The sequence below is a fragment of the Pseudopodoces humilis genome, chromosome 11, assembly GCF_049639895.1.
Source record: "Pseudopodoces humilis isolate 2021_Gansu_Grassland_sample_001 chromosome 11, ASM4963989v1, whole genome shotgun sequence".
NCBI lineage: Eukaryota > Metazoa > Chordata > Aves > Passeriformes > Paridae > Pseudopodoces > Pseudopodoces humilis.
Window position 1 is genome coordinate 3,972,963 of NC_142210.1, and position 531,540 is coordinate 4,504,502.

The following is a 531,540-nucleotide window of genomic DNA, read 5'->3' on the forward strand; positions in this document are numbered from 1 at the left end:
TTCTGGTGATAGCTCCCTTCTCCTCCCTGGTCAGAGAAGTGATTCTGTTACACCAGTGAAGTCCTTAACACCCACCACAGCTTTAGCTCTACTGAAGCAGCAGCAGGCAGGGGCTCCAGGCGTTCTGTGCCTGGCAGTGCTCACACCATGGCTGTGCCAGTGGACAAGGGCTGCTGTGCCAGGAGCCAAGGCCTCTGCTGGGCAGGGTTAGTGCCTGATTGGTAAGCAGCTGGAACCAGTCCTTTTCCCCTAATAACACAGTTACACCAGCCTCATTTGTTTTGTTACTTTATTGAAAGTGGCAGATCCCTTTCAATGTTTTTGAAAATGAAACCCATTGTTGCTTTGAATATTGGACAAAGGGTGTGGGGATTGTTTCCTTTAAAAAGTTTACTCGTTACACAGCAGAGCATGCGAGTAACGACACAGGTACCTCATCAACAGGGTTTGCTACTGCTGTGAACAGCAACTTTAAAAGCAGCAGGGGCCCTTGTGCTGGCCTACAGCCTCTGCCTTCACCCTCTCCATGCATCTTGTCTATACATGAACTTCTCCTCCTGAGGGAAAAGTGGGCTTTTTCTGTTCCTCCTAACTGCAAGCTCTGAGCTGGCTCTCACCACAGAACACTGCTCTGCATCAGAGAGCCAACAGCAGCACCTCTACTGTACAAGTTCATAGTGTTGCTGAGCCTGCATTTATCCATCAGGATAAATAAAGCATAGTGAAACACCATACACCAGGATCAGGGAACCTATGGTCCCCCCTGAACTACTTGCAGCCCAGCACTTAAAATCTGCAGGTCTGAATTTAAGTACCAAAAATCAAGCCTTGTTTCTAACCAAGTGGCCTGTCATTAAAAAAAGTGCTGAACAGCTGTGTGGAAACCACTGCAACAGCTCCAGCCTTTGTTCTCAGTGGCTCTGGGGTGAGCCATATCATCCACATACAAACAGCCAGACAGAAAGATCTGGATAACTGAGTTCGTGCTGACTTCATGGGAATCTCTTTTCAGTTAGAGAGCAGCTCTCTAAGCAACCAGCTATCAGGGGTTATTTTCCTAAATCTTGTTTTTCTAGACCTTTAAAATGTAGATTTAAGATCTGTGTGCTTACCTGAATTAAAGATTTGCTTTATAAACTAGCATGATACAGAAAACCAAGCTCCTGGGGACAGCTCCTCTGGAATACCTTAAGCAGCCAACACAGCAGAAGATGCTTTACTTTCTCTGCTACCAAACAGCACTCCAGCTTGTTAACTGGAGCAGAGCCCTGGCTGCAGCAAGTCTGGATCCCAGGCTGAAAGAGGAGCCAGAAAGGGAAGGTTGAGAAGGAGAGGGGGGCCTAGAGCACCTTTTGGGAATCCCCAGCCCTACCACACTGCTGTGAGCCAGCCAGTTTTTGTCTTCCTGTAGAGCACAGGTTCTTGCATAAAAAATTGCTATGTAGTGCCCCTCTGCCTTGTAAGCCAAAGCCCTGCTGATGTTTGCAGCTCTTGTGATCCCCCCACTCCCCTTTTTAGCCCTTCTGCCCCATGTGGGCCTGCACAGCTCAGACCAGCACTGCCCAGCCTGCCTGTGGAACTGCTTCAGCTGCCAGGAACACCAAGGACAGGAACTCCACCAGCTCCCACAGCAAACACACACACTTTGCCTTCTGCTCCCTGGAGACCCAAGGCAAGTTCTGCTGTTGCTTGAAGTAGATGAACTAAGGCCTAATACAAAATGATATCCCAGAGCCAAAAAAAGAACAATCAGCAAAACCCATCATCCTATGGAATGACAGGCTGGGAAAGAGCAACTGTGTATCAGCTCAGTTGCTGCAGCACTGGAAAGCGTAGTTACTTGTGTGTGAAGGGCTTGAAGTGATCCTCCAGAACATCTGGAGAGCTTGTCTCACTCTCCCAGAGGCCCTACATGCCTGGAGAGCTTCCCAACATCCCTACACTCACACATGACTGCTCACAAACACTTCTTTAGGAAGGGCAGGAGACTAAACCCATCAGACTTGCCTGTGAAACATATATCAGTGGAAGAGAATCTCCCTTTTTCCAGCAGCCAGGCATTTACCAGAAACAAGCTGCGAATCAAACCAAGCCAAAATGGACACATCCATTGTAGGAAAACAATTAAAAACTGCATTGATTACATTGTAAAAACAATTAGACCACCCATCTCGGGTTCTGCAAAAGGTCTAAATTGTACTTGCATTGCAAACGCCACCCTGGGTTATCATGGAAACACGGTAACATGAAGGCTCTGAAATGTCCTGGGGTCCATCACAATGTCACATCCAACGGCAGATGGTGGTCTGGATTAGAGATGTAGTTCTTATGAAGCTGGAAAAAATCCTTCCCCCCTGACAACAACAGCAGGGAATGTGAGTGTCAGCGGGCAGAGGTCAGGTGGTTCCGAGTGTGTGAAAACCTGCAAGGAAGAACTGGTCAGCACTGGCTGTTTGAAGCTCTCACTTAGAATGGTTTGACACTTCTTCAGGCTTTCAAGATTCAGTTTTGACCTAATAAGTTTTCAGCAGTAGTGTTTTATGGTAAGAAAGCAACCACATTTTTGAGGTTTTGCAAGTCCCCCCTCCTCCCAAACCAAGTACCTTGTGCTTCTGGCCTGTCCAGCAGTGTAATTTCTAGGCTGACAGAAGTGAATGATGCTGAAACAAGTACCTGTCTGCAGTCACCCACACACATCCTCCTGCTCAGTCAGAGGCTCAGGTTTTACAGGTATCACAGGACACCTTCTGTGACCTCTATGGGTCATCCAGAAGAATGAGTTTTTTCCTCCTGGCGTTAAGTGATTATTAGGTGACGGTTCTACTCAGTCCCACTATTTGCTTGGAAACTCCAATGACATAGAAAGAGAAGCCCTCTAGGGTGACCATTATATTTGGTCCTTAATATCTACAGCTCTTCTTTCCTTTACAGCAGAATGTAGAGGCCAACCAGGGGGTCAGATCCAGACTCAGGGTTTATGAAAGGTGGGTCCTGCATGACCACAATCTGATCTCCTGTGACCAGGTGACCCGATTAGTGACAGAGGGGAAGGCTCTGCATGTGGTCCACTATCTCAGACAGCATTCTCCTGGAGAGGCTGCAGCCCATGGCTTGGACAGGTACACACTTTGCTGGCTTAAAAACTGGCTGGATTGGCTGAGTCCAGAGAGTGGTGGGGAATGAAGTTACATCCAGCTGGGACCAATCACTATTAGGGTTCCCCAGGGCTCAGTTTTGGGACTAGTCCAGTTTAATGTCTCTATCCATTATCTGTACAAGGAGATCGAGGCCCCTCTTAAGCACATTCACAGGTGACACCAAGTTGGGTGGGCATGAAGGCTCTGCAGAGGCATCTGGACAGGCTGCCCCAAGACAAATGGTGTGAGGCTCACCAAGGCCAAGTGCCAGGTCCTGCACTGCAGTCACAACAATCCCCTGCAGTGCTACAGGTTTGGGGCAAAGCAGCTGGAAAGCTGCCTGGTAGGAAAGGACTTTGGGATGCTGCTCAACAGCAGCTGAACATGAGCTGGCATGTGTGCAGGTGGTCCAGAAGGCCAGCCATTGGCCTTGTGGCAGCAGCAGTGTGGCAGCAGGACCAGGGCAGTGACCATCCCCCTGTGCTGGGCACTGGTGAGGCCTCACCTTGAGTGCTGTGTCCGATTCTGGGCCCTCATGACAAGAAGAACATTGAGGAGCTGGAGCGTGTCCAGAGAAGGGAACAGAGCTGGAGCACCAGGAGAGGCTGAGGGAGCTGGGGGAGCTCAGCCTGGAGAAAAGGAGGCTCAGGGGGGGACCTTCTGGCTCTGCACAACTCCCTGACAGGAGGGGGCAGCTGGGATGGGGGTCAGGCTTTGTTCCCAGGGAATAGGGACAGGACAAAAGGGAATGACCTCAAGCTGCACCAGTGGAGGTTGAGGCTGGTAATCAGGAAGAATTTCTTCACAGAAAGGGTTGTCAAGTATTGGAATTTGCTGTCCAGGACATGGTAGAATCACCAGCCCTTGAGACATTCAAGAAACAGTTGGATACTGCACTCAGTGTTCCGGTCTAATTGACACAGTGGTGATCAGTCAAAGGCTGGATTCAATCTTGGACATTTTTTCCAATCTTAATGATTCTGTTCTCTTCAATAGGTACTTGAGTTACAAGGCACAAACTTTAACCCACCAGAAAGAAATGCTTAGAAAGCCCAAGTTCAAGGGTGTAAAGATTGTATAGTTTGGGTTGTGTTTATAGGGGCAGCCAGAGCACAGAACAGCTTCTCTTGGTGTGGTACAACGCTTCCAGCCTGCTAACCAGGGAGGAGCCAAATGTTAAGCTTCTCTCTCAGTAAGGAATGGGTGAGATATAGGATAGGCCTGTTGTGAAAGGGAGAAAAGCCAAATTCCTGTTAAATAAAGCCTGATAAATCTGTGACCAGGTTAGCTGTGTTGGTACCTGCAAAACATGGATGTGACTGGACTTGGTGCCAGCAGTGGAGCCAAGTTTGACCCAGCAAAGAACTGAATTCTACCAGACTACATTTCTTCAGTTTAATAAATAATTCTTGTCAGGAAAAGTACACTTTTGTGTATATCTAAAGGTGGGCAAGCAGTGACTAGTTGCACATAGTGCTTTAAAGCACATTCCTTGCAATTAAACAGATATTTAGTAACAGAAACTTTCTATCCAAGAAGTGATCCCAATGAGATTTTGCATACTCCTTGCTGCCTGGGTAATGGGACCAGCAGGACATCATATGTGTATAGATATATGTGCAAAATTAAGGTGAACAGCAACATCTTTCTGTGCCCTACAACATACATCTATACTACAGAAACATGCCCAGTGTAAGGAAAGACTTCTGAGGCAAAAGAACTGTTTCCATTAAATGAAAGCAGTTAAAAGAAGTGTCATAGGAACTCCTGTGTCATCAATATTCACTTTTGTCTCTTGACTGCTCAGCCCTGACCTTTGCACAGCGGTGGAGCACAAGAGACACATGGTTCAGTGCCGGCTCTGCCCCAGCTCACACTCAGGACACTCACTCACCTTTGGACCCGCTCCACCATGTGTGCTATCAGTTTATCAGAGATGCCTGGGCAGGACTCCTCGGCCAAGCTAAAGGCATTCTCCAGCTCCTCCATGGCTCCCACATTGCCTCCAGTCTGCTTGTGCTTATCTTTGAGCTGCAACCCAGAAACAAGGCATTAGGTCCTCATTTTGTCGCACAAAGCACTGGTCAATAAACACAGCACTGACATTAAAGCCCTTTCCCTCTTATTATGACTCCACCAGGATGCAGGAGGACACCCACATTCCACTTAAATAAAGAGCTCATTTGTAGGTCAGGAAAGTTGAAGTCCAATGTCTGGGGTTCAAATTTGCCTCCAGGTACTAATGGCAATTGAAGCCCTTACCTGTCGGATGTACTCTAAAACTAAACATAATAAGAAATGGACCCACAGCCCTGAAAACTCATCACTAGTAACAGCACAAAGAACTCCAGGTGTGTCTGAAGCAGTACAATCACTTTTGCTGCTAATGACAGCCCAGCACCCAGGCTCACACAGGCTCACAGGCAGGTTGGGCAGAATATATCCAATGCCAGGAGTTAGTCACCACCACTTTTAATAACCACAAAAAAAGACTTGGGTTGCTTCTAGTGACTGGGAAAGCAGACAACTGCCACACCAGGGATCCTGAGCCTCTTGGCCTCCAACACTCCTCTCTAAGAGGAGGGGGGGGGTGCAGGGGAAGAAAGTCCACACACCAAGACCTGCACACACAGCACCTGCCTCAGTTTGCATCTCTCATGGTCAGTGCACTGACTTGGCCTCTACTTGCACATGTTTCCAGCTGGAAATAAAGTTGAAATAGCTACAGCTCTGTTGAGAAGGAATGCCTGACAGGTGCTGAGCCTGAAAGAGTCCCTTGTTGGAAATCCTACATTTCCACCCCCAGCAGCAGTTCCTCCCACAAGCTGCTGATATGACAGCCCCCTCCCCATCACACAAGGAGCTAACAACAATCAAGCATCTTGTTGAACAAGCAACATCTGCCAGCTTACCACTGTCCAGTTCAATTAAGCTCTCATTAGGCCCTGCTGATTAAAGGGCTTTACATGATCCCCAATTGTAGGATCAGCCCTTCCTGTTGTTGGAGCTTACCCTTTCTTGGAAAGCAGAACAATGTGAATGCTAATCCCCAGATGCAGTCATTCCTGTGCACTAAGTCCCCTGGTGGGAACAAACAGTTCCCAGCCAAAAAGGGCCACTGTCTCCTCAGTGGGGCACCCTTTCCTTGCCACAAAGCTGTGGGAACAATCCATGCACAACTCTGCTCAGTCAGAAGTGGCACAGTCATGGAGGGCAACTCAGTTACACATCAAGGATACAGATTTCTTAGGCCAAAAATAGTTGTGATGCTAAAGCCAAGGATTTGATGTGTACCTACCAAAGGCTGCTTTGCCTCAGAATAAGCACAGGGTCTATCCTGAAGGTAAGATGTCACTTTATCATCAGCCTTTGATGCCAAGCCCCTGACCTTCAGCTTACCCAGCAGCCTGTGATGGGAGCAGTGTGTGCTGGGCTGCCTCTTCCCACTGCAGAAGAGCTCTCTGGAGGCTTGCAGGAATTAGAGCACTGCACTGAGCTCAACCTTACCAGGCCTGAATGTCATTTTACCTCCCTGCTCCACCATGTTTCCAGATTTGCAGTTGTTCACACTTGCTAGTGACTCCTCGTGGGCCATTTTCAATATTAACATCCAGTAACACACATGCAGGGATGGTAGATGAAAAAAGATAACAAAGAACATCTCAGTCAGACTCCCATTCACAAAGCCCAGCTTCAGCCCCTTTAGAGAAAGAGGGGATCAAGCCTAGCTGGTTTAAGATGCAATCATACAATAGTGAGGAGGACAAAGTTTTCAGTTCTACTTTTCCACCAGTAGCAAAGAATAATACATTCAATCAGCAGCAAAGCAGATTTCCAACCTGGAGAAGTCTTTCAAGCCCCCTCTACTGCACACTAAAGTCAGGTTATTTCAGAGACTGCCCAGAACCCTTTCTACTCCCAATTTCATTCAGTGAGATCTGCAGAGCCAGCAAAAGTCTAATCAAAGGAAAAGGGGATCAAGAAACTGGGGCAATGGAGTCAAACTAGCAGAAATGAAATGTCTGAGAAGCCACTTCCTCCCTGGAATTGGTGCAGTAAGATGAGCAAGGAAAAGCACAAAAATGCATTTATAGTCACAGCCCTGAGCACTGGAGGCCTCTAAACTGAACAGAGACCCAGGCATCAGTGATTGTGCTGCACAAGCAAACTGCATCACAAAACAACATGGTTTTAATGTGGTTTCATCTCATAGCTCTGGGCCTACAAGAGCCAGGTCACTGGCCTCATGCTCCAATCTCAGAAAGACAAGCCCCATGGAGCACAGAAGAGGCCAGTTAGATAAACTCTCAATTTCCAAAGCGGAGTGGTCTCAAGAGCCTGCTTGTCAGCATGACCTCTGCTTCCTGCTGTGCAGCAAACCCTGTTTCCACATACTCCACATAGCAGTAGACCTGAGAAAAGAGACTTAAGTCTGGAAACTGTCCCTGGAATAGCACAGCTCTCTGCTGGGCCATGCCATCAGGATCCAGAAGAATAACTCCTCAGGACCACAGAAAGGGTGTCTGTCACCAGCACCTCAAGAACAGAACTCTGACATGCAGCATCTAATTGATTTCTTCTAAAGCATGACCTCCTTTCCTACCCTTCTGCTGGAAAGAGCAATCAGAGCTCATAGCCAGCAGCCCCCTTATGATTATCCTCCTCTTCTCTGACATCACCACCCAGCTGGAAAGGTGAGCTGTCACCTCTCTGCTGATACAGACACCATCCTATTGTTAATGGCAGCTCTTACTTCAACACCACATCCCCATCCAGACCACAAGGCAGGGGAACTAAATGTGTTTCTAAACACATTTTCTCCACCTGCCTTCCAGAAGCTAGGTGGCAGGGAATATCTTGGTTTTGGCATTCTACCAATAGCAGTCTGTACAGATCAAGAAATGGCCTAGTAACCAGCAAAGGTAATTCCTGCCCTAACCCACCTACCTTCCCCTCACTGACTCTGCTGTGGACATGCACAATAACAGGTCAGCTCAAGTACCTATCTGCTCAAACAGGAGCTGCACTTCAGCCACAGACATCAGAGTCTGGAGCTGGCATCAACAAGCCTAAGATACAGGTAAGAGACGGATACCCCTCTATCAGATCCTCACCAGAACACAGAATACAAGAAGGATAATACCAGAATACCAGCCTTTCTTCCAACCACAAATGTTTTCAGGAGGACACACCAGGGACACACTTACTTTGCCCATATATGGTCTAGCCTTCTGAACTGGTACAAATGCTTCAGAGTCCCTTAACCCTACTAGACACCTCACCACACCTCCCTTCTCCAAATCCTTCACATTTACTTATCTGTGTCAGGTATCTCTTCATCTCCAGTCAGCAGAGATACCAAGAAGGTTCTACTCACCTCCCCAAAAACTGGGTGAACAAGTGTGGAGAGACACTGTGACCGTGGTTGCCGCTTGATGGGCTCAGTAGGCTGGAAAACAAGGAAAGAAGTTACAAGCACAGGCACAAGCTTCCAGGGCACATGAAGCCTTTGGTGAATTCACAGCACCTCCATGGCAATCCCATCACCAGATCTTAGGTAAAACCATGAGTCACAGTACCCTGATGACGTGGAAGAGGCAACTCTGGAGCACCAGCCCTTGGTGCCAGACTGAAGTAAATTTCAGACAGAAGACGAGTGCCTGGTGGCTTCCCCAAGACACCCAAAGCTCACGATAGTTCAGTCCACTTCAGAAAGACCAGACAGCACACAGACCTTTTGGGAACCATGAAGAGCCATTCCTTTGTGCAGCTTGCTCAAGGAATTGGGGCGAATGGTTGGTGGGAATGTCCAAATTGGACCCTGGTCTCCATCCTCTGCATCTCCATCACTGCAAATGAAAAGTGGAAAGTCAAGACAAAGCCCCAGCTCCATACACTGGGGGTTTGCCCATACTTTCCCAGAATCACAAGTTCTCCCCACCTGACTGCCATATTGCTGCAGGCCTTCAGGCTTTTCCCTATTCCAGAAAAAGTTCTGAACAGAAACCACTCTAGTCTCTACAGCGCATATACAGCATCAAAGAGATCTAAGTACTAATCATGTTTCCAAATCACCACATTCACCTCTCTGATCCAGCCAGCTTAAAGAAGTTTCTAGTGCTAGTTAAATTTAGGAGAATTTCAAGACAACCCAAGTTCACAATGTGAGGGGCCAGTCTTAGATGTTATAAGCCAATCTCCCTGAGTCCTTGGTGTCCTAGTTTAGGGCAAATTAGGAAGGAAAACTCCAAATGGGGATTTCCCCAGGGAAATGCCCCTCCCCACCAACTGGTCCGGGAAAAGAAAAAAAAAAAGTCCTTGGAGAGAAGTGGAAAAAGCTGTTTATTTAACAGAAATTGAGTAATATTAAATAATAAAACCTCTTGCTGTTCGGTGGGATGGCAAATCTAGGAAGAAAAAAGTCTTTTTCATGTGGTGTAGCCTGGCTCGCTCAGGTTCTTATCAGTCCCTCCGGCGCTGGAAAGTGCCGAGGCCCAGGCCCCGGTGGGCCACAGGCGTGAGCTCCCGGGGTTTGGCTGGGTGTTCAGTCCAGAGCAGGCTTGCACAGATCCAAGAAAATTGGGAAAAAAAACAAAGGTCCAGGGAACTCCTCTGCCTCAGCTAGCTAGAACTAACTAAAAGCCAGAGAGAAGCTGTGTCCCGCTGTCTGTCCGTGCTGCAGACACCACAGTCCAGGAGCGGGATGTGTGGGAGTGATGTTTTTCCTTAACACAAACTGCGCGCTTCTTCTTCTCTCTCTCTTGCTCTCAAAGCCAGACTTAAAGGTGCAGAACTTAATATATAACATAAACCAGATGATTGGGGATACCAGTATCATAAAGTCACCCCAGGACACTTGGTCACTTGAGTCATTGCCACTACAGGTGAAGAGCAGCTCTGTGACACTATTCTGCCCATGAAGTGCCCTTTCCACACCCAAGGCCCATAACTTGACTGTCCTGCACGGCAGTGCAAAGATTTACCCCTGAGTACACATACACACCAACACAGCCTGGAGCTCTTGTAGTTAATGAAAGATGCATAAAATACAGGCAACAAGAGCCCTGTTCTACTGGTTACACACAGACTAAATGTTTTGTGTCAGTACTCTGATTCCTTACACTCAGCAAAGAGGCTCCCACAGGTTAAGACTAGAACAGAGAACTGAGTCCCACTGAACAGGAGGTAACAGCTTGGCTCTTCAGGCAGCACTCGCTTGCACAAACAAAAGCTCAAAGGTAAGATCTCAGGTGGGGAAAGGACATGAGCTGTTTGCAGTAGGTTACCCTGGGGCAAGCAGGGACATCCCTCCATGTAAAACACGTACGTACATATCGGAATCACCAGAGCTGGAATCTTCTCCATGGCCCTCCGACTTCCAGCGTTTGAACCGATCAATCAGCTCCATTAGGAATGAGGTTTTCTTGGTGTAGCGTGTGATGAACTTGTGCTTTAGCAATTCTTTAGCTGTCGGCCTCTGGAGCAGATAAGGAAAAGCATGTCACATCCAACCATCTCGCACATGAAACTCACTGACTTCAACTGGAATCACAGAATATCCTGAGCTGGAAGGGATGCACAAGGATCATCAACTCCTGACCCTGCACAGGACAGCCCCCAAAAATACTACCAATCCCCAACAAAGTGCCTGAGAATGTTATCCAAACACTCCTTGAACTCCTGGCAGCCTTGGGGCCATGACCACTGCCCTTAGGAACTTGTTCCAGTGCCTGACCACCCTCTGGGGGAAAAGCCTTTTCCTAATACCCAACCTAAACCTCCCCTGACACAGCTTCACGCCATTCCCTTAGGTCCCATTGCTGGTCAACAGAGAAAAGTGATCAGTGCTCAACCCTCCACATCCCATCATGAGAAAGTCCTGCCAGGCTCACATGTCCATCCTGTAAGTTCAGCAGTTCTCTCTCTCCAGGATTCTGGAATCTTCCTGTTGAAGGAATTTTTGACCTCTGCTGATTTTTACCCAAATTCACAGGTAGGCAGCAATACTCACAAATCTAGGATCCTTATTGAGGCAGGCTTCCACAAACTCCTTGAAGGGCTTGCTGTGGTGACCCTCAAGTGTTGGAGGGTTGTTTTTGGGGATCAAGAAGAGAACCCTCATAGGATGCAAGTCAGAATTTGGAGGCTCTCCCTTTGCTAGTTCAATGGCTGTAATCCCAAGGGACCAGATGTCTGCCTGGAAAAGAGAAGAAGAACACAGAACAGCAAGGAGCAATTCTACAGCATGAAAACACAGTTTTAGGACAGCTAATCACATAAATCAAATGAGGCATTTCATGTCTGATACACAAACTTCTCCAGCAGACTCTGCATCAAAACAGAAAAGAATAATTCCTGCAGTAACAGCACTTCCAATCCCTCTTTCTGTCCTAGCACCACCTCATGTACAGTAGCCCCAAGCAGCAATCCTCCTGCTCCCAGCTTACCTTGAAGTCGTAAGCAGACTGTTTGATGACCTCTGGTGCCATCCAGAATGGAGTCCCCACAAAGGTGTTTCTCTTGATTTGGGTGTCTGTCAACTGTCCAGCCACTCCAAAGTCAGCCAGTTTCACATCTCCTTGTTCTGAGAGCAGCACGTTGGCAGCTGTACACGCAGATAAGCAATTAAATCTGCTGGCCTCTGAATCACCTCCAACCCACACAGAACTGAATACTGAGAAGACCCCTCCTGTGGCACTCTCCTTAAACCCAGTGATAACTCTCAGCCTGGATTTCCAGCTTCAGACTCATTCTCATGCTTTGAACTCCACTAGGTAACAAGGAGCAAGCTCATGCACTTTGCTGGATCAGAAGGGAAACATTGCTAAGGAAGCAGGAAATAGATGGGAATGGCCACACCATCAATTAGATGTGATACCTGGCCACACAAAGAAGGAAGGGCAACACAGACTCTAATACTCTTGGTGTTTTTTTTCCCAGAGTAGCATTCAGCACAGGTCAAATAGCAGCTCCTTCTAAAGAGCTCAAGTTCCACTCTTGTACTAGTTCCCACTCACTCCTAAGACTGTAACTTTGTGCAAGTCTGGGAATGGAGGTTTTCCACAGGACTGTTCCTTCTGAGACCCTACCCAACAGCTTTCAGCCTTTCCCCACCACTGGCAGCCAACAGCCCTACACATCTTGCAATGCTAGAATTGTGCAGTCTTACATACACAATGAAGTCTTTTCTCCCAGTCCTCATAAGGTTTCTGGTAGCCCTGCCTGCTCACACCCCCTCCTGCAGTGGGTTGGAGTACTGAGCACCCAACACTGGCCCAGCTCCACAACACTGTCCTCCCATCCTCCTGCAGTACTTTGACGCTCTGGGCTTGCTGCAACATTGCTCTTTGAGAGGCAGATGCCAGCTCTCTCTACACTACACGTGGCCAGTGACTATAAAAAACACCAACAGGATAAGCTGACACAAGCTGCCCTAATTTTCTAGGGCTGTGAACCCTGCATGAGGACAGCTCACTTCTGCTGTGAGCTACAACCACAATAACCAGCACACACACCCTTAGAGTCCAGCAGCAAAGCAAATGTCCAGACACAAGTCAGCTAATATCTGAGCATGCCTTTCATTGACTCCCTTGCTTTAGCTCCCTGACTGTCCAAACTCCAAATCTACAGATCAGATCAGAGCTACAAATCCTGACTGTTACTCTAAACCATAAAGACATGAAAAGCATGAATTGTGATACAGTGACAAGCATCAGATTCAGGAAACAGCAACCCAACTAGAAAAGCAGCACTGAGAAACAGTCTTTGAAACCTTGCAGAATACAGTGAATATAATATCTCTGAGTATTATGTTACTAACATCCCTTACAAGAAAGGGAGCTGAGCTCGCCAATCTTACCTTTGATGTCTCTGTGGATCTTCCTCTCTGAATGTAAATAATCCAAACCCTTTAGGATTTCTCTCAGGATAGTAGCTATGTAAGTCTCCTCCAGCGGTCCTGGCTTCAGCTGATAAAAGGCAGAAAGATGACTTAAAAGAGGGTGACTGATGCCTTGGATTTTCCAGGCTCTCAGATGGTTACTTGGAAGCCTTGGCCAAGCAGGTCATACTCAGCAGGAAGCACCTTCTTGCACACCTGACGCATGTGCTACAAGTAGAATGCTAGTGTTTGCAGCTGGCAGCACTCAATGGAAAAACTTTGGGCAATTTTCTGCTAGTCTATCGGTCTGTTAAAGGCTTCCCAAACCAACAGCCTGGAAATACATTGGCCAAGAGAACATTTTAACAGTTTCTCTTGTTCGGGTCTCTCTGCCGGCATGCAAGTACTAAATTTAAGCCTCTGAGAAATCAATACTCAGGCTGTGGAGTAGTGCATCAAAGCTCTTCTCCCTTCCATCAGTTCTCCTCTAACGAAGTCCTGCCTTCTCAGTGCAATAACTGAGGTTCTGACACTCAGATAACTTCTGCTGATGACAGCCCACCACTACACCTTCCTCCAAGTCACTGCAAGCTCAGTGATGTTTTCCCTACATCACTAGTTACCTCTCTGGAAAAATGGGCATTACTGTCCTAAAGAGAAGGGAAAAATGCTGTGACAGAATACAGTGCAGCAGACCTTTGCCTGTGGGTAAATTCTGCATTTGTATTCTCTCAAAATCTGAGGTAACTTAATAACAGACCATGTCTTTACTGAGCTATGCAAGCACTGAGCAATACCATGACTGATGAGGTGAAGTCCAGATTTGCAATGCTCAAAAACAACTGCCTGCGCTCACTTTTCAGTTCACTGGCTCTTTCCATCATAGAGCCAGCACAGCATGCTGGACAACAGTGCTGGGACAGCTGAGCTCCATGAAAACATTCCCTCTGTCCTGGGATAAGCATAACCAACATGTCTGTGCTGCTTACCCCTCGGGCACAGGGCTGCCAAAATGATGGTGTGTGCCAAGTGAGTGTCTGGCTTATGGGCATTTCACAGACCAAGTCTTCAGTCGGTATTTTTCATAGTCCAGAACTTGCCACTTACCAAATCCAGGGCTGAACCTCCTCCCAGGTACTCCATGATTATCCACAGCTTAGTGCCCTGCAAGCAAAAGCACAAATCAAGAGCAAAGATAGTAATAAAAGCAGACAGAAAAGTGAAACACTCATGAGGCAGCAAGACACAAGAGTACTCCTGTACACAATCCAAGAGATGCTGCACACTGCAGCTCTCAAGGGCTTAAGGAAGGAGCCCCAAGCTCCCTCTTTTCTGCTGACACAGCAATTACAGAGGTGGACCTGCCTCCAGCACATTTCTAACTCTCAGTCTGCAGTTTTACCTGGACAAGTGCCCCTACAGGCACCAGGCTTCCCAGCCCACAGGTAAGCTTATTCCCAGGTTGGACCCCTTTAACATCTCTCCAACAGCTCATCCAGCCTAAGTCCTTCTTGGCAATGGCAGGGGAGTACTGCAGCCTTTGATCTCATTAGAAGGGCTGCCAGCTTGTAGAGTACAATTGGCAAGATACTCTTACTCCTCAGAGAAGAGAGTCCATGCTGAGGTTCACAGGGTCCCAACAGAAGATAAGCAGCAGGTCCATGAAACTACAGCAGAAGGCTGAGAAAATGCATTATGGCCTTTGAAAAATAAGGGAGGAATATTCAGGACCCAAAGAGCTCAGGAATTGCTTGCTGCAGTCCCACTGCTACATTCATCACCAGCAACGAGCATGCATAGGCCACTTCTGCTCAATACTACTTCCATTAGGGATTCCTAAACCTGTTCTCAATGGAAGCAGTACTAGTACTCCTCCATAGACTCAGTTCATATTCTTTTCATCACTTCTGATGAAGTAGTTTCAACTACTTCTTTTTTTCAGAGGCATAAATCCTTCAGTGGTACTGCCTTAAGACTGTGCTACTCTAGAAAAGTACTCCATCAACTTCCAGAATTGTCAGACCAGGGAAAGTTCAGTCTTCAACAAATTATTTGCTCTCCAATGAAGTGCCCTTTCCTGGTACCACAAAGTATAGGGCACTTCATTTCCATGTGCTGAGCAAGTGCCTTAAAGCCCAGTCTGCTATTAAGTGCACACCAATGCAGTGGGCAGAGACACCACTGTTCCTGCTGCCATGCTGCCACTCACACGTCACTTTCTAGTGCCATGTGCCACCATCCACTGATGAGCCCTCCCCATTCCCAAACTACTGGCAAGGTACCACCATGGTTTGTCCTACCTTCAAATAGGAGCCATAGTACCGGGTAATGTAGGGACTATCACACTGGCTGAGCACTGTGATCTCCTGCTGAATGTCCTCAATCTCATCCTCAGCCTCCTCCAGATCAATGATCTTGATAGCAACCACTTCCTTGGTGCGGTTGTCGATCCCTTTATACACTTCACCGAACGATCCTTTGCCGATCCGCTCCAGCTTGGTGAACAACTCCTCAGGATCCACCCTGGAGTGCTAAACCATGAAGCAGAGATGGGAAAATTCCATTAAGTTCCTGGGCTGCAGAGCACCACACATACTCATACAGCTCATTTTCATATCTGTGCAACTACTACATTGATAAATTCACCTGAAACTCATGGATCCTAAACAGTATTAGAAACTTAGCACAGAATATATTCAAGATTAGAACTAAAGAAACCTTTTCCACAGGCTTTCCAACCCTGCAGACCACAGTGGGGGAAGAAAAGGAGGGAAGCCCAGCATGAGAAGGTCAGCAAATATTGCTATGGAAAGTGTCAGCTCCATGTGGGACAGGGCTGCTCAACTGCAGGCACCAACTGGTGCCAAAGCAGCTCCATGAGCAAGCATCTGTTCACACTTCAATACAGACCAGCAAGGGGTACCAAAACCAGCTTTCTCTTGGAGATCTGCATGAGAAAATGGGCACAAGAAAGAGGCCATAAAAATGTTTCCCTAGTTAGTCTTCCTGCAAAGACTGATATGATTAGAAAGATCTTCACCCTTTCCTACTTGTCTGGAGGATGAAATATTACAGTTATATGAATTCACATTTACTGTCTTCTCTGTTGCAGCCTGATTTCCAGGCAGCACCCAGCCCAGCTCTCCTCAGACATTTGCAGATGGAGCCTCACATCTTTTGGAAGGTCAGCAGCAAGGAGGAGGCAGGACAGCAGAAAGGACACTTCCATCTACCTGACCTGCTTTTCTGTACCTGCCTCTTCTCTGGCTGGCAGACCCAGATGCAAAGGCAAATAGCATCTCCTTCATTAGATAAGCACATCAACTAGGCAGTTACTAACAGAGAAATACTGACTTTTTAACAGCAGCTGGACGGTTAATTTTTTATTAAGGTGAGTATGGGTAAGAAAGGGAATAAATCACAGTCACTTTCTCATGCTACTTAATTCAGTCCACCTGCATCCAGGAGGTCCTTCATGCTACTAAAATGCTCTTCATAATTAGTTTTCCTGCTTTTTTTTTTTTATTTATTTTTAATACTTTGAAAAAAAAAATAAAACCCTGGAAAATATGACCTGACCTTAGGAAGCAGCCAAGCCATTAGAAGGAATTTTCCACATCCAGAATTTCTCAGTCTCACCTCCAACACATCATCCAGTGAGAGTGCTCTCTCACAAGGGCCTTGAGTTGGCAGATTTTATCAGAGAACATGAAAGCTGCATTTTTCCATCTCACACCAGGTTCTAGAAGCAGGCCATCGTTGAGCAGCCTAAGGTGTTGCTTAATGATTAAACCAGCCTGTCATCACAGGTTGTTTGCCTTCTGTGCATTGCTCTAAGCCAGGCCCAGGTGAGCTTTACAGGCAGCTCACCCAACAGGATTTCCACACAAACTCCAGTCCAAGATACAGAAGGATAACCAAATATCCTTTTGCATCCATAGCAACATCCAAACAGGCTGTACTTTGAACAAATGCACTGAAACAGACTAGAAGGGATATTCATAGATAAAAAGAACTGGAGATACATAGCAGAGACTGGAGAGAGGGTGGTGAGGGGAAGAGAGAATTTGAGCTTGAGAAATGTTAGGGGACAACATGAGAATGATGACTGCAGGCAGGGAGAACAGTCTGACTAGTCCAGGCTCACTACACACCAGGAGCAGTTTCCACCTCTTGACTGACTTGGAAAAAGGAGCAAGAAAGTGACCCAGACATTACAGTGACCTACTGCACCCTAAAAATGCCTATCAACATATCAGCTACTCCCACACATCAGAGAGAAGGGAGAGAAAGAGGATCATCTCCTAGAAGCACCTGCTCAGCTCAGGAAAGAAACACTACCCAGATGAATACTGCAGGGAAGCAAACCTTCAAGAAAACATTCCTCCCCTCCCATGTAACTTTTCCATGAGGTAAGAAACAGCAAGGCGGAAGTAACTGCTCCCCCTTCAGCTTGGTATGGCACATAAGAGAATCAGGACTGATTTCTCTAGCTCAAGACATCAAACATAAGGGCACCAGCTGTGGCAGGCAGCTTTTGAGCAAACCACCACTTTATGTGGCAGGCTCTGTAATCATGGACAGCTTTGTAAACAAGCTTCCAGACTTGGATGTTGGTTTATCCCGTTTTCAGTAGAACAAAGAAGTTCAGGTAGGTTCGGGGAAGGAGACAAAGCTTCCTGACAAGCAGACAGAAATTTTGCCCGAGGGTCTCAGGAAAACAATGTAACTGATGGGCAGATGAGACAGGCCCACCCCCATTAGGGTGGAAACATCAGGACACTTTGTTTGTAGGTACTGGATTTACCTTCCCAGTCCTGACCTGGAAATGCTTTAGGGCTTGCAGGTGACAGGGCAAGAGTCTGACTCTATGGAGGACCTGAGGATGAACATCCCTTGAGGCACTGGCCAAAACGACAGAAATCAGACCCAGCAACAGAAAGAACCCAGGGAGCCAGCACAGGGCCAAGGGGTACAGAGTCATTCCAGCCACAGTTACAGTCTCTGGACACTGCTGGAGGAGCATAGTTTGCTGATTAATTTCTTCCCTTTCTGTAAACGGGGAGGAGGAAACAAGCCCACCCATCCCCAATTCAAGCAGGTTAATATCTGCTCAAGAGAACACCTTGTGAACTACCATTGTGGACACCACAGAAGAAATTGCCAGGTGGCATTTTCAGGAACTCTGAATTTCCACAACAAACTAAGATGACCTGTCTACAGGACATGGTTCAAAAGCCCTTGTACATTAAAAAAAAATCCATTTTGAAACACCACATGGTGACCTGTGCTGATAAACAAAAATGTTCAGATCTGTGGGCATAAAAGCCTCAGCACTTATCAGAGAGCAGTACAAATGCAGTTCCACCAAGAATGGAGAACTATGGAACCACACTGCTCTGTCAGGAGAGAGAAGGATGCACTCCATGAGCCTGACTCTCCCCATCCCCAACACACCTGTACTTGCAAATCAACATGGTGAGAGGTGTAACAAGCACCATCCCTCCCACTCTTAAATATGAATAATCTCAGTACCTCAGTATCTTGTCAGAGAACCACCCTGGCTGGAAATTCATCTTCTGAAATTGCACTGCTACAAACACCTCGAAAACTTCATTAGTAGGAAGCACCAGAATCCAGATGAAATGCTTTATACCTGCTTAAATGAGCACAGATAACCCAAAGCAGCTTATTAGGACCTGTCACCTTTGCAACTGCTCACCAGCTTGGGTTCCTCCCATTTTTCTTTCCCATTCACAGAACCCATCAGAGCTGAAAAATGGAGCTCCAGGTCAGCAGCAGCTGCTCCTTGTTCTACTACTGTATGTAAAGCCATTACGGGATGGTCCCTACCTTGTAACTTTTTGCTTGACTGAATGCTTGTTACACAGCAGTTCTGATGCAAAAGCACTGAGAGCAGTCAGCCAGGCACTAGAGATGGCTCAGGCAGGCCTGGGCAGGCTTCGGAAGGAGAGCACACAATGCACCCTCTCAGCTGTAAGTGCCGGAAGGGAGTAAGTATGAGAAGGATGATGACAATTTCCTACTAATGTGCTTCACTTCTGCCCTCCGGGATCCAATCTCACAGCACAGGAAAGAAGGATGCTCTGTCCTGACAGGTGTGGGAGTGTTTGCCATCCTGACTGATGATACCATGTTTCAAAATGGACCAATTCACTGCAGCCATCAGCAATTAGGAATCACAGTGCGTTATGAGACAAGCCTGACAGTAATACCAGCTGCTTCATGGGGAAAGAATGGTTTTGGCAGCTCTGCCACCTCCAGCTGTGGAGACATGATATCCAGTCTTTGAGAAGATGTGCATAAGTACCAGAGAAGAAGGGAAAGTATCTGCTCTCATTTCAAAACTACTGCCTGGAAAGATAAGCTGCATATTGGGAACAGAAGCAAACACCACTTGAACTATCTGACGATCTTCTCTCTGGGCCATGTCCAGCTGGATCTTACTCTCAAAATATTCAAGAGCAAGAATCATGCCTGCAGTTGTTGCATAAAACACTGAGGGGTGCTTAAACCCTTTTGGAAATGAGAAATCCTTAATGTGGGGCAGGCTGGAATTGGAATCACTGTTCTATATGGGAGAGGTCTATGGGAGAACATTGCCAAGGCCACCATACTTTATGAGCTGAATCTGACACAGAATGTGTTCAAAAGGTTTATGTGGAACTACAGCTACATTTAGTGTTATTTCTGACTGGAGCACTTTCCAACCAAACAAACATAATTTTGCTCTGCCAAACACAGTGGAAGAAGGAAGTTGGTTTTAATAGAACTCTTCTGCTCTTCTCTTTCCCTCATTGCCTCCTCTGCTCCCCAACTTCCCACCCAGCATGCTGAACAGTTACCACTGGGCTATCAACAGTCTCTTTGGTGAAACCAGCTTTGTATCTGGAACCATTTGAAAGCTTCCCTGTCTATATGAAATCTGTGAACAGCTCTCTGCAACTGCCAAAACCTGGGATAGTTTTGAATTTCTAGAGTACAGAAAAGAAGGAAGTTTGTGTTCAACACTTTGAAACACATGTGTTTGTCAGACTCCCAGCTCTCTGCACAGACAGTATTCTTTTGCTTCAGGAGGTGAAGCATTACTTAGCCAAAAAAACCTAAATGGCTTCTCCAAGGTCACATGAGGAACAGCAAATCTAGAAACAGAGCTCAGATCAGACCTTTAAACATAGTAACTAACACAAATACATCACCTGGCAGATAGAGCTTCAGACCAAGACCAAAGCCCTGCAGTGCTGTCTGTTCACAGCACAAGGGAGCCAAGGAAAGAGAAGAGACAACCAGCTGGGCAGGGAAATGGAAGCACAGAGGCAGAGCAGCCTGGGCAGTGGCCTAAGGTAACTCTGCTTATCAGTACCAGAACTGAGAATTAAAAACAAGTCAAGCCTCTAACATCCCAATGCAATTCTTAAGTCTCTTGATTTTCACAGCACCTCCCACTACTCCCTAAATCCCAGTGAAGAAAACTTCACGTCAGTTCCTACTTCTCTCCCAGTAAGCCTCAGTTACACAGATGATGAGGTTCCACCAAGGACTCCTAGAAAGACTGGAGGAATGGACAACACAGATTGGTTTCCTATTCCAAGACCAGACAAGAGAGTCAAGGGATGACAGGGGTTTGAGAATGCCTAATATTTCCATAACAAATTCAGAGCTGAAACCACTAGAATGCTGATAAGCTTCATGAGGGAATGCTGTGTACAAAAAAAGCTTCAGAGCAACCTCCTCTGCAGCTACAGAACTCAGTTTTCAGCCCCAAGCAGACAGCATCCTTCCCTTTCTCTCCCTGTACAGTGACTCAGCCAGGCATTATATGTACATTTAATTCCATATACACTTTGGGGAAACAGTTGATGTGAAAGACAGCATGCAACTAACGTGCATTGCAAATCAATTTTAAATCAGTAAAGGTTCAAAGAAAACATTAGCTCAAACCACTAAAGCTTTTAGCAATTCTACACCTAGGAGCAGAACAGAATAATGCCCCCAAACTCACAAAACAAAGGTTTAAGAAGACCTATGTTCAGTATTGACATCTGCCAATCATCAAACACACCGCACAACCGAATTCAGAGGGAAGAAGATGCAATACTATTAAAGTGGTTTAGCTTTTAGTCACAAATCCTGGCATCATCTTTCTACTCTCCTCTTATGAAAATGTCATCACAACAGCAGAATTTAAACGCATTCATGGAGGCTGAGATCTCTTGGAAGAGTTATGACCCGGTATCAAATATCACTGCCTATTATGCAGCAAGGTTACAAGAACCATTTTTCTGAGATTAATGCCATGAACCCTTTAGGAAGATGTGCCTGGCAGAGCCAGTATACACAGTTTTTCTGTTCCCGTTTTTAGACTTTCCCTTCCAAAAATACTCAAAAAGACAACAACTCCTGACTCCCTAAAAAGAACACAGTTAATCCTAGAGAAAGGATCCACAGTGGGTGAAGAATTCACTTTCTGTATGGCCGGCAACACAACACTATCAGCCCAACACCAGGCACACAGAGACATAGGTCAATCAGCTAACAGGAGTAAGCTGAGACCTGTGCAAGAGAGATAAAGAGTGGCAAAAAGTGATTTTCTGGTTATTTGTTCGAAATCCTTGTATCAGGAACAAACACCATTATGCAAACCCTTGAAGAGAGTTTTAAAACAAATTTTTAATCACCACTTACCTGGCTAGCAAATTCTCTCAGGTGAGCCATGCCTATAGAATGTTTTTTTTTGCAGAATCAGGGAGGATCAGGATGTTGCAGCACAGCGGGAAAGTGATTTCTCCACTGGTCAACTGTGATAAGCAAGAACACATAGCTCTCAAGTGAGGTTCTTGGAAGCTGGTTCATTCCCCTGAAGATGGCCTCGATCTTAAGTGCTCCTTGAACCTGCCAACACGTTCTAAGTATGCTAGGCCCTCCTTGCACAGTGCATTTCTCAATTCTTTAAAGAAATGCCTTCCAGGTGTATCAAGGAACTTCATTCTAATGTTATACACTGACCAAGTCCCAGGCTCCATTTTCCCTCAGCATCACCTCAGCATGCTCCCCGGTATTATAGCTAACTCCACAGTTCTATTGCCTCACCACCACTCCCAGCATCTTCCCCAGCACAGCCCACGGCATCGTCCTCAGACACTCCTTTTCTCCTGTTCCTCGTCAGCAATCCTCTCTCTGAGAGCACTCCTCCGCTCCCACTGTCCCCGGTACAGCCACTGGCAAAGCTCAGATGCTCAGCACACACCTTCCTCTCCAGGGAACCCCAGCCCTGCACTACTCCGGCCGCTCCCTCTCCGGTGCTCCCCAGTTCTGTTCTCCTCAGCGGCCCTTCCCTCCACCCCAGCAACAGCTGAGCCCCAACCCAGCCCGGCCCCCTCGGCCCAGCCCTCCCCAGGGCCCCCGTCCCCAGCATCCCTCGTCATGGTGCGGCCCCACAGCTGCCCTCTACTCCCATTCCCGTCACGGACACCTAGTCCCACCTCACACCTCAGAGATCTCGCCCCTCCCGCCTTCCCCTCGCCATCATGGGCAACCCAGCGCGCCCCCCCCCCGCCCCGCCCGGCACCCTCAGAGTCCCTCCATGGCGCATCGCCGCCCCGCCCGGTCCACGCAGGCTCGCCCGGCCCTGAGAGCCACCGCACCTACGGGCAGCGCTGCGCCGCCGTCCGGAGCGCCATACCGGGCCCTGGCGCACGGAGCCGCCGCCGCTCTGGGCTGCCCCGGGACACCAGGCGAGGCGCAGGGGGAGCGCCGGGACGGGCGCAACAACAAGGCGCGGCGGTGGGGGAGGCCGCACCGCCAGGAACGCTGGGAGATGTAGTTTTCACGATGAGCCACCCGGCAGTGGAACCTAGTTCCTGGACTGCAATACCCAGAATGCTGCGCGCGCAGAGGCGGGGCGGGAGCGCGGGGGTGGCTGGGGCGGGGAGTCCTGAGGCGCGGGCGCTGCCCGGCCCAGCGCGGCCCCGTGACCGCCGGGGAGGAGGTAGTGGGACACTCGCTTTTGTCTTCCCAGCCCAGCCTCAAGGAGCTTTCCTCTCGCCAGTCCTTACGGGGCTGTGCCCGGGAGCCCTCCGCGTGAAGCCAGGCAGGCCCGCCCTCAGCTCTTCCCCTGGCTGCTGCAGGGTGAGGGGCTGTCTGCGCCCCGCCGAGGCCTGCCGGTGCCCTCACCGCTGGATGCCAGGCCCTCGGGGGAGCCGGCAGAGCAGGAGGAGGAGAGGCGAGGAGACTGAAGCTCCCTCATGGCCTCGTTCTCAGCGCTGCATCTGCGGGCTTGGGTTTTCCTTCAGGTGCTGTAATGTCAGTGGCTGACTCACGTTTTTCAAAGGAAGCAAAAAAACCAAAACCATTTTCTCAGCCTCTTGCCAAGAAGCCGGTCCTGCATTTCTTCCCTGAATTGAACAAACCACGCACAGCATTTCCCTGGCGCTGACACACAACGCCTTTATCACAACCTGCTGCGTGTAATGGTGAGCTGGTGCTGCTCTGAAGCACAGGTGAGATGTAGCAAGAGGAGCAGCCCTGGGAAGTGTCCTGCGTGAACACACGGATCTGGGCAGCAGCCAGCAGCTCCCCCACATTCCTCTTCCCTCCTGCATTGCCTTCCCCATGTAGCTCCCTTCCTTCTGTTTCCTTGCCCCTGATCAAATCAACCAGCACTTTGAGGTACTTGAATGAAATCATCAAATAGATAGAGTATGAAATCCTGCAATGAAATTCTGGTTTTGTATTTAAAACAACTGTACCTCACAGAGCTCTTGCCTGTAGGATCCTTGGGTTGCTGTAGCTTTGAGTTGATACCTGCAGGACCAGCCTTCTAGCCCCACAAAATCAGACCACCTTGTCTCATAACCTTATTCCAGCATGACACCTTTACTTAGGAGATCTGTGAACAGACAGAGAAATCAAAGCTGCATGTGAAGCAGGAAAGGAAGGAGGATGAAGTTCTGTTCTGGTTCCACTGTAGCAAGGACCAAGGGGTGAACTGTCTGACTTCCTGTGTATGTTACTTAATGTTCATTTGTCTGTGGTGCCTCACAGACACCTATTGTCACATGAACAGTCATTAATTCAGCCACTGTCGACATGAAGCCAAAAGGCAGAAGTCTTACCAAAAAAAGTGCATCTTAATTAATGTGCCAACTCTGAACATACACACAGGAGCAGCAGTTAGTCAGCTTAGGGTAAGTCTTTCGTACGGGTGATTGTCATGTGGGGTTAGCATGGCAATTCCTTCTGAAACTGCTAAAGCTGGTTCAGGAGCACAAGAGACAGAGGGGTTCAAATGTGGGCTGGTGTAGCTGTCAGGGGACACTGATGTCTCTGGGGCAGATAAGAGCTTTTGGAAGCCAACCTGGTTTTGCTCTGTGTTGGTGCCAGCAGGTGGCAACAGCGCTTTGCGGCCCCGGCTCCTTGCGGCACCCGGCAGCCCCACTCGGTCCCTCGCAGCAAACGGCTGCACTGCTCCTGCCGAATCCCCGCTGCTCTGTTACTGCTCATCCCTTTCCTGCGTGGGTCATGCAGCCCTTCGTGCCGGTGCATGAAGCAGTGCTCAAAGCCAGGAACTCAAAGCTGTTCGCTCAGCCTTGAAGCAAACATCTCCCTTCCAAAGGAGGGAGCAGCAGGCTGGGGAGAAGGGTGGGTTCTCCTTGTACCTGGATCTCTGTCCTAGGACTCTGAGCTTTCCTGCTGTGTGAGTGGGGCTGTTATAAATGCATATTGTGATATTGGCTTTTTGCAAGTATTAAGATGAATGTTTTATGTATAATGTTAGAATAGCTTTTGCTATGTCTTTTCCTTTTTTTCTCCTGCTATTAGCTAGGATTTAGGCATAGGTCAAGAAGAATTTTGGACGTTAGGGTTAGGTCCTACCTGGACAAGTGAGATAACATCCAGTGAACAGGTGAATGGGGCCTAGGCTACTCAACTTCTCTATCAAGGCTCACTGCCTGTAGAAGAAAGAAACCAAGCCCAAATAAAAAGATGATAAAAGAGAAATTAAAATCAAATGCACGTGCTCTAAGAAGGCGGACCTGAGGAGTGGCCATGCAGAACAGTTTGTGGTAAAGTTTGGATATGCACAAATCTATGTGGCAGGAATGGTATATAAAGGGTGTTTCCAAAGCACCAGGCGTGCCCTTGGCAGAGAGCCAAGCACCTGGCTGTTTTAACCCTTTGCTTTATTATCTTTGTCTCCTACTGTCTTTTTTTTTATATGAAACCTTTTCAAATTTATCAGGCTAGTGAACATCATTTTTCACAGGGCCAAGTCTGGTTCAGCTTCCTCTGTCTACCCTGGGTACCGCATTAAAAATTCAGGCATGGTAAGGATAAACCAGCAGAGGGTGGAGTGGATCATGGAGGGTGCAAGGAGATGGGTACAGCTATCAGGTGACTGGGGACATGGCTGGCTGATATTACGTCTGGTACCTTAGCTTTGGAGTCTCTAAGGGACGTGGCAAGGGGGTTGGAATGAGACGACTTTTAAGGTCCCTTCCAACCCAAACCATTCTATGATTATTTGCAGCAGCAGCTTAGGCACCTTGAGCCTAGAGAGCCCTGAGAAGTGGTAACACTTTCCTAGCATAAACAGTTGTGGAGCAGAGTGCTTAACCAGAGAGCTGTGTTTTAAGTGCTCTCCCTAAAGGTAGAATTACCTAGCAGTATAGATGAGGGTCAAACTTTCCTGTAAAATGTGCTGCAAGAACAACTCTTTTAGTGCTGCAGTGCTTGTTTGGAGAGGAGCCATTTCTGGCTCCTTTTGGATCCCGAGAGGCTGGAGTGGTTTGTGGCTGGAGTGGTACTGGGGAGAGCACTGATGTGGAAGAGCACTACTGCTGCATTATGCAGTTAAGCAGTACCACTACAGGAACAGAAGGCAAGTTATCTTCTTGACAAGAGGATCTTTCTGAATCTGTAATGTTCGCAGGGCATATGGTTTTGCCCAGTGCAAAGTGGAGCTTTCAGGCCGTAGGAAAGAATGCGCTTGTACAGAAAGAATCAAGAGCTGGACTCACTAGCAGTTTTACTCTTTGCTTTGGTTTATGGTTTTTGTCTGGACTTGGCCCCTGAGCTTCTGTATAGCAGATGCTACTCAAGCTCATGCCAAAACAGTCTCTGCCTGAGCTTGCAAGCTACATTGACAGTTTCAAATGGGGATGTTCTTCCTAGTCACCTTTCTTTTCGGTGAAGATTTTGAAGTACAGCAGTGCTTATCTGCTCTATTTGGGTGCATGACAGCTATTGATAATAATAAAGTGATTGCTTTGTCTTGGAAAGTAACATCCTGCTCCAGGCCTTAAATGGTGTTCGTTTTAGGAAAGCCAGGGAGAATTCAAAGATGACCTTACAAGATCAGTCTGAGCTGATACTGTGGAAATCCACTGGTTCTGATGATGGCTCTTCAGATCTATGCTTGTATGGAAACTGTAGCAGACTGTTAAAGCTACATCAGTCTCCTTCCTGCTTTCAGATTGTATCCCCAGAAATCTTGCAATATTGGCTGCACAGGGCTGATTTTCTGCTGATAGTGTGGCTCTTAAGGCTGTGTTGAGCAAAGAAAAGAACCTTTATCTCTCAATCTTGCTGGCAGAGTGGAATGAGCAAGAGTGATGCTTGCAGCTGTAAAGCTGAGAGTGCAGCTGGCACTCCTGTTGGCTCAGCAACCCCTTGCTTCCCACAGCGACTAATTCCTAAATTAAACGATGGTTCCTCCAAGCTGAGAGCATGGAATGCTTGTTTTTCCAAGTCATGTTTCTGGGTAGTGGTAGCAGGCAGTTCAAGAGGATTGAGGTGAATTCTGGGTTCTTGCAGGTCTCTGTGCTGTGCAGAGTCAGGAATGGATGTGGCTCATGTAATTCTGGAGTGATTATTGTTTTCCTGCTGTTTTCTTCTGGCTGTCCTGGAGGCTGTATGCAGGTGAGTGGGGAGACTCCTGTTTAATAGAGCTCTAAGGGATAGTTGCTGGCATATACTTTATCTGGGTGATGGAGCTGGCACTCACTGAGTACTTCAGGGGTGGCTCCTGTCTGGTACCACATAATAGCTATGAAAATTGTTGTAAAGGCTCCTTGAAACAGAGGAAAAAATTCTCTGCTGGAACTTACAGTGAGGCATTGTGCTTCAGTGGGTCAGATTTGCTTTTAAACTGGAGCTGCTAAATGTGGTTGAATCCCCTCTGAGTTACCCTCAAAAGTAAGGAGAAAGATAGCACTACCCAGAACTGCTGAAGAAAATAAGCTTGTTTTGATTGCATGCCTATTGCCTGGGCAGATTGGCCAAACACCTATTCTTCAACTCCTGTCCCAGTTAGGAACAGGAACAGTCAGCTGTTGTAGTGTTGGGTGTAGGATTGCACCAAACTGGGGCCAACGGGGGAACAGGGAAGGGAGAACTTTCTAGGGAAGGGGCATAAAAGGTAAAAAGGGGAGGGACAGCCAACAACCTAACTGGTTATATGAACTGGGGTACAGCAAAATGGAGGTGCAATCACTATGGGAAAAGCCCTTCCTATTAATTTAAAATGGAGGAAAATCTTACACCCTGGAGGCTCCTTCCACACCATGGTAGCTTTTGGCTCTGGAGCCTCCACAAGCTGTAATTCTGGTAAAACAACAGTGTGGTCACACGTGTGTTTACAAAGATCTCTGCAATTCAGAATAATCACCTAACTCATTCTAAGGTGCTTCTGACCCCTCTGACCCCTCTGTGTTCCAGCTTTCTCCTGTGAAAATTGCATGGCACCTTCTGTACTTTCACTGCCTTAACTGCTGCTTTGTGAGGCCAGCTCCAATATGTGAGAGCCATTTGGAGACTCCTGGAAAAGAAACTCAGGGTTTCTACTGTCTGTGGAGAATCACGGTAGTTCAGCGCCAGTATAGTGCTGATCTCTGGGTCTGAGTTCAGCATGCAAGATTTCATGAACAGAAACCTAGAGAGCTGATATTCCCCTTGCTGACAGCATTTTTTCTTACCAAAACGTGTTTTTCAAGCCATTAAACTAAAATATAACACTAAATAAAACAAATTATTCATATTCATGTACTTCAGAGGAAAGAACTGAACTAAACTGAACTGAGTCCATGCTCCCATTAACTCCCAAAACACCTTGTGGAAGGGAAAACTAGAAAAAAATGAAAAACTCCTGTTTTATTTCATGGAATAGTTAGTGTTGGATAGGACCTTTTAAAGGTCATCTAGTTCAACCCTTCTTCAAGAGCAGGGACATCTTCAACTGGATTTGTCCAGAAACATTTCGAAACAGGAAGATGCAGCTACCTGCTTGTGTTAATAGTTGCTTGAATTAGGATTCTGACGAGCTTTCTTTCTGTCTTCTTGTAAAGCAAGGAGGTGCAAAACTACCTGCTCTTTTATGCCTCTTTGTGTTGAGGGACTCAGTGCCAGCATCAAACTTCATTAATGAACACTTCCTTGGCCTCTGCTGTCTGGGCCAAAGCCACCATTAACACCTCTATCCCATGAGGTTCAGCAAGGTTCACTCATCATTTATGTAAATTGCTCCAGGCCACTGCAGTGTGAGACTGATGAACTCATGGCTTCTTCTAGAACTGAAGTCACAAAGATTGTATTTCTAACAAAATACTGTGTGTATGTTAATGTCAGCAAGAAATTGTATCCTGCCTTGGCTTCTATCCAGAGAAAGTGGTCTGTGGTTTCCAGGATATGAGAAATTGATGGGAGTTGATGAGAGATGCAGACTCACGATGACCAGCATCTACTTCTTTTATATCAAGATTATCTATTAAATTACTCATGCTATACATCCACCCTACTTTGAGTCTTCTACTGGGGGCACCACCGTACCTTGAACAGCAAATATATGGCAGGAAGTATACAAGACAGCTCAGCGGCTACTTGTCTTCCTCACAGAGGAGATATGTTTGGCTGCTTCTAGGGTCTTGGTGGCAGTGAAAAGCCAACTGGGAGTGTTTATCTCATAGCTTGCTCCTACCCAATGCAGCAGTTCTTAAATGTGGGATTTGACTGTGTGTTATTTCTCACTGTTTTTGCCACATGTAATGATGCTGAACAACACTGACTCCCCCTTAAACCACTAACACTTCACTTGCAAATACTGAAATAACTCCACACCTCAGCTGAGACTAGTCATTGGAATGAAATGCCTCTCTTCCCCAGAATTGTTGTTTTATGAGTTTCTGCGTCATTCTTTGAAAACACTTCCCCTAATTCTATTTTACTTATTAACCTCCTCCTTGCTGCTGAGAGACTTCAGATTTAACCTGGCTAGAGTATTGCTGGTTTCTCCCCCAAATCACCTGTGGGACACTGCACTCATTGCCAGTTCAGGCAATTTGTGGAATGCTAAAGGGATTGTTTAGTGCAAATTTTCACTTACAATTTATTCATGTAGGTAAGTAAATATTTCATAGAATCATTTAGGTTGGGAAAGACACTTAGAATCATCAAGTCAAATTTAAGCCCTTTCTTTGCTGTTAAACAAAAATATCAGAACTATGAGGATTTGCTGAAATTCTGAAGTGATGGAAAGCATGGCATAAAATTTGAGGGACTTTTAAAATATAAGCAACCAACATTGCTTATGGTGAGGTGGTTCAGACTTTTTGTAAAAAGTAATTAATCTTGCCCAATATGTAGCAGATTTTTTTATCCTCTACCTCTCTGGCTCCTCATAGTGAAAGGACAAACTGGATTAGCTCAGTAAGAAAGACTTCTCTGAGCTTGCAACATCTCAGAAATCTTGAATTTGTCCTCAGAGCAGGCTTTTGGTCTCCAACTGCTTATTCATTTCAACAGTTGACTCAGTTCAGTACCTGTATAAGAACAGTTGTCCTACAGTTGTTTTTGGTCTTGAGTGCTTTTCTGCATTCAGAATGCAGAAACCTTTTTTGACTTCATGTTTGGTAGTTTAATTTAGCACTTAAAGATATAATCTTATTTCTGTTTTCCTTGCATTTTAAATTGCATTTTTTTTTATTGTTCAAGGGTGCATACACTAGCAACAGGAAGTTAAAATAACATAAGTAGAAAACACCCTGGACACATTCAGATTTCTGATCAGTATCAGCTGTAAAATTGCTTAAATACACATCACTTTTCTCCTTTTTTGCTGAGAGAGGAACCATAACAATGAGCTGTGTTCAGATACCAGTAAACAGGTGAGTCTGACTTACCTTCTCTTAGAAACAGATAAAATTTGTGGCTTCAAACCAACATTTCCTGCTTGCTGATTCCTAAATATGATTAAGATTGATTTGAATCATTTTGACTAAAGTGGGTCCACCCTGAGCACCTTTGGCAATACTTTTTTAACATCTGGCCAGATGTTTGCTGTTGTCATGCCAGTGCGAAGTGACACACTGGAGATGTACAGGCTGGGAAAGAAGCATAGCACCAAGAACTTCCTGGCTCTTGCTGAACTGATGGTCCAACACCTGTAGCAGTTTTTTTTCCAACCAGAATGCACTAGGGAGCCTGACAGTGGTGAGGTTTTCCTTCTCCCCTAAGCATGGGTGGGCATGTGGATCACCTGATCCCAAACACTTAGAGCAGCTGCTGCACCCAACTGCCTTCCAGAGTCATGGAAACACTCCAGCCCAAAGTACAGTGAAGTAAGGGAGACAATGAATTTGTGGTCAATAAATGCAAGTTAACCCTGCTTTGTACACCTACTTGATCAAGCTCGTGTTTCAGCCTGAAGGAGGGAATTGCTTTTGTCTCAGCTATTGTACGTGCCAGATGTGGATACCTTAATGTCAGGTAACAAAATGTTGCCATCTCTTTTTTTTTTCTTTTTCCTTCCCTCTCCTTCTGGTTAAGGTCTCTTCCATCAGAAGCCACAAAAGCTGTCATAAATGCAGGAAAACCCAGACATGATGAGCTCACAGGAGGATCTGTGATCTTTTCTTAGCATTTCTCTGTCTTCTGCAGTGGACTAGGAAGCTCCAGATCACCACAGCTGCTTTTTTATGTGGACAATCAACACCAGTGTGATTACTTTCTGGGCATTTTTCTTGATGGAAAAGTTGAATTGGTTTCCTTTTTCTTGTAACTACCCTGCTTGTACTAATGCATCTCTGCAGATGTGCTCTGAATGCAAGGTTTATAACATCCAGATGAAAAATAACCAACCAGCTTCCTGAACCAGTCCACAGTGCCAGCAATCCCTAAATTATCACAGTGCAATTTGGAAGGATGATTTAGGAACTGGTATGAGCAGCTGGACATGAAGGTTGCTGTAGCTGACCCTGCTGCTGCGGAAAACAGCCCTATACTGCTCCACAGAGTAAGAGGGGTCACTCTTGTTAATCAGTGCAGCCTTGAAGAAAACTTTTGCCAATGTGGAGTTCCACAAAGTCTAGAGGTACATCAAGTGTTCAAAAATGTTTTGCTTCACTCAGAGTGGAACTGCATCCTAATGGAGGTGATGCAAGGTATAATGCTGTGTATGAAGCAACCATGCATTCTGAATTTGATCTGTGCAGACTTGAGACATCAGTCTTACTTCCGTGTCTCAGACCTTGAAAAGAGAGGGTTTTTAAGGCCATAGTGCTGCCCTGCCCAGCAGAAGAGGCTAAGACTGAAGAGCCTGAAGAGACTTTCCAAAAGTCACCAAGGGCTTAATTACAAGTAGGGCTACATTCTGAATATGCAAAACTTGAGTCTAAATCCCTTGAAGGATGTTTAGGGCATGAAGATGTGTACAGGGTAGAGTCCTGCCCAGTGTTATCAGATCCAGCAATCCCTTTGCCTCTGTAGGACACGTCTGTGTGCCAGCACACGTCTTGCAGGTCCAGATAAATGTGTCAGGGCTCATAAATGCTGTTGAACCAATGCAGAAGTGCCTGTACCCACTTCAGGCTCACTGCAGACAGAAGCACCTGCCTGTCTTTACCTGTCCATGTGTATGTATCCCATGTGTGAGTGTGAACTGATTCCCAAACCTTGGTGATCAATTGCTTGTATGAGACAAAAGTTTACCCTCTGCCTTTGTTGATTGGAGCTTGAAAGGGAGGAGAACTCTGATCTCTTGGGGACAGTGACCTCATTAGGTTTTTTCTGCCTCCTCCCTTTTGGTGGTAAATATTTGGGTTTCAAAACAAAGCTATAGCTGTTGAATAGCCTAAAACTTTTTATTTCTTTGTGTCTGCTGCCTTCTTGGCTATGAGATGATTGATCCACTCAGTAAAATATGTCACTTGGAAGCAAATTAGGAGATAGGAGACAAACAAAGGAGTTATATTTACTGAAGTAGGTTCTGAAGTAGATGATCAAAGTCCTAGATGTAGCTAGAAGCTGCTGTCTTTCAGTGAGCAGCTGATTGACTTCTATCTGAGCGGCAGCAGCAGTTGGTTAAACTCTTCTCAAACAGCATTAGCAGAATAAGATTCAGGAATATAGGTATTCTATGATTCAACTCTGAAGCTAACATTAAATTTCTGCTACAGTTTCCCCTTAACCCAGTTTGTACACCAGTTCTGGAGTGCACCATATCTCTAAAAATGTATGGATAACAAAAAAGTTGTGTCTACAGTGACAGTGGGCATGGCAGTGGGTTGAGAGATGAAACCATTGGGTATCAGTGCTAGTCTACATCAGAAACCAAAGTAATGGATTGGTTGTTAAACTTGATTCATTCAAGTCACTAGACCTCTATCCTTGTGAAGGAGAATTGTCTAAAGGCTGTGGAAAATAAGTTAACTGTGACACAGCCTCTTTGGTCTGATATGTGATACTCCAAGGTGATCCCATAAAGCATTGAATTTACTGCATGGCTTTGAGAAGGCTTTGAATCAAGGCCTTCAGAAACAAGAAAAAGGTTCAAAAAGCCTCCGTGTTTTACTTGGGCCCAATTAAGCTGCTTCCATGTATTGTTTTCCTATTGCAGCTGGGAAAATATTTCTATGTAAAAAGAAATGTTTTGTCCAACCTTCCTGCCCTCCTATACAATTTTGCAGCACAAAGCCCAGCATTGTAAGTATGTTTGCAGAGGTAAGTGATAACTTCACAAACACAGACTCGAAGTATTGCTGCAAAAATCAAATAAGATTGTACATTAAAAGTGAGAGATACAATGCAGAAGGTGGTTCAGGCTTGGTTTCATAGAAGGAGTTGGTCTGGCTACAGAGTTTTGCCAGAGCATCTTGTCTCTGAAGGGACACTTCTTAGAGGAGGCTGGCAGGGCTGGTTCCCAGACTCTCTGAAGATTAACTGGATGTCTTTGGCAGATGTCTGCTTCTCAAAGTTCTTGTTCTTATAACGTGGGATCTCTGTGTGTAGTTTCTGCTGGAACTGTAGGCTGTGTGAAGTGGCTGGGATAGGCTCTGCAAGGTGAGACACAACCATACCTCCTGTCAGAGCAGGGATCATAATGTTGAATGCCCTCCTTGGCCTTTGGGTCTGTTCTCATGCTCTTGTAGGCATCTGTGCCGTGCAGACCCTCTGCAGTGTGCTCACAATTCACTGGCTATATTGCTTCAACTACAGCTGCTGAAAGGCCTTCCCAGAGACTTCCTTTAGCAGTCAAACTGTTTAATATTGAGCAGAACCTGTTCACAATTAAACTGTCTCTTGTTCTTGCTGATGTGGCTTCTCCAAGGTTTGTTCCTACTTGACATGCATATAAAATATATCTTTGTGGTCCCCTGGTTTTGCTAGAAGACTTCTCCAAGCTGTTTTGGTCACACCACCTGAGACAGGAGCTGTGGTATGGAGCCTGTTCCAGCCAGAACACTGTCATGCCAGGAACTTGAAACAGTGTTTTGGGGTGATAAAAACTGATTTTGCACTGTCATTGCTTTGCCACAGGGGTTTTCCCATTACAGATCAAGTCCCTAAGCTTAAACATTCTGTGGAAAAAAGGGCTCTGATTACACTGACAGCATCTTGGATTGTAACACCCTCTTCTTTTCTGGCCACCTGAGCACTGTATGCTGTGGTTTCATCTGCTTTTACTTATAGAGGCATCAATCAGTGTGAAACTGCATTTTTAGTATAAATGTGTAAATAATATAGGTAGAATACCATGCACTATTGTGTGGGGGTTTTGTAATACAAAGATTGGTTTTTTATGCACAACCCCCTCATGCTTCTAGTTTTTGTGTCTTTGCTGCAGGGTGGAAGTTGAGGGGGTGCTGCATGCTGTGACAGTTGGGCAGGGAACACATGTGGGATGAGATTGGCACTCATGGGGAGCTGGGAAGCACTGTGGCACTTGCATATTTGCCAGATTTCTGGGAAAAAATATCATTAGTTAAGCAATACTGATATTTAAGCATTCCTCTTCATTTCATAGCCCTACTGAATAGGAATGGTTTAGATAGGGCCTCTGTGTCAAGCTGTCAGCTGCTGGAGGAAACTAAGGCATAATTTTTAATGTTTTTTCGGCCATCAAGGTGGCAAAGGCAAAAATATGATTTTCTAAGACACTATCAGGTGCACTCTGCAGAGAATAGGTGGGTTAAGGGTAGGCAGTAGCACAGAATCTCTGGAGTCTTGATTACAGCTTCTGTGGGACAGACCTTTGTCTATATTTAAATTTTAGTAAGGCTAGTGGCTAAAAAGAAATTTCTGACAGAATTTTGGAGCAAACACAACTGGTGCTGGGGGTGCACAGTCACTCTTGCCATCTTACCCTGATCACACTGAGCTGAGCTGGGGTCCCAGCTGATATCACTGCATGCATTTATCTCTCCTTAACCCTACTCCTTTCCCTGAAAAAGCCAGCTCAGAAAAAAAAAGATCTGTTGCTGAAGGATATGAGGTACTTCAGCCCTTTTCCAAGACATCAAAGCAGGCTCCAGCAATCCAGTTAATGGCAGCCAACATGCTTTGTGTTAATCTGTGCTTGAGCTGTGTGCTGGATGCTGGCCAGGATGTTCAATCTGTCACATAATAAGAGTTTTTGTCATGCTGTTCATTTATTCCTTTTTATCCCTCAATTTGGAGACCAGCATTGGTACATGTTGTACTGGAGGGATTTATGTGCTCAATGCCTTGGAGAGGTGTACTTGTTTGTCTTTTCTTGAAGGCAACAAGATGACAACTGACCTCCTTTCAGAAAGATTGTGTCTCAAATGTACCAAATACCCAGCTGCTAATATACAAACTACTATAGGGGAGAATTTTTGTTTGGTCTGATAGAATTTCTTGGCTGCAGGAAACTTCTATTATTAAAACTTCTTTTGTTTCAAATCTTAACACAGAAAGCCGACATTTGTATGTGGTTTATTGAGATGAAATGGTATAATACATGCACATGGAAGAAAGCTGAACATTGTGGCATCAGTATGATAATGTTGCAACAAGAAGTTGATGTTGAAATTAATTTGTAAATATATTTGAACTCATTAAAATGTTTTTCATAATATATTGAGATAAAGTGGGCAAGTTCCTGCAATACACTTCACTCTGGATAAACTACTTCCTATCAACAAAGCCACTTCATTTTTTTTAACCAAACTACTTGTAGTTCGGGGAGAGTTGCAAGCACTGCCTTAGCCCTGAGCTGTGGCTCTCTATGTTAATCATAAAATCATCACAGAATTACAGATTGGTTTGGGTTGAAAGGGACCTTACAGATCATCTATTTCCAACCCCCTGCATGGGCAGGGACATGATGGAGGTGATTGAATTGGTAGGATTAACCCATGGCTGAATATGACAGTGAATAATTCCCCTGCTTGGCTACAGTATGAAAATGAAAAGCCAACATCAACTCTGCAAAAGCTGCTCTGGAAATCCAGCAGGAATTATTCCTGTTTCAGCAGTGCATTCATCACTGCACGTGTGGTACCCTGGTCCCGAAATGATGCTCCCGCCCTCACCATGGAGTCCTTGAACGAAGCCCAGCGAAGAACAACAGAGAGCCTCCTTAAGAGAGAAGAAAGGGGAGGAGAAAGCGTCTCTCTTTGGGTATAGCAACCCCACCTCCCGGTTATTTCATCTTCCTTACAAGGCTAAAGCCAGAAGCTTTCCTCTGCGCCTGGGTCCTTTAAAAGCAGGAGAGCAAACCCCAAGGATCCCGGTGGAGCGCAGCCGGCGTGTGAGGCTGACAGAGACGGGGAAGGAAGCACAGCAGAGCAGGCTGGTGCTCTCCAGAGAAGTGTGACTGTTACCTATGAATCCTAAACCATGTGTCCAGTGATGCAGATCTTCTAAAGAAACATGAAACCAAACCCAAAAAGAAATCACTGAGGGGGAAAAAGTGCAACATGAGAGGTAAATATATTTTTCCTTGGGCAAACTGAAATAACTGGCTGTATTTTGTTTGAAAATCGTCATTGTAAGGTGTCTGAAACTGCAGGCTGAAAAATGCAGTTATTAACATCTGAATAGACTGGTCTGACTCTGACTTCAAATGCAGCACTGGGTTAAAAACTCAAATCAGCAGATGAATTCAGGTGCCTCTGAAGAAATTTTGACATTTCCCTTTAGGTATTCACAACTTAAACTTTTCCAAAAATCTACTTTTCTATTTTGCTTTCTCTGCTATTGCTAGATGTTTTCAAGTGGTAATATGCACATTGCTTTGGGGAAAAAGCGTGGCACAACCAAAACCTGAGAATATGTCTCAGAAAACCGTCACCATCAAGATATTTCAAATGCTTCCATGCCCTTGTTCTTATAATAGTGTAATTTCTTCAGAAAGATGAAGCTGAGCTGGAATGTCTGTTGACATCTGGTTGAGGTTACTGTAACTTGTATACTTGTATTTGGGGTTCTTTTTTTTTTTTTTTTTCCAGTTTAATTGAAACAAGCTGAGATCGTCTGCACATTCTATGAAGTGTTTCCATACTCTGGCTGTCTAGTCTCTCTGACGGGTAATTTTAGAGCTGCCACATCTGAATGGGAAAAGAGGGAACACCTTGAGAGTTCCAAACAGCAGCCCTTCTGTGGACCATGCTGCCAGGGATAGTCAGTGGCTGAAAGATGCAAGACTTTGCCCCCTGTCTGTAAGATGGATTGAGACAAATATTTTGCAAATGTGATACGACTGACTTCAGCATAAGTGTATTTTTGAGCTTCTGATTTACATCTTTGCAATGCTAGGGGACTTATAGATGCTTTTATTTACCAGAAAAAACGAAAAACTGGGCTGTGGAGAAGAGCTGCTGGGAGCTGTGACAGACCTCGAGGGCAGAGGATTACTAGGCAACTCCTGCAGATTCTCATCGAAGACTTTGGCTCAGCCCTGAAGTCAGCACATGCAGAGCTGTGGGTTCAGCAGCTGAAGATGGAGGTGCTGCGTCGTTCCTCAGTCTTTGCTGCAGAGGTGATGGAGGTTTTTGACAGGTCTCCCACTGACAAAGAGCTTGTGTCCCAAGCCAAGGCTCTCTGCAGAGACTACATAAACTCGAGGCTGATTCAGGCGGGTGTCAGCTGGAGCAAACCCGAGTACAATGCCCCAGTGCCTGGGGGTAAGCTGGCCGAGGTGTCCACCATACTGCTACGACTTGGTGAGTCCTGCTGGGATGGGGGGAGCTCACATTGTGTGGAGCGGTTCAGACCAGACTAAGGCTTCTGGAAGAGGCTTTTCATATGATGATACAGAGGTTTTTCTTTGCTTTTGGCATTTAGTTTTGTTTTTTTGTGATTTTCCCTAAACTCCTCCTTTGCTTGAGTTTCCTCAGTCTTTTGGAATACTGCTCAGCACAGGGTTTCTGCAAACTTGCCTTTTATTGAGGACTTACAACAGCTCAAAATCACAAAGCAGCCTAAGAAAGCCCAGCAGTAACTGATTCTGTGTGCACAGGTCTCCAGCTGTGTAACAATTCTCACAGTTCTTAGAGCAGTCTTTCTCAGCTGGGCATTTTAACCAGTCTTGCAGTGTTTTCTCCTGAGTGAGTGACTTGATTGCCACAATGCATCTGGCATCTTCTAGGGCACTGCTACCACTGGACTTGGGCTTCAGCAGTAGCTCACCCAGCTTTAATTTGGAGTAGCTGCTTAGAAAATGTGTTGCTGGAGATTTTATAAAAACTGCTTTTTAATGACAGTATGTTTCATTTTCCTTTGTCTACCTTAGTCATTCAGCAAGACCCGAGTTTTCTTGCTTTTTACTGGAGCAAGAAGGAGTTGGTTGATGTTGCGTGGCATACACTGCCAGTCAGTGCCACCCACAGCACAGCAACTATGGGGGCTTCAGGGAGAGCAGTTTGAAGGTCCTGCCTGGAGGCTGTGACATGAAGATATGCTTCAGAGCTTGTACCAGGAGCACCCTCTAAATGTTTTGTTTGGGGTTGTGTAGCATCCTGTGTGCTCAAGTCTAGCTGTTTGTCATTTGGGAACCCAACAACTTTATTCTTGGAAGTTGCTTCCAACATCCCTCTTTGCCTGCAGGGTGGTATATTCGTTCACATCTGGTTGGAAACTACCACCAGCATTTGCATCTGATTTAATTACATCAGAGTTCAAACAGGTCTGGTGAAGTAAGCATTAGCTGGGCCTAACAAAGTCAGGACCAGGGTTGGTGTCCCCACTTTCACCCCTGTATACTAGTTTGATATTATCCCAAGTTTCTTTTTAAGACATAGCTGTGTTTCTTTTAATTGATTTTTTAAAAAATAATCATTCTTTATTACTTTTCTATGCTGATTTTACTTCTGCTTTTGTTTCCAGTGGTTGTTTGGTCTTTGGGGGATTTTTTTTTTGTTCTTCTGTCAATCTCACTGTCTATTTGTACTTCCTTTCTTCTCCGCCTGCGCTGGGGGTTGAGATTTTTGTCTTTTCAACCCAATCTTCTGTGGGTGGTCAGGAACATGTTAAAGGGCAAGCAGGTGGCGCACTGGATCTGAAGGCGTCTCCTGAATTGTCCAGATGGAAAGATTTGGCTGAAAGTCCCAGGAACTTGGTGCCTTCTCTGAGCAAATCTGGAGAGCACCATGTGGTACCCATGCAACCAGAAAGGTGAGCAGTCCTTCTCATTAAGACGAAGAACAGTTTCTGTCCTATTTCTTTAGAAACTCCACTTGTCACATGGCCCATCCCTTTCTTTTCCTCTTTGCTGCTCTAACTAGCACAAGGCCAGCTGCCATCCAGCCACCTGCCAGGAATGGTAATCCTTAGCCACTTCCTAAGCAGTGCAACAAGCAAGACCAGTTTTTTCCTTCATGAATGCTGAGAAGCCTGTGGAGATGGGAAGTTGGAGTATTTCCTAGCCCAGTTGCACACAGAGATTCTGATGAACTGCCTGGTGGGCCAGCAGAAGTCCTGGGCACAGGCAATACTGTTGGAGATCATAAGGGAGGGAGACTCCATCAGCTCAGTAAGGCTTAGCAGCTAATTAGGGCAATTAATGAGTCAGACATGGTAAAACCTAATGGTATAGCCCAGTGAGGCTCCCCAGACCAACCTGCTGTGTCTTCACAGGCCTGGTTTATCTGAACTTGTATCTCCTCTGGCCAAGGCCCAGGGAGGTGCCCTTTGACCACCGCAATGAGCTCCTGCACATGGAAACTGTCACTGCTGCCCTGTTAATTCCTACATAATCACTGGAGGAAGGAGGAGAAGCCCCCAAATTGCTCTAAATGTTGCAAAGTTGGGCATCAGAACAAGGACACTGGAGACCAGCACCAATGGGTTGCTGGGCTGGGAGGCTCTCCAAGCATGGGAATGCTTTCCTGTGTTTTCCTTCCCTGGATGCTCCTGCCTGCCCTGTGTCTTGCTGCAGAACAGGGCATATGCGCCTCCAACCAAACTCTGATCTCATCTGGGGCCTCCAGGCACTGCTTGTTAGAAGCTGTAGCAGTGGCAGGCTACCAAGTGCTGATCCCAGCCTCCTGTGCCTCCCTCTCAGCTAACCAGGGCTATCCCCATTTCCTTACATTTACCAGGAAGTCTGTGTGCTGCCTGTGAGGAGAGAACGGCTGTTGAGTAGTCCAAGGAAGGTTTCCTCTTATCAGGGCTGACCATGTGTTGGCAGATTTCCTCTTGCTGTCAAACAGGGACAATCCCACACTCAGAAAGGGCCAGGAGAGCTCAGCTGTGGAATTCTGTAGAGCTGGGTTTTGCCTGTGCTGAGTGCCAGATAAATGAATTAAGAATCAGTATCTAATGGCTCTATAACAAGATCCTGATTGCAGTGACATCTTCCTTTTTACCTCTCATAAAAATGAAATTTTGAGGAAGATCAGTTGCCCTCTGGCTGGGCCAAGTCACCTGGGTCTTGCAGTGGGATATAAAGCTCTTGGAATAACTCTTTCCAGAACACCCTTGTGCAGGAGAAGAGCACAGTGTGTCCTAAATCTAAGCCATGCACAAAGGGCCTTGGTGCCGTGCAGTGTTTGCATTGTGTCATGTTCCTACAGCAGCTGTGCAACCTTCATTTAATATCTATGAACATCTACAGAGAGAAATCCCTTGGAAGTTTTATTAATATGGCTTTGTTAATTCTACTACTCAAAAAATGGTTTGTTTTGCTACAAAGGAAAAGCTTTGCTGTTGTTTCCCAAGCTCCATAGCCCAGTAATTTAGGAGGATGTTCTCTGCTTGTCCTTGGTATTTTTGTCTTGGTCTTCTTGGCCTAACACCTCCTGCCATTTCCCAGAAATGGGCAGAAAGCACTCTGGAGGTGAAAGCACATGTCTGTGTGTGTCAGATACCTTGCTTCTGAGCAGTCAGCCATGCAAATGAGCATCTCTAACCGTTTGGAGGAGAGAAAGAACTCCAGATTGACTCTCAAGTGCCTGTCTGAGCATAAAATAGCTGAGAGTCTCTTTGTTTAATTAATGTTGTGCAGCTCTGGGTGGATCCTTGGCTTTCATCAGCCTTCAGCATTCTTGAGTCGCTCTCTTGCACTTTAGCCATTTTTGTACAAGCCTGATGGGGTGCTGAGGAAGGGCGTATCTCTCAAAAGCTTACATGGATGTACATGCCTCCTTCTCACTTGTGAAATAAAATGACAATGCTTTGCTTATCTGAGGCCTGTCTCCTGTGTTGGAGGAAAGGCAGGCAGCAAGCGTGGGAACAGCATTTATGTCAGGGATTACTGCAGCCAAACCACTGGTACAGGACCGCTGCCTGCCTCTGCTCCCTTTGGGAGTCCCAGGGTACAGGTGGTAGGGAACTGCATCTAAGCAACCCTAAGCACTCTGCTGCCTGCCTAAACTCAGGTGGAGCTGGGGTTCATCCCTGGAGTAACCCCAGCTGTAATTCCTCCGTGATGAGAGCAGGGCTTGGTGCTGTGCATGCTGACTCTTGGCTGTTTATTTGCAGGGGATGAGCTGGAGTACATTCGCCCCAATGTCTACCGGAATATCGCCCGCCAGCTGAACATCTCGCTGCACTCAGAGACTGTGGTGTCAGACGCCTTCCTGGCAGTGGCTGCACAGATCTTCACTGCAGGTACGGTGCTCACAAACAGGGCTGGGTGGAAAGGAACAGGATGGAGCCACCTCTCTTGGAGAAGGCATCTTTCTGGGATAGCGTGCAAGGTGGGGCCTTGCTTGCTGGAAGAGCTGTGGGCAGTTTGGCAATGTGCCCTGCTTTAATGATTTAACGAGAACTCCTCTCTGCTGGCTTCTGGCAGGAAAACTGTCCTGGGTTGTAATATCCTCTCAGTAGGTTCTATCTCATTCTAGAAGGCACCTCCTGCCCTTCCTCATCACAAGGTGGTTATTACCTCATTGCATAGGGAGGTCACTCATTCCAAGCTTCTTTGCTCACCGTTGGCAGCTGCAGAAGATTCATTGCTTGGGAGCCTCCCTTGTTCCAGCTCATGCTGCAGATGCTGGGAGCCAGAATCAACTCATCACAAGAGAGCTCCTCTCCTCCTGGCCTCCTTTCCCACAGCAACACCCAGAATTGCAATGAGACCTGCTGCTTTCTCCTTTCTCATGGTATGGGAGTCTTGGTCCTTAGGGCTGTTCCAAATGAGCAGGTGCTTTGAGATTTCTCCCTGCTTAGATGTGAGTGTTCTGCTGCTGCTGTTAGACTGGTTCCAGAAGTAATGGTCAAAAGCAAAAATATATCCTGTGCTGCATTCAGCTTTTCCTGGAAACAATCCCTGCCCACAACTGGAAAAGCAGCCTGTGGGAATTGAGGGAAGAGAAACCTTTAAGAGGGATTGCAGGTTCTGACACGGTTATGGGTTTTCTGCAATGTCTTGTTGTGTTGTGGAAGGGACAGTAGATGTTAAAGATTGGAAACAAAACCAAAAAAAGGAAAAAAAACAACAAAGAAAGAAACTTGCTGGCGGCATAGCAACATGAAACCACTGGAAACAATGACAATAGGATGGGAAGTGTCACAGGATACAGGGACTCTTGTCACTTTGGCAATAGTTGCTACAGGATGGAAGTCCAGGTTTCAGTTGTACTTTCAAATAGGCTACCTCACTCAAAACCTTTTCATCCTCACAATCAACTGTGCTTCTTTATCTGGAACCACTGACACTCTGGAGAAGCCCTGACATGCAGAAGGACTGAAGAGCTGTGGTGGAGAGCGCAGATCCTCCCTAGAATCATAACAGATGGCAAAATAGATCTCTGAGAGGGACTGCCCAAGCAGGGCTTCTGGCAGTTTGAGCAGGGCAGATTTTATTCCCTGAGCTAGGGAAATTGATGCTGTGTCATTGGAAATAGATGGAACTGGACTGTGTGGCTGGTACAGCAGCCCTCAACAGCCTTTCAGAGCATGCTGGGTCACAGCTTGCCTTTGCACTGGGCTGGCTTCAGAGGGCCTGTGAGCTCAGAAAGCAAGAGCTGGGAAAGTATGGCAGGAATGTCTCAGTGTGACTGTGTAGAAAGGGAAGGTGCCCTGTCTTGTCACTTAGTGCTGAACTGTACTGGTGTCAAGGCTTACAGAAAAAAACGGTCAGGTTGGCAGGCTCAGATGCAATTCGCATTGCAGGTGAGGAGGGGATCTTAGATGACTACAGGTGACTGCATTGGGATTGGCCCACCTCCAGAGCTGAAGTGACACAGAAAGCGAAGCCAGGAATGCTGCAGGTGGAGCAGAGTGTGTGTGCTGTGATGCTGCATAACCATGATGCTGGGGAGAAAGCCTGCTGCCTCCTGGGAATTCTGCTCTCAGTGTATATTGACAAATTCATGGAGAGCTGCATTTTTTTGTTGTTCTTCAACTTCTCAGCTCAGGAGCCAATTGTGTGTGTAGTTTAAAATTAAAGTAGAAATCATATGCCATAGTTCTAAACCTGGGTTTTCAGGGTATTAGGAATAAAATCTGGACTCAGCCCTCTGAGGCTGACAATGCTGGAGACTTTGGACTCTGTTGACATTGCTGCCCCTCCTCCAGAGCCACCCTGCTGCAGAAATGGCTGGTAGTGTGCTGGTTGCACAGAGGCTGATTCAAACCTTCACAGAGCTCTCCATTCTCTGTTCTTAATTCTTTCTCATCTGTCCTGGGAATTGTGTATTTAATTGCTTTTATCAACTTGTTATTGTAATTTCTCCTAGGTAGAAGGTTGCTGAGTGGCAGAGGGATAGGAGCTTGCTGTTTTTTAACATTCCTGGATCTCACTGCAGTCTCAAAACTCAGCATTTAACAATAAATCCAGCAAATTGGAGTTGGCTATGGCAGCCAGACATTCATTCCTTTTTTTTTTTTTTCATAGTTCAGAGGAAAGAGGCTCTTATTGAGCAAAGGAAACCAGACACTCAAGTTCAATCTGAGTTTTCATGCCAATTACCAAATTTATTAAGAAAACAGCTACAGTCTGACACTACAGTGCGTAGACAGCTTGGGGAGCCCCACTAGTCACTTACAATGCCTTTCCAGCAAGGAAGCAGGGGATTTTGACACTTTTTTTGCTGGAGAGGTTTTCTCCTTAATCTTTTACATGTCTGTCTTCCACATTCTGGTCTGGTTTTGAGTCTTCACACTGTTGCTCTGTCTGTGCTCGCTTCCTGTCCACACTGTCTACAAGTCCTGATTAAGCCCAAAACTGCCCTGAGGAGCCTGTTTCAATGTCTCTTCTTTCAGTGAAGAAATTTTTACTAATACCCAATCTAAACATCCCCTGATGCGATTTGGGGCCATTTCCTCTTGTCCCACGGCTTGTCATCTTGGAGAAGAGACTTTATGCTCAAGCTGTATTTTGTTCCCCTGTTTCCAAACAACTCATTAGTTATCCAGAGTGAGGAGAGCCCATCTGTGTGGAGACAAGCACTGCAGAGCCCTGATCTGCTTTTGATGGTAAAGGATCTGCAACAGCATCATCTCTGTGATGTTACCACTACTTCTCATGTGTGGTCCAAAGCTGCTCTGTGGGTAGCAGAAGACTTTCCCCTGACTTCAGCAAGCTTTGGTTTGGGGCCTGGCTGAGCTGACATTTACCTTAGATTTTAAAACAAATGCCAGAAGGAAGAGGTCAGTTGGTGGAAAAACAGAAGTAGAAAAGGGAGAGGCATTTTCCTTTCCTAAAGGAAGCAGTTCTGTCCTATTGGTAAGAGCTGTTAGGCATGAGGGATTTTTAAAAGCTTCCAGCCTGGTTCTTACTGGGTTTGGCTTTTAATCAAGAGTGCCTGGGCTGAAGTGAACCCTGTGTAACAGGAGTGTAGGGTTAATGCTTTCTGGGGAGAAAGCACTTTCCCTGCAGGAGCAAATGGATGTAGATGACACCAACCTGATTGGTGCTGTTGACACACTTGAAGGATGGGGTGACATCCAGAGGGATCTGGACAAGCTTGAGAAGTGACCCATGAGAATCTCATGAGGTTATGCAAGACCAAGTACTAATGCTGCATCTCCATCAGGGCAACCTCCAGGGTCAGTCCAGGCTGGGGATGAACAGATCAAGAGCAACCATGGGAGAAGGACCTGGGGATGCTGTGGTGAGAGAGGGATATGCCCCAGCCCTGGGTACTGGGACCCAGAAACCACCCATGTACTGGGCTGATCCCCCAGCGTGGGCAGCAGGGGAGGGAGAGATTCTGCCCCTCTGCCCCACTCAGACCTGTCTCCAGCCTGAGGGTCCCAGCACAAGAAGGACATGAAGGTGCTGGAGCGAGTCCTGAGGAGGCACCAAGATGATCAGAGAAGTGATGGAGCAGCTTTGCTGAAAGGAAAGGCTGTGAGAGTTGGGATTAGTTAGCCTGGAGAAGAGAAGCTCCTGGTGACCTAACTGTGGCCTTCAAGTCCCTGAAGGAGCCAACAAGGAAGCTGGAGAGAGACTATTTACAAGGGCCTGGAGAGACAGGACAAGGGGGAATGGCTTCATACTAACAGGGAATAGGTATAGATTAGATATTAGGAAGAAATATTTTCCTAGGAAGGTGAGGCCCTGGCACAGGTTGTCCAGTGAAGCTGTGGCTGCCCCTGTATCCCTGGAAGTGTTCAAAGCCAAGTTGGATGGGGCTTGGAGCAACCTGGGCTAGTGAAAGATGTCCCTGCCTGTCAGAGACAGGAAAAAGTAATCTGTTTTGAGACATCTTAAGATGTTTGGAATGTGTGGTAGAGGGTGGGTCAGACTTTGCTCTGTTGAGATAGTACCCTGGCCCCTGTAGCCCCCAACCCTGCAGTGTCTGTCAGCCATGGCACACTGAAGGGTCAGGGCCCCTAGGATTGCTTGACCCAGTACCTGAGTGTCTGCAAACCCCACCTGGGAAGAAGGCCCAGGATGGGCCAAAGCTTTAAGAAGCTTGACCACAAGGCAAGCACATTGTCCTTTAACCCTACCTTCATTTTTTGGAGTTTTACATCACTGGAACCCAGAAGTTGGTAGCTATATGTCTGTTTTTCTATATCTTTCCTGTTTTTCTGTTTTTCTCCCTTTCTTCTTCTCTTTTCTCATGGAATGTGACATTGAATGGGTTTAAAGGTTTTCTATGTTCAGTGTGGTAAGTCTATGCAATGGTAAGTGATGTTATGTTGCATTTATTCTTTTTCTAATGTTCCTTAATTTTCTGTAGTTTGCCAGCAAACTTTCATGTGTTTTTTACCTCTTAAGAATATCTGGCTGGGATTTTCTCCTTTGCATCTATGCAGAGCAAAAGAGCCTTGGTTTTAACCCCGGAATTAAGTGACTGGGATGTAACACTGCCCATTACAGGGGATTGGAATAAGATGGACTTTCACTTCCCTTCCAACCCAGACCATTCTGGGTTTCTCTGAAATGCTGTTAGAAATGCATCCTACTGCTCCCTCATAACTTAGGCTTTATGACTTGAGCTTCCTGCCTTGTGCACACCCCTTTCAGCTTTTCTCTCTACCAAAGCCTGTTGTGTCTGGCTGCATTCTCCCAGCTGTTGAAGTGTAGCAGTGGATTGTGTTTCTTTAGGGTCTGGTTTGTGAGTGGGACTTTGATGCTGAGTGGAGCAGAAGGAAGTTTATTTGAATAACCTCAGGTAGGTTTATTTGAATAACCCTGAGACTGCACAGTCATGTCTCATGGCTTCTTCATCACTCCCCTGGGGCAGACAAGCTCATATGAGCAGGAACACTTTCAAGAGCATTCCTCTCCTGATAATTCATTTTACCCTGGGCTCAGCAGTGTTTACATACCTTCAGCTCCATGGCTGGCCTAGAGAGTGCAACTTGTATTTCTTATATTTTATAATGTTTTCTAAGCAGCCCTTCACTTTTTCCATATCCTTTTGTTCCATGTCTGTGAGCAGAAGTTTCTCTCTTTTGGCCATTCCTTTTTGGACCAGCTTTCCCTCCCCTGTTGTTGTTAGCTCCTGTGCATGTTAATCCACGCAGTGGGAAGCTGTGAATGGATTGTCTTGCTTGGTGATGAGTGCCTGTTTTACCCAGTGTGGATGACAGCCAGGCCTTTTGAGGAATTTGGAGCAAGGCAATGTGTTTTTGCTTCTCATGTGCACTGGCCAGATTCAATTCCAGCTCATGCTGAGTTGTATCACACTAGTGTCACTTTGAACCTGGCCTGGATATCCTGGGGGACAGAGGTACTGCCCTCTCAGTAATTGTGCTCCCCTGTCAAGGGAGTCCTTGAGAGGGAAAAGATAATGGAGCTGGTGTCCTGGGAAGGTGCAGAGGAGGGCTGCTGGGGTATGTTCCCCTGCCCTCTCCTGCCTGTGGCTGGATGGTTGCTGGAGCCCTCCTGGGCAGGGGGCCCAGCCACAAGCATGGCTCAGGAGTTGGAGGTGCCTGCTCTTCCCTTGCTTCCTGCAGTATCTAGTGAGAAGAAGAGCATAAAATGCACCCTGCTGTTGTGAGGGAGAAGCCCAGCTTGCTGTCTCCATCTCTTCCCTCCAGCAGTGGCAAGAGGACTTCAGATCAATGGAAATCAGGAAGGGACTTCCTCCTCTCCTGCTCCCATGGACTGACTCTCCTTGTAACAGGAAAGACAGATTGAAGGATTGGTTTGACCTTAGGGGCATGCTCTGGAGAGAGGATGTGACCCCTGAGCCCTCCACATCCATCACCATTATAAGAGTTTACCAAGAACTCGCTCTCTTTCTGCTGTGAAAGGGAGAGGGGTTCTCTCCATGTGCCAGGGAAGAACTCACCTCGTCCAAGTCCTGCAGCAGGTACCACCATGGAAGAATCTTGGCAGGGAAGCTGGAGGTGAAGGGCTTCTTCTCAATCCTCTCTGGACCGACATGTCTTAGAGCAAACTGCTTTCCTGTGTGCTGGGGAAGTCATGGGTCTCTTGAGCCTCTATCTTTCACAGATTGTGGATGCATTTTTCTTTGAAAAAGATCTTTCTTTCTTTTTTCTTTGAAAAGCAAAACTTGGGTTCAAAACAAAGTTAGCCAAGACTGGAGCTGTCTTTTTGTACTAGAGTGACTTTGGTCCTGTCAGTCTTTGTTACTGCCGTGTAAATATCTCAGAGCTAATGGACTTGCTTCAGATATTTGGAGTGCTGTCAGCAAAAGCTTGGAAATAAGCCAGTAAACTCTTCCCTGGAATTTTGGGTAACTTTTGTTATGTAACACAAGATGCAAGGAACCACATTTCTGCAGGGATGGAGAACTGTAAAACTGACTTATACTAAAGCTGAATATAAGCCAGCTGAGGCTCTGGTCCTGAACATATAATCAGCAAGGAGTGTAACCCCTTAAAGGCTCTGTCATTAGGTAGAACTGTATTGACCTGCACTTGGACAGCCTCTTCCTTGCAGGGAGAACCCCTCTGTCTAGTTTTCTGTGGTTTATCATAGCCTCTTCCTGGCTTATTCTGCTGGCTGTCATGGTGACACACAATGTGAGAAAGGCAGATAAATAGTGTGAATGCCAAACAGGCAGTGAACTTCCTGAGTGACAGCTCTGGTGTCAGGGACATCGCAGGGTCTGCTCAGCAAACAAAACCTAAAGAAGAAGAACAGTCATTTAGCTACATTAATAACTTCCTCTGATCTTACAGATAGTTCTGGGGAAGGACAGAGTATCACAGAGGATTTGAGCTAATGCTGTTACTGTTGCTGCAGAGCCTCACAAAAGGTTCATCTGCAGATTTTATCTTACATTAGTAATGAAAAATGTTCTTTTTTTTTTTTAACACTGAATGGATTTTCTTCAGTGTAACAAGGTATTCCTGTGGCTAACATTTGAATAGTTCCTCTAAAGTTTAGTTATTTTTTTCTATTTAAGGAAAAGAAAAGCAAGCAATTCCTAAAAGTGTTAGTGTGAATGTCCCTTTTGAAGCACCAAGTGTAAGAATTACGGAAATGCTCTGAAACCTGCATGTTTTCTAAAGAAATATAGGGCATTCTGCTGCAATGAGAACTGCTGTGAGGAGGCTGGAGCTCCATCCCAGAGCTGACACAGGCTACTTGGGGATCTGAGCATGCAATGAAGGAAAGAGGGAGACCTTACCCCATTTAAATTGTATTTTCTCTTGCTGAGCACATCCAGTTTTCTAATGGTGTGTTTAACCCCTCTGGATCCGTAGATCTAGTATTGCACACATCTTTTCATCCTCTCACCTGTTTTCTTTCTTGCAGTAACCCTGTGAGAACAATTCTGTGTGGTTTTTAAATGTTAGAACTTCACCAGGCTTCCGACTATGTTCGGGAGAGCCTTTGGACAGATCCCATGGAGACCCAACACTGTAAAATACTTCACAATATGCTTGATAAATATGGGTATTAGAGATAATAAAGAATGGGGGGGATATGCCATGGTGCAGAGGTAGTTCTACATGGGAGCGAAAGGGTTGTGTTTCTATGTCACTGGTCCTGAGAAAAGCCTGATGAGGGGCAGCTGACTGCAGTGTTTGAGCATGAAGGATTTATGCCCAGTGGTGTGGGTTAAGGTGCAGAGGACCCCTGGGAGGTTGGCTGGTACCAAGACCTGAGTTCCTGTGCTTGTCACTAACACCAACAGGAAGATGACTACTGCTGGGACAAATTCTGTGGAGTGCTTGCTGCAGGCAGGTCAGCCTGGCAGGAAGTCTGTCTTCTGGGAGATTAGATAACTGACTGACTCTCCACCCCTGCACTGTCTTCAGTGGGGTAGCACAGGCAGTGTTAAGTAGGCAGTGGCCAAATTCTTGAAGCTACCTGTTTTTCAGGTGGAGACTGAGGTCTAGTCCTTACATAAAGAGGACACCAGTCCTTATGAGTACAAGTGGAGGGGTAGGCACTATGTTCTCTGGTGAGCAGCAGCATGACCCAAGGGAATGGCACAAAGCTGTCATGGCAGTTAGATTGGATATTAGGGAAATGTTCTTCCCCAGAGGGTGCTGGGTCACTGAACAGGCACACCAGGGAATGTCACGGCCCCAGGGCTGCCAGAGCTCCAGAAGCGTTTGGCCAACGCTCTCAGGCACAGGGTGGGATTGTTGGGGTGTCTGTGCAGGGCCAGGAGCTGGTCTCAATGATCCTTGTGAGTCTATCCAGCTCAGGATTCTATGACTTCTTTCTTCCAACTATGATTCTGTGAACCATCTTGGCCCAGTAACTTTACCTTCCTTTGCTGCTTTTGTATCATTATAGAACTGAAGATGTTTATCTTGTATGCTTTGAGCGTCACATTTGAACAGTGATTAGAAAAAAAACAAATGCTTTGTCCAAGGGTGTTTAAGCTTTATGTTGAAGACAAAAGCCCCAGGTTGTTCAAACTGTTTGAATTCTATCACCTCCTATGCAGCATCTGCATGGCTGAGAGCTAGAGGCAATACAAAACATTGTGGGGCACATCTTCCCTATCTCGATGGTGTCTTTGGGCTGCTTTTTTCCCAAAGCTGTGCAGCCAGTGCTGAGAGGCAATCAAACTATACCAAGGCCAGATTAATTCATTCTGCTTCTCTGTGTGGAGAGTTTTCCCTCATTCTGGTCCCCTACTAGTTCTTTTCCCCCATGAGGAGAGCATACAGAACTGTGGCTGCGCGCAGGCAGCATGGGCACATGTAATGAAGCAGAGTCATTTCCTTTGATTATTCAAGACTGAACGGAGTGTATGTGTGTGTAAATATGAATGGGCTTTTTTCTTTTCACAGGCATAACGTGGGGCAAGGTGGTGTCTCTCTATGCCGTGGCAGCTGGGCTGGCGGTGGACTGCGTGCGGCACGCGCAGCCAGCCATGGTTCACACCATCGTTGACTGCCTGGGAGAGTTTGTCCGCAAGACCTTGGTGACATGGCTGAAAAGGAGAGGAGGCTGGGTAAGAAATGCTGTCTCACTGAATTTGTTTCTGCATGTCCAGACTAGAAAAGAGCCCAGTTGATGAGAGTGCGCTCTCTGCAGCTTTATGCAGAAAAAGGCTGTGGGAGATTCTCTTTCACAACGCTGTGGCCACCTCAATTCCACTTACACCTGCGCTAGTCTTATATAACTCTGTTACTGCCTCGTGGTCCTCAAAAACATCAGTTATTCTTGTCCTCAGCTTTCTGCATAGCTGAGACATAATAATTCAATCCTGAGCCACCAGCACCTGTTGTGTTCCTGATCTTCTCCAGAGCTAACAGCCAGTCACAGTGGGACACTATAGAGGTCATTCCTGTGAGGATCCTGCCATAGATTGCCCAGAAAAGCTGTGGTTGCCCCATCCCTGGAAGTGTTCCAGGCCAAGTTGGATGGGGCTTGGAGCAGGCTGAATTTAGAGGAAGGTGTCCCTGCACATGGTAAGGGGTGGGACTGGATGATCTTTAAGGTCTTTTCCAACCCAAACCATTATTTGATTCTGTTATACTCTTGGCCAGCTGTTTTCTAGAAACAGGCAAAAAATAAGGTCTGCCAGCTTAATTCTCATTTCACCTCTAAGCACTGGATTTTCAGTGTGAGCATTGGTTCCTGTGGAGGATTGTTCATAAGGAGAACTTTATTTTGGTGCTGTGGCATAGCTAGACACCTTTCCAGTGGCTTTCCCAGCTGACTGGAGAGACTGGCTGGCTGTGTTAGTGGCTGGCAGATGGGTGATGTGTGTATGTACCAGGTTCCATGTGCCTGTCTAGCAGGGACACAGGCAGTCCTTGGATCCTCTAATGTGCTGCTGGGCAGATGCTACTTGGGCAAAATATTGCCCTATGGCACCACTCAGTTCATAGGACATCTTATTCCCAAGGCAGGCACTCTTTCCAGACTGAGCCACAGTAGCAAATTCCCTTTTCCAAGAGGTGAAATTTATTCCTAAACCATTAGGAAATAGTCAGGCTCCTCACCCATACAGATCTGGAGAGAGGGGGGTGTCTTTTTCCAAACTGAATATTGCTCCTTTATGCTGAGACTTCCCAACCACGTCAGTAGCTGGTTCAGTTCCCGGATTTCTTCAGGAATGTGAAGAACCGGGAAAGTATCACTGTTGAGATTTTGGATCCCTTGCACTTAATAAGTACCAATCCTACCTTAAATCATCCCTGCCCTCTCTAAAACTGGGTCACCTTGAGGCCAGCTGACTCAGGGAACTGGTTGGGCTAAAAGGAACCTTTTATTTGAATGCCCTGATCTGTTTCATTTTGCATTCCAAAAATTAATTGTGCCAAGGCAAGTGAAGAGGATATCCTGGGGTTAAGTAACACTGTTCCTGCCTGTGAATGCCAGTCCCTGCCTCAGTATCATTTGAGGCTTACTTTAACTGCATACCTGTAGAGCTGCTTGAAATGTATACTCTGAAACATTTTCTAAGATCTAAATTCATTAAAGCAGAAATGTTGTGTAGGACTGTATCTCTTTCTAGTTTCCAACTATTTTTGTCTTTGTTTTGGTAGAACTTGCATGCTCTGATAAGTTAGCTTCTTGTTTTAATTTTTGTATTGCTTCATTAGAGTTCCAAACAGAGTGTTTGGTTAATTCCAAAAGGATATTTTTGGACAATTTTTTGCATAGCAAACAAGCTGCAAAACCCATCATCAGACCAGCACTGGTTCCGTGAGGAGCTAAGTCCACCACTGGCTCCTTCTGCCAGCCATCCCTTTTTAGATGGGCAGGACATTCCTACTGGAGTTGCTAAATCCATGCTGATTGCTCTTGGGATCTGGCCCTAAGGAAGGTAAACCAACTTCACTGCCCCCAGTCAAGCACAGGACTGAAGGCTGCTGGGTTCTGATACAGCCAACTTCCAACACCCTTATCAGCAGCTCTGGGCTGTGAAAAGGAAATACTTTCCCTCTAGAAACAAAGGAAAGTCTGGGAAAAGGCTGCTAATCCCATCTTGTGCTGTGCCTCCCTGAATGTTCTTCCTCTTGATCTAAGCACTTCAGCAAGGAATTTCCCAGCCTTGCTCACTCACGGGCCAGACCAAACAGCTCTTTGGTGGAACCCTCTCACCCACTGCCAGGCCTAGCTTGTGTTGGTTTGCCCTGGCATGCCATCCTTGTTCACATGGCCCTCATCTCTTACACATCAGCCTAGTCTGAGACTGCCAGGAGTAACCCCCATGCCCTGAGCTGGTCCAGGAAAGACACCATGGAGGCTATGGAAAGGCATTTGAAATTCTCCATTCAGCAGCAGGTTCCCATGCTACTTCCATAGGGTGGAGAAGACTGCAGAACCCAATGCAAACCTCACAGAAAGAGCAAGAAAGAACCTTGGAGACATAATTTCTTCCTGACAAGAATTTGCAGCCTCAGTAGTGGCTTTACAGTAGAATAAAAATATTTATTTTTTTTTTTTAGCAGCTTTTGCTACAAAACAGTGTATGTGACTTGAATTTGTTTGAATAATTAACATCGAACATCAAACTGCCATTGCAACAAAAGCCTTAAGTAGCTTTGAAGTTTTCAATTCCACTGCCTTATCAGATAGGCTTGATTTGGATAACAACAGCTAAGACAATTATTAAACAGGTGAGCAATTTTGCTTATCTAAGCAAGCCCCATACAAATTTCTAAGTACTTCTGAGTGCAGCTCCTCTTGGTTAGAGCAGTGAGGTCACTGCCTTTGGGAGAACATAGCAGGGCTTTAAGGAGTTCACCTTTTCTCACCTGGCAGTTAACCCTCTACAGCTGTAATCAACCTAGTGTGTATGGGCCTTGTTCTGGCTCACATGAGGCACTAAAGCCTATTAGAGCTTATGTTTCTCAAGGATAAGGTACCCTAACATGTGTGTTCAGACAGGTAACTGCATTCCATGACTCCTCTCAACTAAAGGGACAGTTTGACACAACTGTGTTTTAAACATGACCCCATGCAGGTTGCTAGAATCTGACAGGTTGAATCAGTTCAGACTATTTTCAAATACAAATAGGGTGAGTGTGCTAAGCATCACTGGAAGTATTCCAGTGTAAGGAGACCCACCTTGCTTTCCTCCACAATACAGATCAAGTACCTGTAGCCACTGGGACCACCTTGCAGCACCTTCTGGTAACTGTCTTGGCTCTGCTTGCTATGTTTGCTTGTGTTTTTAGCTATAGGCAGCACTATTTCCACTCCTTGGTGCTGACTCTACTCTCTCCTGCTATCCTGTTTCTTCCCATCATTGCATGCTCTCTATTCCTTCCTTCTGCAGTCTCATCTTGTCAGTTATGCATGGGTTTTGCTTCTCCTGATGCTCCCAGGAGATCAGCAATGTGGTGAGGTGCACCGTGCCAGCCTTCTAGACATGGTAAACAAGGAACTGCTGGAACACATGGGAGGCTGCTGGCAGCAGAGCTTTGGTCTGTAGGTGATGGTAGGGTTGGTTTGTGTGGCTGTTCTCACTAACCAGACTCTGGGATTTGTCCCTTCAGCCCCATTTTCCTTCTAATGATGACCAAGGTTGGTCAGGCAAGGCTCATGCATGTCTTGAGCACAAGCAGAAGGAGTAGAGAAGATTATTGGAGCATTCATCATCTCTTATGTTCTGTTTTGGGGAGGAACACCTCAGGGTTGAGAGTCTCACTTGTCTGTGCTTGGTCAATGAGAGACTTATGTCAGAAAGTAAATTTGGAGGATTGCTGAGCTAAGCTTGTAAAAAAAAGACTTTTGGGACTGTGAACCCTTCCTTGTGATGTGATTATTGTTCCCATTTCCACCCAAAAGCTGATTCTGAAAACCACATGGGGTTGATGTGCCAGCAGTGCACCCTCTGTTATACAACCACAGTCCACATCTTGTGCTGGGCTTGAGTTCAACCAAAACTCAGTTATAGCAAAACTTTTAATTTTGATTCCTGCACCAGAAAATTCATTTTTCTCTCTATCTCTGTCCTGTTCACTTCACCTTCTCAATATTTTCCATTTTCTCCTTCCCATGCCAGCTGAGAGAGAGCCTATTTCTATCAATTTGACAGGGTGTTTTTTTTGTTTTTTGATTTTTTTTAATCATCACAGGCCAGCTTCTCTTGTTGATATTTGAAACCAGCTGCCCAAGCGATATTTAAATCTGGCCCACACATCTGGGAGACATCTCTGCCGGCATATATATTTCCACAAACAAAGCTACAAGCATGCATTGCTTTAGATTGAAATTGGGGGATGGCTTGCTTGAATGTCTTCCAAGGAAAGCATTAAGGCAAGAGAAAACGTACAAGCTGATATTAAACAGGACAACCTCTGGGAAGCATCTGGCTTTACAGAAAAGGATGGGAATGCTGATAACTGCTAAGGCTTCCTAGACCTTTTAAACAAGGAAAGTTGTATTTAGCTATCCAAAATGGAAAGTGCTGGATAATCTTCCTGTAGCATTTCTTTCCCCAGGGGTGGCTGAAGAGGGGACACTTTGCCTCATTGGTGGGAAATTAAGAAAGTGTATTCTGCAGGGCTCTGGAGCCTGATTTAATAACTTTCAGAGTGTGGAAGTGTCAGAGCCAACATCTGGTGCTGCAGCAGCGGTGATGCTTATGGGGCTGGGACAGCCTGCAGAAGTGGCTGACATGGGCATCTCTCTCTGACGATCTCTCTTCCCTCCTCATTAGGCAGACATCACAAAATGTGTGGTGAATACTGATCCCAGCCTTCGCTCCCACTGGCTCGTGGCTGCTGTTTGCAGTTTTGGTCACTTCCTCAAGGCCATCTTCTTCGTCCTGCTGCCTGAGAGATGAATCTGAGTTGTCAAGCACAACTCCCTTGCCCCATCTTCTCTCCCACTCCAGAAGCAACCAGAAGTAACTGGAGAAGTAATTCCAGACTGGTAATGAAAATCTCTGAAGAGGAGGAAGAGAAGAACTGGGACAAAAAAATAAAAAGGCTGCTCTCCCATCAAGTGGGAGCAGATGATCAACCATGGTCTCCTATTTGCAGCCACACGAGCCTCTCTCACCATTAATCCTTCCAAGAATCTTGTTTCCCTGGGTAACTTGCATGTGTGGCCTAGATGTAGCTGGTCCCTGGACACGCTGATGGCAGCTGTGTGCAGTGTGGGACTGTCAGATGGCTGCTCCTTACGGCTGTGTTGCATGCTTATGCTAGCACCAGGCAGAGGGGAGGAGGAAGGGAATATTATTTGAAATGGGATTAGAAAGTAGGAGAGGGGAAGAGTCCCTCCTTCACTCCATGTGATTTCCCTTTCAGTCCTCAGACTTGCCTTGTGTTGATTCTTGTTGTTACATTTGTGTTTAAACTTCATCTCCTCCTTTATCCCTAACTCACTTGCTGGGCTCTGCCCCAGCAGAGCATGGTGGGTTTTTAACAAGATAAAACCAAATAATCTGTCAACAGTTGCTTCGCTCTGACATGTCTTGGAGATTGGGCTGAGTAGCTGTGAGGGGCAGGACAAGAGGGCAAAGTATGTTTTGTTGACCCCTCTCACTGCACTCACCCAGTCAAACAGGAGAGCAAGGGGCAATGCCTTCAAGCAACAACTTGAGATGGAATTTCATCATGAAAAAAACTGGTTTTGCCCCTGAGATTCTGTCAGAGCTAAGCATGTAAGTAGGAAAGGCTGGGGAGCACAGGCAGAAATAGAGAAGCAGTAAGTGAACTGACTGGCATGGTAAAAGCAGTGAGCTGTGCTGAAAATAGCTGATGTATGTTTCTCCTCTAATCTCTTTCAAGTACAATTCCTAGTCTTCTTTGTGGCAAACAATAAAGGAAAATAAGTGGTATTTCACTACTGCAAAGGTTATTGTATTTGTTTCCAGACCAGAGTTAACAATTCCAAAAAAGGCCAGAACAGTGCAGAGACAAACACTCCAACCATGCTAAAAATACTTCAGCTTTTCCCCTGGTAGAGCATGTTAACATGTTAAAAGTACAACTTGCCTGGTTCATGCCTGGAATTTAACCCATGTTGTCGCCATGTCAGAAACATGCTGTTTCTACCAACAGATGCAGGGTTTCCCTGACATCATCAGGGAAAGGCTGTGGAGCTTCTGCTCTGCCAAAGCCTTCTGGAGACTCCCTGCTCAGTGCCCTGCTCCCTAAAGTGTGGCAGTAGGCACAGAAAAAAAAAAAAAACGAGGATTAAGAACATATGGGACTCTAAGGGTTTTGGTTTTTTTTTTTGTATTTTTTCCCTGATTTCCCTCCCGAACATTTAGAGGGGCTTTTACTCTCCCTCCAGGAGTTACAAAGGGGTCTGAGAATAAAGCAAAACCTTTACTTTTGGGTACTATCTGTGGGCCAAGTCTGTACTTACAGTTAGTGCTGTGCTCTGACCAGCAGAAACCATAGCAGAGGATGTGTAGGAGTTAGATCCTTGCACATTCCTGCTTTTTCTGCTCTAGCCTTTTGCACTTTGGCTGATGCCTTGGCATGTAGGGGCCGGGCCCAACTTTACCTCTAGTGCTACACCCCCAGTGAAGAGTGCTGTGCCAGTTTGGTCTAGGAGTACATTTTCAGTAGTAAAGCAATTCTTGAGGATTAAAGCCCTTCAAGTGCAACCTCTCCCATTCCCAGTCTTTCAGCAGAAACACTCACTGGGAAGGAGAGAGCCTCCCATTCCACATCACAGCTGTGTGCTGCCTTGGACAGTGGCTGGGGAGGCTTTGTGCTGGGTTATACCGATGAGGTTGCCAGTGTAGATGCAGCTGATGGTGCCATGAAGTTGGGGCATTTTTATGTGAGTAAAGCTTGCATCAGTTCCCCAGATAAAACCAAATTGTCAGAGGAATGTTTATTTTTTTTTTAATTTCCTGACATATTGACATTAGGGGTTTTGCTGGCATCACTGTTAGGGTTTTCTTCCTTAGATTCTTGGTAGATCTGGCTAGGGAAATTTAGAGCAGATACAGAACACAGGGGGAACTACACTAACCACCTTTGAGCAGCAGAGAGAGGATCCCTTCTAGTCTGCAACAGAGGCACTAAAAGCTTTATAATCCATAGCAGGGGGGGTACAGATTTGTTGTCCTAAAGGAGCTGGTGGAAAATAAGACTTTGGATTTCTGGAAATACCCAGGCTGTGTGCAGACTTTGACTTGGACAGTTTCACAGGTCATCAAGTCCAGCTTGCCTTGTATCTCATGGAGTGAATGGGAGTTACTGGAGCAGCAGAGTTTGACACTGGGACTGGCAAGACCTGTGTCAATTTAGATGCTGTTTTGAAATGTAATACTTAAGGCTATGGTTGTTGGGGTTTTTTTCAGTAAACAAGTGATATCAGAGGATCTATTAAGGAACATGAAGAGTTAAATGCACCAATTAAGTGGATTTAACAAGAAGATAATGACAAGCCAAATAAAGCAGCATTGCTGGAAAGGAATGTGTGTGGGTGGAAAGGGGGTTACAAGAGGCAGACAAAGGCTCAGCCTGGAAACTGCTGATAATGAAGAGATGGTGGAGCGCCCCTCGAATAGGTTTCAGACTTCTCTGGCTTCTGTCTGTCTTCTTGCATTTAGTAGTCTCTGCAAAATCAATACCAGAGCTGAAGTGTGCTGCTCACCTTGCACTTGGTGTTAAAGGAGGGTCCTTCAACCCTGCTCACTTCTGTAATAATCACATCACCACCAGCCTCATCACCAAAATAAACAACAAAGCAAAAAGAATTGCACACACTCAGGTGCATTTAAGAACTGACAGTATTGAGCATGATACAGACAAGTGTTTATGTCATGTTCAGTCCTATCTGTAATATTCAGTCATTTTGGAGTACTTCCAGGGGTCCTTTACAATCTCAGCTATTCTGGGGCTCTGTGATTTTTCTATTCCCTCTTCTCTTTTCACCAGTCCTACCGGATGGGAGACATCAGGGTTCGTTGTTTATCACCCTAATAAACATTTTCCTTTTAAATGATTGCTGAAGGTCCTAGGAGTAGATCTAATTCATTTAGTTGTTAAAGAAAACCAAGAGAAAAACAAGTACCAAAGTTAGTACTATTGTGCTTCTCCATACCAAAAGCCTGTCTGTTGTTCCTCTTCTAGCATCAAAAACTGAAACCCCCCAAACTATCCACCTCATTCTTTTCCCCCAGTGTTCCCAGCTATCTGCTTGAGAAATCTGCTTGTAGTAAAAGCTGCCTTCATTTTTTTTAAGCTGTTTTCCACACACTGAATGTTCTAAGTGAGACTTACTTACAATCTGTCTTGGGGGGGCTGCTCCCTGTCCATAGTGACCTTTCAATCCACTGCCCGGTTTCATCCCCTTCTGCTGAAGGTCAACAGTCATGATGGCAGGGGACAAACTTCCTCTCAGCACAGAGAGACTACTGCTCACCCTGTTAGGCACTCACAGAATCCAGCCAAGCTTTAGCTGTCTCCTGCCTTTCTGTCCCACCAGAAAAACTGGAGGTTCAGGGAAAAGGTGAGGAAAGGTTAGGTGGTGGCATGGGAGGTGCTTTGGGAGAAGCAGGAGGAGGAAGAAAGGGTTGGATGGAGGTGGGAAAATGGTATCTTAAGGATTTTTGCAGCTGTGGAATGTTTTGCAGAGGAGAGTTTTGCCTGTGGTTACATCAGAGCCTGGAGGAACCTGAGCCTCATTTTGCCTTTGTTCACTTGCTCCACTAAGGATTATCCCACCATCCTCCCCCTCCAACACCAATCTCATTCTGTGTTTCTTTGTAGTGACCCTACATTCAGTCAACAGAAATATCTTTATCACAAAGGAGGGAAGCAGAAAAGCCCACTTGGCTTGGGAGTTTCAGTGATAAGCCTTTGAGAAATGCTTATCATTTCCTAGACATGGCCTTTGCCCAGCCACAGCCTGACTTGTGCCTCTCCCATATCAGACACCCACAGCAGGTTCACCTTCTTCAAAGCAACTACAGAAAGTGATCTCAGTCTCAAAGCCAATGTCACCTTTGTTTCTGCACTGCTTTTTCTCCTGCAAATGGAAAGAAAACAGTCTGTGAAGCCCATAATTTATCAAACTTGCATCTGTATTATAGACCAAAATACAGAACAATAGTGATAGGGAGTGAGATTTGAGGTTTCCCAAGAAATTGCTACACCAAACTTCCTCATTTTCAGACTAATTTCATAGACCCTGAGAAAAAGCTCTATTTTTTTTTAATTCTCCTTTTAATGTGCAAAATCTGCAAGTGGGAGTTTTTTTGTGCACAGTTAAACTGAATATGAAGCAGGTTGCAAGTCCCTTAGATGGGTTTCTGAAAAGATCAGACCCTGAAGGCATTCCAAGAGCTTTGCCATGAGCCTTCTTGATCAGGCTCTCATCAATATTTGTCCCCTTGAATTTCTTCACTGTCTTTTTTTAATTTTTTTCAGGCCTGCTATTTATAGTTTTATAGGCATAAATTTGCCATAGATTAATTATTCTCTTATGGCAATGGGAAAACAATGCATGCTAGTAGATTAATGACAAGAAAACAGCAATTTAATGTACTGCTGGCTGAGTCTACAGATTTCTTCTATGCAAAGATTTGACAGCTGGAGTTTAAATACTCCCTCAGAAAAGCCTGTAACCTCTTTAACTCTAAATATTTTGACCCACTGGGATTATGAGCCCCCAGCACAGCTAAACAGAGCAATCCTCAGTTGAACTTTACACTGTCACCAGGACCTGGAAAGGCATTGCATGTTCAAGCAGAGTCTGTGGGAAATGGAGTGCCATGGGTCAATCACATCACATGCAGACCATGTCCAGGCAAGGTCAGATGAAAAAAAGGCTTTGCCTCTCACAGAAGGAAGAAAATAAGGAGTTGTGTAGGGAATTTCCAGCTTCCTTGCAAGCATATTTATTTCAGAGCTTTAACTGAGGAGAAATGTCCTCTCTTAGACCAGCAGACAGGATTGGAGTCTTCTCCATCACGACAGGAAGACTTGCTTGTCCTTCCCTACTGGTGTCAAATACAATCCCCTGTTGTTTCAAATTTCTACTTCTGTCCCTATCTTGTGACCTTCTCTCTTGCTTTTGTTGAGCTCTGTGTTTAAGCAAGATAAACTTTTATTCCACATTCCCTGCTGGAGTGTGACTCGCACTGGGCTTGCTCTTGAGTCCCTTTCAGGCACCTCAAGGGCAACTGGTTTGGACTTTGGAGGACTATGGGCAGCACCAAGGACCTTCAGCATCACTACTCTAATGGGAACTGAGAGGATGGGCTGCTTTGTAGGACCAGCCTTCACATTGTCTCACCCAACTCTCATTAGACAGGAGCTGGAGATCCTGCACTGGTCCTTGCATTCACCCGGCTCTGTGACACTGTCCAAGGAACATAAAACCACCTGAAAGTTGATCTTGAAGCCCTCTCAACATGGTGGTGTTGACATTTTACTCCTGTTGTGGAGGTGCGAGTTGGGAGCTGTGCAATGGTGACTGGGTACAGCTTGTACCTGTTTCCCACCAGAGCTGAGCCAGGATTTTCTGGTAATCTAAGAAGGAGATTTAAAAAAAAACCAAAATAGTCTTTTATTTTGATCTCCTTGTCACTTCAAAAGAACAATTCAATCACCGCTAAGCTGCTAGAACATACTTTGTTCTCAATTCCTCAGCCAGAAGTGGCCAGACTGCCCTTTTTAAGCCTGGCAAGTTTCTGCCAGCTAACTCCCTTGCCTTATGCTGTCAGCTTTCCCTCTCAGCTTGCTGGCATTGGACCTGGGTAAAGGTGTCTGATCCCCAGGGCCACCTGACCCAGTAGGTTTTTTTCTCCCCCAGACAAAGCAACCCTGTCCAAACCATCTGGGGGCTGCAGCAGGGCTGGGTTCTGCTCTGAATGGCATTGTGCCCACCCCATTGCCTGGTGTGTTTTCCCTTTTGTTAGGACTGGCACATGGTGTTTCTACAGAGTGGAAAAAGAGAGAGCACAACTAGCTTTTGAAAGGGAGCAAACTCCAGGGATTGTGTTCAAAGCTTCTCCTGCTGCTGCCTTCAAGGTTTGGGTACACACAGCAGTGGCTGGTGCATGCCATGAGCCTGTAATCTGTGCCTAATGGTAGATTACTTGAAGCTGGGAAAAGATGCTTGGAATATCTGTGCCCTTGGGTTTTACGGCTTAAGTGGAGGAGGAGAACAGCACTACTAAAAATACTTACGTGTTCAAGATAGTGTTTTGTCCCTGAGGGGGAGCAATGAATTTGCAGAGTCAAGCCCAGGCTGTGTATTATTACAAGCAATAAACCTACTGGAGGTTGGAACTAGCTTGAGCAAAATTATGAGGCACCTTTCCCAAACCCTGCAGCACATCAGGGGGAAGATTGGAAAAATTGCACAGCAGCTTTGCTTAAATGTAAGCAGTTTAATAAAAGTAAAAAGTTAGTAGAACTTGTGTTAGCTTGTGTTGACATTGGATTCACAGCCTTGAGAGGGTTTCTGTAGGGAAGAAGACTGGATGGAGCAAGAATGTGTGAGGCAGCTGAGTGGGATGTTCTGCCACCAGAAACTGTCAGGAAGGTTTTCCTGTCAGTTCTAGGCTTCAGGTCTGGTTTCAGAACTGGAGCTGGAGGAGAAGGAGCACACAGACATCCAGGGATGGGTGAGGGACAGCAGCTGGGAAAAGGCAGCCTGGCCCCCACACCAAGGCTTTGGCCCTTCGGAGCACTGCTGTTTCTCATGACAGAGGGCTGTTTCTATTTGCTGGCTCCCACAGCAAACACAGCTCTAGGGCTGAGCAGAAACAAAGTCTTGAGGACACCAGGAGCCTGAACTGTCTGCATGCCAAGATTAATGTGCAGGGGCTTAAATCAGCTCATTTAGGAGTTCATAAAATGTAAAGCACTTAAGGAAAAGAGAAAGGAGAGCTGTAAGGAGAGCATGTGATCCAGGAGTATCCCATGGATTCTCAGTGTACTTTCCAAAACCCAGTTATCTTGTGGAGACAGCTTCCTAGCAAGAAGCATTTTTGACTGCATATATTTCTGTCTGCAGACATAAAAATTTCACTCAGCCCTGCATTTAAAGGGAAGAAGAGCAGCTGAGAAAACATTTGCCCTTTTTCAGAGCTTTATTTACTTTGGGATCAGAGTGATTCAGCATGGAGGCACCAGCCAGAGCTGGAGGCAAAGCTGCACTTCCCTTGAAGAGAGAGTTAAGGATTATATCAAAAGTGGAATTTAATCCTGCTATCTTTCACTTGAAAGATTTAGAAAAGTGCCTCCAATTTACTCCAGAAACTTCTCAAAGTGATGTCCTCAGGCAGTGAGGGAATGAAATACTGGGTGTCTGGTCTGAAGGAAGCAAGACATGTGCATGACCCTCCCTGCCCTGTCACCATGTGTAGAACTAGATGTTCCCATCCCATGACCAGAAACCAAAGGCAGAAGGAAGACTGGAGCAACCAAGGGACTGAACAGGGTGATTTAACATCCTAGACCCAGCCTCTTGAGATAACACAGGACACAGCTGGCCACTGCATTTGCAGGGTGTCACTCTCAGGCTGGCTCTGTAGAGGGAGGCTCTTCCTTCCCCAAGGGCTTGGTGCTCACGGTGATGACTTTGGCATAGGCTGGCACTGGGAGAGGGGCTCCTGACAGTGCCAGCTCTACAGGAAGGCAGGCAGGATCCTGAGCTGCTGAAGTGGCATTGCCAGTGCCAAAGTGGGACAACAGCATCTAAGCACCAACCAGTTGCTTTCTCCCCGACCTTAGCAGATTTAAAGTTTAACTTGTGGAACACAATTCTGGTTTTCAATGCTTGGGGAAAAATAGTGAATCTCCAGCCCAGGCTCTCAGTGCCAGATTGCATGGGTCCATCTGAGTTTGTATGTCCCTTGGGTGGCCAGGAGGCTCAGACCAAGGGGTTGGACTAGGCTCAGAGGAGAGTGAGAAGATGCTGGCACTCACTGGTGCTATAACTGCGAGATAACAAAAGACAACTCAGCCAGAGCCAGTCCAAAACTCCATGGCTGTGCTGTGTGATGAAAATTAGATGAAGCTGGGGCTGTAGTGAGGCAGTGGCAGGCACAGAGCTGTGTAGGGGGGTCAAGCACACAAGTTTTAAAGTGCAGGGGAGCATCACTGTGTGTGGTTGCAGCAATTCTGTACAAAAACAATAGCACGAAACAGCCTTTCTGATTAATCCTGGATATAAAGGCCAGGTTGGATATGGTTTGGAGCAACCTGGTCTAGTGGAAGGTGACCCTGCCCTTGGCTGGGGGTGTGGAGTGAAGTGGGCTTTAAGGTCCCTTTTAACCAATCCGTGATTCTGTGATTCTGTAAATTGGTAAAATGGTAAAATATGCGAAGGACACCTAACCCCCAACATATGCATGGGTTCTTCCATGCTGATTTTTCATCCCTCTACAGAAGACAATCTCCCCTGGGTGCTTTGAGGGAGCTGCTTTCTCTACCACCTATTGCTGTGCAGGGGAGATGTAAGGCTCACAGGAGGGTGGGACATGCTGCATGGACATAGATGTGTTAAACCTCTAGGTGATGCTGACCAATCTGTTCTTCTGTCTTACTGCTGCTGAGTGCCCTGGGCTGGGTTTGCCTTGGCAAACAGGGATCTCTGGGGTCAGATGGGCACTTTGGGAATAGTCACCTATCCAGGTAAAGCAACCAAACTCATGTTGGGTGGGGTGAGACCAAACAGCCTATTCCTCAGTGGGAGGGAGATGTTTAGGCTGGACATTAGGAAAAATTTCTTCACTGGTGTTCAAGCATTGAAACAGGCTACCCAGAGCAGTGGTGAAGTCACCATTCCTGGAGGGATCTGAAACAGGAGTAGATACAGCACTTGGAGACACAGGTCAGGGGTGGCCTTGGCAGTGCTGGGCTACCAGTTAGACTCAGTGATATCAGAGGGCTTTTCCAGCCCTAATCATTCCATGACTCCATGATTAATCCCATTTTGCATGGTTGACAGCTCCTGAAAGTGGCCATTGCCAGATCATGAGAGGCAGAGAGAGCAGGGCAGTTAACCTGGCCCCTGAAAATGTGCAGGTTAAGGGGACAGGCCTTTGGCTGCTCTAAGAGCCCTCTCCTGGGGAGGCTGTGGGCAGCCTCCAGTGCTGATTCCCACAGTCTGGAGCTTGAGGAGGTAGTGAAAATCCCAGAGTCATGTGCCTGCAGACCTTTCATGCACATCCCCATCTCAAGGGGCCCCTGGGTCCCAGACAGAGGTGTATATACACAGCACAGACAAATGGGATTTACAAGTGCCAGCTTCCTGGCTTTACTTTCCAGGAGTAGGAGTGTCAAGAGTGCATAGAAGACTGAGAAAAAACAGCTCTAAAAGGGGTAAAATATTTGCAAATGTGCCTGCTCTCCAGGCATTCCTGGGAGAACATAAGGAGTAGGTTTGGAAAAAAAAAACCTGACACCTTCATCTCCTCCTTTAGTAACAGTTCAACCTGCTGAAAATACATTGTTTGACTCAAAAACAGTCTGGGAACTTCAACATTGCCCTTATCCCTGTAGCTCCAGCCTCTCCCAGCCAGCTCTAATGCACACAGGTAGGAAGGCCTCCAAGGCAGCCACATGATGCTGAGGAGACCCACCACACAGTGAGATGGTCCATTTTCTGCTGAAATGTTTGTAATTAAGAGCTTTGGCTCCCTGATGATGTGTGTCCTATAAAGTACTAAAAATAAAGCCATTAAATAAAGGAGGCACTGTTGTGACTCTTGAAAAACGAAAGAAACCAGAGAAAAAAGGCACTTTAGAAGGAAGGAGAGTTTGGACTGCCTTTCCAGGCCTGGGATGCTGCTTCTGCAGGTACCAACATGGATTTGTGAATGCAACTGAAGCCATGGGGTGGAGTTATCCACACAAACTCTAAATGAAATCTGGTGTTTGTGCCCTTTGGATGCAGCCACACTGCTTTCCCAGCCATGCTCCAGAAAGCAAAGTGAATGTGAGAATGTATTTGTGTCCATTTTTGATAATTCCCACTTAGGCTTTTCTTCCGGTTTTCTCTGCCACCACTCAGCCAGCACAGCCTCAGGAGTGGCTGCTGATCCTCCAGCTATGTCCTCCACTTCTGCCCTCTGCCCACCCCATTGGGACACTGGGATGTTGGGATATTGGGATGCTGGAATACTGAGATGTTTGGATGCTGGGATATTGGGATATTGAGATGCTGCGATGCCAGCAGTGGTGTTGACATGGTAGCAGCCACTGTCCCAGGTTGCTCCAAGCCCCATCCATCCTGGCCTTGAACACTTCCAGGGATGGGGCAGCCACAGCTTCTTTGGACAACCTGTGCCACTGCCTCGCCACCCTCCTAATATCAAATCTAAACCCACCCTCTAAGTGATCCTTTTCCATCCTGTAATCCATGAAATATCTTCTGAAGACTGCTACAGAGAAGATAAGCAAGGGTGCTATGCAATATTTCCTCATGAAGGCAACATAATTAGACCCAAACCTTGACAGCTGGATCTTAAAGTTCTTTCACTTGCAGTAATACTAAATCCTTACCTTCATTTGAGGTATTACTTCCAGACAAAGGGAGATCCTCCTAGTTTAGGAGACAAAAAAATATTCCAGCCTATATTTAATTTTAATTCCTACTGCATGCTGAGTTCCACCAGGGGGGGAAGAATGGATGGATGGATGGATGGATGGATGGATGGATGGATGGATGGATGGATGGATGGATGGATGGAAAAGGCTACCATGACTGGCTGAATAGTTTTCTGAATGAGAGATCTGTTTTGCAGGAGTTGTGCACACAGTGGTAGCTCCCCTAACAAACTGCTAGCTTGGTACAAAGCAAAATGTTACCACACCATGCAGAGCTCCACCCAAAAATGGGGTACAAAGGGCTGGTGGTCTGAAGAGGTGGGAATAATGCAGGAGAATAATGCAGGTGGGAATAATTCTCTCTCCAGGCTCTGGATGCAGGTGGGTTGAAGCACAAAGGGAGGAACAAGCTGTTCTCTGGTGCCATTCAATTTAGAGAAGCAGCCAGGCTGTCTGGCAGAGTGACAAAGCTCCTTGTTTCATGACTCATTTCAGGAGGACAGCTTTGGTAAGCAATAATTTTGCACTTCTGTGATTTCAGAGGGTGTGAACTAAAAAAAAAACAAGAAACAAAACAAAATTTAAAAAAAAAAAAAGTACACCACCAAAAAAACCCATGAGTTGAGCTCTACTGAGAACAGAGGCCACACAACTGAGGGTTTAGCTGCGTGCTCTGAGCCAGGAGTGGGGCACGCTGCTGCCTGTGTGCCTCGGGGCAGGCCAACCCAGGCAAAAATGGAACTGCCTCAGCAAAACCCAGGCTGGCTGTTGTCAAAGCAGGTGGTTAGGAATGCACTGTAGGAATTCAGTGTAAGGATGTCCTCCTCCCACTCACCTGCTCTGTGATTCATGCCGGTGAGCTCATCAGGAAAGGCAGGAGGATGCTGCCAGACTGGCTGGGTGGAAATGCCACAGCTGCCCCAGGAGATGCTGACCTACCCCTGTAATGCTGCCAGTGGAAACGGGGAGCCCGAATTTCAGTGTCCAGCAGTGCACTGAGCTGGGGAGGGAGCCCTTGTGTGGGGTGCCAAGGTGGACAAGTAGAAAATTTCCCTATTTCCAGCCTTCCCTTTCCTGTTCCTTCAGGCACAACAAAATCAGCAAGGGCAAGGCAGCCAACATGCTTGTGCAGCACTGGTAATCTTGTTTTATCCCCCTGGAGTGCTCTGAGTGAAGCCATAAGTGTGAATCTCATGGGCTTTTAGCATCTCTGCAGCAGCGTGATGGGCGCACACTGCACATACTTTCCTCCCACCTCTATTGGGAGCATTCCCAGTAGCACCACCTTACTTTTTGGTGCCATGACAGGCATCTCTAGGGATGATTGATACCAAAAGAAAGAAAGACTGCTATGGAAAGCCCTGGCACTCTAATATATTTTCAAAGAAAGATTGTTTTCTTTCCACTTCCATCTTGAAATCAAACAATTTTGAAGCCCAGGAGGGTACCACTAGCCCACCCACTCGGTTTTTTGCTCTTCACTGCTCCCTCTATACACTGCTTTTCTTTTTCTTTATCAGCTGAGCAGCCTAGGAGATGAAGAGGAGCTTTGGAAAGGGTAGCTGAAGCTGCAGCCTGGGCTGCTGCTGCCCTCTCCTGGATCCAAGGTGGCCAAGAAACCAAGAGATGATTTTTTTAAAGGAGATTCCTGCAAGCCTGGGTTCATGTCACGCTTGTCAGATCCTCTTTCATCCTTGCAGGGAGCAGCACTCAGAGAGTGTCAGACCCAGGGATGCTGCCCAGGCTGGTACAGGGCTGGCCTGGCTGTGCCATTTGAAGGCCTGTTATCAGGTCCCTTCAGGAATCCCAGCAAAATTTATGGCAGGAGAGTGGATGATCAGCTTGGAGTGCAGGGGTACAACTGTGCTGACCCAGTATTGTGGGAGCTCAGGGTTTCTCGCTTCATTTGCTGCCTGCTCTGCCCAGGGTGGTTTTATTTATATTAAACTAAAAAGCCTTCTAAATAAGATGCTATGGCTGATTCCTTGTACTGCAGATGAGCTCCCAGCTCTGCCCCTCACCTTGGCTCCACTGTCAGCTGAAACAAAACCTCATATTGTATCTTTTGCCCTATCTTACCCCTGCCCAGGACCCCCTCCTGGCCAGAGGGCTGCCACCAGCCAGGTGGGCACCCAGCCCTTCAATGCAGGAAGGATCTCCTGCTTCTGCAAGGAAGTGGGGACACCCTCCTTCCAAAATATGAGCTTCTGGGGTCCTATTGCTTGCCTCTCTAAAAGGTGGCCAAGAAATCATAGAATGTTAGAATGATTTGGGCTGGAAGAGACTTTAAGGAGCGTCTAGTTCCACCCTCCTGCCATGGGCAGGGACACCTTCCTCTAAGTAGGAAGCCTGCCTCAGGATTTCAGGTGTCTCAGGTTCCCCAGACAGAAGAACCCATGTAGGTGACCCATGGTTGGGACTAGTCCATGGGGCACCTACAGAACACAGGAATAACACAATTACTGCCATAGTTAATGATAAAGAGGATGATGGAGCCTCCCCTGTAGTTCTGAGAGCCTTTAATTCAGCAATTGGCTCATGGTCTCAGAAGCTACTTAGAGGCTTATTCCAGTGTCAGTGCCTTCTGAGAGGCTGGGAGCTCAGTGTTGGAGGGCTCTAAGGCTCTGGGGTGTTAGTGGAGCCCTGGCTCTCTTCTCAATACAGCACAGGAGAAGGTGTGGTCAGTGGTCTCCCTACAGCCTGCCAAGCAGTGGGAGGCTTGGAGTCAGTAATACAGACCCACAGCTCCCAGGAAAGTCAGCACAAAGCAGAGAGAAGCCCTGGGAAACAAGCTGTGGCTGAAGTTCTCCCTGACACAGTGTCCAGCCCACAGGTATGAACCACATTTGGATACCAAAGACCTGTGCAGATGTGCTACCACAAAACCCTGAGGTGGCCAGAAGCAGCAGATGGACATCCACGAGGTGGTGCCAGACCAGTGTGAAGGGAGCTGGGTTGTCCTGAACACCCCCGGGTGGAAGTTCCTTACTCTTCCTTCCTCACCAGCCCAGATCTTTGCTTGCTTTATGTATTTTTTTTTGGTTGTTGTTTTGCTTTGTTTCGCTGTGGTTGTTTTTGGGATTTTTCTTCTGGAGCTGACTCATATTGAAGTTGTCTCTGCACGTGGAGCCACTCATGTTGCTCCAGTTGTTTAAGAGCCAAATCATCCCACTTATTGAAAACACTGAGTGTTTGAAGAGCTGTTTGAGGAGCTGCTGTGATGTGACCTCCCTCCCCCTGGCAGAACCAGCTGCCGAGCACAGGCACGAGGCCACCACGATGGGCAGTGGGACATGGGCCAGGGGGGAGCTGTGTCTCACTGCCCATGGTGGGCCATGCAGCACCTCTGGTCTCCAGTGCTGGGCTTGTCAGCCCTGCCAGAACAAGCTGTGTGGGCAGTAATTCTTCCCCAAAATGCTCTTCCAGGCAGCAATGGAAAACTCCGTCATGGGCTATTAAATATGAAGCCCCTGAGCCACAAATCCTGCCCCAGTCGGAAGTGCCAGACTATTTATACACTCCCATGTAAGAGCCATAGCAGGCCCTTGGCTGCCTCTGTTGCTTTTTGAACATTTTCCAGTTCTGCTATATGCTTCCGAGACAGGGGGAGCAGAAATGTAATCCATGAATTATGGATGTGTAAAGGGTTGTAATGGTGCTCTCCCTTTTACAGGCTCCTCTTTTCCAAATGATTTTTAACCTGTGCCTCTTGGACCATCTGCTAACTCCAAACTCTCATTCCAGGGAGGGGGTAACATGGGGCACATTATAAAGACTGTGAAAAGAAGAAAATAGGAAAAACCACATTTTTTCCCCATTCAATACCAGCTGCCGTTTTATTGTCTGCTTACCCAGTGTCACAGATTGTTGTTCACCCTGAACTACTGATGGGCTTTTTACCACAACAGCCACTCAGAGGTAGAAGCTGTGAGCTGGAGGATTGGAGACAGGCTTGGACACCAGCACCAAGGTTTTCTCCCAGTATGGATAGCTGAATCCTCCCCAGAATTGTGCTTCATCCTTCACCAGCCTCTCTGCTTGCTCCTCTTCATCCTCCCCAGTTCCAGTGTTCCACACTGACAAACTGGAATAGAGAAACACCTCTTTCTAACCTGTCCCGTGGGTAAGAGCAGCGTGAGAAAGGCCCTTGGGGCCCCAGCCCTGCTCACAGTATGATTTGCAGGGCCAGGGTTGTGGTGTGACAAGATGCTTGATGAAGGCTTTGAAAGGCTTTGCCTTATCTGCTCATCCTCATCCTCGCCATCCATAATTGGTCCCACATCTTTGCACGGGGTAGAATCCCAGCACCCTTGGCCATCTGCTGCCGGCCCCGCTACCGGTGGCCCCATTTTCCCCATCTTGAGCACCAGGACTCAGCCTACTGAAATCCCCAGCGAGGTGGGATTACCAGGCACTGTCTGGAGCTCAGATCACCTGGGTTTTGCTGTCTTGGGCAGGGGACAAAGCTTTGTGGAAAATAAAAACGGGATGGGATTGGGAGTGCAAGATGGCTCTTGAGGCTTTAAACAGCTGATTTAGCTCCTGGAAGGCTTCAGGCCAGATGAATTGGTTTTGCTGGATGCTTTAGATCCTGCTTTTCCCTGCCTGGGCTGGGAGACAGCCACACTTCTCCATGCAGTTAATACATCAGGCATGATGGAAGAGCAGCTTAAGGACCCATTAGCAATGTGGCTGGCAGCCAGGAGTGGATCCAGGTGAGGTGGGTGGATGTGTAAAAAGCATTGTGGCACCTAAGGACCTTTCATCTCTCCACTGCCACATCTAGGGATGTAGTTTGGCTGGGCACTGAAAATAAGCTGGAAGAGAACATGTGTCAGAGTATCTGACATCACACCAACCCCCTGCACAGGATGGGCTGGAGGTCCGTGGACACCCTGGCTCAGTTCAGCTATAATTGAGGCAGTTCTGGGTGTTTGAGTTTTTCTCCAGCCTGTCAGGAGAAACGCAGATCCTTCAGCTGAACCAAGTCCTCACAGAACAGTCCTTGCCCTGCACCCACCTCCATCTTTTTACAAATCCTGAGTTTTTCCCAGCCTGGAAATGGAGACAATGGGAAGAGCACTACAAGTAGCTTGTGGACAGGCTTTCCTGAGAGGTCCCCACCAGCTTTAGCCCTGCTTGATGGTAGGTGCTTGGGTTTCTGGGGGAGTGGAGGACTCACTGAGAAACCCTGGGAAGAAGCAATATTAAATTGCACCTACTGGGCAGAAGAGACCCACATTCCAAAGGATCCTCTCATAGGATGTGGCTTTGTGAAAGCCATGGCAGTATCCACACCCAGGAGCAGGAAATCCAGAACCGGGGAGAGGGCAGGACTGGGGAGAGAGCAGCCCTGGTGACTTGGCCCCAGCTCCAGACACACCATGCTGCAGGCCCCAAATGATGGCCTGGACCACTACAGACCCCACAAGCACATCCAAGGGCTCCTCCCAGCCCAGGCAGCATCCCATGGTGCAGGCAAAGCAGGAACCCAGGAACTCAGGGAGGAACAGGAAGCCAGATCCTTTATTGTACACAGTACAGAATGTAATGCAGCTTTGCAGGAGATACATAGCCCTGCTTGAATACAGATATTTCAAATCAGTCCTCAGATTAACTCCTTCTGCACTGCAGACCTGCCACACCAAGCAAATGGTTAAAAGCCTGTCCCCAGGTTGGGGTTCCCAAAACCAAATGCTCCCCATGGGTATAGGCCACTGCAGCCACCACGGGGAGAGCAACCAAGTCATCGTAGAGTTAATCTTCATACTTCCCAAAAAAAAAAAAAAAAAAAAAAAAAAAAAAAGGAATGAGACAAAAAAAAACAAACAAAAAAAAATCACCAACCCCAAAAAAACCCCAAACAAACAAAAAATTCCAACCAAAGCTAACTAAAGAAGAGAAAAAATACCTATACAGCATTTACAACAAAACATGTAGCCTGGTGCAGGGGAGGCAGGTATGGATATATGAGTGGTGGAGGAGTGTTAGGAGGTACAGCGAGGGGTGGGAGGAGCTGGAGGGAAGTGGGGTATTGAGGAAGGGACCCCCATCCCTGCCCACCTCAGCCTTACAGCCCAGCTCCGAGGCCATGCCAAGCAAGGGGAGCACAGCTGAGCCAGTATCAGGATTCAGCCCTGGCTCCCCTGGGAAAGAGGACTGGAGCAGTGAAATGGAGTGGACCAGATCCTTCGGCAGCCATCCCAGGAAGCCGTGGGCATTGAGGGCTCCCCCTGCCACCAGGAAAGCCATGGCAGCGTCCCCAGAGGCTCCAGGGACAGCAGCCAAGCTGCAAAAAATAGCTTTGCCTTAAAATACAAAAAATCTACAAAAATCAGTTTAGAAACCTTTAGTATTTTCCTAAAACATCCCAAAAAAAAAAAAAAAAAAAAAAAAACCAAAAAAAACAAACCCAAAAAGGGAGTTAGTGTCAGGGTCTCCTCCCCCAAAATGCAACCCATGGCCGTAGCCAGAGCTGGGGAGGATTGAGGGCACGGAGAGGATGCAGGAGGTTCTATGGGAACAACAGCTTATATGGGGAGGGGGCTCGGGAAGAAGGCAGAAGACTCCTCAGGGTTGGGGTAGGATGCTGCGCACATCAGCCCTGGGGTGCTGGCCCAGGCGGCCCCCCCGCATTCCTCCTCTCTGTGCAAATTAAAGCCCTTTCCACCACACAAGGCAGCTACGCGGATTGTGCTCGATGCAAAGCAGATTGTCGTGACAATTGGCTCGGTAGCCACACAGCCCAGCCCTGGGGCACGGCCAGAGCTGGGGCCTGGGGAAGAGACTGCAACTTTCGGCTCCCGGCGCCCCAAGACCTCACACCGATGCATGGCAGGAGGTGCCAGCCACGGGCAGTCCTGTGCACTAGCCCTTGGAAAGGAAGGGTGGGAATTCGGCAGCAACACACGTGGGGCGTTTTAAATTCCTCAAATTTGTGTGTGCACCCATGCTGTTTGTCGTTGGGTTTTGGTTTGGTTTTTTTTTTTTTTTATCCTCCTTACGGACAGCCAAAAATATTCTTTAGAAAACCGTGCTTGCCCCAGGTGGATGCGCTAGTGCCAATGGCTCTGCCAGCCGGCCGAGTCAGTAGGCAAAGCCTTCCGCATAGGGAAGGCTGCTGCAGGGATCCATCTCCAGGAGGAACGCTGGGCTGTCCTCGAAGTGTGTCAGTGGCACTGTCTCCTCCTCCGGCACTGGACAGTCCGGCTCCGTCTTCAGGAAGGGGCGCTGGTTGTCTGGATAGGCCATGGAAAAGAGGGCGTCGGGGTCACAGACGAATTTATAGACGTACCGCTCGCCGGCGACCTGCAGGGAGGAGGGAGGGCGTGAGAGGTGCCCTGAATGTTACCCTTGCCCTAGGGAAGTACCACACACCTCACATCAGACTTAATCCCCCTCTCCTGCTTGCACCCTGGGACAGCAGGGGATGGTCACATCCTGCTGTGTGGGGTCACTCACCTTCTGCATGATGCCCTTCTCATAGTAGTAGCGCAGGGAGCGGCTGAGCTTGTCATAGTTCATGGCTGGTCGGTTCTTCTGGATGCCCCAGCGCCGTGCTACCTATGGGGAGAGAGGTGGCAGCCATCAGGGCTCCAGCCAGGGCTTGAACAGGGATCCTCAAAGGAAATCACAACTGAAATGCAGGCTAGAGGCTTGTTTGAGGGGGCTGGGGCAGCTGGAGCGATGGTGTCACCGTGGTCTGGGAGTGGTTCCCCACCTCCTATGATAAATACTCTGTCTGCAACCACACAGCCACCGCCAGATCAAGGGCCAAATCAGAAGCCATTTCATTAGGGAGAGCCTGCCAAAAAAGTGGCTTCAAAATACTACAATTTCCATGCACGGCGCAAGAGATCTCGTGGGTAATTACCCACAGTGCGCAACTCAGTGCTGGCTACAGCTGCTCCCAATTACTCCCCAAACAGCTTCTTCCTCTGTGTCACCCTCCTGTGGAGCCGTGCGGTTCTGGCACGGAGCCGCTGCTGGAAACCCAGGGCAAAGGATGGGAGCAGCTTGGGAAGGAGGGAGCCATGGTGGAGCAGCAGAACTCAGCAAGGCACAGCACAGAGGCAACACCACCACAGCTGGTGACCACTGCCAGCTTCAGGAGCCAGCACATGTCATGCCAAGAGACAGTGGAAGGTACTAAAAACAAATTTCTAGAGCTGCCTGGTTAGCAGAGATACGCGTCCTGCCTCAAGGGCGAACGGGAAGGCTTGTTGCATGGGAAGGATCCAGCCTGCTCCTGCATCCCCACAGGCACTGCCCAGCTCCAGGGCAGGACCTCTCATACCTCTTCAGGCTCGATCAGCTTGAACTCCATGCCCCGGCCGGTCCAGGCGATGAAGTGGGCGTTGGCAGGGTCATCCAGGAGGGTGACCAGGAACTGCCAGAGCTGCAGGGACCCGCGCCGTTGGTAGGGAGGGCCCTCACGGTACAGGGTGGGCTCCTGCTTCACTTTACCTGCTCGCACAAAGACGCCTGGTTAAACACTCTGCCCCTCTCCCAGGCTGTGTCACCAGCAGGAGACATGTACAACAACAGGGGTTATCCCTGTGCTGAGACACCTGAGCAGGATCAGGCCATGGGATGGGATGGGAGAGGTGCTGGGGATGGTGCTGCAGGCGGGTACGCATCAGAGGCAGAGATGGAGCATGGCAGTGATGGCCAAGTTGCCACGTGGGATGATGCTCAGCAGCTCTCAAGAGCACTGTGCCAGCACTGTTTGGCTTTCTCAGATCCCAGATCGCAGCATTCCCACGTCTTCCTCTCCATGAGCCCCAGTTCCCCTGCAGGCCTCCTGTGGGGCCAGATTCTTACCCTCCAGCCTCTCAGGTACCACGCATGTGTCATCAAAATACAATCTTGTGTCCTTTTCATATGAAAATCCTGTGGGGAAAAGACCCTTCATGAGCATAGGACCCCTCCACTACCCTGGCTGGACCCCAAAAAACCCTGGCTTGGCTGAATCCAGCACAGGACCCCATCCACAGCTCTGGGAGCAGCCCGGTTCCCAGTTATTTCAGTGGCTGAGCCCTGTGCTGCTCTGCCCCCCCTCACTGCTCCCAAACCCTATTAGCAGCTCTGTCGGGAGCATTATCCCAGATTACACGGCGCTGCCGTGCCCTTACAGCACGCTCACAGGGGCTGCTGGCTGCTTCTGGGGCCGGTGCCGGCACATGTGGCTCTCCCGGGCCCCACGGTGCCCCCATGGGTGTTTTCTGGGTGCCCAGGGAGTGCTGCCTGCCACAAGTGAGGGGTGGGATGGGGCCACAACACGGGGAGAGTGGGAGAGTCACTCACCGTCATGGCTGTTGGGGAAGACATTCCCCCGTAGGTACGAGGACTGGCAGTTAGGCACTTCTGAGGGAGAAATGAAATGACATTAAAGTTGTAAACCCTGTGGGTGCCACCATGGATTTGGCAGCATATTCTTTACCCTGAGCATGTCCTGGAATCTTCCCCCCTCCCTACACTCCCTGGTCCACTACATACACCCTGAATATTGGGGAAAAAAAACTCAGTATGATTTGGGGTGGCACTGGAACTTAGACTGGAGCATGGGCTAAGTCAGCTCGAGTTTTCACATGAAGGGAGGCACTGCTGCGCCTCCCCTACCATCTGCTTGGCCATGCCACCCTCCATCCCGAGGCTGGGGTATTTTTAGGTGCTAAGGCGATTAGAGGATTTTTCCGTGATGCTGGTAGGGTCCAGCAGCCAGCAATCACAGCTGGCCCTAACCCAGAGCCATGGGGGGTCCCACCAGGCACTGTGGGGCACCCCAGCCTGTGGCTATGGCACTGACCACACCACTGGCATCAGGTGAACATTTGCTTTGGAAAAGGAGGAAAGGGAGGAAAGAAAAAGGCAAAGCAACATCTCAGCCCCACAGGGGCTCCAGGGTGATACAGCATCTACCGCCTGAGGCTCAACCCTGCCCCTGCCATGCTGATGGCAGAGACACTCCGCTCCTTGGAGTGGCACTGGTGTAACCCCAGCTGGCACATGGCTGTCCCCTGACCCACACCCACCTGAGTCAATGCAGTAGTCCCGGGGCTCCTGTTTGATGCCCATGGGGGGCTGGAAGCTGTGGCCGGGGGGACCGGGCAGGCCAGGGCCGCCATGCTCATAGAGAGGGTCATGGTACTCCTGCTTGAATCCCTGAGGGGGGCGGGGGGCAGCAGGGCCCAGGGGCTCCGACAGCTGCCGGTGGTAGATGGGGCGGCTGTCCCCCGGAACCCCGGCCTGCGGTGGGAAGGGGTGGCAGGGCTCGGACAGCTGCCTCTGAAACCTGGGGGAGAAGGACGTGGCATTACTGAGGAGTGAGGGTCAGCCCTGCCGCCAGCTCCCACCCCAAACCAGAACTGCTTGACAGCTGGGTGCCTTCAGCCTCAAGTGCTCCCAGGGTTTACCCACAGGAGGCTGGGATGGTTCCTCAGAAGTCCAGCCACCTGTGGGGCTCATCCCATGGGGACCCAGTGAGGTGCTGAGAAGCCCTGTGCCCCTCTAAGCACCGAGCACCCCAAGACGGAACAGCAGGATAACACATGGGCCATCACAGGAAAGCACTCTGGCCTTCAGGTATCTGGAAAGGAATGAAAAAAGGAACAAAAAACACCCCACAACACTCACATCTCTGTAAACCAGTAAAATCTGTCCCCAGCGTGGGGGGCAGGGGCCAGGGATGCTGCGCATGGGTGGGTGCTTACGCAAAGCCAAATCCACTCCGCAGCTTCAGCCGGCTGCTAATCCGCCTGCGCAGCTGGGATTAAACCTTGAACTCGACAGCAGGGAGCACTATTTTCGGCTCCATGGCGCTGCCACCGCTGCTCTGAGAGCACGGTTTCTGCTGGTGGCGATGCATGAGGGACCATCTCGAGGGGGTGCTGCCACATCCCCTCGTCCTCCGGCACCTTGAAAGGTGATCTTGGATCTCCGTGCCGGCTCCTCTCAGCCGGCCTTGCACCATTTGGCTTTGTAACCGGAGCTCTCCCAGCTGCCGGGCTGGGATTACTCCATTTCCGAGCCATGTCCCTCTGCCCTTCCTGAATGAAACCCAAGCCCCATGCTGGCACAGTGCTTCCCCAAGGGGTCGCAGCCAGCCCTGTGCGCAGCCTGAAGGTCACACGGAGCCCCGCTTTGATGGGGAAGGATGCTTGCTTGCTGTGGGCACATTCCAAGGGCTTCCTAGGCCCCACTGCATGGCCTTTGCCAGGCTGCCACATCTTGTCCCATGCCCACAGGGGTGACACAGTGGCTGTCAAAGCAAAGGATGCCATAAGCAGAGCATCTGCTGAGAGCACCCATAGGAGCAAACCCAGGGTGAGGGAAGAGACTGGCAGAGCCTCCAGGGACATGGGAGTGAAGGGGAATGGAGCCACAGCTTGCAGAGGAAGGAGGGAACAGGGGTCTCCCACCACAGCCCACAAAACCATGGTGATGCCATGCAGTGCATGGGGGAGCTCAGGACCACCCCCAGCACATGGGCAGGTCAGAGATGGCCGCAGATCCACAGAACAGTGGGGTTGGGCTTGGGAGGCAGCGCTACAGCAGGTGGGAATGAGGAGAGCAGAGCCCTGACTCAGGACCATCACCTGTTGGAACATGGGTGGATGCAGGAGTCAGCCTCTGCCTCCCTTGCCTTTCCCAAGAGGGAGGCAAAGGCTCTGCACAATGTTCAGGGACCGGAAGGAGCAGTTCCCTGTTAGCAGGAGAAAGAGCCACAAAATCCCAGTAGGAAGTGGCAAGTTTTGCCACACGGGACGCCAGGAAATGACATTTGGCCCACCAACTGCAACCACAGCATGGGGACGAAGGCAGGAGCATTTCTCTTTCTCCGCCACCCTTCGGGACCACCCACCCACCCCAGGAGGCCCCATAAAGCCCCTGAGGAGTCCTGTGTTTGCTGCTGGGGTGGGGGCTGCCTTACCTGTGCTCTGCGGGGTACTGGTTCTCAGACATCATCTTTGGCATGTGAACAGGCGGGTGCGGCGGCCGCGGCACGGCGAAGGGCGGCTGCTGCTGCCGCTGCTCCTGCAGCGTGTGGGGGCCCGGGGCAGCCCCATGGGCAGCTGGCACAGCCGGGGCCGGCAGTGGCAGGGCCGCCCCGGGCTGCGCGGGGGACACCGGCGTGGCGGGTGGCGTTAATGGCTTGAACCCGGCGGGGGGTTTCCTGTCGTAGGCACTGCCGGGGGAGATGGGCCGTGGGCTGACGGTGGTGACACCGACGGGGACAGCACCGCGTGGCACAGAGTCCCTGAGGGCTCTGCAGGCAGCAGTGTCCCCCTGCTACCTACCAGCAATTGTAGAGGCACTTGTCCCCATAGCTGGCACAGAGAGCCTGCTCGTGGCTGCAGGATGACAGCTCCGAGGATGGGCTGGGCAGCTCCCGCTTGATCTTTGCCGGAGGTGGGGCGTGCAGAACCACTGCAAGGACACCGAGGAGGATACAGGCTCACCCAAAGGGGAGAGGGTGATGGCAACATCACCCTTGCAAGCATCAGCTCTTCGCTTGGGAATAAGGTGCTGAATTATGCCCTGGGAGCACTCAGCAACTGAACCAGGGTCATACGGTGCCCTGCCAGACCCCAACACTGGTGCAGAAGTGAGGCAGGGGAGGGCAGAGCGGGGACAGATACAGCAGCCCAGGAGATTGTTCTCAGAAGGGGAATGGCTGTCTGGGATCCAAGAGGGCCAGAGCAAGGGCTGTGAGAGGGGCACAGGTAGCTCGACAGCAGCCTTAGATGAGACATGTGCTGTCCAGCAGCTCCTCAGCGAGTGGAACAGAGCCCAGGTACCAGTGGCTGCCTCCCTGAGACATGGAGCAGGGGGTGAAGGGGCTTGACAGACTGGAGCTCCAAGACCTCATAACAGCAACCCACTCACCCCCACAGGGCCATACCCACTTCCAGAGTTTTTAAGTGGGATCCACTTTCCCATAGCCAAGGTGGCCCAGTGGGATCTAGTCCTAGGGTCCCACATTGTACAAGCTCAAGTGACAAACATCCCATTAAACCCAAATCCTCTCCACCCACTCCCAAGCTCACTTGCTATATATAATTATAAACTGAGTAATATACACTTAAGCTAATTAATTTCTAAAAGCAGGCGCCCTAGGAAAGGGAAAGCGCCTCAGAGATCTGTACCTAAATAGTGCCTCAGAGGAGAGCCAAGACTAATCGGAAGTGGAGTATTAGCTTCATGCGAAGTCTAAACACAGCCCAGCTACACTGGAGAGGAGCAAATAGCTCCAGGACAACTGTTCACAGCTTGCCAGGTAATTAGCTGCTCCCCTAATTTGTCAAAACCTTTAAAGAGCTGCTGACTCCCCTTTCTACCCATCCCCCCCTCAAACGGCCTCAGTACAGCTGGTACCAAGGGCACAAACCCCCCCCAGGAGAAGGATTTGAAACACAAAGCCCAGCGCTGAGCCAGCACAGCCCCCCCCCACGCCTTCCACCCGCTCCCAAGCCGGATTTATCCCACTCCTCCTTCCCCCCTCCCCAGCGAGCTTTTGCCACTCTCAGCATTTCCAGCCTTAAAAGGGGGCCACAGCATGGTGGCGGCAGAGCACAGGCACCCCATGAGCCATGGGAAAGCAAAGGGGAACTGGCTTTGGAAGGGTTCCAGCTGCCTAGTGCGGGCATGGCTCTCCCGAACAGGCTCCGTGTTGTTGGAGCGAGTTGTTTTTCCACCAGTCGTACAATGGGGTCTGGTTATTCATTGAAGAGGAAAAAAAAAAAAAACAAAACAACAACCAAAAAAAAACCTCCAGTCCCTGAGCAGGCACCACCCTCCATTCACTAACACTTCGTAGTGCTCCATTCATGTGGCTGAGGGAGGGAAAAAAAAAAAAAAGAAAGGAAAAATTTCCCCAGAGCTTAGCACTGCCATTCAAAAAAAAAGGGAAATGAGCCTTAAGATCCTAACAGAGACCAGCTGTCCAAGCCTGGACTCCGTGCAACGTTTGGATTCCTTGCACAAACACCACGGGGCCGGCCGGCACTGCTCAGCATGACGTGCTCCTATGCCAGGCTCACAGCCAGCGGGGCTGGAGGAGTCTGGGGGGCACCAAGGCCAGCAGTGCAGTTTTTGGGGGAAAAGACGCTGGGTTTGGGTCCAAGCAGCGAGCAGCCAGGTTGGAGGAGCTGCCCCGACCTAGCACCCAACATCTCAAAGGAGCAGTGGGTGCACAAGCGCTTTTACCCTTTCCGGTCCTGCCCTCGGCACTATAATTAAAAGCTAAAAAAATATATAAAAACACTCAGAAGGAGCAGCTCAGCTACAGACAGGTCTGGAGAAGATGCGTTGGCAGATCCACATCAACAGTGAGGACACCCATGGGTGCCTGACAGCCCCTCTGGGATGCTTCAGCCTCTAGAGATGGAGGGACCGTGGGGAGGCTGGGCAGGGGACCAGCCACACGTGTCACTGCTTTGCCCAGTCAGAAGGGGAGGTAGGGGAGGCTCAGACAAACCCTCCAGTGCCATACAAGCAGTCAAACTGGAAATGCCCCTAATGCCAACCATCAGATGTCTCCCATGGAAAAGGGTGACACCACAAAGCCACTCGAGGCCTTGAATTCCCAGTGAATCCCTTGGTAGAGAAAAGGGCAGGTTACTCCCATTCACCAGCATGATTGGACCTCCATGAGACTGAGCTTGGAGAGCACTGGCTTCCACTGAATGAGGCAAGGGGAAGGCAACCGAATCACCACTGCCAGCCCAGAGCCACTGGCACCCACTCAAGCTGTCACCTGGGAGCCAAGCGCCTGCCCCTCCATCCCCCAGCGCTACAGGACACACCCAAGGTCACAGCAGGAGAGGAGTCAGAAATAGAAGCCAGGATCTTACTTTCTTTTGTTTAAACAGCTCTTCCTCACAAACAAACCTCCCTCTTTCATTTTGGTGTGTAAGAAACTCCCGTGCCCTGCCTGTGGCTGCTGCCACACACTGCCTGAGCAGGGAGGCCACTGGGAAAAAAATAAAAATCACTTCTTGTGGTGCTTGATCTCCTCAGCATGATCCCATCACTCCCCAGGTACTTAATCAACCGGTGGAAACATAGCACTGTATGTACACCCTTGGCCACAGGACCACATGGCTGGTGAATTCACACCCATGCCCAGCCAGGGGTGCAGTGTGAGAGCCAGCATGGTGAGCTCTGGGGAGTCACCACAGCCTCCTCACTCTCATGGATAGAACCACCACGTCCCTGGGGAACTTATAAGCACCAAATCTGGCCTCTTGCCACTTGGTCCAAGGCACCAAGAACAATGCATCCCTCATCTGGAGTAGCCTTGCTTTCCTTACAGTGGGATTTCCTCCCCAGCACAGTGAACCACTGCCCTCCAAATTATTTTGCTACCAAGTCCCAACTTTAAGACCCTGTCTGCCAAGGATCTTGGCTACAGAATTGGGAACAGAGAGTGGGCAGCAGCAGAGCTGCAGGCAGCTATGAGGGGGTTTTAGCAAGGCAAGAAGGAAGCTGCAGTTCTGAACATCTCCAAGACTCCACGTGGCACACGCGGCAATGCTCCCCATTGCAGTGGGGTCCAAATTGAGCTTGGTTTGTCCCTTTTTGCTGCTGTGCCTGGGAATGCAAGATGGGGCACAAGACTGAGGCTTGCTCAGGGTAAGAGAGCAGCAGTTTCCTCAGGGAAAAGGCGTGTAGCCACACAGCTGCAGAAACACAGTCCAACACGGGTCCACAAACATCCGCAGGGACTAAGAAGGGATTTACCTTTCCCCAGGAGCCAACGGATGCTGAAGTCCAAAGTGACTGCCAGCCCAGGAAAGGCAGCATGTCCCTGCTAGTGAAAGCTGGATGCAGACTGCAGCTGCACCAGAGACATTCTTCTCTCCCTCTCTACGTGGCACACAGTTCAACACCAGTGTTTCTCTCCTCTGGAAATTCTTTTTCTAGTGCCAGGTTGCAAGAGCTGTGCTTCCCATTCCCCCCTGCTCAGTCTGAGTCCCCCCACAGCCAGCACTGCAGTAGCAAGAGAAACCTTTGCTTTCTCTCCCCAGGAAAGTTAAGGAAGGTTATTGCTGCAGGGAGTCATGCAGGCAGATCTTTCAAGCGACAAAGCTGTTTCAATACCAAGTCCACAGGCTGAGCAGATCAGTACATTTTAAGAGTCCTGACCAAATAAATGCCTTTTTCTTCTCCTCTTTTTTCCCTGCATCACCCAGAAAAGTTTGTCTCTCCTCTCTAAGCTCTTCAGGTTACAAGGAAAAAGAGACTGCCAAAAGGCACTGGAAACAGCTTCAGCTTCAAGAGCCACCCTCCCACGCACACTGCAGTTTCTACTGCTCCGAGCAAGAGCTGCTGGGCTGTGCTGGGGATGTCAACAGACCCTTGTGTTTCTGACTCCGGGCTTGCCTTTCATCTCAGGGGAGACAGGGGAAAAAACACATCTGAAACTTGGGCTGTCTGGACCAGCTTAATGGCAAGTTTCCCACTCCGAAGTAACTAAAGAGCAATAATTAACATGCATTTGCTGTCGGAGGAGATACCCCGCTGCATGCTGTGACAAAGCTGGAATGAAAAATCTGTTCGACTGCAGGCTAAATTTGATTTCCTTCGAGTTCTGTAGCTGTCTGGCTCAGCAGCAAAACCCAGCCACTGACACCAAGCTACTACTTGCGTTTGCCAGGTAACAACTCAAAACATCCTGATTCCGCCCCCGTTCTGCTCCAGCCGACCCTTCGACACCCCGGAGCAGCGCCCGGAGCTGCACAAGCCCCACACGCCATTTCCCAGCCCCTGCCCTCGCCACTAACCCCAACACAGCGCGGCTCACAACCAACTCTCGCTCTTATGCAATTCACCAGGGACTGCATTTTCACTGGCCTCCTTTTAAAGAGGCTCGCTTGCCAGTGATTAATGCTGCTTAAAGCGGCTCAAGTTTCACTGCTCAGGCTTGCTCCTGCCAGTAGTGCTGGGCCAGGACTCTAAAAAGCTCTAGAAACTGCAGAGATTGTGGCTAACCAAGCAGCCCACCACGGGTTATCTCTTCCACTTGAAAAGGAAAAGGAGTATTTAGAAGCTAACTAATTCACCTCACTGCGAACAAGCATCACGTCTCAGAGGAACCCAGAGAGCAGTTTAGAGATATTTCCATGCATTTGGCCATAATTTTCCCCATTAACAAAAGACAGAACATTGCACATTTCAACTCGATGAACCCAAACCACACACGCTTTCTCCCAAAAGCCCATGATTTCACGTTTCAGCCCCGGGAACAACTGTTTTCCCAAGGAAGCAACTCCAAAGCCATTGCAAATGTTTGCACAGGCACCCAAACATCTACCCCCAGAGAACAAAAACCCGGAACAATCACTTACAGTTGTCAGACTGGAAATCTGGGACAAACTGTTCATCATCGGGGACCTGAGCTAAAAAAACCAAACAAACAAACAAAAAAGTGGGCTTATGGTGTTTTCAGTTCTCAAAAGGATGCTCGAAGAGAGATTTTACATGCCAAAAGGTGGAGGTGAAGACTTGCCTTCAGCTAGCCAGGCCTCTTGGAGCTGGCTGAGATCCTGGAAGAGCTCTGGAACAGAGTGAAAGACTTATGTGCTCCACAGAAGCGTAAATAGAATTGCCATTATTTGCAGGATTATTTCTAAAACAACGAGCTCGAGGCAAGTGATCTCACAGGGCCGTAGAAGCCACGGCTGCCCGGGCCAGCCCTGCCTACCTTCCGAGTCATGAGCCAGGTCAGTCTCCAAAAATTTCCTTTTCCTATCGGACCCCGGCCGTCCTCGGCCCTCCTCTGTGCAGGACTTCTGCAAGGAACAGGGTGACAGCAGCCCGTGAGGGTGGCAGCCCCCAAGGCTGGGGGTGTCCCCAAGGACAAGGGGGGGCAATCCCAAGGATAAGGGGAAGGGGTGCCCCCAAGGTCAGGGAGGAAGGAATCAACAAGGATCACGGTGGGCAAACTTACCCTGGGGCCCATGAAGGGAACCTGCTGGTCGTAGAAGCCGTCCATGGTGCGGGCGAAGTGGGCAGTGCCCCCGGCCCGCTCAGCATCGACGCCGGCCCGGGAAGGGGGGTCCCGCCCGGGCTCCGGCAGGTGCGCGGCTGGGGGGCGCAGGGGAGGGGGAGGGGGTCAAACTCTGGCCCCTGCCACCCCCGGGGCTGGCTCGGTGCGGGGCCGCCACGCCTCCCCGGGGAGCCAGCCCGCTCCTGCCGTGGCGGGTCGCAGACCCCCGGCTCGTGATGTCACCTAATTACTATAGAAACGGCCGTGACATCACGCGCCGTGGGAGCGGGAGGAGGCAGCGGGGCGGGAGGGCCGCCCTTCCCTTCCCGCACCTTCCCTTCCCGCACCTTCCCTTCCCTCTCACCGCGCTCGGCGCTGCGCCGCAGCCGGGCTCGTTCCCACGCCACCCCGCGCGCCCCATTCATAAACCCCCCCCCCCCCCCCCCCCAGCTGCTCCCCCGAGCGCGCGCCCGCTCGGGCGCCAGCTCGCGCGCGCCCCCCGCCATTCACACCGCGCGGCCCGCGCCATTCATAAACACCGCCCCCGCCCCAGGCCCGGGCCCCAGCCACGCTGCGCCCCGCCGCCAAGCCCCCACGTACCCGGCCGGGGCGCCGCAGCCTCAGCGGCAGCGGGGCAAGCCGGGAGCGGCGCCGGGGATGGCGCGGCGCCTCTCCGAGCCCGGGCACCGTGCTGCCGCTCTGCGCCGGCCCGCAGCCCCCGAGCCAGCGGCCTCCGCCGCGCCCCGCCCCGCGCCGCTTGTTTACCCTCCGCGCTGGCCAATGGGATGCCGCCACTCTGCCGCCTGCGCCGTCTGATTGGCTGCAGGGTCGCTCCGCGCCCGCCCGCGCGCCGCTCCGCCGAGCACCATTGACACCGGCTGAGAGGGCGGGGGCGGAGGCGACCAATGGGCGAGCCGGGATTTGCCTGGCTCCGCCCGGAACGTTTTTCATTCATAAAAAAATAGAAGGGGGAAAAGACTGACGGGTGGGGCCGGGGCAGCGCAGGATTTAAAGGGGCCGCGGCCCTTTGCAGGAGCAGGGATGGGGGTTTAACGGGCGGCCTTGGGGCGGGGTAGGGAACAACCCTCGGATCCGAGTCCAGGGTGGCGAGCAAGGACCGGGTCTACGCACGACGTGCTCAAGAACCTGCCACACAGCAAGCCGTGCGGATCATACGGACCTTGGGCCTCACAGGCCGTGGGGTCCCCTCTGCTTTCTTGCGAGGTGGTTTCACACAGGCAGGGCAGCGTCACACGAGACCCCCTGCAAGCCCAGGGTTAACCCGTGCCTGAGCACTGATTTTGGCAGCCTTCCCCTGCAGGCACCCTGGAGCCAGGGTTGCCTTTAAAAAGGGGAATGGGAAAAATAGTTCCCACCTACAAGGGCTTTGGGGCCACATATCCCTCCAAGCAGATTCATGCACGCACACCCTTGGACACCAAACATCCCAGAGGTTTGGGAATGAATTTAGGGCACAATGGTGCTGCTGGGTGCCTGCCAGGCTCCCCAACTGCTTCATTTCCCTGCTAAGTGCCTCAGTTTCCCTACCTGTAACAAAGTGGTGAGACCTGCCATGGGGACCTGGCAGTGGCTGCTCAGGGAGGACACAGCAGTTTGCACAAAACAAATGGGCTGTGTGGAGGCCTCACATTGTTGTGGAGAGACACTAGGAAGTTATTGCCGGGAAGGCAAAAACAAGGTGTTTGGTTATATACTGCACATCTCAGTTCAGGAAGGAGAGGAACCTTCTGCTTGGATCCTGGGAAGCTGCCCAGGGATTAGGAAGCCTGTCGGTACAGAGATGTCCTGGCCAGCTTGAAATCCTCAGGTTTGTCAGTTTCCTAGGCGAGCTGCCCAGCATGTCTTTGGGCTGCTGGTACGAACTCCTCTGTCCATGCTAGGTTCCTAAGGAGCTGTCAGAGTCCTCCAGGACCACCTCCACCCCCAGGGCATGGCAGGTAGCTCATCTGGATCGTGTCCCGGGTGGAATGATGGGGGGGGCCGGGATACCCCTCGTGCTGGGGGCAGGAAGCACAGGGGGCACGGGGTGTCCTTGCTGCTCAAAGCCCGGAGGGCTCTGCGGGTACTCGAGCTCTCACTTCCCCTCTGCACAAAGGCAGCCGGGATTAAATCACCGCAGGTAAAATTAGCAGGTGACACATGGGCGGGTGGGTGCAAAACGCGGGCCGGGGAGCACAGCGGACGGGGGGGATGGGGGGGGTCACTGCAGAGCTGGGGGGGCACAATGGACAACCAGGGTCAGCTGCAGGTCTGCACCGTCTGGGGGCTGCTCAGCACCCCGGGGACACAGAGAGGTGATGAGGCTCAGTGCGGCCACAGGACAGGCTGCTGGGAGATGACAGGAAGAACCAAAACCCCTGGAGAGCCAGGGCTGGGAGGGGGAGACGGTGACCGGTGCCTGCTAAATTTAGACCTCACTGATGAAAAAAACAAAAAGAAAGAGAGAAAAAAAAAATAAAAAATGCAGGCTCCAAATTTAGCCTGATGCAGCTCCCACTGAACACCGCTCCATTGTGCTGCTGCTGCCAGCACCCCTTCAGCCCCAGCATCCTGGAGTGGGCACCACCTCTTTTAGTCCTCATGGGTGGGGATGCCACACGTGGCCAAGAATCACCCCCATGCACCCCAGGAGTTAATTAGCATCTTTATTGGAGGCAAGCTCACGGCGGTCCAGGTGTACACGGCAACACGTGCTACGCTACGGACACCATTCCATGCAGGCAACCACAGCTACACACACAGAGGGAGGAGCGGGCTGAGGCTCCCATGGGCACTGGGATTCCCCAGCTTTCAGGGGTCCAGTGCCTAAGGGCTTGTTTGGGGATTTGGTTCCATCCCACGCACTTGGGATGAACTGGGAGACACTGGGGAATGAGGGGGATCAAGGCCTTGAGTGCCCCTCAGCTGCATGGCTTATTCCTGCCTGGAGCCAGGGACAGCTGGGCTGAAGTCCCAGCTTCTGTGGGTCCCTCTTGGGCTCGGAACCTTTGCACCATCAGACAAAGGAGGTCAGGAGCTGGCAGGCCTGTTGAGCCATGCCTTTGGCAGTGTGGGAGCAGATTGGAGCTGGGTCCCCTGGCACAGGTGGCAGAGATCATCCCCCTGGCCATCAGTCTGGGTTGGACCCTGGCAGCATGGTGCTGGTCCATCACTATCCCACTGGCCCAGAGCAGTGGCCCTGGGCTCCCTGTGCCCTGCAGGACGTGGCTGAGTGTTCACCCCTGGATTTCAGCTGCTCTGGCACTGCCAGACCCAAAGATGCAGGCACAGACACAATGCCCTCCTCCTCCCCTGGCTCCACCACCACTGACAGCAAACCACAGCAGAGACCCCAGTGCTGCTCTTTGCCCAGAGCTCAGCAAACTGTGACGGGGGCAAGGAGCAGGAAAACCACTGCTGATCCCATGCAGGCTCTGAGATAAAACCCTGGGTTGAGGCTGAGTGGGCAGGGAAATGGAACCAAACCTGTTGACCTCGTGTGCTGCCATCCCACGGAACAAACCTGTCACCCTCCTGCTGGCAAAGCTCTGGAGATGGCAGAGGTGGTTTTTCCACCCTCCCTGAGTGTGGGGCTGTGAGGCACTGCTGCCATTGGCAATGAACTGGGGAAATTGAGGCAGCTGGTTCATGGGACCTGGGGTTTGTTGGGGGACACCTTAGGGGACAAGAGGAGGAGGAGGAGGAAGAGGAGGAGGAGGAGGGTGGATTTATGCCCTGCTGGTGGTGTGTGCCTGTGTACACAGGTCACAAACAGTTCCCTTCCAGCTCACTGTTCACTCTGGAACAGTGATGGCAGCACCCTCTGCCAGGGGAATGCTATTGAATGGGGACCTGCAGCATCAGGAGGGACTGGATGGGCTCTGGGAAACTGGGGAGGAAAGGGCGACTTGTCCCAGCCCTGTGGCAAGGACACAGTGGGCAAGCAACAGTTTCCCTGCCTGTGGTGACATCCATGGGGCACATCCCACTCCCAGTCTGCTCCCAGCAGCAGAGGAGCCTCCACTAGCCCCAAGGGAGCTGCCTGGGAGCGGGGGCTGATTCAGGGTGTGGTGGTATCCTGCATGCAGGCCCACTGCTGGAGGCAGGGGGTGACTGCAGAAGCAACCAGCAGTGCTTCCCATGGGCCAGTCTTGCCAACTCCTGGCTCCTGGGAATACATTCAGACCATCAGAAACTCCATGCATTCATCTGTTTTCTGGTCCCTGTGCATTCTGGAGAGAAGCTGCATCCCCCCCATATGTCCATCCATGCCACCAAAACCTGTGCATCCCCGTGGGCTCCAGCAGCCATGCAGACAACAGATTCTGTGAGGCTCCTTGGATTTGGAGAGGGTTGTGGGGAGAGCTGGCCATACAGAAACCGAGGTGCAGTCACTCCCTGTAGCCCAGGAGCGTCAGAAGCAGCAGCTATCACACAGGGAGAGCACCAGCCTGGCAGAGCACCTCAGGAGATGTGTAAAATTGCTGGGGACACTTCCAAGTGAGAAAAGCTTCTGGATGTCTGTCCCCAGGGTCTCCAGCCCCCAGCACAGGCTGGCAGGCTTTAGGAGAGAGGAAAAGTCCATGTGGAAGGAGGTGTCATGGAAGACAGCCAGCAGAGAAGGGAGGTGATGTCTGTGTCCAACCTGGGCTCTTAAAAAGGTGACCTCCAGAGTCCCTTTTTTGTCTAAAGTTTGCTAAATAAATACATAAATATGAACACAAAGCCCAGAGCTTGGGCTGCTCCCCCCAAAATCCCTTTTTTTTTTCCCCTTTCCCTGTAAAAACACAGTCTCCTCCCATCCACCCCACGCTTGTCCCTGTGCACTGTCTGTCCCCAGCCTGTCCCACACCTCGTGGCTCACTGGGCTGGCAGCAGTGGTTCTTTGCATCTCTCTTGAACCTCACAGTACAGAGGTGAGTGGCTGAGATGGCTTCTCTAGGCTAAGGAAATAAATAATTGCTCCCATTGCAAGGATTGGGGGACAGAAAACCAGTGCAGTGAGTCATCAAGTGGTCTTCAAGGGAATGATAAATAAATAAGTGGAGCTTAGCGCTGCCTCAGGAGCACATTCACTGGCACCTTGGCTGGAGGGTATTTAAATAAAGGGGGAAAAAAATTCCCAGTCCTAGTGCTGCTCCAGCAAATGTGCTCACGGCATGCCAGCCTCCCTTCTCCCCCTTCTTCCATCCCAACTTGAGAGGATGCTTCTGGTGATCAGGAAGGAGCCTGCAAGACCTTCCCAGGATAAATAATCCCCACTGGGCATGGAGGGGGAGGGAGTTTGTGTCCCCACCACAGGATGGGGATTTGGGGACCCCTGCATCAGGCAGGTAGCTGGGATGCTGAGTGCCTCCAGGTTGTGGATCCTGGGATGATGCTTTAATCCCGAGCTCGGTTTCTCCTCCTCAGGAAAAAGAAGCTGCTCTTCTGGGGGGGCCCCAGCAGCATGGGCACCTGGCTTTTATGTGTAATTTTGACCTAAAAAGAAGTAGAAGAACCCAGCTAAGTAAGAGGGTCCTGAGCCCTCCCAGGCACCCTCCAGCCCCAGGACCCTCAGGAGTGACCCCGTGGAGCTGGGAGCACCAGGGTGAAGAGCTCTGGAATCATGGCCAGGTAGTGCTGGGATGGGAAGAGGATTTCTCCTTTGTGCAAGAGGAGAAATGGCAGGAGACTCTCCTGCAGCTCCCCCTGGGGGAATGCTGCCATGCCCACCCATCAAGAAATGGGCATGTCATGACTCCAGGGCCCTCACAGGCACAGAGGCACAGCTGGTGGGGCTCTGTGGCCACCCACCAGCGAGCACAGCTCCTCCTTTGCCACCAGGAGCCAAGGCTGTCCCACCCTGCTGTGCTGCCAGCCCCTGCTGCCCCATCCCGACATCCTGCCAGCCCCAGCCCAGCTTCCTGCCCCCTCCCTGGGCACTCACGGTGCAGGATGGCTGCATCCAGGGTTCCCCATCCACCTGCATGGGCAGCAGCTTGGACGTCCTGCAAGGCACGGAGAAGAGAAGGTGACACAGGTGTCAGGTTTTGCTGCTGGTCGGGCACTCAGCTGTGAAGGGGACAAATACCTGATGATGACAGAGGAACACTGGGCCAGTCTCTTCCCTGCACTCTTCAGCCCCGTGTAGATCTGCCCCATTTCCATGGCGCCTTCCAGCCCCACCACCTCCAGGAGATGGTCGCTGAGGTCTGCAAGAGAGAGGGATCTGAGCTGGTCCCCCATCCCCCTGCCTTCTGCTCCCATTTGAAACCTCAGGGTCAGCACACAGGGCTGCTGTCTGTCCTGAGCAGATTTATCCAGAGGGGATTTATCCTGGTGTCCCAAGACCACCAAGCTGTGTGTTTCCAGCGCTGGGCAATGCTGCTATCCAAGGAGCAAAAGTACTCCTGGTCTGAAACAGCACCTACACGGTGCCAGCAGCAGATCCCCACCAGCCCTTGGACTGTTTGTTTGCAGTGTATGAAATGATGACACCCCTTGCCTGGGACCCTGGCGTGCTGCAGCTCCCCAGAGGCCAGCACATGTGGCAGAATATCTGGTCAAATCCCAGGGTATTGCCTTTTTCACAGCACATCCTGCTCTTCTGGGCCACCAGCGAGGACACCTGACAATGGCACAGCTCTCTGCTTCAGGGTCCCCTCTCACATACACCCCCTGCTACCTCTGAGAAATCCTCTGAGCCTCCCATGCCCTCTTACCCCTCTTACCACGAGTGGGGATGTCCCCAGGGTACCAACCCTGCTGTCCCCTGCAGCCCCTTTGGGACTGCCTGGCACTCCAGCCCTCTCCCCACTGCCTGCTGCCACTGGCTCACACAGCAAGGGACAGATAGTGACAATCTGGGATGTGACACTGCTGTTCTGGCAGCCACATCACAGGGGGCTGATTCCCACCCAGCCCCAGGCCGTGGGAGGTGGTGGGTGAAACACCCAGGCACCCGGCGTATTTTGCTGGCTGCTTTCTACCCCGCTACTCCCCACTGGGGAACGCTGCCAGCACTTTGGGCTGTCCCCACCAGTGGGTGTGAGGTACCAGCTGGGCTCAGCGTGGGTCCTGCTGCTCCCAAACCCCACACCCAGCCTGGCAGCGCTGTGCTGGAGCCTGGGAAGGTCCTTACAAAAGCCCTTGGTGCCAGCTCTGTGGTTGGGTTCCAGCTCTTCCTCTGCCGTACTGTGGGCTCACCCCGGCACACCAAAAGACACAGAGCTGATAACAACCCCTCCAGTGCTGTTGCTTGCAGAGCTGGTGAGTGCCCAGCCCCGTGCTGACCCTGCACTCTCCCATTGCCCTCTGCTCACCCTGCACACAGAACTTCAGCTCCTTGGCGTCGGTGACCACTGTGCCGAGCGGCTTCTCCGGCGCCTTCTTGCCCAGCCGGTTGTACCCACGCTGCTTCTTGGTCTCGCCCCACAGGTTGGAGCCCCCGTACATGCTGGGGATGTTGAGGACGGCGATGCCCTCCAGGGATGTGGTGCTCAGGTCTAGCAGGGTCCCGTCACACTGCCAGGCACAGGGGCGGTGTCAGGGGGGCTGTGCCCACCACACGGAGCTCCCCTCGTCTCCCCACCAAAGCAGTGCGGGTCCCTGAGCACAGAGTGACGCTGGATGGTCTCCAGGGGGCACGGGCAGCTCCAGAGTGGCTGGAGATGCAAATACCCTCCCACTTTGCTTTCCCAGAGCTGTTGTCAACTCCTTGGTGCTCCTTGTGCTGCTCTCTCCCCTCTGTTTCCATAGGACTTTTACTACAGGTCCAAAATGGCAGTTTCAAAAAAGCAAATTCCTGGGGGACCACATAAAACCTTGGCTAGACTCTGTGCTGTGACCCAAAAAGGGAGGCAACATCACCTTGACCCTAAAGCAACTTCCACCCAAGGAGCTCCAACACCTGCTTTCCCCTCTGTCCTTATCCAGACTGACTCCAAAGGACTGGAAAGTTTGGCTGCCCAAAAAGTAGCTCAAAGCAGTTTGTCTTCAAGTGCCATTTGGAAACTAGAAATAAGGCTGGAAGGAAGTTAGGGGAAGGTGTTAAAGGGAAAAATGTTGGGTTTTGGAGAGCAAACCACAGTGCAGCACACAGAACTGGCATCCCAAGCTTTGCTGTCATGCAGCAGGACTGTCTCAGCTGAAAATTCCCTGTAAAAGTTAAAATATCCATTGCCTGCAGCTTTCCCACAGGATTGAAAGCAACAGCCATGGAAATGGATTTCTTAACTTCAGATCTTCTCACGCTACCCAGACATGGATCTCCTTCCTAAATACATCTGGTGAAAGCAGCCACTTTTCCACCCAACTTGAATTTCTATATAGCATTCCTATTTTCCTTGAGGCATCTGCTCTTTACTTGCCACTCTGTGCTTCAGCAAATCCCAGCACAGCCTTTTCCTTGCATTTTGGTGATGCAAAAGCATCTCTGCCCTCGCTTCTTGTGCTGAGAGGAATGAAATGGGCTAATAAGCCCCTTCTGTTGCTCCAGTTCTGGTTGTTTTCCTTTAACAAAGGTCTAGAGCTTGTTTTTACCCCCCCCCCACCTCGGTCTGTGCTGAGGACACCAAGCCCGGATATGCGGAGCTGGGCGCTCACACGAGCGAACGCCTCAGTGTGTCAGATCCTTTCTGCCTCCCTGGTGCTGCGAGATCTTATTTTTAGCCTCACATTGAAAGCAAAAAAGCAGGAATCTTCTGGTTTGGGAGGGAAGAGCTGTCTCTCCAAGGCTTGGAAAGGATGTTAATCCTTTCGTTCTCAATACGCCTTAATGATATTGTGATTTGTGGGGAGAGAAAAGACCTTAATGCTCTGAGCAGTGATACCAAGCCAGAGGGCTCTGATTCCTTGTGGGATGGACAACACACCTCAAGCATCATCCCCAACACAGGCACCTTTCCCACCTGCCAGCGAGGCAGTGGGTGCCAAGCCAGCCACGGTGGGATGGGAGTGAGCTGGCTGCCAGGAGTGCAGGATGCTGGGATGCTGCAGGAGCCCGTTCCTGCCCACAGCCGCCCACGCCTGCCCACAGCCGCGGGCAGGAGCCATTCTCCCCCCAGAGCCCTCCCCAGTCCATGCCAGGGAGCTACAATGGGCCCTTTGAGCAGGGGCAGCTGACAGCGTGCTGGCAGAGAGGCTGGAAGGAGAAATTTGCAGCTGGGGGAAAAAGCAAATTCATTTCCAGGAGTTGTAAGGGGAACGAGTGCCAATTTCCAAAACAAAACTGCTATTTCTCTGCAAGGCTGACAGTTGCCTGGGAGCTGGAGGGACGACAGGCGGCTGCTTTCAACTTCAAATGCTGCTGGATTAACGCTTTCTTGGCACTGGGCTCAGCTGGTGGGGACACACGCTTGGTGGGGAGCACCCTGAGAAGGAACGGGGGACACCTCATGCCCATCTCCAGCAGCATTCAGTTCCACAAACATGGACTTTTATCCACCCTGGGACACTGCTGCACCGATGGGGAAGGAGGTGAGATGGTTGTGATGCTGGTCCTGCCCCTTCCCACAAGTTTCCAAGGGTGCAGCTACCCACTCCAACCTTTGGGAAGGGAAGAAACTCCCTGTATAGAAACAGGAATCAAAATCCCTCTGCAGGGCCAGCTCTGCTCCCTGCCCAGCACCAGCACCCTGCACCCACCACCTGCTCCGACTCCCACCACCTCTTGCAGCAAGTGCTCTTTTCTCCCCTCACCCTCCAGCCTAAGTTATGAAAGGGTGGATTATCCAGAAATAGGGAGAGACGGAAGTTTACAGCCCAAATCCCCAGCGCAGAGAAGTGACAGCGCTCTTAGCAACCACGGGCCCTCCTCCCAGCTCTAATTAAAGGCTGTTTCCATGTCATCCAATGAGGGCAGAATTTACAGGGACAATGTTCCAGGCATGCTCTCAAATGCAGCTGGAGGTGTGGAATACAGGGTTATTCTTCTGCCCACAGCTGGCTGGCTTTGTAGCAAGCGCCGTGTGGTGGAGTAGGGGCCACCATGACCTCCTGCCACCGTGAGGGGTCACAGCCATGTGGTGGCACCCTCTCCCTCAGACAGCTGAGGGATCCATGGGCAGCGGCTCCAGAAAGCCTTTGTGCCATGGCTAGAGCCAGGGACCATCCCAGGAAACCCACCTCAACCTCAACATAGTCATGAAGCTTCTTGCAGGTGGCTGCAAAGGTCTCTGATGTCCCGAACTCGAAGTACCACAGCTTGTTCTTCATCCTGGGGTACAGAGACGTGTCAGTGTCCCCCTTGGACACAGCCTCTTGCCCCAGTCAGCAGCAGGATGGGCTGCCAGAGACTGTCTGGAGCTGCTGTGATGGGGACACGAGACATGGATGAGGCACAAGCCATTGTGGAGAGGGACCATGGGCATCCTGGCCCTAGGGAGCTGTGTGGTGGGACAGGGGCGTGTCTGGGGGTTGGGGGGCTGTCTGCTCAAACAGACCTGGCTCCAACACCCATCAGAGGAAGAGGATGGGGGTGCTGGGTGCTCCCCAGGCATGGGATGAGCTGTAAAGAGACAGGGCACCCTATGGAGGCGATGTTTCACACCTCAGCAGCCTCCCAGCACCCTGCTAAGCAGCCCCTGACCACAGCACATTCCCTGCATCAGCTGCTGAGCCAGGCTTTGAGGGGGAGCTGTAAGCTGTGAGAGGCTGGAAGCCAAGAGGAGCTGAGCTTGAGGGCAGAGCCAGACACTCTGGCCCACTCAGGGATTTTTCTAGCAGGTATTTCTAAACCTGGGGATGAGGGTCACAGGCCACAGCTCCTGCTGCCATTTCCATTCATCCTGAGCACAGTGGGAACGAGCTGCGACCTGCTGTCTGCCCTGCCCTCCCTGCCTGGCCTGCTCCTGCCCGTCCTGGAATTCCATACTAATTATAAAGCATGAATGAACCTAACTGGGTGTGTGGCCAAGTTGGAGCAGCCTGACGCACCACACGGGACTTGAAGAAGCCTCCCAAATCCCCACCATACCTGGTCCTGGACCCCCACCACACCAGGTTTGTGCCCTGCCTGTCCCCTAAGGTTGGCCAAACACCAAACCCTCCTGGTGTGATGCACAGCAGTGGCAGGGAGTCCCCCACACCCAGTTCTTGGGGGGCCCTTGGGAAGCCCTCACCTGCTGTTGAATTTCTCAGGGTGTTTTTCTCGCATGATGTGAAAGCGGTGGGCGATGGAGGCGTCCTGTGGGGGGCACAGAGACATCAGTGGCACAGCAGAGAAACAGAATCCCCACCTTGTGCCCCCTGTGCCCCGTGACGTGCTCTTCATGCTCGTCCCTGTGGCACAATTACATGTTGGTGTCATTGATGATGACATTGACAGGTCCAAGGTGATGGAGGGACCCTCAGACAGGCTCTTCCCAAAGCTTGTTAGGTGAGACATAATTAGTGCACTTGGCTTCCTTCCCTCAGCACAGGGGCTCTGCATGGAGGGGATGATGAGAGGGGAGGAAAGGCAACCAGTGGAGCAGTGGGGTTCTGGGGACACCCCAAGACCCTGCACCCTGACAGCTCCCCTGGCAGGATGGCAGCTCTCCTGAAACAACACAACCTCTGCTTATGCAGAGTGGGGGTTTTTAAGCCCAACTTAGAAGCTGTCACCAAATGCCACCTGCATTAGCAGGAGCCTCTGTGAACCCAGAAGCATCCTGCAGTGCTGCAGGTGAGTGACCCGTGCCATGGTGGCACCCCTGGCACAGAACAAAAATGCTGTGAGCTCCTGGGAAGAGAAGGGCTTTCCCCAAAACACTCCTGCTCTCAGGACTGACCCCCAGCACTGGGAGAAACCCCCATGGCACAGGGCTGTCACCCTCCCCAAGCTCCCTAACCTCTCTAGGCCAGGAAAACATGGGGGAACATGGGTCCAAACACCAAAGCAAGGCTTTGCTGATGTCTTGGCAGGTGGGGTGTCCTTGTCTTTGGGATCCCAAACTTCCCTGAATTCTGTTCAAGCTCCTTTCACACTCGCTCTTGCAACATTCCCAGTGGGAAGATAGAGATCTCATGCCTGCTTATGTACCTTGGTGCTGCCTTTACAAATGACAATAAAACCAGAAAAAAAAAGTCCAGGAGATGGAGGGAGGTTGGGAGTGTGAGCAAGGAGGAACAGGAAGGGAGAAACCAACTCCTGCCCCATGGGACTCACCACCCCAATGGAGAAGTAGTTGTTGATGATAGTGGATGGGATGGGATCTCCATTGGCCTCCCTGTCAGTAGGGATGATGTCTATGTGCCAGCGGTCCAGCATCACCTCTGTGCTGTGCTCTATGTCCTTCAGCACCTTCATCAGGTTGCCTCCTTCATAGCCTAGAAGGGAAAGAGGATGAAAGAGGACCAAGGGGAGCACAGCCATATCATAGCCAGGTGCCAAGCCCTTGGGGGCTGCAGCTATGGCACATTCTTACAGCAGTGACAGAGATTTTGGCTAATGGCAGGGCTCTCCAAATGGAAAAGCTTGGGCAGGACTTGGCTGTAGAGAAAAAGCAGTGGCTGCTCTTTTTGGAAGGAGTTAAGAGTTAGAGTTTTAGGAAGGAGTTAGAGGTGCTTGAGCTCTGAACTGCACCCCAGGAGTCCTCCCTGCCCTGGGGGTGGTCACACTGAAGGGTTCCCAAGGCCAGCCAGCCCCTGGGCGATGTTGCCTGTCCTCACCTCCTCCCCAGCGCAGGCACCGTGCGAGGTCATTGCCCGTTCCCAGGGGCAGGATGGCCACCGGTGGGTGCTTCACCAGGTTTGCCTTATCTGCAGTTCAAGGGAGAAGAGAAGTTTGGGGCTGATAAGGCTCATTCCCTGCTCCTCTCCATGTCCCTCCTCAACCAGCAGCCCGGAATGATGCTGCTGGCAGGATCACCACCCCACTGTCACTGGGGGGATATGGGGAATCTCTGGCAGATCACCAAGGATGAAGGTGGATGATGCTCTGCAGGAACACAGCTGTCCCTTGCTCACCTATGCAGTCCAGGATCCAACCCACCGTGCCGTCCCCTCCGCAGGCCAGCACACGGAAATCTGGAGTGTCCCTAAAGAAGTTCAGCCTGGAGAAAGCCAGGAGGGACAAGGGGTGACGTGGGACAGCAGGGCCCGGTGGGAAGGGGCAGAGGATCACCCGCAGCAACTCCATACCCTGGCGTGGGCCCGCCGCGGTCCAGGCTGTACACTTGGCGTGGGTTGAGCAGGTAGTGAAACTTCCGCAGGACCCTGGGAAGAGACAGACTTGAGGAATGCCATGAAGGTGATTCCCACACCAGGAGTGATGCCCGAGGGACCAGCAGCCCCCAGCCCCAGGAGAAGCTGTTCCCAGGCAGGACCCCACCTACCTCTCCCCTTGCCTTCCTCCACTCTTGGGGTTCACAAACACGAGGAGTGGGTGTGTCCCGGGCTGAGGGCTGATCTGCAGGGCAGAAAACGCAGCTGTGAATTCCTGCCTGCTGCTGAGGTCAGTGGCAGAGGTCACCTGCAGCCCGGTGCAGGAACCTACCTGCAGCACTTGCCCATCCACTGTGGTGGAGTTGAACTTGAAGCCCTGGCTGTCCTCGGGGCTGGTGCTGGCAGGGGAGTCACTCTCCGACCGTCGGCAGTGGGACTGCCTGTCCTTTGGGGAACCAAGGCATGGATGCCCAACACTGCCCAAGAGGCAGTGCCAGCAGCCAGGGGAGGCAGAGCAGCCTCAGGAATTCCCTGCTGGGTCCTTAACACTGGCAGTGAGGAGGGGGACACTTACCAGGACAAGGGGGACACTTACCAGGACAAGGGGGACACTTACCAGGACAAGGGGGACACTTACCAGGACAAGAGGGACACTTACCAGGACAAGGGGGACACTTACCAGGACAAGGGGGACACTTACCAGGACAAGAGGGACACTTACCAGGACAAGAGGGACACTTACCAGGACAAGGGGGACACTTACCAGGACAAGGGGGACACTTACCAGGACAAGAGGGACACTTACCAGGACAAGAGGGACACTTACCAGGACAACTGGGCAGATGTAGGATGGGAGCAAGATGTGGTCCTGCAGTGGGCCCCCATCACACTCTGGCTTCACATGGGAGGCACACTTGTTGTGGAGCTGGAGGGGTGGGAGGTAGGCATGTGGAACAGAGGACACCTGCCCTCTCCTGCTCAGGAGCCCAGAGCTGGCCGTGCAGGTGCTGTGGATGTGCCCCAGCCCCGGTACTCACCGTGACTTGGCACCAGACACAGTGCAGGCCAGTGATGCCCTGGTAGCACTTGATGCTCTTGTGACACCTGTCACACTTGGCAGGTGAATTGCCCTCGATCCAGGTGTGCTGCATCACCTGCAAGGCACGGGGACACTGTGGCACAGCACCCACTCACCCGCAGGCATCTCCCTCCTGCCAAGGGTGTCCATCAGGATTTTGGAAGCTTGTCCTGCAGGGATGCTGCTGATCCAATCCAGCCCTTTGCAGAGCCCCTGCGCAGAGCTACAGCAAATCTTGGAGCTGGGGGTTATGTGGGTGCCTGGGGACTGCGGATGGGGTGCATCCTACAAGGCTTTGGATGCTGGGAATGCCCATGAGCTGCTGCCCAGGATGTGAGGGGTAAAACTCAAAGGAAGATGCTGTAGGGAAGCAGAGCAGGAGACCAAGGGGCCTGGACACCCACTGGCTCAGAAATGCATCAGCTGCCTACTCACACTTGTGTTTCTCTTGGATTTGACATAGGTGCTGATGCAGGAAGCAATGTCTTTGGACACACACCTCTCATGGACCGTGTACTTGCAGACTGGTGAGAGAGAAAAACCATAGAGCCACAGAATCATTTGGGTTTGAAAAGCCCTGTCACACCCTCGAGTCCAGCTGTAACCCCAGCACTACCAGGGCACCACTAACCCAAGTGACACCGAGAAGGGGGCATCACTCCCCAGCATGGGAGCTGCCCCCTCCCCACTCAGCCTGCAGCACCCACAGGGCTCAGCACTAACAGGGACCAGTCCTCCCTCCCCAGGGCACCACTGGACGTGGCAGGAGCCACCAGTATGGGAGTGCAGCATTCTGGCAAGGGTCCAGGACTCACAGGAGCAGCAGAGGCCCTGCTTGCGGACCCCCAGCAGCATGGTGCGGCAGAAGTTGCAGTAGGCGGGTTTCTTGAAATGCTTCAGCCTCCAGGCATGTTGCCCATCATCTTTCACGTTCTGCAAGGAAGGAGAGTGGAGGGTCAGGGGGTCACTCCTCTGCTGCCAAGAGTCCCCTCAGCCCATCATTTCTATCAACTTTTCATCCCCTAAAAACCCCATGGTGTTTCTGGGACTTTGCTCCCGGCAGGATCATGGGCTCCCCCTCCTCCCCTTCTCCCTTGGTGCTCCCCAGAGCATCCCTGCCACCTCATCCCCCTGGCCATGTCCAGCTCCACCTCCCACGGACCCTTTGCACCGCCCAGCCACAGAGAGGATCTTGGCAGCTGACAGCAAGGTGACTCCACATTTGGGGCCGCCACTGCCACCATGGGGTGACAAAAGCACAAACATCTTCATCTGGGGCCAAGCATGAGTGCTTTGCAGGAGCCAGTTAAAATTCCCTGCTTTCTTGATTTTTTTTTTTTCTGCCAGAAAGCCTGTCCCCCACCCCACCTCTGCCAGGAAACCATGGTTACCATAAGCAAAACCATCTTTCCTTGCAAATTATTACCTGATGGCCAGGGATGCACTTAAAAGAAAGGAAGGCCAAAAGGATTAAAAAACAAGACAGAGAAAAAAAGGGGGTCCCAACAAGCTCACCTTTGCTCTTTAAACCTCACTCTACAAGAGGGGATGCCATTTTAGGTACTCAGGTTTTGATTAAATGTTCATGGAACTGGGGTGTGCTGCGATAGCAAGGGGCAAGCCCAGCCTGCTTGGGCACAGCAGCTGGCAGAGTGACTGCAGCTCAAAAATGAGCTTGGAAATGTTTGGGGGGGTGAAGGGGGCAGGGTGGAGATGTCAGCAGGGGCTGGGGGCCAGTGTGGGGCTGTGTGGTGCCATAGGAGTGCGTGGTCTGGTGGATAGGCTGGAGCAGGTGCCTGCAGGGACACTCACTGTCTCCATCCCCAGAAGGACCAGCAAGGGGATGGTGGTCATGCCACCCCGGATCCACTCCTCCAGCGTCACAGTCCCATCGTGGTTGTAATCGATCTCCTCCATCATAGCCTTCAAGATCTGGGGGAGGGACAAAATGTGGTGACACAGAGGTGCCAGCCAGGGCTCTGGCTGAGAGCCCCTGCAGCTGCCCCAGCTGCCTCCAGCCCCAGCACTCACAGGCTTCAGCTCAGTGGAGTCCCACTCCAGGTACTCGGCCACGTGCACCATCTGGTTGATGATTCGATCCAGCTCCTAAGCACAAAGCAGTGGCCGATGTCAGAGACAGCTCCAGGCACGAGCAGAGTGCACAGCCCCAAAACCCCAAGGTCTACGTTCCCAAGTGCCTACGGCTACCCCAGTCCCTACCCACATGGGAACACCCCAGTCCTCAATGGGTGCTCCTTCTTTTGTCAGGCAAAAAGAAAATCTGAATTTCTACCCTGAAAATCTGCAAGAAAATCTGTAAGGGGTTTTCCTTGGGAAAAATTATTCTGATAAACCAGATTTTATTTGCAATGGGTTTCAAGGGCAATACCCAAAGAACAAAGAGAAAACGTCAATAGGAGAAGGAGCTGTGCACGATTTCTTTTCTTCCCTGAAATACCATGACCTGATGCAGAGCTACAATTCTTGGTGGGTGGATTTTTTTCTTGCTCCTGCAGGATGCATGTGATCCCCAACTCTGCAATCCAGCTGCTGCTTTCCTCCTCCCTTCCCATATCCCTGCCCCTTTTTGGAGCACCTCACCAGGGCAGTGGGCACCCTAACAGTGTTTCCAGCCCTCTGAGCACCCCCTGATTTCTGTCCCGAGGGGAGGCTCACCGAGCTGTCAAGAAGGCCATTTCCATCGGTGTCATAGAGGCGAAACATAACTGGAGGGAAGGGAGAAGCTGCTGATAATTAGGGCCCAGCCCCAGGGCACCCTGGGGTGCTCCAGGCTGCTGGAGCTTCAGGGTGGGAGCGGCACTGTGCTGGCTCAGCCAGGGTGAGATGTGACCCCAGGACTGTGGAGTATCAAGGCCCCTTGGCCAGACACAGGCAGGAGCAGAAGGGGAAGAGGGGTGATTTTCCCAAGGAGCATCCAGCCCTGCACTCAGGCAAAGCCCCCTGAGCCCCTGGTCCCCCTCTCCACACAGCATTGGCCCCAGGGTCACACTTACACTCCAGCTTGTCTTCTGCTCGTCCCCTCTCCAGCAGGGACAGGTAGCAGACAATGTCCTTCAGGTGCACCACCTGGGCCAAGGGGGTGGGAGGAGGAGGTGGGGTGGCTTTCAGGGAGCTGGGGCCTTTCCGCAGGCTGAAGGGTAACCTCTTCTCCACGCCCCTCGTGCCTGTGGGCAGGGAGAGACCACACACAGGGATGACTTTGGACCAGGAATTGTCACCAGGTGGGACATGGGAACTCTGGGGCAGGGACCCATCCGGCGTGGGACCGAGTGACACCTCAGGGCCAGGGCTGGGACCCAGAAGGGACACAGGAATGGGCATTAAAAGGGCACTTGGGGCTGGAGGCATGAAGCAGATGTGGGGCTGGTGCCATCACAGGACACTGAGGCCACTCAGTCCTTGGGGTGCAGACTCCCTCCATCACTGCAGCTATGGGCGGGGTGAGCAGTAGGAGCCCACAGAATCGTGTCCTGCTGGGAACAAGCACCGACCCAGAAGGAGGGAGAAGCCCAGTGGGCAGCAAGGCAGCTTGCCAGGCTGCCAGGACAGCCCATGCTCGCTGATGGCCGTGCTAATAGCAGGAGGGATGGTCCTGGCAGAGGGGCCCTTCCTCGGGGCTGGCACAGCCGTGACTCATGGGCCCATTTCCCCCTCCCTACAAAATGCTGCCAGGTAATTAAGACATTGACTGATGGGGGCTCTGTGGGATGGGATCGGTAGCTTCAGTTTGGCCAAGCAAAGGTGTCGAGATGCCAGGAACCCAGCAAGTTTGGGAGGTCACTGCCACCACGCTGGGGACCTGAGCAGAAACTGGGAGGACTTGTCACTGCCTGTGTCTCCCTGTGGAGCCCCAGCCAAGCTCACCTGGTGACTGAGGGCTGAGCAGAGACCCAGAGGAGACCTTGGAAGAGCCTGAGGAGTTGTGAGCAGAGGTGGTGCCAGTGGTGGATTTCTGGGAGGATGATCTGGACCAGCTGGGGGAGGCATTGGGGATCGATGCCAGGGTGAGGGATGCTGGCTGTGGCTCAGCTGTGTTGCTGTGGCCGCTCTTGGGCTCCAGGGTGTGTCGTCCCAGAGCACTCCGAAGGGTTTTCCCATTGATCCCTGCAAAGCAGACGTGCCCAAGGGCAGCGTCACACAAGGGTGTGCCTGTGCCCCTTCCTCCAGGAAGTTCCTCCAGGAACTGGGGCTGGGTGCTTGCCCTGGGTCTCCTCTGCTAGCCCCACGCCTCTCTACTCTGGCATCCAGCCCCAGGGCTCCCTGAGGGGCATCACACCCTCCTGCCTGGCCCAGGAGCTCCCAGCAGTGCTCACACCCCTGGATGATGGACACCACAGTGCTCAGGACCAGACAGGGAGGATGTGGTCCTTCATCAGCAGCCAGAGCTGGAGGAGGTTCTCCCTTTCCCTTTGCAATTTATAGTCCTTTCAGCAGATGTCTCCACAAGCCATGAATCCACCCAGGAAGGGCTGGGGGAGGCAGACTTGGGTGCCTGGCACACACAGCCTGCTCTGGGTGCAGCTGAGTGCTTACACCAGTACCTGTGACAGAGGCACAGGCCACCTCAGCCTGCCTGGAGCTGCTGCCACAGAGTGACTCTGGCTAAAGGGCATCTGCCACTGCATCCTGGAGAAATCCCTGCCTGGAGCAGCACAGGGCTTGGGAACCCATCTGACAAATGGGTGGCCCCGATGCCACCCCCTCCAGGTGCCACCCCCCACCCTTCACTCCTGTGAGCAGCGTGGGAGCAAGCCCATGGTGCCACACTCCCGTGGCGTGCCTGGCTGGGTGGCAGGGCTGGCTCACCGAGGGTGCTGTGCTGTGCCACACTGGGGCTCTGGTGCTGGCTCTCAGGGGAGGCTTGGCATATCTTACGCTTGAAGGAAGTGAAGAGGTGCTGGCAAAGCTCCTCGGGCACATCTGCCTCCAGGTAGGTCTTCATGAAGAGGCAGAAGCCCTCGTAGTCGATGGGCTGGGGAGAGGACAGAGGAGAAGGAGGAGGAGGATGGAGGTGCCCCAGGCCACCATGAGTGTTCATGCCCTGGGCCCCCCTCACTGGGTACATCAGCTGCAGAGCCCTCCCCAAAACCAAATCCCAATGGCTGGAGGTAACCTAAAGGGACCCAGAGGCAGCAGGGCCAGAAATCCCCAGGGCCAGTGAGGCTGAGCCAGGTGAGCAGTGCAGGGACAGCAGCTGGGGGAGCAGCAGGAAAGGGCAGAGCAGTGGGACCTTCCAGCCCAGCCTCAGCCCTATGGGGACTATCTTCCTCCTGAGGACTCTGTGACTCCTCCTTCCCTGCTGGGCATTGTCACTGTGTGAGGACAACATCTTCTCAATGGCTTTTGTGGCCCCAGCTGGAGTGAGGGTGCTGTGGTGCCCTGGAATAACAGGGTACCTTCGAGCCTCTCCTTGCTGTGTTCAGCCCATTGATTTTTCTCATTTTGCCTTGATTCTACTGATTACAGCCCCCATGGAAAGGCTCTGTCCTGCTGGCACACTAATAGATGCCTCTGGAAGCACCGCTTGGAAAATATAATCCCAGCCTTCTTTGGAGGAGAGTGAGAGGGCACAGAGCTGTCCCATCCCCATGCTGGCCAAGTCATTTGCTTTATGGGGGAGAGTAAATTGCTCCCAGATTCTGCCTGGCAAGGCAATGCCCCAAAAAGCTCTCAGCAGGACGAGGTGGGATGGCCATGCGGTGGGCACGGGCCGGGGATGGCCGGGGAATCAAGTCCTGGGAGCAAAACCATGGGGAGAGATGGGGGCCAGGCAGGCAGCCCTGCCTTCTCCTGGCTGCTTCCAGCTGGGGGAGCTGGGCTGGGGGAGCCTGCAGGGGGCTGGCAGCAGCACAGAGGGACAGTGGTGGGCACAGGGCCGTACCTGTTCGGGGTTGTACCTCGAGAGGACGCCGTCCCCATTGAACTCCTCCAGAACATCCTTGAGCTTCTTGGTGGAGTCTGGGGAGACAAAGGTGCCCTGTTGAGCATGGCCCCACCAGGCTGCCCTCATCATCCACCAGCAGGATGGTGCAGAGGGGTTTATCTGCTGGATATACAGTTTCTGGATCCTTCTGTGCCTGGAAGAGGTCACCCACGCCCTGCTTCCCCTTCCACATTCAGAGGGCAGGGCAGATACGGAAAACTGGCCTGGGAGTTTTACATATATAGAGAACTTCCTCCTACCAGCATGAAAATAAACACAGACCCAGAGCAAAGCAAGGAAAGCATGGAGCACACTCCAGTCCCAGCTGCTCTGGTGTGCTAAGCACACCCCTGCAGGGCCAGCCATCCCAGAGGATGCCTTAGGCTGCCCACTGGTATCTCCAGGAGGTGCCAGGAAGGAGAAATAGAACTGGATTCATAGAATCATGGAATCATTTAGGCTGGAAAAGCTCTCTAAGATCATCAGGTCCAACCATTAACGAGCACAATCGTGTTCACCAGTAAGATAGAAATGTCTCACATCTCCATGGCTTTTAAATACCTCCAGGGATGCTGACTTCACCACTGCCCTGGACAGCCTGTTTCACGTCTTGACTACCCTTTTGGGGGAAGAAATTTGCCTGAATATCCAATCTGAATCTCCCCTAGTGTAGCTTGTGGCCATTCCTTCTTGTCCTATCACTGGATTGGTCCATGCAAACTTCCACACAGGTGGTAAAGACTTTCCCTGGCTGAGAGTCCTTAGGGCTGGAGTGTCTGGAGGGACATTCATCCTTTCAAAATAGATAAAAAAGGGAGAAGCAGAAAGAAAGATCAAGGTGGGTGAACATTCATCCCTCAACTTCACACACATCTCTGGGTGCGTGCATTTAAAAGGTTCTCAGACACAGCAGCCTTGTTAATTACTGTGAAATCCTCTCTCCACGTGGGGGCTGTGATGGCTCTGATCCCCCCAGCCCTCTCCTGGGGACAGAACTTGGCACTGGACCACAACTGTCTGGGATGTCTGGGGCACTCAAGGAGAGGGATCCTGGCCTTCCTCACAGGATACCCAAATCCTGTTCCCCAGCGAATATCCTACAGGGGAGGAGGCAGCTGCCCAGGCTTCAGCCTTGCTGGCCACACTTTGATTAACGAAACAGAGATGCCATCAGTGTTCTGAGTCCAGCGTTACAGATGGTGTTTTATGGTCTGGGATTCAGGAAAGCAAAGCCCATCATCCTCCAGAGATGAGATACTGCACACACACACACCTCTGCCTGCTGCCCTGCCTGAGGTCTCTGGCTGGTGGGGAGGAGCACGACCCCACTGGGGAACATGAGGAACCCCAGCCTCACCCTTTTGATGTACAGTGTCCCTAAGCACGGCCTCAGAGAGCTCACGGTGTCCCCTTTGCCTCTCAGCCACCTCCCATCCAGCCTGCTCACCCCAGGGTTGTGCCAATTCTGCAGAACAGCACTGTACACCCTTTCTCCCTTCTCCCTTCTCCCTTCATCCTGCGGCTTTCCTGCCTCACCCTGCCCTGCCCTCAGCACCTCCATGGGCTGCACCGCTTCTCCATCAACTCCATCAAAAAGCACACCCACACTCCAGCTCTCAGGACCTCAAGGACCTGGTTTTAGACCCCTGGCCTTTGCCCAGGCTCTCTCTCCAGCTTCTCCCAGCCCCAGGACCCCTTTGGTGCTGCTGCAAATCTCCTTTTCTCAGCAGGAGCTGCAGCAGAGCATTGCTCTGCAAAAGCACTAAGGAAAATTACTGCAGAGGGCTGGCAGCCCAAAGCACACTGTGGAGCAGCTCCGAGTGTTTGGGAAAAGCCAGTCTGCTTTCCTGGTTGGCATTTCACTCTGCTAAGGAACGTGGGAGCCGGCCGCCTTCAGACGGACTGAGCCGTGCTCATGTGTCCGGCCCCCGGAGCTCAGCTAAATCCTTCTGGGCAGGCAGGCATGGGGACCCCAAACAGCTGGGGTTAGAGGCCAGGGACTTTTCCAGCCTCTCCACCCAAAATCTAAGGAATCACCAGGTTTTCCAGGAGGACACTAAGGAAAGGCAGGACACCAGTCCAGCACAGATCAACAGGACTTTTCAATCTGCTCTTCTGGTCCCAGAAGGGCGCACGGGGTACTCACAGTCCGTGTACTGCTGGAGCTGGGCAAACTCGGCGGGGCTGAGCGAGATCCACGTGCCATCACTCATCTTCAGGCAGCAGGGACGCGGCACCAGCCGCTGCCTCCGTGCCAGGCTCGGTGCCACAGGTCCCAGAGAGCACTCGGTCACGTCGGCACGGCCAGGGTCACCGGGGGCTCTCCCACTGCTGGCATCACACCGCTGAGCCTGTGAGAAGCCAGCCCCAGAGCTTCAGGGCACCTGGTCAGCACCTTTCTCCCTGGAGGGGACAGAAAGAGAGGAGGGGGTCAACAACATGGCCCTGCTGCCATGGGGACATTCACCTTCAGTAGTGGGGGTCTGTGGAAATTTCCCCACTTGGAAATGGGGTGCCAGGGTGCTCTCCCATCCCTGCTCCAGGGAACAGAGTGTGTGGGCTGCAGTGGAACAAAGGAAGAGCACAGGGCACTTCACAGTGTGAACGTTCTCAGGGCTTGGTGTCCCTGGGGAAGCTCCCACAGCCTGGTGGCACCCACAGCTCTCACTGGCCAGAGGATGGGGCTGACAGAGGTCAAGCAAACACCTTGGGCAGGGAAGGGAACTTGTCACCCCCAGCATTTCCCAGGGGAACCCAGCATGGGGAGCAGAAGGAAGAGCACGATTATTTAAAGATCCAAAAACTGAGGCAGGGAATACAAGAGAGTAGAAACTTCCAGCTTACTCCTGCACCTTCAAAGCTGGTGTTTACTTCCAGAGAATCATTGTAAATGAAAATCTGCAGTCAAAACTGGATGCAAGGGGAAAATCTGTGCCACAGAAAAACCCTGACCAAAGGGCCCTCTCCAGCCCACCCATTAATAGGCTTCAAAATGTATTAGATTTTTTCATTTAACTGAATTGGTCATCAAGCAAAGGGCAGCATTTGGAGGAGGTGGTTTTTCTCCAAGAAGTTTGATCTCCATTTTAGGGTTGTTTCCCTGCTAAATGTTGGCTCCCAGTTTCCACCAGGCTGAGCTGATGGACTGGAGAAAGCAGAGCAAGGATGAGCTGGGAGAGATCACGGGACTTGGGATGATGCTTGGGGAGCACCCACATCCCCCAGGCAGCTGCACCTTTCCATTCACAGAAAAACAACTTTGATTAAGATGAACAAGTAATTTTGGGGAGCCATCGGGTCCCATGTGCCACACCAACCCCACCCAGAGTCTCCAGGGACATGCACATATGATGGGGGTGCACCAGGAGCAGTCACTTAACCCCTCATCCTCAGCACTTTGCCCACATTTCTGTACTAATGCTATTTTGGCTTTATGTTCAGCTGCTGAAAATGCTCCAGGGCGAGATGTGGTCCCGGGGGCAAAGCCTGGTGTTGGCAGAGGAAGGAGCAAACCCTCTTTGTGGCTGTGGGGAGGATGGTGACCCCTGAGGAAACAGCACAGGGCTGAGCACCTGCCCAGATGGTTGCCAAAGGGTTTTCCAGCTGCAAAGAGTGACTGCACCCCAAGAGAGGAGCCCAACAAACCCTGGCTATGCATTTGCTAAAGCTGAATGTCACAGCTCTCCTTAGTCCTGTTCAGGCCTTTCCCCCCAGGAGAACAAAGTCACTGGGGTCTTGTTCCACCCCTCCATGGGACTTCTTGGCTGCTTCTGAGGCTGCCTGAAGGGCTGTGGGGCTTGGGGAACCCACAGGACACTGTTCCTGCCCAGGGATTGAGCAATGGCAGTGCCAGGACAGGGAGCCCTGTCCCAGGGCTCTCATGGTGGGCCAACATACAATCCTGGGGAAAATCTCACCTTCCCACCCTCACTGGGGCTCTGCAGCCCCAAGACTACTCATCTCCAGCCTGTGACTATCCCAGCTCATCCCAGCAGCTCTCTGTCCCCATGCCACCAACTGGGGACAGGCTGGAGGCAGCAGTGGTACGGCGAAGGAAGAACTACCCAATGTCTTCCCACACTGGCACTGGTTTTGTGGGGATCTTCATCTTGATGAAAGCACAAGCAAGGACATGGTGTTTGCTCCTATCCTGGATGATGGGTTTGTCCCAAAGTACCCCCTAGGCTGGTCCAGAAGAACTCAGTCTGTAAGAAATTCCCAGGAACACACATAGACTTCATGTTTCCTGGCAAACAAGCCAGGATCAGATCAGAACCTCTTTTTTATCCTAAACTTATCCAAGGAGAGATTGAAACTACAAAACCAGCTAGAAGAAAAGGCAAAGGGGAGGACTTGTCTGGCTCCAGCTCCCTGAAGGAGTTTGGGGGAACTGAGCCCTCTCACAAGAGGAGAGGGAAACAAAAATATCCCTCATTTCTTTTAATGGCAGGTGACAGGGCAGCACAAAGCACCAAAAGGAAAGCAAAGCAGAGCTAATTGGGCCATCCCAAGGGGCTTTCCCCCAGCAATTGCCACTTCTGGCACATCAGCCTCGGATTTCAGGAAGGGCAGGAAAAATCCTCCTCAGGAATCCAGCTGCTCCTTGTTTGGCCGCCCTCTGAATTGTCAGCGGCAAATTATGTTCTATTAAATCAAATTTGCCTCTCGCTAAAAATAGCTCCCTACTAGTGTTACAAATAACACCGGGTTACCCTGCCTGAAGGCGCTCACCGGGACACGGCCCCTCTTCCCCGCCGTGCGCCTGGGCACCGGCCTGGGCACCGGCGTGGCTCAGGGAGGCTGGCAAAGGATAGACACTGGGGGCACCTCGGAGCCTCCCAAACCTTCCTGGAGGGAATAAGCAGTGCTGGAGCTCTTGGGAAGTTGCAGGGAACATGCTGCCAGCCGCAGTGAGGACAGAGGTGCTGCCGGGAGCATCGATGGGTGCAGCTCCGTGGGAGCCAGGGCTGAACCATGTAGGGCCTGAAATGCGCCAAGAAGGGAAATGCCAGGCAGGAGTTAGCCGTGGGCAATGGGAAGCAGAGCCTGGATGTGTGGCAGGATCAAGCCACAGGCAGTGGAATGCGTCAATATCCCTAAGAAAGGGCTGTCCGTGGGCAGTATTCAGGGATGGGGGACTCCTGGAAGCAGCAATGGGATGGCAGAGGAGTTGTTTTTCCAGCCGGACATCCCTGTCAGGACCCAGCTCCTCCATCCTACAGCACAGTGCTCTGGGGGTCACTGTGGGGTTGGGAGGGCTTGTTCCACTGCCACCCAGACCCCCAGGACCACAGCTGATGGGGACCTAAATGTCCACACTGGGGCAGAAAACCAGAGACAAGGGGTTGGCAGCTTCCAGGTGCCTCCAGCCTCAACTGGCTTCACAGGAACGCGTGGATGGGGCTGCAGCACATGCCCCGCAGGAGATTTCTGCTTCAGATGCCCTTTGGGAAGGAAAAACATCAACTCTTTGAGCTGCAGGAGGTGGCACGAGGAGGCAACACTCCTGCTGAGTGCACACACACACGTGCAGAGGCTGTGGCTCCCTGGCAGCAGAGGGACACAGCACGGCAGGGTGCTGGGCTCTTCCCTGCATCCCTGCCCGGGCCTGCAGAAGCCACAGTCACGTGCAGCATCTCCTGGGGCAGAAGCATGGGCAGGTCCCTGCAGGAATGGCATTTTCCAGGCCTCCCCCATCATCTTTTGGAAAGATCAGCCTATTTTTGTGTTGGATGGGGAGAGGCCCCTGAGGCGGTGGGTGGAGTATAAATCCCTCCTGTCCCACTGCAGCAAACAAACCCCAACCAAGTCACGCTCAAACTATTTTCTGCAGCAACAGGAGAAGGCGCTTTCCTGCATTTTGCCAGCCCAAGAGGACACTCAGGCTCGGCTTTTTCCATTCTCCAAACCTGTTGCTGTCTAGACATTTCCCCTGACCCTTTGACCACCCACCCTCACGGAGCAAGGCACGCTGTCCAGGTACATCCCACCAACTTTGCTTAGGATACTGAGCACCCTCGTGGCACGAGGGCGATGAAAGGCGCTGACAGGGATGCCCTGCTCTCCCCCACAGTGACACAGTGACATCTCCACACGGAGCATCCGTGCTCTCCCCCACAGTGACACAGTGACAGGTGGGTGGCTGTAGCCAGCCCTCCAGCCCCAGGGTGGCTGTACCAACTCTCAGATGGGTGCTGGGAGAGCTTGGCTCAACCTTGTGGCAGCAGGGATCCAGCACAGCCTCCCTTGGAACTCGCCCACCTGCCAGGGCCAGGAGAGCTCGGCTCATACCCCAGAGACACCAACAACTTCCTCACTTACTCCTGCTGGATTTTTAGAGAATAATTTTGCTGGCTGAGTTCGGAGCAGACTGGATCTGAGCTAGGATACCTTCAGAGCAAGACCCTTTCAAACCAGACCTTGTCCCACGGAAAAACCCTTTCCAGACAGGGAAGCAAATGCTGGCCCTGCATCCCAAGGACCGGAATCCTCCTCAGCATCTCACCTCCACCACCCCGCACCTATAAGCCCAGGGCTTCAGGACACCCACCAGCCTGTCAGACGGAAGCCCCGGCTCTGTCTCTGCAGGAACCCTGTGGCCACGGGTCCCGTGGGTTATAACCACACCTTGTGTGAGGGAGCGCTGCTTCCTGGTAGCTTTGAAATGCGTTCTTCCCTTTCATTCCCCAACACAACCTGCACAACAAGTCACATCCAGCCCCCTTTCACAGACCAGCCACACCGAGCAGCGCCTCAGTCCTCCCGTATTCCAAAGCTAACGACCCCGGCAATTTTTACTTAACTAGAGAGACACTTAACGAGCTTTTCCGGCTTGGCAACACACAGGAACAGCTGGATTGGGCTGTTCTGCCCGGCCAAAGGACGGGTGGTTTCATAGCCAGGCTGAGAACCAACACATGCTGAGGCACCAGGGAAGGCGGTGTAGCCCCCTGGGCTGCTTTAGGGGCTGCCTGCCATCCTCCTCACGCTGGGGACAAGGGTATGCTGCCCTCTCCTTTTCCCACCCTTCGGGAAGCTTTTCTCAGGAGTGGAGACACTCCTGGGATCCCCGATTCCCCATCCTCAGCGCTGCCCCGGTCCTTCAGAGCCCCCAGCGCTCCCCGACCCGCTGCGGAAGGGGTCAGGGCTGGCCCGGGAGAAGATCGCGGACTCCGAGGGGAGCAGACGGGCTCCTGTCCCGCGCGTGGGGCGGGAGATCCCGCGTGGATCGGAGGGGGTTTTCCCACTGACTGGAAGAGGTGAACCCCCAGGCATCCCCGCCCAGCCCCGCGTTCCCCCCCCGCCGCTGTCCCCTTACTTGGCGGCGGCAGCGCGGTGCCATCGGCGGCAGCGGCCGGAGCGCTCCGGCGGCTCCGGGGCTGGCGGTGCCCGGGAGCGCTGCACAGCCCGGCGGCTCCGGGCGGGGATGGGGGGATGCGAACGGGCCCGGCCCGCCCCGCCGCTCCGCCCGCCTCCGCCGGCACCGGGAGGAGGACGATGAGGAGGAGGAGGAGGAGTTGGAAGGAAGAGCCCGGCGGCCCCGACCGCGCCTCCGCCCCTCCCCGGGCCCGGCGCAGCGCCGGGGAGCACCGGGGCGGGAGCAGCCCGCTGCGGGGGCGGTGGGAGACGTGTTTCTACGCTGAAACTCATTTATGATGAGTTCCCACCTCCCCACAGCTGCAGGGTTTTCCCCGCTTTCCGATGACCACGCACTCTGCCCCGCTCACCGTCCTTGTCCCCGTGCCTATCTCCATCCCCAGCCTTAACCCCATCCCTGTCCCCATCCCCTCCCACTTCCCCATCTGCGTTCTCGTTCGTGTTCCAATCCCCTTTCATGTCCCCATCCCCGTCCCCATCCCTGTCCCCATCCATATCTTCATGCCATCCTTGTCCCCATCCCGGTCCCCATTTTACTCTTCCTTGGGCCTTCCCTCCCCCTACACCTCGATGTCTCTGTTTCAAAGAGTTTCACCCATAGCAAAGGTTGCTCTTTCCTCAGGAACAGAACAAACCACTGAAAACAAACAAACAAAAAATGCCAAAACAGATAAAAAGCGTTTTTATTTTCTTTCCATGACGCGTCTGCCTGCCTGCTTGGGAGTGACACTATTTCAGGCATGTCTATTATTTATGTTTCGCTATATTTATATTAATTAGAGACGTGATCCATGCACGTAGTTCTCCAGCTTCAAAAAAAAGCAGGAGAAGGGGACTGACAGCTGGGACTGAACTTGCTCAAGAGAAGCAGAAGCAGGTTCTGCAGCTGTAGCTGACTGTGCACCGGTCCTAGATGATGTTCCTGCTCTACACGGGGGATCTCTCCAGCCCCAGATCCACTTTCCCTCCCTCTCTTATGGCTGGGACCCTGGAGAGATGGGTTGGGGCTCTTGGCTGGGATTCCCCAGAGTCCCCAGAGCCACACCAGTTTTAGGGAAGACAGAATCATGGAATAATTTAGGTGGGAAAAGACCTCTAAAGACTGAGTCCAACCATTAACTTTTGATGGTGGCACTTGTCATCTGTGCCTGGAAAAGAGCATCCTTTCAAGGAACCAGCTGGTCTCTGATGAAGCACAGAGAAGTCTCACATTCCAGAGCAGTGGGGAGGGACCCTGAGCTCCCTGCTCCCACCCATGCCAACCATCTCCCTCAGTAACCTGTGACAGCCCTGAGCCAAAGCAGGTGACATCTCCTCTCCCCTGAGTGTCCCAGCCCTGCCCTCGTCCTGTCTGGCTTACTTCTCCATCCCATGGATGGGGATTGGGTTGGGGACCAGGATGAGGATGGGGAAGTGTGGCCTCAGAGCACAGTTCAGGGCTGGCATGTAGGGAAAGCCCAGTCACCATGAGGGAGGCAGGGCAGGAAATTCATAATAAATGAGTTTTATCAACCATTGCATGGAGGCAACAGTTTGTCAAGCACATGGGTGAGAGGAGGAGGAGGATGAAGAAGTCTCCTGGCCTGTTGCTGTCTGTATCCAGGGTCCCAGGGCACATGGTCTATGAGCTGGGCAGGAAGAGACCTGGCCAGGCCTGGTGAAATTCCTCCTGCAAGGGCTCAGCTGGTAGATACAGAGCCTTTTTCCCAAAAGAAAACTCACACCAGATGATGCCTTTGCCAGCTCAGGGTTGATCCCGGCCCTCATAGGAGCAGCAGTCTCAGGATGCATTATTACCTCCTGCCATAATTGCCAGCCAGCAGCAGTCTCCCAGGGCTTTCCAGATGGCCAGGAGTTCTCACAGGTTTTCCAGCCATTGGAATGGCCCCACAGGAGTGGGGCATGAATATTTTTTTCAGTCAGAGTGGCTGGCTCAGTCATGAGAAGCTGCTGGCCCAGTGAGATGCTGGATTCCTCTGCTCTGCCTTTGCTAGTGCTCTGCCAGGGCTATTGGTGAAATTCTCAGCACTCCCAGACGAGAGAGTTTAATTCTTTCCCTGCATCCGAGTAAGTATCCCTTCCAGGGATTAATTAGTAAATTAAAAGGGTAGAAAGACCAAATTATTATGGTTAGGCAGAAGCCCTGGAGATTATGTCTCTCTTGCAGCTCTGTATGCTGTGTCCTGACACACTCCCACTCCCTAAAAGGGCTGAAGCAGCAGATTCACACCCCAGATTGATTCCCTTAGTGGGACACTGGGGTCAGCTTTGGGAAGAGGAGAGCCACTGATATCACTGATATCCGAGCCTGAAAGCCCTGACTGTGCAATCCACAGTGCTCCACACCCGAGGGAGGAGCAGGATCCCTTTGCTGGTGGCAGTGACCACGGGCCAGAGGCGCTGGCAGGAGCTGTGAAGCCTCTGAGCACTGCCTCATGCAGGAGGAAAAACCCAGTTTGGAGAAGCAGGAAGGACAAGGTGCCAGAATGGAGTTGCCACCCTGGGGATTTGTAATGCCTCCCTGGTCCCTGCCAGTTTCCCAATATTCTCCCTGCTCTGCCAGTGAGTGTCTCCCTGGGATGACCCACCAGGCACCAAACACCCCACAGGTGTTTCTGCAGGTGCTCCTTGGCACAACATCTCTGCCAAGCCCTGTGCCTCAAGGCCAGGTCTGTCCAAGCCTCGCTCTCCAGATTAAGGTAAGTGATGGGTTAATGAGAGCTGCAGCTCCATTTTCTATCCCTGTCCAGAAAAGCCATTACATTTTGCCTGACAAAAACTGTTGTTCTTAAGCCTGAGTCACTTATGATTCTTTGTTCTGACGCTCAGTGATTTCTTCTTTTTCTTTCTCTGGTTGCTCCTGGCAGAGCCCAAACCCAGCAGGGATCAGCAGAGAAGGGGCTGAACCTCCCCTGACCTCCCTGGACACACAGGTTCCCACGGAGGTGATTGCTCTGCAAAGGATGGGCACCGATCCAGCCTTATTTTGAGGGTATTCAAAGGGAAAAAGATGCTTTCTTCAGGGTGACAAGAGAAGGAGAGGTTAAAAATGTCTTTTCATCACCTGGGCAGATTTGGGAGATTTTTATCAGCTCTCTTCTTGGTTTAACTCTGGTTCATTTTCTCTTGAAATGTTGGCCCAAGGCAATGCCAAGGCTGGCTGCTGACTCAGATGTAGCACTGCTTCCCCTCCTGGGCTCTGTGACGTAGGAGAGAAGGAATCCCAAGCAATTATAACTTGATTATTTTACTGAATGTGTGATTACAAATTGGAGCTGCAGAGCAATGAGCACTGCAGTCAAGATAAAATCAAAATGAGCCCAGGCTCCCCCAGTCCCAGCTCTTGCTCCAAAGACAAACAGCTGCTTGGGAAGCCCTTCACAGCCCAGTTATTTCTCAGCGACCACAGGAAAGGTGATAAAAACCCCACAAACCCAGAAGAAATTTCCAGGATGATTTTTTGTACTAGTTCTGCTCAGTACAGTTCTGCTCCCTGGGAGAAGAATGAGCTCATGGGTGGTTGTCAGTGTTATATTAATTCTCAGTGAGCCTGTAGAGAGGTAGATTAGGTTGGAAATTAGAAAACTCTGCAGGGATGGGATGTCCCTTGAGAGGGACCTGACTGAAGAGTCAGGAGATGCCAACAGGGCTGAACTGGCCCCTTCCCAGCTGTCAGTCATGGTGACAAGGATGTCCCTGGGCACTGTGCTGAGGCTCCTGCACTCAGTGAGATGAGCCAGCAGCAGGGCAGGGCAGACACTCGCTCTCTCACTATCGTGGATTTTCCCAGAGAACTTGGTGTCAACCCAGCAGACTTTTCCCAAAAGTCTGGGGGTGCTGAGCATCACAGAGGAAACAACAACTTGGCTGCTGGCTGCCAGCTGACTCCATCCCTGCCTCTGCACCTGGGAACAGCCTGCATGGCTCTCCCACAGAACACCACTTCTAGGCAGGGTGGCTTTCTGGAGGGTGAAATAATTCTGATATGGGAATGGGAAACCATGGGGCTGGCAGGAAGCAAGTGAGAGTTGCAGCAGCACTGTCGGAGGGAACATCTGCAGCAGTGCCAGCAGCGGCTCTCCAGAGCTGTGTGGCTCTTGCCCAAGCCCAGCTCTGCTGCAGAGCCAGCCTGCTGTCAGGGAAAGACAGTGTGAGGTAGGGATTTTGATGAAGCAGCATCCTCCTGAGGCTGGAGGAGGACTCCGTGCTGGGAGCATGGAGCCTTGCAAGGCATGGAACTCGGTACAAGCTGGGGAAACCCAGGAGGGAGGGAGGGAGCTGGGAGACTGAGAGTGGTGTTATGGGGTGAGTCAGAGCACCCATGAGTACTTTACATTTCACCCCTGCCCTATTTCCCCTCGAGTGACCTTGAGCCAGTAGAAGGTGGTTGTAGAATTGTGGAATTGCTGAATGGTTTGTGTTTTAAGAGACCTTAAAAGTCATCCAGCCCCAACATCTCATCCTCACAGGTGGAGACACCTTCCACTAGACCAGTTTGTTCCAAGCCCCATCCAAACTGGCCCGAAACAAAAGAATTACTTCCCCAAATCCAGTCTGCCCTCAGTCAGTGTAAAACCATTTTGCCCTGCCCTATCAGCACACCTAGCCTTGTCCTTGTCCAAAGTCCTTTTCCTGCTCTCTTGGAGACTCTTTAGGTACTGAAAAAGCACAATAAGGTCTCCCTGGAGCCTTCTCTTCCTCAGACTGAACAGTCCTCAGTGTTTCCTTATAGGAGAGGGATTCCATCCCTCCAACCAAATCTGTGGCCTGTTCTAGACTTGAGATTGCCACAGTGATAAAGCAACAACTCAGAACATGAGGATGTCACAGCATCAAGACATCAGAACCCATTGGCAGAGAGCACCAGGACCTCTTAGCCTAGTGAAAAAAAATCCCAAATGTAACAAAATATATGGAAAACCCCCTCCTGTACAGAGATCCTGATGCATCATCTACAACCTCGAGCATCCAGTGCTGGGGGTGACCCCTCACTGCACACCTATGGGTACAGCTGGGTGCCTCCATCTCCAAGAAGGGAGGTGGCAGGAGGAGGGCAAGGGAAGAGCACGGAGCAAATTTGGGGTGCAGGAATCCACTCAGAGCCCCAGCTCTGTGCCCTCAGGGCAGGCATGGGAACAGAGGGATCCTGCCTCCTGCTGCTGCCTCGCTCACACACTGAGGAGAAGAGCAGGGAAGGGAGCACAGGAGCTGTCAGGTGTTGTTAGTGGTGTGACACCTCTTAATAAGGCCCATCTGTCTGGAAGGCAGCAGATTCCTGCAGACCTGACTGTGAGTGCTACTGCCAGGGTTTTACAATCAGCACTAATAAACACACTGGGGCAGCATTTGGCACCACGAGTTCAAACATCCCAGGATGAGAACGAGAAAATCAGGATTGCAACAAAAAATCCTCACTGCAGCACAGAGCTCCTGGGAAACTCGTGGCATCTTCTGGGATGTATTGATCCAGCTGTGGGTCACTTCTGGTGGTGTACCCGGTTCCCACAGACACCCATCTTACCTGGGAATCTACATGGGGATCCTTAATCGAAAGACTAAACAGGTTTTCCACTGACCTTTCAACCATGAAAAGGCACAAGACCTTTATCCAAATCTCCATCCTTCTTGTCCTGCATTGCTGCACCCCAAGGGATGCAGGCAGTGAGATGATGACTGCGAGAAGGAAATCCCTGTCTGTGGGAAGAAGGATTGTGGGGAGAGTGTGGGGATAAAATCTGCTGTGGCAGACCCCTGTGTCATCTCAGGGCAGCATGTGTCGTCAGGCAGCGGGCACCCAGAGCGTGTCTGGGAGGGAGCAGCTGGGCCTGTAGGTGTGGAATAGCAGCAGCAAAAGCCCATGTGATTTGGGAAATGCCAGATTTGGGGATGATGAAAGGGTAGAGCTGAGTCAAGTGGCTATTGATGAATCACAGGGCTGTAGGGAACACGCCGGTGGGTGTTGGAAACACTCTGTAAAGCTTGGCTCGGCTGCGCAGACATTTGGGCATGCAGGAACGTGCTCTGCTGCCTCTTCTGAGGATTTTCCCACCAGGGCTGGGGATACCTTGTGGGATCAAGGGGAACCAAACAGCACAGTGTCCATGGGGGTCCCCTGCACACTGCCATCCCCGGAGCAGGGGGAGGCACCTGTGGATGGGTGCTTTGGGATGGAGCACGTGGTTCCAGCGTGGTGCATTGGTGAGAACTGAGCTTTGCATGACAGCCCTGCCCAGGGAATGTTTGGTGCCACCTGCAGCTCCTGGGCCCTGCAGAGCTCGCTGTGCTCCCTCAGATGATTTGGTCTCTCCCGAGTGAGCAAAATTAAACCAACTTCATTAGAAACCCCATCATGTTGAGCAGTCTGGAGCACCAGGCTGCAGGGGACCATGAGTGTTCCCTCTGCCAGGTATGGAGGTGGGGGTCCCCAAATCCAGGGGGCTGATCCTGTGCATCTCCACAGACTTTGCCCTTTATGTTATTGCCACAGCCTGTTGTCCCCACCGAGGCTCCTCTTCCCCAGGAAGGGAAGGTTTGTCCCCAGGCCTGCCCCACTGTCTGGGAGGGCTGGCTGAAGAGCTCCTCACTGCCAGTGATAAGAATCGCTCTAAGTATATACTTCCTTAAATCCCTTGAACTCCTGAATTAAAATACGGATGTGGGATTTAACTTGGAAGGTTTTTGAAGGAGATATTTTTGTTATACATCATCACACATGTCACGAGCCTCAAATATTTGGAAGGGCTGTATAAATAAGTGTGTGATCACCTTTTCTCATCTGGCTTCTGCCTCTCCCTATCCCACAGCTGCCAAGGAGTGGGGAAATGTGCACAGCACTCAGCAACCTGCAAGTTTACTCTCAGTTACTTTCATGAGAGGTTTCTTGAGTTTTCATGAGATGTGTTGTCACAAGACTTCGAGGAGAGGAGACTCGAGGAGAGGAGAGGAGAGGAGAGGAGAGGAGAGGAGAGGAGAGGAGAGGAGAGGAGAGGAGAGGAGAGGAGAGGAGAGGAGAGGAGAGGAGAGGAGAGGAGAGGAGAGGAGAGGAGAGGAGAGGAGAGGAGAGGAGAGGAGAGGAGAGGAGAGGAGAGGAGAGGAGAGGAGAGGAGAGGAGAGGAGGAGAGGAGAGGAGAGGAGAGGAGAGGAGAGGAGGGGAGAGGAGAGGAGAGGAGAGGAGAGAGGAGCAGGACCAGGGTTCATGAGGATGCTGCTTCCTCAAATGTCTGTCAGACACCTGCAAACTGTCAGGACAAAATTGTTGACACTGAAACACTATCTGGGAGAAAACACATATTGGGAACTACAGCATGCACTGGGCACCAGGTTAGTCAATCCCAGAACTATTGGCATGTGAAATCATAGAATAATGGATGGGAATTTTTTTTTACATTTTCAGTGGAGAGAGAGGCAAAATAAGCCAGAAACTGTTTCCCACCTTGACAGCTGAACCAGCCAGGGACACCTGGAGATGTGAGTTGGCATGTCCCACATCTTCATCCCCATCACCCCAGATCAGCAGCCAGAAATGCCCCAAGGCCTGCACACCAAAAATGCCCTCCTGGCCCTGAGGCCTGGAGCACCCTGAGTGATTTTTTCCCAAAGCTACACCAAGAAGATGTTTCTATTAAAAGACTTTCTGGGTCTACAATGTGAATCCTCAGCCAGCCAGCTTATCTTGGGTTCAGCTTAAACCCCTGCATGCCAGGCTGCCTGCCGCAGTCACTGGGAGAGGAGAAAGGTTTGCCATATGCTGAGGGATTACTGTATAAAACTGAGATGCTTGGCTGCATGCCAAGGCACAGGGCTTCCAAATAGAGTCTGAATCCTGGACAGAAAAGTTCCAACTAAATATAGACATGACAGCCTCAGAGCTGACTTTTTTTTTTTTTTTTTTTTTTTTTTTTGAGATCACTTAAAATAGCATGTTGAGGGTTTTGTTTTGCCTTGCTGAGGGGGCAGGTAGAGGCATGTTTACAAACACAGTTACAAACCCAAGGACATGGTGAGATGGGAACCTCACCCTTCCTCCTGCACAGCCTTGAATGGTCCTGAGGATGCGGGCGCAGAGCTGTCGGCATTCCTTGGGGAGGAACCAGGCGAGGTGTCCTCTTCCTCACACCCTGCCCAGCAAGGTCTATCAGCCTAAAAAACATTGCAGGGAGCCAAAAACTTTGGGGCCCGTGATGACATGGGACAAGATAAGTGGGTGGCACCCGTGGAAACTCGCTTGCGCACAGCTCAGCGAGGAGAAGCTTTGCTGGGTGGTTTCAGAAGAGCCAGTCCTGCTGCTGGGAGTCTGCAGTGATGGAAAGCTGAGAAAATCTCAGCAAGGAGATGGTGCTTTCACTTGGAAAAGGCAGTGTGGATTTTCTGAGCTGCCAGCCCTGCTCACACCTTTTGGAGATGTGGGCTGGATTACTCAGCCATAGAACTACTGGCAAGTGCAGCAAAAAAATTGAAGCCCAGAACCAGGATGGAGCAAGAGATCTCAGTGGCTTTGGGATGCAGCTGCTCTGGGTGCAGTTAGTAAAATACTTTTGCAAAAGCCCATAGAAAAAGCAACGAAGCCTGAATATCTGGGATGGGCAAGCAGGTGTTGGATGTGCTCCTCACAGCTGGCTTGAAATGCTGGGAAAAAGCATTGGAGAGGAATTGGAGAGAACTCATCCTCATGAGCTGGCCACGTGTGCTTGAGGCAGTGGGATGCTGGAAGCTCTTTAAATGTTTGGAGAAGAAAACTCCCAGAAAGCTGTAAGTCACTGGCTGTCCAACATCATATATGTGTAAAATATAATATGAGAAAATATTGTTAATAGGCTTGATGACACAAAGGAGGTGAGGCAAGCCCCTGCATGCATGTTGGCTTGCACAGTATCCACAAAAGGCTGCCCAATACTTTTACATTCCAAGCAGGAATTTATTTAAGGATCCACAGCTCCCAGGACAGCTGGTAAGGATAAAAATTAAGCAGATGTCTGAGACAGGCCTTAAATGAGGGTGGCCCTACAAAACATAGGATGTCTTAGTATCAAATAATCAGTTGCCCAAAAGGGAAAAAAATGGTTTAAAGTAATATAAAAAGGCAGGAAAGTGGCTGAGGTGAGATCCCACTCCTGAAGAGGAGCTTCCAGGAGGAAGAAGTCTGGCTCTGTAAAATTCCTGTTCCTAAACAATGGTGCTGGGAAGGTCGGTGACACGGGGGAGGTGGGGCTAATAATAACAAATACCATTAGAGTTATACCTTACATAGAGAAAACTGCACTGGAACTGGCTTTCCAAGAGCCCAGCAAAAAGCTTTTGTTTAATTTATGGGGCTCAGGCTATTTTTAGCTGGCAGATCCTTGGGGTTTTATCTGGGATCATTGCTCTGAGCCAGCAGCTGGAACATTTTAATTGTTTGCTCTGGATTTAGGGTGGGTTTTTTTCTAAAGGGAGAAAGAGAAGAGCAGGTGCTGAGGTCTGACCTTGCTGGTCTCCAGATTTATTTGGCAGCACCTTCTGGAGTGGGGAGAGCAAGTGGGTCTTGGAGCAAATTCTCTGTCTCCTGGGAGACTTTTTGGGGTGGTGCTGGGGGGTCATCAGGTGGAAGCCCTACCCTCCAGTCCAGCCAGGACCCTGCATCCATCCCCAGCCCCTGCCAAAGGCCAGCAGCCAGCAGGTGAGAGGGTGGCAAGGGGACACCGTGTCTCCCCATCCTCTGGTTGCTATGGAGGTCTAAAAATAGCCTGGGCAGTCCAACAAGGAGGGAGCATCTCCTCCTTCCAGGAAAGCCAGAAGTGCTCCAGGCCTGTGTGCGGCTGTGCTTTATTTGTCAGGAAAGCCCTCTGGTATCTGCCTGGAGCGTGGATGTGAGAGGAGCCATCTGCTCAGGGACAGGAGGTGTTTATGCCAGCCTGGGCAGAGACAGCCTCTGTGGAGCCTCGTCCCGGCTCCTGCTGGCACCTGTGCCCTGCTCGGAGCTTGGCCCCAGTGACGAAGGCAGACGTCTCTGTTTAGGAAAACACCGGCTCCTCCACTCTGGGAGCTCCCAGGACAGCTCACAAATCCACCCTGGCTGGTGGTGGCTGAGAGCTGGGGTGACAATGGGACTGCCACGTGCTGGGGTGGTGTCCCGGCCATGCCAGCAGCCTCTCCAGAGCTGTGCCCTAGGGCTGAGCACGGTGCAGCCAGAGGACCCTGGGTGGGCAGGGGCTGCAGGGGCTGCTGGGCTTCAGCCGATGGCAGAACCACTGGGCCTGTGGAGAGTCCCAGTGTGGGGACACCACAGCACGAGGTTTTGGGGTTTTAGGGTATTTTGGGGTTTCCTGTTCCACTGCCTACGCTCAGGGCTGCAGGCAGACACCTCTGCCTGTGCTTGTGTGAAGGTGTCAGTGAGTTGATGAGACAGAAAGGAGGCAATTAAAAGCAAAGCAAAACCCCTTGGCCTTGAATATGCTCACAGGAGAGGGTGAAGTACTTCAAGACCCCCATCTGCCCGCACTGACCCGAGAGGATGTGATTAAAGGGAAAACTTTAAGAAGTTTTTTTGAAGAACAGCAAAAAAACCCACAGTTTTCAACTTTACTTCCCCCTCAACTTTACTTCCCCCCCACTTATTTTTTTATTTCATTTTTGTCTCCCTACAGAGTAAGTCTTTTTCATTTGGATCCCACTGATACAAATAACCACAGGTTTTGGGCTGAAACATCAGCAGTCACCTCTTTCCCTTGCCAGCTGGCATGGCAAGCTAATTTTAACCTCCCAAGCTCCCTCCCATCTCCTGGAGGTTGCCCTGTTGCAGCCAGGGAGTGCTAGAAAATAGTGCATCACCCACTCATCCAGCCTCCTTCAAGGGAAATATTTATATGATGCCAAAGAGAGGGTTTCCATGGCAGTGATGACTCTAGCACCGTCGCCTTGGAAACCACTTGAGGCCATCTTGAAGGGTTTGAAAATCCCCTTCAGAGACAAATAAGGAGAGGGAGAAGAAAGGCCACTGAGATCAGAGTGGCGTTCTGGTCTCCCCTGACTTCCCTGTCAGCTCCTTGCCTGCTCCTGCTGCCTGGGTCCCTGCCCATGCCACTGGGATGATTTGTAGTCCAGGTGTTGCTTCAATGGATAGACCCAGGACAAAGAAATGAAGTGCTTTGCAAACATAAATGGTTCAGTTGATGCTTCCTCCTGCTTCCCAAACCATCCTGAAGTGACTCTGGTGTCAGGGCACTGCACAGCCCCAGAGGAGGCTCCAGGGAGACTCCCCTGCACCAGCGAAAGCCAGGGAGATGATTAGTGCCTGCCCAACTTCGAGCACCAGCTGCTTTTAGAGCAGCAAATGCACAGGTTCTTTGCCAGCCTAAGTCCCCATCACACGTGTAGAGCCCCGTGTTTCTCCTGAGGAGCTGCCAAAATCCGAACCACAAGCAAGAGGCGGCTGCTGGCACCAGAGCGCTCGCCTGTGGCGGTGGAAGGAGTGCACCTCTGTGTCACATCACACACACCCCGGGCTCAGCCCCTGCACCCCGCGGCTCAGCTCCCATAGCCGTGCCTCAGATGATCGAGTGCCTCTGGCCACTTCGGCTCCCAGCCTGCAGGAGCTCTGTCACCAGCAGCCAGTCCATCTGGCTCTCAAGGACACCAAGAAGACGGCAGGGAAAGCAAAGCTTTCGGAGCAGATGGATGATGAGTTCTACGATGCAGCTGGCAGCAGCAGGGTTGGCCAGTGTTGCTGCTTGTTCAAGCTATGGGACTGCCTTCTTTGGGGTTTTGCTGAAAAATATTAGTTATCTTCTTTATTTTATGGTAATCTAAAATATTTTCTTCCTTGTCCCTGAGCTGCCTCCATGCCGAGGAGTCGGTGATTTTCCAAGCCAGAGCTCTTCCCTGGCACCCACACTGCTCTGCAGAGCTGCCTCCCACCCCCACCTATGGGTACCTTCACACCACCTCACCCTCCAAAACCCAGACAGCTTTACCACACAGAAACACCTGTGCAGTGCTTAGTCCCTCCACCAAAACCCAAGGGAGGGTCTGGCCACAGTGCCAGTACCAGGTTAACTCACTTCTCTCCATCCCACTGCCTGTGCCAGGCTGTCTGCTCCTGCCTGCACCTCGAGGGGGCATTTAGGGGTGCAAGGGAGCGCCTACTTCACTCTTGACCTACAGTGCGTGAAAATCCAGGTTTATATTGATGCAGCTTCTCGTCTGTTGAATATTGAAACACATGGGTATGAGGCCAGGGGTGTTTGGCTTTGCCCAGGAGGGGGCTCATAGCACACTATGTGTCACAAAATTCATGCCTGGCCAGTGCTGACCCAGGTGCCAGGTAAATAATATTTATTCATGGGCATGAGATGTCCCAGACAAATCAGGGCACCCAGGTATGGTTTTTATGATGTTCTTACATGCATCAAGCATTCAGGTAAAACAGAACTTGACTGGGCACTGACACCCACACTAACAGATCTCCAGTCACAGTAAAACTTGGCAAAGCCGCTCTGTTTCTGCTTGGCGATCGATCCAGGAGTCCTCGAGTCCCTCTGGCTGCGGTGACTGACCTGTGACACCAGACGGGGCTGGGAGGGTCTCAGAGCCTGGGGTGCTGTGGTACCTTGCTCATCCCAGGGATAAAGCTGTTCTTTATCCCTCGGGGACTGCTCTAAAAGCAAAGTGCTTCTCTCCAGGGCCGGGCTGTTTGTTTTACTTCAGCGCGAACAATAGCGGAGTCTGCAATAAAACTCCACACCTCATCACATCGCGGTGTGTCATGAGAACTAACAAGTATTTTATCATTAACGTGCTCCCGTGCTATAGAGAGTGACGAACCGGTGCGGGAAGGGATGCGGGGTCCTTGGAGGTGGGTTTGCTCGGAGGCAGGCGGTGGGTCTCCCGGGAAGATTAACCCGGGGAGGTTGTGGAAAGGCCGGTCCTCTCCCCTGCTCCTGCTGCTGCGGGGGTCTGACCCCCTCCTGCGGGCGGCCGCGGTGCCCGTGGGCTCCGGCAGCCCCGGGGGTGTCTCCGCCTGCCACAGCTCCCGCAGCCGCCGCCCCCCCGCGCTTGTCCCTCCGGCGGGTGGGGACGGCAGCCCCGCTGTCCCCCCCGAGGGGCCGCCCCCGGCCCGCCCCCGGCCCGGCCCTACAATAGCTGCGGAGCCGCCCCCGCCGTGTCCCGGCCCCGCTCCGCCATGGCCCCGGCGCTCCGGCTGTGCGCCCTGGCCCTGGCCCTGGCCCTGCTGCCCGCCGCCGCCGCCGCGCAGGACGTGGCCGGAGGTAAGCGGTGACTGCGGCTCCGCCAAGGCCTGGGGAGGTCCAGCTGCTCCTCGCACAGCACCTCAGAATCCCGGCCGGGTTGCTTTGGAGCCCATTTTTGTGGGATGTCCGGTGGTGCGTGCGGCGGGTCGCTGGCCAGGCGCTGTGGGCAGTGAGAGCTGCGAGGGAGTTCCGCAGGGTGGGATCCGGGACAGCCTGCTGTGTCCCTAAGAGTTCGGGAAACTTGAGTGCGTGCTGGAAGTGGAGCTTTGCGAGCCCCTTTTCCAGCTTCCACTGCAATGGAACTTCCATGCCCAGAGGAGCTGTGGCTGCCCCATCCCTGGAAGTGTTCAAGGCCAGGTTGGACGGGGCTTGGAGCAACCTGGGATAGGGGAAGGTGTCCCTGCCCATGGTGGGACAAGATGGGCGTAAAGCCCTTCCTGTCCAAACCATTCTACGATTCCATGATTTAGTGCTGATAGCAGCTCGGGTGAGAGAGCTGCTTACCTTCCCTGACCAGGGGGCAGTCACTGGGCAGCCAGGCTCTCGCTGATGGCCCTTTGGAGGGAGGGGGGGAGACTGGCAGACCGGGAAGAGGATGGGTGTTGTCGGGTATGGATGGGTGGGGAGCAGCAGATGTCTATCTGCTCCTCCTTAGTGAGTGGGGGATGGAGCATAGCCCCCAGAGGTGCTGCACCAGATGGAGGAGAAGCTGTAGCAAAGGGTGGGGATGACTGCCTTCAAAGTGCCCTAAGAAATCTTCCCCCTCTTCCAAGCCAGTTCTCCGTGTGATGACTCTTGCATGGTGGCTCTGGCAGGGTGGAAGTTGAGGACCAACACGTTTCTGCTCTTCTTTCCACCCCAAGCCATTCACTTCACTCCTCTTGTAGCACAGCAAGAGGTGCTGTCCTATCTCTGTCCCTGAGGAGTGCAGTGCTTCCTGTGCCATCCCATGTGAGCTTTCTGGTCACCTGAAATGGGACATTTGGACAAACCAAACCCTGAAGGGCTGTGGTGTCCTCGAAGCAGCCCATTCCCAAACAGCTGTAAGTGGGTGGCTTTGACTTAATGACTTGGAGGATGATCTCCAGCTGTGGATGCCAGGAGAGGGGATACCTCAGTGGAAAGCAAAGCCCAGGTTCTATTTTGCCCACCCTTGCCTCCTGTGTTGTGGGAGGGATGTCTTGTGACTCCTGGTAAAGAACAGTCCCAGGGCAGCACAGGCGCTGTTGTGCTTTTCCGGCCTCAGTTAAAGAAATGGAGAAGATGCAGCTTCAGACTGTTTAAAATCTGCAATCTCAGCCTCTCCGGGTGTGTAAACACCCTTATCTGAGCTATGTTAATCAATTGCCCAGTTGTTTGGAGGGCTGCACAGAGCATGTGACTGCTGACAGTGGGTCATAGCTGAGGGCTCCTGCCAGCTGGAGGGAGAAAATACAGCATTGCTGATTGTGAGACTGGAAAGCAAGCACCTCTGGGATTGATTTTTTCCTGATTATGACACTGCAAAGCCGTGATCCTTCATCCAGCAGTGAGTGGTCAGGCAAATTGATTTGAGTTTTCCTTTTAAACTACTGTCAAACAAGCTGCTGCTTAGACTCTTAAGCAGGAGTCAGTTTTAAATGGCTCATTCTTGAGGGCTTGGCAAACCACCCTTCCTGAAGATCTGGGGAAGCACACCAGTGAATTGCAGGTGAATATCCTGTAGGAAGATGTTTTCCAAGAGCACTGATTGGAGCTGTAGCTAAGCTCAGAATGGGGGCTGGACTGAGCCAGCTTGTCCTCTGTTCAGGTTCAGATCTGCCCAGCTGGATGCATCCTGTGGGGATGCCATCAGCCATGGTGGCACTGGTCCTGAGAGCCACCTGTAGCTGTAGAACTGGGGTCTTCCTCTCCCACATAGGGGTGGAAACAGGTTCTGAACATGAGCACAGGTTTTGGCTGCAGTGCTGCTCCCACTGCCTGGACTGTGTCATGCTGAAGGAAGATTTGGGTGAACTGGCTGGGGTAGGGTATGGCCCTGATGTACAGCAGGAGCCCTCCTGCAGGATCTGCAGCTCTGTGTGTCCCTGTGTGCTCCTCTGCTTCTCCTAGTAGCAACTTCTGTGTCTGGGGCTTGTTTGCTTGAGCTGCTCCATCATCTGGTGCTACGGGACTGTACCAACTACCCAGTGCTTGCTCTCATCCTCATAGGGTCCCTCCAGATTGTCCCCTGGCTGCCCTGCTGCCATAGCAGATGCTCAGGCTTTTAGGGAAATAAAACCCAAGAGAGGAACTCACAGCTTCGGGCTTTGTCAGCAGGGCAAGGCAGATGAACTTCCATTTGTGTTTGGGCCTCCTGCTTGACACGGAGCACAGGCTGAAGCTGGTGGCTCTAGCAGCAGCATGCATTGCTGCTGGTCCAGTGCTGGGTAGGAGCAGGCTTGGAGGAGCCCAGAGTTTTAAACCACTGAAGCTCTTCAAAGTCCTGAGGTGTCTTTTTTCCTTCCTGCAGATTGTCGCCAGTATACGAACAGGAGCTGTGAAGAGTGCCTGAAAAATGTCACTGTGAGTAGCAGCATGAGTTGAGACTCGCAGAGTTGAGACTCCCAACCTCTCACCATGCCTGAAAATGTTTCCTTCCTGGAAAGGGGGCTGGTCCCCTGCCCTTGTCCCAGACACGTTGCGAATTCCACCCACTTGTGAAGGTGAGAGGGCAGTCTCTCACTGGTGCTCTGGAAGGAGGTTGCTAGAAACTGGGTGGGTTTTGTTGTGTGCTTTTTGATTAGAGTAATGGAATTGCTGAGCTGCTTCCTCATGGATGGGCGATGTGTTTGGAGAAGGGACTGAGTGGGCTGGACAGGCTGGTCAAGTTCCCCTCCACCAGTCTGTGCCATGGCACTGGGTGGATGCAGGATGTGAACTGGTGTCCTGCCAGTCTCCTCTGCCTTATCACAGATATCAGCAAACTTGAACTTGAGTCAGATCGTGCAGCTGATGTCACCAGAACCAGTTTGACCAAACCCTGCTGAATGCTGGGGTTGGAGTAGTGGCTGGGCAGACACACACACACACCCGTCCAGCTCATCAGCTCTGTGTGTGTAGAGTGCTTTGTCTTAAAGGCTTTCTTCTTATCCCAAAAATAAAGGATTTGTGTTATTAATTATGCAAGGCATGGTGGGATTCTTAAGGCTATCCTGGGCAGGGCCAGTAGTTGGCTCAGTGATCCTTGTGAGTCCCTTCCAACTCAGGATAGTCTACAATTCTAAGCCAGGAGAAGGATTGTCAGCATCTTTACTTGTTTTAGAATTCTGCACTCCCCTCGCCTTCCTCTTCTGGTGTGATCTGCACTGACACAGCTCTTACTCCTGAGCACCCTGTTGCTGCTGGGTGCTATCTGGTTCTTGTGAGCTGGCAGCAGTGGCCCTGTGCTGTGGCTGCCAAAGCAAAGCGTGGGTCACTGGCAGTGCACCAGTAACGCTGTGGTGCCTTGTTCCTGTGTTCTAGTGCCTGTGGTGTGCCAGCAGCAGGAGGTGCATGGAATACCCCGTCCGAAGAATCCTTCCTCCGGCCGACCTGTGTGAGCTCCGCTCTGCACGCTGGGGAGTCTGCTGGGGTAAGTGCCAGCCTGGGGTGATGATTGTGTGAGTGCTTGCTGCTGGTGGGAGGTTCTCCTGCCTCCCCATCTCTCTGCCAGAGTAGTAATGACAGGCTGAAGTCAGTCAAGGTTCTGCAAACTTCCTGAAGTGTGGGTGGGGAAGCGGAGTATGAGCAGTTCCCTGCCTTCTGGCAAGTAGGACCCGTGAGGATTTAGCTAGTCCAAAATACTTCCCTTATGCTTTGGTGTGATGGAGGCTCCAGACGTGGCTAGCGCCTGGGAACAGGAGTGGAGGGTTCTCTGTGGGCCTGTGCAGCCCCTCCTGGTGTCTGAATCCCAGAAGATCTCTCCACTGCAGGTGGCATGTCACTCTGTGCACCGCTTCTGGCTTTTCATGTGGCTGCTTCCCAGGTGGGCTCCTGGAGCCAGAGGTGTGGTGACTGCTCTGGAAAACCTGTGAGTGCTTCTAGTGCTGAGTGTACCATAGCCCTGCTCAGCTCTTACCCACCTAAGAAAAAAACCTCTTCTGAAACTACTGCTGCATGTGCAGGGCTCCTCTGGGAGGTTTTTCTGGTGGACAGCTGGCTCTTGGCTGATTCTCCTCCCTGTTGCTCTGTCTTCTGAAGGATTTCTGGAGAAATTGGTGCCTTGTTTAGACCAATCTTAGTGCATGTTCATGCTCAGACAGGAGCCAGCTTTTGGGGGCTGGAGCAGGAAGGAATCAAGCTGGGGCTTAGTTGCTCTCACCCACCCCCTTGATGAGGAGCCTGGAGCTGAACTGTCATTGCCTGTCATCTGTTGTGCTCGAGGCTGGGCTCTCGTCTGCCCACAAGAGTTCAAACTGCTCTTATGCTTGTAGAGAAAGAATCTGCTCTTTGTGAGCCCTGTGGTATGCTTTTCTGAAACTTCTGTAAGACCTTGAAATACTAATTTTAATGTGAGTAACTTCACAAAAGGCTTCATTATTGAAGAACACATTCCTGAGCTTGCAAAGCTTGCTATAGAGGAGATTAGTCCTGTGGGAGATTAGCTCTTACGTGAGTCTGCATTTTTGGTGTGTGTGATTTCGCCTCTGTCATCAGCTGGAGGAGTGCCTGGTGCTCTGCCACAGACCTCTCCATGTGGGAAAGGGGGAGCTGAACCCCAGGCTCATCCTGAAACCCCAAAAGGGTTTCAGAAGCAATGACGCTGCTGCAGGCTTTGAAAACAATTTCAGTGGAGTCAGCTCAGCCTGGAGTACTTAAAAGAGGATCTATTTAAAACAGATAAAAGGAAGAATTTTCTTACAGTGAGGGTAATGAGGCACTGGAATAGGTTGCCCAGAGAGGTGGTGAATGCCCCATCCCTGGAAACATTCAAGGTCAGGTTGGATAGGACTGTGAGCAGCCTGGTCTAGTGAAAGATGTCCCTGCCCACGGCAGGGAGTTGGACTAAATGATCTTCAAAAGTGCTCTGAGCAGGTTCAGGCACTCTGATATTTCTGTAACCTGTCTGTTGTGTGCAAAGTGGCTCCTAAACAAATATTTTCACAGGCTCAAGTCTCTGAACAGCCTGATTCATACTTGGAAGAAACTCCTCTTTGTTGTTGCCTGAAATCCTTGGCATCTGGATGTGTCAGTTTTGGCTGCTGTCTCTACTGCCATTACTGCAGGAGCTCAGTAGGATGAGCAGGGACCAGGGCTCATGGCTGCTGCTTTACCATATTCCAGCAGGTTTTGTTCTGTGTGTGGGCAAGCAGATCCCCCCAATCCTGGGGAGACGTGGCAGTCAGGTGTAGGAAGCAGGACTTGGCCTTCAGCTGCCTGAGCAGCACTGCTGGCCCCAGGCTGATAAATCCCAACAGATCTTGTTTCAGTTTCTCTTGCCCAAGGTCGTCAGACACCTATAAGTGCTCTTCTCATCAGAGATTACTTCTGAGGCTTGCTCCCATGGACAGTAACTGCTCCCTGTCAGAGGTTGTTCCTTAGCCCTGAAGCCTTCAGTTGCTGGGTTTTTCCCTTGATGGTTACTTTTTACCTGGATTAGTGATTAAGATGGCTTTGCTCCTGTTTCTGCCAGAGGAGTTTGACCTGTGAGCGTTTGTCCTCACCTTTCTTCATGGCCAGTAACTGAGCACTCCTGTTAGCAGGTACATGTACTCAGCTGGTGTTTATTTGTGGGTACCAACACTTGGTATAGCTACAGCTAACAATGTCCACTTGCTTTCCCAGGTGGTTACACATCTCCAGCCCAGTGACTGAAGCTGCTGGTGACAGCAGTTGTATTTTCATAAACAGGACAAGAGAAAATGGCTGTAGGATAAGAGGAAATGGCCTCAAGTTGCACCAGGGGAAGTTTAGGTGGGATATTAGGAAAAAATTCTTCACTCAGAGGGTGGTCAGACAGTGAAACAGGCTGCCCAGGGCAGTGGTAGGTAGAGTCACCATCCCTGGAAGCATTCAAAAAACACAGAGCTGTTGCTCTCAGGGGGACATGGTTTACCAGTGGTAGTGCTGGGGGAGCAGTTGGACTTGATGATCTTAGAGTGCTTTCCCAACATTAATGATTCTGTGATCCTGTGATACTGTATTGTAACTCCAGGCAGCTGTGTCTGTTGTGCTAAACACATTTTTTTCAAATCCTTCAGTGAACTTTGAAGCCCTGATCATTGCAATGTCTGTGGTGGGAGGAACACTTCTGATTATGTTGGGGGTCTGCTGCTGCTGCTGCTGTTGTAAGAAAAAGAGCAAAAAGTAAGTATTGGGGGGGGGGTCCCCTGATTGTGTGGAGCAGCTCAGATGCAGCCATGTGCTGCTGCAGAACTGAGTGCTGAGGGGGGCTTTTCTGTTAACCAGGCCAGACAAGGATGACGAGAGAGCAGCCAGGGAGCGGGAGAAGAGACGGGTGCGGCAAGAGGAGAGGTGAGTTTGTACCACAGGCCCCGAGGCTGCAGAATGATTTGGCTTCTGCCAGGAGGCACGTGGGGCTCAACACATGCAGTCAGTGGCTGCTTCAGCCCTAGTTCACACACAAGCCTCATGAGGAATGTCATGCTGGGCTGACTCGTGGATGTAGTATCACGAGTATTGTGTATGCAACTCCCTGAGGGCTGCTGACGTGTGTGGGCTCTGGTGGTCCCCAGAGCCTCCAGGAGGCTGAGCAAACCTGCCAGCCTGGAGCTCCCTTGGTTGGGAACAAGCAAGGAGCTCTGGCTCCTCTTGTTCCGTTTTGTATCACCAGTTACTGACTCACAGCTTTTCTGTTTGCTTCTTGCAGGAGAGCAGAGATGAAATCACGGCATGATGAAATCCGAAGAAAATATGGTACAGTGCTGACATGAGTGATTCAAACTAAGCTTTAGATGAAGCAGCCTCAGTAACTATGCTCCTTGCCATGTTTACAGCTGTAGATGAGACCTGGCCAGCAGGGAAAACATGGTCCCTGCTTCTCTTGGCTCAGAGCAAGTGTAGAGATGCTGGGGTCATGGTGTATGAGCCCACACAAGGGCTGTTTTTCCTGGGCAGGCAGGAGGAAGTGTATAATGTTGCCCAGAATGTGTCCTCCAAGCTTACCATGTGGGAGAAGCAGACAGAGCCTGGCTGGAGGGGAGAAACAGGAGCTGGCAGACACAGCACCATCATAATGCTGTTACCCTTCAGGCACAGCCCTCCAGTAGCCCTGTGGTGAGCAAGTGGGAGGGGAGCCAGCAGCCTAGGGAGTGGGGCCAGGTAGGAATCAGAATGCCCACAGCTGCAGGAGCACAGCACAGGCACCAATCCCACCCCAATCCCACTAGTCCTCTGTGCTGGCAGCAGTTCCCCAGGACGTGTGTCTGTCCCCTGGGGATGGGAGTGCACAGCCTCTCTCCTGGGGCTGGACTGTCCCTCAGGTGAGTCCCATGGACCTGGGCCAGGTCTGGACCTACCTGAGGGGAACATCAGTTTGGAAGGAAGCAGGGAACAACCAGTTGCTCTGTGCAGGGGAGGGTCCCTCCAGCCTGCCTATTGTGGCTTCCAGGGGCTCTGCCAGAGTCTGGCTGTGGAGTAGGTGAGCTCGTGCATGCTGCACTTGGTGGTCTCTGGCTTTGAGGGGGCTGTAGGGAAAGCTAGAGACCTTTCCTCTGCCTGCAGCTGCTGCTTGCTGCAGATCCACATTAGGCAGGAGATCCCAGGGCCTCTGGATGGGCTGGGTCCTCTGGAAGATTAGCTGGGCTGTACATGGACTGCCTGGGAGAGGAGTTTGCCATCAGGTCAAACTTCTCAATGGATGTCTCCTCTTGTGCAGAAGGGGTGAGTGAAACAGAGCTAATTGTGGGCACTGCTCAAGTAAGAGCAGGTGTTCTGGGAGAACTGCAGCCAGGAGGCTTGAGGATGTTCAAATGACAAAGAGTTGTTTCCCAGGGCTGGTTTTAATGCTTGCTGTGACCAGTGTGGGAGCTGCTGTCTGAACAAATCTCTCCTCTCTTTTAGGCCTGTTCAAGGAAGAGAATCCTTATGCAAAATTTGAGAATTAGCATCTCCAGACCCACCCACCCACCCTGGTGAACGGTGCCTTCTGCAAAGCCAAAAGTCTCCAGGCTTCCCCCCACCACCATGGTGCCACTTCAGCTGCCACAGAGGGTGACCCAAATGCTTGGTGACACCATTGTCCCCACTCCAGGTGCTTGGTTTAGCCAGAGCTTTGCTCTTGTCCTGCTGGTGTAAGAAACGATGATGGCAGTACTGGAGGATGGTGCATTTCTTCTCACTTGCCCCTGGGGTGGCTGTGGTGTCCAAAGCAGTGCATATAACAGTCCTTGTCCCAGCCAAGGGCAAAAGCAATGTCACTTGTCTCCCTCACTCCTGCCTCACCAAGAGCACTTAATGCACACAGAGCTCTTCTGCTCTGCCTCCCCCTTTTTTTTTTTCTTTTAGTATATGCAAAATCCAGCAAGAGTTTCCTGACATATGGGTCAGCAGGAGGCTTTGGCTGTCACTCCAGGTGCCTGCACTTATCCCAGCACATTAACAGTCCTCTCAAAGAGCACAAGTTTCTGGTGATCTGGTGCTTCCAGGAGGAAGGTCTTATGTGCACCTTCTCACTTGCAACTAATCTGGGGAAATGCCCCAACTCTCCTACCTCTCTGTGCCTTTCTAGAAAGGTGGTCTTGGGCTCAATGGCCACATCTCTTAGCAATACTGTAAGTTTCAAGTGCATTTACAATATGCAAACTGTATATTAAACTGATTCAATTACTGTTCTAGTCTGAAGGAGTTTAATTCTGAACCCTTTCACAGCAGGCACAGGTTGGCAGTAGTGGCTGATGGAGTTGTCGCTGTTACATGGCTCTGACTCATTGAGGGTAGCTGTGGGAGACAGAAGCAAGGCTGCCTCAGGCTCTTGCTGGGCTTGAAAGGAGTCATCTGTTCCCAGAGATGTTCAGGTGTTAGGAGGAGCTTGGGAAGTAAGGCTGCTCTCTAAGCGAGGAGCTGGGTGTTCTGGCAAGAGTCTGGCCTTTTGTCCCCTGGCAGCTCCAGGAGAGAGCCCTTGGGGCTCGGCTGCAGCCCGAGCTGTGTAAGGGAGCTGGGGTGGGCAGGAGGCCGGAGCCTGCCCAGGGCTGCCCACGCCACACCCGCAGAGTCTGGGCTGAGGAAAGCTGCCTGCGGCCTCCTGCCCGCCGGGAGGGCTCCCCGGGCTGGGCTCGGAGGAAACGCTGTCTCTGCACGGCCGAGCCTGTGGAGCTCAGCGCAAGCTGCTGCAGCTGAGGCCGAGGAGCCGAAGCGGCCGGGAGGCCTCGCTGCTGCCGCTGCCCGGGCTGTGCCGGCTGCCGGGCCCCGGCTGCTGCCAGCACGCTGCGAGGGCAGGACTCGCAGGTGACTGTCCCTGCCCGAAGAGACTCGGGTGCGAGAACAAAGGGACTGACCCTGTCGAGCTCTCGGGGTGGCTGCTCTCCACCTTTTGCAGGCGGTGCCCTGTATTTCCGGAAAAAACATGGGGGCGCCCTGTATTTCCGGTTCAAAAGATGGCGGTGCCCTGTATTTCCGGTTCAAAATGGGGGCGCCCTGTATTTCTGGCAAAAAGATGGCGGTGCCTTCAATTTCTGGTTCAAAAGATGGCGGCGCTTTGTATTTCCGGTTCAAAATGGCGGTGCCCTGTATTTCCGGAAAAAACATGGCGCCAATTGGTCCCCATTTTGAACCGGAAATACGGGGCGCTGCCATGTTTTTTCCGGAAATACAGGGCACCCCCATTTTGACCCGGAAATACTGGGCACCACTGTCTCTTGGCCACTAATACAGGGTGCCGCCATTTTGAACCGGAAATACAGGGCGACGCCATCTTTTGTACCGGAAATACAAAGCGCCGCCATTTTGAACCAGAAGTACAGGGTGCCGCCATCTTTTGAACCGGAAATACAGGGCGCCCCCATTTTGAACCGGAAATACAGAGCCCCGCCATCTTTTGGCCGGAAATACAGGGTGCTGCCATGTTTTTTCAGGAAATACCGGGCGCCGCCATTTTGAACCGGAAATACTGGGCACCACCATTTTGAACCGGAAGTACAGGACACCGCCATGTTTTTTCTGGAAATACAGGGCGCCGCCATTTTGAACCGGAAGTACAGGGCAACGCCATGTTTTTGCCAGAAATACAGGGTGCCGCAATTTTGAACCGGAAATACAGGGCGCCACCATTTTGAACCGGAAATACAGGGCGCCGCCGTGTTTTTTCCGGAAATTCCGGTCACCGCCATTTTGAACCGGAAATACAGGGCGCCGCCATTTTATTCTAACGCCCTAGAACACCTGAGCGTATTAGAACTCCAAGCACACGCTGTCAATTTCAGAAGTACCGGTGTAGAACTGTGCACCCCGGGCACCATCCATACACACTGCGAGACGTCCCAAAACACCGGGCAAAAAGAGAGTACAGGGGTGCTCTCTGGGGTAATAGTGGGCATCCCCCTGTACACCTAATTGCACATCAGCACTCACGTAACATTCGGGGTAGGCTTTGGAACCTCCGGCTATACATAGTTACACATGGACACAGGTAAGAACACTGAAACACGTTGAAATTCACCGCGGTACATCGCCACAAACAGTCATAATTTTGAATACCAGCGCACAATGGGTTTTGCAGAAAACGTCCGGTAACGCACTATCGCACATCACCGTTCTTTGGAATCCCAAAAGACAATGGAGAGTCCCTGGACACATACGGAAACACTGCAACAAACGCAGAAACATCCGGAAACACCTTCTAACACCACAACCCACCTCACAGTATCAGAAGTGCTGCAAGTTCATCCTGTCAAACCCAGGCCTACCCCTGCACAACTACGAGCACCTTTGACCACATGTTAATACCCCAAATCGTCCAAACACACTTAAAATCATGAGAGTACAGCGGGACTCACTGGGACACTGTGGGCAAACCTCTGTGTACACCTTATTGCACAGCGGAACAGACTTAACCTCCGGGCAACGCTCAAACTCCTCCAGCCAACCTAGCTATATACGGACACACCGAAAAACACCCAAACACATTGGAATTCACCGGAATACATCAACATGCACACAGTCACACCTTGGAACACCAACGCACACTGGATTCTTGTGGAAAACGTCCGAAAACGCACTATACCACATCTCCGCTCTCTGGAATACCGAACATCCACGGAAAGTACCCGGACACCTCCGGAAAAAGAGCAACACATGCAGAAACATCAGGATACATCTTCTAACACTCCACCACAACTCACAGTATCAGAAGTGCTGCAAGTTCACCCTGTCAAACTCAGGCCTACCTGTGCACAATTACGTGCCCCTGGGATCACGCATAAATACCCCAGATCGTCAAAACACACATGAAAACACGACCGTACAGCCGGTCTCACTCGGACACTGTTAAATATTTGACTGTGTGCATGTGGATGTATTCCGGTGAATTCCAAAATGTTTGGGTGTTTTTCGGTGTGTCCATATATAGCTAGGTGTGGCCGGAGGTGTCCGAGCGTAGCCCAGAGGTTAAGTCTGTTCTTCTGTGCAATAAGGTGTACACGGAGGTTTGCCCACAGTGTCCCAGTGAGTCCCGCTGTACTCTCGTGTTTTCAAGTGTGTTTGGACGAGCTGGGGTATTAATGTGTGGTCAAAGGTGCTCGTAGTCGTGTACGGGTAGGCCTGGGTTTGACAGGGTGAGCTTGCAGCACTTCTGCTATTGTGAGGTGTGTTGGAGTGTTAGAAGGTGTATCCCGATGTTTCTGCGTGTGTTGGGGTGTTTCGGTATGTGGCCGGGGACTTTCCGTTGTCTTTCGGTATTCCAAAGAGCGGCGATGTGGGAAAGGGCGTTTCCGGACGTTTTCCACAAGAACCCAATGTGCCCTGGTGTTGCAAGGTGTGACTGTGTGTATGTGGATGTATTCCGGTGACTTCCAATGTGTTTGGGTGTTTTTCGGTGTGTCCGTATACAGCTAGGTATGGCCGGAGGTGTCCGAGCGTACCTGGGAAGTTAAGGGTGTTCCGCTGTGCAATAAGGTGTACACGGATGTTTGCCCACAGTGTCCCAGTGAGACCCAATCTGCGCTCTTGTTTCCATGTGTGCTTGGAGGATTTGGGGTATTAACGTGTGGTCCCAGGTGCGCGTAGTTGTTCATGGGTAGGCCTGGGTTTGACAGGGCGAGCTTGCAACACTTCTGATATGTGTGAGGTATGTTGGAGTGTTAGAAGGTGTATCCCGATGTTTCTGCGTGTGTTGCAGTGTTTCCATATGTGGCCCGGGACTTTCCGTTGTCTTTCGGTATTCCAAAGAGCGGCGATATGGGAAAGGGCGTTTCCGGACGTTTTCCGCAAGAACCCAGTGTGCGCTGGTGTTGCAAGGTGTGACTGTGTGCATGTGGATGTATTCTGGTGACTTCCAACGTGTTTGGGTATTTTTCAGTGTGTCCGTATATAGCTAGGTGTGGCCGGAGGTGTCCGAGTGTAGCAGGGATTTAACGGGTGTTCCCCTGTGCAATGAGGTGTACACAGAGGTTTGCTCAGAGTGTCCGACTGAGACCCGCTGTGCCCTCGTGTTTTCATGTTTGTTTGGACAAGCTGGGGTATTTACGCGTGATCTCAGGTGCCCGTAGATGTGCACGGGTAGGACTGGTTTTGACAGGGTGAGCTTGCAACACTTCAGATAGTGTGAGGTGTGTTGGGGTGTTAGAAAGTGTTTCCCGATATTTCTGCGTGTGTTGCTGTTTTTCCGTATGTGTCCGGGTACTTTGGTAGTCTTTCGGTAATCCAGAGAGCATCGATGTGGTATAGTGCCTTAGTGGATGTTTTACGCAAGAACCCAGTGTGCGGACACCTCCGGCCACACCTAGCTATATACGGACACAGCAAAAAACACCCAAATATATTGGAATTCACCGGAAAACATCCACATGCACACAGTCATACCTTAAAACACTAGTACACACTGGCTTCTTGCGGAAAACGTCCAGAAACGCACTATACCACATCCCCGCTCTTTGGAATACCGAAAGACAACGGAAAGTCCCCAGTCACATAAGGAAAAACAGCAACACACGCAGCAACATCGGGAAACATCTTCTAGCACCCCAACATACCTCACACATATCAGAAGTGCTGCAAGCTCGCCCTGTCAAACCCAGGCCTACCCGTGAACAACTACGCGCACCTGGGACCACACGTTAATACCCCAAATCCTCCAAGCACACATGGAAACAAGAGCGCAGATTGGGTCTCACTGGGACACTGTGGGCAAACATCCGTGTACACCTTATTGCACAGCGGAACACCCTTAACTTCCCAGGTACGCTTGGACACCTCTGGTCATACCTAGCTGTATATGGACACACCAAAAAACACCCAAACACATTGGAATTCACCGGAATACATCCACATACACACAGTCACACCTTGCAACACCAGGGCACATTGGGTTCTTGCGGAAAACGTCTGGAAACGCCCTTTCCCACATCGCCGCTCTTTGGAATACCGAAAGACAACGGAAAGTCCCTGGACACATACAGAAACACCCCAACACACGCAGAAACATCGGGATACACCTTCTAACACTCCAACACACCTCACACATATCAGAAGTGCTGCAAGCTCACCCTGTCAAACCCAGGCCTACCCGTGCACCCTACGCGCTCCTGGGATCACGTGTAAATACCCCAGCTCGACCGAACACACCTGAAAACACGAGAGTACAGCAGGTTTCACTGGGACACTGTGGGCAAACCTCCGTGTACACCTTATTGCACAGCGGAGCACCCTTAACCTCCGGGGTACACTCGGACTCCTCCAGCCAACCTAGCTATATACGGACACAGCGAAAAACACTCAAACATATTGGAACTCACCGGAATACATCCACATGCACACAGTCACACCTTGCAACACCAGTACACACTGGCTTCTTGCGGAAAATGTCCGGAAATGCCGTCTCCCAATTTATTGGAATTTTGTGGTATTATTGCGGTTTTTGTGGGATTTTTGTGGAATTCTGCGGGATTTTGAAAAGATTTAAATAATTTCGTGAGCATTTAATTGAATTTTGTGGTATTTTTTGGGAAATGTTGAAGAAATTGATATAATTTTGTGGTATTTTGAGGAGGTTTAAATAATTTTGTGGTATTTTTTGGAATTTTGTGGGATTCTTATGGAATTTTTTGCAATTTTGGTGGAGTTTTGTAGGATTTTGAGGCGATTTAAATAATTTTGTGAGTTTTTAATGGAATTTTGTTGGTTTTTTGTGGAATTTTGTGGTATTTTGAGGAGCTTTAAATAATTTTGTGGGACTTTGATGGATTTCCTTGGGATTTTTGTGGAATTTTCAGGAAATTAAAAGAATTTTGTGGGCTTTTTGTGGAATTTTATGGGATTTGAGGAGGTTGAAATAATTTTGTGGTATTTTTGTGGAATTTTCCGGTATTTTTGTGTGATTTTGAAGAGATTAGGTGAAATTTGTGGGATTCTGAAGAGATTGGTGGAGTTTTTGAAGAATTTTTGTGGAGTGTTGTGGAATTATTGTAGAATTTTTTTTAATTTTGGTTAATTTTGTGGAATTTTGAGGAGATGTAAAATAATTTTGTGAGTTTTTAATGGAATTTTGTGGGATTTTTGGGAAATTTTAAAGAAATTTCTTTAATTTTGAGGCATTTTTGTGTAATTTTGAGGAATTTTTGTGGAGTTTTGAAGAATTTTTTTGTAATTTTGTGGGCTTTTTGTGGAATTTTGTGGAATTTTCAGGAAATTAAAAGAATTTTTTGGGCTTTTTGTACAATTTTGTGGGATTCATCTGGAATTTTGCAGCCATTTGAGAAAATTTAAATAGTTTGGTGGGATTTTTGTGGTATTTTGTGGGATTTTAAGGAGATGTAAATAATTTTGAGGCGATTTAATTGTATTTTGTGGTATTATTGTGGGATTTTGTGGGATTTTTGTGGAATTTTTGTGCAATTTTTAGGGATTTTTGTAGTATTTTTTAGGATTTTCAGGAAATTTAAACCATTTTGTGGGCTTTTTGTGGAATTTTGTGGTATTTTGTGGAGATGTAAATAATTTTCTGGGACTTTTATGGATTTTCTTGGGATTTTTGAGGTTTTTTTGTAGGATTTTGAGGGGATTTAAATAATTTTGTGAGCTTTCCTTGAGATTTTGTGCCATTTTGTAGAAATTTTGTGGAATTTTGTGGTAATTTTTTGGTAATTTTGTGGGATTTTGAAGAGAGTAGGAGAATTTTGAGGAACTTTTGTGGAGTTTTGTGGGATTTTTGTGGAATTTTGTGGCATGTTTCTGGAATTTTTGTGGTATTTTGAGGAGATTTGAATAATTTTGTGGGACTTTGATGGATTTTCTTGGGATTTTTTGTGGAATTTTCAGGAAATTAAAAGAATTTTGTGGGCTTTTTGTGGAATTTTATGGGATTTGAGGAGGTTGAAATAATTTTGTGGTATTTTTGTGGAATTTTCTGGTATTTTTGTGTGATTTTGAAGAGATTAGGTGAATTTTGTGGGATTTTTAAGAGATTGGTGGAGTTTTTGAAGAATTTTTGTGGAGTTTTGTGGAATTATTGTGGAATTTTGTAAAAATTTTGAGGAATTTTCTGGAATTTTGAGGAGATTGAAATAATTTTGTGGGATTTTTATGATTTTTTTTGATTTTTGTAAAATTGTGTAGCATTTTCGAGGAGATTTAAATAATTTTGTGAGTTTTTAATGGAATTTTGTGGGATTTTTGGGAAATTTGGAAGAAATTGATGGAATTTTGAGGAATTTTTGTGTAATTTTGAGGAATTTTTGTGGAGTTTTGAGGAATTTGATGTAATTTTGTGGGATTTCTGTGGGATTTTGTGGGATTTTCAGGAAATTTAAACAATTTTGTGTGCTTTTCATGGAATTTTGGGGATTTTGAGGAGGTTGAAATAATTTTGTGGGATTTTGTAGGATTTTGAGGGATTTTGTGGGATTTTGTTGGATTCACCTGGAATTTTGTAGGAAATTTGAGGAGATTGAAATAATTTTGAGGGATTTTGGCGGAACTTTGCGGGATTTTGAGAAAAATGAAATAATTTAGTGGAATTTTGTGGTATTATTGTGGGATTTTGTGGTATTTTTGTGGAATTCTGTGGGATTTTGAGGAGATTTAAATAATTTTGTGAGCATTTAATTGAATTTTGTGGTATTTTTGGGAAATGTTGAAGAAATTGATGTAATTTTGTGGAATTTTTGTGCAATTTTTGTAGTTTTTGTGGAGTTTTGAGGAATTTTTGTGCAATTTTTAGGGATTTTTGTAGAATTTTGTAGGATTTTCAGGAAATTGAAACAATTTTGCGGGCTTTTTGTGGAATTTTTTGGGATTTTGAGGAGGTTGAAATAATTTTGTGGGCGGGGCCAGGCCTTGTCTCTCTCCTCACCAGCCTCTGGAGCTGATTTGGAGGGGCGTGGCTTTACATCGGTGGGCGGAAATTACAAAAATGGGCGGAGCCAAGTCTTGTCACTTTCCTCACCGGCCCCAAGAGCTGCTTTTCAAGGGGCGTGGCTATGGGTGGGGGGGTGGGGCGTAGAAAAAGGGGCGGGCCAGGGTCTGTCTCTCCCCTCACTGGCCTTAAGAGCTGCTTTTGGAGGGGCGTGGCTAGGAGTGGGTGGGCGGGGCTTAGAGAAAGGGGCGGGGTCAGGGCATGTCTCTTCCCACACGGGCCTCAAGAGCTGCTTGCAAGCAAGTTCCTCTTCCTGAGCCCCCACTTGTGACCAGCTCTGTCCTTCTCTGCTGAGCCAGGGCAGCAGAGACCTGCTGGGAGCCAGGCCCTGCCCGGGTGGAACGTGGCCGTGCCCTGGGGACAAGCAGAGGCCATGCCATGCTGCCAGGGCAGCACCCAGTGTTCCTCACACAGGCACTGTGTCCTCTGCTCTCATCCTGAGCGCCTCCTGCCCTTCAGCATCCTCATCCCAGGGGCTGCCTCCCATAGCCTGGGATGGAGCTACTCCTGGTGTTTCTAATTCCCCCTCTGAAGGTTGCTGTGTGCAGGGATCATGTGGCTGATGCACTGGAAAGCTGATGAACCCTTTGGCTTGGCTGGACCGTGGTGGGGAGGTGAAGCTGTGTCCTTGGGTAGCCAAGGTGCCTGCTCAGGTCTGGGAAGAAGCATCTGCAGTGTAGCCGAGAGCAAAGCCCAGTAGCTAGAAAGACAATTCATGAGAATTAAGTGGTCCTTTGCAGGCCTGCCACAATAAAAAGCTGTCCTGACTGGGATGGGGAAGCAGATATGATGGGACACCATAGCTGAGGAGTGGGACAGTGCCCCACCACCTGCAGTGAGTACTAGGAAGATGCAGAAGGGAACTTGGAAAGGAGGGGTTAACAAGATGTAACAGGGAACTTGGCTTTAGGCGCAGGAGAGCTCAACAGCCCTGCACATAAAGGCTACAAAAAGCTGGCACTAGGCCAATTATAACCACATGATAGGAAAGGTGGGACAAGCAGCCAACATTGAGAGGTGAAATCCCGGGGATAGATTGAGCAGTGATCACAGGTTTCCCAGCTGCAGGTGCATGACTGTGCTGGAAAGGTCTGCTGTCATGACAGCCTCTTCCATTCCAGTCACAGCAGGGCTATGGTGGCAGCAGCAGCAGGGCCCTGGAGTGCCTGGTGCTGGAAAGTCTCTGCCAAACAACCTCAGTCTCTTTGCAGAGCGCACAAAATGGTTCCAAGAGGTGGCTTCAGTGTGTAGTGCTACAACAGTATTTTTAGTAAAAGTGGTGGAAGAAGCAAACAATTCAACAGATCCTATGTTGTATTCCAGAGTTGCTATATTTGAAGGGGAAAATGCTCACTGGGGCTATAAATGATATATAAATGATATATAAATGATATATAAATGATATATAAATGATATATAAATGATCACCCAGACATTTCTCAAGAGTTTGGAGAAAGCAGGAGGCTTGGGGGAGGTGGAACTTTGCAAATAAACTCTGCCCTGTGAGGAAGTGATTTTAACTGTTGATATTGTTTTTTAAGTAGAGGTTGTTGATCAGCAGTATGAAGCTGAGACAGAGGCTGATCATCAGCAGTGTAGCCCATGCATCAGTACTGGGATCAGTCCTCTTCCTTCTTGATAGTGGCCTGAATAATGGGGCCCAAGGCACCCTCAGCAAGTTTGCTGAATTTCCTACAGCGGGAGGAGCTGCTGAGACACCAGAGGGTGACTCTGCACTCACAAGGACCTTAACGAGCTGGAGAAATGGGCTGATGTAACCTCCTGAAGTTCAACCAAGGGCCAAGCAGAATCCTCCCCCTGGGGAGGTGCAGCCCCAGGCACCAGGACATGCCCTGGAAAGCAGCTCTGCAGAGCAGATCCTGGCACATGTGACGACTGGCACAGCCCCACCCCAGCAGGGACCTGGAAGGGAGCTGGGCAAACACTGAGGTGTGCAACCCACTGCCAGATGGGCTTGGTGCCACAGCATGGGTCTCTGTGGATGGGGGAGTTCCTGGGTGTGCCCCTCAGAGCCCTGTGATGTCACCACTCAGCATCATTGTGACACCACTCTTGTAACCATAAACAGCAGCCCTGGGTAGTGCCGCAGAGCTCAGACTGCCACACTAGCAGCCGAGGAGCTTCCGAGTGCTGCAGCGTCCGAGGAGCCTGTGTGCTACCGGTGTCCCAGGATTGTCTGAGTGTCGTCAGTGACCAAGGAGCCTGAGTCCTGCCAGTGACAGAGGAGCCTCCAAGTACTCCCAGTGAGTGAGGAGCCTCCAAGTCCTGCCAGTGACCAAGGAACCTCTGAGTGATTCCAGTGAGTGAAGAGGAACCTCCGAGTCCTGCCAGTGAGTGAAAGGGAACCTCCAAGTCCTTCCAGTGACTGAGGAACCTGTGAGTGCTGCCAGTGACCGAGGAGCCTCTGAGTCGCACGAGAGGTCAAGAAACCTCTGAGTGCCACAAGTGGAAGCCAAGCCTTCGAGTCTCGCCAGCAGCTGAGTCAAGTCCGGGAGCAGCAATGGCAGAGGTCAGGCAAGAGCCATCAGCGCCACGACCCGTCAGGTTCTGCCGCATCTGCGTGGATTTCCTCCAAAGGCCCGCTGCCGTGCAGCCCTGCGGGCACGTGTTCTGCCACGCCTGCATCCAGCCCCAGGCTGCCCCCGACGCCAATGCCACCTGCCCGGTCTGCCAAGGGCCCATCGAGTCCATCCGCCTGCTGCAGGGGCAGGAAAACCGTGCCGGGGTGGCCCCGCGTCGGCGCCGCCGCCTCCATCCCTTTGTGGTGCGGTGGAGGCAGCGGCAGCAGCAGGAGGCGCAGGAGGATGCAGCTCCTGGAGGTGGCCGGCGCCGAAGACTCGCCGATGGGGACAGGCCACCGAGCCCCGTGCCTCGCCAGCGTCCCCGGAGAGAGCTGGATGACCTGCAAAGAAACGGGCTGGGGCAGCGTCCGCCGAGGGGTCATGAAGCAATGGCCGCAGGCGACAACCAGCACCGCCCCCCCGTGATCTAATCTGATGAGCAGCCTCCATGGCTGAACTGAAAACCAGGACGCCGAGAAGGGCCTTGCCTGGTTTCTTCTGCCCTTTTGCACATGAATGCAATGTGCAATGGGGGAGTGGGAGTTGTGGGAGGGAAAGCATATAGTTGTAGAAAGTTGGGGAGAGGGTAGGATATTGATAGTGATATTAGCTATAGAATAAAAGTTGTTTTTTTCAAGTTCAAGAATTAAAAAGCAGGCATTCTTTATTACATAGGCTGGACACACGGAAGAATATCTCCTTTAATCTGATGTGTGTGGTGAAACTTCACAACAGGGTATTTATTCCGTCCTGATCATATTCATTACAATGTGCCTCCTAGCTAATACACAAACCACCACTTTCCTAGAACTAATTTCCATGCATTTGCCTTCTACTGAAAGTCCTTTTTTGGTCCTGGAGGTCATCTAAATGGGTGTCTGGTGGTGATATTCACTGAATGCTTCATGTGAAAAACGAGGTTCACATAATTTTTATAGAATTTAAAAGTTTAATAAAAAAGACAATTAGGAGAAAAAAATAAAGTAAGGTATACAAATACAGCCGGGTGTCTCTGCATTCAGCCGAGAGCACACCTTACTAACAAAGGATTGTCCCTTAAAAACAGAACCTTACTACATATCCATAAATTCTCATACATATTCATACATTCTTCTTAGGATCTTTGGTGTTCTTCTGTTTAGTTTTCTCTTGCCCCCTTCCCAATAGATCAATCTTCTTGGCACCATTGAGATTTACATTCCCTGATACCAGAAATGCAATAAATTCCTCCCCCAGAGTTCTGGTCACTGCTGTCTTCATCTGGATAAGATAGTTTACAAATGCAGGAGTTCTCTAGCTATTTTTTTTCCTCAGTCTTTGGGTTATACAAACAAAAGCAGTTTTTATTTTAATACTATGCCATAGCCTAACATATATGTATTATACTACTATTTCTAAATTTCATCAATAACAGAAATAAAGAAAACTATATTAATACAACAAAATTTCTCATTCTTATACACATAACATTCATTTTAATATTTGCAAAAAGCCAACAATATAAAATGTATCTATAACACTTCAATATTACAGGTGACTTTTACTTGAATTTCTTCTTTAGGCATGCACTTTTGTTTTTTGTTACGTAACTTAAATCTCTGTAATCCTCTTTATCTGTTTCTTCACTGGTTCCAGCTATGTTTATCCTCCTTTGTGTATACCTTTACATCCTTTTATCTTTTTTTTTTTTTGCTAGTTAGTCGTAAAGCTCTATTTAGCAACTTGAGGGGAACTGAAAATTTCTATTCTCTGTGTTATTTATCAAGTCCCCCCTTTGCTTGAGACTCTCTTTTAGACAAGTCTCAATGTTCATTTTCCATTACGAAGTGCTACAACAACTGTAACAGTTAATACAAGCAAGTACACACAATGATTAGTGACTGCCACGAATGCATAACAAGACATAAAAACAACCAGTAGCTATGGCAGGAACAACAAAACAGAAGCAGGAACGCAATGACAGCCTTCTCTTGGCTGTCAGGCACCTTCCCCTTCCGTGCAGTTCCGGGCACGGCCGGCAGGGGCGCTGGTGACTCCCGCTGGGCCGGGCAGGGCCGGTGCCGTGATTCCCCCGCGGCTGCAGGGGGCGCTCCGGTGCCAGCTCGGGGAACACGCGGAAATGGTGGCTTGACCGAGACGGGTAGGGATGGAATAAAGATTTCCTTTAAAAAAAGCGGTAGAGGAGATGTATCAAATTCCACAGCTGTAGCGGGGACCACGGGACATCTCGGCATGCAGGGAACGAAGAGCTGTAGTGCAGCGAATGCTCGGAGCAGTCCTGAAGAAGCGGCGGGGACAGGGCAATGGCGACCCGGCTCCGGGCAGAGCAGGGAAAGGCGGGCTCGCCATCCTGGGGTCTTCCCCTGAGGCACCCGAGAAGGTGGTGAAAAGTCCCTCTTTTAGTGAGGACAGGTGTTGATAAGGTCCCAATGCAACGCTCTTAGGAGCAGAACTTCACTCACGGTAGAAGAAAGGCAGCAGGAGGCAGAACCCCGCAGTGGTGACAAATTCTCCCCACAGCAATCGCAGCTTCTCTCCTCTCCCCTCTTGTATCGAGAACACAAGAGAGGCTGCACCCAACGCCGATTTCCCAGCCCAAATCTTGAGGTATCTCTGCCCTCCACGAGAAATACCAGGTAAAGAGAGAGTGGCCAGCTGCACCCTCCATTGAGCTGGTAACTTCTGTCGTCTCTCTTAAGTATCCAGTCGTTATTGTGTCCTAGCAACACGTATTGGGGAAAAATCCTAAACAGAAAAAAACCCCCAACCTGTGGATGCTAAATGCAAAAAGAAGGGAACAGAGCCTGTGTGAAAGTAAATCACAGGCTTCTCATTTTAGCCTGAGAAAGCACGAGAAAGAATCCAAACAGTTCTTGGTAAAGGAAAACAATCCTTGCAGGTGGTGTTTAGGAAAACAGTCAAGCGGTGATGTTACACTTAACCAATGATGGTAATGTGTTAGTTTACTAACCAATAAGAGTTTTACCTTTCTGTACTTTCGTGTATCGGTCTATAAAAGAAGATCTGAAGTAATAAACTTTGCTCTCCTATTCAACACACAAGAGAGTCTGTGTTGTTCTTCTCACCGTTCCCAATAGAACAACACCACCCCAACTCCTAAGACCCCTAAATGGGCCATTCCTGCTTGCTTCTGTGCCACTTAGCTCATCTCTGAGGGGGCATAGCCGGGAAAGGGAGTGGAAAAGGGAAAATATTTTAAGACTCTGAGCATATTCTAAAGGGACCAGTATCTGCTTTCCTCACGGCCAGGCTGAGATGGAGGTTTTGGGGCAGAACCTTCTCCTCCACTCTCATGGCCCCACAACACCCCCAGGCTGGAGGAGGCAGCCTTGGCCATCGGCTCAAGGACACTGCCTGTGGGAGAAGTGGACTCAGCAGGGATGGACCTCATATTTAGGGAGTTTCCTCTGGAGAAGCCCAGAGCCCTTTCTGCCTCTCCCTTGCAGGGACACCTCCGTCAGCACTAACCTCCTGTCCTACTCTCACCTGCCCCCATGTAGAGAATGAGTAAAAAGTAAGGACTATTTTTCTTCATTGCCTCTTCGAAGAGTCAAATTTGAAAATTAAAGTGTTACTCTGCCTCTAACAAAAACTTTAGTTCCTGCTGTATTTTGGAAAATAAACCCTGTTTATTAACCCTGCACTCTGTGAACCAGCACTGGACCTATGGTGGTGGTAACTCCTTCCCCTGTGCTTCACGTAATTATTCTTGGCCTTTTCCCACTGTTTTATCTTCTTTACTTTCTCTTTAATGAGAAAACAAATAATGAAATACCGCTTTGGATCCCAAAATTTAACCTCGTTTGTGTTTTAATCTCCCATTTGGATATGTTTAGAATCTAATAATTTCCTCAACTGTGGATCGAGGCAAACTTGCCTCTCCTCCCCTTAAGGGGATCCGGACACCCCAGCACCGGTCTGGACTGGGCGGGCTGTGCTTTGATGGAAGGCTTCTCGTCCCTCGTTTCCCCGCACGCAGGAACTGCCGTGCGACCAGGAAGGTGCGGTCCCGAGGGTGTCCCGGGGTGTCCAGGGCAGGGGTCCCGGGGTGTCCATGGGCTGTTCCGGGGTGTCCAGGACAGGTGTCCCGGGTTGTCCGGGGGCTGTTCCGGAGTGACCCGCGCGCTCCCCTCACGCCGGCCCCGCGCCGGAGCACAGCGCCTCCGTGCGGCTCAGCGCGGCCCCGCCTGCACGCGGCCCGCCACGCCCCTTGACCGTTAGCCACGCCCCCAGCGCGGAGGCCCTGCGACCCCCCCGCCATGTCGGAGGAGAAGCCCAGTGTGAGGCGGGGAGAGGAGCGGGAGGAGCCGGCGGGAGGGGAGGGGCTGGGATGAGGGAGGGAGCCAGGAGTAGCCTCCTCTCCGCGTCCCGGGGCACGGCAGCCGTGCGGCCCCGCCCGCGGAGGGGTGTCCCGGCAGCGGGGAACCTGAGCAGGGTGTCCGACCCGAGCGGCACCCCGGGGCTCACCCGACCGGGCTCTAAATCCGCCGCATCCTGCACTTTCCCGTCCAGGAAGGCGTGAAAACCGAGAACGAGCACATCGACGTGAAAGTTACCGGGCAGGACGGCTCCGTGGTGCAGTTCAGAATAAAGCGGCACACTCCGTTGAGCAAGCTCATGAAAGTGTACTGCTGCCGGCAGGTAGGCGCGGCCACGGCCCGGGGGCTCCTGCGGCCCCGGGGCGCTCCCACGAGCCCCGGGGAAGCGTCCCCGTGCTGGTGGAAGCCTCGTTGCTTCTCTGCCCGCATCGTGGAACATGCTTGTGGGCAGGGTGAGGGTGTTCAGGTGTGTGGGAGAATGAGGAGCTGGGATGCTGGCAGCTCCTTGGTGCGGAGCTCTTCTCATCGGTGAATGGAAGCCGCCTCTTCCTCCTCAGGTGCTCCCTAGTGTCCCGCGGGATTTACAGAAATTCCTCCGGTTCTGATCCTGTCTCTGAAAAAACTCACTGACCCTCAGTCCTGTCATCTCCAAAAACTTGATCAACTTTGAGCGCATTTGAAAAACGACACAAAATAAATTACACTATGCCACAGCTTCTTCATGGGTTGTTTCCTCCTCCCTTCCTGTGTCTCCTGATGCCTATTGCGCAGTTGTGACCACTGTGTTGCACAGGTGTTCACAGGCTGTTCCTCAGTGCCATCCTGAGCTGAACAGGATGTATCCCCACAGCTCAGTTCCTGATCCTGGAGCTCACAATGCCTCTGCTTTATGCATGCGAATGGCTTTGGAAACAGAGTTGGATTTTGTTTGCCCTTGTCTGTTGCAGGATCCTTTCTTCACTTATTCAGACTCTGCCCTGCTCTGTGCCTGCTGCACCCAAACACCTCTCTGGTTTTTTTGAGAGGTACAGGGACTTTTAGCATTCCTGTGTGTGACAGAAGTGTGAATCATACGGATTTTGAAGGATTTTAGAGGGCAGAGCAAGGCTGTTAATCCCTGATGCAGGGAATAAAGGCATCCTCATGTGATTAAGTTGTCAGAACACAATTCAGTAGTGTGGTAATTCAGGTTGTAAGGGCAACGCAGTTACCAGCATTTGACCATCCTTAGTGTAGACAGCAAGACAGGTGTGCTCAGTGTGTCCTGGTGGTTAAATCTTAATCAGAGAATCACAGAATGGTTTGGGGTTAGAAGGGAATTTAAAGTCCATCTCGTTCCACCCCCTGCCATGGGCAGGGACACCTTCCCCTATCCCAGGCTGTTCCAAGCCCTGTTCAACCTGGCCTTGGACACTTCCAGGGATGGGGCAGCCACAGCTCCTCTGGGTAATCTGTGCCAGGGCCTCACCTCCCTCAAAGGGAAGAATTTCTTCCTAATACCTAATCTAAACCTATTTTCTTGTCATCCCCTTTATCTTTTGAGTGTTAATTTTGTTAACGTGTTCTGACAGTAAATCCATGAATACTTAGTTTGGATTCAGAAGCACAAGTGTGGTTTCTCATATAGAACTTTGAATTTGCAGGGCTTGTCAATGAGGCACATTATGTTCCTGTTTGATGGACAGCCAATTAAAGAAGAAGACACACCTGCACAGGTATGAAAAACACTCTTACTGCAAATTGCTACACAGATATTTGTATGTCTGAGTGATGATCAAAGGGGCTTGAAATCAAAATGATACTGAAATAGTTGCTGTGAGTTTAGCATGTTCCAACAAATTTGTTCAAGGTGACTGATGAAAAGTGTTTCATGTCTTAGTTAATTAAAGTTATTCCTGAAGTGCTGTATTGCTGATTAGGAGCAGGGAGCCAAGTGCTTTCCTCACCACGTGTTTTTCAAGTTTTCTGTATTATTTATAAATTTCATATTTTTAAAATGTTAAAATAATTCCTGTGTTACTCCCACAGCTGGAGATGGAACACGAAGACACGATCGAAGTTTACCAGCAGCAGACAGGCGGAGGGTGCTAAGACACAGCATCTTTTGGAGAACAGTTTGAGGATCCTCATCACACCTCACTCTCTTGTCTGTGTGCACAAGTCAAAATAGTATCTGCAGGGATTGAGCTGTGTCTGAATTTAACCATTTGAAGTTCAGATTGTGTGTTGTCTGTTGTTAGCCTTTTTTTAAAATTTATTGTTTGTATTTTTTTTTTCTTTCTTTAAACTTGTGGTCTAAGCATTCATCCGTGTGTTGGGACACTGAGTGTTCATTCCTGGCTCTGGTTGGTCTTGCTCTTCTGTTTCAACTCAAATTATATAAATAGTTCAATGTATTTTCATGCCAAGTGTGAGTGTAAAAGTTTCCTTTTAAGATGCACCCAAGAGAAGGAACAGAGATACAGGTTTTAAGTTTTTGGCTCATATTAAAAATTTAATCAATCCCTTGGGCAGCATCACACCTTTGACTGGGGCTAGAACACAATACAATGCTTAGAATAGGATTTAAATACTCCAGGTTTACATGTGTTTTTTCATATTATGATAAAGTAGGCCAAAATGTACTTTTTAAATGCAGAAATGGTATTTTTTTTGTCCTGCACTATTGCAGAACTGGAGGTAGCAGGGCAGCTGGTCCAAAAACTTAATGCTTGTGATAGAGTAGCTGTGCTTTTTTGTTGTGCAGCTTTATAAAAATCCCATCACTGAAATTCCAGCTGTTTGCTGAGGGCTGGGTGGCATCTGTCACTTTGCCCTGCTCCCTTGACTCTTTCTCTGTGGGCACTGGAAGTCTGTGGCCTCAGGTTTCTTTTGAATACTTCTTTTTGGTAGATAAATTTGGTAAATGAGGAGGGCAGGGGAAATGCCTCTTAATGTCACCAAACTGTGAAGAAGAGCTAGTAAGTGAGGGGAGACATTTAGGTGTCTTCAAAATAATAATAATAACAATAAACTGTTCTCCTGCCTCTCCAGCCTTACTGAGGTTTAATTATTTGTGTGGTGGTTTGGGTTCCATGAATCCTGTTCCAAAGGATTTTTAACTCGGGTTGTCCCGCTGCTCCACGGAATCATAATCAGCCTTTTTTTTTTTTCCCCATTTGTTCACATTAGCTATGCTCCTGCTTGCTGAAATCTGGCTGGAAAGGCTCCTATTCCCTTTTCCGTGTTGGTGGCTAGCTGGGGTGCGCTATCCCGCGGCTCCCGTTGTGTGTTCCCGGATTTCCACATTAACGTGCCGCCCTTTGCTGTCACCCACAGCAAATCCAGTCTGGGACCGGGCTCCTGCCTCTCGCTCTCTGCGCCCCATCCCGGGGGAAACGCCGTGTGGAGGCTGCTCCAGGGAATGCGAAGGGCGTGCCCAGCTACCAACCCCCCCGTGGGGCCTTTTGCGTATTCTCCTGTGTCCTCCCAGCGCAGCGGAGCAGCTGCCCCGCTCCCAGCGCTTCCCACAGGGAATTCCCGGTGCGTTCCCGCACCCCGCTGCACCCGGCGGGAGGACTGAGCGCTACCATAGAGGCGACACCGCGGGATAGAGCGCCGCCCCCACCCCGCCCAGCCGGCGGCCGCTCTGGCCGCGCACCCGGAAGCGGCGGCGGGGCCGCGCCATGGCGGGGACGGCGCTGAAGCGGCTCATGGCCGAGTACAAGCGTGAGTGGAGCTCCCTGGGCCCCTCGCGCTGCCTTCCTGCCGGGATCGCTCCCAAAGGCCGGGAGGACCCGCGGGCCGGGCGGGGCAGGCCAGGCCGCGGGGCAGGCCAGGCCGCGGGCCTCCCGCTGGGCGCCCGGGGCAGCTGCCCGTGTCCCGCCGGCCGCTGTTTCACCTCCTCCCCTCCGCCGGCTGCGGCCGTACAGAGCTCCCGGGGTGGGGGTGAGGGTCAGCGGACGGGTACGGGGCACTGCCGGCTTTCAGGAGGCGGTGGGAAGGGGGACTCCTCTGGGATTCCGTGGCTCCAGGATCTTAGGCAGGGTGAGGCTTCGAACCCTGGGCAAGTGGCCAGTTATTATGATGTTTTTCCCTGTTAAGTTTTCCAGATGGAAGGGAATAAAGGTATGGAAATATCTGTTGTGGAGCTCTGTTAAATCAAAGGTAATTAGAGGTGTTTGTCAGGGCAAATACCTTCTGGTTGTGGCTGCCCTATCCTTGGAAGTGTCCAGGGCCAGGTTGGATGGGGCTTGGACTAGCTGGGCTAGTGGAGGGTGTCCCTGTCCATGGGAGGGGGTGGAATGAGATGAGCTTGAAGGTCTCTCCCAACACAAACAATTCTGTAATTCTGTGAAGTCCTTAATGGAAGCAGAGTGGTTAGTAAAAGGATTTAAACTCGAATTTAGTAATGAAAGACATAGACCTGTTTATTTAAAAATTGCTGTGGGATGTGACTACAGGGGGTGGCAAGGAATGATCCTCAGCACAGGGACCAGAGACCTGCTACAGTGGGCTGGGGCCCTCTGGAAATCCCAGTTCTTCTGGGATGGCTCATTTGCTCCCTGGTGAGTTTGAGAGGTGTCCAAAGTTGCCTTTTGTCGGCAAGAAATATTTGTTTACCTAGCTGCTTTTGGGCTTTAAATGCTCTGGCTTTTATTTACGGCAAGGAAGTAGAATGGAGAAAAGAAATGTTGGTGGGCATGGAGGGAGCTGGGCTGTAAATGGGGAGGTGTTTCTGTCATCATTTAGTGGAAGACTCCAGCCTGTGTGAAAGAGAGTATTTATAGACACACATTTTCTGCCAACAGTGTGCCTGTTCTCGGGCTGTTCTGCAGAGCACAGGTCCCTAAGCTGAATTGTCACACAGGTGTTTGGGCAGCCAGGGCTCCCCACCCAGCTTGGGCTGCTGCCACTGACAGCTGGGGGTGGTGAGCTGTGTGGGTGAAGTTTGTGCTGACAGTGTGTCCTAGAAATCTGCATTTTCCCATTGTAATCCAGAGGCAGTGACCTGAAAAACAACCACTGAAAGTCTTGGCACTGTTTCTGTCTTCTCTTATCTATCCCTTAGGTCTCAAAAAAAAGCATTTATGATCCTTTGTTTTTGAGGAGCACAGAGATCTTACTGCAGTGTCTTGTATGAATGAAATCTTTAGGAGAAATGATATTAAATGATCTCAGAAAGATTTTGACTTAATGCCACAGGCAGACGTGAGGTGAATCTTCTCTGCCTAGCTTCCCAGGGTAACACTAGTCGTGAACAGAGATAACCTTTTGTCTGTGATCTGCCTTTACAAGCACTTTCCCATGTCCAATAAAACACAGTATTGGAAAAAAAGGAATGTAACTCACAGTGGCTGACTGCACAGTGCTTTCTGGAAACCTGAGTTGCAGCAGTGCAGTAAGCCAAACATTTTTGTGTTGTGGATTCCCCTCTGCTGCATGTCCAGGTTTGTTATTTTCCTTTAGCACAAGCCCCAGAATCAAGCCTGACTTTACAACCTTTCTCTAGTGTTTATCTGAAGACTGGCAATTAATTGTAGCTCTTCAGAAGCTCTTAGCCCTGTAGAGATTTTCAGCAAAAGTTATTTTGAAAAATAAAAAAAGCTCCTGGTTGTAGGTAGTTCTGCTGCTTCTTTTTGCAAAAAAAAAGAAAGCAAGTCCTACCTTGGGACAGGGCTGGAGTCTGAGGTTCAACTCAGTGTGAAGTTTCTCCCTCCTGATGATGTGTGTTGCTGGTGTGGATGTGGGTGCTATGAGGCCCTGGGTGAATGTAGGAATGGAAATGGTTTTCATGATTCTCCTGACTCCTCTCCTGACTGCTAACCTGGGATGAAATCTTGTATATGTTATGTACAAAGTTGTGGACACAATATTTTTTCTTTACTTTCCCTCTTCTCCTCCATCTCTTCACTTTAGTTACTTCTAGTCATGACAGTGGTGTTTGGCAGGCAGTGCCATGCTGGTGGGTGTATTTTCCTTACCAAACTTCTAATTCTTTCCATTTCTTCCTTTTTCAGTTTTTCTCTTTCATCTTTTTCTGTGCACATGCGCACACACGTTTAAGTCGCAATTTAAAGATTTATTGTTTCCTTCTGTGAAAAATTCTTGACATTGTGAGGAGTGACCTGTTGGAGCTCAGATATATTACTGCATTTTGGGAGAGGCTGTGAAACAGCACTGGTTTTCTTTCCTTTTGAAGAAGGAAGGGAAAGTGGCTGTAGGCATCCAGATGACATAGAATGGGTTTTATATCCTCATTTAGATCTTTTAATGTTTGACTTTTTGCGTTCTCAGATTAACTGTCTACTCTGCCAGAACTAGTTTGGCTAAAGCGTAAAAAAAAATCAGATGTAAAAAAGGGCATAATTTTTATTTGAGCATGTGTCTGTTGCTAATTCTAGATGTATAATAGTATTAAGGCCTGACCTAAGTCTCTCAGTAGCTTATATCAATTAAGAAATGGAAACCTTCTTTTTTTCTGTGTTTACTGTTTCTTGATGCCAGATTTGAAGATGTCCTATGCTGGCTGAAATTTCAGGTCTAAAATGGATTACTCTGGGAGAATTAAATCTCTGTAGACCTAAGAATTGTAGTGCCCAATTGTATGCACTGGATTTCCTTCTTGGTATAAACAGACAACAGAGCAGGGGATTGTAATGCCAACAGGTTTCTTTGGAAATGCTGTCAGGTTGAAACTGAGATTTATGTTAATTGTGAGATCTGGGAAATCACAGAAATAATAAACCTTCTGATCCTGGCAGTGCTGCAGTGGATATTTCCCATCCTTACTGCTTGGGGAGAGTTGTGTGGAGTCAGAAGAGAACTGACTGTTTTCAAACATCTCAGTCCAGATGTGTCAGATACTGCAGGGAGCACATGCCCGTGATATTTCTTGAGTCCTAGGTTTTTAATCCCCTTGCAGGTTTGCTAAACAGCTGCAGTTTTTAGGAAACATACTGTTGAACTTATCTTTTAAGGATGATCTTCTCAGTCTCTTCAGTGCTTTAACAAGAAGATGTGTTTTCAGCTCTCCTGAGAACCATCTCCAAGGTGTAATTGGCTGATAATGACTCCACAAAGAGCAATGAAATGAAAAGGAAGGCACTGATTCTGTGTGCAGCAAATCTGCCCCGAATTCCTAATAGAAGCACCACACTTGTCTAGTTATCATCTCTGTTTTAAGCTTACAAGGTTTGGCTCTGCTCCCAGGGAACAAATAGTAAGTTGTACCTGGGGAGGTTCAGATTGGCTGTTGGGGAAAATTTCTACACTGAGTGGGGCTGTTTGGCCTAGCTGGTCTGTCAGAGTCCTGCTGTATGTGATCAGAGCATTGGTTTTAGCCTTTCACTGCTTTCTGCTGCTCATCTATAAAGAATTGGAAACCCTGCTCCCCCCACCAACATTCCATTAAAGTGACCCCATTTTGGAGGCTCTGGTGAGCTGATACTGTGTCAGCTCCTGGTGGTTCATGTTGTACCTCTCTGAAAACTGGGCTTGCAGTTTTCTTTTGAACAACTCTGGAGAAATCACAGGGTAGGATGTCACCATCCCCGTGGAAAAAGGGTTTTTCCTTTCTCAATGATCAGGTGCAGCAGGAGCCGCTCAAAATCAAAGCTCCTGTGCCTCTGAATGCCCAGTTTCTACTTTACCTGATCCTTAAGGATGGAAACCTTTCTTTGAGGAGGGAGCTGATGAAGAAAGTGGAAAATTGAACCTCTGTCCTCATGAAGACCATTTGCTCTGCAGGCTTTGGCTGTTTCTTCCCATTACCCCTCTTCTCCTTGGAGTGCTGTATGACACAATTCTGTGTGGCTGCCCACCCCGAGGTCTGCTGCCAGCTTTTCCAGGGAAATAAGGTGAAACATCAGAGGGATTTTCTGAGAGAGAACCACAAGATGGAGTGTCGCTAAAGGACACAGAATGATTCACACAAACACATCTCAGTGGCATGACAGGAAAAAGAAGTGACTTTATTTTCTGACTCCAGTATTTATAGATTCTCAACAATGACCAGGGATTGGATAACTAAGTTGCCACCTTCCCAGTCACATTGGTCATGCAAAACGTCCATCAAAAGGTGTTTCTTGGAAGGAAAGTGTAAACAACTTATGTTTATAGTTACTTTCCTGGGAAAGTAACTAAAACTATGAAAACAAGATCAGAAGGTTTAGTTTTCAGGGTGACAGTGGAGCAAAATGATTCCAGGAGCTCTTGCATTTGACATCTCCCCCTTTCTGTCTGAAAACATCAACAAGTAAAGCTATTGGAGACCCACTGTGAAGCTGGAAAAGCCTGCCATGGAATGCCAGGACGTGTGGAAAACTGTAAGGCTGAGTTTCACCCTGCTGCTGGGCTTTGGAACTTCAGAGAGGGCTGTGCCAAGATTAAGGGCACTCTGAGCAAACAGAAGAGTTCCATGATCTCTCCTGGCAATGGATCTCAGCATCTTCTTCGAATTCTGCAGTAAAGGAGCTGTTTGTAGCACTAGCATATAGTTTTCACCTACAGGCTAAACAGAAATTAGGTCTCATTTATTGGTTTGTGAGTTCACATATTCCCTGGGTCAGTGTTCCTGTTTGTTCTCCTGGTGTGAATGCGTGTGGCAGTTCTTGTGGCTCTGTTCTGTGTGTTACTGGCCCCTGGTGTTCCAGATTGGGAAAAACTCTGCTGGATAAGCAGCTGGGGGTGTCAGCTCCTGCCACCAGCTCCAGCAGCTGCCCCATGGCTCACTGGAAGCCTTGGGGCTGGTGTTGAGCCCCTGGGACTGCTGGCCCACTGGTTGCCTGTTTGTTGCTGAGCTGTGTCTCAGCTGCTGCTACCTCCCTGCAGAACATCAGAAACTAGAAACTGATTGTCAGTCCAATAGATAGGAGAAAATCTGGTTGTTATTTTATCAGCACATGGTGTACTGGCCTTCACCAGCTTGAAGTAAGGGGCTGATGCCAAAGATCGTTTCATGAATTTGGAATTGTATCAGTTTCCTAGAGAAAGTGAGGACTGATGGATCCAAACTTGCCTGTGCAGCCATGGCTGTTTTGCTGATGCTTCTTTTTTTTTTTAACCCACATTTTCCAGTCCATGCAGGAGGAATTGGATTGAATTTAGGGAGCAGAGCCATTTGTCAAATCTCTCATGTGTCAGCTTCTGTTTTTGTGGTGTTATGGGTTTTGCACTGAGGTGCATCAAACCTGAGTAGGTGCAGAGAGGTTACAGGAATACAAACTTCAGGCTGTTACGGTATTTAGCAGATACCACAGAGGTGCAAGAGAACAGTGTTTCCCAAGCTTTGTGAAACGTTTTTGTCTTCCTTCTCAGGTTTAAATTATTGCCTCTGTGAATATGGGGGACTCGATGATCCTAGAGGTCTTCTCCAACCTAAACAATTCCGTGGTCCCAAGGCTAGTTTTAGGAGCCTGAAAAAATCCAAAATGCCAAATAATTTTGTCTAGAACACTGTCCTGCATTAAGCAATGGTGGTGGGGCCCACCATGGCCACTGAAATACCCCCTGAAATGCTTGGGCTTGCAAGTCACCTCAATCTTCCTTGTGTTTCTGTTTTTGCAGAGCTGACCCTGAACCCACCAGAAGGGATTGTGGCAGGTGAGTAGCTGAGCAGGGTTTGTGCACTCTGGAGCTGTAATCTTGCATTCAGGTAGCCCTGAGCATCGTTCTGTTCTATTTCACAGGTCCCATGAATGAAGAGAACTTCTTTGAATGGGAAGCCCTGATCATGTGAGTTATTACTATTTGGTGTGTGAAATCAGCAGTTGCTGTGATGACTTTCTAGGAGAACAAGAATGTAAAAAAGTACGATCAGTTCTGTAGGACATCAGCATTGGCCTGCCTTGGGCTGGAACCTCCTCTGATCCAAATAGGGAGTTACATTTGGACTTTAAACAGAGTGACAGAGGCAGCACTGGTGATGTGTACAACTTATGATAACTTCTTGTACAGGTGTCATAATAATAAGCTTGCAAATTGGTCAGTAATCCTCATTTGGGCTCACTTGGATATATGTTAAATTTACAAACACTGTAGGAAACTAACAGTTGCTTGTAGATCACACATACCTCTTGGAACATTGCCTAACTACAAATGCAGGACAAGTTTTGAGTGGAGCAAAATACACAGGTTATTAGTGACAGGAGGAAAAAATCGATGTCTAAAATTAGTTTACTTTCTATTCAAATTTTTTCTTGAAATACTGGAAGGTTTTTATCAGAAAAAGTATTAAAATTTAAGTAAAAATGCTTTTGGAGTTCTTTACACTTCATGAGTTGGTTGGTGTTGGCAAGAGTTGGGTGCAGTGGTTTTGTGTAGAAAGAGATTCACTCTTCTGTTGGTGAATAGCTCTGACCATGACCTGCTGTGTTTTGGGGGTGATGAAGACTCCTTTACCAAGCTGTGTTCTTTCTCTTCCACTCCCCAGCTGATGGGTGTGGTTGTTGGTAGCAAAATTTGCCATGAAAAGACAAAATCTTTTTGCCCAACATCTTACAGGTTGTCTTCTCTCTTGTACTCCTACTCATGCTATACCTTCTTTGGGAACTTTGAGTACATGGGATAACTGGTGACTTTTACAAAACAAAGTTCTAAAACGCTGGAGGAGAGGGGAAAAAGACTTTTGTCACTCACATCTGGCAATTCATGCAAATACTGCACAATTAAAAGATGAAAAAGCTCCAGACCACTGAGTCCAACTTTAAGCTGGCGGTCTCTTGTTAGGGTAGATCCTAGCTCTGTACTTGAGGATTCCTTTGGTAAAAATTGGTGATTTCCTTCAGCCAGGGCTGGGCTGTCCTGGAGGACTCTGGGGGCAGCAGGCGGTGGCTGTGGCCCTGCCCGCTCCGTGCCCACTTCGATCTGGGCAGGTTTTCCCTGCAACCACTAGTGCTGACTGATGAGATTCTCAGCTGGTGTGGGTAGCAGAGTTTCCCTAGCTCGGTTTGCTTGGAATGTGTTGTCTAGGGATGAAAAAAGCTTTCTGTCTCTTGGGCTCAGGCGTGCAACCGATACAAAAGCATCGTGAGCCGCAGCGAGTTCCCTATTCCACACAAACTGGCTGTGTGGGTGATCCTGCTGCATGGCAAGCCAGAGCCCCCGAGTTATTTTAGACCTTGGTGAGTGGAGGTTTGGATTACCACTGCTTGTTTTTGCTCATTGATGGCAAGAGTTGGCAAATGCCTCTGCTTATGTGCAGTGATTTCTTCTGGGATAACAGGTTGTGCTTCCTGGTAGTTCAGTCTCCTAAAAATAAACACTTAGCATGGAAATAGTTTGTTTTGCTGCCTGACACCAGAGATTTTGGCTGCAGGGTCTTATGCATTCTCTGAGAGGCATAGTCAGCACATCTGCTTCGTAATGGGCCAGGTTTCAGGTCAGACAGCTGTGATTGCTGGGAGTGTGGAAATCCCAGAGGGTTTAATGCTCTTCTTGGAACATGGAAGGAAATTCCTGCTTATTGGTACTTCCTCCTAGCAGAGGTGGTGTGGCTGAGTGGAGGTTTCCTGAGAGACACTCAGAAGTACTTCTGAATTGCCTTGAAAATACCTTTTCTGATGTTTTCTGTCACATCCTTATAGAACAGAGGAGCTGCTTGCAGACTTGAAAGCCCTTTAAAGTGCTGAGTGTTGAGCCTGAGGTCTTTGTCAGCGTAAAATGAGAGGTGGAGGTGCTTTAATTTTGGTTTCTGTATTGTGTGTGTGTCATAATAAAGTTATATTTTAAGATCTGCTCAATTTTGAAGCTGTGATACAATGGAAACATGTTTACCCCAAACACATTTGGTTACTTTCATCTCTTTACAAACCTTGTTAGTAGCAGTGTTTGCAGTACCTTTGGAAAGTAAGTTACATGACTTGTTTGTATTTGTCTGGGGTGATCTCCTCCAGTGTTTTGTAATCTCAAATGTGCTGTGTGGGATTCAGGGAATGAGGTGTGCAGATTAAAGCTGCCTACAAATTTTTAGACAGATGAAGTGCAAATACTAAGAAACGTAATTGTGAAAAGAACAGAATACTCTTTTTCCTTCACCCAGTTTATATAAAGCTAGAGCACATTTAATGGCACATAACTTTAAAAAAATAGAGACCTAAGAGAGAAAAGCCATCTCTCATTTATCAGTTCAAAGGTAGGCTGGGTAATGTTACACAGATTGATGTAAGAGCTTGGCTTGGAGATAAAATAATGGATTTTTAAATAATGGAAATAATAATTTTTATCTCCAGTGTTCTTGTCTGCAGCAGCAATGCTGGAAGGATGTGAAGCATATAAATGTTAAGACCATAATAAAATAAAGGAGAGAACATATCTTACACTCCCAAAATGAGTGTGATGGGCACAGAACTGAAAACACCCATGTGAATAAACCTTTCTGAAGACTGGGGGTGCATTGTTGAAAGTCAGATCTTTGCAACATCGTTTCAGGAGAGTTTGCCTTATGTTGCTCAGTTCCCTAGCGCTGTGTGAGGTCCTTCAGGCTGTGTTGTGTTCATGGATTTAACATTTCAAGGCCAAGTTTTGCCCTCTTTGGTTGGCATGTACAAGTGTGTGTTGCTGTTCAGGTTTATCCCCAAAAGACACAAAAGCACACGACGGTTAAGAACTTTATTAGCCTAAAGATTGCTTGAAAACTAAACAGTATAAATTGATATATCAGTATAAGTTGACTTATCACAAAGCTGTGTAGAAAGGTAATTAGATCTATAATTAGGCTTATGACTTCTGTTTCCATTCCCCTTTTGGGCATCTGATGATTGTGGGGTTTGGTGTTTTTCCAGCATCCTTTTACAAATAAGCCATTTGCAAATTTATATGAAGTTGTGATTATAGAATTAGAATCACGGAATCGTTAAGGGTGGAAAAGACCTCTGAGACCATCGAATCCAACCATTCCCCAAGCACAGACAAATCCACCACTAAACCATGTCCCCAAGTGCCACATTCACATGTTTTTTGAATGCTTTCAGAGATGGTGACTCAACCACTGCCCTGGCCAGCCTGTGCCAAGGTTGAACAACCCATTCAGGGAAGAAATTTTTCCCAATATCCAGCCTAAATCTCCCTTGTTGCAACTTGAGGTTGTTTCCTCTTGACCTGTCTCTTATCCTCTGGGAGCAGAGCCTGAGCCCCACCTGGCTGAACTCTCCTGTCAGGGAGTTGTAGACGGATCCCTGAGGAGCCTTTTCTCCAAATTAATCAATTCCCATTAGCTGTCCTCCTCAAGGTCCTTCTCTCTCCTGTTTAGAAGATACCTACCTCTCTTCTCTGCCCCTTGCATGAGTAACAGCCAGCTCCTGGAGGTCAGAGCTTCTCATTTTCATGCTTTGTCTTCTGTCAGCTTTGGAAACACTGCAGAACAGGGGGGTGATTGCAGCAGTTGCCATGCTCTCACCTCCCTGGTCCTGCCAATGTCCTTTGTGAGCTAAAATGATGCTGTCAAGTCCAAATGCTGAGTGTTTTGTAGTTGCAAATGCTGTCTTGGATTAACTTTCATAATTTCTTTGAAGTTGATCCTGGCAGCGCTGAGTGGCTAAAACAAAAGCATTTTGCTCACATAATGCAGGGCTTAAAATGGAGTGTGTTGGGTTGAGTGTATTTGACAGAAGAGCCCTTAAGGCTGTGGGTTTGCTCTCAAAACAGAACATAGACACCCACCAGCTTTTCAATTCCTGTATGTACATACTCTCAGAAGTTCAACAATAAGCCTTTAAAATGCAGATGGAATTAAAATGGTCAGGAAAAAATGCATTCAGTTTACTCTCAGATGTGAATTGAATCCCAACTAAATTTAGGGAGAAGGCCAGAAAGGGAGCAAAGTGGTTGAGACAGTTTAGCTTTCATTCTTGCAGGATGTTGATGCATTTCTTACCTTACCTGCCAGTGTCAATATTCATGTTTAAATCACATAGTTCTTGTATTTAGCAGCCAAGTCTTTTGAATCCCAAAGTTTGTGACAGTCTTCTAGGGCTTTAGGATTTGCTGCTTTCCAACTTTAATGTTCTTTCTGGCTTGGAGAATGTGTATTGGGAGGAGGAGGTATGAATATATTCCTAACCCTTGTTTCCCAGACAGTGAAACCTTTGTTTGAACGGCTTTTTACTAAATACATGAGGTTTCCTTGGCGACAATTTTCAGTGCTGAAGCTTTTTTTGTCATCTTTCCAATCAAGGGAAATCATGGTTGTGTTACAACTTCCAGATGGTTCATCAAGTTTGAATAAATTATGTCTAACAAACTTGTTTTTTGCTCACTTTCCACAAGTGTTTTATGTAGGCAGGGTAAAATAGTTGTCTTTATGTTCTCAACTTGATTGCACTTTGAACTAGATTCTGAACACAATAAGGAAATGTTTCTACAAGAGCCCTGATGAAGCCATTTGTTCTCCACCTGCACTGGAGGCAGGGCAGACTCAATACCTGAAGTCTGTAAAGACACATTGTTGTCCTGCATCTCTTCTGATAATTAAGGCCTCTGAGCTGTGTTTTTATTTTTACAAACCTTTGCTGTGCTTTCTGCATCAGACAGTGATAAGTGTTTGTGTGGTTGTGCTAGATACTGCTAGTTGGGATCTCTGTGGCATTTATAAATTAATTTTGAGCTCCAGCATTTGACATCTCTGTCTTGTAGAGCATAACAGTATCTTCAAAGGCACAGGAGTCCCACACCTGCCTCTGCTTTCGCTTGACGTGCAGACACTCAAATCCTGGAACATGCCTTGGAGCCAGATACTCCAATTATATCCAGACACACCCTGCTAATTAAACAGTGTTGTGACCTTCCTAGTAATTTAGCGTGCAAGCTTTGATTTCCCCCTTGCCTCCCAAGCCTCATATTTGGATTTAAGTTCATGAGGTGTGGGGTAAGAGCACTTTAACTCTTTGTTTCCTGGAGAAGATGATATAACCCATGCCTCACACACCTCTATTAGACAAGAATTTGGGGGAAAGAGCTGTTTAAAACTTTGGTGAATAACATTTTATCTGTTTCTAGGGGTCCTGAAGACACCTGTTTTGAGTATGGGGTTTTCCCTGCTATCCTGAGTTTCCCGCTCGATTACCCGTTGAGTCCTCCGAAGATGAGGTTCACGTGTGAGATGTTCCATCCCAACAGTGAGTCTGATGCAGCAGCATGCAGGGGGAGGGGGTTTCTTGTGCAACTTAAAAAGAAACTTTTGCAGCAGGAGAGCTGGCATCCTTCCCAAGGGTGTTTCTCTCCCTTTCCAATCTTGAGCAAGCAGCACAAGCATTCAGCTGCCCAGTGATTTTGCTCTGTCTTAGGGTCCTTTTCTCTTCATCCCATTATTCCTCATAGAACTTCTTCTTATAAACAGTCCAACAAGGATTCCAGCAAATTACATGCTTTTAAATCTTCTGTACAGGATGTGAGACTTAGTGAAATAATACAGGCTCTTTCCAGAATCATAGAGTATGCTGAGTTTGGAGGGACCCATCAGGATCATGGTGTTCAACCCCTGGCCCTATGCAGGACACCTCAAGAATCCCACCATGTGCCTGAGAGCATTGTCACAACACACCATAAATTCAGTCTTGTTCTATGGCTCTTATATAGGTATTTTGGTGTTATTTTAATGACTGAAAAGTTGTTCATGGGTGCAGCTTTATTAGGCAGCATGGCTTTTGCCCTGTGAAATCACAGGTTTAACATTTCTGATGGGATCTCTGAAATACAGAGTGCCCTGTCCAAGCAGACAACACATTTACAGGTGTTTAATGTTAAGACTTTGCTGGTCTTTGCTCTGTGATACTGATTGAGTTAGAGATATTCTCCAGCCTTAGTGAATCTGTGATGGTGACAATATCATCTGAAGACTCTTCAGGGGGAGTAATTGCAGTGACAAGATGTACAGCTAACAAGTTTGAGCCCTGGACATAAAAAACACCTTAAAGCCTCTGTTTGCAGCTTGAACTGCTACTGTCTGGAATCAGCCTTGGAATTCTGTGTAAAATCATTGCTTTCGACATCTGATGAATCAACATGGATTCTGCAGAGGTTGTTTATTACTACCCAGGTTTGGTGGGCTGGATCTGTGTTCAGGCTCTCAGGTCTCTGACTCTCAAGAGCAGGAAAAGGCACTTGCTGTGCTCCTGCCTAGTGCTTCCTTCAGCTGACATTCTTGCACTTGGAAAGCACAGGTTATAATCTCAGCTGGGAAGAGATTTATTTCACTCTATATACAAGGAATTCTGCCATTTCTTGAAGTTTCTCGGTTATTCCCTTCTGGAAGCACCACTTGTGCAGGTTCTTGCCCATTTAATCCACATCTTTCTGTTCTCCTGTGGAAGAGACACCTGCACAGAACTGTGGATGTGCCCAAGGCAGTGTAGCATCACCTCTGGAGCTCTGATGTCCACAACTTTGGCACTTGGAAGCAGCGTAGCCATGTCAGCACCTTGCTCCAGCTGGACTAATTTACCCAAACTTCTTGCCAGGACTGGTGTCTGTGAGCAAATCCTTGTCCCTGCAGTTCCAGCTGTGGCCTTGGCTTGAGGTTCACTGCTTGCAGCTGTGTTGCATGCAGCACTGCCAGGAGGAGTGGGGTGTGGAGAAGCACAAGTTGCCTGATTCCTCTGTTAAAGAGTGGCTTTACACATGGGTGTTTCTTCCATGGGATAATTTGAACACACTGGATGGTCAGCTCTGCTCTTTAAAGCCCTGTGACTTGCAGTCTTCTTAAGTTGAAGCTGAGATCACCTGAAGTAGATATTGAATCTTTCTTCTCAGCTGGGGTTCTGCTTCTACCCAGAAAGGCTGCAGAAAGGGGTGGCTGGGCTGTGCTTTTTCTGTTTATTCCTCCCCCTGTGAAAAAGGAAAATGTTTAAAAAGTCTGGTGTGTCCCCTCATCTTTGCAGCTTATGATATGTGGAGGGGAGTTGAGATACCACAGGACTGTGTTCTCTTACATTAAAATGACCTCCTTGGATACTTTGGCAAAAGTAACTGGGTAGTGATCAATGGCATTGCTTGCACTGGCACTGAGCATCAATGTGGGGAGATGACAGGATCACAGGTGGTTTGGGAAGGATTGTTGGAAGGGACATTAAAACCCATCTTGTTCCACCCCCTGCCATGGACAAGGACACATCCCACTAGCCCAGGTTGCTCCAAGCCCTGTCCAGCCTGGTCTTGGACACTTCCAGGGATGGGGCAGCCACAGCTTCTCCAGGCAGTCTGTGCCAGGTTCCCACCACTCTCTCAGGGAACAATTCCTTCCACACCCTCTGGCAGTGTCCAGCTATTGCCCTTTGTCCCAAGTCCTTCTCCAGCTCTCTTGGAGCCCCTTTAGGCACTGAAAGGGGTTCTGAAGTCTCCCTGGAGCTTTCTCTTCTCCAGGCTGAGCGCTCCCAGCTCTCCCAGCCTGTTTCCAGAGCATCTCTCTAGCCTCCTTTGAACTTGTTCCAGCAGCTCCACGTCCTTAGGTTGGGGGCCCCACAGCTGGACAGGGGCAGGTCTCACCTGAACAGAGGGATTGAAGATCCATACGTCTTCCTGGAATCAGCCTTTGATGTCTTGACTGTGCTGCTGTGTTCCAGCTGTTTTAAATGAGGCACTGCACAGAAACAGGAGACTCCCTCACCAGTGAAATCTCTTCTACCAGTGGGTTCCTGACTTGCAAGAAGTGCTGATTCAGCATCTGCTATTCTCACCTCTGCCAGCTATGATTAGACCAGCTCCAGTCCCCAGCCTGGGGCTGCAGGAAGGACTGTAAATAAAAGTCCTCCACAGTGCTTACGTGCTTGGGCAGACATAGCTGGGTGAATGGAAGGAGCTGGAAGGAGCACAGCTGTTTCCAGCAGTCATTCCCACCTTGTTTTGTCTTGCTTTCCTGGCAATGGCACCAGTTTGGTCACCTGAGGAATAGCAGCCCTGAAATTATTTCACTAAAGTTTTCATTCCTCAGCAGCCTGCCACACAGGAGAATTAGGCCATGTTGGTAGAGCAGTGTTTTCTTTTGTGGTGCCTCTTCAACCTTTGGTTTCATTACCAAGTCAGTAGAGTCCAGTTTCTGTGAAGACAACTTGTACTGCTGCAGACACTGTGCTAAAGGTGGGAGGGGAAGCACCTGGATCCTTAATTCATAGGTTTCCTTGTTTCCAGGTGCTTTAATGCAGCTGAGCTTTAAGAAAAAAAAAAAGGAAAAAAAAAGAGAATTCTTCTGATTGCACCTCAGTAATGTTCAAAAAAAGATCAGTTCTACTGCTCATAATATATTTAACATAACACTTCATTTTTTTCTCATGTTTATGATATATATAAAACATAACACTTTTCTCTCCTTTGTGTAATCCTTTTCATGGTCACAGTCCAGTGGAGGACTCCAATGTGCATTCAGTGCACTCATTTCCATTTAAGTAGGACTGGTTACCTGCTTGGAGCTGTGTCTGTGCCTAAGTTCTTGCTTTATTCTACCAGGCTGCATTGTTCATTTTTAGCCTGTCACTGATTATTAAATGACACAAGTGCTCCCAGCAGGTTTCTGCTGGGGAAGGAGTTTGTTAGATTTGCTTAAAGAAGATTTGTCCTAGGTTTTTGTCTTTCAGATTTTGTGTCCTCTTGCCTAAAGAGGAAATTTAAACCTGGATTTAGTTTTAATCATAGAAAAGCCAAGTCTCAAGGCTGATCTGGAGATGCTGAGCATTTCCACTAAGTAACAACCAATCCTCTGTATTTTTTGTGCAGTTTATCCAGATGGGAGAGTCTGCATCTCTATCCTTCATGCTCCTGGGGATGATCCCATGGGATACGAGAGCAGCGCGGAGCGGTGGAGCCCTGTGCAGAGTGTGGAGAAGATACTCTTGTCAGTCGTTAGCATGCTGGCAGGTGAGCACTGACTCCTGTCAGCCTTTCCTGAGTGAGCTGGAGCTGCCTCTTGCTCTTTGTTCACTAAGCAAAGCACATGGAAAGCTGCTCAGCAGCAACCACAGCTCTTAAAGCCCTGGTATTTATTAGTAAACCAGTGCTCTGAGAAGGGTTGGTAAAAATGCAGCTGAATTAGTAACAGGTGTTCGTGTTTGGGGGTTACTGCAAGGCTTTCTGTCCAGGTTGGTAGCAACTGAGACAGTAGTGATGGGTCAGGTGGTCCCAGAGGCTCAGCTGGTTCCTTTGCTGCTGGACAAAGCCCTCTCTGTATTTGCTATGCTGTCCGTTCAGCTTTTAAAGCTGTGGATTACAGCCTGTGTTGGATTTGGCTTTGGCAGCTGAGGGATTATCAAAACTAACCAGTACAGTAAACTGGAGTCCATGGCCTCTGGTTTAGAAGCCAGCACACTATGTTTCTCTTTGTTATTCCTAGCCTGAGAATGTGTCCCACTCTGCCATCTCTGGTTCAAAGGAAGGCTTCTTGAGAAGAGACCTGGGGCAAAAAACTTTTTGTGAAGACTTTCAAAGGGTTTTCCCTAAATCTGACAAGAACTGTGGATCAGCTCTGTCATGTACAGCTCTCTGAAAGATGAATCATTTTCCACACAGTGGACAGAGCCACTGAACTGCCTGAAGAGGGCAGAGTCATGTCCCTTAGAACTGGTTTTGAAGGATAAATGGGTTTAGAAGCTGCAAAGTTGACCAAAGAGCAAGCAACGGATTCCTACATGGGACTGTTTTAGCTTTGGAATAATAACCTGCAGTTGGGAAGCTGTGCAGACAAATAGTACCCATGGGATTCCTGTGGCTTCCAAGAGCTTGGTTTGTGGTGCAGCCTCACTTGGATTGGGAAGTGTGGGAGTCACGTGGACTTGTTCTCTGCCTGTGCATCCTGTTTTCCCATGGCTTTTGGAGGAATTAGGCTAAAACACCAGTGGTCAGCTTCTTTCAGGGTACTGGAAAACTCTCAGCCCTGGCTCTGCAGGTAGTGTAAGGCCAGGTTCACCAGGCTGGGTGACCTGCACACCTGCTGGTTTTTAAGGTGGACCATCAGGGTCATGTGGAGAAGGATTGGAGCCTGAGATACTGCCATAAACTGGGCCAGGGTGGGTGTGGACCGGTGTGTCAGTGGAAGTGAGCAGAGTATGTTAGTGCCTTCTGGAATCCCAGGACAGTGTCCTGCTGTATGCTGCCCACAGACCTGATAAATCCTGGGTCTCAACTCCATACAAAATGGGGAGCCCCTGGGACTTCAGGACTCCATGTGGCTTCGTAAAGCGTTCTGAAATCATCAGATGAAAGATGTTGCAGAAATGAAAGCATGTTCTATGGGTTTCCTTGGATTGTTTTGTTGGGTTTTAGTACAACAAGCCATCCCAACAAGTGACAGCCTGTTTGGGTGGCCTGCTTGGAGGGGCTTTGTGTCTGGGAGGCTGGAGAACAAGAAAAAAAAGGTTCTGCAGGGAAAAACATGTGGTTTTAAAAGCCCTTGACAGTACTGGGGGTGCCACATTGTGTTGGCCACGTGCATGGTGGGGCTCCACTGCTGAAAGCACAAACAAAATAAAGTCCTGCTCCTGTGCCATTTGTTCCTTGCCTAAACTCGAGTTTGTTGTGATATCCTTTCTCTTGTGGTCAGTTAAATCAGAGTCTTTTGGGAATCCAGGAGCTGTCATTGGATTTGCTTTAGTGCTGTTTCTGCAGTCTCCAGGAGAAGAAGTGTTTCAAAGCCTTGGGGAAGTGACATTCTTGAAGAAGCAAGAAGCTCCATTGCCCACATACGTTTGTGTTTCTTGTTTCAGAGCCAAATGATGAAAGTGGAGCCAATGTAGATGCCTCCAAGATGTGGCGGGAAGACAGAGAACAATTCAACAAAATTGCCAAGCAGATTGTGCAGAAGTCACTCGGACTTTAAGCTCACAGAGAGACTGAAGTGTTTTGTATTTCTCTCCACCTGGAAATGAGCAGTGCTCAGTGCTGGTACCAAAAAGGAAAACTTTGTAAAACTATTGGCCTAGTTCTTATGATTTGTTATTTATTTACCATCTCTTCTCTTCCACTGCTCCAGAGAAGCCTCTAGTTCACTCACTAAATTGTGTGGAAAAGGGATTTAATGGTACAGAAAAATACAGAGACAATGCTGTTTCAAAGTCTGCTTGTTGCTACCTTACTTTGTGGTATGGAAAGCCTGGAGACTTGGCAATCTGCAGCCCTCCCTCACCCATCTGCTGCTGGAGAGCAGTGCTGGTTTGGATCATCTGCTGGCAGAATTAGCTGTGTTTTTATAGGTAGCATTGCATCTGGAGAAGCAGTAGACAGGAATTACTCTATCCACTCTGTACTTGTTAGGTTAAGGGCAGCATTGCAGTCAGATCTGATTTGAAGATTGTAGTTAGCAGGAGGGGCTGTAAAGCAGGGCTGTAGTCAGGGATTGTTAGCAAGGAAAGGAACTTTAGGGAGTGAGCTGTGAGGACTGGCTGGGGATCTGGAATAGCCTGGTGTTCCCATGTAATGCTGTGAGTTTGTGCTGAGCCTTTGAGTCAGTGTTGGCTTGGCAGAAATCCCAAGAGCTGCTTTATTAGTCCTTGAAGGCACTCTGTAAGCTTTACACTCAGAGGCACAAGGTAAAAAGACTGGATTGTCCAACTTCCTGGCTGAGGTAGGCCATTGGCATTTGGAAAATCCAGTGAGGATGTGTTTGCTCTGCTGGGCATGTTCATAGCTCTGCAGAAATATCAGCTTGCTCTGGTGACACCTGGGTGTTGAGAGGATCTGGCACTGCTTGCCATTACAACCCTGTTACCCATTTTCAGGTGAACGAGCCAAGATGAGCGTGACAGACTTATAAAAATGACCTGTGACCCTCTACACTGAGTGCTCTTGTGTATTAAATAGGAGCCAGAAAGGATGAGTTGTTTGCTGAGGACGGTAGGACATGTTTTGGACTGCAGTGTAGTAGCCAGTGTGAAGGGTGCAGGAAATACCAGCTGGTCACTTCCTAAAACTGCTGAGGGGCCTCTGCGGACCTTTCTGCTTTGCAAGCCAAAATGTGTAGGTCCAAATTTCTCCAATTTACTACAAGCAATAACATGCCCATTGATGGCACATGGAATCCAATTTTGTTGGCAGCTTTAAACGGGCTAAATTTGACAAGGGCTGTTTTTCTTTTTTTTTTTTTAATGTGAAAAATGAGTGGAAGGAGTCACACCGTGAAGAAATCTTTACAGAGGTGATGTGTGCATGTGCGTGGTACAAGTGTTCAGCATTTCTGTCTTGCTGTCTGTGCTGCAGGTCGCACTTTGCCATGGTTCTGCACCTCTGAAGAGTTGTATTGCTACAACCTGCTCATTTTACCTCCTTGTAGAAGTAATTGTGGCTTTGATGTCAGGGTGGAAGTGGGACTGGACATAGCTTGGGAGCAGAGATGATGAAACAGTGTCGTACCTAACTAGTATTTCAAGGCATACAGGAAAATGTAGCACTTTATGCAAACTGGGAGTGTTTTGTTGGAGTAGAGGGAGGAATCCTCCTGGGAGCACTGCAGCCACCTTCGGGAACAACGCCGGAGAGCCGTGAGAGCCACTGCAGAAACAGACACGGCAAAAGTGGGGTTTGCTTAAGTGCTGAGTGTTTTATTCATGTGTGCTTGCTCATTATCTTGATTTTATGGTGGGATTTAGTCTGTATACTGAAAATAAAGTGATTATATTTTCTCCTTTTTATAGTTGTACACAAATGTATTGCAGTGGGTGTTGTATATGAGTAACTGCATGGCCAAGAGACTTGCTCCAAAGGAGTGGAAGAGTTCATTCTAACCCAGTTAAAACGTGCCATACTTTAGGAGTGAAAGAGCTGACATAATTGCATGGACTTTCTGGGCAAATGTCTTGTCTCTAATGCTGGCACTGGCTGGGTAATTCAAAGAAAATTATAAAAATCTGATGGTGGCCAGGTGTGGTGTAGTTTGCTCCTTACGAACATCGTTACATCCGCATTTCTGGCCTAGGAAGTTGTTGTGAGCGTACAACAGCTGAATTAATTCAGAATGTGCTGGTACCAGCACTTGGATTTGAGGAGGACACATCGATCATAGAATCACTGAATGGTTTGGATGGGAACAGACTTTAAAGACCATCTAGTTCCAACCTCCTGCCATGGACAGGGACAACTTCCACTCAAGAAGGTTTCTCGGATGCCCAGTTCCTACTCAGAGTTTCCATAGTCCCCAAATCTCTTTCCTAAAAGTAAAACTTTTTTTTTTAAGTGACTGACATGCATTAGGCTTGCTGATGGGTATTTGAAGCCACCCAGTGCCCATATCTACCTCTCAGTCTTAAAGGTGACAAAATGTAGGCAGAAGTTCACCTCAAAGGACTAAAACTTGGTCTCGAGGTGGGAACTGTCCTAGCTGGTGGCTGTTTACTCAGCTGAAGCCAGTGGGTGAGCTTTTGTGTTCATCAAAAGAAATTAGTTGTTCATTGTGTTCATTTAGGAAGAAATTGTTCCCTGTGAGGGAGGTGAGGCCCTGGCACAGGGTGCCCAGAGAAGCTGTGGCTGCCCCTGGATCCCTGGAAGTGTCCAAGGCCAGGTTGGACAGGGCTTGGAGCAGCCTGGGATAGTGGAAGGTGTCCCTGCCCATGGCTGAAGGTCCCTTCTAACCCAAACCATTCTGGGATTCTACTAAAGGTTTAAGTGTGGCAGTGTGGCTGGCATGTTAGATTCCCTGTTTCTATTTGCCAAAAAGAACTAAAACTTCTTAATTTTGCAACAAACTGAATCCTTGCATAGAGCATGAGGATTCACCTCACACAGCAGAGGTGTGTGGGCTTCTGCTGTGATGGGCTGAGAGGCCCTCATGGCACAGACACCTTCCTGCAGGTGAGGAACACCTGAAGGTTAAAGCTTGTAAAGCTGGTGTGTAGCTCCTGGGATAGACTTCCCTAAAAGACTATTGTGTCCCTGAATGAACACTCATGTTGGCAGGATATGCAGTACTGGCAAGTAGCAATGTTTTTTCTGAGCAGTTGTCTTTTTTCAGGCTGAAACACTTACTATTAAAAACGTTCCTTGGGGAATGTCAGAGCTCTACAGGTGTTATGCATGTAGGTAAAGTATTAAAGATTTTTTTAAAAATACTATTCTCTGGATCATATTTGCTTTAGGCTTTTATATTAAAAAAAGAACCCAAACCAAACCCTTCAACAAAGCTATAAAAATGCAAGCAACGTCCTCTTTAAAGTCTTTGTATATACACACATCCACACACGCTCACTGTTGTTTTTCCTTGGCAGAGGGGCTGTGTCAGAACACACACAGTGGGCTGGGAGACATCCATTAACTGGGTTGGTGTGTCTTTGAAAGTGTGAGAGGCGTTGGAGCCACATGAAACGGCTGCAGCTTGGGGGCAGAGCGAGCCCCGGGCTCCCTGCCAGCTTTTTTTTGCCTTTCTGGAGCGGTATCTCGAATGGAAGGTGGTGTTGTGCATTGGGATGGATGCAGCAGGGAAGCTGTGTGCCTTGGTGCCCTCCTGAAGCTGTGCCGTGGTGAGGATGCCCTGTGTGATTGAGCCCTGTGAGAATGGAAAGGAGAAGCAGCACGGATCTGAAATGTCCCTTCCCAGCGCCAGCCGTGCTGCTGATACTGGAATTGTCTCGGATGTGGGATTGCAGCAGCCTCCCCTGTCCTGTGGTGTGGGACTAAGCCAGGGCAGGGGCAGGGACAGAGGCTGAACATGGGAGGTCCTAACAGTGCCCTGGCAAAGGCAGCACGGGTCACATGTCCCATGTGCCTTCCCTTCCAAATTTCCCTGACTCGGGGGAAGAAGAAAATCTCTGTGCTTCAGGAAGCTCAAAGGCAGGAGGAGTGTGAGGAAAGGGATGCTGGGGGTCTTGCTGCCAGCTGGAGATAGGGCTGGGGGTAGCACAGGAAGGAGAAGGCACAGGAATCTGGAGAATTCCTCTAGCATCTGAGGGCCTGAGCTGCCAGCCCCAGCGAGGGCTCCTGATGTCCCCTCTCCTGCTGCCAGGTGCCACCTGATGTCTTGGGCACCAAAAGTGCTGTGCCAGGCTCCCTGGTGCTGCAGGGATGAACTCCTCCATCACTGAGGAGGGAATTGTCCAAGCCATTTAACATTTGGTGGTCCTGCTTGGTGCTCTCATGGCCCCATGGGAATGTGGGAGCTGGGAGGTCTGTGCCGTCCCTGCGACTCCAGTCCTGGTGATCTTCCTGCCTACCCCAGCCTGCTCCGATGGGTCTTCTCCCAGGGTGTAAGAGCCCCAGGAGAGCCAGCCAGGTGGCTTTTGAAGGGGGCTCACACCCCCTGAGATGGGACTGGGCAATAGGTAAGATGATGGGGTGTGTTAATAGATAATTGATGGCAGTGACATGGCTGTGGGTTATTACAGGGGAGCCGCCCGTGTGAGCAGTGTGTGTGTGAGAGTTCTTGGGAGGGATTTGGGAGTGGGTCTGTCTGGTCATGTCCCTGGCATGAGCCAAGTCCTGGCCTGAGTCCCCTTCTTCTGTGCATGGGGCATCCTGTGTGGGGGATGAGGCTGTGTCCTGGGACAGAGCTCGCTGAGGAGTGAGGGCAAATGCCCCCACTGTGGCCAGGGGTGCAGGGGACACAGGAGGTGGGTTCAAAGAAGCAGAAATGCAGGATGCAACATGCACCCACGTGCTTGGGTGCAGAGCCCAGCATGGGGAGGCTCTCCACCCACAGCTGTGATGGAAGTTTGGGCCCAAAACACTTTTCCCCATGCCAAAATAATTTGGCAGATTGAACCCAGCTGGAGTGGCATGGGGATGTTGAATGAATTGGGTTTTCTTTGCTAAGTCTGCCTAGGATGGGCTCACACAGACCCCTCTCCTGGTGTGGTGCTTCATCAGGATCCCTGTCTTCTTCTATCAGACAGAGGAAGACCCCTCAGAGATCAGACACAGTCCCAGTCAGATCCCTCCAAGCTTGGTCAGCAGCTCAGGTGCTGGAGGATCTCCCTCTGTGAGACAGGTGTGTTAGAGACATGCCCCAATCTTAAATTGAACAGCAGAGCTCATGCTTTGCTTCCCCTTGCCATTCATCCTTCTGGGAGCTAGGAAATGATGAAATACCGAGTATATTGGATCAGGTGAACTTGTTCTGAAGCAAAAACCTCTGTGGGTGGAGATCCTTCCTTGGTATCTAATAGGCTTGCTGCATGGGTGGCTCCAGAGGGGCCTCGCTCAGCCAGAGCTCGGCTTTTCTTACCAGTTCTTGTCAATGGAGGATGCCAGACAGGCAGGCCGGAGTCCAGGTGTTTTCAAACTCACTTTGTCTGGAGAGGCAGTTTGAGCTTTGTCCTTGGCCAGATCCTGCTTTGATATGGGATCTTCTTGGAGCCTAAGCATGGCCTTGGTGGGAGGGCTGGGGTTTGTGGGCTGTAGGAAGCTCCTAAGGCTCTATAGGAAGTGTGGCTTTACAAAAACATCAGTATTATTGGAGAAGCCACTTGTCCAAAGTGTCCTCATCCAGCCTCACTTAGCATTTGAAACTTTCAGCATCTGTCCCTGGAACACCCAGTCAGTGACCAGGGGGCATTTTATTTATTTTATCCATTCATCCCCATCCAACAAGACTCATAGGTTGAATTTTCTCTCACATATTAGACGCCTTTTTTCCTCAGAGAAGAAGTTGTGGCTGCCCCATCCCTGGAAGTGTCCAAGGCCAGGTTAAACAAGGTGTAGAGCAACCTGGGATAGTGGAAGGTGTCCCTGCCCATGGCAGGAGGTAGAATGAGATGGGCTTTAGGGTCTCTTCCAACCCAAATCCCAACAGGGATTCTTCTGTAGGTGCTTCTGTTCCCCCTTGGAGACCCACAGAAGTGATCAGGGTGATCTCCTTCACTTCGAGCCTGTGCTGATCTCACCCCTTCCTCACCACAGGCGTTGTGCCTTGGCTGGTTACAGGAATCTGGGTGTCATCATAGAATCATTTAGTTGGAAAATCCAAGATCACGGAGTCAAACCATTAACCCAGCACTTCCCATTCCTGAGCATCTCCGGAATGCCCAGTGGTGCTGTGGAGCAGGACAGGAGCTGTGGTGGGGGGATACCCTGCCAAGAACGCTGTCTCTGTCTCTGTGGAGAGAAGGCTCCGAGGGTCCATGGCAGGAACCTGGGCACGGGAACCGCGTCCCCAGCGGCATCTGCCCAGCTCTGAGCGCAGGGGAGCGGTGCTGCAGCCGGAGTGACTGGGCAGCAGCCTTGTGCTGGAAGAGCTGCCCTGAAGAAAGTCATGGAAAACAATAGGAATTGTTCTCTGCCTTTGTTCCCTTTCCTTGCCGGATGTCGGAGGAGATGGAGCCGCGCTCGGCTGCCGGCGGGTGGGCAGAGCGAGCGTGGCTGCTGGCGCTCCCGCCTTGGCACCCGGGCAGCCCCCCCAGCTCCTCCAGAGCCGGAATCGTCGCTCGGAGAATAACCAAAGATTGACATTGGCATACAAGCGAGCGATAAATGTGTCCAGAGAGTCTCTGTGTCTTTGGGCAGGAGGTTTTTAGAGCACAGCGATGCTGAAGCTGCTGTTTGCTGCAGGGGCCTCAGCCCATGGGCTCAGCCCAGATTTGCTGCTAGCGCTGGGGTGGGGCTCCTGGCACCCACACTTTCCCGGGGCGGGCGGTGTGAGGTGGACTTGTGGCAGAGAAGTTGCTGACTGGTCCCTAAGCTGGGAGCCATGGGATCATTTCAGTCCAACCAGCACTGTGCTTCCCGTTTTCTATCCCTGCCAGTCCTCAATGGGCCCGAGCACGTGGGGGCGAATCCTTGGGTTTCCCTGCTGCAGCTCTTTGTGCTGCTTACCACCATCTGCCTGTTGAGAGCTGGCATGTGTGGTCACTGCCCAGATCAAAGGACTACAAGCAAAGGCGGAGGAGGGTTTCCTCCTGCACTGCCAAGGGAGATTCCTCTCCCCATGCCAGAGCCAGCCCTGGGGCTCAGGTGTTACTCCAAGGCAGCCTACAGAGAGAGATCATAGAATCAGAATCCCCAAATGGTTTGTGCTGGAAGCAATAGTAAAGCTCATCTCACTCCAATCCCCTGCCAGGCCCAGGGACACCTTTCACTAGCCCAGGTTGCTCCAAGCCCCATCCAACCTGGCCTTGAACATTTTCAGGGATGAAGAGTCCACAGCATCTCTGGGCAACTCTCAGCACGGAGCACTTGGCCTGGGGTTTGCTTGGCTGAGCTGACAGTTCCCAACGCAGAGCCCCTGGGTGTGCATGTGCAGCCTGCTGAGCTGCTGATCCTGATGCAGGAAAGCTCAGGTGTTTCTAAAACCCCAGCTGCTCTGCACAGCCCTGGGGTGTTGGGACAAGAGTCGTCCCTGAAGGAGACTAAACACAGGCAGTAAGCATGGAACATGAATGTTGCCTCCTTCCCCTTGCCCTCTGGAACGCTGTTTATTCCCTTTGTGGAAAGATCTCAGCTGAGCCCCAAGCCAAGCAGAATTTTCCCATTTCAGGGGGAGCAGGGGGCTCCAGACAGAGCTCCTGGATCTCCCACACCACCACCAAGTGACCTGTAAGCCCCTAAAACCTGTAAAACCCTGCACTTCTGCCTCTGTGTAGACCTGAGATCTACAGAAAATACCCAGAGCACTGTTCCCATAGTCGGCATGCTCATGGTTGCCTGGACTGGATGCCAGTTCAACAGAGCTGGAAAGTGGTGAGTCTGGTGATCCTGTGGCTGCAGGGAGGTGGCTCAGCCTCTTCAACAGCTTTGGGCACACTGGGGGAAGGTGACAAAAATTGAAACAACTTTATCAACAAGGGCCAGGCAATAGTGAAGGGCTATTGGTCACATGTGGGGAGAGATGAGGGGAGATGCAGCTGTGGGTGCTGCACAGCCCCATCTGAAACAGCTCTGGTGTGGAAGCACGGTCTCAAAGCCTGTGTTCCCTTGTACTGGTGAAAGTTAAGTGTCTGATTTCTGGAGCCCTTTCAGAGCCTGCCAGCTCAGCTGCCATGTGTCCTCCAAATGCAGCGCAGGATGCTCAGCTTGCTCCTGGCTGCCTGGACATGGGCTGCAACCCACTGCCTGCTGCCATGGCCAAAGCAGGCTGGGAGCTCCCAGCTCCTTCATTCCCTGAGGCTGGCAGTGAGTGTGGGGACATGGAGGGCTCTGGGACACGAGCGATGCTGGTGGCTTGCCACTGCCTGGCAGGGATTGCTCGCGACTGCAGCTCCGTGCTGGGAAGCTGGCAGCAGGACTTGCTGTGTTGGGGTGGCTTTGTACGCTTTTTCTGGTGGTTTTCCTAAAAACGGTGCCTTTTGCAATCCTCCCAGTCTTTCACAAAACTTTTCCTGGCAGAACCTCTCCAAAACTTCTGGTAATTCAGCTTTTGAAAGGCGTTGGGGTTAAAGACATTTGCGCTTCTGTACGATGCTGACAGGGTTCCTGGTGTGGAGATTTCTTGCTGGAACTCTGCTTGATGGTGGTGGGTTGGACTCAGGGAGGTGAAGTTGCTCCAGGAAACACAAGGAAGATTTTCAGCCTTGGAGAAAGGGCAGAGGTGACAAGGGAGGAGCCTTGGAAACAGCTGAGGATGGAGACCTCATCCCAGCATCCTGGGGAAGGCGTTGCAGTTGTTGAACCCAAACTGTGGTTTGGGGAACTGCAATCTGGGATGTCACTCTGAGAACAATTCCCCCCATCCCCTTCCTAAGTGATCCCAAAGGGCTGATGTCCACCCTGCTGCTCACACAGGTGAGACCAACTCCATGTGCTCATCACTGACCTCCAGCTCTATCCCTGTGGATGTGAGTGTGGCAGGCTCTGCTGGCCCTGCTGGTGTAGGCAGGAGAGTAGAGAAAATCTGGGGACACCATGGGATGGGCATTTGTCCATCAGTTACTTATGGGTTCCCTCAAAGCTTTGCCCTTGCTGATGCCTGTGCCGCGTTTCAGGGGAAAATACTTGACGGACTTAGAGGTCTTTTCCAACCTAAAGGATTCTCTGATTACATACAGATGTCAGGAAAAAAGACTGAAATGAATAAGGCATGAAGCCCTGAAACAAGGCTTTGTGTCTGCAAATAATAAGGAATGAGTTACAGCCTTGGAAGAGCAGGAACGTTCCCCTGTGTGCAGGGTCTGGCCGGTCCCTGGCATCGATGAGGTGCCCTCCTCACACTGTCCCCTGCCTGAAAGCTCTGCTTGCACTGGATTGCCTACAGATGGGTTTCTCAACCTTTCCTAACCCAGGGATGGCCAAACCTTTCTGGTGAAAATCCAAGGATCATTTTGTTCAGGGCCACCACATGGTTTTATTTACGCCCCATGCGAATTAGGCAAACGTCTCACTGTTTTTCTCTTTTATTTCATCCCCTTGTGCTTGCTTCTGCACAGAGGAATGTGTGCCTGTGTGCTTAGGAACTATTTTGCAGACCACTTCCTACTGTCCTGGGGACAGGGAGCAGGTCCTGGACCCAGTGTGACAGCGGGGAGCGGTGTGTCCCTGTCCTTACTTCACATCACAGCGCGCTTCCCCAGGCAGGGAGGAAAGCGCCGGGCACTGGCCAAGCCTCTCCACCATCTTCTGCCACACCAGCATCTCCAGCCCAGTGAAGGGTGAAACCCTTGAGGACCTTCAACATCCCTATCCTCACCTGGAGACTGTTCATTAATGTGACTGAACAGCAGCCTGAGCCTGCCATGCCCTCTGTGCTCATCGGTGGGGGGGTGTCAGTCCCTCCACCTCTCGCCTGGAAATCCGCAGATCTCCCTGTGTCTCGAGGGGGCACCCACAGCTGTGTTCTTGTCTCTGAAGATGTCCCTACTGACTATTTTTTTGGCCAAGAGAGCACTGAAAGGTAGCTGCATCTTTGAAAAACCAATGGACTCAGAATCTCTGCCAGGACTTTCCCTTCCTCCCTGGACCCTTGCAGAGCCTCAGCAGGAGCCTTCCCCAAATCCATCCCCTGCTCAGGGCAGTGCTGCCAGTTCCCAAAGCCACACTTAACTTGACACATGTGTGCAGCCCTGGGAAATGTGGTGCCTCTGATTCTTGTGATGCCTTCCCCAGTTCCAACCTGATGGAGCCTCCCCTCCATTGCACCCTCTCTCTGCCAGACGTGCTTGGGACACCATCTTCCTGTAGCTTGGGGTTCCAGTGAGGAGACTGCTCCCAGTCCCAGCCCTGGTGGGTGTCCTCAAAGCTGCAAGGAGTATCAGGAGGGACTGCGCCTGCCAGGGGAGATGGGATGGTTTGTCCTCCTGCATCCCTTGTGTTCACCTCCAGCAGCTGCCATTTGGGATTCCCAGGTGCTTTTCAGAACCCCCATTTACTATTTGGGACCCCCAGGTTTGGTCATGGCTGTTCCACTGGACACCATCCCTAGGATGTGGATGAGGATGAGGATGAGGATGAGGATGAGGATGAGGATGAGGATGAGGATGAGGAGACAGCAGTGCCTCACCTCTGCAGCTCTCTCTTGCAGAGGGGTTAAGCTCTGTTTAAGCACAACCCTAATTTGGGGGATGCCCAGAGGGAGGCTGTTTGGAGAGGGGGAGCTCCATGCAGCCCTGCTAGGGCTGTTGGAGAGGCACACAGCCACTCTCCAGGCTCTGAGACAGAACCACCAACCTTCTGGTGCCTTGGGGTTCTTCTCTTGGGGCTTAGGACCAAGGTGTGTTCACGGTGCTACGCTCCACCATGGGTTGCACTCCTTGGGCTGCACTCTCAGTCCCAGCACAGCTGATTTCGGGGTGAGGACAGACGACAGTGAACACGGCTGCAGGTCCAGCTCTGGCTGTTGCTTGCTGACAAAACCCCCAGTTTGCGACACAATTTTTGGCGTTTGGTCCTCGCCATCCGCTTTCTATTCTGGCGCTCGCCTTGCGGGAAGGCTTTGGGGACGAGGGGGGTGAGAGCCTGTTTCAATTGTTTGGGGAATGGAAAAGACTCACTCTGTGGCTGGAGGAGCCCAGCGGAGCTCACTGTGTGCAGGGAGCTTTCCCACTGCTGGTGCTTCCCTTGGAACAGCAGAACCTGGAGGCTTTCTGAATCGGTGGCGTTTTTGTGGCAGGGCTGGGTCTGGTGGCTGGCCCTTGGGATGGAGCCTTGCCTGGGGCACGGGATGTGCGTCACCTGCCTGGGACAATACTGGGACAGAAATACACAGTTTTTGGGATCTGGACATGGTGGAATGGTCCAGAGGGGTCAGAGGGTCTCTCATTCAATACAAGCTGAAAACCAATGCATTTAGGGCTAGGAAGGTTCCCACCCAGGTCTCTCCAGGCAGGGGTGAATCTCCCACCTACTCCCGTGTGAGCCTAGAAAAAATGAATCACCAAAAATGAAAGGAAGCAAAGCAAGCAAGCAAAAAAAAAAAGATTAAAAAAAAAAAAATCCCTTCCCAAAGCCGCCTTCCAGAGGGTTGGGCAAAAGATAAAAGCTCTCGGAGGAGCCGGGACTCCTCCTCTCCCACCACCGACCTCTCATTTAAATGTCTGTGTGCAGGCTGCAGCCGGCACTGCCTCGGCGGCCGCCCCGGGAACCCCCCGGGAGCCCCCCGGGAGCCCCCCGGCCGTGCCCCCGGGGGCGATGCTCACGGACAGCCCCGGCACAGAGCCGGCCCCCGGCAGCCTGCGGTGACACGGCCCCGGGGAGGACGGAGAGGTGCCGGGGGTCCCATCGAGAGCATGCCAGAGCCCCCGGGGCGCTGAGCCGGGCAGGGGACAGCGAGGGAGTCCCAGTGGATGGACCCCCTCAGGCCAGGCCCCCGATGTCGGCACCACTGCTGCTCTGGGTCATTCTCCTCCGCTGGGCCAGCGGCGGGGGCTTCGTCCGGGGAGGCAGGACGTGGCAGCACTGCACAGGTAGGAGCCAAGGGCAGGTGGGCTGCTGTTCACCCTGATGGGAATCGTGCTGGGACTGCTGTGCTCGCATGGCTGGGGTGCAAACCCCAGAAGGTGTGCTCTGTTTTGGGGGGCATACCCCCAAAACAGCCCAACCCCAGCGTTTCAGCGCTCAGTGTCCGCTCAGTGGACTGAGTGGCAGTGATGCCTCGGGTGCTGCAGGCTGCCAGCGCCCATGGACAGCAGGATGTGGGGTCATTCCTGTGCCTGCAGCCCCAACAATGCCAGCCGGGGGACAACCAGCCCTCTCGGAGCTGTGGGGAGAGCTGTGGCTGTCCCTGTCGCACAAGCATTGTCCCAGGTTCTGCTGGAGGCAGAGGGGAGGGGAAGGAGAAGAGAGCCATGAAGTCCCCCTGGAAAGTCCCTCCTGTCCTGGACTTTTCTGTGCTCTCACAAGCACAACCTCCACCCTCCCAGCAGTAAAAGTTTCCGTCCCACCATCCTCAGCCGAGGATCCAGCAGCTCCAGGGTCATTTCCAGGGCCAGAGAGGATCCCCATGCCCTGGCTCTGCCATCCCATCCCCATGCCTGTGCTGTGTGGGCAGAGAAGCTTGAGCTCAGTTTTTAGGGCTGGTTGGGCCCAGGTGTGCTTAGGGCTTGTCCCAGTTTGATGGCAATTGTATTTGCTTTTTGTCACATCCCAGACGATGTGAGAAGAAAAACAGGGAAAGACTGGAGAGTTTCTGCCCACTGCCTCCTCCCCAAGGTGCTCCAGTCACTCTGGGAATGTCCCTGCTGTCCCCAAGCAGCCTTGGCTGGAGGGATCCTGGGGATGCTGAGGCCCCAGCATCATCCTGTGGACCCCAGCATGAGGCCCCTTGACACCACTTGTGCTGCCCAAGCTGGGCTGGAGCACCCAGCTTTAGCAGTGAGGGATGTGGGAAGCAGATTGGGACACAGATCTTTGGGTTTAGGGATTTGGGTTTGGTCTTGGGACTTGGCTTCTTCTTGGCCCACAATATCCAGCCCCAGCTCTCCCCCAGCTCATCCTCACCATCTCAGGGGCAACTGGGGGGGCTCCTAAACTCCTCTGCAAAGCCAAGCTTGATTTCAGCTTGTACTCTTTGCCAGGAAAAACAGGAACTGGCCGTTGCCCCAGTGATGCATTTCTGAAATAAGCTGTTCCACTTAAAACTCCCCCACCAAGACTTTGCTTTAGGAACTGCTTAAAGCAGCGGTGGGGTGGGCAGGGGGCACACAGAGCTGCCAGGGTGGGAAGGACCTCACTGATCTCCCTGCTCTGCTCGGGATAGAACCACATGAGCAGATTCCTCCTTGCTCTGCCCACCTAGAGCCGGGCTGGCCAGGCATGTCTGGAGGAAGTGCTTGCTTCTCCAGCTGGTTTGGATTCAGACATACAGCCCAGCCTTGCTCCCAGCTCCCTCCTTCCCAGCTCTCCCGCTGTGCCCCAGCAGCCCGGATTTATTAGTACAAATTGGAGCTAAAAGCCAGGTCTCAGCGGGGTTGGATGGAATCAGGGATATTTTAGTGTAGCCAAGCGCTGCTTCATCTTTTGGGCATCGCCTCCCTTCTCTGCCAGAAAAACATTCAAAAATAAAAACAGGAGGGTCCAAGGCCAGGAAGGTCGGAGGAGTCCCCACAGCTGCTACAGCCCTTCCTGTGCCGAGATGTTGGAGCTGGCAGTGTTCCATGGGGTGACACTTTCTGGTGATGTTGTGCTGTGTGCTCTCACCGGGCCGATGCCCTGGGGCTGGGCACGGCGTTCTCTTCTCTGAGGAGAGGGTAATTATTTATAATGAGTGGTTTTGGTGCCTGCTGGGGGAGTGCGTGTGCATGTGTGCAATTAGGGCTGGGTTGGGAGAGCCTGAACCGGGACTGGAGGGGTAGAGCTGCCCCGCTGCCCTGTGCACAGAGATGGGGCTGCCCTGAGAGCCAATCTGTGGTACCGGATCCGTGCCTGCTCTCCTGGCTCCGGCTGCTGGTGCCGGTGCATCCCGAGGAAGCTGGTGGCAGCCTGGGGAATGCTGGGCAGCGCCAGCATTCGGAGCTGCATCAGTGAGATGGTTCTGCACACCTGGTGCTCCTGCTGTGGCCGTGGAGATGCCAGCTTTGTGTCCGAACCGCAAATCTTGCCTCTGGCCCTGGAGCAAGAGCTCGGGGCAGCCCCCGGGCGAGGGCCAGCAGGCTGCTGGGGCACTCAGGCCATCCTGCTGCGGTGGAGCGCCTCAGGCAGCCCCGGGGTACCCCCATCCCCCGCTGTGTCTCGGCACAGACCTGCGCCCGCTGGACATCCTCTCGGAGGCGGTGCCGGCCGGGGCGCTGGCCCGGGGCGTGCGGGTGTTCCAGGTGCAGGGCGTGCTCGGCCTCCAGCTCTCCGCCTCTCGGCCCCGAGCCCTGGGCTTCCCCGCCTCGCGGCTCTTCATCCACTGCGATCGCTTTCCCGAGGAGTTCTCCATCATCGTCACGCTGCGGGCGCTCCGCCGCCCCGCCAAGGTAAGCGCGGCCGGGCGGGCACGGCGAGGGCACGGGCACGGGCTGGCCCCGCCGCTCAGAGCCCGTGTCCGCAGAGGAACGAGTACATCTTCACGCTGATGGTGGAGGAGAGCCCCAGCGTCCTGCTGGGGCTGCGCTACGCCCCCGACAAGCTCCACTTCCTCTTCTGGAGCCAGGAGCGCTCCGGCGGCTGGCAGACCCGCGTCACCTTCCCCAACGTGTCCCTCTCCGACAACCGGTGGCACACGCTCGTCCTGGCTGTCTCCGGACAGTCCTTCTCCTTGACGGTGGACTGCAGCATCCCCAAAGATGTGTAGGTTGGGGGCGGCGCTGGGGGGCTCGCCAGGGTGGGCAGGCTGATGTTCCTCCAGCAGCGTCTCCTCCGGCCACCGGTAGATGCTGTGAAATTATCCCCTACCTCTTCTCTGCCCATCCCCAGGGTGGTGGAGACACCATTTCCAGCCTCACTGTCGGTGAGGAGAGCCAGTTTCTACCTGGGCAACAGGCGGAGAAGGAAAGGCGTGTTCACGGTAGGTGCCCGGTGGTGTGGGCTCGCCCAGGGGTGCTCAGGGGTGCTCGTGGCTGGCTGTGGGATGACCTATAGCCCTCTCTCAGTCCCCTGCACGGGTAGGGCTTGGCCATGGCCCAGGAAGCAGAGGTGGCTCTGGGTCCTTCCTGTGTGGAGGCACCGAAAGGCAGCTTCTCCAAGCCTCGTGCCAATGCTCCCCTTACATCAGCTGTTAGAATGCCCCAGCTGGGCATCTGGGATCTGATAAATGTGCATGAATCCCATGGACACTTTCTGCATCCCAGGAGGGAGGGCAACAAGCAGAAGTCAGGCAGGGAATTCAAGGCACGAATTACCTGCAGTTCCCATTCTGTGATCTTGTGGGACTTGGTCTCCATCCCTCTGCTCCCACTTTCCCAGGGCTTGCTGAGGCAGCTTGTCCTGCTGCCAGGAGCTGATGCCACCCCCCGGATATGCCACGCTATGAACTTCAAAGTAGCAACGCTGTCTGTCCCCAGTGTCCTCCAGGATGTCCCTGTGAAGCCAGTGAGCAACGAGGTGCTCAAATACCCCTACGGTCAGTGGCCCCAAGGCACAGGCTCTGCTGGTCACCTCCACCTCTGTGAGGAAGGGTCTTTGCATGGGGCTGGGAATGAAGCAGGAGCAGAGGGGAAGAGGGTGTTCCCAGCACCCTCTGTTTCTCTCTGTGTGCATGTTGGGATCCCTGTCCAAAATCTCCTTGAAAAGATGGGGTGGCCTTGCCTGAGTCCCTTGGTAGAGCTGGGCTCACATCAGTGGCCCCACACGGGGTTGCCCCTGCCTATGGCTTCCCAGATTTGTGCTGGGATTCCATTTTCCCCACTGCCTGGTGCCCACCATCAGGATGAGACCAGGACATTTGCCCCTCCTGCCTGTCTTCTCCTCCACTGTGTGCACTAAGAGGCTCCTGCCTGACTCCTCTCTCTGCCCAGAGACTGACATGAAAGTGACCCTGGGGGCCCGGCCACACTGCTCCAAGCAGGAGAAGGCGCGGTTCTGGTTTGACACGTCCCAGCGAGGGCTGTACCTCTGCAACGGCAGCACCTGGGTCTCCATGCTGGAAGGTACTGTTGGGGAGATTCTGGCACTCTCAGGGAGGGAAGGAGACCTTGCAGCAGAGCAGGAGCTGAGATTAACCCTTGTGACCACTTTGGGATGGGAATTGTCAGCACAGTGAGGGGCTGGGGTGTCCCCTGTCTCTGCTCTGCTTTGCTTGGCTCTTGGTGCCCACAACACTCCCAGAGCACCTCTGGATTCAAGTGCCTCTGTGGTCACTCCACCTTCTCCACATTATCTGTCCCTCCTGGGAATTGTCTGGGCAGGATGAGCTCCTGACCTGTCTGAGCAGGACAGCTCACCCCATGGAGAGCCATGCTCAGGGTGTTGGGGTGCTTCTCCAGTGCTGAAGCATTTGTTCCCTTCCCTTCCCTTCCCTTCCCTTCCCTTCCCTTCCCTTCCCTTCCCTTCCCTTCCCTTCCCTTCCCTTCCCTTCCCTTCCCTTCCCTTCCCTTCCCTTCCCTTCCCTTCCCTTCCCTTCCCTTCCCTTCCCTTCCCTTCCCTTCCCTTCCCTTCCCTTCCCTTCCCTTCCCTTCCCTTCCCTTCCCTTCCCTTCCCTCCCAGAATTTTTCCTCTGCTGATTCCCACAGGGTGGGTTTGGATGAGCCATTTTTTCCCCACAGGAGCTAGCAGGGACTGGACCCCTTATCCTTCCCCTCCTCTGGGAGTCATCAGGATTGGCACGGTGTCCTCCTTTCCCCAAGGAGAGCTCATGCTGGGGTCTTACTGCCCTGTGCCCCTTGGTGCCACCAGCACTGCCCCTTTTGCCATTTGTCCCCTCCAGTGCCCATCTGTCTGCCATCAGGGCCACTCTGGGTTTCTGCTCCAACTTCTGGCATTAATTCTGTCTTGAGTCTTCTCTAACCTCTCCTCCTGTCATCTCCTCCTTGTTCTCTTGAGGATAAATATATCAAAGCAATCAAAATCCATGGCATGGGGTTCTTTCCTGCTCCCCAAGGGCACAGCTCTGCTCGCTGCTGGAGAACAGGCAGGGCTGGACGGGGCTGGATGTGCTGCCCATCGAGGTGGAGTCAGCCTCTCACCACCCCTGGGTTTGGCCCTTCACCCCCAGTGACACCAGGACCTTCATTCTCCCCACAAAGCTCTGCACAGCAGCAAGCACCACTGAGCCAGCCCTCACCAGCTCAAACCACCTGCTTTTAACCTCATCCCTCTTTTTTGTGGGCTCCCAGTCCAACACAGGCTGGACTATGTGGAGGAATACCAGAACCTGGTGACCAACTCAGAGACGATGGGCATTGAGGTCTTCACCATCCCAAAGGTGGGACTGTTTGCAGCCATGGCCAACCGGAACACGCCCCCAGGATCAGCCATCTACAGGTGGACTGATGGAAAGTTTGTGCACTACCAGAACATCCCCACCTACCAAGCTCAGTCCTGGAAGTATTTCACCATTGGGAAGAAGGTGAGTCTGCCAGGAAGGTGCCCCCAGATTTCAGTATATCAAATTGCAGTTGCCCAGCATTGGCTTCTCTGAAGGCTGGAATCTTGGGTGTGGTAACTGCACCTCAGAGATCCACCTGTGCTCTTAAAGAGCCATCAGAGCCTGCAGTTCCCTCTTGAGACCAGCTGAGTCCAACCTGCTGCATTTTTAAACTCTCTTGCTTTTAAATTATTCCAGGATTTTGGAGCCATCCTTCCTCCCCTGGGCAATCTGCCTTGGGTCTTGGGCAGAGGATTTTCCTGGTTCCTCTCTCTGGGAAGCCACTTATCACTTTGGAGGAGCCCCAGGAAAGCCATCTGATGTTCCCCCTCTGTCATGACCCATTCTGGCCTTGTCCCCAGGGTGACTGCAGGGCTCCCCCATTGCCAGCCACATGCACCTGTCTACAGAGGGATGGGCAAAATTTCTGCCTCCAGGCTTGGTGACACCAACATCCCTGCTGGTTGGATGCAAACAGGCCCAATCCCCTCTTGGTGGCAGTGGGAACTGATGCTGGGCACCATCTCTGGTAGGGGACACGGTGGGGACTGTCCCTGATGGTGGGGCTCTGCAGAAGGCCTGAATGTGCAGCTGTGTTGCAGTGCTGGCTTTGTGCTGGGAATGCCACACCAGCAGCACCTCCAGTACTGCTGATTCCAGTAGCCCAGATGTTTCTCTTCCCACTGAAGCTGTTGCTGGAGGTGCCCCAAAGCATCTGGACTGGTGCTTGCAGAGAGAGCAGAGCTGGGGATTCACCTTGTGTAGGGGGACAGGGGGACACAGCACAGCCCTGTCCTTGGGGGTGGCTACTTCTTGGCTGAAGAAAGCCCCAGGCTGGTGCTGGCAGGGTCCTGTACAGGCCAGGAGGCAGGAGGCACCCCCACTGACTCTTTGCTCTTTGTGGGCTGTGGTCCCATGCCTCTTTGTGGCCCAGACTGGGACATAATCTCCGCTGCTCCATCTGAAGGACGCTGGAGTGGCACAGAGCCAGCATGACAGAGCTTGGGTGTGCTCCCTGCCTTGCACTTGGCCACCTCTGCTGCATCACTCCTGTCTCTTACACTTTCACAAGGGTTTCTTGGTCCAAGAAATGTTTTAACTCAGGGAATTTTTATCATTACTGTCATTGTTATCATTATCATATCTATCCCACCCTTCCTTACAGGAGGGTTTGTGAGCTGAACCTCCCTCTTTCCCCAGCACATTTCATGTCCTTGCTCCCCATTTCTGGGTCTGGAGGGGCGTGTGTGGAGACAGCTCAGCTCTCCCTCCCCTTGTCTAAGAGGCTGCTGGCTGTGAGTTGTGCCCCTGCCATGCACCAAGACCCTCACAGGCTGCTGGATCCCTGTCCCCACTTTGTGTTTCTTGGGGACTGCTCAGGGACCCCAGCCAGGGCCAGCCTGTCCCACACCAGCCACCTCCACCCCTTGCCCTCCATCCCACCTCCCCCTGCGTTTTCTTGCCCATGCTCATTTGAAAGGAGAAAACCAAGATGTCCTGGCTTTTTCTTTTCCAGATCTTCCTGGCAGTGGCAAATTTTGAGCAGAATGAGAGGGGTCAGGAGTTCTCTGTGATCTACAAGTGGAGCCGCAGGAAAGCGAAGTTCGTCACATACCAGCGGATCACCACACACAGCGCCAGGGACTGGGAGGCCTTTGTCATTGAGGGAGAGGCTTTCCTTGCTGTGGTCAACCACAGAGAAGGTAGCCAGCCCTCAGTGTTCCCTGGGGTGGTATCTGGGACCCTGGCAGGTATCCTGCTCAGAGCATGCTCCCTGTGCATCCTCAGGTGGAATGGAGGGCAGGGCAAAGCCAGGGAGGTGTGAGCTGTGAGCATGGGGTCCCTCAGGACACCCAAAGCCTTGCAGAGGAGAGAAAAGCTTTTGAGGAAGTGGCTGACACAGTCATCCTCTGGGTTTCTGACTGCAGGGGACAAGGACAGGAGTGGGGATGGTGTCTGTGCTGAATCTTTCTGCTTCTTTTCATTTTTATCCCCAATACTGCGTAACCTGGTAGTGCCACAGATTGAGCCTCTTGTGAAGCCAGATCCTTGGCCTTGTGGGCACACAGGAAACTGAGTGAGAGCCAGCTGCCACCCCTCCCTGGACACCCTGCAGACATCACCAGCCTCATTCCCCTCCCCAGGCCATGAGTTGTTCTGGGTTGGGATGTGCACCCTCGGAGCAGAGGATGAATGGCACAGCCCTGGCTCTCTGGGATGCTCCCAGCTGGGTTCAGATGATGGGCCAGATGGTGGGCTCCTTCCCTGCCATCAGGGCTGCCTCAGGGGGCATCAGCACCTCTGGCACCAGGGTCAGAGCTGTCAGCAGGTTGCTTGGGCCAGGTGAGCTGGGCTGGAAACGCCCTGTGTGCCCTGTTGGACTCCATCAAGGCCAGTTTGGGTGAGACCGACCCTTGTGGCAGTGTGGTCCCTTTGCCAGCCATGCACATCACACAGGGGTTAAAGCCATCATGGCCAAGCCAAACTGGGGATGTTTCCCTTAGAGGGGGCTGGAGGTCAGTCCCTGAGGAGCGGCCACTTACCCATGTGGCCATTCCCATTCTTCCTGCAGTCTTTCTTTCTCAAGTCTCTGTTGCAAAGAGGATTTAAAGCCAGCTGGGTCCCACACAGGCACGAGGTTGAGATGCTTGAGCAGAGCCCAGGAGCTGGATGGAGCACATGCTTTAGGGCAGGGGGGATGTCAGGAGCTTAGGGACACAGCTGGGACTGGCCCCACGAGACAGGGACACCCTGTGGGACAGCTGGCAGAGCTTGTCCACCCTGGGATGCTGGCATGGTGCCTCTGGAGTGCTGCTTGTGTGGGGATAAAGCCTGTCCCTCCTCTGCCAGGGCTGCCACAAAGCTGCTGCTGTGCACCCAGGACGAGCTGTTGGTGTGTTCCATGGGATGGAGGCTCTAGGGATGGAGACACTAGGTAGGGATGGAGGGGGTCTTTAGGTAGGGGTGGAGGCTGTAGAATCTCTTTGGCTACTTCTTTGGAAGCAGCAGGTCACTTGCAAACAGCCTCGTGACCTGTTAGCAAATATTCATGTAGCTGAGCCTGTTTCTGGGTCTTGTTTCCTGCACAAACCAGGAATTGCTTTCCCTCACGGTGCACATCTTTCTCCCCAGGGAACAACCACAATATAGACAGCGTGATATACAGGTGGAACCCCAGGACAGGGCTGTTTGAAACTAACCAGACCATTCCTACCTCTGGAGCCTACGACTGGGAATTTTTCACCATCGGACCATATTCCTTCCTGGCTGTAGCTAACACATTCAATGGCACGTCCACTAAGATCTACTCACACATCTACATCTGGCTCAGTGGCTCTTTCCAGCTCTTCCAGTCTATCCTGGTAAGGCTTGGCCACTGCTCCTGAGTCCCCCCTCTGTGTTTAGACAGGGCACCACATCCAGCTTCTCACGGCCTCCTTCCCCACAGACATTTGGTGCAGCCGACTGGGAGGTTTTTCATATTGGGGACAGAGTCTTTCTGGCTGTTGCCAACAGCCACAGCTATGACAGCAGGATGCCAGCACCCTCCAATTTCTATGCCATCAACTCTTCCATCTATGAGCTGAACATCACGGCCCAGATGTTTGTTAAATTCCAGGACCTTCTCACCTACAGGTACCTGTGCAAGGATCCAGGGTGCTCCTCGGTCCATGTCCATCCACTGAGGTCTTACAGAATCCCAGAATAGTTTGGTTGGGAAGGGACCTTAAAGCCCATCTCATTCCACCCCTTGCCATGGGCAGGGACACCTTCCACTGTCCCAGGTTGCTCCAAGTCCCGTCCAACGTGGTCTTGGACACTTCCAGGGATGGGACGGCCACAGCTGCTCTGGTCAACCTGTGTCAGGGCCTCTCCTCTTTTAGTTTAAAACTAAAAACTTTGCTTGTCTCCTGGAGGGTTCCTGCAGGCTTTCACTCTCCCAGGGACTGAGACTGGTGGGGAGGGTGGTGGGTGGTGGCTCCTTGGCACCACATCCCAGTGGAAGCTGGGAGAAGGTCCTAGATCTGGGAACGAGGGTGGATTTCTTTCAGGAGCTGCCTGGGAAGAGCAGGGTTTTCTGTGTGTCCTCAGGGCATCAGGGATTGGGGTGGGGTCCTTCAACGAGGCACACAGGGGTCATCTTACCTGCCCCTCTGCTTATTTCATCCCCAGTGCCCTGGACTGGGAGTTCTTCTCGGTGGGAGATGACTCTTTTCTGGTGGTCGCAAACTCCTTCAATGGCTTCACCTTCTCTGTTAACAGCATCATCTACAGGTACTGCAGAGGGCAGGCTGGGGGGGCTGGGGATCAACCCTGCATGGGCACAGCCTGGTGCATCTGCCCAGGGAGGATGGATAGGATTGTTCCCTGTTTTCAAGCAGGAATGGGAAGCCCCGGTGAGGGACATCCCACCCTGAGCCATGGCAGGGAGGTGGGAGATGCCAGCCCCATGGCTCAGCTCCCCTGCCCTTCCCAGGTGCCCACCTCACAGCCCAGGAGCTAACTGCCTTCCCTGTGCAGGTGGCAAGGCTACGAAGGCTTCGTGGCAGCCCACCACCTCCCCACTGTGGGCTGTAGAGACTGGGAGGCGTTTCACACCCCTGAGGGCTCCTACCTGTTCTACTCCAGTGCCAAGGAGCCGCTTTCCAAGGTGCTCAAGCTGAAAACCACCTGAGGCAGCTGAGACATGCTCAGCTCATCACCAGGACCAGGGCAATCTGGGCATCCAGGTGAAGATGGACCACAGAGCCCAGGAATTGCTGCAGCATCAGCTGGGCAGTGGCTGGCTGTATGCTCTGCAGGAAGGGAGGAGGAGGAGGAGGAGGAGGAGGAAGAAGGGGAAGAAGAGGAGGAGGAAGGCAGAGCTCCAGGGCTCCCTGCAGCTTTGTCCAGAGGCTGTTTCTCCTGGGAAAGCTCTGCCACCACATTCCAGAGCCATGTCCAAGGTTCATGGAGCTTGGGTGCATCCCCTGGCTTACCAGGACTGTGACACTTGGCAATTTCCAGTCCCCAGGTGGGACCCAGAGCTGCCAGCAGCTGTGGCCAAAGCTTGCACAAAGCCAGGGAAGGAAGAGGCAGAGCAGAGCATGAGCTGCTGAGATGGGTGCATGGCAGAGGGGAGTAAACATGTGAGAAATTACAGAAAAAAAAGTGTGTCCAGCCTTGGCTGTGTCTGCCTGGGGCTGTGATGTTCCTGAGGACCATCTGGTTTGACACTGCAGCCGTTCTTCATGTCACCTCCATGCCACTGCCACAGGTGCCTGCCCACCCTCCCACTCTGCCATGGCTGGTTTGGGTCTCCCTCAACAAGTGTTGTGTGTGTTGCACAAACCTGTTGGTGTGTTTGAGGGCCAGTGCTGGTCCTTGCTGGTCCATGCACCTTTGCATAGGGTTAGTGACTCCCAAGAAAACCTGCTTTGCAATTGGACCAATCCAGCTACAACGGGCATGGGGATAACCCAAAACTGCTTCAGGTGAAACTGTGGCCTCTTTTCTTTTCCTCACCTTTGCTGAGGGACTCTTTTGCTTAACCAGAGCTCTAATAAACTGTGTGCACCCAGCCTTTCTCCTACATGGGTAACTGAGCTGCTCTGCCCGTGGCGGAGGCATCCCTCCCTTCACCCAGCAAGTCAGCCCTGAATGTCCATGGCCACGAGTGGCCTGGTGAGGATGAGGTGGCCCTGGGCTCAGGAGTGTGCTGGGGTGAGGGTGCCCCTCTGTTTCCCCCACCCAGAACACACTGCCTCACCTGAGTGTCCCAGAACACCTCTCAGCCTTCCCCAGAGCCAGATTTCCTGCTGAGCTGGGCCACCCACCCTGGCACTGGGGAGCACTCAGGAGGTGCCAGCCCCATCAAGAAGGGCTGGGGGGGTCACAGCCTGAGCCTTTCCAGGGTCCAGACCTGCAGGGTGAGCTTCTGCATCCCTCCCTCCTCTCCCTGTTCAGTGCATTTGCAGCTGGCTCTGCCAGGAAGGACCATTTTTCCCTCGTGAGAAAAGGGAGAATTTGATTTGCCTCCATCACCGAGCTGTGAGCAGCAACTCTAATTTAGCCCCAAGGAAGGGCAAGATAAGGCAAGACCAGGTGTATTTGGGCAACTGGTCCCTGCTCGAGGCAGATTCAGCTGAGGATGGGAGGGGATGACACCTAATGGGAGTCATGCTGATACATTGAATTTAGGCTGGTCTGCTTTGGGAGAAATTGAATTAGGATAAGCCCCCTGAGCACCACCACCCTCCTTGGACACTCAGCTCCCAGCACAGCACAAATCCTGAGGGTTTTTCCTAAGTGCAGGGCTTTATTGAGGAAACAAAGGTTTTGGAGTTGCCCCCACATTGCTGGAGGCAGGCAGAGGCTGCCAAGGCACCGCGAGGTGGGGAGGGGGCTTGGGGAGGATGTCCTGCCCTTGCAAGGCTGATGCCTCACTGGGGCCAGGATGGGGTGACCCCTCTGCAGTGACCCTCTGCACCCCAGGGATCTCCTGGCCACACAATTCATCTCTCCCTGCCAGGAACAAGCATGGGGCTGGGGCTGCATTCCCTGCGAGCCCAGCTCTGGTTGGGTCTGGCTGGGGATGTTTGTTCCCAGGAACTTGGTCTCCAGGGACAGGCCCACATGGGGTGTCCCTGGCATCCTCCCCCAGGCAGTTTGCTCACGCTCAGTCCAGTGTCACTGGGGAGGGGGGAGTGGTGGCACTTGTCTGAAGAAAGCACTGGGGAGTCCTGCCAAGAAGCGTTGATGCCCACCAGGTGGCCACCGGCTGTCTTTGAAGAAGGTGGAAGCTGGAGCTCCAGCCCCACGCTACAGGGCAGTGCTGGTGGTCTCTGCGTGGGGCTGGGCGCTCGGCAGTGACCTCAGGTAGTCCCCGTACCTGCAGGAGTCCTCCCGATTGTGCCGGACGTAGCAGATGATGTAGACGATGACCATGGCGAACCAGCCGAACATGGTGACGAACATGGCGATGTCCATGGTCCTCTGGCGCACGCTGCAGAAGTTGACGCCGGCATCCAGGACCTGGAGCAGTGGCTTGCCCACGTACTCCTCCCGCGGAGCCGTGTGGCAGGTGATGTCCTGGATGGAGTCCAGGTCCAGCCGTGCCTCCCACAGCACCTCCTGCAAGGCACACTCGCAATGCCAGGGGTTGTTGGCCAGCCGGAGCTTGGCACTGAGTGCCAGCAGGGCCTCCTTGGGAATGCTGCGGATGCGGTTGCTGGAGAGGTCAAGGGTCCGCAGCCCAGCTGCCACCCCTCTGAAAGCTGCCCTGTCAATCTTCTCAATGGCATTCCTGGAGAGGTCGATTTCCTCCAGGTGGGAGAGGTGCCTGAAGGCATTGCTGGGGATCCTGGTTATGCTGTTGGCGTCCAGCTTGAGGAACACCACATCTCTGGGGATGTCCTTGGGGATCTCCTCCAGGTGCCGGGAGCTGCAGAGGACAGCTTTTGCCCCAGCCCGCTCCGTGCACTGGCAGCTGGGGGGGCAGGAGCTGCCCCAGGGGATGCAGAGCAGGAGGCAGAAGAAGGCCTGGGCCACACTGGTGGCTGGTGTGGTGGTGGTGAGGGTCATCTTGCAGCCAGCCAGCTCAGCATGGCCGCTGGCAGCTCCCTGGGGGTGGCAGCAGCTCCTGGGCAGCAGGACGGCCTCTGGGCACTCTGGCAAGGCCATCACTGAAGGGAAGCTGTGGGTGGAGGGGATATGACACGGCGTTATTTCCTGGAACACTGGGTATGCCTTGTGTACGATGTGCCCTGGCAAAGGAGTGAGGGGCTGGGCTCGTGAGACTGGAAAACAAGGGTGGAGTGACACTGGATATCTTTTCCAGGACAGCTTAATTTGGTTTAATTAGAAATAGAAACCTCAGCTCCCCTACCCCTATCTCTGCAGAGATCACCGAGGTGGACAAAGGGAGCTGCAAGATGGGGTGTGGAGATGGGCCTGGGAGCCTCTGCCCCATCCTGCTACCAGTTTCCACGGGGGATGCAGTAGTTTGCTGCTTTAGAACATCAGCAGTAAATTCCTATCTCACCAAGCCTGAGTGTTTAAAAAAAATGATGAGTCAGACTCTAAGGATCATCAGACTGACTTAATCATCACCAAGATTTTAAATAACAAGATATGGAGCTCTTTTGCTTTCCTTGCTTCCATTTAACTTCCCTTCTGGTCCGTGAGCTGGTACAAGTCGGGTTTCCAAGGGTTTCACCAAAGAAGTGTTTGGAGGTGAGCTTGTTTTTTAAAGTAAACAAAGGGTATGGTTTGCCAGCCTGACTGGGGGCAGGAGGTGAAGAGACAAGCCACTGCCTAGCACAGTAAATAGGATGATATAGGAACCCCAAAGGACACCCCAGAGCTGCCAGGGGCAAGGCAGGAGGTGAAGCAGGTGGGACACCTTTCCTCTGCCTTTGGTGCTGCTCATGCCCCTCCTTGCTGCCTGGGCCAGCTTGGGAAAAGAGATCTTCATAGAGGGGAGATCTGAGAGGCCAAGGGAACCTTTCTGATGGGAATTAAATGTCCCATGTGATGTCATTATGGGCACCAAGTTGTTCTTCTGGTGAAGCAGAATCCTCCTGCTAAAGGCATTCCCTTGGTAACAGCAGCATCCCTCAGGTGTGGCCATCCTCAGGGTACCACAGAGGGATGCTCACACCTGAGGGATGCTCATACCTGAAGGATGCTGTCTGCAGCTTTGCCCGCAGCCCTGCCGCGAGTTGTGGATTCTGCTTGGGGATATGAAGTTGAGCTTCCCGGGAATCCCTCTGGGCCTGCAAAATGTACCGGGCTCTAACAGCTCTGACAGGTCTGTCTCTCCGGGGGAACAAGGACTCGTTATTCCATGCCGGTTCCCACTGCGTGGAAGGGCTCCGAGGGCCCCACAGTCCCGGGGGTGTACGGGGGTGATGCTCCTGCCCGCCCTCCGGCCCCGCCGGGGGCCGGGCACCCTGCACAGCTCCGCAGCACGGCCGACCCCCACCGCCCCCCACTGCCCCGGAGCCCGGGGGTCCCTTACCGGCTCGGCCGGGGCGGCTCTGCTTCGCTCCGGCTCTGGGTGCGGTGCCGGTGCCGGTGTCAGCGCGGTGCCGGTGCCGGTGCCGGCGGTTCGGCCGCGATCCCGGCCGGCCCCACCTGTTGCTGCGGCCGCTCCCGCGGCTCCCCGGGCCGGGCGGTCCCGGTGCGGCGGCACCGGGCGGTGCGAGGGCGGTGCGGAACGGGAGGCGGTGCGGGGGAGCGGGGGCGGGGGAGCAAGGGAACAGGGTGATGGGACAGCCGGAGAACACCCCCAGGGGGCTGCGGGAGAGGGACCACGCGGAGCCCCAGTGTGCAGAAATTAAGTGCTGCTAATGAGATTTCCGCAATTTTTTGGAGGCTGCCGTCTGGGCTAGAAGCTTCATCAGCTTCATCAGCTTCATCAGCTGCTGTAAGGCATGAGCTTCCCTCCCCGGCCTGGACCTCCCCCAGCCCACGTGGGCTCTCAGCAGATGGTCTCCTGGACATCAAAGAGTGCAGGAGCAATGGGAGAAGGTGCCATGTCATCACTCTGGAGCACAGCTCCCAAATCAACTCTGAACAGTTCATCTCGAGCACCCTGGTCTGCTGCAAGGTGCTCCTGCCCATGGCAGGGGGCTTGAAATGAAATGATCATTAAAGTCCCTTCCAGCCCAAGCTATTCTGTGATTCAGCCATCACTGGGGGTGAGACTACAGGCAAAGTGAGTTTGTACAACAAGATTGGGGTGGGAATTTGGCTTATCCTGGAAGTCTGTTCCAAGCATGACCTCCACAAAGAGCCTGCATGGCCTCCAGGAATGTCCCCTGGTTAAACAGCTGTAAGACACCACCAGCCTGCAGTTATTTAATACATGGTTTATTGAGCTGGGTTGAATACATTGCCAGACTGAGCCCCCTCCCCTTGCCAAACCCCAGTGCATCACTGGTGAAACTGCAGTTGTGCTGTGGTGGCCACCAGTGTGGGATGAGCAGCCTTGGTTGGCCAGTGTCTGATCCACTGAGAGAAGGTGAGGGAACCTAAATCCCTTCCTGAGCAGTCCCAGGCATAACACGGCACCGCGGGGCTCTTCTGGATGATCAAAAAATGTATCCACTGTGCCTTGTTCTCCCCATGGCAGGCAACAGAAAATGTGAGTGAAAGACCCCTAAAAAGCAGGGATTGACACACTGATGTCCCCTCACCTGTCCCCACCTGCCCAAGGAACCACAGAGCATGGATCACCTGTGTCCCAGCAAGCTGCCACTTTCCATCTATGTGCACAAGGGGGTGGGGACAGGCAGGTGACATTTAGCTGGGGCCTTGGCTTCAGAGAGAGGAGGTTTAGCTACAAGCCAGCGCTCAGCATACACACGCAGAATCACGTATCAGTTTGGGGCATGGCAGGTGGGCCTGTGCAGAGCTGGGAAACCATAGGTATAGAAGCCAAGAACTGCTCACACCTTCAGAAGTGCTGGACCGCAGCTGAGGACGATGTTTTTGGTCTGAGGCAGCCAGAGAAACAGGTACAGCCCCCACAGGAGCAGCTCCAAGCCTTCTCCAGAGCAATCCTTTGGGATCTGTGGCAGTGGGGCTGCCAGGGCTCAGAGCAGGAGCAGGGAGCAGTGATGGATATTCTGGTGGAGGGGTAGCTGGGACTGGTGGGCCCTCAGTGCCCACCCCAAAGCCAAGAGAAGGATGGAGTGGACAGAAGGACCATCTCAAAAGAAAAGCCTTATGGCTCTGTGTGGCCCAAGCTCTGGCCTAGTGCTGTGGGCTGATGTGGAGGCACCAAGACACAAGCTGGGGCTGAACTTGGTGGCTCGGGTGACTGGGATGCACTGCCCAGGCAGCCCATGCCCCCAGGGAGGGGACACTTTTCCTCCCAGACACCTGCAATATACATTACCAGAGGCACCCAGAGTACCTCAACTCCAGCAGCTCCCATCTTCTCACAGGTAAGCTGGGGTGGAGCTGCAGGTCCCAGCCAGAACCTGGTCTGGGGCAGCAGGAGCCCTAGCCTGTGCACCAGGCCTCAGTAGTAGGCACCAAGAAGGGCTGAGACCTTGTGCAGGAGCTCCTTGTGGTTGGTGTGCAGGGGGATCCTCTTGTCCAGCACCTGCCAGCGGATGCACAGCTCCGGGTCACAGCCCTGGAGGAACTGCAAGGGGCAGAAAGGGGACAGATGTCACACATGTGCTGCCAGCAAGGGGCCATGGCAGCCACACTCAACAGCACCTCTAGTGCCCAGCCTCCTGCCCTTTCTTTTTGGGGCACACACTGAGGTGCCACTCCACGTTCATCCCCGTGTCCTTCCCCCACTGCAAGCAGCCTATAGAGATGTGGGTCTGGAAAGCTGGCTCCTCTGCCCCAGGCCAGCTGTGAGGCAGGCCAGGGAGCCCACAGGGGTGACAGCCCCTTACCGAGTTCAGCCGCTTCATCTCCACGTTGTTCTGGCTGTCAAAGTGCACGCTGATGGCCACCGTCTCCACCCAGGCGTTGTCTGTGTTGCGTGGGTCGTCAAGGTACCCCCTGTGTACCTGTGCATGGAGATGCCCATGGACAGCCCTCATCACCTCTCTGAGGGCACCCTGGGGGTGGGTGGGACATTGCCCTGCAGGTCCTCTGCCCTGCTGGAGACCAGAGCCCTGCTCCACTGCAGCTGGAGCCATGAGGAGTCACTGCTGCAGGCACAGACATTGGTGTGGGCAGCCCTCCCCTGGGGTCTCTGGGCTGCTCCCTGACCCCCACACGTGAATTATGGCACATCTTCACCTCTCCCAGCCCTTCCTCTCAGAGGGAACCGTGGCAGAGAGGTGGTGCACCCTGCTCCTGCACCCTGGGCCCCCCACGTGACGCTGTGACACCGTCATGTCCACATGTCCCCGTGTCATGGTGACGTCCCCATGTGCCTGTCCCACCATGACACCCGTGTGTCCCCGTGCCAGGGTGATGCCCACACTCCCCTGTGCCACCGAACCTTCCTGTGCCCCCATACCACAGGGACACCCACGTGTCCCTCACCTCAGTGCCTTGTTTCAGCAGGTTCTGGAACTGGGGCCAGAACTCCCGGCGCAGGATCCACTTGAGCTTCAGTGGCAGCGTCTCGCCTGGCTCCAGTGACCCCTGTGCCAAAGCAGATGTCAGCTACAGGGGCTGCCATCAGCACACTGCAGCCTCCCTCCCTGCCACCACTGCAGAAGATACCACAAGGCCTGCTGGTGCCTCCCATCCTCCCTGTCCTGCCCAAAGTCCTCAGCTCTGCCCAAGCACTCTGAGACACTGATCCAATGTCTGCCAAAGGATGCTTTGCCAATAGCTTAACAGGCTCACACGAAGGATGTGAGGATTGAAGCTGTGGAGAGGGAGGAGGGAGAGGCAGGAGACAGCAGGTCAGGGTGAATGGGTGAATGTAAGGAGACCACTGCTTCCCCAGCAGCCCTGGCATGCAGATGCTCTGCAGGAGGGGCAGAGGTACCTCCTCAGCCATAGCTGCAACATGCCTGTGATTCCCCCTTTTCTGTGGGATTTCCTTCCTTCCCTCCTTCCCTCCTTCCCTCCTTCCCTCCTTCCCTCCTTCCCTCCTTCCCATCTCCTCAGCTCCTTCTGCACCAGCTCTTACCCCAGGCAGAGCCCAGACATCTGACAGGGGGTATTGGGCCACCAGGACTTCCAGCGTCTTCTTCAGGCTCTTCCTTATAATGGACCCATCTAAATTCCTCCTCCAGCTGTGAGAGAGGTCCCTGTCATGCTGCAGCTGGACCTGGCTCCCCTCTGCCCAGCAGTGGTCACATTGGCAGTGCAGGGTTTGGCCAGGTCTCTGAGGTGGCCTCATGCCCATTTTTCCACCCCACATCCTCAGCCCTGTGCTGGAGCAGGACACACTCACCGGGTCACAACAGGGTGCAGGGCATGGTTGGGCCCAAAGCAGTGCAGCCTCCCACGGCCTCTCAGCCCTGTCCTGCCCATGGGGTTCCTGCCAGGGTGAGAGTGAGGGCACTGGGGCAGCTCCAGACACCCTCTGTGCCCCATAACACGTGCCTGGGCACCCCTGGCTTCTCTGTGTGCCCATGGCAGTGGCACTCACAGTGGCAGCCCGTCCTGCACGGCGTAGAGCCCGTGGAAGCTCTGCCGGTCAATCAGCCCATCCATGGTGTTGTAGTTGATCTTCAGGAGAGACTCCAAGGAGCTGGAGGGTGGGAGGCAGCCCGGCAGGGAGGGCTGGCTGTGCCACCCAGGGAAGGGGTGGAGGACTGGGGAGCCATGGGGGGAGACTCACAGGCTGAAGGGGTCCTGCACAGCCATGTCCTTGTGGTCAGCCGAGTATGCAGGGGGGTCGTAGAGCGGGAAATCCACCTGCACAACATACGGCTGTGTCAGCCCCCCAGCCTGTGCCCCTGCTGTGACAGCAGACAGGGACTGGGACCTCAGGGACACCTTATGGCCCAGTCTCTTCCTCTGCCCAGCTTGTGGCATCACTCCCCAGGTGATGCTCCAGGCTCTGCTGGGGGCTGGAGGGCTCACACCCCCATGGAAGCCAGTGCTGGATCCTGTCCCTGAGCCTGAGCCAGCTGTGCTTCAGGAAATGCAGAGGTGGGTGGTTGTACCCTCTGTGTCGAACCAAGCATCCCCAGGCATTCCCAGCACTGCAGATCCTGGCAGGAATGATGCTCTTTTCTTTGGGGGAGCCTCAAGCAGTGACTCCAAGGGAAGCCAATGACCCCAGGGCTGGGAAGGACAACAGCTCTCAAATGGGATGAGGGGTTCTTCTTCTCACCACTGTCAGAAAATGCCTCAAGTCTCCTCCTCCTCCCAGCCCCACTGCCCAACATCACAGCTCCTACCTCCCAGGGCACCTTCTCATCTGGCACAGGGAAGCGGAGAGTGTGAGACCCTGGGTACAGGAGGTTTCGGGCAAGCACGTGGTACGGGGGCCGGCTCTCCTCGGGCTTCCCCTTCAGGTCAATCTCCTTGGCCTCCAAGGCTTTGGAGGAGCCTGTGGGGCAGACACAGACATCAGGGTCCCACAAAGCAGGGCACCAAATCCAGCACTGTGGACTGGGGTTCTGCTGAGGGGGCTGGCTGGGTCTCTCTATGGGGATGCTGACCTCCCCTGGGGTCGTGGACCCCGGCTTCCCTTCTGGCAGATCCTGGATTAAACCCCAGGGAGGGTGGGAATGGACTCACAGGCCTCAGAGAGACACCAAACCTCCCAGGACCAAAGGAACCTCTGCCTCACTGCTTGACAGAGAGGTGTGAGGGGCTGCTCAGCCCCAGCCTGGGGCCCTGGGCTTCCCCACTGCTGCTGGGGAGGAGTCAGGCTCCGCTTACCCATGGCTGGCACATCCTCGCCTGAGCTGAAGCCATTGCCCCTCAGCGCCTGCATCATCCACCTGAGGGCCTGGGCGCTCTGATGCACCTGCAGGGCACAGGAGAGGGTCACCCCCAGCCCTGCTGCCCCCCAGGTACCACGGGATCCAGCCCTGGGAGGAGGCACCGCTGCCCTTGCTGCTGACTGCCGTGCCCTGCAGGCAGCAGTGATCCTGGCTGTGTCCTTGGAAAACCTTCTCCGGGGAAATATTTTTACAAAGTAGGTGGAAAGGGAGATGGAAACAGGATATGCCAAGGCTGGGCTGGCTCCCTGGGCACCCCACTGCTCGTGCAGCTCCAGAGGGAGGGGACAGACCGTCCCTATCTCCAGGAGGTCTGGAGGGCCCTCTCAGGCCATGGAGAGGAGCTAGGTCAGCTCTAACTCTTTGGGTGATAGTGGAGGCAGTGGCCCATCCCACCAATTCTCACCTGCATCCTGTTTACTTTGGAGTCAAACAGAACTTTTCCTATAAACCTTTTCCCCTCAAATGCTAATGGCAATGAAACTCAAAATGTCTCAAAGGATACTCATTTAGAGACATTTTGTGTTCTGGTTCAATTGACTCAGGTCCTGGAAAAATTTCACCTTTCTTGGGTACTTGCCCTGGTTTTGCCTCACCTGGTCTTCCAGAGAGCCCAGTCTTTGCTCCACTAATCCCGTCCTCTTCACCTGATCCAAGTCCAGCAGCTCTGCCAGTACATCAACCCTGGAGAAAATGCAGGTTGGAACACCCTCAGCAGCCACCCCTGCACTGATCCCAACTCTTCCGTGACCAGGACTCCAAAGGACAGAAGGAACTTCCTTTCTCAGGAGCAGCTGTACCTCTGTGCAATGTCCCGGATCATCTGCTCCGAGTTCTGCTTCTCCTGGCACTGCTGGTGCTGCAGGTAGTTCTCCTTCAGGTACATCTCCCATGAGAGAAGGGCAGCTTCTTCGTTCTTCTCCAGCTTCTCCTCTGCCGAAGAAAGGGGATGGCAGTGCTGTCACGTCTCTGGGCATCCCAAAGCCCAGCGCCACAGCCTTGTGCCTCGGCACATGCCTGAGGAGGAGGAAAAGGGCAGGAGGGGGACTCTGGTCCTCACTGAGCTTGTGGTGCGTGGCTGGCCGGTGGAGCAAGCCACGCTGGACCAGGAGCTGCAGGTGGTTGAGCAGGATGAGGGGTGGCGGTGCGGGTGGGCGGCCGTGGTACTCCTGGATCAGGTCGTGCCGCTGGAACTTCCAGATCTTGTCTGTGTGCTCCTGGACCTGCTGGAAGGTGTAGCTGGGGCACAGCCCAGGTGTCAGCCATGCCGTGGGGATGAGGGGGCACATTGTGTCTGAATGGTGTCCCCAGCTCCACCCAGCTCCCTCATCAGCCCTGACCTGCAACTACTTCTGCCACATCTATAATGCCCTAGTGGATCCCACTACTTCCACCACATCTAGAGCCCCCCAGACTCACTTGAACATGGCAATGAGGAGGTTGAGGAGGAGGATGTTGGTGAAGAGCAGGTACAGGCACAGCAAGATGACCGTCAGCCATTCTGGAAAGATGGGTTCCTTGTTGTCCGCATTTGTCTCTGGGCACTTGGGCTTGTAGGGGTCAGTCCCGTTGGGGCTGCACTGGTCAATGTTGAAGTTGACCCCTGTGGGCGAGCACAGCGTGACTCCGTGGTGCCCAAACCTCGGGTGTCCTGGGAGCACGTTCTGCTCTCAGAAAGCAGCCAGCATCCAGGGAGCTTAGCACCAGGCAGGGATTTGACCTCCATCTGTGTCATCCCAGGTGCTCTGTTCTCTGCCAGCTCTGTGGGACTTCCATGGGCCGACACGGCCTGAGTTTGGTACATCAGCTTTGTCACGGCCACCCTGCCCGTGCCATGCGCTGTCACAGGCAGTGTCCCTTACCATCAATGTAGGAGGGAATCTGCCCAAAGATGGTCAGGTAGGAATGGTAGACCACGCCACGGAAAAGCCACTCCACACGTTCCTCGTTGTGGATCAGGATAGCCTGCTTGGCCACCCCAAAGGACACCACCCACACTGCCAGCAGGAAGAGGAAGAAGAAGACATCCTTCATCTGCAAAGACAGAGCGGGAGGACAGCTGTGTCCTGGAGCAAGCCCCACACCAGGATGGGATAACAGGGGTGGCACATCCAGCTGCTCTAGCAGGATGGCCCAGCATCATCCCAGCAGGACAGAGGGGAGCTCTCACCATGCGCTTCACAATGATGATCTTGGGCCCCAGGGTTTTACTGACGGTGAAAATGTGCATCAGGCGCAGGCAGAAAATGATAAAAGCCAGGGACAGTATGATGCGCCCAGGATATAATGTTGATGGGATCAGCCTGGGCATGGAAGAGAGGAAAGGAAACACCTCAATGCCACCATGGAAACATATAGAATCATTTAGGTTGGAATTACTGAGAGGGAGGTGAGGCCCTGGCACAGGGTGCCCACAGAAGCTGTGGCTGCCCCATCCCTGGAAGTGTCCAGGGCCAGGCTGGACAGGGCTTGGGAGCAGCCTGGGATAGTGGAAGGTGTCCCTGCCCATGGCAAGGGGTGGAACAGGATGAGCTTTAAGGTCCTTTCCAATCCTAACCAGTTTTGGTTTGAGTTGGAAAAATTCTTTCATAGAATTCCATGATTCTATGAAAACACTATTGAACTCTGCAGCTCACCTGCAAGTCAGCCCCGCAATAAAGACTAGGATGGCACAAATATCCAGCTTATTCCAGAAGTCCTTGATGTACAGAGAAGCCATTTTCACAACCCCGAGTCCATCTGGATCATACAACAGCTGTTGGGAAGAGAAAAGGGGCTGGCTGTCAGATACTCATGTGCTTCACAGAGGGGAGACCACGCAGATCATCTGGCCATCACTGGACACTCTTGCTGACCCAAAGGTAACCTGAGCCCATGTGGTTTTCTCTAGGGGCATGGGAGGAGCATGGGGGCATCTGGCAAGGAATGTGGGGACACCTGGGGCATTGGGGCTCTTCAGGCCAGAGGAGAAAAGCACTGAGATGTTGAAGCAAAAGTAGAAAAATATCAAATGTCAAGCAAAATCAGGGAATTCACCCAAAGGAAGAGCTCCCTCCATCTCTTGACATTCTCAAAACAGACACCAGACACCTCCTGGGAAAAGCCCACCAGCCCTACAGCATTTTCTTCTGCAAATATACAGGGCCATGCCAGATGCAGCCAAGGAGAATCCCCAGCCTCAGAGGTGGGGATCTGGTGGTTCCACGTGCTGGGACCTCTCAGAATAGGTGGTGTCGTGAGAAGCAGCATGGGAACCTGAGCTGTGTGGGACCTCCCAGGAGCACCCAGAGCATGCTCTGCCACCTCCCAGCCTCAGCTCTGCCTGCCCACACCTGGCGGGTCTCCTCGCACACCAGGGAGAAGAGCCAGAAGTAAATGAGGTATTCCCGCCAGGACGGCATCGGCTGGAAGTCAACCATCAGGACGTATGCGAAGAGCAGGAGGAAGGTGAAGTAAGAGAGGATGTTCATGAGGAAGATGACGATGGGTGCTGTGAAGAAGGCTCGGAGGTGCGCCAGGCAGCCCATGGGCTGCAGCCTCTTCTCCCTGCTGGGATCAGGGACGGATGTGGGCTCGGCTGCCCAGGGAGATGCCATGGCAGCTTCCCCCAGCCAGGCACAGGGTGAGGCTGGAGTAAACCCCTGCCGCAGTGCGTGGGTGTCCCAGCTGCCACAAGTACCTGAAGGTGATGAGGTTGGTGTAGAGCAGGGGGAAGAACAGCATGCACGTAATCACCCGCCAAAGGCTGTTGTCCACAGACAGCTTCCCCCACCAGACCTTGGTTAGAAAAGCCTGTGAAGAGGGAGAAAGAGGAGTGATGGTTGCAGAGGCTGAAGGGCAGAGTCCCACGGCTACCCACGAGGAACTCTGGATCCTGGGGCCGCTTGGGCACATTCCCTCTAAGGATCACTGCTGGGAGCCCACCTGGACACCCCCATGGGACACAAAATTCATGTTCTTGGCCTCCAACGCCAGCTGCAGACAAGTTGTCTTCCCCCAGGCTTCAGAGACACGGGTGAGAAGCTTCTGGGCTCTCTCTTCATCCTTGCGGTAGCAGTCTGTGAACACACCTGGAAGGGCCAGTACCAGGAGGCTGAGCTCTGAGCCCAGAACCACCCTTCTGAGCAGGATCAGGATATTGCACCACACACTGGTATTCCCTGTACTGCCACCACCACGCAGGCACTGCCTTTGGAGCATAATCCCCAACTGTGAGGATGGGACCCTCATTTCTCACTCCCCAGACATCTCCTGGGTAAAGCTCACCAGCCCTAAGGGTGCAAGAGCAGCTCTGAGGTGCAGGAGCAGCTCTGTGATGCCGGTGCCCTTCTGCTCACCGATTGCCTTGTGCTCGTACTCCTCAGCCAGGGCCAGCATGTCATCGGTGGTGTCTGTGTCCTCCTCCTCCTTGGCCAGCTCCTTCAGAATTTTGCTACAGGCCAGTGCAGCTGCCATGCAGTCTTGGCTCTGGCACAGAAGAGGATGAGGAAAGCAGGGACACTCTGTCTGTCAAGTCCCAGAAGCCTTGACAAGCCCTCCCCAGCTCCCATGGGAAGGAAGGAAGGTGTCCCAAACAGATCGGTGCTCAGGATGGACAGCTTGCCATGACAAGGGCTGAGCCAAGCTCGCCTCTGGATAACCCACTGCCATGGGGAATATAGGAGCAACCCTGCCCTCTTTGTGGGATGCCTTGGCTGATGGGGCAGAGCGACTCCTTGGCATGTCTACTGTGCCACCAGCCACGCTGCCTCTTGTCCTGGAATGCTCTCTATGAGCAGAAGCCTTCTCCACCCCAGCTGCTGTGTCCCTGTGGGCTCTCTCAGCCTGAGTAGCCCACTTCTGGCCCAGAACACCCCCTCTACCTGTTTTGGCCAGGAAGGGGAGGGATCTGGCTTCATGGTGGGGCTGGGGATGGACATTAAGTGCCCTCAGGCTGGCTGTCTCCTGTTTGGCTAGGGTCAGGCTCAGGATAGTTCTCCCACTATCCCAAATCCCAGCAGATTCCACTGTTCCCCTTGGGGCTGCAAGGTTTGGCTCCATATGAGCCCCTCAGGTGTGACCAGAGCTCTGGGCTGTGATACCTGGGCCCAGATGATTTCTGCCAGCTCCTTGCGGTTCTGGACCACAGCCCAGATGAGCAGATCCCGAATGGGGTCCATGGTGAAGGTGACTCGGCCAGCAGAGCGCTTGTAGAGGGACCGAAGGCTTGACCCCTGCACCTGCAAGGTGTGCAATGCTCAGACCTGCTTGCCCAGCACAAATCCACTCAAACCCCTGGTGCTGCCTCCACCACCCGTGGAAAGGACTTTGCCCAGATAGAGGGGTGGCCAAGACTGGACTCACTCATCCTGCAAATTTCACTTTTTCTAGGGCTGGGATCAGGTGGAGCCGTGCACCCACCCCACCGGGTCCTGCCTACCAGCATCACACATCCATGCAGTGCTACAGGTGTAGGAAAGTGGGAGCTGCGCCTGGAATGAAGGGCAGATGGCTTGGGCAGGGCTTTAAGGAAGTTTTAGTATGATTTTTGAGCACACAAGAGGACAGAGACCCAGCTGGATCCCCTGAGCCAGTGTCCCCTTCCTGCTGCCCCCCTGCCACCAGGTAACCTGGGGATACGTACGTTCAGCTTGATGTGTGGGACGGGGATGGAGAGCCGGGGCCGCTCCGTGTGCTTGGGCTTGGGGTAGAGCAGCTGTGTGGAGCAGCCCAGCAGCTCCCGCAGCACCTGGGAGACGTGGTGCATCTGGAGCCTCGGCATTTTGGAGCCGGCTGTGTGCTCTCTCTCCTCCAGCAGCACCTTCTGCAGCTTGCTGTGGAACAGGCAGGATGGTGCCAGGTTGTCGTAGAGGTAAACCAGGGTGTCCCAGGTGACAAAATCCTTGAGACACACTCCCTGCTCCAGGAACAGCTTCACAAACTCTGGCTTGTTGGAAATCAGGGCAGCTGCCATCACAGGGTGGAGATCTGCAGGCTGGCAGGCCAGAGGCAGAGGTGAGGGGCTCCGTGGTCCCAGAACAGGACCCTACCATGCTCCTCACTTGGGGAGAGATTTTGTCCCTGAGCACATGAGGAGTCTCTGGATGTGAAAGAGCATGTGACATGCACTAAAACTTATGGGACATTCCCAGGGGTTAGAAGAGGGCACTCTTCTCTGGCAGTGGAGACCTCTGCCCCCTTGGCTGCTGGGCAGAGGGATGGGTAGGGTAGAGACCACCTATCCCAAGTTCATGAATATCACAAAATCACAGGACAGTTTGGGTTGGAAGCTCATCTCGTTCCAATCCCCTGCCAGGGTCAGGGACACCTTGCAGGTGTCCAGGTTGCCAGCTTGACCTTCAGCATTTCCAGGGATAGGACATAGATCCACAAATGTTTCACTTCTGGGTTCCTAGCTCTCACCAGCCCTTCCCAGTCTTATCAAAGGTGTGTGAACTGGGGGAGCACAAACTGTTGAATGAAATAGAAAAATCCCTTCCAAGTTCCACAGCCCAGTCAAAAAGGACAGACAACCCTGCTCAGCCTCAACTTCTCAACAGCAGGATTAGACATGGGATGGCAGAGCTGGTCCCTGCCTTACTCTGTAATAAGGTATGAGCACCAGGCTGGGTGAGGTGAGTTTAGAGACAAATTGCTATTTGAGCAGTGACCACAGGGCAGAGCTGTCAAGAGGTATTTTAGGTTCCAGGTGGGTCTTTAAAAACACTGGTTTTGAACAAAATACCAATTATCTTCATGTGTGCTTAGCTCTGCTTTGGGTTTTTGAAAGCACTTTTGAAGAACAGCCCCAGTTAATGCTCTGGGAGTTCAGTGTCCAAGAGAAATCCCTTTAAAACTCTCCCCAGGCACAGCCAAGGTGAGAAGCACCCTCCTTATCCAGAGGCCTGACAAGCTGTAAAGCCTGACCAGACAAGCAGCGCAGGTATGGCCATACCTTCCAGTCGTGGTCATCTGTGAAGATCTCGCTTCGGGCAATGTCCACCCTGTTCCAGGCCACAGCCAACTTCAGCTGGTGGTCCCAGTTCTCATGACCAAAGTGGTCCTGGTTTCGGGATGCTGCAAATTGCATGTGTTAGAACACAGGATCATCCAGTGAGAAGACACCACAGGGAAGCCTCCTTGGATGTGTGGCTCTTTTCTAAAATCATCTCTGCCCAGTAACAAGGTTTGGGGACTTCTTTGGTGACCCCATAAGTCAAGTATCAGTAGGAGGTGACTGTTCACCTTGCCCCTTCCTCCCAGAGAGGGCCCCATCCCTCACCTTTGAAGAGGGCCTGGAGGATGGCCACATCCACGTCCTGCTGGCCATATTTACCCTCTCTGAAGATGGTCAGGAGTTGCCTGCTCCGCACTATGTCTTGGATCTACGAGGAGAGCCGTGGGCAAGCAATGAGCAGCAGCGTCTCCTCCCTGCTGCTTCCCACAGGCCCCTGCACCGTGCAGGGCAATTCCTCACTCCCCTCCATCCCCTGCAGAACCCCTGGGCTGTGTCCTCCGTCATGGGCTGGTCACAAACACTCCCTCTCTGCCCAAAGGGAGCAGGCAGTGGAGGAGCAGGGTTTGAGCCCCTGGGGTGTCCACCAGGACAATGATGAGGATGGCTGGGGGCAGAAGAGGTTTAAACTTCCCACTGGGACCCTTGCTGCTCATAGTCCAGGACCCCTGGGACCTCTTTGGTCTCCCAAAACTCAGAGAAGCCTGCAAGGGACTCACCTTCTTGGTCCACTCCACCAGTTTTCTCTCAGTGAAGAGCTCGTAGGTGTCGTGGAAGAGGATGCTCAGTTTCTTCTGGATCAAGGCAATGTTTATCCTGGCCACGGGCAGGTTGGCCACCTGCGCGATGACATCGGCCACGCGCCCAGACCCTTCCACAATCACACAGGGGATCCCGTTGGTGATGGCATTGTAGATGGTCTGCAACGGAGTGGGGAGGTTGTTCTGGATCCCACCCAGACACCTGCAGACCCTCTCTGAGCCTGAGACCCCACTGCTGCTCCCAGCACTCCTGTCAGAGTGGCACCACTGAGAGCAGCACCCCGGGAAGGAGCTGTCCCTCCTTCGCCCCCACTTCTCAGCTCGCCACAAGCAGCTCCTTACATCAAGAGTCCCAGGGCCTCCTTCCAGCACCACACACACAATAGGGATCTTGATGGCAACACCTGCAGGGAAGCAAAATCCAGGGTCACCTCCTCATAGGGGCTGATCCCCCCCATAGGTCTCCTCTGAGTGGTGGAGCACGAAAGGCAAGGTGGGAGCAATGTCCCTGACACATCAGGCCTCAGGAGAGGGGAGGGAAACCATGCCCAGTGATTATCTGGTGTGGCAGGTCAGACATGTGGTAGGATTTTTGGGGTTTTTCTGCACAGGGGCAGGAGTTGGACTTGAGGATGCTCATGGGTCTCTTCCAGCTCAGGGAATCCTGGGATTCTGTGAGCACACATGTGTTATGATGGGAGACCGTTTGCACAGTGAGAAGATGACACCTGGAAGCTCCCTTGGGATCTGGCCCTTTGGGAGAAATGACTTTCCCTGGCCAGCTCAGCATCACAAGGTTTGGGGACTCTTTTCATGATCACGTAAGTCTGGCAGAGAAAGATTCTTTGATCCGTGCCACAGAGGAACAAGGCTCCACACTTATCATGGCAGTCCTCTGCCTGTGCAGAGGATCCTGTGCCTGGATCCTCTGGGGAAGCCACAGCCTCTTGCTGGAGCCCAGGAAGGACACCATTCCAGGGGGATGGCCCATCCCTGTGTGTTGCTGTTACCTCCTTTCACCTTGGTCTGCTCTGAAATGAACTTCTCCAGCCTGGTCCTCAGGGGGATTTCCACCCCATACCTCCCGTGGGTCCCATCATCCACCAGGATGAAGTGGGAGTGGTTGCTGTCCAGGCATGACAGGCTGCCTTGGTTCTCCTCATCCAGCACATATTCAGCAGGAAAGCCCCCCTGTAAGGAGGAGACACTCTGGGAGAAGCCTGGCAGAGGAGCAGCAGACAGCCAGAGTAACCAGCATGTGGGGACAGGAATGGGTCAGCATGTGGGGACAGGAATGGGTCAGCATGTGGGGACAGGAATGGGTCAGCATGTGGGGACAGGAATGGGTCAGCATGTGGGGATGGTCTGGCCAAACTGTCTCTGTGCCCCCACAGTGCTCATGTCAGCCTTCCCCATGCTCCACTGGCCTTCACACCTACAAGAGTCCTCCCAGGAGAAGCACAAAACCTACTCAAGACACTGGCTAGGGCGGAGGGACTTCTCAGCAAATACCAGCTTGGGACCATCCCTGGAAGAGTTCAAGGCCAGGTTGGACAGTTCATGGAGCAGCCTGGTCTAATGAAAGGCTCCTTGCCCATGGCAGAGGGTGGAACAAGGTGAGCTTTAAGATTCCTTCTAACTCAAACCATTCTAAAGTTCAAAGACCATCACTCCTGGTACAGTTGGGTTTTCCAGGGCTGCCAGCCACAGTGACATCTAGAAGCACCTGTTCCCACCCCAGTCCTTGGCAGGACTTCCCCAGCAGCCCAGGCACAGGCAAAGCAATCCCCTGTCTGGCCGTGCCTGGCTCACCATGGGGCAGACGAGGCTCTCGCGGTTGTACACGGTCCCCCAGGTGGCAATGCCAATGGTGACAATCTCGCCCTCCTTGTGGCTGCAGCTCAGGATGAAGTCTCGCACTGCCTCTCCCACCTGTTTCATCACACCAGCGTGGGACCCCCCTGTGATGATCCAGGCTCCTGGGGGTCACAGAGGGGCGTGGGAAGGGAGAGGCTCTGCCCACAGTGATCTCCCAGCCTCCCCCACATGGCTGTGGGTCCCTGGGGTGCTCCATCCCCCCAGAAGATGTCTCTTCCCTGTCCTGGCTGTACAGGCAATGTCTTCTTCAGTACCTCTCTGAGTCCAGCTCATTTTGAGTGTTTCACTTTGCAGTGACTGAGCTGGAGCAGCCCATCCCTGGTGATCATGGTCCAGGTAGGGACCTACAGGTCTCCTAAAACAGCTCAGCATCCCCAGAACAGCCCAGCTTACTAAACCTGGCATGGTCAGGGGGACCCTCTGCATCCAGAGGACCTTTAAAAGTCCCCTTCAACCCAAATTATTCTATGATTCTGTGATTTTATTATTCTGTGGCCTCTTACCTGTGGTCTGGGCCACCTTGACCAGCCCTTGCCGGAAGATGTTCCTCAGCCTTGGCTTCATGATGAAGTTTTTGGCTCCCCCGGTGACTGAGATGAGCAGGTTGGGAGCGTCCAGGCCCCAGTGCTGTGTCATGAGGTGGTAGATGACCCGTGGAGGGGTGTCCGAGGAGACACGCACATACTGCAGAAAAGGGGACCATGCACACATTTTGGGTATAAACAGTGGGGTCGGGGTAACAGGACACCTCCAACACAATTCCTCCTGTCCCACCCAAGAGGCTTCCCAACATCGTTCTGCAGCAGAGCTGTGTTGCTGCTGGCCCAGGTCTTTGTCCATGACCCTGTTCCCATTTGCTTTCCTGGGAGCAAACATTCCCCAGACAAATCTAAGAGCAAGGACAGGGAACAGCCACTCCTTGAATCATGAGTTTTGTGGTTTCAGAAAGGGTTTAAGGGGCCTGTTTCAACCCCTCCACTGCTTGAGTCACTGTTGCCTTTGGGGCAATTCCACCTTTTCCCAATGTACTCTCATTCAGGAGGGAAATGCTCCTGTACCATCTGCCATGGCAAACTCTGTCTCCCCATGCAGCCACAGATGGGGCAAACAGATCACCTTCCCTGTCTTCTGTCCCAGCCCTGTGAAGCGGATATCACCGAAGGCATCCGTTGGCATTTCCTGGATGTGCCTGCTGGGATCCCATTCCTTCCCCAGGAAGATGGGGGGTTTGGCAGCATCGTCCAGGTGCTGTTCCCTGAGATAGCCACACTCACAAACAATCCTCCTGAAAAGCACACCAACAGCTTCGCTGAGAGCAGCTGAAAGCCGAAAGGCAAAGCCCAACCCCAGCCTGGGCAGGAGGTGCTGTTCTCCTTAGGAACCATGTGGGCCCCACATCTCCCACCCAGCTGCTCCTACAGCTCAGAACCTGTGCAGAAACAAGGGCAATGATTAGGGGGAAATCAGGGGGAAAAGTCCAAATATTTCCACCAGTAGAGATTTAGGACAAAAATATTTAGGATGGAAGTGACTGCCTGCAAAAGCATTGGAAATGTTTTTCACTGGGACACAGAATCTCAGCCGTGTGATGACTCACCACACGCCGAAGAACCAGTTAAAAAGAAAGTTTTGAATCCCTGTGACAGAAAGATGGGATTTTCTGGTGCTGGAGCTTTACCACCAACCCTCACTTCTGCTCTCCTAAAGGGGAGGGAAGAAGGGAGTGTCTCACTTACCCAGAATCTGATGTCTGGGAGCTTTCCACAAAATAGGTGCATTCCTTCTTTCGGATGTTTTCAGGAATCCAGGAGATGAGGTTTTCCTGATGGAGCGAGAAAAGCAGCAAGGGGTCAGGGTTTCTGGAAAGGGCCAGAAATTATGCCAGGAGCCAGACACCATGGTGATGGGAGCACATCTGGGTGCTTCTTTGGGTGTGAAGGATGAAAGCTCCATCGCTCTCTGCAAGGACAAAGCCAGATGTACTCTGACGAGAAGGGATACGGGTGTTGGCCATTTGCCTCAGATACTTGGAGGCTTTCTGTCTGTCCCTAAAACTAACCTGATCAGTTATTAATGCTCCTGTTATTGAGACACTCATTAACACTGTTCCATGTGTGTGCCCAACCATCCCCTCTTCCAGCACCCCCTGAACTTGCCTTTTCATTGCTGCCAGTGGGGAAATGTGCCTTCCGCCTGCTCCTTGAGACGCTGCTACTGCTCTGCTGCAGGTTGGGGACCACCTCGAAGTCGCTCATCTTCCTGGGGTGTGTGGCAGGCTCATCTCCTCTCTCAGGGCACACCTTGTTCAGTTCAGAGGGGAGCACCTTGGCGCACCGGCCACGCACAGACATGGCCCCTTTGTCTTGTGCTTCTCAGCCTCCTTTCTCCTCCCTAGGCTGGGAGCTCCTGAACATCCCCATCCTGAGGGCAGTGGAAGAGAACCAGAGAATCCCAGAATGGTTTGGATTAGGAAGGGCCTTAAAGTTCATCTCCTTCCACCCCTCTGCCAAGGGCAGGCACACCTTCCCCTAGGCCAGGTTTCTCCGAGCCCCATCCAACCTGGCCTTCAAAATAAAAGGGATGCTCATGAACTAAGAGCACTGAGGTGCCTCATCCATCATTGCCTGGGTGGAGACTGGTCCATGGGGAACCTGCCATCCCCTCACCACAGCCCTGACACTGGGGCCGTGTGTGTGGTGACCAGCCTCAGCATGCACCACGCTTCCCTGGGGAAGCCCTTCCATGTCCACAAAGCGCCCTGCTGCTTTCAGCCTGCCAGCCTGTAGCTCTCCTCACCTGCTCTCCACTGCAGGCAGCTGAGATATTTCTGGCAGCAGGGAGAGCAGAAACTAGGTCTCTTGTGTGAGCAGCCTGAGCATAGCCCCGCATGGAAAATCTGGAAATATGGACATGCTGGCTGCAGAGACTCTGTGGAGGAGCCCCGTGTCCCCTGCAAAGGTGACCTGAGAGCCTCAAGATGCACATGGGGCTTCTGCAAGCAGGGGCTGCAAAACTCCTCAACCACCCTGAACACTCACAGCCCCCTTTGCTGAGATGGGAGAGCTGATGGAGCAAAGGTGGAAATGTTCCTGAGGTCTCTGGAGCCCAAGGGGGATGGTGTGCTCTCAGGAACGCTGGGATTAGGTAATGGAGGGAGCACTGGACTCAGGTGATGCTCTGGCCAAGCTGTGGGGTCTGTGTTTAAGGAGGATTTTGTCTGCTCTCTTCAAGCCAAATCCTGCATTTCACCCAAGGGTGGGGAGTCCTTGTGGGAACAAGGAGTGCTGATGCTAAATCATGGAGTAGCAAGGAAAAGCTATTTTATCGGCCTCCCTCCTGGGATCTACACAGCCCCACTGACCTTGGGAGGCAGATTTTGGCAGACTGGATTTCTGCATCAGCACAATGCCCAGAAGATCTGATTTTTGGAGAAAGAGCAGTCGAAAGAAGGTCAAATGCGCCCTTAATTCCTGTTCGTGGCCTCACAAGGCAGACAGGCTCGTGGGGGCTTGGGCCACGGCCACATTGCAGGAGAGGCTCCCACCCCAGGTCCCCCCAACACCTGGAACCCCTGTCCTTAAGGGGACAAGGACAGAGCCTCTCCCGCTGCCCACCTCCCAGTCTGAGGGGGTCAGGAGGTCCCTCGGTCCCACGGGGTGGTCACAGCACCTACCAGGACGGAGAGCAAGGCTGAATCCTGCCCGTGAACCTGCCCACCCTGCTGCCCACCGCCGGCACGACCCCAGCGAGGCTGCCCGTACCTTCCGTGCCGCATCCTCCGGCAGCATCACCGGCTCCTCCGCTCCGCTCCTGCCACGGGGATTCAACCCCGTGTCCCTCTAGTCCTGCGGGTCATTTTATCACTGGAGACACACTGGAGAGCTGCGTGCAGGGAGGAGGAGGTGGCAGTCGGCTGGCAGCTTCCCAGCAAATCAGGCTGCAGAAGCGATCCCTGCCGAGAAGCTGCAGCGCCCGGGCGAGTCCCGACTTTGCTGGAGTGGCTGAGTCACCCTGGCACATCCCCGCAGCCCCAGCAGGGACCAGGCACCCGAACCCCTCCAGGCACCTGCCAGGATCCCACTGCTAAGGTTGCTAGAAATGCCTCTGCCCGAATTAAGGGGCAAACACGGTGTGCCAGTGACAATAGTATGGGTTTTTATTTGGTAGGAAATGTGGGGGAGAGAGAGAAATAGGAAATAAGTGGGGGGGACAGAAGGAGAATGACAGGGACGGAATAAGGAAAATATCAGCGCTTCGTGGATCCCAGTGATGTTCTGCTGATTCTCTCCAGCTGATCTTCTTGGTGGTGAAGGTCCCCACAGAAAGCACAGAATCTGATGGGTTAATATTTGCTCAGGACAGGTAGGAAAATCCAAGCACCTCACTGGGTGTGGGGGCATTTTGCCATTGTCTCTTACAACAGACTCTGGGTTTGTAGCATCCTGTGCAGTCCTGTGGTGCAAGGCTTTGGGAATGACTCCGGAGGGCACTTTGGGGGGACTTTGATGGGTTAAGGCACACCCTCAGCTGTCTCTCATGTGAATGTCCTGTGGATGTGGCATTCCCAGGGCTGGGGGTTCCATAGCCAGTTTGGGTAAGGAAGGATGTGTTCACTGCCCCTGAGCAGAGGTTACAACACCAAACTTCCTCTCCCCACCTCGGCTGGGGGGAAATCTATGCAAACCTGCTCCCAGCAAATGGGTCTGTGGGCTATGGCCTCCCCCACCCCCAAGCAAGCCAGAGATAATTCTTAGCACAGCTGCTGGGGTTGCCTCACATTCTTTTCCTTGTTTACTTACTGGTTTCAGGTGATTGAAGAATGGGTTTTCCCTTTATCTAATCTCGGCAGTTTGATTTTCAGTCCAAAGTCCCAGCCAGGTATCTTCAGGGAGGCTACTTTGGTTGTAGCTTCTTTATACAATTTTTGTTATAATGAGCAAAACTTTATATCAGTGTTTGAGGCATGAACTATTTCAGTCTGACAGCAGATGTGACAAGCAGGGGCTGCTCAGGGGATGGATGGTGCCAAAAGGAGTGGCAGCCCAGCGGTACGGATGGAGGACCAGGTGCATTGCAGGCTAGGCAAATGTGATGAAAAATCCCTTCCCTAACTATCAATCATCCTTTATATTACGAAAATATAGAAACTTTACATATATATATATAAATTAAACACTGTGATGTGAAGAAACAATGGAGTTTTGCAGTATTGGATTATTGCAGACTCCGCTATTGTTCGTGCTGAAGTAAAACAAACAGCCCGGCCCTGGAGAGAAGCACTTTGCTTTTAGAGCAGTCCCCGAGGGATAAAGAACAGCTTTATCCCTGGGATGAGCAAGGTACCACAGCACCCCAGGCTCTGAGACCCCCCCAGCCCCGTCTGGTGTCACAGGTCAGTCACCGCAGCCAGAGGGACTCGAGGACTCCTGGATCGATCGCCAAGCAGAAACAGAGCGGCTTTGCCAAGTTTTACTGTGACTGGAGATCTGTTAGTGTGGGTGTCAGTGCTCAGTCAAGTTCTGTTTTACCTGAATGCTTGATGCATGTAAGAACATCATAAAAACCATACCTGGGTGCCCCCCTTTGGCTAGGACATCTCATGCCCATGAATAAATATTTACACTTTTAACTCCAAGCTTTGCATCCCAACCTGGCATGGGTGAATTTTTATTGATGAACTTCATATCCCACCACAGGAAACAAAAGCCTTTTGGATGGTGCTTTCCTCCCCCCATTATGCTCTGGGCCCTAAATGAACTGGCTTCTCCAGTGGATTTGCAGCCACTTAACTTGCATTAGCCACAACACTCAAGTTAACAAACACAGCGTCCCTTTTCCTTAGGAAATGTGCTCAGCAGTAACACTGGGCCAGGACAGCAGCCAAGGCAGTGGATGCTGCAGCACTGATTTGGCTGCTGTGGCTCAGATTTGGCTGGGGAGCCAAACACACTGGGGAGCCCGGGCAACTGCAGCTCTCAGTGAGCTGAGGGTGCTGCAGCAGCAGGCCCAGGCATCCCCCTGCCTCTTGCTGGAGAAGAGTTGTGTCCAGAGAAGGAAACAGAGATGTGAAGGGTCTGGAGCACAAGCCTTATAAGGATGGTTGAGGGAGCTGGGAAAGGGGCTCAACCTGGAGAAAAGGAGGCTCAGGGGGGACCTTCTGGCTCTGCACAACTCCCTGACAGGAGGGGGCAGCTGGAGAGGGGTCGGGCTCTGCTCCCAGGGAACAGGAAAAGAGGAAATGGCCTCAAGCTGCACCAGGGGAGGTTTAAGCCAGACATTAGGGAAAAAAAAAAATCTTCACTGGAAGGCTCATCAAGCATTTGAACGGACTGCTCAGGACAGTGGTGGAGTCACCATCCCTGGAAGTGTTAAAAAAAAGAGTGGAAGTGGCATTAGGGGACATGGTTGAGTGAAGAACACAGTGGAAGTGCTGGGTTGATTGTTGGACTTGATGATCTTAGAGGGCTTTTCCAACCTAGATGATTCCATGACTTGATGATTCTGTGATTTTCTGATGGTTAAACATTGTGGGGCAGTGCTGGGAGACAGGTGGGAAGAGAAATGCTGCTGGATCTCAAACACAGCCATGTCCTTCAGGTTTGGGGTGAGGCTCTGTGCCCCCTTCTGGGCTCAGGTGCTGGGCACAGGCACTAAACCAGCAAGCAGGGTGAAAATGAAACCACAGTGGGGTGCTCACCTCCTTCAGCCCAGTTTCCAGCCCAAGGAGGTGAGTTAGCACAGACCATCCATGCAATGAGTTCCACCGGTTTCCCTGAACGAGAGCAAACAGCTGAGCCGCTTTGCTGGGAGAACAGATGCTGCTAATAAGGCAGTAAATAAATCCATGTGCAATGCTTTACAGTTGGGTTGTAATTACCTCTGCACTGCCAAAAGAGCCAATGCCAGAGCTGCACATTAATGACACATTAATGGGAGTGCTCATCTGCTCTCAGCTGGCTGGCTCCCCAGAGACCAGAGCTTTTATTTTATTTTTGCACATGCCAAAACCACCATGGTCTGGTGGGACTTGCCTGGAGCCAGCACTGGGGTGGTTCCCACTGCTCCTCCTAAAAGCCCAGCTAAAAAGCAGCAAGGCTGAGAGCAATTCCCAGCAAGTTAACATCCATTTGCAACAGCAGGAGGACGGAAGTGGGAGCATGGAGGACTGGCTGCCCTCCGGGGGCTGTGCCTGCTGCTCACACATCCCATGCCCCTGGGTCACAGGGTCTTTCCCTACACTGCAAATCCATTCCAGAACCTCTGGCTTTCCCAAAGTTATCCAGGTTGTCCAGGAGGTTGGATCTCCAACCCAGCACCTACAAATGAACAGGCAGCACAGAACCCCCTCTGTGAGCACTGCTGAGCAGCAGGCAGCACACACCACCCTGCAGTCAGGCCAAAGACACAGCCATAAAAATAAAAGCTTTTTATTTACTTTTTTTTTATATACCATTACAGAAACATCTGAGTAACATTCTCAACAGGATGAGCAGCTCTGAGGCCCAGGGGATGAGTGCAGGCAGCCAGCTCCAGGGTCTGCCATGCGGTGCTCCTGAGCTGCTGCTGCTCTTGGGGCATGATGTCCTTGCTCCTTGCCCTCGGCGAGGATACCCAGTACTCCCGGTGTCAGGGTGTCACCTTCTTGTAGGTAATGTGCAAGTGCTGAGTCATAGGCTGCGTAGTGGTTGCCATTGAGACAGTTTGTTCGAGTTTCCCATCAGAATTGAGCCTGAATTTTCTGGTAATCTAAACCAGGGGTAGGAAAATAAATAAGGAAATCAAGCAATGAGCGTCCACAAGCTGAATCCCTTACCTGTGCCTCCTTCCCTTTGCCATCCACATACCTGCTGTCAAAGCACCAACCAAAGAAGGATAATGTCACTATGGCAGGCAAATAAAGAGTTTTCTCTCCTCTCCACAGTACCAAATCCAACCCCATTATCCATGGAAGAAGGCAGGTTCACAGAAACACAGAATTAACTAAGTTGAAAAAGACCTTTGAGACCATCAAGTCCAGCCTATGACCCAATACCATCTTATTAACTAAACCATGGCACTGAGTGCCATACACAGGCTCTTTTAAAACACTTCCAGGAATGGCGATTCCACCACCTCCCTGGGCAGCCCATTCCAGTGCCTAATCATGCTTTTCTATGAAGAACTTTTTCCTCATTCATTGAAGAATGTCCAGCCTAAACTTCCCCTGGTGCAGCTCAAGACTGTGTCTTCTTGTCCTGTCACCGGGGAGAACAGCCCTTACCTGGCTACAACCTCCTCTCAGGTAGTTGCAGAGCATGATGAGGTCTCCCCTGAGCCTCCTTTTCTCCAGGCTAAACAACCCCAGCTCCCTCAGTCATTCCTCACAGGGGTTGTGTTCCAAACCCCTCACCAGCCTTGTTGCCCTTCTCTGGATGCTTCAGGGGTTGTGTTCCAAACCCCTCACCAGCCTTGTTGCCCTTCTCTGGATGCTTTTGAGCATCTCAAGGTTCTTCCTAACCTGAGGGTCCCAGAACTGGAGACAGCACCCAGGGTGTGGCCTCACCAGTGCCAAGCACATGGGAATAATCACTGCCCTGCTCCTGGTGGCCACACTACTGATCCAGGCCAGGATGCCCTTGGCCTTCTTGGCCACCAGGGCACACTGCTGGCTCGTGTTCAGCTGCTGCCACTAGCACCCCCAGGTCCCTTTCTGCCTGGCTGCTGTCCAGCCACACCATCCCCAGCCTGTAGCGCTGCAGGGGCTGTTGTGCCCAAAGTGCAAGACCCAGCACTTGGACTTGTTAAATCTCATGTTGTTGGACTCAGCCCATCTATCCAGCCTGTCTGGGTCCCTCTGCAGAGCCCTAATCCTGTGAGGTGCCCTCTGCCCAGGGAGGAAAAGATTTTGTTTCAGATAAGCATTGTTAAAGTGAGAGGCATGGCTTTAAAGCCCAGCAAGAGTGAATTCGTGGGAAAGGGGAAACACAACAACTGAAAACATCCATCCAAAGGCAGGGGAATTGGGCCTTTCCAAAGTTAGGGCACTATCTGTGTAGGCAAATAAAATTTTTGTCTACATCTGCACAAACGTGTGCTCTCTGTTGTCTAAAGGTCTGTTTTATAGTTCACAAAAACCAGGCTGTGAGAGCTTGCTAAGCCTTGCTGTCTCTCAGCTGCTGCTCAGCCACAACAGCTTCAGATGTGACAATGACTCCTCCAGAGGTGACCTCAGGATGCCACACTGATTCCAGCAGTGCCACTGTACTCACAGCTGGCTATACCCCTACCAACTGTATCAACAAACCTCCACTGCACATCCCAAAAAAGTCAAACCCACAAAAGCAAACAACCAAAGGTGGAGCTGACAGCAAGTGCCAGACCTACCCTGCAGCCAGAGATGGGAAAAGAGCCCAGAACAAGGTCTGAATGCTCTGAAAAGCAAGAGAAAGATGTGCAGGTGTTCCTGAAATATCTTCATAAGGCCCAATACCAGCCACACCTTAAATGTGCATCCCCATACTGCAATCAATCTAGAAAATCAGCATTAATAAGTAATCCCACTGCCATAAAGAGTATTTAGCCAAGACTTTCCTATCTTCTTCCCTAAGGATCTGCTACTGGCCATTTTGGAGACAGGATTCTGGGTTAGCTGGTCTGATCCAGCCTGTCAGTTTTTATCATAAAGATCCCTCTGGGTCTCATAATGTGCAAAATCTCTTCTGAAGGCTCTTACAGAAAGAGTAAGCCAGGATGCCATGCAGTACTTCCAAGAACTCCTGATAGCATTCTGTAATTAAAGCATGCTAGATAACGTATCATCTGAACAAGACTCCTTCTGGGACAAGCAATGCTATGGGAATTGCTTGCCCTGTGTGCACTCACCTGCTCTACATGGGGCTTCTTGGCAAAGGAGATCCTGGCTATGGAGTGAGAAGCTATAGACAGCTCTTGTCCATTTACCTCCCCTTCCTCCACCTCCACCAGACCTAGGGAAAAGGGCATACCTATTATTAGGCTGCAAAGGTTATTTAAGCATGTCACCATTATTATTTTGGCCTTTCACTTAAAAGGAGGCTTAAAAAAAAGAGAAAGAGGAACTTTTTACACATTCAGATAAGGATAGAACAAGGAAAAGTTTTTAATCTGCAAGAGGAGAAATTTAGGTGGGATATTAGGAAGAAATTTTTCCCTGTGAGGGTGGTGAGGCTCTGGCACAGATTGCCCAGAGAAGCTGTGGCTGCCTCATCCCTGGAAGTGTCCAAGGCCAGGTTGGACAGGGCCTGGAACAACCTGGTCTAGTGGAAGGTGTCCCTGCCCATGGCAGGGAGGTTGAACAAGATGGGCTTTAAGGTTCCTTCCATCCCAAACCATTTCATTCTCTATTTGGTCACTTAACAGACCAGCACTCCCTGTTAAGAATGGTTTTGTTTGTCCTAGCACTATTGACAACTGCAGGTCCACACAACCTCAGACATGGACTGCTGCTCACAAAAATCCAACCAGACTTATTCACACCGTGTGGGATGGGGATCACAGCACAACTGGCACTCTTCCCTTCAGCACCCGTCATTTTAGATGTGAATTTAAGCATCAACTGGAGTTTAACACTTTCACTTATAATAACTGAGCTGTGGTTCTCTCTCATTCAGTCCCCATAAGGTAAGAAGTACCAAGGTGCTACATCTACACACTGGAGGTTCTCCTAGTTTAGGAACCACTGTGGGTCTAGCGCCAAAGAGCAGCGATTCCAACAGGGAAAATTAATTAAATAAAACTGTGAGAGGGGCAAGAACTTTCTGACAAAGTGATGAAATGATCCAGCAGGGTAAGGACCTCTTCTTTTCCCCAGTGTGGGTATCAGGTGTGTACCTGTGTTCTGGGCACTGATGAAGGCCACCTTATTAGTGTCAGGTTTGAGGCGGATGAATCCACATTCCCGGTGCATGGGTTTCCTAGTATCCGGATGGAAGGCGTTGAAACTGAAAGAAATCAGAGCACAAAAGTGTCGTTCTATTAGGAATGGCGAAAAGAATGACAGACTCTCAAGGGAGTCAGAACAGGAGAAATCCTTAGTTTATTGCTTCAGCCTTGTTTTATAGACTGCTTCGTGGAAAGTACAGAAAAGAAACTCTTACTGGTTAGTAAACTGCTACATCACCATCATTGGTCAGTGGTGAGCAACACCCTCCGACTTTCTCTTGCAAAGACAACAAGAGACAGGAAAACAGCACCTGGCAGTTGTTTTCTGTCTCTTAGAATTGTTTTGATTCCTCTTTAAAACTTCCCAGGCTACTTTCTCAGGCTGGACTTGAGAAAGCTATGGGGCCTGCAGCCTGCTCCAAAGCTAGCATCCACACAAAAGCTGATGTGTTTTGCACTCAGAAGACTTTTTCTGGCCTGGCTTCCTCTTATTTAACCACGTGAGTGCCTGCAGTACTCTTTGAAGAGTAAAAGACTGACAATATTTCAGAGATGAGAGCTGTAAACCTGGAAAAACACACTTACTTTACAAAGGCACAGCTATTTCTTAAAGCTGGAGTTAAGTCTTTAAGTTCAAGCTTTAGATCTTCCACAGCCTCTGTGTCTTTCTAGGAACTAGCTCAGAAACCCCTGAGGAACTCAGATACTTCACAGATACTGAAGCCACATGTATCTCAAAAACTTCTTTTTCTCAAATAAATGCCTGGAATTACTGCATCATCTTTATTTAGCTTTTACACCTGGCAAAGTTTTTTTCAGTATATTCCCTGCTGTAGGAAGCAACAGAGCAGATATATTTCTCCCATCACCCCCTTCAAAAAGATAAAAAGTTCAGCCCAAACTCTTGTTTATTTTTCAGGCCTTAAGAAGTGTAGGTTTGGTCACCCCTAACATGGGTGATTATACTTATCAAAGGAGAAACAAACTTAAATCAGCAGCTTTCAGTGCTTGGAGCATTTAAGGGATACAGGTACTGTTTTTTACGAGCCACTGCTCCAGGAGCCAGAAAAGCATAGATAGGGTATCTATCCTCCAAGACTGCTGCCTATTTTCCTGGCATTTCAGCTGTGTAACTCATTGGCACAAACAAAAGAAGGGGGGGAAAAAAATGGTGACTCAAATAAGCAACTGTTCACAAGCTGGGGAGGAAGGTGTGGCCAGAGCAAGACTGTCAGAGCTTTTTTCCCTCTGGAAATCGGACTAAAGCACTGACAGGCTGAGCTGGCAGCTCCATTACACTCCAGGAACACAGGGCATCTCACACAGCACTTCCATCTTGAAATTCTTCTTTCCTTAGTTTTCAAAGCAACACACTTTCCAACTCACCCCTCCCAAAGGAACACTGAAGCAGTACTGAGCAGTAGCCAACTTGTCACATCCCTCCCTCTGGATTTCTTTTGATTTCTATTAGAACAACCACTCTCAGCCAAAGCAAGTAGTTAAGCTACCTGCCTCGTATCCCATATGGTTTAATAAGCACTAATTTCTCTCAGATTTTCACAGTGGTGAACACTGAGGGCCACAGCTCAAAATGGACACGGTAGCCATGCCATAGCTCCTTCATTTATTCTAAGTGGGAATTGCACAAAGAATGTAAATTAATCACAAGTTTTCAAGAAAAAGGAAAGTCAGAGCATGCAGTCACATACCACAACATCATCTCATTTGGTAAGTGAGAATTTGTGTACTTTGCCTTTGGAAAAGAAACCAAATTAACAAACCACCCTGGAGAAATGCTTGCTCAAAGCTGCTGCCAATACAGACACACTCCTCAACTTACGAGAAGTTGAGCATGGGCTGCCCCACGTGAGAGATGTGCACTTCTTCCAGGTACTGGAAGGGCTTCATTGTAGTGAAGGTGCCGTCTCCTGGCGGGTCTGAGAGCCAGGTGCCCAGCATCCAGGACAGGGGTTCCATCACAGGGTTCAGCTGGGGAGTCTCTGTGGAGGAAAAGAAAGAAGGAAGAAAGAAAACTCAGGGATCTATGGTCTGCAGGTTGCTGTGAGCTGCCTCCAGCTGGCTGGAGGTGAACACAAAACACCTTAGAAATGGCTCAACACCACAGCAATGCTTTCCTTCGGAGCAGGGCCAGCTCCAAGGTGGGAGATGGGGAACAACGAACAGTCATGGAAAATGGGTCTGTTTCCAAACTACAGAGCACTCTTGCAGGTGGTCCACTTCTGACTCCTCTCTGCAGCTTGATCTGAAAGAAAAGCCCCCTCTCATCTACATGCAGGGAAGAAGATGACTGAAACCTCAGCATAAAGAATAATCATTAAGTGATAATGAAACTCTTAATGATCTGGGCTAATATTTCTCAAGCACTGAGTACATACCTGTACATACATCTCCTGTTTGTTTCAGAGGCCAAGGAAATGAGTCCCCATTTCAAAAGAAAATCAGGCTGTGTACATATTCAAGATCAGTTTGGCTATAATATTTTTTTAAGAGGTTAACAATGGCCTGAACAAAGAGACAGGCAAGGACCATAAAGAAGCTGTTCTACTACGGCTCTAGACTAAGACAAACATTTTAAAAAGACTTGGATGCCTGTAAGGTAAAGAGTAAATGGGAGAGAAAGATACTTCCCTTTGTCACTGCAGTTACGAAAAAGCAACCAAGGTCTGTTTCAAGAAGTTAAAACTTCTTTAACAAACCATTTTACAGAACCACAGAATTAGCTGAGCTGGAAGGAACCCACAAGGACCATCCCAAAGAGTCACACCATGTGCCTGAGCGCATTGTCCAAATGCTTCTTGAAGCCTGTCAGGCCTGGTGCTGTAGGAGAGTTTAGATAAACAGTTTTACATTTTACTTTCAGAGGTTGTGACCTGAAAAAAATACATCAGGAAAATGGAGACAATTTAAAGCCATGTGAAGAACAGAGCAGATCAATTACTAAAGTGTAAGTAAGGAAAGCAAAACATCACCTATGGGATGTTGGGAAATATGGATTCCCACACAAATGGGGTGCCTGCTACTCTCAGTAGTCTGTTATGCAGAAAGATATGACTGAAGTAAGCTTAAAGCACGTCCTCCTCCCCCTCATGGGATAAATATTTCATACTGGCAAGGTGGGTGTTCCAGGGGGGTGTTTTCCACACCTAGTGAGATCAAGAATACAAGAACAAGCTGCCTGTCTGGCTGGTCTAAAAGGCATAGACTCAACTGCAGGGAGAAATCACAACCTAAACAAGCAAGATTGTGGCCAAAATTTGCTTGATCAGTCTCAGTTTCACTGTGCTCTTTATGAAATGTCAAGCTAAAAGACTGAGCAAGGAAGGACAGTCCACACCTGAAATGCCAAAGGAGAAGCAACAGCAACTTTCCTGGGTAAAAGAGACCATTTGTGGTACTCATTCTCCCACAGACAGCAGGTTTTAAAAGCCAGCCCATATCAGCAAAGTGCTGCTACTTGCTTTGCTTTATCCTGAAGTATTTTGCAAGGGAAGAAACATGAGAGCTCACCAGGAAATTGGTGATAAAGGTCTACAGCATCAGAGCCAGGATCTGTAGAACATCCTTGTCAGAATGTGCAGTCCCAGCAGTTTGCCCAGGACTTGGAAAGGGGGTCCCACAATCTGTACAGTAGTGTCAGTGTACCGGGCAGTATTTCCTTGTACTCAGCTTTCCAATTCCATGAGGAGAGCACACAGTTCTGTGGCTAAGGGGCATACTGCTCCCCCCTCCAGCTGACGGTTGCTGCATTTCTTTCCACGCTTTTTGCAGGCTCATCTCCCACGATGGAAGTGAAAAGCAAAGCTTTTGAAAAGCTACAGGAGCCTGCAGCCTGGGCTGCTGCTGCCCTCTCCTGGGTCAGCATCCCTGGAGCAGGACAGTTTCTGTCACCACAATGCTTTCATAGGGTGCTTCCTTTTCTTCTGCTTGCATTTCAGGAAAAGCATCAAAACAACAGATGAAAGGAATGGCTTTAGCCATTCCCACTCTTTAGACCTGATTATAAACCAAGAGAAGCCAAGTGATCATTTACAGCACCCCCAGCTTGACCCCACTGCCCTGCTGTGCAGCCTGACCTGCTGAGCTGGTCTCACTTCCAAAGAGCTGGAATTCCAGCCAGCTGAAAAGTGAAGATGTAACTGTAACCCCTGAAGTTTCTGGCACCTGGGCAAACAACACGGACAAGTGATCATTATTACTTTCCAAACTACCTAGATGACAGCAAAGCTAAAGAGTTCTTTAGCTCTCATGTGGCTTGGAAAAGTCAAGAGCAGCAGAATTGAATAAGGACCAGAGACTCAGTGAAGTGCAGGTAAATACAGACACCCTGATCTCATCCCATGCAGTGCTATTCTTACCTTCAGTGCTGGTCTCTGACTGGTGGACTTTTTTCCTTCCTGGCTGGAAGGCTGGGCTGAGTGAGTGGAAAAGCAAGAGGGGAGGCAGACAGGACAGAGTCTGATTGAATCCATAAGAAAAAAACTCAGCCATTTGAAAAGTAACTTGCTTTTTTATGTTATGGTTGGGGCAGGTAAATGCAGAACTATTGTAGCAACAAAAAGTTCTTTGCTGAGCTGCTTTGTTCCAAATTTCAGGTTTATAGATACAGTCACTGTCAAGAGAAACTCCTCTGACTGTGGGAATTCCAAGCACAGAAAATTCTCGAGATCTTGTGCATGCAGGCCCAAACACAGAAATGAATACAGGGTTCAACCTGAGACCTTGGAAAATGCTTCTGGATTTAGAGACCATAGGCTCTACCATGTGGGTGTGTAGTTTAGGTAGAAAGACATTAAGATAGGTAGTGGAAAGTTTAAAGGTTTTAAAGTTAAGATATAGAAGTAGTTATAAAGGTAATAAGAAATTTAAAGTATAACAAGTAGTTTTGTGTGAAATTATATGATTGGTTAAAAAAGTCTACATTGTGCCATAGATGTGTAAGACAAAATAATTAACTATTGGTGTGAAAGTAGAAACATTCTTTGTGGCAGTAGTTTATTGGCTAATTAACCTTTAAGAGACCTTGTAACCTGTGGTCTTATGACCACTGACCACAAACATCTGGTGAAGACGTTCTCACTCCTTCATGAGACTGCAGAAGAAGAGTAATAAATCATGCTTTAAGACATCTCCTAGTGGTCCTGTCTCTCTTAAAATGCTAATACTGACACTGATGAAGGAGCCTGTACATCCCTTTTTAAAGGTCTCAACTCCTGGCACATCATTTTTACAAAAAGCCCAGTAATGTGGTTTAAAAGGTAAGTGTATGATGATATCTAGAATACAAATGACATCTGAGAATTTGCAGTGCAAGAGACCCTGGTCACCCTTCTGCAGTATTAAAACTTCACACTCAGAGAGGGTCCTCTTAATGCTGATTCTCTTCCATTCATATGCACAATTCCTCTTTTATCTGCTAACAGGGAAGCACTCTCTGCATCCTCTTTCTTAACAAGGAAGAGTTCCTTGTTAAGGAACTGAGTCACCTTCTCCTACACTTTCTGGAAGCCATTAGGGATCCAGCATCTCCAAGACCCCGTTCCTCTACAACCTGATGTAGTGGAAGCTGTCCTTGTCTATGGCAGGGGGTTGGAACAAGATGAGCTTTAAGGTCCCTTCAGCTCAAACCATCCTGTGGTTCTACAAAATCTCACTGAAATCAGCCATGACATTCAGGAGCTGTAACAGCTTGGCAGACAAAACCACACACCCATAAGCAATCTGATCACCTTGCTCTTCTTCCTTCAGGAAGCCACTCAGGCCACAACTACCATGCCATGGTCAGCTCCATTTCACCACCTGGCCCTGCTCCATCTCTCCAAACTCACAGATAGACTGTTCCTGCATCTTTTCCATTCCTGGAGAGTTTACAAGTCAAATCCCACCCTTCACTGTAATACAGTCAGCCTGGAACTGGCTGTCCAGTCTTTGCAACAGGAGATACTGAGTTTTCCCTGCCTTGAAACAAACCAGACAGAGCAGCTGGACAGCCCCCTCGGGCCATGTCTACACAGCCAGCGTGGCTCTCAAGTGGGATCCCTGGCACAGAAAGCTATGCTGGCACAAATTCCTACACAGCTTTATCAGTAAAGCCACAGTGAGTGGCCAGCTGGTTGCTGACAAGGCAGCTAACATATTTCCTTAAGCTGGGGAACAGTGCCTGCAGAAAACTTCAGAAGAAAACACATACAACAACAAAAAGAAACACTCCACAAAAAAAACCCAAACACAATCTCTGAGTCTTCAAAGCGTGGGGTCTGCAGCATCAACTGGGCAGTTCCCTGAAGTTCTTCCTTGAACACAGTTGCTCACTGGGTTTAAATCATCATCATCAAGGTTCTGGTAATCAAGGAGCAGCCTCACTTGGTATATTCTGTCCATATTTAAATACAGAGGATGGCTTTATACTCTGCTGCTCTCCCCTGAGAGTTGCACCCCTTCAGGCACTTGGCTGATGCTCTCCCCAGCAAACCAGCAAAACATTCCTGGCACTGATGTGCACTAGTTCCATCACAGAACGAGTTGGAAGGGACCTGTCAGGATCAAGTCCAACTCTTGGCCCTGCACTGGACACCCCGAGAATGATGCCGTGTGCTGGAGAGCATTGTCTGAACTCTTCTTGAACTCTGCCAGGCTTGGTGCTGTGACCACTTCTTTGGGGAGCTGTTCCAATGCCCAGCCATCCTCTGGGTAAAAAACCTTTTCCCGAAATCCGACCTAAACCTCCCCAGCTCAGCTTCATGACATTTCCTTGAGTCCTGTCATTGGTCATGAGACTGAAGAGATCAGTACCTGCCCCTCCACTTCCCCGTGTCAGGTCTGACCTCAGTCTCCTCCTCTCCAGCTTGAACAAATCAAGTGCCCTCAGCCACTCCTCGTAAGGCTTCTTCCAACCCTTCCCCATCTTCGTGGCCTCCTCTGGACACTCTCCAATACCCCAATGTCTTTTTTATACTGTAACATTCCTCCAGGCCTCAAGGTCTCAAGGTGAGGTCACCCCAGAGCAGAGCAGAGTGGGACAATCCCCTCCCTGGCCCATCTGGCAATGCTGGGCCTGATGCATTGGATGTCCCTCCTGGCTGCCAGGACACTGCTGATTCATATTGAACTTGCCATGGACCAGAACCCCCAGGTCCCTTCCCATAGCTGGTCTCCAGCCCTGACCCTAAGCCACTCCATACACACAGCCAGGGTTGCCCTGTCCTAAGTGCAGAATCCAGCACTTGCCCTTGTTAAACACCACACAGCTGGTGATTGTCAGGAAGCTGTGCTGGCTGTGACTGGCAAATGTCCATCATCTGACCTTGCTTCTACTGGACACACACCTTCCTTTTCCATCTTATTTCCAAGATAAATCCCTGGTCAGCCAAGCCAGCTTTCTGCCTCACCTGCCTGACTTCTGACATTTAGGAATTGCTGTTCCTGTGCCCTTTGGAGATAATGTCTAAAAGTGACCAGCACTGATAGACCGCAGCACCTGCAAAAACATTTTCCAGGGGACCTTATTCCCTGAGCAGCCTGGGGTCTGCTCTCCTCAAGGCCAGAATTGAGGTTTTTCTGGTACTCTTCCTCCTGTCACCAGAGATTTCAAATTCGATGGCTCCACGGTCACTGTGGCCTAGTTGGCTCCTCGCTCGCGAGATCCTCTCTGATGACAAGCAGGAGATCAAAATCATCCTTCCAAGTCAGCTCCCTGAGGGCCCATAAAGTTCCATAAAGTTGTCATGCAGGTGTTTTAGGAACCTTCTGGCCCGGGTTGTATCAGCTGTGTGATATTCCCAGTTAATTTCTGGCAGGTTGAAGTCCCCTGGGACAGTTGACTTGGAATCTTCCCTTAGTTTTTCAAGGAATAATTTGTCAGTGTCATCATCCTGGCTGGGAGGTCCAGAGTGGACTCCCACTGTGAAATCCGTGTTATTTGTTTGCCCTTGATTCTTATCCAAAGGCTCTCAACTGTGCCATTGCCAACTGTGAGCTCCAGACACTCCAACCCTTCTGTTACATACAGTGGCACCCCTCTGCCTCTCCCTCCTGAAAAGCCTGGAACTGTCCATCAGGGCACTCTAGTCACAGGGAAAACTCCCACCAGGTTTCACTTATGCCAATGGTGCCAGATCTCTGGGACTGAGCCAAAGCTTCCAGCTCCTCGCTGGTACCTCATGCTGGGTGTATTAATGCAGAGACATTTCTGGTGTTGTACATTGTAGACAACACCTGGTGAATCAATTTGAGTGTTCCCATTAGTGCTCCTTTCCTCAAGTTTAGGCACTCCAGCCCATTGGTCATCACTGGTGACCCTGGCTTTGTCCCTTTCCCCTTTCCAAACTAGTTTAAGGCCATATCAACGAGCCCTACCAGCTCCTGTGTTAGAACTCCTTCTCCCACAATAAAGATGCATCCCACCAAGTGTCAGCAGATCAGCTGTTGCACAGATCATCTGCTCCAAAGGCTGGGAATGTGGTTATATTCACAAATGTTCATGCTATAGAGTCAATAATTAACTTCATAGCCAAGTGCCAAGGTGGTAATGCTCTAGTGCCTGTAGTCACTGCCAGAGTTCTGCTTTACAAGATACAAAGAAAACATTTTTTAAATTATATTCTATTATGAGAAACCACTCTACCTGAGCTCTTTCTCTCGAGTTTTCCTTAGTTTGCTGTTTCATTGCTTCCTAGCTGCAAGCTGGGTTTTTGTTGTGAGTCACTGCCGACTCTCTGCAAAATTAAATGCTTAATGCACGAACTCTATTAGGCAAAAAAACCCTGGAAAGAACAAGACCATCCTACTGAAAAAACAAAAAAAAAAACCAAAAAAACAACACCAGCGCAAAAGGTCTTGTTTCTTCCCTTCCAACTGCCTTTCTCTCCAAGGGGGAGGTCAAAGAGCCTTCCTCAACCAATTCCCAAAGCTGGCGTGCCTGCACACTGCTTGCTCCCATGCTGAGCACAGAACAGTTCACCTCCCACCCAAGTGTTCAGGCCACAGTGAAGTCTTACTCAGCCTCTCTCCAGACACCTTCTGCCATGGATTCAACCCCTATGCACACACTCCTACTCCTCATCTCACTCTCAGTGTATTTTATAGCTCCCTTGTTCTTCGCAATGCCCACCCTAGGGACCGATTTTCTACCCTGGCCATTGCCATCCCAGACAGGACACAAGAAAAATTACAAGCAGCACCTGCTGTCTCAGAATAAAAGCAGTTTTCTTCCAATATCTAGCTCCAAGTTAACATGCAACTGCCAGGCTAGCAGTGCCTGCCCTGGTAGAGGAATTTCCCTGACAGCACACCTCTGTGACCCATTAAGACACATTTCATTTTCAAGCTGAACTGGACACCAGCCCGCTGCTGGTCCAGTCCTTCTCAGACAGGTAAAAGCACAGCTCATCCATCCATGCACAACCCCATTTGTCACTGCCAGTCAGGAACGGGATTTTGCTACTCCTTTTCTACAACATGAATGATATCTGTTGCCACCACGATGGGCAACACCACTTCAGGCCCCACAGACCATGCCTCAAGACTCCACCTCAGCACAAAACCAGGCATTAAAGTCTTCTGGTCCTTCTGCTTGCCCCACAGTTCGCCAACTATGCTTCATTTACATGAAAAAAGTACTGTAAATGACCCCATTTCTACACTGGCTTTGCAGAGATATTCAAAGACAACTCCAAGACAGATTTCCTGCAGATTCCTAGCAGAGTTGTAACCATTTTTCACATGAACTCATTTTACAAACTCTCCTGCCTTTAATATGACCTTCATGAAAACAGACATGCAGCATGGAGGAGGCTCCTCATACCACCAAGCAGATGAATCCTAAGAGCTTTACCTCTCTGATGAACACAGAAGCTTGAATCCCACGGAATCCTATCTGTCCATCCGGCCATATTCGCAGATATTTTGCTATTTGCTCAACCTGCAGCCCGCCAGCCCCCAGAAGGTGCTTTGTGCAGGGTGGTAAGATGGCTATGAGGGAAGTGAGCTCAGGTTTGGGGAAGACACCGATCCTGCTGCCTGCTGGGAGATGTAGTTTTACAACCAGACCAAACTGGGGCACGGCAAGAGGAGGTGATGTTGCGGAAGGAGCTGCTGGGATCTCCCGTCTGAGCGAGCACAGCTGATGCAGCAGAGCTGCAAGACCTTCATGCAGAACAAGACAGTCAGAGAACGCTTGGCTAGCAGAGGATAGTGCTGTTAGAACAGCCATGCCTTCCCCAGGACACATTCCTGCTTGCTTGCTGGCTGTCCCTCATTTCTCCCAGTGCATCCTGTCACCCTCCAGAAGCTACATCTAACCCTGTCCTGCTTGCTACACCATGCCTAAGCGAGCTCGTCCACCAACAGCATTCCTCAGCCTTTGGTCCATGGGCTTCATGAAACAGAAGGAAATGTTTTCCTACCAAACAAACGCCTAAACTCAAAGATTAGATGGAAAAGGCCACCATGGCAGCTGTGCTGTGCTGGAGATAGCTTGGGGCTTCTCCTAAACCAGTCGATCCCCCTGGTAAGACAGGTTGGGAAACACCACTCAAGCACATCGTGACAGCTGGAGTTGGGAGCCACTTGCCCAGCCTGAGTCACCCAGCCTCAAGCATGGCTGGCAGGCAGTGCTGTGCAGCAGTCCTGCAGAAACCTGCTCTTCCCAGCCAGCTGGAGCTTGGATACAGCCAGCAGAAATTTATTTGTCTCATTAGAGGAAAGTATGTGAGTACTAGCACCAAAACAAAGTTCTGCTGTGTGGGTGTGGGCCTAAAGTTCGTTTTTTGTGCTCAGGATTTTGTGGAAACAGCTGAACGTGAGGGATGCAGACAGGTAACAACCTGCACAGTCAGTCCAGTCAGGTACTTCTACTCAAGGAACTGCCTTTAGCAGAAAAAAATATGCAGGCTCAGGTTCACAGCTAAAACCATCACCTCAACCACACATCAGATGAGTTGGGACAACTGAGTCGTGGCTACTGACAAAGACTATTATTAACCTGATATGTTACCTGACTGTACTTTTATTAATATGAAAAAGCCTTTCTTAACTCAGCTTTGTATTACAGTAAAACTCAAGTGTCTGGGCATGAACCAGACTCTGCCTGGCAGCAGCTGGCTACACTTGATCAGCTATTTTTTCTGCCACAAACTATTACTATAAGCACACAAAAAAAAGAGTCTAAAACAGAAGAGCACCAAGATGAAGCTAAAAAAAAAAAACCAAAAAACCAAAAAAAGCCAGTTAGCCAGCAACAAACCCTTTAAAAAAGTTTGCAGCCAAAGGGTTGCATATAAACTTCTTATCATGCCAAGCTACAGCTGCTAAAATGGCTCATTTTCACACACTGATCTCCAGTTTTATTGACAAAAGATGGCAGAATGGGTAATTAATTGGTCAATTCATTAAGGAAAACTATGTCTTCCCTTATAAAATAGAGCATGTAACTCACATATTAAGAGTATCTTTTACAAGAACGTAAAATTTTCACTTCTCAAAGACATACATATAGAAACACTAATCTTGGGAAAAAGGAGAAAAATCATAGTGCTTACCAGAATAAAGAAAAACATCCTTAAAGATACTCTTTCTGCAATTAGTATCTCAGTGAAGGTAACAAAGGGAGACACCTTTTTAAAAATATAGATATATATAAAAATTAATTAATATTTCATATGTATATATATATATATATATATATAGGAATGACAACTATGGAACCCTAAAGTTGCATTTGGTTATTTTCTTTAGCTTGACACCTAAACAATACAAAAATACAGACCAGAAGGTACAAACAAGATTGTGCTGATTTCCCAGGGGGAAAACTTTTCCCCCCTCTATCCAAATAAAAGTGTGAGTTTTCCCATACTTTGAAAAATTAGATACATATGGGAAAAGTAGTGCTGGGTGTTGACCTTCATGAACCTTGTTAGGGTCTACTTTCCTCTTTCAGTGAGGAAGTTGGCCGTGCTGCAACAGCCTGGAGAACGTGCCTGTCTGTGCCAGCATTACCTTTCTGACTGCCCAACAGCTCCAGAAGAAGCCAAGAAGTTTTTCTCCTAAAGGAAAGGTGAGAATTAGCCATCGGGTGACACCCAACCCTCCACAGATGACAACTTCTGAAAGCAAGCCCCACATCATGAATCCTTCCCAAGGCAACCCAATGTTTTCTCAGCAGCCACACACAGCATTAGATCATTAGATGGTCCTAACTCTTGCTCTGAAATGCACCTTGCAGCCACAGTGACAGTGCACAAATTGTACATTAAAAGACACTTTTTTTTGCAAGAAGGGTTATGGCCCAATTTGACTTCTAGGTAACAAACTTTTTACATGACCTCATCCCTCACTGAGCTTCCCTATGTTTTCAGGTGCTTAATTATTATTTTTGCAATTGATAGAGAAGCATTTTCCATCATTCCCTGCTTTATCATGTTGACGGACTTCTTCTGCCTTCCAAGGGAGGAAAGTCAGACATTTGCTCACAAATTGTGAGCTCAGTGTGCACACCAATATTGTCATATTTAACACCTCCCTCCCCGCTTACATTTCCTGTATCCTGAGTACCGAGTGCAGTATATGAAATCCAATATCAAAACTATTTCTTATGCCATTGAGGACAATAACGGCTTTCCCAAATACCTGCTGCTAGGAGAGCTCATTAACACACCAGAAAAAAAATCACAGGCATGCTCTAAAGGAAGAAAGAAAATCCTAACAGGAGCCACTGTGTCACAAACAAGTTAAAATAATCCAGAAAGAAAAGAAAATAAATCCATCAAGAGAGCTGCCTGCAACACCACAACGTAAATTCCCATTCCACATCTTGGAAAGATTAGGGATATAAGAACTAACTTGTGTGCCCACTGAGGGAATTCTTTAAAATGTATCCATAGGTCTTATACAAGCTGCTACTTCTCCTTCCCGGAATGTCCCTTTCTCATACCTTTACCCCATCACACCTTTACAGCCTCTAAGGAAACAGGGAATTCCACCTCAGTGCAGCACCCCTGGGAATACTGACCACAGTCCTGGGATGTCAAGCTGTTCAAGTAAGGGAAACTGTTCCGCTTCATCTCATCCAGCTTCTCCTTCAGCTTCCTGACTTGGCTGTCGGAGCGGCTGATCCTCTTCCTCAGAAGTTTCAGCTCTCCGTTCTTCTTCTCTACCTGCTCCCGCAAGCAGCACACCTGGCTCTTGCTCTGCCGGGAGGAGAAGCAGTACGAGTGCAGGGAGTCAATGAGCTTGCAGGCCCCCGAGGCCGACATGATCACCTCGTTGATGGACATGGGGTTGGCGTCCGTGTCACCCTTCCGCCCCACCACGGCCTCGGTGGCGGGCCGAGGGGTCAGGTCTGCCGGGGACGCCGACAGACCCTGGCAGGGTTTCTGGGGGGTCGCGGTGAGGGATGACGTCGGGGAGACCTCTGCGACGGCCTTGTCGTGTCCCAAGAGGTGGCTGCTGCAGCTTGGTTCCACATCTCTCTTTGGCCTTTTCCTTTCTAGCTGCTCTTTGGGGAGAGACGGCCTCTCCCTGGCGTGCTTGGAGGAAAAGCTGTACGAGTGGAGGGAGCCGATGAACTTGCAAGCACCGGAGGCAGGAGGGGTGAAGTCGTCCACTGACACGCCGCTCCTGTCTGCCACCCAGCTCCCCGCACAGCTGCCCCTGGCACAGTCCTCCACAGGAGACCTCTCCGGCTTTTTCTGCGCTCCAGGCTTCGCACCCAAATGATCCCCTAACGTCCTTCTCCGAGGGCCATCCAGCTGGCTGTGGAGGGCCTCTTCCTCCTCGGACACGGATCCTGTTTCCTCTTGCAGAGTGGCCTCCTCCATCTCTTTCGTCCCTTGCATCACCATGAAGTCCTGGCCAGAAGACGGGGCTCTCTGTGCTACCTCACCGCCTCCTTCCCGCAGGGCCTCCCCATCCCGCACTGGCATCTGCCTGGCTATTTTCCTTCGGCTCCTGACATAATCCAGCTTGTCGTGCTTCTTCTCCACAAGCTGGAAGATGGTAGGGACAGCAGTGGGCTTCAGCAACCGGTGCTTGTCTTCCAGCCGCTTGGAAAAACTGTCTTTGGTGAAGTGCTCACTGCAAAGAAAGGAATACTTGGTGGGAGTCCAGTTGTCTCTCTGAACAGCTTTCAGCCACTGAATCAAGCGCTTTGAATCCTTCAGAGGGAATCTAAAAAAGGAACAGACAAAACCCACTAAAAAATAAGCTACGTTTTGGAAATCGGAAGGGTTGGTACTTGAAGAATTGCAGAACCACAGAATTGTTGAGGTTGGAAAAGACCTTTAAGATGACCAAGTCCAAGGCGACGGCTAGGTTTGAGAGATTTTGGGGAAAGTTGTGTTTTGGTAAATTACACTCATTTACAAATTAAATTACGGTCATTTAAGTATTATTTCACTTTGGACTGAAATATTTGATATTCATTCACTGCGTCAACAGTTCCACTTCACAAAAAGTGCAGGACTAAAAGGTGTTGTTTCCATTTTCATCAGCAATCGATCCATTATTCCGCCCACCAGCCCCACGAGGAAGGGGGATGTGACCACCACCAAAACACCCAGCTCACCCAGCACGCTGCCTCCGGAACCCGGGTGGCTGCTTACACCGGGTGTGTTTAATTGCATTTAATTAGGTGTAGACATGCCTGGAGTGGAAGAAAGCCCCCGAGCAGAGGAACCAGGTTCCGTTTCCAATGGAACTCCCGAGACGGGGACTTTGCCCGGGGACTCACCGGCGGCAGCATCCCCAGCGAGGGATGGGGCGGAGGACGGGCCGCGGGGGCACGGGCCAGGGCAGGGTCAGGGAGACAGGCCAGGGAGGGCCCGGGTCCCGTGGCGAGGGGCGCTCCCGCAGCCCGGCAGGGGCTGGAGGATGCGGGAGCCCCGAGCCCGTTTCCCCTGAGAGAAACAAAAGGCAGCCGCTGCCGTGGGGGCCCGGCGGGGTGAACGGGACCGGGGTGCGGGCGGCCCGGCCGCGGCACTTGCGGCGGGCCGGGCGGGCCGCCCTTACCTGTGGAAGGAGACGGCGCCGCGGCGCGCCTTGCCCTGCCGGTTGAAGCAGTTGGCGGCGGCGCAGCAGATCACCATCTCCGGCCGCCGCCGCCGCCCTCGGCCGGCCGGGCCCCCCCCCGCCCCCGCCCCCGCCCCCCCCCCCGCCCCGGCCCCGGCCCCGCCGCGCCGCCGTACGGCAAGATGGCGGAGCCGGGTCACCCCGGCGCCCCTCGCCGCTGGGGAAGGGGTTTCTGTACGGCACAACATGGCGGCCGCCACATGGCCGCCGCCATTTTGGCCGAGGTACAGCCGTACGGCGTAGTGCAGGTGGGTAAAGAGGGGCTTCGCTCCCGGCGCCTCTCGCTTGCCTCGTCGGCGCAGATGGGCGTCCGCCTCCCGACGAGCCGCTCGGTCCGTGGCAGCCGAGCCGTAAAAGGCGTCTCCGAGTGGGGCGGACATGGTGGAGGGGGTTACTCTTACGGGGAACGAGGGGCGGGGCTGGGCCGGCTCCGTACAACACGATGGCGGCACCCATTTATTACATCTTTCCTAGGTATACGTGTCACGGGACGCGCCCGTCGGCTCTCTGCGCAAGGAGCGGAGCCCTCACACTCCTCGACACTCTCCAGCCCCGGCCCCACCGCCGGGTCGCTGTCTCCTCGTGCTCAGCTTTGCCTCTCTGTACGGCAACATGGCAGCTCCCTGGTCTGCAGGAGTCCTGCGTCGCTCCGAGCTGTGACAATGCACTGGCAGCCAATCGGCGCGGAGACCGGCGGCGAGCGGCGCTCCCATTGGCCGGGAGAGGCGCGTCACGCCAGCAGCCGCGCAGGGCCGCGCCGGGAGTGAGTGTCGGCGGCGGCCGCAGCCTTGGCGGGGCCGCCATGGGCGCAGGGGGGGCCCGGGCGGGCCCAGCCCGCGGCGCGGGGGGCGCGGTTCCCCTTGGGATTCCCCGGCCCGGCTCGGCCCGGCCCAGCGGCCGCTCCAGGCCCGCGGCTCCCCGGCGCGGCCTCCCCGACGGGCGGCGAGGAAGGCGCCGCTTTCCGCCCTGGGCACGGCCCTGAGGGGGCCGGGGCCCAGCCGCCCCCCGCGGTGGGGAGAAGGGGAAGGCGCTGGCTGCGTGGCCGCCGGGGTGGGCCGGAGCCGGGTGGCGAGTCCCTCCTGCCCTCCCCAGCCCCGCTGCTGCCGTCGTTCCTCGAAGGCTCGGAGCTCTGCTGCCAGGTCGGGTCTGCCCGGGCGGGGAGCCGGAGCGAGGAGCGGTGACAGGGCTGGTGTCGCTGTGCCCCGCTCCCCATGTGGGCTCGAGGGGCGAGAAGGCAGCCTGGGGGCAAGGAGGTGACTTTCGAGGGGCGAGAAGGTGTCGTCGGGGGATAAGAAGGCGACTCAGCCACTCATCACGCTCACAGAGGGCTCTAGCAAAGCTGGTTGTGGAAGAGATTTTGGTTTTGTGCGGGGTAAAGTAAAAATAAGAGTTTGGCACTTGCGTTGGGACCCGCTTCCCCCCAGCCTTAGCGTAGTAGCCTCCGCAGAGATCAAGTGTTGTTCCCAATAACAAACGCTTCCCTGCGCGCCGTGGGCTCCTCCTCCGCATCGCCGAGCACGGGTGTGCCGGGGATCCGTGGCTCCTGTCCCTCCTGAGGACTGTCCTGACTTGTTTTTGCCTTCGTGCCGCGGTTGTTGTCAGCGTGGTCCGGCTGAGAGCGTCCCGGAGCGTCCTCGGATGCAGTGTCACACCTGGGGACCGGACGCTGAGGGAACTTGCACCCCCTGGTCCGGGAGGTGTGTTTGCTTTCCCTTGATGTGAGCCGTGCAAGGGAAGGAAAACTTTGCTGTGGTGGCTGGATCTCCTCCGTGAGAGGAGGAGAATCTCTGGGCTCAAGCCCCTTCGTGTCCAGCCCTGTTCCCGAGATTGTCTGGGAGCTGACAACAAAACTTGGAACTGTTTGCTCCAGGCCTTCAAGAAAGTATCCCATTTCAGTAGCCTGGCTTTCCTCTCAGTCTGTCTTGTAACTCCTCCTTGGTGCTCAGATAATCAGGATTTGTCTTGTTTGAAAGAGCTTAGGGGAAAGAAAAGATCTAATCTTTCTTCTGGAAAGGGCAGAAAAGAGGGTTTGAGCTGTTTGGTGTTTTCCAGCAATTTGTTTTACTAAAGTGGTGGTAAATTTACCTTCTCTTCTTGACTATCTGTGAAATGTTCCACATCAAACTGTGTTCCTCCTTTGCCTTGGGTGAGGTACCTGTATCAGCTAAAGGAGAGAATATCCACCTCATTTCTGATCCTTTTGTGGCACCTGAGTTGGAGGCTAAAGGATCTGGGGGGGTGTGAGAGCCAGGCCTTTTCAGAGAATGGAGAAGCCCCAGGACCAGTATGGGAAGGGATGTATGCCAAAGCCTGGCTTTCCTTCAGTGCCACGCTCCAAAGCTTGGCTTCATTATCTTGTGGGAGAAGTTCTTCAGCAGGCAGACTGGCCAAGGTGGTTGGTGCTGGGAAAATCACCTGCCGTGTTTCTGTTTGAGTCATCCGAGCCTTCGCTTGTTGTTACTTGTTTCCCAAAGGGAAACAAATGGCTTTGGTTGTGGTGTGGGAGATGAAGTTAGGTCCCTCACGGAGCTGTCGAGGGTCTGGCCTCCAGCACATTTGCAAACTGACAGCAGCATTCAGGGGCTGCTCCCAGTGCCCAGCTGTGTCTCTGGGTGTGTTTGCTACAAGTTAGGATAACGTTTCTATCTCCAGTGTTTCATTGTGCTGATTAAGACTATGAGAAATGAGGGAAAGTTTCATCTTCTACCCTAATTCTTTGTATTTAGAGAGTTGTTCTTGTGTTGAGATGATGGAGCAGCTCTCCTATGAGGAAAGGCTGGGAGAGGTGGGAGTGTTCAGGCTGGAGAAGAGAAGGCTCTGGGGAGACATGAGAGCCCCTTCCAGTCCTAAAGGGGCTCCAGGACAGCTGGAGAGCAACTCTGGCCAAGGGCCTGGAGTGCCACCACTTCCCACTGCCAGAGGGCAGACTTAGATGGGATGTTGGGAAGGAATGTTTCCCTGTGAGTTTGGGGAGGCCCTGGCACAGGCTGCCCAGAGAAGCCATGGCTGCCCCATCCCTGGAATTGTTCCAGGGTTGGATGGGGCTTGGAGCACCCTGGTCTATTGGAAGGTGTTCCTGCCCATGGCAGGGGGTGGAATGAGATGAGCCTTGAAGTTCCTTCCAGCCCAAACCATTCTGGGATTCTGTTGTGGCATGTACAAAGCTTTGCCTTTCCTGCTGAGACTTTCTGGGATGAGGTATTCTGCAGATGCCATTGACGGTGTGCCCATGGGGCAGTGATCCAGCCAGCCTCCCCTCATTCCCAGTGTGTGCAATGCTCCTGGAAAGCGAGGCTGCCTTTCTCAGGGTGAGCTGTGCAGGGCTGACACTCTGCTTTTTAACCATAAAACCGTGTGAAGTTGAGCTGTCGTGTTTTGATGTGCAGAGACTGCACGTCCTTCTCTGCGGAAACTGCTGCTCCACTGTCCTGGATGCTCAGAGGTCAGTAATTAAAATAGACCGAGGGCTTTCTGAAGGTGAAGTTTTGGAGCACTGCCTGAGAAATGTGCTGATCTCACCCAGCTTCTGCAGCTCCGAGAGGAGCAGCTTCAAACAGGATTTCGGCTTGGTGAATTTCCAGATGTATTTCTCTTCTTTATCTCTGGCTATAAGAAGGAGAGAAAGGCTCCTGTGCAGTCTGTGATGTTCTTTGTGCCCTGCTTGAATTGTTTGGGTCTCACTGGCTGGTGTTTAGCCCATCTGGACAATAGCACAATAGATGGACTTTGGAAAAGTGCTGGAGCATATGAAGGTGGAGGCTTTTAAAGGAAACATGCAGTGACCTCAAGCCTTGTGGGGAGTTTACTGTTCTCATTACAACGTCCTTGATACTAACTGGGAGCAACCGCTGGAATTTTCTTGCCTGTGAAGGGGAAACCTGAACTCCTGTATTTAGTAGTTGTACCTTTTCAACTATTTTCTCCCCAAATCCCAACACAAATGTCTGACCATCTCTTTGGGATGCACAGCTGGACACACAGGACCTTGTACAGATGTTGGGCATTCAGCTGAAGGGCTGCAAGCCTGGGACTCAACTTCCCGTTGTGCAGTGTCATGACATATGCTGCATTCCCTGAACACCTGGCTGGTCCCCCTCTGTGTGCTGACCCCTTCTTCAAGCTTTGGTGGAAAGGGAAAGACTCTAGCAGCCCCTTTCCAGCTGCTGATCCTTGCTGTGAAGTGTCCAGTTGCAAATCTGTCTTTGCTAAAGATCTGGTGCCCTGCAAACTGTGCAGCTGCAGAGGTTGTGATATTTGAGCAGGTCAGGAAATGTTGCTGGGAAGGAGGAGGAAGGATTGTGGATAGCTTGATGTTTGAGTTGGATACATAGCAGGCTTAAGAACTGTCAAACCATAGAATATTCCTTGGAGCTTTAAAACCTTCCTGAGAACTTCAGAACTTATGTTAAGATCATATCAGTTACCTTTTCAAATCTGGACATTTGCAAGTTTGGGTAGTAGATGGGAAAGAAATCCTTCATTTCCCTGCTAAAGTTTGTTAGAGGAGAAGACTGCAGCAGTAATTTGTTAGGATATTTCTGTGCAAGCAGAATTGTTTTGCTTAGCTTGCTGAAGAATCACATCATGGGGTGGCAATGGGAACATGTGACCTGTGCAATCCTAAAAGTGGCTGGAACAGTCTTAAAGACTAATTCATACAAGTAACATACTTTAAATCTTGTGGGCTGGAGTTAAGGCAGTCTGATTCAAAATTTGATTTAGGAGCCTGTTGTCATCTTGATTGCTGGGGTTCCTGCTTAAACAGTAGCTGGTCTTAGTGGTGGTATCTGCTCAAGTGTTTTCTTGGACATTGGGAATTGGAATTCCAGGTCAAGGAACCCAGATTAGAAGGCTGAGATACTTCAGGAGGCCAAAGTGCCTTGAGTAACAGCAGGTTACTCTGTAGAAGCCAAAAGCGAGGCGTGCCCCATGGAGAGGGGTGGTTATTTTAGAGAATGGGGCTGACAGGAGCTTGTGGCCGTGTACTCCTTTGTCCTGCCTTAAATTCACATCACATTGCCACAGATTCTATTGCATTTGCTGTGAGAGATGTTTTCAATCTTTAACAGTTACAGAACATTCTGTCTTAGCTCTGCTTTAAATTTTAGAGATGGTTTGTTACAGAATTGGTGCCTGTAAAATCATGTGTGTCTTTTCCAGAATTCCCAGGCTACTTTAAAGTCTGTGTTTCCAAACACAGATCTACTGGAGCACAGCTCATCCGACTCCCCTGGTTTTTCCTCCCTGTTGTTTGTACCCTGTACACAACAGCTTAAGATGCCCTGATCCAAGGGCAGCCTGGGTTGCTGAGTTGTTCTGTCATGGTCTTGGAAGGGGATGGATTTTTAGGTACTGATGGATGGCATGGTGTGAAGGGAGCCAGCAAAAGAGACAAAAGTTTTGCTTGTCACCTTTGCATGAGCGCACCTGCACAGCTCTGTCTTCCTCACATTGTGGTGTGACACCTTAAAGGCTTCTGCTGGGTTTGGTGCCTCTTGAGGAGGGACTGAGCAAGATTTACTTCCCACCTTAAGGTGATCTGTCTTTTGTGTCTGTCTTTTCCCCTCAAAATTTATATTCTCTGCAAGATGATTTTAACCACTTTGCTAGATGGAAAAGAGGCCCTCAACATCAATGCTGTCACTGATGGTGCCTGTTCTGGGATATGGTGTAGCTGCCAGGTGAAGTTTTAGATGTTTTCTGCCCCAGGCAGAACCTGAAGCTGGTCTAACCTGGAAATCCAGCTGCTTTTCTGCCTGTGGAGCAGCTGGGAGCATGCCAGGGATAGGTCACTTCTGTGCCTCCCAGAGCTGATGGGTGCAGGGCACTGGGACCATTTCCTGCCAGCCCAGGGGCTTTGGGGGTGGGTGGGAGTCACTGGGCCACAGCAGCTCTGATTCTGTAGCTTTGTCTGGTTTTAAAAACAAAAAGAAAAGCTATCAAAGACCTGTGATTTCTCCTTTCTCTTTCCAGCTACTCTTACCTACGACACCCTCAGGTTTGAATATGAAGACTTCCCTGAGACCAAAGAGCCTGTTTGGATCCTTGGCCGGAAATACAGTGTTTTTACAGGTATTTTGTGTGCACAGTGCAATGTTTTAAGGCTCCAGAGGACTTTGTTAGTGTTGCAGTTGGGTTTTAGCTGCCACGCTTCTGTCTGTCTGGCCATTTCTGGAATATTTTTTGTGTGGAAAGTTACCATATGGAAATTGTTGGGCCATGTCATGAGGACAGGATGGTGGAGGCAGGATGTAGAACGATGGTTTGCTGGTTCATAATTTGCCTGTGGCCATAGTGTCTTTGAGTTGATTGCAGCTATTCTGGGGGAGAAAGGAAGTGCTTTGTGCACAGCAGTACTGCCCTGTTCCTCAGGCAGACTCTGCCTCTCTATGCCTGCAGACTGTGAGGAGCAGAATCCTGTGGGAGGATGAGTGGGAGGTGGATTTAGCTGTCTTGGTGCCCCCTCATGTGTGTGCTTTTCCATGCTGAACACTTTCCAGAGAAGGAAGAGATCCTGTTGGATGTGACCTCTCGGCTTTGGTTCACCTACAGAAAGAACTTCCCAGCTATTGGTATGTAGTCTGGAGGTCTGAAGACATCCTGGAAATGATCGTAATCCCGTTATCCTTAATAAACCAGTCCTCACAAACGTGACATCATTTCCATTCATTAGAGTCTGAAATGTGCTTCATCTAGTTGATAAGACAGACGTTTTGTTTACCTGATAATGAAAATTCCTCATCTCCTTTGGTAGGAGGGATAGCAGTGGTTTTTAAAAGGACACGAGGAGGAGTTGGGGAAGTCTGCTCTTTTTTTAGGCAACACGGGAGGATTTTTGTACTTCATCACATCCTACATTAGTCTAGTGTGAAATATTATTGAATTATGGTCTTGGGCTTGAAGTGGATTAAAATGATGAAACACAGAGAATGATACAGAAATTGCTGCCTTTGTGCATCTGCTCCAGACTCTGCGTGGGGGTTTTGCTTGTCTAGGGGGAGTTAGGTGCCTGAAGTGTCTGTTAAACACAGGAGCTGTAGTGATAGGAGTAATATTTCCCAGGGAACTCCAAGGAGGATGTCTTGGTTCCTTAAGGTATTCTGCATGGCCTCTTCTGGGGTTTGAGTTTGCTGTGCTGGGTGCAAGCAGTATCAGAGGAGATGTAAGAGCAGGTAAATGAGACTCCAAGGCCTACCCATGTCCCCCTTCTGTCACTTGTCATCCCCAGCAGTCAGTGGGAAAGGAACATGGCTCAGGTTTGGAAAAGAAACTTCTTCTAACTGGTCCTTCTGGCTTGTGCTGTTCTTTCCTGGCTGGGAAGTCCTCTGCCTCACAAGCTCTGAGACATCTTTGATGCAGTTTAATCCCTTTAAATTCACATTTGTGCATCATAGTTAAACATATGTTTGAGAACAAAGGGTTAGCACATGTTTAACTGGCTCACAGACACAATTTTGGTGTCCTTGTGAGTCATTAAAGGCTGTGGGGTGAAGACAGACACCATTTTCTGAGTAATTTTCCATTTACACTGTAGATATGATCTGCATGTCATATACAGTAAACCTTTTTCAGTATTTTTTTTCTCCCAGTCATCCCTGTTACTGTTTGTCCCTTCCCTCTGCTAGCCCTCTTAATTATTGTAAGGGTTAGGGAACTGTCTAATGCTAATTTTGTAGAGCATTATCACTTTTGGAATTTGTATGTGTTATGAATTACTGCTGAAATTATAGAAGACAACTGGTAACCATTGAGAATCTGATTAAATACTCCTCCAGGTGATTTTTCTCCTTGTTTAGGACCAAAAGAAGAAAGCAGCATTACAAAGACTTGCAGAAACTGTGCCCAGGCACAGATTACCCACTGTGATCACACTGAACATTTGATTTCTGTTATTTGTAGTAGCAGCCAGAGCTGCAGTGGAGGAGCAGCAGTTTCCTTTGGAAGGTCTGTCAGGGAAATGCTTTCAGCCTTGTGTCCTTTGTCTTAGACTTTCCAGCATGAGCTGATACCCAGCTTTCTCCAGCAATATGTAGGTTGTGTCTTTTCTTCACTGCTTGGGTAGGGTTTTTTTTTTTGGCTGGTGCCTTGTTTTTTTCTGGCCTGGCTACATTGTTCACTTTGAAATGTTATTTGTAGCCACTTCTGATGTGGGAATGCCCTGGGGACTGGTTTGTTCTGCATGATGAGTTGCCTTCTCAAGATGAGCCTTACAAGAGTCATCTTTGACAAATACCCTCTTGTAGAAATGTGTCTGAATTGGGCTGGGAGTCTGCATCCAGGCTCAAGGGCTATTATCCTGAGAAATTTAGCTCTCTTTTGGGTGGTTTGGATTTACCTTAGAATTTTTCCCCTTTCAGTTAGCGTTAGAGGAGTTTATTTATTTGTTTTTAAGGGATGCCACTAAGTTACTCATCAATAATCACATTTTTGGTTCTCAGTCTTGGGTGTGTGAGCTAAGCTAGCCCTCATTTCTGCCTCGTTTCTTGGTGAATTGCTGCCCATTCATTCTTCTCCCTCTTGGCACTGTCTCCCCATTCATTCCCTGTTTATTTTCCATCCTTGTTTCCAGGAGGAACTGGTCCCACCTCTGACACGGGCTGGGGCTGCATGCTGCGCTGTGGCCAGATGATCTTTGCTCAGGCCTTGGTCTGCAGGCATTTGGGAAGAGGTAAACCAGTGCACAGCCCACACTGTGACTTCCAGGGCCATGTGCTCCCATGAGTGCAATACTTGGAGGAACAGAGATAACAAGGACACAGCTGGGAATTGCTGAGGGCTCTGTTTTTCCTCACTCTTCTCAAGTTCAGGGCTTTTGAGAGAATAGTCTTCTTGGAAATCTCTGGGGATGCTTGAATTTTCTCATTTTATATTTGTTTATTTGCTTTTCCATGGGTGATGGTACTTTATCCCAACTGTAAGAGAGTTTTCTGTTATTTTAAAATTAGCCCTTTGCTGTTGGGAATGCCTCAGATGCTTATAATAATGTGACTGTGAAAATTGAGTTGGTCAATAGACAGGAAGGGAATTGCAGCTTGCAGACTCTGGTTTCTAATAAATACCATGTTTATTTCATATATCCCTTGTCTGTCCTAGACTGGAGATGGATAAAAGGGAAGAGGCAGATGGATAATTACTTCAATGTTCTTAATGCCTTCATTGACAAAAAAGACAGCTACTACTCCATTCACCAGATAGGTAAGAAGAAAAATGCTCAGATGTAGCAAATGGGCTAAGGAAGGCTCTCACCTTGATACAAACTTCCCTGAAAAATCAGAGAAGCAGCCTGTTCTAGTGTTTCCTGTGGGGTGAACAGAACTCAGCTCATTGGGGTGGTCTAGTGATCAAACACTGGGTAAAGCTTCTTCTGAAGCAACATTGCCCTTTGAACTTCTGTGCTGCTGCATTTTGAGGAAAAGATTTGCTCTGCAGTCCTTCAGGCTGTGCTTCTTACCCCCATGAAACATTAAATACTGCTGATTCAATAAAGTTTCCAAGTGAGAGTTCTTCCCTATTAAATACAAGCCTGATTAGGAAGGGATGCAGTGTGGGTGAAATTATTGACTACATTATTCTGGTTTTTTGTTGTGATGCAGCCCAGATGGGAGTCGGGGAGGGAAAATCCATAGGCCAGTGGTACGGACCAAACACGGTCGCGCAGGTGCTCAAGTAAGTGCTGCCCTTTTCCTTTTCTCTCTTCAGTCAGGCTGTGGGGCTGGTTGGTGTGTGGTACCTCTGAGCTGACAGGGTTCTGCCTGGTTTTGGAGCGTGGGCTGCCTTTAATAACTCCCTCCCTCCTCTCACCATTCTCCCCTTGTGTCAGTAGATGAGCAGGTGGCTCCCTGGAATAGGCTGGAATTGCCTAACAGCAGCTTTCCCAGGTCAAAGCACATTTCACAGCACAATGGATAACAGCAGTCTCTCCTAAGCCAGTTTCTCCTCTCTGCTATACCACCATCTTTGCCTTGTAGTTGTACTAATCCTTCATTACTTGTTTTTCATGTTCCTCTAGAAAACTTGCAACTTTTGATACATGGAGTTCCCTGGCAGTACACATAGCCATGGACAACACAGTGGTGATGGAAGAAATCCGTAAGTGTCACATGGAGGTAGAATGTGGTATATCCTGGGCAGCAAGAGCCCAGAAAAAATCTGGAGAGCACAAGCATGAAGTTATGTGTTGTCTTTGAGAAATTGCTCCCTGTGAAAGTGGTGAGGCCCCGACACAGATTGCCCAGAGAAGCTGTGGCTGCCCCATCCCTGGAAGTGTCCAAAGCCAGGTTGGATGGAGCTTGGAGCAGTCTGGGATAGTGGAAGGTGTCCCTGCCCATGGCAGGGGAAGGAATGAGATGGGCTTTAAGGTCCTTCCAACCCCAGTCATTCTGGGATTCTTTGGTATGTTACAATTAAAGGCAAAGTATGCAGTGTTGAGACATTTTAAAGTCAAACCAGGTGTCGTACATACAACTGAAGGTATGTGCTGATGCCCTTGGCTTAAACAAAGGCCAGTTTTAAAACAGAAATTGTATTATCTTTCATCTTTAGCCTGCAAATATCACTTCTAGAGCTGAAGCATGCTGGCTATGAGGCTTGAGTGTGCTGCAGGCTGTGTCTGTCTGGCACTGGCAATTCAGCACTGATGCTGCTTCAAGTGACATGTCTGTACAACTTGTCATGGGCAGGGATGTGTGTGCTTCTTTACCTGAAACGTGGATCATAATGTACCTGTTCAGGGCCTGAAAGTCACTGTGAATGGGTCTGATGTGTTACATGTTTGTAGGTTTGTGTTTGATACCTTGTGCCTCAAACATTGTGGATAATAATAATAATGTTGTTTCATACATCTGTTAATTCCATCACTGATAGGGTTCAGCCAAAGGTTCACAGGAAATGCCTTTTCTTACTGCAGTGAAGAAACATAAATCTTTATCCCTTCTGTGTCAGTGTTCCATGACTCAGCTGGGCCTGAGATGGAGGAGAATCCAAGACGGTTAAAGCCAGTACTTGTCAGCAGCAGCTGCAGCAGGAGAGGTGTCATGTCAGATCTGTTGCAATATGTTTGCAGTAAATGGTTTGGATCCAGCTGGGAAGCTTTAGGCAGGTTCTGCTCTGCTGTGGCACCACAGAACTGCAAAGTCTGCCAGATAGCAAGGTGAATTTAGCCTGTGCCAAGCTCTCTGCTGCTTAAACTGCAGGTAAATATGTTCATACATGGTGCAGGATTGCCACATGCTTTGCCTGATGAGGAAACCTGCAGTGACACCCCCTTCAGCAACAGCCCTGGCTTGGCAGCTGGTCAGATCATCTGGACAGGCGGGCTACTGCAACAAAAAACCTGCTTTAACAGGAGAAATTGCTACAGATAATGACTTTGAGTTTCTCCAGGGCCTCTGGTAACTCTTTCTGTGCATGGGATGCACACATACATCTTCTCTCTCCTTGAGGAACAGTATATGGAGGAACTGCTAACATCTGTGCAGGTTGTGTCTCCTCCTGAGGCTTTAGATCAAAGTCCTATTTCTACTAAATTTGAGTGTAATACTGTCCTCACTCAGCTGGGTTTGAATCCCTCAGTGGTGAACAAATACCCAGCTGAAAGTGCAAATGGCTGGTGATTAAGGTGTTTGTTTACATCATGTCCTACCTGCTAGGGTGTCCTGGCATTCAGTTTAGGCTGGGAATAAATTAAATGAGTCTCTGTAATTCTGTCCAACTGCCTTGGCTTCATGATTCTTTAATCATGCTGTGGGTTTCTTTGGGGTTTGGGTTGTTGTTTTGTTTTTGTTTTTTTTTTTCACATACCCAGCAAGTAATTAAATTGGCCAGTGAGACAGGTAGGCTTGGAGCTGTTTCTGGACCAGAATTTACATAATCTGGGTGCGTTACAGCCTGGCTATGTGTTTGTCAAGCCTTTAGGATGAGGATGCAGAGTGCTTATGTCATGTGTATGCCCTAAGGAGTTCTGCTGCCCCATATCTTAGAGGCAGAGCTCATGCTGAAATTGCAGAATTTAATGACCATACTGCTTTAGGTCTGTAAAGTAGCTTGTGAATGATCCCAAATAAAATTTATGAAGGTTTTTGTGACCTTTGGGAAAGTTATAACTACTCTAGACAGGTACCATGTCTGTATCTTGCTACAGAAGTTACAGGTGAAAATTTCCTGTGTTAACTCACAATGCTGTCCTCACTCAGTTCATTCCTATCCTCTGTGAACTCCTCTGGAGCTGGACACTCCAGAACTTTCCTCTTTCTGCCTATAGGCTTTGTGAACTCAGGACAGTTGCTAATCAATTGACCTGCTAATCAACTCGTTTGTTGGCACAGGTGATTGCTGCTCATATTTCAGGAAGAATTTGCATTTTTGCTGTCCATTGAGTACAAGGTGCTTGGTGTGAGCTCAGCTGAGGCTGAGCCCTGCAGCAGCCTTGCACACACACATCACACAACCCCAGCACTCGACCTCTTCAAGCTTTTCATGGCTTTAAGTGCTGTAGGCTTTTGGTAAAGAGCAGTTGTTGATGACAACATTCAGAGGAATGACTCAAGGTCTGGAAATGGAGTCCTGATGCTTTGTGCTCCTGTTCCCTTTCCCCAGGGAGGTTGTGCCAGGCCAGCGTGCCATGTGCTGGAGCTGCAGCATGCCCTGCCTTGGAGTCAGATGTGCTCTACAATGGGTGCCCAGAGGATGTGGGGCTCAGAGAGAGGCTCACCCTGTGGAAACCACTGGTGCTGCTGATACCTCTCCGCCTCGGGCTCACAGAGATCAATGAAGCCTATATTGAAACACTAAAGGTAGGGAATCTGGAGCTGAATTCCTGCTGGGGTGATGCTTAAGGATCCTGTTGTGAATTAAGTAATTACTCAGAAGTTGTTGCAAAAGAAAAATATATTTAGAGACAATCCTTGTCAGAGGTCAGGATATAGGTTCTTGTAAGCTGCAGTCAGGAAAATGGGGGACTTGAGGGGTTAGGCCTTTTTTGGATGGGGTATTTCTTCTTCTTTTGAGGATCTTACTTCACAGCTTAAATCTCAGTCCCTCTTTGTGTGCAGATGGTACCAACCTGCTGAAGCCTTTGTTCAGCACAACTTGGTGGTAACCTGAGTGTTAGTTAATACAGTGTTGCACACTCCCTGTGGCTCAGATGCTGAAGTTTGTGCTGCAGACTGAGGTTAAGAGCTGTCAGGTGGTTGCAGGCTGGAGTATTGAGAAGCTGCAGAATTTATGGTGTGCATAAGACAGAGGGTACAATGCTAGCAAGCTCTGAGCTTGGATAAGAGACTTTCAGATTCAAATTTGTGGGAGGTTACTTCCCTTAACTCAGTACATAATGCTTGGCTGCTCCAGGTGGATAAGGAACTTAAACGGTTTCCTGAATGATTGTTCCCTCCTGAGAGCACTATTGCAACCTGATGACAGCTCCAGGGATCAGCAGAGCCAGAACTTGCCCATACCAAGTCCTGGAGTAGTGCAGCTTCTTTAATTTGGTCCACCTGTCTAATCCTGTCAGCACTTAAAAGTGCTTTTGAGCTGCTTCCATGTTCCTAGAAAGCCCTGTGTTGTAGCCTGATGGAGATTTTCTCCAGAAATGGCTGGTTTTGCTACTAGAGTTGCTTATTTTCCATGTCCCTGTCCCTCTTTCCCACTGCATTTCTGGATGTTTGCCTTTGTTCCCACCTGCTGTTTCACTGTCTGTCTGTCAGCTGTGTGTTTTCCGTGTTGCTTTTCCAGCACTGCTTCATGATGCCCCAGTCCCTGGGAGTGATTGGAGGGAAGCCAAACAGTGCTCACTACTTCATTGGCTATGTAGGTGAGTGCCCAGAGGACTGCTAAGACTGTCCATATAATCTCCCCCATGGCTAAAAAATGCTTGTGGGGTGGTATAGTTCTCCTGTTTAGCCTGTGGTGCATGCTGCAGGGTTCTGCTTTCCTGCTGGAAGCATGGAAGGCTGCTGTGGGCTGAACTTCTCACCTGAGTGATGCAGATTTGAACAGTGGCCATAAATTTCCACTGCGTAACACTAATCGGGTCTGTGGAGTGCATAGAGCCTGCTTCCTGCATTTGGAGCTGACCTCCCTCTGTGGCTTGAATGGATTTAACTGTTCTTTAGGTGTTCCTCAAATTCTTACATGTACAAATGTACAATGTACAAATTCTTATTAATCTCCTTCTTCCCTCTGGTTTCCTCTCTGCCAGAGACTTCAGGTTATTTGTGCTTTAGATTTCTTGGGTCTATTTGAGCTCTACCCAGGAAGGGATGAGCAGGAGCAGTACCCAAATAGTGCCTGTGCCTCAATCCCTGTGCCTGTGCCTCAATGGATGTCACAGTGGAGTGGCCACTGTGGTTGTGCTGGCAGCTGTGCCTGGCTGAGAAGCATTTGGGGAGGTAGCTGAAAGCAAAATGTTCCTGGAATGTGGATTCCTCTGTGTGGTTATTAGAGCTGGCTTGGCCATTGCTCTTCCTCCTCTTTCACCACTTGTCCACTTCTGGCATGGTTCTTCCTGTTGATCTGTCCCTGCCTCTCTGCCCAGGTGAGGAACTCATTTACCTGGATCCCCACACCACGCAGCCGGCGGTGGATCCCAGCGACAGCGGCTGCCTCCCCGACGAAAGCTTCCACTGCCAGCACCCTCCGTGCAGGATGAGCATCGCCGAGCTCGACCCCTCCATTGCCGTGGTGTGTCCTGTTCCCCCTGTTCCCCATCACCCCAGGAGCAGTGCTGGGGGCCCTCTGTTCCACAGGGAGCTGGCAGAAGCAGTGCTGATGGGCTGGGTACTCTGCAGTGCTCTCAGCAAGTGCTGCCCTGGGTTTTGGTGACACTGGTAAAGCAGCTCCTCACAGGGAGTGGCTTGTCCCAGGGAAGTCCCCCTTGCATGGCAGTTAAATACCATTCCTCATGGAGCAGTGCATTCTCTCAGGTTAAGGTTGGGCTTTGATTCCAGCCTTTTGAGGGGCAGATCTGAATCCATTCTTGAATCCATATGATGATGCACCATGGCTTGTTTTCTGTTGAAGCTGAGATGCCTGCCCTGTGTTTCCATAGGGTTTTCCTTCTGCAGTAAAGAAAAAATTGATGATTCTAGCACTTGGATAGCCTGGTCACATCAAGCCTTTGGAGTGTTTAGTTTAACAGGGCATGTGAGGCACATTTTTAAAGCAAGGCAGTCAGGAGTAGTAACTCTTCCCAGTCCTGATCATGTTGCTTACATGGTGTTGATACAGGGCCTTAAGTCCAAAATAATCAATCTAAAATATAGAAAGTCTTTTTGTCTTTTTCTCTTTTTTTTTTCTTTTTTTTTTGTTTTGGTTTTTTTTTTTTTGTTTTGTTTTGTTTTTTTTTTCTTCCCCAGGGCTTTTTCTGCAACACAGAGGCAGATTTTAATGACTGGTGCCAGCAAATCAAAAAGGTTTGTGTTTATAGATCTGGTCAGACATTGGAACAGGCTGCCCGGGGAGGTGGTGGAGTCCCCATCCCAGGAAATGTTCAAAATGCATGTGCATGTGGCACTTGGGGACATGGTTTAGGGGTGATGTTGGCAGTGCTGGGGGAATGGTTGGACTTGAAAATCTTGGACTTACTTTCCAGTTTCCCTCTCTCTCTCTGATTCTCTGTCCCTGAGCAAGGAATATCAAGTATTGTTTTGTTTCCAAACCACTACACAGAGACCATGTTCTCTGCAGCATGATTCCATTTTAAGCACATTAAAATAGTTTAATAAACTACCCAAAGGAGCATAGCTCTGAAATCCTGTTGATGATGTGATTCAAAAGCTTTGAAAAACATTTTTCCAGCTACAGTGAAATCTCAACAGATCATTATTATCCCTGAAGTGCACCAGCAGTGCAGAGCTGTTGGTTCTCATGGCTCTGCTCTGTCTCCACAGCTGTCCCTGGTCAGAGGAGCGCTGCCCATGTTTGAGCTGGTGGAACGCCAGCCCTCACACTTCTCCAACCCTGACGTCCTGAATCTCACACCAGGTGAGGCCACACAGAGAGGGAGAGCTGAGGGTGAGCCAGTCCCTCTGGGTTTCTGGGAATCATGTGGAATTACATAATGACTTCTAGTATGTCCCTATTCCACCTGGAATTTAACCTGGAGCTCTTGAGTCAGTTGATGTAGTTCTTCAGCTTTCAGCTACAGGTCTGCAGATGCCACAGTGTCTCAAGATGATTTTTAGAACAATCTGTGAATGGTGATGGTGATGATGATGAGCAGAAGGACAAACAAGCTCACAGGCTGTCATGGCAGTGTGACTCTGGTTTCTGAAGGGATGCTTGGAGGAATCAAAAGTGTCCAGTGAAAAGGCTGAAAACAGTCTGTAGGTAACGAAAATGCTTCAGGACAGGCCTGGTCACACTTAGTTGCAGCATAAGGCACTCCTTCCTGGCATGTACCACTACCAGTGGGAAAAAGGACAAGTGCTGGGCACTAATCTTGCCTGTCAGGCTCTGCTTATCACATTAATAACATGAGCAAACAGTGCAGGAGATAAAGCCATTGCCTGCTTCTGCCAAGAGCAGTGAGTGTGTGTGGGCAAGCCTACCCTGTAACCAGGCATTGGATGGCCCCCTGGCAACCTGCACTTCTAGTCTCCCTCTCTCTCTCTCTGCCCTCCTTCCTTTAAAGCTTTCATTATCACTCTGTCCTTTGCTGTTAAGAGTGCTCAATTCCCTTAAACTGTCAATTGATCCTTGCCTTAATTGTCCTTAATGTTGTCTTTCCTACTCCTAAAAATATTTTTGTAATGGACTACTTGTCCTTCTCCCTCATCCCTGGCTGCAGAGCCTCTCCCATCTGCCAAGGCCATTTAATTTCTGTTAGTCCTGTCTCTCACTAGAAGGAGTAATTGAACTTTGAGCCCCTTTCAGGGCCTAAATGGGTAGCAAGAAAGCTGTAGAGGGTACACAGTGTCAGGACAAGTGGGAATGGCTTCCCACTGCTAGAGGGCAGGGATAGACAGGATATTGAAAAGAAATACCCTGTGAGAGAGAGGTGGGACCCTGGCACAGGTTGCCCAGAGAGCCTATGGCTGCCCCATCCCTGGAAGTGTCCAAGACTAGGTTGGACAGGGCTTGGAGCAGCCTGGGATAGTGGAAGGTGTCCCTGCCCATGGCAGGGGGCCAGGACTGGATGATCTTTAAGGTCCCCTCCAACCCAAATCATTCTGGGATTCTGTAACTGTCCAGCCTGAAGTAATAAAGGTTTCTCCTTTACTTCCCCCTGTGTTAAAGTTGCTTCCTTCCTCTTTAAGTGTGAGCTCCTTCTTCACCATATAGTTTGAAGGGTGGAGAGGTGGGATCAACTAGTGAACTGTACTAGTTACTTTTGATTAGAGTGCATATTGTAATTCCATTCCTTAACAGTTGCACCAAAAACAACTATAGCAGAAACAATTCTCTAATACATAGAGGTAAATGTATCTCCTAATTGGGACAGAATTTTTTTCTGGGTATTAGTCCAGACCTGGGCAAGTTCTCCTGTTTTGAGCCTGAGGCAGAACAATCTCCTGCTAATGCAGAGCTGGGGGCACAGGAAGGTTGTACAAAACAGTGGCAGCAGAAATGTGTTTGGATATGTGAAAGATGACATGCTTCTGTGCTCCATGTAATTTTCTCCAGTGCATTTTCCATACCACTGGCATGTTCTTATCCTCCTCAGAGCCCTCACTCGGGTTTGTCACCGAGTCTTGGAACTTTTAGGCACTTGGCACTCAAACTGTAATGCCCTCCAGCTGCTGGTCTCTGTGCTGACAGTCACAGCATCCCACTGAGGCAGCGCTTTCTTTTTCTCTTCCAGACTCCTCTGATGCCGACAGATTGGAAAGGTTCTTTGACTCGGAAGATGAAGACTTTGAAATCCTGTCCCTTTGAAAACAAATAGGAAACTGACTCTGCAAATTTGTGTATGTGTGGGGAGAAGGGGGGAGGGAAGCTCCTTCGAGAGCCTGGGGCTACCGGTTTTCATAGGCGCTTGCTGCCATCCCTGCCTCCCGTCCATCCTGGCATTCCGTGCAGCCTTGGAGCGGAGCGCGCAGTGTCTGCAGTGGGATGAAGAACCAAGAGAGTCTTACAGCCTTACTGGCTGCAGTTGGAATTTCTCAGCAGCAAAAAGTTGCTGGAAGTGGATGCAGTGGTGCTTAGGAGTTCAAAGCCTATCTGTTACATCAGCAGGTCAGCTGGGCCTTCTGGGGGAGGCATGGAAATCGTTAGAGCGCTGAATCCTTTCATGGGGACTCCCCTCTGAAGCTTAAGTAGAGCCCACCCATCATTTAGCAGGAGAAACATCCAGTTTCTGCCTTTAGCAGCTTCCCTTCTCACTGGCCAACCTGGACTGCAGCTCACAATGCCAGGGAACAGCAGCCACGTCCCACAGACAGCTGTGAAGGCTCCGGAGTGCAGGTCCCTACGGTACAACTCCTGTTCATGCTCTGCAGGACACTCAGCACTACCTCTCCTGTTCACACCCTATGGAAAGGGAATTGAGGGAACTTCTAAGTGACTGGGAATTCAAAAAGTAAAGTGTGGAGCAGTCCTGTGCTGCTGGGGAGCATCTCAATCCCAGTTTAAATAACAGAAGGAATGGAAAAATAGAAAATGCATGTTAAGTGAGTCAATCCATGTGCTTCTACAATGGAATAGTCTCTACAGCAAGTACCTTCAGGAAAGCTGCTTTGAACAGAAAACTGAATTCCACAGCTCCGGAAAAGAGAGTCCAGAGCTGGGAGAGCTGAAACAGGGCAGCAGAGATCTGCCAGGCATGTGCCAGGCTTCTTCTGCTTGTCCCCCAGTGTGCTGGCATGGCGACTAGGGAGTGGTGTTGTCCTGCCAAAAACCCAAGCTGTAAAACCTCTTGAGGTGCCCTGGGTGGATTGGTCAATACCTCCTCCAGCTACTCCTGTCAGACATTCCCTTTCCAAAGCAGAAGAGGTGCCTGAAGGTCGAGTAGGTTTCCGAGCTGTGTCGGTACCTTGCCTCTGCCAGCTCCCCTCCCTGTGGAGTGTGCCCAGAGGTGCTGTAGGAGTTAACCTGGAGAAACCTCTGTCAGGTAACCATCCCAAGAGCAGAATGCCTTGAAAAGATTCAAATATACTGGAAATTTTAGCTATTTTAAGATGGTAGCTCTGCCTAGGGCCCTTTACCACAGAGTGAAAGGTAAGTCATGGAGGAGAGCTGTCTCCATGCACACTGCAAGGGAAGTTGCTGCCGTAGTTTCCTTGGTGCGTGCTGCACACTTCAACCCTGTTTACAAGGCTTTGGTTTGTGCATTCAGGCTTGGAACCTGTCAGATGATGGTGGTGTGCCCAAGGGTGGTACCACCAGGCTAGAAATGACCTGTTTCCCCCGTGACTGACCTACTGATGCTCTAATTGTCCTTGCGATACCCGAAAGCAGAGGTTTGAACTGGGAACCACAATGCTTCTGTCACTAAATTATTATTTGCTGCTTTCTGCCTGCTTCTCCTCTTTTCTCTTGTAGTCAGGGGAAGAGGCAGCAGAGGAAGTGGGGCTGTGCTCCATTCATCTGCTTTCAATTTCTATCTGAATAAACAGATCTAAAATCTTTGCCTGTCCTGATGTCCTTGCGCACATTGAAGGCAGTGGTGGGTAGTATGCAGTACCCCACAAGAGTCCAGGGTGTAGAGGGGCTCCAAGGGAGCTGGAGAAGGGCTTTGGACAAGGGCCTGGAGGGACAGGACAAGGGGAAATGGCTTCCCACTGTCAGAGGGCAGGGGTAGGTGGAATACTAGGAAGAAATTCTTCCCTCAGAGGATGGTGTGGCCCTGGCACAGAGTGCCCAGAGAAGCTGTGGCTGCCCCATCCCTGGAAGTGTCCAAGGCCAAGCTGGGCAGGACTTGGAGCAACCTGGGATAGTGGAAGGTGTCCCTGCCCATGGAAAAATGATCCTTAAGATTCCTTTCCAACAAAAATTTGTGTAGAACACAAATTCTACTGTTTATTTCATGTTCATGGTTTTATGTTTAGGGACAGCTCTGCCAGACAAGATTTTACCTGAGTGTTGACACAACCCCAGTAACAGAGCTACGCTCAGATCTTCAACAGGTTTTTCTGGCTTTTCAGTGTGTTGTCTTGTCCCAGTGTTACTGTCAGGGCCATTGCAGGGGCTCACCTTCACCAGTGCCGGGCAGCTGTGGAGGGAAGGCAGCAGCTTTTGCCATTGTAGCTGATGTTTGTATTAGCAATTTTGTTTTAAATATTTAACTTCCTCTCCCTGCTCATGAATCGGTTCAGTCTGCCTCTCTGAGTTAGAAAGGATTTAGTCTGTGGAGATCAGAGCAGTCCACCATACTGGAAGGTGAGTCACACATCCAGCAGAGACCTGAACTCTCCTGGCCATGCCCATCTCCCAGTGCCCGTTGCCAATGATTAACATTCCAGTTTGTTCTGGTGATTCAGGTGATTCATAGCTGGTCTCATTTCAAACTGCACTGGGATGTGTGCAGGAGCCACAAGTGACTATTCCTCTCATCTTGGCCAGTCTAAAATAATTTATGTGCCACTTGTCCTCCAAGCTGGCCTTGCTATGAGCTCATCCATCTTTCAGGCTCTTACCTGCTCACAGCTGTCCAGCACTGCATAGCTGGGGAGAAAGCTTGAATTCACCTCTTCCTTTTTTCCACAGCTCTAGCAAACAGCTTTCCTTGGATTTAGTACCTGAACTGTAGCACTTGCACCTCCCATATATCCTTCTACAAGATAAATTATCATACTGAGAAAAAAAAAAATGCCCTGTGCCAAATGCGTAAGAGAATAATTTATTAGCAAGTCCTCTACAAACTGGTTTGAGCATGGGGGATGCATTTACTAGATCAGAAACACAGCAATTCCTTAAAAATGGGACCTGTCTGTGTCCAGGGATGGCCCTGGGCTCCACACCCACATCTTCACTCCAGGACTAGAGCTGGAACAGGAGCTTCTGCTTGGGAGAGGGAGGTTTTGACAAGGATATTTGATACTTGTGGCATACTCATTTAAAAAATGCAGAAGGGACTATGCAGGATGGAAGGGAGGAGCAGGTAACAGCAAGGACATCAGCAGCATGTTGGACCCAGAAGAATGCACAGGATCTAAACTGTAACTGCTGGTATGTCAGAGTCATCCAAGTGCAGAAGATCCAAGAAAGTGACCTTTCCCTTATTCTTTTAGACCTGTATGAAGTTTCATTTCCAGAGTTCTCCCAAAGGTTTATTCTGAACCTCCTGCATAGTTTCCTCTGCAATGGACCTGATTTCTCTGTGCAAGTCTTCAATGCTCTTTGAAGCATCCACTGTCTGTTTCCAAGACAACAAAAATACAGGATAGATAACAGAGAATACAGAAATGTGTTACTGGACACCAACAAATGAGAAAAACCTTGTTAACATCTGCTTATCCCTCCATTACTCAGTATTTACTCTTCCTGAGTAGTGAAATGAGCTAATTACACCTCTCTGCAGTTTCTGGAGTGGATTTGGGAGAAATCAATATATGTAGGAACAGACATTTAAGTAGATGTGAGGGTGGGTGAAGGGAAACAGAAGAAGCTGCTGCTGCATGTTGTTTGCTGGCAGTCTCCAGGGTGTGTGACACAGGCAGGTAAGATAGGGATTCATCTCAGGTGCAAAAAGAGCTGACCAGGTTCTCCTGGAACAGGGAAGTGCCCTCTCTGCCACATCTCACAGTGCCCTTGGCTGGTCCCCAACATGTCCCACTGAGCAGAAGTGGGAAGGGGCAGCACAGGCATGTGACAGGCAAAATTTGGGAGCTGTCACTAGACACCCCCACCTCAGGCCATGACCAGCCCATTAGAGTTAATTCCTTACCTTCCAGTTTAGGGTCTTGTCCTTCATAAGGCAATAGAAGGACTGAAGAACTTTCTCTTGGAAGGAGCTGGTCTCATAACGTTCATGTCCAAAGTTCCCTCGTTCTGCTGCTTCTTCCGGGCTTAACTGAAGGAACAGGATCAGGTCTGGCTTTGGGAGTCCAACATCAGGCTGTTTGCACCAGTCCAGGCAGAAGTTCTGTCCCAAGCAAAGACAACCGAGTTTGAGGTGAGGCACAAAGACAGGAAAGCAGCAGGTTGGCTGGAGAGTGAGATGGGAAAGGAACAGCCAAGGACAGCAGGAATTGCAACCCAAAACACTCAGCACAGGCTACAACCTGACAAGATGATATCCCAGCTTACCCTGTGGGAATTGTCCTGGTCATATGGGGATGAGCAGGTTTTGTCAGGTGTTCTGCACTTCTTGTGCCTATTTAAGTTGAAGAGGGTGAAAGCTTTTCATGCCTCTTCTGCAGATCCCATCTGAGCTCTACCAAGGTACATTCTGAGCCTCCACTCAGACATTACCACTCCAAAACTTGCTCAGTCCAAAAGAAAGCTGCTCCCAAACAGAACCACCACACAGCTGCAATGCAGATCTCTGAGTCCATGGAGGCTCATTTCCAATACTCACCTACTCAGGAATTTCAGCCCAGACACAACAGATGCAGTTTTCCAGCTTTTGGATTTTGTTGACAGGTCTGAAGACTTTCATCAGGGCTCGTGAATCCATGATATGGGTGAGACTACAGAGTCCACTTACTGCTCATCCACATCTTAAATCCCTCTAAAAGGAGCTGGCACATCTGCCCTCCAGTTTCTCTCCAGATGTTCTGTATCCTGGTAGTCTGGGTATTTTGTGGATGTATGTGCAGTGGGTTTTTTCAATCCCATGAGGCAGTAAGAGAAGCTGGAACTGCCACAACATCTTGGGTATGAGCTGTGGCAGCCAGTAGATTTTTATGTTAGGTATGGGCATCAACATCTCCCTTTCTTCTAGGAATGCTTCTTGAGTGAAAAGCATGCCAAACTCCATTCTTTTAAGAAGCAGAGGAGGTCCCTTCCAGCAGCAAAGGATGCCATCTCTGCTTCCCAATGGTTGAGCCCTGCAGGTCACCAGCTACATTCAAAGAAATGTGGACACTTATAGACACCCTTTTTCCCCCACCAGAAAGTAGCAGAACATTCCTTGCTGTGCCCATGTGGATTTGGGATCATTATTTTGGGGTGACTCAGCTCCTGTTACACATCCTGGCTCTTAATTTGGGGCTTTTGCAGACACCTGATTAGCACCTAAATGCTTCAATGCATCTGTCTCAGGGTTAAGCCCCAAGCTACACAATGTCCAGGAAAGCAGGAGGGTGGAAGAAGATGCAAGTATGAGAACCTGGGGGCCCAGGATCTCCTCAGTCCTTCCAGGAAGCAGGGAAAGGCTTGGGCAAGAATGAATGTAGGCCACAGCTGGTGCTGCAGGCATGGCTGGAGCTTCTGTGAGCACAGGATACTCTTAGAGGATTGATGGCTGCTCAGCAGGAATGGGACACATCTAAAGGAGTGGGAGAAGAGGGCCTGTGCAGAGTGGCTCAAAGGAAGACTGACAGAGCTGACTTGTTCTGAAAGCAGAGACAGGCCAAAAGACACAACTGGAAATCCAGAAATTCAGGCTAAGTGAAGAAAATCCCTTTTACTCTGAAAGTGAGCAGAGAACCCAGAAAGGAATGGATGTACATCCCTGAAGATACTCAAACCTTGGCTGGATGTAGGCTCAAGCAGCCTGCTTATGTCAGCCCTGCTGGAGGCTGGGCTTTGTGAAATCCACACGTCCCTTCTGATGTACGTGCTTCTGTTCTGCAAATGTGTGGGCCAGTAGCCTGAGCAAGTACAGAGAGTCTTTAATAAACTCCCAGAATCACTCTCCAGGGTCACACAGGTCAGCTTCCAGTCCAGCATTCTGTCCAAAGTTTTTTTTTGTCTTACAAGAAGTCAGCAAACAAGTTTCTCTGCTTGTTCTGGGGAAGGGCAGACCCATGTTAATATCTGAGCTGAAACTTCCATCCCTCATTTCCAATCCTCATTTCCCAGAAGAAGAATAGCCCCTGGGCCATTCACACCAACAGCCTCTATCTGGAGCTGTTTCCTCAAACAGAGAGGGACAGGGGCTGCTGCAGGTCTCACTCACCTCTTTGGCACTTGTGAAGGCCACTCCAGAGAAGGCGTATCTGTCAACCACAACCGTGACCCCTTGATGTAGTTTCTCTTTCATCATTGGTCTGAAACCATGTGGGAAATAAAATAATAAAGTTGCATTCCGTTATAGTGACAGAAATGAAAAGAGTTCATCTAAAACTTGCAAGTATGTTGTCATTAAGGGAGATCACTGGCAGGGACAGCTGTGATGCAGATGGCAGGTGAAGTGCTGTTTGTATTCTTCACCAGGCATTGACCAAATACCCTTCCACGACACCCAAACTCAGGGTGCCAAGCACTAGGCACTGCTCTAGACAGCTCCAGGGCTTACAGGCAAGATCACAGATGAGCTATACTGATATGGACAGCTTAGTCCTCTCCCCTTTTTACATGGTGCAGTAGATTTTGTGATACACTCTGCCACCTTTATTCATGATAGTTCTTCTTAGAGCTCACTCATCTGCCTTCTGTTCTCCCAGCTCAACTGGCACTACCACTACAGCAGAGCCAGTAAAGCTTTTCTGTAAAATGAGAACATTTTGAAATCTGTATTTCCAGGTAACAGGAAGAGCCAACACTGATTTCCTCACATTCACACACAGATTTTGTGACTAAAGCAAGCACAGCCAGTTATGGCTGAACATAGCCTGTGGCTACAGGAAAAATTTGGGCACAATTCCTTAAGCACTGTCACTCACAAGGACTGTCTGGTGAAGCAAGACATCTTCAGGGGAGAGAGTAAATTCACATTCTAAGCTGGTTCAGTCTCAGCTCCCCAATTTTTTAATCCAGTACAGCACAGGAGTTGGAAATAAGGCACTAATGATTAAAAAAAAAAACCCAAAAACAACGAACTGTAGGATCTGATCCAAGATTACAAGGGCTGAGTTACATGGGATATTGGGAAGAAACTGTTCCCTGAGAGGGTGGTTAGGCCTGGCACAAGTTGGCCAGAGAAGCTGTGGCTGCCCCATCCCTGGAAGTGTTCAAGACCAGGTTGGACGGGGCTTGGAGCAACCTGGGCTAGTGGAAGGTGTCCCTGCCCATGGCAGAGGGGTGGAACTGGCTGGGCTTTAAAGTCCCTCCTAAGCCAAACCATTCTGTGACTCTGTGAATAAGTCCAAAGCTGTAAGAGCCCTTAAGACACCATTTCCAGCCCGTTTTCCTGTCTAAACAGGATCACATTCTTGTACTTTCTGTACCCACTGCAAGCTCAAACCCCGTAGGATTCAACACAAGACATCTTTCTTTTACAACTGAACATCATCTTTACACGTGTTCCCAGCGGTTGGCAGAGAAGAGCAGGTGAATGGTGTGGTCCTCCAGGTTCTTCTCCCTCCCCAGGTAGGAGCTGATCAGCTGCCCAATCTCAGTGGTTCTGTCTGTAGGAAAGAGGGAAGATACAAAGGCTGTCCTAAATTGCTCTTCCCAGATGGGTGTCCATCTGTCTGGGGAGGTCTGTCTGTCACGGATGGGAGACTGGTCTGACCAGGGCAGGGTCTATCTGTCTGTCATGGATGGGGCGAGGTCAGTGCATCCAGGGTGGTTGTCTGTCTGTCTGTCCAACGTGAGGGGGATGTTTATTTGTCACAGGCGGGAGAAGGTCAGTCCGTAAGGGGCTGGGGATCTACCCGCCTGTGACAGGCTGGGGAGAGGCGGTCGGTCTATCCAGGACGAGAGTCTGTCTGTCCGGGATGGGTCTATCGGTCAGGGCTGGGGGCGGTCCCTCTGTCCAGACGTGGGGGTCAGCCCAGAGCTGGGGTGCTCCGCGAGAGCGTCCGGACGGCACCCAGCCGTCCCTCCCCGGGGCTCACCCCAGCCCTACCGTACCCGGGAAGCGGAGGAGGTCGGCGCGGTGCCCGGCGTCCCTCAGGGCCTCCACGAGCCGCCGGCCCTGCGTGCTCTTCCCGGCGCGGTCCACGCCCTCCAGCACGATCAGCGCCCCGCGCCGCGCCGCCATCGCCGCGTGCGCTCCGCGCCGCCGCGCCGCCCCTTCCGCCGCGCCCGCCAATCCCCGCCCGGGCCGCCCCTCATGAATATGCAGCGCGGGCGGCCCCGGCGGCCAATGGGCGGCGCGCGGGCCGTGAATACGGGATGAGGCCGCGGGCCTTGTCATGCGGGCCCGGCGGGCGGCGGGGAGCGGCGCGCGGGCCGCAAGATGGCGACTGCCATGTACCTGGAGCACTACCTGGACAGTGAGCGCGGGGCGGGGGCGGCCGAGGGGCCCGGGCGGGGGCGGCGGGATGGGGGCGGGGGCGGCGGCGGCGGCGCGGGAATTAAAACTGCGCCACGGGCAGCGTGGCGGGGTGAGGGGTGGGGGGGGTGGGTGACACTGTGATTGCGTCATCGGCCTGCGCCGGGGTACGTCACAGGTGCGCGGTGGGGAGGGGGATCGTGAGGCCATGGCGGCTGTGGGGGTCAGCAAGGCGGGGGTCCCGCTCTGCCCTCAGGTGGGCCGCTGGTGCCGGCCCAGTGCCCAGTGTCTAGGCAGGTGCTCAAGCGCTGCTGAGGTGAAAGGGCGGCTCACGGTACGTGATTCACAGGATGGGTTGTGTTGAGAAGGACGTAAAAACTCATCTCCACTTCCTGCCATGGGCAGGGACACCTTCCATTGAGAGGGCTGCTCAGAGTATTTAGTAGCATTTTTCTTGCAGGTATTGAGAATCTGCCATGCGAGCTGCAGAGGAATTTCCAGCTGATGCGGGAGCTGGATCAGAGAACAGAAGGTAGGTGCAGGTATTTTGGCAAGCAAAGCCAAGAGAGCTTGGCATGAGGGATGGGGAAAGCCCAGTGGAGGCTGGGCTTTAGAGGACGTGTCTCTCCTCTACTGCTGTTCCTTCTCTCATTCTGAGTGCTCTTCAGTGTTTATTTCTTTCCTGTGAGAATACAGCTCACATCGCAGGGCTTGATTTTGTTTCCAGTTTAAATTCATAGCTCTGTGATCATTGTACTCAGTGGCCACTTGGGCGGCCTTCCTTCCACGTATTTTCCATATCTAACAAGTTCTAGATTTCTGTGGGCCTTGCAGGACAATTTTTTCCTTTTTGAAGTCTTTGTTGGTGTCTGGCTGCACATTAGTTATTTTCATTTTGCACCATCAGAATAGTAGGTGTGCAACAAATAAAATGTTCTGCATGTGGGAAGAGAGGCTGAAACTTGCGAATCTATGGGTTCGGTTTGTGATCTTAACTGTGAATTACCTGTAAGTTAACTTCTGAATTAGCTGTGGAACGCTTGAGAAAGCAGAATCACACCACAAGTGTCAAAGAGTGAACACCTTTAACTTAACTGGTTTTGTTTTTTAAAAAGGAAAATGCATTAAGGAATTGAGGGGAGAGAAAGAGCTGTCAGGAGGGGTCTCTTTGATTGGTTGGCATTTAAGGAAAAAAAGTGAGGAACACCCACGGAACTGATGGCTCTTAAGAGAGGCTGCTGGGAGTTTCTTCTCTGCCTGAGACCTGGCCTATAGCTGGCCAGTTCTGAGAATTGACAGTACTTTTGACCACTGAAAAGTGAGATTACCTTAGTGAATATCACCTTTTAAACCTAACCCCAGGAGTTTCTGTCTGTCCTTCTTTCCGGCCTTGAAAGGTAACAGAGCTTTACTGCAGCTGCTCGTCCTTCCCTCCCGCTCCCGGCCTGGAGGGAGGGGGCTGAGCTGGACTCCAGTGGCTCCCAGGTGGGGAATGGAGGCTGCAGGGGCTCAGCCCCAGGCTGGGCCAGGCTGTGCTGGCTTCTCCCAGGAAGCCTCCAGGTCCTGAACCAGCAGGGTGGCCAAAGCTCTTCCCAGGGGGCCCCTGATGGAACCATCTGCTCCTTCTCTGCCTCTGCTGGGCTGAGAGAGACAGACACCTGAAATCCAACACCATGAATACCTGCTGTGGCTTGGGCCAGATTTAAACCCTCTCACTACCCAGATGAGACCTACAGATTTAATCCCTTTCCAGAGAGAGGGAAGTGAGAGTGATCAACATGTAAAGAGACAACATAAACCATCAAAGTCAGTAAAAGAAGGAGTCAAGCCTCAAATGGAAAGAGAATGAGGAGATGCTTTAATAAGCTGAAATATTCTTTAGGTAAGGCTATGGAGATGGACAATAATGTTCTGAAAAACTCCTTTAATTCATGAAAGAGTATTTTGGGGGCAATGAAGTATTTCAAAGTGTAGATCTGAGCAAAGGTATCCATTGATGAAGCTGAGCAGTTGGTGGAGTAGCTGTGATCTCATGAGATGCTGGAACAGAGAGAGAAGTGAGAGTTGATGGAAGACCCTTGGCCCCCAGGGAGAAAAGGAGAAAACCTCTGTTCGCAGAGATGCTCACACAGACAGATGAAGAGAACCTTTGCCTTTGAATAACTCATCCTTAAAATGACACCCCTTGAGTTCATGGGCCATGAACACACCTCAGAGTGGTGTGAAAATGGGAGGAGGGTATGATGGCAGAGATTTTTAAAAAAAACCAACAAAACAAACTGTGCCATCAGGGGAATGAAAATCTATGAGATAACTGTTTTCTTGTGGAGAACTCTCCATGGAATGACAAGAGAGAACTCCTCTCTCTACAAAGACTGATGAAAAGACTGTTGTGTAGTTGGGACTCCTTTAACCACCAGTTTTGTCTCTGTGTTGTCAGTTGGGCAAGGGAAAAGGTGGGGTGGGGAGAAGAGGTTTCTGGAGGTTTTATTCTGGTTTCTTATTCTTGTAGTTCTGTTAATAAACTTTCTTCATTCCTTTTAAGTTTTAAGCCTGTTTTAACCTTCTCCTAATCAATATCTCACAGCAAGAAATGAGTATGTTTTCTGGTGATTTTTAGCTAGTGCTTTAAAACCCCCACATTATTTTGTGTGTTGGTGAGGAAACTAAATTGGCAAATTTAAACTACTACAGTCTCCTAAGTGGAAACAGAAAAACAAGAATACCTGCTTTTTTTTCAGACAAGAAAGCAGAGATCGACAGCCTGGCAGCAGCATACATTGAGTCTGTGAAGAACATGTTGCCTGAGGAGAGAGTGGAGCACCTGAGGAAGATCCAGAGTGCCTACAGCAAGTGTAAAGAGTACAGTGATGACAAAGTGCAGCTGGCCATGCAGACCTATGAGATGGTGAGCCATGAGCCATGGAAGAACAGGCATCATCTGGAATGGTGCATGTGGAGATGCTTCACAGTGTCAGCTTTCCCTGACTTTTTTTTTTTTTTTTTCTTAAATTTCTTGTCAAAACAAATTATTAGTCCTCATGCTTCTGTTTCTCACTGTTGCCTCCCCAAAAAGCTTTCTCCTTAGGTACCAGGTTTCCATTTTGCTGAAAAATTAGTGAGTTTATCCCCCTTGGGGGTGGCTTTATCAGTAGTAACTTGTTTGCTGTGTGATAATTTGTGCCAGCAAATTTACCTCACTGCCTCCTCCCCAGCAGCTCTCTGTCACTGATAATTTCTTTGGGGCACACTTAGTTGAAAGCAAAATTTTTTTTTAAGCCAACTGCTGTACTATGTTGTGGAGGAACAGCAGGAATTCTGCTCTGTTGCCTTTTATTTGACATCAAAATTTCCTCAATGGACCTTGGGAGAAAATCCTGTTTCTTAAGATGCAGCTTTCCACTTTTTTTTTTTTTTTCCTGTCCCTGTCCCTTGAATAATTCTAATTTTCTCATGTTTTACCCCATGGTTAAAAGTTGAGTGAGGGGAATCCTTTTGACTGTACTAAGTGTTTGTTGTCCAGCGTGCAGAGATGCTTTGGGTTTTGCTATAGCTGCAGTAGATATTTGATTGCCATCAAACACTGTAAAAAAGGAAATTATGTGCCAGGAATATCGATGCCCTAGATAACTAGTGGACCCATTTAATGACAAAGTATTGCTGCAGCACAGCTGGGGGTTGGTGGCTTAAAATCCCTGTTCTGAAAATCACTTCATGGCAGCCAGGGTAGTACAAGGTACTTAGTTAATGTGTTACTTGATATTGAGGATAGTCAGCCTCTGTATTTATTGTTAAAATTATTTCATTCACATGACATTGGAGTACCAGGGGAAGAACCCTAACTGCTCTACTCGACACATTTCAAGGACTATCTTTGAATTTTGGAAATTTCAGGGATAAAACAGTTATTTTTAGTATCTCTCATCTTGTTTTGTTCTGAAACTCATTAGTCTGAGTTGCTTTGACTCTCCTTTATGTTGCCTCCCTTTTCCTTCCTTTCTGCATTCTTATGGAGGGACTGGGTTCTTGTGCTTTTGCCTCCCTTGTTCCCTTTGTGTGTGCCATTTCCCTTTTCCCAGCCTGTACCCCTTCCCTGCCTTGCTCTGCAGTACCACACTGTTCATGCTGATAACAGACAAGTTTTAGCCCTTCCTGTTTTCATTTGGGGCTCTTTTTTTGTGTGTTTCTTTCTAATTCAGTTTGTGGTTTCCTCTTGGTGCAGGTGGATAAGCACATCCGCCGGCTGGATGCAGACTTGGCACGGTTTGAAGCTGATCTCAAAGATAAACTGGAAGGCAGCAACTTTGAAACCCCTGGATCCCGAAGCCTGAAAAGTGGGTTAATTTTACACAGTTGAGAGCCTTTTCCAGCACTTAGAATATCAAGCCAGGAAGGCTGAGATGTAAAATAGGCTGTTGTTTCTGGAGGAAGGAAAGAAGTGTGCCATTCTCTGTTTTTAGTGCTCTTCAAAATGTTTACCATGGGCAAGAGATGAAAAATGTGGTGCTGGGATCAAACTTACTGTCACTACTGTTTCACAGATCATCCTGAGGTTGTTAGTGGTTCTGAGGAGGGTGCTGTGCCAAAACTGCACTGGTGTAACAGTCTTAGTTTCAGGAAAAACTAGGAATTAAAAGAAGATAACCAGTTTCTCTTATGTATACTGAAATATTGTGTGATCACAGTGACATTTGAATGTGGATTCAGCAGCACAGCACAGCTTTATGCCTTTGAACAATGAAATAAGGTGTAAGAGCAAGGAGATGGAGATGAAAGTTATGTTAGTTATTGAGTAATCTATTAACTGTGTTTAAAAATAGACTGAGATTAAAAAAAAAAATACTGCAAGCCTAATCAAGTGTGATGCTGTTTATGACCTGTGCTATTGCCAAAGCTGCAAACACGAGAGTTTGGTCCTCAGTTGTTATCAATTTGGTGTATTTGTGGATTAAAAATGCATTTCAGCCAGCATATTCAATTACATATGAGATAGGGATTTCAGGACAGTAACTGCATCAAAAGAACAACAGCTGGGGAATTTTCTGCTGCTCAGGCTGAAATGATGGGGTTGTTTTTCCTTTCTAGAGGGACGAAGTCAGAAAGACAAAAGGAGCTCTCGTGGTCGAGGCAGGAGAACATCTGAAGAAGATACACCAAAGAAAAAGAAGCTCAAAGGAGGGTAAGGCAGAGCCAGGCACAACTCCAGGGCCTTGGGCTTGACACTTCATGAATTTTCCACAGGCTCATATTACCCTATTTATGACTCATGTCCGGATGGCGAGCAGTGTTAAGAGTGTTCTGGTCTTACTCCATTTCATTAATGTTCTGCTTAGGACAGGCCAGCATTGTTAATTAACTCTGTGGAAGCTCAGCATGCTTGGAACACTCTGACTGGAAGGACAAGATCAGCCTCCCTGTTGCTGTTGGCAAGCTGGGAGAAAATAGCTTTGATTTTTCTCAAAGGGCTATTTTTAACAGTTGCTTGCAGTCTTGATGGTAAAAGAAACTCACTTGCCCATCAGGACAGAAACTGATGTGCTGCTGTTCTAGAAGTCTTTGAAAATTTTGGGGGTTGTTTTCAAAGGGTTGTATCCTAGGTGACCTTGAATAATCTGATCTGGTTTTGAGAGGGAAGGAGGAAAGCATGTCCCCTCGCTGAGATGGGATTTATATTAAAGGGGCTCAGTTTATTCTGATATTTTCAGTTGGCTAAATGGAGGGGCAGGTAACTAAAAGTGGACTGCTGTGGACTGCTACTGGCATGTCAGCACATCCCTGTCAGGGTAAGAGGGTTCACTCATGCCTGACAATGAGAAAAAATGTATATTGAAACAGGCTGGGGAAAAACCCCAAACAGGATATTCTACCCTCCAGGGTTATTCTACCCACAGTCAGGAATGATCTGTATGATCATTTAGTTACTTTGTTCATGTCATCTGTAAATCCCTTTCTTGATCATTTCTGGCCATACTGTGTTTGATCCAAACTACCTTATGATTTTAATTACTGGATTGTGGTAATGTAACACAAACTCTAAAACAGGGTCAGTGTGGTTTAGGGAAGATACTGTAAAACACTGATTTTCCCAAGTAGATTTAGATCTTGGAAACACCAAATCCCAGCATGGTTTGGGTTTGGAGTGACCTTAAAGACCATCCCATTCCAGCCCTTGCAGTGGGCAGGGACACCTTCCACTAGCCTGGGTTGTTCCAAGACTGGCCATAAACACTTCAGGGTGGGGGAGCCACAGCTTTTCCAGGCAACCTGTGCCAGGGCCTTCCTACCCCCACAGGGAAGAATTCCTTCCCAGTATCCCATCTAACCCTGCCCTCTGGCAGTGGGAAGCCATGCCCTTTTAACACAGTGTTGTCTGCAGCTGACAAGTGTATTGTCCTGACTCTGTCCTTGCCCACAGGTCTGAGTTTGCTGATACCATCCTGTCAGTGCATCCCTCAGATGTCCTGGATATGCCGGTGGATCCCAATGAGCCCACCTACTGCCTGTGTCACCAGGTGTCCTATGGGGAGATGATTGGCTGTGACAACCCAGATGTAAGCACTTGAGAGATTATTGATTTTTCAGATGTTTGTTGCCTCCCAACGCTGTACAATCCAAGGAGGGGGTCCTTGCTCAGTTAGCTCATACCAAATGATGGGAACGTTTGTGAACCACTAAGAATGTCCTCTGTGTGTTTTTCCTTTCTCTTTTGCAGTGTCCAATTGAGTGGTTCCACTTTGCGTGTGTGGACCTGACCACCAAACCAAAAGGGAAATGGTGAGTGTGGCAACATTCAGTTTTGGGATTTTTATCAGGCTGCAGTTTGCCTCAACAAGAATTAAAACCCTGTTGTGACCCTGACAGAGGAGTTTTGCTCCTCTCATCAGAGAGTTTGCATCCTCTCTGATTGGGGGTTATGTTTTAGGGTAGAAGATACAACACAAACCTTCTTGTTAAAATCCACTTCCACAGAAGTCTTAGGTGGGAGCAGAACTGCCTGATAAACAGAGCAGGTTTTGACCTGAGGCTTGTGTAAACATGGACATGTTACATCTGAGGTTTGCTCTGTTGTCAGTAGTTGTAGCTGTGCTTAAAACAGAGACAGGTACCTCTCTGTTTCACTTCTGGAGGTAAATTTTGAAGGCTTCTCAGGGTTTTACTATGTGCTTATCTTGGAAAGGATCTTGGGCTTGTTATTTTTATCTAATGGACTATTTTAATCAAATTAACAAATGACTTGTCAGAAACAGGCTTATTTGTGCACAGATATTAAAAGCAGTTCTCAGGCTCCGTGCTGTTAATTTCAGGGGCTAATTACTGCCTCTTTTTTCCTACAGGTTTTGTCCTCGTTGTGTTCAGGAAAGAAAGAAAAAGAAGTAAGGAGTAGAGAGGGATACACTGCCTAGGCAAGAAGAATTTAATATATTCCTTCATTCATGTTGCAATATTTCCTTTGATTATTTTTTGTTAATCTATCCTCCATCTTTTTCCGGTATGATATTTAATTATCCAGTGGCCAGTTGAAATTCCTGTTCTTTCCTAAGACTTTGGGAGGGAGTCCAAAATCCCTTTGCCACAGAGATTCTATTGATGTTAGTCTTGCACAATGATACTGAGGGAGGGTGTTGCCTTTTCTGGCTGTTTCCATTTCCCTGCAGATACTTTTAAGTACATCACTGTGAAGATGAAACCTACAGTATTCTTGGAGAGAGAGAGAGAAGGTCAGATTTATTCACAAAATAAGATGAAGGCCTGAATTGTTAGCTGTGATTGCCTGTGTGGCACATGGGTAAATCAGGAAATCGGGTTTTAGGGAAAGGCACCATGAAGACACTGTTTGTTCCCATGATGGTGTGGCTCTGCTGTTGAAGAAGGCCATTCAGAAATGTTCTAACGTAACTTCTTGTCTTTTTTTTTAATGGGCCACAAATTCTTGACTTCTCTAGCTGCCTTTCAGATGATGAATGTGAATCCTTGCATTAGCACAGTGTCAGTGGCTGCAGCAGAAGGGAGAGAGGAAATCAGGAGCTGGAAAGCAAAAGTCTGTTTTTTCCTTCTGGAGAGATAACAGTGGATGCAGAAGTTGAGGGAAGAGCAAAGTCTTGCCTTTGTATCTGTCTTCTGCATCATAAAGCTTACCTGCCTTCAAGGAAAGATGTAGTGGGGAAAGGTGTTCCAGGTTTCCATCCTGCTGGTGGAAGAAGGAAAAAAAAGCCCCAAAGTCATGAACTTTGCTGGCTCTGGTCCCTAGTGGGTGTTGGTGGCAGCTCTGTGCAGGGCTGTGTGCTGCTTTCCAATACCAGTGTGCAGGAGCTCTTGGTACAGACTGCTGGAAAGGCATAAAGAAACTCCCAGATAAACTTTTCTTCTGCTGAATAAACAGCACAGAAGATTAAAAACACTTCTACTCAGATTCTGGCACCTGCTTTCAAAAGAAAAATGGCTTTTCCTGTTACACTGAGCCTCTTACTCATGTTTTGCAATGAAGGAAAGTAGAACACAGCTCCTGCCACCTCTCCTTCCCTTTGTGGGGCTTTGTGCCTGCTGCTGACACAGAAGAAACCTCTCAATTGTGATGCAGCTTTTCTGTGAACATTGATTTATGGCAGGGAAAAAGGATGGATTTTAGGAAAAAATCCCTGTATTCAGGGTCCTGTAATTTCCAGTGTGATGTTGCAAGTGTCTTTACTTCATTGCATCACTGGGAGTTGAAGTTCCCATAGTTCTGTGCATGAAAATGCACATTTGTCATTGCTGCCACAGAATGGCACATGGACAGCAGGCAGGGATATTAAAGCCAGAGTGCTGGATGGAAGGAGGAGGAGCAGCACACAAACCTGGAGTAGAGCAAACCCTCTTCTCTTCTTCTTCCTGCCTCTTCATGAGAGCAAATTTGTGATACCTCATGAGCCAGCCTGGCATCCAGTCCCCAGAGGGTGAGAGCTGCTCCTCCTTCACCCACTGCACTGGTCTGAGCTGGAGCGTTGCTGTGTCCTGACAACCCATGTTGATGCTGTTCCAGGTTTTGTTTTCCCCTTCTACCCAATGGTTTTGTAGACAACTTTTCTTCCTGTTGTTCCTAAGGCTTTGTTAGTACTGGTATTTGATTTGAAACAATCTCAAATTTCCACTCTGGTGATCTTGCTGGAAACATGCCTTGAGGGAAGAGAGCAGGTCTGGGTGAGCCAGTGTGGAGCTGACTTCCCTCAGCTCCAAAATTCTGGTCAGGTAGGATAACAAAACACACTTTTAGAAGTACTTTTGGGGCTTTGAAGAGCGTTTTCCACTTGAACCAGCAAAGCAAAAAGGAAAACAAGCTCTGGAAGGTCCTCAAAAGGAAGGATAATTTGCTAGGAATGATGAATAGTGTGGGGTGCAACAGTCTCCTCTTCTTTACAACGTCTGTGATGTGTACAGCATCTGAGATCTGATACCAGCAATAAACTCTCCCACTGGGAACATGCCAGTTCAGGGCTTGGATGGGCTCAGGAGCATCTCCTGCCCTCTTACACCTGGTCATAGAGACTTTTTACAAATCTGTAGACAGAAATACCAGCAGCCTTCATTTTTGCATACTAAAGGATTTAAATCTTCTGACTTTTGAATGTACAGTGTTAAATGTTTCCTGGAGAGGGGTGATCCCTTAAGGAATGCCCTACTAAACATTGCCCAAAAGCCCTGCCAGGGGCCCAGCTTTACTGCAGCTCATCCAAACTGGTGGTCGAAACCAACTTTCACCCTTTTACCGAAACAAGGGGGGGGGGGGGGAGAAAAAAAACAAAATTAAGGAATGTAAAGTTAAAAAAAAAATATATATAAGAAATGTATATCTGTATTTTTGGATCTTGGAGATGTTGGATTATATTATAAATAAAGTATTTTTGGGAATAAATGTGTGAGGATGATGGGGGGGGGGTGCGGTGCTGTTGCAACCTCCGGCCGCCAGGGGGCGCTGGCGCTTTGGGGTGAGGCGCGTCCCCGGCGCTTCCAGGCCCCGGAGCGTCCTTGGCAGCTCCCGTTTTTTACCGGGATAATCCCGAATTCCCCGCGGTCACCCACGCTGCGAAGGGTGCCCGGTGCCGCGGTGGGAGCAGCGGTGCGCCTCCCCTCAGTGCTGAGCTCTCACCACGCTCGCGGGAAGGGGGGCAGCAGAGAAGGCCGCGGTTTTTCCCATGGCTTCTACGGTGCTGTGGCGCCGCGGGCCCGCCTGGCTGAGGAGCTGGAGCCGGGAGTCCCCGGCAGTGCCCCGGGCCCGGGGCTCCGCCGGCTGCCGGGAGGTGGTGCCGACCTGTGAGCGCTACGCGGTTCGGCGGCTGCCCTTCGCACGGCTGGAGGACGGCGATGTGGCCTTCTTCGAGCGCCTCATGCCCGGCAGGGTCGTCACCGGCGAGGAGGAGGTGAAGGCGTTTAATGTGGACTGGCTGAAGTCGGTGCGAGGTAAACGAGCTGCTTGATGTGCTCTGTTGGTGAAACCTCCTTCTTGCTTCTGTTTATTACCGGGCCAACGAGATTGCCAAAGGAAATCTTATTTTTATTTATGGCGGATCACATCTGTACAAACCGTAGAGTTAGAAGGGACCCGTGAGGATCATCGAGTCGAATTCCTGGCCCTGTACAGACACCCCAACAATCCCACCTTGTGCCTGAGAGCATTGTCCAAATGTTCCTGGAGCTCTGGCAGCTTCGGGGCTGTGTCCATTCCCTGGGGAGCCTGGGCAGAGCCCGACCGCCCTCTGGAGGAAGAATCTTCCCGTGATATCCAGCCTAACCCTTTCCTGACGCAGCTCCAGCTGTCCCTCGGGTCACCAGAGACCGGATGAGTGCCTGCCCATCCAAAATGAGTTTTTCTCATAAAATTATTCCTTTAAGAATTAACAAATACCTGGTAAACTTACAGGCTTTCATAAAAAAAAAAAATCGAAACCCTCTAACTTAATAATTAATTTTTTTCCTGAGACAAGTTAATTCAGCTAACAGTTTTGATTGAACTTCAGAAAAGAATATGAAAGCTTTTGAAAGCCTTGACTGCAGCCTTCCAGTACCTTAAAGGGGCTTATAGAAAGGAGGGAGAGAGACTTTTATATGGGCCTGGAGTGACAGGACAAGGGGAAATGGCTGCACACCGCCAGAGGGCAGGGATAAATGGGATATTGGGAAGAAATTGTTCCCTGTGAGGAAGGTGAGGCCCTGGCATAGGTTGGCCAGAGAAGCTGTGGCTGCCCCATCCCTGGAAGTGCCCAAGGACAGGCTGGACAGGGCTTGGAGCAACCTGGGATAGTGGAAGGTGTCCCTGCCCATGGTTTTAGGTCCCTCCCAACCCAAATCATCCTGTAATTCTAAATCATGCACTGTGAATTCTATGTTGCTTCTGTCAAAAGTTTTGTGAGAATTCAAACCATTTCCCATTGCCCCCAGTGGCAGCCATGTCTACCTATACATGCAAAGTTTTTGCAGGGCTTAAAGAGAAAGGCTGCTATTGAAATGTTTGTTGTCAGAGTGGTTGAGGTACTTAACAGTGGAGGGAGCATTGTTATTTCCCACCTCATGCTTTCCCACCTGTTTCTTTCTGACCTCTGCAGAGCCACAGCCTTCCTTGAGAGTCCCTTGCTTTCATTGCAGGCTGCAGCCAGCTGGTACTGAAGCCACAGACTACAGCAGAGGTGTCTCAGGTTCTCAGGTAACGTGCACCTTTTCTGCTGGGCTTGGTGCTGAGGAGACTTGGGTCAAGTCAGGGGTGATCCAGTGTGTGAAGGGCAGTTGTAGGTGTTTAGACACCAATTCCTTAAGTATTGGCGTTGCTGAGGCAGTTTTCTTCATGACTTCTGTTCTGATAAACAGCTAGAATTAGGTATTGTACAGGTGCTCAGGAAAGAGAAGTTTTGTGAAAGATTCAGGAGGGTCTGTTTGAAAAGGTAAAGAAGGTTAAGGCAGAACTGGGCAGTTTGGGGATCTGTTTTATCCACACTGGTGTGGTTGGGCAGTGGTGTGTCAGATTACTGTTTGGCTGAGGAGCTGAAAGCTGCAGGAACATGCTCCTAGCTCTGTTAAAACAGGGGTGCAGAGCACAGGAAAGGCAGGCAGGGCTCCTGGAGGAGCTCTGAGGCTCTGTGCCATCCCTTGCCCAGGAGCTGCTGTGCTGCTCAGAGAGGATGTGGTGGGTGGTGCTTGGCAAGGATGTGGCAGGTGGAGCAGCTGAGGCACAGGTGCACATTTTATTTCCTACAGGGCATTAATTTCTTGGGAGGAGGAGGGCAGTCATGTCTGAAACCACTGCCAGAGGCTGGCTGTCAGAGCCCACTAAGGAGCCCAAGCTGTTAACACAGACTGCTGCAGAAACAGCTTCTGTAGAAACATAAGCAGTGCTTTGCAGACAGATGATGTGTGCCAGATGTGTAGATACACATGGGGCTAACCCCAGGTGTTGGTTCTTTGCTCAGCACTGGACTGAGTTCAGACAGGAGTTGCACTTTCTCACTTTGTCATTGAAATTGTCTCTTTCCACCAATTCAGTCTTTCGGTGAAATGCTGCTTAGTTTTAAGGAGCACTGTCACAACAGTCGACATTCATGTAGAGGTGAATCTTCTCTGACAGACTGATTATGGCTTTTAAATGCATAAAAATTCAGAACCCTTTTTCTTTCCAGGTACTGCCATGAGAAGAACCTGGCAGTGAACCCTCAGGGGGGGAACACAGGCCTTGTTGGGGGCAGCGTTCCTGTCTTTGACGAGATCATTCTCTCCACTGCTCTTATGAACAGGATCATCAGCTTTGACAAGGTGTCTGGTAAATATTCCAGGGATGTGAAGCACAGAAATGAGCCCCAGACCTCAAAACAGGCATTTTCCTGGGAACAAATAGCAGCAGGATCAGCAGGGTTCAGCTCAGCAGCATCATAAGGAGGTTTGTGTGGGTTTGGGGGGTTAGGGGTCAGGCTGATATGAGTATCTCTGTTCAGAGAGGGAGCACAACAGAGAGACAGAGACACAATGTGATTGTGTTTTACCAGTCCAGAGTTGTGGATGACAAGATATTGAGGCAATAGCAAAGCTCCCTGGGGCTTGAAGAGAGGGCAGTTCCCTGGAGCATGCACAGAGTTGTGCATTTAAGCTGAATCTCAGAAAGTTTTGAAGGAAGAGATGGTTGCATCTGCTCATACTGCTCCTGCTTCTTGAGGAGGCACCTTCTTCTCAGCCATCAGCTTTTAGCAGGGTTTTTGTGTTCCAGGAATCCTTGTGTGCCAAGCAGGCTGTGTGTTGGAAAGGCTCAATGAGTACTTGGAGGAGCAGGGGTTTGTCATGCCACTCGACCTGGGAGCCAAAGGCAGCTGTCACATCGGGGGGAACGTGGCCACCAATGCTGGAGGCTTGCGGCTCTTGCGATACGGCTCTCTGCGAGGGACGGTGCTGGGCCTGGAAGTGGTAAGGCGAGTACCTGGCAGTCCCCTTCTCTGTTTAGTCTTCTGCAGCTTAATGCTTCCTGTTCTTCTAACTATCCAGTGCACAGCTAAATTCCTTTCCAGGCTTCCACTCTTACCTTTTCCTTGTTGGGCTCTTTTGAGAAGGGTCAACATGTCTTAATGTGTTGTAGCATGTTATTGCTGCTGCTGTTTCCAGCGTCCTGGCTTCCAGTGCTTGCTGACAGAGGTGGTGTTAGGTGGTTTCCTAATCCAGACAAGTAAAAAGAAGGTAGGGAGAGGTCGGGGGATCCCAGGTTATCTGCATGGAGTTGGTTCCTCTGAGCAATGGGTCTCTGGAGCACTCTGGCAAATCCATCCTGCATTACTCTCTTCTGGTGGCTGCTCACTCGGATTTTAATAGAATTGTTGGATCACAAACTGGTTTGTGTTGGACAGGACTTTAAAGATTATCTTAAGGTTTCAAACCCACGCCGTAACAAGCTGTCTGCTTTGGGTTCATTTGGCTACTGGCTGTGTCCTAGAGTCTCTGCTGTTCCTCAGTTGCTCCTGTCCTACAGGCAAGTGCCTTGGGATGTAAAGGCTAGATTAGGAGTTCTGAAAGTTTTCATGGCTGGGGACAAAATTTGTGCAGGGAACAAAAGCATGGCTTGGTTCTACTGTGTAGGCTGAGAAAGGAGAGCATTTCTCTCAGGTCAGTTTGTCTGTAATGTCAAAATAGCCTTTAATAACCTGTCTTGGAGATGCTCAGCCTTAAATTAAGGCTCAAGTGGCAGAAGGTTTTCTTCAATCCTGCTTAACTGTTCACTGTTTCACACAGCTTTCCTTGTTTCTGCTGGATAGTGGGAGCTAGGGTTGCAGAGAATGGCTGGTCTTCTCCACCATTAGTAAGAAAAGCAGAGCGAACTGTGTCTTCTGTTATTACTTGTCCTGATTGAAGGAGAGAAATAGGAGGGAAATACCTACTCTATCCTACTCAGGTAGGATATAGAGCAAGAAATTAATTGGGAATGGAGGAGCAATGTGGGGATGGGCTGCAGCTGTGTTAAAGTGACACTTCCCATCATTGGTCATAGGCAAGTTCATGCCAGCAGATTCCTACCCAGGTGCTCTGACTGGGTCCCTGTGTTCCCACAGGTGCTGGCTGATGGCTCAGCTCTGGACTGTCTGACCTCTCTGCGCAAAGATAACACGGGCTATGACCTGAAGCAGCTCTTCATCGGATCTGAGGGGACCTTGGGAGTTATCACTGCTGTCTCCATTCTCTGTCCTCAGAAGCCTAAGGCTGTGAATGTGGCATTCCTAGGTAGAAGCTGATATTAATGATTTCACACCTGAATTCAGAGGCTGGGAATAGGAATAGAGATGCTTGCACTGGACTTCCAGCATCAGCTGGTGTCTGGGAAATAGCATATGCCTCTATGCTAAAATACCTGTGCAGATATTTAATATCTGTTGGAATACCTGCAAGGGCAGGTTGTTCTGTAAGGAAAGTGGAGCCAGGAGCTTAGCAGGGTGAGGAGGCAGGCAGGACAGTCCCCTCACTGGTGATGGAGGGCTTGGTCTGACAGGCTCAAGAGATGAGCAGGGCAAGAGTATGGCAGTAGGCAGAGGCAGCCACCATCCAGGACTCAGGTGAGTGACAAGGTGATGAGGCAAGACTGAGAAATCACATCTGCAGGTCAGGCTCTGGATCAGCAGAGTATGTGGCCAGGCACAGCTGCTTAAAAGCTGCTTCTGGGTGTCCCTCAGCAGGTCCAGAGTTGTTTGTGCGGAACCTTCACTGAGAGTTTTTTACTTCTCAGAAAACTTCAAAGTGTGTGGGGTGGTGTCTGTTTTTGGTCCTGATTCCTCTCTGTTCTGTGTGAAGGGTGTCAGAGTTTTGCCAAGGTTCTGGAAACATTCACAACCTGCAGAGCCATGCTGGGCGAGATCCTGTCTGCCTACGAGTTCATGGATGAGAAGTGCATGGAATTGGTTGAGAGGCATCTCAAGCTGTCCTGCCCAGTGACAGGTACTAGTGGTATTCACACTGTAGAAAGGGGCACTGTACTGCTTGGGGATTTTTAGACTACTTTTAAACACTTCTAAGAAGTGACTCATTTTAAAAGTTGACTCACTGACTTTTAAAAGGCTGGTGATTGTGTGGGCATCTGTCATGATTTTTCTATCTAGTATATCCATTTCAAACACCTTTTATCTTTAAAGATGAGACTTTTTAATTGTATTTGTCCTCACAAAACTGTTAGCTTTCTGGAAAGTGGTTGCTTAATAAAAGATCTAGCATGTCAGTGAAGTGCCCTACAGATAAAAGACTGCCCTCTCTGGCACCAGAGAGGTGGGCACATAACATGCTGGGAAAGCTCCAAAACCTGCCCTGAATTCCTCTGTTTTGCCCCAGGGCATCTACTTACTTTGTTCTCCCTCATTCTCAGGCAGCCCTTTTTATGTTTTAATTGAAACTTCGGGCTCCAACTCAACTCACGATGAAGAAAAATTGAACAACTTCCTAGAACAGGCCATGGCTTCAGGTTTGGTCACAGATGGAACTGTGGCAACGGATGATAAGAAAGTAAAGGCAAGTCAGTGTTTCCTCTTCCAGAAATGTCTTTGATGTGGATTTGTATTTTATATAGGGAAGTGTTCAGACTCGTGTTTGGTGTATGCATGGAACACAAGAGCAACTTTGTTTATGTGGATTTCTGTGATCCTTGATTGCTCAGGAGCTGTGGAGCCTGCGGGAGAGAATCACCGAGGCCCTCACTCACGAGGGTTACGTGTACAAGTACGACATCTCTCTGCCCGTGGGAAAGCTCTATGACCTCGTGACTGATATGAGGGCTCGGCTGGGCCACAGTGCCAAAAGTGTGGTGGGCTATGGCCACTTGGGTAAGTGGGGGTGCTGGGAAAGGAGGTGATGGCCCTTCTTTGCTGCAGGTGAGAGGCTTAAATTGAGGGCTGTAGAAGAGGAGGGTACGTCAGGATCTTTGTCTTTGAATTTCACTGCTTTCAGACTGTTTTCCATATACTGATGTCATGTTGCTGGCCAGTGAGCCATGGAACTGGTCACCTGTATTTTCTTGCTGTGTACTTTCTGTTTAAATATGTAATTTGTTCAATTTGGTTGATGTACTTAGACACATTTGGCAGATAACCACTTTCTTGTCCAAAGTGATTAATCCTACTGGAAATCAGTTTTTTGTGAGCCATTAACCCTCCAACAGGGAGTGATGATGATAGATGCACAGAAAGGCTGATAGATTTGTCAGCATACTGGGAAACTAATCTGGTTTTACAAGCAGGTAGATTGGTCGTTTAGCAGAGCTGTTTTGTTACATAAACAAATCCCATGGAACTGCTCTTGAGCACACTTGATTAGGGATCATTTGAAAGACACGCTGCATAACAAAAGCTCCCTGTTGGTAACTCTTTGAGGACTAAGCTGTGTGCTGTAAGGGTTGCTACAATGCAGGAGGAGGATGAGTAAGTTGTATTTATCTTAGTGTATTTTGTCTGTCGGAGTACCCAGCAACTCTGTGCCTAATCAAATACTGTCACACACACTGTCAAAAGGAGAAATTGTTCTGCTGCTTTGTTTCTACTGACACGGTGCCAAAGCACATTTAGAGCATTGCACAAACATAATAGGGAGAGAAAAAGTGATGAAGGGCCATGTTAGAATCTAATGATCATTATGAAATGCCATTGGGGAAGTCTTCCTCGTTGCACACGGTGGTGGCACAATTATTAATGCAGCACAATGGGAATTTTAAAATCACAAAAGTCGGAGTTTGAAAGTAGCTTAACTCAGAACCCTTCCTCAAATAGTGCCCTGGGAGCATGGAAAAGCAAAGATCCTATCTGAATTATTTGTGTACAGAGACGTTGATGTTTGTAGGACAGTGCACTTTTCCTTTTTACACAGTTTACAGACTAACAAAGGCCATTGTTCTCAAACATCGTGGAGGAGCCAGGAATGAGTATCCATTGCAGGGCCACCAGTTTTTTCTCCCAGACCCACCTGCGCAATGTTTTCTTCCAGGAGATGGGAACTTGCACTTGAACATCACGGCGGAGTCCTACAGCCATTCCCTGCTGGATGCAATCGAGCCCTTTGTGTATGAGTGGACTGCAGGATGCAGTGGGAGCATCAGTGCAGAGCATGGGCTGGGCTTCAAGAAGAAGCAGTTCATTCAGTACAGCAAACCACAGCAGGCAGTGGTGCTCATGCAGCAGTTCAAAGCCATGCTGGACCCCAAAGGGATCCTCAACCCCTACAAGACACTGCCCTCAGCTCCCAAGAGGAGCCCGTGCTGAGGAGCCAGCAGAGCAGGGCAGCTCCAGCTCCGTACCTGCACCTGAGCAAGAAACACACTGGATCAACAAGCACGTGGAGTGCTCCATGTTTGATTTTGTTAGTGGGATGGAACAAGTAAAGGAATACAGTTGCTCTTTTTGGGGGTGGTTGCTCTTTTTGGGGGGTGCCTTCTCTTGCTGAAGAACACACTGCTGGGTTTCCTACTTGGTCTGAACACTGAAACAAAACACAGAGATACTGAATGTGTATGAGTATTCCAACTCTCTCTTCCCTTTGGTTTGCTGTGATTTATTAGTGACAGCAGTCAAGGGAGGATGGCTGTGCAAGTGGAGCATCAGAGACACAGGAGAACCTGTGGATGCAAGTCTTCCAAGTGAAGGTGTTCTTCCTTGCTTCTTTTATCTAATACACTTATCTCAAAGCCCACAACAGCATCTGGTTATGGCCTCTTTAGTGATGCCAGCTCCAGGCTGTCCCAAATAAGCATCAGTGTTGTCCCATGTACAGATTTTCAGTGCTGGAAGGACTGGCCAGAGAAGAGAGGGTTCTGGATTTTATCAACTGGAGGAGAAATACCAGCAGCCAGGCTGAGGGAGGAGATCCCAGCCCTCCTATCTGGCCAGGGGCAGGCTCTAGGCATGCCAGTATTTCCTGCTTCCTTGACTTCCTGTCCTTCACAGCAAATCATTATTTGCTCTCACAGAGAGGTGTAAAATGACCCTCCCAACATGGCTGGATAATATTTGGGATACCCTGGAGTGATAATCCAAAAGGATGGGGCTTGGAGCAGCCTGGTCTAGTGGAATGTATCCGTGCCCATAGCACAGAAGTGGAACAAGGTGGGCTTTAAGGTCCCTTCCAACCCAAACCATTCTGTGACTCTACATTGGGAGTGCTGTGGAGTCTCTGGAGGGACAAGAGGCCTTGCAGAGGGATCTGCACAGATGCACCACTGGGCAGTGCCAGTGGCACAGAATCACTGAGTGCTGAATTCTGTGCCCAGGGTGGAGCAGCACCGAGCACGAGTGCAAGCTGGGAGAGGAGCGGCCGGGGAGCCCTGCTGGAAGGATCTGGGGGTGCTGGTTGGCAGCAGCTCAGTGGGAACCATCACCAGGAAGGCAAATGGCATCCTGGGGGCACCCAACACAGCGTGGCCAGCGGGGTGGGAGAGAGGAGGGTCTGGCTGTGCTCAGCCCCGGGGCAGCCTCACCCATAGCACTCCAGCATTAGAGGTGATGGGAAGGTGCTGGAGCGTGTCCAGAAGAGGAAAACCACGCTGGTGCTGGGGCTGGAAAGTGACCTGGGAGGAGGCTGAGGGCTCTGGGTTTGTCTGGGTTGGAGAGAAGGAGGCTGAGGTACAACCTTAGCCCCCTCTGCAGCTTCCTGAGGAGGGGGCATGGAAAGGGAAATGCTGATCTCATGGGAATGCTGAACCCAAAGCAGGGCCAGGGGAGGCTCAGGCTGGGCATTAGGAAGTGTTTCTTTGCAGAGCATATAATCAAATACTGCACCAGGCTTCCTGGAGAGGTGGTTGATGCCCCAGACTGTCAGTGCTTAAGAGGCATTTGAACAATGGTGTAAGTCTAGGGCTCCCCTGAATTGATCAGGCAGTTGGACCAGATGATTGTCCTAAGTTCCTTCCAGCTGAACTGTTCTATTCTAACATGGAGGGTTTTGCTGTTTTGAGGGTTTGGTTTTATGTGCTACAGTCTACTTTGTAATTTATGGTTGGTCGTACAAAACCACATTGTCATCCATCTGCTACAAAGAGCAGTGAGTCATTCATCCTCTGGTTTGGTGTTTGCTAGTCATATCCGTATTTACTGATTTCTGTCACTCTTAACACAGGCTCTCTTGTATCAAAATGGAGCAGGTGGTGATAAGAAAGAGCCAGGGGATTTGCCAAAGGTAAATGGTGTCACTAACCTGACAGTCTTTTAAAACAGGATGTTTTATGTCAACATGGGCAGAGCAGTGGATGTCAGCAAAGCCTTTGACACTCTTCCCCACAAGCTTCTCCAGGCTAGATAGGGATTTTAGGCTTGGCCTAATGGGATGTGTCCCCTGGCCATGGCAGCGTGGTTGGAACAAGATGAACCATCCTGTGGTTCTGTGATTCTCCTGGACTGCCTGGGTGGGCTATGGGACAGGTAATAAGCTGTCTCAGGCTGTGCTCAGAGGATAGATTTTACTCAGGTGTACTGGTTTGGGAGGCCTTACTAGATGCCATGAGAGTAGGAAAGGTGGTGTCTTATGCAGCAGCCATCTTCTCCACTACCTGCTTTTCGGTGATGTTGGCTCTTCCACAGAGCAGTGAAATAAATGTTCCATCTAGAGTTTTGTTCTTCAAAGAAAAACCATCCAAAAGAGTATTTTCCTCTGTTTTAAGGCAGAACACAATCACTACAAGGCTGCACGCTGTCAGATTACACTAAGGATGCTGGCCTGTGCTCAGCAATGTGTTGCAATGCCTTTCTCAATACAGTTCTAAGATCACACCTCTCTTGGCTTGGCCACATGGATGCTTTTGACAGAAATACCTTCATATGTTCCATCATAGTCCTGCTTTCCACTCCTGTCCCTTCAACCCTTTCTCTCCACTATGGCACACTCCCCATCTCTCCCTTCATCCCTTAGGATGAGTCAGAGAGGAGCTGATTGTCTTCTTCTGGGGTGAAACAAAGTGAACAATGCCATCATTTGCAAAGAGGAAGAATTTTGCCATGGAAATGGTGTTGAGGCATTGGAAGGGACTGCCCAGGGAGGTGCTGGAGTCCCCATCCCTGGAGGTGTTCAAGGAATACCTGGATGTGCCAGTCAGTGCTCTGGGCTGATTATAAGGTAGGGATTGGTCACAGGCTGAACTCAATGGTCTTGGAGGTCTGTTCCAAATCAAATGGTTCTGGAATTCTGTGGCTCTGTGAAAAGACAGCCTGTGCAACATAGTCAGCCTGTGCTGCTTGGGTTTGGGGTGATGAAAAAATATGGGAAGTCCATGATGTTGTTGGAAAAGAAATATGCAGGATTTGCCTTCTGCTAGGATAGGCTGATGCAGCTAGTTCTTTCTGGATCTGGCTGGTTATATTTTCTGCCCTTCTCCTACACCTGTCTTTCTTTTTTTTCCCCTAAACTACTGACCATTACCGTGTAAAATACAGACTTTCCACATGAAAGGCTCTTTTTGGAAGGCAGAACTTTCCATAATTCTCTTTTTCAGCTGTGTACGGAGAACATGCTCAGGAGGGAGACACAGCTCCATTTAACCATCTTCCTTACACATGAAGATCCTAAAGCTCCATGTAAGTTTTACTGTTTCACTAAACAATAGAGCAATTCCCTGAGAGAATACAAGGAAGGCCTTAGTGTAGGGTTGTTTTATGTCTTTACCAGACCTTCTGTGTTCTCAGTGATGTTTTCACATAGTGGTACACTGTTGTTTATACGAGGGAGAGACAGGGTAGGTACGTGTATGTGTATTTTTAGAGAGAATCATTGTCACAGGAATTTCTTGTCCTAAATTCTAATTTTTCTGAGACAGACTTAAATACTAGAATGCTGTGGGTGCTCCACACTTAATACCAGTGGTCTTCAGGTACAGTAAGGACTTGTCTCTCCCTACTGGTTTTGCCTCTCTCGTAGAGGTTAATGGCTGGGATACAGTTAATTTTCTTTCACAGTGGCTGGTCTGGATCTGTGTTTGGATCAACAATGGAAGCACAGGAATATTGTAGCTGTTGCTGAGTGGTACTTTCACAACATCAAGGTCTTTTCTGCTCCTCACCCTGTCCCATCAGTATGGGGCTGGGGTGTGCAAGGAGCTGGGAGGGGACACAGCTGACCCTGACTGACCATGGAGCTCTCTCACACCGTAGGAGGCCATGCTCAGCAATAAAAGCTGGGGAGGAAGAAGGAAGGGTGGTGTTCCCAGGTCACTGTTACACGTGATGGAGCCTGGCTTTCCTGGCTGAGCACCTGCCTGCGGCAGGAAGCGGGGAATGAGTTCCTTTTGGTTTGCTTACATGTGCAGGTTTTACTTTACTTGTTAAACTGCCCCTATCACTGCCCATGTCCACCTTCTGATTCTCCCCATCCCACTGCAAGGGGCTGACCTCCCCCAGGGCCTGACCCCCAACTGGAAGCAGAGGCAGGATGGAGTGATGAATCCCACCCCAGCTCACTAATCCTGTGTCACCTGGCTGCCCTTCCCTGTCCCAGTCTCTGAGCAGCCCACCTCCACATGAAGACAAGTATTTGTGCCTGGCACCATTTATTTTTTTTGGCGTAACCAAAGCTGACAATTCGTGTACAACACCCCAGGAGAGAGCAATGAATCAATTGTAAAAGTGTAAAAAATGGGCTTTTGTGATCTGTGGGCTCTACCAGCTCCTGAGCGAGAAATGGCACAGCTGACGTGTGTAATGTAACAGGAGAATGAGGTCTCTGAAGTGTGCCCCCCTGCCAGCAGCACTTGGTGCTATGCCAAGAGTAACCCTAGAAATTCTCCATAAAAGAGCACATTGACTCAGGTTCTACCAAGAAACTTAAGGAAAGCAACCCTACACCTTGCTAATCTCTGCATCTTGGTAAGCGCTGGAGTTGGGGCTGGTGTGGGGAAGCTGTGATTTAAAAAGAAATGCTGTGTATTTGGGTGCTCTGGAAATGTAGCAACGTAGGTGAAGGATCCTGGAGTGCTGAGGATTTGGCTGTTGGTGGGATGCATTGGGCCAACAGCACACAAGGGTTAGAAAGGTGGCACCGTGTGTGGGGAGGGAAAGGAGACCACCAAGAGGTGCATGGAACATGGCATGGCTATAAAAGACTAAAGTAATAACTCAACCCCCCCTAATTCAGGCTGGGAGATGTGGGTACATTTTTAGTTGCCTGAATGAGGAGAGCATTGGCCTCATTCCAGTATGGGGAGCAGGGAGATGACCCCACCTCCAGCCTGCAGGACAGATTCTGCTCTCCTGGGGCAAACTGCAACCATCAAATCCAGTTTGTGAAGTGCTGGTGTACAGCAGCCTCAGTGGAATATAAAATTCCTGCATAATACGAATTGTTGTTAATAATTGTTGTTAATAACACCAGAGATAAAGCATAAAAGAATGCCCCTTTAGGGGCAAGATTTCTCCCTCCCAAGGCCTGGATACAGCCAAGCTGTTAACCTCCAGCTACAATAATTGCATTTTTAGCAAAAAGTTTGAATTCTAAATGTTTTAAGAGGAAATTTCCATAGGTGAACACCATTCTCTAATTTGCTCTTACCAAATGTGTCTGGCAGGGAATTCCTGTCCTTTCCCACCGAGCAAGACGCCGATAAAAGGGGCAGCAGGCAGTGACCATGGCCCCTGGCGATGTGATGTTGTGTAGGGTGGCAAAGGTCCAGTGCCCTCCACCAGCCCCCTGTCTGGATCCTACTGTGAGCCCCCAGTGCCTCCCTCCCGCAGCCAGGAGAGAAGGGGATCCCCTCTAAGGAATTCCGGTTAAACCTTTCCTTCCCAGCAAAGCTGCTGTGAACACCGTGACCCGAGGCAGCTCTTTATACTTGTGCCAATGTCCTACCATACCAGTGCTTTTCCTGGCTTATTAATTAACTCCCACCCACTCCTGGGAACACCTAGCCACTCCCTTTGTCCTCACCTATCCCAGCCATTTATAGCAGTGAACGGATGCTAGAAATAGAGACGTGGTCAATAAGAGCCAGAGGAGACAGGCATTGGAGCCGATTTCCAAAGGAGATATTTCCCAGCTTGCAGCAGCATGAAAAGCCCTGGGCGCACTCCAAGGTAAGGGCAGAGGAAGCAAAGTGCTCGGGGTGCTGAACTAAAACTTGCTTTGCAGGAAGGTCTGGTTCAGGTAATCCCTGGAAGTTGTTAACGACCTATAGAGTTAGTAACAGTTTGCTCCAGGAAAAGGATTAATTTTGCCAGTAGCATTTCTTGCTTGTGTTCCAGGTCTTTTAATTTAAAAGAGCCTTGTTAGTTTGATGCAGATGTCTGTTATTTTCAACTTAAGCCGAAGGAGCAAGAAGGGGGTCCCAAGCCTTAAAGCATCTATAGCTACACCTCTAAGAGAGGTTGTTTTCTATGTTTTCTTTCCAGAGGGGACATAGCTGCCCAGGCTGGAAAGGCAAGTGGAGACTCTGGCACCAGCCCTCCCAAGTGCTCCGTGGGTTTTTTGGCTTCTTAGAATTTTGTGTCTTGGCTCCCAAGTGCTTCTCAAAGGTTTTGCAGGCTCATTTACGTAACTTCAGTGGAATATTCGAGTTAGAGCTTTCTCTCTTGAACTTTGCTTCGCTGTATCTTAGAGGTCATTTGCAATCTAAACAATTCAATGATGCTGTGCAGGTCAGAGACTTGCAGTGTTGTGACAAAGGTTGGGGTGTGGCACTAAGGGAACACAAATGCTTCCAGAGAGATGTGCCAGGGTAGTGGGGGGTGAAGCCCCATTGCAGGTTTGCAGACATAGAATTAGAATATTCTAAGCTGGAAGGCATCCATAGGGATCATTGAATGCAGCTCCTGGTCCTGCAAAGGACAACCCCAAATACCACACCAAGTGTGTGAGAGCATTTTCCAAATGCTTCTTGGTATTCTCATAATTTCCATGACACGTATTTGAAGCATAGAGAGCCTGAAATGTCATCATTCTCGGCAGACTTTCAAACAGTTGTCATGTCTTACTCATTCTGGAATGAGTATTGGAAGCAAGGTCTGGCAGCAAATCCCACACTGGCCCTGTGCTGTTTGCTGGGAGAGCAGTCACACTGTGTTCAAAACACTGTGTATGCTCCAGGTGAAGATCCTACACGCTTTCTGTCAGTAAAAGCCCTGAAACATTTCAAAAACTTATTTGTTCCCAAGCACAAGATGTGCAGAAATGATGGAAGCTTGTTGTAAGAGGAGGGAAAGGTGCCATCAGTTTGCCCCATGAGAAATTTGTTTATTCAGCCACCTTATTCCCACAGTGTGTGTGGGGATACCATGCTGGAGCCAGTGACACCCCTGCAAGTGCAACTGTGGGTGGCTGAGCCCAGGGGGTGATGGGCTCCATGAGTGCACTGGCCTGCACCCTGTTCACCTGCCCTCCTCTCATCCCCAGGGTCTCCGTATTCCCCCACTCCTCCCTAGGGATCTCCTCAATCCCTGCCCTTGGCTCTTCCTCTGGACATCTTCCTCGCTCACCTTCGCTGGGCTGAGGTGCAGCAGAGTTCCCTGCTTCTTCCTTGGACTGGAAGGCAGATATCCATCCATCCATCCATCCATCCATCCATCCATCCATCCATCCATCCATCCATCCATCCATCCATCCACCCATCCATCCATCCATTGTTTGTCACCCCTGGGACAAGCCTGCCATTTCTGCATGGGGACTGGTACCTGCATGGACCATGTTCTGCAGAGATCAGTCAGTCTTGCTCCTCAAAACTGTCCATTCCAGGAAGTAACCATAGTTTTTGCCTAAATAATTCAAATTTCTTTCCTCCCTGTGTCACCAGGGACAAAATCTTAACTGTTGTTTGGTTTGGGGCACATCCAGACAAAATGGGTCTACTGGTTGCATTCAGTTAGGCTGGAGATGAGTTCGGTGTGCTGAATGTGTCTGAGTATTTGGAGGCAGAATGGCACCATGTAATCCTTTATTTAAGTAAACAACTATTAAAATCCTGTGGGACACCTTGAGATGGTAAGGTGCAGAAGTCTACAGAGCCCGTCTTCTTGCAGCAGAAGGGATTGATAGCTCTTCTGGAGCATATTGTGATCCAGATCTGCCTTCAGGATGATTTTGGGTATATGTGATTTGTTTGGTCCATAAAACATCATTCAGAGTTGCCATTTTGGGGACACTACCTAAATTAATAAATGAACTGTTACTGCACCCATTAAACTCGACAGAAAAGGTGCAGCAGGAGGATGTCAGCTTAGGAAAGACCTCCAGGCAGGCAGAGTGACGTGCTTTGGAAAACCATCACACATATATGGCAGCTTCAGTTTAAATGAAAGACCAAGAAGATTGGCATGGGGGCTGCGTGTAGCCTGCTCACTGCCCATTGGCTCCTTTCTTCTCACATCTCATCTCCAAGGACAAGGGATTGTCCCACTCCATTCCCCTAACAGGCCTGGGGCCAAAAAATTAGGAAATCCTGATGAAATCTTGCCTGCAGGTCTGTCTTGAAACTCTTTGTGCAGAAGCTGTGCTGCAAATTCCTTTCAGAGGTTGGTACCAGCTGTGGCTAAGGGACTTCCCTGGCTTTGGGAAAGGCTCTTGGAGGAAGGCTTGAAGGCTTGCTTGCTCCCTTTGGAGAGTGGAAACCACACGTGTGACCATACCGTGCTGTAAATTATATCCTCTCAAAACAGTGTAAAGCCTGAGCCAGATCTGCTGTATTTTGGGCATGTCTGCAAACATGAGATTCACACAGAGCTAAATGAGCTTCTAGGATGAGAGAAGTCAGATCAAACTTGGTGGTGAAAAATTCCTTTTAGGTGAGCATCAAACCTTCAAAAGGTCCTCTCTGTGTCCCAGCTGGAGTGCATGATGGCATCACCCAGTGGTGATGACCATGGTACCAAAGGGTGGTTTGAGTTGGAAGGAGACATAAAAATCCATCCCATTCCACCCCCCTGCAATGTCCACCTTGCACTATATTGTGGTTGCTTTATTAGTGTTGGAAAAGACTCCTCCCTCGTCATTATCCACCCCTTCCCCCCATCTGAAAGTAATAAATGGAGGTGTAATAAAGCGGCGTGTAATAAATCCATTACAGGTGCAGTTGGGTTATTTAATTTTCTGTCTTGAAAAATTGTATTCATATTGCAAAAGAAACTCAGTTTAGTGGGTTTTTTCCATTCCCCATCCTCTGGAGTGATGTGATTACAGGAGCCACTCAGGTTTCTCACCATGGAAGCCTTTATACCCCTACAAAGGGCAGTTTTCTGGTGAATAATCTAGGAGTTTGAATAGTGAATAAGCTCTAAAGCCCCAGAAAACCAAAAGAAAAGCAAAACAAAAGGCAGCCAAGCAGAGCAGGAGGCTGTGGGAAGAGCTTAGGCTCTGCCCGAAGCACACTGTGTCTTGCCAAAGGCCAAAATTAGGAGAGTAATAATGAAAGTGCAATTTCTCACTGTCTTGCCTTTAATGCCAGAGCTGCTGACACAGTTCAGGGTCCAAAGGTGGTTGCCAAAGCTGAGATATAAAACTGTGCTCACAGTGATTAAAGTTCCCAAGGGTAAGATGCAATATGTGGTGGTTTGAGGAAGGACTATTGGATAAAAATCCACTGAAACTCTTCTATTTTTCCAGGCATGTCAGGTGTCTCATAGTTTTCAGCCTCTTCCTGGGACTTACCTCCCTCTCGGCATTCTTCCATATGAAGAATAAGAATTACAGGTAAGTGAGACAGAAGCAAGGTTGCACAGTTTCCTGTGCCTGGAGCAGCTGGGACATGACTTGTGACACCTTAGTTATTTATCATGACACTTGGGCTAATGCTGAAAGGGTGGTGGCCCAAAACTGGGTCCTAGATCCATGTTTGGGGAAGGAATCAAATTAGCCAAAGCACAGCCTCTTTGGGATAAAATCAGCCTTGTGGGAAAAGGGGATTGAGCTGAAGTCTTTGGTAAGTGAGAATTTGGAGAGGGAGAAAACTGGAAGGGGAAAACAGCTACACTGGAGGGTTGGGGCTGATTTGGATGCAGTCTTGTACCAGCTGCAGATGTGGTGTCAGAGGAGCACTTGGGTTTGACTTTGCCAGGTCTCAGAGATGGGGTGCAGCACCAGAGAGTCTCTTGGCCCCATCTGTCGCCTTCCTGCAGATTCTCAAAGAGCCACGAGGAGCTGCTGATCCCTCCCACGTCGTGCCACGCCAAGACAAACGTCATGTTCCTCAAAACCCACAAGACTGCCAGCAGCACTGTGCTCAACATCATGTTCAGGTTCGCAGAGAGGTACAACCTCACTGTCGCCCTCCCTGCTGACCAGCTCTACCACCTGGGATACCCAAGGACTTTTGTGGCCCAGTTTGTGGAGGGTTTTGAAACCATAGGCCAAAATTACAACATCATGTGCAACCACCTGCGGTTTAACCCCTTGGAGGTAAGAAAGAACCATGATGCCTGAGGAGAAACATGGCTGGGACAGGACTAACCTCTTCTTCCTCCCACAAATAGGTAAAAAAGGTGATGGCAGCCAATACCTTCTACTTCTCCATCCTGAGGAACCCCATTCGTCTGCTGGAGTCTTCCTACATCTACTACAAGGGCATTGTGCCTGCCTTCAAGAGCACCAAGAACGTGAATGAGTTTCTGGCATCACCCACAAAGTATTACCACCCAGCAGATTACAGGGCGAACATCTATGCCAGGAATATCATGTGGTTTGACTTTGGCTACAATAACAACGCGGAGGATGACACAAAGTACATCCAGGCCGTCCTGGAGGAGATAGAGCAGAATTTCCACCTCATCTTGATAGCAGACTACTTTGATGAGTCCATGATCCTCTTGAAGAATACTTTGTGCTGGGATCTGGATGATGTGATTTACTTCAAGCTCAATGCCAGAAGCCAGGAAACTGTCCAGACATTGACTTCAGAAAGTGAGGAGCAGATAAAAGCATGGTGCTCGCTGGACTGGAAGCTCTACCTGCACTTCAACCAGAGCTTCTGGAGGAGAATTGAGGAGACCATAGGGCTCGAGGTGCTGGAAAAGGAGGTGGATCTCCTGCGGACCAGACAGAAGGAGCTCATGGAGATTTGTCTCTCAGAGCAGGAGGCAGTGAGGAAGGATCACATCAGGAATAAAGCTCTCCTGCCTTTCCAGTCAGGGGCTGCAAATATCCTGGGTTACAACCTCAAACAAGACCTGGACAACAGGACTCTGAGAACCTGCCAGAAAATGGTCATACCAGAGCTCCAGTACATGTCCTACCTTTATTCTGTCCAACACCCACACAAGAGGAAAAAGATGGGATTGCCATTGCTGTGGACCAGTGTCCAGGAGAAGGTGCAGGTCCCAGTGTCCAACTAGAACATGTGGCAACCCACTGTGGATTCCCACTGCTCTGCATCACCCCCTGTCTGACTCGTTACTGACCCACAGGACTCTTGTACATGAGAGAGAGAGACAGTGGGGGCTTTGTTTGGGGTCACCAAGTTGGTGATTGATCTCTTTTTGGAGACCTTGAGCCAAAGGCTCTGCGTTGACCAGATCCTGGGTGATCCCGCCTACCTGCTCCTGGCTAGAGAAAGCCGGGCTGGCTGCAGCTGGCCAAGACATTCCATCCTCTTAATCATTAATCATGAGCGTGATCATTTGCCTTCATTTGATTTTTTTTTGATATCCATCGTTACATCAGTCTGGTCACAGCTCACTGGAGCAAGTCCAATGAGCTGTGACCAGATTGACTGATTTTGGAGGGTTTAGGGGAGGGGGAGGGAAGTGAGGGGAGTGTAACAAGGGGATGCAGTACTCCAAGAAGCAGGAGAGATGGTGGGTGTCCCATCCAGCAGCATCCACACTCAGTGAGGACTAACCACCACACGCTGCTGGAGCTGCCTTTGGTGTGTCATCCTGCCCAAAGCCAGGCAGGCTGGCTTGCCTTGCCCAGTGGCATGTAAGCTGTGCCTCACATGTGTCACCAGGTGAATGGGCCTCTGTCCTGTGCAGAAGAGGTCAGTGCTCCCCTGGGAAGAGGTTTTGTGGTTTTGCTTCTCACTCTCAGTCAAGGGTCCCTGGGCATGGACGTTCCTTTGAGTCCCCAAAGCCTTTTATCAGAAGACACTTTTTTTGGGGCTCCCCATGCTGTGTTGGCCAAACTAATCCAGCACGGATTAGGAGGTGTGATAGATTGGCATTTAAGAAAAAAATGTAGAAAACACCCCTGGAAGTTAAGGCTGCTGGAGGCTGATGGGAGTTTTTTCTCCTGGCCAACAGCTGGCCATTTCTGAGAACTGACAGTAGTTTTGACCATTGAAAAGTGAGGTCAACCTGTGAACACCACCTTTAAAACCTAAGCCTGGGAATTTCTGTTCTCTTAGTTTCCGGCTTTGAAAGGTAACAGAACTCCAGCTGGCTCCCGTTTCCCACCCTGCACCTGCCATGTGGCCCATGGGGCTGGGCTGGGCCTGCCACAGCTCCTGGGTCAGGGATGGAGCCTGTGGGGGATGGAACCTGCAGGGATTTCCCTCCTCCCGGGCCAGGCTCTGCTGTGCACCCCAGCCCTGGGCTGGAGCGAGCCACGGCTGCTCGCCCTCACGACTCACACAAACAGCCACAGACTGAAAAACAGCATCTGCTGCTTTTCCAGCACTGCCGAGCTGAAATCCAATCTCATAAATACCTAGCTGTGGCTGGAGCCAGATTTTAACTCTTTTACCACCCAGATGAGACCTGCAGATTTAATCCTTTTTCCAGAGAGAGGGGGGGGGGAAGAGAAAGTGATCAACATGTAAAGGGACAACATAAACTATCAAAGTCAGTGGAGGAAAGAATCAAGCCTCAGATGGTGAGAGAATTAAGGAGATGCACTAATAAGCTGAAATATTCTTTAGGTAAGGCTATGGAGATGGACATTAATGTTCTGAAAAAAACTCCTTTAATTCATGAAAGAGTATTTTGGGGGCAATGAAGTATTTCAAAGTGTAGACCTGAGCAAAGGTATCCATTGATGAAGCTGAGCAGTTGGTGGAGTAGCTGTGATCTCATGAGATGCTGGAACAGAGAGAGAGAATTGAAAGTTGATAGAAATACTTGGCCCCCAAGAGAAAAGGAGAAAACCTCTGTTCCCAGAGATGATCACAGAGACAGATGAAGAGAACCTTTGCCTTTGAATAACTCATCCTTAAAAAGCCTTAAAAAACGCCTTGAGTTCATGGGCCATGAACACACCTCAGAGTGGTGTGAAATGGGAGGAGGAGCCTGATGGCAGTTTTCCAGGCAGCTGGCATCGGGGGAATGAAAATCTATGAGATAACTGTTTTCTTGTGGAGAACTCTCCATGAAATGACAAAAGGAAACTTCTTTTCTCTACAAAGACTGATGAAAAGACTATTACATAGTTGGTACTGTTTTAACCACCAAGTTTTGTCTCTGTGTTGTCAGTTAGACAAGGGAATGGTTGGGTGGTAGGGAAAAAAGGGTTTCTGGAAGTTTTATTCTGGTTTCTTATCCTTGAAGTTTTGTTAATAAACTTTCTTTATTTCTTTTTAGTTTTAAGCCTTTTTTTGCCCTTCTGCTAATCCATATCTCATAGCAAGAAATGAGTAAGTTCTCTAGTGATTTTTTTTAGCTAGTGCTTTAAAACTACTACAGGAGGGGATGCAGTGAGGCACAGCTTTGGGCACACCGGTGCATCCAGGTGCCTGCCCCCACTCTGACTAGCTGGAGCAAGAGGAGATGCTGGCTTAGCTTTAAAACACTGGGATTTTGTCAGTGTAAGTTGGACTGACAGATATGTTAGGAACAGGTGACAAGCAGTGACACCAAACCCACTGGGCTTGGTGCTGCCATCCTCACAAACGTTCCTGGCACTGCCACAGCAGCAGGGCCCAGGATGGCAGGAGGGGGAGGATGGATCTAGGGTCACTTGGCTGGCAGTGCTGCCTTGGGGCTGAAGCTGTGGGGCAGCAGCTCCAGCTGGGAAGCAGGAGTGATGCTGTCAGGGGGAGAGAGGTGTGAAGCAGAGCCAGGATTTTCCTCAGCTGTGTTTAACACCTGAGGCAGGGGTTAACCAGCCCAGGTATCCAGCAGGAACAACCCAGATTAACAGCACTTCATGGTCCAGCGTTACAGGAACCCTCACTAAAATTAACCCAAGGTTTGGGAGGCTTTTGTAGCAGCCAGGTGGAACTGCTGGAGCCACACGTGGTCACCGCGGGCCATCCCAGGGACCATTGCTGGGCAGTTCTGCAGCCTCTGCCTCAGTTTTCCCCTTGGAACTTCTGATCTGTGATTGGCCACGTGAATTTTGTCAAGCCCTTTTAGCTAAACTGATCACTGAAATGGAATACTGGAATATAGGTACAAAAATACTTTCTTAGTAGCTGATCTGTGTGCAGGTGAGGGCTTGGGAAGTCTGGGCATCCTGGGAGGACTGGGGTTCCTGGGAAGTTTGCAGATTCTGTGGTGCTAAGGGTCCAGATAGGGCTGGGGATCCTGGAAATGCTGGGGGTCCTGCAAGAGTTTGGGTCCTGGGAAGACAGAATCCTGGAAAAGCTGGGAGGGCTGGGGGTCCACGGAAGATTGGGGGTCCTGGGAGGGCTGGGACCCTCTGGACCACAGCTCCCAGGCTGGGGAGCTCATGGCAGGGTGGACTGTGCTGATGATGGGCTGGCTGCCCTGGACAGGGAAGCCTAGCCCCTCACAGCCTGCAGGAGGAGCTGCAATTCCTGCCCCACGGATCCCTCCCGGGGGTCCGAGCAGGGTGTCTCGGCTCTGCCCGGGCCCATAAGGGCTCCTTTGTGCCCCGGCACCGCAGCAGCCCCCGCCGCTGCTGACTCAGCGGTTTAACCCGGGCACCGGCGGGGGAGCCCCGTGACCCTTCGGAGGGGGGACCCTGCCGGGGGAGGCGGTGGCGGCGAGGCAGAGGCTCTGAGGAAAGACAGCGACAGCGACAGCCGGCCTCATTCCGTGGTGCGGCCGAGGGACAGAGGGGACGGACACTCCGGCTGAGCAGCACCCGGTGAGTGCCTTCGCTTTCTCCGGGGGGTGTGCAGTCAGCAAAAGCTCCTGATGAAACCACGGGTGAGAGTGGATCGTGTCTGCTCCAGCTGAGCCTGGAGCGGATGCCCGTCTCCTTCTGTGGGGATAATCTCCAGGGAAATGTAGGGACATGTAAGATGGGGACAGCTGACCTGCCCCTGGAGGAAAGACATTTGGGAATAGCTCTCACCCACTGCCACAGGGATGGTTCAGCTGGGGACCCCAGTGTCCGTGCTGTGCATCTCAGGTTCCCTCCACAGAGGAGGGGGAGCGAGGGGCCGCCTGGGTCCATTGTGCTGGAGGTTCTGGAGGCACAGGAACACTCCCTGACCCTGTCACGGTGATCCTGGGCTGCTGCCATCTCATCTGTGGGCTCTACCCTCCCAATGCCCCCCAGAAGAGAGCATGGAGCTAGGGGTCTCACCCTGCTCTTTGCTTACTGGCCTTGATTTCCCAGACAAGCATCCTAAAGATAAAATTAATTTTATTTAATTTTATTTTGGGGTCCCCAGGTCATCCTCCTCACTGGTACCCTGTGCCCTGACCCACCTCTGAGCTGTGGTGACCCAGCCCCTCTCCATCCCAGTCCTGGCCCTCAGCCCCTGCTCCTGGGGGGTCACCCAGACCCAAGCCCACCAAGTTAAACCCCAAACCCTTCCAAGGACAACCCCGTGCCCCTGGCCGTGCCCAGCAGCCAGTCCCCCCACCTTCATCAGACCACCACATCCTTCTGCTGCAGCTGCCATGGGCTCCCGGCACTTCCCGGCCCGGACCGTGCTCTTCGAGAAGGAATCCAGCGGTGTCACATACCGTGTGCCCGCCCTGCTCTACCTGCCCTGCGTGGCCAAGCTGCTGGCATTTGCCGAGGAACGGCTCAGTGCCGACGATGCCCACGCCAACCTGCTGGTGCTGCGCCGCGGCACCATCTACGGCAGCTACGTGGAGGTGGGACACATCCAGCTAGGCTGGGGACACACTGGGAGCTGTCCTCATCGCTTAGGTGTGGCACAGCCTGGCTCCTGGAGGCATGGGTGAAGTGCATCACAGGGTCATGGGTTGGTTTTTGTTGGAAGGGACCTCAAAGGCGATCTCATTCCATGCCTTGTCATGGGCAGGGATGCCTTCTGCTATCCCAAGGTTGCTCTAAGCCCTGTCCAACCCAGCTGGGAACACGTCAGGGATGGGGCAGTCACAGTTCTGGGCAAAAAAGTGGGATGGTCCTTACTCCTCTCTGTCCTCTCCTCCTCCTCCCCGGGCAGTGGGAAGACATGCGTGTGCTGGAGACGGCAACGCTGCAGCACCATCGGTCAATGAACCCCTGCCCGCTCTACGATGAGTTCACGGGCACCCTCTTCCTCTTCTTCATCACGGTGCTGGGCAGGACGCCCGAAGCCTACCAGATTGTCACTGGCCAAAACGTCACCCGCCTCTGCTGTGTCACCAGCGCCGACCAGGGCCTGAGCTGGAGCACAGCCACAGACCTGACGCAGCAGGTCATCGGTGCGACCATCAAAGGTACCCAACCACAAGGGGTGAGGAGAGGGGAGAGCAGCCAGACAGGGGATGGCCCTGGGTTTTGGCCTCCCAGAGCCACCAGTGGCTGGGGGAGACTTTGACATAAGAATCCCACAAGCTTCCAAAAAGGTGGAAGAGCAGAGGGGAGGAGGGATGGAGGGAATATCCATATCGGTTACTGGGGGTGAGGAGAAGATGGAGAGGCCCCATAGCCATGGGTAGGAGCATGTGTGAGGACAACCTGGCAGCACTGGGCTCTGTTGCCCTCCCACCCCACCACTTGGACTGAGAGGAAGCCGAGGGGACCCTTCCACATTGGGCATGGCAGGGCACCATGGTGGTCACTCTTTACCCCATCCCACCTTCCCCCCATCCCATCTCTGCTCCCCAGACTGGGCAACATTCGCGCTGGGCCCTGGCCATGGGATCCAGCTGCGTTCTGGCCGGCTGCTGGTGCCCGCCTACAGTTACCACATCGACTGCAAGGAGTGCTTTGGGCAGCTCTGCAAGACCACCCCGCACTCCTTCGCCTTCTACAGCGATGACCATGGCCGCGGTTGGCGCTTTGGGGAGTTCATCCCCAACCTGCAGACGGGCGAGTGCCAGCTGGTCTCAGTGGATGAGGAGGATGGATCCAATGTCCTCTACTGCAACGCCCGCAGCCCCCTGGGCTTCAGGGTCCAGGCGCTCAGCACGGATGATGGGGCCGTCTTCCATGGGGGGCAACTGGTGCAGCGGCTGGTGGAGCCCCCCCACGGCTGTCACGGCAGTGTCATTGGCTTCCCTGCACCATTCGTGTACGTCCCCAGCGCCTCCCGGGACACCGTGAGGCCCCTCCGGGGCTTGGCTCACCGGCTGCTCCCTGGGGCGCTCCGGGGGTTTGGGCACCTGCCCACCCGACAGGCAGGAGGTGCTGAGCTGCCCACTGGCAACCACCGTGAGCCCGATGAGCATTGTCCTACCCCAGGGCACCACGGTGATGCCCACAGTGTCACCTCGGTCCGGGGGGACTGTGCAGCAACCCCCAGCCCCACTCCCTTCTTCCAAGCACCGACGTGGATCCTCTACTCCCACCCCACCAGCTCCATGTCGCGGGTCAACATGGGGATTCACCTCAGCACCTTCCCCAGGGACGCAGAGAGCTGGACAGAGCCCTGGGTTATCTATGAGGGCCCGAGCGCTTACTCAGACCTGGCTTACATGGAGCTGCCCTACAGGGACGCCCCAGTGGCTGGCGGCACGGCCATCACCTTCGCCTGCCTCTACGAGAACGGGATGAGGTCTCCCTATGAGCAGATCTCCTTCAGCATGTTCACGCTGCACGACGTGCTCCAGAACATCCCCCTGACAGCTGCTGCTCCCCGGCGGGGCCGCGCCGCCACGCGCCACGTGGGCAGGAGGAGGCAAAGGAGCTGCTTCATCTCCTAGAGCCCGCCCAGGTCAGCTCCTCTCACCACCCCAGTGCTGGAACCTGGAGCATCAACCCACAGGCTGGGTCCTGCCACCATCCGGCACAGCCACATCGCACAGAGGTGTGTTACTGTCCCCACACTGGGGGTTTATCTCATTTTTATTGCAATTTTTTAATTCTGTTTTGGTTGGGTGGGAAGGCTTTTGCCCCCAGCCGAGCTCCAGGCTCCTCTCCAAGCAATAGCCGCCTCTGAAAAGAGATATTGGGAAGCAACAGCAGCAGTGCAGGGGGGAGGCAGCCAGGGGTACCCTGTGCCATCCCTGTGTGCCAGTGCTGGCTCAGGGGATGTGGTGCTCCAGCTCTGCCATGCCTGGTGCCACCACCCTGCTCTGAGGGCTTCCCTCCCCTTGTTATCAATAGCTATGCTATATAAATAAGGTCTATAATGTTAAATTCTTTCTTTTTCATGAAAAGACGTTTTCTCAATGGTCTCTCTGAAGTCACTGTGAGGGTTTGGGCTGGGGTAGAGTTCTGTTCCTCCATCGTAGCTGGGATGGGGCTGGGTTTTATATTTGGGTTGATGATAAAGAAATGTTTGTGTTGCATTTCTTGTTTGTCTGGGCTTTTAGTTCTCTCTCTTCATTATTTTCCTTTTCATTACAATTTATATCTTTATTTCAATTATTAAAGTGTTTTTATGTCGCCCCAGGAGATGTCTCATTTTTACCCCTCCAATTCTCTCCACCTCCCATGGGATGGGGGTGAGTGGCTGGGTGGTTCTCAGGTGCCAGCTGGGGTGAATGGCCCAGTTAATGTTTTGTCTGGTCTGGGATTTGGTTTTTTTATGTGTCATGGCCATCTCTGCTCTCCTCTGACCCTTGTCAGTCTGGGGGCAAAGCCCCTCCCAGCACAGGCAGGCTCAGGCCCACACTGGGTCCTGTAAGGGTTATGGGGAGGGGGCTGAGCACAGGTCCTGCTCCTGGGAATGAGCAGCAGCTGCTCCTGACACTTGTGTGGGGGTGAACTCTGGGGGGGCTGCACCTCAATTCCAGCTCTGCCTTCCCCAGCACAACTCCATCTGAGTGCCCCACCTTGAGTCTCCTTCACCTGTCCTGCCCTGTGCAGGTGACAAACACCAGCTCAACTGCCCTGAACATGAACTGATTAACGAAAGTGTCCAGCTCTGCAGTGTGTGACACCACCATGCCTCATTTTCCACTGGGGTGGGTGGAGGCTGACAAGTGACAGACAACATGAAGAACAGAAATTTTCAGTTCTCTTGAAGTTGCAAAATAGAACTTAAAGAGTAACTAGCAAGTGAGATAAAAAGGTGTAAAAGTAGGCACACAGGATGCTAAACACATCTGGAATTAGTGGAGAAACAGGTAATGAGAAACATAATGACTTTTGTGGCAAAGTTATGTAACAAGAAACAGCAGCTCATGGCCTGAGAGAAGTTCAAGGCAAGGTCACAATATTGGGGCACTCAGTGAGTACAGCCCTCTGGGACCAAAAAAGGACTTCCAGGAAAGGATGGAGGCATGTAAATTGGTTCTAGGAAAAGTGATGTTTATGTATTCTCTAGAAAATCCCTTGTAATAAATCTGTCTGATCATGATGGAACAAACACCCCATTGTGGTTTCACAACACACGTTTGATCAGAGGAGAGATCCTGCGTGTGTCCAGCTCTGTGATAAAGAATGCCTGCTTTCTAATGCCTCAAATTGTGTTAGAAAACTGATTCTCTGCCTCATTCCAGTATCATGAGGAGTGGCTGAGGCAGCTGCTGGGCTCACACCGGGGTGCTGGGAGCCGGGTCCTCACCTCCATCCCTTACGGGGCCGGTTTCCAGCCCCAAATGGCCGCCAGCCCCAAGGGAAGGGGCACAGCCCAGGCCAGGGGCTCTGCACAGGAGCAGCCCATGGAACATCAGCCCCACGAGCTGCTTCAACACCTGGGGTGTCCATCCCCCACGGGAGCTCTCGCACCGGGCTGGCATCACAACTCCTGCTGTGCCCCCTCTGCAGCGTGTGCCAGCAGCCAGTGACACCCAGGGTGACACCTCCTCCAAGCCTCCTGGCACTGCCACCGGGCCCTACTTCCCCTCACAGAAGCCACAGAGGCAGCCGAGGCAGCCGTTGAGGATCTGGAGCAAGGCCAGCACCATCTCAGCCACGCTGATGAGCAGCAGGAGGGAGAACAGGACAACATGCCAGGTCACAATGCCCTCCGGCTCCAGGCAGATGCTCCAGGTGCTCCGGTTGTACAGGTAGTTCTCAGCCCTGTGTGACAGGAAGGGGAGAAGGTGCAGGATGCTGCCTGCAGCGGCTCCAGAATCCAGAATCCCTTTGCTTTCTACCCCCAGTGTCCCCCAGACATCCCATCCTTCACTGGAAGATGAGCAGGGTTACAGAGGGGCGACGAAGATGGAAAGCACCATGTAGAAATCCATGGAAGGTGAGAATTCCTTGAGTTACCAGGGTCTTGCATCAACCACCACCAGCAAGCACCCACCCACCTTAATTAATCCACTTTAATTAGCACTAAATTGATGAGGCAGCAGCGGTGCTTCAGTCCTCACCTGGCATCAGGCCCCAGGTCAATGGCATCGAGGAAGGGGTAACCCCAGAAGGCGCCGTGCCTGAGGCCGAGCTCGGTGCTGTTGTAGAAGCAGAGGGGGCCATTGGCCAGTCCCACCCCGGAGAGCACGAAGCAGGCGGCAGCGCCCAGGAGAGCCAGCTTGGAGAGCACCACGGAGATGAACGCCTGCAAAGAGCACCCGTGGGGGACACACAAAGTCAGAGGGGACCCAAAGCGCGGCTGCAGGTTGTCAGCAGAGCTTGGGAGGGGGGAAAACTCCCCTTGCCGGCTGTGGCTGAGGATAGAGCCATCACTGGGATGGGCAGAAGTGGGCGGGGAGGAGGGAGAGGCAGTGACCTGCAGATCCCATCCCAGCAGCCGCTGGAGCCCTGTCCCCAGGGTGGTGGCACCCTGCCATGGGAGAGCAGCGCTCAGACCTGCTGTGGGAGAGGGGCTCCACCACATCCCACCGTGGCACCATGAGAAAGGGGTCTGTGACCCAGCACAGGAGATGGGGGACCTGTCACCATCCCCCAGGGGAGAGGAGGATCCCTGCCATGTCCCACCGTGGGTCCCTGCCCTGGCTTACGTTGTGTCGGGTGCCGCAGCCGGGGCACTGCCACCCCAGCGCCGTGACGTGTGTCGCTGCCAGCATCACCTGCAGGGACAGAAACCCAGCTGGGGGGACAAAAGGCAGCCACTTGTCCTGCCCCATCCCTCTGTCCCTGCTCCAGCCCCGGGGGAAGGACACACTCTGCAGCACTCACAGCGATGCCACCTCCCCAGACACCCGGCAGAGCCTTGGCGTGGCTGCTGATGTGCCCCTCCAGCAGGTACTTGGATGCTCCACCAGGGAAGAGCAGGAGGATGCCGGCTGCCATGGAGAGCGTGCCCAGCACCAGCAGGCAGGGACCCACGATCCGGCTGCACTTCCCCACACACATGGCTGTCCTGCATGGAACAGGGAGGAAGAGGAGGAGAGGAAAGGGCTGCATTTGGCCCCGAGGGTTCCCCGCCCTGAGCCCATCTCTCAGCTGTGGGTGGATGGGAGTTGCTGGGTTGTGCTTGTGGGTGTCAGCTCACCCTGATGGCACTGCCCCTACTTGAGGGCAATTTCCAGTGGAAATTCTAATACTTCTTTGCCAAGTGGGCAATGGTGCTCCCACACCAAACCCCAAGACCTGTGTGACTGCAGGGCTGACTCTTCCAAAATGTGTCCCAGCTCATGGCAGGGGAAGATGGTCCTTAAGGTCCCTTCCACGAAAAGCCAGTCTGAGGTCCTATGAAAATGTTTCTGCGGGAGCCGACCACCCACCACGGCTCAGTTTGGCTTTCAGTGTTTACAATCAGCAGGAGGGAGCTGGGAAAGAGGCAAAATCCTTGTACAAGGTCTCGTGGAAGCACATCAGTCTCCAATCAAATCCGACAGCTATTCCATCCCTGATGCACTAGTCCTACCACAGGTCTGAGTACGCTGAAACCAATTAAATTTAATTAAGAACTCATTATTACCTATCCTCCAGTTCCACTGGCATCTTATTAAATTATGAGTTTGTCTAGAAAGCACCTGCCCATCTCCAGGTGATACCTTGTCCAAAATTGCCTCTCTCCTGCACCTACAAGCCCCTCATCTTGCACAGGATGTGCATTGGTCACTCTGGCACTGCTGAAAATAGCACAGTTTGCTGTTGTCCTGGCTCCCAGCTGTTTTCCACCCTGAGTCCTTTTGGCTTCAAGTTGGGCTTATGCCTTTTCCCCTTTCCTGCTCGACTGCAGCCCATTTTGCACAGGTTCCCTGGGTCAGGCCGTTCCTTGCTCTGGCCGGTTTTTTCATGCTCGCTCTGGCTTTGCAAAGCAGAAGTGGCTGCAGCACAGTGTGGTTGTTTCTCCAGGAAGAGAAAGAGCATGCCCAGCCCTGGCACAGCCTGAGGGGCTGGGGGACACCGGTCCAGCGGGGTCTGCTTGGGACCAGCCCCACCAGTCCCAGCAGGGCACCGGGGAGGGCTGAGCATGGAGGAACAGGGCTGTGAGACCTGTGTGCAGGGACACGAGCCAAGACACCCGAGGGGGACCATCAGCTCCACCCATCCTAGAATTCCACCTCTCTTGATTTCCATCCTCCCTGTCTTCATGGTAGGGAGTTCAGGACCTCCGGCCCTCAGTGAGGTCCTGCCTGCAGTCCAAGGATTGCACGTGGTTGTTTCCTCCCACAGCCATGAGTGCCCTCTGCTGAGCCCAACCTCCCCACGGCCTTCTGGAACAGCTCCTGCTCCTCTGAGCTCACAGCCTGGACTCTCACCAGCCAGAGCCTTTCTGCATGCCTGCCCTCAACCTCTCCAAGCACTCTCCTTCCACTGCTGCCCTATCCCTGGGGATGGCAGGAGGTCTCTTTCCCTCGGGAAGCTCCCATGGAGAGCTGTCCCCTCCAAACGTCCCCCTGAGCAAGCAGCAGCTCCTCAGCCAATATAGACAAACCCCTGTGCAGGGGAGGCAGAGCCAAAGTGCAGGTGGACCTGTGTCCATCAGGACCCTTGTGAAAGCAGGTCTCCCTTCTCCCAGCACAGATCCATGACCAAAAGCACAGAGATTCCAGCAAAGCCCAGGGAACTCCCCCCACTTCCCAGCTTACCTGCAGTGATCTCACGCCGAGCAGCAGCATCCACCCCTGGGGTGAGCCCTGGCCCGGAGGCATCACCCATGGGTGACTATTTATTGACACCTCGGCATGTGCTCCCCTCCCCTCCTTCCCCCTGGGGCCGCCCACCAGATCATCACCCTCCATCTCCCCCATCCCAAGGAAGGATGACTGGCTGGATGAGCCAGCCTCTGCCAACGCTGTGGCTGTGCTTCTGCCTTGCTCTTCCCCATTTCAGAATTTACCCTGGCAGAGTTCATCGAAACAGGCACAAACTCAGATTTTAAGGCTTCTACCACAGCTGCATTAAATGCCTCAGCCTGCTGCTCCTGGAACAAGCTGGGGTGAAGATGTTGGGGTAATACTTTCCTAATACTTCAATAAAAGCTTCAGAATAAACATTCCCATGTCTCACCTGGCTCCTACCTCCCACCCTTTACTTCCTCACAGGTGTCCTGGCTTTTCCTCAGGTGCTGAGTGTATCCCCACCATGTGTGTATCTCATGCTTGGTAATAAGATTGAGAGAGGAAGGTTATTTCCGGGTATCTTAATTATCATAAGTCATCAGATATCAGCATTTCCTATCTGCCATGGCTGGCAGTTAATGTGCAACAGGGAGACTTCAATTCCCACAGAGAAGGTCAGGAACAGGATCAGGAGAGCATGAATGGCCTCTGTGTCCGAGAACAGGAGTCAGGGAAGCTGTAGCACCAAAAATGGTAAAAATGGGGCAGGTTTGTTGGCAGAGGAGTTGCAAGTGGCACAAGCAAAGAGAAGAACGGCTCATGGGCTGTGCAGGCAGAAGGAAGAACCTTCTCAAAGAAGAGTTTTGAGAGCCCTCCAAGAGCCACATGGGAAAAGATGAATGGGTGAGGCCAAGTTACAGCAGGTAATTCCATTCCTCTAGCAAAAATAAACTGAGGAACAGATTATCTGACAGTCCTTCTGAAAGGAAAATCAGAGTCAGCAGCAGGAGAGGAATTCCCATTTTAGTCACAGAATCCCAGAACAGTTTGAGGGGGAAGGGATCCAGCAGGATCATGGAGTCCAGCTCTGAGGTGAGTGGCGCACGCAGGGGTTGAGCCTGAGACCTTGGCATCCTTAGCACTGTGCTCAAGCAGTTCATCTCGGGGTATTTCATCCTTAAATAAGACAAATCAGTCTCTACAATGAAGACAGACAATGCATGCAGGATAAGCAGAGTCCAAGTTTTCCTTCCTCTCTTTTATTACTTAGAAAGAGGGGAACCCATTTTTCACTCTGTTGGAAGAAAATGTTTTGCAACCTCATCTTGTGCCTTTCCTACGTCACAGCAATCTGAGGTTCCCACCACACACATGACCTGCTCCATCATCTCCCACAGCAAACCCCACGCCAGGAAGTGTGAAGCATCCTGGTGACACTCTCTTTCCTGGATTGCTGATCTTTTCCTTATAAGAATAATCATAACAGAAGGCTCATTTTAGCCCTGCACATGAGGAGCTGTGTGCTTGCCTTTCTCACATCAGATTTCAACTGTGAAAGTGTCAGCACAGCAATTATGGACAAGGAACTTCCTGCCAAAGTCACCCAGTCCTCGTGCAGCCAAACGTGGTTCCACCTACAATTCCAGCTGAATTCCAGCTTGGCAAGGTCCTTCTGCTGGTTCCTCACAGCTGAAGAAGCACCTTCACTTCCCTGCTCCCCAGCCCTTTGCTTCCTCAGACTCCTTTGGGGCTGGGGAAACTGCAGAGCAGGCTGGGTTTCAAGAGTGGTTTGGCTTCAAGGAGAGCCAAATAGACTGAGGTGAGCCTGAATTGGTGGGAAGGAACCATTCAGTGCCAAACCAGCCTCCACCTCGGTTCTGGATGGAAGCTTCAGATCCCCTTTGGTCTCTCCAACTCTTCTCCTTAGCATCTGCCACTACTCACCCAAGACTTCTCCCAAAATCCCCTTAGAGAAGCCCTGCAAGGCGTTTGTACCTAGAACTGACTGAGGAAACACCAACGTGATGCTGGGCAATATTTGCTTTAGGGATTACAAATGTCACCCAAATTTACAATTCAAATAACCCAACCCCATGAAAAGATGGGCATTTACAGAAAGGAAGAGTAAATTAAACCCCAAGAGGAATTTTGAGTTGCAGGTATCCCTATAGTTCCTTGACCTGCAGACTGATGTAAAAAGATTCCAGCTCAGTTGGAATTGGAAATATTTTCCTAGGCTGCATTAAGAGCTCAGGGTTTTCCAGCTTCAAGACCGTGGCAGGGGCTGAGCTCCACTGTTTCAGTGCAGACCTACCTACAGTCAGGAACATGAGGATGACCCAAAATTGATTTTTTAATTTCTCTTTCTCCACTGTACCTGCCAAGTCCTGGTCCAGAAGGGCCCCTGCTCCTCAGCATTTCATGCCAGGCCACGACAGGAACTTCCCAAGGAGCCCAAATGCAACTGCAGAAGTCAGAGGCTCTGCTTTGCCACCACCTGTACCAGGAGGACACTGGCAGTTCAGAATAGGAAGCCCCATTTCCTCTGCTCTTTCATTGGAAAGGATGGAAAATCCTACACCTGCCTCTTTTTATTAGTTTTCATCCAGATATTTTTCCTATCAAGTTTGTGTCACTTAAAGATAAAACAGCCTGAAGCTTTCTTGGGCAGTGCTGTCCTCAACAGCTCCTTATCCTTCTACTGCAGTATCCTTAAGGAAAAACTCAGCAACTCCCCAATATAACACAGGGACAGACTTCCATTAGAACTAAACCAACAAATAAACCCCACCGCAAAAAACCAAGAGCTGAAGAAAGCTACTGAAAACAGTTTGTTTTATTTCCAGGATCAAATATTACAATAGGACATTTACATATATTTATAAAAAATGCAGCAGTTGTGTATATAGATCAGAGGTTTCCTTGAGTTTGGTCCCTCCCAGCACAGTGAGCTGAAAACTTCCAAATTAATCCTCTCCCTCCTCCCATGTGAAGTTGCCATTATTGAAGAAAGTGACCATTGTGAAAAGCTGTCCCTTACAAACTGGATGTTCTCCAGTTCCAGGAAACAGCCTCATTCTTAAAAAGTCATCTGTCCTAAAGTCCTGCTGTCTCTGAGCTGAGTTTTACCCAGATGTTCTTCATATAAATCTGGTCTATAAAATAGTACTTCATCCCCTGCTCCACAGTTTCAGTTCTACACCTTCAATCTGGGCACCATTTCACAAGCAGTTACAAAGTGACTTTTCTCTGCACTGCAGACACTCCCAGCGATCAGACAGTGACCAAATCCCCAATTTCTGTCCTCACTCACGAGGTGCCCATGGAACACAGTGGATAACTCGAGGCAGGTTGAGGCCCTGCTGTCAGGTGCAGCAGTCTCTGACTAAACCCCTGTGTGTGTAAATACATATGGCTCTGTTTGTTGGGAGTGCACAGACACCAAGCATCCCACCAACAAGAGGAGACAGGAATAAAAGTAATCACAGAAAGGGCATCCATTAACCTCCCCAGCTCCAAATCCACACAGGCCTGTGGGTATTTCAACAACACAGCCAGCACAGGGCTCAGCATCAGTTTTTGTTGTCTTTGAAACAGGAGCTGCTCCCTTTATAGAAAATCACTTGTGAAAATGAATAAATAGAAAAGGTGAGAGAGAGCAGAGGCTGGATGTGAGCCTATGGGAACAGCCAGACAAGGCACAGCCAGTCCTTAAGGACAGCGACTGTGCACTTCACCCACCTAAAGCACATCTCTGCCATCCCTCCTCCTCTTGGAACACCAGACTTTTATCAACTTCACTAAACAGGGATTAAACCAGAAGGAAGCAGTGACATTTAATACAAACTGAAAAGGAATAAAAATGAAGTGATAAGGCCCTGAAATGACACAGATCTTGCCACTCAGACGGACATTCCTACACAGGTCCCTATGTTAACATTGAATTTTTATATGGTTTACCAAAAATCCACCACATTTCAAGCATCTCTGCAGTGTTTGCTACCTGACAAACAGCACAAATGCCACCCCACCCCCAAAAGAAAACTGGTTTTAATTTAGCCCTTGTTGCTCAAGTCCCAGTGAAGAGGCTGGGTGCTCTGACAGGAATTTGAGAACTTTCAGCAGAGAGGTTGAGTTTCTAAAACCTGAACCAAACCCATTTTCTGCAAAGGTACAAACCACAGCACCAGTGCCAGGGCAAGCTGAGTGTACAAATCAGCTCTGAAGGATGTGGACCCTGTGAAACACAATCTGGACAAAGGAGAGGCGTCACTTCCCCCTAACAGTGAGGAGAAGGTCAGAGAGCTCTGGGAGGAGCTGATGGAACATTTCTGTTTAGATCTACTTAGGAATAATGGTACATCTGGATGCCTTTTACAGACAACTGTATTTTACAAGGCTACCTGCAGATCCTGGACATTCTTCTAAGATCAGTGGTGTTAACTGAACTGATTTACCAGTTCACTGCAGTCCATGAACGTCAGAAATCATAGCCTTAGTTCAAAGGCTGAAGGAAATCACACAAGAATGGCCAGAAATGTTTGGCCCAGCTTCTACCTGCCTGTAGAATGCTGTGAGGTTGAGGCTGGTCAATTAGCTTGACTTCAAAGCATGTAGCATCAGAAAGATCCAAAATCCTTCTGTGGGCCTCTGAAGTGGGAAGTAAACGTGTCAGCTGCACCTGGCATGGAAAGAGAGAGCTTGTTTCACCTTCTGTTCCAGGATCCTGGTTGAGACTGGGACCACTGGACATTACATCCCAAAACAAAGCTGTGTTAGATAAAGAGGACAGGCAAAGGGAACATCTCCACCAGCAGCAAGGAGCTCCAGCTTCAACCACGGCAGCCCTGACCAGTTCTCCACTCAGAAAAACCTCCACTGCCTACATGCACTGCTTCTCCTCCAACCCCACCAGCTCTTGCAGCACCACAAGCAAATCCTGACCAAGTGACACCCACAGGAAGCTACAAACCACAGCTTTTGAAGGACTGGTTTCCTTTGTCCTTCACAGCTCAACACTGTATTTCCCAATCAAATTTAACACATTTTTTCCAGCAATTTGAGCTTCAGATTTTACATCTAGAAGTGACTGTTTAAAGACTCTTTAAACATTGCCCAACCCATCACCTTCACTGCCACGAGCTGTCCCAGGCAGGATGTGATTTATGTTCTCAACCACATTCCTCAGGCCAGCAGAATATTTCTCCAAAGGGATGAAGAACTGAAGTTGTATCCTGGTTGGTGCAGCTTCTCATTAGATTTCAGCCCCCACAGCACAGCTGATCTATGCCACTGGGTTTGGGTTGGGAAGGAGAGAGGGGGGAATGAACAAAGACAAGAGCCAACTGCAGGGATACCTATTCCTTAAAATTTTTTCTGTTCCTTGCTCTTAAAGCAAAGCAAAAGAAAGGTAATAGGAAAAAAACACACTGTGACACAGAAACAGAAAAGCCCAACCCAGGATCAGTTTCCTGGAACAGAACAAACTCCTAGAAACCACAAGAAAATGCCATTTTCAGTGTAGATGTTCAACTTCCCTATCTCCTTTCCCCTGTCTGAGCAATTCTGGGTCTCCTTACACAGCCCAGCCCCATACACAAGAGCAGGCCTTGGAGGGGCAGGGGAAGGAAGGCACCAATAAACCACACCTGGGACTTGTTATTCCAACCAGACAGCTGGAGCTGCTTCATGAAGCTTTAGTTCTACATGGAAGTGCAAGTCAGGGATCTGGATATCCAGGAACTAAAGGATCCTTCAGTCTAGAGGTGCCACTGCTGCTTCACAGGCCAAACACAAGACCTCCCTCACTTCCCCATGCTGGGAGCAGCCTCCACACCTGGGGTTCTTTACAAACCAAAGATGACATCTGGTGTCACATCAACCACTGATCAGGAAACTGAGATGAGACTCTGCTTTCCTGACACTACATCCTGCAGCAGAAAGGGAAATCAATTTATACAATTGCATGATTACATGTCAAACCTCAATTAGGAGCAGGAGACAGCTGTGAGCTGAAGTTTTCGTGGGTTCATGGGGGACACCAGACATTTTCTGTCATCTCTTGCATTTAAAGGTCCCAAAATACAGATGCAAGTATGAAATCAAAGGCAAAATAACTTGAAAAATTGGAATATGTAAATTTCTGACTACTAAAGTCTTTAACAAGGACAATCATCTGAGAGTGTCAGAAAAAGTCAGCAGTTATGCCAGGTCCCATGTGCCTTTCTCCTCAGCAATTGAAAACCGTGTTAAACTGAGTTTTTAGTTGTAAATACACAAATCACAAATCCACCACACTGTGCTGAGGGCTGTGCCAGTTAATTCCTGGAACATCTGCTGAAACACCAACTGACCAACAGCTCCATGTCTAGAGAAGACACTGGAGGAAAATCAGGGCACTGACTTGTGGTGCCAGCTTCCAGAGCTGAAAGGAAAGCCTGCACCAAGGAGCAGCTTTCCATGCACCCCTCCAAATCTAGAGGTAAGTTACAGTAGATCAGCATGGAAATAGAATAAAAGTCATCCCAGGGAATTCAAGCCATCAGGCTGGGAAGTGTTTTATGAAGCATCAATTGATGCTCAATGCTGTCAGTGCTGTAGAACCCCCATAACCAACCACTGTGGCAAGGAAAAAAGCCAACTGACAGTCAAGTCTCTGTGGCAGGTGTTCTCAGAGAATCCAAAACCTTTACAGTACCCTTGTCATTTGCAAAATCCTGGGAGCAAGTAAGGAGACACTTTGAGGATGCTGGGAAGAGAACGTGGATAACCCACCCACTCCCACAAAGGAGCTGGGTCTGCTCCAGCACTGGACTCACAGCTTTCCCTCTGGGCCAAGCAGTCAATCCCATACGGAGCACAGCTGGATTTCTGGGGGGGTGGTTGGTTTTTTCACTATGTCCACTGGCAATTTAAAGCAGGAGGAAAACATGCAGGCCAACTAGAAGCCTTTGAATTAGGTGGGCCAGAGTATTTTACCACAGCTCAACCCAACTCCTTTCCAAAACCAGAGTGTTGCATAAGAAAAGGCTGGAAGGTTAATGGAGACCTTTTGTGTAGGGGAACCCAAACAAAGCAAAGACTGTCCTGAAGATTATGTCTGTCCTTACAGAGATGCTTCTGCGCCTTATCACACAATCTTTTCAAAAATAAATTAAACAAACCAGATTTAAGAATAGCAGCGAGAAAGGTTTGTGTATTATGGCCACTCCAAGCTCCAGCATGCTGGATACACACATCACTGTTTTACTTTATTCCAGGAAAGCACAGGAAAGGTATTCTTCCCAATGCTCTCTGCAGCTGAGGAAGAAAATAAAACTCTGAGCACTCTCATTTGGTCTCTAGAGTGTGAGAAGGGAGGGAGAGAGAGGAGGAAGGAGAAGGAAGGGCGAGCCAGCTGCCTGATTCCAGCACTGCAATCCCACGACCCTTAACTGCATATTTAACGACTCTTGTCCCAGGCAAAGAGGAGAGGGAGGAAGGCTGGGAGAACTCAGGCCACAGTGCTAATTCCTTTCCTGCACAAAGACAGTCTCTTGAGGACACAGGCCTGCCTCCTGTAACGTGATCTCATAGTCCAGGTGGGAGAGTTTCCTCCGAGGGAAGTTGGTGAGCAGTTCAAAACGTTCGTTGGGGTATCCTTTGGACTGGACGTGTTTCACAAGAACCTGGGGAAAAAGAAAGGCAAACCAGTGTCAGAATGTAAAAAAAAAAATAATTCTGTTTTCCTTTAAAAAGGAAGTTTGTAATAATGAACAAATAAAATTTTAAATTTTGGAAATTTTGCATAGAGCACAGACCCTTTTATTCTTTAACATTTAATTTCACCCACACATGGTATGATTAATCACAAAAACTAATTACCAGTGATCCCTTACTGGATTCTTTACACACAAGGTAAACTATACATAAAACTATAGATATCAGTGCATTAATGCAAGAGAGCTCAATTCCACACCACACATTCAAGACACAGTCAAATAGAATCTGAAAAAAAAGCCTTAAATAACCCAAAGTAGAAGCCCCTTCATTTGTTTATCAGATAGTGTCCTTACCCTAAAGCTAAAAACCACCAAAGAAGCATTTTGGTGAGGTGGCATTGACCAAAATAAATGCAGAAATTTTATTAATTTTTTTTTTTCTTGCCTTCAGGAAGCAGGAGATTTTGGGGTTGTTTGATTTCGGATTTCTAAAGATCTTTTCAATTCACTGGCTTCTCTGCCTACAGAAGCAACTGGGGCAGGATGCAGAGCATTGGGATGAGAGGCTCACATCCCAAGAAACAGGCATGTCAGGAAGAGTCCATGTCTGTGCTGTGCTGAGAGAGATTTCCCAAGTTCACCAGGGAAGCTGGGAACCTAAAGCACAAACAGAGAGGGGCAGAGAAGTGGGGACTGGCAGAAGAAAAGAAGATAATAGAGCAACAGAGCAAGATGTAGGCAGGAGAAATTGTAGCTTTTGTAAGAAAGGAAGAAAAGATAAATTTTAAGTAACAAAAAGTGTGAACAAACCAGGGGCTCCTATCAATACTGTTCACATTGTTTTGGTGGGCAACTCATGCCAGTAAATCACAGCAGCCCACAGCACCCTTCTGGCACAGCTGCCCAGAGAAGCTGCACCATCCCTGGAAGTGACCAAGGCCAGTTTGGATGCAGCTTGGAGCAACCTGGGCTAGTAGAAGGTGTCCCTGCCATGGTAGGGGATAGAGTGGGATGGGCTTTAAGGCCACTTTCACCCTGAGCCACCCTGTGATTCTGTGATGGGGGGGACTGAGGCACCAAACTTCCAGCCTCACTCAGCTTGAAAGGGCTCTGGACAAGCTCAGCTACAGGCCTGCTTTGAGCAGATGCAGGTGATCTCCAGGGATTCTTTTCAACCTGGGCTTTTCCAAGGTTTCATGGGTGCAGAACAGTCAGGCAAATACCAGCAGGGAAGTTCCTTCCAAATTTATCAAAATGTACACCCCTGTGGCATAAGGAGACTGCCCCAACGTCCTCCTTTACCTGGACTGGTTTCCAAAGGCTCTGCAGGTCACAGTGCCTGTGTCAGATGGGGAATGCAAGGAATGGGAAGATTTCCTTTTCAGGCAACAAAGATTATCAAAATTCCTTTAGAAACCATTGAATTTAAACATCCTGTCAGGTTTCCTGCCCACATCCCTCCCTGGCCCTTCACAGGCTAGTCCTCCCTGCACAACCGAAACACTTAGCAAACCAGAGGTATTCAGAATGTGGGCTGAGCTGCTGAACAGAGTAAAGTTGACTTAATTTGCACACAATGAGCAACTGCTTCTATAAAAAGGCAGTGAGGCAGCGTTGCCTTCTTTCTTTTTGTTAATTTTTGTTTTTTCTTTTTTTTTTGCTTGAGGGGAAGAAATGGCATCATGATACTATTGGAAGCATAAGCATCTCTTGGAAATAATGTGTGTAGAGAAGATAGTGCTTGATCAATAATAACACAATGGACTAAAAATAAAATATTTTTAAAAGCAGTGTTGGGGAGTATCATCAGCTAAAACTCCTGAAGTGCAACTGTCTCCTTAAGCAATTTCTTTTGCTAGTTCTGGCCAGCTTTAAAATGGAAGCAACTAAGGGCTGAAAGAAATCAGTATGGAAATGATGCTCACAAAGAAACACCTGAGACTCAATCTGGATCTGACTGAAAGGCTCCAGAATATCACACGAGACGAGCACAAACACTGCTTGCTCAGCTCTGCAACCAAAAGATGTCTTTACCCACAAACTTTGACTCAGCTAAATTCCTCTGCTGACTGCAGAGCAGAAGGAAAATCATATGCTGACATAAAATTCCTTCAACTTCCACAGTGCATAAAAAGAGCCAAACCAAAAGTCAGGATTATCAGGGATATTTCAATATTATCTTTTCTATCTCATTGCCTAAATGAATTGCTTCAGTATTCAAAACTGCCACATGTTTAATAATACATGCAAATTTACTTAACAAGCTGCATTGAAAAGGCACTCAAGATTTTTTTTCCAGTTATTTTAAAGCAGGAGAGTCAAGGATGAGAACATGTGCTGAGGATACTGTACATTCCTAGAGCTGCTGGCCAGGCAATAGCCCCATTTTCTGTAACACAGGACACTTTTCTCCCAAATCTACACAATATCCTTCTGATGAGGTGTGTTTTTGTCTTCCCTGTGATTCCAGTTGTTAGATTGATTACATTTAAATGAGCTTAACTGGCCACTGTGTCCTGAAAACTTATGGCAAACAGGAGCACAGTAACCTCTTTACACTCTGCAGGTAAGCACCTGCAAAATTTTGATGGAAATGCCATTCACATGGACTTCTCCAAGGTAAGGAGCCCAAAGCTGACATGCACACCTGAGGCACAGTAATTAAATAATACTGTAATAAATTTGTTTTTGGGGAACTTCCTCCGAAGTCTGCTCCAACATCCACATCCAGAAGGCAGGGTAGAAGTATGATGGGAGAGATGGAGAATGAGAATGAAGAGTTTTGCCTTTGATTTTACCATGGGAACCAACTAATTTTAGAAACAAAGCCCCAGAAATGAGAAAGCTGAGAGCGTTTTACAGCAATTAACAATTAAGGCAAAAGCCATTTAGAGTCATTTTATAATGGAAATGAACAGTGTAGGGATTGAGGAAGACACTGGAGTGTGCACAAAACCCAAGCTGCAGTGGAGACACACAGAGCCAGTAGCTATCAGAGAGGAATGACACAGACCACAGTGCAAGCACTCCCTGGATACACCTCTCCCACTAGATCCGATTTCAACAGTGTCACCCCAGGCACAGAAAATCTCCAGTTTCATCCTTCCTCTACTCAGACAAGGATTCCTATTAACTCCACTCACCAGAAGTTTAGCTTGTTCAGGCAGTGAGACTTGTTCCCTCTTTCCATCTGGATACCTCAGCATCAGCTGTGCCTTTGGTCCTACACAAAGGAAGTTACCACAAGTTAACACCAGGGCAGCTGAGTTGAGCTCCTGAGTAGATTTTAGGAGGGACAGCACAGCAGGGTGAGGGACTGGAGACAAACAAAAGATAAATTTCTACCACAATGCTCAAAATACGCACACCAGGCTCAGGTCCCTTCCAAAGCAGCAGTGAGTGACCCCAGCCAGCATGCCCAGAGCACACTGCACCTGTGTTACACCAGAGTGGACTTTCCTCCCGGGCAAGATACGAGCCCAGGGACCCAGAGGGCTCTACAGGCATTGCTGTGCCCGAGTGGTGCTGCTGGTGAGTCTCTCACATGTCTGCTGGCAAGGAGGTAGGAAAGCAAGAGAGATTTTTAAAAGAAGGGATGAAACCAGGCTTGGCAGCCTATGAACAGTTTCAGGCAAAAAAGCCACAACAAAAGCCATAAAAAATGGGCACTTACCATTCACGTCCAGGCCCCGGAACGTACTTTCAGACTTGTCAGGTGACTCCTCCAGCGCTCCCGCATTGATGCAGGGCAGGACTCTGTGGTTTGATGTTGTCCCAGGCTCAGTCCTTGCAGAGGGCTCAGGCTGAGGCCTCCGGCTCTCCTCTTTTTTATACCCCAAGTCCTTGTGTGGAGACTTCCTCAGCTTGGCTGGAATCTCCGACTCCTCCTCCTCCTCGGATCCACAAACAGAAATAAACTCTTCGCTTCCAGAAAAAAGCTCCGACTCTGACTCCTCGTCCGACCGGCTCTCCTGCTTGGCCTGTGAGGAATCAAAATGTGTCTCCTGCAGAGAGGCTCTGATGGCAGCTTCCAGCTGGCTGTCCTCACTGGCATCGATGAGACTCTCCTGTGGGATGCAGACAACACATACATCACAACTGCCTTCAAAGATGTACTGAAAACCAAAAGGACATCAGTCTTCCAGAAGCGAAGCCACTAAATCTTTCAGGAATGCATAGCAGGGAAAGCTAGGCATGCTGTAACTACTTAATGGCTTCTCCTTGGAGTTCTGCATGCAGTAATCAATATTCCTTTCACACTCTAACTACTAAACCCAACCCAAGTGCCAAAAGCACAAACAGTGACCCTGACACTTACTGAGCGGGAGCATTTCTGGGGAGGGCTGCTGGAGTGGCCGTCCAGCTGGCCGTGCTCGCTCAGGAACCCGGTCACTTGGTCCAAGAAAGAAGTCACATCTAACTGGTGCCACTCCACAAGCTTCTGGCCTAGGGAACAAAAGGTGGCATCAATCAAAATTTCAGCAAAATACTGCAGTTTAGTGGTCAAACACTCCAACTCAATGCTGCAAGAGTCCCTGTTTGAGGAACTGCAGCTTCCCACAGGCTACCACCTGATAATTATGGAGCTTCCTCCTTCCAGTCCCTTGAAAAGGGGCAGACAGGGATACAGACACAGTTTATTTCCATTCTTTTATTTTTATCTATGGAAATGTGAGCACAGAATGGTGAATTTGGCCTCAAATGAATAAACACCAAACCACTGAGTTTATGAAGAAGCATTTATCCAATCTTGCTTAACTGATTCTAACCCTTGGCAAACAGCATTTGTTACCAGAAGTGCTAAGAAGAATATTCTAACTTCAGTTGCAACATTAAAAAACACATGTTTTTTAATTTTTGTGTGGCTTAAGTCAGCTACATAGAGGTCTCAGCTCTGATCACAGACACTATCACTTCAGTCCTTAGAAACAGGAGACCAGACCAACATTATATAACCAGGCAGGCTGCATTATATGATGATAAAAGAAGCGGGTGGATACAAAAGAAAAAGCAACAACTTTGAAAGAGCTGGAAGGAGAGGGAGAAGTTTGAGGTAAAAAACAAGCAAAACAAACTGAAAACTCGAAGCCAAAATGGTATTTCAAAATTAAGATGCAATTTAAAGTCATTGCTGAGCCTCACAAAGCTCTGTGGGAGGAGCAGAAAGCAGATTTCATGCAGCAATTACAAATACTGTAGTTATTCACCACATGATTTCAAGAAGCTCTGGAAAGACTTAAAAAAAAAAGAATTCAGAGTTTTTTCCACCAGATGGAACTATTTTCACTTTCTAAGCAAAATACTCGCTAAGCTTCAAATACATAAAATTTTTGCAAGTTTTGGGTGTTTTATTGCCTTAGCTCCTCTGGGAACACGCTGAGTCAGTCCTTCAGGTCTTGAAGAGATTATTCAGCCCAATGTAACACAAACTGCAGTGGAAGGTATTCCAGCCTACAACTGTCAGTCCTTCCCATAGGGTAACTCCAAATAAACCAGCTGCCACTTGTCTTACCTGTCCTGGGATCCAGGATGGAGACATAAGGGAAGTCTGCTAATTTGTAAAACTGTATGTACCGCTGTCCTTCCTCGCTGTCATGGTATACCTACAAAATTGGGCAGATTAGTGGCTGGAGAGGGAACACAAACAAGCTGTAGCTTGAAAATGCAGTTTTTCTCTCTTCTACAGTGTAAATTGCAAATGGTACACATAGCTCTCAGTAACTCTGACAAGCTGGAATTAAGCCTCTAGCTCTCCATGTATTAGAAACTACATGGTAACATCCTGACTGCACAAGTGAAAGGCAGTTGATGCCCTCAAATGCATATCCATGAATTACATCTCTACCCATAAACTACATACACTCCACAAAATGCATCTTTTGTGCAGGTTTGCCAAGAGAATTCCATCTTTTCCAAAGAAATCAATTTTTTTCCCCACTGTCCCATCTACCAAGGCACCGAGTTACCCACACGTCCATCCCCAGGCAATTCCTCACCTGCCAAAAAATGAAGTGGTCCCGGATGATGTTCTTCACAGCCTCGTTGCTCCAGACGTCACGGTTGAGGCACTGGCAGGCAAAATCTTGCACGTTTTGAATGTTTATCATGAGCCACTTGTTCTGCATCTGACCACACTCCTTGGCCTGGAAGCAGAAGGAAAAGCTTGGTTAGATAAGGATGAAGGGCCAGACACCACCGATGCCAGCAATGATCAGAGATGGCTTCTACCACTGCCAGACCTTCCACCAAACCCCTTCACAGTGAGGAGGATGGACAGAGCTAGTGAAAAGGCACCCACAAAACAGAAGGCAGGGCTGAAGGATCTGTTTTAAATGAGCCTGGTTGAATTACAGAATCACATCGATGAACAGAGCTGCTGGATTTCAACAAGCCAAGCACAGGGTGGGAAAAGCAACTCAGAGGGGGGGACACACGTGGCGATGCTGAATAAAGTATTTATTCAGGGAAAAGTGTAGTCAGTCCCACTGATGTGACAACAAAGACCTGCTCAGTCTAAAGATAAACCCGTGGACCATCTAGGTAAGTAGGTTGCATAATTGACAGAGGACTTGCATTGATTCAACAGGACCCCTTCTCTGTGTGTTTTCTTTTTCTCTCCAAGTTTTGAGTTACTCTGTGACTGTCCAACTGCCGAATTAGGCATCCTTTTTTGATGCTGCTTATCCAGACTGCAAATGGGGAGGGAGACAGGAAGGCGCAGGAAGAAATCTTACTGGTTTGAGTCACAAAGCTGGCACTGTCTGATTGCTTGGTTGCAAGTTAATGGTAGGAGTTTGATCAAGAATGTAATTCTGATCGCTGAACTGTCATACCTGTTGAAAAAAAGAGGGCTAGATCAACAGCAGGAATGCTCTTACCACCTGGAAAGACTGGAACCGGCATAGGAACTCTCTTTGCTTTAAAAAAATAAAAATTTAAAATTTATGCTCACCATCCTGCTGGTAATCTACTGTTAAGGAATTCAAAGGACAAAAAAATTCAGGGGAATCAGGATATTATGCAAGATTTTGCTGTTTGGGCACTACTTTATTACCCAAACCAAAATTTTTACTTTTGAAATGTATTTTAGCCAATGCAGTTCGGAACAGTCTGCCTGTCCACTGTGTGACAGATAGACATGCGAACTCCACACACTCAGCTTCACCAAGGCAAGAACCTCAGCCTGCTAAGTCAGTCTGTGTGGCCAAGTGCCCTGCAGAGGCAGCTTTTGTATTATTCAAAGGAAAAAAAATTAAGGTAGAAGCATGAATAGTCCCGTTCCCACAAGGGGCCTCACACTAACTACTTACCACTAATTTATACTGCCAGAATTCAGGTCACCAGGTGAGAAAAGTGGGGAAGGTGACACCTAAGTAACTGGCAAGGGTCTTAAATATAATTGTCATGCTTGCAAGAACACTCCCAAAAATATGTAATTAGAAAGCTGGAAAGTGCATCTCACTCTTCTATCCTCACTCTGTAAGTCTTTTAATATTAATTAAAACCTCTGGTTCTACCTCTCCTCTGTCAAGCTGAGGGCCTTGGAAGGATGCAAGCAGGAAATTCCACAGAGAAAATTTGAAAAACTGAGTTTTCACCTGCAGAACAGGCAGAGCTTTTGAAACTATTTTTAACTTCCTTCTAAAAGCAAACTTTGGATTTAACATTTAAAAGGACACAGTTAAACTGGTATCTCACACACAGCTGTTACACAGCTCCAGGGGTTCTTCCAAGGGGGTGGAAGGACAAGAGTGTGAGGAGAAGAAACACTGTGGATTTGGAGATTATGTTATATTTTATTATATCATGGTCATTTTGGCAAGTGATAAGGCAACAAGGGAAGGCTCAAGAGCTGGCTTGTGTACCCCAAAAGCTGGGACCTGATGGATTTAGATCCAACATCAAGTGCTCCCCCCATTCCCCTCCTCCTTTGAGGTATAAAGGCCAGTGCCAGGCACTCACAGAGCCCCCAGACAGGGCAGTACAGGACAGCCACTCTTTGAGAGCACAGCCAGTGGAGCCCAGATGCAAAAACCAACCCAAACCAACCCAATCTGTCCTCATTGTGCCTTTACCCTTTCTGCCCAGTCACATATTTCATCATTACAACTTAGGGAAGCAAACAGCAACCCGGTGAAACAATCTGTGAGACAAGACTTGGTTTATACTCAGTGCTGGATCTCCCTGTGTAACTCCTGCACTACTGAAAATAAGTTCTCCTCTCATTTGACTTCTCTGAACATGTATGATTTAAAAATGTTAGGGTAGTTCCTGCTGGCTCAGTTTTGTTGAAATGCAATCCTTTCAAGGCAACAGAGAGAAGAAGGAATTTGAGCCAGCACCTTGTGACCCTCTGGACATGTGTGTGACTCAGTGTGGAAGGTAACAGCTGACAGAGAGTCAGAGCAGGACATTATCAAACAAGAAATCTCCTATTTGGGCCACACTTCTCCTTCCTATCTGGGGCAGGACATAGATCTTTTCAGCACCCAGGCACTCTTGAGCCACAGCTGTGCTGACCCAAACCAGGCTAGAAGCACCTTATGCACAGGTAATTGCTCCATCTGAATACAGTGACCAGATCAGCTTCCAAATTATTGCTGTTTTTTAAGTAGAAACAAAAAACCCCTCAGTCTCAGCTGTAAAGCAAGGAGCAGCTAAAAAAGGTTATGGTTAAATGAGAAAAAAAAATCATATAGACAGACTTGAAACTCTGCAACGTGACATTCAGTCACTTCGCTGAAACCCTGCTGAGTGTTAAGCACAGAACTGCACACACCAGAACCATCTCTGCCACAAGAAGTGCAAACTAAGTCAATTTGGTGTGTCCCCCCAAATTCAATCATCTCTCACATCACAGGCATGTAGAGAGAACAATTGCAATTCCTGAAATCAGTCTGAGATGAGAAGAAAACCATACTGTTCTCCATCAGACGTGTTTGGTGTGCAATTTATTTATTCTACTTGAGTGATTTACTCCTAACATATTCCACATTAATGGGAGAATTATAGTCAGTAACACACTGAACTTTACAAGGACAGTGATCATAAGCTATTCTGCATGTCAAGCAGAATGCTTTTTCATATATAGCAGGTAAAAAATCCCCCCAATGTCATTCAACTCTTGAAATTTTTTCTGCCATGAAGTTAACCACACCTATTCCTAAAGCCAGTATTACTGAGTCAAAATGAAACAACTTTTTGGGCCTTACTGGTAACAAAGCTCCCTTGTAACTGAAGAAAAGTGAGGTTTCTTGGGGGAAACTAAAGATAATTACAGGTACTTACTATCAAAAAACAACCTTAAAGTACCCAAAGAGCAGTAACAGCTGATGAGTGACAAAGATACTTAAGACCAGATGTCACCACTCCTGCCAACAAAGCCCTAAATTCTAAATGATTCTCCCATAAATGTACATGGCTGAACCCTGTCAGAGTGTTTCTGCACACCACTCCAGAGACTAGAACATGTCACACACCAGCCCTGGAAAGAAAACCCCACTTAGATCAAAACTTAACTACAAAAGCATCGCAATGACAGTATTTAGTCTTTGATACTCTGGAATGTGATGAGCATCTCTGGTTTATCATATGGTTTACATTCATTTATCTCAGCATACAGAGAAGGGAAAAGCCAACAGCAGCTTGCTAGAGATGAATTTTTAGAGGCTGTGGTCACTGGGGCCCGACACTGTCTCAGGCTGAAGCAGTAGAGCAGTTTGCAGTCAGAAAAGGTAAAATGCAAGGGGAAATGGTCAACACAGTGAGAAGGTGTGAAGAGTTGTATTGCAATGAAGTTGAAGAGCATCAGTGTGAAATGAAAGGTATCCCACAGGACAAGGAACTGTACAAGGACACAGCAAGATGAGTGCCAACACCAGAAAGTGCACAGCTTTTTAGAGTGCAGGTAACTGCACAAAACAGGGCAATGTGAGTGTACACAAACCCCTTCCCCAACCCCAGCCCACCCTCTTTTTTAAATTACCTTTCAAGACTGAATAAGTATGCAGAGACCTTAGGACAAACAAATCAATCAATCAGTTATTTCACTCTCTGACACTAATTTTGACTGGGACAGATGCTACAATCAACACTGCTGAAGTCTTCTTATGTTTCCAGCAAGACCCAAGGGAAGATGAGCACCCATCTCAAACTCCAAAGCAGCGCTCAGAGGGCGCTCACTGACTGCTCTGGCAGCAGCACTGGTTGTTGCTATGTGAATTCCCCTTACTGGTGCCTTTAACCACACATTTGCTGGTTTCACCAACAGCTCTGGACCCCAGGCCCAGCAAGTACTATCACCTGGAGGACCTGACACACATCTTTTAAAGCAAACCCTGCACCACAGGTCACAAGGCAGGGGCACCTGATCACCAACTACTTCATGCTGCTCCTCTGCTCCCACTGCACCAAATTCCTCCCCCAGGTGGACACTGCTGTTCCCTGCCAGCATCCTTTCACAGCTGGAATTCTCTTAAGGAGATTGTGGAGGGCACCCTCAGAACACAGGAATTTGGGCCCAGGCAACCGATCCCCAGTGATTTGGGAAGCATAAAAAGAGCGATGAGGGTAATGGGATGAGAGCTGGAGACTCCATAAAGGCTCACAGTGTTTCACCAAAAGTTCTCCAGCAGTGCTCTAGTGCTTGTGCATGGCAGTCAAGGCACATGTGAAAACAAAGTAAATAATATTTTTGCTCGGTCAGTCAGACTTATGCAGTCGGTTCTCCAACATCTGTATTGTACTATTTAATCATTACTTTGCATTCTCATGCAGTAAAAATAATGACCTTCATCATCATCAATCTCATCTATTCAAAGATGACCAGGAGAAAGTTCAGTAGTAACTGGAATTTCTGAAGAATATCTGGAAATTACGGATTCAAAAATTAAAAATATATACCAATCTGCATGTTCTCTAATCATTAGTTAAGTCATTGATCAACATCATAATAATTAAGGAACAGATCCACACACGGGAAGGTGACACCTGAGACTGTTTAAAGCTGACTGTCTGTATCTCTGGGATACTTTCCCTAGCACCACCAGAAGAAAAAGACAACCACTGTGATTTTATACAAGAGCAACACCTCCACTGAGGATGAAGGTGTGGCTTGATGGCAAAACCACATTCAAATACTTTCACTCAGGTATCAGAAGCAACTCAGCTGTGTTAACTCCACCAGAGCTTCTCAGCAGGGCTGTGCTGCAAACCACACTTTGCAAAGCCCCTCGCAAAGTCCTCCCTCAACTGTGCAAAGCAATGTTACTCCAGCTTTTTCTGTATCCTCTATGGAGGCAGTTCAAGGGATGCAATTTTCCCATTCTGACCAGCCTCCCTTGCTCACTGAAGCCTTTCACCACATATGATTTGCCACACTGATATTGAAACATAAAACAATGTGGTCTGCATGGTCAGGAGGTGGACACAATGATCCCTATGGGTCCATTCCAGGTGACACCACCATCAGTGAAATCCTTCAATACATCACCAACATTCCCATACGCAGTCCATCAAATATTTATCACTTCCCAGTCTTTTGCAACCTTCTGATTGCCCAGCCACAGATCCATCCTGAAACCTTCCCCAGCCACCCTGCAAGCATCTGCACCCAAAGGTGAGCCCTCACCGTTTCAAAGCTGCCTTTGTGCATCAGGTCAATGGGAGGTCTGAAGAGGTCTGCCAGCGTCGTCAGCTTCTTGTCCACTGCCCCTCCATTCCGGAGCTCCTGCTCCTGCCGGACTGCACAGCCCCAAGAGGAAAGGGAGTGGGATTAGACTAAACATACTCACAAGGGGCATTTGGTACTGGCTAAATGCTCAAACACAGAACTTCTGGGGTGAAATTCTCTTGAGCTCTTAGGAGGTTTGGAGACAACAGGGCTAGGGCAGTTAATGTGAGGAATGTGAGCACAAATCCCAGGATATCTCTTATGGAGAGTCCCAGGGTTAGACGCCACTGAACAAGATTAGCTGGTGTGTAAGGGTAGAACCACTCTGCCTCAGCTTTTTCGTATGCTTTCAGTTTTAAACAACATCCTAATAAACCTGAGGGGTCACATACCAGTATTTGAAAACAAAGGAGCCAAAAAGAGCTGTGACTTGTCCCCAGTGATGCTTTCAAAACAGGAAACTGAGCTAGACTGTAGCAATATAACTTTTAAAAGGAATATTTCTATTGCAGTGTTTCCATCAGCTGACTGTGGGGCAATCCCACAGAAAAGAAAGAAACAAACAGATTTAGTTTACATGGAGAAATCTTTTTGGATGTTTCTTTTAAAGTGTATCAATTCCATCTGAAATAATACAGAACACATTTCCTACTCAGACATGACCATGGACAATAAAGGTAAATCACAGGAGATACATGATGTATCTTATGGAACCAGGTCAGCTGAAATGGGCAATAACTATCCCACAGCCAAAAATTTTCCAGTGTGGAAGGAGCTGTCAATGGGCCAAAGCATAAAAACCATGCCTGAGCAGACACACAGGGAATAAAGCATCCACGTGGAGCAGCCCTAGGAGACAGGAGATAATCTGCAATTTCATGGCCAGGGCTGCTTTTCCAGAGACAGCCAGACAGTGACGTCCACCTGTAAAGTCCTGCCAAAAAAGCATGATGAAGTTTCACCATAAACCCTTGCAGTGTATCTGTCACATGTTGGGCATCTCTAAATGTCTTAAGAGGGGAATCACAGGGTGGTTTGGTTTGGAAGAGACCCTAAAGATCAGCCAGTTCCACCCCCTCCTGCCAGACCAGGACTCCTTTGCTAGACCAGGTTGGAAGATGGAGAGAAAAAAATTAAGGTTATTGATTCTGTACATGGTGCATTTTCACTTACAAAGCTACCAGTGATTTCAATACTTGTGTTCATTATTACTGGAAAAGGGGAAAGAAAGTAACTATCAACACCTATTTTCAGTTTGGCAGCCAGCCCCTAACTGTATGGGAACATGGTCCATGGATCCCAGTAACCAGTGACTGGATGAGGAAACAGCCTCAGGTTCCACCAGGGGAGGTTGAGATTGACTATTAGGGGAAATTTCTTCATGTAAAGGGTTTTCCAGCCCTGGCACTGCTGCCCAGGACAGTAGTGGAGTCACCATCCCTGCAGGGATTTAACGGATGTGTGGATTTGGCACTTGGGGACATGGGGCAATGCTGGGGGAACAGCTAGGCTCAGTCTAAGACTTTCCCAACTTTACTGATTCCTTGGTTACACCTCAGGAACACTCCAACACCAGTAAGACAGCCAGAACTCAGATGTGAAGCACCTGCTGTTGTGCTGCCACAGAATCACATTCTGTGACACCTCACGGATGAAGTAACAGCCAGTACTTGGGCATCCAGAGATTCTGTGCATGAACAGCCAAGGGCAAACAGCAATTACAGCCATGAGAACCTCATGTGTGGCTAAGGAAGACGCCTCAGGGCTACTCCAATGCAATTCAAGAGCCAGAACGTCCACTGCCTAGCCAAGAAATATCCAGTGGATGAATTTAATTTCTATTTGGGTGTTAGGATTCTTCCCCCTTTTCAGTTCCCTCTAGAGCAGAAAAAGGGTATTTTTGAGTTAGCAAGACCAAAGCAGACAGAATATACTGTAATAATCATAATTCTATACTTCTAATAATGCACCCTGCTACACAATTGGCAATTTAAAAATGTTTCAGTAAGTGAAAGCTGTCCTAGCCTTCAACAGGAATGATTTCTCCATCTTATATGCATTAAAGGTAACAAAATAAAATATCATGCTTACTGATCTGTAGACACTTACTGGTTTCTGTCTGAAAATCCCGAAAGCCATCGAATATCGAGCGAGCAGGTCTGCGTCTTTTAGGAGCTTAAAAAAAAATTAAAGAATCATTTGAAAAGTATATTATCAAAATAAATACGTATTAGTACTTTCCATCACACATGCAGGAATACAGAATAGGAACCTCAAGTAGGGATGGTGTAGGAGTAAAGGTCATTGGGAAGGACTGGAGATGGATGGAAATAAGCAGAAGGTAGTTTGTAAATTCCATTTCCTAAAATGTCCTCCCTCCAGCACGCCTTAGCTCAGAAACAAAACATGTATCAACAATACAGAGAGGCTTAAAGCTCCTGATGGGCTCACCAAGACCCTTCAGCATGGACTGGCAGTGCTGTCACAGCATCACCTTGTCACAGTTCCAGTCAAGATTTTACCCAAGGTCTTCAAGGGGATGAAAAACTTCAAAAGATTAAACCCCTTGAGAAAGTATTTTTTTAATAAAGAAGCCCATTTGTTTTTTCCACGATGCATTTCTACTCTTTTCTAAACTCTGATCCTGTCCCAGTTTCTTGTCTGGCCTCAACAACCACACTTTTCCAGCATTACTATTTGCAAGGAAACCTTCAGAACTGATTACCTGCAGCTGGACAGAGACATCAGCCCAGGCAGCTATCAGACATAGCACCCTGAAGTCCCACTGAAGTCCTAAGGTACAGCACAAACACTGCACTTGGAAGGAAAACAGAACTGCCTGCCAAGATTATCCCTGCTATTATCTCCTTTCCTATCAACTGAAAGACAGAACTTTCAAAGCCCAGTTACTACAAGACATAATAAATAATAAACAAATTAAAGTAAAGTAATTACAGCCTATACCCAGTGGAAATGGGATGATACAGACTATCATGGAAAAGAAAGCAAGCCTGAACAAGGGACATGCTGGGGAATAACACCTCTCAACTCCAGGAAGTAACATCTCCTTCACCCTGAGTGCTTAGGCACAAGCCAACCTCAGAACAACTTAAACTCAGCTGGAACAGCAACTGGAGGACCACTTCAGCAAAAACAGCATGTCCTTGCCAGGCTCAGTTCGAGCCAGGCAGCACAGGTGAAGAGGCTCTCAGCAGTCCAGGAGGATCCTTTGTACTGAATGATGGGATCCATGTATCCAGCAGGGCACAAATACACAGGGTCACCTTCCCAGCTGGAAAAAACCTGAGCTTATACAACCACCTCAGTATGACCCCTGAAACAGAAACAGCCATCTCCTCTAGAGCTGAGACCAATTATCTCTTCAGGTTCAGCTACTTTGTCAGGGTGCTCTGTGCAGGAAACAAGTGGCATTGGTAGAACAGACAGTGCCAGGAGGGAATCACTGATCCAGGTCAGTGGATGGTCAGTGACAGTGTGACTGATATCAGCATGTAACAGGCAGGTGTAAGAAGACCAAGTGTTAGTGTTAGCAGATCTGAATCCTAACAAGCCACAGGAGTCAATAGATCTTTGTCAAAAACTCTGTTGGTCCACAGGAAAAAGTGCAGAGAGCTCCTCTGTCTTCAGAGAGGCATCAGCAGGGTATCTTCCTCTGGATGCACATTTCCTGCTGCAGAACTGCCCTCCTCTGCTATTAAACACCCCACTTCCAAAATCCAGGCCGGATGGGAAGTGCAAAGATTAAATAAACAGTGTGTCTTTGTTTTCATGTCACTGCATCTTATGGTTGAGACCTTTTAAGTCCAGCTTCACTGTTGCTGACAAGGTGGCCTTTCAGAAGCAAGAGGAATGTAATGAAATTATATCAATGAAGCTCATAGAACTGCAAAAGCACTTCAATGAAAGCAGATATTTTGTATGTCATTCCCTTTTTGCATAAATGCAAACTGAGTGTGTATTTCAAATTGCTGGTGCTTTATGCATCTCACATCAGTATGTAGAAGTTAAGTTAGGCCGTTTCAGTGATTCATATTCTGTCTAAGGAATAAACATTTTCTGATGAGACTGGGGACTGAAGCATATTAAATGAGTCTAAATTTTCCAGCTCCCAGAACAGACAGGAAAAAAAAAGATAAAAGGACTAAAACTAGAAAAGCTAATATTGCTATCTGTGCAAGTACAGCAAAAAGGCAAGTGGTGTGCACCTGTACTGCCTGGCATTGTGTGCTGCCCTCTGAACCACCCCTCAGCTTCTGCATCCTGATGCTGAAAAACAGAATCAAGACAAAATCAGTTCTGGGGTAAACCTGAAGCTTGGCTTCCTACTCCTTTCTAACACAGGAACTAAATGATCAAAATGAGCATTTCCCACGGGTGTGAGACCACTGCAGTGATGAGCACTTGCACAGCCTTCCTCAGTGAAAAGGGCAAAGCTCTCAATCCATCTGACATGGCAAAGGCCAGCCCAGGAATGACCTGGTCCAAATGAGAAGGACACAGACAACAAAAATAGCTTTAAACACAGCTTAAAGAGCAAATTAAATTCCTGCATGAGAAATGGAGATGGGTATGAGCAATCACACACTTCAGCCATTCTTTCTGATCAGTCATCTCCTCAAAACACAGGTATTTGTCCTCTTCATTTTCACTCATCAGCCAAGGCTCCATCTTCCATCGCAGCACCTCAAACATCTCCACAGCAGTACCCCACAGTTCTGGGCCCCCAGAACACAGAGACATACTTAATTAACTGCCTGCCACCTCACAAAGTCTCATGAAACAATATTTAGCAAATTATTACCCCTGGGAATAAAGCATCTCTCACGTGTGAGGTTTTCAATACCACTGGTGTTATTTCTTCATAGTCAACAAGTTTTGATTCATTTTTGACACTTAGCTCACCTCAAGGTAAAGAAAGCAGAAATAAAATAAGAACACAAGCCTACCTCCAAACAAAGGCTCAGGCTCTACTAAGATTTCCTGCTTTTGAGGAATTGGAGCTCGTACTTCATCTCTATCAAAGGAGAAGAAACAAAACAGAAAATATCAGAGAGACAGTAATATTCCAAGAACTGTACAAACCACATTTTGTTATGCTCCAAGGCTCCTGCAACTTGAACCAGTTAAAGATACTGCTGTACCACTGCACAGAATGAAGAAGTTTGGGATTAAGTGGGACCTCGAGGGAGCATCTGTTCCCACTCATGGCACTGCTGCTGGACATGGTACCCTGTGCACTGAGAGCTGGCATGGATGACCTCTGATAGAACATTATGCAAACCCCTGAGTGACTTGATCCCAGGCTTTGTCAATCTACTATTTAAACATATTTTGTTCTTGAATAACTTTGTTAGAACATGGAAGCTTCTAAAAACTTAGCAAAAGACGTTAAATAATCCACTTGCTATCCTACTTTCCTTGTTAGCTACATAGAAAAAATATTATCTTCCTTATTACCAGCTTCTGTCTGTCAGAAGACTTTTTGCTTCCACCTGAAACTTCCACCTCTCTCTTTTCCAGAGGAAGGAAAACAAGGTCAAGATGGCCATTTTGCCCCATTTCTGAAGCAGTTCTTGGCTTACATAACTGGGCTCTCTCACATTTCAACAGCTCAGTCAGTTATACTTGCAGACACTTACAGATAATCCAAAACTACAATTAGGAGAAGAAAGGAAATCACAAAAAAGTTACAAGCATCTCTGTGACAACAGTGTGGTCACCCAGCCCACAGATCTACACAGAGAAGGATTCATCCACTGCTACATCCTGTTTATGAACTGCCTCTTCCCCCAGATTTCCAAGGTGTGAAGTGTGTACTTTGCAGCTCTTGACCATGCAGGTTCCAGAAAGGAGCCCAGGATGTCAGCAGGATGCACTAACCTTGCTCTTAACCTCCACATCTTTGCTCTGTTACTAGTTACTCTCCATTTGCACATTTACTGTTCTCTTGTCCTAGGAGGAACACTGAGCTGATCAGCACCTGGAGGGTGTTGAGTATAAAAAAGAAAGAATTCCAAGAAAAATCTGAAGTCACTGATGTGCTGGAAGTTGTCTAGAAATAAGAACACTAATCTGTATTCCTATTTTAACTTTGTTAAAGGTTCAAGTAGGAATGCACCTCACATCAGCTATAAAGGTTAGCACTAAAATATTTTTTTAAATTTATACATGTGCTTCAGAAGTATGAGGGGCAAGGATTTTCCTCTATAAGTTAGCTGTCTTTTTCCTGGAGTGGAAGCTTTTCCTAAGGACAAAAGCCAAGCTTACGTTTAATTTACCATATTTAATGAACGTGATTTATACCATGCCCTTTAATCCAAGCAGTCACATTAATAGGCAGCACTGAGACTCTGCCATGCTTCAGTGGAAATTCCCTTCCCTTTGCAGGCATTTGATATGTAAGAGACTGAAGGTGTTGGAGTTGCTAATTCCTCTGAATACTGGTGTACAGGGCCTGGTCTTTCCAGTGCCAAACTGGGTTAAACCACCACAATAAAACACTCACAATTCAGACTCTTCTCCCAGGTAACAAGAGACAGGATGAGACAAAATGGCCTCAAGTTGTGCCAGGGGAGATTAATGTTAGATATTATGGCAAACTTCTTCACAGAAAGGGTTGCCCAGGGCAGTGGTGGAGTCACAATCCCTGGAGGTGTTCAATAAATATATGGATGTGGCACTTGGGGACATGGGCTAGTGGTGAACATGGTGGTGCTGAGTTGATGGGTGGACTTGACAATCTTAGAGGTCTTTTCCAACCTTAAATTCTATGAATCTATGAAATGGGAGTAAGGTGGCTTCATTTATAAGAACCAAACCAAGAGAACCTTCTAACTGCTAAATTAGTGTAAAACAAGATTGCTGAAGCATTTAAAAATAAGACTCTTTTATTACTGGATCCCTACTTTAATGACTTGGGCTTTGTTTGTAAAAAACAGTAGGTGAAAGCTACAGAAAACTTCTGAAGTGTAAGAGACTCACTTCTGGTCTACAAACCAGAACACCCAGAACAATGCTGGAGCAATCAACTGAACAAGATCAAAGCAGTGTGAAAAGTGACAATTGCCTGCTGTGCACTGTGACATTTGTGGGACAGGCTGGTAGGCACAGCCGTGCTCCCAGGTACATACTCGGGGTGCGGGCGGACAGCAGACACCGCCGCAGAGCTGGTGCTGGGCTCCTCTGCTATCCCTCCTCCATCCAGGAACATGGTGACAGCCATCTCCAGGTTGTTGTTGCATGCTTCAAGCATATGCTTCCCCACGCTTTCACTGGCACCTGGAATGCCAAAGGGAAATCACAGCGTTTTGACTGGAAGCGCCCAGAACAGCTTTCTCTCTCAAAGCATTAATAATTAGGAAGAACAGTTCATCAGCTGCCATTTATCCCTGAAGCACAACTGTGAAAGGAGACAAACATACACAGCTCAGGGGGAAGGGAATGCTTGCAGTCAGGACTGTCAGGCTTCTATCTGCCAGCAACAGAAAACCTAGTGGAAACCAACCGACGGGTTTTGAGCTCAATTTTCTTCCAGAGGTCAGACATTTCCCTAGTACATGGTTGGAATGACTCCAGAGGAGACCACAAACATGCTGTGAGGGCTGGAGCCCCTCTGCTCTGGAGCCAGGCTGGGAGAGCTGGGGGTGTTCACCTGCACAAGAGAAGGCTCCAGAGAGACCTCAGAGCCCCTTCCAATGCCTAAAGGGGCTCCAGAAGAGCTGGAGAGGGACTTTGGACAAGGGATGGAGGGACAGGACAAGGGGGAATGGATGCACACTGCCAGAGGGCAGGGACAGAAAGGATATTGTAGAGAAATTCTTCCCTGTGAGGGCGGGGAGGCCCTGGCACAGGTTGCCCCATCCCTGGAAGTGTTCCAGGCCACACTTGGAGCACCCTGGGACAGTGGAAGGTGTCCATGCCCATCACAGCAGGTAGAACAAGATGAGCTTTAAGGTCCCTTCCAAGCCAAACCATTCTATCATTCTATGAACTTTCCACACACAAGCAGGCATACACAAAGAAAAATGAAAACCTGACTTAACATTTTAGCAGGAAGAATATTAAATCAGCTGCTAAGTCTTTTTATCCACTTGTAACAGATTTAGAGATGGAAGAAAAGACACTCTGATTTACAGATTCTGCTGAAAGGCAAAATCAAACCAGCAGAAGTTCAGTTTATATAAGAAGGAAAAAAAAATCAAAATAGCAGCCAAGAGGGAGAAAGTAGTACTTGTCTACAGAGTTCTTCGTATAATGACTAACATTTATTCATATCACAGAATCATGGAACAGTTTGGGTTGGAAGGGAGCTTAAAGCTCATCCCGTTCTACGTCCTGCCATGGGCAGGGACAACTTCCACTACCCTAGGTTGCTTCAGGCCCTGTCCAAACTGGCTTTGAACACCTTAAGTGCAAATAATCCCAGTTTTGATGCTGCTGCTCAGGATGAAGCAACAATTCCTAACATCACCTGTAAGTCTTTCCTCAGAGGATGAGCCTCTACCTCCCAACTTCTCCTCAAAATCCACCCCATGAGGAGAAGCTCCCTCAGGAGAAGAAGCCCTCCTGCAACCCAATTCTTTACAGCACCTTCTCCATTGGTGGTGAACTGCCAAAGAGCTTATTTTCCTTTAGAAAGCCTGGTAGAGAGGAAGAGTGGTAAAATGCAGCTGCACCAGTCTGGGCGCAGCTTTAGGATCTGTAGTTATTCTTCCTGAGTTTGCAGCAAATCACCAAAATGACAAAAACACTTTGCCCAACACCAGGCTCAGACAACATCAGGCTGGGCAAAACATACTCAGATCTTTCTCAGATTTTCTGGGAAAGACTCAAGAGCTCTGGTTTGAACACAGAATACACTTTGAAACTGTGGAGATAAATCAGTTCTAAATAACCTGCACATCAAACCACAGAGAAACCCAAACTGACTGAAGGAACAGGTTTCCCAAAACACCCAACCTGCCACAACAAGCACACTGGGATGACAGGCAGCTGTACTTCCAGACCTCAACTGAGCTGAAGAAAGTGCAAAATAAAAACTAGTAACATCCCAAAAAAACAATGAGAAGTTCAGATTCTACACTCAAACTATTTTTTGGCATTTTCAATGTTAACTGTAGCAATGAAACCACACCTGTGAGCCTGGAATACACACTGCAGAGGTGCAAAGCCATTCATTTGCAAGAAAATTTGGAAGAAAAATGGTAATTCAACCCTCTACTATTATTTAAAGAAACACTGACACAGCGATTGCCTTTACTGATTCCTCATAATTCCTGAGGAAACGGGCAGCATATCAAAGCTTTCAGTCCTTGTGCTGGAAAACAGCAAATTCTAAATATTTGTTAAGTTTCAAAGCAAATTTCACAGATATCCCATCATTTCCTTGGGGAAAACAGGCAAGAGTTACATTCTCTTAGCAGTATTTTCCTGTATGAGAGCACCAAAGAAACACAATTCTGCCACCAGGGTCAAAGAAAAGCATCAAGGACTATTTGTCCTCATCCCTCACGGTGGAGAGTATTCCCTCAGCCTTTTCCCCACAGACAGGAGTGACTGCATAAACTTACAAGTCCAAGTTGAAAAAGCTACTAACACAAAAGACTGAGGTGTGAGCACCTGTCACACCACACCAGCATCAACCAGACAAGCTCCACACACTTCTAGATGCAACCTTAAATTCTGTTAAAGGTAAAAACAAAACTTCAAAACTACACTTAACAGTGGGTGGGTGAAGCCCAGTAGGCTATTTGTTTTTCATTTTTGAAAGCATAGATGGGTTCTCTTATGTTAAGCATAAAACATGTGTCTAAACTTAAAAGGTGTCAGGAGGAGGAAAACAGCACAGCTCTGCCTGTTCTGGTTGAGGTTTTAACAAATATCTCACAAACAGGCACATATTACTGAAAATATATTTGCTGTACGTTCTTTTTGTTCAAAGGCTTTACTCTATAAAGGTTCTTTGGGAATAGCTGAGAGATCAGTAATTTCCCTGTTTACATCCTGTTGAGGATTTGAGTACAGGGACACAACCTGAAACGGAGCTGGTCTGGACAACCCAATTAGAGCGGTTTCACTTCTCTTTGGCTGTTTAGTTGACACATCTTATTAAACACTCCTGCAGCATCTGACATGCAAAGCCATCAGCCAGGGGTAACTACGACGAAGCAGATTAAACACAAAGTGGGTCAAGAGCTCCAGCTACACAACCTGAAGCAGAGCTGTCACCTGACGCGAACTTCCACGGAAAAGCGACCAGCTCTCTCCGTTTGCGAACTCAAGTCGCCCGCGCTATAGAATATTTCTGTTTTTTCAAAGGCGGACTCGGGGCTCAGCTCTTGGGTTCCTCTCGGCCGTCAGTTACCCGCAGGAGCCGGAAGCGGCTCCCGGAGCGGAGCGCAGGCAGGAGGGAGGGGAAGAGAGCAGAACACGGACCCGCGCCACCGGGACAACCGACAGGAGCTTCCGAGCCGCCGCTCAAAGGCAGGCAAGCTCAGCGCCGCGCAGGGAGCGGGGCCGAGCCCGGGACGCGCCCGCGGACAGGCCCTGGGACCGCCGGCGCCCCGCGGGAGGCGCTCCGGGGGCAGGGGCAGCGCGCCCGGAACCGCTCCACCTCGGCCCGCGCCTCCATCCCCCGGCCCGCCGGCGGTGGGGGCCTGGAGGGACCTTCTCGCGGAAGCCCGGCGGCCTCGGCGCGCCCCGCACCCCGAACTCACCCGTGGTGGCGGTGGACTGCTGGACCAGCGCCCTCAGCGCCGCGGCGCCCGCCGAACCCCCGGGCGCCGCCATCTTGCCGCCGCCGCAGCACAACACACGCGCCGCCGGCCGGCGCGCACTGCGCATGTGCGGGGACCGCCCGCGCGCGCGCCCATTCCCCCACCCGCCTTGAGGGGAGGGGTCTCGGTTGCCGTGGTAATAAGCCCCGCCCCCTCAGGAGGCGGGAGTTGCCATGGCAAGGCCCTCCTTCCCCCCCCAGCCTCAGAGGCTTTCCCTGGGAATCCCCCGGAATTCCCGACCCGCCGCTTCCAAGGGCCACGGACCTTAGAGGCCGAACCGGCGCTCTCGGGACACGCACCCGGGGTTCCCACACGGATTTACCCCGTCACAGAGGCCCGCGGCGCAGCGAGGGGCTGGGCAGGCCGGGGGCCGAGTGCGGAGCAGATCCAGATGCTGCGACCAGAAAGACACTCAGGAATTGCCCTGATCACCAGCACAGGCAGGGGGAGACCTGCTGGAGAGCAGCGCTGCGGTGAAGGACCTGGGGGTTCTGATACACAACCGGCTGTCCCCGAACCGGCAGCGTGTCCTGGGGGCCACAAGGGCCAGTGGGACCCTGGGGGACACCGGGAAGAGCACTGCCAGCAGGTCAGGGAGTGTCCCTCCGTCCACCCCTGTGAGATACATCTGGAGTGCTGTGTCCAGCTCTCGGCTCTTCAGGAAAGGAGACGTGTGTAACTGCTGGAGCGGGTCTAGAGGAAGCTGTGGAGCTGAGGAAGCATCTCCGTGCCCAGGAAAGGCTGAGGGAGCTGGGGCTGCTCAGCCTCGAGAGGAGCCCCAGCTGAGAGGAGCCCTCAGCCCTGGGTGTCCCTGTGAGCAGGGAGGGCTCCGAGCAGGGACCAGGAGGAGCAGGCAGGAACTGACCCCAGGAAGTTCCACCTGGACATGAGGAAGAACTTTCTGGGTAGTGCCTGAGCCCTGGACAGATCCCAGAGAGGGTGTGGAGTCCCCCTCACCGGAGATATTCCAGAGCTGTCTGGACACACTGTGTGCAATGAGCTCTGAGCTGACCCTGCTGGTGCACATGGACCCACTGTGGTCCCGTCCAGCCTGACCCATATGGGACTCTGTAAGACAGGACCTGATGTGGTCAAGGAACAGCTCACCTGCACCACTCCAGAGAGCCTTGACAGGGCACCCCTGCCATCATTGTCACAGAGCTAGAAGCAGAAACCCTTGAATTTGTCCCCACTTACCATACCAGGTGTTTCTGATTCCCAGGCCACCTGAGGAAATGTCAGGAATGTTTTATTCCTTTCCAGTTTCGGCCCAGCAGTAATGTGGCTGCTTTGCTGCTGAACACCTTGCCAGTAACATTTGTCAACTCAGTGCGAACCACAGAAAGCCGAGATTTCCCTAGAATCCTAATAATTTTATACCTCACTGCCATGGAAACAGGTACATCTGTTCCCTCTCATTCCCTCCCTGCCTCCCATCCCCACACCAGCTCTGGTGCTCAGGGAAGCAACCAAGCCTGTAAAGTATCTGAGGTTTCGGCACTTGTTTTGTTTCTCCGGGCAGCTGGATGAGCTGAACTTACTTGTTTACAAACATGACAAATGAATCACCAGGGCTGAAGGCAGGTGAACAGCAGTGAACTGTTACACCAGCCCAGACATCCCAAATACAGACTCCTGCTTCACCAACACCAGCAAAACAAAGCAGATTTCACCTGCTTCAAAGCTCACAGACCACAGGGTCAGAAACAAACTGTTGGTACAACCAAAATCCGCTCAGCAGTGCCAAAATCCACCCTCTAACAATGAAGATCTAAAAGAATAAGCCAATTTATGCCTGGTGAGGATTATTGTGCCATGGATATGGTGAGGAATTGGATCATCTGGGGGTCCTGAGGGCTTGCAGCAGCCCACCTCAGATAGGGCTGCTGCTATAGGTGACAGGTTTTGTACATTTTGCAGTTAAGTTTGGGTTTTATCCAACAATCAATTTTTAGTCCTGTTTTTTTTTTTTTTTGCATTCTGCTTTGAAAATGGGGTTTGTTTTTTACAGGCATACCCTGATTGGAAAGGCTGAGGGTCACCAGCATGGAAACAGTAGCTCTGCCTTAAAAACAACCCTTTAATTGAGTTTTTTTGACATCATGGTAAGACAGAAAATAATCCCAACTGCAGTAAAGACCCATATTGAAGGAAGACTTCCAGAACAATGGCTGAGGCAGCAGGAGAAAAGTCAAACTGATTTACCACTGTTGTAACTTTCTCAAAAAACATCTCTGAACAGAACATTTATTTATTTACGAGAAGCCCACCAATGATAAAGTTGTGCAGGCTTTGGGGAAAAAAACAACCCGACAATTCATATTTTTGGCTCTGTGCTGGTTCTGCTTTCCATAAAATTTGGTTTTCTGAAACTTTAACCATCAGAAGATGCTGCTGAAGAAACAAGTCTGTTAGGAATGTCCCAAAACAGTCATCAATCGGGTTCAAAAAAAGGACAAAACTCAAACATTTGCTGACTTTGATGAGTAGTACACACCCTTCAGCACTGCAGCTGGCACTTGGCTCAATTTCAAACACAGACAGTGGAAAAGTAGCTCCCAAGAAGCAAAGAAAAGCCAAAATAAGGCTTAATAAAAAAAACAGATAAAACAATTCACAAGAAAACTTCCTCTGAATAGTAGCATTTGGTTGCCTCTTCCCCAGCCCAAACACCTCCATGTCTAAAATACTATTTTTTTTTTTTAAGTTATTTTAGTTTTAAACCCAACAGGAACAGTATTTAGTAGTGCCTCTAAAAATGGAGGGGAACAGTTACAGCCAGGCAGGGCAGATATGTGAATCTCTAATTACAGTTATGTCATTACTGACAACTCCAATTTTCAGTTGCTTCTTTCTCTTTTAACTTTCTCCATCATATCTGGCTTCTGGACCATTGTTTTAATCACATAAACCAGTGTGAGTATGAAAATTAAACTGCATTAAATATAGTAACCCTATTGTACAAGAATAAAGTTGCAGAACATTAACAATAAGAAAACAAAAGTATCTTGTTCTTAACAACAGGGAAAATGGGATCTGCAGGAGGGATCTCTGTGAACAGAGGTGAATTGGAGCCCACAGCCTGGGCATCCATGGAAGATCCTTGGTTTTGGCAGTGAAGAATGACCTGTTTCTCTTTTCTTTGTCCAAGGGAGGGGCTAGCATATGAGAGGGCAAGAGTGGCTGTCTGGTTACACTCCTGTTAATGGGTGGGCCAACAACTGCAATTCCAGAAACAAATTCCAGCAATGTGCTTCAATTTACAGAACAGTGGCTGTGCTGAGGGAAGCTTCAACCTTTCAGCTGACAGCTAGCTGGGAATATAGACTCATTTTTCACTTGTTTCCTCCATGGAATGTGCATCCATTAAAGGCTTTGAATTCTCATTTTCAGATCAGACCATCAGTGATCCTTGTTTTCCAACACTACCAGTATTCACACTCCAAACCCTGTAAATGCAAGCTTAGAAAATAAGAAATGCTCCAATTCCTGCAAGAAGTGCTTCAAGTGCTAGAAAATAATATTCAAGAAAAGAAAATGAAAAAATGTTACATTCTGGAGATGTATGTTACTAAAACTTCTCAGAACTCACGGCACTGCTGTCTGAAGTGGCTCCTCTCCAAAGCAACCATCAAAACTGCTTAGGGAAGCTTTGCCTAGCACAGGAGAACATCACCACAGTTCCCATTCCCACTCCACCATGTGTCCATGGCTCAGATCTACTCTGCAACAGGGCTTTTAAACATCTGCAGGATTGTCTTTTGCTTGGTCTTAGGCAGTGAACAAATATCATTTGTGTCACTGGTATTAACCACACAATTCAAAACCTTTCCTTCCTTGATGCTGGGGGATTTCACCCGGACCCTGGCAGGAGACTGCCAGTTTTCATTGCAGGAACCTTTCCGAGTCTTGTGGTGACTGGCTTCAGCCTGTGTTTTTGATCCCTTTGAGTCTTTTGCCACCTTGGAACTTCCCTTCCTGGCAGAAGAGTCTTTCAGAGACCGAGGTGGCTTGGTGCGCAGCAGGTACTCGTCTGGAGAGCCCTTCTGTCGGTTAAGTGTCCTTTCCTCCTTGTTGAGCTCCTTTTGCAGCTGCAGAGCCAGAAGCCTGTCCTGCTCCTCCTGCTTGCGCCTTTCATAGAACTCCTGCTCAAAGGCTCTTTGTGTCTGCAAGTTAAAGTCATTCATCTGATCTCCTTGGTCTTCTACACTTTCTGAAAGGGTTCTTCTCCTCTTATCAAACATGCCCAAATCAATGGTGGCATTAGCTGGAGCCTCCAGTAACTTCCTTTTGGGAGTCTCCTTAGAGTTCTGTGGCCTCTCTAGTGTGTCTTCACCTGGGTGTCCAGCCTCCTTCCCCAGATCATGCAACGCAGTCTGGCTATCAGACATCACACAACTCATTCCTAACTGACCAGAGGTACAAATTTCATCAGACTTTTCAAGGTCTACCCTCTGGACATGTGTTAAGTTGTCACTGTCTGACTCAGTTCCATCATCATCTCCTTTGGATCTAAAAAGAACTGTCCTAGACCCCTCCCCTTCTGTGGTTCCATGAAGTGTATCTGGAACTCCATCTTCTAAACCATTTGGTCCTGGTGTTTTTTCCTGCTTGACAGTGTCAGTTTCACCTGAAGCTGAGGCACTGAAATAGTTCATACATGATTCCAAAAACGAATCCTTAGCACCAGAGTTTTTATTTACACTGGTCAGCTGTGGAGACAGGGTTGGCATTTCCTCTTGCTCATCCTGCAGAGCAGAACTACTGCCTTCATTGCTGTTGGTCTCCTGAAGAAAAGGGAAACACCACTAATGAAGTAAATTTATCAAAAGCCTATGGGTGTGAATAAATACCAAACTCACTTCCCATGGCTGCATTGCCCCTGAATGCAATGGGATAGCAACTCAGATACTTCTCTTTTTTAAAAATACCCGTTCAACAATAATGAAAATACTTAAAATAACTGCAGAAGCCCAGCTAAAGGACTGAAACCACAACTGCAGCATTTTCCTCTCATCAGTAATTCAGACCAACTGTGCAAGCCTGCTCATCTTCTTTGGAGACCTTACAGGAATGATGAGCCAGCCAGCCAGCCCATGGAATGATGTAAATCAGGGTGAACCCTCTTCCAGTGGACTCCAGAGCTAGGAATCATGAATACTGAAGGTTGCTTAAAAAGGGCAATATAACCTGCCCAGTGCTGATGTGCAAGGGGAATAGAGGACTGGAATCCTACAGGCAAGAGGAAAATATCCCACAATTACAAACTCTGAGATTTATAACAAAATGGTTCCAGTTACCGCAGAGTTTGAGTTGCTTCTGCCTCCTCCTGTGGTACTGGAGAACGATGCTGATTCCAGCACACTGTAAGTCTTTGGAGACAGATACCTTAAAAGGAAAAAAAGGGATACTCCTTTAAACATTTTGTCCCTTGAATTGTCAGTCCTTTGCATTATTCAAGATTTTCAGGTTCATTCTGACAAACAAAACATAACAAGAAGGCAAGTGTTTCCCTTCTCCTCCTATGAGGAAATGTTTTAAACTTCAACACTTCACATTTGTCCCCAGTTATCTTGGGAAGCTGGCCCTCAGCATTCCAAAGAAGCAAACAGGGCAGAGAGACACTGAAACAGGCCAATAATTAAAGAAACACTTGGCTGAATCCCTTACTTCTGAATGTCTCCAGAGTTTCTTGGCTTGCTGCCCAGGTTCAGTGGGGATGTCTGAAGGGAGAGGCTGCGTGCTGGTGATGGGCTGCCAGGCACGTGTCCCACAGGATCCTCATTCTTCCAGACAAGTAGAAGTAACATTAGGTAAAACACAACACAACACAACCTGTAGAAATCTCAGGGAACTGCTTTGGTTTTGCTGCAGAATTAGTTACTTTTGTCCAAAGAATTCTAGAACTGTGAGTAATGGACAGTTACAGAGAAAGAAATATTATCAGTTCCGTACACCTTCCAGGATCTAGCACTGAGGGACAGGAGGCTCAAATAACTACACAGGTTTCATCATTGGGTAGCAAAAATTCAACTAAGCAAAACAAATTAATAAAACAAAAAAAACCTCCAAAAGGTATGATACATTTTCACTATACATTCCTTTCTTCCAGTACAGGTTACAGATACTAATTTCTTCCAGTGAAAAGTTTTTAAATCATGAGGAAAATGAAGCCTAAAGCAGAAAATCCATGTTTTAAAATGTTTCACAATGGAAACATGCAGCACACATGCTGGATGCTGGATTTCAAGTGTGTATTACGCAGGCTTCACCCTCCCCCTGGCTTTTCAAAAATTAATGTTCAATCAAGGCTTTAAAGTACTGGAGGGTGACAACAGCTTTCAACTACAACTAACATAAATTTAAACTATTCCAAATTTTAACATTCGGTCTGAGAAGTCCAAGTTGCTTGTACTATAGTGCATATTTTCTGCTGTCCCCCATGATCCTAACTCACCAGACTGTTACTGAGCTGCCAGGCCAGCTCTTCATCTTGCTTCAGCTGCTTCTCCATCTCCTTCCGTCGCTCTTCTGCCAACCTATGCTCCTCCTCCTCCTCCGCCAGGAGCCGCTGGATGTATTCCTCACTCGCTTTGTTCTCCTCCTGTTCGTGCGCTCGCCTTTCTGCCTCCACCTAAACCAGATGTTTGAAAAAAATCCACCTGGTTACTACTGCAGGGCCACACTTGACACCAGAACCTCTGAGATGACACTACTTAAACTTCTCACCAAATACAGCAGTATTTAATTGCACGAGTCTCAAAGATGTAAGAGTCACATGATACTGTGTGTAGAGCCTTGGGTTTAACCACAGCGACAAACCTTTTGGTAACAAACCATTAACCTTGCTCACCTGCAAGGTTAAACTCCACTCCTCACCTTTTCAAAGTGTTAGCAACAAAAACTCAGATCTCCAAATACATGGATCTACAGAGAAAGTGGGACTAGAATTCTTTCTAAGGCTAAATGGCAGCTATCCCACAGCATTTGCTCAACCTGCTTTTATCATTATATCTCCCAAAGACATCGTATCTCTCTTCTAGAAGAGTGCTGCTCTCTTGAAACATGCAAAAACCCAAAGCAGCAAGGCAGGAATTTTAAATCTGCCTTCCTTACAGCAGACATGCTGAGAGATCAGTTACCAGCAACGAGGAGAGCAAAGTATTTCAAGAATAAAGCTTTCTTTGGAAATTCCCATCCAGTCCTCTGCTTCATGTGCTCCTGTAGCCACCAGCAAGGGGCTCTCAGGGAAAGGTGCATTCCCATGTATTTTTCTACTCTAAATCTTAATACTACTGTGTCTGAATTGGAAGAAGGATCCTTAAATAGGCCAAAGTTGAGAATTCTTTAAAATCTTTACTGATTTTTAAATGAGCACAGGTAACAGAGCAAACAAAGAAGAAAGAAAATGCTGTATGTTCATTATTCAATACTCCAGTTACTGAAGGTTATCTAATTGCCGTTTCTCACTTGGAGGGAAATCAAGAAGACAAATATAAAACCAAAGCCCAAATAGTTCCAAATTTCTACATTTGTTACTTTTATGTACATTGACTGAGAGATGAGATAGGAAGTATAGATCAAGAAAACTTGAAAATGTCACCTCATGTCAAATACAAAGAAATTTCTTCTATCAATTTAATTAATGATTCAGGAGTGACCCATATGTTCTCGCAGCTGCAGTGCCCTTTCAAGTATCTTTATTATTAAATAAAATTACAGCTGTTTGTGGGTACAATTGAAATAATTGGATATGAAGCATTAATGCTTTTTAAACATATTTTTAGATTTACCTTACTAATCTCTGCTTCGTATTCCTGCCTCAGCTCCCCAGGCTTGCTCAGCTGGTGCTGCGGTTTGGGGACACAGACTAATCAAGACGAAGGAGAGGAAAAAAAAAACAAGTCAACAAACACAAAGTCATGACAGTCAACAACAAAGGATTTTAACATTAACAAAGGATTTAAACTCCATACCCTGTCATAGAATGATTTGACTTAAGTGCTGTGATTTAAAAAAGGAAGTATCAAAGCAAAAAATACCAAGGAATAAAGTTTACACAGTAGAAAAGTGCAGTGTGACAGAGTGGCATGAACAGGAGGTGTTTCCCAAGCACTGTACATAAAGCAAATACAATGGAGCAGGTTGCCCAGAGAAGCTGTGGCTGCCCCATCCCTGGAACTGTCCAAGGCCAGGCTGGATGGAGCTTGGAGCATCCTGGTCTAGTGGAAGATATCCCTGCCCATGGCAAAGAGGTAAAATGGGATGATCTTTATGGTCTCTCCCAACCCAAACTGTTCCCTCATTCATTCTCTGCTGGTACACTGATCATAATTTGTGTCTTTCACTATTTTTCATTAAAAAGACCTCAGAACACTGCAAGTGGAACAAGCTGCCTTACAGCCAACCTACCAAAAATGTCCCCCAAGGACGCTTGCAACATCATAAACCCCAAAATCCTTCCACAAAAAGTTAATCAGATTTCACTTCCTTCTCTCTGACATCACAATTTTCAGCTCACAGATTCTTGCATTGACTGAACTCCTGGAATTTCAACCAAACTGATTAACACCTAAAAATCTTTTAACCACTTCTTTTACTTGACAGTGATAAACACACACACAGACTTAAACACTCTGCATGCAGATGCTACAGCTGCAAATGAGCAACGAACAAGGCCAGGCAGCCACGCACCTATACCCTGCACCAAAGGCATGAACAAATACCCACTGTAGTGACGAGACAATGTAATTTTTATCCTCTGTGCCACAAATGAAGAAGGTATTGCCCATCTCTTCCCTGCCCCTTTTGCAGGAGAGCTCTGTTGCTGCCAGCAGTAACACACCTGCCTACCCACACCTCAGTATTTCCCAACATCTCAAGTGCACCCACAGTAATTCCTGTGGCAAAACAGAAACATCCCAGGATGAGTGACATTTCACTTACTTTCCTCATCCAAATCCTGTCCGTTAATCCTCCGCTCGCACTCCTCCGGGTAATTCTTCTGAATCTTCTCCCAGAATTCCCAGTTGATAAGTGTATTTCTGCGGGTATTGTACCGTGCCCAGGAAGAGACTCGACGCCTGCAAAAGGGGCAACAAAGACTGGCCTTTTCCACGGTCATCTGAAAGCAGGAATTACAGAGGGTATGGCTGCACGGCAGTGTGACAGGCTCCACAAAGATCTCCATGCAAATTTGGCAGAGGCAGTCGGACAAGGAAAGCGGGGCCTTGGATTTCGTTGACATACTGACTTGAGGTACAGGAACAGCACTAGGACAACATCAGGGCCTGAAAGCAAAAAGAAATATATATGTTCCTTATGAAAACTAAAATTAAGGAAAATACAAAATGTTTTACAGCTACTTGAAAAAAACATTAGTGGATTTAGAAGTCTGCTTAAGTGGTTGCTTTTCTCAGGGCCTGAGAGATTCCTAAGGAAGAAGCAGATCTTTACAGAAGTCATGGAAAACCTGTACCAGGTTTTCTTACTGCAGTCTCCTGTGAGCTGTAACAGATGCTTTGGGGACAGCAAGGAGGTAGTAAGGAGAGGGAAGAAAAGGAGGTGAGAGTTCTTCCAGCCAACTCTGTTACTCCCCTCTTCTCCCACCACTCCCTGTCTATGATAAGACATGCTGGATACATTATTCCAGTTACCTTAACCTTCCATTCACTCATTTTTTCAGTATATGTGCATCCTTTGAGAGCTGCTTTTGGCACAAGCTTACTTCCAGCATGTTCTGAAGGTGAACTACATCAGAGCAGAGCAGCTTCTTCCTCATTCATTCTCTAGCTTCTTCCTCATTCATTCTCTTGATTAAGCTAGGTCTATAAAGCTAAAATTCCTTTTTTCTTAAGATAAGTGAAGAATTAAGACTTCAGCACCTTCTTTTATGTCTTGAAACTGTGGGGGTCATCTGTCTCCTCACACGATTTTTCCACTTGGCCCAGCAACACTGTGGGAGAGAAAACAAAAGACACATACAGCAAAAGAAGAAACCCACTGATTTTTAAGTTTTAAACTTAAGTCTTAAACAGGCAGCTTCAGAGATAGGACAGAGAGGCCCTCGAAAGAAAGGCTGCCATTCCTCACAGAGTACTCGCCATGGAGACAAACACACGTTAAGGCGGGTTTTATTATTTCCGCAATTTTTATTGACAAAAAAGAACCCCCAGGACGTCGGTGCCCAGCGAAAAGGGGGCTCGTCGTCCCTCCCCGGCCCCCGACACCCCCAGCCCCTGAGGGTCCCAGCGAGGACTCGGACCCACCGCTCCGGCACCGGGGAAAGGCCGCGGCTCCCGCAATGGCGGCTCCGCCCCGCCCCTCACTGAGGGGCTGTTCCCGCCGTCCGGCTGAGGGCTCCGCCTCCTCCCCGGCCTTTTTCTCCTCCTTCTCCTCCTCTTGTCCTTCCTTCTTCTCCTCCTCCTCTTCCGTCTCCTCCTTCTCCTTTTCTACCTCTTCCGCCGAGCCTGCTAGGAGACAGAGGCCGCGGTCCCTCAGGGGGAAGGCGGGCTGGGCTGTCGTGAAAGGTCGGGTAGGAAAGGCTTCCCACTGCCAGAGAGCAGCGTTAGGTGGGATGTTTGGAATAAATCCTTCCCTGTGAGGGTGGTGAGGCGCTGGCACAGGCTGCCCTGGGAAGCCGTGGCTGCCCCGTTGCCGGCAGTGCCCAAGGCCGGGCCTGGAGCCGGGCTTTGGCGGCTGGCTGTGCTCACCTGGCCGCAGGTGCCCAGGGCACGTCCCGCCTCAGGTCCTCCTCCAGCATCTCCGCCCGCAGCTCAAACTCGTGCTCCAGGCTCTGCAGGCTGGAGTCCAGCTGTGCGAAACGAGCCTCCAGCGACAGCAGCCTGCTTTCCACTCTGGGCGTTGGAAAACAAAGAGTAAGGGAATTTCGGAAGGATCTGGGGCTTTCTGCCGTGACATTGCATTGTGAACAGCTCCAGGATCCCGTTCTAGGGGTCCTCCCAAGATATGTGAGAACAGCACTAAAAGTCAAGGGGTTTTGTCACATCTTTTTGGCCTTTTCCTGGTGCAGAGATCTTAAAATCTCCAAATACAGCTGCAAAATGAGTATGTAGATATATTTGTGGCTCTCAAACACGTGCATTGTTAGTAGTGTAGGTTTTTCTGTAACACATTTTGAGGTGATTTATGCTTTTATTTGTAATGCCACGGTCTTTTGAACCATTTTCATTTAACATTGAGCAGAACTTCTCGTTACTCCTCTGGTTAAAAATTATGCAAATAATAAACAAGCCACCTGTGTGGATACTAAATACAAAAAGCAAGCAGAGAGCACGGAGCCTGTCTGAAACTCAAAGTCACACAGGCTTCTCACTGTGGCCTGAGAAAGCATAAGAAAGAATTCAAACAGTCCTTGGTAAAAGACAACAATCTTTGCAGGTGTCGTTTAGTCAAGAGGTGGTCTTCCACTTAACCAATGCTGGTGATGTGTTGCTTTAATGACCAATGAGAGTTTTACCTCTCGGACCTTCTCAAACATGTGTATAAGAGAAGATTAAGAATAATAAACTTTGCTCTCTTGGACAACACAGCTAAGGGAGTCAGTGTCGTACTGCTTCACTGTTCCTAATACAGTGCGACACACCTGCAGTGTTTTTTTTAATAGGACTGTCCTTCCATGGAACAACTGTGATAAAAACTACTTCCTAGCTTGAATTTATTAACTGCTTTTTCATTATTTGGTATCTTGTCTTTTTCCCTATTTAAAATTGTAAATCAAAGATGAGGTTTGAGTTTTAAGCCACTCTACTTTCGCTGAAAAAAAGTGCCTGGTTTAAAAAGCCTTGCTGTGTTGAGACAAGGTACAATGGAATACAAGTATTTATTTTTGTACCCATTTCTCTCTCTCCTGGAGATACAGGGTGTGCTGGGCTTCTGTCACTGTGGGTGGTTTTTGTAAAGATAGTTTTCTCCATATTTTCCTCAGTTACCTGATTGACATTGAGATGTCTTCTCAAGAATCCTAAGAATCTGAAAGCTAATGTAAATAATTCAAAGCTCCTTCCTAAATATTGAACAGCTGTTTCAGTACTATGTAGTCAATAGTGATTTACTAGCAGAATATCACCTACTCCTCACAGAATTTTTTGTGATTTTTCTTTTTAGTTACTGGCAGAACTTCAGGCTGTATCAGCTAACAGTAACTACACCATCAGCAAATATTATTACCTATATATTTTTCTTTATCTTTTTTCAGTCTTAGTTTGCTCCACTGCTTCCACTACTATTATTATTGTATTGTTTTAATGTTCAGGGTATTGAGTTCTGAATTGTGACCTACCTGTGTTAAACATTCAATTCATGTTTGTGGCCCTATTATGTGTATCTTTGGGTAAACTTTTTGTAAGGATAAAACACGCAGAAGCTGGTGATGACATTAAAAAATGAAAAGCCAAAACAAAACCCCGGAAACATTTTTCCATTCTTTGACACGTATCCCACTGTATTTCAATGCCTGTTGTTATAAAAGACAGACCAAAAATGCCATTTTTTCCTATCAACAGCTCCTCCTGCCTCCCCCTTCTCCAAACCAAACCCTTCTTTGGATTCTGTCTGCAGCTGACCTGAATGAGGAGAAAATAAAAGGACTTCAGCAGTGGCATATATTACTAAGTATACCCGACCTTACTTCATTGTCTGGCATTGTCTGCATTCTCATGCAGATCCTTGTCTAATGATTTTCTGTTGTTTCCTGAGGCTTCCTTTGTAGCCTGGTGAAAGCTCATCTTACTGCGGTTGGACTCCTCTGGCTTCAGCAAGAATTTTGGGACGAAAATAGAACTTTAATTGGAAAATTAAGCTGGTGTCATGTAGAAGTGTAGGGAGTTCAGAAGAACTGGAAGGATTGATGTGTCATAATTGGATGGAATCTGTCAGCACGGAGAGAGCAAGTGCAAAAACTGAGGTGCGTCGGGCTTTGCTGTGAATGACTTTCAGAGCTGGGTTGTCTGATAATGAGTGTTCTTGCCGGTAAATTGCTTCCTGGTTTGCAGCTTTTTATCATGGTAAATAAGCTTCCTTATGGCCCATTCTCCAACTTCCTCCTCTACAAGTAAGAGTAAAGCTGTCCAAGATCTCATCGCTAATCTACTCAGTGCAGCAGTAGTTTCTCGGCAGCCTTCAGTCCAACGCTTTACTATTTGACCACTTCTGTCTCCCAAACTTTTTTTTTTTTTAAATTGCCTGTCTGTAAACTAATTCTTCTGTATTTTTAAGCATCTGCAACAAATATTTCAGCATTTGGAGTTTTGGATCTAAAAATGTCTGTTCAGTTATATTGTGGTAGATCCATAACTGATCTCCCACAGCTGTAACTGAATTCTGATAGACTGAGTGCTGCTGTCTCTTGATATAAGTTTGGAATGAAAAGAGGAAGAATGGATTAAATCTCCTGCTTTCATTTCCATCATGTCCTCTGAACACTTCCTTTAGTGTAAGTGAAGTTACCACTAAGTCAGTGACCTCTAACTCTGACTAGTCTACACACATTCTTTTCCAAAAAGCTTTTAAAATTCCCCTCTTGTTAGCACACAGAACATACTTGGAAGCCAGGCAGTAGAAGCTACAGCATTCCCACTTCTCTGGAAGTGTGGTTCTATGTGAAACATTATTTTTGCTATTCAGGCATTTACAGAAAATTACATTTTAGAGCTGTCACGTGGGTTTGATATTCCAGGCTAGGCTAGTGCAGCATCCAAGCTCTCCCCATTCACTCACTCCATGGTATGTTAGACACACACTTCAAGCAGTTTCCCACAGAATTATTTTTCACTTTTTCCTTTAAGGATTTGTTTCATCCTTTCTCCCCCTGGTCAGGTCTCCAATAGCTACTTAGTGTTCACCATCCTGTCAATCAGAGTCATAAAAGCTGCGAGTGAACCAACCTTATGAACAGGGTCTCCACAAGAGGAGCGGTTTTTTTCCAAGTCTGTCTGTCAACACATAATATTTCATTTCCTAAGCAGAGGTACTGCATCCCATCAGCTGTGATACTCTTGAAAAGGATCCTTTTTACTGCAGGTAAACCACAGTTGTATGTACGACACCTGGTTTGACTTTAAAATGTCTCAACACTGCACAGTTTGCCTTTAATTGTAACATACCAAAGAATCCCAGAATGACTGGGGTTGGAAGGATCTTAAAGCCCATCTCATTCCTTCCCCTGCCATGGGCAGGGACACCTTCCACTATCCCAGACTGCTCCAAGCTCCATCCAACCTGGCTTTGGACACTTCCAGGGATGAGGCAGCCACAGCTTCTCTGGGCACCCTGTGCCAGGGCTTCACCTCCCTCACAGTAACATGAAAATCCAGATGTGAAAATCCACAGAGTGGGGAGAGAATCCTGCCTGCCTCCAACTGCTGAGAATTTCAGATCTTTTTTGACTCTTTTTCCTGAGGATCCATGCTCGTATCTTTATATCTGCTCTGAGCCACCACCACTGGTGCCTGCTGCTGCACAGCCAAGCACAGAGACCAGTGCCAGCGGGGACAGCTGAGGCTGGATTATTTTTCAGGAGGTCTGTGAACCTGTTGGTCACGTTCCTTTGCCAAGTGCAGGCTTCGGAAATGGAGAGTGAATCAGCGTCACATATGGCCCAATTCCCCAGTGATGGTGATTTGCTTTCCTTAAACTTATAAGAAAGGTCCATTGTTGGTTGTTTTGGTTTTTTTTTTCTCATGATAACCACTTATTCCCTGTCTTTGAACCATCCAGACTCTGAGGTATAGTCTGAAAATCAGAAGTTCACCTCAAATCTCCAGTTGGAACAGCAATCCCAAATTTCACAGAATCACAGAATATGCTGAGTTGGAAGGGATCCACATGGATCCAACTGGCCCTGGACTCCTGCCCCCCACCCCCAGCAATGCCACCCTGTACCTGAGAGCATTGTCCAAATATTTCTTGAGCAGCCTTGGTGCTGTGACATTCCCTGGGGAGCCCGTTCAGTGCCCAACCACCCTCTGGGGGAAGAACCTTTTTCTAATATCCAACCTAAACCTCCCCTGACACACGGCCATTCCTGTCACTGGGCACCACAGAGATCAGTGTCTATCCCACTTCTACTCCCACTTCCCCCCTCACAAGGAAGTTGTAAACCTCAATGAGATCTCCCCTCAGTCTCCTCCTGGCTGAACAGACCAAGTGCCCTCATTGCCTGGTGACACTTCATGCAGCTGCAGGCCATGGGTGATGGAGCAAGTGCCCAAATCCTGCAGCAAACAGCCAGGATGGCAGCCAGGGAATGAAAACCACCATGGAGCCGATGGCTGTCCCTCCTTCCTCCCCAGTGAGTGAAGGGGAGATTAAGCCTGTTCATGAGCTCCTCCCTCCCTGTAAACACACAATATCTGTTTACACCCTGTTGCCCACAGAAGTTTCCAGAGAAGCACAGGTTTGCCGTGCTCAGGGATTGTCTGGTGTGCTGTCCCCCAGCCCTCCATGCCCTCCCCATCCCCTCACGGGGTGAGCCCAGCCCTGCAGGACCTGTTCAGCGTCTCGTTCAGGGAGCGCAGGGAGATGCTGGCTTTCGCCATCTTCGGGGAGAACACCAAGAGAAGAAATAAAAGCTGGAGTGGGCTCGCTCCTCTCTCCTGTAGCCGGCAGCAACAGCAGGGACAGGGGATCCGAGTCCTGCAGGAGGTTGTTTGTTCTGAGGCTTTTTATAGCCTGTATATCCAAATATAGGTCATGGATGCACCAACACACGTTCATGGACATATCACACACTGAACCACACAGCCTGACCTGGCCCCTTCCTCTGAGCCTGTGTCATCATAGATGTACCAATTCACAGGTAACAAAAAAGGGAACAAGTACACTCTGCTTCTTTTTTCTTTTTTTTTTCCTGTGTTTTGGCTTCAATTCGCTGTTGTGCCCACCAGATCATGTCTTGGGCCAGTCTCCTGCTGGGAAAGGCTGTACAAGCAGATTGGCTTTGTTTTTTTTAATTAAAAAGGTAAGAAGGTAAAATCTGATTTGGATGAGAATGAGTTGCATTTGGTTGCAGGGAGCTGCTTTGAGCAAAATCAAGACAGTTGGAATTTCTTCCATAAAGTGTGGAAAGAGGCAGCACAACCAGATAATGATTTTCCAGAGCTGAATATGTTAAAAAAAAAAGAGCTTTTCCCATAAATTTTTCCATAATACTATGGGTCTGGCAACAACCCAGATTATGTCAGCAGCACAAACCCCCCACCAGTGCAGCAGGTCCTCAGCCAGCACTAGGAATTCAGTTCTGCGACAGGATAAGGACAGCCCAGGAAAAAAACGTTCTTTTTAAAATTATTTGCCCACTTCATGGGAAATCCAGCATGAACTGAACATGTCCAGAGCTATAGCATTTCCACTTAGGTCTTCCTACCTTCAATTTGCAAAAGAAGGGAAGCTTCTAGCAAGCCAAGTTCTGCTCATTGTGTTACAAAGCTTTGGGAGGACAGGAGGTATTTGGGTAAGGAGAAGCTGTGCCTTTGGCCCTTTGTATTCCCTGTGATGGGGAATACACTTTTTGACACAATTTTGTTTGATTCTGGCACTATTAGAGTGAGTCTAATGACAAGGCAACAGTGAAAGAGAAACCATTTATTAACACAAGTGTAATAGTTCTTTTTCCCTGGGATACACAACTAACTGACAGCTGACCCAGCAAACAGTGTAACAGTTCCCCTGCTCCTTATTCTGCTGCAGTGAAAAAATTCAGTTGGCAACCACAAGGAAACTCATTTGATTACTTGTTAATTGATGCACCTCTAGTCTATGCAGCTGCTGACAGACTGATGAAAACCAGATTCCACCATGTCCAGTTTAAGCCAACTGGGACACAGCTTCATGGAACAGTCACACAGAGCACTGCAACAGCCCAAACCACATAGAGCTGAGCCAGTGACAGCCCTGCTGCTGTTCAGCAGCCTCACATAGCATTGTGGGTGTCTCCTTAGCACTAATTCTCTCCTCCAGCCTTAATTACATCAGCTTAGTCATGAACTAATGTTACCCCTAAATATAGAGACCCGTTTCACCTAAATTCAAGCAGCAAACTGCCAACCCTGCAAGAGACAGTGGCTGTGAACATAACAGCCACAAAGAACCAGTACAAGGCCAGGGACACCACAAGTGCACAGCAAATCCCTTCCCCTTCCCAGGGACCCAGAGGGGTTCACTGTCCAGCTCACTGTCAGTGGATACAACTGGCTCCAAAAAGTGGTTTTGTCCCCCAGACTTCTGTGAACACCTGGGTGCCTTAAGATTCTGGCAATGGATAGACTGATACAGAGCTGGTCTGGTCAGCAACCAACACTCTCCTGGAGCCTTTGATCTCTGCACACAAGAGCCAGTTCACCTTCTCCCCGTGCTCAATGCTGAGCTTTGGCACAACTCCAGGGTGTTCATTTGAGGCCACTTTGTTGAGCTTCCCATCTTTTCTGCTGGAAGCAGCTGCTTGGGCCTTCCTCCTGTGCAGAGATTTTGCTGGACTTTTCTGCTGTTTCCCGACGTTGCTGCTGATATCCCAGAGCAAGACTTTCCCATCATTTCCTCCAGAAAACAACCAGTACACCTCTGGCATAAAGAGCACCTGTGAGACTCCCAAGCTGTGAGCCTGGAACTCCAGCTCACGTTCAAACCTGACACCGGTGACTCGGAATATTCTGACTTTACCGTCCTGAGCTCCACAGCCGAAGATGTTGCCGCAAGAGGCGATGGACAGGGAATGTGCAAGCGGTGGGTTGAAGAACTGCCCAGCTGACTGCAGGCTCTCTTCCTCCATGTCACAATCCTGCAGGTTCATGGTCCACAAGGGACGAGCTTTCTGTAGGTTCCACAGCATCACCTGGAAGAAAAAAAAACCAGGATGAATCAATAATTTCTGTGTTTTACTTCAAATCAGATCTTCAATAGTAAAATAAACAACCACACTTGCCCTAGCAGAGCAAAGTGTGCATGACTCCAAGAGGTGTAAGGCATGTGGTGAGGAGTGGTTAAACTTGCTCTAATAAATGTAGCAAATCTTTATGGCCTGCTTTCCAAAGCCCCACTGCCACACTCTGCAGTCAATGACTCAGACCTTTAGACCACGAAAGGGATGCAAAAAAAAAAAGCTCTAAAAGCTTCTGCATTCATCTCAGCAGTAGTAATCATGATGTACTTCACATCAATTATTGAGAAGGAGGGACACAGAAATGCTAGCAGTGAATAGAGATCATTATCATTCTGGATTTCTGTCTCTGCTGCTTGGCCTAAAATAGTCATTCCCATGAACGTGTCTGAAAAATGGGACAGCAAAAGGAAGCAGTAGTTGAGGTTGTGGTTTTTAAATAGGCATATTTGTATTTATTATTATATCCAGCGAGTAGATCTGGTTTGTGCTAGGGAGTAGGGCATGCTTTACCTGCTGAGATGGGGAAGGTTGTGCTTTTAGACTTCCTTTTCCAATGCCACCCCACCTTCAAGCCCCCAGTGAAGAATCCTATGTCTCTCGTACAGCAGTTCAAGCACTACAGATTTATACTGAGCCAATTAAAAACAATGCTCTCTAGACTTTTATAGGATCTGAATTGACAGTGAGCATTCTCAAGGCCAACAGTCTAATGCAGCACTGGTGTACTGTTTGCTTCATAAAGCTAAGCTTCAATTTGTTATTAATAAAAATATTCCTTCAGTAGCAATCACCAATAAGAAGTACAGGAGTCTTTAAATTTAGTTCACAAAAGAGCCTGCCTCTGCATTTCTGGAATCCAAATCACACTAAAACATCTGAAAGACACTTCCTGACACTTTCCTCTTTCAGTGACTGCTGCTGCTGCACTAAAACTATTTCCACAACAACTGTGATTTACTGTAAATCAGAGGGGCTGGGTGATGCTTACAGAAAATATTCCTGTTTTCATCACAGACAGCACTGCAACAGCCTGATGAATCCATCAACTGCTGACAAGTTTTCTGCAGACTAAGTATTTTCTGTCCTCATGGTATTTTCCCTGCTTCATTGGAACTCGTGAAAGAACTCCAAGCAACCTAAATTTCAATTCTCATCAGCCATGGCTTCCCTGAGGGTTTGACAAGCCCAGAACATGTTTTGTAGAGCTCATAATTTGTCCAAAGGCATGGTGCAGCACAGGGCTTCAGAGTTCTGCAGCTAAGCTCCCCTTTGGGAAATGATGTATCTTGAATGAAGCCTTAATGCAGAATGATGCTCTTTTCACTACACTAATGAAATTCTGTTTTGGGATACTGACTTTCACCTAAAAATCAACTTGCTGAGCAACAATAAATGAAACTAACACTAAAAAGTCACAAAAAAGAATCTTTTACTAATTATAATCAATAATCACTTGTACCTAGTTGTACACAAATGTTTACAATTCTGATAAAAAGTTTCCAGCTGCAAGTTTGTGTATCTGCATTTTAGGGATCAGAGCTAAGCCAGCTGAGGGAATGAGTGTTTACTCCTCCCACACAGAATCTATCATCATGACTTTAACAAAGAAAAATACAAAGAAAAATTTTATACTAAATATCAGCATGTGTTTGCTCTAATGGGTGTGAGATGTACTTTGGTTTCAAGAACACGGTGAAACTGCTCAATGCTGTCACACAAATTTCACCCTGACACCGCTGGAACCACAGAAACCTTTCAGAAGTGACAGCTTTCATATTGGGCTAAACCAGGAAAGTGGTCAGACCTCAACCACTGGAAATTACTGAAAAATACCTGTTTTGGGTGGCCAACTCTGGACTTAATTCCCACCATGGGTCTTCTCAGAATGCAAAAGGCAAAGTTTCCTCTCGGTGAGGATAGAAGAGTTTAAAAGGCAAAGAACATTTCATGCTTTCAAGATGCTAACAGAACAAAGGATAAATTATGCAAATCACTTGTCCTCACAGTGATACGGTCCACTTGGAAAGATGCTGCTCTGCCTGTCTGCCTGCAGCACTGTGTCTTATCCTCACCATCCTTCACAGTTCATCTGCAGCCACAACTGATCCCTAGGGACAGCTGCTGGTTTTGCTTAGTCCAACAAAGAGCTAACATGGCATGAGTGAGCTTTGCAGCACACTCTGATTTCCCCTCACCCCACTCACATTTGAATTGTAACTGCTAAGGAAGATAAAAACAGGGGCAGAAGCTGCTGAGTAGAACATAGCACTAACAGCCCCAACACTTAGATTTTGGACCAAAACTACTTCAGAATAATGAGGGAGCTTGCCGGTGACTGCAGGCTGAACACCTTCACACTCTGTGAAAGTCTGTGGGTGCTTCACTACACAGGTGTGTTTCACTTCATTAATAACCGTGCACATGTATGCAAATCACCTGCATGTCCAGTCCACAGGAAACCAGGCTTTGAGGCCGCTGAGATCGGAAGGCGACAGACGAGCAGATGTTGGAGTGTTTCAAGGACCGGCTGACTTTCTCGCTTTCCAAGTCCACAACCTTTATCGCGCCCGAGTCATCCGCAGCAGCCAGGAAGCCGTCGGTGTCGTTGAGTGCGAGGCAGTTGATCTCCTCCTCGTTCACGTGGAAGCGCTGCAGGGGCTCCTGGAGGAAGCGCACATCCAGCACGCTGATGGTTTCTCCGTGGGAGGTGTACAGCGTGCTGGGGCGGCGGGCTGAGAACACCACCGAGGTCACATCCTCGGCCTGCGGGAGCCGCAGCTGAGCCACGGGCGAGCCTCCCCCATCCCAGAGCGCCAGCTCGCCCCGCTCCGCGCCGGAGGCCACCAGCCCTTCCGCGCTCACGGTCAGGCACAGGACAGAGGAGGAATGGCCACCGTTCCACTTCACTGCCATGCTTCAGGGACACCCCTGAAACAAACAAAAACAAGCCCCGTACTGAGGTGGCTGTTGGTCTCGTTGCAGTAGAAGTTTATCAACAAGATTATCCAGCGAGCTATTTGAAACTCCAGTTAAAGCGGGCACCTCGACAGCTCAGGACAGCTCGGTACCCACGTGGAGCTTTCGCTCCAGCAACGACAGCAGGCACAGCCGCGGTGCCGACCCGTCTTTTCCAACCTAAATGATACGACGAGTCTTTTTGAAAGAAGTATTCCTAATTTAAAGCAGGTTGCAACATATTTAATTGGCTGCCAGAGCACACCCATGGCGCTCACCAACCTTAACCCTCGGTGGTGCGACTGCCCATAGCGGCCTGTGTCACAGCACTGCTTAGGGAAGCACATCAGCAAAAAGCAAAGTGAAGGGCGAAAAAGGGTAGCACAAAGTGTTGGAGGGACTGGGATGCTGCGGGGAAAAGAAGAGAGGTACACGGGGTTTGTGTGACAGCCCAGCAGCCGCTTCTCTGCCCTAAGGTCCGTGCATTTATTTAACTATTGGGCAATAAACAGCTTGTTTCTGGTGGTTTTACTTTTTTTTTTTTTTTTTTTTTTTTTAACCATGTGGCTTTTGTTGACCCAGATCTAAAGAGAAGCCAGAGCCCATTCATTCCATCAGAGGAACTTCGGTCTTGGCGATCGAATAACACTACAGAGCGGACCGATACCCTCCCCGCCGCTCCCCGGGGGCCCCAGGTGAGCCGTGCCCTGCCAACCCCCGGGCCCTGCGGCAGCTGGGTCGGACCGCCCCCCGCCCCGGCAGGCCCGGCCCTGGGGCCGCCCCCCGGCCCGACCCGTGGCGCTGCCGGGGCCGTCCCGGGGGCGGCTGGGGAGGCCCGGGGGGGTCGGCTCTCACCTCAGCTCCCCTGCGCTCCTCTCCCCCCCCCCGCGCCCCGCTCGCCCCCGCCGCCGCCCCCCCCCCCGCCCCCGCCGGTCCCCCGCGCCCGCCGCGCACGCGCGGGGCGGTGCCCGCGGCCGAGATGGCGGCGCCGCGCGCCCCCGCGCCGTGAGGCCTCGGGCGGCCCCGGCGACACCGGGCGGGCGAGGGGAGCGCGCGGGGCGATGGCGGCGGGGCCCGGCCCCGGGCCCGGCCCCGGGGCGGCCGCGGCGGCGGGGGGAGGGCCCGGCTGGCGGCGGCCGGGGCGGGTTCTGGAGCTGGTGTTCTCGTACCTGGAGCTGCGGGAGCTGCGGAGCTGCGCGCTGGTCTGCAAGCTGTGGCACCGCGTCCTGCACGGCGACGAGAACAGCGAGGTGTGGCGCAGCCTGGCCGCCCGCTGCCTGGCCGAGGAGGCCCTGCGTACCGACATCCTCTGCAACGTGCCCACCTACAAGGGCAAGGTGAGGCCGGGACCCCCGAGCCGCGGGGACACCCCTTCACCGCCTCCCCCGGAGCTTGGGGACACCCCCCAGCCCTCCGGCCCACCCGCCATTGGAAACGAAGGGGGCGGGAGGCTGGGAAACATGACAGGGTTTTATCTCCTAGAACCACAATGGTTTGGGTTGGAAGGGACCTTAAAGCTGCCGTGGGCAGGGACGCCTCCCACTAGACCAGGCTGCTCCAAGCCCCGTCCATCTCCCCCATCCACCTTTTCTCTCCCAGGTCCGTGCCTTCCACCACGCCTTCAGCACCAACGACTGCTCGAGGAACGTGTACATCAAGAAGAACGGCTTCACGCTGCACCGCAACCCCATCGCACAGAGCACGGACGGGGCGCGCACCAAGATCGGCTTCAGCGAGGGCCGGCACGCCTGGGAGGTGTGGTGGGAGGGCCCGCTGGGCACCGTGGCCGTCATCGGCATCGCCACCAAGCGCGCGGCCATGCAGTGCCAGGGCTACGTGGCCCTGCTGGGCAGCGACGACCAGAGTTGGGGCTGGAACCTGGTGGACAATAACTTGCTGCATAACGGGGAGGTGAACGGCAGCTTCCCCCAGTGCAATAACGCGCCCAAATACCAGGTGAGGGGGCTGGGGGGTGCTGGCTGTCCCTTGCTGTCCCAGCTCCTAAGTGACCCTCAGAGGTCTCTTTGCCTTCCCTGCAGAAGGCAAATGATTCCACCTTGTGAGCCTTTTCCCCCCTTCATATGCTGCTTCCGCAGGCTACATCTGTCTGGTGTTCGGTGCATCTGACCCTGGGTTGTTTCCACACTTTTATCTCAAAACACTGAGTGTGAAACCTGTACTGTGAGTGTCTGCTTAGACATGGTAGTGCTTTTTGGAATAAAACCTGAAAAGACTGTTGTAGCTTCCTGAAGTAGCGACTTGCCCCAGAGCAAGGTTTGTACTCCTTTGTTGTCTTCTGGCAGGGTGAGTTGAAGTTAGTGCTTAGGGGAGAGTCTTCCTGCAGAAACCTGCAGCAGTGCTGATTGCTGCTGCTTTGCTCACTGGCCACCTTCCCGTGGGTGACATCCTTTATCTGCAACCTGATGTTCCGATAACTTCAGGGTATTAAAGAGCAGAGGCCACCCCACCTTTTTGTCCTCATACAAGTGCTTGTCTTGTCATTCTGCCTGCTCACACAACTGCCTTTTCACTGCTGTATTTGCTCATGTTACAGCTTAAACTGGAGCATTGTAATTTCCATCTCATATTCAGAGAATGGGTTAGAAGGGACTTTAAAAATAATCCAGGCCGACCCTCAGTGCTGTGGCTTTTTACTGGCTTGCATTTCACTTGTGGATGAAGATCTGTGTAGTACCTTGTATCTGATACTCCTAGATTTTGTGTGAAAGTTCAAATCGGTGATCCTTTGGTTTATTTTGTGTTTATTAAGGCATATGCTGTGATCTGATAGTAGAAAACATGCTTACAGGAAACACATGTGTGCATTAGTGTTGGCTGAAAGAAATTCCCAGTGCTGGGGCTGGCTGGAGAACAGTCAGGAGTTTGTGTGGTGCCTGCTGCACTTGTGGCTTTTCCCTGGAACTTTCATTGGTGTCTGAAATAATGTGTGCTAGATAAACGCAGGGAGCTCTGGGCCTGCCTGGGTCCAAGGCTCCTCCTGTGGTCAATGTTGGTTTCACGTGTGTGTGTGTGTGTGTGTATATATATTTTTAGGGTTTTTGTTTGACATACTGTACTGAAATTTCCTTTTACCTTGGTGAGGGAACATACCTGTCAGCGACAGCACCTGCATATTAGTCTATTCTGGGATTTTTTTGTAGGTGGCACTTGTCTTTCTTAAATCCATTGTTTTTAAAAATGCTCCTCACAGAGCAGTTGCTGCTCAGCAACACAGAGGTCAGGTAACTTGGAGCCCATTGCAAAGATTCCAAAGCTCAGTAGTATTTTCAAAGCACACAGCAAGCAGTGCCTTCTCTCATAGGTTCATATGGGAAGGGTCATGTTTATTATCATAAACAAATGGTGGATGTGGGCTGTCCTGCTTCAGAGGTACTCAGGATTATGGTGAAATTGGGAAATTCCCATCATAAGAGCAATCAATCATGAAACGCAGGACAGGCCTGCTTTAAAATTCTCTGCTACATTACACTTTGCGTTATTTTTGTTTCCATCTGAACATGCTGACTCTTTCTGTGTGTTATTTTTACTCCCCCTCTTGTCTCTGTTTCAGATAGGTGAAAGGATTCGAGTTATCCTGGACATGGAAGACAAAACATTAGCGTTTGAGAGAGGCTATGAGTTCTTGGGAGTTGCCTTCAGAGGACTGCCAAAAGTTTGCCTGTATCCAGCAGTGTCTGCTGTGTATGGTAACACAGAAGTGACTTTGGTCTACTTGGGAAAGCCTCTGGATGGATGACATGGATTGTTTTGTTGGGACGTCGAGACGTGGACGTTTGGGAGGAGAAATCTGCATGTTGGTTAGAGGGAAACGTGTATTAGAGGAAAAAAACAACAAAAAGGTGTGGGTGTGTGTCCAAGAGCCATCAAGGGAACCACATGGAGTATGGAAACAGAGGACCAGCCGTGCTTCAGAAATTGTGTTACATTTCCTCTTTCTACCAGGCCAGAAAAATCCTCAGGGCTGCAGTTGGTTGAGTGGGAAGCTGACACATGCATGTTGCAACAGATTTTATTGCTAAAATGGCAGTGTGACCTCAAACATTTAAGAAAGGACTTGATACAAAAATGCTTGAGGAAATTACGCTGGGATTTGTAAGTGGCGTGTTTTGTGAGAGACTCCCATTTCCAAGCTGCTTGTTCCTTCCTTCCCTCCTTGGGGCCAGCATGGGGGCTGGAGCAGAGCGGGGCTGCTGGGGGTATTTACAGTTTTTAATGTCCTGAGAGGCACGGTCTGTGCAACTGCCCTTCTCTAGTACAACCATACAACACGTGTGCAGCTATTTTTAAGTGTATTTTAAGGATTGTATATAAAGAAAACGTTGAAAAGAACAGTTAAAAGAAAGGGTTTGCTTTATTCTAACTGGGACAGAATTTCTTAAAGGGAAAAAAATCACCCCCCTCCCTGGCACCAGAACACACACCTGGGACAGGTGTACAGCCTTAGTGTCAGTGCAGTTCTGTTGTAATGTGTTTTGGGATGCTCTTGTGGAGTGCGGTGCTACTTTGGGTTGTTTCCTGTGAAAGTTTCCATGGCTTCAGTGAAAGGTTTGTTCCCTGTAGGAAACAAAAACGTTTTCCCTGCGAGTTTCCTCTCTCCAGAACTTGCACTTCCCTTGGGGAAGGAAGGCTGAGCACAGCGCTGAGCTTGCCTTCCTCTCCACCTCAAAACCGCCACCTTTTCAAAGCATTCTCTCACTTGCTAATCACTGTTGTGAAATGTTTCAGCATGATATGGGAGGAGCACTGGGCTTCTGCAAACAGACCTTACTTTTAACTTCAATGGCTTTATATAAAGCTTTAAGGCTTGCCTGAACCTTTCTTAATTGAATCAAATCCCCCAGTACCCCAACATTCACCTGCCCTGAACTAGTAAAACTCTCACCAGCCCTTTGATGGGGATTCTGGATCACATCCAGTGTTTGTGCTCTTCACTGATTTTCTCAAAGCCATGTGCAGACCCTCCAGGCGTGTCCATGTGCTGGCCTGTGCAGGCTGGGAAGCTGGCAGGTGTCGTGAGGAGGAAATTCCTGGTGAAGCCACTTTCCTGTGAGGCTGAAAGGTGTGTAGGGAGCCCTAGGAGGGCCCTTTAACAGGGCAGGAAGGCTGTGAGACCCATGGCTGGCTCATGACTCTGGTTTTGTGCTGGTTGACATCTCTCAGAGCTGCCTGGGCTGTTTCAGAGCTGCTTTTTGGAGAGGGAGAAGGAAATGTTTTTACAACCTCTTTTTGCTTGTTTTTTTTTTGTTTGTTTGTTTTGTGTTAGAGAATGTGAGTTGCTTGGTGTCAGACACTGGCAATTCTCTGAGCATGGAAGAAGGAGGAATTCCTCTTGGGGTGTTGCTCACCCCCCTCCCTGTTCCTCAAGGAGGTGAGTGAGGCTTTGCCTTGGAGTGCTTTTGGCTGGGTAGAACCACCAGGTTCTACACTAGAACTGTGTAAGTTGTTGCCATTTAAAGGATTTAAAAGTATTTATTTGTTTTGTGTGTTCATTGCTGAAAGGCAAATCAAGGTCTTGCGTCAGACAGAATGTGCTGTGAGCAATGGAGGTGTTTTAGGTGGTGCTGAGAACAGCCAAATAAAAGATGTGGGATGGGCATCCAAGTACCTCCCAGACAAATCTGTTACAGGCATTGATTGTACTGGACTGTAAAGTGTCTGCAGAGCAGAACTGTGGTTCAGAGAGTTGGGGATAAAGGAAACAAAACCCTGCCCAGTTTAGGAAAAGAAATAGTCCCCAGGATGAATGTATTCTCAGTGCAGTCCTGAAAGATGCAACCTCTGTGGTTGTCCATGATCCAGTTAGAGGCAAGGAAACCCTGAGAATTCTGAGGAGTTCTAGTCACAAATTCAGATTGATTCCCATTCTTCGGACTGCATCTTACCCTCTAAATAATTTCCCTCTAAATCAGAAATGCTGAAAGTTGAACATTCCTTAAGGGTGGGTTTGGGTGGACTCACTTATGTAAGATTATAACTTATTCCTGGAGACCAATGCTGGCTGTACAAAATATTAAAATAAACTCTGCTATCATTCAGAAGGATCTATCGGTGTGGATTGTTGGAATGGCATCCATGGAATCCCACAGATGGGAAGAAGGGTTTGCAGTTTGGTGCCCCAAGAGGACAGAGGCACTGGGACTGTGTGATCTGCTGTGTGACTGCTGGGAAAGAGAGAGTCTGAGTGGTTAAGGAGGACTTGGAAACTCAGGGATCTGATAGTTTTGCTTGGAAAATTGCCTCATCTGAAACAGGGATTCTCACTCATGACTGTGGGAAAGGCATTCCTGCCTGCTGGAGGCCTCTGGATTGGAGTTGGGCTGGTGTGGTCACAGCCCCCATTGCTGCACTGAGGGGTCTCCTTCCCCCTCAGCTTCCTGCTGTTTCCTTAGCTTTCCCTATGGAAATTTAATATTTCACAGTGCTTTTAGAAAAAGTATTGTGGTTTTGAGCTCTGAGGTGCTTTCTAAACTCTCTGCACCAAGAGTTTGCTTTTAAGCAGTAAATCTTGGCTGACACCTCCTTCAGGAGCAGAGAGGTTTGGTGCTTGATCACCAAGAAAGCAGAGTTGGTTTTTTAAGCCTGAGGTACCTCAGGGTGAGCTGAGAAATTGTTTGGGGTATTTTTCCTGCCCTGACAAGGGATTTAAGGGCTTTGGTCAGGGAGAACATCAAGTATTCGCAGCCTCCATAACAGAAATTGGTCAGACTAACAGGTCTTGGCTTCAGAATCTTACAGGGTTTTGGGATAAGTGAGCATTTTATCTGTCATTTTAATAAAATTCAGAATTCCATGTGGTCTGAGTGTGCTGTGAAATCTGTTGGGAGCTGAACAGTCAGTCCTCTGTCCCTGTCATTTCTCTGAGGAGGTGAGGAGCTCAATGTGGTCACTAGTTTGGGGGCAGAGGCTGTTCTTGCCCTTGGTGGTGTCTTGTGCTGGCCCTACGCTGGTCGTGGGACTCCTCAGGTGCTGCTGACAAACTGATAAATCAAGATGGGCTAAGAAACTCCCTCCTGGAAAATGCTTTTATCCCAGCTGAAAGGCTGCAGCACATTCTTGGGAGCCCTGTGTGCACCTTCCCCTGGCAAAGGCCCCTCGGTCCTGTCCCTCCTGGCCACGGCCAGGTGACAAACACAGGCAGGAGCAGATGGCCCCGGTGCTGTGGCTGTGCTCTTCCCTGCCTGCCTCATAATCTGACAGCAAGAAATCCAACTTTTCTCCCTGCTTATCTCTGATCTACATTTCTAAATTCCCTGAGCAGACTGGGTGTGTTTCCAGATGGCTGCCTCTATTTTTTTTCTCCTCTTCCATTTTCGCTGGGTTGGTGACAAGAGCGATGAGTTAAAATAACACTGGGCCTGATCATAGCTGGATCTTAAGGTATTTAAGCTGGTTTTCTTAACTGGTTTTCTTAGCTGTTTTTTTCTTAGCTGGTTTTCTTAAGGTATTTGAGAGGTGAGCAGTCCTCAGTCATTCCTTAAGTCTTCATGGTCTTTCCATGTGAATATTTCGGTTTTTACATGTTATAAATAGCTCTTAGATGTGTAAATGAATTTTTTTTTCACTTACTTGCAGTGAAATCTGCAGACAGAAAACAGAATTACTGAAATTGCACTAAGATCCTTTCTACACTTAAAAGTCAGGTTTTCAGGGGATTGGCAGTGGCAGTGCTTGACTCTGTAAGGGACAGTAGCCCACCCTGTGCTAGAGTATGATGAAAGAAAAAATGAATGAAGCAGTGAATGAAGACAGAAAGCTTTTCCTGCAGTACTGCTGGACCTAATTAATCCCTTAAACAGTTTTTTTTCCTGCTGCCGGATGATGCTGTGACTACCAAAGGAACTCTCCCATCTCCCCACGAGAGGGCAAAGCTGTGGGAGCCTTGACTTGTGCTCAAACAAACGCTGAGTACAAGAAATGTTTCTATTGTGGAACCTTCTCCCTTAACAATTACTTCCTGTTCTTTTCAAAAACCAGACCAAACTAAAAACCCTCAGCAGAAGTGGATGATGGACATAGAATTTTTGAAAATTCACTCCTTCATTTGAACTCTGCATTTTGAAATAGGCTGAGCAAATATTTGCATTCCAGAAAATGATTTTTAGTGACACCAAACTGAGCCAAAGCTCCAAGATCACCTTAAAGGATTGAAAGGGAATTGAGAGGCTCAACCAAAATGTCAGAGTTGCTGTTCAAGGTCCACTTTTTCCAAGACTTGCTTTTCTTCCCCTCAGGCATTTATGATGAGGAAATAGTGGTATCAGCAAAAAGATGATTTAAAAAAAAATCCATTGCAATTGAAAAAAAAAAATCAGAGTAATTGAAAGGGGATTTTGAAACCGAACTCATTGTATGTTACAAGTGTTGTTTATTCTTCTGCAATTTTACCAATTTAGGAATTTAATGGATTTTCCCTTCATGCCTGCACTGGCAGGTGTGGTGTGAGCTACCTGCAGTGGTTTCACGACTGTTTGATTTAGTTTGTCCTTTTTAATCTGCAGCTTCCCTCGCTTAGGAGAACTTATCCACATCTCATCACTTCTAAATAGCAATCTAAGAGAGTAAACTCTGCCAGCTCCACTATGTGGCTTTATAAAGTGCTGGACAAACCTGCTAGTAGGGAAATGGATGTTGGCCAAAATGCTTTTTTATCGTATTCAGATACTGCAGGGGTAAACATTTCTCATGGAATCCCAGACTGGTTTGGTCTGGAAAGGACTCATCCAGTTCCAGCCCCTGTCATAGGCAGGGGTACCTTCCACTAGAGCAGGTTGTACATCCTTTGCCAGTTCCAGATCACATTTTGGATTTCTTTGATGGCTTTTTGTTTGTTTTTTCTGTGCTCAGGTGACAGGGGCCGCTTTCCTCACGCCAGATCCCATCTGACATTGGGCACCTGAGCCCTTCCACAAGGTCTTGTGCAAGAGCAGAGCAGGAGGGTGGGATCTTGCTTTGGAAGCAGCCAAAAGGTTTTATCTCAGCATCAGCATAAGGTTTTATCTATTCCTGGGTAAATAATTGACATGAGCAGAACTGGAACAGAGTTGGAACATTAGTGGGACTCAGGGGAGTGTGTAGGATGGAAACCAGGTGGTTTTACGTGCCCACCTCACCCCACAGCGCTGTGCAGCTCTGGGGCACAACTCTACTGGCAGAGTGAGCTGTTCTTCCCGGCAGGAACGTGGAGAGCAGGAGGGGAGATCTCAGTATTGATCTATGTGTCTGACTGAACCTCCCCCCTCCTGCACTCCTGTGCTGATTCAGGTCCCAGATTGAGAGGTGAAGCTGCTTTCAGTCTCTCCCAGGAATGGCTGCAGGGTTGGCATTTCAGATACAGCAATGAGGTCACTTGTGTTACAGTGGTGTCACATATTACAGTTTGTTTTAAAAACCCACAGAAACATCCTGGCAGCTTTCCTGTTTTACCCAAGACCAAGGGATATGGTCTTGGGATATAAGTGCAAGAGTGTGCTCTAACTCCAAACCCTGAAACTCACAGACAGGCTTTGTCCCTCAGGGAGCACGCTAGAAAGCAGGAATGCTGCACCCTATGGCTGAAAACCTGGGAAAAGAAGACTTTGTAGCATGCATCTGCTTCCAGAAGATGTGCCTGCCAGAGCAGGCTGTGGCACAGGGATGTTGGCCCTTTTGGCCACAGAGGAAGATGGGTGGGACACACTGAGCTCTGCAAGGAGTTGACAGAGTTTCACTTCCCTTTGTGTTTGTGAGTGAATTACTCACTTCTCTGAAGCAGAGTGGCAGCAGGAAGGGAATTTATGGGGCTGCAAATGGGAGTATTTTTTTGGTCACAATTTGCATTCCTGAATGATGTCACAGCAGTGACTTGTCCAAACCTTCTCCTTCTGGTGACTTACAGCCACCAGCCTTAAGAGTTTTAGGCTAAAAACCGACAGACAGGAGGTTTAGATTTGATAGTAGGAGGAAATTCTTCCCTCCTGGCACAGGTTGCCCAGAGAAGCTGTGGCTGCCCCATCCCTGGAAATGTTCCAGGCCAGGTTGGGTGGGACTTGGAACACCCTGGCCTAGTGGAAGGTGTCCCTGTCTATGGCAGGGGTGGAACAAGACGGCCTTTAATGTCCCTTCCCACCCAAACCATTCCATGATTCCATGGTAAAAAACTTTGGTTAACATGCTGGAGTACCTGGGTCAGAGTGGTTTATTGCTTTCAGAGGTTTATTTTATTGTACAGTTCAAAAAAGGTCAATTTATCCACACATTTGGCAATCCTGTGGGAAAAGCTTGGGCAGCTCCATCAGGTCTAACTCCAGTCAAAGTCCAAACTAGATGAAAGCAACCTGGCTGTGGGACTTTCCAGCCCTTGAGGAGATCTAGGAGGAATCCCAGCATGGTTTGGGTTGGAAGGGACATTAAAGCCCATCCAGTCCCACCCTCTGCTGTGGGCAGGGACACCTCCCACTATCCCAGGTTGCTCCAAGCCCCATCCAACCTGGCTTGGAACACTTCCAGGGATCCAGGGGCAGCCACAACCACTCTTGGCAAAAAAATCAAAGGTCTTTTCTTTGGGTGCTGGCTTCTCCTGCAGATGCCATCCTCTAGAGCAACTGGACAGTCTCAGATCATAAGGGAGTAGATGCACTTGGCTTCCAGTTGCTCAGAAATACGAGATTCTGCTGCTTCAGCATCCAACACATCCTGCTGCATGCTGTGCTCTGGAGACCAAGTGATCCAGATGCTCTCCCGCTCTCCCAGGAGAAGGTTTGACTTGGCTTTGTGGTGGTGAATCCCAGGAGCCCTCAAACCCTGGCCTGGGAACACGGGCAGTGATGGAGCCTGGCCACAGGGGGGGAGCAGGGGGGAAATGAGATCCCCTCTGCAGCTTTCCCTCTCCAGCCACTTCCTCCTCATTTACAGGCCGAGGAGGAAGAGCAGTGACCACGGATGGAGCTGCCTGTGGGAAGGGAACCGAGTGGAGCCTCAGCCCCAGCATGGGCTCTGGCAAGGGGCTGTGGCCAAAGCACTGACCAGCTCCTCTCTTCCCTCCCCACCCTGTGCTCTCAGGAACATGGGTTTGCTTCTCACTAAATCATATTCCTGCTTTTCTTCCGAGTCCCAGAGAGGAAATGGGCACCTTTGGACACTGATGTAGGATCTTCTATGAAGTTCTTGCTGTGAGGCTCATGATCGGTGTTTAGATCCTTGATCAAATGTCCCCCAAAGCCCAAAGACAAAATTTTCCCGATTGTTTTTGCTGCAGTTTGCTTGGATCCCTGTAGGCTTGTAGCATGTTACCAGTCTGGGTGATTATTGCCTCCCCCCTCCTCCCTGATCTGCCCTGGTGTTGGCAGCCAGTGTGATGCTGCAAGGGTGGGTGAGGAAGCCCAGGGCTCTGCTCAGAACAGCCCAGAATTAATCCTGGCTTCAAAGAAGTCTTCTTTGAACCCTGCTTTCCATCTGAAAACCTGGCAAGAGCTAGGAGATTCCTGACAGCTGGAAATACATTGAAGAAATTCTTGGCTGTAAGGGAGGTGAGGCCCTGGCACAGTTGCCCTGAGAAGCTGTGACTGCCCTGGCCCTGGAAGTGTTCCAGGCCAGGTTGGATGAGGCTTGGAACAACCTGGGCTAGTGGAAGGTGTCCCTGCCCATGGTAGGGGGTGGAATGGAGTCATCCCAGAGGAGGGTGCTGGAGCTCCAGGGGCTCCCAGGCACACAAGTCACTGCAAAACCAGAGCCTGGAGCTTTACTGACAGATGCAAGAGCTGGCATGCTCCTTTCCTTGCACCCCGGTAAAGCAGCAGGAAGGTGTTTTGGCCACAGCTTGGGGGAAAAGATAGTTTTGAGGCTGATTTTAAATCCTTGATTTTTGTCCCTTGGTTTCCCCTGCAGGAGCTGCCCCAAGGGGAGCTGTGCTTCCTGCAGAGCTCCAGCCCTGCTGCAGCGCTGGGGCTCTCTGAGCCCACACTCCTGTACAGCAGAGCACCATCCTGGGATGGGGCACATCCCTAGCTACCCCCTGGGCTTAAACTGAGGGGATTCCCGCTGGGAAATTCAGCCAGATGAAACTCCAGAGCTTGTTTAAACTTCAGGCATCGAGCTGTCCATTTTAGCTTTTCCCTTTTGCCCATGGAACAAATTCTGATTTCTTTTTCTGTTCATAGTTCCTCTTAAATTATAGGCAACTACTACTGTTGGCAGCTCCTGAGATACAGGAGACCTCAGTTTTCCTTGTTTTATCCAGAGCAGGTGATTAAATAAATTAAATTAATGATGCTTTGAGCCATCATCCCTTGCAGAACCATTTTTTATATTCTCACCAGTTCTCCATCCCTGTGGAAGTCAAGGAAGCCCAAGGAGAAATATTTCCGTTTCCCTTTTCCTCCACTCACCTGCTGCTGTGTGAACCATGAGTGACCCTTCTGGTGCTTCCACTTGGGAATAAATCGCATTTCCTGCAGGAAAACACATGTTCAGTGATGGGGTTGCTGTTTCCTGTTGCAATTTCCCCTTTCCCAAGGGTCCTGTGCTGGGTGAATTCCAGGAGAAACTGGGAGCCTGCCCTCTTATCACAGCTTTGCTCTTGGGTTGTGTTTGACAGTTTGAAGGTTGTTAAGGGTAAAAGATTGGAGGAGGAGGAGATGGGAGGAACGGAAGAAGCTCACTGGGTGTAAAACCATAAGGGGATTCCCAGTCTTCTCCTACAGCTGCAGGAATTGCAGCTACATGTTTGGACATGGCTCCAAGCAGCTGAATCTCCTTCAGTTTAACCCACCTGCACCACTGAGCTGCAGCTCAGTGCTGAAGCAGCAGCTTCAGGACTTTTTGAGAACCATCCGGCTGCAGGATGAGGGGAAGGTGTGAAGAGCAGCAGCGCTGTTGCCGATGCCCCAGTGCGGAGCCGTGGGGTCAGCCCTGGAGTGGGGCTGTTTTCCAGGGACAGCGGGGCGGGGGAGACCTGGATGGGCCCTGCAGGGGCTCTGCCAGCCCATGCTGCTGCTGGGGAGAGGGGTTACACTGCCCTGGCTTTGGGGATGGGCTGGGGGCAAAGCAGGGGATGAAGCAGGTTATTTCCTCTCCCAGTTCCTGCTGGGCTGCAGGAGGCAACTGGTTTGACCACCAGGACATCACCTTGGTATTGGCACCATGAAAAAGAATCTCATAAGGTCTCCCAGCAGCCTCCAGAGAGCAGAGTGTGGTCACAGCTGAGAATGCCCAAGTTTTGCAGCTCTGCCAGCTCCAGTGGCTCCAAGCACCAGGTGAGGGGTTTGAGTCTGGGCTTGTGGCAGGGTTTGGGATGAGGAGTTTGTGGTTATCAGCTGGTCTCAGCCTTTCATGTACCCTTGAGCAATGCCATGGGAATTTTGCCCTTCTGTGAGCTTCTGCCACTCCTGTTTGCTTCTCTCTTCTCCTTCTTGATTTTTATATGTCAAACTTCCTTGAAAATGGAGGAAATGAAACCACAGGGCTTTTTTGTGAGTGACATGGGAGAGGTCAGCCTCCTCCCAGAGAAGAAATGAAATTTAGGGGGAAGGCAAGAAAATGATCTCCCCGGTCAATTTTGCTGGTTTCAGGAGTCTGGGGGCCACATGATCTGGCAGGGAGGGGAGACCCTGTCTGGGATGTCCCTTGGAGAGGGTCTTGGTGTGCTGCAGTGACACTGTTCATCTCCTGACTCTGCAAATATCCCATTGGCACCATGGAACACATGGCATGTGGAACATAGACCTGCTGATCCCAGACCTGGTCCTGCTGCAGGGTTGGGTCTTTTCTCCATAGTTTTGAACCCTTCCCCAGCTAGGTACATCTGGGTGAAGTTTTCCTCCTCAGAGGCTGGATTTTCTGGGGTCTTGGGGGTGCATGAGGGGCCTGGGAAGGGGAAGACATGGGGTAGGGAGATGGAGAGCAGGGGTGGATGGGGGTGAGGAGGAAGGGGACCTCCCTGTGCATATTGCCTTGGAAATGTGGATTTTTGTTTCCTGGCAGCTGCAGGAAAAACCATTTCTGCTGACTTTCACTCAGGAGATCCCTTTATCCGGGTGGTCCCGACTTGTGCCCTGGGTGCTGGATTTGCTGGTATCCTGAGCAGCCCCAAGACACCCAAAGGTCTGGGAGAAGGCAGATAGGAGCATCCTGAATCCCACTTGGACAATGTGAGGGACAGGCACTGACATCCCAAAGTTACTGGGGACTCAACACCTGGGACATGTCCAGCCTTGGCTTGGGATGCAAAAGGAAATAACAGCACCTTCTTCCTCCATGGGGCGCGCATCCCTTGGCTCCTGTTGAATCCCTGGGCTGGGCACTGGAGGCAAGAGGGGTCTGGAGGGACACAATGGGAATAGGTGCCATGCAGAGGTGGCATTTCTCCATCCTGCAGGAGTGATGGCGTGGCTGTGCAGAGTGGAAACACCACCAGCCACCATCCCTGTGGCCTGAAACACTGAGCAGGGGTTCTGCCTAAAGGAGTCGCCACGCACGGCTTGTCCCCAGGAGCTGCATGCTCTGTACCCCTCGCTGCCTGCCTGGGCCCTGTGGTTCCTCCTTGCTGGGGAGCCGTGTGTGAGTGCATGACCCAGGCTGAGCTCAGTAAGTGAGAGCTGGGCTGCGCTCGCTGCCTCCATGTGACTGCAGTTTCCGTTGGCTCCTTCCGCAAAGGCTATATTGGTGCTCAGCGAGAGGGTGGCTGGGACCTGGCCCTGGTGGGTGGCACACGGACCCCGCGGGTCACCCCTACCCCTGACCCCAGGACCCCTCTGAGCGCAGCTGAGGGGCCGCAGCATGGACCGTGCCAAAGCCCACGCGCTGTTCCACGTGGTGAGTAACTGCCCCCTGATACCTGTGCTGGGGGAAAACACCACGGGGGCTCCCTGTGCCAGTCTGGGCATCTGTGGTGTCACCAATGCCTGTGCTCGAAGAGCTGTGGCTGTGTGGGCCCATGCTGGGGCTGGTGTGAAGTGTGGGGATCACCCTGGGAGCTCCCAGAGCCCTTGGATGTGGGCTCTGGTGTAGGGCTGCGGGCAAGGGTTTCCTGCTGGGGCTGCTGCCTCCTCTCCTGGCTGGGCAGGTGCTATCCCAGAAGCTCCAGGGAGCACTGCGAGGAGAGAGGTGTTTCTGATGTTGGAAGAAGTGAAGAAAGGCTGAGCTGGGTGAAGGAAAGTGGGAGTTTCTGCAGAGGGGATCAGGAGCCAGAGCCAAAACTGGTGTCCTTTGGGTGCAGCAAGGACCAAGGTCCCTCTCCTGCCACTGTGCCTGGGTATGAGTTGCTGCTGGACTCTGAGGACTTGAGAGGGCAAAAGGTGCCGTGTGTCAGTAGCAGCCTGGGGAAAGGAGACTACCTCTCCATCTCCCCCAGAGTAATAAAACCTCCTTTGATAAGACCCCAGCTCAAAACTTTGGCTGTCCCAAGGAAGGAGACAGTTCAGGACATGCCCTGCTCCCTCTGTGCTGTGAGGCTCTGGCTACCTGGGCTGCCCAAAATAACCCTGTTTCTTCTTCATGCAGCGGCAGCTGTGAAAGTGCCGTGTGCCAAACACTGCTGCTCATTTGCCTGAGTTTCAGCATTTCCCCAGATGCAAATGCCGTCAGCTCCGGTCCCACCAGGTCAGTAACGGGGCAGCTCCTGCTGGAGAGCCTCTGCTTCCCTGGAAGGGCCCCAGCAGGGATGGCCTTGAGGGACGGTGGGGATGGGTTGCTGTCCCCTGGGGGAGTGTTTGGTGCCACGAAGGGGCACACGAGCCCTGCTGGGGGGACACCCTGCTGGAAGGATGCAGCTCAATGGCCTTCACAAGCAGCTGTGCAGCACCAATGGTGCCTTTTCCCCTTGTGCTGCCCCAGGCAGGACTGAGCTGCCACCCCCATCCCTGCTCTTTCCCTGCCTTCCAGGCTCAAACTGGGGGAGCCCCATGAGGGCTTCTGCTGGGGTGGGTGGGCTCGGGGTCCCTTTTTCCATGGACAGCTCATGGTGGCCCACCTAAGCCTTTTGGGGTGAACAGTTTGCAACTTCTGACCTCCTCACCTCTGCCTCCCTCTCCACAGGAGTGCCACCACTGAGATGGAGGCCCTGCTCCCTGGTCTCTCTCTGCTTCTTCTCCTCCTGGCAGTGGGATGGGGAAGCGGGATGGACGCAGCCCGGGCAACATCTCCTGGGGGCTGTGAGCTCGTAAGTCCTCTCTTGTGAACCCTCGCCCCTCTGAGTGCTTGGTCCTGCCTGGCAAAGCCCAGGTAACTCAGCATCTCCAGACTTTTCCATCCAAACTACTGGCTTGGAGAGGACTGGTGTGCCAAGGCTATAACCAAAGAGCCACCTCCTCCCCCCTTACTCTGCTCCCCAGACTTCTTCCTTTTCATCTCCTGGCCCCAAGGTGGTATTAAATATTCTCCTCTTCCTTCAGGTGCAGAGCATCATGGACTGCACTGGGAGATGGCTGAGTTCCATCCCAGGAAACCTTCGAGGCGATACTGAGGAGCTGTTTCTTGATGACAACACTATCCAGGTCCTGGGAAATGCCTCTCTGCTCCTGTATCCCCAGCTCTGGCATCTCAGCTTGACCAGGAACCGGCTGGAGCTTATTGAGCCTGGTGCCTTCCTCAGCAGCCAAGGCCTGGAGGTGCTCTCCTTGACAGACAACCTGCTCTTCACCAACTACTCACTGACAGCTGCTGCTCTTTCTGCTCTGCCGGCCTTGAGGACACTGGATCTGGCTGGAAACCAGCTCAGGGAGGACATGGTATCAATTTTAGTCTCAAACCTCTCTTCCTTGGAGTCCCTGTCTGTGGCCAGGAACGTCATCATGAGGTTGGACTCATCCATCTTCACAAACCTGACACAGCTTGTGGAGCTGAACCTGGAGAAAAACTACATCTTTGAGATTGACAATGCTTTTGAAGGGCTGCAGAGGCTGCAGAGGCTCAACATAGCTTACAACTACCTCCCGTGTCTGGTGGGGTTTGGCCTGACCCAGCTCAGGGTGCTCAATGTCAGCAACAATGTCATTGAGTGGTTTATGACCCTGCAAAGTGATGACCTCTTTGAGCTGGAGGTGCTGGACCTGTCCCACAACCACCTCCTGTTTTTCCCTGTGCTGCCCCAGCAGAGCAAGCTGCACTCCTTGCTGCTGCAGGACAACAGGATGAGCTTCTACCAGCGTCTACCCAACGGCACCTCCCTGGCCAACGTCACTGTGCAGTTCCTGATCATTGATGGCAACTCCACCAACATCACGACGGTCAGGCTCTGGGATGAACTCTGCCACAGCAACCTCTCCTCCCTGCACCTCCTGGACATGAGCCAGAACCAGGTCTGGGGCCTGCCAGATGATTTCCTGGCCCAGATGCCCTCCTTGACTCACCTAAAGCTCAACCAGAACTGCCTGGAGGCATTTCACCTGTCGGAGGAGGACCCCTTGGCCATGCTGACAGACCTGGACCTCAGCCAGAATCAGCTGGTGGAGCTAGGGATGAAGGTGGGCGCTGGGGACATCCTACCCAACTTGCAGCTCTTCAACCTCAGCACCAACAGGCTGCAGGCCCTTCCTCCCGGGATTTTCACCCACACCAGAAAGATCACTACTCTGGACCTCAGCCACAACCGGGTTGACCTCTGTCCCCAGCCAGGTGAGGCCGAGAGTCTCCCCTGCGTGGACATCAGGGGTGTGGAGACCTTAACCCATCTCTCCTTGGCTGGCTGTGGTCTGCAGGGGCTGAGCAGCCACCCCTTCCAGGGGACATCGCTGATGCATCTGGACCTCTCTGACAACCACCAGGTGCTGTCGGGGGACCTGGGGTGGCTGCAGGACCTTGTCCTGACACTGCAGGTGCTGTCTCTGAGGAACACCAGCCTCTCTTCCACCACTGTGGACCTCTCTGCCCTGAACAGCCTCGTGCGCTTGGACCTTTCCGGGAATTCCTTGGCTGTGTTCCCCAGCTCGCTGGGTACCCTGAGGCTGCGCAGCCTGGACCTGCGGGACAACTGCCTCCCGGCGCTGCCGCCGGACTTGGCACAGGTACCGCTGGGGAGGAGCCTGCGGGAGCTCTACGTCAGCCGAAACCCCTACAACTGCTGCATGCTGGGCTGGTGGGACGCTCTGCAGCAGGTGGAGGGGCTGTGTGTCCCCGATGGGCAGGAGGTGACCTGCAGCCACGGCTCCCGCGCGCTGAGCCCCGGCGCACTGCCCGAGCCCGTCCTGCAGAGCTGCCAATGGCAGACGGCCGACCTGGTGCTGCTCTACCTGGTGCTGGCTCTGCCCACCTGCCTGACGCTCTTGGTGGCCTTTGTTGTTGTCTTCCTCATGCTCAAGGAGAAGCTGCTGAAAATGGTGAAAACCCGGTGTGGGGTGTCCAGCCCTTACTAATGGCTGAGGAAGGGCTCAGGAATAGCCAATAACAGCAGGTGCTCAGGAGTACAGGTGATAACCCCTCCGAGGTGGTCAGGATGGAAACCTGATGGATGCAGGACAGGAGGTGCTGGGAGAGCTGCCATTCCTGCCCTAATGGTACCCAAAGGATGTGGGCCATGTTTGGTGATGTAGCGCTGGGAATCCACAAGGAACATGTCTTCAGCAGAAACCTTTAGCTGGTGTTGGTGAGAGCTGAGTGGACACGACATCAAACATTCATTGGCTGAAAGGACAAGTTGCCCAGAAAATCTGTGGATGCCCCATCTGTGGAAGTGCTCAAGGCCAGGTTGGAGTGAGCTAGGAGTGGTCTGATCTAGAGGAAGGTGTCCCTGCCCATGGCTGTTGTTGTAACCAGATGGGTTTTTAAGGTCCCTTCCAACACAGACCATTCTGGGATTCTGTGACAGTTTTCTCCAGCACTGCTTTCCCCCTCCCTCACTCCTTCCAGCAGTTCCTTTTATTTATTCCCACCTGTAGCCAATTCAAAATGTCCTCCAGATCTGCAACCAGCCTCCACAAAATGTTCCAGGCTGGAATAAATATCACCTGGGCGCTGCGGAGAAGGGTCTCTGTAGCTACAGCTTTCCACACTGCTCTTGCTGGCACTGCCAAACTTGCAGGCAGCACTGATCATGCACCATGTGCATGTGCTGATAAAGACAGGCGCTGGGTAGGGCTGAAAGACACATTTTGGGGTGTTGTTTCTTCACTAAGTCACAGTCTGGGTTAGAAAAGCCCATTAAAAACAGCCCAAGTTACCAATGGGAAATATCGATTGAAAAGCAGGAGGGTAAATTATATCCCTCAGTGATATTTTATCATGGATTTATATTTCTCCAGTGACTGCTGGATTAAATATACAAAGGAAACGAAGAGAAATCCTTCCTCCTTGTTGTGCAAGCCCTGCTCCTGCGGGCGGTCGCTCCAGCAGTGCCCGGGGGTTTCCTTCACCCGGCTCCCTTACAGCACACCCTGGCTCTCCCAGAGCAGCAAGCAGTACCTGGGGAAGTTCTGCTCTGTTCCGCGGGCATCACTGAGGGGAAAGGAGAAGTGATGGTGGTTTGTGCTAACCCAAAAGCCCTTCTGAGAACTGGAGTGGCTTTATTCCTGGGCACTGTTGGGATTTTTCTAGTGAAACATGTTTAATGGGAATGGGATACAGGGAAGCATTGCAGCAGTGTTGGAGTGGGAATTCAGGGGACTTGTCCTTGCCCAGGTGTGGGTGGGCTCAGTGATGTGGGGTGTGCCAGGGGGCTCAAGCCCAGTGGAGTTGTCCTGAGAGGTGCTGGAGGGAGATGCCTGAGGCTGGCCTGAAGCTGGGAGGATTTTCCTGGGAGGTTTTCCTGGGAGGATGCCAGGGATGGTGCAGGCAGGGGGAGCCAAAGCTGGCTGCAGGACAAGCCCCTCCCAGGCACAGGTGTGGGACTAGGGTCACGGGGGAGACTGGTGTGGCTGGTGGCTGTGCAAGGCTGGAAAAATGGATGAGTGGGACCCTGCTAGACAACCCAGCAGCTCCACTGGGGCTGAGTGCAGTAAAGGCTCTGGAAACCCAGCTGTCAGATCTGGCTCAGAAATGACCGCTTTCTGCCCCAATTTTAGACTGAGATAGCCAGAACCAAAGCAGGCCCCAACTGGGGAATCCCTCAGCCTCTTTCAGCTCTTCTTTTGCCCGTAAGCTGCACCCTGGGGGACAGCAGTGACCTATAAATACATCCCTGTGCCATCCCCCCGCTGTGTTCCGGTGTCTCCTCGCTGGCAGGGTGAGCGGCTGCCCCTGTGAGCTCCCCTCTCCCTGGGGCTAGGTTCAGAGGGGGATGGGTGTCCTTCCCTATCTCCACAGCCAATGCTGCTGCTCCATCCAGTGTGGGGTGTGTGGTGCAGCCATGGGAGAACACACAGGGAGGAACCTGGGCACCTTGCACTGCCCAGGGCATGGATAAAAAGGGGGTGTTCTTAATTGTATGGAGCTGATGAGGATACTCAACATTCCCTCATCACAGTGCCTGGAAAGCCATGGCTCACCGGGAGCTGTGGTATGAATCGGATGTCGGGGCAGCAAGAGGAGATTCTACTTTCTGAATGGTGGGTGTCCTTATAAAGCTGCTCTCACTGTCATGGTGATCAGGGAAGGTCCTTGGTCACTGGAGAGCCCAAGGGTTCCACCCAGCTTCAGTAATGGCCAAAAGGTAATCCCAGAGAGAACAGGGCAGTTTCCTGCTGGGAAAACCATGGAATGAATGTTCTTTGGAGCACAATTCTACAAAAAGAGCGTGGCTGGAAGAAGTCAGCACGGACTGCTGAGGCTAAGTTATGCCTGCCCAACCTGCTTTCTTCTTGGGATGAAATGGACGGATCTGAAGGCAAGGGGAGAGTGGCGGATTCTGTCTGCCTCGGCAAGGCTTTGTCCCACAACACTCTTCATAGAAGTGCAGATGTCACAGTCTGGATGGGAGGGCAGCCAGGCAGGTCAGGAGCAGTGGGAGTGAAGTGCAGAGGGCTGTAGTTAGTAGGATGTGCTCTACCAGGAGGCTGCTGAGGGGACTGTTTTGGAATCTGTCCCATTTCATGTCTATGCACATTATCTAAAGCTGGCTGTAAAATGCCTTCCTGTCAAGTTCACAGAGGATCCCAAACTGGGAAGACCAGTACAGCTGCATGCTGAAGGTCTGGGGTGAGCTGGAAGAACGGGCCAGCAGGAACCTCATGACCCAGGCACTCATTTGGCCTCACGTAGCCCTCATTGGAGAAGAGGCCATGACCAGGGCTGGGCACAGGCCATGTCTTCTGAGCCTGGCCAGGATAAAGCTGGGGGCAGGCTGTGAGTGGAGGAGAGGTTCCCACGTGCTCTCTCCCTCCCAAGTGGGAGATCTTTCTGTGTTGTTACGTTGCAATTGTTGAGGTGAGGCCTGTGCCAGACCCCTGCACACCCTTTCTAGTCGCGGGAGAGCTGAGTCAGTCTTTACATATTTTTTAATTTTGGCAAGTTAGGCCTCAGTTTTCATTTCTCTCCTGACTGAAGACCCTCTAGGCCAAGCATGAGCTCCCTCATCCTCTCTAGTGAGGGCAAAGCACTGTGGTTTAACTGACACTTGTTCCATGTTTTTCACAGCAGCAACTCTCATTTTGGGGTGTAGGAGGAGAGCTCTTCCAGCTGCTCCTCTAGTGACTCCTCTTAGTTATGTCAGACAGCAGTTTGTTGAGGCCCCTCAATTTGGGATGAAAACCCATCTCACCCACAGCTCACAGGGTTCAGGAAGCTTTTGGAGTTGTAAAATTTCCCAAAGAATCCTAATCTTAGTACTCCAGTTCTTACACGAGAGCAGGACTGATCTAGTGGAGACCAGCCAAGGTAGACAGCTGGATTAAAACCTTTGGTGGGATGAGTTTGTCTTACTCTAGAACCACCCCCAGCCTTCGACCTTCTACCACTCTGGTTTTTCAGGTACTTTAAGCACATTCTCCCAGCATGTGAGCACTTATGAGGAAGCATCATCCAGGAGTGTAAGGGTCCAAACCACCCCATTGCAGCAGTTTGAAATCACTGTGTTTTCAAAAGTACTTTCAAGACTAATTAATTTTCAAGATATTCCTTCTCTTACATGTAAGGACATATTTTTGTGTAAGCTAAAACTGGAGATTTAAGCATTGCTAGGGAAATGTGACACTAATGTTCTCAATGCAGAGTTGATTTATCCAGAATGACTGATACATATTTAACTTCCCAGTAGGCAATAATAATCACCCTATTTGTACAATACAGCTTTAACAGTGTCCTCAGGACATGAATATTTAATGCTTCATTTTCAGCCAAAACTCACTGAAATGTAAAAAATTGAAAGATTAAATAATTAAAAATTCTTTTATGTAGGAAAAGACTAAAACCAGCCAACAATCCCAGCTACACAGTTTCCATTTAATCAAGTCTGGCTTCTTAAACAAAGCTCACTTAACCCTGGGATTGCTGTGGCACCTCAGGTTCTCCTGAGCCAACATGGGACAGAACACATATGAAGACATTGTTCTCTCTTGCTGGCCTACTGAGATTTGTCTCTGACCTGCCTATCTTTGTCTGGAATCAGATTTCTTCATCCGACTCCATGTCCCAAGTACAGGACTCCAGCTGCTCATCCTGTGGGAACTCCACCTCAACGTTGTAAACAAAGTCAGGGTCATCCTTCTTCTTTCTGTTCTTTTCGAAGAGCTCATCCATGATGCTCTTCCTTTTGGCCAGTTCCTTATCATCCAATTTGTTCATATCCTCCTCTGGGTCAATGGTCTCTTCCTGCCGAAACTTTTCCAAGCTCTCAGCCAGGCTGTGTCCTTCCAAATGATCTCTCAGCAAACTGTAGAGCTTCTGGAGCTGGCGCAGTGAGACCCCTTCCAGGTAGGCCTTGTGCCGAGGGTTGTTCTTCAGCTGCTCAGCAGCCCTGCTGCAGTCTGGGGAGAGCCAACACAGGCACCTGCAGCTGCAACAAACCTCTTCCCACACACACATCTTCTGCCAAACCCTCCCCAGGGGTCTTTCCAAACCCTCCAGGCTCAGAGAGCCATTGCTCAGATTGAGATGTAGCTTTGGGCTCCTTGGAGAAACGTTACCCCAGCACAGCCCCTCCCTGCACGCTGCTACAAGGTTTGCAGTGGTTACCAACAATGCTGCTACCAATGGGTTCCTCTCCAAGCATCTGGAGGGAGCCAGACAGGAATGAAAGCACCTCACCTGAGAACCTGGAGAAATTCCTGATGGGCATGATGCGCTGGCGAGTCTTGTCCTGGCCGTGGTCTCTGTAGATGAGGATGATGGATGGGGGCTGGAAGCAGATCCCGCACTTCTGTGCGCTGAAGGTCATCGTGGCACCGGCTGTGGCTCCATCAGAGCCCTCAGCAATGCTCCCTGGAAAAGAGGGAAAAAGGAAAGCAAGTGGGAGAGTCTCTCAGTGCTGGTCTTTTTGTAAGGAGTAGAGTTCAGCAAAATCACAGAATCACAGAGTGGTTTGGTCAGAAGGGACCTTAAAGCCCAGGGAAATGAATTATGAAATTAAATATCCAAATCTGCTGCAGATCCTGTTTCCCAACTCAGTGGACAGCACTGAGTGCAGGTGTAACTTTTACCTTGGTTTTAAACGAGTGGAAATATGTCAAATGTGATCTCCAACTGCCCTACAGACTGCAATAAGGCAAAGTAACATTTTACCCCCCAAAATCAATGTATTTCTCCACACCAAGAAAAATCACATTAATGTTGAAAAGCTACTTTGAGGCAGAATTGGAAACACTGCCTCCTTTGTAAAAAATCACATAGGAAAGAGCTCAAACATGCAGTAATGTTCTTAATAGTGACAATTTCCAGTGCCAGGCTGGATGGGATTTGGAGGAACATGATGTAGTGAAAGGTGTCCCTGCCCGTGGCAGAGGGTGAAACGAGAGAAGCTTTAAGGTCCATCCAACCCAAACCATTCTGGGATTCTATGAAGATGAGAAACACAAACGTGAGCAGCTCTTTGGATCTGTGGGAAAGAGCGTTTGGATCTCCTGGTAACCCGGGCTGAGCCCTCCGCTGCCGGAGTGACCGGCGGCTTCCAGCGCTTCGGCAGCACAGCTGGCTGTGGTTTAGGGCCGTGCCCGGTGCCCTTCAGAGCCGCTTTTCTGCCGCGAGAGGGGCGCGGCCGAGGCCCGAACTCTGAGCACGAAGGGCAGCAGGACAGGGCCGGCTTGATCCCTCTTGCCTCTCCCAGAGTGGGCCAGCCTGGAAGGGATCACAGCGGTCATTGGGTGCCACCTCCCTACTCCAGCAGTCCCTGAGTACATAGCACACAGTGTGTCCAGACAGCTCTGGAATATCTCCGGTGAGGGGGACTCCACACCCTCTCTGGGATCTTCCAGGGCTCAGGCACTACCCAGAAAGTTCTTCCTCATGTCCAGGTGGAACTTCCTGGGGTCAGTTCCTGCCCGTTCCTCCTGGTCCCTGCTCGCAGCCCTCCCTGCTCACAGGGACACCCAGGGCTGAGGGCCCCTCTCAGCTGGGGCTCCTCTCGAGGCTGAGCAGCCCCAGCTCCCTCAGCCTTTCCTGGGCACGGAGATGCTCCAGGCCCTTCAGCATCTCCGCTGGCCCCACTCCAGGAGCTCCCTGTCTCCCTTACATTCTCGGCCTCACCTCGGGCGACGCAGAAAGCCTCTCCTTCTTCCTCCTGCTCCAGCTCCTCCCCCGGGCCGGTCCCACCTCCCTGGGCGGTTGCCATGGTTCCGCCGGCGCCGCCGAGCCCCAGCGGTAAAGGCCCCCTCCGCCGAAGGTCCCCTAAGGGCTGGCCTCACCAATGCCTGCCGGACATGGCGCATCAGAGCAAGGTGCGGGAGGGCCCCCGCGCGATCAGGCGGCGCTAAGGACAGCCCGCGCGGGGCCGTGCGGAGCGAGCCGCCATGGCGGGCGGGAGGCGGGGGCCGATGCGGGTCGGGGCCGGGCTGGGCGCGCTGCTCTGCGCCCTCCGTGAGTGCCCGCGGGGAACCGCGTCGGGAAGGGATGGCAGGACTCGGCCCCTCTACTCCGGAGACAGGCTGAGAGAGAGGCTCCGGAGAGCTGGGCGTGTTCCGCCTGGAGAAAACAAGGATTCAGGGAGACCTTAGAACCCCTCCCAGTGACTAAAGGGGCTCCGAGAGGGCTGGACAGGGATTTTGCACAAGGGATGGAGTGAGGGGACAAGGGGGAATGGCTGTACACTGCCAGAGGGCAGGGTTAGATGGGTTACCGGGACGGAATTTTTCCCTGTGAGGGTGGTGAGGTTCTAGCACAGTTACCCAGAGCAGCTGTGGCTGGAAGTGTTCAAGGACAGGCCTGGAGCACCCTGGTCTTGGGGAAGGCGTCCCTGCCCAAAGCAGAGGGTTAGAAAAAGATGGGCTTTAAGGTCTCTACCAACCCAAACCACCCTATGACTCTGGATTTGGGAAGTATGGCTTGGCCACTGAACCAAGCAACCTCTTCTGCTTTTTGATCAGAGTCAAATATTGCTTCCCTTCTTCTGGGAGAGGGTTTGCAGTTGAGACGTTCATGAGTTATAAAACTGCACTTGTTGAAGCTGGCAGCCCCTGTGATCACCGTGCTGTTACACTGTTGGCTCTGTGTCACCATAGATGTGCAGGCAGCCTGTCGGGACACCACTGTCACACAGGAGCTACTGAAAGAGGGGTTTCACAGGTGAGTCCTCACCCTGCCTTCCATCAGCATAACGTGCCACGGGATCTTCTGTTGGAAGAAACTTCTCTTCTTTTCATGTGCATTTGTATCAAGTCCCTGGGCCATGATCCCTGGGCATACGTCAGGAATGTATTAACAGGATCAAGGGATTAACAAGCTGTAGTGGAGGGAAAATAGGAGGCCCCTTTCTAAAACTTTTGTGGAAGGTATTGGTGGTTCTGAGACATCAGCAAATTTTGGTTTTGGCCATGGCTGTGGAGTTGAGGTGAAGAAGGCTGGACAGCAAAGCATGATCGGAATTAGGTGCACACAGTGTGAGAGCTGCCTCTCATCTCATCTGAGAAATGTCTCTCGGGAGTCTTGTGCCGACTTTTAAGTGGGGATGTAAATTTTTTGCTCCTGTTGCCATTTGAAGGGACCTGCTGGTGAAGGTAGAGCTCGGGGAGGATGCAGGAGGATGTGCTGTGGCAGCGCAACTGCGTCTGCCGCCGGGAATCTACGTGGATCCCTATGAGCTGGCAACGCTGCAGCAGCACAATCTAACAAAGGTAATGGCCCCAACGCCAGGAGATCTGGCAGTGAGTCAGGTAAGGACTCAGGGAGTTGTAATGTCTGGTCATTTTCTGGCTTGTTGAACCAAGATGATTAATTCCTGGAAGGAGGTGCCAAACAATATAATCTTCTTGGTGTCTCTTTGTAACTCAGCTCGCTCAGCAATCCCTGGCCCTGTGCTGCTGATATTCTCACACACAGGTGATGTACCAGGGAGCTGCTGCTCCTTTCTTAGCCCCAGGTGAGCAGCTTTAAAAGGTTTGGGTTCAGAAGGTGGAAGGGAAACCCCCAAAGACGTGCTGGTGAGCTCTAAGTCACGTGCTGCGTGTTTGGACTGAGCAGCTTCCCAGCTTTGTTTTCACCCTAGCTTTCTGTGCTGCTTTCCAGTCTTTGCTTCACATTTTGCTTCACGTTAGAAAGATGTGCAAAGGCTCTGGCTTTAATCTGCTTAGGTCTTAGTTTGTCTAAAACATGGCTGTGGGCAGCCCCTGCCCTTGGCATGCCTGAGGTGCAGGTCTCGCCTTGCTGACACGTATCCTTGAGCTGACAACTCACGTGTTTAGCTATAGCCATAGTGATACTGAACTTTTCACACATAGGAGTCACTCAGTCTTGAAAAGGTATTTTTGAAGGCTGGAATTCCCAACTTAATCATCTTGACCATAAAATCGAGCTCAATGTTGGAATGAGGGAAATGGTTTTTGATTTCCATCACAACCACAGCCGTATCTCCCTGCTTGCAGGCAGTGTTATTTCCTGATGTCATTGACGTGGAGGCTCCTGAGTACTTGGCCAGGGATCTTCTCCTGCTGCTGTTCCTGGAGCCGGACGCGCGCTGTTCCCGCTGTTTCTGCGCTGCCGTGCCCGTGCACGCGCGGTACCACCGGCCGGCCGAGGGGACACGGGAAGCCTTGGTTGTTCTGGAGAACCCAGAGGTGCTGCTCTGCTGCTGCCACAGTGAGATTCTCATTGATGCTCTGGGGCAATCTTGAGCTTGGAATCTGGTTGTGCTTGAGATGGAAATCTTGGTAGTTGCATGAACATAAGCAGAGAGCATGCCCTGATGAAGACCTCATTGTGTTCCTCCCTGAGTGGTGCTGCCTGGTCAAAGGCAGGAGGTTCTCAGAGTCTGATCTGTGTTGTGGTGCTGCCATTGTACCCCTGTGCTGCTTGGGTTCTTCCAGCTGGAAGATATGGCAGTTGTCATGGTCCATGGTTGTCATGATCCCAGCAGGCCCTGGTTTGCCAAAGGTCCCCTGCTCTGACTGCTTCTCCCTTGGCAGCTGGAGCTCTGGAGGCAGTATTTAATAGCCACTGTCACCTATTTAGAGTAATCAAAGTAGTCTAGAACTCTCTTGCTGCCTTCCCTTTATATAAAGGGGGAATGTAGGAAACTGCCTGAAGCTTGGAATGGTTGGAGTCTCAAACTCTGATGAAACAAGAACCTAATATCCACTACAATTAATATTTCAAGTTATGTGAACAATGAAATCCTGTATTTTTGTTCCAAATTTTGTGCCCCTTCACAAAATCGTTCCTGCCAAGACAAGCACACTAATGATTTTCAGCTCCTTTTTCTTTACTTGTGCATCATTTGAGCAATGATTTTTCTGGGAGAAGCATAGGGACAGGCAGGAGTACCCTCTCACTTAACAAAGGGGTGTTAAGTCTTCCTGGGTTTCTGCCATATTTATTAGTTATGAGCAGGAAAACATTTATTATTAATGATTAATGGGAAAGGATTTAAAGTATCTTTAAAGGGAGATCTTTTATGTGCTGACAGGAGGCCAAGAGAAACAGCATTATTTATTTGGGGGACTTATTTTGGGGGAAATTCTAACTACATGGCTAAAGTTGAGGAGTCTGCACACTAACCAGGAATTCTCTGCCTTGTTAAGAACAGAAAGGGCAAGATACCACACAGGTGAGATTCTTTATTGGATACCTGCTGTATCTGGAAGGGAAGAGTTGTAGAGTTCACAGCAAGGACTGCCCAGCATCACTTTGACCATGCAGAGGTGTTTCACCACTTGGCTCCCAGGGAATAGATTCTATCAAGCTGTTGTGAGGGAAAAGAACCCATATTTGGAAAAAAAACTTGGAGGCCAGATTGCTTATCCTGCCTGACTTCTGGTGATGCAGGAATGCCTTCCCTAGGTCACCTGTCTGCAGAGTGCTGGGAACCTGCTGAAGTGGATACTCCCTGCCCATCTGACACCTCCAGTCCCTGTCAGTGGCACAGCACAAAACACAGACTTGTGAGTTCTTCCTCTGGTTCTTTTTAACAACTGCTGACTTTTTTCTGTGATTAACACCTTTTATAGCACAGGAATTAATCATTAAAAGACTGGCTGTGTGGTTCCCCCTTTGTCAGGCTCCTTTCTTCCTTTCTGACTGGCTAATAATGGGGGGGTCATCCTGCCCTTCTACTGTGCTTACAGTGACTCTGTGCTCTCCTGACCCTTTTTTTCCCCCTTACTAGTTTACTTGGAATCCTAGGGTATAATTGGCACTGGTCAAGTTAAGAAAAATCTTTACAACATTGGTGCTTCAGAGGAGTAGCAAGGTGGAAGATGATGATCTAACTAAAGTAACGGTAAAACTGCAAAGATTCAAGGAGCAGCATCCTAAAAAAAGGCCACTTCTATTTACTTGGTTTTTACCTGTTTGGGTGAGTGTTTAGGAGAAGGTGAAGTTTCTTATTGTGTTCAAAAACAAGGAAAGTTTGATCTTTAGTGTGGCCAACAACTGTCCTTGATGTTCAGAAGTGTACACACTAGTGTAGAGATTCAGAAAATAGACTAATTTATATAATAAAATAATCTGTTGTTGTAACACGTGTCTTCCTATATTTAAGATACCTGCAGACTGCTGGGACATCTGTCGCTCTTGCCCATAAACATTTTGCAGCTTCCTGTATCCATGAAAAACCAAATATTTGTTCACTTTGGAGAAATCTGTCTCCTTAGTGATCTGAGCTCACTTTGGGAGCTGCTCTCCCTGCAGCATTCAGTGTACCCTCAGTGGCTGGAGTAGGAGCAGAGATACAGGGATACAGATCCATTTCCTGAGCTGTGCAGTGCAGCAGTGGCTATGAATTAAAGGGGCTGTCCCATCCTGGTTCTGATACTGAATCTCAGAAGAAGCTTTAGCCAAGGGCAAATTAAATCAGGGTCTGGTTCCTAATCCTCTCAGTTGCAATCAAAAAGAACCAGCTGGTCAAATGCGTGTTACATATTTATTTTTCTTTGTAGGCATATGAGGAATTGATGCTGAGAGTTCCTGTGGGGCTCAGGGAGCACAGTTCCCTGGTGTGTGCCCTGACCCTGCTCACCATGGGGCTCTGCTCTGGCCTCATCCTAGCTGCTGCCTGCAAGTATGGACACTTCTCACAGTGACCTGAGGAAATACGGAATGTCTGACCTCCACCAAGCAAACCTAACTGGATATTGCACTGGATTCCTGAATGGATCCTACTCCACTGTTATTTATGTCTCTGGGGGTGTGAGGGTCCCACAATGTATTATAGTTCCTTTGGCTCATAATGCTTACAAATGCCTTCCACAGCCCAGAAGACATTTTGAGGGTGTTGTCAATATCCAAAGCAGATGGAGAGTAGAAAAAAGCATCAAAAAGCTGAAAGCACTGCTGTGGGCAATGAGGCAACAGTCAGGAGTGGATTTGGGCCTCCCATTCCCTCCTCCTGGCTTGTTTGCAATACAGTGCTGCCTCTTGCAGACCTGTTTGTATTTCTTGACTCAGGGATTGGTTATTAAAGGTATGGAAAACATTAATAATGAGTCATTAAATTTTCTGAATTTTAAGCTTGTCGTGCAGATGGGTTATGTATGAATTTGTGCATTCTGTGCCTACCTGGGACATGTCAATAATCTCTCCCATCCTAATAACTGTGAAGGATTGGCTGCTCTTGGCCAGATTGGAATCACAGAGTCATTAAGGTTGGAAAAGCCTTCTAAGATCATTGAGTCCAACCATTTCCCTAGTGCTGCCAAAGCCACTCCTAAGCCATGTCCCCAAGTGCCACATCCACGTCTGTTAAATCCCTCCAGGGATGGGGACTCCACCACTGCCCTGGGCAGCAGTGCCAGGGCTCAACAGCCCTTCCCAAGAGGAACCTTTCCCAATATCCAACCTGAACCTCCCCTGGCACAGCCTGAGGCTGTTTCCTCTTGTCCTGTCCCTTGTTTCCTGGGAGAAGAGCCCAACCTTCACCTGGCTCCATCTCCTGTTAGGAGTTGTGGAGAGACAGAAGGTTCCCCTGAGCCTCCTTTTCTCCAGGCTGAGAAATTGGTCAGAATTGAAAGAGTTCAGAAAATTTGAAGAAATTTCATCTCATTTCATGAATGGAAAGAGACCCTTGGAAGATGAAAGTGAGGGACGGGATAGTGACTAGAAGCAAATATTTAGAAGATCCACATTCAGTCTCCGGGACAGTTGATAAATAGAAGGAAATGGAGGGGAAATTACCTAATGGAAAAGCCGAGAGGCTCTGGAGCAGCAGAGCTCGGGTGCTATCTCCAGTTGTCAGTAGGTGGCACTGGGAGCTCACGGTAACCTCCCTGTGGAGAAAATAGATTTTATTCCCGACAAACCTCGAGTAAATTAGTCAAGGCAGGTAATCTGTGTATGTGTGTGTGTGTGTGTGAGGGGGCTGAATGAAAATCCCTTCCAGGGGCTCGGTGTGCAGCCTTCCATCAATGTCCAGCTGTAGCCTCAGGGTCCCTTGGGCATCTTTTTCCTGCTGGAATTCAGCAGAGTGAATTCCTTGTGACTACTTCCAGGGCAGGTTGGAAACAATTAAAAAGAGATTTGGGCTGTTCAACCCTGTCAGCACTGCCACCAGCACTGTGTCACTTGTCTCCAAAGTGGGATGTTTAATTCCCAGAGCTGAGTTTGTTTCTGTGCTCTGTATTATACGGGTAACTCTGTATTGCAGCCTGACCCTTGGAACGGGAACATCCCAGATTGCCAGAGCTGAGGGACAGGACTTCATTGCCTGTTTTTTAACACCAGTTGAAAATCACAGATTGAATCCCTCAGCTAAATCAATCTCCCTGACAAAACCTAGGGAAGGGGAATGGGAACATCCTTTGGGCAAATGAGAAAAAATATTGCAGGTGGAAAAAATATGGAAATAAAGTATATATCGAGATTGCTCTCAATCACCTTTTCAACTGAACATAATTGATTCTGATTAATGTAAAATATGAGAGGCAGGGCAGAGTTTCACAAGGGGTGGTTTTTGTTGTGGCAAATATTTGCTGTTTTTAAATCCAGGGCACTTGTGTTATAAATATGGCAGACACATTTTTCCTTACAAGCTGTAAATAAGTCTGATAACCATAGCAGTGTTAATTACAAAGGAATTTGCCAGTGAATCTCTCTGTCAGAGCAGGAAATGATGTCACTAAGCCAGCACAGAATTCAGCAGGTGTGCCATGCAGGAGGATTCAAGTGCCAGCCCCAGAGGGATCACAGAGATCAGAGGAAGAGCTGTAAGTCCTGTACAAAAATTCTGACAGTTTTGGAGACAGGAATGAGATGTTCAGTTGGGCACAACCACCCCCATTTTGAATATGTGTAATGACTGAATCAGAGCAGGGAAAGAAAAGGGGATGAGGTGCTAAAGGTTGTGTTGGGAATTAAGGCTTTCTGAATCACAAAGAAATGGGTATAACAAAACCCAAAAAACCAAAACCAAAACAAAACCCACAAAAAACCCTTCCTAGCTTATTTAAAAAGCTGTTCCTGGGGAAGGAGACAGAAGGGTGGGAGGGGAGTCAGGATTCTGCAAATGGAGCTGAGAGGGGTTGGGGGTAGGAGGCCAAGGCAGCACAGAGAGATGAGGAGGGATGGGGAGGAAAGCTGAGAGAAGGGTGAAGCCACAAACCTTCTGTGGATTCTCCAGGGGTGTTGAAGAGGTGAATTAGCAGTGGATAAGCTGAGTCAGAAAGGGAAAGGAGCAAACATGGAAAGAGAAGTGAAAGGATGGCTGTGCCTGTGGGGGATTGGAGCGGAGCCACCTCAGCACCACGGCAGGGTCACTTGGGAATGCCATTCCTGGAAAACGGGCACATCTGCAGGGAGAAGTGTTGTGTGGCTCTGCAGAGGTTCTGAAGGAGCAGACAGCCAACAGGTGTGGGCTGAAACCTACAAGCTGGAAATTCAGATGTGCCTGGACCTGCACGGAGAATTGAGGTGTCCAGGGATCCTTTCCCCCAAGAGCTGGGGAAAAGGAGCTGCCTGGTGTGTGTCCTGCTCCTTCTGAGAGGAAAATCGGATCTTGCTTCAAACCTGGGCAGACAGAGGAGGTGAAATCCAGCCCCCAGGGCAGGTGGAAGCTTGGAGAAATCATATGGAAGATTAAAAGGGTCACAGGAATTTTGAGGGAGAAGCCTTGAGGGCACATACACTGCTTTCCCAGCTGTGTTCCTACTGGATTTCTTGGAAGCTGCGTATCCAACTGGGGCTTGTGCCACTGGAAGTGGCAGCACAGAGAGCTACTCTGTGTCCTGCTGCTGTCACCAGTGATGTGACCCCTGTGCCAGCTGGGCTCTGAGAAGCACTTGACAAGTTGGTGAGAGGAGGGTTAATTTTTTTTCAGGTGTCTCCATACAGAAGATACAAAATGAGCCTCTGCCAGTGCAAAAGGAAGAGAGAGCCAAGCACAGAGAAGCTGTGGCTGCCCCATCCCTGGAAGTGTCCAAGGCCAGGTTGGATGGAGCTTGGAACAACCTGGGACAGTGGAAGGTGCTCCTGCCCATGGCAGGGATGGAACTGGATGGGCTTTAAGGTCCCTTCCGCACTCCTGTGGAAGTGTCCTTGAGCCAGGACAGACCTGGAGGAGACACTCAGCCATAGCAGGAAGCCCCCGTGTGGGGCCAAACCGGTTTTCTTTGCAAAATAAAGCATTGAGGAAATAAACTCTAATTTAAGCATCACAAGGTGGAAGCAAGGGTGGAGGAGAGCCAGTTCAGATGGATGCTAGATTTCATGCTGGATTTTTTATAGCGGTGGACTTTACCTCCTGCAGCTGGTTATTGTCCACAGCCAGAGAAAATGAAGAGATCCAACTGGCCTAGAAAAGAGAAATGTTATACATATAATACATATTTTTATATATAACATATATAATAAACCAATATATATTATATAATAAATGTTATTTACAATATATTTTTATATTTATTATATAATAAATGTTAGCATATTAATAGTGTAATATATAATGCATAACTTTAATTACATATAAGATGCATATGATAGCTAATATATACATTAAATATATGTGTTTTATAGATTGAATACATATTATTATATCACACATAATATATATGTAATATTTATTATAAAATACATAATCATATAATTATTATTTATGTATATAATATATATATAATTTTTTTAATGCTTCAGACTCTTATTTTTCTTTGACTCTGAGAAATAGAATATTTTTATATATAAAATATATATAAAATATATATATAATATATATTAATAATAAATAAAAATATATTTATAGAAATATATTATTTCTATATAATAATATATAATTTAATATATATAAACTATATTTATATATAAAATATATAGAGAAATGACCATAAAAACTAGATATAGTTTGTAGGTATAAAAGACATTCCCATCAGCAAGGAACGGACTACAACTCCCATCACGCCCCGCGGTGACGCATTTTCCGGCGCTCGGCGGGCGGTGCCCCCGCGGCAATGCTCCGCCCCGCCCCTGCGGGCTGTGGCCACGCGCGGCGGTTCCGCTTCCCCTCCGGCCCCACAGCTGCCGCCGCCCCGCCGGGTCCCGGTCCCGCCTCCGCCGCCCCGCTCAGCCCCGCTCCGTCCGTCCCGCCGTCCGTCCGCCGAGGCGGCGGCGCCGCCCCACCCGGTGAGTCCGCTCATACCTGCCAGCCGCGCCCCCGCCCTTTGTACGGTCCCGGCCGGGCCGGGCCCGCGGCGGGCGCGCCCGGGGCGTGGATCGCCCCTCGCTCCTTCCCTCGTTCTACCCCCGCTCCCTCCGGCCCGGCCCCGCTGTCCCCGCCCGCAGCCCCGCCACTCGGCCCCGCTTCCTGCGGGCCCCAGCGGGCCCCGCCTCGGCCCCCGGTGCCGGGAGCCCCGGGCCGGCGCTGTGGTCCCCGGGCAGAGGGGCAAACCCCGCTAACCGCGGCGGGAACGCGGCTTTAATGGCCCCGGTTAGGGCTCACCGCGCTGTCAGAGCCCCGCTGGCCCCGGTGTTCGCGGGCCCACGGCTTTCCATCCCTGTGGAAAGCCGCTGCTCCATAGGCCCCGCACCCGCCTGGTTTTACAGCTCCCTGCGTTTCTGCCTTGTTTTTGTAGTTGATTTTTGTCTTTATCCCGTCCAAGCCAAGCAGGATGGGTTAGAATCACAGAAATGCAGGATGGTTGGTGTTGGAAGGGACCTTAAAGCCTGCCTCATTCCATCCTCTGCCATGGGCAGGGACACCTTCCACTGTCCCAGGTTGCTCCAAGCCCTGGCCTTGGACACTTCCAGGGATTCAGGGGCAGCCACAGCTGCTCTGGGCACCCTGTGCCAGGGCCTCCCCTCCCTCACAGAAAACAATTTCTTGCTAATATTTAATTTAAATGTACTCTGAGTAGCTTAATAGCAGTGGGGTGCGAGGAGAGTGGTGGATCTAGCCTGGTCCATGTGGCAGCTGCCCAAAGGCTGATTTGGGAGCAGAGAGTTCATCAGCTGCTTTCGAGGAGCAAGGATGTGCTTTGCTGTAGCCAAAATAAACCAGTTCACGAGCTGCCCTACGGCCAGTGATGTCTGGATATGTAATATAAACATTGCTTTGGAGGTTCTGCAGTAATAGCAGTGTTAGGTGCAATTCAATCGTGGCATGTTATGAAGTTTTTATAGTTTCTGTCTTTCTCTGGTTTTGCCTTTTTTTGGTGTTTTTTTTTTTAAAGCAATGCCCCCTCTAGAGAGTCTGAGATTTGCTTTGCAATTGGAGTGTCCTCATAATATGGGGTGGTATTTCCCTAAAAAAACAGGCATTAGCTACTTTGTGCTTCAGTTTGTTCATTTTAGAGACAAAAATAATTAAACTTGCAAGGATGTTGTGGAGATGGGTTAAAGCAAATGTTACCAGGGAACTGGTTGGTCATTACAGACTGAAATAAAATGGAAGGAAAGTAGAAATACAGAAGGCAAAATTGTTGTTTTAGGAGTTTTTGAGTAGAATCTTTGAGATAGTAAGAGCACTTTAAACAAAATGCTCTGGATATTTTAGAGACAGGAAAAACCTCACTCTAAAATTCACTGGTTGGATATTGCAGTTCTGGAGGCCAGAACAGAAATGCTTCAGAGAGAGCAACTTGGATTTTCTGTGCTAAGTTGCATATGGAATTTGCCTCATCTTTGTACAGAGGTGGTTGTTGAAACAAAAAATATCAGGCTGTAAGCTGTGGAATATTGGCTCTGTCTGTATATTTTGCACTTTTTATCACCATGCAGCTTATTCAGTGCATCTGAGGCTTGTGCTCTGCTGGGCAGCTGCTTGCCAGAGGCTGATTTACCGGGATGAAATCTGTGCTGGGATACAGCCTGGACCTTTGGCCAGCTGTGGGTGTTTATTCCCAGAGGCACCTGCTCGTGCTCCCTCTCTGGGTAGGATGCTGGGCTAGGTGGGTGGATGCTTCAGCCACACAAGGCAGCTCCAATCTTGGGCACATTTTAAATTAATACCCTTTTAAAATCCCAAGTGTGCTTGGGTTGTTGTTGGTCAACATTTTGGTTGTGTTTAAAAGGGGAAATTATTCAAGCTCCTTTGGTTTCAAAATAACTTCAGAATTAAGGGTACTGGTTGATGCTGCAGGTTTTGTTCTTGTGACAAGAAAAGCTGTAGGGACCCCAGTCTAGGTCTGTGTGTTATTAATAAGATACTTCTGCTTCAGAGCCCTCACATCTGTCTTGGGTTGGTTTTGTTTGGGTTTCCCCCCCTTTTATCTGTTTTGTGCACGAGGAGGTTTCTGGGCTCTGAGGTTTGTGCCAGTATTTTCTCGTTCCTCACAACACACAGTTACTGACATGTCTGTGAAGCAGCTCCTTGTTCTGCAAACAACCCCGAGTCACAGAGGCTGCTCCGGATGGCCCAGCCCAGGGACAGCACCAGCAGAGCTCCAAATCCCGGCTCCCACACCGGAACCTGGCTTTGGGAGGGAGCTGAGCCTCCAAGGCATCCATGGGGAGATGGAAACAGAGGCCTGGTGATGGGGAGAGCGAGGGGAAGGAGGGGACATGAGCAGCCAGGCACCATGGATTACATTCATCCTCACTGCTGCTGGCAGCTGGGAAAAGGCAGAAGTAAAGTGGTTGTGGAGCCTTTCCTTCTTTTTCTAGTGATCAAAGCAAAGGCACTCCTTCGGGCTCGGATTGATTCAGCAAGGCTGTACCATGCTCCATTTTCAGTTTCCATGCAGGCACCTCCCTCCTAAATCTGAATGAAACATAACTGGCCCCGGGCTTGGCGGGCACAGTGTCCTCTCAGAGTGGTTTTTGTAGCTGTCCTGGCAGTGCCAGGGACTGAACCTTTGCAGGAGCCTTGAACGTTTCCACTGCTGAGATTGCCACTTGCCCTTCCCAGAGATAAACAGTGAGCTGGGTGCCAGGCTGAGCTGCCAGGCTGGCTCCAAGGAAAGATAAAGTCCAGTCAATGCCAAGCTGGATTGGTTCTGCCTCTTGGCAAGGGCAGTTTGACCAGGAAAGCACCATGGAGGAGGTAGTGTCTCCTTCCAGCTCTCTGGAGTAGGTGGAGGAGTCCAGCACTCACGTGGGCCAAAGGAGAAGAAACCCTTGGGCAGGGCTCTGGTTCATTTTAGCAAGGAAACACTGCAGCATTCCCTGAAGGCCTCACAATTCTTATCCTGCTGTGCTTTCCAGTGTCTTGAGCTTATTTAAGACTTTTGAAAGCTCTTATTTGCATTTAAATGCAGGTGGAAAGAGGTAGTAGATGTTTTCAGGTGAGAAGAAATCTCCTAGGGACCCACCAGGTATGAAGTGCAAATGGAGTTCAGCGTTTAGTTCAAGCCTTACTTCACTGTTCAAGGTTTGTGGGAGCTCAGAGTATTCTTTTACCTAAAGCTGTTTTTTCCTTTAAAGGGAAAATACACACTTCAGTGTTTGTGTTTTGACTGATGTAGTGGGCAGCATCTGTCACTGAGAGCTGGAAATGCTGGTTTGGTCCTAGTTCTCTACCTGACTTGCTGGTTTTGTTACGTGGATCATTCTTAATGTTTTCTCAGCTTCTTTCTATTTTCTCAGCTGGAAGTGGGGATTAACCAGGCTTTGAAAATGTCTCACCTGGCAGGCAGGGATGTAAGTGTTAAGAAGATGACTTAAAACTGAGTTTTAGGTTTTTCTGCTGAGATAAATTTTGATTAGATACACTGTGAATTCCTCATGCTCTCTAAAGGTTACAGTACATTGAAATGCTCTAAAAATTGGTGAGGCAGCTCTTTCCCCTCAGGCAAAACAAGTGGATTTTGAAATTCTCAGATGGATATATCTAATTTCTGTTTGAGAATTTGAAAATGCTTTAAAAAATCTTCACTTCAGCTGCTTATGATGTATTGGTGCTTAAAATTGTTTGAATGAATAGATTTTACTAGGGAAAAACAGTTTTTAATACTCATGGAAATACTGGGGGCTTTGTATAATAGACAGGTTATTGTTTCCAAAAAGATCTGAGCCCAGCACTGGTGTTGGTGGACCCCAGAGCTGAGTGATATTTGAATCTTAGGTCAGGACTGTTCTCTCAGCTAATTAGCAAAAATTGTTTTATATCCTGAAAGGAGTTACTTTGATAGGACAGGTTTAATTATTTTTAATTCTGTCATTTGATTTAACCCAGAAGGAGCTGTAGGAAGGAGCCATCATATTGGGGCAGCAGTGAGTGTGATTTAAGTGGTGTTCAGTGTTGAGAGAGGGATTTAACATCATGTTAATCAGAGTGCTGGCAGGTGTAGTAAGGAATGGAAATAAATTGAAAAAAATTTTCCAGTTCAACTTCTGCTTTTTTTTTCCCCCTCCTTAAAGTTTTCTGCTTCCTGTTTAGGTGCTGGACGTTTGACTCAGTGCATACCTGCTGTCAGCTTTCCCACAGCTTCTTTTACTTTAACTTTACTCTTACTTTAATGAGTAAAATTAGGTATCAGTAGTGTGGGGTTTATTTTAGAATTGGGATTTATTCTACTCTGCATTGCATTAGTTTTTAATTTACAGTCATTTTAGAACTGCTTTAGCTAGCAAAGGTATCTCCTAGACAAGAGCAAGATAAAGCTGCTTCTGGAAGATGCTTTTTAAAGTCACCTTTGAATATTTAACCCATTTCCTTTTGAAAAGGTCTTCAGTAAAGTGAGAACCTGGAAGAATGACAGTATCTTTCCTGTCTACAGCAAAAGGCTGTTTAAAGGGATCTGGGGATTTGGGCTCCAGGCAGGACCTGGCTAGGCAGATTCTTGTGGAAATAGTTCATTGGCAGGGGTTTCAGATTGTGATTATCTGCTTTATGGTGAAAAATAGCCAGTTGTTTAGTAAATTATGTTAATGTTTGAAAGTGAGCAACTTTTAAAATTAAAAACCATTATTTAAAAGGTAAACTTGGTATTTTATTCTTGTATTAAATAAACTGAGTGCTTGAGATTTTACCAAGACATTAAATCCACCTGCTAGCATTAATTCTGACAAAAATACATGACCATGAAGTTCTTACCTGGGGCCACCTGGGCAAGTGGTACCAGCCACACTTTGGGTTTTGCCCTCCCCCGGCCCCAAACCAGTTATTCCAGTCATCCCAAAGTTCCTCTGTGGCATCCATCAGGGAATTGACTGCTGGAAAAGGAATCCATGATGTTAAACTTGGCTTGGGAATGTTGCTGAGTGATCTGACACTAATGGTTTGTAACAATCTGGGAGTGTGTCTGGCTTTCTGCTCCTCCTGCCTTTTTCACGTGTTTGCTGAGCTTTTGGGAATGCTGTTTCAGATCAAACACAAAAATGAACAAGAGCTCACAAAATACCGCCATCGTTTTCTGTGGCGTAGCAAATAGGTCTCTAATGTTGTTAAATTATTTTAGGCTTTGAAACAGCCTTTTATTTTCAATGTGTGAAATGCTAGCTGTCACTACTATAAAAATAAATTATATGAAATATTTGATTTGTCAGAGCTGGGGCATTATCACCAAGTGTGAAGTATTTTCTCCTTCTACCCCTTAGTGGAAAAAGCAAAGAGAAGAGTGAAGTCTGGGATTTTCAAAGCTGTTAAGCAACAAGAACAGTTAATTTTAATCTGATGCCAACATGCTAAGGCTCTTTGATACCAGTGCCCATGCATAGGAAGTAATTCTTTGTGGTAAAGAGAGCCTTGACTGCTGCAGCCAGGAAGTTCAGGCAAGTACCTCCTTCTGATTTTTGGGATGAGGCTATTTCATTGTAACCAAAGTATGTGTTGGCTGAGGACTCATTGTTTTTGTGACTGCTGCTTTTTCTTTTTAGCCCTTTGGGGCCTATTTACAAGGGTTTTATATATATATATTTAGAGGGAATTGGTGTTGAGATTTTTAGATGTAGATTATTTTCCCAGGTAGCTGCTGGAAATGAAAAATAAAAATTCAGGATAGTTCACCAGAGCTGGTTTGGGTGGTTTCTTCGCAAGCAGGGCTGTGTGTTTTAATGTGTGGTTGTGATGTCTTTTATTTCTTTGTTCATTAGTAATTATTCCATTGTAAAATATTTTACTTCTGAGAGTATAATTCTCATTCTCCTTGGCTTGTGTGCATGCTGGAAAGTCTATTTGCAGCACAAGGAAATGTACTCAATTTTGGTAGACCCTGGATGGAGTTTTGCTGTAGAAGAAGTTAAGACTTCTGGTGAACCTATACATCCACATCAATCTGACTAGAACTTGGAGCATCTCATATAATAAAGTTTTAGTGTCTTAAAAAAAAATCAGAAAGAAGGGTTAGGGAATAAACTGAAAGAATGAAGGATAAGTGAAAATACTGAGAAGAAATTATTTTTAATTCGGTTTAATTCTTGGTAGTGATGAACGTTACTCCTGCAAAACAAAATTTTTAGAAACACCATCAGGATTGAAATGACTTTTTTTTTCTTTTCCTCATTGCTGCTAAGAGATACTTGTCATGGTTGGCACTGAATTTTATCTTGTAACACTTTGGGCAGGGCTTCTTGGAGATCTTTCTTGCTCTAGGATTGAAGGTCTTTGGCAGCACCTTTTTGCCTGCTCATGCTTGGCTAGGAGACTGATGGTGGATGCATTTTACTGCCTGTGGTAGTTTGACACTGCCTTAGCACTTCCAAAGCCCATGGACCAGAGCAAGATGCCAGCTTTCTAAGTTTATACACATCTGAACTGGAGAAATCTTTGTTTTGAGGATCTTGGTCAAGATGTGAAGTAGATGTGACTTTCATTCCATGCTGCTCTGCTCAACAAGAGTGACCGTGTGTCCTGCACTACTGAAGCACATTTTGCTGCCCAACCCTGAAAGGTTTTGTCAAATAACTTGTCAAGAATCCTCAGCACTTGCAGTTTTTACTGTCCCTTTCTCTTGGTCATGTTTTTAGTTCCCTAAATGAGATGAGAATGCCATCAGTGCTTTCTTTTGGTTTCTCACTTGCTGCCTCTGCTCTCACACCTACCTGGTTGTAGAATCCCAGGAGGGTTTGGGTTGGAAGGGACCTTAAAGCCCATCCAGTCCCACCCTTTCCACGTGCAGGGACAGCTCCCACTATCCCAGGCTGTTCCCAGCCCTGTCCAACCTTGGACACTTGCAGCGATGGGGCAGCCACAGCTGGTTGACAGTGGATGATGGGCCATTTCCCAGTGAGCAGAGTGGGACAGACTGGTTGCAAGGGGTTGTTCAGACTGATGCTCTGTGGGCTCTGTCTTTGCTTCCAAGTTTAATAGAGATCTTTATCTCTCTTTTACTCTATTGAAATGGCTTTCTGAGATTTTGCTTTCTGTTTTCTTAACAAATGAAAGGACCTGAGAAAATTTTTCTTTAGATGACAAACTCTTGGAAAGCTGACCACTTCTAAAGATACAGCCTTCTTCCATAGTTACAATAACTTATGAAGAGAATAATTATTTTTTTTAAATTAAAAAATACATGCCTTTGGATTTTCATAAACACAAAAGGCATAGCCTTCCATGCTCATTTATTGTAGCAAAAAATGTTTTATGCCCATGTTTCTATGTTTACCCTTGCCAGCAGCAGCTACTGGTATTGTGAATTAAAAAGAGGAAGATTTGGAAGGCATCAAATTGTTGTGCTGTGTGATGTGAGTTGCCTGATGTGGTGACTGCAGTGTCATTGTGATGGATACCAGTTTAGTGGGCAGATTCTGTTAAATCGGTTTTTGGAGCTGGGGTGTGGCCCAGGATTTGCTTGGGCTGCTGTTTGTCTTCTTCTGGCTGAAGGAATGGATTATTAGTGCTGCCTCCTCTCCTGTGATGAGGGTTTAGTGAGGCTGGAGAGGCCAGTCCTGTGATTTGTCTTCAGTTCTTGTGCTGATGGCACAGCATGAGCGATGTCTGATGTTTTTCCTTAATTATTATCATGCCTCCCTTGCAGTGGAATTAACACCCCTCAGGTAAGTGCTGTCTCTCTTATTTCTATTAAAATAAATAGCTTTAACTTGGAACTGGGGTGGTGGCTGTGTGTGAGGATGTCATGGACAGAGACCTCCATGTTGTCATTGAGTTTGTGTTTTGTGGATGTCAGGCATTGGTCTTGGAGGTCTGTTTTATGTGAGTTCAGTCTCACCCTCACAAACATCTTCATCTCATTTATAATTGCACAGCTGTTATTGGGGCAAGATAATAAGTTCTGAGAACTGCATCCTTTTGGTGTGTAAATGCCTGATCCTCATGAAAATGCATTTTCTGGAGCTTCTGCTCTGTCATATTTCACTTTTTTTCAGCTTTCTAATTCTGCCTATAGGAATGCCATTCATTGTTTAATGGACAGGCACAGTTACCTATGCTTATGTGTTAAACTCAGAATTTGTACAACAATATAAGTAGATTTTTTTGTAGTCTTTTGCAGCTTTCTAAGTGCAATATTATGTTTTCTCAACTGTTTCCATATTATTTTAACTTGACAGCTTCCTTTGGAAGCTCTTCAGATTCCCAGGGTGCTGGTTATCCTGCTGGTTGTAGTTTTCACAGGCCTTCTGTCTATTCAGTAGGTAACTGTTCTTCATTTTGTAATTTTATTTTTTAAAAAGAATTTAATTATTGAGCTGTAAAATCAATTTTTGTGGCTGTGGTGCTGCATCCTATATAAAAAGCCATGGATAGTAACTCCCTCAAAGTGCACTAATATTGGTGGGATGTATTAAATCACTTTGAAAATTCAATTAATTTAACTACTCAGAATTGGCATTTAAAGCATCACACATTTATTTAAATATCTATGTTTAGGGCATTTTTAGCATACATTTGATTCGTAAATTGTAGTCAGTGTGTTGGGTGGTCATATTAACACAAATATTGGGGCTTTTCATATTTTTCCCTACTTACTGGCTCCTGTACTTGTCCTGTAGGCTTGGCAAAAATCAATTTCCACATCAGCATAAGAATTATTTATATATTTTGAATTATTATATAGTTTAATGCTTTTTTGGATGTTTAATATATTTTAATTTGTAGCCTGTGTACCAGTTCTAGTTGGTTTGGATTTTTTTTCTTTGTCACTTTAGATAAAAACCTGTTTATGGGCAAGAAGAGTGAGAGAGGTAGTTTTATTAGGAACTACTCAAAAAATGAAAAATCAGAAAGTTAGTTTAAAAACTCCTTCTGGCAGCCAGTATTTTAAGTGGAAATTGTTACTTCCAGTGTGCAAATTAGTGCTCTGGCTCCCTGAAAGGCATACAAGAACATTACCCCAAATTTTAGGGAATTTGCTGCATTAAGCTGTAAATGAATGTGTTGCTTGTATGTGTGCAAGTATTTTTAAGGTAGAAAATCTGTAAGAGCACACAAGGAAAACTCTGGCAGTGTCACAACAGGAGTACTGGAGTGTGAACTGCAGCAAGTGATTTCCAGAGTACCTCTGCCTTGCTTATTTCCTCCTTTTTAAAGGAAAACATTACGGTATTTTGTTTTTCTGTTGAGAAATCCAGGTCTGATCTTCAGAATTGCATCTGAATATTCAGGATAATTTGAATTTGTGGCAGCTGTGCTTTGTAGTTTTTGTACTTTTTATTTTGTCTTGAAATAATGGGGAAGGGATTGCCTGAGGTGCTCTGCTCTGGCTGCAGAATTGGTTGTGTACCTCATCTAGGTACTTAACCTCTCTTAATAGACCTCAATATGCTAGGAATAAACAAAATAAGGGGTTGTGTCCTTGTATTGTGTAAAATCTGTGAAACTTCAAACCTCATCAGTGTAACAAAGATGTGGCAGTCCTGAAACACTCCGTGGCAGAAGTGGGAGTGAGGTTTCACTGCTGAGCTCTGAGAGTATTTTGCTAAGATCTGATTTCATCCTGAGCTGCTCTTTGCAGGGAAATATTGGGGTGACCCTTCCTGAATGTGTTGCATTCTCATTTAATTAAAAAGATCCCACTGGAATATTGCATCCCGCTCTGGAGTCCTCAGGAGAAGAAACGTGGGCCTGTAAAGTCCAGAGGAGACTGCGGAGACGCTCCGAGAGCTGGAGCTTCTCTGCTCTGGACACAGTCTGGGGGAGCTGGGGGTCTCCAGCCTGGAGAAGAGAAGGCTCCAGGGAAGACCTTCCACAGTCTAAAGGGGGATTAGAAAAAAGAGGGAGAGATGTTTTACACAGGCAGATTGCAGTAGTATGGCGGGGAATGGTTTTAGAATAAAAGAGGAGATATTTAGATGGGATGTTGGGAAGAAGTTCTTCCCTTTGGGTGGTGAGGCCCTGGCACAGCTTCCCAGAGAAGCTGTGGCTGCCCCTGGATCCCTGGAAGTGTCCAAAGCCAGGTTGGACAGGGCTTGGAGCAACCTGGGGTAGTGGAAGGTGTCCCTGCCCATGGTGGGGGTGGAATGAGGTGGGCTTTATGGTTCCTTCCACAAACAGCTTTTCCAGCTATCAGCCGTGAACTCCTTGGTGCAGAAGTGGGATGCTGCAGGGAACCCTATTCCTCTAGAAGTTTCCATGTTTGAGCAAGTCGGTGTCACACATTTCTGTTGTGACAGAAATGGAATATATCTCTCCCAGGAGAAATGATCTCTGGTTTCTGTGTGGTTCTGCTGGAATATGCTTGGCAAATGAGCTGTGTCCCCCAAAGCCATCACTGGGGTGTGATTTGTTTTTGCCATGCTCAATCAAGTGCTTTTGGTATTTCCAGCTCCTGGATTTGATTTCTTGAAGCCTTTGCTGTCTCTCTGCCCGATTTGTGTCTGGTGTGGGTATGAGAAAGGAAGCATCTTGAGCTTGTGTCATGCAGGGATTTCAGCAAACTGGTGAACCTTTCCCAGGGGCTGTGACTATCTGGTCAGCAGCTGTACTGGTGTTCCCTGGGATTTCCTCCTGTGGCATTTTGTGGCAGGCTGGCACTCCTGTAGGAAGAATCAAGGGTTTGGCCCCGGGACTGCTCTGCCCAGCTGAAGTTCCCGCTATCCACTGGTTACTGTGGTTGGAGCAGGCCTTGGGCAGCCACTAGAGAGAAACAAAGAGCTCTATTCTGAGTGCCTGTGAAAAACAGAGCTCTTCTGGGGGGAGACATTTAATCTTTCCCCTTTGTCTTCTCCCTTATTATTCCTTTTTCCCTTAGCTGACATTTGACAGCTCTACCAGTGTGATGAGGGAATGCCAGATCCCTTAACCTTGGATTCTTTCTGGTTCTGCCACCCTCATACACACTTCGTGTTACCTCCTGTTTTTCCAGTTACCTCTAATCTGGATGGGGAAGCCATGGCCTTGTCTCACCATTGCCCAATAATATTTCTGAAGGTTAAAAAAAAAAAAGGTTTAAAAAGCGCTTCCTTTCTGTCTTGGGGTTACTGGTGACCCTTCTGCACTTTGCCAGCAGCCTGAGGGTTGTAGAGCTCTGTTACAAGGTGAATCTCCAGGTTAAAGAGCTGGGAATGCTGTTATTAACACAGAAATGCACCAAGCTGTACAGGTGCAGGGCAGCCTTTAGTCAAATAACTTTTGCTCTGGAATGTGTGGTCCCTCCCTGCCTGTAAATGTCAGCTTTAATTAAGAGAGAATCTCAACAATGAGATGCAGACTTTTATTTTTCATTTTTTATTTTTCAATTTTCTTGTAAACTTTCCATACTTGCCCTTTTCCCTATTCTCCTTTGATCTTTAGAAAACCTCAGCTATAAAAATAAAGGCTGAAAAGTGTCTGCTAGGTGGTGAAATATGAGTAAGCACAAACACCCCGACTCATGGATTTGCATGCACTGCGCCCGCGGCCGGCTACCTTGTCTGCCTTTAGTTGACTCAGGATTTTCAACAGGCAGAAGAAGGATAATTTCCTTGTTCAGCACTGAACAGGCTGGTTCAAACACCTTGGAGCACGTGTTATCATTATACATCTTTGCACAGTGGTTCCTTGAAGGAAAACTCTGGCTGCAGGCTGGATAAAACATAGCCCGAATTTGGTGGGTAGGCGGCAACTCCCCAGCCCTGCAGCAGAGGGTGGGAATGGATCTCTTGGATCCCTCTTGATTTCATTCCTCCTCCACCACGCTTCTTAGGCCTCTCTGTTCCTGCAGAAAAAAAGTGGGAATGGGCATTTGTGTCCATCAGCTCATCCCGTGTGCCGCTGCCATCAGCTGCCTTCCAAAATGAGTTTTCCTGACAAATTTAGGGGAAATGGGAAATCAAGGCAGTGGGGAAGTCACTTCTCAGGCCCACCAGGTACTGTCACCTGTGGTGTTTGAGGTCTTTCAGTGGTGATAAAGCAGAGAAGAGGTTCCTGGTTTGCTGGTGGTAAAATGCCACCACGGTTCAGCAGAGGCACATTTATTTCATGAAGCAGAAGTGATGACTTGGGTGGGTGTTGAGTGCTCTGCAGGGTTCAATGGACAAAGCGAAGATGAATCAGAGCTTACAGGTGGCCCCAGGATTCTGTGAGCCAAATATCATTAATTTGCTTAAATTTGCTGTCACTAATGGGCTTTTACCAGGACTCTTGCACATCTTGGCAGTAGTCTGGGCTTACTCAGATTTTCCCTGTTTATTTTTTTTTTTTTCAGTCATGATCCTCCTCAAAAGACTCAAAATCCCATTTGATTTCAAAAAAATGACATTTTTGCAGCCCGGTTGCTCATTTTCTGTGCAAGACTTTGCACATCTGCTCAGTGTCTTACGGAGTCAATAATTACTCCAGGTTGTAATGGACTTTGGCAATGGGTTTGAAGAATATTTTCCTTTAGGAAGCCTTAGGAACCCTTTCAAATACCCCTCAATAGGATATTTGTCTTGTGGAACTCAGTTTATAGTAAGCACATCTATTACAGTTTTGGCTATTCCTTCTTCTGTGCTAAAGATAATTTTCTCTCTGCTTTTTTTATTCCTTCCACTCAGCCATGATTTTTATCTTTTTTTTCCCTAAATCTCTTTATTACTTGTCAATTAAACAGCAATTATTTGTGCTATGTTTCCCTTCTATCGTAAGGAAATTGTAAAAATCGTAAGGAAATTAATGGGTTGGAAAAAGACAAATTGGAAAGAATTTAGCTGGGTATATTCTATGTGTCATCCAGTTGGATTTTGCCAAATCAGGCTGAGGTTCTCCTACACCCTTGTTAAGGGTGGAAGTATTATGTGCTTCCTCTGCCACCTGTAGCAGTGAAGGGAAGATGGCAAGGAGGGACCTGACCTGTTTATAAATTTCATAGTTGTTGGTTTGGTTACTGTGTCCCTTTGTAAATCTTAATGACATATTGGTTTGGGTCACATATTTCTTATTTCTGGGTTGTTTTTTTTCCAGCGGTTCTCTCAACTGCCTCATTTGAAGGGCGAGTGTCTTGCCTGTTTGTGGTTGTAAATTAGGGCATCTGAGCTTGTTCAGAGTGTTTTAGGTTAGTGTAGGTTCCTCTGCACTCCGCATAAAGAAAAGCTAAATAACAATAACTTGGTTTTCATGGATGTGTGGTTTGCCATTGATGAAATCCTCTTTTCTGAGACCCCCTAAAGCTGGAAGAGGAAGTTCCAGCACGTCCCGTGGAGGTTGGTACCTGCTTTTCCAGAGGAGGGATGGCTCCCAGCGCTGTGTGTTGTGCTGGGGCATCCACAGTTGTTTCCAATAACTGTAGGCGGAACAGATTACCCCGCTGCTTCTTCCTGGCCGCTATCACGGTTACTCTTGTCCGTGCTTTTGCTTGAGTCCTCTCTTGGCAGGCAGAAAGTCTGGGACTACGTTTGCCAAGTCTGCAAGAAAGCAATTCTTTGTCTGCCTTGCTGCCTTTTATTTTTTTGCACGGTTTTCTCAGTTTAAATGGTAAGTATTTTCAGTCTCTGAAGGTAGTGTCATTCTGTTCCAAAAAACTCCTTTTTGGATCTGATGAAATAAATCTCGTGGATCCAAATGCTTCAAGTTGGAAAGCTAGACATCCCAAAAGACTTGTTTTGTTTTTCATGGAGAAGACAATCTGAGATGTGCTGGTTTTGTGAATTTTTCTGAAGCAGTGAAATAATTTCAAGCTGTTGAGCTGCTGAACTAAGAGGCTGTTAGTGATGGGGCAGGAAGCTGTGGCTAGGTAGCACCATCTGAATAAAAACTTGTCAGAAAGCTGCTTTCTGCTAATCCCTGGGAGGAAGTGAGCTATAATCGGCACTAAGTGAGCTAATCACAGGAAATCTATTGCTCAACAGGAGCCTTTGAAAAAAAAAAAAAAAGGAAAAAAAAAAAGGAGGGGGCAGGGAGAAAAGAAGAATACCCATGGAGACTTTTCATTCTGCTTTTGGACTCCAAAATCTGTTTGATGACAGAAAATCAAATATCTGATGAAGTAAAAAGCCCTTCAATTTCAACGTTAAAACTACATCTCTTTTCCAGAATAATGAAGCATCAAGTCTCATCTCTTCCAGTATGGTGATTTTCAGGTATTAGGAGGCGGTGGTGTGGGGAGGCTGTGTTTAAGCAAACTACCAAAACCACTGGAGGCCTGGGGGCAATGGGAATGAGACTCCAGGCATTTTCAGGAAGAATTTTTATAATATAAAGCAAGAGTGGGACATAACGGTCTTAAATCTGCTTTGTCACACCAGTTTTTCCTTGGAGCATCACACACTAGCTCTTGAATTGTTCTTACTGGCTCTGTGCTCTTTTTCACGTGACAGTTTCTGCCTTGGAGATTTATTTCCCAGACATCTTCACTCTTTTCCTCTGCTGCTGGTTGTGACAAGTGTTGCCAGTGGCCCCAAAAAGCCCTCTGGGAAGTGGTGAAGCTGCTGCCTGGAGATGCTGCAGTGGTAACTCACTCTTCTCAACCCTGGTGTCCTCTGCACCCACCAGCAGCCCTTCCTTCATTTTTGGCCTCTTCTCTTTTCTTCAGTTCCTTCTCTCAGGCCACAAACAGTTTTGCTGTGTTGCCTTCAAGCTGTGTGCATGGCTCAATTCTTTTCTACTTCAGCTGTTGTCCCAAAAGTAACTCATAGCTCTAGAGGCACACCAAAAGCAAAGTGGTTGTTTTTTAATGCCTCGCTAGTCTCAAATTTGTTACTCTTCTTTTTTGGTCAGCTCCTGCCAAATGGACTTAAATGTGTTGTGCTGCTCCTACTGTGTTGTGCTGCTGATAGTAAATGAGCTGAGTAATATTTACCTGTAGTGAAGAGCTGAGTTCAGTTTGCAGCTCTCTGAGGCTCCTGTGACAGATTTATTTGATGTATTTCACTGATTCTGGCTCCTCAGAGATCAGTGGCAGTGTGAAGCACAGTATCGTGTGCCAGGAGCAGGAATTTAGGGACATGTTATCAAGCAGCTCTTATCTGGATGTGTTTTGTTCTGGTTTCTTTTTCCAAGCAGTAGCCCAATGTAGTCACATCCCAGACAGTGAAATACAGGTGCAGCCTAGACAGCTCAAATACACTAATTTGAATATCTTAAGAAGACAAATTCAGGTCACTGTGATGTGAGAACTTTCTACACCAGCTGTTTGGTTTGGCACATGGTACCATCTTCCCAGCCCTGCTCAGGGCTTTGTAAGGCTCATGTGTGTGCACTGTAATCCAGATTTAAAACAAAATCTGCTCAAATACAAGTGCTCCAGGGAAAATGTGAGTGTGCACTACAGCCTACAGCAGAACAACTGACTTATATTTTATTTCCTTTCATCCTTTTATTCCTTTTTTCTTTTTATTTCTTGTCTGCAAGCAAGTTTGAGAAGAAAGATGTCTGTCCTTTTCTAGAATCAGGGGAGCTGAAGAGCAGCGCAGAGCTCAGCTGGGATGGGAGTGCGTGTCAGGCTCCATCCCTATCACGAGGGAGCCGGGGCCAGGACAAGAGCTGTGCTTAGGAAATCCTTCAGGAAGCAGCCCAGCTTTATGTTCACACAAGGGGAACTGGGGTGGAGGGGGGGAAACGGGGACACAAACAACAAAAAAGGGCAAGTCAAAGCATTCAGACACACTGCTGCAGGAGTGTGTTTGTCAGCTTTCTGAAAGCACTGCCCAGTCCTCACTTCAGCTTTTACTCGCTGGCAGGGTTTCATTTCTCTGGGTGTTTTCTCACAGCAGCAGTGACAGGAACGGCTGTCACTCTCCTGTGACCTGGCCATGACTGTGGGTTTTCAGGCCCTTTCCACCCCCAAAAGAGGAAAGATAGCACAGGATGTAGCTTATAAAAATGAAACTTGGTGCATGTGAACATGGTGGGCAGGTCCCTTCAGGGGTTGGGAGGGACAGGAGGTGGGGTTAAATTTCACAGGGAGCTCCCTGTGTGTGCCTTGCCTCGGCCTCTCCGGGCAAAGGTGGAAAGGTTAACGGTGCTGAGTTAACTGCTGGGCTCAGTGGTCTGGGAGATCATTGCCAAGCTAAATGATTTGATGGGAGAGAGGAGCTGCAGTTGTGAGGAACATGGTTCCAGGTCTCCCAGCATTGGTGGTGAGGGATTTAGGACACCCAAACCCTGCTGGGCACTTGCTGCTGCCTCTGCAGAAGAGCACGTTTATTCTTCTGCTGCTTAGGATGGAGAGAGCATTTAATTTTCACTCCCCTAGTGCAGGGCAAGAAACCTTTGTCAAAAGGAGGGAAGAGTGTCAGGTACTGGGGATGAGGATTGAAAATCAGCACTGGCACCTGTGAAGGTGTTTTGTGGGTTAAGCAGCAGAACTGTGGGGAGAAAAGCTTTTAGCTCTTTTTGTGTCTGTTTTCTTGGGAGTGTAATGGGCTGCAGTTGTGTTCTGTGGTGGGACTGAGCCTGTATTAAGTGTTCTTTGCAGCTTCTCTGCTCATCTCTGTGGTTCAATCTATTGCTTTCTAGTTCTTGTACTAAATGTAGTGTGACTAGTGATTGTGAGGGAGCTGCTGATGTACTTGAATACATGATTGTTACTTACCAGTAATAATCTTTCCTTCACTGGGAAAGATGAAAGTGAACTCCTCTTCCATGTATTACCTTTAGCATACTTCTGTGAGGCTGCTCAAACTCAGGTTAACTATTTTAGTAAATGTCTTTCAGCCAAGCTGAAAAACTCACCATTGCTTGTGCTGTCTGATTGTATACGAACGTGACATCCCCTTTGCTGGGTGACAGATTCCTGGCAGGCACTGGAAAAAAATTCCCCATGTCTTTGCAATTCCCTGCACAAGATATGAATCAGCAGGGCAGGCACGTGGGTGATGGTGCAGGAGTGATTCTATCTGGCTGCTGCTGTCTGAATGGGCTCCGTCACCTCTTTGGAGGTTGAGAGAGCAGAAACAGACCTTTGGGGGGATTTGCACTCTTATTTTAATTTTTTCTTCCCTTTTTTTAAGTCCCAGCTCCAGTCATTGCCCATAATGCCAAACCACTGAAGCCATTTCCAAATACTTCCTGACAATATGGAAACTTTCCTTGCATGATAGGGGTAGAGGAGAGGGGAACTGCTCTCCAGCTGACTGCAGAAGAAAGAAGTATTTAGATTTGAACCTAGACAAAATTAATGATTTTCCTCTTCCAATGATGACTGAAGGATCGGAACTGTGCTTCATTACGTGCTTGGTGTGAGTGTAGCTGTTGTCACTTATTTAAATGATTAATTCAAAGCTGCCATGCTTTGAAATGGGCCTTTGTGCAAACTAGGTTTGAATTCAGCACGTTATTTTATCAATGATCTTTGAAATAGACACTCAGAAATTCTACCATGTCTTGTTAAATAAATCAAAGTTGAAATTTTTTGTTTAAGCCAAGGAAATTTCCCAAAGCACAGATGTAGCTGTGGGATGGAAGGTTTTTGGTACTAGATGGAAGATGGGCTGGAAGGGTTTTGGTACTAGAGCCAGTCCTTGAGGTGGGAAGCCTGAGCTCTTTCTGTCACTCCAGTTTGCTTTACCACCCCCACAGGTTGTTCTCCTGCTATGGAGCTCCTGGGCTGGTGTTGGAGCGAGGTCAAGGATTTCTGTGAATACTTGAAACAATCAGGAGCTGATCAGCTCGGAGGGTTCTGCTCAGATGCTCTACACCATTATCTGTTGTACACCAGTTCCTTGAAGTGCTGATTTTCTCCTGAAATAGATTTGGATTTCCATATCCTTCCTTCCAACTTGATACTTCACAGTCTCTTCTCTTGAGCATGTGAGATACTAAGGAATAACTTGTTTTGGATCAAGACTGATGAGCTGCTTGTGTCACTGAAAATGAAGGATTTTTACTAGAGTGAGAATTTTATTTTAAAATTACATCGGCAGAAGTGCAGTTGTTTGGTTTTTTTGGTGTGGATTTTTTTTTTTTGTTTTAAATTTGTAGCCTGAATACCACATGACAGGGTTGTTCATTTAGTGACTGGCCTCTCTAAGGGAGTGTGTGGGGAATTAATGTGTGTTTGGAGGGCTAAGTTAGTTCTTATCCAGTTTCAGATGCAGATGAGTTGTTTATCTTTACATCCCACTCTTATCCGACAGCTCAGAAAAACTGCATAGGTGGAGGAAGTAATAGGGTTTGCTTTAGAAAAATACAAAGGGCCACTCATGTTGCTTTCTTTGCCCAGTGTACCACTTTGGCATTCAAGTTATGTGATGCACTTATTTATCTGCTACGGTTTATTTGGCTGTCTGATTGCATTTGTTGCAAAGAAGACATTTTTAGTTTTACCTGTCCCTATTTGGATACCTAAGGACCCTATACCCACCTCTTTTCTGAGGTTTAATTAACAGAAGGGACATAGATTATGGTCCCCCTGTACTACCATCACTCCAAACCTGACTTCAGTATATATATAAATATATATTTATAGGAATAGATACATATATATGAGTATATCAGTTCGATTCAGTGGATCTATTGTATATATATGTTTATAAAGCAAATACCTTATTTGATTTATCGGCATGCCATTTCTGCAATGTCTTGTAAGGGAAGCATTTGGAATTAAAATCCCTGTGGGTTGGCTGCTAAAGCCTGCTGTTGGGTTGCAGGACACTTAATTTTTGTCCCTCATATTATGGTGGGAAACAAGACTATCTTGCAGATAACTTGCAACATCTGAAAACAATCAGTAAGTGGATTTGGAGAGTTTGCCTGATTCACAACTGCATCCCTGCAGCCACGTTCAGGTGGCAGGTGTCTTTATAATTCTGTCATCAGAGAAGGGGTCCCAGGCAGGGCTGTGTAGGTGGGTGCTACACAGCTTGGAGTGCTCTTCCTCCTGGCCTCCAAGTAATGGAGCAACCAGCACATGTCCAGTTTCTACTGCTCTACCAGAACATTGTGCTGCTTGTGCCTCTGACAATATTTTACAGAAATTGCATTCTATCATGGTCGTATATGGGGATAATTAATGTTAATCTCCTTGAGCTTCACAACATAAGCCAGAGTGCTGCTCCAGTCCAGGCTGCTGGCCTGACTTGTGTCCCTCTGTTGGGATTTGGCAGCATTCACCCACCCTGTGAAATGCCAGGGAATGAACAGCCCACGTTGTTTCGGTTGTGCTGCTGGGCAGGATGCAGGTGTTGTATTGTTGGGAGCACAGTAATTGAGAGGGGATGGCACGGCCTTGTCGTGGCTCTTGACACAGATCATGTGAGTCATGCCTTGAGATGTGATGGGAAGCTGGTGGGCACCAGGAGGCCATTCATTTCCCCATAAAATTTCCATTTCCCTCTCAAACTCTTGTGAGAGGAGGAGGTCAACGCAAAGATGTGTTGGCTCCTGTTCCAAAGAGGTAGCTTGTCATTTTGAGTGAACAGAGGAATTGAGGGTACATTTGTTACTGTTTGTTACCTGTAATTGAGAAGTATTTTAAGTAAATCTTTCTTTGTGCTCTTTACTCTGCAGCAGAGAGGCTGCCAGTTTCCTGGTGATCAAAAAAAAAATCTCCAAAATATTACAGAGAAGGAGGAAATGCTAGCAGAGATATTTTTGAATGGGGAATGTGTCACGTAGATGTTTTATTGTGCTTTGGTTGTAGCTCTAGCAGCTGTTTGTCCGTGGTTTTGCTCATGTTTTTGTTAAGGATTCAAAGAGGATTGTGGTGATACTATATGTTGTTTTCTGCAAGTGGAGAAAGTTTGGCAGCGAGTGGGGAAGCAACGCAAGCCTCATTCAGAAGTGGAGTGCATCCTGTGGATCTCAGTGCTGAGCTCTTTAATGTAGGCTGTGTGATTTGGGTAGAGATGTTTTGAGTGGATAATGTGCTGAATTATGGCTTACAATAATATAATATAAGATGTTCCTTTGTCCTCAAGGTCTGATAAATAACAAGAAGAAAAGCATCTGAGGCTTTTAAAGCTGTTTGGTATTAGAGCATGAAGCTTTTTGGACTAGGGGTACCCCCCAAAGGATGTTGTACTTAGGCCCTTTGTGTGAACAGAAAACCAGATCTGGGAATTGTTCATTTGGTCTGGATTATTTTATCACTGGAAATGTTTGTCACTCTATCCCACAAATGCTGCTGCTGGCACAGATGAATGGGTGTCCCAGAAGCGGGAATGAGGATTTGCTTCCTTTGGTGGAGGCATCAGTGTCTGTGTTCCTCAGAGCTGAATTCACACCTCCTTCCCCTTTGCCAGCAGAAGGAATGGTACGTTCATGTACTCCATGCTCTTTTCCTGTATTCAAATCCCATTTTTTCTCTTCCAGGGCTTCCCCTAGCTATTGAGAACCATGTCTGACAACGGAGAACTGGAAGACAAGCCCCCTGCCCCTCCCGTCCGGATGAGCAGCGCTATCTTCAGTGCAGGGGGCAAAGACCAGTTGGCAACCAACAACAGCTTTAAACCCCTGCCCTCTGTCCCAGAAGAGAGGAAACCCAGGCATAAAATCATCTCCATATTCTATAGCAATGAAAAAGGTAAGATGCCTCTTCTTTCCACTCCAACTTGTATTCCTTTACTCTCCTTGTAAGTTCTGGTGGTGCTTTAGATGTCAGAGTCCAGCCTGTCCAAGCATAGGGGATTGGAAAAGCACCCCCTATTTGCTGCCCAGCTTGAAGTAATTGCATTTCCAAACAACCCTAATCGATGTTTGGCATTCCTGGGGATCATGTTACTTAGATGCAGATTTCTGGTTCAAATTGAACACCCAGTTGGTTTAGAAGTTACTTCATGTTGGTGATGGTTTATGTAGCACCTTGAGGAGAAAAAAAAGTCAGTAAAGAAATAGTGATAAAGGTGCAGTTGCATGAAGGAAAACTCATGCAAATTACATATTTTTGTCTGCGGAACTGTACTCTTAGGATTGATTACTAGTGGAGATAAACCTAGATTGCTGAAAAAAAGATGATTTCTGAGAAAAAAAAAATGCTATAATGAATACTACAGTGTGTTTGTGTGTTGTTTGTCCTGTTTTCTGTATGGGGAGTGCACGTACAGCAGTGGAGCCCTTTATCCTGGCTCTCCTGAACCTGTATCCATGTACAACAAAACAGTGCAGATAGAAACACTTTCTAACATCTGAGATGGTAAAACTGCACAGGGACTTAAGCCTGACCTGAATCTGCTAAGCATTATATTAATCTACTGGTTAACACTACTTTTAATATGCAACTTGGAGAGAACCCTGCTGCTCTCGATGTCTTATGTGCTCTTGGCTCCCTGTGCCTCGCTGCTGGTGCGCTCCTGGGCAGAACTGGTTCAGTCAAGCTGACACAAGTTTGGTTGTTTGAAGAGATTCTGCTCCTCTGGTTGATTATTCTCCTGGTTGAGTGTTTTCCCCAGGGCTGGTTTTTACTCTCAGCTGTGTGAGCAGCTCTGCAGCCTCTCTTCTACCTGGATACCAAACCCAGGGAGACAAGTTTCCCTCTGCTCCCAGGATCTGGCTTTCTGCTCTCAGCAGTAGTTGTGTTTCCTTTTTAGGAGGATGGAAGGATTTGGCCAGTGTAGCCTTTGGAGGCAGAATAGTTATTTCACAAGGTCATTTATTGTGAAATAGCCTGTCTGTGGCTGGGCTGCAGCAGTAGCAGTGGTGGTCTTTCTACTGACATGGGTGAGCCCTAAAGACCAAAGTCTGTAAGGAGAACATGAGAAGCTACTACAGGTTGGTGGCAGCACACCAAGAGAGACTCCAGCCCTCTGAGGGTGCTGAATTTGGGTGCTGAAGGTGGCAGACCTGGGTGCTGTCGGCTCGGTGCAGTGCTCTGTGTCTGGAGCAGGTTTTGCCTTAGCCTTCAATCCTGCAGAAATGGGTGTTTTACCATGTTGGTCCCTCAACGAAATATCCAGAATTTGTCATGGTGAATTCTACAAGGAAATCTTGAGGAAGGATCAAATCTGTCCATCTTCAGGCGAGGAGAACAGTTTAGGAGCTGGGATGGCACTTGTCTTTATGCTGTTGCATTGGTGGTTCATCAGAGCATTTGGGCCCTTTTACAGACAGGGATGAAGTAGAACTTAAACCCCAAATGAAGGAAGGCTTTCCTTGCTCTGAATTAGTAACAAATTAATTAAGAATGCAAGTAGGTACAAGTACAGCTGGAGAGCTTCGTGACATTCCATGACACCTTTTTTCTCCATGGACATTTTCTCTTTTCATTTTGATGGTGGGTTTATTTGTTGCTGGAATGGGGAGGTGGTTGAAGAATTAAAGTTGTATTGGCTCATCTCAAGTTGCTTTGGAGTCTTTTGACGATAGGTATTGAAAAGTACCAAATGTAAGGAAATTAATCTGCCTATTTATTTAGCATCTACCTACCAATACTTTATGTTGTGAACTGAAAATAGGAGAAAGAATTTCTGCAGAGAAAACTACATTTTAGAGGAAATGAGTGTCAGTTTGTGTTTTCTAGATGTTAAAAAGTAATTCAAGTAATGTCTTCCTGAAAAAAAGCAGATTTTCCTGCATGGCAAGATATTAGGAAAAATGGAAATTGAATTACCCAACTTAGAGAACTTAGAGAAACTATCTGAAAGTTGTGTTTTTTTTTTTTAATTTGGAAGAAACTCATCAATTGCATGACCTGCAGCAAGGCTAATATAAATACCCAAAGAAGGGATTTTTGGCCCTCAAGTCTGCAAAACTGGCTGTTGGATGTAAGCAGAACAGAAGTGGGCACAGTGTTTTCTGGCACTCACACAATAGTCAGATGTTAGTTGTTTTGTTCATTAGCATGGCTGGGATGCACCCTCCCCAGAAATGCCCATTTAAATCCTTCTTTTCTTTAAATTCTGCTGGGAAGCTTGACAGAAATACTAACTTCCTGCTCAGCTTTAGAAAATATATTGGACTAGATACAAAATAATCTGTCAAACTGCCGTAGAAATTTTGTCATGGGAACAATGTCTCCAGACAGTGTGTAAGTTAACAAATCATTACAAAAATGTTCAGTTTTCTTTTTTAGAAAATGAAAAAATCCTTGCCATTATCCAGGAATATTGTTTGGCTTTGTCTGCACATCTCTATCCATATGATTTTGCAAGGTCCCTCCTGGCCAGCCTCATCTGCTCCTGGATCCTTTCTTGGGAGGTTCTTGTGCTTTGGGGGACTTGGAGATGAAGAGGTTTAGCAATTACACAGTTTCTGTCCCAAGTCTGAGCTAGTTCTGTGCTGAAATAATCCTAAGGGTTTGAAGGGATTATTTAATCACCACTCATCGACGGTCCCCCCCCCCCGCCCCCGTTCCATTGTTTAACATAAATGAAGTGATAGTCATCTTCTTACTGGAGTACTTTATTGCCATGAATTTTCTTGGCCTGACTTCTAAAGTCAAAGGAACCTCTGTGTGGTTTTGGAAAGCTTTAAAATAGTCCCCTAAAACCAGAAATGTTTGTTGTTGAGCAGAAAGTGTTGAGGGCATCACCCAGATCCTGCACATCACGTGCTCGGGGGCACATTCGGTTTCAGCTGGAGCTCAGCAACTCCAGGTGCACATCTGGAGTCTGCCTGCTACTTCCAGCTGTTGGGAAACAGCTTCTTTCTTGCCTTGTGTATGGAATTCGGTTGGTGGGAAGCGAGGGCAGCCTGAGGATGGGTTTGCCCTGGGAATTACTGAGGCTGACACCTTGCTGGGTGCCTGTGGCTTCATGCAGGGAAGAGTCCGGTTGCATTTGAGGCACCTTCTTAATCAGACAGAGCCTTTCTCCAGCTCACCAAACCCTTCCAAACAACCTGTGTTCTTCCCCTCTTGGGACCAGGGAGACTGCACTGCTGTCCCTGCAGGGCCAAGGGCCAAAATAAGATCCCATGACCAGTAATAAAATGGTAAAACACCCATTTCTGCAGGACTGAAGGGCTAAGGCAGAACCTGCTCCAGACACAGAACACTGCACCGAGCCGACAGCACCCAAGTCTGCCACCTTCAGCACCCAAATTCAGCATCCTCAGAGGGCTGGAGTCTCTCTTGGTGTGCTGCCACCAACCTGTAGTAGCTTCTCATGTTCTCCTTACAGACTTTGGTCTTTAGGGCTCACCCATGTCAGTAGAAAGACCCCCATGTGCAGTTTGAAAGGAGCCTTGCTCTGCACTGAAGGGATTCCCGTTTCAGTCTAGAGCCAGAGGTCTGGAGGCAGCATGGCCTTGCCGTGGCCTTGTTCTCGGAGCTGAGGATGTCCTGCCAGCACATGACTCACCGGGCTTGCCTCTGGCTGGGGCTGTTTGTTTGAAGTGCTGCTCTGCTGTTCCTGTGGGCAGAGCAATGGCTTTTAGTCTCCTTGCCTTGCCCGCTCATGGGATCCATGTATTTTTGGAAGGAGTGGGTTGATTTATCCAGCACGTGCTGGAGGGCTTGAGCACCAGCTCCTGTTCACTGCATGTCAAGTGCTCCCAGGCAGAAGCCTTCCTGAGGGATACAACTTTTTAGATATATATCTATATATGTGTTCCCCCTTGATTCCCACATAAAAAACCTGCAAGAAATAGGGCAGAAATGGTGCTTTCCTTGATTTTCACAGCAGCGAGCGTGCTGTGGCCGAGCACTGTTAATGAAACATCTGACAGCCTGTTTGCTTTTTGGCTCTGCCCTGTGCAGCCATATTAAAGATATCCTGTTTATAACAGCCGTGTCTTTCCGTGGCATTGTTCAGCTGGAGGCAGCCCACATGGCTTTTCATTCGGGAGTATTGTCCTCGCTCCCCGTCCTTCCCTTCCCGCCAGCGTGAGGGGATTTCAGACGGATTCCTGGCTCTCAGCAGCACCATCTTTGCTTGCTGTGCAGTAATGAAGAGAGTGCTGGTGTACCTGCTTTTGCCATACTGAAACAAGAGGAATTTTAAAGTGCATTTAAAAATGAAGCAGAAAAATAAAATAAAAAAAACCTTCTGAAAACTCCCAAAACAAACAAAAATCCGAAGCCCCAGGTGCTAGAAAATATCTTATAAATTCAGTTGAATCTAGGTTGGATTGTGCACGTGGGCCTTCTAATTATTTGTTCTTGCTTCTGGTACTTACTATGTTTTCCCCTCTTCTAATTTAAATTAGGTAATTGCTCTAAGGCTGTAAACTCTTATCTTCATCACAGGAAGTCTTAGTTTGCATTAATTACCTTGAATTGAAGCAGTGAGGCAACTCACTTTTTAAGTGTCTTTAGGGTGAACTTGAGGTTGAACTGAAGATGTCTTTTCTGCTGTTCTTAATCTATATTAAAATGTTCTTTTTAGCATTTTAAACATTTAATATGTTTAGATTTTGTGTACTCAACAGAGCTCTTGATCTTAATCACTTGTTGTCTTGCCTGCCATAGTATAAATTATTTGGATGGAACAAGGTTCTTGGAATCACAGAATCCCAGCATGGTTTGGGTTGGAAAGGACTTTAAAGCCCATCCAGTTCCACCTCTGACAGGCAGGGACACTTTCCACTGTCCCAGGTTGCTCCAAGCCCCGTCCAACCTGGCCTTGGGCACTTCCAGGGATCCAGGGGCAGCCACAGCTTCTCTGGGCAATCTCTGTGCCAGGGCCTCAGCACCCTCACAAGGAAGAATTTCTTTCTAACATTGAGATCTTTGACTCTCTTTTTCAGGAAGCAAGAAGAAGGAAAAGGAAAGGCCAGAAATCTCCCCACCATCAGATTTTGAACATACCATCCATGTTGGCTTTGATGCTGTTACTGGAGAGTTCACTGTGAGTATTCCTGCCTCAGGAAACACCACGGGTCAGTGCTGCAGTGAAGCCAAGGCAGAGCTTTAGAATAAAGTGCGAGTTAGTCTTGGTTTCTGCCAAACAACTGTTTTTCCTGTGTGTTTGTACAGCACACTGTGACCTGTTAGTGCTTCTGCAATGCCAGTGTCACATCTGATGCTTTGTATCACCTGGGAGAACCCTCCTTGACAAACCCTCTTCAGTTTGCTTTCTTTACTGGGATCTGTTTTACTACTGATCTTTGCTGGATCTGTTGAGTGTTTTTGTGTTCCCACTCCTCACATCTGGCCCAGCATACCTGGAGGAGTTGTGTCCTGTGATCTGTGTTTTCACCTTTGGCTCCCCATCCTACTCGCTCATGTGCTAAAGGCTGTGCGTGTTAAGCTTTTATAAAAGGAAGAACTTTATTCTGCTTTTCAAAAACCTTTAAAATACAAAAAGGATGCTTAAAATCCCCCATTTTTTTCAGGGAATGCCAGAACAATGGGCTCGGTTGCTTCAGACCTCAAATATCACCAAGCTAGAACAGAAGAAAAACCCCCAGGCGGTACTAGATGTGCTGAAATTCTACGACTCAAAAGACACAGCAAAACAGAAATATCTGAGTTTTTCTGCTCCAGGTGAGAGCCAAGTGTGCAAGACACTGAGGTTGGGAATTTGGATCACAGTCTTCTATCTGTCAGAATGATAAATCGGGTTCAAGTGCTAAAATCAAGGTGCATTTCAATGAGGCACAAATATCCAAAGATGGATTTAAAACTGACTGGAAACTGGCGTTGTCCAGTTAATTTCCTGTTTTAAGTGGAGAGGGGAAGAAAGGGAACTGGATCATTGAGAACAGCAGCCAAAATGAGCTTGAATAGGCTGTGTTTATCAAGCTGGGACTCTGGGACTGGGATGAACTGGTTTTGTGCTGGAGGCCTTGCTCCTCCCATCTGTCTCTGAGCTTGATGTCTCTAGCTGGTGACATCAGTGATGTAGAATAATTTGTGATTCATAGATGGGGGGACCTGTGTTGGGGGGCTGAGAGAAGGACTGTCCCACAAACAGGTGCAGTTTTACCTACTTTTCTTCCAAATTCTTTCTGAAAGTAGCTTAGTAATAAGGCTTTGTAATATTCTTACCCTGTACTCGACAAAGTTCACTTTTTATTGCTTTTCCTCTGATGATTTTATGTATTCTGTTATTTGTCCGGTTTAGAAAAAGATGGTTTCCCTTCAGGAATACCAATGGTGAGTGTGTTTACTGTTATTTGGATATTGTGTGATGCATACAAGTTCAGGTCTTCTGGACTTGTTATATCCTGAATTTTAAAGTATTAAATTGTATGAAGATTAAGAGTATAAAAATCAGGATTTTTTTTGTGGAATAGAAACATAAATTTGGGTTGTCAGTCGCATATTTCACTGCAGCAACAGTGCTTGAGTCTCATAATAAAATGTAATAACTGAAGGATAGACTGGTTAAAGTTATTTTCGTTTTACATTTGTAAGAATTGCTTTCTCTTTTTGTGAAGAAAAAAACATGAAATCTTTAATATTGTGGGAGAGACAATTTGTTTATCTGTCTTTTTTAAACTTTGGTAAAAATGTAGACCAATGCCAAAGGTTCAGAACCATCAACAGCTGTGGCAGATGATGATGAGGATGATGAAGAGGCTCCTCCTCCCGTGATTGCTCCAAGGCCAGATCACACAAAATCGGTGAGCAGCTGTAAAACTGACAGACCTTCATTTCTCAGCATTGCAGAACTTCTGCTTTTTGGGGAAGTGTTCTGATTGGGCAATAAGCTGCTGTAACTTTTTAGAGAAAACTGTTTTTTGAATTCGTTAAGAAAATAATTAATTTCTCAGTATCAGTTGGATTAGAAGTTCTGTAGTTAACAGAATCATAGGATCATTTAGCTTGGAACAGACCTCTCAGATAATTGAAATTTGTCAATTTCTTTGTCAGTTTATGTTGAAGACATCCAGTTATACTTATCCTTCAAACCAACATGTGAGGAGGATTTTATTCCTAAATAAAACCTGTAGGCTGTTTGTGTAACTTTGCACAACATGGTGATACAGGTGTAATTTATTTGCTTTCTTTTATTTGATTGGATTGCAGTGTGGCAGCCTTTCCATGTACACTACCTAAACCCCAACCAATGGAAATGTTAGATTTGAAAGCTTATTTCACCACCAAGTCATCAGCACTACAGGATCTGTGAAATGCTTGAGAAGTTGTTCATTGAATTTTAGGGTAGCCCTCATCTACACACCTTGGTAATAGTGTCCCAGGGATCCCACTTACTCCTGCTCCTTCTTTTTGCCTCTCTGTTACCCACTTTTTCCAGGAGTGCAAATGTGAATTACGTTTATTTTTCTAGGGATATTGCTTTATAATTTCCCACTCTTTGGATTTAGACATATAAAAGGTGAGAGGTCCACAGCTGGATATTTCTGAAGTAGCTGTGTATGTCTATGAACAGCTCAGGAGGAAATTAAATAAAGCTCCAAGAAATTAAATCCCTTAAAAAAAACCTTAAACTGGGGACAAGTGGGAAATATTTGAGAATCTCATCCTTCTTTTCATGGCAATCAAGCATCTTTTTCCTTTAGATCTTAATAGAAGTTGATCTCACTATTAAACACTGGTTTCTGCTCTGCTAACTGGTATGGGTTATAAAGAATAAGCTGATAAAAAACTGAAAAACCCACTGTGGAATCTCCTAGCATCTTCTCGGTTGAGGAGGTGCCTGGATCTCTTTCAGAGGTCAGTAATGTTGCCAGCACCTTGTTTCATGGAGCTTTGATGTGTCTCAGATCTAATTTCTGCCTCACTCCTGTTACAAAATGTTGCTTGGGGATCTTAGCAGGGCTGTGGTGGGTTCCAGCTGAAGGTCAGTGATGGCAGAGCAGGCACTCAGGTCTCTGGTCTTGCTTACAGATTTACACCCGCTCTGTCATTGACCCCATCCCTGCCCCAGCTGGTGACACCTGTGGTGACAGCGCCTCCAAAGCGGGGGATAAGCAGAAAAAGAAAACCAAGATGTCAGATGAAGACATCATGGAAAAACTACGTAGGTGCCTTCATTTCAGATAAACCAAGGCTTTAGGGCTGGGGGAGAAATGTTACAGTTTTGCCCACACCCTTGCTCTGTGTGCAGTGCTTGGGTAGCTTTATGTCCAGCAGCAGCTGAGAGCACTGCACTTGCTTGGGTGGTTTGGAATGCTTGGAGCTCTGTGGGGTGGAAAACAAGGATAGCACCGATTTGGGTTTGTATCCCATGCATATCACAGTGTCACAAATGAGCTTCCATCAAACAATAGTAGCACAAAATAGTTTCTGCTATTGCTTGTTCCGTAACCATCTTGATGATGGTTTTTTCACTGTGATAATGTTCCCCTGGAGCTTTGGCTGTTGGGACACCAGCTTTGCTACTTGAGTTGACCCATTCTTGGGCCTATCTTGGCCAGGCCAGCCCTGCTATTGTGGGGCAGTGGGATTGGACTGACTTTTTGATTGTTTTCTTTCTTTCAGGCACTATTGTAAGCATAGGAGATCCGAAGAAAAAATACACCAGATACGAAAAAATCGGGCAGGGGTAAGTATTGAGCTTTACTTCCCAGTGGGCCAGTGTTAGCAGCAGGGTGGTGGTCTCTGCCTCACACCACTTGCCGTGCAGGCAGAGATGTTGCCTGCATTCAGCAGTGGTAAATCATAGAATCCCTCCTCGTTAGGGTGGGAATGGACCTTAGAGCCCATTCCTTAAAGTTCCACTCCCTGCCATGGGCAGGGCCACCTTCCACTATCCCAGGTTGTTCCAAACCCCATCCAGCCTGGCCTTGGATGCTTCCAGGGATGAGGCAGCCATGACCCCTCTGGGCAGCAAACAGTAAAGTAAATAAACAGTGAAGGCATCACACACTGGTGGAAGTTTTGAATTGAAAACTGAAACAATTCTGTGTTTGTGATTTGGCTGTTCATGTGTGTTTATTATGGAGGGAGATGTAACTTGCTGTAACATTTTTCTTTCTCTTCACAGGGCTTCAGGTACAGTTTTCACAGCTATTGATGTGGCAACAGGACAGGAGGTAAGATTCCTGTGTCCATATTTTGTTTGAATGTTCTTCTGTAGGTGGCCAGAATGGATTTGAGTGATTTCCTTCAGTGTCTCCCATTGCTGCTATCACCTCTCAGATCTGTTTGTCATACTCAGTTGTAGCAGTATGCCTTGTTCTATAGTAATCAGATGATGAAAGCTAAAAACAGAGATTTGTCTTTCCAGTGAAAAGCAGAGGGAGTGAGGTGTTGCAGAAGTGAGTTTGGAAAATGGTTTATCCTTCAAGAATTGCAGGCATTGTTGTCTTATGTTTTCAGAAATAAAATTTTGTTTAGTCTTTGCACACTAGGCTGTGTCTGTCTCTAGGGAAGCAGCTTGTCTCATGAGTTGCCCTGTTGTAGTCAGAATGTCTTTTTCATATCCTACTCTTTGCTTTTATCCCTTGGTTTCTCCAGTGAAATCAGTGGCATTAGCAGTACCCTGCATGTTTGTCATCCAGTGGCCATATCAACCCAGAGGGCTTCTGGGACTTGGATTTTAGGAATTATTTGTCTCTGTTTAACTTCAGATTTCCTTCATATTTTTTTAATGTTTTTTATTTATTTCCTGAATTTTCCTTTAGATTAGGCATTCTTTAGGTCACTGATAAGTAAATACCCTTTCAGCAATAACCACATTCAGCAGTTCTGCAGTGGGGCACTACATCTTGATAAAACATGAGCCTTGCCGTCATCTCAGTGTCTCTTACTTTGCTCTCTCCACACTGCAATATTTCATGTCCTCTTACTGATTGCAAAGTGAATTTTGGGGACCTTTCTTTGAGCTGCTTTGCACTTTGCCAGGCACTTGATGGCCTGCAGCCTTCATGCAGTTCTCAGGTTTCCTCTGCTTAATGCCTGAGCACAGTGTTAGGTTTGTTCATCAGTAAGAGGAGCATTCCTCTTAGAGCTACACAGTGACAGAACAGGAGGGAACAGACAAAAATTGCCATAAGGGAAATTTGAGTTAGATATTAGAAGGTTTTCTTCCTCTCAGGCAGGATGATTGAGCATGGCACTGGAGCTCAAGAGGGGTTGTGGAATATCTGCTCATTGAGGCCTCCATTCCAAACTCCCACAAGGCCCTCAGCAACCTGCTCCACCTCCAGTGATAGTTATTTTGTCACTCTGTGCTGCAGAATGATGAGAATTTCTTCCTTTATTGTCCTTGGCAATATAAAAACAATCATTTCTACAGGATGATGTTGGTTCTTGTGTTGGGGTTTGGAGTCAACCCAGGTTGTCTTGCAGAACTCCAAACTGCATCCTCAGAGTATTGGAGTTAATAGGGCTGGGATGATTCTTCTCCATTGTAAACTCTGTAGTACTTGTCCTTGTTAGTTTATTTCCTGGATGAAGTCAGCCTTTATCTTCCCTTTTCTCTCTTGGATAGTTTATTGAGTTAATGGCTTTGAGAGGAATTCCTTCTGTCTTCCAGCATTCCTTAAACCCAAACACCAGTTTTGTCAGAATAAAGAACAAAAAAATGCCTCACCTTGCATTGGAAGGCTCAGATTTTCTCTGAGTTGCTACAGGATTCTCTTCTGCTTCAGGCCTGTTGGTGTGGAATTGAGTGAATATCTTTCTGTCTCCTGAATGCCCTTTGCTGTCTGGTCTGGCCTCTCTTACCATTTGTGTGGATCTTGTCAGCTGCAAGAGGATGATGTTGGCTGTGGGTGCAAGTTGTGTGCTGATCCAGCTGGATTCTTTTAAGTCGTATGCTGATAAATAAACAACTTGCCAACCACAAACTGTCCTAAACTCCTTTCATCCTGTTACAGGATTCCTTCTGCCTTTTCACTGTATTAAGAGTGACTGAAAGGTTTGGGGACTGAGGTTTGAGATTGCTGTTTTATATTGCCCTATTCAGGTGGCTATTAAACAGATCAATTTGCAGAAACAGCCCAAGAAGGAGCTGATAATTAATGAGATCTTGGTTATGAAGGAGCTGAAGAACCCCAACATAGTCAACTTCCTGGACAGGTAAATGCAGCCAGCTGGCTGATTCCTCATCCCAAGGGTTTCAGGAGGTTACCCCTCACACAGACCCTCTCTTCTTCTACCTAAGGGTCTTGGAAGCAGATGAGGCTGTCTGTAGACTGTCACCCTGCTGGCAGAGGGACATGCTTTTGGTTTTCTCTTTGCAGTTACCTCGTAGGGGATGAATTGTTTGTGGTGATGGAGTATCTGGCTGGAGGCTCTCTAACAGATGTGGTCACAGAGACGTGTATGGATGAAGCACAGATCGCTGCTGTCTGCAGAGAGGTGAGTGAGGAGGGGCTGGGCTGAGGAAGGAAGGTGCTCCCTCTATCCCTGATTTTTATGGCATGCCCAGGTTAGCACTAATTGCCACAATTGCTGCTGAAGCTGTTGAATAAAGAATGAATGGTACCATGAGCAGAAATCAATATTAAAATTGCAGAAAATAACAAAATTAGGTTAACTCAGGAAACTGGGGCTTTGCAAGTTGTAACACGAAAGAGCTGCAGTGGTTTTTGAGGTGGGTGTTTGAGAATATTTGTTCCATCACCAAACAAAGTCTGTGGGTTTGGTACCTGAGGTTCCTCGTCCTGCTGACAGTGTTAACAGAAAGAAATGAATGATGTGGACTATTATTACCAGAATAATATGGATAAAGTTCAGGGGGGAGCAATAGAGAAGTTTAGAAGCTGAAAGGAACTTCTTTCACTTTTTTAACCTGGACTAAAGAACATTCAGAGGCACTAAGAAAAAAAAAATCTACATATTCATGTATTCATCTACATTAATTCATAATGTAGAAATGAGAAAAAATAAAAATAAAAACTCTTGAAAGCTTTGAAGTGTTTTCCAGGAGGAAGAAGGGGAATGGTGTTTGCTCACAGTTTGGAAGTGGATCTGCTGAAACAGGAGCATGTTAAGAAACATATACTAAAGTAAAGATGAACTGAATGCACTGTCCTTGTCCCACTTCAGTTGTTCCCATAGTGTGTGGCATCTGTAGTTCTGTGCCTGTTAAGCTTTCTTTATGGATTTCTCAGGAAAATAATGCTCCAGAAGGCTGTTGTTGGAATAACTTGGAGGCTGCAGTAGGATTTCAAATGAAAGTGTTAAAAGCAGCTGATATCACAGCTTATCAGTGGTTTCTGCCCTGAGGAAGGGCCAGCATCCAGCTCAGGCTTGATTTTATCACGGCAGAAGGAGAATTGTGTTATCTGCTGTGCAGGAGAAATGAGGCTTTTGAAAAGCCCATCTGACTCCATCAGTATGATGAGTGTTTTTGTGACTCACCCCAAGGGAGGGGAGGGAAAGCAAACTTGCATGGTAACGTGTATGGACAGGGAATGGTTTCCAGAGAAACCAGAGCTGGAAGCAGAGAACCAAAAGAGTAACTATTTACTGTGACAGTAATGAGCTTTTCTGAGGAAGAAATCAAATACTGAACTTATTGTACTTCATCAAAACTATGCTGCCCAGTGTTTAGATACATTTAGTTTTGTAAATTTTTTCTAAAGCAAACCAAGATTAAAAAAACAAAACTCAGTGGGGACATCTGTGCCAAGCTGCAAATGGCAAATGTTCTGCTTAGATGGAAAGAGAAAAGTCTGGCTTTTGTTCTTTTGCCTTTTTTTCTCAAATAAATAAAGTAAATTTCATTATGGTTCTGGGCAGAAACTTAGTGTGAAAGGTTTTCATCTGAAAACAATGCAAACTAGTATTGGTGCCTTTCAGAATGAAGATATTTTACAGCCTTCACTGTAGAAGTTGTGTGGATGTTGCACATGAAGCCTCACCAATTCCTCTTGGTGATACCTCAGCCTGAAAAGCTCTCATTTAATCCTTTGTGGTTCCACTGCAGAATCTGTGGGATGTACCAAAATTAACATCAGGGATTTCTGAGCACATCTTGGGTGATGAGGAGTTTAAAGGATGCATTTGTTAAGATAGGGAAGCTCCATGGTGAAATGATTTTTGACCTCCTGAAATCCAGAGTGTATATTTTTTAGCCCAAGAGCTTCCTCTGCTGGTTATTTTCAATAATACTTTTCTGTTCTTGCTCTTAGAGCTGGCTGAGGGTATGAACATGGCTTTGAATTTGTGTTCATGTACAGCACTTCTGTTTCTGGATGCTGAATGTTCTTTTTTTTTCTCTCCTATCCAGTGCTTGCAAGCTCTGGAGTTCCTTCATGCCAACCAGGTCATCCACAGGGACATAAAGAGTGACAATGTGCTGTTAGGAATGGATGGATCAGTTAAATTAAGTGAGTAGCAGACAATTGTTTCATGTTCTGTTTCCCCCTTTCCAGCAATCTCTGGCTCGTAGCGCGTAAATCGGTGGAAGGAGAATTGGCAGGGAAATTTGTGGTGCTTTCTATTGACTGTGAATAATAGAAATCAATCCTGGTATAAAATATGTATCAGACAGCAGGTGCTGACACTCTGAGGACCCTCAGACTGGGGCTGTGAACATGTGGCCCAGAAGGATGTTGAAGCAAACCTGTGGCCTCATGAATACGTTGGTAAATAGGAAGTAACTGGCACAGACAGTGAAGCAAAATGAGAACGGTTGCAAGAGCAGAGTTGCAGCAAACTGCAGTGGCTTTGTAAGGATTCTGGGACTTGATATTAATGCTTTTGCTTCGTTACAAGGCCATTAACAAAAAAATTGGGCATTATTGGTCATTTATTGCAGTCTAGTTTTACCCTGTACCTTTTCTTGGACTGGAAGTGTAAGACTTTTATTAATATAATCATGACAAACCAAACTACTTGCTTTTCAGGTAATGGTTATGCATGCATGGACTTGTACATGTGTGTGTAAATAAAAATGATGTGAAAGCACTGGTAGCTATCATGGCTGTTGAGAAGAGGTGCATTATCTGCCTTTCTTGTATGTAAGAATTGACAAAGCATATGACAATCAAAGAGTTAAGGCAAAAAGGTGTGAAGCAAAAAGTGTTTTTAGTAGGAATTTGAAGTGCCAGGAAAATGTGTCTTAGTAATATTCCTATTCTAGATGGTTTGCAGTCTCATTTTATTTATAAGATGGAGTGTGAAGAAAGATTATGAGCAACCTGATTTGCATACCAGCATTGTTGGATGCACTGCTTGCTTGCAGGGAGTTTTTTTTTTTTAGGGATGTGATGTGTCTGTGCACAAACTGTGGATTCAGAGGCTGAAGAGAAGTGGACAGTTACAGCAGAGGATGTGGCTGAGAAGAGTTAGCTGGAGAAGGATCAAAATTGCAAAAGAGATGTCAAAGCAAAATGGCCAAAGGACAGAGTTAGCAGCTGAGTCAAAATCATCACCTCAGCAGATTGGGGGAGGATGAGGTGGAAGGAGACACAGGAGAAGACAGGAGTCAGCTGCAGAAATTCCCTGTATGAAGGGGAGGTGGTGTAAGCAGTACTGAACAAGCTCTTCTGGGGCTGTGTGATTATATTGCTTTAGCAAAAGTTCAGGGTGGGAGAAGCTGCACCTTCTTTTTGAACTCTTCCCCTTCTCTGAGGGAATCTGGTGACAGGACAGGTGTCACCACTGCAGCTACACATGCTGCTGGTGGGTGAAACTGGATTCCTGCCTGTTTTCTTCCTCTGTGCTGGTGGCTGGTGCTGGAGGCCTGGCTGGAGGTCAGGAAAACACACTGCAGCTGCTTTCCTGAGCTGTCATGGAAATGGGCTGTGCTGGGAGGTGATTGTGACACCTTGATAAGGCCAAAAAGTGCAGGAGGAACTTGGTGACTCCTATAAGTTTGGTTTTGTTTTGTTTTTTGTTTGTTTTTTTTTTTTAAGGCAGCATTTTGGCTGTCAAGGTGGGGTAGTTCTGTGTTAAATGGTCTTGGTACAACTTGGCATTTCCATGATTTGGCTCTTCTCTTAGCAGTGCTTGGAATAACACTTCAAAAATCACTCTGGAATTTAAATTTCTCTCTCTCTTCTCTCCCTCTCTCTCTCTCTCTTTCTCTAACTTAGTGTCAATGCTAAAGTAATATCTGTCTGCTGCCTTAACTGTGTTCTTATTGATGCTTTACATGCCTGGGAAGTGGGAGTGCTGCAGCTGGATAAAGTAACATGATGGGACATGCATTGCTGCTGCACCTGAAGGCTATAGGAATAGGTGACTTTTCTCGTTTTCTTGAGTGTGGTTGTTCTCTTTGGTAGTTACCTTGTGGAAAGGTTTGTTTGTCCAGGTTCCTGCTGCTGAGTGAGGTAGCACTGCACTTCCCTGGAGCCTTGTTTCCATGTCTGTCGGCTGTAGTACCTGTATAGATGGCCAAAGTGCTGTGAAATGTTGACCTCAATAGCTGCATAAGCACAGTCTGTTTAGCAGGGCAGAAGCCATGGATTGTGGATGGATTTCTTCTAATTCAGGCTGTGTAACACACCACATGCAGAACACTCTCCACCTGTGTTCTGCCTGATTGCTTATTTTGGCTGTTGCCAAAATTGCAGAAAAACTCTTGAAGGAAGGACTGGGTGAAACACCATTCTTCTACAGGGTAATTCTTGTTTCCAGAAGACAGAAGCCTTGTCTTCACTCCATGGAATTCTGCCCTGCTTAAGCACCTTCAGGTTTTGTATTTTCATTGCACGTTGGCTTTTTTAATATGGAGAATGTAGTGGGGGAGGAAAGAAGAAACTGCCCCCAAAAACCCCTCTCAATGAAATGTATGTGTAGCAATAAGAAGGCTTCTAGGAAAGCCACTTCTTGGTGTACACCAGTTTAACCTCTTGAACTTGTGTTGTCCTGCAGCTGACTTTGGGTTCTGTGCTCAGATCACCCCTGAGCAGAGCAAGCGCAGCACCATGGTGGGAACTCCGTACTGGATGGCTCCCGAGGTGGTCACACGGAAAGCCTACGGCCCCAAAGTGGACATCTGGTCCCTGGGCATCATGGCTATTGAGATGGTGGAAGGAGAGCCCCCGTACCTCAACGAGAACCCCCTGAGGGTAAGAAGCCCTGGTGTTGCTGGAACTGGGGTGTTTACCACTGTCAGTAATTGTTCATTAATTGCATCTGCTTCAAAAAGAAAATGAAATGGGGCTTGGAGCAACCTGGTCTAGTTGAAGGTGTCCCATCATGTTGGGCTTTTAAGGTACCTTTCAACCTAAATCAGTCTGGGACGCTGTGATTGTATTTAGATTTGCCTGCCTGTAAATAAAACACAAGACTTTGACCTCAGGCATCTGTGATAGTTTAGGGAAAATAAATGTATGATGTTATGGAAAGTGCTGCTGTGTCAAAACCTGAGATTTTCTTTGCTAAGGTCAGTATCTATTGCCAAAGATTTTGAATGTTATTTTGCTACTAGCAAAAATAGGTTATGAGTGCATTTTTACAGTTCTAATCTCTGAAGTCGAGGAGAAGTAGGCTGCCACGAGGCAGGTCAGTTTGGCATCTTTTAAAGCTTGGTTTTGGTTATACCTTTTCCTTCATTTTACAGGCTTTATATTTGATAGCAACTAATGGCACACCAGAACTCCAGAACCCCGAGAAACTGTCCCCAATATTCCGGGATTTCCTGAACCGATGTTTGGAGATGGATGTGGAGAAAAGAGGATCAGCCAAAGAATTGCTACAGGTGAGACTCTGCTTCTTCTCACAGTGGGAGGTCCAGAAGAAAGAGTCAGGTCAGCCTGTGATGAGCCACACCAGACTGGCACCCTTCCTTTTTTGTGTTTTCTCCTGGGAACTGTAGTGAGAGCAGTTGGTGGGAAAGGTTTATAATATACGCCAAAGTTAATCCATCAGAATCTGTGATTTCACCCTGCCGCTGCCGAAGCATCCAGCAGTTTAGGAACTCCCTCCAGAAGGTGGCCATTGATAGCATTTGCATTGCTTTTCATACTTCCACTTGCAAATGTCCTCCTCAGAACTCCTAATAAAATAATCTGCTGGTCTGACATCAGTGTCAGAAAAGAAAAGTTTCCTTTCTCCCCCCAGGGTTCTGCCCTGTGAGCTGAGCACTGGAGCAGTGTCCTTGCCATCGTGCCACCATTTCTCCTTTTAGTTTTGAGTTCAAATACTTTCTGTGCACTGAAAAAAAAAACTGGTTTGTTAAATGAGATCTGCTTGTAGGCAGCATTGTGTGAAGGAGAGAATCACTGATGCCATTCCTGGGGAGAGCAAGGAGTAGCTCTGAGGCAGATAGTGTAGAGGCTTTCCCAGTAAAGCCAGCTGCTTATCTTCCTCTGATTATTTCTTGTTTAGATCTTTGTTTTGCTTATTGCAAGTGCAGCTTCAGTACTCACCTTTTCCAGAAACAGTGAGGTATTCCAGGAGAAGCTGCACTGGGCAAGGCAGTGTGATCCCAGCCAGCTTGGGATCGTTTTGTCCTTGCAACCATGAGGACAAACACATGAAACAAGTCAGCAGTTAAAATGCAGAGTCATTGCTGCCTAGCTCCATGGAAACATGAATCCTGCTGGAAATCAAATATTCAAAAAGCTTGTCTTTCACTGATTCTTCATGTTTCTGTCTTCCTGGCAGCATCCCTTCTTGAAACTGGCCAAACCTCTGTCCAGCTTGACGCCACTGATCCTGGCAGCCAAAGAAGCAATGAAGAGTAACCGCTAACATCCTGCCACAGCCTTCTTCCTTTTTTGTTTGTTTGTATTTTACAAATCTTTATAATATATGAAATTGTTACACTTCGGGGAGGGGGGAGGGAAGGGATTTTTGTGGGGGTGGGAAACGTCTGCAAAAGGGAAGAAACTCTCATCCAGAAGACACCCAAAATACATTGTGGCAACTCTAGAGATCCCTGTCCGGGGTCCAGAAGGAATTGAATTACTGGCCTTTGTGGGTTTTTTTAATTCTGATTTTTGTTTCCCAGACAGCCCAGAAATACCACTTGCTGTGCCTGGGGCTTTAAGGGGTTTTAATGACTTCGCTGTAACAGCTCCTGTTGTACCCTCTGGGTACTTTCAATACTTGAATGACAGATTCAAGCTTTCAGAGAGCAGTACTAATTTTACCTGCTGATCTCTTTGCCTCTCCTCTTCCTCCCCTCTACCTGCAATCCCTGTGGGAAGCTCCCAGTGACCAGATTCACAGCAGGTGTGGTGAATGTGAAGGTACATCTTGCCCCTCATTTCTTTTTCGGATTAACTGTCGCTGCACTGTAGAATCACCAACTTGGTTACTTAAGGAATCATAATGTATGGAGATGGTTTTCATTTTTTAAGATGAATAAGGAGAGAGAGAGAGGGGGAAGAGAAGTATTCAGCTGTTTCTCATGCCTGTGCTCTGTGGACATTTTTTTAATCAAAAATGTGGCCTCTTTGTAGAACCGTAATGATCGGTCAAGTCTTTGGATGTGGGTTATGGATGTGTAGGTTGGGGTCAGATACTTTATTTATGATCAAATGATCAGTTCTAGTCAGGGCAAGAAAAAAAAATTCCAGCTGTCTTCCTGTCTGCTCTTTTTCCCCTGTTAGACTTGCTGGCCAGAAGCTTGAGGGACAACGTGCTTGGTGCAGTGGGTGGTCACAAACATGTATCTGTGCTCTGACTTGGGCTTTGGAAGTTACGCTGGTGCCTTTGACTTTTTTTATTTTACATTTCCCTTCTTTGTATCAAATACATTTTTGTATATGTTGTAATTTCCCCCCTCCTTCCCCCACCAAGCAAATAATGCATCAACCTATGGAATTGTCAGAGTTTAAACTATTAGAGCTATTTTTTTCCAGTTCTGTATGTGCTCCATTTGTACTAATGAAACCAGAAGAACAAATAACCAGATCTGAGGACACTGACGATACAGGATTTTGGAAACATGACCTGAACAGATGATGATGAATGCCTGGAGATGCCAGAGTTGTGAGATGAAGCAGAGGGGAAGCAGTGCTGTCAGACCATCATGGGGCCTGTTGGACTGGCTGGTGTCACTCTGATCCTTGTCACCAAGGACGTTGGGCTAGCCAGGATGGCTGCAGTCAACCCTTCAACACAACAAAAAGTGCCTCCTTTTGAAGGGCAGCACCAACCTGAGCAGTTGAGTTCTTGGAGTGTTGCCAGGGGTGAATTTAGCAGAGCCTGTGCCCCTTCTAATGCTACAGTCTTTGCATTTCAGCCTCCCCAAGTGTTTTAGGAGGAGCCAAGTAGTACCAATGTGCCAAATGAGTCTGTGGAAGAACAACCATGACTTTAGTGGGATTGTATTGCATTCCCAGTGGGGCAGGGCCTGGGACAGACAGAGCTGTGGTTGGGTGTGGACAGAGGACCCTGAATAAAAATTTTTGCACACTTTTCCAAGCTTTGCTGGCAGGGGATAGAAGTAATTTTCAGAGAATTTCAGTATCTATATAGAGAGAATGACATTTTGGGGACTGGTAGCCAAAGTGTGACAAAACAAACTTCCAGGTGAGAGCGGCTGGGCAGGACAGCAGGGGCTGTTTGGGGGGATGGTGGAGGGGAGCAGGGCTGGGGTCTCACAGCTCCTGGGGGTCGTGTGGAGCCAGCAGGGTGCCTTGTTGGGCAGGTTCAGCTTGTGTTCTGCTCCTGTGTGGTAGTTAAAATCTGTGTTGGGTTAATTATCTTAAGATAAATCTCTCTAGCTGTAAGTCTGAGAACAGTTATGGCTTTAAATTTTAAATTCAAGGAAGTGTCTCATGCCAGGTAAGGAAATCCAAGTGCATTTGTCTGGAAAAAAAGTTTATTATGAGCCATGGACACTGTAACCACCCTGGTTTGAGTGTGTCCCAGCTCCTGGGTCAAATGGAGCACTGAGGAGGCTTGGCTGAGGAAAAAACCTGTTGTACCAGTGCTTCCCTCTTTGTCCATTGCTGGCAATGGACTTGGTGAAACTCCTTGTGCCAGAGTTAAACTGGGAGCTTTTCTTTCTTTCATCTTTTTGTTTTGTTGTTTATTTTTTTTTTAATGGCACAATCTAGATAAATTTAGCTTTTTTAAAGTAGAAAACAAGAAATCATAAGTAATTTTAACTTATTAGTTCACTTTTATTGGTGAATGAGAATGGTTTAAGACATATATTGCAAAATTTGTCCAATTTAGCCTTGCTTAGGAGACGATTTCCAAAGATTCAGCTATCCTAATGCACAAAACTTGGCCCAGTCCCAAGTTCCCAAATTGTGTGTGTGACCTGGGACGGTGTTCAGCTCCGAGGCTGGGAAATGCCAGCATCTCCCTGGCCCCACGAAGCAGCTGCTCTGTGGTGAGGTTTCCATGGGGATCAGAAGTGGGGCTGGCAGGAGAGGAGAGCCAGGAGAAGATTTTTGGGCTGTGCTTTTGTGTCTGGAGGGTCGGGCATCACTTTTCTGAGGGTGTCTGCAAGGTGAGAAGCTCCAAGGCGTGGGTTCTCCCTGGTGGGAGCAGAGCAGAGCCCTTGAGTTGAGTGCAGGGCTGTCAGCTCTGCTGAGGCACTGGGGCTGCTGGAGATGATGGGAAGGGACAGACTGCATCCAGATGTGGGGATTCCTGTGCATCCCTCTCGGGTGTCCACCCAGGATCCTGAGTGGGGATCAGCCGTGCATGCGATCCCTGGGAAATGCCAGTTGGGCAGCTTGTGGCTGAGGTGTGAGTGTGCAGGGAGTGTGACATTCCTAGGATGTTGTTATCGTAGAACAAACCAGAGTTCTTATTAAAAACAACCATGGAAATGAGCACTTTGCCCTGCCTTAGGTGTTAATGAGACTAATTGTTAATGAGATTCCCTGGCTCTCTGTGCAGGGAGGTGCAAAAGTTTGGCTGCAGCAGATGGGTCCTGTTGTCAGAGGGGCTGGGGAGGGAGCAAAAACGTGATTATGGGTCTCTCCAGCTGGAATTGAGTCAATCAGTCTCTCTGGTCTGTTTTTCCCTCTGTTCCTTATGCTGTTGATGGGAATGGAAGTAGGTGCAAGCTTTCTTTTTATTTTTTTAACTGTCTTCAGATGTTCATGTTGCCTTTTGTGTAATTTAATCCCATTATGTTATTTAATTGTTACTGCAATATTAACTACTGTATTTGTTGACTTTGTTTAATAACTGTTCTTTCAGGGCTAGAAATAAACTTTTAAAAAACCTTTGGGGTTTTTTCCCCCCTTTTCCCTGTCATGAGTTTATACCTTTGAAGACAAGAGTGTCTGAAAGAGTTCATGTGTCGGTGTTTTATTGAGATTAACAGAATGTATTTGGAACTAAGCTTCTTATGAATGCTTTAATGACAGTGGATATAATTTTATGCAATACCAGCCCGTTTCTTTTAAAATTTTATTATTCATCATTGTCAGTACTAGCCTTGGGATCAGCACAAGCTTTCCTTGCTGACATCCACTGCTGGCGGATGTCTGTGCCTCCCAGAAAAGCTGTGGATAGCTGATGGGAGGAGAGCAGCTCCCAAACACCCTTTTCACCCACTGTGGAAGAGATCCCTCGCCCTCCATGCGAAGGGAGCAAAGCAAACACCAGCCTGGCCCATCCTCTTCTTCCCCTCTCCGTTCACCAGTGCTGGGGTGGGACTGATGGGCCCAGTAACCTCTGGCCATGTGGTGATGATGGAGGAGCTGTTCCCAGCAGCTCTGCTTTGTTGCAGCATGGGTGCCATTCAGTATCCTGCCTGTAAATGTTGTGGCACAGGATCCATGGGAATTGAGCTGTCCTGCTGTCTGCTGCCTTTGCTCCGTCGCCGCTGATCAGCGTCAGACCATGGGAGTGATGGCACTGGGTGCTGACAGCTCTTGGAGCACTTGGGATGAGATCCACGGTGCCTCTTGGCCTCCAAGGCTGCAGAGAGACACTTTTGTTTTCCACTGGACCTACAAAAAGGCTGTGGGGTGTTGGCCTGCCAGTCCAGCCAAAGCCAAGGACAAGGAGGGATTTACTTTGGGGTTGAGTCCGGGTCAGTTGGCTGTGGGTAAAGTTCCTGCCTCAGCTGTGAATGGCGAGGACTTGGCATGTCCTGTGTTTGCTGTGTGTTACTGGGAAATGGGCTCTTCCCCTTCCCTGCATGTCACACAAGCTTTGCAGTACACTGACTGGGAAGGAAGGGAAATGAAGAAACCACTCATCTCCAGCAGCTGCTTCACCCAGACAGGAGAATGCTGGTTTGCTCACAGCCTCTTCAGGGTTGTCAATTTGTTGTAGTATCTTTGTCTTTCTGTCTTTGTGTGTTTAAACTGGTGTTCTCTAAAGCTGCATTTAAGTGATTTGGCATTTAATTTCTGGGGGAAAAGTGGACAGGAGGAGAAGGTGCCTAGTGGAACTGAGGACTCTCAGGATTTTGATACTCACAGGAGAGCAGGGCTTTGGCTGATTGTGCCTTCACGGCTGCAAGTTGCAAGTCCTTGGTAAATCCTCCTAAGTCTTGTGTGAACTTGCTCATCCCTTGCACGTACCCACCTGAGACTAAACCCAAGAGCAGCCCCATTTTTTGAGGTCAGCTTATTCAAGACTGGGTATTTAAAACATAGTTCTTGAAGGCAGTAAATTTGGGGGCAGTAATTTCTCCCTTTTGGGGCTGCTGTTTTACTACAAAGCTGAGCACAACTGTTTGGACTGCACCAGGAGCATGCTGGTTAAAACCAGGGTGGGGGAAAAGTGAGGATCCTCATTAGCAGCGGTTTCACAGCTGGGCCTGAAGAGCATTGTTGGGTTTCAGTGCAGTTCCCATGGCTCCTGTGCTGGAGCACAGTGCTGTCCATAGATCCCTGCTCTCAGGGATTTGTACAGCTGCATTTTCCCCCCTTTTTTAATGTAACTTGTATTTTGCTCTCGATTATTTTTAATAAAAACAGCCATCCTCAGTCATGTGAGGATGACTGAGGGTGAAAGTTTGCTGAGCTCAGCCAAGCTCTGGTTATTGCTCTCCAGATGTGTGGTGGAAGCAGGATCTTCTAAGAGCTGTTTTCCCTGCTTTGAATCCAGCCTAAGGAAGGATTTCTTTTCCTTGAGGGAGGGAAATGCCACCAAGTGAGAAGGATGACTTTCTGTGATTTCTCTGCCTGCAGCCTGTTAGGAAGGAGCAGGGCAGCACTGACACAGCTCATCATGCTTTTCCCAGCTGGTGTCTGCAGTGGGACTGTCCTCCAGCACATCATCACTTAAAATCACAGAATCGGGCAAGTTGGAAAAGACCTTTAAGATCATCAAGTCAAATCCATCAAGATTTCAAATCCCCATTGACCTGAGTGTTGAAACAGCCTGTAGGGATCTGGTTTAGGTTTTTTTTAATGAGATTCTCCCAGTGGGGAGTTAGGAGTTGCTCATTCTCTTTCAGGCACTTAACCCAGACTTGTGCTTTGGAGCTGTGTTGAGTCTGTGCAGAGGAGGGAGGAGCAGACAGGCTGTGTCAAGGCACAGACACATCTCTGTGCACAGGCTCCACGTCCTGGTGTTTCCTACAGGGCTCCTGAACAGCGAATCCAGCTTGGTACAGCTGTGGATCACTGCTGGGACTCAGGGCAGCCCCTGGGAATGGTCTGGAGGGGAGACATGCCCACACCTTCCTCAGGACAGATGTCTTCTGGGATTCCTTGAGGTTTCTAGAGCCAAGGATGACCCATCTTTGTTATTTTTAGCTCTCAGTGAATGCTTACTCTAAGGATTTGGGTTTTTTCACAAAGCACGATTAACTCTTGGATCCCCTGGAGCCTTTTTCCCTGCCTGACCGTGGAGGGAAACCTGCTTGAGGTTCCTGCTGCCTTGTCACAGCAGCTGGGAACGTGTGGCTGCTCCTGGAAAGCTCTAATCCACTCCCTGCCCAGTGAAGCTTCCCTTAAATAACCTTAAAACTTTTTTTTTATTATTTTCTGTAGCTGTTGCCTCTTTGAGGGTGAAAATAATGAGGGAGCCAGGGTGGCTCTGCTCAGCTCTTGTGACCCTTCAGTGTTTTTTGGGAGTGTTTATTTTGCTGAACTCTGGAAGTGCCAACTTGTTCCTGTCCTGTGGCTAAACCACCCCACTTAAATATCTGCATTTTCAGCCCTGAAAGCAAGTCTGGCTTGGGAGGACACTGATGTTCCAGGTACAGAAAAGAGGTTTTTGGTGGGAATATTGGAATTTTTAGATGTTTTTTTTTCCTAGAAGAGCAGCCCTGCAAAGCTGCATGGAGTCAGCACTAACAGAGATGAGGGAATGAGCCCTGGCCTTGTTTAATCCCATAGTTATCCTTGGAAACAACAGCTCCCAGCTCCTCTCTCCAGCCTGGCTTAAATGTCCCACAGCTGCAGGATGTGCCGTGGGCACAATGTGTGGGAAATAGTTTTTAGACCTTGGAATGTTTATTTCCTAAGGCCCAACTCTTACAGTGATTGAGAAGAAGGGGAAAATCCATTTCTTGGGGAAGGAAAAGATGCTGGAATTTCTTTCCCAATTTTCCCAGTCTGTGTCCCATAATCCAGTGGTTCTCCTCCAGGGGTTGGATTCAGGCTGTGTCGCTGGGTCTTCGTGAGGTTTCATTTTTTTTAAAGAGAAAATTCAACTGGTTTCTTTCCTCCTGAGAAACACAGGAGTGGAGGTGGAAAGTATTGAGTTGAATTGTGATGTTAAGTATTTTACAGTTGGTTCTCTAGTGATGAGTAGCTTTGACCAGCGCTTTTTTGGCTGCCAGAGGTCAGTTTTCTTGAGGACAAAATTACTAATTTGTGAGACTCTTAAAGAATATTTCATCTTCTGTTATACAAGCAAAGTCATTTGTTCATTTGAGGTGAAAGATGAGTGCTTGTCCTGTCATGGGGAGGGTGAGTTGGGGTAAAAAGAGTTAAACTGGGGGAAGTTCTGAGGCAGGCTGACCACAAGCAGGGCAGTTTTGAGAGGGAGGAGAGGTGGATGAAGGGTGGTTGGCAGCATGGTCCCTCTCCTTGCCCAGACTCCCCAGGGTTTCCAAAGCAAGGGCTGTGAGCAGGGATCCTTCCCAAAACCACTTGGGGACAGAAAGGAGTGGGAGGGGAAGAGGAAAGGAGCGAGGGTGGTGCAGGGGAGATGCTGAGCTGTGGCTCCCATAAGCATCCCCACGATGTCGTTTTTCTTCTCCGCTGTCAAAGGTTCTTGAGGAAGAGGCTCCAATGCATTTGAAGCATCTGCTCCTGCTTTTTGTGGCTTGGGCTGCACTGCTGGAGCCACCTTGAACTGTATGAAGAGCCTCATCCCTGCTCAAGTGTGCTTCAAACCTGGGTTTCCTGGGAATTTCTCTTATAAATGACACAAGGGGAAATAAAATGGCCAAAATCAAAGCTGTTGGCTCTTTGTGTGTTACAGGGCAGCAAGAGGAGCTGGGTTACCTGCCAGCACTGCCTGCCCTGGGGATGCTGGAGCGCCTGTAGGGATGCAAATGTGGGCCGAGGGTGGCTCTCCTGCTGCAGATCAGGGAAATGACCCAGAAGACACATCATGTATTGTTTACCATGGAATCCCACAATGCTTTGGGTTGGAAGGGGCCTTAAACTCATTTCTTTCCACCCCTTCCATGGGCAGGGACACCTTCCACTATCCCATGTTGCTCCAAGCCCCATCCAACCTGGCCTTGGACACTTCCAGGGATCCAGGGACAACCACAGGCATTGGAGCCAAGCAGAAAGAAAATTAAGATTTTGTTCCATCTGGAAGAGCTGCCAGCTCTGGGGAGCTGCTGTGGGCTCTCAGGTGTGAGTGCTGGGGCTGGGGGCTCAGTGCCTGGTGGAGATAATGCTGGGATTTTCTGGGACAAACAACCTGGTGGCTGCTCCAGCTGCTGTGAGTCTGGCAGCTCCCTGGGCACTGGCATTGCCCTGTGGGGGACACACGTGTGGCCTTTCCCAGGCCTGTCAGGCTGTGCCACGTTTGCTTTTGCTTGGCTTTATAAAGAGGAGGTGCAGGAGCTTCCTCTGCTCCTTCCCAGACTCTGCTCCCAGCACAGCCTTCACTATGGATGGCTTGAATGTCTCCATTGGGTTTTTTTTCCTGGTTGTTGGGGTGTGCCAGGTGCTCAGGTGGCTTTCCAAGAGGCTTCTGTCCCCCGCAACACATGGCTGCCTTGCCAGGGAATTTGCTGGCTCGTTCCAGTTGTGCATGAGCTGCCTCGAGCTGAGGATGCTGATGGAGATCGGCCCCTGGGGTGGTGGCTTCAGCCTGGACCTGGTCCTGACCCTGCTCTTCCTCCTCTCCGCTGTCCACGGCGCCTCTTTTGAGGGAGCATCCGCCAACCCGACCGTGTCTGTCCAGGAGTTCCTGCTCCTGGAGTCCAGCCTGGCAGCGATGGTGGCCAAGCTGCTGGCCCAGGGGGTGGGTACAGGGACGGGCTGGGCCGTCACCCGGCTCTACTGGTCCTGGGAGCTGACACAGCTCCACTTCATCCAGAACCTGATCGGGCCGGAGTGCAGCTCCCCCATCCGCGCCTCCCTGCCCCACGCTGCCTTCGTGGAAGGCTCCTGCTCCTTCCTGTTCCACCTTGTCTTCCTCAAGGTGCGACAGAGCCACCCCCTGTACCGGGTCCCCGCGCTGGCAGCGGCCGTCACCTTCCTGACCTACACAGGTGAGCAGCGCTGGGGTTTCCTTTTCTGAGTCGTTTGGAAAGGTGCCTCGTTTGTGGGGGAGGAACAGCCCCCCTGTTTCTCATCTTCCAGGACTGGAGAGGTAGGGGTTAACAAGGTAACGACTACCAAGGTGTTTGTTTTCTGTTATTTTGGGGAATATTCATTTTGGGATGAAGATGGCAGTTTGGGGTATCTGGGCTGCGAGTCAATGTCGGCTCGCAGCCATAGCTGAAGACTGGCATCACTTCCCTGGAATGTCCCCTGTGATCCCTCAGTCCTGCACGGAGCTTTTCTGCTTCCCACAGAGCTGAGGGTGACAAGGGTGGGATTTCCCCAGTCCAAGAAGACAGGCAGGAGGGGTCCCAGCCCTTTGTCAGTGTTCCAAAGGATGCAGTGGGACTGTTTGCCACACTTCTCTTCCCACACAGCCGGACCGTACACAGGGGCCTTCTTCAACCCTGCCCTGGCCACAGCCACCACCTTCCACTGCTCGGGGAGCAGCTTCTGGGACTACCTCCAGGTTTACTGGCTGGGGCCCCTCGCAGGTGAGATCTTCCCAGGGGGCAGGAGCTGGCATGGGGCAAGGCAGAAGTGCTCAGTGTAACATGGACTGTTCTGGCAAAGGGCTGAACTTGGGTCTGACAGTGGCAAGTGTCATTTTTCACCCTGCCTCATCATCTCTGGGGTCATCTCTTTGGCTGTCCAATTTTTTAAAATCCAACTTCTGCACGGTACAAGGGCCAAAGTCTGGGGGAGGTTTAGGAAAGGTGTTTTAGGGCAATGGCAGGTTGAGCTATACTTTGAGGTTGTCCTCAGCTCCAGAATGGTCATGGGGAGCTGGATGTGTGCCGAGAGTGGAGCCAAGTCCCTGACCAGAGGCTGGAGCCACATGAGGTTGGGCTCTGCTTCCAGATAAGAGTGATGGGACAAGAGGAAACAGCCTCAAGTTGCTCCAGGGGAAGTTCAGGTTGTGTACTGAGGAAATTCCTTCCCTAAAGGGTGGTCAGGCACTGCTGAAGGCAGTGGTGGAGGCAGTGGTGGAGGCACTAACCCTGCAGGTTGGTGGATAAAAAGTGGATAAAAGCCATGTGGATGTGGCATTTGGGTCATGACTAATGGTGACCTTGGCAGCACTGAGGGGATGGTGGGACTAGATGGGCTTAGAGGACTTTTCCAACCTTAGTGATTCCCTGCCAGAAAACCACTGGGGTGTTGTTTGTGGCCCTTTTGGGTCAAAACGAGCCTTTTTTATTATGTTAATGACACAGTGGTTAAATCCTCCTTAAAACAGTACAGCAAGGGTCCCTCAGCTCTCAGTGGGGATTTCGTGGTGCTGAGCTGCTTTTTGGTCATGGTGAAGGTTGTGACAAGGATCCCAAGCTGCTGCTGAGCTGTGGGGAGGGTGGAGCTGCTCGGCACAGCACTTGGAAGGGGTCTGTGCTCTCATTCCAGGGATGCTCGCTGCCCTCCTGCTGTTCCAGGGCAACATCCCACGCCTCTTCCAGAAAAACCTCCTCTACAGCCAGAAGAGCAAATACAAGGTGCCTAAGGCAAAGGTGACAGTGCAGGTGGAGGGTGACAAACCACAGAGGAAGAGGAAAGTGGAGAAAAACAACTTGGAGCCCTGTGCCTGAGCCCAGGGGTCCTGGCAGCCCTTTTCCTGGGAAAGGGTTTCCTGGTGTGGAGGATTTTGCTGCTCCTTCTGTCCTTAAGGCATCACAAAGGAATCCCTGCAGGATCCCGAGTCCTTGAGCTCCTTTGGGAATTGCTTTGAAAGCCTCCCTGGAAAGCCTGAAATGTTTCAAGCCCACACTGCTGCCTCAGAGAGAAAACACTGAATTTATTTTGCATAAATTGCTGGTTGTCTTGTACTGCCAGGAATCTCACAGAAAGTTTGGGACCATTCCATGGGCAGGCTTGAGCAACTCAGGGTTACTGCATCGTGCAATGCCTGAAGTAACCCCACTGGGTCTTTTGCAGCCATAAAAACAAAGTATAAGCCTTGAACACTTGGGATGGGGAGGAAACAGGCTTTGATCTTTTGAGTTATTAATGGATACTGGTTAAAAATTGGTGGGCTTTGAGTTAAGCTTGACCTGAAGTCCTTGAATCGCACAGGCTGAACCTGGCAAGTCTTGGAGAGGAATTAAAAATGCTCCAAGGCAAGAGAGTTCACTGGCCATGGGAGACCCTGCTCCTCTGGGGATGTGCTTAGCCTGGGCTTTGGTGCTGTAAAGCATCAAGAAATGGTGCACAAAGGGTATGTGGATAAAAAAAAAGAGACCCAGGCAGCTGCTGTGGTTGAACAAGTGCATCCCTGGGCTCTGCTCCATGTCTATGTGAAATACTCCTAACTATGAAATTACAGTTTGTGGAAAAAAAAAACGTAATAAAAATAAATGCTGTGGTTGGCATTTGGGTGAGTGATGTCATTCCTGGGAGCCCTGCTGGGAGACATCCCTGAAAATGGGAGTCACTGTGATGCCCAAACCACCTCTTCCCTGCCTGCTGCTTGCTCTGGAAAGAGGGGGAGTGTGGGGGGAACACCCACTGGGAAATGGGGATCACCCCGGGCTGTGCTGGGGCCAGGGCACCCCATGGGACCTGCACCCTGGACGCTCTCCCCATGGAACAGCACAGGGAGATTGTGATGCTCTGGCTGTTCCAGGATCTCTGCCCTGGATCAGAGCTTTTGACAGGAATGACCTGCTCCTGTTTCCTGAGGTGCAAACAGGGAATAAGCAAGTGGGACCAAATTAAAACCTGGAGTGGAGGAATGAAGGTTTGGTATCCAGTGTCCAGTCCTGCTCCTCCCTCCACTCTGGGAGTGAGTCCATGTCCATGGTGAGACAACCCCAGGGTGCTGTATGGCCTCTGGGCTGCCCATCCCACTTGATTTCCTCTGGGATTGCCCTCTGCAGCCTGCAGGCCCCCCAGGAGCCCCAGACCTCTGAAACCATGAGCTCACCCCACATCCTGATGGGACAAATGAGGGAAGGGACCAACACAGCTGTACATGGATGTGCCTCAGAGACAAAACTTTATGGAACACACAGCACCCCAAAGCCATGGAGCAAAATCCCCTAATTGTGCCCTCTCCTTGTGCCTGGCTGGGTGCTTGGCACTGCCCCAGGAAGGGCACTGGGAGCACAGTCTGTTTTTTTCCTGATTAAACCGAGCAGGAGACCTCTGGGTGGAAATGGAAACCTTTGAGGTTCTTTGTGGCTGCCCCAGGGAGAGCCTGGGGTGCTCAAATCCCTCTGGGCAATTTTTTCAGAACACCTTTTGGTTTGGAAATCATGCTGAAAAGCCAAAGGTGGGGCTTCTGTTTATCCCAGCTGATTTGCTGGCTCTGCTTTTGAGTCAAGGAGAAGTGCAGGATGAGAAAATTCAGGCTGAATTGCCCTCCACAAGCCATTGCTGGGAGATCTGTCCCGGGCAGAGGATATTCCTGTGGCAGCTCAGAGTGGTGGGTTGGGATGTCTGGCTGCAGAGAGGCTCATGAGATCTCTCCCTGTCACACAGGGATGGAACTTGAGTCTGACACAGCAGAGGAGGATGCTAATCCTATAAATGCAGCACCCAAAGGCAATCTCTAACCACAGAGTCAGCACAAAATCATGCCGGGGTTCCCTTTTTACCATGGGTTTGTTGCTGGGGGTCTTTTTTTTGTTTGTTTGTTTTTTTGTTTTTTTGGTGGGTTTATTGCTTTTGTTTTTTGTTTTTATGTTTTTTTTGTTGTTGGGGTTCTTTTGCTTTTTTTTTTTTTTTTTTGCTTTTCAGGACATATTAAGACATATTCAAATGTTTGGGGTGTGCTTCTGGGGCTTTTGGGGATGTCACCTACTGGGCAGACTGATATAATTAAGGGGAATTTAAGGAGCGACAGTGACTGTTGTTATTTTTAATTAAGAGGCTGCTTTTCCAGCACGGTAAGGTTAATGGAGCAGGGGAGAGCTGGGCTGCACAGACAGACAGACAGACTCGTTCCCAAGCTGTAAATCAAACTCCACAGCTCTGATTTACAGCTCGGCGCTCTTCTGCCGCAGTCTCTGGTGCGGGGCTCAGGATTTGGGCTGCCCAAAGCCCGGGCTGTGCTGAGGCTTCAGCTGCTCACTGGGGGTGATTTCCCTGTGGAAAAGCGCTGTGGAGCCCCTGGGACCCCGCTGCAGCGCCCAGAGCTGCGCTCGGAGGTGCAGGGAGAGGCGGCCGGGGCAGCACCCCCGGTGCCCGGGGCAGAGCAGCCCGGCCGGGAGGGCTGAGCCTCGCTGTGCCAGCAGGGGCGGCTGGAGATGGGTGTCCGCAGGGCCAGGGGGGCTCACTCTGGGGTGGGCTCCAGCCAGGGCGGCTGGAGATGGGTGTCCGCAGGGCCAGGGGGGCTCACTCTGGGGTGGGCTCCAGCCGGTGCTGCCGGGAGGAGGCGGGCAGGGCGGTCTCGGGGGGCGGCGGGGGGAACTGCTTCTTGTAGAGGAGGCTGCTGTACTGCAGCTCCGGCGTCACCAGCCGCCGGCAGGTCCGCTCCAGCTCCCGATCCAAGCCCTGCTTGAGGTTATAGCCCAGGATCCTGGCCCCGCCGTGCTGCAGCGGCCGCAGGGAAGAGTCCTTGATGTCCTTGGGGGCCACGCTGCCCGTGCCCTGCAGACAGGTCCTGGCCAGCTCCGCCTGCCGCTCCCGCAGCGCCCGCACCTCCCGCCGCATGCGCTCCCGGCCGATGTCCCGGTCGATCCTTTCCCAGAAGGTCCTGTTAAAGTGGGTGTAGATTTCCCAGTCCAGCCTGTTCCAGGCCTTTAGCTTCTCCACGACGGAGTCCGGGAGAGGGGACTTGGTGCTGCTGTCCCTGGTGTTGAGCGGGAAGGAGACGACGCTGTCCAGGTCCCAGCACAGCATCTCCTTCAGCAGCACCATGGACTCGTCAAAGTACTCGGAGATGAGCAGAAAGTTGAAGGATGCCTCGATGGCCTTCAGCATGAGCTGCACTCGCTCAGGGGACACCTCTCCGTCGGGGTTGAAGCCGAAATCGAAGGTCATGAGGTTCCTGGAGTAGTGGCGGTCGCCGCTGGTGGGGTCGTAGTAGCGGTAGGGCTGGCTGAGGAACTCCTCCAGGCTGCGGACGCGCGAGAAGGCCGACGCTCCCTTGTAGTACACGAAGGAGGACTCCATCAGCTGCACGGGGTTCCTCAGGATGGAGAAGTAGACAGCAGAGCTGGGCACCACTTTCTGCACCTGCAGAGGAGAGAAAGGAGCGTTTAAAGGTGGGGTAGGAAGAAGGGACCCACTCGCTTGCTCTGCTGGGGAGCAGAGGCACCTGCTGGGGCTGGAGGTGGGGGGTGCTGGGGAAGATTTGAGGCTGCAGCTCATCAGAGGAGCTGTGGGGAGCTCCAGAAGGGAGAGCAGTGAGCAAAGCTCCTCACAGTGGGCTGCCACAGCTGCGTGGCTGGGCTGGGATGGAGATACTGCCTGTCTCCTTCCCTTTCCCCATGTCCACCTGTCCTCAGGTAGCATCCAGAGGAGTGGATGCTGGGCACGGCTGACCTGAGCTGATGCACTTCGGATGTTCTTCTCTTGCAGCTGGTCCCCTCTGGGCCTGTCCAGGGAGCATGACATGTCCCAGAGCCCACCAGACAAGAAAGAGATGAGATCTGGTGACTGCTACAGATGCTGTCTCCTACTTTGCCATGGCTCACAGCGCAGGGCTTCATCAAACCTGCTCACAGAAGCCCTCAGGAGATGCCAACAACGTGCCAGGTATCCATGGGCAATCCTGGCTCTCTGTAGCTCATCCCTGCAGAGTTTATGTGCTCGACAGGTGCCCCCCCTTGTGCCCCATGAGCCCCTCTCCCCCTTCCCCGCCCACCTGCCCATACCTCCGGCAGCAGGAATCGCATGTGGTGGCAGAGGATGTTGAAGCGCCGGGGGCTGAGTGGGGAGAAGCCCTGCACGAACCTGGCCAGGAAGTGGTGTGGGTAGTAGAGCTGGAAGCCCCCGCCTTGCGGGAAGGCGAAGGTGAGGTTGTGCGTCTCCCCGAAGCGGAACAGGATGTTCATGACAGTGCTGCTGGCGCTCTTGTGGACTTTCAGGAAAACTATGTCAGTCTTGGGCTTGCACGTCTTCCCTTGAGAGCTGACCCCTCTGGCCTGCTGACCTTCTCCAGCTGTTACCTCCTTGCCCTTAAAGGCTTCTGTCCAGCTTGGGAAAAATCCTGTCTCCAGGTCTGTTTTGTAAGAATCCCCTGCCTGCAGATGTTGAGCTGAGTTTGGGACGGGCTGTGTAAATGAGTTGCCCCACTCAGGGTGGGGAGAACCCACAGCTCGAGGCTGAGTCTGGCTCTGTACCTCCACCTGCACCATTCCAGGTGGGGACATTTCCCTCTGCTTCTCTGTGCTCAGCCTGTTTGCAAAGATGATGAACTTGCTGGTGACAGCTTCTGCCAAAACTGTGGTGACCCTCCCGGGAAGGCTTGGAGAAGGACTTTCTCTGGCTGCTTTTTCCAGGCCCTGAAGCTGAGGTTTCAGCGCCGTGGGTGCCAGATGGGCTTTCACCTTCCCGCTGCTCTCTTCAGGCTGCTGCATCCAGTACTCCTCTGGGCTGCTTTCCAGAGGGGTCTCCGGTCTGAAGTACAGATGCATCCTGAAAGCATCCTCAGTCGAAGCAGGGGCTGGCTTGGCTTCCCTCTGCCTCTGAGGGGAGTCAGCCTCCCACAGCAGGTCGGGGCTGTGGAGGGCAGAGCCAAGCCCGTGGCCCGTGGTCTGCTGCAGACCACGCTCCAGCTCACACTGGCAGCTCCTGTGACAGGGAGAACACAATGCTCAGCTGCTGGAGATGGGAGGACAGTGCAGAGGCAGCTTCTCTGCAGCCCAATGAACCCCCTCACCCCCCAAAGTCACCCTAAAATGTGTTTTCCTCTTTTCTTGGGCGGGGGGGTGGCATTGCAGATGGATGTAGGGGCTTTGCTGCTGCCCTGGAGGGTGGGAATAGGTGCAAGAACTTGGGCTTAATCATCTTGGAGGTCCTTTACAACCTTAATGATACTAAGAAGAAGAGAAGGACAGGTCAGCAGTGAGATGACAGTGTCTCTGTCTTGCTGTAGCATGACAGGGTGGTGGATGGGGTAGAGCAAGAAGAGGCAAGGAGAAAGAAGAGCTTTTGGTCTGGAGAAACTGCAGGAATGATTGTAGATAACCCCAGACTGGGAGGACTGGGCTCAAGGGCAGTAGGGTTTTGTGGTGAGCCAGGACAAAGCCCAAAGCAGCCTTGTCTGACCCCAGGGTAGGCTCATTTCTGGGCACAGGCATGAGATGTGGGACCCCCAGAGAGTCCTCTCTCACCTGGGCTTTCCTCCCTGTCTAAGGAAGACCCTGCTGGGTGGTTTTTGGGAGGGCAGCTCTGAGCCCACCTCAGTGGCCAGAGAAAGGCTGGAGCAGAAGGTGCAGGTTTATAATTCTGCTCAGGACCTACCCAGGAGGCTGCAGCTTCTCCACAACCTGAAGTGTGACCAGGAGGAGGATGAGGAGGCTGAAGGAGATCCAGAGCCGACCTGGCTGGCACCTGTAGATCGCGCTCAGCTTCCTGTAAGGAAACAGACATTTGAGACCATTCGTGGGGAGAAAAAGCCAAGACCAGTTATGTGTGTGAGGCAGGCGGGAAAGGAGCCTTGAGGCTTTTTAATATTTTATCTTTTTTAAGGTGAGGTCACATTTTCAGGGGCAGAAATGCTACAGAGGCAGCGATAACTGAGGAACCTCCGAGGCTGTGCCCCAGCAGTGCAGCCTCGTGGAAATTTCCAGATGAGCCACAGATATTGTGCTGAAAAGCAAACAGTGATAACCATTGAGTCCCTTGGCGGCTCAGGGACGCCTTCCTGGAGCAGCCTGAGCTTCCCCCAGGCAGCAGGAACAGGGCACTGCCTGTGTGTTCCCTGCCCTGCCTGGCCAAGAAGGATCAGGATCCTGTCTTTATCAACATGGACAATAAATCTCCTTTTTTCCCTGCTCTCCCCACTCTCTGCTCTTGGACTGCCATCTGCACAGGCTCCAGCTGTGGCTGAAGATGTGATGCCCCCATGAGGGCCCCAGCAGTGCCTGGATTTTAGTCTGATTTTAGCCATGCCTACAACAGCAGTGTGATTTCTTCAGGCCATCAGAATCATGCTGTCAGGGTTTGGGTTGTGTATGGTGATGTTAAGGCCATGGAAATGCTGCCACAGGGCTCCTTCTGTTTGTAGGGCTTGCTGCAAACCCTGGTGGAGCTTGATAGTAGCTTTAACCTTCAGTGGAATGGTTGAGGGGCTGAATTTCCTGGAAAAAAAAAGGATTTCTTTGTATTTTATTTTTTTTCACAGAAAGGATGTCCAGTCCCAGCAGATGTGACACTTGGAATCATGGGTTGGTTAGTGGTGGCCTTGGCAGTGTTGGGGGAAAGATTGTACTCAATGATCTTAGAGGGCTTTTGCAACCTGAATGATCCCATTATTCTGCTGGTTTTTCCCCAGGGAGCTCACTGTTGCATAACAGGAGATGATTTGTACTGAGGATCTGCTTAAACCCTCTGGGACTGGGCTGTGCTGTGGGGGAAGGCCAGCCTGCCAGCCCCATGGCTGCTCTCCCCTCTCAGGGAGGGAGGGCCACAGGCAGTGAGGATCTAAATGGGAGGAACTAATGACAGCTGAAATCTGGACAGAGCCTGCTTGGAAGCTGCATTCCAGCAGCCAACCTGGGTTCATTGGTGTTTCTGGCTTCCTGCAGTGGTCAGCTTTGGACCAAGACAGTGAGACTGGGACTCGTTTGTTCCAGAGCTTCTTCATCTCCATGGTGCTCTATGTCCTGCTCTGGGCAGTCCTGTGACATGTGGGAGCAGAGCTCACTTGGTGAGGCAGCAGTGACACAAACATGGGCTGTCCGAAGGGGTCACGTGCATCCCACCAGGGCAGGTCAGGAATTTAGGTTTGCTATTGAGAAACTGGATTTGTTCCAGTAAAATCAACTGTCATGATTAAGTAGCAGCACTGCTTGCAATGGTCAGACACTCATGGACACAGTTCTGCCCTGCTCCCACTAATGTCCCTTCACTGAGCTGAAACTCTCAGCTCCTCCCAGGAGGATTTCAGTGTCTAAAGTAAAAGACTGGAAAGGCTGTGAGGTCTAAAGCCACAGCAGTGCTACTGAGGATTCCAAAGGTGTCATTACTGCATGTAATTACTGTCCGTCAGCATCACAGCATGCCCAGTCCCAAAGGCAACCCAGCAGTATCCATGCTCTCTGCCACTTGAGGAGCAGACTGCCAAGCTCAGATGAGACAGGAGGTGGCAAATGCACGTGTGGGTCACTGCCTGGCCATGCCAGTAGCACAAGGAGACTCTTGTGAGGTCAGAAATAAACAGATGTGACAAAAACCGGAGCAGAAAAATGCCAAATGCTTAAACAGAACTTAAAATGCCAAGAGGCATTTTAAAATTTTAAAGAGGGAGGGTTGGAGCAGAGACCTGAGGCTGCCCCAGAGCTAGTGAGAGGAAAGGTTTGTTGAAATAACTCCATGTGGAAGATCAGAGAGACAGAGGGAGAAGGCAGTGAGGGAGGAGCTGCTCCAGAGTGAAGTGATTCCTCTGGATCTGGTTGGAGACTCAATCCAGCTCTCCCGTCACTCCAGGCAAGGCTGATCATAATTTTGTCTGGCTGATCATGGTAAGACAAGCAGCAAGAATGGAATGAAGAGCTGCACTATGATATTTAGTGATACACACAGACTCTTGGGGGATCTGCAGGAGCACACAGTAATGGAGGCAGAATGATGGAACACTTCCCCCCAGGCAGAGCTGGGGCAGCACCCTCTACCATTCCACATCTGTATTTGGTGCAGGTATAATTCTGAGCTTGCTTCCACAGAGGTCCCAAACTTTCAGCCTATGAGGATCTGTGAAAGATCCAGGTCCTCTGGCTCTTTTGAGGTGGCTGTTGTGTTGGTGGAACACCCAGCTGAGAACACACAGCATGTGTTGGGCTGACGTGTGTTGGGGCTGGCCAGTCTGGCACAAAGCCAGAGCCTTTCCTTCCCTCCTCGGGCCTGGCTCTCCTGGGATACATGGACATCAAGGAGGGTGTGCTGAGAAAGTGGCAGCGCTCAAATTTGTACTGAAGATGCCAAGAAGTTGCATTGAAGGCAGCAAAACACTGATTAAATGGCACATGGTGCATGAGCAGCCCTAGTCTTGGAGGCTGGGGCAAGCTGGAAAGACGTAACTGAACAAGAAACCTTTAAAAGGCTCCACTGCCCTCTGTGGGTAACCCCTGCATGGCCTCCTGTCCATTTACACATTGGGATGGGATCAGGGACGCGTGTCTTGGGGCAGAGTTAAACACCTGAGCACCAGGAAGGTGTCCAGGCTGCACTTGGAGCCCTGCAGGGTGGATTGGGCTGCAAGAGCCCAACTCCTGCAGAGTCTTTGGAGATGCCTCCATCTGCAGACAGGCTACAGCTGAGGAGCCCCCTCAGACCAGAGCCCGTGTGCTGTCACCTCCAGAAGTGACAAACAGGGTGCAGAGCTGGATGCAGCACCCCAAAGATGCCTTTGGCTGCAAGGGCTCAGTGGAAGGGCCGGACCAGCTGGATACCCCTATGCTGACTCATGGAATTTAGTCCAAACCTGAACTGCTGGTAAAATCTTTGCAAGGGGTGGTGTTCCAGCTGTCTCAGTGCCAGCCCCAGCCGGGAAGAAGGTGCCACTTGTTCTCAGCAGGACTGCAGAGTTCCCCTCTGTTATCCCCTCCTGCTCCAAGCAGAGCTTCCCTCTGACCCATGCCCCTTCCCCGTCCAACACAGAAACAAAAGCCCCAGCCAGGATGGGTCTGTGCCTGGAAGTTTCTGGGCCCTTAGGGTCCCAGCCAGCTGCAAGTGCTGCAGGAGGTGCTGAGGCTGAGCTCACCAGGCAGGTGAGTGGCAAAAAAAGATTTTCTTGTTTTGCTGTGCCCAGATATTCTCCAGACAGTGAGCAAAGCTGCACAAGGAATTAATGTACACAGTACGTACACAGTACAGCCACAGCCTGCTCCCTCTGACCAGCCACTGGAGCCATTTTTTTGGTAGTAAATGAGAAATTGGGCAAAATGGCCAGCAGGATGCTCAGGTAGCACAGCAAGGGCACAATGGCACTGCCTGCCTGTGTTGGTGCCCACACTACACTTGACAGCTGGGCTGGGAATAACTCTGAGCCCTCTCACCCTGCAGCTCTCGCCCAGCCAAAGAACTCTGCTGCAGAGTCAAGCCTTGCCCTTCCCTCATCCCTCCTGTCCCAACCAGAGGCTGTGGAAGAGGGCCCTCACCCTAGGGGTTGCCATGTGAAAAACTTGCACAGAGACACATTTCTGCCTCACATCTAGTCCTCTGGTGATCCCTCACTGGGACGCTGCAGGAGGGACCAGCATCCCATTGCCCTGCCAAGGTCTGTGCCATTCTCCTTCCTTTGTGGCAACAGCCTCACAAAAGATGCTGTTTTCCAGCCACCCTTGGAGCATCACCAGAAGGGAAAAATCCCCATCACCCCAGATTGCCCTGCACTGATGTGGAGCAGAAACACCTGCCCTGCCCATTCCCATCACCACCTCAACTGTTTCCCAACACGGAGGGATCTGCAAGGGCACCTGGACATCACCTCAGGGTAGGATGGAAAGAGAATTTTACTTAGGGAAATAGTATTTTACTTAAATAAATACATAAAAATATTCCACTTACGTGATCAAATACCTTCTGAATTTCAGCATGGTGAGCTGGAGCCTTGGCTAGGGAGCAGGTGGTTATCATCCGCCCGGGAGACTGGAAAGCAAACACCCGGAGCCTGGATTGTGTGCTGTGGCCAGAGGCCCCTCCCTGGCGGGGGCACTGGGATGGAGATCCCGTCAGACCTTCCCACCAGTGCCCTGTGCCTGCCCCAGGGAGTGCCCAGCCTCTGAGAGGGTGAGTGGCACCGTCACTCCTGCCACGTAACACAGAGCCTTGGGCGGGCTGTCCACCCATGCCAGTGTCCCTGCCTCACTCCTTGGTTTCACCCTTGGCTGTTAGTGTTCTGTTTTGACCCTTTTTTTTCCTTTCTCATGTCCTGATTTTGCCTCTTGACAAAGCTGAGGGCAGAGATGGTTGCGATTGCTGAGCTCTTGGTGATCCCGATGTCTCCAGGTCAGCGCTGCTGAGACTCTGTGATGGCTGGGTCACTCCTGCATGGCAGGGACCTTGTCCTCTCCAATGCACCACGGCTCCATCCATGCTGGGCTGGGGCTATGGCAGTCCCCAGCTCCCTCCTTTGCTGGCTTGGGGGGCACAGGGGGCCAGTCTGAAGATGGCACATGTCAGACATCGATGTGTTAAGTGGTGTCTGGAGCAGCAAATGTGATGAGGGGAAGCAAAGTCATCAACCCCCCGTGCTGGGAGTGTGCTCTGCCAGGATGAGCAGCAACAGGACAGCCCTGCCAGGAAGTCAGCTGGCTTCCAGTACCAGTGGGAAAGTGGGCACTGGGTCTGCTTCTTGCTGGCTGGTAGACAACGTAAGACAGCTCAAAGGAGGACAGGGAGGCTGCTCTCCACAATGGAGGTCCTTTGGCCACATCCTTCCCCTTCAAGGCTCACCCCAGCATCCTGCACAGCATCAGCCATGCCCTCGTGTGATAGGTCCCAGGCAGTCTGGCAGGGACTGTGTGCTTCTCCTCTTTGGGCACAGACTCCCAGCGTGGTGTGGAGGTGGAGAGGGTGTCTGGGATGTGGGACACGAGGGCCAGTGGCTCAAGCTGTGTCACAAGCAGTCTGCAGGACCAGGTGTCCCATGTGCCTGCTGGCCCTGGAGGAGAGGACCGTGGCCATGTGTGCTTTCCCTTAACCCATGGGGCTCAGCAAGGGCATAAGGGGTGGATAAGTTACTTCCAGCCTGGGCCTTGGCTCTCTGGAGGGACAGAGGGGCCCAGCTCCCTCCTTCCCTGTTGCCAGCAGGGAGGCAGCCATTCCCCTCACCCTGGCACAGGCAGGCGCTGCCTCTCCCCGTCCACCTCATCAAAACCACAAGTTTGCTGTGGGGCTCTCATGTTCTCCACCCATCCTGGGCTCCAGCTCTCTGCCTGGGCTGGCAGGTACCCTGGGAGTCTGGGGCTGCCTGAGAGCCATGTAAAAACTTGCAGGGATCAAATCCTCTCTGGTGCAGGGGCTGAGGGTCAAGCCTTCTCCCCTCTGCTTCCCTCTGCACAGCCATGCTCTGTGCAATCCAAGCTGGATAAGCCTGCTTGGGGTGGATGGCTGAGGGGTCTGTGAGCATCCCCTCTGCAGGATCTCCAGGAAACATCATATTGCTGCAGGGCATGGGGCACCTTTGCTTGGGAGCATCCAGAGGCTCATCAACATGAGGGTGTCCGGACAGGCTTGATCTTGCACCTCTTTGGTTGTTTCCTCTTGCTTGATGGTCACTGGTGGGATTTGCCACTGCTCAGCTCACTTGTTTCCTTAAGGACAAACCTATTAATCCATGGTGACCTCATGGAGGTCTAGTTTCCATACGTAATCCTGCTCAAGATATCCTCTATTCCTGTCTGCAGCCTCTTCTTGGGCACAACTTGAGGCAAAACTCAAAAGGCAAAGTTCCTGCAGGAATGTGGTGATGGGAAGCAAGGCATGTGCTCTCCAATGCCTGTGTGCTTCCTGTGCCAGAGGCTGCATCTGAGGGACCTCAGCAACTCTCTTGGGATCCTTGTGCAACCTCACACCTGCATCCTACAAGAGGCTGTGCTGGACTGTGACCTGGGCAGGAACAGTGTCTGAGGGCTTTGGTGCAGATGTCACTCCCCTGAGACTACACCTGGTGGTCTCTTCCCTCCCACAGAGGCTGGAGTTGGGGTCAGGACATGGCCAGGTAAATGCACCTTCTGTAGTTGTGTCTCTTGAGAAGCAAAGGTGCTCTTGTAGGAGGGATTGGGCACATCCTTAGGTGGCAGCTCGTTCACTGCTGATCTCAGCAAAAGGCAGCTGAGGGGCCCCAGAGGCTCCAGTCCCTTCCTGCCCCCTGTCCTTGTGCAGGATGAAGAGCAAGGACATGGCCTCAAGACCCTCAGGACCTTGCCACTTTCATGCAATGGATTTCCTGCTTGGCCTGTCCATGCCTAGAGGAGCTGCTGGTGGGTTTTTCCCAGGATTGCTGGACATGCTGCACCTGGAGAGCAGCAATCTCTGGTGCAGTTGTGCCTGGGGTGGAGGTGAAGAGGAGAACATAGGAAGGTGCCTCTCTGGCAAAGAGTAAAGGAGACCTGGGAATGTGGTTGCCCCTCCAGGGAGGAGGAGAGCAGACCTGTGAGCCAGATTTCCAAACCTGGGCTGGACCAATTGCCAGAGAAATGGGTGGTGCAAAAAAGAGCCCTAGCGTTTGTGAGGGCTTGAGTAACCTCAGCCAGCCATCTGCCTCCCTTCATCCTTTTTCTTAATCAGCTTATTCCTTTTCTACTGGATGTGGATCACTCCAGCAGAAGAACAGCCCAGCAGAGAGCTGTGTGGGGGTTTTTGTTTGGGCTTGCTGAAGGCAGATTCTGTTTGCCATCAACAACGCTCCCTGCTGTGCCCTGAGGTGTGAAGAGCCAGCAAGGACCTTCTGGGCAGGAGCAGGGGAGCTTTGTTCTCCTGAGAGAGCTTGGATGGAAGGAAAGTGCTGCAGAAATGAGGAGCAGGAGAAAAGCCACTGCTGCTCCCTGGGACAATTCCTTGGCTAAGGAGGAGCCTGATCATCCTTGTGTGTGCTGGTGAAGGGAGGCAGCTGCAGCCCGGAGGGTGCAGGTAGCCAGGGAGGTGTCTTTGTTAGAAGCAGAGTCTGGGATCCTGGGGAAGATGAAACTGCTGCAGGGCTTTGCCAACTGGGGCAGTATCTGGGTATTTCCTGGGTCTGGAGTGGCAGAAGTTTCTTTAGTAGGGTGTGGAGAGTGATGGAGCTCCTGCTGGAAATGGATCCTTGCTTCTGAAGTCAAAGCAGAACATCTGCAAAATAAAAAAAAAATCTCAGAAAGAAGGAGTCAATGCTGCTTAAGTGAACCCATTAGCTGGAGCAGGTAAACTGGAATGATATAGAAAAGTTATATTCAGGGTTAAAATTATCCTGGGAAGGTCCAGGAGTCAAAGTGCTACTCATGAGCTTGTGTTAGAGGGGCCTGGAAGGTTTCTTGGCAGTGCTGTGACGGTGGGGCAGACTCCAAAAAACCCTGGTTGGTACAAGGAGATGAGGAGCCCTTCCACAGGGCAGCAGCAGGGTGGAACTGGCTGCATCCAGTGGGAGTCCCAGTGCCCAAGCCCAGAGTCTCCTGGCTCCACGCTTGTCCCTTTGCCTCCTGCAGGTAGCCAAAGTCTGAGGACCTGGAAGGAGGTTGTTGCCACAGGGATAAGACAGGGAATTAATGCCTGATGTGGGGCTGGGTTCCATTCCTCCCAGCGGATGACCACAAGGACCCTGCTCACACTGCTTAGGCATGTTTTCCCCCCATATTTAATTCTTTCATTTTTCTATTTATGTTGTGTTTGTGTGTTTGCATGTGCACTTTGCTTAAACAAGGATTTATCTCCATCATTTTCTGCCAACACGTGGTCACTTTGTCATTTGTGCCCTGGCAGTCTGGAGCTTGCTGGATCTTAAAGGGGGGATGAAAAGACATGAGGACTGTGTGTGCCCTCCCAGCAGGAGTCAGCTGGCAGATGCAGGCACAGATTGGGAAGCTGAGGTCTGGGACACTCCAGTTTCCTGGGTCTGAAGTTATTCCCACAAAACTCCCAATGGAGAGAATCTTGAGAGAAGGACGAGCTGTCCCCTCGCTGCCAGCAAACCCTTTGTGCAGCTTTTTCTGTTTGCTTTTCTGACCAGTTTCTAGACAGACCTGTTCCTTGACTGACCCATGATAATTTCTGGATGACTCTCTCTGGGGTATCCAGCACTCTGCCTTATCAGCAACGTGCAAGTTTGCTCTCCGAGTCGTTCTCCAATCTATCAGCCCGTGGGCCTCCCCTTCCGCTGCTGGGCAGCCGTCCTCCATCAGTACCCACCTAAATTGATCTCAAGTTAATTTTACACTTAGCAGGGAAAGCAAGGCATGCCCATTTCCCATTCATTCCAGCGGCTCTCCTGGACACTGAGCCTGCCCTGCAGTGGCCATGCCCAGCTCTCTGAAAGGATGCTCAGGGAGAAAATTCATCCAGCTGGGAATTTGGGAGCAAAGCGTGGTGGGAGCTGAGTGCAGGATCAGTGCTGTGGCTGCTGGGCTGTGTGGGACCTCACTGTCCTGGGTACCTTCTCCCAGAGACAAGGCAGAGGCTGTGCCAGCACTGGGCAGAGCTCCTCTTGGCTGGGAAGGCTGAGGAGCAGCTGGATAAGCATGGCTTTAGGCAAGGAGTGCGCTGTTGCTCTGGCTGTATGGTTTTGGCTGGAGTTGGGGACTTTGGCCCTAATCGTACTTTTGTTTGTTCTTTAATCTCAGTCACCTTATCAGAAGCCTTTGAACAACCAAACACGTCTCTACTCACCTAAGAGAACAGGCTTTGCTGTTTCTTTTTGGTTGATTTTGTTTGCGTGCCAGAGACCTCCAGGAGATTAAGTGATCCCTCACAAACCTGGGCTTTGCCCTGAAGCCTCTGGAGGCTGCAGCACTTGGGTGCTGAAAGACATCTATATTTTAGGGTGACTGACATTGGACCAGATCCCTCAGGGCCTTGTAGGATCCAGGATCTGAACCATTCCTGAGACTATTCATGCTGTCTTCATCAAATACATCAGGTTACATGTTACTGGGAGGACTTGCTGGTCTGTTTGCAGAAGAAGAAATCAAAGTGGGCATCCCAACCATGGGGTGCCATGGGCTCTCCTCAGCAGAGGAGGGATGAGCCTCCCCTTGTCTAGTTTTGGGCTGTTCAGAACAACAGAGACCTGAAGCACCCAAAATGGGTCCAATGGAGGATGACAAAAATGCTGAAGGGCCTGGAGCATCTCTGTGCCCAGGAAAGGCTGAGGGAGCTGGGGCTGCTCAGCCTCGAGAGGAGCCCCAGCTGAGAGGGGCCCTCAGCCCTGGGTGTCCCTGTGAGCAGGGAGGGCTCCGAGCAGGGACCAGGAGGAACAGGCAGGAACTGACCCCAGGAAGTTCCACCTGGACATGAGGAAGAACTTTCTGGGTAGTGCCTGAGCCCTGGACAGATCCCAGAGAGGGTGTGGAGTCCCCCTCACCGGAGATATTCCAGAGCTGTCTGGACACACTGTGTGCCATGAGCTCTGAGCTGACCCTGCTGGTGCACATGGACCCACTGTGGTCCCGTCCAGCCTGACCCATTCTGGGATTCTGTGGGGCAGCTGCCATGGGTGAATTTCATGCAGCTTAGTTTGCTCCCACTGCCTCCTGTCCTGTCACAGAGCACTGTTGAGAACAAACAGCCTGGTCTCCTGCCTTCATTTCCTCCCATTAGATGTTTATACACATCTACAAAGTCCCTCCAAGAGTACTCTGCTCTGGGATGAGCAGCTCCAGCTCTCTCAGCTGCTCCTCACGTGAAGAATGCTTCAGACCCTCACCACCTTCATGGCCTTGCACTGGACTGGCTGCAGTCACTGCATCTCTCTCATACTGGGGAGCCCAGAGCTGGACCCAGCAGTGCAGGTGCAGTCTCACAAGTACTGAGCAGAGTGGGAAAGGAGGCTGCTGGAGCCAGGGAAGCTGTGTTTGACCTAGGGATGGCCAAGGATGTCTTTAGGACTCTCCATGACCATTGGGAGCCATGTGCTGCATGTGACTGGGATGAGTGGGAAGTGTACGTGCTGGATCCAGCCCCACCTTTGCCTCAGCCAGTGCTTGGTGCCCCCAGCAAAACAGTGGAAATTATTTTCAAGGGAAGCCTGGAGAGAAAAGCTGTATTGATCGAGGGAAACTGGGTGGAGCAGGTGTTTACAGAGCAAATGCCTTTTGAAACATATCAGCAGGCAAACAGGGCGGGGACCTCACGGTCTGATGCCATCTCCTATTTATGGAAAGCATGACAGGATGTCCAGATAAATGTGATGCCTCACCTGTCAGAAAAAACAACAAAACAGTGAAATCTAGGAGAGATTTTATGGTTTCTAGGAAAGTTCAGCATCTCCATGTGTGTACTGAACAGTTGCTCCTGTCACTACAAGATAGGCAGCGAGGGGCTGGAGCGTGTCCAGGGAAGGGAATGGAGTTGCAGAAGGGTCTGGAGCACCAGGAGGAGCTGGGGGAGCTCAGCCTGGAGAAAACGAGGCTCAGGGGAGACCCCTTTCTCCACTCCTCCTCCACTCCCTGGCAGGAGGGTGCAGCCAGGTGGGGGTCAAGCTCTGCTCTCGAGGAAGAAGGGACAGGATGAGAAGAAACAGCTTCAAGTTGTGCCAGGGGAGGTTCAGCTTGGATATCAGGGAAAAATTCTTCACAGAAAAGATTGTCTAGCATTGCCACAGCCTGCCCAAGGCAGTGGTGGAGTTCCCATCCCTGGAGGGATTTAAGAGTCATGTGGATGTGGCACCTGGGGATATGGGTTAGTGGTGGCTTTGACAGTGCTGGGGGAATGGGTGGACTCAGTCCTGGAGGGTTTTCCCAGCCTTACTGATTCCTTGATTCTATGTGTGAGTTACCCCAGCCTCATCTCACACTGAGGGGTGTTCCTGGGCTATGGAGGGAAGCTGAGGGTCCTCACCTGAAGAGGATGGCCAACATGGGCTGCTCTTCAGGGTCTCCAAGGGGAGCGTCCCTTGCACACCTGCCCTGCTGACTGAGATGGCTCTGCAGGGTCATGCCACAAACAGTTTGCTCTCCTGTCTCTGAGCCCCATCTCTGTACAAGCGAGCCCCTGTTCAGTCAGAGGAAGGACACTGGAGCCTCCTCCTCATATACCAAGAGCCTTAGAGCTCCCATGGGGCTGTGTCAGAACTCCTGGGAATTTGTCCATGGAGTCCCATCAACAAATGGAGTAGTGCTAGTGTCCGTGAAGGACTTGGAGATGGAAGAACACCCACCAAGGAAATGGAAAAACAGTGCCTGACAAACTATTATCCAGAGATCTGGGAGTCTTGGGTGGGCTGCAAAACCTGTGTATGTCAAAGGAAAGATGGAAAACATCAGGACAAACCAGCAGGGCATAAGCAATTCAGGATGTTCCTTACTGTGTTGATGAAAATGTTTTTCTCCAAGGAACACAGAGGTGCTGTGCTGGATTTTGTTCTCACCAACAAGGAGGGCCTGATTGGGAATGTGAAGCTCCAGGGCAGCTCAGGTGCCATGACCATGAAAGGTTCAAAATCCTTAGAGCAACAAGGAGGGCACTGAGCAAACTCCCAGTCTTGGGCTTCAGGAAAGCAGATTTTGATCTCTTCATGGAAGTGCTTGTTAAAGAACCATGGGGTTCTTACCCTGTAGGTAAGAGGGGCCCAAGAAAGCTGGTTGATATTCAAGGATCACTTCCTCCAACTCAGAAGTGATGAATCCCAAGAAAGAAGAATCCCAGAATGGTTTGGGTGGGAAGCTCATCTTGTTTCACCCCCAGACACAGACACAGCACCAAGTGTGGGTCCAAGGCAGGGTTTCTGCTGAAAGCCCTGCCAGGGCTGGATCTGCTTCTGGGTACCAGAAAACTGCTCACAAACCTCCTGCTTCCTTCTCCTCTGGAGAGGTGGGAAGGGCAGAAAGGGCCACCTTCATTCCTGGCATGGCCCGGGGCCTCCAACTGGAGTGTGCTGCTGCTGGGAAGTACCAAAGAGCCACCTCCTGCTTGCCAGGGTTTTCCCACCTACACCTCCATGAGATTTCCCTCTGTCTCCAGGGCAGAAGGCACCATGAGGCTGTGGTCGCCCTGAGAAGCCTCACCCCGTGCTTGGCTGTCCTGGTTGGGTCAGACACAGCCCCCAGCACTCAACACCAATGTTTGAGAGCTATTCCTGGGAAACAAGGTCCGCCAAGGCAGCAGGGAGGGGTGGGCAGAAGCTCAGTCCCAATTCCAGGAGCTCTGAAGCCACCCATGGAAGGGGGTGGAGCAGGGTGGCAGCGAGGGTTTGGCACCCTTTGGGATGCACAGCCACCACAGAGCTCCTGGGAGTGCCCCAGAATGGGGAAGAGCTCTGGGCTTCTTCAGAGGAGACCCGCTGAATATGAGGCACGTCCCAGTTGGGGCTCTCTTGTCCTGGGGAGCCCAGCACTGGATTGACAACATTCCAGGTGTGGCCTCCTCAGTGCTGATCTCCTCCTTGATCTGCTGCCAATCTCCAGTGCATCAGCCGCATGATCTCTGCACACAGCAACCTTCACAGGGGGAATTAGAAACATCAGGAGTAGCTCCATTCCAGGCTATGGGAGGCAGCCCCTGGGATGAGGATGCTGAAGGGCAGGAGGCGCTCAGGATGAGAGCAGAGGACACAGTGCCTGTGTGAGGAACACTGGGTGCTGCCCTGGCAGCATGGCATGGCCTCTGCTTGTCCCCAGGGCACGGCCACGTTCCACCCGGGCAGGGCCTGGCTCCCAGCAGGTCTCTGCTGCCCTGGCTCAGCAGAGAAGGACAGAGCCGGTCACAAGTGGGGGCTCAGGAAGAGGAACTTGCTTGCAGGGGTCCTCATCCCTGATGGCTTTGGAGGCAGCACCCTTAGTGCTGGGTGCAGGGCCAGTGGAAGTGCTCCGGGAACCCCAAATGAATTTACTGGTCCCAGTCCCAGGGCAGGAGGGACACTGGAGCCTGGTGCAGCCCAGCAGGGGAAAGGCAGCTCAGAAGGCTTTAGCACCAGCTGGCCCTGGACGTTGCTGGCTCTCAAAGCTTCCCACAGCTTTCCCTGTGCCTTTGGCTGGCCCCCTTCAGGCCAGCGCTCACAGGAAAGCCCAGGGCACAAGCAGGACCCCTGTCGGCACTTTCCCTTGTCGCTGCTGGGCTCGGCAGTTCATCTTCCATGCACAAGGAGATTCCAGCCACACGGGGATCTCTTTGAATCATCACCTCCCTGCCTCGCACAGCCGGACACGGCGCTGCCAGCACCGCCCGCGGCCCTGCCCGGCAGCACCGCCCGCAGCCCGGGCCCGGCCGGTGCAGCTGCCTCGGACAGAAGGTGGAGAGCAGCCACCCCGAGAGCTCGGCAGGGTCAGTCCCTTTGTTCTCGCACCCGAGTCTCTTCGGGCAGGGACAGTCACCTGCGAGTCCTGCCCTCGCAGCGTGCTGGCAGCAGCCGGGGCCCGGCAGCCGGCACAGCCCGGGCAGCGGCAGCAGCGAGGCCTCCCGGCCGCTTCGGCTCCTCGGCCTCAGCTGCAGCAGCTTGCGCTGAGCTCCACAGGCTCGGCCGTGCAGAGACAGCGTTTCCTCCGAGCCCAGCCCGGGGAGCCCTCCCGGCGGGCAGGAGGCCACAGGCAGCTTTCCTCAGCCCAGACTCTGCGGGTGTGGCGTGGGCAGCCCTGGGCAGGCTCCGGCCTCCTGCCCACCCCAGCTCCCTTACACAGCTCGGGCTGCAGCCGAGCCCCAAGGGCTCTCTCCTGGAGCTGCCAGGGGACAAAAGGCCAAACTCTTGCCAGAACACCCAGCTCCTCGCTTAGAGAGCAGCCTTACTTCCCAAGCTCCTCCTAACACCTGAACATCTCTGGGAACAGATGACTCCTTTCAAGCCCAGCAAGAGCCTGAGGCAGTGCCCGTGACCACAGCACACACTTCTAGATAAGGAATTAAAACTCAAGACCTATACTGCTTGTCCCTGCAGGGGTCATCAAAGCAGCATGGAAATTCAGGTATCTGCCCAGGGAACAGGCACAATAAAGTATTTCCTGCTCAGTTACTTCTTGTAGGAGAAAAAGCCCCTGAGATTTGTGTTTTCTATCCTCAGTTGCAATGGAGGAATCTTGACATTTTTAATCTTTGGGCCTTGGAAACCTGCAAAGGGGATGAAGTTCACAGACGGCCTCACTTTACATTGCTTTTCCAGGTCTTTTGTGGCCTGGCTCCTTCACCACCATCTTCATCCCAAGAAAGAAGGAATTTTAAGTCAAATCCTCACAGAAAGTGAGTTTGAGTTGTGCTGGTCCCACCAGCTTCAAGGTGTGGTCCCTGGAGCTCCCACAAGTGAGTGTGGGACACTCTCAACTATGAATGAAAAGCTGATGCTCTGTTCCTACAAATGCTCCATTGCACACATAATGAACCCGAAAGGAAAGGGTGGCCAGTCCTTTTTCCAGCAGCACTGGACTTGAAGCTCTCCTACAATGGGAGTTGGTCCTTTGTTGACCTGCTGATGGATCAATTTATTTATTTATTTGTTTAGTTAGTTATTGATTTTTGAGGCTTTTTCATGCAATGGTGATGCTTTAGGGGAATCCATGGCTCAAGGTGTCAATGGGGAGTGTTTGCTCAAGCAGGAGCTGCAGGTCAGGCTCCTGCTGAGGCTCCCAAGCTCCCTGTTTGGTTCTCCTGGCATCAAGGCTGTCAATAAACCACATTCCCATCCCTTCTTGCCTTCAGGACAATGACACAGAGGGTATCCAGGCCCTGGACATTGGCCAAGTCACTGTCATCTTCTCCAAGACCAACTCAGCCCCACTGTGCGATATTGTCATTGTTTATGGTTAATTAAACCGTTAGCCATATGGTTAATTAATTAACTATAAACCATTGTTTATGGTTGATTACCATATCTACCTGCAGTAATTGTCCCTAACTGGGGTGTCAGTGCCCTGTGAGACGGTGTGGGTTAGCTGAGGAGTGACGAGGTGAGCCTCAGGGGGAGCCTGGCCCCCGTGGCCACAGTGAGCTCCCGCAGGTGCCTAAGCTGAGATGGAGGTGCACAATGCTCCACTGTGATCCTGCCATGGGTGGAGGGAGGTCGTGGCACTGCTGGGGGGGCTGCAGAGCCTGCTCTGGCCATTGTGTTTGAGCAAGGGCTGTGCAAACAGCACTACGTGCCGGCCCAAAGCTGCCGCTGCCATTTCTTGTTGGCAGCAGAAGGTCGGCAGTTCAGAGGGACAGATTTGGGTCCAGAGTCTATGTGTGAGGAGAGCTGTGACTCATCAGAGTCATGACAGGTGCTGGGGACCGAGAGGGGTGGCCTCAGGAGCAGAGTGGGCGCACCACTTAGGGCTCTGGGGCAGGAGAGGAAGAGCAGATTCAGGTGGATGTTGTGAGGAAGAGGAGCACAATCTGCACGTTTCCCTCCTGTATGTTTGCCCATGTCTGCCCCTGCACCGGGTCTGTGGCTGCCTTCATTCCTTCCTCCTGCCCTGTCTCCTCTGATGTCCCTTCTCACCTGGCTCTTTGGCTGGAGAGATCTCTCTCTTTCTATGTGGTCTGAGGGCATGTTTGTCCCACAGGAAATGGATGGAGTCCTACAGAAAGTCAAAGAGCTGAAGAAGGTGGGGGTGGAGTCCCTGATACGCTGTGGGTTAGTGAGGAGCACGGGGTGCACTGGGGCTGTGTGTGAAGGTACACCCCCACCCTGCACACACAGTTGCATAAGTGGTCCAAATACCAGTTCTCTGCAGATGTTCAGACATCCCCTTCTCTGAAAATGCTGTTGAGGCTGTGGCAGCGGCAGCAGCAAGGCTGGGGTAGGAGTGTTTGCTGAGCAAGCAGCTGCTGATTGCACAGATGGGACTCATTAGGCTCTAGGTGGGTTGAACTTTGTTCCAGGAATCACTTATTACAACTTGTGCTCCCCTCACCTCCACTGCCTTGGTTTTGGATTCTTTTCTCTGCCATGGGCCAGGGGAATGATCTTCCTCTGGGCCATTTATCATGGAATCACAGAATGTTTTGGGTTGGAAGAGACCTTAAAGCTCATCTCATTCCACCCCTGCCATGGGCAGGAGCACCTTGCAGTAGCCCAGGTTGCTCCAAGCTCTGTCCAGCTGGCCTTGGACACTTCCAGGGATGGGAAAGCCACATCTTCCCTGGGATAAGTTTTATTTCTGTCTTTTCTACCTCATGGTTCTTCCTCACAGTTATCTTCTGTATCTTCTGCAATACCCTGATCCGGGGCAGCTGGCCAGACTGCTCAGAGGGGCTTCTGTCCCACCAGATATGGAATTGGGTAGCATTAATGCATTTTTTGGTGCCTGTCCCTGGGATGCTGTAAGGAGGAAAGAATTTATATTTAGGAAAACATCTAATTCCCTGCAAAACCAGACTGGGGGAATGCAGATGGCACATAATGTAGATCAAAGCAAAAGGTGTGTGCAGGCATGGGGGGCACATTACCACTACTGACACTGGTCATGAGACATCTTTCCCCTGTCAGATCCATGCTGACAATACTCACCCAGCAAAGCTTGGCTGGGGAGAAGGGAAGAATGGAATACAAACTGTTGCAAACAGTCAGCTGGGACGCCACATCCCAAAAGGAGCTATCTCCTCTTCCCATTGGTTGATTCCATCTTCAAAAAGGCAATTTCTGAGTGAGGAGAATGCAGCTTCAGGCTGGGGAGAAGTGAGGAGATGAGGAACTGAGTCCCCCTAGAGAGAGAGAGACTGGAGCACCCTGGGCTGTTTGGCATTGAAAGGGCAGAAAGGGGAAGCCATAGGCACCCAAGTGGTTTAAAGTGTCTTAGGATGAATGACAGCTATGAGGGCAGGTCTGGGTGTCTGTGTAGCTGCAGTGGTTTCCACCAGCCTCGGAGAGTCTGCAGACCATCTCTGCAGGGTTGGTCTATGTGCTCCCATGCATGGTAGCTCCAGGGAGGGTTGGGCATGATGCCCTGCACCCCAGGGAATGGATATCACTGTTCAGAGACCTTCGGACCACTGTCCTTCTGTTGGTGCAGGAGGTGTCTCTTTCCAAGTGTTCCTCAGCCTGTCTGGGAGAATTATTTTCTTTTGAACAACCAACACCAGGAGACAGTGCATAAAACCATTCTCCACCTTTATATTGCTCCTTAACCTTAGCTAATCTTACGGATCATAACTTTCTAGATGTCTCCTGCCTTCCCTTTCACCATCAAAATCTCTGAGTAGGAGGTGCATGAACATGAGAGTTTGACAACTGTGAACTGATTAAGGGATGAGTTAAAGAAAAAAGAAAGAAAAGGGGATATTTATTCAAACAGAGAACCCAAACTGGGAATCCTGCAGTGTGTTAGAGCTCAAAGAGCAGCCCCAGGTCCAGCTGTATGTGCTATTCCTGGGGCAGGGCTGTGTCTTGTGCCTGAGAGCTGGAGTTCCCTTCTTGGCTCATCCAAGAAGACTGCAGATGCAGGAAAATGACTTGAGCAGACCCAGCACCCCACTGAAATCCTTCAGGAGATGATGATTATGTCCAAGGTTTGCATTGGGATACTGTTCCCTGGTTTGTCCCCTCAAGCCAAGGCTCTGAGTGCTGCCAGGAGCTGGAACGGGAGCTGGCCAGAGTCCCAAACTCCAGGTGCCCCAGCTGGGGGCAATGTCCCTGCCACAGGACTCTGGCCATGGCACATCCTCTGTGTTCTCCCAGTGCCCTTTCTGCTTGCACGTCTTTTATTTTTGGTCAGTCACCTGTGACCAGGAGAAACTGCACGGTGGCTGCTGGACAATTGAGCAGCCTGTACTTTGGCATTTGTGAGCACAGCAGATGTAACCCTGAACTTCTCCTGGTGCCCATGTCTCTCCTTAAAACCAGGACAGCTTGACTTGCAGTTAATTCTTTAATTCAGCTTGGGTTGCTGAAGGTGGGAATAACCTCTGAGCCACCACCTGTGCCCTTTAACATGAGATACTCCATGCTGCCTCTACTCTGACTACCCTCTGAAGGTGTCAAGACCCTGCAATGAGAGTGACAGCTCAGATTTATCTTTTAGGGGCTAAGCCAGCGCAACCTGCTCCCTTCTTTTGTCTTCTCTAGTTTAGTAAGTCCTCTGTCATAGCCAGAACCTGCAAGAGTTGCTAATGGAAATATTATGCTAATGAGAAGAAAGCTGATGGCTCATTTGGTGTAAAGGTCTCCCCTGGCAAGCTGTTTACTGCTGTGCTCTGAAAATTTGTGTTGGCATCCCTCGTGGTAGACAAGGAAGGAGAGACAGGTTGGTGGCTCCAACTTCCTGTGAGCCTGCAGTCATTACACAAGTCTCATGACCTTGATTAAAGGCCCTGTCTTTTTTTGGGGATTTCCCACCTCAGAGAATGTGTAAAAGGAACAAAAATCTTGTTTGTAACAGGATCTCCACAAAGCTTTTCCTGCTGTTTGTTCATGTTATGTCTCCATGGCACATTTATGAGGATGGTGTTGATGTCAGCACGGGGCTGTGGGACTCCTGTGAAAGCCAGGACTCAGTAGAAATGTTTGGTTTGCTGGCAAAATCCTACTGCTGCATACAAGAAATCATTGCCCAGGATAAAGTGGGATGGAGATGGATCGAGGTATGGGATCAAAGCCATACAAAGAACTGGGGTCTTGTTTCCCATTCCTTGATCTAACCAGGGACGAGCTTTGAATTCTTTCCTGCGTGCCAGGGTACCACAAGGGCTGATTGCACCCAAAGGAATGGGGACCCCAGTGTGATCCTTGTCCCCCACAGTCTCCATCCAAAGTGATCAGGACGGGCCCTGGATAACAGCTGGATTCAGTCCAGAGTCCAGACCTCCTGGGATCTGTTTGTGACAAGGAAGGTCTGAGGCTGGGATCAGATCCGGGGACAGAAACAGCATTGGAGACATTCTGGGGACCAGCAGGGAGGTCCAAGGTCTGGCTGAGGAGTCTGTCTGTGGCTTGGGGTCAAGGCATCTGCCAGGCAGGGGCAGAGCTGAGGTGGAGCTGGGGACAAGCGCTTCTCCTGCATTGCTCAGGCAGGGAATGATCAGCTGAGCATGAACAGGCTCCTGCAAGATTTTAGTGGAGGTCCCCAGTGAGGATGGAAATGAGAGAGGATGGGGTTGTTGGAGAAGGTGATGCCTTTTGGTAAGGGATGTCTCTTTCACAGCTGACCAGTGCTTGTTCCCTCTCTGGCTGTGTTGTCTATCCAGGTTCCACCTGGCAGAGGTGTGGCAGGACCTGCTACCTGTAGTGGATGACAGGAGGAGGATGTTGGTGGTCAGAGGTGTGCAGGAGGAAGGGCAGAACCTCTGGTAAAGGGGGGAACAACAGACAACAGATCAAGTCCTGCAAGGCTGTGGACACAGCCATGCTGAGACCCTCAGTCCCTGGCAGTGAGCAGATTCCCCAAAAGGAGTTCATTTTCCTTTCCCACTGCAATTAAAAGGGAATTGCAGTGGAACGAAGTAATTTCTCCCCATACCTTGCCTGTAACATAACTGGTCTTTACTGATCAATCATTGTACAACAATTGTCATTGCTCTGAGAAGTTCTGGACTCCCCATCCCTGGAAGTGTCCAAGGCCAGGTTGGACAGGGCTTGGAGCAACCTGGGATAGTGGAAGCAGTCCCTGTGAGTGGCAGGAGGGCTGGATTACATGAGCTTTGAGGTCCCTTCCAACCCCAGCCATTCTGGGATTTTATGATTACACCTACAAAGTGCAGCCACGTCCCTCCACCTTATGCAACACTTAACAAAGCATCTGAAGCAAGATTTTTTTCTGGTTCCTTCTTTATTCTTGCAACAGCTTTCTGGGGCTGTTAGAGCCATGTCACACTGTAGCTGGGTTTTGCCATCACATTCCCCAGTGCCACAGCACCCACATGAGCAGAGTGTGAGGACAAGGACCCAGTGGATGATGCTGGGGGGCTCTTGCAGGGTGGTGCTGCATCCTGGTGTCCACCCCAGCCCAGAGTTCCCTCACTGAGACCAGCCCCAGCCAGACCTGTGTCCTGAAGCCCCCCCCATCTCTGCCTATGTTCTCTGCTCCTTTATCCCTGCAGCTGGAAATGCAATGAGGATTAAAATGCCACAGGAGTCTAAAAGCCCTCAGGAGGGGGTTTGAAATCTGCTCAGCTGGGTCTTTTGCTCCCCCCTCTCTTCTCCTCCCAGAGCTCTTAACAGTCCCAAGACTTTTATTATTTTCCACATTGCAAAACAGTAATTACTGGAAAGGATGAGGTTGTTTGAGAGCCAGGGTCCAGTGGTGCCTCAAGGCTGTGCCAGCCCAGGGTGGCCCGGGAGTGAGGACGGGAGGAGCCATTCCCCTCAGATTTTATCTTGATGAGAACATCTTGATCAGCGAGCAGGAAACAAATTCCTCTGTCACTTAGGAGTGAGAGGAGGCACCAGAAGGTCAAGCCTGCCCGTGGGCTCCTCAGCAATCCCTGGGCAGGGCAGGTGTTTCACAGGTGGTGTGGTGGTCACCAATGCTGGCAGGGGGGAGATGCCCTCCCAGCTCCTGGGGCCAGTATTTGCTCACTGGTGTCATACTCAGCTCTTGACCTCTGAAGGGTGAGATGTTTGCATGGCTTGTGACAGATCTGCCTTTGAAAAATCTCAAGAGCAGAAGGGAAATTAATTTAACTAGAGTTCAAAGGGTCTCCAATAAAGACTAAGCCTTGCTGTTATTCTTAAGTGTTATTTCCATTAATTCCCTTTTAATGCTGATTTAAAATTACAGAGTGGAAGGGAATGTTGGCCAACAGATTTTTTTGGTGGTTTCAAAACAACCACAGTTAATCAGCAGGGAATTATATTGGCTGTAAGAATGTTTAAATGGGAAGGTAGCTTCAACCAGGACACATGTAGCAGTGTGTAGTTATGGTGACAGATTAAAAATTAGCTATTGTGAACCTTCCCGCATGGACAGGGGCTTGGAATTAATGATTACCATAAATCAACTAACTGGAAAGGGGTTGAACAGCAAGTGGTAGAGTTCAGCCTGACCCACTGGTGAGCTGACCCTTTTCCCGTTCATTTAATGCCCAAGTCTCATTTCTGGCCAGAGCAGCTCTCCAGCAGCTCCAATGCCTGGGCACAGTGCTGGGTGGCTGTGCCAGCCCAGCTGGGCTGCCTGGGGGCTGTTGAGGACAAGAAGAGGTTCAGTCCCTGCTCCCTGGGTTAGATCTAGCAGAGAGAGCTGCTCCAGCAGATGGACAGTGCTCCAGCCCCAGGTCTGGTACTGCTGGCACTGCTCTGGGAAGCTGGTTCCCACATTCTTCTTGGTGTCTCCCCTTGCCTTGTCCTTTGTGTCCTTCTGGCTGCTGGCCTCTGCTGCATGCCCACAGCAAAGTCAATTGCAAAGTGACCCTTGGTGCAGCAAAATTCCCAGCATCACTCTGCAACAAGCTCAGAGCTGCTCCCCTGGCTGCATCTGCCAGGACCTGCTTCAGTGATGTCCTTATGTGCTCCCTTATGGTGGTGGAGTAGCAGTGGCTCAGCCCCAGGTTCATCTTGTGCTCCTCCACTCTTCCTCCCCTTTCACTACAAGGTCTTCTTGACCATCTCTGCCACAGTTGTCTCTGCCTCTGTCCCTATCCCAGTGTCCTGGGCTCTGCCACTGCAGGAGAACATCCCTGGATGTGTGCATGGTATCACACGAGAGTCACAGCTCCCTCCTCCTGGAAATAAGCCTCTTTTTCTCCTGTTCTCAGTCAGACACACATCTGGGATGGTCCAGCATCTCGTTGTGGGGACATGTCCCTGTAAAAACTGTCTGGCATGTCCCAGGGAACTGGAACAGCCACTCTGTGGACAGAAGAGTTGTGCAGCTGCCTCGTGCATACCCTGGCGTGGGACCTGGGGTCCTGCAGGAGAGGAGCAGAAGGTGCTGTAGCCACACAGAGCAGCTGGCACTCCTGCCATTTCTTTCCCAGATAGTAGTATTTACCTGTTTGTTCCCACAGATCTTTGGAAAATATACAGGAGGCAGGGCTGAGTGTTAACAGGCTCCAGCCGCTCTCTTTGCCAGAGTGTCTTCAGCAGGAATTCACCACCTTCCCTTCCAAAATCCTTTCAGGAATATCACAGCTCCTGGTGTTGCACAGAGCTGCTGGTAATCCTGTTAACCTTTGGGTTAATTAAGCAAACAGAGATCCTTCATTAGGAGGAATGGCACTAATTGCATGTCTAAGAGGGTGAGTTTTGCAGGGACTGCTGGCTGGTGGAGCAGAAGCCACTGCTGACTTCAGCAAGGGGGCTGGGGAGTTAATGGGGGCCTGCTTGGGAAAGGAGGTCAAGAAAACCTGTTTCCTCAGAACTGCTGGGCCAGCTGGTGTTTGCTGGAGTGGGGGATGTGCACGAGGAGGATGTGGGGCAGTGGCACCATCCTGCAGAGCTGCCATGCAAGGCACAGAGGGTCGAGCTGCTGGCACCTGGCTGTCAAGCTGCCATTAGTTTCCAACTTAAAAATGCAAATCTGCAATGGTATGACCTGGTAAGCAGCTCTGGACAAGAGGCCTTCGTCTGCAGCTGGGCTTAGCACTCCAAGCTGGGAAAAGCAGCTTAAAATCGACAGAGAGCTCTTTGTTTGCCATGCACAGTTTTGAAATTATGCAATACTTAGAAGCAATACTTAGAAGCAAATATTGGTTCAAACAACATCAGCTCCAACTCTTCAGAGGCCAATTTGGCTCATCCCAGGTAGAAAACAGCATTTTGCAATACAGTCAAAACCTGATACCGAATATTTCTCCTAACAAGTGGGGAAATAAGTTTCTGGCATTTCCTGAAAAATAAACTAAGCACAGTGACTCTGCAGTTGGAGCATGGCCCCAAAATTGACACATCGGTCCAAACATGGTCTGCAAGCCTGTTTCTGGAAAGCCAGCCACAGCTCTCCAGGTATCTGTCAGGCCTTGGGAGCCACGGGGAATGCCAAGCTGGTTGCAGTCCATCATCAGCCAAGGCCATGCTCTCAGAGCTGGCACTCCCACAGTGGCTTACAGCTGCTGCAAGCCCCATGCTGACCTGGGCTGCAGGGCATGAGTGACTCCCTCTTCCAGGAGAGGCTTGGCATCAGGCAGGAAGGCTGGGATTTCCCCCAGGTTATTACAGAGGTGAGATAAACCAGTTCTGCAGAAGCCCCCTGACATCTCCCTGCCCCTCCTGGGTGCCTGACCATTGAATCCCAGAATGGTTTGGCTTTGAAATGACTGTTGAAGACCATCCCATTCCACCCCCTGCCACAGGCAGGGACACCTTTCACTACACCAGGTTGCTCCAAGCCCCGTCCATCCTGGCCTGGAACATTCCCAGGGATGGGGCAGCCACAACTTCTCTGGACAATCTGTGCCAGGGCTAACCACCTTCACAGGGAACAATTCCTTCTCAATATCCCATCTAACCCTGCTGCCTGGCAGTGGGAAGACATTCCCCCTTGCCTTGTCACTTCATGCCCGTGTCCAAAGTCCCTCTCCAGTTTTTTTGGAGCCCCTTAAGGCACTGGAAGTGGCTCTAAGGTCTCCCCAGAGCCTTCTCTAGTCCTGCTGCTCACACTGCTTTGGATGTGGCCCAGGAGACACTTGGTTGCAATTGCACAGTGCCAGCTCATGTCCAATTTATCACTCATCAGTTCCCCACATCCTCCTCCACAGGGATGCTTCTCATCCATTCATGACCCAGGGTCACCATCTCTTGAGATCGGCACCTTTGCCACTTGAGTGCCAGTCTCAGCTTCTGTCTCGCCCTGGCTATTGACAGAAGACGATCTGGGAAGATGTGTTCCCATCAGTCTGCTCTTTCTGCTTCACCTGCCTTCATATGCAGGCCCAGGACAGGACAAGAACTTGAGCCCAGCTTTTGTGGTTGACCATGCTGAACACCTTGTTGTGGGGACACTCCTGCCTTCTCCTAGCCACAACCTGGGAATCCCTTTTTCTAGAGGGAAACAAGTTAACTCTGGAAAAGCTGAGACTCCTGGTGGGTGTATAATTTTCCCTCTTCCTTCAGCCCACCCCACCTCGAGGTTCAGTAGATTCCCCTTTTGTATTTTTCTTCAATTTTCAGGGCATTTTCTCCTTAGTCACTCAATGTGAGGTGGGTTTTCATCACAACTGCCAGCCTGGTGACCCCTGGGAACACCAACATTAGCTCCAAAGGTTTCCACAGCTGCCTAGGAGCACCTCTATGGAAATAACTGCTCCAAAGAGTTGGGTGAGATACCTGTGTTGGTGTGGTGCCTTGAAAAGCCTCACAGCTTTCCCTATTTCTCTCTTTTTTTGGTGTTTTCCACAGTCCCCCACACAACCAGAGCTTGGCTACAGCCCCATTCAGCTGCCTTTGCTCCAGGATGAGCTGTGCCGTGGGCAGCAGCAACCAGCTCTGTGGTAAAGCCAAGCCTTCTCCCACACAGCCATGCCAGCTCTAACTTTATCACAGCTGCAACAAACATCCTTTCCTTGGGACACAACCAAAACTTCCAGCGCAGCCTCATCTCAACCACAAACCCCAGGACACACACGCGGCCTCGCGGTAATGAGGGAGATGTGGAAATAAACAGTATTATTTTACCTTCTCTTTCACTTGGCATTGTTCTTTCCCCAGGGTTCAGCTGTGTTTATGCAGCACCAATGACCCATGGTTGGGCAGGGGGTGTGTTCATTTGTATTTCTTCATCATTCATGTAATTTTTAGCAGTATCCTCTTTCGGAAAACACAACGGCCGGGATGTGCACTGTTGCAATGCAACGAACTTGGGATGTGTGACAATAATTCAGGTCATTACATGAAGATGTGCACTGTAAAAGGGCTCATATTTCTGGATAACTGAGACAAAGACTTAGCTCTGTCCTTTCTGGTAAAGCTGCTCCTGCTCACATGAGCCAGAGCATAGAGCTCTTGCCTTGAATGGCAACAAGAATTTCCAGCGTTACTAAAAATTGGCCTTTGCTGTTCAACCTCAGCTTAGTCAGCCAGACACAGGCACTTGGGAATGAGACCAACCATGCACCCAGGCAGCAAGGTCCAACCAGAACCTGCAGAGGGAGGTGCATGTACCTAGTGAGAGGCAGGAGTCACTGTGTGTTTTTTAACACAGAATTTGGCAAAACAGGTGTCTGATGGATGTTCAGGAGAGAAAATTGACTGCATCCCATACTCCAAAAAGAATTGGATGTTGCAGCTGGAAGCCATCCAGGACACTTTTCCTTTTCCTTCCAAGGCTTCCCATGGTGGGCTGTACTCCTCAGAAGGAGCCACCTTGGAAACCTGTTGGGTCCTTTGAAGATCGAGGCCTGAACCCTCAGCCCTAGTGGCCTAGAGGACACAGCCCTGGTCTGCTCTGTGTCTGTCCACCTCCAAGGGAAGCTGTGTGTTGGAAGAGTTTCTTCTCCACAGGCTTGGCCACAGGAGTCAAAAGCTGTTGAAGGAGCATCCACAGGAAGGATGCACACCAGGAGGAGAGTAGAATCCATCATGGAGAAAGGTAGGATTTGCTAGCAACAAAATGAGGTGCAGAAGCACTTCTGCATGTGGCTGATGATATTCCAGACGACTTGTGGCTGGACATCTGGAAACGCAGGAGGTTGCTGGAGTACAAGAGGTATTGCAATCCAAGCCTCTTCCTTCACCCCTAGATTTTCCCTGATGCCATCTGGGAGAGCAAGGGAAAGAGATGTGAACAGCACCCATCCCATCAGCACATCACAGCCATCCCCTTGGCAGGTAGAGAAGGCATTGAGAGGCAAGCATAATGTGAGAACGGAGAGAGGAGCAGTGAGTTGTCCATGGAAAAAGGTCTGGGAACCATGTGCAGAAGGCACAGATAGTTTGAGCTTCTCTAGCAACTGCTCTTCTGTTATTTGAGTGGATCCTTTATGTTCTCCCAGCTCTTTTTTGCTTCCTTCCCCTCAATCTGTCATGTGGTAAAAGTATCTGTATCTGGGTAGTGCTGTAACTACTTGTGGAGTCAGTATGTCCAAGCATTTCCACCAATATTTATGTGCTCAGGTGTCTTTGTTGTTTCAGCTGCAAATACAGTTTCTCAATATGTCTGTTAGAAGAGGAATTTTGGAACAAATCAGCAAAAGGCTCTGGAGGAACCATGTGGGACAGTCTCCTGCAAGCCCTTGTGCCTCTTCTTCCCAAGGATGGGGATGATGCTGAGGCTGCATGAGTGAGGCAGGATCAGCGAGACCTGCAGGAAGCTGGGGATGGATTTCATTGGTATCTACCTGTCTTGGTGGAAAAAGGCCTTGGAAGGCCCCAGCTTGCTGGACTAAATATGGATGGGAGATCTTTTAAAAGGAGAGGCTTGAGGTGGGAGAAGGTCAGTCCCCTTCCAGCTGCAGTGTGTTTGGAGACACTCTGGACACAAGAAATTCTGCTCTTCTGGAAAAGAAGGGGATGAAGGGATGAAGGGATGAAAAATAGGAACCAGCAATGCTGAATGAAGTGCTGCAGATGATGCTGAAATAACCAGTGTGGACAGAAGTGCCTCTCAGTCACAGGCAGGGTGGGCTCCTGGCACCATGGTGAAGGTTGTTATTGCCTGAGGGCCTCCACCCTCCCTGGGTCACTCTGTTGAGCCAAATCCTTGGCCTGGCACTGGGCTCCCACCTGTACTGAAGCCACTCTGGGCACCACCACCACCAGCAGCAGGTCACTTTGCCCTGAGCCTGCTGGGAGAAGGGACAAGAGCCAACCCAGGTGCTTCCAGTCAACCTCCAGCTGTGTAGACTGTGAAGGCTGTAGGAGAGGAAGAACCTGTGCAGGGGATCGAGGAGATCCTCCCTCCAAGGGAGCCCCATGCTCTTGAAAGCAAGCCTGGGAGCTGGACCTCCTGGCTGGGCTTCCAACAGCAAACCTGTAGCTTCTGTGGGGTGGACATGGTGAGTGGAGCAGCCCTAGCAGTGGTCTAAGGATGCTGTTCGGGCTCAAGGGCCGGCTGATGTGGTCCAGGGAATTCTCAGTTTGTGTGTGTGTGCCAAAGGCTGCAGCTGGCCCTGTACCTGGCAGCAAAGATGGAGACATGAAAGCTGGGACAGCATCACAGAGGGTGCCCTCATAAACCCCCAGGGGGACAGGCCAGGAGTAGCACAATCGGATGGAGAAGGTTTGCAGAGGAAGTGGGAGCAGGCTGACTGCTAATCTCAGCATTTCTTCCCAGGTTCATCCCAAAAATGCACCAAAAGTGCAGCGTGATGCTTCCTTCTGTCTGCAGGGCACTTATCGAGCTGCCTGGTCACTGCTGTTGGATTTGTTTTGCCAGATATGTCTAAGAATCATTTACTGCCTTTCAAGCCCGCTGCCATTGCCAGGAGCGCGCAAGGGAGCGGACAGGCACTCGGTGCTGCGAGCCAAGGGGCGACGGGCACCTCAAGCAGCAGCTACTGGCAAACACACAAAGCTCGGCTCTGGGTCCAGCAGGGACTTTCTGAGATTAATTCTGAGCAAGGCAGGGGTTGGGTAGCACAAAGAAAATCGCCCCTCCTGCGGCGTTCCAGCCCGCAGGAGAATTCTAATGTCACAACTTGGGAATTTTCCATCTGAAGCCCCTTGTAAAATGCAAAGCGCTGTGCCCTGTTCTGACTCCTGCCTGCGGAAGGGTTCAGTGCCAAAGTGAAAGGCTTCCTAAAAATGGGCTGATCCGGGGAGGGGGGCGATTTAAGAGCTATTGAGAAACAAGGAAGGACAAACAGTGTTAGGTCATTGCTTCTGCAAACACAGCCAAGGCTGTTCCTCTATAAAAGGGGCAGAAAGCGGTTCCAGAGCCATCACAGACTTGGAGGGGACGGTCTGTGACCAAGGCTGCGGCACCCCTCCCTCGGCACCCGACCCCCTGCTCAAGCATGAAACTCGCACTTCTCACTGTGCTGTCCCTCGGGATAGTGGGTAAGTGTCTGCTGAAAGCAGCCTTTGGGGGAAGGAAGTCAAAACCTCCGTGGACCCCAGGCTTTCCCCAGGAGCTGCTGCACACGCCAGAGCCAGGCGGCTGCTAAGGAAAAGCCGAACGTGAAGCGGTGCTTGCTTTGGCAGCCGTGGATCTGCCAAGGAGGACGGTGTTCTGAGTGTTACGGTGTTTTGAGTGTTACTGACAGCAGCTTTGGCCAGCCCATGGGGTGGAAGGAGGGTCCGAGCTCCCCACACTGCCGATGACCACCCTGCAGGGAGGAGGGATGCTCTGCTCCCACCACCACGGAGGAGAATGCTTGGGACAGGCTCCGACCTCTTGCTGTCCCGGGGCGAAGGGAAAAATCATCCTTCGGCCAACTGCTGTGCTGGGAGAGGAGCACGGACTCAGCCAGGGGGGAGAAATTATTGCAAAACCTGCCTGCCAAGCTTGTACGTGTGTTTGGTTAAACCTCAGGGCAGTGACAATAAAATAGAGCTTAAATAATGAAAGATGCAGTGTGCTTCGCACTCTGCTCCTGCGCTGCTCTGTCCTGCTGCTTCAGCTGTACTTTGCTCAGGCTCCTGCCTATTTAATGCCAAATTTGTGCTGCTGCAGCTCTGGCTCTGCTTGGAGCGGTTCTTTCCTCTTTCTCTGCTCACAGCTCCAGCAGGCAACGGGCAGGTAGTCATGGCAAGGAGGCTGGAGCCAGGTGCTGGCTGCACCTGGCCTGGGGACTGATGCCTGGACAAGGAAAGAGGAATCTCCTTTCTGGAGTAAGCAGCAGGTCTCTTCTTATCCCCCATAAAATGTGGTGGTGATTAATGTCGTCTGGTAGGAAGTGTTCCCTGCGCCTCTGGCATCAGGAAGTCCTTCAGCACCTCTGCTGAATATTAGCATGTAAAGATGTTTTCTTAATGGTTCCTCCTCTTCCTCCCCTGCACAGAAAGAGACAAGAGGTCACCCAAAAGGTCTGTGACAGTGGCTGGGGCACTCAGGCTGCCATTACCTTCCCAGTGTCACCAGTGCAGCTGGGCTGACTCCCTCAGGAGGTCCCCACCCAGCCTGTGTCCCAGGCAGGATGCTTGCCAGCATTAGGTTAAGGTGACCATGGTTTTGTGCAGCCAAGACTTGAAAAATGTATGATGAACTTGAAAAACGTATGGAAAAAAGGGTGGTGGCCATAGGAATTGAGGCTAAAGATTCTCCCTGTGGCCAAATTCAGCACCTCCACTGGGAGGCTCAGAAATCAAGTAAAGAGAGGCTGTTTCTGAGATGAAAGAGAACATGGAGATGACACAGTTTAATCTGGAGGTGTTTGGATGAAATGTGCCATCGATGGTTTGAAGGGAGAAGGAGTGCAGGCAGCCTCTTGGTCAGCACAGCCCTGCCTGGAAGGGGCAGAGTGAAGGAGAAGTGTCACCACAGACTGGCCACATCCTTGTTTGCAATTTTCCAGCATTTCTGGGTTCAGGTTTTTAGAGGAGACATGAATCTGCACCCACCTGAGGCTTTTGCTTTGTTCTGGTCCCCCCCCAGAGCAACCATTCAGCTGCCTTTACTGGTTGGGGGATTCATGGAAGGACTGTGGTGGTGCTATGGCATCTCTCATGGGGTTCAGTGGAGCAGGTGAGACATAGAGACAGTTCAATATATCAGATCATTCAGCTGCCAAGGAGGTGAGAGTGGCAGTGCACTGCACACAACCTGGCCAGGTCAGAGCTGCTCCCCCTCTGGGGTTATTGGCACAGGCACTGCTTCAGTGCTCCAACTTTTCTCTGTTTTTGCAAAGGCTTGAGCTTTATTTCTATTGAAGTGTGTGGATTTGTTCTTCTAATCCTGTGGATGTTGCTGTGAGTCCAGGCTGCTTGAATCACAGTAGTCCAGGGACAGGAATGATCGTCCCAAATGTTCCTGATGGTGCACATGTCAGGCAAGAAAGAAAGGACCATCCTGCACGGCTTGGGAGATCCTGCATGTGGCCGTCACCCAGGGCTGTGACCACAGGGAAGCAGTGACCTTGTGCTCACAGAGATGCTGTTCCTCTCCAATCAATGCCTTTCTCCCCCTCTGAGACTATTTATTTCTGGTTCTTTCTACAGCTCTGTGTTCTGCTGCTCCCCAAAAGCCAAGCATCAGGTGGTGCGCAATATCCTCAGCAGAAGAGAAAAAATGCAATAGTCTGAGGGACCACATGCAGCAGGAGAACTTTGCTTTCAGTTGCCTGCAAAAATCATCATACCTCGACTGCATAAAAGCCATTTCGGTGAGTGGGCAGCAAATTCCTCTGCTGGGATGTGTCAGCAGCCTGTTACACCTGGAGATGGAGTTTCCTTTCAGTCATTGGTTGTTACTTGTGTTCCCTCTGTTATAAGATCCAGGAGAGACTCTGGGAAGCACTTTTCCTGCTCTTTATTAATTGATGAAATCTCTTTGTTGTTTAGAATAATGAAGCAGATGCCATTAGCTTGGATGGAGGTCAAATTTTTGAGGCAGGCCTTGCTCCCTACAAGCTGAAGCCCATTGCTGCTGAGGTCTACGAACACAGTGAAGGTACATTTCCATGCACTATTTTTGAGCCAAGTGGTGGTAACAAACTGAGAGTGCAAAGGCCATCCTTTCCATGCAGAGTTCACACATATTTTGGTTGGGGGTCAAAGATACTTCCCCTGGTTTCCAGCTCCCAGAAGGGAAGGGGTGTGTGGGGCAGTTCAGCAAAATGGGAATCATCACCCATGGTCGCAGAATCCAGTGCCCCATTTCTTGTCATTTGCTACAGTGAAGGCCTCTGATCCCATGAGCAGAAATCGTGGTCCTTCTGAAAAACATGGCATAAAAATTGTGCTGGCCTCAGAGATCTTCTCCTTTCAGTGGCCTTGAACTCTGTGGGTAAAACACAGAGTTGGGAAGCACAGATAAGTTCTGTGATTTTCTGTGCAGTTATCAGGACAGAAAAAAAAAAATATTGGAGAGGCAACAGCATTACTAGTGGTTGGGAGGGGCATCCAGTTTTGTTCACTGAGGTGAGAAATGCAGACAATCCCCAGGAAAAAAAGGAGAAGCATAAAAAGTTCTCTGCAACAATCCCTTCTGATCAGAATGAAATCCATGGCTCCACTCCTATTCACTCATTATACCATCCTTCATCTCTCCCATCTTTTTCCTGGAAGCCAAACTCCCAGGAAATAGAAATGGAATGGTAATCTCCTAGGGGAGATGCTATTTCCCTGCCACATCCAAAGGTCCCAATCTCTTTTGACCTCTTCCCTGGAGTTCAGTCAGTTTGTACGCAGTATTCAGGATCAAAGCAATGCGGCACAGTCATTCCTAAAGTGGTAGCTAAGAAAAAGATCTTAAACCTTAAAGGCTGAGGTCTCTACCACTCCCACAACTCTGTCATTATATCCATATATAGCATGTAATAGATGGGGTCAAATTCTAAAGACTAAATATGGAGTTTCAGTCTCACAAGGCATCCGTGGGCAATGGCATTTGAGAAGAGACTTGCCAGTGGAGACTTGCAAAAAGATTCATTGAAGTTCCTTACAAAACTATGGCATTTTGAATGTGATAGCATTTTCAGCTCACTTACAGTAAGTTGTAATGTGCAGCATTAGTTCAATATGGGCAGCGTTAGCTCACCCCCAAGAAAATGAGAAAACCGCAAGTGTTCAACCAAATTCGCTGATTGTTTGGAAGCGCAGCACTTTGTTCCCTGAAACTGGGCATTTAGCAGTGTTTGAAATGTTCCAAAGTCCTCTCTTCTCATTGCTTTATTCCTTTTTTCCTGCACTGCAGGCTCCACTACCAGCTACTACGCCGTGGCCGTTGTGAAGAAAGGAACAGGCTTCTCCATAAATGAGTTGCAGGGCAAGACCTCCTGCCACACGGGGCTGGGCAGGTCGGCTGGCTGGGTCATTCCCATCGGGATACTCACCCACCGCGGGGACATCGAGTGGGACGGCAAAGACTCGGGCTCCATTGAGCAAGGTGAGGTGGGGCATGGTGAGATTGGTGGTGGCAGTTAAGCCAGGGCTAGTGTCGTGGTGAAAGGGGTGTTGCTCAATCTTCTGTGGGTCTCCGGAGGTAGTTTGCAGAGCACCGACATTTCTTGTGGATCCCCTCCCTTCCCAGTCCTCCTAAAAGTGAATTTTTGACCAACTATTGCTTCCTTCTCATCCACAGCCGTGGCCAATTTCTTCTCTGCCAGCTGTGTTCCTGGTGCGACCACTGAACCCAAACTGTACCGTCAGTGCAAGGGGGATGCCAAGACCAAAATGTCCCGCACAGGACCTTATTCTGGATATTCTGGAGCTTTTCAGTGAGTGAGGGTTATTTTTCCTTTGGGGAAACATTCTAGCCCTGACACATGCAAGTTCTTGTTATACCAAGGAGGGCTGTGTTGGAATCAGGGGTCCTGAGGAGACTGAATTACTTCTCTACCGTTACAATTCCTTCCCTTCCAGCATAGCTTTTTTGGGGAAGACCATTGCTCTGTGGCTGCAGTTTATGCCAAAAATAATTTGTTGAAGTGGGAGATAGGGAGTCACAATGTCTTTTTTTCTAACTTCTCTTCTGTTCCTCCCACTTGCAGCTGTCTGAAAGATGGGAAAGGAGAGGTGGCTTTTGTGAAACACACAACTGTTCAAGGTACACCTGCAAGATCTCTCATTTCTCCTCTTTCTGGTCCCACCTCTTGCTGCCACACCATCCTGCAATTCATCTACACTGTGCAGCTTTCATTCCTCTCTAGGCCCAAATGCTTCTTTCATCTCTTGAAAAAGGTTTTGCACATTTTGAACTGACTCATCCTTGTTATTGAGAAATGGGATTACGGTGGATCCACTTTATCTTCTCTGAGGTTCTTCTTTGTAGTTGGAAAACCTGCTTGGTGCCATATCTCAGAGCCAGCTGTAATGTGAGCAGTTGAGCAGGTCACCCATCCCTCTGGAACGGATTTTGGAGGGAATTCAGCCCACAACAAGAGTTCACTAACTCTGTGGAGACCAAGGATTGCCTGGCACACCCAGGAGCTGCAGTGAGCTCAGTGGAGGGTCACCAAGGTGGTCATGGGGCAGGGATAACTGTCCTATAAGGAGGTGCTTTGTAGGATGGGCTTGATCTGCCTGGGGACAGGATATAAGGGGAATTTTTGTTCCCTTGAGGACAGTGAGGAGTTACTGGGACAGATTTTTCAGGACAGCTGTGCACTCTCCATCCTTGAAGAGTTTCAAGATCTATCTGGAACATCCTGCTCTGTCTTTGCCTTGACCAGAGATCTTCAAAAGTCCCTTCACACTTGAATTCTCCTGTAACCTTGTGATCTCAGTCCTGGACTTTGTCTTCAGCCTTGACATTAGTCACCTACTGGCCTTCACAGACCACGTGCAGCTTCTGACGTGCTCAATCCATTTGTCTGAGATTTGTAAACCTGTTGGCATCACTTTGTGCATAAATCCTTGTACTGTTGGCTTGGTTACGGCAGAAGCCGAGGTGATCTCTCTTCCAAAGGCTTTCATATGCCCAAGGTGACCCCATTGCAAGGAGGGTGCCTGCAACCTGTCTTCTGCAAAGAATTACCCCCGGAGCTTCAGCAGAAATAAATTAATTACAAAGCTTCCCAAACTGGCCTTTCTGTCTGTTTTCATGGTGATGCAACTCATGGTTCCTCCTTCCCTTCAGAAAACGCCCCAGCTGAGAAGGATGACTATGAGCTCCTGTGTCTGGACGGCACCCGCCAGCCTGTGGACAACTACAAGGCCTGCCACTGGGCCAGGGTTCCTGCTCACGCCGTTGTGGCTCGAGATGACAGCAAGGTCAATGACATCTGGAACTTCCTCTCCAAAGCACAGGTATCACCAAGCTCTCCTTTCCTTCCTCTAACATCCCCTGTCCTCTGGTTTTGATTGCTTTCTCCAGCTTTCCAAAAGTTTTGGTGTGGTTATTTACTGATTAATTTTCCCTTGTGGCAGGAAAGATTTGGTGTGGGCACAACCAGCTCCTTCCACCTCTTTGGGCCACCTGGCAAGAAGGACCTAGGCCTCAAAGACTTACTTTTCAAAGACTCTGCAGTACAACTGAAGCAAATCCCGTCACTGATGGATGCCCAGCTCTACCTGGGCTTTGAGTATTACAGTGCTGTTCAGAGCCTCCAGAAAGGTAGGCAGGACATTAAACACCAATGTCATGTCAGCATGGGCTGTGTGGAAGAGTCGGCATTGGCAAATACAGCCAGAAGAAAGGAACATGATTTTTTCAGACATAGACTGTATCACCTGCAAAATATTTCCTGTGAAATCACAGAACTTTCACAAACTTCACTTACATCAATAAAGGAATTTGTTGTATCCAAACCTAGATCCCCACACTGATAAATATGGAAAATCTACACAAACTCCACACCAGTTGTTCAGCTGGTGGTAGGGATTGGGCACGGTCAAAACTGCTTCTTAGAAAGGCCATTCCTAGGATGTTAAAAGAAGGAACATCCCAGGACACCAGGTTCAGACAATGTCCTTGATTTCCATCTAGACTCATCAAGCATTTTCTGATAGCTTTCTGAGAGTCAAACACCCCACAAATGATCTCTAAAACCCGCTTAGAATTAATTCAGTACAATTTAAAGTACTTCACTTCTGTTAAGTAGCATTTATGGAAGGGGGTAAATGGACTTCACATAGCATCAAACCAGATAATTCAAGTGCTGTTTCACAGAAACATAACTGGGTTGTAATTTTTGAGCTCAGTCTGATCTTAATCTCATGGCTGTCTGGGCTATGAGGAGTGCAGAAATGTGGGACATATTACAGGCAGCAAGTGCAAGTACTGTTACCACTGGGGTGTTTAGTGGTTGTGTTGTCTTAGCTAACAGAAATCTGCCTGAATGGCTTGTGTTATGCAGCAATTCACCTTTCTGACCTGTAAGTTGATTTTTGAGTCTACTTCAGCTCAAGAATCATCTTTTCTATTCTTGCCAGCCCAGGGCTTAATTAACCAGAACTCCTCGCCCTGAGCAGCAGCAGGTTGGTGTGTACAGGTGGTTTGTGGCCGAGTCCCTCGTACTCAGGATGTGGCTCCACAGGGTTCATCCCTGTTTTCCCTGTGCTGCCTTTGCAGATCGCCTGACCCCCAGCCGCAGAGGCAGCAAGGTCCAGTGGTGTGCGATTGGCAGGGATGAGAAGAAGAAGTGTGACGTCTGGAGTGTGATGAGCAATGGGGATGTGGAGTGTGTTGTGGCAGAGGACACCAAGGAATGCATCACGAAGATCATGGTACAGTTTTTTCCCCCCTTTTCTTCTCACTGTGAATTTCTCAGGTGCTTCTTTTACCATCTGAGCTCTAGAAAGTGCTGGCCTGGGGATAAGCAGCGTTTCATTTCTGCACCTTTCCCTTGCAGAAGGGTGAAGCAGATGCCATCAGCTTAGATGGAGGCTTTGTCTACACTGCTGGCATGTGTGGCTTGGTGCCAGTGATGGCAGAGAGCTATGAGGGTAAGCACAGCTCTGTCTCAGGCTCCAGGTGGTGGGAAATAGGCTGGTGCCAAAGTGCCGGTTTTATTCTGGAATTTTACAAAGCAGCTGCAGTGCTGCATCCTGCAGAAATCACAGAATATCCTGGTTTGGAAAGGACCCACCAGGATCATCAGTCCAACCCCTGGCCCTGCATAGACACCCCAACAATCCCAGCCTGTGCCTGGGAGCATTGTCCAAAGGCTTCTGGAGCTCTGGCAGTCCTGGGGAGCCTGGGCAGTGCTCGACCACCCTTTGGGGGAAGAACCCCAACCTAACACACGGTGCTCTGAGGCAATTCTGCTCACCATTACACACCTTGTCTTTTCATGAAAGCAGAACAGCCTGGTGGAGCAGGCATGGGTAGTCAGGAGCTATTCTTTGTTTTAACTAGGATGTTCTGGTCCTTTAGCACCAGCCTTGGTAAGATTGCTTGTTTTAGCTCAGAGGAGCAGCTGGAGGCTGTACTTTGTTCTGCTGATGCACAAAGTGTTACTTGAAATGGTCACTTCTACAACAGAGTTTCTCCAGAAATTAGTGAGCTCGATTCTTTTGGATTTGAGATGTTTTTAACTTAACATCTTCTTTTTCTTCTCCCCTCCCACAGACAACCACTGCGATTCAGAAGAAGAACCAGGTAATTACTGCCAAGAGGGGGACAGAAAAGAATCTAGGGGGGTGTAAGTAGAAAAGTAGGTATGCGTCATGAGTGGAGAATAAATGGCCAGTCTCCACCCAAAGAGTGTCCAGTGTAGATATTAGAATTTTGGGAGATAGGTTTAGCAGTCAGAGGGAAAATTAAGGCCTGCAATAAGATTGAGGTGAAGCATTTGGTAGTGGCAGAGATTGATGTGGTCACACCATAACAGTGTCAGGGGGGCTATGAACAGAGAAAGAGTGTCTGGACTGCAGCATTATAATTTAAATAATAATTAATAGGAAATTATTCTTTCTAGCAATGGAAAGGGGGAGAGGAGGGGAGGGTTTTGTCCTTTGCTAAGGAGAGAATAAGAAATCAGGAGTGGATACGAAATCCTCGTGTGTCTTCCTTTCTTGTACACCCAGATGTCAGAGCTTTGGAGGGCAGGGAAATGTCAGGGATAATAAATTCCCAGGAGTGTGGTGGAAATAGATGCATCACATCTACAAACTCTTCCACTGTTGCTGCCTGGCCCATTATTTATAAGCACAAAGTAATTCTGTGCTGTTCATAGGTGCCCTTTCCCAAGTGAAACCAGCGCTCTCTCCTACGGGATAACAGTGGGATCCTTGGGTCAGGCCTCAATTCTTTATTTTATCTTCTGAAAGCAACCTACTTTGCTGTGGCTGTTGTGAAGAAGTCTGACAAGGATATCAGCTGGAACAACCTGCAGGGCAAGAAGTCGTGCCACACCGCCGTGGGGAGAACTGCTGGCTGGAACATCCCCATGGGCCTGATTCACAACAGGACAGGCAACTGCAACTTTGGTGAGTCCAGTCTGGCATCCATTTCTTTGAGCTGGGAATCTGCTCACAAAAAAATGTTTTGCCATCCTTCATCAGGTTTTCAAAGTTTCTTGTGCCTCAGAGATTCCCTCCTGGAGGGAAGAAATGGAGAAGACTCTGTTATTTAAGGTTTCACTGAGCAAAAATTTAGGCTTTTGGTGTCTACTTCAGAGAAAGATACGGCACATCAGCTACTTTGTGGGTCTTTGCTTTCTTTTCACATCTCTCCCCTTCCTTTTGCAGCACCCCAAGAGGTATTCCCAAAAAGCTAATATGGGCTGCCCCACATGGGCCTGGTGCTTTTACAGGGTGTGGACTGGGGATAAAGGATGGAACTCAAAGGGAGGGGAAGGGCTGAGAACAGGGGACAGAGGCTGATCTTTAAGAAACTTAAAAGGTCTGATCTGACTGCCTGAGAATTCACTGAATTATGGCCCAACAAAAATAATTTGGAAATGTTATCAATGTTTTATCAATGTAATCACAACCAAGACAAAGTAAGCATATAATTATTAAAAGGAAATGCCTAACCACATGAAGATACTAGTGTTAGTAAGTTATATTCTTGGCTTCTCTATCCTCCTGCCTTCTCTTCCTACTGTCCCTTCTCCCCCAAGAGCTCTGACACGGCTGCCAAATGCACCTCTGCTGACCCATAAAGGCTGTGGAGGCTCGGGCTGTCTCTGTGTGAGCTGGGAATGGTTTGCAGGGAAAACATTCTTCTTTTTATACCAAGATAGTGCCAACTGCACTTGAGCCTTAGGCCCTGCTTCATCACAGAATCACGGAATGGTTTGGCTAGAAAGGGACCTTAAAGCCCATCCCGTTCCACCCCCTGCCATGGCAGGACACTTTCCACTATCCCAGGCTGCTCCAGGCCCCCTCCAACCTGGCCTTGGACACTTCCAGGGATCCAGGGGAAGCCACAGCTTCTCTGGGCCACAATAACAATAATTATCAATAATAACAGGAGCCATGTTCCATGATCAAAGCTGGATGCACATGATCTGCTGCCCGCTAAGTCATGCTCCTCCTCCCAGCCCGTTTCCAGCTCCCCAGTGAGCAAACTCAGGGCGAGAACGCGTTATGAAAATAAACCCTAACTTCTCAGGGCAGGCAAAGTGAATTTCTCCTATTCCTGCCTCCAGATGAATACTTCAGCCAGGGCTGTGCTCCCGGGTCTCCTCCCACCTCCCGCCTCTGCAAGCTGTGCAAGGGCTCAGGGGGGGTCCCTCCGGAGAAGTGCGTTGCCAGCAGCCACGAGCAGTACTACGGATACACCGGAGCTTTACGGTACGTGCTGGGGACCCCCAGTGCCTCAGAGTCCTGGGGCTGCTCTCAGAGGGTGGGGCACAGGTGAAGGACAGCCTCATGCCAACACTGATTTGCTGACCTACTCTTTTTCTCCATTTCACCACAGATAGTACGTATCTCTGTAATACTGTACATATACCACATGTTTTTTCCTTGCTTTCTGAAAATGGATAAATTTCTGAAAAATGATAATTGTAAAATATCCACATTCTGTAAAACTCATGTCGTGGTGCCTCCAGGCAAACCCAGAGGGGCACAAGCCCTCCCACAATGGCAGAAGGGCACCTCTTAACATAAATAAGTGTAAAGACACTAAACTGTTTCAGATATAATTTAAATGTTTGTGGCAGGGCTGCTAGACCTGGAGGTCCTTGGAGATTAATTGTGCAGAATATGACTCAAGTCTAAATCAAATCTATGAGAAAAGGACAGGATTCAAGCACTTACATCACTGTCCTCTTTTTCTACTTCCCAGGTGTCTGGTCGAGCAGGGGGATGTGGCCTTTATCAAGCATTCCATCGTTGAGGAGAACACTGATGGTACGTGGTCAGGGCTGCCTTCCTCATCTCATGATTGCTTAGGTGGTGTTGAGGCTGATGTTCTGCTACACAAGATCTCTGAATCTCCAAACCCATTCTCTTTAAAGGCAGAAACACAGAAAGCTGGGCCAAAGACCTGACAATGGACCAATTTGAGTTGCTGTGCACTGATGGGCAGCGGGCAAATGTAATGGATTACAGGAGATGCAACCTGGCCAAAGTCCCTACCCACGCTGTGATGACACGTCCTGAGAAAGCACAACAAGTCCGTGAGATGCTGGAGAGCCAGGAGGTTTGTAGTGCTGAGAGCAGAGGAAATTGTGTGGGGTTGCTCTGATTTTCCCCAAGTCAGCATAAGGGGAAGCTTTTACTTCACTATGGGGTGACAGCCTTGTCCCTTGGCCTTCCCCTTCCTCCATCCCTTCCCAAGTGCTCTTTCTCCTCTGTCACCTTTGCAAACACATCTTTAGGTAGCAGTGGGATTGCAGTTGTTGCTGCTGTCACACTATACTTGTGTGACATGAGTTTATCACTTCCTTTCCAGCCTCTGCTCTTGCTGGGGTGTTTCAGAAACTCCTTTGTGGTGCCTGATCTGTGCCACAGCTGGGTCAGGCTCAGCCCCAACAGCAGCCTCCCTGCACACACACAGTCCTACAGCTGCTGGGCTGACCAGAGCCAGGCTAAACCACCTCTGTTTCTCCCTGCAAACATTAATATCAGCTCCACGATCAGGGTCTGGTGAGAGGTGCTTGGGGCCTTTTGCTTCTGCTCATGGTTAAGTTACAGAACCTGCTGGCAGCATCAGGGACATTTTAAAAAGGGGGAAAAATGTGCCTGTTAGTGAGTGATCCCTCCTCTAAGGGGGAAGGTTTAGTCCTAAATTTCTGGAGCCTGGCTTGGTGGTGAAGAACCAGGAACAAGAAGCAGGCCAGCTTTCTACTTCTCTCCTCTTCATGCCTTTATTTCAGAGGCTGTTTGGAGCAAATGGATCCAGGAATAAAGATTTCAATATGTTTGCATATGAATCCAAGGATCTTCTGTTTAAAGACCGGACAAAGTGCCTGATCAAGCTCCGCGACGGAATATCGTACAAGGAATTCCTCGGAGATAAATACTATGCTTCACTTGCCAGCCTCAACACCTGCAACCCATCAGGTAACTGGAACAGCCCCAGAGGAAGTCCTGAATTGTAGGCATGAGCAGTTTCTCCTGGAACTGTCCATTCAATGCCTTTAAAGGAAAAAGATGCCAATGTTCTTTTCTCAAAGTTCCTTGGGTGAACTGAGAACAGACTTAAAATCTGCTGCTTTGGCAGCAAAGTGAATAAAAGACTTTTCCTCCCCTTTAGAAAATACGGACTTTGAGAAATGGTACAGAGAACCTCCCTGGACCCATCAGTGTGGGATTTGTGGTTAAAGCTCTTTTTTTGTGGAACACTGTGGATTTTCCATGGTGTGACATTGTTGGCATGGCTGGGTGTGTGCTGGTGGTTTAAAAGCAGGATCTGAATTTCTCCCCGTCCTTTCTCTTTCCAGATCTTCTCCAGGTGTGCACCTTCCTTGAGGACAAGTAGTGAAATGGGAAAGATCCTCGAAGTGGGGGAGAAAGCCTCAAGCCATGACTCCTCTCGTGCCCTCAGCACCGAACACTGACCCGCGGAGGGCCCTCTGCCTTCACTGCTTTCTCTGCCCTCCCTCATCACTCTGAAAGTAGCTCTTTGACACTTTACAATTCTCTGCTGCTAGCACAGCAAAAAATAAAATCTCAAATCCAAATGGGTGTCCTGAGATTTTTCCAAGTGGTCCTTAAGCCCGTTCCTTCCTCAGTGCCTCTCGCCACAGGACAGTGACAGATACCAGGAGGGCTGATGTCACTTCCTGCTGCCTCTTAGGGAAATTTCTTGCACCATTTGCTGAAGCAAAATGGATTGAATATACCCTGGAGCCTAATTAATAGATGCTCTGTACTCTCTGTGATTTTGCTTTGCCCTGATAGTCCCATTGCCTTCCTTGCAGGTGACGGTTTCCCAGTGTGGTTGGGACACAGGAAGAGTGTTTGTGTCAGGGAAGGTGAATGCTGAAAAAGGAATAAAAACCACTCCAAAATAATACAGTGGGAGGTGTGAACAGAAACTGCTGTGTCTCAGATCTCAGCTGGCTGGGTCCAAGTCCCTTCTACCAGGCAGGACTCATTGAGCACATACATGTATTGATGGGGAGATTTCAGGCTTAGGCTTCCTTTCTGGAAAAATCTAGGATTTGCTCAGAATTGTGTTTGTTTTGGTAGTCTTTCTGATTTTGTGCTGCTGACCTTAAAACAAACATGTAGTTTGTTTTGCCTGATTCTGAGCCACGGTGAAAATAAAAAGGTGAGGCAAAAAGGGCTGCTGAAGCTCTCTGCTCCAGAGGACACAGCCTGGGCTCATCCAGGGTGTCCCAATCCTGCTGTCAGGCGTGGAGGAGCTGCTGAGAGAACAAAGCGCCTGCCTTTGAATATTTTAATGATTTTTGGTTGCATGTGGTAAGTGTGGTGAGAAGTCCATCAACCTGGCTGAAAATCCCCCTGGATGACAGAAATGCAGAGTATGACAGGAAAGGATGAAATGTAATCCCTCAATTTATGTAGGATGAATACACTGGGAGTTTTTAAACCCAATCTTCAAAACTAGCAAAGAAAGAACCGGTGCCTCTAACAGGCTGTTTCTACAACTCAGTATGGCTACAGATAGAAAACTTTCCCCCCAAAAAGCTGCACCATCTGCATTTTATGTCAGGTGTAAGCCCTTGTCCCATAAGTAGAAGGCATGGATAAAAGGAACCTCACTAGAGGATCACTCAAGCTGGAAAGGACCGATCTCCTCAAGGAAAGGGATCAGCCAGGGTACTCAAGGTTTCACCTCCAATGACGACAACTCCACAACCTCCCTGAGGCTGTCCTGCTCCTGGCAGCCCCCAAAGGAGAACATTTCTCTCATATCCACTCAGAACTTGTGTAGTTTCAATATGTTCCTGTTACTCCTCACCCTGCACCACTGTGGGAAGCCTGGCTCTGCTTCCTGAGGCCTGGTACAAACAGCCTTATCTTCCTGGGACAAAACAGCCCCATGGAGTGCTCCAGGCTGGGGACAGAGTGGCTGGAGAGCTGGGGAAGGCCATAGAGGTGTTGGTGACAGCGGCTGGACATGAGCCCAGGTGTGCCCAGGTGGGCAGGAGGCCAGTGGCCCCTGGGCTGTCCCAGCCATGGTGTGTCCAGCAGGCCCAGGGCAGTGACTGTCCCTCTGTGCTGGCACCTGTGAGGCACCTCCAGTCCTGGGGACAGTTCTGGGCCCATCAGTTCAGGAGATTGAGGGGCTGGAGCGTGTCCAGCTGGGGAAGGGGCTGGAACAGCTGAGGGAGCTGGGGGAGCTCAGCCTGGAGAAAAGGAGGCTCAGGGGGGACCTTCTGGCTCTGCACAACTCCCTGACAGGAGGGGGCAGCCGGGATAGGAGTCAGGCTCTGTTCCCAGAGAACAGGAACAGGACAAAGGGAAAGGGTCTCAAACTGTGCCAGGCAGGGTTCAGGTTGGACAGGTTGGAAATTTTTGGGAACATTTATTTCCAGAATAAGCTGTTCAGCCCTGGCACATCTGCCTGAGATTTTAAAGCCCTGTGTGTATGGAAGTTCGGGACATGGCTTAGTGGTGGCCTTAACAGCGCTGAGGTCAGAGAGCTTTTCCAGCCTAAACCATTCCATGTTTCTCCAGGCTCCCCTAACGGGTCCCAGCTTCTCATCTGAGAACTACAGCTCCCATGAGCCCCCGCGCCCCGCCCTTCCCGGCGTGCCGCGCGGCCGGAAGCGGAAGTGCGGCGTGGCCACGTGTGCGGGCCATGGCGGGCGGGCTGGAGCCGCACCTGGAGGCGCTGCGGCGGGAGCTGCACGGCCCCGCCGTGCTCTCCGTGCTCGTCGCGCTCATCGTCGTCGCCGTCACCTTCCGTGAGTTGCGGGAACCTCTTCTTCCCCCCGCTCCGCGGCCTGCTGGCTGCCAGCGCTTACCGTCCCCTTCTCCTGATCCTGTTCTCTCCCGCAGTGATCTGGCGGTTCGTGCAGGGCAGGCGGAGCAGTCGGAAGGCCGTGCTGCTGCTGGGGCTCTGCGATGCGGGGAAGACGCTGCTTTTCGCGCGGGTGAGCGGGGAGCGGCGCGGGGGCCTCGTGTACGGAGGTGGAGGAGTTCACTTTAGTTCGGTTTTTAATCTTCTAATGAAATGTGAAAGTTTGGGTCTATAGGTGTAAGGAGGGATGGAGACCCATTTTCGTCTAGCACGGAATGTCAAAAGAAATTGCGTTTTGGTTTGAATTTGTTATAGTAAAAGGCGTAGGGATACTTGACCTCACCGTAGTCTGCAGCTCCTCCCGAGGGGCAGCTCCAGTCTCTGCTCTCTGGGACCACGGACAGCACCCGAGGGAGCGCCTGGAGCTCTGCCAGGGGAGTTTAGGTTGGAAATCAGGGAAAGGTTCTTCCCCGGAGGGTGCTGCGGCACTGAACAGGATCCCCAGGGAATGTCACGGCCCCAGGGCTGCCAGAGCTCCAGGAGGGTTTGGACAACGCTCTCAGGGATGCACAGGGTGGGATTGTTGGAGTGTCCGTGCCGGGCCGGGAGTTGGGCTGATGATTCTGTTCCAACCGTGGATATTCTGTTACTGTTAAGTCTGAAAATGAACGGGGCACAGCTGTGCTGACGGTGTGTGGTCCCAGCTGGAAAACTGAAGGATTTGCAGACACACTCTCTTCCTTTTTGTTTTAGTGGAGAATAACTATTAATTATTATTATTATTAATCATTGTTATTATTACCACAATACAAGTATATAGTTATTTTCCTAATGACCAATTTTTTAATTAATTGGGGAAAGTAACCCCAGCACTGGCTTCCTGCAGGAAATTCAGATCAGCTCTCGGATGCCCATTACCCCTGTCAGACCATTTCAGTTTCTGAGCAGATGAAAGGTGATGCTGGTGCTGGTGGGAGGCTGTGGAGCCTCTGGGGCTGTTTGTTCTGAAGCTCTGCCTGTTCCCCCAGCTGCTGTCGGGGCGGTACCGTGACACCCAGACCTCCATCACCGACAGCTCTGCCGTCTACAGGGTCAGCCCAGACAAGGTGAGTGCACAGCCTCAGCTCTGCCTGCAGCCTTTGCGTCCTCCCTGTGCTAAACCTGTGAGGTTTTTCTGCTGCTCAGGCCCCAGTGTGGTCCAAGTGCAGCAGAGGATTTTTCCAGGCTGAGAAAGCAGGGAAATACTGGGATGTGTTAGAGCCTGCTGGGCTCCACAGGTTCTTTTTTCTTTGCTTGTAAAATAGTGAAACTTTTCTGACTGGAAACCATACCTGTGGCTTGGAGCAGGAGGGAGATTTGGGGGGTTTCACTGTTCTGTTGCATTGGTTTATTTCCTTGGCAATTTTCTCTCAAGAAAACCTGAAATTAAAAGCTTTATCAGGTTTAAGCAGAGGCTCCAGCTGCACTTTATATGGTCTCAGAAAGGATTTTGTTACTTTTTAGGTTTTGGGCTGCCACAAACCTGCTTATTTTCAGTTTTTGGCAGTTCTTTCATTTTGGAAATCTCTTTCTTTCACTGGATGCACACGTGGCAGGGAGAGCAGAATGCTGGCACTTTAATTGCTGGTGAATTGTAAAAGTAGAGAGTGGTTTTGTGGCTTCACCTTCCCAGTCATTATTAGCAACAGTGTTAATAAGGTTACAAACTTGGTAAAAGGACGTGCATGGTTTTTAATTTATTTTTTTCCCCAGTTTTGTGTTTCTCTAATTGAGCAGACAGGTATTTGGAAAGGGGTGGAGGCTGCAAGCCAGATTGCTGCTTTTTGATCCCTTTTTTAATCATAACCAAGATTTCCAATAAAACCCAAGAGCAGTGGGCAGGAAGGGGCTCCTGCAGCCTTATCTTGAGAGTGGTGACGTGGCCCTGCTCGGCCCTTTGTTCTCTCCCACGTCCTGGCTTTGGCTGTTCCCTTTCCTGGGAAGGGAATCCTTTGCAGCTTTCAGTTAAAAAAGGCTCTTGCAAAGGCATTTTTGTGTGATTCCCAGCAAGGTTTGGTGTATTTAGGGAGACTTTTAGTGAGGTGTGTGTGTGAACAGGTGAGGCTGTAGGTTTCTGTGCTGTGTCAGGGGCAGGTGGGGTTGTGCCTTGAGGATACAAATCCAGGGTCAGACTGGTTTTCCCCAGTCGGTGATCACAGGAACCCCTGGATCAGATGTTGTTAATTCCTTCTTGCCTTTGTTCCAGAGCACAAATGTGACCTTGATTGACCTTCCAGGCCATGAAAGTCTGAGGCTGCAGTTCTTGGAGAGGTTCAAGGCCGCAGCCAGGTAACGTGGAGGGGATCAGCAGGGGAGGAGGGGCAGGTGGTCCTTTGGAAAGGGATAAACCAAGTGATGCTACTGGGAATACTGTGAGCTGGGCTGGTGGTGCCCCAAGCCCAAGAGTCAGAGCTCTGCTGTGGGGTGGTGCTGGTTAATTTTTGCTTTGCCTTTATAGAATATCCTTGCGTGGGAGGGGACCCACAAGGATCATGGAGTCCAGCTCCTGACCCTGCACAGAACAATCCCAAAATCACACCATGAATTTCCTACTTGCCTGTGCTTGTAGTGCACCAGGAGGCAAAGCCACTGCAGCAGGGAGGTCTAGGGGGTGTGGGACATCCTGGGGCAGGCAGACAGAGGAAGGATTCCTGCTGCAGCTGGCCATGGTTTCAGCATGGTCGTGGTTTCAGCCAGCACATGCTGTGAACCTGTGCTTGGGCTGGGTGAGACCAGGTGTGGAAATCTCAGCCCAGGCTGGAATACTTGTAGGGGAGGGTGAGTGCAGAACTTCATCCCCAGCACCTGTCCTTCCCTCTTGTCCCAGAGCCATCGTGTTTGTGGTGGACAGTGTGGCCTTCCAGCGGGAGGTGAAGGATGTGGCAGAATTCCTGTACCAGGTGCTGGTGGACAGCACCGTGCTCAGGAACGCGCCCGCGCTGCTCATCGCCTGCAACAAGCAAGGTACCCTGGCTGCCCTGGGGCTGGGCCTGGCCAGTCCTGCAGGCCAGGGCTTCGTGCCATGGCTGCTGAGCTTGGGAAGTGGGATTTCAGCAAAAGGAAGGCTGGAATTTAGGTTCAAACTTTGACTACTCAGCAGGAGTGTTTGGAGGACCGCTTGGGAGATTTGCACTTTGGGTGGGTGTAAGTAAAGCAGGTGGCTTTTGTGTGGCTTTCTGTTTCTGCTTGCTTTGTGCAGAGCTGTGCCTCAGTCTCCAGGCAGCAGGAAATAGGATCAGCTGGAGCATAATGAACCATCCCTACACACTCTGCAGCTTTAAAGTTAAAACAAGTTTTTCAGCTGCCAGGGTGCCATATTTTCTCTGGTTTGGAGCATTGGGAACATGCAGCTGCAGGAAAAGAATAAATTTTTAGATCCCTACAAATTCTGCAGTGAAAGTCTGTGTCCCTCTATAGCAGCTGGATGTTTTGGGGCTGTACCAGATCTGGTTTTTGTAGTTATTTCCTGCAGTAACTCAGGAGCTGCCTGAGGCCTTCATGGCTTTGTGTGCAACAGGTGGAAAGCACAGGACAGGAGGGAGTGCTGGTGCATCAAACCCATCATCTGAAGTATCTTCCTGCCCAGCAAGAAGAAATTAATTCCCTGCATTGTATCAGACTGTTGGGTTGTTCCCATTCATGTCTGTGATCCCAAAGCTCCAGCATCCTTCATCCTATTGCAGGCACGGCTGTCCTTGTCCTGGTAACTCCAGTGACTGCACAGTATGAGCTGGCCTTACTTTAGGGGGAGGAACCAGGTTCTGAACTCTGACAGCCAAAGAGCTGATTTCCCTTTTTTCTCTCCAGATGTCACAATGGCAAAATCAGCAAAACTCATCCAGCAACAGCTGGAGAAAGAGCTGTAAGTATGGAATGGGATCTCAATCCCTCTGAGCTTTTCCTCTTGTCCTTTCACTCTTACCTCAGTGCTCGGTGAGCTCCCTTGAGTCGTGTCTGAGTTCCCTGTGGAACTGGGAGCAGTCTGTTCTGTCTGGGGCAGTGCAGGGTTTACAGTTGGACTCTATGTTCTTAGAGGGCTTTTCCAAGCTGAACGATTCCCTGGATCTATAATCCCTTTGGCCAGCAGACGGCAGCAGGGGTGTTTGTGCCGTGCCTCTTCCAGGCTGAATACCCAACCTTCTGGTTTTTAGCAGAGGAGTTGGTTGCCACATGTTCACATTCTCCAGGAAAATAAGGATTGCTTGTTCTGATGGTGAGCATTTGCCAACTACCTGTGTGTAGGTGTTGGATTTTTAGGTAATTACTGTGCCCTGTTAGGCACCGTTATTCCAGTGTTTACTGTGGGCAAATTGGGATAAGGACATCATCATCATCATCTGACTTCTTCTGCCCTTTATTACAAAACCAAACCTATTTGAGCACCTCTCCTTGGGTGCTCTACTACTCCCTTGAAGCTCTGCACTTGTACCTTCTACTAGTGGCCAAAGGCCCTGGCTGAGCCTCACAGGGCAGTGCTGGGCCTTGTGTCCTTGGTGTAGCTGGCAGAGCTGGATCCCAAACATCTTGGGATCACATCTGAGCTGTGCTGCAGGTGATATTCTCCTGGTCCTCAATTCCTGACCCTTTCTCTTCTCTCCCTGCAGCAATACCCTGCGGGTGACGTGCTCTGCAGCCCCCACCAGCCTGGATGGCTCAGCCACAGGGGGCCCTGCCCAGCTGGGGAAGAAGGGCAAGGACTTTGACTTCTCCCAGCTGCCCATGAAGGTGGAGTTTGTGGAGTGCAGTGCTCGAGGCAGCAAAGGAGAGGAGGGAGAAGCTGACTTGGAGGGCCTTGAGAAGTGGCTGGTGAAGGTGGCCTGAACAGAGATGAACAGGGCTGGGGGGCTGAAGGGAGAAAGATGGTGTGGAGCACTCAAATCTCATCTTGATGTAAAAAGAAGGAACTTCAGCTGGAAGTCAGCACTGTGTTGTCTTCCTCTGCTGCTCGTGGGCTTGGGAGCGACGTGACAATTGCTGATGTGATTCCCTCTGACTGTCCCTTCATGCTGCAATGTTTTTATTCTCTCCCCTCTTCCCTTGCCCTCCTCTGTGCTGCTGAACCTCTGAGCTTTTCTTTTTCCTTAATCTTTAGGCTTTTCATTTGGTAGTTGCAAAGCAAATTAGGAAGGAATGTGCTGGCAGGTGAGGTTTAGAGACTGGAGTGTGCCTCTCATTTCTTCCTGCCATGGTTTAAACCTTTCCCTCTCAGAGCCACTGACCACCTTGTGGTTGGGGCTGTGAGGAGCACTACACAGGGTCCCTGTGTTGGGCAGGCATTGAGAGAGTATAAAATGCTGGTTTCCTCTTTGTGTCTGCCTTCCCATCGTTCCAAACTGGTGCAGTCCCATTTCTGTGGGGCTGGAGGAGTGTGAAATGCCCAAACCAGACTGCCTGCCCTGCCTTAATCCCTGGACCCAGCTCTCTGCACACATCTGGTGATTTCCTCTCTTGATCAGCTCCTGGGAGGTTTTTTTCAGCTGAGGGCTGTGTCCTGTTCATTCTGCTTCTCCTTCCAGGCTCTCCTCCCACAGCCAGGAGCAAACTAAGAGTGGCAGAGCTACAGGGGGTCATGGCATGAAACTGAGATAGGCAGAGTTTTAGATCCATATTTGCACCTGGGACCTGCTGTGCCAGGCATTTGCTGTGCAGTCTCCTGCTGCCTCCTGCTCCAGTGGCTGCAGAAGGATTTCCTTTGTGTGTCATTAGTCAGCACTTGTGGCAAAGTGAGAGGGAAAGTCAAGGAGCTGCCAGCACGTGGGTATGCTTCCTCCTTCTGGCAGAGATGCTGAAGGAAGAGGGGAAACAAATGGGAGATTTTCCCAGTTTGTGTCTCACTGCACATTGCAGAGTCCTCGTGCAGTGACATTTTCCCTTTGTTTTGGCTTCCCCTGGTGTTTTAGGGTTGGCTGGCTTCTGGCAGACCATTTTTGTAGTTTGTAGCCCCCTCTCCCCTGTGGTTTGATGCTTCTTTCATAACTCATCTGTTGTGTTCTTTTGCTTCTCTGGGGCTTTTCCTGTCTCCCTGCACCATTGCCAAGTGTTGGGAAGAGCAGGAACAGCCTTCAGCAAAGCCCCATGCCTGTGATGAAGCTGGTCCTTGCATTTCCAGCCTTGAGAACCATCCATAACAGAGGTGGGAGGGTTATATTTCCCAAACATGGCATATTCTGTTTCCTCCAGGCAGAGTTCTGTTGGAACATGTTTAGCATGCTTTGAACTCCTTTAGTTGGAGGTCTTGGGCTGCCTGCTTCCAAACCATAATGCTGAAGTGATTTTGGGAAAAAAAATTGTTGTTTCTTTGGGTGATTGTTCATGCAAAGACACAGAGGCCAAGCACCAGCCTCAGCTTAAGGGGAGGAAAGTGCCATGAGGCCATGGAGGGTTTTAAGTTATTCTTTTTAAAAATATTTCTTAAGTAAATTCTTTTTTGCTTAAATGTTCTCAAGTCTTGCTTCAGTCTGTGTGTTTGCCATGGCTCTTCCCAGCAGTGTCAGATCCAGGATGGGGCTCTGCTCCTGCTCAGCACAGCGTTGGGGATCAACCTTCCTGCTCTGTGGCCAGGTGTTTGTTGTCAAAAAATATTGTAGTTGCTTTTATTTTTTTTTTTTTTTTTTGGTTTTGTATTTACTCCTTGGTCTGACTAATAGAGAACTTGATAATCACATAGCAAAAAACCGCCCACAAATCATAATTGCAAGGTACTTTGGTGATGTGCACAGGAAAGCTCCAGCCAGCTGTGGTGGCTGTGGTGACAGAGCAGTGCTGTTCTGCCCTGGAGGTGGCTGTGGCACCCTGTGGCTTTGCTGGATGAAGATGAGGTGCCTCAGCTTTTCTGGGCTGGGGAGTGGCTGCACAGCCACGGCTGAGCTGGGGCTGTGCCCAGAGCCGCTCGTGCCGGAGCACAGAGCAGAACTCCAGGAGTTTTTTGGCCCTCACTCCATGATTTTTTAAATATTTGAATATTCAGGGCTATTTTTCCTCAGTGGCTGAGGGAAAACAGCAGAACTGGAAACTCTGAGTGTTGTTTTCTCGTTTTTCTTTATTCCCCAGTCAGCTCTGTGCTTTGTTCTTTGCTCTTCTGACCTTGTTCCCAGCCCGTGGCTCTGCTGGCCAGGAGTGCTGCTCCTGAGGCTGCAGCTTGGCAGGGCTGTGTTGGGGTGGCTTTGGCAGGACAGTGGGATGTGATAAACTCAGCCCCTTCTTGCTCCAGCTGCCTGACCCTGAGTTGGGAACTCGCTGCATTCACACATTCCCAGGGACTGAGGCCCTCACTGTGCTAAAGCTCTTCTGGTCAATGTGTTTCCTATGGATTGTACTCCAAATGGTTCCCCTAGAAAAGGCAGATGTTTCTGGAGGAGAAGGATGAGCACAGTGATAACTGGGATAGCAGAAAACCTGAAAGAGGAGGAGAGATTGCTGAAAGGCAAAGAAGAGCCAAGATAACAGTGCCTGGACATCAGCATCCAAAGGGGTGGTTTCCAAGGCTCCCTGAAGCAGGTGTTCCAGCTGTGACCTTCCTTGTGCCACCACCCTGACACCTCTGGGGCCTGGGGCTTCTGTTGGCCCCGTTTGGGCCACCTCATGCACTTTGTACCAGCCCCTCCTGGGGCTCTTGTCCTGCTTGGGTGTTACCCCTGGTACAAGAGAAGTGGAGAAACTTAGAGAAGGTCAGGTGGGTATTCAGGGAAAATCTGCCAGGTGGAGGTGGAACAGGAGTAGGGATAACATGGAGAGAGCTCTTTTTTTGTAAGACTTTGGTGATCCAGAGCAAATCCAGGGCAAGTCCCCTCCTGTCCTTTCACTCTACTCCCATGGATGCAGCAGGGCCAAGAGTACAGGGAAAAGGCATGGGGTAGGGACAGCAGGGCCTAAATACATTCAACCCATATAAAACCCCTGAAAGAAAGCCCCAAATCCACTGTACCCTGCCCAGAGCCCACTGCATTAAAAAAATGACAAGATTTTTAAGTAGCTCAATGCTTGACATAACTAGCTGGACTTGTTAGGCCATGGGTTGAACTTGGTGTGAACCCTAAGCTGTGCTGTGTCAGGCAGAGATGGATCAGAAGGAAACCTGGAACTGACAGTCTGATCAATAATAATAGTAGAGATCATTAATAATAATTAGAATAGGTAGAGCTGCAGTTAAAATATTACTTTAAAATGCTGGAACAGATTGTGGTCTGTGTTCCATCAGAGTGTGGACTGACAGAACCCACCAAACCCTCACCAAAACCCACCTGAGGGGTGTGAAACAACCAAAACAGCAAGTGAAGGGTGAGAAGGACCCCAGGCCCTGTTCTGGCTCTTGCTCAGGACTGTGGTGTGAGGGAGGGGGAATGAAACTTTTTAATTGCCGGGCATTTCTTTGTTCATGGTCCCTCCTCTGAGGCACTTGCTCAAGCAACCAAATACCAGATCTGTGCCAATAAACCTATTCAGGATGAGAACCTCAGGTCAGAACCTTCTCTGCCTGCAGCCCCTGCCCATCAGGGAGATGTAGGCAGGGCCGGCTGGGTTCCATGGGGCTGCAGGCTGGGCCCCGAGCTCTTCGTAGTCCCTACCAGCCCTCCCTCATCCTCCATCGCTGGAGCTGCAGAAGAATGTCCCCCTCTGCCACCATTTCTTCCCCTTTCCCAGCTGGAATGTGCTCAGCATGGGCCAGGCTGTGACCTGCAGCCTCCCGAGGCCTTGTCTTGTTGGTGGGGAGGAGGGGAGACCAAGAAAGCGCAGCAGTTGGAAAAGTGACCTTTATTTAAAAAATAAAAAGAGCAACAAGCCCCAGATATTCTGCAATAAACCCTTTGTGCTGACTTGTCCCAACACGTGTGCGGTGTCCCTGCTGCCCTCTGCGGGGGCTGTGGGTGGGGGACACCGGGCTGGCAGCCACCTCTCCTGCTCCTGTCGCAGCCGGGAATGTCACACCGGCCGGGAATGTCACAGCGGAGCGGGACCGTGGCGCACAGCAGGCACTTCTCCGGGTCCCTGTGTTCCAGCCCCCTCTGCCTCCTGCTCCAGCTGGCCGGGGGCTGCTCCTCCCCAGGTCATGGCAAGCGCAGCTGGAGCCCCTGGGAGCTGCCATTCCCAGGATGGGGCTGGCCCGGAGCATCCCTCCGAGCTGTGGGAGAGGCGCTCCCGCGGGGAATAAAACAAACCCGAACAAGACAAAGTAGTGGCGGTGGGTGGTGGGGGTGCGAGTCAGTCCTCGGGGGCTACACTAGCCCCGCTGCCTTCTCCTGCACGTTGTACTCCTTGCTCCTCTTCACCTTCCAGCTGATGAAGGCGAGCAGCACGGTGCCCACCACCTTGTAGCCCACCTGCAGCCCCAGGTATCTGCCGGGAGAAGAGCAGGGACATGCCGCGTCTGGAGCTGGCGCTTCCAGCCGGTCCCAGGCTGGGCTGGGATCCCTCCCCTGCCCGGGCCCGGGGCCCAGGGTACCTGTTTCGGAGGAAATCGTTGTTGTAGTAGGCACAGAAGCGGCGCTGGCTGCACTGCTGCTGCCAGTAGATGCAGGAGGAGTCGATGAGAGCTCCGAACATGGCCGGGGCCGGCAGCCAGGCTGGTGGGAGGAGAGGATGGAGTCAGGTGCTGATCCTGAGGAGGTTCAGTGCCTCCTGCGGCTCCAGAAAACCCCCAACCTCATTCAGAGATGAACACTTACCCAGCAGTCTCATTAGTAAGAACTGGACTCCGATGGCGAATGACTTCTCATCCTGGTTCACCACCCTGGTGGGGAGAAGCCACGGGAGGTCAGAGCTGCTGGCACTGGATTTGGCCAAGACTTGGGCTGGATATATGTTTATGACTTGATCCCAACCATCATATTGGCTCCCCTCTGGGACTCAGCACCACCCGCCCCTGCTCACCGTAACACCATCATGTACAGGGGGTTGTGGGACAGGCAGGCGACCAGGGCAGCAAAGGAGATGAGGAATATGGCAGGAAGGAGCATATGGGAGCAGCTGACTGGACAAGAGCCCGTGTAGGTGGAGAACAGCTCATTCCAATTCAGGGAACAGTTGTGGTAGATCTGTTGGAAACGTTTGGAACAAAACAGACGTCAGACTCCCAGCGCCAGGAGCAGGCTTCTCGTGACCCCTCATCCCACATCCCTGTGCAGGACACCGATAACAGCTCCAGTATTAAAGCACAGCCGTGGCAACCTGTAGTGGGATTTGCCACCATCCCTGTTCCTCCAAGCAGGCTCCCAGGGCATTGCAGCAATTCTCCATGGTACCTTCCCAGGGCTCAGCACACCGTGTGGAAAAGGTTCCACCCCCTTATTGCATTTATTGGGTTCCTGCAGCATCACTGCACTATTCCCAGCAAGGCTGCTTTGCTAACCACCTGCTTTACTCACCAGCTGTTTGGGATTGGAGGGGTTGGTGGTGCTGTTGGTGCAGCCAGCGAAGCAGGGTGAGATGTATTCCGTGGTGTTTTTCCGGCACACAGGGTGGAAGATCTGCTTAGAGCATTGGCACCCAACCCGTGCCTTGAGCTGCTGCTGGGAATTGGGTGTACTGCCAGAAAGGAGTGGGGGATAAATTGGTAAAACATTAAGAAATAGGACAGGAGGAATTAAAAAAAAAAAAAAATCCCTTTTACTAGCTGAGCAGTTTTCCTGTTCCTGTTTGGGCTGGGACACTGCCAGCAGCAGCCTGGCCTTCTGCCAGCCCCTGATCCCCGCAGGTACCTCTGGAAGTGTGCAGTGAATGTCACAGGAATTTTGTTATTGTCTACAAACAAGTACTCACACACTTCTTTTTTTCTTTTTTCTTTTTTTTTTTTTTTTTTTTTTCCAGCTGAAAATTAATCAGCCAAAAGCATGGAGAAATGGATCTGGGCTCTGTCCAGAGCTACACAAACAGATGTGTGAACAGCCACAGCTGGAAACACCACACAGACACAAACTGAAAGTGGGCATGTTCCCAAACAACTGTGGAAGTGCAGAGGACAAACCCAGATCTGCCCTGTCTTCCCTCACTCCCCCAAGGAGCACATCTGCTGGTGTCACACAGCCTGAATCCTGCAGGAATGTGGCGCTGAGGAGCTGCCCTTGGGCAGGGTGGGATGGGGCTGCTCCACCTCCTGTGGGAAGATGGCATCAGAAATCTCTTTCTTGCTGGCATTGCCCTGGGAAATGAGCTTAATGCACTTGACATCAAGCCTTGGCCACATATAAAAGTCATTTTTATCCTAAGGAGTCGTGGTAAGAGCCAAAAATATCCACTGAGGTGAGGAGAAAGATGATGTCCAGCTAGAACACTGGGAGCATATGAAGTGATATGGACACAATATTCCTAATTTTCCCCTAAAAATCCAGAGTGAAAAATTACACCCTGCTTGTTTGGCCCAGCAGATCATGGATAAATGTCCTCCTGAGCTCTCTGGGCTGTGAAGCACCCGGATCTCCTCCATGCACTGGGGATCAAGGAGCAAGAAGCAGTATGGTGGTATCTTCTGCCCCTCCACCGGCGTGTATCCCTCCCCAGGGGTAAGAGCTGGAGAAACAAGGAGCTGGGAGCAGCACCTGCATTACCTGGGGTGGTAGATGCCCTCGATGTGCCCTGTGGAGCAGCCCATGAAGAAAAGGGGCAGGCAGAGGAGGATGGAGAAGACGAGCACGACCACGGCGAAGCGCGGGATGGCACGCAGGGAGAAGGAGAAGCGCTTCATGATGATCCCTCCCAGCAGCATCCCGAGTGCCGCCGCCGGGAGGTTGACAGCTCCTGCAGAGGAATGGAGCCATCAGGGGGTCCTGCCTGCCCAGAACCCCTCCATGGGCAGGGGGCAGCTCTCTGGACCTCACAGATCCAACTGTTGTCCAAGACAGCCCAAACCCAAGGCAGCTGGGGAACCACAGGTCAGGGAAGTCACCAACTACCCCAAGGCGAACCCCAGGTCTCATCCAAAAATGAGCTTTCAGTGACTCCTCCTCTGTGGTTTAAAAAGCCTGTGGAATATGGGCAGTTGGCTCCCTGCTGATGGATATTTTTTGCCTCCATCCATGCTCACCTATGAGGAAGTTGGCCTGGGAGGGGGAAGCACCGTACTGCTTCTCCAGGAATTTGTTGAGGAAGGTGGCCAGACCCGCAATGACGGAGGAGAAGCTGCACTGAGCCAGCACCAGGAGGATGAAGAGGGGGTTGAGCAGCAGCCTGAGGAAGATCTTTGGGAATCCTACAGGGAAACCATAGGAAAAATATCTTTTAGCTGTGTGATCCTCACACCAGTAATTTGTACTGGGAAGAAACCCCCACCCTTAGCCTGTTCCCAGGAAGGATGTCTGTGAGTTGATGATCTACTGGGGATGTCTGCAGACATGGGAAAGTGGGAGGGGAGACACCTTAATGTGTCCCAGCAGCTGGCAGGACCCTGGATGTGTTTTCCTGGTGAGACACTGTGTCCTCTGGCCCTGTAAACAGAGGCAGATGGACCCTGGGAGAAACTCTGTTTATTTCTTCTCTTATGAGTTTTCTAATTAGCAGAGAGTGGTGGAGAGCCAGCATCCATTAAAGCCTAAAGAGAGGAGAAGAGGGAACTGGCAGCTCCAGGATATGAGTGCAGTGCAGGAAGAGGCAAGGAGGGAGGGGCCTTAAATGGGCAGAAATCCTCCTGGAGCTAAAAGACTCATTAATCTGGTCCCTCAGCAGTGACATCCCTCTCAAGCCTGTTTTGGCTCCACATAAACAGTGTCAACTGCAGTGGGGTGACCTTGTCGAGGAGCTGGTGGCGCCAGCAGCCCCATGCCCACTCCTCCCAGCGACGCTTTTCTGGCACACTCACACCACTTCAAGGTCCTCAAAGCAAAATTTGGAAACAGTTCAGACCCCACAGAAGAGGGGCCTCAAGGGGTATGTAGCCAGAAGGAGGCTGTGCCCACCTTCCCATGGTCCTTATGCCCTCGTGGTGCCAGAGCTGGTCTGCACACGCTGCTGGGCTCCCAAGGACTCCCAGTAAACCCCCTTGGTGTGAATCTGCTGGTGGGATGGCCCCCACCCACCCACCCAGCACGGCCCAGCATCCCCATCCACCCTCGCCTGGACCTGCCAGGACTTTACTTTTTATAAACTGTAGCAGGGAGGTCTCTTCAGCAGCCCCTGTCTCCATCTTCCTGAGCATGCCGGCCTCCGTGTTCCGCTCCTGGCAGGGGAGAGAGGAGCAGCCTGTGGTGAGGGGGGTGGCACTGTCCTGGAGCAGGGAGGCTCAGGAGGGACAGGGCCTGTCCCAGGGGCCTTTCACCCCCAGCCAAGCCTGACAATTACAGCAAAGCCCCATCCCACGTGCACTGAGCACCTCTCCAGGCTGGGAGAGCTGGGAGTGTTCACCTAGAGAAGAGAAGGCTCTGGGGAGAGCCCCTTCCAGGGCCTAAAGGAGCTCCAAGAGAACTGGAGAGGGACTTGGGACAAGGGCCTGGAGCGCCAGGACATGGGGGAATGGCTTCCCACTGCCACTAGGGTTAGATAGGATCTTGGGGACAAATTCTGGAGGAGGTGAGGCCCTGGCACAGGCTGCCCAGAGAAGCTTTGGCTGCTCCAACCCTGAAGGTTGGACGGGTCTCGGAGCAGTGGTCTGGAATAGTGGAAGGTGTCCCTGCCCATGGCAGGGGGTGGAACAGGATGAGCTTTAAGGTCCTTCCAACCCAAACCATTCCGGAATTCTGTGATTAAAGGGGTGAATTATCTCAAATATCACTGCAGCCCCTGAGCAGAGCAGCAGGACAGCAGCTTGTTGTTGGGAACTTTTAAGAACTTGTAATTCTTTCCTCCCCTGAATCCTGACAAAACACCTCTCTTTTAACTCTGCAAAAAGTCTGAAAATTAAAGTTAGAGATAGTTCAGCACAAGTCTGGGGAGTCCTTTAACCATAACTGTGAAATATTTTGGGTTTGATTTCAATGAATAAACAATTTCAAAACAGAACTGAAGTATTTTTGTAACAAAACCAGTAGGGTTTGGCTTTGAAAACACCAAAATGATACATGTTAATTATTTTCCATCTTTTAAATTTTGTTTTAATGGGAAAGAGTTGCTGGACTTCCTTCCTCCCTCTCCCCCCTCCCCTCTGGGGACAGATATTCCCTCCCTGAGCACATCCCTGACTCCAGGACGTTCCAGCCTCTGGAGATGAGCTCTCACCTGTCCTTTCACCATGTACCGAGGGAAGAAGAAGTAAGGGATGGAGGTGAGCACCAAGCAGCCCGAGGAGATGAGCAGCCCCAGCCACCATGCTCCGATCCACCGCTGGTCACCTGGCGTCAGGTCCACTGGCATTACAAGACACAAGGATACTCTGTAAGAGCTCCAGGGGTGAAAGGGACAAACCTCCATGAAAATACAGACTAGTGGAGTATGAAGAGTCCCTGTAGGCACAGCCCAAGGGTCTCTCCACTGCCATGTAAGAGCAAATGGATGGAGGTGGGATCTCCTACCAGTGTTGGCAGCAAGACTGGCCCTGGTTGTGTTTGGCCTGTGATTTCCCTGGCTAGGGCCCTGTACCACCACTCATCCCAGCTGTACCGAGCCTCCCAGGATGGATTTGGTCAGCATGGAAGCATGCTGGTGGCACAGGTTCAACTCTAACCCCTGAGCCAACCAGTGAGGCAGAGATTACGGGGGCCCGACTCCATCCTCTGCCTGGAGAGCGCAGTGGGTTGGACCAGGGATGCTGAGCCAAGACAGGGACTGGGAAAGGACACGCTGCTTTCCTGGAAAAAGTTGCTCTCCCATTGTTCCAGGCTTGGTCACTTTCTGCTCGCAGGGACCGAGGGAAGGTCCTGTGCTGGCACAAACTCCTGGTTTCCGAGTGGACCAAACTCCAGGCGCTTTCTCCGGAAAAAGGAGGAGAAGGTGAGAGCCGCTCTGTCTCCAGCACTCACATCCTTTGGCTGGGCCAAGTGATGCTCACAGGTTTGACAGATTGCCTGGCTTGGCATGGGGACCCGGCTGCCCATGGCTGGGATGTGGCAGCTGGGAAGGAACCAGCGGCCAGCTCCGGGTGGGAGCTCCGTGCCAGGGTGTGACAGGAGAGGAGCCCACACCCCACTGAAACAATCACCCCACTTCCCCAAACAGGACCACTCCACTCTGGAGTCTGGACGTCATCATGGAGCGACCAGGCAGAGGCTGCTAAATCTGGCTGCTGCCGCGGGGAGTGGGCCAAGGCTTTTTAGCGTTTCCTGCCCACATTAATTTATTATTCTTATCAGGCACCAGACAAAAATGTCAGGCAGGCTCTGATCTCTCTAAAGGAAACACAGGAAAAGCCACGTTAATGACGGAGCTGGGGAGAATTCTTTAGTAATTAAGTTACCAGAAATAATAAGCACACACCATGAATAAAGCAAATTATCCCTTCCGTGGCGGCAGCTCAGCCCTGCTCTCTGCAGGTGCTGGGGGCTAGTGCTGGGGAGGAGGATGGGTGGACTCAAGTTTCCCGTGTAGCCATAGGGCAGTGGTTGCTCTGTGGTTGTCTTCCCCATCCCTGGATTCCTCATCTTTCCCTGCTCCTCTCCACCACCATGCTGGGGTTTTGGGATACCTCCTCGGTGTGGTGGCTGTGGGCAGACCCCAGCCATGACCTCCAGTGCAGCACCATGGGTTGGGCATTGGAATGTCCCTACCCCAGGGCTCTCCTTCAGTGGTGGTTTCAGAACCACCCGTATCTGTCCTTGTGGGGTGACGGAGTGGAGGACTATGCTGGGGGTGCTTTTCCAGCTTGGGCAGTGGGTTTTATGGGTCACAGGACTGGTGGCGTCTGTCACCTTTCATCTCAGAGTGACCTTCTGATCCACAGAGGGTCTTTAGGACCGCTGCTACCTGAGCAATACTCACCAGTGTCAACCCTTCCGATATCCACGAAGAGCCGCAGCACCACGGACCCCAGCAGGTATCCAAAGGCAGGGCCGAACACAGCAATGGCAAAGAGGATGGCTGGGAAGAGGGAGCAGAGAAAGCCCCTGAGAGCAGGGAATGGTAGTTTCCATGCAGATATGGCTTCTGTCTTTCCAGGAGACGCAGGAATGGTGGCACAAAACACAGAGGGGAGGTACCACCCTTCATGACTTTCAGATGGCCTGACACTGAAGGTGGTTTTTATCTGACAAGAACAGGAGAGGGAGGGCAGCTGCCTGTGGAAAAAGTCCCTCTGCTCTGCTGCCATCAAGGCTTTGCTGACACAAGTTGTCAGCTTCACCATGAATATCCATGATATTCATGAACCCCAGCAAGCAGCAGGGCAGTGACATCCCGGGCTCACACAGGTGATGGAGACCTTCATTTCCTCCATAATGCCAAGGAAACAAACACACTGTAATCCTCAGATCCAAGGAAAAACATTTGGTACAAACATCAGGAGAGGTGGAAGATTCTGAGGGCAAACAGGCCACCAGACCACCCTGGGTGCAGCTGAGCCCTCCCATTCTAAAACAGATAACCCATAAGGTCAGAACATTTTCTTTTGACTTGTTTGCAATTGCAGGATCCAAGTTCCCTCCTTGAGAGAAACTCTTTACACAACCTTCTCAAGATGTGTAAAAGGAGCCAGTGAGCTTGAGCTGCATGAGACATAAAATGAAACAGAACTTGGGGAGATGGAATTTCTGCTATACTGAGACAACCCTGGAGCTATTCATCCCGACAGACATTCCCACAGCCCCAAAGGGAGCGCCTGTATTATAAGCAACACACCGGTCCCACTTTCCTTCCTCTTTAGAACCTTTCCTTCATTTTCCTTGCAGATTTGGGAACTCAAAGGGATCAGTGGGACAATTAATTGGAACAATGATCCCTCACTGCAGAGAGAAGACAAGGATGCTGGAGCTTGGAGCAACTTGGTCTAGTGGAAGGTGTCCCTGCCCATGGCAGGGGATGGAACAGGATGAGCTTTAAGGTCCCTTCCAACCCAAACCATCCTGGGATTCTGTGGAAAAAAAACAATGTACAGCAATGGTCCCACTTACCAACATACAGCGGGGAATTGTTGGCATCTGCAAAGTCGTCCACGTAGGATATCCCGAAGGGCTGGATGGGCACGGTCCCGATCCCAGCCAGCAGCTGGGCGATGACCATCATGGCCCACATGCTGCTGGCCTCCTTCTGGGGGTCCCGGGTGGTGTTTGGGCACACAAATCTACTCTCTGCATAGCACAGCTCAACCTGCCCCTGGCTTTTGTTACCTGTAAGGGAAGAAATGAACATTTCAAAACTGGGTACATCCCCTGCCTCCTCCCACACTAAATCCCCCAGTAGCAGGAATCTCCCAAACTCACTGAGTAGGCACAAACACCTGGATTTTGGATGGATTGCTCATTTTATTCAGCAGTTCTCATTGCCCTGCCCTTCCTCTAGAGTATAACACCGAGGTCGGAGTAGCAAACAAACAGGCTGTGATTTTAATCAAACTTTTAGAGAGTTCATGCTACTGTCTCACTCTCAGAGAAACTGTGGCTGCCCCATCCCTGGAAGTGTTCAAGGACAGACTTTGGAGCAACCTGGGAGGATGGAAGGTGTCCCTGCCCATGGAAGGGGTGGAATGAGATGGTCTTTAAGGTCCCTGCACACTCAAACCATTCCATGATTCTGTGACAACAGCTGGAATAACATGTGCAGGAGAGGCAGAAGAAATCCCACATGTAATTTTTGCATTCAGCAGGGGTTCCAAAGCCATAATGACATCAGGTTTAATCAGCAACTGCCCACCTTAAGGCTCTGCCTTCAACCACTGTTTAAATCATGTGTGCCCTGGAAACACCCCCATGTTTTGGGCAGCCCATCCCAGAGCAGCTGGCTCCGTGGGGGCACAGCTGGTGGCACTCACCAGTGCTGAGTGCAGTGTACTCGTAGGGGCCTGACAGGAAGTGGGGCAGGGTCACCAGGAAGGCCCCCAGCGCCAGCAGCAGCCCCCCGGCGCCGATCACGCGCGGGCGGTGCACTCGGCTGCCGAAGTAGCTGACGAAGATGATGAGCACCACGTTGCCGATCTGGAAAAGGCACAGAGAAAAGGGAGGAATGTGAGAAAACGTCACAGAGGACATTCAGACCCTACGGCTGTGTCGGGGTGGGTGGACAGGTCTCTCTCTCATCAGGAGGCGTTTCACCCTCACGGGAGCAGGAACATCCCCTTGCCCTGCGTGTTCACAGCACGTCAGTGCTCCCTTCTCATCTCCAGCCAGAAGGTCACTCCGTGGCCTTGGCCACCTCTGGTTGGCAAGAAAGACATCACAGCCTCCCTGTGATCTGTGATCTGGCTGGGGCTTCTCCAGCACCCACACCTGTCCCTCACCCCACAGGCATCACAGAATCATTTAGGTTGGAAAAACCCTCCAAGACCAGCAAGTCCAAGTGTTCCCCCAGCACTGACAAGGCCACCACTGACCCACATCCCCAAGTGCCACATCCACACATCTCTTAAACCCCTCCAAAGATGAGGACTCCACCACTGCCTTGTCTGGACAACCCTTTCAGTGAAGAAATTTTCTTTCATACACAAACTAAACCTCCCCTGGCACAACTTGAGGCCATTTCCTCTTGTTCTGTCCCTTGTTCCCTGGGAGAAGAGATCGATTGATGTGGCATAAATGGACAATTCCTCCAAAACCAGCAAGGAATAAAACATATTGCCTCCATTCCTGTGACTCAGACAGACATGAGCCCTGCTACAAAGTCCAGCCCACTGCAAATATTCATGACCCTGGACATTTGCAACTGCAGATAGCATCAGCTAGAAAGCCATGAAGCCATGCAGCTCACTCAGGCGACTGGGGGAACACCACAAAATTCCCATTACGTGGGCTTTGACAGCTTGGGACAAGCTAAGCATCATTTAACTTTGGCATGTTGAAGCTGTCCCTGCTCATTGCAGGGGTTTGGGCAAGATGGCCTTTAAAGGTCCCTTCCAACCCAAACCATTCTGTGATTCTATGTATGGCTAAGAAAACTTTGTATTTATGTTTGCGTGGGCTCCCTTGTTTGTCTCTTTGTGGGTTTTGTTCTTGGAATTGCTGTAGGCACCAACGCAATAAGATTGTTGTCCTGGACAGTCACAGACAGCAGGAAGTCTCAGTGGGCCCTGAGACATCTTAATCCCAAATGTTCATGCTGGGTGAGGTAAGATTGGGGCAGCCACTTCCCCAAGGGTCCAGGAAGATTCTCAGTGTCCAGCTTCTTGATGGAACATCCCATGTGCTCATCAGGCAGCTCACAAACAAGTGTGCTGCCATCCAGTGCCAGCAAAAAAGTCTCTGCCAGCGGATCTTTTCCTGTCCTTTTCCAGGCCTTGAACAGCTACTAAGGACGCAATTCCTGAAAATGTGAATTCCTGAAAATGAGAAAACTTATTCCAAGGGATTTCTTGATAAGAAAGTGTTTGCGAGAAAATCCTCAGCCAGCTCAGCAATATGCCTTAAACTGCCAGAGGGCAGGGTTAGATGGGATATGGGGCAGGAATCCTTCCCTGTGAGGGAGGTGAGGCCCTGGCACAGGGTGCCAGAGAAGTGGCTGCCCCTGGATCCCTGGAAGTGTCCAAGGCCAGGATGGACAGGGCTTGGAGCAAGCTGGGATAGTGAAATGTGTCCCTGCCCACGGCAGGGGGTGGGATGAGTTGGGATGAACTTTAAAGTCCCTTTCAACCCAAGCCATTCTGGAATTCCATCCAGTGGAAGTCTGCTCTTGTCCAAGGGCCATCACCACAGATCACCCTCCATTCCCCCTGGACATGGCAGAGCAAGTGAGGTGTGACGAGGTGTCCCAGAACACAGCACAGCTGCTCCTCCCAGCACACGGAGGCTGAGGAAGCCCTGGGTGTGCACAGGCCTGAGACCCTGTTGGGAAGGTGCCTCCCAGGTCCTGGCCACCCTTTGGGTGTTCCTCTCCCAGTTACCTCGTGCAAGCTGGAGATGAAACCCGAGGAGAGGCTGGAGAGCCCAAAGCGCTTCTCGATGGTGGTGAGGCTGCTCTTGAAGTTGGCGCTGTAGAGGAGCTGGGAGAGCTGGAGGAGCCCATGGCACAGCACAAACACCTGTGGGCAAACAAAGAGGTGAGGACCCAGTTGGAATCACAGACTCATTGAGGTTGGAAAAGACCTCCAAGGTCCAACCTTTGACTGAGTACCGCCCATGCCCACTACATATTGAGAAGTGATGGTGACCCCACCACTCCCCTGGGCAGCCTGCTCCAATGATTATCCACTCTTTCGGTGGAGAATTTTCCCTGATAGCCGATGTGAGCCTCTCCATGCACCCTTTGAGGCCTTACGGGACCTCAGTGCCCTGCTGCTGCATAACTGCTGGCGACCACATCCTGCATGAGTGTATTCCAGCTGGGTTTGGCCAATGGCTGCACTTCTGGCATGGAGCATCCTGGGATTCACTCAGCTGGAAAGTCAATTAACTGAACCTGCTCCAAGGGGTGTTGCTAGAAAAAGTCGAAAAAGGGCGTTAAAAGCCCCAGAGGGAGAGGATGAAATATGCACAGCGTGGTCTCACTACTGGAAGACTCCGAAATAGGATTCCAAACCCAGCATCTTCCCTTGAGCCGAGCAGTGAGCTGAGCCAGGAGCCAAGATGAGTGGAGGCAGAGGAGGGAACACAGAGAGTTTAGGGAGAAATCTGGTTGAAAGAGCCTGGGTGGGCTGTGACAGGAGAGCGCTCTCAGCCAGGGATGCAAGAGGCAGCTCACAAATGTCTTTTGATCTATATTTAGTCAAAACAATTTTCCTTTATTTTTCTTGGAATGGCATGCAGCCACACGGTGCCAAAAGTATTTTAAAATCAATTAAAGAAACCACAAAAAAAAAAAAAAAACCCAACCCAAAACCCAAAAAAAACCAGACAAACAGGGGAAGGTCTTTTTATTTAGATTCACAGGAAATCAAATATTTGCTGAATACCGGAAGAGTGTCCCTCAATGATAACGTCAGGAAGTGCAGGATGATGGATGGGGGATCAAAGGTTCTGTAGGACTGACAAATTCCTGATGTCCTTGGCCAGGAGAGCAGCAATAGTCCTTATGAGTATTTATTTGGAAGGGTGGTAGCGCCCAGTAGCCCTGACCCACTAAATGATTTAAAAAAATAATCACAAAAGACCAAAATTGTCCATCCAGCTTGGAGGATGCAAGTTCCATTAGTGGGTAGAGTTGTGTTTTGGGAGCAGAGGATGATGCAGGGGCAGGCCCAGCAAGTGAAGCAGAATTTGGGTAGAAGATGGGCAGGGAAATGGTTTCTTGGGAATCTTCTCCTGTGAGGGAGGAGAGATCCAGCCAAAAGACCTGTCTGGGAATCTAAAAGCATAAGGGGTGGGATAGATGCTGACAGACAGCAGAAGAGAGGAGGATGGAGATGAAGGAGAAAACGGCAATGTGAGGGCAGGCTTGGAAAAACCTGGAGACCACAGGGAAGACAAAGGAGAAAGGCAAACACCCAAAAAATGAGGAAAGAAGGATCACAGGCACAAGCTGCCATCACAGAGTTCCCAGCCACATCTGAGGGCTGAGAGCAGACAGGCTGGCATCAGGTGGCAGTGCCATTGCAATAACCAGGAAAGGACAAAGTCCCGCGCTGGGACTTTGCCCCGACAAAAAGCTGCAGAACAGGAATTGGGGGTGTAACGTGGGAAATCCTCCCAGACAGGGCCAAAGTGGAAGTGAAATGTCTGCCAGTAAACTCTTGAAGCTGAATGACCTCTCCACCCTCCCACTATCAGCTCCCACACTCTAAATCCCATCCCAGGACAAAATCCTGTGGGTGAAAGCTGGATCCACCACCTTCCCCAGGCCTGAGCTGGAATCACTGTGAGCTGATCTGGAGCAGAGGAGTGACTCCTGTGAGGATGGGAACTGCAGAGGGGATCTTGTTGTCAGAGAACATCAATTTTTGCTCGTGTGGCTCTGGCCAGACTCTACTGAAGCCCCTGGAGCAAGGAAGAGGCAGCTGAACAACAGCGGTCCGGGAACACCCGAACTGCAGAGCAGCTGGACACAGAGCTCTCCCGGAGCCAGGCGTCAGCCGGAGAAGCAAAGCTGTTTACCAACAGGGAGGGAAGAGGGTGGATCACTGAGGCCGAAATTAGCGCAGCAAATGTCAGCCGGATCCCAGGGCAGATGGGGAGACGGAGTGTCGAGGATGCTGGCACAGAGGGAAGATGAGGAGGAGAGGCAGCCTGGATCTCCAGAATGCTAGGGTTGGCAGGAGATGGATTGGAAGCATGGGAGGACCATAGGAACCACAGCAGGAGAGAAGTGGGACAAGCCATGGGTAGAGAGGGCAGGGAGGTAAAGGCAGAACTGCCAGGAGATGGCCCGAGATGTGTTTATGCCTTGGTGATAACCTGGGATGGCCAAAATGGAGCCCTGGATCCAGAGATGCCTGTGAACAAGCTGGGGCTGCCTGCCAGGAGGGAAGACGAGGTGGGAGAAATGTAGCTGGAGAGCACCAGCCAAGGGAGAGGAAAACCTTGGGGTGTGACTGCTTCCCCCTGCCCATGGGTCCTTCTAATCCAGCTCTTGTCTGCAGGATTAACCGGAAAGGCAGCAGAGCAGGATGGATTCTCCAGGGATGTGATCCCACCCTGAGACCACACAGCAGCCTCAGCCCTCGGATGTGCAGAGCCCAGAGAATGGGAGGGGAAGGGCAGGGGTGATTTTTTATCCTTGGAAAGAAACTGCCACCCAAAACAGCCAGAGAAAGGCAAAACAGCCTTTGCTCCAGGACTTGTGCAGCTGGAGCATGGCTTTTCCAGACACACTCCAAGTGTCTGGAGGTGAGATGAGGCCCGATTCAAGACTTTCCCTGCATTCAGCAGACTCAGTTTTAATTAAAATAAAGTCATCCCAAACCTTGAAGGCTCTGAGTGCAGAAAACTGGGAGAGAGCATTACTTGGACTCCCAAAAGGAGTCCATGCACCCCCTGAGGCTGGAGGACATGACAGGCACCGCTGTCCTGTGTCCCCTCACAGGTCCTCACGGGTCTCTCCCATCCATGTCTCTCTTCCCACGCGTTCCCATCCCCACATGTTCATGCTGACCACCCACAACCTGCTGGTGCATGGAACCCAGCCCTGGCCTGGCCCTTCCTGCCGCTCCAGATGTGCCGTGCTGCCCCACGCTCCCGCCAGCAGCCCCAGGAGGGGAGGGAGCCGCCGTAATCCATCTTCCCCAATGACAAGAAGGGGTTCTGGAGGAAGAGCCAAGCTGACTTGCAGGGAGGTTTCGCTGACGCAAAGGGCGAAGGCATGGTGGGAGGTGGAGGAGCCGGGGGCACTCCCAAGCGCTGACCCTCCGGAGCAGAGGCTCCCGTGGGAGCCTGGCGTATTTTTGGAGCTGCAGGCAAGGAGTGATTGCAGACAGGCAGAGGCAAGGGAAGGCCAAAGGTGTGCACCCTCATGGACTCCTCCCCCCAGAATCCCCTCATAATCATCCCCGTGCTTCTTTCGGAGCAATCCTGACTCCAGGCTGTTTATACAAGGCACTTGACTCCTTTCCAAAAGAGCTGCATTTAGAAGGGAAGCAAACTCCTGGGGGAGACAGGCTGCTGCCCCCACCCAGCTCGTGGGGACCAGCACCTCCCAGGGCAGTGCTTTTTCCAAAGGAAGAGAAACCCACCCCATTGCAGGGAAGAGGGAGGACTGGTCCTCCCATGCTCTGGACAACGGGAGCTGGCAAGGATTCAGTCAATCCAAGCCTAAACTTCTGTCTGAGATGTGTCCAATACTCAGGTTCCATTTCATAGGAGTGAACCATTTCTATGGAGCCTCCATGGATCTCCAGGAGTCAGGATAAGACTCTTCCAGGCAGGAGCCTAATTCTGCTCTGCAGGGACCACAGGTTTGGGAGGATCCTGCTACGTGCAGCATGGCCATTGCTCCACCTGGAGGAGTGAGTTAAGGGTTAATTCCTTGCTCTGCTTCCACAGCTCATGTCCAAAGTCATCCCTTACCTCATTTTTCAGTGTCTTCCCCTTGGCAGCCCTGGTTGGAGATAAAGAGGGTGGAAATGTTGACGGCACTTGTGCTAATCTCCGTGCCCAGCATCCTTCCCACAGCAGTGGGGATGGACAGAGCCAGAGCTTTGTTCATTAGACGGGCACAAGGACTGCCTGGAGAGCTGGAGACCAACACAGAACATATCCAAGTGCTTCCAGATGACTGACGACACCGAAGTAGGTCGTGACCAAGAGCAAAATTAATCTGGCTGGAGTAAACCTTTGGAAAGGACTAGGAGTAAGGATGCTCCATTAGTTCTTTCCTTATGCAGGGTACAATTGGAGTTGAGTCCAAAGCAAAATTGTTCGGCCTGAATGGAAAGTCAAAAGACTTTCCTCCCAAAATCAGGGAACATTCCTCCCAAAGAAGGAGACTCCAAGATTACCACCTCTGGAGACTCCCTCCTCTTTAATCTCCTGAGCTTGCAAAACAAAAAAAAAAAAAAAAAAAAGGAAAAAAGGAAAGGGAGGGGAGGGGAACTGTAGGAATTAATAGGAAGAATATTCCCAAAATTTTGATAGGGAGAAGACAGAGTGTTTATTTTAGAGTTTGTGTACACTGGGAGATCCTCCTGCAGTAGGACAGCTGAGGTCACTCAGTCCAAAAGAAATATATCAGCTGGATATGGATAGTGCAGGGATGCGTGGGAAAGTACATCCCTCCTTGGCATCACTTTCTTATGGGCAGCTGCCTGGATTTGTAGAGTAAAAAGTACCATGAAAGATGAAAAAAACACATCATTTCCACAGAAGGAACCAAATACCCTGCACAGAGCCCATCCTTCAGCACAGAACCTCTGAGTCTGGTCTGATGACAGAAGTTGGCTTTTAAGTGGGATTTCTGTTGCAAATAATAAAATAATATAAAAATTAACCTGGTCAGGGATTGTCTGAAGTGTGCTGGAATGAAGACTGTCTACTGCCAAGCTATGCATGTTTTACACCCCACAACTGTCATGTGCAAAGACAATATTTGCTCTTTTTGCAACAAACACGGGCACGGCATTTCCTGGCACTGTATCCCGGTGACTTTGCAAGGCACATGTGAGCCCAGCTTTGCCCAGGATGGAGGTTTTTGGTTGTGGAGGATTGCTGAGACAGATCCTCAGTGGGGGATGCTTCCCAAGAAAATACTGCCCTCAAAATAGGATGCTGGGCATCCCTCAGCCTTTCCTCCCTCTGGTAGTTTGGGTGGTTGGTCTTCATTCTTTCCTCTTTTTGTTCCAGGGCATCAGGATCCAGTCAGGGTTTCCTTGAGGGCAGGTCCAGGCTGGCTTGGTTTTGCCTGACCCAGAAGTGTGTGCAAACACTCCTCCCGCCCGGCCGGCCGTGCCTCGTGCTCCCTATCAGCGTCACTCCTCTCCTGTCCTGCTCCCGATAATCTTATCTACACTGACCACTCCTTGCTTGTGTTTGGGCACCCAACCACCTCGCCCCTCATAAAATTACCTTGTCTCAGGTCTCCCAGACCTTGATCCCACTAAACTTTCCAACCCATCTTTTTCCTTATCCCACTGCTGGTGTTGCTGGTGAAGACCAGGTGGTTCTTCCCTTCTGGAGCCCGATCCCACCAAGCAGACGTGACCACAGTGCTGGACCATCCAAACCCAATCTGTGCTATCTGGTGCCAGCACCATCACCACAAATGCTGGAAGACCCTGCAGATCCTTCTCATGTCACTGAGGATCTTCCTTGTGTCTTTGCCACAAACACTCATCCAACCCGCCGTGCCTGCCTGCGCAATTGCAATATTGCTTTGATTTTCTTGCTTAAATCAATGGCTCTCATCAGCCACGACTTTCTCTCTTCTGTGTTTCCCATTCCAAACCTACAGCCACGCTGCCTCCAGATCTGTGACTTGATGAATCTCCTGTTCTGGCTAAACAAAGCAATTCATAATCTTTTCCAACAGGATATGAGAGCACAAGTGGTACATCTCCAGGCTTCTGGAATACTCTCCTCAGCAAATTCCTTTAGTCCCTTGGAAGGAAGGGACAAAAACTAGCCCTGCTGCTGTTGAGACCTCAGACCCTAAGGCCAGGCTCTGTTTCCTCTGCAGGAGACATCCAGCCTCCCCAGGGAGGCCAGAGCTCCCTGCTCCTGTTCACTGCTCCCTGTGTGCTCCCAACACCTTCACCCCGGGATGCTTTCGAGCCTTCTCACACTGTGAGAGCCCACAGTCTCCTCCTTACCTTCTCCCCTCTCCTACCCTCTTCCATTCCCTCCTTCTCCCTGCCCCAGTACAACACCCCATTTAAACCTCTCCCAGGGCTTTTAAATCTCTCTCTGGATCACCTCTGGCTGACATAAGTGAGAATAATTCTCTGTTGTCCTCCTGTTTCCTTTTCCATGCCAGGCAGTCTGCAGGCACGGAAAAAAAATCCTCCCCCTGCCTGCACTCGCAACACTTTCACACTGCTCCTCTGTGCTCTCCAGCTTCCAGCTGAAACCAGTCCAGCTCCTCTAAATCAAAAGATATTTATAAAGCTCTTCTCCTTGTCATCTTTCTGGGGATCCCAAAATCAATTAAAATAGTTAAAAACCACGAATGAGACAGTAAAGGCAAAGAAGCCAAAATATCCCAGGCTCTGTAAACAGAGAATTCTTGTGAAACAATCCTTTTCCAGTGCTTGTCTGGGAGCAGAAAATGGACATAGAATCATAGCATCATTAAGGCTGGAAAAGACCTCCAAGATCATCAAGCCCAACATGAGCTTAAATCACATGGTTGGGGCTCTGGACTGGGGGGCACTGATGGGGTCCTTGGCCATGTGTGGGTATCAAAAGGACCAAACACCTTCTCCACCTTTTAAACCCATTTTAGTCCTTTAGGCTGCGAGGTTCTTGGTGTTCCCAGGGCCACCAGGTGCTGGCATCCACCTGAAGGTTGGGTTCATCCTGCATTTGCTGAGCAGCACAGCTGCAAGCCCCCCAAACCCCTGTGCCAGCCAGCACAACCCTGGGAGCTCTGTGAACATCCAAGCGGGGGGGATGTCCCTGCTCATCAGAGAAATCACAGAACCGCGGAATGTTTTGTGTGGGAAGGGAGCTTAAAGTCCATCCTGTTCCCTTAGAGCCCCTTGCCATGGACAGGGACACCTTCCACTGTCCCAGGTTGCTCCAAGCCCTGTCCAACCTGGCCTTGAACACTTCCAGGGGTGGAGCAGCCACAGCTTCTCTGGGCAGCCTGTGCCAGGGCTTCAGAACCTTCACAGGGAAGAATTTCTCCCCAGTATCCCATCCAAATATCTCATCATCACCCCCATCTCCACCAATGCTATGGGGTTATGGGGATGCTCCAGGTTTCAGAGCTCAGCAGCCCCAAAACCTCCCAGTCCCAGAACCTGAAGGCCTTTTGCTATCTGCTTTGTCTCTTCCAGGGGATCAGGGTGGAGGCAGTGGGCAGAGGGCTCTGCAGCCCTGCACTGGAAGCGAAAGCCGTGGCTGGGCTCATTCCAGGTGTGAGGCACGGCCAGCAGCAATCGCGGTGCGGCCGGGCCAGGCGGAGCCCGGCAGTATCAGCGCAGAGCCAGCCCGTTTGGTGCCACTGCCACAGCCACTAAACACCCACGTGTGACTGGGAGTGACCCCACAGCACCTCACGGAACTGTCACAGCCAGGCTCCAGAGGGAGCAGCTGGAACCGCATGGATCCAAGGCCACGGCCACATCCACAGGGAATTGATTCCTGAAGTGCAGCTGTTCTGTTTCTGCATCCTGAGCAGCATCCCCATGACTCCAACCCCATCTCACTCTTCAGACTCCCGTAGAATCCCTCAAACTGTCTCTTTCCAGCAGCACCTCTCCCTGCCTGATGCACATCTCTGGCACCGTTGTGTTCCCACGTCTCCAAATGTCAGAGGCAATGGGTCCAGGTCTGGAAAACACCCTGAGAGAGATGGGGCCTGGTGCAGGGGCTGGTGCTCCCTGTCACAGGGATCACAGAGGGGAAAGATGGTTTACATGGAAACATGATTTGTTATTTTGGCCCCAGCCCTGCAAAAGACACCCTGCATATGATCCCATCACATGGGCTTTGGGGATTAAATATGAGCTCCGTGATGAAGTCTTCCAAGTGTCAACCATGTCCTTCCAGGCCTGTTAAAAGCAGGGAAATTTGTGTGCTGGAAATACCCATCAGGAACTGCCATTGCCTGTATAAGGATGCTGTGTCTGACGGCTTTGGGGAAGGGGATGCCCGCAGATTCCCATAAACCTTGGGGCTGGATGAGGCTTTTTTATAAACCATCATTCATAGCACAAGAAGCATCGCTTCTTGTACAAGTAAGAGCTACAGAGCCTTTGTAGCTCAGATGTTGACCGTGCCTTGCCCTCAGATGACCATTCCCTCCAAAATTCCCCAAACCTGGAAATTCCACCGTGACACTTTGACATCCTCCTCATTTTTAGGGGCAGAGGAGACTGCCACTGCACACAGGCTAATGCTGTCTGATTCTGAAGCTGTTATTTTGTTAATTTATATGTTTTTAGTGTAAATGTCACAGTACAGGAAGACTCAATAGGTCAGGAAAGGATGGGGGATCCTGTTGCCTGTCAATTTATACATTTGCTCTTAAAAGCAAGAACATTTCTCTGAGGGATGGGTGTCCTGACTGCCCTCCATCCCAGATGGGGCACATCATCCCTCTGACACCAACATGTTTGGGTAGAGCTCAAACTGAGCATGTTTGGATAGAGCTCAAACTGTTCCTTCATGTGCTTGCACAGTGCCACTGCCAGACTGTTGACTTTTTAAACCAGAAACAATTTTTAAACTACAAGTTTTGAGAGAAAAAGTTTAAAAATAATTTCTTCAGGCAATGGTTTTCCTGCCACTAGTAAAGTGACACCCCTGACTGATCTGCCCTTGGCCAGATGCCCCTGAAAGGTCCCATCCAAGTGTCCTGTGGCATGTGGGGTGCTGAGCACCCAGCCTGACTCTGGGTCACCCACATCCCACACCCTGTGGCTGCCTATGGGGTGTACAAATGGAGTAGCATTTATTTGTTGGGGCTTTTGGTTTTTAATCTGAAAGTTTCACATCTTGCAAGAGGCTTTGGCAATGTTTTTTCACTCCAGGCTGTTTTTGCTTGCTTCCAGTTTCCAGGAAAGGGCATGAACTGCAAAAAGGGCTCTGGCTTTGGGTGATTTTACTCACCCCAAGTCAGGCTCGCTACTGCAGCAGCCTGAAGGGGTCTGGGGGCACATCTTGCACCTCCAGCAGAACAGGGGACAGGTTAGCAGTCCCCTCCAGAGGAACATCAGTGCAGCCCAGAGGCAGTCCCAAATCACCCGGGGTAATCTCAAGCTCTTTCTCCTGGAGCCCACAGCCAAAAAGTGTCATCAATCACCTGCTGGAATAGCCCAGCCCGGGCAGTGGGGACCTTCGTGGGTGTGGGACTGGCAGATATCGTCTGGGATGATGCCTCCAGCCCTGGGAGCTCTCAGGAGGAGCAGCAGCTTGGGAACAGCCCCGTGGCACTCCAGCACAGCCCAGGCAGGAGCGGGAACGCCGTCCTTCACGCAGGGTGAGGGCAGCTCGATGGCAAACAAACCCCAATCCCATCCCGAGCACGACACCGTATCCACGGCCGCACATCCTGAAAAGCCTGGGCTGGGAAGCGCTGACACAGCTCAGCACACACACTGGGATTCAGGAACAGCGGTGGGAAGAGGCTGGAGCGGCACGGGGGGGTCCTGCCCGCGGTGGCCCCTGGCTCATCCCCGGAGCTGCTGTTCCCAAAAACTGCACTTGGCCGCTCCAGGTGCCGATGGCTGGAGGCATGGAAATCCCTCCTTTCCAGGGACACCCGGCTGGATGTCTCGAGCACAGGAACCAGCACGTGCAGCAGCCCCGGTGCACATCCCAAAACTGGCCAAAGAGCGGGGGGAAAAATACAGGTGAGGGGTGGTGTAAAGCCGGGATGGTTGGCAGGGTGTGAAACGTGACACATAGCCGGGGTGAGCCGTGTGTTCTCACGCAGGCAGCGAGCTCAGGAGCCTGGAGCTCAGGCAGGGGCTGGCTCTCAGGTGACAGCAGGTGAGGAGCTGGGCAGCCAGCACTGGAAAACCCACCTCAGTCAACAGAACTATTGTATCTGTCACTCAAAAAACTCTGCTCACCCAAATTTTTAAAGCAAACCCGTGTTACTCTAGGGCAGTGTTTTCTTTTCACACCAGGATGTGGTTAATCATTCCCCAGGCAGCGGCACACCGTGTACCAGACGCCGTGGGGAAGCTCACGGAGAGCTGCTCCATGGGGTGAAATCCCCACGGTGCCGTGCAGGGCATCACTCGGAACCCACAGAGCCCCCCGGCCCTGCCACCGAGCAGGCCAGGACTCCCCTGGACTGCCCCAGGAGCTGATGTTCGGGTTCTGCATCATCAAACACCCTTCGTTTCACCCGCGGTGCGCACGAGGGACGCGGGGATGCGCGGGCAGAGCCGGGGTCCCTCTCCAGGCAGGAATCCCCCTCCTTCCCCGCCAGCATCCCTGCCCCATCCTTACTTTGATGTTGCAGAAGATACTCCTGGAGCAGGTGCCGGAGCTCTTGGGGATGTCAACGGGGGATTTGCCAACCTCGGGGTGGACTCCCATCGCCACGGCTTCCCGGGGAGCCCAGAATTGTCGGGTTACGCGTGGGTTTCCTCCGCCGCCCGGCCCGTCCCGCAGCCCCGCCGTGCGCACGGGCTGTGCCGAAATCCCTCCAAGGCTGCGAGTGAGCCAGGCAGCGGGAGCGTCAAGTTCTTATAAGTCGGCTCCCGGGAGCGATGATGAAACGTTTTCTCCTCCCTCTTTTGCTTTGTGCACCGAGGGAACTTTAAAGTCGCAGGAAGCGAAGGCAGCGCGCCTGGAGCAGGTGGGGGCGAGGCCTCGGCCAGCCCGGGCTTTCGGGGCTGTGGTGATGGAACAATGCTAAAGCCAGCTTGGGGACAGCCAGCGCCTCTGTGCTCGTGTGCCAGGCTGCAGGACAAGGAAACGGAGCTGGCAGCAGAGATTTCCCGCAGGGAAAACCACCGGGATTTTAATTCGAAGGTCCCCTGAGGGGGCGAGAGGAAGGGGAGGCACCATTCAGCAGCTGAGGTTCGGCTTCCAGGAGGTGGGAGGGGGAAGCCGGGTGGCCAGGTGGAGAAATCCTTCCCTGGGCCGAGGGGTTTTGAAGGGAAGAAAAACTTCGGTGTTTAGAAAAAGCTGCATTTGTGAAGCTCCTGAGCACTGTTTTGGTTTTTTTTAACCAACACCTCTCGGGGCTTTGTTTATGCAAAGCACTGATTTATTTTGCAAGCGGGAAACGCGTCAGAAGGAGAAGGGCAGGTCGATCCAGCCGGAGGAGAAACCAGCTTCAAGCGTTTGGTGCACATTATCGCTTTCCCTGCTGAGAGCAGTGGGGAGAGCGGGGGGATCCCACGCGGAACAGTGGGGCGCACCCTGGGCGCTCCTGGGGCTGCAGAAATAAATCCCAGCTCCCGGGATGGTTTTCCCTGTGGGGGCTGGCGGGTCCCTGGGGTGGTGCCAAGGACCGAGGCTCTCCCAGAGGCACCCAGGTCCCGCCGGGGCCCGGCCGTGGGCGCTCACCACGAGAGGGTGCCAGGAACCCGTGCGAAGCGGCTGCCCGGGCACTGCCATCCTCCTCCCGACACCAGCTGGGGACCCTGGGCATCTCACCCTGCCCTGGGCAGCCCGGCAGTCACCGCTGCTAAGACAAAAAGAGCTCGTCTTGGCTGTCAGCTTCCCAGTTTCTGAACCCCAGGACGGGTGGGTATCACTGGCTCTGGGGTGGCAAAAGAAGCATCTTTGTTTGCCAGCTTTCTTTTCTCACTCCCATCCTCAGATTTGCCAGATCTGGGGCCAGGACATGGCGTGAAGGGACCCTTTATTCCCCATCAGAGTTAGCCAAGCTCTTTTACCCAGCATTCTATGGCAAGACGTGGAAGTTTCAACCTTACCAAGAGAAAAGCTGAAGCAAATCAACACATCTGCTCCTCTCCCATCCTCTCCAGGAGCCCAGCGTGCCACTGACCTAATTGTTCAGGCCGTGCCTGACCCATTCCCTGCTCCATTCATTTTGCAGCAGCTGTGACACTCACTTTGTCATAACAACCTTTTCATGTAGCAGCTGTTCCAGCCACTGACTCCAGCTTGTCCCCACAGATTTGTCTCCATACATCAAAACATAGCAGGGAAGGTGCCTGGTGGGTCTGAGCCCGGCTTGGCAGCAGGGAAACACACCCCTGCTCTGATGCCCCGTGCCATGAAAGGGGTTGGGCACCCCACAAGGGAAGGCAAAAGGCTCTGGTGGTTCAAAAGGGAATCGGGACCCTCTGTGTCTGCCTCTGGTGAACACCTCTGGGGGCTGGATATCACTACCCCGCTGGAGTTGTTTAGATTGGAAAAGCTCTCTAAGACCAGCTGTTCCCCCAGCACTGCCAAGTTCAGCTCTAGCCCATGTCTCCAAGTGCCACATTCACACACCTCTGTTAAATCCCTGCAGGAATGGGGCTGTGGTCTTAGCAGCCCCTTCCAACACCTGACCATCCCTTCTGGGAAGGAATTTTCCCAATATCCAACATGAACAACTCGAGACTGTTCCTTCTCCTCCTGTCCCTGTTCCCTGGGAGCAGAGCCCAACCCTCACCTCGCTGCCCCCTCCTGTCAGGGAGTTGTGCAGAGCCAGAAGCCCCCCACCCTGAGACTCCTTTTCTCCAGGCTGAGCCCCTTTCCCAGCTCCCTCAGCCTCTCCTGGTGCTTCAGACTCTGCATGGATGCAGGTTCTCGGTGGGAGCTGACCACACACCGCACTCAGTGGCCGGAGCAGCCTCAGATGTGTTTGGCAGCACAGGAGCTGTTCCCCCAGGCACCAGTGTCCTCCTCAGCTCTGGCCACCCCCAGCCAGCCCCTGCTGGGTCTCAGGCATGGAGAGGTGCCCCAGCAGGGCCGATTTGCTGGAGGGCAGGGAGAAGTGATGCTGGTAAACCACGCTGCCGTTGTATTTCTCAATGTGCAGCTCTTGCAATAGGTAAGGCAAGAAAACAGCTGGTTCATGCCCAGCCATGAACCATGGACTGCACTGGGACTCCTCAGGGGCTGCACACCACATCCTGGGAGAGCTCCCAGTGAACCTTTTTCCAGAGCAGGGAGCATGGCCCTCCATGGGTTTGTCCATGGAGTCCATGGGATCTGTTTAAGCTGCCTTGTCAGCTTAAATAGCCACAGAAACACAGTGAAAGCTGACAATCTGAATTTAAAGCCCAGTAATCTCTGACCATCGGGGAGCACTGCTGACATCTCCCAAGCTTTTATCCTGCTGGAAGAGAAACTCCAGCCCTTGGACACACATTCATCTCCAGCTTTCTTACACCAACACTGCTTTTAAATCCTGGGCTTCAGATTGTGCAACAGGAGTTAACAGAATGAGCTGCACATGAGAAAACGGGGGTCTCTTGCCTCTTTTTGAGGATCCTCTACTGCATTTCTCAGCAAGGAGCAGCTCATCCTGAAGACAAGTGCACAGGAGGGAAATGATTTAGGGTGGTGCTGACAAGGGGAGGAGAGTTGGGTTTCACATTCTCCTCATCATGTTTGGTCAGGGCGGTAGGGTTGATGTTAAAGTGCCTGGCAGGAGAGATCCCACATCGTCAGGGTTTGGTTCTTTTTACAGAGTTTCCGGGCTGTGCTTCGTCCTCAGCCCTTGAAATGAGCTCCTCCTCCAGCGGTCACACTCCCCTGGCCAAGGAATCAGTGGGAAGGAGAATCCCTCTGCCACTGGTGAGAGGGAATCAGCCACTTCAGTCAGCAAGGCTCTCCAGCAGCTCACCCTCTAAGCCAGCCCTTTCCCTCATCCAGAACAAGCCACCATGGTGGAATGGTTTGTCTCCATATGAAACGTGCCCACCTTGCACCTTTCCAATGGCCAGAGCAAACTTTCAGTGGTGCAGCAGTGCAGGAATTGAGACAAGTCTCTCTCTCTGGGGTGCTCACCTTACTCACAGAGCATCAGAACCCTCAGAAGCCACTTTCCTTCTGCTGGGGAGGTGATTGGGTCAAACAGCTTCAACATGACCACGAGTAAAGAGAAGACTCTTTTCCCACATCCCCCTCCTCAATTCTTTCCACTGAGTGCTGGGCTGATGCTTTCCTGGGCTGAGCACAAGGCTCACTCTGCTTCACCACCCACCCCCAGCCTGGCAGGGACTGAAGCACCTCACTTTTGCTCCATGGTATCTCCAACCTGTCCTGCTCAATTATTTGTTTCCAACTGGGCTTTAAAAGCACAGAAATCATGGAAAGGTTTGGGTAGGAAGGACCTTAAAACTCATCCTTTTCCACCTCCTGCCATGGACAGGGACACCTTCCACTATTCCCAGATTGCTCCAAGCCCCATCCAACCTGGACTTGGACACTTCCAGGGATCCAGGGGCAGCCACAGCTTCTCTGAACATTAAACTTGGAAATGATTTTCTTTAGCTGTTCTGCTGCCTCTAGAAGACCTCAGAGTGCTCTGACAGCCACCACTGAATGGAAGCTGATTTGCTGGGGAAGCAAACGTGAAGCCTGTGGGCTCCCAGGGGGTCTCAGAATTGCAAGTACAAACATTGTGCTGGGAATGTGGATTCAGAACCCTCTCTGTGTTACCAGAGCCGGTCCCTGGGGTGCAGAGCAGCACACCAACCCCACCCCTGGAGCCCCCATTTATTCTCCAGGGCTGGTGGTGTGGCACAGGAAGGGGAACAAGGACCGGAGTGGCATCAGTGGTTCCTGCCAGTGCCTGTGGTTGGGAGTTACAGAGCTGGGTTTGATCTGCCAGCACTGCGGATTTGGAGCAGGAATACTGCTCAGGGGAAGCACACAGCCTGAGGAACAGGCTTGGCTGGCTCACAGCCTGTCCTGGGCAGGTGATTCACCAGCACCCCCGGGGGAGGGGACACTGCTGTCCCCTCGGTGGAGAGACCCACAGGGGATTTGCTTTTGGGACAAGCAACAGAGCCCCAGAGCAGGAGGTGACAGTGCCTGTTCTCCATCCAAGGCCACTGCCAGCCCTGCAGGGCAGCCAGAGCTACACCCAGGATTAGGAGTGAAGTCTAGGTGGGATGGAGGGCAGGGAGCTCCTCCGGGAGGTGACGGCAGAGCTGCGTGTCAGGGTTAAACCTTCTGTCCCATGATGCTGACTAATAAATACGTCAAGCAACTCCATTCCATATCCAAACCCAGGCAATCAAACCTCTTGCAGAGCAGCAGCAGAAGCAAGCTGCATTCTAGAGGAATAAATGGGAAGGCAGGTTTTCCCAGGCTGTCACTGCAGGGTGCCTGTGGAGCCTGGAAAATGGGAGGCCGCGATTTTGGGAGGCTGAGGCTTTAGGAAGAGCAGAGAGGAAAGCAGGAGTTCCTCCACTTTTAAGAGCTGACAGGGGAATGGAGGAAATGCTTTCAAATGAGCCCTGGTGGTTCTTTGTGTCTCTCCAAACAGCCACTTTCCTCTGCCTTTTCTGTTTCAAGTCTCTCTTTATTCTGAGAACATTTGAGTTTCACCTTCAGGTAAGTCAATGCCATGGTACACCAGAGGCTCCCCAGTTAAATTTGAGATGGCCTGAGGGGTGGATTATGTTGGTGGGAGAACCAGCTCTCCATTCTCACTGACACCTTTCCCACCTCTCCTTTCTCCCCAAGAGCGTTTGGAGATGCCAGCCCCAAGGTGTCACGAGTGGGGCCTTTAGCTCAGGACATTCCAGAGGAGAAACTCTTCTGGCTGGTTAGAAGAGGAGGTGGCAGATTGGAATTAAGATTATTTATTCCACGTCCTGCCCATCTGTGTTGTGCCATACCCAGGGGCAGCTGGAAGGATGGACAATGACGCGCATCCCTCGGTGGAATGTGGGTGCTGTGAATGCCAGGGGTCACCCAGCACCCAGAGGAGCCTCCCAGCCCTCACACCCTCCTGGAGCACTCTGAGCACAGTATTTCAAACAGCCAGATGTTTGTAGCCAAGCCAGAGCCCCAGCCTTCACTGCAGGATGTGTTCTGCACACCAGAACAAAGAGAGAGTCTTTGCCTCGGAGGATTTGCAATCTAAAGCATCAGTATCCTGTAGGAAAAGCAATTAAAGGAGGCAGACAAGGATCTGACAGAGCCATTCAAAGGAGGATTGCATTTCCTTGAAATTGCTTCAAGTGATCACGATGAGACAATCTAAATTACTTCTGCCCACTGCCAATAAACTGCACAGTTAGTAAATATTTCAGGAACGGTGCCCCTAAGCGAGGATTCTGCTGCCTGAAAAGATGGAGTCAAATATTTATGTAAAATTCCCTAGTCTCCACAGCTCCAGGGACTTACACCATGGAGAGACAGACTTTTCCAGGCTCTCCTCTGCCTCAAAATGGGTTGCAGGACAAAGCTGGTGCATCCAGCAGCACCAAAACCTGCTGTTGCTTGCAGGAATGTCCTAAATCCCTGCAGGCTCACAGAGCTGTGAGGGGTGAGCTGTGGGACTGTGTCAGACCCTGAGCAGCTCGAGGAAGGTCTGGCAAAGGGCTCATCCCAGCCCAGGGAAGAAGGTGGTGACATCTCAGCATCACCTGTCCCAGCAGCAGCTCCCAGCTGCACTGGCCATCCCAGGAAAAGATGGAGGGCTCAGGTGTCAGCCTCCTGCTTCCCTTGGGAAGGCCTGGCAGGTGGCATTTGGGATGTGTCACCGTGTGACACCCTCTAATTGACAGAGGGTGAGGAATCTCTGCTCTCTGACACACCGGGGACCTGACTGACGTGAGCACAGTGACACTCCAGGGAGTGCCAGGAGGGGTGGGACGGTCCCTGTGGCTTTGGACACGGGACACCCAAATCCAGCCCACGCTGGTCACATCCCACTGGAAACTTTCACTTCCTCCAAGAGCTGATCCTTGCTGGGTATCTCATGGAACCACAGAATGGGTTGGGAGGGACCTTAGAGCCCATCCAGTTCCACCCCTGCCATGGGCAGGGACACCTCCCACTACACCAGGTTGCTCCAAGGTCTGTCCAACCTGGCCTTGCAGGGATGGGGCAGCCACAGCTTCTATGACCCTTAAATTTGGAAATTATTTTCTCTAGCTGTTTTGCCTCCTTTAAAAGACCTCAGAGCCCTCTGGCAGCCACTACTGAATGGAAATTAAACTTAAGAAAGCAAAATATCCAAAAGCTTTAATGGCTCTTACCCCATTACATGACAGGAGCTGGTCCAAGCACGGTGCAAAGATCTGAGCTCTGATCTGATTCCCCCGAAACCGTTCTGAGGACAGTAAAACCACAAACTTTGGATGCTTTTAGGCTTCCCTCAGGAAAAAAAAGGTTAAATTCAATAAAAAGTGAGAGTGAATTCAGCATATCTCATTCTTAATATCTCTGGCTCTGACTGCACTCACACTGCTGTAAGTCCTGAAGCTCTGGGCATTGTTAAATATGGAATGAGAGTTACGTGTTTGCAAGGAAAATGTTTCAGACTCCACTAATAGGCAGCAAAATATTTTTATTATACTATATATTGACTTATTTAACAATGATGGCAACAGCAGTGCCAACAAAGTTGTGTAATCATATCTTTTTTTTTTTTCCCATTTTGTTTTTCAACTGCTCAGAAGTTTCATAAAAACTCCTTGTTTGGTTTGAAATCTTGCAGATCTCGGTGATGCTGTGGGGTATCACCGTATGGTTTGGCTGTGACCGAGGAAGGGTCCAGCCCCTCCATAAGCCAGCCTGGATTTCGCCAGCAAACTCCTCAGCAAACTCCTCAGCTGGGAATCAGGTTTGACAGACCCATTTCTGAATGCTCAAAGCAGTTAGATCTCTTCATTCCTCCTCTGAGGTTTTCCTAGGAGACAACACTGCTACAAACTCTCTACGTGCCCATGCGAAAAACACCTTTGGAGGGTGTTTGTTCCCATGGGGTTCCCTCCAGCTCTGAGATTTAGCAGCTCAAACCCCAAAATCCAGGTGGAGGCTTTGCCATACCTTGGCACTGGCAGCTCTGGCTCCATCCTGGCTGCCATCCCGAGAGGAGAACGCAGGAGCTGCCCAGGGCAGGATGGAAAACTGCAATGTCCATCAGACAAAAAGTGTTGGAAACTTTCTGTTTGGAGAAGCTGCAATCAAAATAGTGAATAGGTTTTGGATCACAAGAGCCTCTCCAAACTCTGAGTGTGGGCAGGGAAGAACTGATTTTGAGCTGCTATCAGCATGGGCCACTGCAAGTGAAATTTGTTTCCCTTGGAACAGGCAAGTCCAACTGGAACAATGGCTGGAATCAACATTTTGCAAGGGAAGATTTTGTGTCACCTTGAAAGGCTGCAACACCTTGAAATATTTTCCAGTGGAAATGACATTTATTTTCTGCTGATACACACAGGAGTTGTCCCATTACAGTTTCCGTCCTTCTCTGGCCCTTCCCACTTCAGCAGGAGGGATCCATGGAGCCACATGCAAGAGCAGTGCAGAGCCACCCAACCATCACATCCAGGGGGATGGAGAGCCATGCAAGCCCTCACCATGGGCACAGCTCATGGAAACACCTATTTTAATGTGGAAAACAGGGGGCAAGACATCCAGTGGGATGTGTTTTGGAGGAGGAGGAGTAGGAGGCCTCTTCGCATCTCCTCCATGGACTGGGTGGGAGCAAGTCCCTGAGGACCCATGCCCAGGGCACTGGAGGAGCACTGGAGAGAAGCCAAAGTCCCTGACAGTTTTCCATAAAGAAATCGAAGGAAAACAGGTAACAACTGAGAAATCTGAGCCCTGCTTTGTTGTAGTCTCAGGTTTCTTGTACCTGGAGAACTCAAGGAACTTCCAGCCCTCCCCAACTCCAATCCAGACAAAAACTCTGTTCTTGAAAAGCTTCATCAGCAGAAGAAAGTTGCAGTCTCAGGTTGGCTGCAGCATTACCCTTTCACAATTTCAAAGCATTTCCTTTAGATCATGGCTTTTTTAGCACTAGGTGATTAGTTCACATTCCTAAACAATCATTTCTGAGCAAAATAATCTGCCACTGTTTCCTTTCAAAAATGGGCTGAGAAGTCTGAAACATCTTCCTCCCCTCACCCCCCCCACACATTCTAAATGACTGTGAAAAGCTCTGGGTTTGAAACAGAGGTTCCTTCCTCTTTTTGACACAAATGGAAAAAAAAATCAGAGTATTCCAGTCAAACATGTTGGAAAGAGGATCCTTTGTTTCCTCTTCTCCTTTAGGAGACAGGACAAGGGGGAACAGCTTGGAACTGAGAGAGGGCAGGGCTAGATGAGATACTGGGGAGAAATTCTTCCCTGTGTGGGTGGTGAGGCTCTGGCACAGGTTGCCCAGAGAAGTTGTGGCTGCCCCATCCCTGGAAGTGTCCAAGGCCAGGTTGGATGGGGCTTGGAGTAACCTGGGACAGGGGAAGGTGTCCCTGCCCATGGCAGGGGGTGGGATTGGATGGGCTTTAATGTCCCTTCCAATGCAAACCATTCTGTGATTCCATGACCCTTCAAGAACATCCTGATGGAGATGATGCTTCAGCTCCCAGACACCCCACACCTCTTGTCCCTGAGAGTGCTGGGGATGGGCAGGTGGAAGGAGCGATTCAGCAGCACATCCTTGGGCCAAGTCCAGCCCACACAGTCCCTGCCTCGGGGTATCAGCCCTGCGGTGTCAGCAGGGGAGCCTGGCTGCTCCTGGCTGCTCTGAGCACAGCAAGGACCTGAGTGGCACAAGAAGGGAGTGGGCTTGGAGCAAGGAGCAGGTGCGGTGAGGAGCTGCCAGCTCCCATGACACACATTTTACCTTCACACTCCACCTGAGTCACTTCAAAGCCACCCTGCCAAGTGACTGAGAGAGTGACTGACTGGCTGACTGACTGACTGACTGACTTTCTCAGCCTCTGCCACGGCTGCTCAGCCTCACCCTGAAAAATGAGGCAAATGTTTATTTTTACAGGGAAATCCGTAAACTGTTCTGACAGCCATGATGGAGCCCTCCCACCCAGAAGAACTCCTCTGACCAACCATCTGCCTGATGGGCTTGACTTGACTTACCTTTGAAATTACCTGTTTTGAATCAGGAACATTATGTTCCTCTGTACCTGACAGCTGACTGTCATGAGGTTTGAATTCCAGAGCACAAGGCATGGCTGAGATCCCACCAGCTGGATCCATACTGGCTGGCTGCACAGAGACACCACTCAGCTCTCTTTGACATGCCAGCTATAAGGGAGATACATTCCAGGGTGAAAAGTATGTGGTCAGTGGTGGTCCCCTGAAGCTCTCCCAAAATCAATCATTTCAAGAGTGAGCTGCCAGCTCATGGAACAAGCTGCCTGTTTTCCCTTGGAAGTGGCATTTTAAAGTTTCCCCACACCCTGAGCAAAAGGAGAGGGACAGGAATTGCTGTTCTTTAGAGAAGAAACTCCCCTGAGCTATTCACCTGAAGGGAGGACCACACACCACTGCCCTAGGGGTGGGATGCTAGAGGCCACTGGGGAAGTTTGGACGGCATTTGGAGTTGCACAGTCATTCTTCAGCTCCCTCCCTTCTTCAGATCTCCTCGTGAGCTGGAGTTAAGGAGAATTGGCTTCACCTGGCAGGGGTAGGCACCATCTAGCCAGAACAATGGGAAGCTGCACGGACACCACCATGCTTTTTGGGGCCAGTTGAGGTCTTCACCAACAGCCTGAAGGGTGATTTCAGTGGTGGCTGCCCAACCATTCCATCCCAAGCACTGCCACCAAAGTCCTCACCCCATTCAGCCCAGACTCCAGCATCTGTGACACCCCAGGGACATCAAACCCCACACCCCGGTGCTCCCCTCAGCACCATGAAGGGAAAAGCTCTGACTCACACCCAAAGACATGTTATCTACACAAGTTCAATAATTTCAGCAAGGGGTCATTTCCTCAATGCCTGTTCCTGTTCTTTGACCTCTGGCTTTGCTTTTCCTTCTTTTGCAAGCACCCCTCAGCCCAGGTCACACCAGTGAGAAATGTCAACCCACTTCTGGGAACCGCTCCCTGAAACGTGCCCACCTCTGTTATCTCTGTGTTGACACGCTGCTGAAGGAGCCTCCTGACTGGAAACACTCAACTGGGAAGAGAAATGGGACATCCCATCCTGCCCCTGCCTCCTCCCTGCACCTTTTGGGAATGTCTGTAGGAAACACAACTCTGGCAGTCAGGACACTCGGTGGTGAGACTGGGCTGTCCCGGCCCAAGGTCTTATCACCAAGGCACCAAACATCAGACAGCAGCTTTCCTCATCTGACTTTTTTATTCCAAATTTAAAACACAATGAGCCTGGGAAGCCAAAAATAGTGGTTTAAATTTAGGTAGAATAGACTGAGAGGCACCGTCGACGCTTCTCCTTCCAGTGACGGCAGTCTGCAGCCAGAAGGAAGCAAACAAAACAAGGGGAGAAGCCAGGCCAGCTGTAGGATGCAGTTGTTGAGGAGATAGCCAAGGAAAGATGATAGCATGATGTTTGTCCCGTGGAGACACTGTGGACAATGCCTGACTCATCGTTTGTTGCCTGCTCCCCTGCTCGAGCGAGCGAGGCAGAGGATGGAACATAACTGGAATAGGTGGAGCACAGCACAATTCCTCTCTCGCATGACTCAGGCTGTACCTCCTCCCATCCCCAGAGGCCCTGGCATTTGGGGTCTTCCAGGGATCCAAGCCGCCCTCTCTGTGGGCTCCTGGTGCTGGAGGCACCTGCAGACTCAACTCCTTTTCCAGCCCCATTGCTCTCAGATGAACAATGTCAACTCAAACCCAGTTGGGGCACAAACAGAGCAGCAGCAGAGGGATGGGAAGATGCCATGAGGAATTAAGGCTCAGACCGTTCCCCTCTGCTGCCACAAACAGCTGTGCAGATCTTGCCTGGTCCGTCCATGCATCAGGAAGCAGGTTCCTAACTCACCCAAATTAAGGAAAATTAACTCCTGCAGAGGTTGCTGGTGCTGGCACTGTCAGCAGCTGCTGCTGCCCCTCCAAAATGCTGGGGAAGACCCAAGGACAGGCACATCAACCTGTCCTGTCAGCCAGGAAAACTCCCAGAAGAGATGCCAAGGATATGATGCAAACCTGGGGCTAAGTGGAACCTAGAGGGGAAGACCACAGCCTGGTGTGGACAGAACCCATCAGATTGGTGGGTACAGGCAGCAGGTCTCTGGCACTTGGATGCAGTTGGTGCCATCCAGATGGACAAAGTTTCTGGGTTTTAACGGAGCAGTGCTGTACCGTGGTCTAGAGACAGATCCTTGGGAAAATAACTATCGATGTAAGACACGGGGCATCCTCCTCACAGGTCATGGGCACAGAGGGGTTCAAAGAGCAGGATTTGGCACTGTCTTTGCTCCCTGGGCAACCAGCCTTTCCCTGCCTCCTCCAGCCCGTGTGCCCAGAGCCAGCCCTGATCCTCCATGCAGCCAGGACGTTTCACAAGAGTGCGGCAGCACCGAACCGGAAGGAATCAATCGTTCTGTGAACAGCCTGTCCAGAGCTGTTGGCATCCCCAGCTGGACACCAGCCCGGGACTCCCTGTTCTGCAGCACAGCCCTCCATCCCCAGAGATAACAGGCAGAGCCACTGACGGAGCGCTGAACGACAGCCAACATCCCTCCTGGAGGGACCAGCCTCGGGAACATCACCTTCAGCACCCCGATTCCCAGGGGAGGGCAGCAGGTTGTGCCCCTCGTTGTGAGGAGGGCACCAGTGCCAAAGTGGGGCTGCACGTCTCCCACCAGTGCCCACTGGGGTGGTTCTCCTCCCAGAGCCTGTGGACACATTCCAGGGCACACCAGGGCATGGCAGTGCTCTCTCACGGGGAAGGGACAACTTTATTGGGGTCATAGTACTGGGTTGGGGTCTCACTGGAGTGTGGGGTGTTCCAGCTACCTTTGGGACAATCCAAAGGTGCTCCATAAGGAGAGTTTGGGACAGCTGCAGTTCCCTGGGGTTGCTGCAGGCAGATCATAGAATCACTGACTCCCAGGATGGTTTGAGCTGGAAGGGACCATCTCATTGCAAAGCCCTGCCATCGACAGGGACACCTTCCACTAGACGAGGTTGCTCCAAGCCCCATCCACATGGAGTGTGCAGGATGCTGTGCTCTGACTGCCAGCTTGGTGGTGGGAGTGCTCCTGGGAACCACACAGGGACTGTGAGGACACAGGACCCAGAGTGTGATGTGGGGTTTGATTTAACACACTCTGTGTTTATATGGTGAGGTTCTTTAAGAAGCAATTTCTCATTCTTTGCACAACAACGTACCCAGGGAAATCCAGCCCCTCTCCCGCTCCTGCCAGCCTGTCCAGGAGCACAAGGTGTCTCTGATGGGTTCCCAGGACAGCATTTCCCTCTGCAGCACCCAGTCCCTTTCCACTCAGCGGATGACAACACAGTTCACAGAAGCAGAATCTTACAGCACAGAGCAAACCCAGCAGGTGTGGGGTGCAAAGAGGGAAAGCAGACCTGTAGCTCCTTAGGGCAGAGCCGTCCCCACCACACTGTGCCAAGTCTCAAATGTTATTTAGCCTCTTTTGCAATCCCCATCCCAGGAATTCTCACCTGGCTGCTGGCACCTCTTCAACTCAGAAAAGTGCCAGGACAGGGGATTTTTCAAGCCTTGGAGGATAATTCCCTTTTTCTTGGGCCAGGTGATACCGGGACATTCTCCTGCAGTGTCCAAGAAGAAAGGTAAACAGGTCACTCGATGGACTCAAACAGAGGGTGTGACTGGAATTCTGCTATGGCTTCCTCTGGACTGGGAATTTCCCCTGCTACTGCTGGGTTGGGACCAGATGAAGAGGTGGCTGTGTTGGTAACACAGCTGGAGGTGTGGAGACATTTGGGTGGTGGGTTTTGTTTTCTCCCACCATTATATGGGTACAAGAAACTCTTGTAGGAAAGGTTCTTCTCAGGAAGGATTTGGGAAGAAAATAAATTATTTCAGCAGAGAAAAGCCCAAAGGAAGTGTGCACCCAGGAAAAAGCAGAGCCAAAGAGGTTTTGCTCCCAAATTCAATTCCTTAATTAAATGGGAATGTGTTGGACTTGAGCTCAGTGGAGAACAGCAGAAATGAGACCAATAAGAGGCAGAACTTGAGGAAACCATTTTTTTATCAAATACTTGATCATAATTCATAAATCATAAATGATACATGATCATAAATCATAGATTCAAGCAGTGGAATGGGTTTCTAAAGAAGCTGTGGCTGCCCCTGGATCCTTGGAAGTGTCCAAGGCCCAGTGGGACAGGTCTTGGAGAACCTGGGACAGTGGGAAAGTATCTCTTCCCATGGCAGGTGAATGGAATGGAACGGACAGGTCCTTTCCCACCCAAACCATTCTGTGCTTCCAGGAGTTAATGCTCCAGATGGAATGACAAGTTTATGAAATGGAAACCAGTGACCCAGATGTATGCCAAGCAAGGACCAAGGACCTTCTGCCACAGCTGGCTTCTTGCCAACCTGGCTGTGCAGACAATGCAACACAGGTGCCAGAGGGGAAACCCCTGTGTCCCCCAGCTGGACATTCCATGGTTTCCCATGACTGGGGAGGGATGGACATCTAATGTGCAATCTGGTCCCTTTCCCCTAGGAGTTTGGGACTGTGGTGGTCCTTTACTTTTCCATGACAGATGGAAATGAGTGAGGTACAGGTAAAATATTTTCCCTGCTTCATTATTTTCAAGCCCTTTCAGAGGCTGAGTTTCCAAAGAGAAGGGTGGATTGGCATCACCTTAATGAAAACTAATTAAACATAATTATTTAGCCCTTGGAAAATATTCCAGCTCCACCAGGAACACCCTGCAGTTGGCTTTTAAAAGGCAGGAAGAAAGTACTTTTCCAGAAGCAGGTTTTCGTATCGGCTGATGTGGTGGGGAGAGCTTCTCACTGAGGTCTTTCATGCTCACAGAAACCAGGTTGGCCAAGAGTCTGGCACAACCAACCTGAGCCTTGCATTTTTGAGAGTAAGGAACAGCCTCCTCCACCCAGTTTCATGGATTTAGGAAATCTACAGGGAGGTGGGTAGAGTGAGGGGGAAGCCTTGCCCACCTCTTCTGATTTTTCTCTGAAAGCTGCTGGATTTGGGGCTGAAGAGGAGGTTATATAGAGTAGGATAATTCCTCCCAAAACATTCTCTGCTAGCAAAACCTCCCAAACTGCACAACCAGCCACAGGTCATGATGATGTCAGTGAACAGGAAAGGCCATTTCTCAGAAGTGAATGGTCAGGGGAATGTCAGCCACTGGTTTGGAGAAATGGATGAGCACCAAACTAAGTTTGAGTTACTAGAAAGGCTGAGAAGTCTGGGTTCTAAGAGTCTGGTGTTTATATATATGTTACTTTTCTCCTCACACAGGTCTGCCTCTGTTTCCCTGTGGCTCCCATCTGAGCACCAAGAACACACAACACTCGGTGGTCCAGGCAGCAAAAGACGGGAAAATCCTTCCAACTCTCCCTCACTGGGATGTT

General features: G+C 49.8%; 31 protein-coding genes across 59 annotated transcripts; 17 read left to right on the forward strand and 14 right to left on the reverse strand.

The window, feature by feature from the left end:
• Positions 1 to 275: 275 nt before the first annotated feature.
• Positions 276 to 22,812, reverse strand: STK25 (serine/threonine kinase 25). 2 transcript variants are annotated; one of them, XM_005529493.3, is made up of 12 exons: positions 22,683 to 22,812; positions 21,724 to 21,836; positions 15,318 to 15,548; positions 14,125 to 14,181; positions 12,997 to 13,105; positions 11,585 to 11,742; positions 11,149 to 11,334; positions 10,469 to 10,614; positions 8,872 to 8,986; positions 8,515 to 8,586; positions 5,032 to 5,168; positions 276 to 2,422 (listed from the first exon to the last, which is right to left on the reverse strand). In XM_005529493.3, the coding sequence occupies exons 2-12, from the start codon at positions 21,751 to 21,753 to the stop codon at positions 2,383 to 2,385; spliced, it is 1,281 nt and encodes a 426-aa protein (XP_005529550.1). In that variant the 5' UTR covers positions 21,754 to 21,836; positions 22,683 to 22,812; the 3' UTR covers positions 276 to 2,382. The 2 variants fall into 2 exon arrangements, with proteins under 2 accessions (XP_005529550.1, XP_087917082.1); XM_088060956.1 differs by having other exon boundaries at positions 22,687 to 22,807.
• A 208-nt stretch (positions 22,813 to 23,020) lies between these two features.
• Positions 23,021 to 56,365, forward strand: BOK (BCL2 family apoptosis regulator BOK). Of its 8 annotated transcripts, none has more exons than XM_014258270.2 (7): positions 23,021 to 23,537; positions 35,805 to 36,258; positions 36,783 to 36,860; positions 37,118 to 37,496; positions 41,254 to 41,382; positions 50,401 to 50,564; positions 55,233 to 56,365. In XM_014258270.2, exons 4-7 carry the CDS (start codon positions 37,274 to 37,276, stop codon positions 55,356 to 55,358), a joined length of 642 nt encoding a protein of 213 aa, XP_014113745.1. In that variant the 5' UTR covers positions 23,021 to 23,537; positions 35,805 to 36,258; positions 36,783 to 36,860; positions 37,118 to 37,273; the 3' UTR covers positions 55,359 to 56,365. The 8 variants fall into 8 exon arrangements, with proteins under 8 accessions (XP_014113745.1, XP_087917332.1, XP_087917333.1 ...); XM_088061204.1 differs by lacking the exons at positions 35,805 to 36,258; positions 36,783 to 36,860 and adding an exon at positions 26,854 to 26,958 and having other exon boundaries at positions 23,022 to 23,166; positions 23,331 to 23,537; XM_088061208.1 differs by lacking the exons at positions 23,021 to 23,537; positions 35,805 to 36,258; positions 36,783 to 36,860 and adding exons at positions 23,550 to 24,224; positions 26,854 to 26,958; positions 32,927 to 33,012.
• A 15,199-nt stretch (positions 56,366 to 71,564) lies between these two features.
• On the reverse strand, positions 71,565 to 84,427 carry ETV5 (ETS variant transcription factor 5). Its single transcript, XM_014258261.2, has 13 exons — positions 84,408 to 84,427; positions 84,005 to 84,141; positions 83,759 to 83,846; positions 83,564 to 83,611; positions 83,403 to 83,453; positions 78,351 to 78,480; positions 77,984 to 78,238; positions 76,086 to 76,345; positions 75,358 to 75,417; positions 74,875 to 74,943; positions 74,348 to 74,517; positions 73,513 to 73,614; positions 71,565 to 73,359 (listed from the first exon to the last, which is right to left on the reverse strand). Exons 2-13 carry the CDS (start codon positions 84,047 to 84,049, stop codon positions 73,138 to 73,140), a joined length of 1,500 nt encoding a protein of 499 aa, XP_014113736.1. The 5' UTR covers positions 84,050 to 84,141; positions 84,408 to 84,427; the 3' UTR covers positions 71,565 to 73,137.
• A 2,268-nt stretch (positions 84,428 to 86,695) lies between these two features.
• LOC102104417 (diacylglycerol kinase beta) lies at positions 86,696 to 111,644 on the reverse strand. Of its 2 annotated transcripts, XM_005529498.3 has the most exons (25): positions 111,512 to 111,644; positions 106,340 to 106,596; positions 104,152 to 104,228; positions 103,077 to 103,242; positions 102,135 to 102,374; positions 101,264 to 101,434; positions 100,926 to 100,975; positions 100,281 to 100,355; positions 100,062 to 100,181; positions 99,065 to 99,182; positions 98,685 to 98,773; positions 98,209 to 98,325; positions 97,998 to 98,096; positions 97,503 to 97,616; positions 97,342 to 97,415; positions 97,148 to 97,222; positions 96,974 to 97,059; positions 96,677 to 96,766; positions 96,174 to 96,334; positions 95,146 to 95,210; positions 94,151 to 94,241; positions 91,348 to 91,549; positions 90,117 to 90,237; positions 89,973 to 90,033; positions 86,696 to 89,524 (listed from the first exon to the last, which is right to left on the reverse strand). In XM_005529498.3, exons 2-25 carry the CDS (start codon positions 106,404 to 106,406, stop codon positions 89,426 to 89,428), a joined length of 2,628 nt encoding a protein of 875 aa, XP_005529555.1. In that variant the 5' UTR covers positions 106,407 to 106,596; positions 111,512 to 111,644; the 3' UTR covers positions 86,696 to 89,425. The 2 variants fall into 2 exon arrangements, with proteins under 2 accessions (XP_005529555.1, XP_087917171.1); XM_088061045.1 differs by lacking the exon at positions 111,512 to 111,644 and having other exon boundaries at positions 104,168 to 104,228; positions 106,340 to 106,408.
• Positions 111,645 to 124,678: 13,034 nt separating this feature from the next.
• PTTG1IP (PTTG1 interacting protein) lies at positions 124,679 to 133,581 on the forward strand. Its single transcript, XM_005529581.3, has 7 exons — positions 124,679 to 124,811; positions 127,285 to 127,337; positions 128,277 to 128,385; positions 130,994 to 131,099; positions 131,202 to 131,267; positions 131,623 to 131,669; positions 132,816 to 133,581. The coding sequence occupies exons 1-7, from the start codon at positions 124,727 to 124,729 to the stop codon at positions 132,857 to 132,859; spliced, it is 510 nt and encodes a 169-aa protein (XP_005529638.1). The 5' UTR covers positions 124,679 to 124,726; the 3' UTR covers positions 132,860 to 133,581.
• Positions 133,582 to 148,180: 14,599 nt separating this feature from the next.
• Positions 148,181 to 151,275, forward strand: LOC102102837 (small ubiquitin-related modifier 3). The gene is made up of 4 exons (XM_014258256.2): positions 148,181 to 148,201; positions 148,404 to 148,562; positions 149,884 to 149,955; positions 150,269 to 151,275. Exons 1-4 carry the CDS (start codon positions 148,181 to 148,183, stop codon positions 150,329 to 150,331), a joined length of 315 nt encoding a protein of 104 aa, XP_014113731.1. The 3' UTR covers positions 150,332 to 151,275.
• Positions 151,276 to 151,840: 565 nt separating this feature from the next.
• Positions 151,841 to 170,821, forward strand: UBE2G2 (ubiquitin conjugating enzyme E2 G2). Of its 3 annotated transcripts, none has more exons than XM_005529500.3 (6): positions 151,841 to 151,948; positions 157,787 to 157,822; positions 157,909 to 157,954; positions 163,214 to 163,332; positions 166,922 to 167,062; positions 168,904 to 170,821. In XM_005529500.3, the coding sequence occupies exons 1-6, from the start codon at positions 151,906 to 151,908 to the stop codon at positions 169,014 to 169,016; spliced, it is 498 nt and encodes a 165-aa protein (XP_005529557.1). In that variant the 5' UTR covers positions 151,841 to 151,905; the 3' UTR covers positions 169,017 to 170,821. The 3 variants fall into 3 exon arrangements, with proteins under 3 accessions (XP_005529557.1, XP_087917367.1, XP_005529556.1); XM_088061241.1 differs by lacking the exon at positions 151,841 to 151,948 and adding an exon at positions 156,530 to 156,546; XM_005529499.3 differs by lacking the exon at positions 151,841 to 151,948 and having other exon boundaries at positions 157,711 to 157,822.
• A 10,033-nt stretch (positions 170,822 to 180,854) lies between these two features.
• TSPEAR (thrombospondin type laminin G domain and EAR repeats) lies at positions 180,855 to 191,163 on the forward strand. The gene is made up of 12 exons (XM_088061145.1): positions 180,855 to 180,948; positions 183,221 to 183,441; positions 183,516 to 183,754; positions 183,881 to 183,971; positions 184,370 to 184,526; positions 184,921 to 185,052; positions 186,238 to 186,470; positions 188,005 to 188,191; positions 189,621 to 189,850; positions 189,937 to 190,124; positions 190,662 to 190,763; positions 191,010 to 191,163. The coding sequence occupies exons 1-12, from the start codon at positions 180,855 to 180,857 to the stop codon at positions 191,161 to 191,163; spliced, it is 2,028 nt and encodes a 675-aa protein (XP_087917271.1).
• Positions 191,164 to 192,766: 1,603 nt separating this feature from the next.
• Positions 192,767 to 195,630, reverse strand: LRRC3 (leucine rich repeat containing 3). The gene is made up of 2 exons (XM_005529583.3): positions 195,490 to 195,630; positions 192,767 to 194,163 (listed from the first exon to the last, which is right to left on the reverse strand). The coding sequence occupies exon 2, from the start codon at positions 194,148 to 194,150 to the stop codon at positions 193,290 to 193,292; it is 861 nt and encodes a 286-aa protein (XP_005529640.2). The 5' UTR covers positions 194,151 to 194,163; positions 195,490 to 195,630; the 3' UTR covers positions 192,767 to 193,289.
• Positions 195,631 to 196,357: 727 nt separating this feature from the next.
• TRPM2 (transient receptor potential cation channel subfamily M member 2) lies at positions 196,358 to 214,390 on the reverse strand. Its single transcript, XM_088060862.1, has 33 exons — positions 214,252 to 214,390; positions 212,647 to 212,911; positions 212,227 to 212,312; positions 211,607 to 211,775; positions 210,994 to 211,174; positions 210,425 to 210,591; positions 209,623 to 209,803; positions 208,955 to 209,016; positions 208,571 to 208,771; positions 208,119 to 208,221; positions 207,792 to 207,913; positions 206,481 to 206,831; positions 205,939 to 206,076; positions 205,195 to 205,324; positions 204,782 to 204,927; positions 204,537 to 204,649; positions 204,190 to 204,406; positions 203,494 to 203,612; positions 203,028 to 203,160; positions 202,720 to 202,891; positions 202,277 to 202,460; positions 201,918 to 202,096; positions 201,658 to 201,790; positions 201,454 to 201,541; positions 200,796 to 200,883; positions 200,309 to 200,460; positions 199,744 to 199,820; positions 199,552 to 199,653; positions 199,354 to 199,440; positions 199,087 to 199,192; positions 198,489 to 198,590; positions 197,888 to 198,004; positions 196,358 to 197,625 (listed from the first exon to the last, which is right to left on the reverse strand). The coding sequence occupies exons 2-33, from the start codon at positions 212,839 to 212,841 to the stop codon at positions 197,500 to 197,502; spliced, it is 4,527 nt and encodes a 1,508-aa protein (XP_087916988.1). The 5' UTR covers positions 212,842 to 212,911; positions 214,252 to 214,390; the 3' UTR covers positions 196,358 to 197,499.
• Positions 214,391 to 217,901: 3,511 nt separating this feature from the next.
• Positions 217,902 to 237,276, reverse strand: THAP4 (THAP domain containing 4). 3 transcript variants are annotated; one of them, XM_014258263.2, is made up of 6 exons: positions 236,760 to 237,276; positions 234,414 to 235,570; positions 223,230 to 223,389; positions 221,339 to 221,448; positions 220,352 to 220,455; positions 217,902 to 218,236 (listed from the first exon to the last, which is right to left on the reverse strand). In XM_014258263.2, exons 1-6 carry the CDS (start codon positions 236,924 to 236,926, stop codon positions 218,117 to 218,119), a joined length of 1,818 nt encoding a protein of 605 aa, XP_014113738.1. In that variant the 5' UTR covers positions 236,927 to 237,276; the 3' UTR covers positions 217,902 to 218,116. The 3 variants fall into 3 exon arrangements, with proteins under 3 accessions (XP_014113738.1, XP_005529559.1, XP_087917434.1); XM_005529502.3 differs by lacking the exon at positions 236,760 to 237,276 and adding an exon at positions 236,411 to 236,534; XM_088061308.1 differs by lacking the exon at positions 236,760 to 237,276 and adding an exon at positions 235,968 to 236,062.
• A 5,167-nt stretch (positions 237,277 to 242,443) lies between these two features.
• On the forward strand, positions 242,444 to 256,032 carry ATG4B (autophagy related 4B cysteine peptidase). The gene is made up of 12 exons (XM_005529503.3): positions 242,444 to 242,542; positions 242,971 to 243,042; positions 245,040 to 245,138; positions 245,564 to 245,665; positions 246,064 to 246,136; positions 246,480 to 246,559; positions 249,065 to 249,261; positions 250,199 to 250,277; positions 251,001 to 251,146; positions 251,821 to 251,877; positions 252,355 to 252,448; positions 254,268 to 256,032. Exons 3-12 carry the CDS (start codon positions 245,078 to 245,080, stop codon positions 254,339 to 254,341), a joined length of 963 nt encoding a protein of 320 aa, XP_005529560.2. The 5' UTR covers positions 242,444 to 242,542; positions 242,971 to 243,042; positions 245,040 to 245,077; the 3' UTR covers positions 254,342 to 256,032.
• A 1,195-nt stretch (positions 256,033 to 257,227) lies between these two features.
• Positions 257,228 to 262,461, reverse strand: DTYMK (deoxythymidylate kinase). Its single transcript, XM_005529504.3, has 5 exons — positions 262,307 to 262,461; positions 261,750 to 261,858; positions 260,469 to 260,559; positions 258,291 to 258,488; positions 257,228 to 257,759 (listed from the first exon to the last, which is right to left on the reverse strand). The coding sequence occupies exons 1-5, from the start codon at positions 262,434 to 262,436 to the stop codon at positions 257,649 to 257,651; spliced, it is 639 nt and encodes a 212-aa protein (XP_005529561.1). The 5' UTR covers positions 262,437 to 262,461; the 3' UTR covers positions 257,228 to 257,648.
• Positions 262,462 to 262,524: 63 nt separating this feature from the next.
• Positions 262,525 to 272,559, forward strand: ING5 (inhibitor of growth family member 5). Of its 2 annotated transcripts, none has more exons than XM_005529506.3 (8): positions 262,525 to 262,671; positions 263,131 to 263,202; positions 265,412 to 265,578; positions 266,893 to 267,004; positions 267,756 to 267,849; positions 269,086 to 269,221; positions 269,383 to 269,444; positions 270,005 to 272,559. In XM_005529506.3, the coding sequence occupies exons 1-8, from the start codon at positions 262,635 to 262,637 to the stop codon at positions 270,045 to 270,047; spliced, it is 723 nt and encodes a 240-aa protein (XP_005529563.1). In that variant the 5' UTR covers positions 262,525 to 262,634; the 3' UTR covers positions 270,048 to 272,559. The 2 variants fall into 2 exon arrangements, with proteins under 2 accessions (XP_005529563.1, XP_014113824.1); XM_014258349.2 differs by lacking the exon at positions 262,525 to 262,671 and adding an exon at positions 262,876 to 263,004.
• An 83-nt stretch (positions 272,560 to 272,642) lies between these two features.
• On the forward strand, positions 272,643 to 280,536 carry D2HGDH (D-2-hydroxyglutarate dehydrogenase). The gene is made up of 9 exons (XM_005529585.3): positions 272,643 to 273,104; positions 274,287 to 274,344; positions 275,312 to 275,451; positions 275,893 to 276,086; positions 277,220 to 277,388; positions 277,953 to 278,096; positions 278,518 to 278,660; positions 278,806 to 278,971; positions 280,125 to 280,536. Exons 1-9 carry the CDS (start codon positions 272,840 to 272,842, stop codon positions 280,397 to 280,399), a joined length of 1,554 nt encoding a protein of 517 aa, XP_005529642.2. The 5' UTR covers positions 272,643 to 272,839; the 3' UTR covers positions 280,400 to 280,536.
• Positions 280,537 to 283,216: 2,680 nt separating this feature from the next.
• GAL3ST2 (galactose-3-O-sulfotransferase 2) lies at positions 283,217 to 291,737 on the forward strand. Of its 4 annotated transcripts, XM_088061112.1 has the most exons (5): positions 283,217 to 283,241; positions 283,618 to 283,699; positions 289,704 to 289,790; positions 290,216 to 290,495; positions 290,570 to 291,737. In XM_088061112.1, coding segments are annotated over exons 2-5 (1,227 nt in total). In that variant the 5' UTR covers positions 283,217 to 283,241; positions 283,618 to 283,697; the 3' UTR covers positions 291,428 to 291,737. The 4 variants fall into 4 exon arrangements, with proteins under 4 accessions (XP_087917238.1, XP_087917237.1, XP_087917239.1 ...); XM_088061111.1 differs by lacking the exon at positions 283,217 to 283,241 and having other exon boundaries at positions 283,327 to 283,699; XM_088061113.1 differs by lacking the exons at positions 283,217 to 283,241; positions 283,618 to 283,699 and adding an exon at positions 286,049 to 286,186 and having other exon boundaries at positions 290,155 to 290,335.
• A 3,216-nt stretch (positions 291,738 to 294,953) lies between these two features.
• NEU4 (neuraminidase 4) lies at positions 294,954 to 299,161 on the forward strand. The gene is made up of 4 exons (XM_005529508.3): positions 294,954 to 295,079; positions 295,839 to 296,044; positions 296,359 to 296,614; positions 297,006 to 299,161. Exons 2-4 carry the CDS (start codon positions 295,844 to 295,846, stop codon positions 298,040 to 298,042), a joined length of 1,494 nt encoding a protein of 497 aa, XP_005529565.1. The 5' UTR covers positions 294,954 to 295,079; positions 295,839 to 295,843; the 3' UTR covers positions 298,043 to 299,161.
• A 110-nt stretch (positions 299,162 to 299,271) lies between these two features.
• On the reverse strand, positions 299,272 to 303,585 carry TM4SF19 (transmembrane 4 L six family member 19). 2 transcript variants are annotated; one of them, XM_088061289.1, is made up of 5 exons: positions 303,487 to 303,585; positions 301,374 to 301,557; positions 301,196 to 301,264; positions 300,608 to 300,792; positions 299,272 to 300,308 (listed from the first exon to the last, which is right to left on the reverse strand). In XM_088061289.1, the coding sequence occupies exons 2-5, from the start codon at positions 301,548 to 301,550 to the stop codon at positions 300,122 to 300,124; spliced, it is 618 nt and encodes a 205-aa protein (XP_087917415.1). In that variant the 5' UTR covers positions 301,551 to 301,557; positions 303,487 to 303,585; the 3' UTR covers positions 299,272 to 300,121. The 2 variants fall into 2 exon arrangements, with proteins under 2 accessions (XP_087917415.1, XP_005529643.1); XM_005529586.3 differs by lacking the exon at positions 303,487 to 303,585 and adding an exon at positions 303,236 to 303,306.
• A 2,471-nt stretch (positions 303,586 to 306,056) lies between these two features.
• UBXN7 (UBX domain protein 7) lies at positions 306,057 to 329,880 on the reverse strand. Its single transcript, XM_005529509.3, has 10 exons — positions 329,731 to 329,880; positions 327,547 to 327,614; positions 324,689 to 324,754; positions 322,538 to 322,650; positions 316,905 to 317,051; positions 316,421 to 316,511; positions 315,227 to 315,354; positions 314,582 to 314,975; positions 314,052 to 314,131; positions 306,057 to 310,875 (listed from the first exon to the last, which is right to left on the reverse strand). Exons 1-10 carry the CDS (start codon positions 329,850 to 329,852, stop codon positions 310,714 to 310,716), a joined length of 1,371 nt encoding a protein of 456 aa, XP_005529566.3. The 5' UTR covers positions 329,853 to 329,880; the 3' UTR covers positions 306,057 to 310,713.
• A 5,456-nt stretch (positions 329,881 to 335,336) lies between these two features.
• RNF168 (ring finger protein 168) lies at positions 335,337 to 349,027 on the reverse strand. 4 transcript variants are annotated; one of them, XM_088061201.1, is made up of 10 exons: positions 348,883 to 349,027; positions 344,088 to 344,231; positions 343,644 to 343,844; positions 343,260 to 343,330; positions 342,322 to 342,665; positions 341,169 to 341,245; positions 339,833 to 340,009; positions 339,046 to 339,161; positions 338,676 to 338,763; positions 335,337 to 338,162 (listed from the first exon to the last, which is right to left on the reverse strand). In XM_088061201.1, the coding sequence occupies exons 5-10, from the start codon at positions 342,620 to 342,622 to the stop codon at positions 337,095 to 337,097; spliced, it is 1,827 nt and encodes a 608-aa protein (XP_087917327.1). In that variant the 5' UTR covers positions 342,623 to 342,665; positions 343,260 to 343,330; positions 343,644 to 343,844; positions 344,088 to 344,231; positions 348,883 to 349,027; the 3' UTR covers positions 335,337 to 337,094. The 4 variants fall into 4 exon arrangements, with proteins under 4 accessions (XP_087917327.1, XP_005529567.1, XP_087917328.1 ...); XM_005529510.3 differs by having other exon boundaries at positions 343,644 to 343,847; XM_088061202.1 differs by having other exon boundaries at positions 343,644 to 343,926.
• Positions 349,028 to 349,962: 935 nt separating this feature from the next.
• Positions 349,963 to 354,603, reverse strand: WDR53 (WD repeat domain 53). 2 transcript variants are annotated; one of them, XM_088061046.1, is made up of 3 exons: positions 354,509 to 354,603; positions 353,708 to 354,199; positions 349,963 to 351,223 (listed from the first exon to the last, which is right to left on the reverse strand). In XM_088061046.1, the coding sequence occupies exons 2-3, from the start codon at positions 354,182 to 354,184 to the stop codon at positions 350,636 to 350,638; spliced, it is 1,065 nt and encodes a 354-aa protein (XP_087917172.1). In that variant the 5' UTR covers positions 354,185 to 354,199; positions 354,509 to 354,603; the 3' UTR covers positions 349,963 to 350,635. The 2 variants fall into 2 exon arrangements, with proteins under 2 accessions (XP_087917172.1, XP_087917173.1); XM_088061047.1 differs by lacking the exon at positions 354,509 to 354,603 and adding an exon at positions 354,314 to 354,392.
• Positions 354,604 to 355,287: 684 nt separating this feature from the next.
• Positions 355,288 to 360,288, forward strand: FBXO45 (F-box protein 45). Its single transcript, XM_005529512.3, has 3 exons — positions 355,288 to 355,563; positions 355,826 to 356,182; positions 357,798 to 360,288. Exons 1-3 carry the CDS (start codon positions 355,288 to 355,290, stop codon positions 357,981 to 357,983), a joined length of 819 nt encoding a protein of 272 aa, XP_005529569.2. The 3' UTR covers positions 357,984 to 360,288.
• Positions 360,289 to 368,901: 8,613 nt separating this feature from the next.
• On the forward strand, positions 368,902 to 373,497 carry NRROS (negative regulator of reactive oxygen species). The gene is made up of 4 exons (XM_005529513.3): positions 368,902 to 369,034; positions 369,722 to 369,820; positions 370,256 to 370,379; positions 370,612 to 373,497. Exons 3-4 carry the CDS (start codon positions 370,272 to 370,274, stop codon positions 372,568 to 372,570), a joined length of 2,067 nt encoding a protein of 688 aa, XP_005529570.2. The 5' UTR covers positions 368,902 to 369,034; positions 369,722 to 369,820; positions 370,256 to 370,271; the 3' UTR covers positions 372,571 to 373,497.
• A 2,788-nt stretch (positions 373,498 to 376,285) lies between these two features.
• Positions 376,286 to 378,863, reverse strand: CEP19 (centrosomal protein 19). Of its 3 annotated transcripts, none has more exons than XM_005529514.3 (3): positions 378,767 to 378,863; positions 377,333 to 377,506; positions 376,286 to 377,052 (listed from the first exon to the last, which is right to left on the reverse strand). In XM_005529514.3, exons 1-3 carry the CDS (start codon positions 378,849 to 378,851, stop codon positions 376,691 to 376,693), a joined length of 621 nt encoding a protein of 206 aa, XP_005529571.1. In that variant the 5' UTR covers positions 378,852 to 378,863; the 3' UTR covers positions 376,286 to 376,690. The 3 variants fall into 3 exon arrangements, with proteins under 3 accessions (XP_005529571.1, XP_014113752.1, XP_014113753.1); XM_014258277.2 differs by having other exon boundaries at positions 378,753 to 378,797; XM_014258278.2 differs by lacking the exon at positions 378,767 to 378,863 and adding an exon at positions 378,102 to 378,735.
• A 48-nt stretch (positions 378,864 to 378,911) lies between these two features.
• PIGX (phosphatidylinositol glycan anchor biosynthesis class X) lies at positions 378,912 to 384,150 on the forward strand. 3 transcript variants are annotated; one of them, XM_088061239.1, is made up of 6 exons: positions 378,912 to 378,957; positions 379,738 to 379,801; positions 380,217 to 380,349; positions 381,097 to 381,310; positions 382,511 to 382,611; positions 383,608 to 384,150. In XM_088061239.1, the coding sequence occupies exons 1-6, from the start codon at positions 378,927 to 378,929 to the stop codon at positions 383,749 to 383,751; spliced, it is 687 nt and encodes a 228-aa protein (XP_087917365.1). In that variant the 5' UTR covers positions 378,912 to 378,926; the 3' UTR covers positions 383,752 to 384,150. The 3 variants fall into 3 exon arrangements, with proteins under 3 accessions (XP_087917365.1, XP_005529644.1, XP_014113748.1); XM_005529587.3 differs by lacking the exon at positions 378,912 to 378,957 and adding an exon at positions 379,009 to 379,096; XM_014258273.2 differs by lacking the exon at positions 378,912 to 378,957 and adding an exon at positions 379,009 to 379,096 and having other exon boundaries at positions 381,097 to 381,288; positions 383,608 to 383,756.
• Positions 384,151 to 388,125: 3,975 nt separating this feature from the next.
• PAK2 (p21 (RAC1) activated kinase 2) lies at positions 388,126 to 430,148 on the forward strand. Of its 2 annotated transcripts, none has more exons than XM_005529515.3 (15): positions 388,126 to 388,273; positions 408,633 to 408,843; positions 413,943 to 414,043; positions 414,531 to 414,681; positions 415,262 to 415,293; positions 415,656 to 415,763; positions 416,992 to 417,124; positions 417,586 to 417,649; positions 418,091 to 418,139; positions 420,017 to 420,129; positions 420,294 to 420,411; positions 422,288 to 422,387; positions 424,879 to 425,075; positions 425,570 to 425,707; positions 426,616 to 430,148. In XM_005529515.3, exons 2-15 carry the CDS (start codon positions 408,657 to 408,659, stop codon positions 426,700 to 426,702), a joined length of 1,578 nt encoding a protein of 525 aa, XP_005529572.1. In that variant the 5' UTR covers positions 388,126 to 388,273; positions 408,633 to 408,656; the 3' UTR covers positions 426,703 to 430,148. The 2 variants fall into 2 exon arrangements, with proteins under 2 accessions (XP_005529572.1, XP_087917099.1); XM_088060973.1 differs by lacking the exon at positions 388,126 to 388,273 and adding an exon at positions 393,679 to 393,799.
• A 4,816-nt stretch (positions 430,149 to 434,964) lies between these two features.
• On the forward strand, positions 434,965 to 437,206 carry LOC102103932 (aquaporin-12-like). Its single transcript, XM_005529588.2, has 3 exons — positions 434,965 to 435,571; positions 436,001 to 436,117; positions 437,025 to 437,206. The coding sequence occupies exons 1-3, from the start codon at positions 434,965 to 434,967 to the stop codon at positions 437,204 to 437,206; spliced, it is 906 nt and encodes a 301-aa protein (XP_005529645.2).
• Positions 437,207 to 439,467: 2,261 nt separating this feature from the next.
• On the reverse strand, positions 439,468 to 447,387 carry LOC102104114 (galactose-3-O-sulfotransferase 2-like). Its single transcript, XM_088061140.1, has 4 exons — positions 447,294 to 447,387; positions 443,028 to 443,138; positions 441,437 to 442,355; positions 439,468 to 440,795 (listed from the first exon to the last, which is right to left on the reverse strand). Exons 1-4 carry the CDS (start codon positions 447,320 to 447,322, stop codon positions 439,953 to 439,955), a joined length of 1,902 nt encoding a protein of 633 aa, XP_087917266.1. The 5' UTR covers positions 447,323 to 447,387; the 3' UTR covers positions 439,468 to 439,952.
• A 23,642-nt stretch (positions 447,388 to 471,029) lies between these two features.
• On the forward strand, positions 471,030 to 483,806 carry TF (transferrin). Its single transcript, XM_005529517.3, has 17 exons — positions 471,030 to 471,186; positions 473,287 to 473,450; positions 473,629 to 473,737; positions 474,983 to 475,174; positions 475,370 to 475,505; positions 475,779 to 475,834; positions 476,867 to 477,036; positions 477,157 to 477,343; positions 478,301 to 478,455; positions 478,581 to 478,674; positions 479,300 to 479,329; positions 480,001 to 480,159; positions 481,326 to 481,470; positions 481,967 to 482,031; positions 482,139 to 482,323; positions 483,000 to 483,186; positions 483,567 to 483,806. Exons 1-17 carry the CDS (start codon positions 471,144 to 471,146, stop codon positions 483,602 to 483,604), a joined length of 2,115 nt encoding a protein of 704 aa, XP_005529574.1. The 5' UTR covers positions 471,030 to 471,143; the 3' UTR covers positions 483,605 to 483,806.
• Positions 483,807 to 485,840: 2,034 nt separating this feature from the next.
• SRPRB (SRP receptor subunit beta) lies at positions 485,841 to 492,533 on the forward strand. The gene is made up of 7 exons (XM_005529518.2): positions 485,841 to 486,002; positions 486,097 to 486,191; positions 487,087 to 487,164; positions 488,304 to 488,386; positions 488,925 to 489,061; positions 489,905 to 489,959; positions 490,702 to 492,533. The coding sequence occupies exons 1-7, from the start codon at positions 485,897 to 485,899 to the stop codon at positions 490,916 to 490,918; spliced, it is 771 nt and encodes a 256-aa protein (XP_005529575.1). The 5' UTR covers positions 485,841 to 485,896; the 3' UTR covers positions 490,919 to 492,533.
• Positions 492,534 to 492,688: 155 nt separating this feature from the next.
• SLCO2A1 (solute carrier organic anion transporter family member 2A1) lies at positions 492,689 to 517,114 on the reverse strand. 2 transcript variants are annotated; one of them, XM_005529519.3, is made up of 14 exons: positions 516,583 to 517,104; positions 505,977 to 506,114; positions 503,916 to 504,078; positions 503,059 to 503,274; positions 501,932 to 502,030; positions 500,237 to 500,364; positions 499,160 to 499,241; positions 498,114 to 498,278; positions 497,638 to 497,827; positions 496,459 to 496,618; positions 495,965 to 496,128; positions 495,760 to 495,824; positions 495,537 to 495,657; positions 492,689 to 495,430 (listed from the first exon to the last, which is right to left on the reverse strand). In XM_005529519.3, exons 1-14 carry the CDS (start codon positions 516,670 to 516,672, stop codon positions 495,310 to 495,312), a joined length of 1,902 nt encoding a protein of 633 aa, XP_005529576.1. In that variant the 5' UTR covers positions 516,673 to 517,104; the 3' UTR covers positions 492,689 to 495,309. The 2 variants fall into 2 exon arrangements, with proteins under 2 accessions (XP_005529576.1, XP_087917130.1); XM_088061004.1 differs by having other exon boundaries at positions 492,689 to 495,657; positions 516,583 to 517,114.
• Between the last annotated feature and the right edge of the window lie 14,426 nt (positions 517,115 to 531,540).

Bases quoted from the DNA above. Each gene is read 5' to 3' on its own strand.
- WDR53 (XM_088061046.1), bottom strand. From the start codon at position 354,184: ATGGCAGTGAAGTGGAACGGTGGCCATTCCTCCTCTGTCCTGTGCCTG. The intron at 351,224-353,707 runs GTGATTTGCATA...TTTTTCTTCCAG, and splicing joins CCTGTGGACTGGACATGCAG to GTGATGCTGTGGAACCTACA.
- PTTG1IP (XM_005529581.3), top strand. From the start codon at position 124,727: ATGGCCCCGGCGCTCCGGCTGTGCGCCCTGGCCCTGGCCCTGGCCCTG. The intron at 124,812-127,284 runs GTAAGCGGTGAC...TCCTTCCTGCAG, and splicing joins CGCGCAGGACGTGGCCGGAG to ATTGTCGCCAGTATACGAAC. The intron at 128,386-130,993 runs GTAAGTGCCAGC...CAAATCCTTCAG, and splicing joins ACGCTGGGGAGTCTGCTGGG to TGAACTTTGAAGCCCTGATC.
- TM4SF19 (XM_088061289.1), bottom strand. From the start codon at position 301,550: ATGTGTGTGGGGAAGTGCAGCCGGATCGTGGGTCCCTGCCTGCTGGTG. The intron at 301,265-301,373 runs GTGAGTGCTGCA...CTGTCCCTGCAG, and splicing joins TCTGGGGAGGTGGCATCGCT to GTGATGCTGGCAGCGACACA. The intron at 300,309-300,607 runs GTGAGGACTGAA...CCTGTCACACAG, and splicing joins GACCTGGGGCCTGATGCCAG to GGCTGAGAACTACCTGTACA.
- RNF168 (XM_088061201.1), bottom strand. From the start codon at position 342,622: ATGTCAACGAAATCCAAGGCCCCGCTTTCCTTGTCCGACTGCCTCTGC. The intron at 341,246-342,321 runs GTAAGTGAAATG...CGTCTTGATTAG, and splicing joins ACAGGATTTGGATGAGGAAA to TCTGTGTCCCCAAACCGCAG. The intron at 338,764-339,045 runs GTAAGGGATTCA...TTTCCTTTTAAG, and splicing joins AACTCTGGAGACATTCAGAA to GTATCTGTCTCCAAAGACTT.
- ETV5 (XM_014258261.2), bottom strand. From the start codon at position 84,049: ATGGACGGCTTCTACGACCAGCAGGTTCCCTTCATGGGCCCCAGG. The intron at 76,346-77,983 runs GTAAGGCAGCCC...CTTCTCCCCCAG, and splicing joins CAGTACCCCGCAGAGCACAG to GTTTCAGAGGCAGCTGTCCG. The intron at 73,360-73,512 runs GTGAGTGACCCC...TCCTCCCTGCAG, and splicing joins AGAAGGGCATCATGCAGAAG to GTCGCCGGCGAGCGGTACGT.
- TRPM2 (XM_088060862.1), bottom strand. From the start codon at position 212,841: ATGTCTGTGCGTGGCCGGTGCGCCAAGGTGCTCCCCTCTGAACTGAAC. The intron at 211,175-211,606 runs GTGATCTGTTTG...CCTTTTCTGCAG, and splicing joins TGGGACAGAAGACAGGGAAG to TATGTGCGTGTCTCCTCGGA. The intron at 202,461-202,719 runs GTAAGGGACACT...GCTCGCCCACAG, and splicing joins GATTCCCTCCTACATTGATG to GGGTCAACTTCAACATTGAC.
- GAL3ST2 (XM_005529507.2), top strand. From the start codon at position 286,161: ATGAAAAGCCCTGGGCGCACTCCAAG. The intron at 289,791-290,215 runs GTAAGTGAGACA...GCCTTCCTGCAG, and splicing joins ATGAAGAATAAGAATTACAG to ATTCTCAAAGAGCCACGAGG. The intron at 290,496-290,569 runs GTAAGAAAGAAC...TCCCACAAATAG, and splicing joins TGCGGTTTAACCCCTTGGAG to GTAAAAAAGGTGATGGCAGC.
- LOC102104417 (XM_005529498.3), bottom strand. From the start codon at position 106,406: ATGAGTGATGGCACGTGGATCTCGCTCAGCCCCGCCGAGTTTGCCCAG. The intron at 100,356-100,925 runs GTGAGCCTCCCC...CTTTGTGCTTAG, and splicing joins ATGGCCTTCTTGACAGCTCG to GAGCTGGATCGAATCATCAA. The intron at 90,238-91,347 runs GTGAGCAGAGGG...TCTCTCTTGCAG, and splicing joins GCTGAAGTTCTGTGTGCAGG to ACCTCAGCGACCATCTCCTG.
- SLCO2A1 (XM_088061004.1), bottom strand. From the start codon at position 516,672: ATGGGAGTCCACCCCGAGGTTGGCAAATCCCCCGTTGACATCCCCAAG. The intron at 503,275-503,915 runs GTGAGTGCCACC...CTTCCCTTACAG, and splicing joins GTACACTGCACTCAGCACTG to GTAACAAAAGCCAGGGGCAG. The intron at 495,825-495,964 runs GTGAGCAGGGGC...TCTCCCCACCAG, and splicing joins CTGTACATGATGGTGTTACG to GGTGGTGAACCAGGATGAGA.
- STK25 (XM_005529493.3), bottom strand. From the start codon at position 21,753: ATGGCTCACCTGAGAGAATTTGCTAGCCAG. The intron at 11,743-12,996 runs GTAAGATTGGCG...CTGCGTGTACAG, and splicing joins GATCCACAGAGACATCAAAG to CTGCCAACGTGCTGCTCTCA. The intron at 8,987-10,468 runs GTACGTACGTGT...TTTCATTTGCAG, and splicing joins AGCTCTGGTGATTCCGATAT to TGATGGAGATGCAGAGGATG.
- D2HGDH (XM_005529585.3), top strand. From the start codon at position 272,840: ATGGCTTCTACGGTGCTGTGGCGCCGCGGGCCCGCCTGGCTGAGGAGC. The intron at 274,345-275,311 runs GTAACGTGCACC...TTTTCTTTCCAG, and splicing joins GAGGTGTCTCAGGTTCTCAG to GTACTGCCATGAGAAGAACC. The intron at 278,972-280,124 runs GTAAGTGGGGGT...GTTTTCTTCCAG, and splicing joins GGTGGGCTATGGCCACTTGG to GAGATGGGAACTTGCACTTG.
- THAP4 (XM_014258263.2), bottom strand. From the start codon at position 236,926: ATGGGTGCCGCCATCGTGTTGTACGGAGCCGGCCCAGCCCCGCCCCTC. The intron at 235,571-236,759 runs GCAAGCGAGAGG...TTCCTTTTTTAG, and splicing joins CGCCCATCTGCGCCGACGAG to ATTCCCTCTGAAGGATTCAA. The intron at 221,449-223,229 runs GTAAGTTGAGGA...GATTTCTTTCAG, and splicing joins CAGCCCATGCTCAACTTCTC to TTTCAACGCCTTCCATCCGG.
- TF (XM_005529517.3), top strand. From the start codon at position 471,144: ATGAAACTCGCACTTCTCACTGTGCTGTCCCTCGGGATAGTGG. The intron at 475,835-476,866 runs GTACACCTGCAA...CCTTCCCTTCAG, and splicing joins GAAACACACAACTGTTCAAG to AAAACGCCCCAGCTGAGAAG. The intron at 483,187-483,566 runs GTAACTGGAACA...TTCTCTTTCCAG, and splicing joins CAACACCTGCAACCCATCAG to ATCTTCTCCAGGTGTGCACC.
- UBE2G2 (XM_005529499.3), top strand. From the start codon at position 157,711: ATGGCCACTGAAATACCCCCTGAAATGCTTGGGCTTGCAAGTCACCTC. The intron at 157,823-157,908 runs GTGAGTAGCTGA...TCTATTTCACAG, and splicing joins ACCAGAAGGGATTGTGGCAG to GTCCCATGAATGAAGAGAAC. The intron at 163,333-166,921 runs GTGAGTCTGATG...TTTTTTGTGCAG, and splicing joins TGAGATGTTCCATCCCAACA to TTTATCCAGATGGGAGAGTC.
- ING5 (XM_005529506.3), top strand. From the start codon at position 262,635: ATGGCGACTGCCATGTACCTGGAGCACTACCTGGACA. The intron at 265,579-266,892 runs GTGAGCCATGAG...CTCTTGGTGCAG, and splicing joins CCATGCAGACCTATGAGATG to GTGGATAAGCACATCCGCCG. The intron at 269,445-270,004 runs GTGAGTGTGGCA...TTTTTCCTACAG, and splicing joins ACCAAACCAAAAGGGAAATG to GTTTTGTCCTCGTTGTGTTC.
- DTYMK (XM_005529504.3), bottom strand. From the start codon at position 262,436: ATGGCGGCGCGGCGCGGGGCGCTGATCGTGCTGGAGGGCGTGGACCGC. The intron at 260,560-261,749 runs GTAAAGATGATG...ACATGGTTTCAG, and splicing joins GCCAACCGCTGGGAACACGT to ACCAATGATGAAAGAGAAAC. The intron at 258,489-260,468 runs GTGAGTGAGACC...TGCTTGGGACAG, and splicing joins CCTTCACAAGTGCCAAAGAG to AACTTCTGCCTGGACTGGTG.
- PAK2 (XM_005529515.3), top strand. From the start codon at position 408,657: ATGTCTGACAACGGAGAACTGGAAGACAAGCCCCCTGCCCCTCCCGTC. The intron at 414,682-415,261 runs GTGAGAGCCAAG...TGTCCGGTTTAG, and splicing joins TCTGAGTTTTTCTGCTCCAG to AAAAAGATGGTTTCCCTTCA. The intron at 415,294-415,655 runs GTGAGTGTGTTT...GTAAAAATGTAG, and splicing joins TCCCTTCAGGAATACCAATG to ACCAATGCCAAAGGTTCAGA.
- PIGX (XM_005529587.3), top strand. From the start codon at position 379,030: ATGGCGGGCGGGAGGCGGGGGCCGATGCGGGTCGGGGCCGGGCTGGGC. The intron at 379,097-379,737 runs GTGAGTGCCCGC...GTGTCACCATAG, and splicing joins CGCGCTGCTCTGCGCCCTCC to ATGTGCAGGCAGCCTGTCGG. The intron at 381,311-382,510 runs GTGAGATTCTCA...TGCCTTCCCTAG, and splicing joins GCTGCTCTGCTGCTGCCACA to GTCACCTGTCTGCAGAGTGC.
- ATG4B (XM_005529503.3), top strand. From the start codon at position 245,078: ATGCTGCGCTGTGGCCAGATGATCTTTGCTCAGGCCTTGGTCTGCAGG. The intron at 251,878-252,354 runs GTTTGTGTTTAT...CTGTCTCCACAG, and splicing joins GGTGCCAGCAAATCAAAAAG to CTGTCCCTGGTCAGAGGAGC. The intron at 252,449-254,267 runs GTGAGGCCACAC...TTTCTCTTCCAG, and splicing joins CGTCCTGAATCTCACACCAG to ACTCCTCTGATGCCGACAGA.
- UBXN7 (XM_005529509.3), bottom strand. From the start codon at position 329,852: ATGCTTGAAGCATGCAACAACAACCTGGAGATGGCTGTCACCATGTTC. The intron at 315,355-316,420 runs GTAAGACAAGTG...TTTGTTCCCTAG, and splicing joins CATCCTGGATCCCAGGACAG to GCCAGAAGCTTGTGGAGTGG. The intron at 314,132-314,581 runs GTAAGTGCCCAT...TCCTTTGTGTAG, and splicing joins CCGGGGCCTGGACGTGAATG to GACCAAAGGCACAGCTGATG.
- LRRC3 (XM_005529583.3), bottom strand. From the start codon at position 194,150: ATGGCCTTGCCAGAGTGCCCAGAGGCCGTCCTGCTGCCCAGGAGCTGC.
- FBXO45 (XM_005529512.3), top strand. From the start codon at position 355,288: ATGGCGGCGGGGCCCGGCCCCGGGCCCGGCCCCGGGGCGGCCGCGGCG. The intron at 355,564-355,825 runs GTGAGGCCGGGA...TTTCTCTCCCAG, and splicing joins TGCCCACCTACAAGGGCAAG to GTCCGTGCCTTCCACCACGC. The intron at 356,183-357,797 runs GTGAGGGGGCTG...TCTCTGTTTCAG, and splicing joins ATAACGCGCCCAAATACCAG to ATAGGTGAAAGGATTCGAGT.
- BOK (XM_088061204.1), top strand. From the start codon at position 23,508: ATGGTGAGCTGGTGCTGCTCTGAAGCACAG. The intron at 26,959-37,117 runs GTGAGTGGGGAG...TTTATTTACCAG, and splicing joins GTCCTGGAGGCTGTATGCAG to AAAAAACGAAAAACTGGGCT. The intron at 50,565-55,232 runs GTAAGAAATGCT...CCTCCTCATTAG, and splicing joins TGAAAAGGAGAGGAGGCTGG to GCAGACATCACAAAATGTGT.
- TSPEAR (XM_088061145.1), top strand. From the start codon at position 180,855: ATGTCGGCACCACTGCTGCTCTGGGTCATTCTCCTCCGCTGGGCCAGC. The intron at 183,442-183,515 runs GTAAGCGCGGCC...CCGTGTCCGCAG, and splicing joins CGCTCCGCCGCCCCGCCAAG to AGGAACGAGTACATCTTCAC. The intron at 183,972-184,369 runs GTAGGTGCCCGG...CCACTTTCCCAG, and splicing joins GAAGGAAAGGCGTGTTCACG to GGCTTGCTGAGGCAGCTTGT.
- LOC102104114 (XM_088061140.1), bottom strand. From the start codon at position 447,322: ATGCTGAAATTCAGAAGGTATTTGATCAC. The intron at 443,139-447,293 runs GTAAGTGGAATA...GTTTCCTTACAG, and splicing joins TTCAGAAGGTATTTGATCAC to GAAGCTGAGCGCGATCTACA. The intron at 440,796-441,436 runs GTATGGGCAGGT...TCTCCTCTGCAG, and splicing joins TGCGATTCCTGCTGCCGGAG to GTGCAGAAAGTGGTGCCCAG.
- NEU4 (XM_005529508.3), top strand. From the start codon at position 295,844: ATGGGCTCCCGGCACTTCCCGGCCCGGACCGTGCTCTTCGAGAAGGAA. The intron at 296,045-296,358 runs GTGGGACACATC...CTCCCCGGGCAG, and splicing joins TCTACGGCAGCTACGTGGAG to TGGGAAGACATGCGTGTGCT. The intron at 296,615-297,005 runs GTACCCAACCAC...TCTGCTCCCCAG, and splicing joins CATCGGTGCGACCATCAAAG to ACTGGGCAACATTCGCGCTG.
- LOC102103932 (XM_005529588.2), top strand. From the start codon at position 434,965: ATGGATGGCTTGAATGTCTCCATTGGGTTTTTTTTCCTGGTTGTTGGG. The intron at 435,572-436,000 runs GTGAGCAGCGCT...CTTCCCACACAG, and splicing joins CACCTTCCTGACCTACACAG to CCGGACCGTACACAGGGGCC. The intron at 436,118-437,024 runs GTGAGATCTTCC...CTCTCATTCCAG, and splicing joins CTGGCTGGGGCCCCTCGCAG to GGATGCTCGCTGCCCTCCTG.
- NRROS (XM_005529513.3), top strand. From the start codon at position 370,272: ATGGAGGCCCTGCTCCCTGGTCTCTCTCTGCTTCTTCTCCTCCTGGCA. The intron at 370,380-370,611 runs GTAAGTCCTCTC...CTCTTCCTTCAG, and splicing joins CTCCTGGGGGCTGTGAGCTC to GTGCAGAGCATCATGGACTG.
- LOC102102837 (XM_014258256.2), top strand. From the start codon at position 148,181: ATGTCGGAGGAGAAGCCCAGT. The intron at 148,202-148,403 runs GTGAGGCGGGGA...ACCGGGCTCTAA, and splicing joins TGTCGGAGGAGAAGCCCAGT to ATCCGCCGCATCCTGCACTT. The intron at 148,563-149,883 runs GTAGGCGCGGCC...TTGAATTTGCAG, and splicing joins AAGTGTACTGCTGCCGGCAG to GGCTTGTCAATGAGGCACAT.
- SRPRB (XM_005529518.2), top strand. From the start codon at position 485,897: ATGGCGGGCGGGCTGGAGCCGCACCTGGAGGCGCTGCGGCGGGAGCTG. The intron at 486,192-487,086 runs GTGAGCGGGGAG...CTGTTCCCCCAG, and splicing joins AGACGCTGCTTTTCGCGCGG to CTGCTGTCGGGGCGGTACCG. The intron at 487,165-488,303 runs GTGAGTGCACAG...CCTTTGTTCCAG, and splicing joins ACAGGGTCAGCCCAGACAAG to AGCACAAATGTGACCTTGAT.
- CEP19 (XM_005529514.3), bottom strand. From the start codon at position 378,851: ATGGCAACCGCCCAGGGAGGTGGGACCGGCCCGGGGGAGGAGCTGGAG. The intron at 377,507-378,766 runs GTGAGGCCGAGA...CCTCTTTTCCAG, and splicing joins GGCTTTCTGCGTCGCCCGAG to GGAGCATTGCTGAGGGCTCT. The intron at 377,053-377,332 runs GTGAGGTGCTTT...GGCTCTCCCCAG, and splicing joins GAATTTCTCCAGGTTCTCAG to ACTGCAGCAGGGCTGCTGAG.